This window comes from Tenrec ecaudatus, chromosome 17 (assembly GCF_050624435.1).
Source record: "Tenrec ecaudatus isolate mTenEca1 chromosome 17, mTenEca1.hap1, whole genome shotgun sequence".
NCBI lineage: Eukaryota > Metazoa > Chordata > Mammalia > Afrosoricida > Tenrecidae > Tenrec > Tenrec ecaudatus.
Window position 1 is genome coordinate 79233053 of NC_134546.1, and position 576716 is coordinate 79809768.

At 41.8% G+C, this 576716-nt stretch overlaps 4 pseudogenes; 2 read left to right on the forward strand and 2 right to left on the reverse strand.

Moving 5' to 3' along the window:
- Positions 1–20475: 20475 nt before the first annotated feature.
- LOC142430228 (translationally-controlled tumor protein-like) lies at positions 20476–20993 on the forward strand (annotated as a pseudogene).
- Positions 20994–316620: 295627 nt separating this feature from the next.
- Positions 316621–317112, reverse strand: LOC142430709 (transcription factor BTF3 pseudogene; annotated as a pseudogene).
- Positions 317113–473602: 156490 nt separating this feature from the next.
- Positions 473603–475996, reverse strand: LOC142430532 (geranylgeranyl pyrophosphate synthase pseudogene; annotated as a pseudogene).
- A 91102-nt stretch (positions 475997–567098) lies between these two features.
- On the forward strand, positions 567099–567637 carry LOC142430184 (mesencephalic astrocyte-derived neurotrophic factor pseudogene; annotated as a pseudogene).
- Positions 567638–576716: the final 9079 nt, after the last annotated feature.

Below are 576716 nucleotides of genomic sequence, written 5' to 3' on the forward strand. Positions count from 1 at the left end.
ACTATATTCCCACTCTGATGTCCTGAGTGCACATCCCCAGTGACCTCTTTCATTGTCACATTCATTGAACACTGAGCTCCATTGCTGCGCAGGTTATTGCTGTGCATTCCTGTGAAAGGATGCTGGGAGACGGCAGTGTTATTCCAGAACTCCAGGTGAAGAAAGGGATCTGAGCTGCACTCTGCTCCATTACGCTCCTGTCTGTGTATTCTTTGTTTTCCTTAAACATATTTTACATTACTGTTTAGAAGTTCTCCTTATTTTGTAATATAATTGTCTCCAAAAATTAATTCTTGCTTCATGATTTTCTTTTATTAGAGCATCTTCTTTGTGACCTTATTTATCATACTATTTATAACACATTTAATGACATTTCCTTAAATTGAGATTTAAGAAAATTATAACATATTTAGATTTTTAACATAATCACCAGATTTAGAGATTCATATTTAATTTTTTAATACCGATCTCTGTCCCAAGTGTGAATAACATGTTGACGTTGTATCAATTATGACCCTTTTCTTATTCTTTTGTATTTTCCATTACTTTTTATGGATAGATGGGAACGTTCAGAGACAGTACATATCAGAATATTGTGTTATGTATGATGTTTTCCCTTGCAAACTGATTATAACCTAACTCCTGCTACACTTTTATTGTCAAGATTTGTGAAAATATAGGCAATGCTCCATTTATAATTAACTACATGCAATGTCCATCAGAGTTAAAATTAGTTTTCACTAAAAATATCAAAGGTATCAGATTCCTCTATAAAACTTCATTTTTTTAAAATCTTTTTATTGGGGCTCATAAGGCTCTTATCACAATCTGTACAAACATCAATTGAGCAAAGAACCCTTAAACATTCGTTGCACTCGTCACTCTCATAATTCACCTTCCACTTGGGTTCCTGGAATCAGCTCGGTTTCCCTTTTTTTCCCCCCATCTCCCTCCCTCCCCGATCCCACCCCTGGTCCCTTGATAGTTTATAAATAATTATTATATCTTATCTTACACTCCCGGCGTCTCCCCTCACCCGCCTCCCCATTGCCCATCTCTGAGAGAGGAGGTTACACATAGATCTCAGAGATCGGTTCTCCCTTTCTACATGCCCTTCCCTCCTGGTGTCGCCACTCCCACCGCTGGGGTTCGTCTGTCCTAGATTCCCTGTGCCTCCAGATCCCCACTGCACCGCTGTACATCCTCTGGTATAACCAGGTCCGCAAGGCAAGGTGGAATTGGGGTCATGATGATTGGGAGGGGAGGAAGCGTTCAGGAACTAGAGGAAGGTTTTGAGTTTCATTATTGCTACACTGAACCCTGAGTGGCCCATCTCCTCCTCACTACCCCTCTGGAAGGGGTGTCCAGCTGTGTACAGGTGGGCATTGGGTCCCCATCATGCACTCCCCCTCTTTCACGGTGATGTAATTCTCACCACCACCCCACCTTTGTTGTTGGAGACCTGGTCTCCTCTGTCCTTCATGGTCACCTATGTTGGTGTGCTGCTTCTGTGTGGGCTCGGTTGCTTCTGGGCTAGATGGCTGCTTGTTTGCTTTCAAGTCTTTAAGTCCCCAGACGCTATATCTCTCAGTAGCCGGGCACCATCAGCCTTCTTCACCACACTTGCTTATGCACACTTTCGTCTTCAGCGATTATGTGAGGAAGGTGATCATACAATGATTGTTTTTGTTTCTTTGTATCTGCTACATGGTCCATTCAACACCTTGTATTCACTTAGACCGTGTGCTTCTTCTCTGTGGGCTTTGTTGCTTCTGAGCTAGATGGCCGCTTATTTGCCTTCAAGCCTTTAAGACCCCAGACGCTATATATTTTTTTGATAGCCGGGCACCATCAGCTTTCTTCACCACATTTGCTTACACACACGTCTGTCTTCAGTGATCATGTCGGGAAGATGGGTATCCTGCAATGGCTGTTTAGCAGGGCGAGGTGCTATTGTATTGGGGGATTATGCATGAGGAGGACCAATGTCCATCTGCTACCCTACTACTGAACCTATAAATATATGCATATAAATCAATTGCCCCCATATTCATAAATATATTTACATATGTACATGTCTGTATTTAGGCTTCTCTGTATGCACTTTGCTTCCTACTCCTTTCCTCTATTTCCTTTCACTTTCCTCCCAACCCATTACCATGTTTAGCCTTCATTCTGGATTCAGTAGTTCCTCTCAGTTACCTTGCTCTTGGTCACTCCCTTCCAGTCCTCCCCTCCCCTCTATCCTCTGGTTGTGAACCACTCGCTGTTCCCTTGTCCCTGTGTTGGGTGACACCTCCTCCCTTCCCCTACCTCCCACGCTCTCATGTCCCTCTAGGACCGTTGGTCCTGTTGTTTTCTTCTCTCATTATTTGTCCAGCCTATCTTGTCTAGGTGGACTGCTGATATAGTAATATGTGCATACAAACAGATATGACTTTGACTGCGCCCAAGTGGCCCATAAGAACATGGCTTTGACAGAAGCAACATCGACACGCTGATATGCAGAAAAGCCACTAACATACAAAATTTACAAGGTAAAAAACAAAACAAATTAAAAGAAGACTAAACAAAAAGATAGCAAATATTAAAAGAAAAATTGCTAGTAGTTCAAGGTCCTTTCGTTGGCCTTTAGGAGTGTTTTCTAGGTGTAGCTTGTGAGGTGCCACATCCTGGCCCAGAAGACCATCCTTTATACTCCCTCGGGATCCCTTTGCTCTGCTTCCTCCACTGCTCCATTGCACACCCCCAGTGTTTGCCTCAGTGTGGCGGGGTCAGCTCAGTCGCCCATACCCCATTGTGTCTCAGGTGCTGTCCCGTGTAGGGCCATGTGTTGGTGCAGGATGTCACATCTCGTAGTGTGGTCAGCTGAATGGTGCTCTCTGTATGATGGGCCCTTCTAGCTGGTCTCTCGACCTTGGGCTTGGTGGACCCAGATGTACTCCACTACGTCCTTTCTCCTTCTTTTGTTTCAGCTTCCTTCTGGATGTGGTGTGGTGGGTCAGTTCCTTTCCCACTCCAGACGATCTATTTTTGTTTTCTGTGGTATTCCCTTCGAGTGTGGGGGTCGGCCTAATTCTGGTTTGGGCCGGCTTGTCGTCCAGCCTCTTTGTGTAGACCTCTGTACTTTGCGTTGCCGTCCTTGTTTGGTGTGTCGTGTTGGGGTACGTATGCATGTTCCAGATCTGTGGGGACACAACCGATACTCTCCCCCAGGTGGGTTAGTACCCTGCCCCCCCACCCATACCATCCATTCGGATTCTCCCCCTCCCGGTTCTCCCTCTCCCTACCCCACTACTCCTTCTTTATGCTGGGCTCTCATGTACCTCCCTAGGTGTGGCCTGCCCTCCCTCCAACTATCTATGCTTCCTCCCATTTATTGTGGGACGGCTTATTCCCGAGCACAATATAATTCTGAATGGATGGTATGGGGGGGGCAGGGTAAAACTTCATTTTTAATTTGAAGTTTGGTTTTGTCTTCACTTGCACTTTCCCTAGAGAGAAACTAGATTTTAACTTCCCCAGTGCAACTTCTTGTTACTTTTACTTGATGGTGGTCATGTTTGTGGCATGGTTTGGACCAGGAGGCATTTCTCTTGTCTTTCGACTGAAGCTCATTCTGAGGCAGGCATCCTGAACCTGGATATGAGCTATGGCTTTCTAATGGCTCCTTTCCTCCTCAAAAGGTACTGGGCTAGCAGCTATGCCTGTCCTTATGTATGGGACAAAGTACCTTTTCTTCCAAATTGTTCATTCCCTTGCTGCAGAAGGTTTTCACCAGCACTTTCAGCTAAACATTTTATGTTATTCTCCAGATTGAAGACTTCATGCTTAAACAAAGCAAGAGAGGTGGTTCTGATCATAATTTCACACTTGTTCTGGCTTGTATCAGGTGGGTATGGGATTTTATGAATTTATATCTAGACTTTCAATTGCTTTGTTCTGCTTAGAGTTAGGAGAGGCTGCATTTGAGCAGTGACTACTTTAGCCACATCCAGGGAAGAGAAGGAAATCTATATTTATTATCTACATCTTGAAAGAATGTTCTGCTATAAAACAAGTATTATCTTAAGTTTATAATCCTGGGAGATCCTATTCACTTTAGCACAAGAAACATCAAACTATTTATTAAATGTTTCAGGCTAACCTTTACAAAGTTTAAATGTCATCCAAGGCTTCTACTCCAATGAAATTAAGACCTTGGTCTTTTTTTCTTCCTAATGGAAACTCTTCCTCTCTCAGAATATGATGTTTATTGTTGCTGTTTTTAATGTTACTATATTCAAAATTGTTTTGGAGAAAAATTTACAGAATGGCCATGTTTGTTATTGTGATTCGTGATGTTAAGAATATGAATGCCTTTTTTCTCCTCTATTTTTGTTTTTTAACCTGAATAATAGCTTTCTTTATAAAAATAGATAAAGTGTTTGTATATATATGTTCATGTTCTAAGATGTTGAGCATTAAAATCAATTTATGCTGGCTAGATAAAAGCTTATGGGTTTATGCCCACACAAAAAAATAAGTGAACTAAGCTAAGTAAATGGGCATAAATATGGTCTGAAATCATTTGTATAAAAATACCTTATGGTATATGAAATATATGGACAGGGCTGTGATGTGTGTATCATGATCACATAAGAAGAAATAATTTCCATCATATCTTTCTAAGACATTTTTTTATGTGTGTGCTATACATGTCTAAAATCATCATGATATAGACCTAGAGAACCTTATGCTGAGTGAAATTAGTCAATCTCAAAAGGGCAAATAGTATATTATATCACTATCAGCAAAAACAAAGAAGAGCCAGAAACCTGTCCAGATTATGTAATTATTTACTATGAAACACGAGGCATTGTTGTGACATGACTTATTAATGCTAATATATTGTTTATTACTTGCTCAGTTGTACATCTTAAAAGAAATAATACTTCTTTAGTTGAGTCTCCACCTTGAATGGGAACGTTTTGTCACTTAGCAGGAAATGTGAAAGGCCAAATAACTTCAGCCACCCAGAAGCTCTCAGTATTACCAATACTTGATAGTCTCCTACAATGCTATTATTAAAGGAATGGAACTATTCCATTTAACTTAAAGCTGTAACTCCTTGGTATGGGAGGCGTAGGTGACTGCTATCCCAAAGTCATAGACTTCAGAGTATGATCCAAGGATTCCAAATGGTAAAGTCAAGAGCATCAGAGAGAATGGTATTAGAGGTTCACTGCTGTGAGTATCCATGTTGAAGTTCTTGACTTTGGACTCTCTAGTACCACACCCCCAACCACCCCACACACACATCCCTCAAAATATAAACCAAAAACTTTTCACTGATATTGCACAGTTCTCAGATGAAATCAGGGAGTTATTATATTTGATTAATGTTTGTAATGTAATGGGAATTTGCTCGAGGGTGAGATAATTAATTTAATCTTCTGATTTTGATTGTGGACCCACACTATTCCGCAGTAGAGAAGAGTTGAAGTTTTTAACCAGAGAGGAGCCACGGCTGGTCTACCGCATGCAGACCTCCTTATGAGCAGGGTGAGTTTGACAAACATACATAAATAAGCACATGAGAAGTCACTACAGTGTGCCTGGCCCAGACCACTGGTTGACAGACTGTCGGGGTGTTTGGTAAAACCCATGCTACGCAAGCAGACGTATATGATGTGCAAGCACACACATACACACACACACACACACACATTCAGGGTACCCAAACATGTCTCTCTAAGGGTGTAGCATTCTGCGTATGCCAGGGTCTTGATGTACAATTATCAAATATAGATAAAAGTCCCATTTTTTCCTACAAATCTTTTGAAGCAAACACAAGACGAGAAAAAAGAGTTGTGAACCCAATACATACTTACCCAAAATTTTCCAGAGAGGAGGAGGAAGAATTATTTCACCCACATATGCGACTCCTGATGCCTGAACTGGGTTCAGACCTTTTGAAGGCAGTGATGCATGTGCCCATATGAACGTCTCCATCAAGTTGCCCTCAGCATCTTGCAAGGATGATCAGTAGTCACATCCAAGGGAGATCAGAGCAGGTCTCCTATCTTGGCAAGCAGATAAGTGTGTCTTGGAAGGTTGAGTGGCACAGGTCTTCTATCAGCATCTTCTCTGGAGAATCTGCAATATCTTGGTAGGTAGATTAGACCAGGTCTACTCCCAGCATAATGCAAGGAATATCTGGCACGTCTTGGCAAGAAAGACCAGAGAAGCTCTTGTATCAGCATCTTCCAAGGAAGATCAGCAGCATTTGGCAAGGAAGACCAGAGCAGCTCTTCTATATGGCAAACATGATGATCCACATCTGCAAGGATGATCCGAGCACGTCTTCCATCACCATCTTGCAAGGCAGATCAGAAGCATGTTGCAAGAAGATCGCAACAGGTCCTATCTCAGCACAATTTAAGGAAGACGAGGGATATTTTGCATGGAATATCACACCAGGTCGTCTATCAACGTGTTCCAAGGAAGATCGGCGACATCTTGCAAGGCATGTCAGAGTAGTTCTTCTGTCAGCATCTTGCAAGGGACCTCAGCAAAATCTTGCCAGAAAGATAAGAGCGGGTCTTCCCTCAGCACCTTGAAAGGAAGACCAGGGATTACTTACAAGGAAGATCAGAGCAGGTCTTGTATCAGCATCTTGCAAGGAATATCAGCAATATCTTGCATGGCAGATCAGAAGGCCAGCCACATCTTGCAAGGAAGATCAGAAAGATGTTGCATGACAGATTAGAAGCCTAGGCATATCTTGCAAGGAAGATCAGAGCAAGTGTTGTATCAGCCTCTTGATAAGAAGATCCGCAAAATCTGGCGTGGCAGATCAGACCAGGTCTTCCATCAGCACCTTGCAAGGCTGATGGAAACACCTTGAAAGGAAGATCAGAGCAGGTTTGCTCTCAGCACCTGCTAAGGTCGACCGGGGATATCTTGCAAGGCACTTCAGAGCACTGCTTCTCTGGCAACTTGCAGGGAAGAGCTGCAGCATCTTGCAAGGAAGAGCATGGCAGGTCTTCCATCAGCACCTTGCAAGGCAGATCAGAGAAGATCAGAGTAGGACTTCTTTCAGCACCTTAAGAAATATGAACGACATCTCGAAAGAGAGTTCACAGGAGGTTCTCCCAGCATCTTGCAAGGAAGATTAGCGACATCTTACTAGGAACACCGTATTACGTCTTCTGTCACCATCTTGCATGGCAGATCGACGGCATTTTTCAAGGAAGATCTGGGCAGGTGTTCTGCCAGCATCTTGATAGATAGATAAGCAATTTTGCAAGGCAGATCAGATCAGGTCTTCTATCAGCATTTTGCAGGGAAGATCTGTGGCGTTTTCAAGGAAGAGTACATCAGAGTGATCCCATCTCACAAGTAAGATCCAATCCTCTGTGAGTTAGGGAGTGGTACTGGGAATAATTTTCAGAGAGGGTACTGTGCGAAATAGCTTTGCAGGTCATCTCATGCAGCAGCTGCTTCTAGGTCTATATTATTGGCATGTTGTACCTACCACCGGATTATGGTATGTCTTTTGCACCACCTGTGTTTCTGTGTCTGCCTGCCGGTTAGGGCCCTGCCTGGTCATCAGTAATCTGTCTTACTCAGGTTTATACAACACACACATGCGCGCGCACACACACACACACACACACACACACAGGAGTTCACATTTGGACTTGCACAGCAAGAAATTCACAAGTGTCTTTAAATAATATTCTTCAATGTAAAAATGTGATTCTAAAATTAATAATGAAAGAATATCCTGAAACGTGAGAAATGAAACAATGCCCAGAATTATTGCAGCCTAGGAGGAGGTGAATTTGTTAGCCATTGAGTAGCCCGAGGTGGTTGACAGCCAGTGCAGCTCCTATGAGCAGCTCCAATTTGAAAAACATTTGTAATTTGGCCCATCAGAAGGTTCCACAGTGTTTACCTGACGTTGAGCACTGGTCGACTCACTTCCAAGGTGTTTGGTAAGTCCTACGCTACACAGAGACTCTTGTATGATATGTAAGCACAAGCACACACTCACACACACACAGACTCACAGGAGTCACCATTTGCGCAACCCAAAAGAACATCCGTCAGTGTCTTTAAAATATATTATTCTGTATATAAAGACCGATGTTAAAATTTAAAATTTTTAAAAATCATGAAACGGATTTTCACCAATGAAAGCTGGACCCATACTATCCCGCATTAAGATGAGTTGATATTTTTAACCAGAGAGGAGCCAGGACTGGTCGACCGCATGGAGACCTCCTTATGAGCAGGGTGAGTTTGACAAACATACATAAATAAGCACATGAGAAGTCACCACAGTGTTTGCCTGGCCTAGACCACTGGTTGACAGACTGTCGGTGTGTTTGGTAAAACCCAGCCTACGCAAGCAGCCGTATATGATGTGCAAGCACACACAGACACACACACACGCACACACATTCAGGGCCACTCAAACATGTCTCTCTAAGGGCTTATCATTCTGCGTATGCCAGGTTCTTGATATACAATTAAAAAATATAGATAAAAGTCCCATTTTTTCCTACAAATCTTTTGAAGCAAACACAAGACGAGAAAAAAGAGTTGTAAACCCTATGCATACTTACCCAAAATTTTCCAGAGAGGAGGAGGAAGAATTATTTCACCCACATATGTGACTCCTGATGCCTGCACTGGGTTCAGACCTTTTGAAGGCTGTGATGCATGCACACATTTGAACGTCTCCCTCAGGTTGCCCTCCGCATCTTGCAACAATGATCAGTGGTCACGTTCAAGTGAGATCAGAGCAGGTCTGCTAACATGCCAAGCAGATCAGTGATGTCTTGTAAGGTTGAGTGGCACAGGTCTTCTATCAGCATCTTGCAGGGAGAATCTGCAATATCTTGGTAGGCAGATAAGACCAGGTCTCCTCCCAGCATCTTGCAAGGAATATCTGGCACGTCTTGGTAAGAAGGACAGAAAAGCTCTCCTTTCAGCATCTTCCAAGGAAGATCAGCAGCATTTTGCAAGGAAGACCAGAGCATGTCTTCTCTATTGCAAACACGATCATCCACATGTGCAAGGAAGATCAGAGCACGTCTTCCGTCGCCATCTTGCAAGGCAGATCAGAAGCAGGTTGCAGGAAGATCGCAACAGGTCCTATCTCAGCACGATTTAAGGAAGACGAGGGATATTTTGCATGGAATTTCACACCAGGTCGTCTATCAACGGTTCCAAGGAAGATCGGCGACATCTTGAAAGGCATGTCAGAGTAGTTCTTCTGTCAGCATCTTGCAAGGCAGATCAGCAAAATCTTGCCATAAAGATAAGAGCGGGTCTTCCCTCAGCACCTCGAAAGGAAGACCAGGGATTACTTGCAAGTAAGATCACAGCAGGTCTTGTATCAGCATCTTTCAAGGAAGATCAGCAATATCTTGCATAGCAGATCAGAAGGCCAGGCACATCTTGCAAGGAAGATCAGAAAGATGTTGCATGACAGATCAGAAGCCCAGGTATATTTTGCAAGGAAGATCAGAGCAATTGTTGTATCAGCCGCTTGGTAAGAAGATCCGCAAAATCTGGCGTGGCAGATCAGACCAGGTCTTCCATCAGCACCTTGCAAGGCTGATGGAAGCATCTTGAAAGGAAGATCAGAGCAGGTTTGCTCCCAGCACCTGCTAAGGGCGACCGGGAATATCTTGCAAGACACTTCAGACCACTGCTTCTCTGGCAACTTGCAGGGAAGAGCTGCAGCATCTTGCAAGGAAGAGCATGGCAGGTCTTCTATCAGCATCTTGCAAGGCAGATCAGGGAAGATCAGAGTATGACTTCTTTCAGCATCTTAAGAAATATGAACGACATCTCGAAGGAGAGTTCACAGGAGGTTCTCCCAGCATCTTGCAAGGAAGATTAGCGACATCTTACTAGGAACACCGTATTACGTCTTCTGTCAACATCTTGCATGGCACATCGACGGCATTTTTCAAGGAAGATCTGGGCAGGTGTTCTGCCAGCATCTTGATATGTAGATCAGCAATTTTGCAAGGCAGATCAGAGCAGGTCTTCTATCAGCAGTTTGCAGGGAAGATCAGTGGCGTTTTCAAGGAAGAGTACATCAGAGTGATCCCTTCTCACAAGTAAGATCCTATCTTCTGTGAGTTAGGGAGTGGTACTGGGAATAATTTTGAGAGAGGGTACTTTGCGAAATAGCTTTGCCGGTCATCTCATGCAGCAGCTGCTTCAATGTCTATATTATTGGCATGTTGTACCTACCACCGATTATGGTATGTCTTTTGCACCTCCAGAGTTTCTGTGTCTGCCTGCCAACGGTTAGGGCACTGCCTGACCTTCAGTCATCTGTCTTACTCAGGTTTATACAACACACACACGCGCACACATACAGACACACACGAGTTAACATTTGGACTTGCACAGCAAGAAATTCACAAGTGTCTTTAAATAACACTCTTCAATGTAAAAGTCTGAATATAAAATTAATAATGAAAGAAAATCCTGAAACGTGAGAAATGAAACAAGGCCCAGAATTATTGCAGCCTAGGAGGAGGTGAATTTGTTAGCCATTGAGTAGCCTGAGGTGGTTGACAGCCAGTGCAGCTCCTATGAGCAGCTCCAGTTTGAAAAGCATTTGTAATTTGGCCCATCAGAAGGTTCCACAGTGTTTGCCTGACCTAGACCACTGTTTGACTCACTTCCAAGATGTTTGGTAAATCCTACACTACACAGAGACTCTTGTATGATGTGCAAGCACAAGCACACACTCACACACACACAGACTCAGAGGAGTCACCATTTGCGCACACCCAACAAGAACATCCGTCTGTATCTTTAAAATATATTATTCTATAAACAAAGCCCGATGTTAAAATTTTAAATTTTTAAAAATCAGGAAACGGATTTTCACCAATGAAAGCTGGACCCATACTATCCCGCATTAAGATGAGTTGAAATTTTTAACCAGAGAGGAGCCAGGGCTGGTCAACCACATGCAGACCTCTTTATGAGCAGGGTTAGTTTGACAAACATACGTAAATAAGCACATGAGAAGTCACCACAGTGTTTGCCTGGCCTAGACCACTGGTTGACAGACTGTCGGGGGTGTTTGGTAAAACACAGCCTACGCAAGAAGCTGTATATGATATGCAAGCACACACACACACACACACACACACACACTAACACACACACACACATTCAAGGCCACCCAAACATGTCTCTCTAAGGGCGTAGCATTCTGCGTATGCCAGGGTCTTGATGTACAATTATCAAATATAAATAAAAGTCCCATTTTTTCCTACAAATCTTTTGAAGCAAACACAAGATGAGAATAAAGAGTTGAAAACCCTATGCATACCTACCCACAATTTTCCAGAGAGGAGGAGGAAGAATTATTTCACCCAAATATGCGACTCCTAATGCCTGAATTGGGTTCAGATCTTTTGAAGGCGATGATGCATGGGCCCAATTTAACGTCTCCCTCAGGTTGCCCACAACAACTTGCAAAAATGATCAGTGGTCACGTTCAAGTGAGATCAGAGCAGGTCTGCTATCATGCCAAGCGGATCAGTGATGTCTTGCAAGGCTGAGTGGCACAGGTCTTCTATCAGCATCTTCCAGGGAGAATCTGCAATATTTTGGTAGGTAGATTAGACCAGGTCTCCTCCCAGCATTTTGCAAGGAATATCTGGCACGTCTTGGCAAGGAAGACCGGAGAAGCTCTCCTATCAACATCTTCCAAGGAAGATCAGCAGCATTTTGCAAGGAAGACCAGAGCATGTCTTCTCTATTGCAAACACGATCATCCACATGTGCAAGGAAGATCTGAGCACGTATTCCGTCGCCATCTTGCAAGGCAGATCAGAAGCAGGTGGCAGGAATATCGCAACAGGTCCTATCTCAGCACGATTTAAGGAAGACGAGGGATATTTTGCATGGAATATCACACCAGGTCGTCTATCAACGTGTTCCAAGGAAGATCGGCGACATCTTGAAAGGCATGTCAGAGTAGGTCTTCTGTCAGCATCTTGCAAGGGACCTCAGCAAAATCTTGCCAGAAAGATAAGAGCGGGTCTTCCCTCAGCACCTCGAAAGGAAGACCAGGGATTACTTGCAAGTAAGATCAGAGCAGGTCTTGTATCAGCATCTTTCAAGGAAGATCAGCAATATCTTGCATAGCAGATCAGAAGGCCAGGCACATCTTGCAAGGAAGATCAGAAAGATGTTGCATGACAGATCAGAAGCCCAGGTATATTTTGCAAGGAAGATCAGAGCAATTGTTGTATCAGCCGCTTGGTAAGAAGATCCGCAAAATCTGGCGTGGCAGATCAGACCAGGTCTTCCATCAGCACCTTGCAAGGCTGATGGAAGCATCTTGAAAGGAAGATCAGAGCAGGTTTGCTCCCAGCACCTGCTAAGGGCGACCGGGGATATCTTGCAAGGCATTTCAGAGCACTGCTTCTCTGGCTACTTGCAGGGAAGAGCTGCAGCATCTTGCAAGAAAGAGCATGGCCGGTCTTCCATCAGCACCTTGCAAGGCAGATCAGGGAAGATCAGAGTAGGACTTCTTTCAGCACCTTAAGAAATATGAACGACATCTCGAAAGAGAGTTCACAGGAGGTTCTCCCAGCATCTTGCAAGGAAGATTAGCGACATCTTACTAGGAACACCGTATTACGTCTTCTGTCACCATCTTGCATGGCAGATCGACGGCATTTTTCAAGGAAGATCTTTGCAGGTCTTCTGCCAGCATCTTGATAGATAGATCAGCAATTTAGCAAGGCAGATCAGATCAGGTCTTCTATCAGCATTTTGCAGGGAAGATCAGTGGCGTTTTCAAGGAAGAGTACATCAGAGTGATCCCATCTCACAAGTAAGATCCAATCCTCTGTGATTTAGGGAGTGGTACTGGGAATAATTTTCAGAGAGGGTACTGTGCGAAATAGCTTTGCAGGTCATCTCATGCAGCAGCTGCTTCTAGGTCTATATTATTGGCATGTTGTACCTACCACCGGATTATGGTATGTCTTTTGCACCACCTGTGTTTCTGTGTCTGCCTGCCGGTTAGGGCCCTGCCTGGTCATCAGTCATCTGTCCTACTCCGGTTTATACAACACACACTTGCGCGCGCACACACACACACACACACACACTCAGGAGTTCACATTTGGACTTGTACAGCTAGAAAATCACAAGTGTCTTTAAATAATATTCTTCAATGTAAAAATGTGATTCTAAAATTAATAATGAAAGAATATCCTGAAACGTGAGAAATGAAACAATGCCCAGAATTATTGCAGCCTAGGAAGAGGAGAATTTTTTAGTCATTGAGTAGCCCGAGGTGGTTGACAGCCAGTGCAGCTCCTATGAGCAGCTCCAATTTGAAAATCATTTGTAATTTGGCCCATCAGAAGGTTCCACAATGTTTACCTGACGTTGAGCACTGGTCGACTCACTTCCAAGGTGTTTGGTAAGTCCTACGCTACACAGAGACTCTTGTATGATATGTAAGCACAAGCACACACTCACACACACACAGACTCACAGGAGTCACCATTTGCGCAACCCAAAAGAACATCCGTCAGTGTCTTTAAAATACATTATTCTGTATATAAAGACCGATGTTAAAATTTAAAATTTTTAAAAATCATGAAACGGATTTTCACCAATGAAAGCTGGACCCATACTATCCCGCATTAAGATGAGTTGATATTTTTAACCAGAGAGGAGCCAGGACTGGTCGACCGCATGCAGACCTCCTTATGAGCAGGGTGAATTCGACAAACATACGTAAATAAGCACATGAGAAGTCACCACCGTGTTTGCCTGGCCTAGACCACTTGTTGACAGACTGTCGGTGTGTTTGGTAAAACCCAGCCTACGCAAGCAGCCGTATATGATGTGCAAGCACACATAGACACACACACGCACACACATTCAGGGCTACACAAACATGTCTCTCTAAGGGCGTGCATTCTGCGTATGCCAGGGTCATTGATGTACAATTGTCAAATATAGATAAAAGTCCCATTTTTTTCCTACAAATCTTTTGAAGCTAACACAAGCTGACAAAAAAAGAGTTGTAAACCCTATGCATACCTACCCAAAATTTTCCAGAGAGGAGGAGGATGAATTATTTCACCCACATATGTGACTCCTGATGCCTGAACTGGGTTCAGACTTTTGAAGGCGGTGATGCATGTGCCCATTTGAACTTCTCCCTCAGGTTGCCCTCCGCATCTTGCAACAATGATCAGTAGTCACATTCAAGTGAGATCAGAGCAGGTCTGCTATCATGCCAAGCAGATCAGTGATGTCTTGCAAGGTTGAGTGGCACAGGTCTTCTATCAGCATCTTCCAGGGAGAATCTGCAATATCTTGGTAGGTAGATTAGACCAGGTCTCCTCCCAGCATCTTGCAAGGAATATCTGGCACGTCTTGGTAAGAAGGACAGAAAAGCTCTCCTTTCAGCATCTTCCAAGGAATATCAGCAGCATTTTGCAAGGAAGACCAGAGCATGTCTTCTCTATTGCAAACACGATCATCCACATGTGCAAGGAAGATCAGAGCACGTCTTCCGTCGCCATCTTGCAAGGCAGATCAGAAGCAGGTTGCAGGAATATCGCAACAGGTCCTATCTCAGCACGATTTAAGGAAGACGAGGGATATTTTGCATGGAATATCACACCAGGTCGTCTATCATCGTGTTCCAAGGAAGATCGGTGACATCTTGCAAGGCATGTCAGAGCAGGTCTTCTGTCTGAATCTTGCAAGGAAGATCAGCAAAATCTTGCCAGAAAGATAAGAGCGGGTCTTCCCTCAGTACCTCGAAAGGAAGACCAGGGATTACTTGCAAGGAAGATCAGAGCAGGTCTTGTATCAGCATCTTTCAAGGAAGATCAGCAATATCTTGCATGGCAGATCAAAAGGCCAGGCACATTTTGCAAGGAAGATCAGAAAGATATTGCATGACAGATCAGAAACCCAGGCATATCTTGCAAGGAAGATCAGAGCAATTGTTGTATCAGCCTCTTGATAAGAAGATCCACAAAATCTGGCGTGGCAGATCAGAAAATTTCTTCCATCAGCACCTTGCAAGGCTGATGGAAGCATCTTTAAAGGAAGATCAGAGCAGGTTTGCTCTCCGCACCTGCTAAGGGCGACCCGGGATATCTTGCAAGGCAATTCAGAGCACTGCTTCTCTGGCAACTTGCAGGGAAGAGCTGCAGCATCTTGCAAGGAAGAGCATGGCAGGTCTTCTATCAGCATCTTGCAAGGCAGATCAGGGAAGACCAGAGTAGGACTTCTTTCAGCACTTTAAGAAATATGAACGACATTTCGAAAGAGAGTTCACAGGAGGTTCTCCCAGCATCTTGCAAGGAAGATTAGCGACCTGTTATGGAACAACATAGTAGGTCTTTCTTACCATCTTTTGTGCCAGATTGATGACGTATTTCAAGCCAGATCTGAACAGGTCTTCTCCCACCATCTTGATAGATAGATCTGCAAAATTTTTCAAGGCAGATCCGAGCATGTCTTCTATCAGAATTTTGCAGGGAAATTAATTGCGTTTTCAGGGAAGGGCACATCAGATTGATCCCATCTCACAAAATAGATCCTTCCTTTTTTGTGTTGGGAGTCGTGCTGGGAACAATTTTCTGGGAGTGTACTTCGCGAAAAAGCTTTCCAGGTCATCTCATGCAGCAGCTGCTTCTAGGTCTATATTATTGGCGTGTTGTGCCTACCACCGGATTATGCTGTTTTTTCTTTGGACCGTCTGAGTTTTTGTGTCTGCCTGTCGGTTATGCCCTGCCTGGCCATGACTCCTCTGTCTTACTCAGGTTTAGACCATACACACAGACACACACACACACACACACACATACAAGGGTCAACACTTGGACTTGCACAACACGTTAATTGGACAGTATTTTTAAATAACATTCTTCAAAATAAAAATCTGATTTTAAAAATAATTTTAAAATTAATGATCTTTCAACAAATATCAGAGCGGGTCTCCTCACAGCATTTTCCAATGAATATCTTCCACAACTTTGTAAGAATGACCAGAGCAGATCTTCTAACAGCTTCTTTGAAGAAGATCAGCAGCATCTTGCACGAAATATCATTGCAGGTCTTCTATATTGCAAAGCAGATCAGTGACATCTTGGCAAGGAAGACCAGAGCAGGTCTTCTATCAGCACCCATTAAGGAAGACCAGCGATATCTTGTAAGGAAGATCATTGCAGGTCTCAATCAATTTCTTGCAAGGAAGTTCAACAAAATCTTGCAAGGTAGATCAGAACAGGTCTCCTCTCACAATTTGCAAGTAAGACCAGCAACATCTTGCCAGGAAGATCAGAGCAGTCCTCTATCAGCATCTTCCAAAAAAGATCATTGAAGCTCAGACCAGGTCTTCTATCAGCACCTTTTAAAAAGAGTATCAGCGGCATCTTGTAAGATAGATAAGAGAATGTTTTCCCAGCATCTTACAAGGAAACTTAGTAACATCTTGCAAGAAAAACTTTTGTCAGGTCTTCTGTCACCATCTTACAAGTCAGATAATCGATATCTTTCAAGGAAGGTCTGGGCAGGTTTCCCCCTGCATCTTGTAATTAAGATCAACATCTTGCAAGGCAGATCAGAGCACGTCTCTGTCAGCATTTTGCAAGGAAGACAATGACCTATAAAGAATTGGATATTTGAAGACCAAATTAACAATTTGAATGATTACATCAAATATTTTATAGCAGTGTGTAGTATAAACACTTTCTTAGTATAACCAATTCATTAAGCTAGAGTTACATGATAACTGCATTTCATTTCAACATTACAATTTTGAGGATGTCCACGGATTTTCCAGTATTTCCTCCATTTTCATATAGGCTAACTATGAGTCAATGCTGAGGGTATGTAGAATTCTGGACCAATTCCATATCTCTTAACAACATGAACAGCCTAAAACATATTGTCAATAACAGACATTTTATGATTCATAAATAGAATTCATGAATTATATAAAAAAATATCCTCACCACCAGAATGCAAATCTTCCTACACAATTCTTAGTATGTTAGACACCTCTATTCTAATGTGAAAATAATATGACGGTCTCTTATTTAGCTGTATGTTATCTCCCCGGGCTTGTAGTTGAACCACACTTATGTCACACCTTGCAGTCATTCTCAGCAACACCAACAACAGCATTCTAAAAGAAATGCCTTTTCCTTAAATGTCAGAGAATTTTACTAGAAAGTGAAACAAAACAAATACAAATGAAAACCCAAGAAGCTTAAAAGGAAGAATTTACCATAATTTTAAAAATTCTTTAAATCCTCCAAAATAAATACAACACAAGATGCCAATTTCCCTCTTGAATAAATGTGAAATTAAACTTGTAACCCCCAATAACACAAAGAGTTACAATGTTTAGCAGCTAACTGAGAAGATGATTCCTTTCTTCTCAGAGGCACTTTAACAGATAGATCTGGTGACTGACTTTTGGAAAAAATAACCTTTGAAAACACTATGAGGCACAATTCTCAGACAAACATGGGCCACTGTAAACTAAACACAAACAAATATCAAATGTTCTTGAAAAGCTCTGGAAACTTAGAATACGAAGACAACTGTCTTTTACAAGCAAAAGATGTCCTGTGAGATTGTCACTAGAACAACCAGGGGCAGCGAGATGAAGGGCCAGGACTCCACCATGACTTTCACTGTCTCCCTCTATCTCCAGGCAACAGCTGCCATGAACAACAGTGGGAAAATTCTATGGACAGCCGCTCCAGAGAGGCAATGGATGAAGCCTCATGCTGCAACATAACTCTGGATGGCAAGCTCCAAGATGCTGAGTAGGTCCCTGTGCTCATTCTGACGAATCTGCTCCAAAAGGAATCCTGACCCATGAATGGTAAGCTTCATCTGCTCAGACCTCAGTGAAGGCCAAGTGGGTGGGTGACCTCCATCCTCTGAAATCTTCGCCCCCGCACCTTTAGTCACTGACTGTTATTGAATCAGTGCTTCCCCGTGAGTTTCAGAGACTGTGCCCTTTACTAAAGAAGCAAGCCTCACTTTTAATCCCATCCCACCACCATTACACCATGTCAGAAATGTTTAGAAAAAATTCTAGTCACACTACTTACCTTTTCAATTCACAGTTGTAGAGGCTTTCAAGGCTCAGATATCAGTCTGCACCACTCTCTTGACTCAAATAGGTGAGTACCAGAGGAATCCAAGATGGGAACGTGGGATGGTAGGCTGCTTCCTCCCAGGCTATACACAAGGATGAATCCAAGTAGGAAATATGGCAAGATGCTGTCTCAAGTCTGGAGATGCACAAGTGTGGTGAGGTCCTGGACCTGGCCAAAAGCTGCACAGCTTACAGAGAGAATCCACTTACATTTATACTGGGGGAAACCACACCCACCAGGATAGCACCTCCCACTCCTGGCTGCTGACAGGAAATCTCTTCATGGATGTGATGGCATTACTTGTCACCTAGGCTGACATTATCGTAATCAACCTTCTGAGAATCCTGGCCAAGCCAAGCCAATAAAGAACCTAACCCATTACAAAAAACCCACTGTTCCATAAACCCAAGTGATTTCAATAACATTGAAGAACGTGAAAGGGAAGGAGGGATGGGCAATACCGTTCCAGAAATAGCATCCAACCAGATGTGTTCAGAGTATTGACCTCTGAAGAAGAGTCCAGCACATTTTCTTAGTTTTGAAGTGTGTTTTGAAGGAATCATCACTAATTGGGGGGTTTTCCGTTTAAAGTGTATATTCTTATAAATTAGGTGGGTAGAATTCTGTGGTTTATGTTACATAGCCTATCAGCCATAGGTTAAGCCTCTCTTATTCTGTTGCTTCTGGGGCAAGGTCCTTGTCTGCTTGGATTATCTGTGGGATTAACTTGCTTTAGACAGCACTGTGTATGTGTATGTGTGCTTCAACATTACCTTGGATCTAGGAGGTTCACTGTGTAGGGACTGCTGGTCCACAGAATAACTCTGATCCAGGTCTCCTTTCTTGCTGTAGTCAGGTCCTACATCTCTCTTTTCAATTCTCTATAATGCTTTCAGAGATTGTGCTGCTATACCTCAGGATAATCCCTTTACCTTCATCTCAGAAAGCTTATGAAGGGAGTAAAGGATTTACCAAACAGCCTGAATCCCTTTACCATGGAATGTCTTCACACATGATACCATCACAACTGATCCATCAGAGTTTCATTTTATATCATCATCATAAAATAAATCAAACCCAGTAACACTGTGTCCATTCCCCCTCATAGCCAATCATTGGACAGACTAGAATTGCTCCCTAGTTCCCTCAATGCTGTCCATAATAGGATCCCCAAACTTCTGGCCCTACTGCATGTCCTATTATCAGGAAAACAGAAAAATCACCCACATCCCTGCAGGCAACTGAAAATGTTTTCAATATATACCATAATCCAGAATAAGAGTAAAAATATTCTTACTGCCATTGCGTCGGAGCAGACTAATAACTATTTAGGACAAGGTAGAACTGCCCCTGTGAGTTTCTATGACTGTAATTCTTTCTGGGATTAGAAAACCATATATTTCTCCTATAAAGTACATGTGGACCATTCCATTTCCACTCAAGAGGAAGTATCAGGTACTTTGACAAAAACTAAAATATGTCTTTATGGGAGCAAACTTCTCATCTTTTTCAATTGGAAACTTGGTGAGTATGAAGCCACCATCTCTTGATTAATAGACCCACTGAGCATACTACTCGACCAGACTCTAAAACTGACATGATTACATAATTACTACACTACAGAGAATTATGACCCCAGAAAGTTGATACAGATAATGAACCTCTGCATATAATTAAGATATTTAAACACAATGAGGGCCCCGAATAGGTACTAAGCTTCAAAAGAGATAGTGAGCAGTACATACAAATCTGTTTGCCCTGTTTATATTGAATACAGCAAGTAAATCCATATCTTCAAAATTCAATATAGATTACACCCAGTTCACCCCAAAAGTAGACTTGTATGCTTTCTGTTACACATGCTCATTATGAAAGAAATAAATACAACACTTGTAAGGCTTTCACAAACAGAAAGTCATTCTCTTCCCATTTGGGTGGGTAGAAAGTTACATTTTATGTGACTGGACCAATACATAGCATAATGAGAATTTTAGAACATATTGGGATTGTCAATAATTTCATCTTGCTTGCATGCACAATAAGTGCCCATGGAAGCAGAAGTCAAGAGATCACGTGAACCATGACATTACATAAATCTGCTTCAGAAGACCTCTTGAAAGTGTTGAAAAGCACCCCGCCCCTTCCGCCAGATGCCCCTCCCCTTCCGCCGGCCGCCCCTCCCCCAGCACCAACTGTAACTTTCGCTCCCTTCGCGCTGTCCGCTTGGAGCTCCCAGCTGCCCCGAAGCCAGCGCAGCCACCGCCCTCTCGCCGCCATCATGATCATCTACCGGGACCTCATCAGCCGAGATGAGCTGTTCTCTGACGTGTACAAGATCTGGGTGATCACGGGCGGGCTGTGTCTGGAAGTGGAGGGGACCATGGTCCACAGGACCCAAGGCCACATCGATGACGCGCTCATCGGCGGCAACGCGTCCGCTGAAGGCCCGAGGGCGACGGGCCCGAGCACAAGGTGGTCACCGGCGTGGACATCATCATGAACCATCACTTGCAGGAGACCAGCTTCACCAAGGAGACCTACAAGAGGTACATCAAGGACTACATGAAATCCCACAAAGGCAAGCTGGAGGAGCAGAAGCCGGAACGCGTGAAGTCCTTTATGACCGGGGCTGCCGAGCAGATCAAGCACATCCTCGCCAATTTCAAGAAGTACCAGTTCTTTCAGGGCGAGAACATGATTCCCGACGGCATGGTGGCCCTGCTGGACTACCGCGAGGGCGGCGGGACCCCGTACATGATCTTCTTCAAGGACGGCTTAGAGATAGAGAAGTGCTGACAGTGGGCAACGCACAACTGCCCGCCCGCCCGCCCCTCCTCCTAGCTGTTTGCGGTCCACCCACACGATACCAGGACGAGACAAACGCAAAAAAAAAAAAAAAAAAAAAGAAAGTGTTGAAAAGCAAAGATGTTACCTTGAGGATTTTAAAGTATGCCTGCAGGAGCCTTGGAATTTTCTGATTCTTTCATTTTCCTCAAACCATTTTGAGAACTAATCCAGATATCACATCATTCAAGAGTTGTATCTTGTCATGCAAATGACTATCAGTTTCAAACATTTTCTTTTGGCTTATATTTCTTTTTTTTTGTTTTTGCTTATATTTCTTGATAGCAACTCCCCATTATCTCCCACCAGGAACCCTTAATGTAGCTATAGTTTCTATAGAGTCACCCACACTGGGTTCTATATACCAAATATGTATAGAAAGATCCAGAACAGACTCAGAAGGCTGCCAACAATAACAACAACAGCAAAGAAAAAAACTCAATTTGGAAACCAAAACCAGAAAGTATTAAAAAACAAGATTAAGGTGAAAGTGTATCAATAGGGAGATCAAATAACAAGATTTTAACTTTCAAGTCAGATTTTTAATTTCAATCTGCTATAATCATCTGTCTAATACTCTGTCTGATAACCAGGTTATTCCCATCCCTTATTTATGGTCAGAGAGAAACCACCAGAAGCTTATTCTTTTTGTAGAACCCGCAAATGTATTTGGCCTTCAAATGTCATCCACAGCCTTCTCAAAATCAAAGGTAAAAAAATAAACTCTGATACAATTCTCTCCTTCAGATTTGAATGTGACTATTGTCAATCCTTGATCAGCATGTTGGTGTTCTTCTTCCATGTGGGCTTAGTTGACGTTACACTGAGATGACTGCTTTTTTAAAAACAAAGCTTAAGACCCCAGACACCATTCTTTCTGAGAGCAAGATACCACCTCATTTCTTCACCACAATTTGCTGTAGCACCCACATCTTCTGTGGTTCCTTCAAAAGGGCACATACTGATCAGGGCAATGTCATAAGAACTAATTGTTCTTAGATTGAGCTAGGGTTAAGTGTGACCCCCACATCCACCCCTAACTCTGTGTTTTCTATTCACCTCTTTTCACCTTCCAGATTTTTTTTTATTTTAATGCAGATAACTTTATCAATCATCCCCTTGGAGCATATGATTCTTCTCCTTGTAGTGTCATTGATTTAGGGCATGGTAATATATTTAAAACACAATTAAAGAAGTGTGCAGACAGTATTTTTTCAATTGCCTGTGAACAATGAATGTGAAAGTTGTACATTCTTCAGTGCATAGAAAGGAGGACTGAAGAAGAATCAAAGTGTTAGAATATAGTAATGGCAGAAAACATTGACAGTACCATGGACTGCCGAAAGTGAAGACAAATCCTTCTCAAGGACCAACACCTTGAGTTTCCTGGTAAGGCCATTTGTTATGAGAACTTAGTGCTTATTCTGCTCCCTCATTCTTTGCGTACTTTGAGAAAGTGTATACAAGCTTACTAACACATGTCCTAGCTAACAGATAAAATAAAAGACCATGCAGGGCGTCCATCAGGGTAACATTCAACCAGAGGTGTTAGTCCTTTACTGGATAAAGGGTTGGTATTCCAAGCTACATTTGTGACATGGTTTATCACATAAGCTCACCCTGGTGGGCTCATATAAATGGGAAGACAATATTCATAATATATAAGAAAAACTAAACACCTTTCTATTGGCTCTATATTCACTCACATCTCCCATGTACGACTGAAAAGATCTCTTCTCTAGGACTTCCAATGCGCTACATCTCAATGGTAGCAATCGCATCTTCTTTGCTAGAGTAATTTGGGGTCATAGACCAACAAATAAGCCTTTACACAACAAGAGCTTCAAATTTACAAGGTGGCATGATTGCCAATCTACTGAGTATCACGGCCTGACCAAGCTGACACAGAAAAACCCACCTCAGGGAAATGAGATCTGCATAAGGGAAAGCATGCCAGAGACCAACTGCAAAGGCAGTGAAGGCAAAAAGATAGAGGGTGAACAAGACCTCAGAATTATGACACCCTGATTATGGTGAGTAAGGCATGGTGAATGTGCTCTGGAATGTCATTCAAACAATGCAAAGCAGACCTGTGTTCAAGCGCTGTCTTTCTGTTTGGAGCCCAGAGTATAACTGTTGACACGACCCCACACAGACCCTTGTCATGGAGTTCATTCAGCACCCTAGGTAGCTTCCCCTTTCATGGTTTCTCGGGCTGTAAACGTATCATTGTCCTTCCCAGTGAAGTAACTGGTAGGAGTAGCACACAGAGCATGTCCTTAGCTGTCAAACGTTTCTGTCCCTGCACCACTAGGGCTAAATTCCCTAATCCACTGGGGTTACCAAAGTAGCATCATGATATAGCTGCCCAAGCACTGAGATGCACTGTGCAACCAACATGACACAACAATAAGGCATCACTGGTGGGAAATATATACAAAGCTAAGCTTCAAACATGGTGATATGGGAAATATAAAGAGGGTAACCAGTCCATCCTCTCTGGATACCCATTTCTACTGAGTAGAGCAAATCTTCACAGAGTCTGAATAGACATAGGAATACACTCATGCCAAATGTAGGACAACAACCAGAGATATAAATACCAGACGTGGGGTGTGTGTATATATATATATATATATATATATATATATATATATATATATATATATATTAAAGCTACTTAAGTATGGAAGTTTATGATTGTTGTAGCATATTACTTCAAATATAGGTAGTATGCAGGGTTGAGGGCTGTGTAGAGGTCATGCGGTGCTGGATCTTTGGGTTAGAGGGGAACATCAGATAACTGTAAATATTGTTGTGCGGAGATGAAGAAATCTTAATAGCTGAGTAGGTACAGAGAATAGGATATATTAGCACAAGGGTAGGGTTTAAGCGATGTTATAATCATAAGTGGTCTTCTGACTAAGTATAATGTTTTTTTATAAATTAGAAAAGGGAATTTCAAGAGGTGTTCTAGTACTTGATTGTTTATGTGAAAGGGTGTCACTGAGAAAAGGAGGGGTGTGTCTTGAGGTAGTGGTGAATGTGGTATATATAGAGTATATCTAGTAATCTACAAGATTAACATATCAATTCCCTATATAGTACATGAAGAGCACAACAGATAAATGTTACTGTGTTTATAAGAAAGCGACCCCCTTTTTTTTTGGGGGGGGGCGACACTGTTTTGCAGCTTTAAGCGTCAGTGTCACATGGGACATAGTGGAGAGGCATTGGGTTTCTGTGTCACACCAGCTAATCATCATCAATGCAGGGCTCCCAGAAAGGAAATGGAGGTCCAGTAGGAATGGAGGCTTGAGGTTTTAGTGGTGGGGAAGGGGCGCTTCTAATCAGGGGGCGGTCATGAAGAGGTAAATGGCAGCACTGGTTAGTTGCCAAGTTGAAGGACTTGCTGTTACATGAAGTTCTGGGTTATCTGGGCGGGGTGGGGGGATTAAAGTTTTTTAAAAAAGAATAAAAATAATATACGTTATAGTTATATTCTGACTGAGATTGGTTGAGTTTGCTAAAAGGGTCTTTCAGGCAGCCATGTTTTCCTCTGAAATTCAATCATTTGAAAAGAGTTTTGAGTGGAGAATTTCCTCATCAAAAATATGAATTTAAACATATGTCTTTTATCTCAGATAAATAAACTTCTTAACCTGATATTTTTGAACTAAGAGAAATGAGCAAATGTCAATAAATTACACACATACACAAAAACCTATACCTACTATTCACCAGAACATAGAATGACTAAATGAAAAATATACAAATATCAGGAAACTCCCTGAATAAAAAAGATCTGTGATTTGTCCTTCAGGAGACTGGAACTTAATATTTTGAAAGTTTAGGTTGGAGAAACTCCAGGTGATAAAATGGCACCCTCCTCATTAAAAAATAAACTCAATTAACCAAGAACTAAGTGGAAGTGAAGATACAAAAATGTTGGGCCGAGATCAGACCTAATAAATTGAAAACAAAATGAAGTCAGGATCCTGAAGGAAGAGTCAAGATTCATGAGTATGCCCAGTTGGATAAGAAATCTTTAATTCCATTGGGGCTCCACTCAAGTTCCCCCTCAATCCAAGAGTATTTTGTTCTATTAAACTGGCATTTCATGATGCTCACCTTCCTGGCATAATCACCGAAGACAAAGTAGGTGCATAAGCAAATGTGGTGAAGAAAGCTGATGGTGCCTGATTATCAAAAGATAAAGGGTCTGGGGTCTTAAAGGCTTGAAGGTAAAAAAGTGGCCATCTAGCTCAGAAGCAACAGAGCCCACATGGAAGGAGCACACCAGCCTGTGTGGTCCTGAGGTGTCGAAGGGATCAGGTATCAGGTATCATCAGAACAAACAATCATATCATTGTGAATAAAGGGCTGTGCTGTGCGTAGTGGAGACCCAAAGCCCATCTGCAGGCAATTGGAGACTCCCTTACAGAAGGGCTGCGGGAACGAGATGAGCCAGTCAGGGTGCAATGTAGCAAAAATGAGACATACAACTTCTTTCTAGTTCCTAAATGCTTTCTACCCTGCAACTATCATGATCCCAATTCTACCGTACAAATCTGGCTAGACAAAAGGATGTACACTGGTACAGTTCGGTACTGGAAACACAGGGAATCTAGGGTGGATGATACCTTCAGGACCAGTGCTACGAGTGGCAATACTGGGAGGGTGGAGGGAGGAAGGGGTGGAAAGGGAGAACCGATTGCAAGGATCTACATATAACCTCCTCCATGGGGGACAGACAACAGAAAAGTGGGTGAAAGGAGACGTTGGACAGTGTAAGATATGACAAAATAATTTTTAAATTATCAAGGGTTCAAGAGGGTGGGGGGAGTGGAGGTGGGGGAGAAGAACTGATGCAGTGGCTTAAATGGAGAGAAAATGTTTTGAGAATGATGAGGGCAATGCATGTACAGATGTGCTTTACACGATTGATATATGTATGGGTTGTGATAAGAGTTGTATGATAAAATGATTAAAAACAAAACAAAAGAAATCTTTCATTCCAATTATCCAGTATTAGTCACTGTGATTACTGTTTTGGCATAAAAAGACTTAAACTGGTGCAAAGAAGATAAAAATTACTTTAGACATGGTAGTCAAGTGAAATATACAAGGCTGATTATTATGTGACCCAGTGGCTCAGAAGCACATGCCCAAGTCTGTTTTTTACGAGTAACAGTGCATTGGACATGCCATCAATCAGTAACCGTGTTTTCTAGGATTAGCAGCCACATCATTTACATGGATCATGAAAAGTCATATTTTCTTCTTGGGAAAACAAAAGAAAACTCTTGTGTCCTAGATTGAGACCAGGCTGTCTGTAGGGTCTTTGACGACTTAAAGCATGTTGGACTTTGTTCTAGTTGATTGCTATAGACAAATTCATCACCTCAACATATATGATGTTTTTGTACAGTTATTCACCTCCAGAATGCCCTTTCCTGGTACCACTAACAAAAATAGTACTTTGAGTTGTTCCATTAAGTAGCCTGGGTGATTCCAGCAGAAACTACATTGAAACACTACTAATTGGATCACAGAATTTCACAGTTACTTAAAAACTAGTTGATATAAACTTGTTATAAATACACATATCATATGACAGCTAGGTCCCCACAAGTATTTATTCATATAAAAGTATATATGTTCAAAAAATAGTGGTACAGGATTGTTAATATATTCTTTAATAAAATTTTAGGAAATAGTGTATAAAACATTACCAAATTCCTATATATTGGTGACGTCATAAAATATTTGTATATAAATAAAATTAATGATCCATAAAATTTATATTGCATCTATAGAAGTCAGCAGAAGAGAAAATTGAGCGCACACACTAATAAAGAGTTATAAAGCTTTGTCATAATTCCTAATGCTTCTCTGCAATATGGGTTTCTCATACGTACAGTGAAGTTTTTGGATTCACTAAATATGTTACTACATTCCTTACATTCCTAAATCTGTTACTATGTTCCTTACATTCATAAGTCTTCCCTTTACTTTGAGTTGTTATATGGTTAATGAGGTGTGAGTATTGAATAAATTAGTTCCTACATTCATTACTGTAATAATGTCTTCTCTCCACTATGAATTCTCATATACTGATTGAGTTTTGAGGAATTATTAAAGGCATTTCCACATTCCTTACACTCATGAAACCTCTGCCCACTGTGAATACTCATATGTACTTTGCGATTTGTGGATTGAGTAAACGTTCTCTTGTATTCCTTACACTCATAAGGCCTCTCCCCACTGTGAATTCTCATATGTTGTATAAAGCTAGCAGATCTAGTAAAAGTTTTTTCTCAGTCTTTACGTTTATAAGGCCTACTTCCAGTGTAAACTCGCATATGTCTAGTATGATCAGAGGCTCCAAGAAAAGCTTTGCCACATTCCTCTGCTGTGAGTTTTCAAATGTTGAATGAGACATATGTCTTGAGTAAAAGCCTTCCCACAGTGTTTGCATTCATGAGATTGAGCTCCATTGAAAATTTCAATATCATCCATGAGTGTTGACGGATCTCCATGGAGTTTTCTATATTATTTATTGTCACCTTTGCTTTCTTTTAGAAATTCTATTGTAGTGTTCATATTGTTTTTTCCATTTTTGTTAAACTTGTCAGCATTGAACTGAGTATGAAATTGCTTGTTATGCTGTAGTGAAGGTAAATGCTTGAATGATTTTCCATCCCAAAGACGTTCCATGGGATATAAGTGTTCTGGTCTTTTTAATCCAGGAAGAATTGCAATTTGACGGGAGAGCTCATGAATAGTATTTACTTCATATATTCTAGAGGATATCAAGGGCAAATACTTTCTACTAAAACAAGCAGGTAAAAAGAAGGATTTTACCATTTTATTATGCCCATAGTTAGTAAACATACACAATTTATCTCAATTATCTAGCAAATTATAAATTCAAATATCAGATACAATCATAATGTTTGGTGAGTTAATAAAATATGGAGAAATTATATAAGTGGGCATATGAGAAATATATTTTAATATTTAATAGTAATTCACAGGGATTAAAACTATTTATGTGCAACAAAATATTTTAAGTGTACTATTAAAATAAATGTTGACACTTTATATTGAGTGCCATTTCTTTAGTCATAATTTTGGTAATTGAATTAATATATGTATAGGTTATACATTTGTATATGTAACCATATTTGTAATGCATATGCTTTTATATTATATTCTAATAGATATATGGATAGAGATATAAGCTGTAATTTAGTCATTCTACTCATTGTGATGCTATAAGGTAGATAGGAATATTAATTTTTATCAGAACAATAATATCATATTTCTCATAATGTGTGGTCGATGTGTTAGAACCACTCTACTTTCAGTTAGCAATGAAATGCTTAATATGCACCACAAGCCTTATGTTTCTGTGACTGCATATGCATATATACAAACATATATTTATATTCATCTACAATAACATGAAATGGCATTAAATGTTTTCTGGAATAATTTCTATTTTTTCATGGATTTTGGTTTGTTGATGTACAAACTATGTCTCAAAATTCACTTTGAGTGGATTGTGACTCAGTTCAACACTTCAGGTGCATGTAAAAATTTACCCGTAGTTTTCTGAGATGATAGCTTTTCAATGCAGTACAAGGCCTTAGGTTTCTCCCTTGGAACAGGTGGTGGTTTAGAACTGACGAACTTGTGGTTAGCAGGCAATATTCAAAGAGCAATTGGCAATTAAACACATCCTAGAAGTTTATCACTAACAATAATGTGTACAGTTTATAATTAGAAGATCAAATTAAAAACTACGGGACACAATGCAGATGTAACACTAATGCTTAAAAGGGACATTTTTTTGTTCCTTCACCACTACACCAGGTGAATTAGGTGTTGGCTACTAAGTCATAGTGCTGGTGAAAAGAACAACGTTGATCACCAACTTAATATGAGGTGATCTATATGTGTAGACGGTGTGTTGATTATGCACAGATATTTATTTTATATTATATATATCTTTACATGTTTATATATATAAACAACATATTCCTACATGTACATGTAAAGACAAGGTATTATAAGATGATAAGACAATTTTGGTTCTGAGCGGCTTATCTGTAAGTATTAAAGAAGGAGATCACCAAAGGATTGATTCTTTAGAGGCACTGGCAGGTTCTGAATTGCCTCATTTTGCTATTAGATGAGTACTTAATCATCTACTCTACATGTACTTAAAATGTCAAAATACTCGCTTCAGTCTCTTTCCTCATACATGTACTTAAATAGCATAATATATCCTTCCAACTCAAATCTGGAGCATTACTCTCTCTCAAATAAATTACACTCACCTCAAAAGTGGGCTCTTGTTATCTTGCTTTACACTTCCAATAAACTTACAGATTTTTTGTAATATGGAGGTACTTGCATCATTTTTCAAGAATCTTACCATTACATTTTCAGTGATCAGATTTTTCTTAATCATTAACATATGAGAAGCAGAACTAATTATGCATATTGAAGTTCACAGTATGAAACAAAAAGAACAGCAATATACACAGACAAGAAGTAGCTATGAGACAAGAAATACTTTGTTGTGTAAATATTTTTTGATGTTTTAACCATGTTCAAAGAGAAATTAGCAATTAAGCATCCTTGAAGATTAACAACAACAGTAACATATGTAGTTTATAATTAGAAGAGCAAATTAAAAAGCTATGGTGCACAGGGCAGATGTAACACTAAAGATGAATGTGGTTTCCTTTTCCTTCATGAACACAGGTGCTATAGTAATGTCTAATATTAATGAAAACACAAGGGCAGGCATTTGTGCAGAATGTTCTTGGGCAATTGAGACTTTTTCTTACACATTTATCAAGTAAAATTTCTTCCATAAAGAGTTGGTCAATGCTTTCATGACACAATGATCCTGAATGAATTTTCTGCCCTCTCCCATGGCATTTCTCTTACTACTCTGAGAGAACAAAATAGATTTTACCAGCATACTGCTCCTGACAGAAAAAAGAAGTCCTATTAACATTTCCCTGAAGTTGTTTCAATACTTTGATTTTTCAAGATTTCAAAAAATATGCTGGTGTGAATAATTTGCAAAATAAATTACCTTTTCCCTTTCAAACATTTAATAAACGTACTAATACTGAGGTTACATAGGTGGTACACATTGTGCTGGTAACTGGAACATCAGCAGTTTGATATTGACATCCTGGTCTGTGGGTGAAAAATGAGACTTTGGATATTTTTAACTGCATGGGGCTTTTCTTCTGTCACTGTATCAGAGAATGTTCCATTATGATTCATGTGTTTACCAGTGGCTTATATTCCAGAAGTGGAACACTTCTTCCTTACTACTAGTTGTGGGAAGCCGCAGCTCTCGCCGCCATTACAAGATGGCGCCGGGCAGTCAGGGCGGAGGCCCAGTTAAGTGGTAAACAACCACTTAGAGCATGCACACTGCTTAGATGACGTAGTCATAACTCCACCCTGGAGTATGCTAATAAGGGTTCTGGCGAACGCACAAATCAGTGCACAGCACGTCCCCATAGAGCGCATATAAGCAGCAGTAGTTTGGGGCTTCGGGGTCTTTTTCCGCATCTGCAAATCGAACCCGCATTAAACGCCTGTGGAAGAATCCTGTTGTGGCACGTCCTTCTTGCTGGCGAGACTGAGCGTGCGACAACTAGTCTGCTCAGTTGGGAAGTTGCACAGATACCTGTTTAGCATGGGTAATACTGCTAGTAATTGAAATACTTGTGTAGCTTCCATAATAAAATCATGGAAGTTTAATATTGTGCAAAACTGACAGAGTAGTGGCAGACTGTAATATGTAGAGATTTGTGATCATGGGAAACTTTGGATATAATCAGAACTGAGATAAAATTAACTTTATTGTCATATTTAACCAGGTATCCCTATCCCTTATTCCAGTGACTGAGGCAACAATCACCTGTATTTGGTAAATAATGCATTAATTTGAAATAAGCTATTCATACCTACTATCATTAAGTTCTTGAAGGTCTCCACCATCACATCTCTGTAGATTTGCTTCTGAGAAACACCCAGCAATTCCCATCCTTCTACGGTAAAATCCACGGCCTCACCCTCACCAGTCACTGAGTCCAAAAATAGTCCACATATTCAGCTTCATCTGAGGATTAAGCATTCAAACATGCGTGAAAAGAAAGATGCAGCTTAAAGTTCTGATCAACTTTCATTTGATAAGGTTTTGACAAATGGTTGTGTGTTCCATAATGTCTACCTTTGGGTTTTGTCATTATTGTCATTCTCGAACCATCTACATTCACTTCTCCAAAGATTTCAATTCATCTCATAGACTTACCAATATGAATACCATTCAGAATTTGTGCGCAAAATTTCCATTACCTTTAATCCTCTTTTCTACTATCTTTGTGACACTTCCACCAGTTGATTACATAGCAAACATCACTGCCCATTTGGACTGTTCAATGTCCATCTGTGTCCTATAGTAATAGTTTATGATAGAAACTCTCTACTATAAACACCATCGTCTACATTATATTTTTTCTGTGTGTGGGTGTGGGTGTGGAGCAACACCTTCCATAGCAAAAAATTGAATATATAGTTAAAAAACAAGTTAATTTGGAAATATTAACAAGAGATACTGAAGACTGGAAACTTGTTTGTTTGTTTTAGGGCTCTTATCAACCATTTGAGGAGCTCTCATGACATCAAGAAATGAAGGAGTTGGCACTGCCCTTTCTCTCACATCCCCTCTTCAGAGATGAAAAAGGAAAGACATAACAATGGTCATGCCAAGACAGCCACTGGCTGCAGGCACACTATTCGCTGCATGAACTGTGCCTGCTGTGAGCCCAGAGACAAGGCCATGAGGAACTTTGTAATAGAGAACAGTGTAGACCGCAGCCTTCAGAGACATTTCCATAGCAAATGCCTTAGTGCATATGTGCTTCCCAAGCTGTACAGGAAGTCATGTTATTGTGTGAGTTGTGCTACTCATAGCAAGGTTGTCAGGAACCAGTGACTTGAATTCCAGAACCTTCACATGAAGTCTAAACCTTCCCACCCCATTTTACACCTACAGGTACAGTCCGACGACCATCTCCAAAGCCTAAGCAAAGATTAGAAGCTGAAGGGAAACAAACCTGAAAAAAAGGGAACGGTTCTTTAAAAACAAAAGAAAGAAAGAAATTGCATAAAAATTCAAATGTACTGTACAGTATTATGGATAAACAATGTTTCAATAATTGACTGAATATTAATTAATATGGTTAAACAAACACATTGGGAATTGTCTATGTTCCCAAATTTGGAAAACAAGTACTTGTCTGCAGACTGGTCGATGTGCATATTAATGTGAATTCTACAAAAAAGACATTTAAATTAACCCTCAAATTTTAAAACTATTATCATTATGACACAAATATAAAATGATGCTAAAATAACACAGAGACACCTTTAATTCTAGATCAACGGAGCTGCCAGGAATCCAAGATGGTGATCTTAGATGGTTGTTATATAAGATCTAGTAAGATAATACCATAAATATGCTGGTCTGTCTTTTGGCACTTATAAGCATCCTTAATGTGAAAAATAGTGCAAGCTATTCAAACAGAACAATGGGATGTTGTTGGGTAATTTAAAATCAGTAAAGATACTATTTTTTTTTAAATCTGGAAAACTAGGCATAATAAAAACATGGTATGAAGATGGAAGAAAATCAAATTAATAACATATGACAAAGAGATATTTCTTGATTAAAGTTAATAGATTGTAAAGAGATTACTAATGAAGATCCCAGACTATAGCCTTGAGTATTGATTTAAAAAGAGAACAAAGAAAATAAAATTCTTAAAACTGAACCAATAAAGAGCATTCCTAATATTTTGAGCATAATTTTAAATCAAGATTTTTATTTATGCAAAAGGGGCATAGGGAAAAAGCTACTGTATACAAACATTCCTGGGGAGAGGTCTAGGTAGTATGGCAGGGGCCAGACCAAATCTAGGGGTACATATGGAAGCCAATTCAAAATGAGAGGGCAAAAGGCAAAAAAAAGGACAACAGGGTACTAACCCACCAAAGAGGAGGGTATAGTTTATCTCCACAGGGAAAGAGAGGCCAGACTTCAGCCTGGTGCTCCATGACATGAATGAAACATACTAGCATGAAGAAGGGAACCAATAGAGAGGTTTGAGGGGCCGGCCACAATCCCAAGTACATGAACAGTCTCCCCTCCGCCCAGAAAATGTACTTCAGAGGACCACACTGAAACTACAGCTCAGCGAAAGGGACCTGTCTGATCAGAGCACACAGGTGCAAAGGAAGGAGGTGGAGTGGAGAGCGGGGCACATGCTGGGCCACCAAGCCCTGAAGATGATATTCCACCTCAGAGCAGCCAATGCATAGAGAGGACCATAGGGCTGGACCCACTACGCGGCACGACATCCCTCACTGACCCATAGCACTATGGGGGACAACACTGGAGACACTGGGAATTGTGTCCAATCTGACCCCACCACACCGAACCAAAACACTAAAGGTGTGTGACAGAACAACAAGGGGAGCAGAACATTGAATTCCAAGGGAATATAAAAAATAGACTTTGGGGCCAGGAGTGGCACCTCATCACACTCCACCAGAAAATACTCCTAAAGGTCGACAAACAAACCTTGAACTATTTATAGCAGTGGTTCTCAAACGTCCTAATGCCTCGACCCTCTAATACAGTTTCTCATGTTGTGGTGACCCCCCCCACCCCAAGCCATAGAATTATTTTTGTTGCTACTTCATAACTATAATTTTGCTACTGTTGTGAATTGGGCGACTCCTGTGGCAGTGTCGTTTGATCCCCCTCCCAAAGGGGCATGACCCACAAATTGAGCACTGCTGATTCACAGGTTTTTCTTTTTGTTGTTGTTTTGTTTCTTTGGTTGCTTTGTTTGGCTCTGTCTTATTTTTTGTGCATATTATTATCTCTGTAGGTCTATCTAGATAAGGTAGGCGGGACAAATAATCTGGAGGAAAAAACAATGGAACCGGCAGTTCCGGGGGTATCTGGGAGAGGGGGAGTTGGGGGAAAGGAAATATGTGTTAACAAACGCAGGGGCAAAGGAACCAAAATCAATGGCAAGGAGGGAGTGGGAGACCAGGTAGGGCTTGACAAAGAGCAAAGTAACTAAGAGGAATTACTGAAACCCAAATGAAGGCTGAGAATGAGAGTGGGACATGAGGAAAGGAATAGGAAATAGAGCAAAGAACTAGGAGGCAAAGGGCATTTAGAGACATCTAAATACAGACATGTATACATGTAAATATGTTTGTATATGATGATGTGCATATATTTATAGGTTTAGTATTAAGTTAGCAGATGGACATTGGGCCTCTACTCAAGTAGTCCCTCAATGCCAGAACATTTTGTTCTGTTAAACTGGCATTCCATGATGCTCACCTTTCTGACAAGATCACTGAAGACAAAGCGGTATATAAGCAAATGTGGTAGAGAAAGCTTAAGATGACCGGGTATCAGAAGATATAACATCTGGCGTCTCAAAGGCTTGAAGATAAACAAGCTGTCATCTAGCTCAGAAGCAATAAAACCCACATGGAAGAAGCACACCAACCTGTGTGATCACAAGTTGTCAATGTAATCAGGCATCAGAAATCAAAGGGGAAAAATCATATCATTGTGAATGAGGGGGAGTTCGGAGTAGAGACCCAAGACCCATCTGTAGGCAACTGGACATCCCCTTACAGAGGGTTGTGGAGAGGAAAGCAGCCAGTCAGTATGCAGTATACCACTGAAGAAACATACAACTTTCATCTAGCTCTTTATTGTTCCTCCCCCCTACTACCATGATCCCAATTCTACCTTTGAAATCTGGCTAGACCAGAGGATGTACACTGGTACAGATAAGAACTGGGATCACAGGGAATCTAGGAGAGATAAACCCATCAGGACAAATAATGAGAGTAGCGATACCATGAGGATAAGGGGAAAGTGGGATAGAAAGATGGAATCAATCACAATCATATGGGTCTGGGTCTCCACTCCGAACTCCCCCTTATTCACAATGATATGATTTTTTTTTCCCTTGGCATCAGCTGTTCATTTTCCCCTCCTTCCCTGTTCCCCCCTCCCTTATGAACACTTGATAATTTATAAATTAATATTATTTTGTTATATTTTACACTGTCCATCGCCTCCTTTCATCTACTTTTCTGCTGTCCATCCCCAAGGGAGGAGGTTATATGTAGATCCTTGTGATAGGCTCCCCCTTCCTACCCACTCTTCCCTCCCGGTATCACCACTCTCACCACTGGTCCTGAGGGGTTCATCTGTCCTGGATTCCCTGTGTTTCCAGTTCCCATCTGCACCGCTGTGCATCCTGTGGTCTAACCAGGTTTTGAAGGTAGAATTGGGATCATGATAATGGGGTGGGAGGCGGGGAGGAGGAAGTGTTTAAGAACTAGAAGAAAGTTGTGAGTTTCATTATTACTACACTGAAAAAAGAAAGTTTTTATTTTATTTGGATCCATAATCCATGGCAAAAACTGTCAATAAATCCAAAAAACATATTTTATTGGAGAAAATCTTCTGCAAAGGATACACTTAAAGTGTTGAAACAACACGGGGAGCTTGTCTCAAGCCAGACCATGGTATATTCATTACAACATATCCAATATTTTTAAAGTGGACAATGAGTAAAGCTAAAAATTAATTTATTGTAATTGTTGGGTTATTTGTGCAGAATATTGAATGCACCACAGACAGGAAGAAGAATAAACAAATATATCTTGGATGGAGCACTAATGAAGCATTTGGCTGCTAACTGCTCAGTCAGTAGTCTGAAACTTCCAGTCACTTCACTGGAGAAAAATAAGGCTTTCTATTCCCACACATAGTTCCAGTGTAAGAAACCCATGGGGACAGCTCTACCCTCTCCTTTTAGGCTGTAATGAGTTTCAGTCCTTTCTATAGCAGTGAGTTTGTATTTTTTGTATTTTTGTCTCTTAGAAGAAGTTCAGGAAAAATGTCATTAAAAGCAAAGATGTTGAGGTATTATTCCCTCATACATGGGACATATTACAGGAATGGAATAGTCCAGAGAAAAGAACATGTTTTTTTTTTAAGTTTAACAAAAAATAGAACCACCTTCAATAACTGTACTTTAACAATAGGGTGTAGTTTAACAATACAGGGGCTAATTAGGTCAGGCATTGTGGAGATAGTGAAAGAGTAGGCAGGATTCCTTCTGTTGTGCAAAGGGTCATTACGAATGAGGAGTGCGTCTACCAGTCTAAGTATCACCATCCATAAAAAAATAATTCCCACATATTGACCAACTGGATACATTGCCATCAGATTCATTCTGTTAATGAAGGCCTGAGACGATTACATTTCTAAACCGTGAAAGAGCTCGAGCTCCCATTTTCAGAAATCTATAGAAAATGTTTCACTGCATGAAGTGAATAAAGAAAACAGGGCTGAAGAAATGCTGACACTAGACAACCAGATAATCCATGTCCTCTGGTAGAACTTTCTATCTAGACTCTACTCAGGAAGTTCTGTTGCCCATCCCAATGGACCAAGTCCCAAACTAGGAGGTTGACGCCTTACATAACCAGCCCCAAGTCATATAAGGAAGATCATCCCATTAATCCAGTGGATTATACCATATATATATTTGATAGCAATAGCTATCATGAAGCTTTATGAAGCCCCGTCTTTGTTCCCTTCCCCTTTCATGCCCTTACAGTATAGACAACCCTCAGTATTGGACATAGTGTTCCCCACAAGTCCTATCTGATCTTTATCTGGATAATGAAAATACCCTAGGGATCTTTAATACCATTTTGTAGCTCAAGGTTCTTGAAGTCAAATTAATGCATTCTTTATATACAAGAAGCAGAAATCTAGGAAGTTTGGAGCTGGTTGAATGAATTTGGTTCACACACCAGCCAAATGTTGAAATCTTTCCTTGTCGGGCATAAACGTGAAAGATAGTATTCCCAGGTTTTAGCTCCCTCAACTGGATGGTATTTCTCTCTGGCAAATCTGTGACCTGAAACTTAGCAGTAGATAATGTTGATTAGGGCATGTCAGTTTCTTGGCCTGCACTTCTTACCCTAAGTGGTTCCTTGTGGCCTCAAAACCATGCTCCAATCTGAGTGTTTGCATTAAATACAGGACCCACTCTAAATTGAGGGTACTCTGTTTTCTTCAGCCTCCTTAGTTGACATTCATGTCAGACAGGAGATATTTCTTCATCTCAGAGGATGAATTGATTCCAGATCTTCCCAAAATGAAAACAGTGAATCTGAAGTCCTATATAGACTTGGGAGTTGAATGCTTATGTTGAGGATTGATCTATATTACTAACGGTTGACCTACAGCATTAAACCACACAGATGAATTTGATATCACCTCAGGTGATTTTTCAGGCACAGCATATTATTTCAGTCCAAGTCAAAGAACTCACTGTGTCAATTGGTTTTGTGCCATTAAAACACTACTATTGTACTTAAAAAGTAACTTAGAAAAGTATGATATGTGATCACTGATTTTGTTGCTGTTGTCATTTATTGTGCACTGTTTCTAGTAACAATTATTTCTCTTTTAAAAAAACATTTTATTGGGGGCTCATACAATTCTCAAAATCCATACATACATCCATTTGTCAAGCACATTTGTACATGTGTTGCCATCACAATTCTCAAAACATTTGCTTTCTACTTGAGCCCTTCGCATCAGTTCTTCAGTTTTCCTCCTCCTTCCCGGCTCCTCCCTCCCTAAAGAACTCTTGATAATTTATAAATTATTATTATTTTGTCATATCTTACACTGTCTGATGTCTCCCTTCTCCCACTTTTATGTTGTCCATCCCCCAGGGAGGAGGTTATATGTAGATCCTTATAATCCGTTGCCCTTTTAGAATTATTTCTTTTCATTTATGTTTTAGTTTATCTTTATACTTCATTATCTGAATATAACACAAACAATCCCTTGCTTTCCAGAACTTGGAAAGATTTTTAAAGAAAATCCCCCCAATATTTTAATGATTGTTTAACCAAAGAATCAGAAATTACTTATATGTATTTTAAGTAGTAGTCACACACTTGTTCATGTTTCTTTCTTTCCCACTATCTCATCCAACTAATTCCTATACTTTTATTTGTTGATTCCAATGTAAATTTTTTTCTTAGGGTGACAATCCAACAGGTTCTGAGTTTTTCATCAACGTTCATCCTGCTTCAAGTTCCTTGTATCCCATGGAAACTGTATAATATTAACAGCGTGTGAACAAATGTGTATGGTAGGTGGGGCACATTTAGAAGCCCATAGTAGTAGAGTGTGGTACCACACTAAAGGGTGGCAACCAGTGAAAGTTGTTTTAGAGGTGGATAATAAGAGATAAAAGGAAATAAGCAGGACATACTAGAGGGGACTTGGCTAAGGCAGAGACAACCTTAACAGGAACTCAAGCCCAGAGGGAGGTATATTTCCTAGTCTCTACAGCTCTTGTGTTTAAGGATGCCAAATGTTAAAGCTTGTGTGAAAGATAGCACATTACCAATAAGGAATGACAAGGTGTAGGTAGACAGACGATGCTAAGAGTAAAGGTAAATGAAGGAAGACACTTTAAAGTACATGAGATGAAGGAAGGTAATGGCTGATGCAGTCACTCTCCTCCTGGCTGTGGAGCAGAAATGCCCTAGACTGTAGGCACAAGGTGGATAGCAGCACACGGGAACTCCAGGGTGAGGTCTTGTGACTAGCTCTCAGAGGGTCTCTGCAAGCCTGGGGTTATGACCACTTTTAGACAGCAGATGGAGCAAGAGCAATCTAATTGAGAGGAATTACTAATAGGTGGAAGAAGGACAAGTATGATGGTGGGGTAAGGAGGAAGGTAAAAGGAATCAGAAGAAAGGTCCAGGAAGCAAAGCTGTGGATAGTGGTATAAGCATAGGTCTGTGCATATGTAAATACATTAATTCTGAAAAATAGAGGTCTTGGCCTACATGCATATATTTACAAGGCAATACAATAAGATAGTAGATGGACTTTGGGACTCTGACCAAGCCCTCCCTCAATGTAAGAACACTTTGTTCTAAAAACCTGTCATTCTTTGATGCTCAGCATACCAGCATGATCACTGAAGACAAAATGGGTGCATAAGCAAATGTGGTGAAGAAGGAGAATAGTGCCTGGCTATCAAAATATATACCACCTGAGGCCTTAAAGGCTTGAAGTTTAAAAGTGGGTATCTAGTAGAGAAGCAACGGGCCCACATGGAAGAAGCACACCATCCTGTGTGATCATGAGGTGTCAAAGAGATAGGGTAATAGGCCTCATAAGACCCCAAACAAGCAAACAAAAAAACCCCAACATGTTGCTGAGTATGAGGGGGATTGTAGTAGAGACCCCACATCTATCTGTAAACAATGGGACAACTCCTTACAGAAGGATCACACTGAAAGGAAGAGTCAACCCGGGGGCAGGATAGTACTGATGAAACACATATATAATTAGGTTCCTTGAGGCTTCCTCATATCCCACTATCATAACTCCAATTCTGCCTTTCCCTGCGGGCTAGACTGGAGCATGTGCACAGGTACAGAAAAGAGATAAGAGTTCACAACATACCAAATCCAGGAACAGGAATGGGAGTATTGATACCTGTGGGGGAGGCGAAAGGCAGGGAGGGGAGGGGAGGAAGGGGGAGCCAATCACAATGATAGACACATAATCACACACACACACACACACACACACACACACACACACACACACACCAACACACACACACACACACACACACACTCCGGGGAGAAACAGAAACCATGGGGGAAGAGAGATATCAGTCAGTGCAAGATATGAAAATAACAATAATTTAATATTTATCAAGGGGTGACGGGTGGGGGGAGAGGAAGAAAGGGGATAAAAAGAGCTGATACCAAGGTCTCAATGGAAGGTAAATGTTTAGAAATGAATGATGGAAATATATGTACAAATATTCTTGATACAATCGAAGTATAGATTGTTATGAATCCCCAATAAAATTATCATTTAAAAAAGTACATGAGATGGATTAAGGAAAGAGATGACTTATCATCCATTCTGTCATCTTGGGCTAGAGCATGGGTTTTAAGCTCTCTAAGTAATGTTGACAGATGACAAACAACACAAACTGGGAGAGGGCTTATTGCCTTGGGGTCTAGGATATCCCATACATAGTCTTGATCTTCTAGGGAGACTGGATTGGCTAGTGTCTGGCCTGGAGCTTGAGAATCATGCTTAACCAGGAACTTGGAGGGAGGGAAACAAATGAGTGTGGTGGCAAGAGGCTGTGCTTCGATAAAGGAGGGCAGCATTAGTCTGAATGACTAGTTGGGCATCATTGGCAGAGCCCTTTTGCAACCCCCAGGGTGTTTCTGGAGGTAGAGGGGTATGAGGTTGCAGTTATAGGATAAAGGGTGAGGGTTTGGGCCCCTCTAAAACTGATCTGCAAGTCATGCTAATGGACAGAGGCACAATTTGTGTTAGACAATCTTGTGCCCAGTCATCATGCGTTTCTGGAATCTAAGTGTCATCATTCCTCTAGGTCTTAAAGACAGCCTTCCAGCTCAGGGCTCTGAGACAGGTTGGTTGCAGAGGAAGGTGGGCTTCCAGGTCCCTCCTTGATCAATATTCTTAATCTAAGCTTGACTAAGTATTAACTTCTTCTGGAAAGATTGTTAGGTTATGGAAAATTACAAAACAACTAAAAGGTGATAATAAATTCAATAGATCAATAGATGCATTATACTGGATAAATCTGCCTAACAAGGTCCCTGTAGAGTGTTGAAAAGCAATGATGTTACTTTTAGGACTAGGTTCATCTTACCCAAACCATGGCATTGCCAATTACCTCATATGCATACACAAGTTGGACATTGAATAAGAAAGAATTAAGAAAAATCAGTGTATTTGAATTGTGGTGCAGGGGCCTTCAAATAGACAAACAAATATGTCTTGGCAGAAGTAAGGTCAGGGTGCTAGATAGAGGTAAGGAGGTGAGAATTCACATGAAATTCTTTGGACATGTAAGAAGTGACCAGTCCTTGGATAAGGATATTTTGTTTGGTAAAGTAAAGGGCAGTGAAAAATAGGAGAAAGGATTGATACAGTAACTTAGGCAATAGGTTCATTCTAAATTGTGAGGAAGCTGCAGGGCTTGGCAGTGTTTCATTCCTTTGTGCACAGGGTCCCTGTGAGATGGAATGGACTCAATCAGAACTATCAACAAGAAGAACCTCAGAAATTACTAATAAACACCCAAGCAATACACAAAATACTAAATATTTAGCTATGTTTACAAAAGTTATTTGCATGTTATCAAATGCTTGAAAGCTCAAGAGACACTCACTGTAATATAAGCTTATTAAAATAAGGAATGGGTTTCTTTTGTTAAAAAACATAATAAAATAAAGGCGATGCAAAACCAAGGTGAGGCAAAAATCACTGAGGAATTGCTGCCCCTCCTTGATTTATACCATTCTTCTGCAGGTTACCTAAAGGACATTTTCTAAGATCCATACAGCATGTCATATGGCAGAGTATTTTCCACATTGAGGATCTATTGTGAGGGCATCACACAATGACGTAGGTGTTAGTGACTATCTGTCCGGCAAGGGGAGTGTAAATCATGTAGTCTTCCAAACTGAGTCAGCTGGAAGATCAGAGGGTCCAGCTAGTGCATGGGATCAATGGCAGTTGAATGCTCTTTAGGTTGCTTACAAGGGCTATAATCAATTGAATCAAAATAAAATTCCAGGAGAAACTTCTAGCATAATCAGACCATAGATCAAAGCTTAATACAGAGTACTGAGATGGTATGAATAAATACCACTTTACTGTTTGGCAATTTAAGTTCAACTTATTGAGTATAAATATAACAATGGTTGTGAGAGAACACTTACCAATACTTCAATACTTTCTCTTTTTTAAAAATCATTTTATTGGGGGCTCATACAACTCTTACCACAATCCATAACATATATCCATTGTGTCAAGCACATTAGTACATCCATTGCCATCATCATTCACAAAACATTTTCTTTCTGATTGATCCCTTGGTTATCAATACTTTCTATCAAACCAGTAAATTCTCTTGACACCGATGTCAGATAATGACACTACAAGAAAACTGTAGCACAATACTGATAATGGGTCTACATGAAAAATTCTTAAAAATATTTGGAACAGATTCAGACAACATATTACAAAGATTATGTACCATGATTCACTGAAATTTGTCCCAGAGCATATTTTACATAAGAAAATAAGCACTGTAATAAACCCATTGACAGAAAAGAGGGTCAATTGTCTAAGTAGGCACAGAAAACAAAGTAGGAACATTTAAAAAGTCAAAGGTATTGGGCCTCTACTCAAGTCTTCCCTCAATGCAAGAATACTTTGTTCTAATAATCTGGCATTCTGTGATTCTCACCTTCCCAACAGGATTGCTTACAGCAAAAGGGTGTATAGGCAAATATAGTGAAGAAAGCTGATAGTGCCTGGTTATTATAAGCTATAGCATCTGGAGTCTTAAATGGTTGAAGTTAAACAAGCGGTCATCTATCTGAGAAGCAACAATGCCCACTTGGAAGAAGCACACCAGCCTGTGTGATCACGAGTTATCTATGGGATCAGGTATGAGGAATTAGAAGACCCCCAAAAATCATGTAGATGGGAACAAAGGGTGCTTCATTGGAGACCCAGAGCACATCTGTAGACATTGGACATCCTCTCACAGAGGGGCACAAGGAAAGAGTGAGCCACCCAGTGTACAATAAAGCACCAACAGAACACATAACATCCTTATAGTTCTTTAAAGCTTGCTTCACCCTACTCTCATGAACCCAGTTCTATTTTTCAAATTTGGCTAGACCAGAGCATGTACTCTGGTACAGATAAGAGCCTTCAACATAACACATGGAATCCAGGAGAGATAAACCCCTCATAAAAATAATGGGACTTGACCTATAAATATAGACACATAGATCTATTTCCCCATCCTCCTAAATATATTTACATGTACATGTCTTTGTCTAGACCTCCATGAATGCCCTTTGACTCCTAGCTCTTTCCTCCATCTCCCTTGACTTTCCTCCTGCCCTACTACCATGCTTCGTCGCCACCTGGGCTAGAGTATACTTCTTCTCTAAGCAACCTTACCTTGATCATTTCCCACCAGGCCTGCCACTCCCCCTTCTCTACCATTTGGGGTCCCATGTTTTTCCCTTGTCCCTGGGTTTGTTAACACCACTTCCTTACCCCCCCCCTACCCCCACCCCAAGTCTTAAAGGCAACAAAGTCCACATGAAAGAACACACCAGCCTGTGTGATCGAGTGGTCCCGAAGGGATCAGTTACAAGGCATCAAAGAACAAAAAATCATATCATTGACTGCACACCTCCATGATAGGATCGCTGAAGACAAATGGGTGCATAAGCAAATGTGCTAAAGAGCTGATGGTGCCCGACTATCAAAAGAGATAGTGTCTGGGGTCTTAAAGGCTTGAAGGTGAACAAGTGACCATCTAGCTCAGAAGCAAAAAAGCCCACATGGAAGAAGCACACCGGCCAGTGCGATCACGAGGTGCCAAGGGACCAGGTATAAGGCATCATGCAAAAAATGATATGTATGTGTATGCATGTGTATATATGTGTATATGTATGTGTATATATGTATATATATACCATATTAAATGAAGGGGGAAGTGCAGAGTGGAGACCCAAGGCCCAAGTGTCGGCCAATGGAGATCCCCTCATAGAGGGGTTTAGGAGAGGAGATGGGTTAATTAGGGTGTGAGGTAGTACCGATGAAGAACACAGCTTTCCCCTAGATCCTGGATGCTTCCTCCCCCCAACTACCATGATCCGAATTCTACCTTGCAGGGCTGGATTGGACAGAGGCTGTACACTGGTACATATGAGGGCTGGAGGTACAGGGAATCCAGGGTGGATGATACCTTCAGGACCAAGGGTGTGAGGGACGATGCTGGGAGAGTGGAGGGTGAATGGGTTGGAAAGGGGGAACTGATTACAAGGATCCACATGTGACCTCTTCCCTGGGAGAGGGACAGCAGAGAAGGGGGGAAGGGAGACTCCGGATAGGGCAAGGTATGACAATATACCGAGGTATAAATTACCAAGGTCACATGAGGGAGGGGGGAAAGGGGAGGGAGGGGATAAAAAAAAGAGGACCTGATGCAAGGGGCTTAAGTGGAGAACAAATGCCTTGAGAATGATTGGGGCAGGGAATGTAAGGATGTGCTTTATACAATTGATGTATGTATATGTATGGATTGTGATAAGAGTTGTATGAGTCCCTAATAAAATGTAAAAAAAAAAATAATGGGACTAATGATACCATGAAGTGGTAGGGGAAAGGTGGGGCCACAAGGGGGAGAAAGGGGAACAGATTGTAAAGATCATCATATAACACCCCCCCCAGGGGAATGAACAACAGGAAATGGGTGAAGGAAAATCGCAGATTGTGTAAGATATGAAAACAATAATAATTTAAAATTGATCAAGGTGTCACGAGAATGGGAAGGTGGTGGAGGGAGGGAAAAAAGATGAGCTGATACCAAGAGTTCATATAGAAAAAATAAAATATTTTTAAAATGATGATGGCAATGTATGTACAAATGTGCTAGATAAAATTGATGTGTGGATTATGATAACAACTATAAGAGGCCCCAATAAAATAATTTATTTTTAAATATCAAAGGCTTTTAAAGTTTGAAAAAAAACCTACATCTGTAACATGAATCAGGTATAGTTCAACATGCTAATATATTCAGTTAAAAAACACACCAGCAAATATCATTCTTAGAGGAAAGATAAAATAGCCCACCCCACTTAAGAAATAGGACAAACATACATTTCCATTTTCAATATTGTATTAAAAATTCTATAGTATTTTCTAGATAGACCAATTATAAATGGAATACTTTTTAAAGGAAGAAAAGAAGCTTCCAAAGAGAAGAAATACTAATTTCTCTAATCATCACAATTTTATGATATTTTTCATAATAGATTTCAAATATACCATAAATATTACAGGTAATAAATAGTTTAAAAGTTGTAGGCTACATTTCAACACACAAAAATAATTTTGGCATTGAACTCTCTAACCATTAACTACTAATCTCCAACTCTGAAACCATTAACCCTTACACCTTAATATGCTAAGCATGCTTACAACACACTAATAACCTCCTAATGCACTGTCCCCCTAAGTACATGAAAAAGCCCCTTACCACCTAGAACAATTAACACCCTGAGCATCCCCTGACACCCACAACAAACTTGTCATGCTTCACGCAGCCTACCAGCATACACTCTTAACCTAGGCTAATGCATTTATCCCAATGTTTAAAACCAGGCCAAAGGATTGAATATATTTTACAACCTGAAACCTAACTTCGTGACCATAAACCTCAAATTCAGAAATCCAACCAGAAAACAAGAATCCTTAAACCATAAATCTACATCTTTATACCTTAACACATAAGCCCCTAATAAACTTCAAGCACAATCTGTGAGCCCCTACTGAACCCCAAACATAACCTTCAAAACATAAAGCCCTTTAACATGTCCACTAACATCTGACTCATGACACTTGATTCCTATTTCTATTTCTTGGCAATTGTTCTTGAACCGGGAACACTGATTAATCCCAGGATTAAATGCTAATCTTTAAGTACAGACTCTCATTCAAACACACTACAAGCCTAAACAGAACCCCAAACCTAATCCATCAAAAAACTCATGTTGCTAATTATGTGCATGGAGCTGTCTTCTGTCTCAGATTTTACACAAATGAGAAGAACTTGGGTAGGTTGGCACGCAAACTAAGAATCACAAACACATGTTCAGTTAATTTTAAGTCATTTGCATCTGGTTCAAGGAACTTAGGAAAACAAAGAAGTGTTATATAAAGTTTAAATATGACAAATAACATCATGGTCAAGGGCTATCACAGGTCCCTTGCTGATCTCTGATCTACTGTATGCTGACCTCAAGGAGTCTTTTCTGCTGTTAGACATATGCAGGAATGTTACCCAGTAAGCAAGATGCCTGAGGGTTGAATAGTAGTTACACACTAATTTGTAGATCACTATTTAACCTGGTTTATCCCTGAGGATAGGGTGAAAGCATGTTAAATAAAACAAATTACTGGTTATTCTGTCATCAACCCCCTTGTTCTCCTCATTCCCAGGGGACACTCACATCACCAGAGATGGAGACATTAGCAAATTAAAGGTGCTTACATTGGAATCCATGACTCCAATTTTCAAAATTGATCTTGACCTTTATCTCAGACCTAGGAAAAAAGACTCAGAGGAAGAATTTGCGCACCCCCTATAATAGAGAGAGCTGGCAACCCTAAAATATTGGTGTCCATGTCTCTTGGAGATTCCCGTGAGTTAATGTCTTAAGCTCACAAGACATACTGCAAGTTAGAGCTCTATTTTCACCCCAAACGGGAAAGGTGTCAATTCCAGGGACACCCTGTGTGTCCGGTGCCAGGAACTCCCACTCACAAAACACTGGGGGTCTCCTCTCATGAAGACATAAGTCCTCGAAGAGTTCTCAGGAGAACAACAGCGGACCAAGCTCTCTCTGATGCTGGCCTGGAAATTAATACCTTTGAGTTCAACCCCAGGGACTTCCACAGGCAAACCGGAATGTTCCTCCCTGAGCCTGGCTTACATATCTACTGGCTGAGAGTACCTGTCTTAAGATAGGTCCCCCTCTTCAGGTTCCAGGGTCTCTTACCTTTAGGACACACAAAACATTCAAGCACGGATGATCCACTGTCTTTCCACACAGCATACCCTGATCTGAGATCCAGATCCACCCCAATATCAGCACCTTGAATTATTTGCCTCACAAGGGTCCTGAGAGTGAGCTGGGAAATAAAGCAGGGAAGGTGGAGATAAGTTAAATCACAATCACCTGTAATTACTTCAGCATGATTAGTAAATCAACAACTGAAGACAGATTAGACCCTAGGTAGATTGGTCTACATTGCTGTAGTGAGGCATTCTTAGCTAATCCTTGGGAGCCCCGGGAACATCTTTGCGCACACACACACACACACACACACACACACACACACACACACCGGCAAACATTCATTTAAATGGTAGCAGGCAATATCTTATCCTAAAGAGAATAGGGAGCCTAAAGGAAAATAACAGACAATGGATAATATTTAACATCAAATCAGGGCACACCTAAAGCCCACAAACTACCACTGTGTGCTCTATATTTGCTCCATTAGAAAATGTAATATTTGCTGACGCTTTTTCTGTTCATCTCTATTATCAGACTAGGTTTGTTCATTAGTAAATTACCTCTTTGGCTAACTTCATTGTTCAGTGATCAACCATGATCATCCTTTATGTTTTAAATATGTTTTCTCACTCTTCAGATTTGAACTGCTTAAAACTTCACATTTTTTATTTATGAGTACTCAGAGGGCACTATAACATTGTGGTAGAGCATAATAACCAATGGAAACCAATTGACAGTCTTGGGTCTTAAAAACTTGAAGGTAAACAGGTGGGCATCTAGCTCAGAAACAACAAAGCCTAAATGGAAGAAGCACACCAGCCTGTGTGATCATAAGGTGCCCAAAGAATCAATTATCAGGCATCAGAGAACAAAAAATCATATCATTGCATTCTCATCTCCCCGATAGGATCACTGAAGACAAATGGGTGCATAAGCACATGTGGTGAAGAAAGCTGGTGGTGCCCAGCTATCGAAAGAGTTAGCATCTGGGTTCTTAAAGGCTTGAAGGTAAACAAGCAGCCATCTAGTTCAGAAGTAACAAAACCCACATGGAAGAAGCACAACAGCTTGTGTGATCACGAGTTGTCAAAGGGATGAGGTATCAGGTATCAAAGAACAAAACACTGTGTCATTGTGAATGAGGGGGAGTGAGGAGTGGTCGGGACCTTAAGTCCAAATGTAGGCAACTTACCATCCACTTATGGAAGGGTCTCAGGGAGGAGATGAGTCAGTGAGGGTGCAGTGTAGCAACCATGAAACACAACTTTCCTCTCTAGTTCCAAAACGCTTCTCTCCCTACCTCACTCCCCCCCCCCCCACCCACACACACAATATCATGATCCCAATTCTACCTTACAAATCTGGCTAGACCAGAGGATGTACTTTGGAACTAGAAACACAGGGAATCCAGGATGGATGATCCCTTCAGGACCTGTGGTGAGCATGACAATACTGGGAGGGTGAAGGAAGGGTAGGGTGGAAAGGGATCTCCATATAACCTCCTCCCTGGGGGATGACCAACAACAAAAAAAGGTGGGTGAAGGGAGACGTTGGAAAGTGTAAGATATGACAAAAATTTATAAATTATCAAAGGTTATTGACTGAGGGGGAGAGTGTGTAGGGATGGGGAAAAATGAGGAGCTGATGCCAGGGGCTTAAATGGAGAGCAAATGTTTTAAGAATGATGAGGGCAAGGAATGTACAAATGTGCTTTGAACAATTGATGTATGTATGGATTGTGATAAGAGTTGTATTAGCCCCCAGTAAAATGATTTAAAAAGAAAAAGAAAACCAATTGACTAATTATAAAGGTTGTATTGGCTTAATTATATCTCTTTAGTGTGTTTTTCATTTCAGGATATTTTAATGCAGTGAATTCACAACGGATGGTAAGTTATTTGGAATTCACAGTTATTGGCACAAAAAAAACACCTGGTTGACAGTGTCTAGGGGTCATCTGATATAGTTTGCTGGGGAAAAATAAGCATATTTAATTATAAGGTATAAAATAAATAATAAGGGGTAAATATTGTGGGCTTTCCCCTATAAAGTACAGCGAATTGCACTTTTTCAATAAAACACACATTTCATCTGTACAGTTTCCACATTGAAAGAAGACTTTCCAAATTAGAGATAAAATATTTTAGTTGTATCAATATTACTGACATGTTCAAAGAAAGTTTTGAGTCAATGCACACCAATGCTCAGTTTAAAAATTTTTAAGAAGATTGATTTGTGGATAATACTTTCTCAGGTTAAAATTTACTGGAATTAAGAAAATCTGTGGGAGACTCAAAGCCCATCGGTTGGCAACTGGTAACTCCCTTGCTGAAGGATTGTGGGGACAAAATGTGCCAGTCAGGGTGCAGGGTAGCAATGACAAAACATATAACTTTCCTCTAGTTCTTAAATGCTTCCTCCCCCCACTATTATGATTCCAATTCTACCTTACAAATCTGGCTAGACCAGAGGATGTACATTGGTATAGATAGCAACTGGAAACATGGGAAATGCAGGACAGATGACTCCCTCAGGACCAGTGGTGAGAATGGCGATGCCTGGAGTGTGGAGGGAATGTGGGGTAAAAAGGGGAATCGATTACAAGAATCTACATAAAGCCTCCTCACTGAGGGATTGTCAGCAGAGAAGAGGGTGTGGGGAGACGTCAGACAGTGTAACATGTGACAAAATAATAATTTATGAATTATGAAGGGTTTATGAGGGAGGGGGAAGTAGGGAAGGAGGGGGAAAATGAGCAGCTGATATTAAGGGCTCAAGGACAAGGCAAATGTTTTGAGAATGATGATGGCAACAAATGTGCATATGTGCTTGACATAATGGATGTATGTATGGATTGTTATAAGAATTGTATGAGCCCCCAATAAAATGATTTTTAAAAAAGGAAAAGAAAATCTGTGGGTAACTTTTTATCCTCACTTTATTTGGCTATGTAATATGAGTATATTTTTGCACATACAATGAATACAATATTACAATGAGTAAAATAATGTTCAACTGAGGAAAGCCCTTCTAACATCCCTGTCAACAACTTTAACCAGGTTAAACCACCACAATGACTTTCTTCAGTGATACATTATCAAGTTTATGAAATTGAATATCTCATTTATGAAAACATGTTTGCATATGTTCAATTTTAGATACTGTACCTGATTTCTTCACATGATAGTAAATAATCATAGTTCCATCGTCCTACACTCTTGATGTTGTTAGCTTATTGTGCCAACCTGGCCAGTATACACATCAGATTAATTGAAGGGCGGAGAGATAAATGGCTCAGCGAGCCTCGCTTTTCTAGTCTCTTGCTCTTTGATCATCAGACCAGTGTGTGGCTGTCTGCCTTGATCTGTGCATCAATTTGCAAACTACACTACTGGTGGGACAACTAACCGGTGGACTGTGTCGCTGTAATTTTAGGTTCCTTCAAGACCTGCTTTGCTACACTCTTCGAATATACATTTCTTGAGCTGGGGACTGTCAGCCACTGTCATCTGGCTGACTGTTGGTGACCTACCTGACTTGCTGTTTCCTTCCTGTGACTGGATAGCCTGAATTTCTCAACAGAGGACTACCTGGTGGCCCTCAAGATTTGAAGGATCCCCAGTGTCTCACAGCTGGCTCATGGGAGTGAGTTGCACTGAGCCATTTGTACTGCTTTTTTTTTCTTCAAGAAAGAAAAGCTTGTTGTCAGTTCAAGGATTGTTTGTTGGCCCTTAGGAGTGTTTTCCAGTCCAGTCTGTTGTCCACCAAACCCTGGCCCCAAAGTCCAGCCCCAGCACTCCCTGGGAACCCTGCAACCCCACACCTCACTGTTCTGCTGCACTCCCCCAGCGCTTCACCTTGGTGTGGTGGGATCACGTCAGGTGAAATTCCCACACTGTGTCTCTGGTGCTGTCCCCTGTAGTGCCATGGGTCAGTGAAGGGCATCATGTCCCATAGTGGGGCCAGCCTTGTTGTCCTCTCCGTGGACTGGCTGCTCCAATCAGTAACATCATCCTCACGGCCTTGTGGGCCAGGCTGTGCTCAACTCTCTCCTCCTCCCCCTTCATCTGCTCCCATCAGACATGTCCCTCTCCCGGAGCTGCAGAATCAATGTTGTCCTTTGAAACAAATTCTTCTGGGGGGAGTGTGTACTGCTTTATAGATTGCTTATCTCTTATGTTATCTCTCTCTCTAGCATTATATTAATTAATGATAATTTATATAATTAGTATTATATTAATTATATAATGTAACTATAAATTCTATAATTTATATATTACTTACATAATATATAATAATTATATAGATTATTGTAATCTATATAATTATTAGCATTATGGTTTTGTTTCTCTAGAGAATACTGTATAACATAATTGATAATGCATGTTCATATGCTCAATAAATTTGTAAAAAATATATATGCTCACCTAAGCCCCATGATGTAAAGACCAAGTTTTATTAAGTGCATACACTTCATTGGGGGAAATGTAAGAGAAAAAGTGCAGAGATCATGGAGGCTGGAGGATCACTCAATTAAGACGCAAATCTTACCCTGAGAGAAGGAACAAAAAATGAGAGGTTGGAAAAAATTTCTTAAATGTCAGTGTAACCCAGCAGATGTCCAGTAAGTTGATCAGCTTACCTCAATACAAAATCACTCTAGAAAACCACTTTCTTTATCACACACAAACGTTTGTGCTTTGTTATTCTTTCTACTTGACTTGGGCTTACCCTTAGAACTCTGTCAGGGGACAAACCAGGCAGTAGAATTCATAAGCGATGTTTTTGCCTTGTCTCCTTATGCTCATTGTGTTGGAATGGAATTACCTTCTTAGATTTGATTCTGCTGTTATATGTTTATATATGAAAACGTGTTCATATTTCTAGTAAGATACATTGACATATAGCATGTCTTTTCTTAAGGATGAGATTGTAAGAAATCTTTCCTCTTTAGTGTCATTCTCATAGGTAATAATTTCAGATTTTGTTTCCAAATAGCATTCTGCTCTTTGCTTAGGACTTTGATTAAATTTCCTGAAAATCATCTCACTCTTCTCTCTTTAGTTCTTTTTAAAGATAAATATTCAGTTCATTTTTGGAGTTAGTTGTTTCTGCCCATTAGATCCCCATTTGACATTTTCTTCAAAGATTTTTCAGGGACATTGATTGTATATGTTCTTACCATGTTATTATTATTTCTTGCTACTCTCCACAAGTCAAAGACATTGGCTTCCTCTATGCATTCTTCTCTCCCATGGTGATCCATCTCCTATGCCCTTATCATCTCATCTACTGATAGCAGAGGGAGTAGTTTAATCATATCAGCTACTGTGAGGAAGGCAGTTGAAGCTGATTACTTGCTTAAAGACTTACAGTCTAGAGACCATAAGGATTTCTACTCTGCCTTTCAGGGACACTATGAGCCAGAATTAACATAACAAGAGTGGGCAATTGAGTTTGTTGATTTGCTTCTTATTTGATTCCCTGTTTTCTTTAGTTTTTCCCCCTGTATGACAACACAACTCTGATGGAATCTAGGGGAAACTTGAGAAAGCCTTGGTGATCTCCCCTTCAGGGTCTGCACTCACTTTCAGTAACAACTGGTGTGTCCTATGTGTGTAGTTTCCAGGGCAGGGCTTTCAGTGGGTTGCACAATTTAACCTGATGGTGGCAGAGAGAACTATGTTCCATGAAGAGTTGATTGTCCATCTCTAGAAACAGGATGAACTGAAAGTGAGGGGGAATCAGTGTGCATCCAGGCACACACAGGATCCAATGAGCACAGGAACCAGCATCTGAAGTCAGTGCGGGTTGATTGTCAGGGTGGGTTTCCTGTTGTGGTTTGGAGATTCTTTTCCATCTCTAACTTTTCCCAAGGAATCTCTCTCTATAATTATTCTGCGTCCACCCCTGCTTTCTATGAATTCAAAAGTTGTATTGAACAACAAGTAAATAGCCACACCTGCAGGAAAACCAGTCCATTAACCACATGAAAACTCTGCTTTTCTGGCATCACAGAGTGAGAGTTCTGATAAACCTCAGAGAAAACTCTGTAGAATTCTCTCTCAGACTCGAGTCAGAGCATGGGAAAGGGGCCATAAATTTAAGTGTTTGAACACCCACTTGTCAAACCAACATAGATGCCTTCAGGAAAGACCTGTGATTAGATTTGACTCTGAAACAATAGACTCATTGCAAAGACTGCAGTGCAATCCTCTAATTCCGAAACGCTGAGTTTTGAGTTAAAGACTTGTGAGTGGGGAATGTATGGTCAGTAACATATGAAAGTATAATTTGGTTCACATCCGCTCCTCTCCTTCATGCAGAAGTGGGTCAAACCCAACAATAGTCTGAAGACTTATTTGACCTTTTATATTTTCTTTCTTTCCTTCTTTTTTATTCAACTTGGACAACTATTGAATCATGCTTTATCATTTATATCTCCAATGGAGCATGGCCACATTATCAATCGCTCTCTTAAAGAGCATGTGTTAGTTATTATCCTGCAAGATGCAATAACCAAGTCAGGGAAAAATCTGTGCAGATTTTCCTGGGAAACACCTGTGTGAGAGAAAATTGAGAAGAGGACAGGAGAGAGAGAGAAGGAATTCAGTCTATGAAAGGAGGACAAATGGGTTTAAAAAGGTTCAGGGAGAAATGTAATTAAACAATAATGGATTGTTTCCAGTAATTTTTGGAAGACTGCTTGTGTGGTCTTGAGGAAAGAAGAGAGAGGGGGTATGTTGGGCAGAAATTGTATTAACTATTGTGCAGTTCAAGAAAAGTTCAGTATGGCCATTGGATGTTCTAAAAGAAAAATTCTCCTTTGAAAATGATATACAATCTCTGTGCTGCTGGACTTTATGTGGGGGCTCCTCTCTGGGCTTGAAACATCTGCACAATATTGGCAATGGGTTTCATGATCCTTTGTGACCACTGTAGTTTTCCAAAATGAAGGATGCATTATCAGGCCTGAAGGATTCTTGATCGATTTTTTGAAGATAACCTGGTCGTACTTTTTCCTCTTAGAATGCACATAGATGGGTGGTGGTGGTGGTAAAAACAAAAGAATACACATAGATGGTTGGATTATATTTCTTCTGTTGGTTATATTGACGTGGGTATTTCTCACCCTAGAGAGATCCACACGTGTGGTGACTTCCAATCCTGTTTAAGACCAATGCTTCTATCCTCTTCTCCTGGGAATTTTATTACCTGCACTGGAGACATTAAAGCTCTGTGTCATTTAACATTTTATATTTATTGTATGTTTTATCATGAATGTTGGGTTTTTACTAAGAACATACCACAAGTAATTTGATTTTTGTGCAATCTTCAATCTAGAATGGACTATTCTGTGTTTTCTAGATAAAACGAACATATTTCTCTTAAACACTTTCATAATTAGCAGTGTGATAGACACACTACTCTTTGTTGAAATCTATTACATGGTTTATTTTGCTTTAGCATCAATATAAAAGTAAGACAAGTGTATCAGTGAACAAAGATGAAAATAATGAAGTAACTTTTAGGAAAGTTACCAAAAGCATGCTCCTTTATTCCTGCTTATAGCTCAGAAATGAGGTTAAAGCTTCTCAGCCCAGATTAGGAGTGTGATGGGATTGAGATGGGAAAACACTTGCTTACACTCAATCCAAAAAAAATTTTTTCAATCCACAAATTTTAAACGTTCATTAAATATTTTTTTACAGTTGAGTTTCTCCCTATATTTTTAGGTTATGATATAGCAATCCCTGTGACTCAATGTTCAAGCTCAAAGATGCTTTTTGAGAGGTGAGCCATTAACAATCACCATCAGATCCCTGTGCACATGAAAACTGACAAGCTGTATATTGGTTCAGTTCTAGTCTGTAGTAAAGAGTGACCTGGAGACAAAATGGTCAATACATTGACAAAAATAATGTGCCACGGTATATATTAAAGTTAATGCCTCCTCCAATTTTGAAAGTAAAGTTAACTATGCCATCAGTAGCTAACTAATAAGGAGAGTTCTGAATTAATGTTAGCAGTGACTTAATTCACAGTTTATGCAGAATAAACTATAAACCAAACGTAAGCAATTCACAACTTAAGTCTAGAGAGACAGACTTAGATATGTCTGCAGGAGTTGGGTCCAGGAGCAAGGAAATGCCTCATTATCAAGTATAATGTAGGCTGGATTCTTCCTAAATAATATTAAACTCATGTCATATTTCTGATGCTCAGTATTCTGCATTCTAATCTTAGTCAGCTGTTTATTGACTAAGTCAACAAATAAATAATAAATTTTATCTTTATGATACTACTTATGTTTCATAAATAACTCACTTTGTTTTGAAAACTTGACAGATTTTATTGAAGCATCTTGCTTCAGGCACTACTTTCATTATGTTTTTGAAATTAATTAATTTCTATTTATGTTTGCTTTACTCACTGCTGCACCTGCCTTACTCTATTAGAATATGATCATCTCTTTAGTCTTCTCGCTCTTTCTTTGCAGATTTCAATGTGCTCTGCAGAGTGTTTTATCTAATGTTCTCCTCTCATATGAAAAAGGACTCTTTCATTCAGCACTCCATTTCCACAACCATGTGTCCTGTCACTTCAGTTGGACAAGCTACAGCAGTTTGATAAAGAATGTTGATTGGTTGTGTGACTGAAAAATCACTCTGTTCAGTTTTTCAATAGAAAATGAATCATGAAAACTGTCAAAAATGCTAATGAATTAAATTTGAGATGTCACAATGCTACACAGACTAAAAACTAACTGCACAGAAAGGTCATGATCAAATGAGATTGATGTATTCAGATAAATGAGAATTTCATCTTATTATTTACTATTTTTGCATGATGAAAACATTTATTACCCTTGTTCTCAGAGCTCAGTCTTGTGAGGATTTATCATAATCTGTCAAGAGTTAGAAAATGTTAATATTCACTATATATATTTTGTATTACTCCTCAGAGGAGCGGATTATTCCCTTTCAAAATTGTAATCTACAATTGTTACGCTGGGAATTTGGATGGTGATGATCTGGGAATCTGGATGTGAATGTTATGTGTGATCATCTGATTGAGCCTGGATCTGTTATAGGACCTTCATAGTGGGGCTCTGATCTTCACTTCATGCCTGTTCCATAGTTTATATCTTCCCTGGTCGGTTTTCCTTTCCTTCACGGCAGTATCCACATTCTTTGCTTTTAGCTCTTTATCCCTCTCCCCCCACTTAGGTGTCATGGGTAAGATGTGGGGTGTGTGATTGATAGGGGACATAGTTCACCCCCAGCTTTGAAAATTTAATAAAAATGACTTTCCTCTGGTGAGAAATCTTTCAAGTTGAGAATCATCTTTCTCTCTAGTGCAAGAAAGACGAGGACTTGTTTTGAATGTTCACTGGAGAACAGGATGGGTTTTACAGTTAGAACATGGGCTCCACTAATGACCAGCCCCAATGGTTTCTCAGTTTCAGTAATCAGTACTCAACCTCTAGAAATTTATCACATTTTAATTTACATACATATTTATGTTTTTTCATATATATATATTTTTTCAATACATGGTTTCAGTGGTTTCTGATCCAGGTAAGCAGATTCCTGTTGTGCTCTCTGAATGTCCCTCTCTCTAGATTTTAGGTGGCATTTTGATATGTCCGTCCATGTCAGTTCTCTGATGCACGCATGCAGGGACTCCCAGCACCAGTGCATTCATGACTCGCATTGCAGAATAAGGAGCTCATGCCTGACTCAGAGGAGGATGAGACAGGCCAAGAGAGACAGCGCAGGGGTCCACAGTGGAAATGGAGTTGCAGGTGTTCAGAGAGGACCCAATGTGGATACACAGGCAGAGTTGTTGTAGTCTCAATGTGAATAGAATTTATACGGGGCTAGTGCAAGGGGTGCCTCATGGCCCAACATCAAGAAAATCTGATGGACATTTTATCACCCCTTCTGCTTTGTTCCCAGGTTCTTCAAGCTGAAACCTAGAAAACCAGTGCCCTGGACTTTAAATAAAGAGCATCCAAAGGTTAGTGGTGTCTCATGAGCTCTTAGCTTGTGGGTTGTTTTAAGACCACCCAGACAAGGAAGTAGTTTTATAAAAATGTGTACTATACTCTTCAAATTTTGCCAATTTTGTAGTGATATAGCCTGATAGTATGGGATTTTGCTCTCTCTTTTCTTTCAGAGTGCTGATATTATTTTTTAATTAAAATTTGCAACTTTGGTTAGTCCTTTTAAAGTATCTTAAATATATATGCTGCAAACTAATTGAATTTATTTATAGAATAATATCAGACTTATGGTAATGAAGATAATATTCCTTACATTTGTTTTTCTAATCAACTTCACCTAACAAAACCCCCTTGAATGTTCAATGTTAGTGTTTGAGTAGTTGATTTTGTCACATCTCCCCTACGAGATGAGTGAAATTATAGGAGACGTGTATAAGTGGATCCGTCTGTACAAGTCATCACCAGCTGTGAGCTCACTTGGTGAGATACTCTCACAATTAGCCATCAGGATTCCAGAATACCCTTGAGAAGAGCAGCTCAGCTATCACTACCCGTGATGCTCTAGAGCAGCGGTTCTCAACCTGTGGGTCACGACCCCTTTGGAGGTCGAAAAACCCTTTCACAGGGGTCACCCGATTCATAAAAGTAGCAAAATTACAGTTATGAAATAGCAATGAAAAATAATTTTATGGTTTGGAGGTCACCACAACACGAGGAACTGCTCTAGAGTTATTGAAGCTTCCGATTATTTAGACCTGATGTAGAGCAGACATTCATGAATGTGAATTATATGCATATGCAAGTGTCCCGTAGAGTTGAAGGCTGAATCCATCTCCCCTGTGACAGCATCAAGCAAGGATATTGCCATATCGGTTGCATCTAAACCACTGACAACAAAGTGAATTGATGAAGGGGTGACTGTGGAGCTTCATTTTCTTATTGACAGTATCACTGGGTAAGACAGCACATGGGATGGAGAGAACACGGTGGCAGCTCCAGAGCCCTCACCTTCTGATTTATGTCCTCACGGATGTGCATGCCCACAAGCAGTTAGTGCAGTCTGCCACCAAGGTGATAAAGCTTGGAGATTGGTGACGGTGTCCTGTAGGACCTCTGGAAACACCTTCACCAGCTACAGTATGAATAGGGTTTGACAAGCACCAGGCCAAGGCCTTCTGTGGATGAGCTGGATCAACACCCATGCTGGGAAAGCAGCCTATGTCCAGGGCTTCACACAGGGCTATGCTTTATCCTTGGATGCCTCAGTCAGCGCAGCGTAACTCCAGATTGTCAGCCAGAAGTCTGAGGACGCTGCCCCTAATCCTGTGTGAGACACGCTGCGAAACCCACATCCCGAGAGCGGCAGGAAACCTGGGGGAATGGCAGCTGTGCTCACTGAGGCAGGGACTCTGAATATTTCTCTGAATCCTTTATTTACTAGGTATGCACTTCAAGATGAAAAACAAAGAAACTTACTTCCTGAAATTAGCATAACTTTCTTGTGAAATGAGGAGGAGGATAAACATTCCCTTGGTATGTAGCCTTTGTTCACCTCTCTGTGTAAATACTGCCATTGCAGCACTAGAACAATGCAGACTCTGTGAAGGGCTGATTCACCATCTCCAGAGACAATAACAAGAGCGCAGTTCATCTGCAAATGGACAGTTAGAAAATGGAAGACAAGACCCTCTGTTACTCTGTGAGAACGTGAGAGGAAGTCAGTGACATCCGACACAAACTCCCTGCTGGGAGAGAGCTGGGCAGCAGGGAGCGCTCAGGACCCACACATCACAGGACACACTCAGGGGCAGGTGCAGAGGGACAGTTTCAGGGCTGGTTTCCTGTTGTGGTCTGGGGATGCTTCTCCATCTCACGTTTCCCCCAAGGGTTTTCTCTATTTTTATGACATAGGAATACAATGTTAATGTAAAAAAATATTTAAAATCAGGCTTATTGAATGTAGGATGTATAATAATGGAATTGAAATCTCAATTAAAAAAGTGGGAGGAAGGAGCAAATAAAAAAGACAATTTTTATTTATTAGGGTTATACCTTTATTTATTAGGGTTATTTATTAGGGTTTGGTATGCTAAACATGGCAGCAATTGCATTGTTCAAGTAATGCTTGATAATAATTGTATTGATTGGATTTCCTTGAAGGCAGATATAATCCTATCACAGACAGTATTGTATTTCATAATGGGTTTAGCAAGATCCTTTCTGACTGTGCTTTTCCCAACATTGTACATTCTATGCTTTTCTGATCAAATTGGCCCATACCAGTCAGTCCATTTATGCTCACTAATGCCTAGGTTACCAATCAATATTCATGCACCCCATTTAATTTTTTACCACTCCCAATTTCCCTAAATTCGTAGTGTGCTACTTACAAGTTCTGGTATTAGAAGACTTTTGTAGCTGTTTTGCTTTACATTAAGTCATGCCCCATCAGCAAAGGAAGATCCTGAAGCCTCCACTCCCAGAGGCTTTACCCAAATCACGTCCTCATGGCCGACTCACCTCCAAGAAACCAGCTCCTCTTCTGTCACATTTTAGGGCCCTCAAACCTGAGGGGCCCATCCTCTGGCAGTAGCTTCAACAATTTCCTACTTCCTTGCCTTAAGCTTTCAATATCCGACAATACTTCAAAGTTATGCATAAGGTTTTAGCAGCATCTTCCTCTGAAGAGGGAAGAGGGGTTCTTCTGCATTGTCTGTTCTTAGTCTGGAAGCTTTGCTGAAATCTACTCCCTTTGGGTGACCCTGTTGGCATTAGATATAACACTGATATATCTTCCAGCATCTACACAAAACACAAGCCATGACAGTATCATGAACTAACAGACAGATGGTGAGAATATAACAGCATTTCTTTAAAATATATCAAGCAAGTTCTGGCTAATATTTTAGATGCAACAAATAAGTAACAGCATAGCGCAACCAAATAGTGGAATATTTAAGTTCAACATTTTCTAATATCAACTTAACATTGAAACAGAAGGTCCATAAGACATCAAGAATCAAATAAGTATACAAATAAATGAGTATAGCAAACTAAAATTAATAAGTAATATATAACATACTCCACCAAGAACCAAACATATTTGCTCCCATTAAACTGGGGTTTATTTCAGAAATAAAGTTAAGCATGAAATAGGTGGAAATATAAACAGAAATATAGATAGACAGATAGATAGATATAGATGACAGATAGAAAATATCAACAGTATAGACAGAAAATAGATGATAGCTAAATCAATAGTTCAGTAGATTTGTAAACCAATTAATAGATTTATGATAGATATACAGCAGAGATCAGAAAATATGTAGATGGATGAGAGAGAGAAAAGAACCTTGTTCAATAGACTGCAGTGTCATTGTGCATTAAGGTTCAGGGTTTGGGCTGAGTCCATGCAGATGGTGTTCAGACAGTACTCTTGTCTGTCCTGAGATAAACTGGAGACTAAATCCATGAACTACGTGGGGTGTTTCATCAGGAGTAAGGTGTTGTACATGGATGTTATGAAACAATGACTCACTCCTCAATAGATTAACTCAAGTACCTGAGTCTCCACAACAGGAATATAGCACTTATTTGATGCGTGTGGTGATGCAGATAAAAGTAGGTCAGGGAAGATATGTGAGACCAGATTGTAGGCACCATGAAGGGAAACTTGGGATCTATGGCACAGGGTCTCAGGCCAAATAGGGACATGACCCTCATTCAAGACTCAGTGCATGGGGAGGTAGATGCAAGTTTCCTAGCTGAATTTGGGGGCCTTCCCTACCCCATTTTCCCATGTCATGGTTTTTAGTCCTCGTCCTGCCTCTGAGAACCAAGATTTAGATGTTTTTAGCATAACTGTCAACCCCAGAGAACAGAGGGAGAGGAACGAGGCATGGAAGTAGGACATATTCTCTGGGTCCTGGCTTGTGTTTTGGGAGATCACAAATGTACACACCACAACCCGAGGTGCCCTCTGCCCACCAGAAGAGACCTGAATGGAAAGTGTTCTAATGTTATTTTCTCTTTACTTTTCCTTGTGGCTTGCGTGAAGGAATACTGAAGAGATTAGTGTTCATTCAACAATTCATACACTATTGTTTCATTTCACTGACTACAATACACACAAAATCCTATTATAATTACCTTTTCTTGTCAAACATTCTGAATTTTCCCTGTATAATGATGCCCTTTTAATCACAGAAGTTTGATCATTCTAAGGTAATTGAATCTCCCCAGGACTATTGCTCCCTTGTAGGCTTGTAAATTATTTGGCTGGAAGTTTTTCCAAGGGGTGAGTTCGTTCGCAGAACTGAAGGGACGCTGACAGCCATACTCTCAAGACTTCCACAAGTCTACCCTACCAGGTAGCCTAGTCTCTTTTGTTTTTATTTTCTTTATGTGTGTGTGTGTATTGTTTCACTTTTTATCCAACTCTTCCCAATAACTTCTAATGCTATCTTTTCCAAAGAAGTTGGTACTGATAGCAAGGCACCATCTATTGCTTCTGGTCTTAGAGTTCAGGATACTCATGTCCATGATTCATTACAGCATTGGACTAATAATGGTTTCAATGTATCTTCAATGATCATCACTCTGGAAAGGGAGAGAAAATTAGCTGCACTTCATGTGGTTTAAAGTCTCCAGTCAATACCCTCAAAACCCACATGTAGAACATTGTCTTTGTGGGCAATTATGTCAGCGGTTATTGGTGTTCCCTGAACCCCAAGGCCTCCTCCTCATAGAGAGAAAAGTTAACCCACTGATTGTTTTCTTTCGTTTAGATCAGAGAACTGATGAAGGTGAAATATTCTCCCTGTTGAACTTTTAACTTCCCTTCTGAACAGAGCTACACTGTCAGAGAGATGGTGACAAGGGCCAGGTTGACCATGAGTATTCAGAGAGTGACACACTCGTCTTTGTCATTAATCTGTACAGATTTGTCTGACACTCTGAGTAAAGCTAACAGTCCCTGAGATTTGTTTTCTCTCCTCAGTCAGCAGGAAGCACAGGGCAGACTGGGCACTGGGAGACACCTGAGAGGTCTATTCAGAAGAGGCCATTCAGGCTATCAGATTCTTCAAAGTATTCACTCAGAACACAGGGTCACTTTTTATGCTGGACATCATTCCCCACAGACAGTAAGGAGGGACGCGAGGGCCCAGGCTCCTTGGCTACAGATTCACACTGGGTTTGAAACCACCCCCCCCCCCAGTGTAGATTGAGAGATGCACTGAGTGGAGAGCCAAAGTGCAAAACTCTCCGTGGGGGAGGTGCTAGTGCCAGTCTTCTCTCTGTCTGTCTGTCTGTCTGTCTGTCTGTGTCTCTCTCTCCTCTCTCTCTCTCTCTCTCTCTCTCTCTCTCTCTCTCTCTCTCTCTTAGCACGTGTGTGTGTGTGTGTGTGTGTGTTGTGGGATGTTATTAGGATCCAGTTCTTCCCTCTCAGCAGTCCTAAGACCCACACCTCCCCCTGCCTTGGGTTTCCAGGGTTATAAGGCTGGAGGAGTCTGGCAGGACAGAAATATGCAAAATGGAAGACATCCATTTTAGACCCACAGGCTACCTCCACAGGGGAAGTTCCATCATCACCCATCTGGGGACCACAGCGTGATTCCTTTCCATCCTCCTTCTAACATGGGGTCTTCCACCCAAGCTCTCCTCATTGCTCTTCTCCCAGGACATAATCACCACAGGGTTTGAGATGAATGGAGGTGTGTGTGTGTGTGTGTGTGTGAGAGTGAGAAGCGGGAATCTCTGAATCCTATCTCCACAGGCATGTGTATTCAGGTGCAGCTGGTGCAGAGGTGAAGATACCTGGGGAGTCTTTGAGGATCTCCTGTAAGACATCTGGGTACAGCTTTACTGGAAGCTGTATCGGCTGGATCAGGGAGACACCTGGAAAGGGCTTGGAATGGATAGGAATGGTTTATCCTAGTGCCTCTGAAACCAGGTATAATCCATCCTTCCAAGGAAAATCACCATCTCCACAGACAACTCCATCAGCACCATGTCCCTGCAGTGGACCAGCCTGAAGGATTCAGACACGGCCATGTATTACTGTGCAAGAGACCCAGTGAGAGAAACTTCTTCCTGAGAGGTGCAGAAACCCTCAGCCTGATGCAGCTGCAGAGCAGGAGTCTCAGAGCATCTCTCAACTCAGCACCAGAGGACAGAGAGCCTGCTGTCTCCTAGAGCATGAAACACAGGCCACTGACACGACAGGGAGACATCTCCGCACATGGGAGCACTGATGTATCTTGCCAGTAAGAGTTTCTCTGGAGTGGCCCACTGTGTAACTTCTGATTAACTGCAGCACTATAGAGCATATGACGTAAGGTTTCTTCATGAAATTCTCAGAGGTCAGCCCTTGATGCTCTTGAAGAATGAGCAGGTGCATTCTCATATAGGGGGAAAAAATCAGCTCAAATGTCCTGACCTTTTCCTCAACAAGGCCATTCCCAATGTTACTAGAATTTCTTCCTAAGAAGTAGCCATGATCTTTGCTTGCTTTCTAACTTGATTCAGTTGCCTGCATTCAACTTGATTCAAGAAACAGCTTTGTAGAAACTTCCTGGTGGAGCGGTGGCACTGTGACATTAACAAACTGCTCGTGGATCCCAGGCCTTATACCAGTCAGTTACTGGTATGAAGAAGAATATGGCATTGGGCCTATAGAAAGGCTTATTAACAACCTGTGATATGAAGATAACACAATCTTGCTTGCTGAAAGTGAGGACTTGAAACACTTGCTGCTGATGATCAAGGATTGCAGAGGTCATTATGTATTAGGATTCAATGTAAAGAAGACCAAACGATGTGGGCCAGATTCCAATTCTGTTGTTGTTTATGATTACTGTTTATTTTGAACTGACTTTGAAAAGTCAGCATATTTCATGAAGACTCCAGACACCCACCTTCCTTCCAGCTCCTCTCACAACAAGCTGCCAGGAAGAGCATTCATTCTCTCTCCCAATAGCTCAAGTCAAAGCAAAACAAAAAAAGTGTTACATGACTCAGTCTTTATAAGTGACCTTGATATTGCCTTCTCTGTTTGAACCAAGTGCAGTAAGCTCAAAGGATTGAAATTTTGTTTTATGTTGCAGGATCCTTCTGTATTTAAACTCTGAAAATTGTCTTTCATTGTGGGACTTTGTGATTCTTTATAATTATTATTGTCCATTCCTAGATTGTTTTCTTCCTTCAATAAAGTCTTTGATTTTTACCCAAAGCTCTTGCTTGTCTTTGAAAGGAAGAATAGAAAAGTAAATGTAATATGTACATTTTATGACCATCGCGGTCTACCAATCACTATCAAGTTCCTAAAAAGAAATAAAACAAACAATAAATATTAATAAACTTACCATTTATTTGAGCAAAACATAGTACACACCAAGGGATTGAAAAAGTTATCTTCAATAACTAATTTTTTGTTCCAAGATTATATTTGTTGTGATTGTAATACTAAGGAGAATCTTACTAGAGTGTAAGAACAATTATGAACATTGGACATTGTGTTTGAGGCCATGCCCCAACCTGCTTAACTTTGTGTGGCAATGTAAACTCCACAGCTTGACCAAGGAACCTCCCCTTAGGATATGAGATGGTGCCACAGCATGTTGGGACACCCCAGTTACTTGTTTGTTTCCTTGGCTAAATCTGTAAACCACTCCCACCTTTTTTTCCCCAGGAACTTTCCTTGAGGAATGTTCTGACTTAGTTCTTGCCTGGTTCAAGTAAAGCAGACCCTTTCACTTTCATGCTACTCCTGTCTTTTTTCTCAGCTAGAGTGGTGTCGCTAACATGTTACACACTTCATTTGGCTGAGTGTGTTTTTCAATGTGAAAATATACTCTGTCTTATAGAGTCACTGTGATTCGAAATCACCTTAATGACAGTGAGGTTGGGATTGGTGTTATCACAAAGAAGATGATGGGGGTCAGACTTTCTCTTTTCAGTTTCTGAGAAGAATTGGATTGGCTCTACATCATTCTTGGGGCTTCCAAAATGCAGAACATCTCATAAATTTCCAGGTAAAATCTCAAACCTAGTGAAAAACTTTACGTCATGGACAGGGTCCTCTAGGATCCACAGACTTTGTCCGTAGTCATGAATTACCTGTGGAGATTCTTCTGCCAAGTGGTTACTTCTCTCTGGTAGTGTCCAGATTCCCAAAATGTGTTCACATAATAAGGTTTCCATTACTTGTCATCAGTAATTATTTTCTCTCTGTCCAAGATTTGGACCCAGGATTGATGAATCCCTCACAGATTCTCAACCTAAACGTTGCTATCTCTGGTGACTGCTGAATGCCAGAGCTGGATCTGCCAAAACCTGCAGAAGAGGTTGGCGTAGTTGTGAGCAATATATTCTAGTAGTAGAAAATAGCCTCTCATCCCTGTGAAACTGGTACTCGAACTCCAGAAGAAAACCCACAAATCAGTTATCCTGCATCTGAGCTCAATCACCCTGAGGGCACAGCTGTCCACTCATGTGGGAGAGAATCAGAGAGAGAACTCAGGTTAGCAGGGAAGGCGTGGATGGGTAGGAACTAATAAATATAAAAACTCACATAACAAAACAGAAGGCGCACAGCAAATAACCCAATTAAATGAAAATGGAGAAGACAAATTAAAGTGATAAATACCCAGTTTTAATGCTCATGATAAAAGAAAGGCGGCTGGAATCTCCCAGATCAGAAATCAGAGAAGAGACACCATTCCACAGATTTTATGGACAGTGAAAGGCGAAAAAAAGAATCTAATAATGTCCCCACATAAGAAACGGATCATAGAGCTGCTCACTGTCATCATGCGTATCCAGCGGCTGAGGGGAACGAGAGGGGATGCATTGTGACCTCTCAGATGGCAAAGGCTGTTGTGTCTGCCATATACAGCTTATAACTCGAAAGTTACTTTCTTAAAAATTAATCATGTGTAACAAAGAAATACTTGGTACAGAACCTGTTTAAGAGCTCTGTTTTCCTGTGAGAATGCTTGTGTTTCTCTGAGAGTGAGGGAGAAGAGTTGCCCATAATCTCTACACAATCGCTTCTAAATATCAGGGAAGATGCAAATGCAGCTCTCTGCCTGCTGATAAACCAGCCACAGCCCTTTGATGTTTGAGATCTCAGAGGAGAGTCTAGTCTCCGGGTCTCTGCTGTTACCATTTCGTGCCAGGAGCTCATCGAGAGGACACATCATGAATTTTGCAGCAACGCTGGCTTTCATTTTGGCTATTTCACATGGTAATTGTGGTGTACCGTGCTGTGTGTATGTGTGTGTGTGTGTGTGTGTGATAGTGAGTGATTTAGTTTGTATGTGGTTCATCTAAGCACAGTGTTTCTCTGTTTTCAGGTGGTCAGTGTGAGGTGCAGCTGGTGGAGTCTGGGGGCGATATGAGAAAGCCTGGGAGGTCTCTGAAAATCTCCTGTGTAACCTCTGGATTCAACATCAATAACGATGGCATGAATTGGGTCCGCCAGGCTCAAGGAAAGGGCCTGCAGTGGGTCTCGGGTATTAATAGTGGTGTAAGGGTCAATGCACCATCTCCAGAGACAACTCCAAGAACACACTCTATCTTCAAATGGACAGCCTGAAAGCTGAGGACACGTCCATGTATTACTGTGCAAGAGACACCCAATGGGCGTAAATCAGTGAGAGGCCATACACAAATTTTCCCTGCACAGAGGACAGTGGTCTCCACGGGGCGCTCAGGACTTACATAACACAGGATTCAGACCCAGAAGCAAGTGCAGCTGGAGCTTCAAGGCTGGTTTCTTGTGGGGATCTGCTGATTCTGCTAAATCTGTTTCCCTAGGGAATATCTCTCTAATTTAAGAATATTTGTTCTGTGCCTACTTCTGGTATCTGTGAATTCAAATAGTATATTGTAACGGGAGAATATAGTCTGTCTTACAGCAACAAACAGTCTGTCCCTTAAGGGCAGGAAATGACTCTGTCAGGTGTCCCTGATCAGAGTTCTCATGACGCTCAGATAAATACTTTCCAATCAGACTCAGGGGAAATGGGAGACTGGGAAAAGGTCACTATTAAGTGCCAACATTATTGGCTGAAAATTTCACAGTATATTCTTCCATCACTTTGTAAGGTTTCATGACAATCACTTATTCAAAATATAGAAACGTTAATACATGCACACAATAGAATGCTATACATGCCAAAAAATACTTAGAGAGACCACAAAGCACATTAGGACATAGACATGAGTGAAACTAGACAATTACACACGCACACAAAACAATGAAGCAAAAACAAAACAAAAAGCACCTGCAGAGGAGGCTCCACTCAAATTTGGACACTTTGTCAGATAGCAGGAATTGGGAAATGGCAAAGGGCTTCTGACATTCAGCAGCGTCCCAGGGTTACTTCAGTTTCATAGAGTCTCCTGAAATGGTGTTCTCAAAGGAACCAAACTACTGTGTTGAACTTAAAGCTCAAAATCTCCAGCACAGGAGGCACAGGAGATTGTTATTCTAAATTCATGAGATTCACGGTATGATTACATGATTTCAAACGGTAAAACCAAGATCAGAGGAGGGAATGGAATTAGAGGTTCAATTCAGGGCTATCATTGTTGAGGTTCTCTACTTTCTGGATGCCAAGGACTTCCAGCTTCTACTGATGTGCTGGTTTTTTTTTTTTTCTTCTCTCTTGGCATTGGTCTGACAAGGGAGAAAACAACCTTGCACTTACCTTTTTAGCACCCTCAGGTGGATTCCAGCATTCTTGTATTTGATGAGTGTAAGTTTTGTCTGGAGCTCCGCTAAAGCTGGAGGTGATTAACTGAACTTCTGACTGTCATTCTTAGGAAAACATTGTGAACTTAGGTCTGAGGTGTGGCCTTACAAACATCTACATTTCTCCCTCAGGGGCAATATGGGCCCAGGAGAAATTTCTGCTCTCTTTCCAGGATCGACCTTCTTCTGTTTTTACCTCATCTGTTTCCCACTCAGTTGTTATAGTTTACCACATGTGACCATAACTTCTTATTTTGGAGTCTTTAACTTTGACATCTTGGTATTTGTATATTATAGATGAGAGGGGCTATATTCTGGGTGGTGGTGGGGAAATTCATGTGGTGTCCTCTGTTTCTATTGGTTTCTTGTGTGACTTAACCACTACAGTTAACTGTGATAATAAGAAATCATATCCCATAGATTTAGTTGCCAGCTACTTCCTCCAGGACACTCTTTCTGCCCTCAGCTACTTTTATAGTAAATTACACACACAATGACACGTTATTCTGCTGATGAAAACCAGACTAGCAAAGGTATTCAACTCTAGGAGGGAGGACACACCCCATAGGATGTCCAGGTCTCCCCATTCACTGGAAAGCTATGATTATACATGTCACAGTGGAATTTTTACTGACCTAAGATGCCCTTGTGGCAATATTAAAAATGAACAGAAAATGTGTGGAACAAGAGAGTGAAACCATGTGTGATGGTTTTCCTGATCAGGATGTCTTTGTGTTTGTATGTCTCCAATAAAGCTGGAGGCTCTGGAAGACTTGAGGCACAGTAGGGCCCCTCTGAGATTCCGCAGTCCAACCTGTGGACCCCTCCCCAGCAGTGACGGCATGGATATCATCAGGCAATTCCATGAAGGGCCTGAAGTGAGTAATAGTTATTCCATATCCTACCTACACACTGTGAATTCCTGATTGACAGTCACCAGAGAAAAGCCAAGAACATTTTTTATCTTCAAATGGATAGCCTCAATCTAGTTCAGTAATGGAGACACGGAAAAGGGAATGTGTAAGAGTCTGTATACGAACCTCCCTAAAGGGAGGTATGGACTTCAGGGATTGCTCAGGACTCTGAGTCACAGGACTCAGTCTGGCAGACAGTGTGGAGGGCAGTTAAGTACTGGCTTCCTATTAGTGTCTGGGGCTTCCTCTCCATCTTACAGCTTCCATTGGAGCTTCTCGCGATGTCAGGGTTTGTATCAACCGCTGAATTATAAACTTTGCATTGCAAGGGGAGGAAACAGGCTCCCATTTCCAATGTGCAGAAGGACACATATGGAGTCAGATACACACAGAGGGGACAAGGCAAAGATGAGGGATCTCTCAGCTATGATGCAAATCTGTGCCCAGTAAGCGTTTTGGGAGGAAAGGGTGGCTGGGATTTCCATAAAGTCAGCTCAGTCCAGCATGAACCAGCAAGCACGCCACAGTGTCTTCAAGCCATAGTTGTGCATCGGAGCTGCCCTGTGTATCTGAAAACCTGGCTTGTCATAATGCCCTTGACATCCTCAGACACTGGCTGGGAATCAGGACTTAACAAGTGATGGTTTTCGGAGGACACGTTTGAGGGCCTGGAGCATTGTGCTCCCTTGTGTAGAATAAGGAGAGGTGCTTCTCTTGAGCAACCACTTGTCCACTGTTTGCCTTGGGTTTTGATTACAAATTGACCCCCCCCTCACTAACATTTAAAAGTGCACATGTGTCTGAATTTTATAGGTGCATATTAATTTAAATAGTTTTATTTAATTTTAATACAAATGTAAATCAATAATTAATATAATTTAAATTTCACCTTATTTCTATTTCTGCTCTCAGGAGACACATATGCACCATGCTGGGAGGACGCTGAGTCAAAGGAGAGGTTGAGGTTCTGGAACAAGTGCTTAACCCTCAGGCCAAATGTATTCTGGGCCTCCAGCCAGGGCAGCTTGGCAGACCTATGAAAGTGCCTTCCTGGAAGAAGGGTCACTATTCATCTATAAGATTTTCAAACAGGCATGACATGGATTCTGGGATGAAACCTTCTCCTCCATGCTATTTCTCAGTCATAATATCAGAAAAACAAAACACTGTACTGCAAAGTTTTACTGTACAACAGTCTACAACTAGAGCAAATACATTTACATTACACTTGGAGCCATTCATCCTATCATTTCCACATTTCAGAATGTTGGGATTACTTAGTGGCCAGAACATCTGAATCTAGAGATCCATGTGTTGCTTCTTCAGAGTGCAGCGAGAATTTATGAGCTCATTCAGCATATGGGTAACATAATTAGTGTGCAAGTTATGTGCACAGAGATAATGTCACCAAATTTACACTTAAGAAGGGTCATTCTAACCTCTGTCATAGGACTAGCTTAGACAATCATGGGATTCACATTCAGAGATGCAGGTGACCTAGACTAGTGTGCAGCCACATCACAGTGTGATCCTTAAGTCGTCCTGCCAACCAGCAGCATCAGATGTTATGAGATGAATGTGTGCTGGAATGACCAGGTTCACTCAATGCCATACCCGAATGTATGTGGAAACTGAATGACTGCAATGATCTTCAACTGAAAACTATCATCATATTATTTTATTGAAATCCTGAATTTTTGTGAACCTCGTGAATGTTCTTTGCAAAGCATTTGCTTATTCTCCTCAGCAAATTCTAGCTCAGAAAAGACCAGGACCCTGTGCTTGGACTTCCACATTTGTAAAAAATATATATTAATTTAGAGATATACAGACAGTTTAATCATTCAGTAAATGAGTGGTGTCAACTGTAAGACTGGAGAAAATGCTTGTCAGGGTGGATATCAATGATAAAGAAATATTAATGGGAAGTGAACATTATAAATGCATATTTAAAGATAGTACTACTGAGTTCATGGTTAATAATATGCAAATGATTCCAAAATCAGATAATCTGTGAGTTGGGTAATAAATTCAAGGTTGAGATTCCTGCAGTTATCAAGGGGTCATATCTACAGCACAAATAGAGAGGCAGACTTTGGTTGTAAATGATCAAATTTCAGGTGAGTCAGAGTCACCTGGGTAAAGAATAGTTAAACTGCCTATGGTCCTTCCTAAAATGTCAGGGCCTGAATGGACCTCATTTAACCCAGAGTGCCTTTGTGTCTCAAACCGGTGTATTTTAGTTCAGGGTCTGTAATACTGTTTTGGGATCTTACTCTTATGTTGCCCTGCCTATTAAACAACTCTTCCCCCCTCCCTGCTCTGCTGTATCTCTACACGTGAAGTCATGACACCTGACTGGTCTGCACTCTTCTGAACGTTCCTGCCAAACAAAGATCTCTCTTCAGAATCTTGCATTTCTCGCAGAGTTAAAACCTTATCTTCTCTGGGGACCAACTTTTCTGGTTGGTAACTTCTTTCCTGAAACACGATGGCACTTGACTCACTTGACTTACACCGTGGTTTTCCTTAGCCATCAGGCACTGGGATGCAGTGATGGTGTTGCTCATAAGAGCAGTGGGGTTTGTGATGATCATGGCCAAGATGGGAAAGACCTGGCTGATGAACATAAGTAGGAGACCAATGCCTACTGCAAACATCCTACCAGAGGCCTCAGGGCATCTGTGCATTAATAAAATACAGGGACAAGAGTGAAGGACAGCCTCTGGCCCCAGCTTACCGCTGCCTGACCTTAGGAATATGGTCTGAAGTGCACCCATCAACGCAGAGCCATTTCCTCAAGCATTTGTGAGTTTCTGTTGGACATTGCTACAATTCCCAGAGCCCAGAAACATGAGGAAATATACTCAAGGAAAGAGGGGGAAATATACTCAAGGCAAGGGCACTGAATGGCATCATGGAAGAGGTGGATATTTGAGACATCATCAATCCCCAGTTCCTCGGGACCAGCCTGGTATTAATTCTTCTAAAACATATATTTATCACATATGAAAATGACCAAGGACTTTGAGAAGGTGACTAAGTTGAATCAGTGTATAAAAAAGCAATGTGTTTGGAGAGTGTGAGGTAACAGAGACACTGCGGGGCAGACCTGATGGTTTCAAGGAACTCCATACTGCCCAGTCTCTGAAGCACAGGATATATGGGAGCCTCAGTCAGGGCAAGAGCAATGAAGGACTGGAGGGAAAGAATACTGGGCTCAGGCATGCTGGGCTGTCCTTTGACTATTCACAGACACCTTCTAGGAAAAGTGCTTTCATTGCAGACTGAGACAGAGATGAGTTCAAAAGAAGAATTACCCTACAATGGCCTCAGAGGAAACAAAGGAACCGCTATTTATAAATAAGAACAGGGCTCCCTCCTATGCAAATCATTCTTCAGGCACTAGGTTAAAATCCCATCCTTGGGCACTGAAGGCTATCAGTTCTCTTCTGACAGGGCTATGGGTCCCTTGGGAAAGCACAGCTGTGGTCTAAAGATGTTTTTGCTATGCGTTCTCCTGTGCCTGTTTATAGTTCCCCAAGGTAATTGTCTCAGATATCAGTGTGAAATCTGGGGATGGTTGTGACTGCAAGTGACTAATAGAAACCAATTATCTTCATTTACAGGTGTCCTGTCCCAGGTGAAGCTTCAGGAGTCGGGTCCAGGACTGGTGAAGCCCTCCCAGAAGCTGTCCCTCACCTGTACTGTCTCTGGTTTCTCCATCACAAGCAGTGGTTACTTCTGGAATTGGATCCGCCAGACCTCCGGGAAGGGGCTGCAGTGGATGGGACGGATATGGTATGATTGCGATACAAATTATAACCCAACCTTCCAAAGCCGACTCTCCATCACCAGAGACACATCGAAGAATCAGTTCTCCCTGCCGCTGAGCTCTGTGACTGCTGAGGACACTGCCGTGTATTTCTGTGCAAGGAGCACAGTGAGGGGAAGTCAGTGTGAGCCCAGACACAAACCTCCCCTGCAGGGAAGTCACTGGACAGCAGGGGGCGCACAGGACCCACTGAATACAGACACCAGTCTTAGGCAGACACAGATGGATGACACCATATCGTGTTGGAATTAAGGCTTCCTCCATTAGATCTCAGCATCCCCAGGGACAATTTTGCCTTTTTCTTTTTTGTCTAAATTTTTCCTTCTCAATGCAGGCATGAGGAGCTACTTTCTCTCTTTGAAGTAGAAATACAAAATTCACCATGAGACTTTACTATCTTCTTTGTTAAAACATTTTATATTTTATTAAATCATTTTATTGGGGGTGTTGTACAACTCTTATCACTATCCATCCATCCATCCATCCATCCATCGATGGTCAATCACATTTGTATATTTGTTGCCAAGATCATTCTCAAAATACTTGCTTTCTACTTGAGCCCTTGATACCAGCTCCTCATTTTCGTCCCCCATCCTTGCTCCCCCCTCCCTCATGAACACTTGATAATTTATAAATTATTATTGTTGTTTTTTTAATTAGTATTGTCTTGTCGTATCTTACACAGTCCAACATCTCCCTTCACCCACTCTTTTGTAGTCCATCCCCCATGGAGGAGGTTTCATGTAGATCTTTATAATCGGTTCCCTCTTTCTACCCCACCCTCGATCCACCCTCTCGGTATTCCACTCTCACCACTGGTCCTGAAGGCTTCATATGTCCTGGATTCCCTGTGTTTCCAGTTCCTATTTGGACCAGTGTACAGCCTCTGGTGTAGCCAGATTTGTATGGTAGAATGGGGATCATAATAGTGGAGCAGAGGAAGCATTTAAGAACTAGAGGAATGTTGTATGATTTCATCATATCTTCTTTATTACATATTTTTCTCTCTTGACAAACAGAACACCATAGACATTCTCATCCTACTTGTCACTGGAAAACTGTTGATATTGAAAGGAAAAACAGGCATGTCCATACTCATGGGTGCAGTTTGTGGTTTTAAATACCCTGAGCTCAGATGGTGCATTGATCTCACAGTGCAGGGTCAGGTCCTCTGAGCTGCCTCTCTGCATCGCTCCTTGACTCTGTGAGGAGTGAGTGACTGATGAGCTCTGTCTCAGAAAATAATTGTTGTCACTTCTGCTGCTAACGTAGTGCCATGCCCGTAATGATGCTACCCATTGTCTCCATTACTCCAGAAATAAGAGTTCTGGGCATAGGGTGACCCCTGACTTGAGATACTAAGTCAAATGAAATGTCCTGAAATGACTGGAGGACTTCTTTCTGAGATCATTCATTGAAGATAACACTCATTGGAAGGACAACTTTGATCCCTCTAAAATGGCACTAGTGTTACAAGAGCAGGACATTTCAAATGAGTGTCTCAGAATGCTGGTTAGAAGTGGAAGTGATGAGACTTCTCCCCTGGTTTGAGCACGTCGTCAGGGAGACAAGTCCCTAGGAAAGAATGTCTCCTTGCACTGCAGTGTCAGCAACAAGAGGAGCACCCTCAATCAGGTGAATAGTCAGTGGTGCTAAAATGGTCTCACACATGGGAGAAGTGTAAGGATGGTGCAGGACCTGGGGATCATTGTTATTGTTCTGTTTTATACAGAGTCGATATGAATAAGCACTGACTCAACAGCACTTACCAACATCTCTAATGGAGTGAGGGGCAGAAAACTGAAAGTAATTTTGGAAATAAATGGAATTGCCTAAATTAACAATATACTAACTTACAGTATATTATTTTAACTTTATTTAGAAGTATTAAAATGATTTAAAATTAAATAAATCTGCCATTTCTAATTATTATAAAACCTATAGGGATAACAGAAAACCGAGGCCAAATGTAAGAAATAAATATAAAGGCTATAATGAAATAAGAAGACATGGTGACACAGTGGGTTTCGGGTCGGGCTGCTAATTGCGGGCTCAGCAGGTAGTAGAGCACTACAGCCTCGCAAACCACAGGACCCATTGTGCTCTACCCTGCAGGACTGTGATGACAGAGGATAGACTCAAGGACAGGGAGTTGGGGTTTGGTATAAATAACAGTAAATCATCAATGATTCCTTTATTCATTCCAATAAAAATTCCCATGTAACAAGGAAGAGAAAATGAACTTGCATCGGAGGAAATACAAATAAAACCTTTATGCTCCCGATGAGATATTATTGCATTCTCAAATGAAAAACTAAGTAAAGAGTGGACACAATGTTTGTACTATACTAAGATCACTGAATCCAAAGATAATCAGCATATTGTTTTTCTAGATATTAGGATGGAAATATTTCCAAATGTTTCCACTTTTAGGTTTTTGTTACAATTCAATCCATTATGAATCAATTTGGTAACAAAAACTTTTTAAAAATCATCAGAATGATATATAAATTTATTTAGGATCATTGTAGATGAAAAATTAACAATAAATATAGCTAATGTATATATTCTTGACCATATTCTCCAGTACAGCACTGTGTTTGTGGCCTTGTGACAACTATAAATGCAGTAATATTAGATATGATCTGTCTTTGTTGCATCTATTTCTAAATTGACTGTTTCATTGTGTTGGGTTGTTGTTGTTTTTGCGTTCATTTCAAACAGTATGTGATGGTAACTTCTTGTTTAACCTTACACTCTAATGACAAGTAATGCTTATTGGTTATATATGATGCTTATGTTTCTTAAGAAAGTCAGATTATATGTGTTTTTGTATTCCTTCCAGGACAATGCTTTAAAATTGAGTCATGTTTACAATATTTTATATCTTCCTAATTAATGAATGCCTTCTTGTTCCCAGTTAGGTTGGCACCTTCAGTGTTGATGCCCTCTCTCCGTGCCTGAGATACCATATCACAGGGAAAAATTAAGAAGAGCTTCCACCCCGTGGAACACATGGTCAAAAACAGATTGACAGTATAACTAGGGGATTTATTGGGGTGGGCATCTGGAGGATCCTTGAGCAAAAGCCGGGAATGGCAGGGTTCAGACTCCATGCCACTGTCTCTCAATATCAATGAGGACTCACCTATAGAAGTGGACAGAGACATCTCTCCTGAGCAGACAGCTCCCAGCACTCCTCTCAGACACCACACCCAGGACTCTGCCCAGCAGGACAGTGAGGGTTTGCATCTCTGGGCTCCCGCTGCTTCACAGAAATCTGGGAGCTTCCACTAGCCTTTCAGCTGACCACTTCCTAGTGTGCGTCTAATGGAACAGAGCGTTTTGGTGACTGCAGTTAGATTTCAACCATTCCTGACCCCAGAAATTCAATAAAAACAAATCACATTTTTAAAATAAAAGCTACATAGGTATCAGTAACAAGAAAATGTGTAACGGATATATATAATAAAGACTATATAAAAATAAAATCATCACAATGCATGTGATATGATTGAAGCTTACCTTAATGATTTTAAATGAAACAGAACAGCTTTTAGCAATAATCCATATCAGCTCTCAATATAATAAGGAAATAAATGACAATATATCTGAGGAAAGAGAGGTAAAATAAAATCGTCACACTCTATGGTATATGATTAAAGTTTACCTTAGTGATTTTAAATGATACTTGAGCTGCTTTTAGCATGAATGCAAGTCAAGTTTCCAAGTATTAAGGGAATACATTAATATATCAGAGGACTGAGCAGTAAAACCCTCATTATGCTGATGGGACATCACTTCATTCACAGAGGAAAGAAAGGAAAATGCAGAAATAGTATTATCCCTTTCTAAGGTCACCAGATCCAAAGGAAACAAATAATAACATTAGTCTAAACGTTAGGAAGAATGGAAGATACATGTCTAAAGGAAGATACGTTTCTGAGATGTACAGAGGGACTAAACCTCCAGTGGTTTCCCTCGGCCCATAATAGAGGACTAGGACTCACCTGGTTAGTAATCAGATCGCATTGGCGAAATGACTATAGTAAATCACAATGATAAACCTGACTTGAATGGTTAACACTTTTTCAGTTAACCACCCGCTGATGCATGTTGGGCCTGATCAGGTTTTCAGCATTCTCTCTGTCTCTCTCTCTCTGTTTCATATAGGGTATACTCTACTCAGATGTATTTTGTCATTGGTGATAACCCTACTGAACTGATATTATATGTTTCTGTGTTTTCAGAATATGAAACCCAGGATTCATGCGCCTATAGAGACAGCAAGTAGACTTAGTGTTCCTGAAGGATACAGTGGGATGTGGGTGTTTGGGACAGACAGAGTAAAGGGGAGTTGATACCAAAGAGGTTAGGAAGAAAGAAAATGTTTGAAACTAATGTGGTAGAAAATACACAACTTTTCTTGATGTGATTGAACTATGGAATTATAGGATATCTACATTAGCATCCCAAAAAATGGTTTTGAAAAAAAACACAGCTAAAAATAAAATAAAAATCAAGATTACATGTTTCAAAAATGAAATGCATAAGAAACTGTACGATATAAATATTTAAAACTCCATATAAAATTTAAAATATTATCAAGGAAAATGAAATATAACAGAAATAAATGGAGGAACATGTCATGGTATTGATTGTAAAACTCAGTGACTCTAAATCTTGCCATTTCTAAAACTGAATGATAAATCCAATGCGATAACATTCAACATGTATGTAAGGACAAGGTCACTAGAAGAACAAAACCAGAGATGGATACATAGATAAAGAGAATCACTCATGCAGTTATAGAAGTGGGCACATCCATTCTGATTCTAAGTCATTCAGTCTCATTTAGGCTTCTCCTGACTTATGTAGCTTCGGGGCTGATAAACCTACAATAGGCTGGAGCACACCTGGATGGTAGTTTCAAAGGCAGGTGAATAAACACAAGTCATACTTGTTATTGAAGAGGTGTAATACTTAAAGGTCAGATCACATGTCAGAGGGCAGGCCACTGTGGACTCTCAGGATTGGCGGGGGATATTTCAAGTCTTCGGTCAAATTAACAGCCTAGAGATCAAAGAGCCCAGATGCAGGATCCAAACCCAGAAGGAAACGAACAAGTTTCCCTACCAGTTTATTCATAAAGGAAGTAGGTCACAAGCACGGGGAATATTTGTTTGCCAATTGCTTCAGAGCTGTGTCCTGAGTAAGGGAGTTACACTCCACCCTAATCATACAACTGCTTGGCTACTCACAGCAGACCCCATGATGGAATTGATTGAATTGTGTTCTTTCACATGATGAGGAATTACTAAGTGCCAACTACCAAACCACTAAGAACACTACCCCCACCAAGTTGACACAAAACCTAACTATAATAGTCCTCAACAGATACTTTGGAAATCATCAAACTGTTTTACCATTTATTTAAGACCACAGTGCATTAAAACACAAAAACCAAATTAAAACAGCTGGTGCATACTCTTGACCAGATTTTAGAGAACAACTTTGTGATTTTATGTCCTTTGTACAACTACAAAAACACTAAACAACATAAGGCATTATTAGGTTGCCTTTTATTTTTTCTTGATTCATTCATTTAAACAATATGGTTTGTCACTGTTATACTTTACAATTCCCTAATGGCAGACATTTAACATGCCCAATATTCACACCAATACATCTATAATCTTTGGTGTCTGCTTTGAGTTTTGTTTTTCTGATGGTGGTGTGTGAGGAAGTGATAGGTTGTTTTTATTTTTAAATTTTCCTATATAATTTGTACTTTCAGGTATATGTGCAGCAATATTATCTTATGACTGATATCCCTCTGCAAATTCTGGGCCAAAGAATTCCAGGTGACCATAATCTTGTGCTCAGATTTTCACAGTGTTGAAATACATATTTATATAGAAATTTAAAGATATTATAGCTGACCAGAAAATGAGTGTGGCCAACCCTAATCTGGGGAAAATAATCTTTGTTATGAGGGAGAGAAATGAGGAAGGAATCTGAATGGGGAATAGCTTTGTAAACTGCATGTTTAGAGACAGTCCCACTGATTCCATAGTCAGTAAGATGAACAATTTTCCTTAAGTCTAGGGAATAAAACACAAGGTTTAGATCCCTGAGCAGTTATCAGGGGGCTGTGCCCAGGGTACAAATGGAGAGACTGACTTTGGTTGGAAATGTTCACATTTCAGATAGAACAGAGTCCCCTAGAAAAGGGGCATTGAAAACAGTGTGTATATTTGTCCCCTAAATTTTGAGGACTAGTAGTCTGGATGGACCTTATTTTAATCCAGGGTGCCTGTTGGGTCTTAAGTGGGTGTCTTTTTGTTCAAAACCTGAAATATTATTCTGGTAACTTAAATTTCCACCTACTGCTTTGCTGTATCTTTATACTTGATCTCCTGACTGGTTTTGGCCTAATTTTGGATGTGCTCTGGCAAACCAAGGGACTCTCATCTCACAGTCTTGCATCAATTAGACATTATAGAGTTGAAACTATTCTTTTCTGCGGTCCACATTCTCCAGTTGGAAACCTCCTCCCGGAGGCCCTGTGGCACTTGAATCTCTTTATTTACACTGAGATTGGATTTAGTTATCAAAACCTGAGACATGTTGTTGGTAGGAGTGCTGGAGTTGGTGATGGCAGTGGCCCAAAGAAAACCCCTTTAAGACTTGAGGAGGTTGATATGGAAGTGTTAGTGTGGAAAGAAAATATGTTTGCAGGCTGTGGGTGACCACAATAACCTGGTATCCACCTGATGCTTTCAACAAATGATATCCTGTTCACTCTCTGGGGCACAGGACATACAGGAGCCCAAGGAAGGGGAGAGATGTTGAGGGGCTAGAGAGAGAGAACATTGAGCTCAGAAATACTTGGGTTTCCTTTGATCTTTACCACACACCTCTTAGATCAAGTGCTATCTCATTATAGACTAACATGCATATGAGTTCAAACAAAGAGTCACCCTGGTATGGGCTCAGAAAGAAGAGGGTTGTCTGATCTCTATCACTTTCTCTTTATAAGGACAGGGCTCCCTCACATGCAAATCATTTTTCAGGCACTAGGGTACAATTTCACCCTTGGGCTGGGAAAGCTATCAGTTCTCTTAAGACAGGGCTGTAGGTCTCTTGGGAAAGCAGAGCTGTGGTCTAAAAATGCTATTGCTGTGTGTTCTCCTGTGCCTGGTGACAGTTCCCCAAGGTGGGAGATTTATATATTTGATTCTATGGGGATGGTTGTGAATTCAAGTAACTAACTGGGACTATCTGTTTTGGTTTGCAGGGATCCTGTCCCAAGTGCAGCTTCAGGAGTCTGGTCCAGGACTGGTGAAGCCCTCCCAGAAGCTGTCCCTCACCTGCACTGTCTCTGGTACTTCCATTACCAATGATTACTGCTGGAGCTGGATCCACCAGCCTTCAGGGAAGGGGCTGCAGTGGCTGGGATACATATGCTATAGTAGTGGAAGTACATATTATAACCCATCCTTCCAAAGCCAACTCTCCATCACCAGAGACACATCCAAGAATCAGTTCTTCCTGCAGCTGAGCTCCGTCACTGCTGAAGACACGGCCATGTATTACTGTGCAAGGAACACAGTGAGGGAAAGTCAGTGTGAGCCCAGACAAAAACCTCCCTGCAGGGAAGACATTGGGCAGCAGGGGGCGCGCAGAATCCACTGAACACACACCCAGTCCTAGACAGACACAGATGGATGGCAGGAGGGTTTCCTATTGGAATGAGGGCGTCCTCTCTTAGCTCTCAGCATCTCCACTAAATGTTTCTTTTTTTTACTCTAAGTGTTCTCCTCACTGTCCGATTGAAAGGAGGAACTAGCATTCTCTGCAGTACAAATAGTAAAGTGACTCTAATATTTCATTGTCATTCTATAGAACCCATTTTCCTTCATGAAAAACAAGTTATCATGGTTATTCTCACGCTACCCATTACTCATAGCCTGTTGACAATTAAATGCAGGCATGTCCAGGTTCATGTGAGCAGTAAATGATTTTAAATCTATTGAGCTCAGTGACCTCCCACAGCTCTGGGTCAGATCTCTGTAGGTTTATATCTTCATTGCTCTCTGTGCACTGTTGGAAGTGAATGACTAATGATCTCTATGCCTGATAACATAATTGTGGTGACTTCTGGGACAAAATTTGTGACATGGCCTTATTGATGCTTGCTACCCATTGTCTCCCTTTATGCAGAAACAAGTGTTGCAGGAATAGAGAGACCCCTGACACTGGAAAGAGGTGAATTGGAATGACGTGTTTGGTGGGCGGAGTCATTAGTAAGGTCACTCATTGGAGTCACAATGAAGGGAACACTTTTGGGAAGGACATCTTTGATTTCAAAAGGTAGTAAATGTGTCACAAGAGGAAGAAATTGCAAGCTGATTTCTCAGAATATTCTTTAGGGCCTGTTTTCAGCAGAGGCAGGGAATGAAGTCAGTGATGCTTTCCTCTCAGAAGCTGTGATTTCCCCACCTTGTAAGTACCTCACTAGGGACACCGTGCACAATGACCATGGGGAAACTTCCTGCACTGCCACATGCCTTCTCTTCATTGGAATGGGCTTTGTCTGTCTTTCACCTTTGATCCAAAGGCAGACTCCAGAGAAATAGGTATTGATGAGATCTCAGTTTACACTGCAGGAAACTAATTAGGGCCATTTTTGGTCAAAGTTAGAAATATTTAATGCAAAATAAAAATTTCCTTTTGCGTGGAATTTTCTCCAAACCCTCCATTATATCTTGAAGCTTTTCCTTCTAACAAATACTCACAAATGTACATGTATTCAATCAATGTCCCTTAGAGTGACCTATATAAAGTTTTCTATGGCAATATTATTGTTTAGAAGCAAATAATTATTAAGATTCTCAAGGAAAATGGAAAGCATGAAAAAAGCTAATCCAAAAGAAAAACTAGTGAAAAGCATAAAGACTTACAAAATAATAAGGTATAAACAAAGAAAAAAATTAAGAGAAAACATATAAAATGAACTCAGCACAGAAAAGAATGAGGAAAATATCAATAACTCCACAAAGTGGGAAAACAACACAAAGATTACCCAATTCATAATGACAGTAATAAATGTGTACATATTAATAATGACATAGAATGTAATTGGATTTAGTGCACTTCTCAAGAGGCAGAGAGAAGTCCAATGGATAAGCAAACTGAATCCATAAACCTATGCTTACAAGAAACACATTTGAGATGAAGACAAATATAATCTAAAAATCAAAGATAAAGAAAAAATATCGAGAAAATGGCAATAAAAAGCAAGGCTAGCAATATTAACCAGTGACAATTTTAAAATGGAGTACTAGCAATACAAATTAATAATAAAATAGACTTCACGGCCAAATTCTTAATGGGAAACAAATAAGGGCATTATATTATGAAAGGCACAAAAGAGCAAGAAGAAAATATAATAATAAATATATATGCACTCAATGGCAGACTCAAACTATATTCATCAAACTCTTACACACCTAAAAATACATATTTTAACAGTAATAGAGTTAAATACACCCACTGATGTTTACAGAACTCTGAAGATCAACTTGATAATAAATCCAAATAACACAATTTACTGACCTTGTAGACATATAGGAAGCATACTGTGTTAGTCTGTTTAAAATAGGGAAGCAAATTTACAGAAACTCATATGTCTAAGAAAGAGTTTTATATAAAGGGTAAGTGTATATTAAGAAAGTTTCCCAACCCAGTGCTGTCCACATCTATAAGTCCAATATTAGCCCATATGTCTGATACCAATCTACAAAATCCTCCTCATTTTCCCAAAACACACTCAATGACGCTGACTCCTGAAGGAAAACTCAATCAGTAAATAGCTATGCATCTCGGTGCTGACAGGAATCTCCACACAGCTGCTCCAGCACCCAGGGCTGCATTGGGCTAAGACAATGTGGCTCCTCCTCAGGGATATCTCACAGAAAGTAAGCCTTGCCAGCTGAAGCAGGGAACTGGTTAAGGCAGCTGCACCCTGGTCCGACCAGCAAGAGACCTGAGAACTAGAAAGGAGAGGTTCACGGAGCCATTTACCTCTCTGCTCTTCAATTAAGCCCACATGTGTTTATTGGCCAGGTTGCACAATAAACCTTAACTAGCTCACATACTATCCGGGGAAACTTTAATGTATATTCTTCTCAAGTTCATATTTACCATTCTTCAGAATACACCATATGTTAGGCTACAAAGCTAGCTTTAATACATTTTTAAATAATTTGTGATATTACAAATAAAAATTTTACCTTACAACATTATGAAATTGATATTAGCATTAGTAAGATCAAAGAGTAAAAAACTAGCACGGAAAATGAAAAATTCTGTGCATTAAATTACTGGGAAATTGTAGGAATAAATGATAAAGATATTAAATACCTTAAAATATTTTTTAAGCATACCAAAAGTTTTGGAACACATCGGAAGCAGTACTAAGAACACATGTTATGAGCAATGTATGCAGATATCAACAAAGCAAAAGTCAACATGCTAACACCACACCTTCGATAATTAGAACAAAAAGAGCAAAGTAAAACTTCGGTCACCAGAGGCCAATAAACATTAAAGAATAGAGTAGGAATAAACGAAAAGGGAAACAAAAGGGAAATAATCATTAAAACAAGAAGTTAATTCTTTAAAATATTAACAAATTTTTACAAGTTACTGGGATATGTATTAAAGTAAAAGGAATAGGAAAAGCAAACATGAAAAATAAGAAATGAAAAGGCCAATATCACAACAGAGCCAAAACTATGAACGATTACCACAGTGAATTTGAAAACTGAGAATAAATTGACATATGTCTAGATTAACACTAACTTATCTAAATTAACATTATTGGTGTCTAAAGTTTCAAGTGATTCATAAAAAAAGAAAAAATAGATCATATGCTGTAAAAAATGTTCAAACTGAAAAAAGGCTAGGCCTCTATGACTGCACTGGAAAACCATTATCAATAGTCATGAGATTCGTTTGACTCAAATATAGCCTAAATATGAATACAACTACAAACATAAACATGGAAATATGGAAGCACAGATATTAATATGAATACAAGTATGAACATGAATAAGAATGTAAATATAAATATGATTGCAAATATAAACATCATGGTGCAAATATAAGACTCGATGGGGTGTGCACTAAGTATTAAGTTGCTAACCACAAGATTAGGGGTTCAAACTCAGCATCCACTGATTGAGAGAAAGATTAAGTTATGTGTGCCATAAATATTGAGAGCCCTAGAAAACTTCTAGTTTTTCCACCTACCTGCATCCAACTTACTTCAAGAACCAGCTCTTGGGGAAACACTTCTGTGGAGTCGTGATCCATGAGTCTAGCCAAGTTGTTCATGGTCCCCATATTTTATACCATTCAAAGTGACACCCATATACAAATACCTGGCATATTTAAATGCAGCTTCTCCACCGGGGGTTCCATAACCATGTTAACTGTGGTGAGCTTTTAGAGGCAGCTTTAGCAGAATTATTGTAAATAAACCTATATGGGACCTTTAGTATTTTAAAAACAGTGTTAATATTGCCAATGATAAACAATCTAAATGTCTATAATACAGTCTTTTAGAGGAAAATACATGAAAGTTCATCTTTACAGTGAACATTGGATAAAAAACAAAGAGTAAACAGCATGTACCTGTTTCCCACACCACTTCAAGAGGTAGTATATGAGTAAAAACCAGGATTACTCAAGGAAAAAGTTAAAGGTGCACTAAGAGTATCAGTCAAAAAGTAGGCACAGGAAGCAGTGATATGCCAACTGAAATGTTTGAGCAAGCAGTTGGGGCAATGGAAGCACTTACTCATCCATGCTATGTAATATTTAACACAGTTTTGTGGCCAACTGACTAGAAGTGGTTACACACACACAATGTTTTGTCAACTTGAAGATATAGAAATGAGAGAGGTGGAGTTTAGCAAGCCTGATGATACCTCCTTGTGGGTGTGGTCTTATCACAAGGATGATCCTGGGAACTTCCTCTCTCTGTTTTCACCTTCATGTTGGGGAGCCACTGGGAGACCTACCAAATCCCTGGAGATGCCTCCATCATCATTGGATCCACAGAACTCTGCGCCCACTAGGCTGTGCTTCCTGCACTCTGCATCGTTGCTTGTGGCTGTGTGCGTTTGAAGAGGAATTTCTGGACTAGTACTGGACTTATGGACTTGATCTGGGCTCAGCTGCGATGTTTGTTTGATATATGATCACTCCATGGTATAAAGTTCTTTCTTATACCTATATGAGTGTCATTAGATTTGTTTTTCCAGTCATCTTGGCCTAACACACACATGTACATGCACACACACACACACACACACATATGCAGACTGAGTAAAACAATTTTTCAGACAGAACCAAATCTTGGAGTGACATGTACAAACTGTGAAAACAATTTTGTTTTAACTAAGATCTTGTTTCAGAGCTTCCATTCCTTGGACCCTAAATATGTATGACACAGGTTGGATATACAGGCGCCAGATCTTAACAAGTAGGGAATGAAAGATTCATGGAACTGAGATAAAAAGTGGGCCTTTGGCTTAGCTAGTACCCATGAGAACTCATGTCTGCACACAGTCACAGGAGAATCAGTGAGACAAGGTAGAAGGGCTTCACCTGGGGTCAGAGCTATGGTGGATTTCTTGCTAATTTACAGCTAAACAAAGTATAAAATGCCCCTAACTAGTTTATATTTCTACCATAAAATAACTCTATTGGGTTCATGGTACTTTCAATATTATTGGGTGGCAAAGAGCCTCAAATGCAATTTTCAGAGATATTCAGACTCAGCTAAACTCAGCTTCTATCTCCACATACAGTCAGCCTGTACTGAGTTATTTCTGATCACTGCCTTGTAATGTAAAGCAATGTAAGGAGTGTCAGACAGAGCGAGGTTACTGAGATTCCCTTGGCCAGTGCAGGGAGAGACAATCTTTCAGTCAGATGTTAAGCATTGGTGACAGTACCTGGAGTGCATGTGTAAAGGGGAGGAGGTCTATCAGAGGTATTGGTAATTGTATGAATCCATGCTGGTCAGAAAGCAATTATTAAAGTCTAGGGACTGTATAAAGTCACTAAAAGGACTCTGAGAAATTCTACTGTGTAAATATGGTACTAAGAGCCAACGTTATTAAAAATAATTAATGGAAAAGGACTTAGGATTATGCATGTACCTATTCTGTTCATCATTGATATTAGAAGTACGTGATTGGTTCATTCATCACAAAACTGATCTGAGAGTAATTTTTTAAAAATAATGTTATTGGTGGCTGGTACAACTCTTATCACAATCTATACATCCATCAATTGTGTATCAAGCACATTTGTACATTTATTGCCATCATCATTCTCAAAATATTTGCTTTCTACTTGAGCCTTTGGTATAAGCTCCTCATTTTCCCCTCCCTCACCGCTCTTCCTTCCTCATGAACCCTTGATAATTTATAAATTATAATTATTTTGTCATATCCTACACTGTCCGACATCTCCTTTCACCCATTTTTCTGTTGTCCATCCCCCAGGGAGGAGGTTCTATGTAGATCCTTGTAATTGGTCCCCCCTTTCTACACTACCTTCCCTCCATCCTCCCGGTATCACCACTGGTCCTGAAGGGATCATCTGTCCTGAATTCCCTGTGTTTGCAGTTCCTATCTGTACCAATGTACATCCTCTGGTCTAGCCAGATTTGCATGGTAGAATTGAGATCATGATAATGGGAGGTGTAGGTGGGGGAAGGACTTAAGAACAAGAGGAAAGTTGTATATTTAATCATTACTATGCTATACCCTGACTGGCTCATCTTCTCCCCACAACCCTTTTGTAAGGGAATGTCCAGTTGCCTACAGATGGGCTGGGGTCCCCAATCTGCACTTCCCCTCATTCAAAATGATGTGACTTTTTGTTCATTGATGCGTGATACCTGATCCCTTCGACACCTCGTGGTCACACAGGCTGGTGTGCTTCTTCCCTATGGGATTTGTTGCTTCTGAGTTAGATGGCAGCTTGTTTACCTTCAAGTATTTAAGACACCAGATGCTATATCTTTTGATAGCCAGGTTATGAGACATGACATCCATCACTGACCCATAACCCTACAGGGGACAACACTGGAGACACAGTGTCAGAATCTGAACCCACCACACTGAGGCAAAACACTAGCGCCTGCAAGCGAACATTAAGGGAAGCAGATCGAGGGAGGTCCTAAGCGAGTAACAAAAATAGACTATGGGGCCAAGGCGTGTCATCCCATCAGACTCAATCAGAAAATATTCCTTAAGGTGAATAAACATCTTGAACTATTTACAGGCTTTTCTTTCTTTCTTTTTGTTTGTCATTGGTATTGTTGTTGTTTTCTTTTGTCTCTTTGATTTGCTTTGTCTTTTTTTGCGTGTGTACATATTATTATCTTGGCAGGTCTATCTATCTAGCTAAGCTAGGTGGGATGAATAATCTGGAAGATAAAACAATAAGAACGATGGTTCTGAGGGGACATAGGAGATAGGGAGGTGGGGGAAAGGAAGTGATATTAACCACCCCAGGGACGAGGAAACAAGTGACCCAAAATCAGTGGCACAGATGCTGTAAGATGCCTGGTAGGGATTGATCAAGAGAAAAGTAAGAGAGAGGGATTACTGAAACCCAAATGAAGTCTGATCATGATAGTGGAACAAGATGAAGGTAAAAGGAAACTGAAGAAAGAACTAGGATACAAAGGGCATTTATAGAAGTCTAAATAAGGCATGTACATATGTAATTATATTTATATATGATGATGGGGAAATAGCTCTATGTGCACTTATTTATAGGTTTAGTATTAAGGTAGCAGATGGACATTGGGACAGCACTCAAGTATTCCCTCAATGCAAGAACACTTTATCTATTAAATTGGCATCTCATGATGCTCACCTTCTTAACACTATCACTGAAGAAAAATGTGTGCATAAGCAAATGTGGTGAAGAAAACTGAGGGTGCCCGGCTATCAAAAGATGTAGCATGAGAGTCATTTTCACAGAACAGCCTGGGAGAAATTCTTTTGAGGTGGGTTATAGATTCCATAGCAGTTTATGACCCTGTCTGACCCTACCATGGGACATCAGCTGTATTTTATCTGGAGTTAACAGCTGCTTATGCTGGAGGAGACTAGGATGAAGATCATATACCTGGTGTACGCATCACAAAATGATGCACCCAAAATATTTCCCAGTGGTCTTTGCACCATTAAACATATGGTCACCAGAATAAGTACCCCCTGTCAATGTTGGGTTCCTTCAGTGAGAAGAGTTCACGCTGTGTAGTGTTTGAGGACAATGCAAAGGAAGATGTTCCAGAGAGATTAGGATTGTGCCTTCAGCAGTCTATAGACTGTTTTTCTGTGTGTTTATTTCTTCCTCTCAGGCTGTCTAGACCTTGAACTATAAACTATTCTGCCTTTTGAATATGCAAATAATATAAAGTCTACAGTTAAATACAAATATGTCTCTGATCCACACAACTTCATTCCATAACCACTTATCTCCCACACAGAAAGACGTCATTGTATATCAAGAAAGCACCCTAGCCCGGTCCAAGTCAAGTCCATGAGTCCAGTACTAGTCCATAAGTCCCTCTTCAAATTCAGGCAGTCACAAGCAATGATGCAGAATGCAGGGATAGCACAGGTTGGTGGGTGCAGAGTCCTGTGGACCCAGTGGTGGTGGCTGTGCTCTGGTAGCAATCAGTGTCATCCATCAGGAAGGTGAAAGCAGAGGGGAGTTTCACAGGGCTCTCATTATGAAAAGATCACAAGGAGTCACCATCAGGCTGTGATCGGATTGACAGGCTGCATTTCACCCCTGCACTTTTATATATCTTCAAGTTGACATGAAATAAATTATGTAGCTAAAAACTAAAACCAAAATACTAAAAACAAATTATTCTATGTTTTTTTTCTAACTAATTATTTAAAATTCTTAATTTAAGGTTCATTGTAAAACCAGAAAGTGGTTGGGTAGTTTAATGGATTGAAATGAAACAATAAAAAATAAGATATGCAAGATTAGGATGTGTGGCCTACTGAGAACACAAAGGGAAAAGAAGTGTTCTTTCTTGATGAAGTCTTTTGATTTGCATAAATATTGCATTTTCATTGGACCAATTTTTTATTTTGTCTGCTCCATTTTGAATAGTATTCATTATGTTCATAATGTGTTTATTCATTTGCCTTGTATGAGTGCCCTTACATTCTCCCCTATTTTTAAATTGTTATTTATGGTTCTACGGTTTCTATGTAGGTCTTTTAGCTATCTTGAGTTTGTTTCTGTACATGATATGAGGTGTGGGTCCTGTTCTATTTTTTGCAGATGAAGATCCAGTTTTTCTAGCACCCTTTGTTTTAAGGAATATGGCATGTAGTGATGGAAATATCATGGGAGTGCATATGCCTTTTAATACGGGAGATTTGACAACTAGCAAAGGTAAAATTGACTGTGGCGATAATTGTACAACTGTTCTTAGTGTAATTGAATTAATTAATCGTATGACATGTGGATGGAGTGCTAATGAATCTATCAAATGATTTAAATAAAAAGAAACTCAGGAGATAGTTGTTCAGTCAGGACACTGCAAAGGTTTTTCAGAGATACGATTACATGTCCAGAGGGCCTGGCATTGCACTATAAGCCTCAACCCACAGACACTTGGCTCCAGCTATGTGAGTCAGTAAACCCTGCTGCCTGAATGAACTATCCTGAACCACCCTTGCCAGTAAGCCTCAGTATGAAGACACACAACTCCAGCTCCAGGGGCAGAAAGCCTAACTCCCTCAATTAAGTTCCCAGAGGTAACTTGAGAGCATTATAGAACTTCCTTGCAAGACGTTGAACTACCTTGAAATATGTTGAGCCACCTCACAAGAAACAAACACAATAAACTCCATTTTAGAGAAGTAATAAAGCATGATATTGGAGCCCAGACAAAAAGTTGAACCATCGCCAAGAATTAACAGATCGTCCAAGGAGCCACCGCAAAATTTTGGGGAACGCCGATAAGAATTGGCTGAACCTGGATGACACCAAAAACTCAGCCAAGCTGCCAAAAGTGTGGGGATTAGACTTGGTCCTGATAAGACTTGACTTGGACAATGAATACATCAAAAGCCAGCCAAGCTGTCCATTTATACCCGGGTAGAGACACTGACTTTTCAGAGAGCTAAGAACCAAGGAGACATCAACTCCTGCTCTCTCCAACTCTCCCCGGGATGAGTACACTGATGAAGGGAATGCTTATTGGGACTATGATGCTAGAATGGTATGTGTGAAGAGTGCTGTTATTATTCCCTGATATTCTTATCTTTAGTAGTCTAAGTTAATTTTAAGACTTTTAGAATTTTTGATGTGTGTTTGCAGTGAATAAACTGAGCATTTGAAAATGTCTAGTAGCATTAAGTAATTATTGATTGCGCCACAACTCACATCAAAAGCACTCAGTTTTACTTGATCTGGGGCCTAGGAATCCCACTTCTCTATCCCAGACTCTGGCTCCTGCTTCTGGTCTACTGCTGCTGCTCTCTGCCACTCCTCGGATGACACAGCATCATCTGGATGAAGGAGGACCCAGCACAGGGACCTTGGATATCAGAGGACACATTCTGTTCCTGACCCTTACTGGTAAAATAAACCACCACTCTTCTCGGGTGCCTCATTTTATAATCAACACGATACAACAAACCTGTCAACGATGACTCACAAGGGAATGCTGTCAGAGCATTCCCAAAAATTATTACCCAAAGCCACACAGGAAAAAACTCCTTTGATAGGAGCTACAGAATCTTTCGCTGGAAGATCCACATTAAATAATTCACGCCTCTTTATGGAAGATGCCTGTGAGTCAGTAAATTTCTCCTGGAAAGATTCCAGATATCCTCTGCCCTTGCCTGAATGGTGCAGGCTTTTGGAGAAGACCTTGAGTGGCTGCTTTGGGCCATGCACAGTTTGTGTGACAAATATATTCACATAGTTTCATGGCAGAACACTATGCCTGGGAGCACACATTTGAGTACAACCGGAAGTTGGGGAGGAGTCGGCTGCGTTTGTGGTGAAGAGATGATTATGATTATATGAGTGTTAATATCCTTAAGTAATTGAGAAAAGTGAGGAATAGAAATATATTTAATTACGTGAAAGCTTTTCCTTTCTAACATCACCCTGTAACAAAATTTAACTGGAGGTGCAAAGAAATAACGTTGATAAGGGTTTTCATATAGAGTGTGTGTGTGCGCGTGCGTGCGTGCGTGCGTGTGTGTGTGTGTGTGTGTAAACCTAACATGTACTCAGTGAGTAAAATACCTTGGAGCACTGATACTGTACCTTATAGTCATTCTACTCTGGGCTCCATGATAAGTTGTCAGCCCATCTGACAACGTAACTGTCATGTTGCATTCTCACCAGCAGTGAATAACACTTCCTTAAAGGAAAGGGAACAAACAGGGTGGAAAATGCTCCAAGAAAAAACTAAGTTGCTGTGTAATCTGTCACCAAAGGCTCAATATTCTTTTTAAAAGAATAAAACTTCCACACAGTTCTTATAGTCATCACAGTCTGGTCTGGTCAACTGTCAAATTCTTACCGATTGTAAAGGAGTAGCAATAGTGGTAAAATGTTGGTAGTTGCAGTGTTAGCCAGAGTAGTGGCAGAACCTGTCTAATTCCAGTGGGGAGAATGTGAAACATGATCACCACAGGTTGTTCCCCAGAAGGTGAAGGACAGGTTTACCTCTAACTTCAATCACTTTTTGCCAGTTCTCACTCAACTGTTCTCCTCAGGCCACTCTCTAGTTCTCTTCTGGTGTCTGTAATGCATTTCATTGACCACACAGAACTCCTGAGTCATACTTAGAGTTAAGTGATTTATTAAAAAAGTAATAGGATGCAAATCACTGTCATGGTCAACAGGCACAGATTTATGTCTATGAAATCTCTGTAGGGTGAACTGTTCCCTCTACTGCTCAGTAGACTGGGGATGTTATCCTGACCTCTCCACCTAGAAAATATGCAGAGACACTCAATCTCCCACTTATAGAACTCCACCTTGCACGCTGCAGCTCCACCCATGCAAATAAAACAGCTTCCAGAAGTCCAGGCTGAGTGAGGTGTGGAATACCATACCCTTTACTCTGGTCCACCTTGTGAATCAGTGTCTACACCCTCGCACCCATGGAGTCCATGCTAGTCCTCCTTTTACTGTTGGCCCCTCTCGGTGATGAGTGGCCTGTAAGGGGCAGACATAGTTGATGGGTAAGGCTATGTGTCTGGGTGATTCATAGTGGTTCTTTTGCAGGTGTCCAAGAACACATTGTGCAATGGTGAGACAGACAAGTCCTCTCCTCAGAGACACTCTGTCTTACTTGCTTTGTGCCACTTACACAAATCAAATTTCTAAATATTGTGTGTCATGTATTCGACTTCTTCCAGGAAAAAGGACTGCAGTGGATTGGTGGGATCTGGACCTCAGAGAGTACCAACCACAGCCCTGACCTCAAGTGTAGGCTGAGTTTATCCAGAGACACAAACAAGGACCAAGTGTGCCATAGGAACTAGAAACACAGGGAGTCTAGGACAGATGATCCCTTGAGGACCAGTGTTGAGAGTGGCAATATTTGGAGGATGGAGGTAAGGGGTGGGGAGAAAGGGAGAACCAATTACAAGGATCTGCATATAACCTCCTCCCTGGGGGATGGACAACAGAAAAGGGGGGAGGGAGAGATGCCATACAGTGTAAGATAGGACAAAATAATAATAATTTATAAGTTATCAAGGGTTCATGAGGGAGTGGAGACCAGGGAGGGAGGGGAAAAATGAGGAGCTGATACCAAGGGCTCAAGTAGAAAACAAATGTTTTCAGAATGACAATGGAAACAAATGTACATTGTGCTTGACACAATGGATGGATGTATGGATTGTGATAACAGTTGTATGAGCCCCCAATAAAATGATTAGTAATAATAAATTTTAAAGGCTGTAAAAAAAAAAGAACTAGGTGTTCCTACAGCTGAGCACTGTGACTGCAGAGTACACAGTTTGGGATTACTACGTCCAAGGCACAGTGGAGCAGAGACTTTGGAAACTAGGCAAAAGCCTTCTAAATGATATAAGGGACTTCCTTGCTTACCTGGCTGTCAGACAGCCCTAAAGATATCTTGAGTTTTTTGTTTTTTTTTTTCTGTGTGGCTCTTATTTCTCTCATTTTCATGGTATCCTTAGAAGGGGGAGTTAACATTATCTAAAGATGAGAATACTCTATTTGCTAGCAAATTTCTAAGATTCTAGGCTTATACGGTGGGTTAAGTACTCAGCTGCTCACTGTAAGGTCTTTCAGAGACAAAAGACAGAGGGAGACCTTTAATTAATAGATTAATGGAGGGAGGTGAGGTGTGTAGGAAACAGGAAATCAATGGAAATGAGGTGAAAGGGATTTAGGATAGCTGCATAAACAAAGGTTAGAGCTGGCCGTTTGTCTAAAGTCAGAGATTAGCTAATTTACAAGAATAGAGACCAAGAGAGCTGCTATTACAGAAAGGAAAAGAAAATTAGGCTTAATACTGACCCACTAACAAACTACAACTGAGTCTGGTGAGGAAAGAATTAGATGTTTCTGGTGCCACAGCTGAGGCTTCTTCTGCAGGAGCCGGAAAGGAAAGGGACGGTGGGGGTCAGAGCCACAGGTGTTTCAAATTATGCAGGGCTGAGAGGCAAGAGAGAGAGAAGACAAAGAAATTCCACAGTAGTTATGGTTTTTGGACCATCTATAAATATTTTTAAATATTATTTTATTGGGGACTCATATATTCCTTATCACAATCCATATGTAAATTCTTTGTGTCAAGCACATTTGTATATTTGTTGCCATCATCATTCTCAAAACATTTTCTTTCTACTTGAGACCTTGGTATCAGCTCCTCGTTTTCCCCCTCCCTTCACCATCTTCCCTCTCTCATGAACCCTTGATAATTTATCAATTATTTTTATTTTTTCATATATTGCACTGACCAACGTCTCCATTCATCCACTGTTCTGTTGTTTGTTCCCCTTGGCGAGGGTTATATGTAGATAATTGTAATCAGTTCCCGTTTTCTACCCCACCTTTCCCTTCCCCTCCTGGTATCGCTATTAGCCATGAGGGGTTTATCTGTCCTGAATTTCCTGTGTTTCCAATTCTTATCTGTACCAGTGTACATCCTCTGGTCTAGGCAGATATGTAAGGTAGAATTGGGACCATGATAGTGGAGGGCAGGGGAGTGGGACAGGAAGCATTAAAAAACTAGAGGAAAGTTGTACGTTTCATCAGGCTATACTGCACTCTGACTGGGTCGTCTCCTCCCACCAACACTTCTGAAAGGGGATGTCCAGTTGCCTACAGATGGGCTTTGGTTCTCTACTCCCCTCATTCACATTGATAGGATTTTTTTGTTCTGGGTTTGATGCCTGATATCTGATCCTATTGGCACCTCATGATCATACAGGATGGTGTGGTACTTTCATGTGGGCTTTGTTGCTTCTGAACTAGGTGGCCGCTTGTTTATCTTCGAGCCTTTAAGATCACAGACCTTTTGACAGCTGGGTACTATTCGGTTTCTTCACCACATTTGCTTATGCACTCGCTTTGTCTTCAGCAATTGTGGAGGAACAGTGAGCATCGTGGAATGCCAGTTTAATAGTACAAAGTGTTCTTGCATTGAGGAAGTACTTGAGTAGGGGCCCAATGTGCATCTGCTACCTTAATACTAGACCTGTAAATATATGCACATGTACATTCAACTATTTCCCCATTGTCATATATAAATATATTTACATATGTGCATGCCTGTATTTACACCTTTATAAATGTCATTTGCCTCCTAGTTCTTTCCTCTATTTCCCTTTACTTTCTTCTCGTCCCACTATCATGTTCACCTTCATTTTGGTTTCTGAAATTCCTCTCAGTTACATTGCCCTTGATCAAGCCCTACCAGGCATCCTACACCCTCCTTACCATCAATTTGGATCACTTGTTGTTCCCTTGTCCGAGGGTTTGTTAACACCCACTTCCTTTCCCATACCTCCACTTCTCCCATGTCCCCACCTCCGAACTCTCGGTCCCATAGTTTTCTCCTCCAGAGTGTTTATCCCACATATCTAATCTAAATCGACCTGCAGAGATAATAATATGCACAAAAAACAAAGCAGACAAAACAAAACAATAACCAAAAACAAACCAAAAAAGTTCTGCATTTTTTATATTCCCTGGGGACTTCCTTGCTCTGCTCCTCTTGCTGTTCTGTTGCATGCCCTTAGCGCTTTGCCTTAGTGTGGTGGAGCCAGATATAGGTGCAATTCTCACAGTGTGTCTCCAGTGTTGCCCCCCCCCCAACGCTATGGGTCAGTAAGTGTCGTCATGTCTTGTAGTAAGGCCAGCTCTACAATCCTCTCTGTGCATTGACTGCTCTGAGCGGGAATATGATCCTCGGGGCTTGGTGGGCTAGGATGTGTGTAGGAGGTCTGCTGGTCCAGGTGTTTATTGGTTGGTGACTAATTAGTCCCTTGTGCCTCTGTTTACCTTGCAGCTAAAAGCATTGTGAGATGACTCAGTTCTTTATGACCATTTTAAGATTCTTTTGAACCCTGCATGTCCTTGTGCTTATCTTAGAATATAGTGCTGTTATTATTCAAGTGTTTTGAAAGTGTGCCTAGTTAAGTAGCACCTGCATAGATAAGAGGTTCAGGATGTTTTTTTAAAAGCAAATTATTTGATGTTTAGTCTGTAACCATTCCCTTGTGTAAGAAAAGTATAAAAACCAAGTTTGAATATACTTGGTACTTCAGTCCATCAGATTGAAGTCCTCCCAATCCCATTCTTTGTATGTCTCTTTCTTTTCCTTTCATCCGCACGCATCATTTCGGACCCTGCTTGATGCAGGATAGCTGGTCTTATCCCCCCGCAGATGTGGTCCACCCTCTCTTCCTCTCCCTTCATTTGCTCCTGTGTGCTCCCATCAGACATGTCTCTCTCCCTGAGCTGAAGCTTCAGTGTTGCCCAAATATGAGGTTCTTGATTTCAACTTATAGGGCTTCTGTTACTAGTGTTCAAAGAGTCAAATCTATTCTCAAAATGTTCTCAAAATTCAAGAGATCCTCAGTTTCGTATGTTGGATCTCATGAACTTGTTTTAATTTTCTCCAACTTCAATATGAACTTGCATATGATCAATGTACATCTGTTCCACAGACAGCATCTGCCTTTTGGGGAGTTCCTGGTAAAGAGCCTCTCCATCAATTCCTCCCATGATGCAGTCAATTTTATTGTATAAATTCTATGTACAAAATCCACAGTTGCTGTTTATGTTATTGAAAGGCTATTTACAAATATTTGAGTAGTATTGCAAAATTGTGTAATGGAATCTCCAAGTTTTTGTTGTTGAAAACAAGGAAGAATAAAAAGTAGATGGAAAAGATGGTGCACGTGCTATAAACCAAGCTGAAGACCACAGGAAAGTAACATCACAACAACTGTCATAAAGGCCCCATGGGCAGAAATAAAAAGAGCCTTGGGACAGTGTAAGCTAAAGATTGGGTTTCTACCCACAAGGTCAGCCTGTCGTTAGAATAAAGATATTATTTTTCTTGTAAATATGAAAAGTTCCAGAAACCCCAAGGACCAATTCTATCGAGTAATATAGGGTGGCTTTCAGTCTGAATAGAATCAATGACCTAAGGTTATATATATTGTGTGTGTGTGTGTGTGTGTGTGTGTGTGTGTGTGTGTGTGTCTTTCCTTGCTTGCTGGCTGGATGGCTTGGTTCACCTGCCAAATATGACTTGCTTCCAGAAATAACTCTAGAGAATTCATCCGATGGATCTATCTTTGGCACTGTATTAACAAGGTGCTACTTTATGAGCCAGTGACACTGGTAGGAACATTATTGACATAGTTTCCTGTTTAAATATGGCCACTCCATGAGGAAGCTCCAGAGCCTGTAGTGTCAGGGTGACCTTAGAACTAAAATAGCTACCTCCTTCCTCTTCTTCCTTCTCCTGATGGTGCTGTCCTTCCCATGGGGTCAGTGTCGGAGAGCGGCTGCATGATCAGGTCAGGCAGCACCCAGGGAGAGGCCAGGAGTGGATTGAGACAGACATTCTACAGGCAAGAGTGGTTTAGCAGATACACACCATCTCTCAGAGATCATCTAGTCATCAGCCCAGACACATACAAGAACCAGCTCTCCCTAGAGCTGAGCTCTATGAGTACAGATAACATGGTTGTGTATTACTGTTCAAGAAACACTGTGAAGAGATGTCAGCATGGGCCATCACACAAACCTCCCTCCAGAACAGCTGGAGGGGCTGGACAGAGGAGCTTTTGGAATAGCAGGGGCAGCTCAGGCCCAATTAGCACAGGCCCAGGACCCAGGAGCAAGTGCTGGTAGGAGCACAAACAGATGTACTGCTGTGTTTTTAGTAGATTTTGTTCAAACTCTTCAGCAACAGATTAAGAGGGAATTCCAGTAGGAACTTCTCTATTTTCTTCTACTGTAAAAAAGAACAAAATAAGAGGGCGTAAAATTTAGAAAGGATATATTTGGGGATGGTACAAAGTTGTCACAAAAGGAAAACAGAAATGTATTTCACCAAAATAAATGTTTAAAAAGCTGTCAGGTGTAAAACTGGCAAGACCCAACGTGGAAAGTAGGTGTAACCCTATTGGGGTTCACATCGACTTCTCGTCATTATAGTTTTCATGGTCATACAAGCCTGTGTCCTCAGGTTTGAATCCATTAATTTGCGAAAGAACTGTTTTTAAATTCTCTCTTGAGTGGTTCATCTGACTTTGATTACTGAAACATATTCTGTGTGTCACAATTGACTTTATATATAAATTAATCCAGTCCAGTCTCTTCCCTAAAATCTGGCTGATTCACAGTTAGAAAACATGAAACACACTGGTTCTTTTCTGGTGGATGTTTCCAGAAAGAGTGTCTTAGGGATTGAGACATCAAAGTGTGGAGATTCTTCACTTGAACACATGGCTCATTGTGATTGTCTTTGTTCCTTGGGTCTATCTCAGGTGCAGCTATAGGGCTGGATCCCCAAACACCCAACTCACCGCTGTAGAGTCAATTCAGACTCAAAGCAACCCTGTGGGACAAAGCATAACAGTCCCTTTGGATTTCTGAGACTGTAAAGTTCTTCAAGAATAGATAGCTTCATCTTTCTACAGAGAAGTGGCTGGTAATTTTGAACCACCAACCTTGAAGTTAGTAGCCCATTGTATAATCCATTGCACCATCAGAACTTCTACAGAGTGTCAGTTTCTATCTTTCTTATTCTCAGTCTCTTTCCTTTCTTTTAAGATCTGGTCAGTAATTTTTCCCTTGCCTTACAGAAAAATGATGTGATATCGATCAGAATTTGCATTTTAATTACAGATTATTTTTGGTAGTTTGATATTTTCACAAAATAAAAGTTTCCTATTCACCAGTATGACCTATCCTTCTATTGATGTGTGTCTTTTGGAATCTTGTAGTAGTGTTTTTTTAAATAGTTTTCTTTATGCAAGACTTTTGTTTCTTTGATTAGGTTTATTCCAATTTTATTATCTTACATGTAGCTATGGTAAATGGTATTGTTTTCTTGATTTCCTTTTCAGAGCTTTCTATTTTGGTACACAGGATTCAAGCTGATTTTTCTTTTTCTTTTAATATTTTATTAGGGGCTCATACAACTCTTATCACAATTGTATAAAGCACATCTGTACATTCTGTGCCCTAATCATTTTCAAAGTATTTGCTCTCCACTTAAGCCCTTTGCATCAGGTCCTCTTTATTTCCCCCTCCCTCCCCACTCCCCCCTCCTTCATGAGCCCTTGATAATTTATATATTATTATTTTGTCATATCTTTCCCTATCCGGCGTCTCCCTTGACCCCCTTCTCTGCTGTCCATCCTCCAGGGAAGAGGTCACATGTTGATCCTTGTAATCAGTTCCTCCTTTCCAACCCACTCACCCTCCCAGTATCGGCACTCACACCCCAGGTCCTGAAGGTATCATCCACCCTGGATTCCCTGTGCCTCCTGCTCCTATATGCACCAGTGTACAACCTCTGCTTTATCCAGACTTGCAAGGTAGAACTCGGATCATGGTAGTTGCGGGGGAGGAAGCATCTAGGATCTGGGGGAAAGCTGTGTTCTTGATCGGTGCTACATCACAACCTGACTGACTCATCACCTCCCCTAGACCCCTCTGTGAGGGGGTCTCCAGTGGCTGACAATTGGGTTTTGGGTCTCCACTCTGCACTTCCCCCTTCATTCACTATGGTAAGATTTTTTTTTTGATGATGATGCCTTATCCTTGATCCCTTTTGCACCTCGTGATCACACAGACTGGTGTGCTTCTTCCATGTGGGCTTTGTTGTCAAACTGATTTTTCTATGATGGCATTATACCCTGTGAAATTTCTTGCATGAACTTTGGGTTTTTTTTTTAAACATTTTATTAGGGACTCATACAACTCTTATCACAACCCATACATATACATACATCAATTGTTTAAAGCACATCTGTACATTCTTTGCCCTAATCATTTTTTTTCTCTTTTCTTTTTTTACATTTTATTAGGGACTCATACAACTCTTATCACAATCCATACATATACATACATCAATTGTATAAAGCACATCCATACATTCCCTGCCCCAATCATTCTCAAAGCATTTGCTCTCCACTTAAGCCCTTTGCATCAGGTCCTTTTTTTCCCCCTCCCTCCCCGCTCCCCGCACCCCCCTCCCTCATGTGCCCTTGGTAATTTATACATCGTTATTTTGTCATATCTTGCCCTATCCAGAGTCTCCCTTCCCCCCCTTCTCCGCCGTCCCTCTCCCAGGGAGGAGGTCACATGTGGATTCTTGTAATCAGTCCCCCTTTCCAACCCACTCACCCTCCACTCTCCCAGCATCGCCCCTCACACCCTTGGTCCTGAAGGTATCATCCACCCTGGATTCCCTGTACCTCCAGCCCTCATATGTACCAGTGTGAAACCTCTGCTCTATCTCTGCAAGGTAGAATTCGGATCATGGTAGTTGCGGGGAGGAAGCAACCAGGATCGGGGGGGAAAGCTGTGTTCTTCATTGGTACAACCTCGCACCCTAATTAACCCATCTCCTCTCCTAAACCCTTCTATGAGGGGATTTCCAGTGGCCAACACTTGGGCCTTGGGTCTCCACTCTGCACTTCCCCCTTCATTCAATATGGTATATGTGTGTGTGTGTATATACACACACACACACACACACACACACACACACATATATCTTTTTTTTTTTGCATGATGCCTTATACCTAGTCCCTTTGGCACCTCGTGATCACACTGGCCCGGTGTGCTTCTTCCATGTGGGCTTTTTTGCCTCTGAGCTAGATGGCCGCTTGTTCACCTTCAAGCCTTTAAGACCCCAGACACTATCTCTTTTGATAGCCGGGCACCATCAGCTTTCTTCGCCACATTTGCTTATGCACCCATTTGTCTTCAGCGATCCTATCATGGAGGTGTGCAGTCAATGATATGATTTTTTGTTCTTTGATGCCTGATAACTGATTCCTTCGGGACCACTCGTCACACAGGCTGGTGTGTTCTTCCATGTGTACTTTGTTGCTTCTGAGCTAGATGGCCGCTTGTTTATCTTCAAGCCTTTAAGACCCCAGTCACTATCTCTTTTGATATCTGGGCACCATCAGCTTTCTTCACCACATTTACTTGTTCACCCACTTTGGCTCCAGCCGTTGTGTTGGGAGAGTGAGCATCATAGAGTTCCAATTTAATAAAAGAAAGTATTCATGCATTGAGGGAGTGTTTGAGTAGAGGCCCAAGGTCCTTCCGCCACCTTAATACTTGCCCTATAAATATAGACACATAGATCTATTTCCCCATCCTCCTATATATATTTGCATGTACATGTCTTTGTCTAGACCTCCATAAATGCCCTTTGACTCCTAGCTCGTTCCTCCATCTCCCTTGCCTTTCCTCCTGCCCTACTACCATGCTCCATCCCCTCCTGGGCTAGAGTATACCTCTTCTCTAAGCAACCTTACTCTTGATCATTTCCCACCAAGCCTGCCACTCCCCCCTCTCTATCATTTTGGGTCCCATGTTGTTCCCTTGTCCCTGTGTTTGTTAACACCACTTCCTTACTCCCCCCACCCCCCCACCCCAATTCCCCCTGGAACTGTCGGTCCCGTTGTTTTTCCTCCAGTTAGTTCATACAGCCTGTCCTATTCAGACAGACTTGTGGAGACACTAACATGCAGGAAAACAAGACAGAGGAAAACAAAGCAACAGTATACAACCAGACAACAAAACAACAAAAACAAACCACTGACAAAGAACAAAACACTTCACAAGAGAAACGCTTGTAGTTATTCAGGGATTGTTTGCTGGCCCTTAGGAGCGTTTTCCAGTCTAGTCTGTTGGGGCACCATGCCCTGGCCCCAAAGTCCACTTTCAGCATTCCCTGGGGACCTTGCCACTCCATTCCCTTGCTGTTCCGCTGCACTCCCCCAGGGCTTTGCCTCGGTGTGGTGGGATCAGGTCAGGGGCAATTCCCACACTGTGTCTCCAGTGCAGTCCCCTGTATCGCCCTTCGTCACTGATTGGCATCATTTCTCATAGTGGGGCCAGCCATGTTGTTCTCTCTGTGGACTGGCTGCTCTACTCAGGAACATCATCCTCACGGCCTGGTGGGCCAGGCTGTGTTCCACTCTCTCCTCTGCCCCTTCATCTGCTCCCATGTGCTCTGATCAGATATGTCCTTCTCCCGGAGCTGCAGAGTCAATGTCGTCCTTTGGAACAAATTCTTATCGGGGGAGGGGCAGGAATCCACTTAATTTATGGTGCTGGGGCCAGCCTCCTAGACCTCTTCACTGGTTCTCTATTCCACGCCAGGATATTTCATTCACACCTTGCGGCACTGGGTTGAAGTCTGGTGCTAGCTTTGGGTTTTCTATATGTATAATGTAACAAAATATAGAATGTTTTACTTCTTCGCTGCTATTTTGAATGTCTTTGTTATACACTTGTTCATTGATAGCTGCAGTTCAGACTTGCAGCACAATATTAAATAAAATTGATATTACATGGCATGCATAACAGGTTCGAATTAGTAAAGGGAACACTTTCATTACCACACTATTGAATGGAATGTTTGTCATTGACATTGCATTTTGCTTTTTAAGTCCTGTTTAAATCAAGTCAGTCTCACAGCAAGCTTAGATAAAACAGAATGAAAGTCATGTGTCCTACTTCATCCTCACACTTGTAATACTTGAGCTCTTTGTTGCAGTTACTGTGATGTTCTCTTTCTTCTAAGTTCATCCTTTATTTTCAATGACCTTATGCTTTTCCAAGGACTGATCTCTCTGATACATGTCCCACAAGCTTAAGATGAAATATTCATATTCTCTCATTTAAGAAGCATTGTAACTGTACATTTTCCAAGATACAATTGGCAGTCCATCATACTATCAAATTCTTCACCAGTACCATAAGTCAAATACAGTGTTTCAGTTTTAAATATCTTCATTCATTGTCTAACTTTCAGGGGCATATGAAACCATTGCAAATAAAACAGCTTGTGCAGTAGAAATTCCCAATGACATACATCATCTGTCTATGGCTTCTGTGAACATTCACTGTAGATTCAACTGTGCTGAAATACTTGACAACTTAAATATTATTTCTGTTAACCACAGTATTTTTCATTGGTCCGCGAGTGAGGACTTTCCCCCCCATTGAGTTGTAATACAAAGTGAAGGCTGCAGTCCCTGGTCTTAAATGGTAAGTTTTTCAAGTCATACTACCTTACAGCATGCAGTATTATGCCATCTGCATACTATAGGTTATTAATAAGGCTTATTCCAATCATATCTTCCTGTTCTTGTTCATTTAGTACAATTTAGATTATTTTATCAGCACAGTATGATGCGCAGATAAATTACTGAAGTTTTGAATGACTCCATATTACTGTCAGGCATGAGTAAGAAATCATACTTAAGAAACAAAGTAGAAATCACACCACAGATTGCACTGAGAATGAATGTGAAACATGATGCCTTAAAAGTGTTGAAAATTCTTCTGGGAAAACATACAGACACACTCTGTAACCACCTATTCCAATAAAATATCTCAGAACCAACAAGCAACATTTCCTGCAAAAAACTAACCAAACAGTAAAAAACAAAAAAAAACAAAAAAAAAACCCCAAAGAAAGTAAAAACCATACGTTTCAGACATTTTGGAGGGAACAAACTTGTTCAAGTAGTCAGAGAAAGTGGCAATTTCTAGGTTGTCCAACAAGAGTCCATGCTGTACAGTCCCTTACCCAGAACTCTTTTCCCAGGAATGAAAGATAGAGGTGAGCTGTCCTCCATCCACACCCACTGTGGAGGACAGCGGAACCACTTCCTCTCTTGTTCTCTGAGACAGAGTCCCCTCAGGAAGAGGCAAACCTGGCAGAACATGGCATGAGAGAGGCTGTGATTTGTTACATCCCTGCATCTCTGTTGTTGTTGTTGTTGTTTGGGGCCATTCAGTCTGTTTCCACTCACAGAGACCCTATGTACAACTGAAGAAATGCTGCCTGCTTGTGTGTCGTCCTCTCAATTGTTCATATATTTGATTCCACTGTTGCAGCCTCGATGTCAATCCATCTTGTTAAGGGTCTTCTTTTTCACCGACCTTCTACTGTAACAGGAATGATGTCCTTCTTGAAGGACTGGTTTCCTCTGATAGTATGTCCAAAATATGGGAGATGAAGTCTCGCCTACCTCCTCTCTAAGAAGCATTCTGGCTGCATTAATTCCAAAATAGCCCTCGGGCTTATTAATGGGTAAGCCACACATCAGTTCCCTGTTTAAGAGGGAAGCATTACATTCACCTGTGGCTTTGCTGTGGCATTCATCTGGGTGAAGACAAAAGTTACAGTCCCTCCCCTGAGACAGAGAAGGATACCTGGTGGACAGCTTGAATGTCTCAGCCATTGTTTTCTCCCTTCTTTCAAGATAAAATTTTTTAGAAGACACCATTTTTGTCATTTATTTCCACCCCCTGGCAACTACAGAAGCTAACCTGAGACTGGGGCTCTGAAGGGGTTTCGGGACCGTCTTTAGTTTGTTTTCAAACTTTTTTCTGAGTAAGTTTGAATTTGCAGTATCTGCAACACTTGAACTTTCCATAGCTACAACTAGTGCAAAGGGAATACTACCTAGTCCATTTCCATATGACCAGCAAAAAGAGACCGTTACAGACACGGGAGATTTTCCAGATTAGAGCTACAGCTACTCATAATGGAGTTCAGAAGAATGATGTCCAGCTGCTTTAAACAAATGGAGGAATGCTTTTAAAATGCTACATAAAAACAAAAACAAAAAAAGGAGTAGGAGAAAAAATTTTTAATTTCTAACAAAACCGATAAAATTTAAGAATAATTCAACAACACCAAAAAAATGCAGAAGAGAAACACTATGATAGTTGAAATAAATAAGTGTGAAAGATAAAAGTAGTGAAAATGAAACAATGGAAACCTGAATCAATGTGCTTCAAGACAATGCTTGTGTGAATAAATTAAAAGAAGCATCTCTATTTTCTAAAATCCTAGTATAAGAATTTTGTGGGACACTATTAAATGGAATAATTTATATTGATGAACACCTTTGAAGAGAAAGGAGAAAAAAAGGATATATAGTACAGGAAAATGATATTTTAAAAAGAAAATAAATCTTTTGAGAACTCAGGAGCACCTGGTCTTTTCAATGGCCTCATATAGCCCACAGGAGAGCTGGGCTAGGGATTCTAAGGAAAACTAGAAAGGATCAATGGATTAAAATTACGGGGTTTGTGAAAACATCAGTAACATTCGATGCCTGTGAGCCGACAAATCTGTCTTGAATGAAGTATAGCCAGAATGCTCTTTAGAAGCCCGAATGGGGAGGTGTCATGCCATATATATTGCATATGTGATCAGGAGGGCCAGTCCTGGAGAAGCAGTTGTGTTCTCTTGGTGAGATTTCTAAAATAAGTGTTCAGGTAAAATAAAAAATTAAAAAAAACAACATCCACAGCATTGATTCACAGGACTTCTAGAAGAATGAGATCAAACAGAAGAATGGTTGAGGGAATGCCATAGATCAGAACATGTTCTGTATAGTGAGAATGAGCTGAATGCAACTGGACATCATCTAACAACAGCACCAATGAGTAATGTGAGATAATATATTTTGTCTGTGTTTCTTCACAACTTGAATATATTCTCTGGTAAAGTACCTATTGATGTCCTTTGTCCATTTTGAGTCTCAAAACTGTACCACATGTTCTGTCCCAACTGATGTTAAGTGAGATGATAGGATAAAGAAAGGTGAGTGAACTCCCCAGAGAATGCACTGAGAAATGCAAAAATAGGATAGAATAAATGTCCACTATCACTCAGAATTTCTATGAAATCACGCTTCATTTACACTGTGCTCACTGTGGACCAACGGCTTCTCTGATTTGCAGCTTAAGGCTCTTGATTTCCCAATAAATGAAGGCCCATTGCAGAGAAGGGCATTAAACTGGACACTTCCCAGTTTCTCACACCTCACCCCAGGGCTTCATACATCAAATCACTTATGCAATTTCCAGGTTAAATCTCAAAACTTGGTGAAAAGTCATATGATGGGCCAAGTTCTCTAGTATTTACAGACCGTGTCCATAGCTCCTGTTTTTACTTTGGATATATTTCAGCCTGAAGGTTACTCCTCTCCAGTAGTGTCAAGAAACTCTAAAAATGGGCTGACATTAAAGAAATTTTCATTATTGACTGTTTTCCCACATCCTAGCTGTCTTGTGACAGGGACAGCATTAGGATTTGAGCCCAGAAGTGAAGGGCCCTGCTTAAGCTTCGCAATCTTGGTGACTCTATACTGCCAGAGCTGGATCTGCCAAAAGCTGCAGACAAGGCTGGAACATCTGTGAATAATATGTTTCTGTAGCACACAACAATTCCTCACATCAAAGGCGTTGACTCTCAAGCTCCAAAAAATGTCCACACAGGAGTGGACATTTCCTGCAGCTGACTGGATGACCACTGAGCGAACAGCTGTCCATTTCTGCATGGGACAGATGGGGAAGCCAGTGCCATTCATACACACATTTCACTGCAATGTGGGGTTAACAAAGCACAGCCAGGCTTCTCGGGCAAGGGCAATACAGAGTCATGGGAGCAGGGAGCTTCCTCTTCGGACCTACGGTTTCCTTCCCTCTAAAATATTTTCCCCATGGATATACTCCACCTTAGTATTTATGGCAAAATCCAATAGACTTTAGGATATTCATTCATTCATACATTATAAGCATATACAAAATTGCATAATTCCTGGTGGTGTCGTGGTTACTTACTTGACTGAAAAACAGAGGGCCAGCAGTTTGAAAATCACCAGCAGCTCCACAGGAAGAAGACTGGGCTTTCTGCTCCCATAAAGGATTACACTTACAGAAACACTCAGGGGCAGCTCCCCCCTGTCCTACAGGGTCGCTATGAGTCTGCACTGACTCGATGGATGTGAATGAGTGTGAGCGATGCATACATTTATATGAGCAAACTCTATTTGTATCATTAATAGCAATGATGTATTTAATTATTTTTACATTCTTCAGGGTTGTACTGGACAGAATGAAAATGAAAGCAAAACATAACAAGCTGTGGGATTCAACTGAAAATAACTTAGTGGCGAATCCATAGCCACAAATATCTGTGTAATATGGAAATACAGCTCTGAAATTAATTACCTCAGTTTCCATTTATGAAACTAGAAAAAGGGATGAGTATGCCCCAGCACAGGCAGCAGGGTGAAATAAATAAATATAAGAACCGAAGTAAATAAAATGGAGGGAGCAGGATTAGTAAGCTGATTAAACAAAAATGGACTCTGAGAGAAGATGAAGCAAGGTGACAAACACCCACTTTTCCTGATCTTTACAAAAGAGGGCGCACCGAACCTCCCACATTGGAAACCAGACTGGAGACAGCATGTCGCATATTCTATGGATAACTTCATGCCCACAGTGTAAAAATATCACTTCAATGGAGAAATTCCTTGGAAGGCAGGGAAAAATGTTCTCATGAAAGAAACAAATAATAGAATCGTCCACTAGCGTAACACGTATCCACATCTTAAAAGGTATGAGAGGATGCGTTGTGAGCTCTCATGGCACAAAGTTGTTGTTCATGTAATGTAAGTTTATAAACTGAAAACTACTTTTAAAAATACTGATAATATACAACAACTAAAGGAATGCTTGATGAACAGCCTGTTTAAAATCCCTGTTTTCCCTTGAGAGTGCTTGTGTTTCTCTGAGGCTGAGGGAGAACTCATCCTCATATTCTCTACTCAGCTGCTTCTAAATATCAGGGGATATGCAAATGCATCTCTCTGCCTGCTGATAAACTGGCCACAGCCCCTGATGTGGGAGAACTCAGAGGACAGTTCCAGTCTCTGGGGTCTCTGCTGTCTCCACTTTGTGTCCAGGAGCTAGAGCACAGGACACATCATGAATTTTGTAAAAATCTTGGCTTTCATTTTGGCCGTTTTACATGGTAATCATTGTAGACCTTGCTGTGTATGTGTGCAATTGTGAGTACATTAGCTTGTATGTGTGTGATCTAATCACGGTGCCTCTGTGTTTGCAGGTGTCCAGTGTGAGGTGCAGCTGATGGAGTCTGGGGGCGATCTGACAAAGCCTGGGGGGGTCTCTGAGACTCTCCTGTGCAGCCTCTGGATTCCCCTTCAGTGACTATTACATGCACTGGATCCGCCAGGCTCCAGGGAAGGGCCACCAGTGGCTTGCATACATTAGTGATACTGGTGGTAGCACACACTACACTGACTCTGTAAAGGGCCGATTCACCATCTCTAGAGACAACTCCAAGAACACACTCTATCTTCAGATGGACAGACTGAAAACTGAGGACACGGCCACTTATTACTGCACAAGAGACACAGTGAAGGGAAGTCAGTGAGCACTCAGACAAAAACCTCCCCTGCAGGCAGGACACTGGTCTCCAGGGGGCGCTCAGGACCCACAGAGCACAGGACATAGACCCAGGAGCAGGTGTAGTTGGAGTTTCTTGTCTGGTTTCCTGTGGGGATCTGCAGATTCTTCTAAATCTCACAGTTTCCCTAGGGAATCTCTCTCTAATTTAAAAATAATAATTCTGTGCCTGCTTCTGATGACGGTGAATTCAAACGTTTTACTGTAACAGGAGAACATAATCTGTTTTACAGAAACAAACAGCCTCTCCCTTAAGGGCAGAAAATGACTTCCAGGTGTCCCTGTCCTTGTTTCAGAGTTCTCATGTAGTTCAGATAAATACATTCTAACTAGACTTCTTTTTTCTGGAATCACATCTGCAAATACATATACTCATCAATTGTATTTTATTATCTGGGTACTAATATTTTGTATCTGTTTATAATTCATTAACTTCAGCTCATGATGATCATGGCAGACACTAACTTATCTGTGCAAATTCAGGATTCAGGGAGATCTCTAGGATCAAATGAGATAATTCAGTTCATGTCAGATGTTGTATCTTAACCTTCACAATCACACAGAATGTCAGCCCTCTGAGTCTGGTTTCACCTACAGCATCCACATTTTTCCTGTTAATCAACTCATCCTGCTTCTAGTGGCTTTGCTAACCATTTATTGTAGGATATCAGCAACACAATAAACAATAAAGCAGTGAATAAAACAAGCCTTTCATCAAGAATCCTTGGATAAAAGGTTAGAACAATTAAGTATTATCATTCAGTGGGAGATAGAAAATGGTAACTTTATTGTAAATAAGATAATATCTTACTATATATAAGAATTATATACCTGAATGTTACCTTGTATTAGGAATAATTGTAACCCAATTTTTAAACATGAGGAGCTAACCTTTGTAGGCCACAGTTCCTACACAGTTAAAACAGTTAACAAATGAAATCAATCAAAAGGATTAAATGAATTTACATAATTAGAATTGGGCTCTATGAAACATTTTCTGTATCCACCAGGATAACTTATAAGTGAACGCATTAAATACTATGTCACTGTGAACATAACTCAAAAGAGCCAAAAAAGTGTTTACCTTGCACTAAAAGATAATATTAATGCACAAACCCAAAAGTCACTGCCATTGAGTCAATTCTGACACATAGTGACCTTATAGAGCAGTGTAGAACTGCCCTCTAGATTTTCAAAACTAAAACTCTTTACAGTTCAAGAAAAGCTATTCTTTCTCCAGATTGATACACAAAAGGACCTGAAAACAAATAAAATATTTGCTCGATTCTACAAATAAAAAGGATGATAAGGGAAACCAAAATTCCCTATTAATAAAATGAGTGGACGCTAAATCTGGGCCAGCAATGCTCTACGAGCCACTAGGGAAGAGAAGGGGGTGGTGGCATGGGTAGAAGATTGCAGTGATAAAGAAAGATGAGCCATTAACACAATCAATCTATGAGCCGAGGTGCTCCTCACACTTAAAGTGGAAAGGTACAGCATCAGCAGAGACAAAACCCAGGAGCTGTATTAGAGATTAAAGTCTTAGCAGCCCAGTTAGTAAAGGGCTGTGGATGGTATGCATGCCTAAAATCCATTTAAAGGGTATCCCCATAGATTAAATCCTCCTCCACATTATTTCTGATCATTAATAAATGTTCTCCTTAAATTTTATTTGCGATTGGAGTCCCTTTTGCAGTTGAAACAGAGCACAAGCAAGTTTCTGATGGGCAGAAATGATTACGGGAGCACACGCAGTCAAGATCTGTTTTAGAGTAAAAAGGAGACCCCATTTTAGATATAGTTTAAAGACAATATTTGTTAAATCTTAAGAGACAAAGACAAAGTAAAGACACAAACAAATCATCTATCTGGAGATGTGAATTAAAGAGGTGGGAGTGGGGCAGGGCAAAGGAAACTGCCACAAAAGCATGATTGGTGATCAATGAATACATCACAATGACAGACTCCTCCATTCTCAGATAGTGGGCTTACAAGATGGGTCCAGGGCCTCCTGACCAATAGAGTCAGGGCAAAGCTGACAGGACATGGTTCCTGTCTAGGCGACCCCCCTATACTGTTTGGTGACCTCCATCAGGCAAACCTCCAAGAGAAACTCCCCCTCCCTGGGCTGCCTGGAGGGTTAAAGTAATCCAGTCTCCAAAGCCCTCTACCTGAGGGCCAGATTATCTACAGCCTTGGTTCCTGGGCAGAAAGCACCCAGTGGAGGTTTACTCTATGTGAGGATTTAAACTGTGTGGGGTTTGGGGCTGTGACTGCTATGGCATCCTTTTGCAAAGCAAGGTGCTGGGAAGTTAAACTCTAATACAGACCTCAGTCATCAGTGGGGTGGCCTGATGACTGCAAGGCTGGCCTCTCCTTTCGGTTAGGCCACTCTGGGGTCCCTTGCTCTCATGCCTGACACCTAATATGGAGGGAACGGACACCAGACAAGTACCTACACCCAATCGAGCCTTTCAGGCTTGAGGGGTGAGGGTGCATGAAGGGTTCTGGGTAGGATAAAGGAGGCAGAGTACTCCCATGTGTGAATGCTCTGAGGCCTGTACCCAGCTCAGAAAAGATCTAAATGGAAACGTTCCAGGGGATCGTGGCATCCTGGAATGGAGGCCGACGGTGCAGAAATTGGAATGTCCTCAGGAACCAAGACACCGCTGGGCACGTCACCCTGCAGGAGACTCCACGGATGGGATCCACATAGAAACATAGAGACTCACCTACCCTTGTGGGAAACTCGCTTGGAACTTTCTCAGGCAGAGGAAGTAGGTTCAACAGGAAATTGCATCACCTAGGTAGAGTGTGGGGTGGAGTCTGTCCTAAGGGGTGTGGCCTAGAATCAATGAGGAGGGAGGGGCTGAGAGTTGAGCTTCGGCACCTGGAGTGGCAACTGATTCATTCTTAGTTGCATAGTCTGGAAGCCCTGCTGAAACCTCTTCATTTTGGGTGACCCTGCCTGCATTTGAAACAAACAACACACAAGCCATTACAGGAAGGCAGGCAGACAGAACGTGGTGGGTAGAGAGCAGGCATCCCAACTGGGAATATCCCCAGGTGATGCTCCCATTGCATGGACTACAGAGACATACCTGACAGCACCTGTTGCCATCTGCTCCACTTGGTCATGTCTCTCCTGGCACCTTGTGACTTTCTCATGAACTCCTCCAAGCACGCAAGTCAAAGAAGAGGCCTAGCTAAGCCTTGTAGACTAAAGAGCCACAACAGCAAGGCCCTTCACAAAAATTCATCCTCAGACCCTGATTTCAGGCTCTGCTCCCTATACTAGACCACCCAGACTCCAGCCTCCTTTTCCCTGGTGCATGCTCAGGAGAGCATCTAGATTAGAGATTCATGAAAATGCCACAGTTGTCTTCAGCACCTCCTCTTCTCCTCCCCCTCTGTCTCCATCTCCTCACTGTTAAAGAGGTATTCCCTCCAATCTGTGGGGTCTGTATTACTCTTTTGATGAAACCTTTCTGTGTGTGTAAGTGTCTTATTTCCAGCAAGTTCCAGTCATCTAATTGTCCTTCACCAACAGTGTTTCCTTTAATATATTTGTTGTATTGAGGTCTCTCCCTTCCATTTCCATATTATTGAGTGTTTTTATGAGGAATAGGTGTTGGACATTGTCATATATCTTTTCTGCATCTATTAACATGATCAGAGGGTTCTTATTTTTCTGCTGTTTATGTAGTAGGTTACATTACTATGTTTTCCAATGTTGAAACATCCTTGCAGCCCTGGTAATAATCCCACTCAATGAAGGTGAAATATGAATTCAAAGGCAGAGGTAGGTGCTCTCTAACTCAATCTATCCCATTTCCACAAATCTGTACATAAATTGTTAGGGTGTATGATGTAATCATTCTCCTCAATTAATTAGAGTCATGAAATCATCAAATTTGTTACTGTGTTGTTAAAACGCCAGTATAATATATTCCATTGTACAGTGTATTTTTAATGCTTTACCCCACAATCTCTGCAGTTGTAAAATTGTGTATTAAAGTTTCTCGTGCATTAAAATAAAATCATTAAAGTTATCATGCAAAGCTACAGTTGTTCAATATCGTCCTTAACTCTTGATTAATCTTGCAGTTATATATATTTTAAAACCATGATTATGTTTTCAACAACTGTTCTGAATGATTATTACGTTAATGCTTATTTTAAAAATACCCTAACATTTTAGTAATTATTGTTCTCAGAGCCAGTGTACAATGAAAGTTGTTAGTGTTTGGTGTCATTAAGTGAGTTCTAAATTAAAGTTACCCTGTGTACCACAGGAAGAAACACTGGCCTGTCCTGTACCATCTTCATAATCGTTCGTATATTTGAGCACATTGCTTCAGCCTTTGTCACTCTAAAAAGTTTTATTCTTGTTTGCTGCCCCTCTACTCTACAAAGCACCAGTTTTAATGTGATGTTACTATTGTATTTATCTTCAGATTTCAAATACACAAACACACTAAGGTTTTACGTATATGAACAAGAACATACATTTAAAAGAACAATAAAGTCAGACCTGTCATGTGAATTCTAGACTCATAGAACCATAGAGAGCAGAGTAAAAGCTCCTTAGGCTTTTTTTCCATTTTATAGAATATACTGTTTCATCTTTACCATAGCATGTAGTGTCCTTAAAAACAACAGTTCAAAACTAGACCGGTGATGTAGTGGCTTATTTTCTCAGTCTCAGACATGCATAAGCACCACATGGAAGTTAAAGTGTACTTCAGTATCCAAGAGATGAAGAAAATATTCAGTTTGTACAACAGAAAAGGGGGGGGAGACATCGGACAGGGAAAGATATGACAAAATAATAATTTATAAATTATCAAGGGCTCATGAGGGAAGGGGGAGCGGAGAGGGTGGGGGAATAAAAGGAAGACCTGATGCAAAGGGCTTAAGTGGAGTGTAAATGCTTTGAAAATGATGAGGGCAAAGAATGTACAGACATGCTTTACACAATTGATGCATGTATGGATTGTGATAAGAGTTGTATGAGTCCCTAATAAAATGTTTAAAAAAAAAGAAAATATCTGTTTGTTTTGTATAACATTAAAATTGTGTTGCTATGGTAGAAGTATATTGCTTATTCTTTTACATGGCCCTGAGCACACCTTTTACTATGTGGATATTCAGTGTCACATAGGGGAAGTTGGTGCCTTTAGCTCAGTCAGTGCTCTCTATGAGGGATGTGACTTTGATCATACATATGATAATAATCTAACCGTTTGTCAGGATAAGAAACCTTTTTTCCCCACTATGACCTACACATTTATTATTTCCAATTCATCGCAATCCCTTCCTGTATGGTCACTGTTATGAAGAACAAACTTTCAAATAATGTTGTTGGGAATGATGTCATATTAATCTCTCCGATATCAAGTAAGATTCTTATTTTCCTGAATGTCTATGCAGCTTATTGAAGCCTTAACTCCTGCCTGTTTTTTCACTTACGTGTTTCCGGATCACACCCATGACTACTCTCCTCCCATTCCGGGTCAAGCTGAGATGGGGCGGAAGTGGAGGTGTCCTAGCCGGAAGTAACGGTCATACTTCAGTTCCTACTCGCTGTGCCTGTGGCGCGGTGCCAGAGAAGCGCCAGCAGCCTGAGCACTGTGTAGTAGGCGCGCCCAGGTGGGGGGTCCTGCGGTGACCAGTTTGGGGGTAACCCTGGTGCACACAGCAGCCTGGCTGGGGTGCAAGCGTCCTTCACCCCCTCCCCTCTCCGTCAGCGCCCCTCCCATAGTGAGATGTGGGAGGGTCTCCTAGGGGCTGGTTCCATCCCCCGTTTGGGGATTGGTTGGGGTTCATAGGGAGAATTCATGTTGGAGAAAGGAGGATCCCAGACTGGGGCTTTGGGCGTCGGTGTTCCTGATTCATTGCGGGAATTTTGCGTGTCTCGCCCCCTCCACTGTTTCCTTTCACACAGCGGTGCCTCCTCCCTGAGACTCCTAGAACGTCTTCCGCTCACAAGTGAGTCCCGGTTCTGTGGCTTCTCTCACTAAGAAGAAGTGACTGCTATTCAGGATGCGAGTGGCTGCAGCTGGAACACAAAAAGTTAGGGTTTGCTAAGTATTGTCACCTGTGCGGAGCTGAGAGAGGGAGGGCTGAACCAGGTCCTGAAAATCCCTGGCTCATTCTTGACAGCCCATATGGCTGCTGCACGGAGCCCGCTCAGCCTTGAGGGTGTTAAAGTGATATTCCAGCGCACCCACCGCGCATTGAGACATGATTGGCATTCCCAGGTTTCTGGGTTAAGTGCAGGACTGAGACCTCAAGGGAGGTGACCCAGGTTGGTGGCTATCAGTCAACAGTATGGCAGGTGGCACGTAAAAGGAGAAAGAGACAGGCCCAGCTGAACAAAGATGGGGTTCAGTGAGCAGGAACTCAACCAAAGAGAGGGCCAGTCTTTCTTTGGAAAGCATATAAGTCTCCAAAGAAGGGAAAGACCCCTCAAGTACGGAAGATCCTCCGGTCCCACTTACACTCTTCAAAAATTTTGCATGTAGCTTCTTTAATTTTTACAAAAACCTGTTTGCTTGTATTTAACAGTAGAAAGAAGCTGGAGGAAAGCTTCTAAGTGGAGGACAGACAGCTGGAGAGAAGTTTTCTTTAAGAGGACAGGAGAAAATTGCCATCAATAATGAATTGCTTTTCATGCAGAGAAAGTAGCCAGTAAAAGACATCCAGGCAATTGAACTGGATCCATATTTCTGCAAATTTGTTAGTGTGGGGGACTGTGGGAGCTGCTCCTGCTTGTTGCCTAGAGGGAAATTTCTGTTTCTGTTGCCTCTGAAGAAGTTTCGAGTAGCTTGCCCTATATTTAGATGTATGTTGACTCCATTTTAACTGGGTATTCCCACCTGGATTCATTTTATCCTTATTCTAATGATTTCCCTGCATATGTTGCTTGGTTTGGGGGGTTCTTTTTTTTGGTTTTTAATAAAAGATTTTAGGAAAAGTTCCAGCTTTAAGGAAGCCATGGCCCAGATCCGGGAGCTGAAGGAGGCCGTAGAGTTGCTCAAGGAGACCATCCAGGTGGGGTGTGGCTCTGCCAGTGAGAGACTGAGGGGCTGGCCTGGTGTTCCACGTCATTCCTTGAAAACGTGCTGGCATGACAAGAGGCAGTACTCCCCTGAAAACTCACTGCCAGCGATTCTGAACCAGCGACCCTATGGACGGGGTAGAACTGCCTGTAGGGGTTTCCCAGAGTGTAACTCTTCAATGGGGTAGAAAGCCTCATCTTTTTCCAGCCAGTGGTTTCCAGCTGATGGCTTTGTGGTTAGAAGCCTAGCATGCAACCCACCAGACACCAGGACACCTGCTCTCTACTGTAGTCTTAATTCTCCACCTCCCAATCTAGCGGGTCTAGGAAAGCTCATCCCCACACCACATGGGACTTCCTACAGCCCCCTGGCCAGCGGGAAGTTCTGTAAAAGTCCCTGCCTGAGTGTGGAGGGTGATTCATGTGCATAGACTTGCTCTTGTTGATTCCATGATGTTACACACAGTACTTTCTAGATGCCAGCTCCTGTGTAGAGACAAAAGCCCTCCAGCATGTCTGTGTAGGCTAATAGGCCCTACAGTCAGATTCAGATAAAATTCTAATCTTCTATTCATTAGCTGATTTCCTTGGGAAAGTCTTTGAGCCTCACTGGGCCTCTAGTGGTTCGTCTCTAACGTGGGCCGGATGTTTGCCCTTGAGTGTTAAGTGACTCAGTGCAGGGTGTGCCATGCAGTCGGTGGCTGCTGCTGTGATTTGTGCCGCCCAGAGGCATGCACACACATCCTAATGAAGCTCGGCTGAGTGGAAATGAAGGTCATGGGACACTGACAGCTGAGGATGCAGGTGCAGCAAAATTGCTTGGGCCTGTCCTCCGTTTCAAATGCCTCAGGGGCACACGCATTTAAAAGGACAAGAAGAAGGAGCTGGCACAGGCCAGCCAGGTCCTGGTGTTAACCAGTCTCCCAGAACTCATATCCAGCTTCCTGATGAGGACAGGGAACTTTTGGAGGGGGTTGAGCAGAGCGGTGACATGGCCATGGCAGCATGAGGTATATCACTGAGGCTTCAGTGTGGAGCCTGGTGCAGGTACTTGGAGAAGGGTGCAGGTGTGGATGCAGGGAGAACAGCGGGGAGCTTGTTGGGATAGTTTAAGAAGGAGGTGTGGCCATGGCATAGGGATTGTAGTGGGGGCTGACGGGAAATATCAGAGCTATTTTGCGTTGGGGGAAGATGGTAGAAGGGGGTGGCTGGCAGGATTTGGTAGCATACAGGTTCAAGAAATAAACCTGACCCTCAGCTTCGTGATGTAGCTAAAGCTTGGGGACCTCCTGGATGAGGATCAGGAGGCAGGATGTGGGCATCGTATACAGGCATTTGCATTCCTTACCAGAATCAGGACCCCAGGAATAACTCGCTACGTTGACTGGCAGTTAATGAACTGGCTGGGACTTTTCCTTCTGTGTTGCAGCAAGGGCCAAACTGACCTGAGATGGCCAAACTGTCAGACTACAACCTGGAGAAAATTGACAACAGAACCCACTGTAGACATGTTTCTCAATTACCTGCAGGTGGGGCTGGTTTCAAGTGGGTGTGGGGTTTCTGGGCTGGGGAGTGGGCAGGGGTTCTGTGGGCTCCTGATCAACTACAGGTGTTGACAGCTGTGCCTTGAGTGAGTATGGGATCTGGGGGACACCATTCACCCCAGGGGACAATGTCCTTCCAGCTTTCAAGAAGGCCCTGGACCTAGTCATGCAGGTGCAAAAGCGGACCAACAAAGAAACCAGAATAAGAAAAAGCCCCGTGATGACTCCAAACAAATCTGAAAATAATGGAAGTTTCCCACAAACTTTTTGAAGCCCCCTTGTATCTATCTCACAACTTTTGCCTGTTCATTTATTTACAGGTTTAAGCCTTATTGACAGCAATTATAAAAATCTGGTGAAAGCTAACATTCCATGATCCTTGTAGTTTTTCCATCACCTCTACCTTCCACCCCCCACTTTCTGCATACTGACCCTATTAACCACCAATAAACTTTGATATCTCACTTGGGGGAAGTTCTGTTCCAGTCCCTGCCTGAGTGTGGAGGGTGATTCATGTGAATAGACCTGCTCTTGTTCATCCGGTGAAGGTTCACACTGTGCTTTCTAGATGCCAGCTCCTGTGTAGAGACAAAAGCCCTCCAGCATGTCTGTGTAGGCTGATAGGCACTACAGTCAGAATTGAGATCAAATTCTAGTGCTTCTACTCATTAGCTGATTTCCTTGGGAAAGTCCTTGAGCCTCACTGAGCCCCTAGTGGTTCGTCTCTAAAGTGGGCCAGATGTTTGTGGGTTAAGCAACTCAGTGCAGGTCTGGCAGGCAGTCAGTGGCTGCTGATGTGATCCGTGCTGCAGAGAGGCATGCACACACATCCTAATGATGCTGGACCGAGTGGAAATGAGGCCATGGGACACTTAAAGCTGAGGATGAAGGTCCAGGAAAATTGTTTGGGCCTGTCCTCCCTTTCAAATGCCTCAGGGGCACAGATATTTGAAAGAACAAGAGGAAGGAGCTGGCACAGTTCAGCCAGGTCCTGGTGCTAACCGGCCATCCAGAACTCATATCCAGCTTCCTGATGAAGGCAGAGAACCTTTGGAGGGAGTTGAGTGGAGCAGTGACATGGTCATGGCAATATTAGGTATATCACTGGGGCTTCAGTATGGAGCCTGGTGCAGGTACTTGGAGAAAGGGTGCAGGTGTGGATGCAGGGAGAGCTGTGGGGAAGTTGTTGGGATAGTTCAAGAATGTGGCTGTGGCATAGGGATTGTAGTGGGGGCTGATAGGAGATATCAGATCCATTTTGGGTTGGGGCAGATGGGGGTGGAGGTGGCTGGCAGGAATTGGTAGCATATATGGTGAAAAATGATGAATTCTTTAATACTTTGTCTTCCTGAGTTGCCCTTTGAGATTATCTGTTCAGCTCTTTGACTCCATCATTTTTTCCATTTGCCTTAGCTACTCTAAGTAATGAGCAATTACAATGTCTCTTCTGATGTCCACTTTGATTTTTTTCTTGCTTTTCTGTATTGACCTTTTGCTTCTTTCACCTATGATGTTCTTAATATCACCCCCCCACCCCACCCCAGCTCATCAGGTCATTAGTGTTCATTCAATTAAGTCTCTTCTTTAAAGGTTACCTATATTCAGATCGGATAGCCTCAAAATATTATTTTTGCTCTTGTAGACTCATTTTGATATTTTTCAGTTTCAAGCAATTTACAGAAATTTTAGACTAAATCTATAATAGAGTTATATATTTTATGTTTAACATACTTATATCTTTTGAGTAACGACTAATTTCTTGACTAATTTTTAATTTGTTGAGTTTTAGTTTTTGACTTGTAACATTTCTTTATATATTATGAATACAAGATCATTAAGTACCTCATGAATAGTTACTGATGTAGGTTGCCTTTTTCAAATTCTTGATTGTGTCTTTCTAATTACAAGGGCCTTTAATTTTGATGAAGTTCAACTTGGGCTGCTTACGTTTAAGATGTCATAATTGCTTAAAATGCAAGATATCTTAAGAAACCATTCCCTAATCCAGGGTCACAAACATTTATATATACATTTTCTATTAAGGGTTTTATAGATTTGGCTCTTACATTTAGGTCTTAGATCTGTTTTGATTTAGTGTTTGCATATGGTGCAAGGTGGGAGTCAAAACCCATTCTTTTTTCCTGTATCTAGTTGTTTCGAAAGCATTTGCTGAAATCACAGCGACTTCTCTGTGTACTCTTTTTGAATCAATTAGCTATGGATGTAGGAGGTTGAATTTTTCGACTCTCAATTATATTCCATCAATACGTCTACCTTTATGTCACTACTACACAGTCTTAATGACTATAGCTTTTTAGTAAATTTTCATATCAGGCAATGTGCATTCTCCAGCTATATTTTATTGTATTTCAGGATTATTTTGACTATACTAAAACTGTCACATGTCCATAAAAATTTTAGAATCAAAATTATAGAATCAGTTTGTCATTTTCTGCAAAAACAAACCTTGAGAGAAATTATGTTGAATCTGTAGATGGGTTGTAGAATATTGCCTCTGGATAATAATCAGTCTACCAATCCATGAAAACATCAGCTTTGTACATGACTCATTTTTTGCTCAGGTCTCAGTTTAAATGTTTAGCCTTCTCACATCTTATGCAAAGTTCACTCCTCTGCTCCACCATAGTACATTATTTATAAACTTGACATTTATTACAGTCTGAATAGTTTGTCTTGCTCGGTAGGATTTATGCTTGAAGTAAGTCTTTTATTATAAAGATTCTCTAAGGCCAAACACAATGCCTCCTAACAATAATTGTCCTTAATTTTTGTCGGCACCAGTCTGTGCTGAGAGTGGGTGAATGGAGTGTTGTGGAGTGGGAATTCTGAAAGAAGTATGATTGAGGGAAGGGGGTTTTCGGCACCCACATAGAAGCATGCACTTAGTGGATGATGGTTCTGGAGGGGTCCAGTCCCCCAGAGGATCTCTGGTGGGAGAGCAACTTTCTGGAGAGGTCTCAGATACACCAAAACATTTTTCTGTCAAATCCCGGACTCCTAGATCATCATTCTGGTTTGATCCGGACCCCAAATAGCATCATTCTGGCAGGGTCATGGATTCCTCAGAGCATCACTCCAGCAGGGTCCCAGAACCCCAAAATATCATTCCACTGATGCTTCCAGTGCTTCATCAATGTGTTGAAACTTTTTGATTGAATTCAGTCAATGCTTGGCAACTGGTTTTGTCTAATTCCGTCAGTGCAGCTTGAATATCTTCCATTAGTACTGCTGGTTCTTGTTTATATCCTTCCTCTTGAAATGGTGGAATGCCAACTAGTTCTTCTTGGTAGAATAATGTGTATTTTTTCCTTCTTCACTTCATGCTGCCTGGATCGTTCAATATTTTCCCCATAGAATATTTCAGTAGAGCACCTCAAAGTTTGGATTTGTTTTTCTTCAGTTATTTTAAGATATAGTGAACATGTTCTTCCATTTTGGTTTTCTCACTCTAGGTCTTTGCATATTTCATTATAATACTTCTCTGGCTGCTTTCTGAAAGTTTCTGTTCAGCTCTTTGGCTTCATTTCATATGAAGTGCCTTAGCTACTCCATGATTAAAAGCAAGTTTCAGAGTCTTCTGATATCCAGTTTGATTCTTTCTTTCCTGTCTCTTCAATGACCTTTTGCTTCATGTTCTCAGTGATATCTCACGGCTCATTAGGTGTCCTGTCCTTAGTGTTTAGCGAGTCAAATTTGCTCCTGACACCTTAATATTCAGGTGAGATAGACTCGATGTTTTATTTGACTCCCGTGGGCTTGTTTTAATTTTCTTCAGCTTGAATCTGAACTTAGCTATGAGCAATTGATGGTCTATTCCACAGTTGACTCCCAAACTGATTTTAGCTGCTGACATTGAGCTTCTCCATCTTCTCTTCCCACAGATATAGTCAAATTGATTCCTGTGTATGCCCACTCAGGTATTTGTTATGAAGAAGTTGTTAGCATTCTAAAATTCTATCATGTGATCTCCAGATTTATTTCTATCACTAAGACCATATTTTCCCATTATTATTCCTTCCTCTTCATTTCCAACTTTTGAATTCCAATCGCCAATAATTATCCATGCATTCAGATTGTGTGTTTGATCAATTTCAGACAAGATGATTGTAAAATCAGATTCTTCATCATCATCTTTAGTAGTTAGTCCATCAAATTAAATAACCATATTGACTGGATTTTCTTGTATGAAGGTAGATAGTATTTGATCACAATAGCGTTGTACTTCAAGTAGATCTTGAAACGTTCTTCAGGACGATTAATGTGATTCCTCTTGCATGTGTCATTCCCAGCACAGCAAACTGTTTGATTGTCTCATTCAAAATGGCAGATATCCGTCCATTTTAGCGCACTAATACCTAGCGTATTAATCTTTATGAGTTCCATGTAATATTTTATTACTTCTAGTTTTTCTATATTAGTACTTCAAAATTCTGAGTTTCAATGATTAAATAGTTGTCACTGTTTCTTCTCATATCGAGATATCCTCTATCATATTGAGACATGCTCTATCAGCAAATGAAGGTCTCAACAGACTTATTCCATCCACGTCATTATGATCAACTCTGCTTTGAGCTGGCAGCTCTTCCCTGACCATATTTTGAGTGCCTTTTATCTTGAGAAAAAGCCCTGGTGGCATAGTAGTTATGCATTGGTCTATGAACTACTAATTAGCATTTCAAAACCACCAATGTTCCTTGGGAGAAAGACAGGCCTTTCTACTCCCTTAAAGAGTTACAGTCAGGGAAACACAGAGGGACATTTCTATCCTGTCCTATAGGGTCAGTACGAGTTGACATCGACTCACTGGCAGTGAGTTGAGTTCTGGAATGAGGTCTTATTTTTGGCAGTATATATGACAGAGTTCTGTTGCTATTCATGAGGTTGAAGTGACTAATTCTCCACAAGTGGACAAATTAGTTTTTCATATGAACTGCTTTCAGGAATCACCTAGCTCTCACCTCAGAATTTAATTGATTTGAACTGTGGTATGATCCACTGGTTTTTTTTAAGCTTCATTATAAGTGATTATGCTGGATAACCAGGCTTGAGAACCACTCTAATATGAGTCAGTTCTCCCAACCCCAATATTTACCAAAAGCAGAGAACAAATCATATGCACCCAAATATTCAAACAGGAAATGGCATTAAACCTCCCTCAGAAGCACACTCTGGTGGCTAAATGGTCTCATTTCCAGACTCCCTCCCGACCCACCCACACACAAAAAAAGTGTTTCATAAGCCCCTTCTTTGCCAAAATTACTTTTGTTGGATCATTTCTCTATATTTGAATAGAGACCAAGATCATTCACCACCTTATTTGTTAGACATCCAGGAAAAACAGAACTTCTGTTACAATCCCTGGAGATAGCTCTCACAGAGGCAAGAATGAAATATTGTACCTGTGTTCCCATGTTTTAAAGACTGTGTATCAGGACATGATGACACACTTCGCACTGCAATTTCGGACTACATTACATTATTCCATTAAAAATAAACAACTACAATCATATTGTTTCAGTCTGGGTACATTAGAGAAACAAATCCACAGAAACATGTATAAGAGAGTTTTATATAAAGGGTAAGTGCACATCAAGAAAACATCCCAACCCAGTGCTGCCCAAGTCAACAAGTCCAACATTAGCCCATACGTCCCACATCAATCCATAAAGTGCTCCTCCATATCACAAAACACACGCAATAACACTGACTGCAGGAGGAAAGCCGAATCAGTGAGCATGTAAGCATCTCAGCACTGGCAGGGGTCTCCACATGGCTTCTCCAGCAACCAGGGCTGCATCAGGGTAGGTCTATGTGGCTTCTCCTCAGGGATGTCATTCAGGAATGAGCCCTGCCAGTTGAAGGGAGCTGGCTAAGGCAACTGCATCCTGGTCCAACCATCAGAAAGCAAGAAATCTGAGAATTACAATGGCAAGGCTCACGGAGCCATTTATCCCTCCGCTTCAATTAACCCCACATGTGTCAGCCAGGTTAGCACAATAAACTTTATCTCGCATGCCAACTTGAAATTTTTCAGAAGTAATTTTTATGTGAGGTAAAACTTTGTGTGCACCAGCAAGGGATTCTTTTTTATAACCGAACTATCAATAAAATAAGTCAAAACCTATATGCTTTTCCCAAGACAGGATTTCACAAGAAGAGTGAAGCATATGTGGGAACTGGCCATGTGTTAGAAAAACTTGAAAGGGACAGATCCTTTAATCATAACAGTAAGGACGCTTAGGTGAACTTTCCCGGACTTATACAGTCAATAAGTACCAAGGCAGAGATTTCTTCAGTGTGACTCCAGATGAACCAACATGGCCGCTGAGATCTGCAGGACAGAGTTAAAACCACACCACCATCAACAAGTCAATTCTGGCTATGGGGACCCTCTAAGACAGACTTAGAAATGCCCCCTGGTGTTTCCGGAGCCTGCAAGTCAGTGTTCCCCAAAGTGAGTAAAAGTGCTCCCCTGAGGGTGAGGTTGGGATCACTGGAATTTTGTAGGGAGGTTGCAACAGCAGATACCTATACTTTATCCCAGGTTATGGACTACCCTACAGAAGTTTTCAATTGCCACGGAAGTGCTGAGTGATTATTACTTTTCTGTAAGGGGCTAGTTAGCCAAATAAGTTTGGGAACTTATGAAATTCTTTTTGTCAAAAGATAGTCTCATTGTTCTCCCACAGAGCAGCTGGTGGCATTGAACTGGTGACCTTGTGATTATCAGCCCAACACATAATGTACTACGCCATCAAAGTTCCTTAAGTATCAGTTAGTTAGCCCAAAGTGAAACAACCCGTTGCCATCCAAGGGATTCCAAATCTCAGTGAACCACATGTGACAGAGGAAAGATGCCCTTCTTGGGGTTTTCAATGGTCATTATAGTTTTGAAGTACGATGCCAGGACTTTCTTCAGGGTGTTGTTGCTTGTGAATTTAAACTGTCAATCTCTTGGTCAGTCACTGACATTGACTGTTCCATCCAAGGACTCCAGTTAGGGGACAAATAAAAATAAAACTCAAACAAACTCACTGCCATGGACTTAAGGCTGACTCACAGCAACCCTTTAAGACAGGATAGAACTTCCCCTGTGGGTTTCTGGGACTGTGACTTTTCACTGGAATAGAAAGCCTCGTCTTTCTCCTGAGGAGCAGCTGATGATTTTGAACTGCTGACCTGTAATTAGCAGCACAACACACAGCCACTCTGCCACCAAGGCTATTCAGGATGATTATGAGGTAGGCAAGAGCCTGGCAATTTTGAGGGAATTTAAGGAGATCATTGTGACTGGAGCTTTGATTCTGAGATGGAGAGGGAAGGCTTTGACACAAAATGGTTTTCTCTTTCAAATGAATGCTCTAGTTATAACGTGGGAAGTAGGTCATGGGAAGCCAGAGTATGTGTGGAGGACGCCCTGATGGCACTACATTAAGTAGTTCTCAGCAGCTAACTGAAAGCAGTGCTGTGGAAGAAAGACCTGGCCAATCATTCCTGCAGAGACAATAGCCTGAGAAACCCTGTGGGGCAGCTTTGCCCTGCCACATGGCTCTACCATGAGTTGGAATCTGACTGATGCACCTACAAAAGACTATGCATGGAGGAGAGGTAGTAGCTTGAGCTTTTACTTTGTGTTTTAACTGTTTTATTGACATATAATTCACATATTATACACACTCTCTCCATTATTGTACTCATATTTTTAGCTCCCTATTTCCTCCAAACCTCCCTGTCATGATGTGAATAACCAGTATTCCAAATGTATGATGAAGTTTTGAACACAAGGATGTGTCTCATTGTACCCCAGCATAGCCAAAGACATAGAATCTCCATAATTCTACATCTCCATTTATTTATCTTTTCTCTGTTTCTTCTACTTATGTCTGTCTGTCTGCAGACCTACAACTGCACTGTTCCCAGAGTCCTAGTGATCAGAGTTCTGTGGTAAAAGTATTTTTAATAGGTAATATGACCAAGGAAACACCTTACCTGATCCCATTGAGTACACATGTCCCCCTGGGATGTTATTACCCAAGCCTCACTGGCCCTCCTGAGGGCAGGCAAGCTAGCTTGTTTACCATCAGCATGGTGGTGAGGCGGCCACTGGAAAAGCAGGGCGAGGCTCACAGTGTGTGATGTGAGTGGCCAATAGGTCAGTCATAGAGAAAATCATTAAGAGGGGTATATCCAGACTCAACACCCCAAACATGTTACTCCTGTGTAACCCCATAAATTCCACATGTTGCCCAATGAACCAAGCCAAAGGATATGAGACATGTTTAAATTTACATATACAGCATGCATTTCCCACAATTAAACTGTAGTTTATTTCCTGTGTTCTGTTTGTTTAGTGATTTACATATATGTTTCTAACTACAGGGTTGACAGTCCACATCAACCAGTCATTTCTTTGGATAAAGAGGCTTCCTGCTCTTTTAAGGATTTACTGGTTGGGAGCCTATGGGAGTATGTGTGAAACAAACACACAAACAAAAGCGCTCCACAATCTGCCTTATCTATTTAAATTAGGTTATGCAGTCAAGGTGAGTTGGACAGCCTTTCCCCATCTAAAAGAGTTAACAAAACAGAGAAAAAATATTTATTTAATAGTGGAACTCAGGATGATATTGTTCATCAAAATCTCTCCTGAGCAACATGGCCGGGGTGTTTATAGACAGTGGTTAAGGATGATGATGCTCTTTAGCAAGCCAACTTGAAATGGAGTTTTTGTTTTCAGGGTTTTCTTCTTGTTCGTAGGGGTCTATCCACATCCCAGCTAAAAAGTTAACAACTTCTGTCCTTCAAATAAAAGCAAGCTTAAGTTTTTATTTCAAAGAAGGAATAGCACTGGTGCATCAACACCCTGTGTACTCTAACAAATTTTCAAATTTGAAATGAGAAAAGGAAAGTACATGAAGCCCCAGTGAGTTCCTGTGATGTGTTGCAGCATCAGGAGTACACATTGCGGGCAGCACATTAAGAAACTTGTACTTTGTATTCTTGCATTAACTTATAATAAACTGCTATTAAATTGAGTTTAACTTAGGGATTGAATTCTGAGGCCTACGTTTGTGTAAGGCTGAGGTTTGCACAAGTTGTTGTTAGTTGCTGTGATAGTTAAGGTTTATTGTGCTAACCTGGCCGATAAATACATGGGATTAATTGAAGGTCAGAGAGATAAATGGCTTGTTGAGCCTCGCCTTTCTTATTCTCTGGTCTCTTGTTCTCTGATGGTCTGACCAGTATGCGGCTGCCTTAGCTAGTTCTTTGCCTCACCTAGCAAAGCTCACTTCCTGGGAGACATCCCTGAGGAGAAGCCACATGGACCTGCCAAGATGCAGACCTGGGTCTGGAGAACAGCGTGGAAACTCCTTCCAGCACTGGGAGGATTAAAACACTCACTGATTTGACTTTCCTCCTGCATTCAGCATTATTGCATGTGTTTTGTGAGTTTGAGGAGTACTTTGTAGATCTGTGTTGGATATATGGGCTAATGTCAGATTTATGGTCTTGGACTGGCCTGGGTTTGTATGGTTTCTTAATGTACACTTACTTCTTACATAAAATTCTCTCATACATATGCGTTTCTGTGGATTTGTTTCTCTAATCTTCCCAGACTAATACTGTGCTCTCCTGTGAGGTCTGAATCAGTGACCTTATGCTGACAGATTGAAACACTGCCAAGTCCTGCATCATCCTGAACATTGTGGCTAAGTCTGAGCCTATTGTTGTAGCCAATGTGTCCATTCATCTTCTTGAGCGTTTTCCTTTTTGAGTTGTACAACTTTTCCATCCATGTTGTCCTTTTCCAGGGACTCTCTCTCCTGATAACATGTTCAAGGTACATGAGACAAAATCTTGCCATCCTTGAACCCAAAGAGCATCTGGCTGTACTTTTGGCAAGGCTGATTGGTTTGTTCTTCTGGCAATACATAGTACTAGCAACACCCTTTACTAGTACCTTCATTCAAATGAGCACAATGAGACCACCAAATTCAGTTTGAATCTCACATACTATCAGCCTCAATTGCTTATTTCTGACCACTTACCAGTAATGTCAAAAAAGGTAATGTAAAGGAATTCTGAAGACTGTTGGTAAGTCTCTTCTGTATAGGAGAGAAGAGACGTACTCATTTTAGCACTTTCTCAGGAGCTTACGTATCCTGGATTGCCTTCGACAAGTATTGGAGTATTAGGCTAATATTTTGTGAATCACACCTGGAAAACAGCGGGCTGTGATTCAATCTTGTAAGGTTTTAAAATGTCATTGCTGTCCCTCTCCTAATCATGGTTCTTCTCTTCCTCCTGAAGTCAGAACTGATGCTGTGTTTACTAATCTGTCACCAGTCATGATTTTGTGAGTCTTGCCCCCACCCCCACCTTATTTTTTCCCCCGTGAAGAGGACAAAAGAGCTCTATTCAAACAAGGATGGGCATCTACAAAAGATGCAGGCCAGATTCCAACTTTTTTTAGTTGTATATGATTACTGTTTATTTTGAACTGACTTTTAAAATCAGCAAAGCTCAGGAAACCTCCAGGCATCCTCCTTCCTTCTTCCCAGTTGCTCTCACAACAGCTGTGAGGAAGAGCATTCATTCTCACCCCCAATATTTAAAAACAAACAAATAAGACACTTTTAAATTACTCATTCTTTACAGAGTGAATTCGATATTGCCTTTTCTATTTGAGACAAAAGTAATAAAGATCAAATAAGTGGAATTTTCTTGTATGTTCCAAGAGCTTTTTGAATTTATATCTGAAAATCTTCTTCAGTGCAGTACTCTGTGCATTCTTACAATTATTATTGTCCATTCCAGAACTGCTTGGTTCATCAATAAACTCTTTGATTATTAACTCAAATTTCAGTTTGGTCTTTGGAAGGAGGAGCAGAAAAAGGAAATGCTATATACATTTCTTGAGAAATGATGTCTACCAATCACTTCCAAATTCCTTTTAAAAAAAGAGATAGAAAAAACAAACATTAAATAACAATAGACTTACCATCTCTGGGAAACGTTATCTTTATGCCTTCAGTAAATAATCTTTTGTGGCAATATTCTATTTGTTGTAATTATAATAAATAGATAGAATCTGACGACAGAATAAGAACAACTGTGAACACTGAGCATTCTGTTTGAGCCCATTCCCCAACCTGCTTAACTTTGCGTCACAATGCAGATCCCACAGCTTGTCCAACTTCCCCTTGGATATGGAATGTTGCCACAGGATGTTGGAATACCTCATTTATTGCCTCTACTTATTCTGCATTTTCCTTCCTGAGACCCTGCCTCTGTTGAGCCCTTTCCTCAGAAAAATATCCCATTACACCACATGAGTATCAGTTTTGACTAACCTGGACAGGCTAACATGTCCACAAAAGACATCCCCAACTTCCGGTCACAGATCATGTAGAACAGAATAACTTTGTTCAAAGAACCAAAAGTCACCATAGATAAGTCACCAGACCAAATAATACAACATTTGAAACCAAGAACTATAATAAGCCTTATCTTGTTAAGAATTGTAACCTCACCCTAATTTCTAATCATTACCAGCCCTATGAAATGTGTTAAACATTTATCATCCTATACTTTGGTATACCAATTTATTGGAATAGTTGTTTACAACTGTTAACTTGGTCCACTATTTTGTTCAGGAGCTTCCCTTGGGGAATCTTCCAGCTTAGTCCTTGTTTGCTCCAAGGGGATCGGATCTCATTCACTTTCATGCAGCTCCAGTCTTTGTTTCTCAGCAAGAGTCGTGTTGGTAACATGTCACACATTTGTTTTTGCTGAGTGTTTTTTTCAACATAAAATTATACTCTGTCTTCTAGAGTCACTATCAGTCAGGATCAGCTTAATGGCAATGAGTTTCACTTTGGTCTTATCCCAAAGAAGATGACGGGGTCATAATTTATTTTCAGCTTCTGAGAAAACTATGAACATCTCTATTTTATTTCAAAGGCTCCTAATATGCAGAGCACCTCATCCATTTCCAGGTGAAATTTCAAATTAGTGATAATGTTACATCATGGCCAGGGTTCTGTAGGATCCACAGACCTTGTCCATAAGTCATGAAATTCCTGTGGAGAGTCTTCTGGCTAGTGGGTACTTCTCACTACTCATGTCAAGATTCCAAAAATAGTTTGACATAATTAGGGTTCCATTACTTGTCATCAGTGTTTATTTTTCCTGTTCCCAGTTGTCCAAGATTTGGGTCCAGGAGTGATGAGCCCTTCATAGATCCTCTCCCTAGGCTTCACTCTGTCTCTGAGAATTCCATATTGCCAGAGCTAGAACTGTCAAAACCTGCAGAAGAGGTTAGAGTAGTTGTGAGCAATATATTCTAGTAGAAGAAACCCCACCCATTCCTAAGGAACTGATGCTCAAGCTCCAGAAGAATATCCGCCAAGCAGTTCTTGCTGCAGCTGAGCACAATGACCCTGAGGGCACAGCTGTCCATTACTGTGTGAGAGGAACAGTGAGAGGACTCAGTGCCATCACAAACACAGTGTCCCTGCCATAATGACAGTGGTCTATCGGGATCACATGGGTTTTAGTGAACACAGGGACATGAGTTCTGGGGCCATAGCAATGGGGAGGCACCCGACCATCCTGTTAATGTCTAGGGTTTCCGTACCCTCCAAAATAGTGGCAAAACCCCATAGATATTATAGTATTCACTAATTTGTGTATTTTATTCATACACTAAATTGTGTACATGTATAACCTTTCCATATATGAATGTTATTTGTATAATTGTTAGCTAAGACATGTGTTTAAGCATTTTATATCTTGGATGGGTATATAGGACCAAATGAAAATGAAACCACAACAGAAAAAATGTTGGATTTAACTGAATAGCATTTTGTGGGCTATTTGTAGCAACAAACATCTATATCCTGTAGAAATAAAGTTCTGAAACTAATTACCTCATTTCTCACCGAATGGAACCAGAAAAAGGTGATTATGCCATAGCATAGGTTAGCAGGGCAGTAGGGCAGGCAGGAATGAATAAATATAAACACTCAAATAATTGAAATAGAAGGAACGCAATTAGTGAGCCAATTAAACTAAAGCTGACTCTTTGAGAAGATGCGGACAAGTGATAAACAGCCAATTTTCCTGATCTGACAAAAGAAGGAGAACTGGAACCCACCAGATCAGAAACCAGAGGAGACACTGCTCTTCAGGTTTGCTGGACATGTTTTCTAAAGAACTTCATGCCCACGGTTTTAAAATATCATTGGACTGGGGAAATTCCTTGGAAGGAAGAAAGCCAGTAATGTTCGCACACAAGAAACAGGTAAAGAGTCATCCACTATCATCGTGTGTATTCACATCTTAAGAGGGAAGGAGAGAGGATGCATTGTGAGCTCTCATAAAGGTTGTTGTGTATGTAATATAAAGTTTATAAATTGGAAATAACTTTTTGAAAGAATTGGTAATATGTAACAAATAAATGTTTGATAAGCAATGCTTGTTTCCTTTTAGGGTGCTTGTGTTTCTCTCAGTCTGAGGGAAAACTCTGGCCCATGGTCTCTACTCATCTGTTTCTAAACATCAGGGCACATGCAAATGCAGCTCTCTGCCTGCTGATAAACTGGCCACAACCCCTGATGTGAGAGGTATCAGAGGACAGTCCCAGTCTCTGGGGTTTCTGCTGTTTTCATTTCATGCCCAGGAGCTAGTCCACAGGACACATCATGAACTTTGCACCAACGTTGGCTTTCATTTTGGCCATTCTACATGGTAGTTGATCTTACTCTGTGTGTGTGTGTGTGTGTGTGTGTGTGTGTGTAATCATGAGTGTATTTGTTTATATGTGTGTTGTGTAATCATGCAGCCTCTGTGTTTTCAGGGGCACAGGGTGAGGTAAAGCGGGTGGAGTCTGGGGGCGATCTTAGAAAGCCTAGGGGGTCTCTGAGACTCTCCTCTGCAGCCTCTGGATTCACCTTTAGTGACTTACATAAACTGAATCCCACCAGGCTCCAGGGAAGGGCCTGGAGTAGGTGCAGACATAACTATGGTGGTAATGAGAGAAGCTACACAGACTCTGTGAAGGGTTGATTCACCATCTCCAGAGACAAGTCCAAGAACACACTGTGTCTTCAGATGAACAGCCTAAAAGCTAAGGAAGCTACCATGTATTACTGTGCAAGTGACACATTGAGGGAACATCAGTGAGAGCCCAGACACAAACTTCCCCTGCAGGGAGGATACTGGTCTCCAGGGGAAGCTTGGGACCCACAGAGCACAGGAACAGACCCAGGGGCAGGTGCAGATGGTCTCAGTTTGGCGACACTGCTTCGTCTCACAGTTCCCCAGGGAATCTCTCTTATTTTTATTTCATGATTATGTATCCACCCGTGCTATTTCATAATTCAAAAATTGTAGTGTAAAAGTAAGGAACATTTTCACATGCAGAAAAAGCATCTGTCCCTTATGCCGGGAAAAAGACCCTGCCAGGCGTCCCAAGCATCAAAATTCTGATGAAGCTCAAGAGCAGATTTTACATTAAGACTCAGGCAAATGAAGTCCCAAGAAAGGGATAATTGTGAACTGCGCACTCATGTCTGAATGGGTGGTGGTTTGAACCCACCCAGTGATGCCTTAGCATGCAGGACTCATTATCTCCTTCTTCTTGATGTTGGCTGCCATCGAATTGCCTCAGGCACATTGAGATCATATGCACAACTGCACCAAACAGTGCACAGTCCCACGCCATCCTCACAATTATTCCTATGCCTAAGCCCATTGATGGAGCCCCTGTATCAATTAGCCTCTTTGAGATCCTTCTTCTTTTTCACCACCCCACAACTTTCTTGAACATGATTTCTTCTCCAGGACCCTGTCACTCCTGACAATATATCTAGAATATGTAAGACAAAGTCTTGTCTCCTTCTAAGAAGAAATCTGGACTTCTGCTAATACAGGTCTGTTTGTCTTTTAGCAGTGCATGATAATTACAATATTCTTCTCTAGCACTACAATTCAAATGCATCTATTGAAATACATGGGCATGTCACCAGCAGTAGCAGAACTCAGCTTTAAATAAGCATGACTGTTGAAGGGGTCTCTGGTGACCTGTTCTCAAGTCATCAGGGTGGGATTATAATTACACCCCTCCATATTGTAATGACAACTTTGCATCTCTTTAATGGAGCCTGGACAATTCCACCTCACAGAAAAGCTGATTGAAGAGCCACTAAATAATTCACAAGTGAAAAAAAAATTCACAAGTGAAGGACAAGATCTGAATCTCACCAGATGTGTTAGAAAGGCTTCTCTAGAGAAACAAAACCAGGACACTTAGGATTAGATAGATATATAGATAATGATGATAGAGCACGAAGGAACACAACAGCGAATTAGTCCACACAGCAGTATAGAGGGCTCAGTTCAACTCACTTCTGTGGAAGTTAATATACTGGAAGTACTTCAGCTCATGAGGGCTGCTGAGTCAATGAAGCAGACAACTGAGTCTTCCCTAAAGCAATGCAGGTACTCAGGCCACAAGCAGCAAACAGCAGCAGAGATGGGAGATTGGGTGGAGTGATGTCATCAACAGTTAGCAGCTCAGTAGTTTAATCAGCAGCTCAGGCCCAGATGGGATAGTGAACTCAAGCGATGGAAGACAACAGGATCTGACAGCCTCATGATCAAGCGATGTGTACACCAGCAGCATGGAGAAGCAGGTCTTGAAGGAACAGCAAGTTCTAGCGACATGATCCACAGGTTGCTGCCCCAAGGGTAGTGGAGCTCTCTGCCTTTAGCTAGGTAGAGAACTATCTAAAGCAGCTGCACGCTGGTCCAATCACCAGAAAGCAAGAGAGAAGGGTGGGGGTTACTGAGACATTTATCTCTTTTCCCTCCAAGCAAAATGTAATCTTATTACTCCCACATGTTTCTATTGGCTTGGTTGGCACAATAAACCTACCTATCACATCAAATCTGGGCCAACTCCTGCATCTGAAGCTGGGACAGGAGACCTCAGGACAAGGGAGAATCCAGTGAACCACTGGGTAGGGTGAGATATTTCCAGAACTTTGTGTCTGAATCCCTGAGCTACTTGCATCTGTGTGCTGCTACCAAGAACAAAATGACAAAAACACATTCCATGTCCAACATTGCCATAAATATCACACCGACTTATAAAGAGCATAAATATAAATGTATCATGAGGTTTCACCTGATGAAGTATGTGGAGATGTGAGTGTCAGTGGCTCCTTTGTAATAGAGGTGAGAAGAGGCTCCTCTGTGTGTTGAATGTTGACTGTACCCTCAGGAGAACACAATCCTCCACCTGTGTTTTCCGTTCACCAAGACTGGGGTCCTCTTCATCTAGGCCAAGTTTGGTACTAAAAGAATTGCTCAAAGAGGTTAAAAAATCCAAGGGGCAGGATAGTGTTAGGAATAAGTTCCATGATGCTCAACTCCCAGGGATTTACAGCTTATAAAACATCTGTCATTTCCATGTTTCTGTTATCTTATGGTACACTGAATATATATTCCAAAGTTTCAGGATATTTGAATGCAGAAATTACATTGAATTCCATAGTTTGAGGATCATTGAAATCTATAAATCACAATGCACTTAAAACTAGGTCCAATTCAAGTCTGCTGTATAGCTGAATGACTTTGAATGAGTCACTAACATGGAAAAATATCACTTCACCTAATATGCTTTATTATACATGTTTGTTGTAGATATTTAACATTTACCGTGGAGTATAAAGTATTCATATACTAGAAAGCAAATGAATTACTTAGAAAGTTGCCATTAATAAATTTGGGGGATAGCTGTTCACCCCTGTTCCTACTTTTTCTCTGCACACAGTTGGATATCTACAGCCACACCTTGGACCTTCAGATTCTTTCCTTGAAAGAAAATGTGAGGAACATAAACTCTCCTAGGCACACATATGATAACAACTTATATACACAATTTAGTTACAATTTTCATCAAATGGATTTTGTGCAATTAATACTATTGTCCTGGCTTATTGGTATTTTTCCGTGGATTTTGTTCAGACAGAGGTAAAAAGGGTAAGATTGCATGAAGGGGAATTAACAATTTGGGGCAGTAGAGTCCTTTCTGAATGATGTCAGAAGAGGTAAGACCACTGCAGAAATGAACGCTCTGCACTGGGAGTTGGAAGAAGCTATGGTGGTTGTCTGCTCCTATGAAGATATAAATCCTGAGAAAACCAAAGGGAGTTTCAACTCTGCTCTATAGAGACACCATTAGTCAACATCAGCTCGATGGCAGTGGTTGATTTTAGGGGCTGAGCCAGGAGGCTGGTTATACTGAAAAATCATCTGAGCATTCAACAATGATGGTTATATGTCCCTGAATACTGACAGTGTGGCTGAAATCATACCAAATAAACAAATAAAATATTGCCCTGTCCCTATTCCCAGTGAAATCTTGAGGATTTTGGTTACTCCACTAAGCTCCAGTATGAAAAGAGCTACACTGGGACAAATGGAAGTGACACAACGTATTAATTTTCCAGAGACCATCCTGACTTGAATTAATTGTATAATCATCTTCTGGACCCAAACAAAACTTTCTGTGGCAACCAAGATTTACAAGAAACACCTGTGTTTGCCTGGCTCAAATTTGAAGCCATACCTAGGCTTATTGCTTCATCATATATTGAACATCCAGTGTTTAGGCACCTAAACTTGACTCACACACTCTTATGTGAATCAAAGGGTCAGAGGTCAACCTCATCCTGCCATTAGATATTACTGCCCTTGAAGGACCCACACTCTTGGTTTTAAACTGGATCCCAGAGAGTATCATATTGAAGGAATTGCACTCTGTGGCAATCCCTGCGATTAATCCTTCCCAAGCAGATCATGATTCCTGCATTAATGAGTGAATGATGCAGGCAGCATCAAAAGAAAGGGGGAAAGAATACACAGTCATTATACCAACTATAACTAGTGTATATTCCACCATTCAGGAGATAGCATATGAGCTGGAACCAGTGATGCTGAAGGAAGAAGCTGAAACTGCACTGCAAGCATTAGCCAAAAACAAGGCTCCGGGTCTTGGCGGAATCCCCATCAAAATGTCTCAGAAGAATCACTGGAAGCGCTCACTCAACTATGCAAGGAAATGTCGAAGACAACTTTTTGGCCAGCACCCTGGAAGAGATACATTTTTGTACCCATTCCAAAGAAAGGGGATCCAGTAGAATGCTCAAACTATAGAATGATATCATTGGTATCATACACAAGGAAAACTTTGCTTAAGATGAAAAAACACTAGTTGCAGCAGTGCACTGACAGAGAACTGCCAGAAGTTCATGCTGGATTCAAAAGAGGATTTGGAACAAGGGACACCATTGCTGATGCCAGATGGATCTTGGTTTGAAGCAGAGAATACCTGAAAGATGTTTGCTTATGTTTCATTGACTATGTCAAGGCATTTGACTGAGTGTATCATAATAAACTGTGGAAAACCTTGAGAAGAATGGGAATTCCAGAGCATTTCATTGTGCTCATGAGGAACTTTCACATGGATCTAGAGGCAGCTGTATGAATATAACAAGGAGATACTGCATGGCATACAGTGAGGGAAGGCGTATGTCAGGGTTGTATCTTCTCACCATACTTGTTCAGTCTCTATGCTTAGCAAATCATCAGAGAAGCTGGCTAATATGAAGAAGTGTGGGCCTTGGGATTGGATAAAGGCGAATTAATAACCTGCGGTATACAGATGACACAAATTTACCTGATGAAAGTGAGGGATTGAAACATTTGCTGATGAAGATCAAGGATTTCAGCTTTCAGTATGAATTACAATTCAGTGTACGGAAGACCAAAATGTTCACCACTGATGTAATAAGAAACATCATGATAAATGGAGAGAAGGTTGAAATTGTCTCAGATCCAAAACCAATGCTCATGGAAGCAACAGTCAAGAGATCAACACATGTATTGCATTCTGCTGTACAATACCTCAAGTATTGAAGAGCAAGGATGTTCCCTTGAGGATTAATGTGTTCCTGACCCAAATAATGATATTCTCCATTGCATCATATGCATCTGAAAACTGGACACTGAATAAGGAAGAATGAAAATGAATCAATGCATTTCAATTGTGGTGCTGGAGAAGAATATTGTAAGTACCATGGGCTACTTAAAGGACAAACAGATCTGTATTGAAAGAAGTATGGCCAGAGTGCTCCACAGAGGCAAGGATGGCAAGACTCTCTCTTACAAACGCTGGACATATTGTCAGCAGAGACAAGTCCCTGGAAAAAGTCATCGTGTTGAATAAAGTTGAGCACTGGCAAAAAGAGGAAGGCTCTTGATGTGCTTGATTGACACATGCCTCCATCAATGGGCTCTGACATGGGAATAATTGTGAAGATGGCACAGGATTGTGCAGTGTTTGTTTCAGTTGTGAATGGGATCACTATGGGCTGGAGGCAATTTGATGACACCTAATGACAACAGGAAGCAGATCATGGGTCCTGCATCCTAATGCATGACTAGCTGGGTTCAAACTACCATCCTTTCAGACATGAGTGTATACTTCCCAATTATCCATTTCTAGGAACTTCATTTGCCCTGAGTCTCATTGGAAAAATCTATTCTTGGGTTTTAACACATCTCTGATGCTGGGGAGACCTGGCATTGTCTTCCCCCCTCCATAAAGGACAGATGCTTTTTTGGCATGTGAGAATATTTCCTACTTTTACATTAAAACTTTTGAATTATGAGATATCAGGGGTGGGTACATAATCATGAAGAAAAAAAAGAGAGATTCCCTAGTTCACTGTGAGATGAGCAAAATCCCCAAACTGAAACTGTCTGCACCTGCCTCTGGGTCTGATTCTGTACATTGTGTGCCTTGGAGACCAGTCTCCTCCTGGCAGGGTAGGTTTGTGTCTGGGCTCTCACTGACTTCAACTCACTGTGTCTCTTGCACAGTAATACATGGCTGTGTCGTCAACTTTTAGGCTGTTCATCTGCAGATACAGCGTGTTCTTGGGATTGTCTCTGGAGATGGTGAATTGGCCATCTACAGAGTTTGTGTAGTATGAGCTACCACCAGCACTACTAATGTATGTGACCCACGGCATCTGGTGGACCCAGTTCGTTTCATAGCTACTGAAGGTGAATTCAGAGACAAGAGAGTCTCAGAGACCCTCCCCCCTCAGGCTTCCTCAGATCTCCCCTAGACTCCACCACCTGCACCTCACACTGGACACCTGCAAACAGAGAGATACCGTGATTACGTGACATACATACAAAGAAATACACTCACAATTATACATTCACACACAGCAGGGTCTACAATTATAACCATGTAAAATGGCCAAAATGAAAGTCACGTTTGTAAAATTCATTTTGTGTCATTTATAGCTATGGTATGTCTTTAAGAATTTTTATATCCCGAATGGCTGTATTGAACTGAATAAAAATGAAGTCACAATAGAACAAACTGTTGGATTCCACTGAAGAGAGCCTAGTGGAATACTTGTAGCAACAAACACCTGTGTAATGTAGAAATGAAACCCTGAAACTAACGACCTCAGTTCCATCTAATGGAATTAGAGAAGGATGTGTGTGCCATATCACAGGTTAGCAGGGCAGAGGGTGGGTGCTTAACTTATATATATATATGCTCATATAAATGAAATAGAAGGAACACTCTTAGTTAGGTAATTATACAAAAATGGCCTTTTAGAAGATGAACTCAACTGATAAATATCCAGTTTTCCTGATCATGAAAAAACAAGAAAGGCCCGGATGTCCCAGACCAGAAACCAGAGAGTAGACACCATTCCATGTGTTTTCTATACATGTTTTTTTAAACATTGTATTAGGGGCTCATACAACTCTTATCACAATCCATATATACACATACATCAATTGTATAAAGCACATCTGTACATTCCTTGCCGTAATCATTTTCTTTCTTTTTAAAACATTTTATTAGGGGCTCATACAACTCTTATCACAATCCATACATATATATACATCAGTTGTATAAAGCACATATGTACATTCTTTGCCCTAATCATTTTTTTTTCTTTTCTCTTTTTTTCATTTTATTAGGGGCTCATACAACTCTTATCACAATCACACATATACATACATCAATTGTATAAAGCACATCTGTACATTCTTTGCCCTAATCACTCTCAAAGCATTTGCTCTCCACTTAAGCCCTCCGCATCAGGTCCTCTTGTTTTCCCCTCCCTCCCCGCTCCCCCCTTCCTGATGAGCCCTTGATAATTCACAGATTGTTATTTTGTCATATCTTGCCCTATCCGGAGTCTCCCTTCCCCCCTTCTATACATGTTTTATGAACAACTTCATGCCCAAAGTTGAAAAATATTACTAAATGTGAAAATTCTTTAGACAAAAAAACCACCTTGGTCTTGTCCCCACACAAGAAACAAACAATAACGCTGTCCACTATCATTATGTGTATCCACAGTTTTAAAGGGACAAGAGAGGATGCATTATATTATTATCTCTGCACGTCTATCTAGACAAGATTGGAGGGATAAACAATCTGGAGGAGAAAAAAACAGGACTGATGGTTTCAAGGGGAAATGGGAGAGGGGTAGGCAGTGGAGGAAGTGAGTGTTAACAAATCAAGGGAGAAGGGGAAAAGAAGTAATCTAAAATCAGTGGCAAGGAGGGCACTAGTAGGGCTTTATCAAGGGCAATGTAGCTGAGAGGAATTATTGAAACCCAAATGAAAACTGAGCATGATATTGAGAGAAGAGGAAAATAAAAGGAAATAGAGGAAAGAACTAGGGGGCAAAGGGCATTTATAGAGGTGGAAATACAGGCATGTACATATGTAAACATTTATATATGAGGATGGGGTGATAGATCTATATACATATATTTATGAGTTTAATATTAAGGTAGCTGATGGACATTGAGCCCTCAACTCAAGTACTCCCTCAACACAAGAACACTTTGTTCTAGTAACCTGGCATTCCATGATGCTTACCTTCCCAACACGATCACCGAAGACATAGAGAGTGCATAAGCAAATGTGATGAAGGAAGCTGATAGTGCCTGGCCATCAAAAGATAAAACTTCTCGGGTCTTAAAGGCTTGAAGATACACAAGTGGCCATCTAGCTCAGAAGCAACAAAGTACACATGGAAGTAGCATACCAGCCTTTGTGATGATGAGGTGTTGAAGGAATCAGGTATCAGGCATCAAAGAACAGAAGAATCATAACATTGTGAATGAGGGGGAGTTGGGGGTGGAGATCCAAAGCCCATTTGTAGGCAACTGGACATTCCCCTGACAAAAGGGTTGTGGGGAGGAGATGAGCAAGTCAGGGTGCAGTATGTACCAATGAAAGATACAAATTTCCTTTAGTTCTTTAATGCTTCCTCCTCCATCCCACGATTAAGACCCCCAATTCTACCTTACAAATCCGGCTAGACCAGATTTGAGCTGGAAACACAGGAACTCCAGGACAGATAAACCCCTTAGGACCAATATTGAGAGTAGCAATACCAGGAGGGGAAGGGGAAGATGGGAGAACCGATAACAATGATCTATCTCTAACGCCCTCCCAGGGGTGATGGACAACAGAAAAGTGGGTGAAGGGAGGCATTGATCAGTGTAAGAGATTACAAAATAATAATAATAATTTATAAATGATCAAAGGTTCATGAAAGGGAGGGTGGGCTAGGGAGGGAAAAAATGAGAAGCTGACACCAAAGACTAAGTAGAGAGAAAATGTTTTGAGAACAAATGTGCTTGACATTATGGATTGATGTATGGATTGTGATAAGAGTTTTACTAGCTCCCAATAAAATTATTTTTTTAAAAAGAGAGCGAGGATGCATTATGAGCTCTCATACCACAAAGTTAGTTGCATATACAATATAAAGTTTATAAATTAAAAACCACTTTTAAAAAACTGGTAATACACAACAATTAAAGAACTTTTTTAAGAGCTCTGTTTTACTTTGAGAGTGCTCGTGTTTGTCTGAGTCTGAGGGAGAACTCTTGCCCATATTCTGTACTCATCTGCTTCTAAACATCAGGGGCCATGCAAATGCAGCTCTTTTCCTGCAGATAAAGTGACCATAGCCCCTGACCTAGGAGCTCTTAGAGGACAGTCCCAGTCTCTGGAGCCTCTGCTATTTCCATTTTGTGCCCAGGAGCTAGTCCACAGAACACATAATGAATTTTGCACCAAAGTTGGCATAGTAAATGTAGACCATGCTGTGTATGTGTGTATAATTGTGAGTGCATTTGTTTGTACATGTGTCTGTCTAATTACGGTGCCTCTGTGTTTGCAGGTGTCCAGTGTGAGGTGCAGCTGGTGGAATCTAGGGGCGATCTGAGAAAGCCTGGGGGGTCCCTGAGACTCTCCTGTGCTGCCTCTGGATTCGCCTTCAGTAGCTATGTCATGCACTGGGTCCGCCAGGCTCCAGGGAAGGGCCTGCAGAGAGTCTCATACTTTAGTGGTGATGGTGGTGAGCTATACTATGCAGTCTCCATTAAGGCTCAATTCACCATCTCTAGAGACAACGCCAGGAACACACTCTATCTTCAAATGGACAGCCTGGAAGCGGAGGACATGGCCATGTATTACAGTGCAAGAGAAACAGTCTGCCAGTGAAAGTCCAGACACAAACCTCCTTGCAGGGAGGAGACTGGTCTCCAGGGGGCACTCAAGATCTGCAAAGTGCAAGACTCAGACCAGGGGCAGGTGCAGCTGGAGCTTCAAGGATGGTTGCTTACGGTGATCTGTGAATGCTTCTAAATCTCACAGTTGCCCTGAGGAATCTCTTCCTAATTTAAAAATAATAATTGTGTGCCTTTTTCCTGATCTTGTGAATTCAAAAGTTATATTGTAACAGGAGAATATAGTCTGCCATAGAGCAACAAAAACAGCCTGTCCCTTAAGGACAGGAAATGATTCTGCTAGAAGTCCCTGAATGAGAGTTCTCATGATCCTCCACTAATCTCCAACATGACTCAGGCAAATGCGGGCTAAGATAGTTAAGGTTTATACTGCTAAGCTAGCCCATAAACACATGTGGGATTAATTGAAGAGTGGAGAGATAAATGGCTTGGTGAGCCTCACTTTTTTTGTTCTTCGGTCTCTTGCGGCTCTTTGTTGGTTGGATCAGGGTGCAGCTGTCTCAGCCAATTCCCTGCTTCAGATGGCAAGACTCACTTCCTGCGAAACATCCCTGAGGAGAAGCCACATGGACCCACCCTGATTCATGCCTGGGTGCTGTGGAGCAGCTGCGTGGAGACCTCTGCCAGCTCTGAGATACTTACATGCTCATTGATTTGGCTTTCCTCCTGAGGTCGGCGTCACTGTGTGTGTTTACTGAAATTGGGGAGGACTGTAGATCGGTCTCAGACATATGGGCTAATGTTGGACTTATGCGCTTGGACAGCACTGGGTTGGGATGCTTTGTAAGTGTACACTTACCCTTTATATATAAAACTCTCTCTTATATTGATATGAGTTCCTGTGGATTTGTTTCTCTAGTCTACCCAGACTGACACAGGGGCCCAGTTAAAGGTAATGATTGTTTGACTCTTGGCTGAAAATTTATCAGCATATTTTTCAATCACACTTTGTGAAGTATTCTGACAATCCTTTAGTCAAAATCTAGACAGTCAGACTGTTTTTTATTGAATTGTTTACTCAAATGACACATTTTGGTGGAGTTGGGGGTGGGCAGTGGTTGTTTGTACTAACCATGGTGGTTAAGTACTTGATTTTTTATTTTCTGGAAGTCCATCCCAGAACACACTAGTTCACCACCTTGATTTTATTATCTGGGTGCTAATATTTTGTGCCTGTCTATCCTTCAGAACCTTCAGGCCATGATGACCAAGACAAAAACTAACTTATCTGTGCAAGTTCAGGATTCAGGGAGATCTCTAGGGCCAAATGAGATCATTCAGTTCTTCATGTCAAATGTTGTATCTTCACCTTCACAATCCCACAGAATGTCAGCCCACTGTTTCTGGTTTCACTCAGAGGGTTCACATTTGTCCTGTTAATCCCCTTACCCTACTTCTGGTGGCTTTCCTACAAATTTGTTGAAGGATAACAGCAATATTCACATTATCTAGTGACACTCCAACCTATGTGAGAAATTTCGGAAATATTTGGTATAAAATGTAAGATTAGGTGTCAATAACATTATTAATGATGACTTTGAGGGAACAGGAAGAAAAGGAGGGGCAAAGGGAAACTGGTAGCAAAGATGAATGTGTAACCCCACTCAAGGAAATGGACAACAGAACTGTAGGTGAATGGATACATTGGATGATGTATGATATGGCAATAATAATAATATATAATATATTTAGGATCCATGGGGGTTATAGGATGGGGGAGTAAAGGGATAAAGGAGAGCTTATATCAAAGAGTTCAAGAGGAAAGAAAATATATTGAAAACGATTACTACAACTGTACAGTTATGGCTGATTTAATTGAAGTGTAGATTGTAATAATATCTGTAAGAGCTCCTAATGAAAGTTAAAATAAATGAATAAATAAATGTCTTCTGGTGTCAAAGGTAAATTGCTCTAGCATGACATGTATTTCCACAGTAGAATGACTCAAGTAGACATAGGAGTGTAGTTGTTGAAGAAAATCTCTTCCTTTTTAGTGACTCACAAAAGCCATTCCTATTTACAGCACACATAGAATGGGAGCCACTTTGGGCTGAATTCACTGAGATTGCTTGAGTTAGTTGATCTTCAAACTTTTTATATTTAATAATGTTACTGTAATCTAATGCAGAAGAGAAAATGTATATCTGACCATTTAAATGTCCTTGGATTTGTTATGAGTGTCTTATAAATATATAAGTAGAGAATCACTGCCTTTTCCCTAGTCATTGTCCATCCTAAGTCACATCTATCTCTCAACCATCTTCCTCATCACTTTCTGTAACCCGGAAACTCTGGTCCTGGTGAATGGAGAAGTCATGGATAGGACTGAGTTCTCTGAGGGAACAGCCAACATTCTCATCCCAGATGAGCCCCTTTCTACCTTTATTACAAAGGGACCACTCACATGCTAATCTCCACATAGTCCATCAGATAGAGTCTCATGATACACTGTTTAATGTAGGGCTCACTCACTCTGAATAATACACCTCAGAATCATGGATCTTGTTCCCAAGAAGATTTTGGTTTCTTCCTCTTCTTGGGGGCAGCTCTCAGAGGTGAGAAGCTCAGGTATTGAAACATGAAGGGTTGGGGGTGCTTTATTTGTGCACCTGGCTCACTGTCTCCAGGTGCAGTTTCAGGGCTTGAACCAGGCTTGTAAAACCCACAAATGTTGTGATTCACCTCTTCTGTTTCTAGAGTCTCTTAAATCAGCAGTGGGTCTGTGTGCTATGGAGTAAAGAGAGCACAGACTACACTCCTACCCTGATGCCTTGAGTGCACATCCCAGTGACGCTTTTCATAGTCAAGTTCATTGAACGCTGAGCTCCATTGCTGCACACGCCATTTTACTATGTAGCACTGTGAAAGGAGGTGGGGAGAAGGCAGTGTGATTTGAATCTGATCTGCACTATCCTCCATATGTTTTCTTCTGTGTATTCTTTGTTTTCCTTAAACATATTTTGCATTATTGTCTAGAAGTGTCCTTTATTTTCTAAAATAATTATGTCCAAAAAATAAATGTTTTTTTTCTTTTTATTAGGGTGTTTCATTGTGACTTTGTTCATCATACTATTTATAACACATTTGATGACATTTTCCTTTAGATTTCTTAACATAATCATCATATTTAGAGTTTCATATTTTAACTTTATAGTATCCATATTTAGGTGAATCTCATGTTGACATTGTATCAATTATGATCCTATATTTTGCATTATCCATTCCTTTTTGTGGATAGATGGGCATGTTAAAAATGATCATACATATCAGCATATTATGTTAAGTATGATTCTTTCAGCTGAGAACTGATTATGACCTGACTCCTGTTAGACTTATTTTCAATGTTTGTGAATATATAGTCAGGGCTCCATCAACTATATGCAATGTCCATCACAGATAAAATCAATCTTTATTAAAAATCCCAAAGGTATCAAATACCTCTATAAAATATTATTTTTCTATTTTATGTTTGGGTAAGTCTTCCCGTGGAGAAAAAAAATCTTGATTTTTAACTTCCCGCATGCACTTGGTGTTATTTTTACTTGATGATGGTCACGTTGTGCGAGGGTTTGGGCCGTGGGACAGTTCTCTGGTCTTTTGACCGAACCTCTTAGGCAGGCATCCTGAACTGGGATCTGAAAAGGTGCTTGGCTAGAAGCTCTGCCTGCCCTTTCCCGTGGGACAGAGCACCTTTCTTCTAGGTTGTACATTCCCTTGCTGCAGGTTTCCAGCAGTACCTTCAGCTACAACTTTTTATGTTTTTCCTCTTCAGATTGAGGATTTTATGCCTAAACAAAGCAAAGAGCATTGGTTCTGGACACGATGTCAGACTTGTTCTGTTATATGTGGATTTTGATGAATTTATGCCTAGCCTTTCAGTCATTTTGAGTCAGGAGAGGGAGGTCATGTTGCATTTGAGCACTGATGACCCTCGACCTACCCTAGCCACTCAAGGAAAGAGAAAGAAATCTAGTTTTATTAATGGCATCTTAAGGGAATGCTCTGCTATAAAACAAGTATTATCTTACATCGGTGCTCCTGGGAAATCCTATTCTCTTTAACGCAAGTAAGTTCAAACTATCCATTAAATGTTTCAGGCTAACTTTTATACAGTTCAAATGTCATCCAAGACATCTCCTCCAGTGCAGGTAAGACCTTGGTTTTTTCCTTCCTAATGGAAACTCTCTTTCTCAGAATATGATGTTTATTGTTGTTGTTTTTAATGCTACTAAGTTTACAATTGTGTTGAAAAATTTTTATAGAATAGCCTTTTTTGTTGTTACAATTTAAATAATAAGAATATGAATGCCCTTTTCTCTTTTTGTTTTTCAATCTGACTAGTAGTTTCATTATAAAAACACCCTAAATTTTTAAAAAAAAGAATAACACTCTGAATGTCCAAAATCAGATAAATAAATTATGGTATACATGCGTTCATGTTCTAAGATGTTGAGCATTAAAATAAATTCATGCTGGTTAGAAATTAACTATGGGTCGATCCCCATGTAAATAAAATTAGTTAAGAGAACTAAGGTAAGCAAATGAGCATGCATACTGTCTGAAATCATTTAAATAATAAGTAACTTATGGTGTATGAAATATATGAACAGGACTGTGTTCTGCATATCATGATCACATACCAAGAAATCATTCTCAAATATTATTCCCATCAAGTCATTATTCATTTATGCATACGCTACACATGTCTAAAAACACTGGAGAAACCAAAAAGCTCATCATGACATAGACCTAGAAACATGCTGAGTGAAGCTGTCAATCTCAAAAGGACAAATAATATTTGACATCACTATCAGCAAAGACAAAAAGGCATACACTGACAGCTGTTCTCAGACTATGTAATCATTTAATGTGAAGCCCCAGGCAATGTTGTGACATGACTTGTTAATGCTAATGTACTCTTTATCACTTGCTCAATTGTACATCTTAAAATAAATAGCACCACTGTAGTGGAGGATCAACCTCAGATGGGGACATTTTGTCACTTAGCAGGAAATAGAAAAGACCAAATAACTCCTGCCACTCAGCAGTATCTCCAGGTTACCCCAACTTAATAGACTTTCCTACAATGCTACTATTAAAGGAAGTGAACCGAACCATTCTGTTAAAGCTGAAAACACCCTGGAAGCGGAGGCACAGATCATCGCTACACCAAAGTCGTGATCTTCAGAATATGATCCAAGGATTCCAAATGATAAAGCCAAGATCAAAGGAGAGCATGGTATTAGAGGTTCAATTCTGTGACTATCAGTGTTGAAGTTCTCTCTTTGCTTTTATTGGCTGTGGGCTACACTCCACCATCACCCCCACATACCCCAAAACACAAAACCCTCCACTTGACATTTCAGTACTCTAAGGTGAAATCCAGGTTTTATTATGTTTAATTATTGGATTTTTTTTGGAACGGGGCTTTGCTAAAGGGAGGAGTGATTAATCTAATTTTCTGATTTTGCATCCTTCTTAAGGGGGTATTTTGAATCTATTTCTCGGGTGTTGCCTCAAAAGCATGCATGTTTCTCCCTCAGAGGAAATCATGGACCCAGGAGAAATGCCTGACCCTCTTCTAGTATACGGCTTCCCTCTCCCTCTCTTTATATTTTTAACCCTCATATCTTTCCCCCTCAGCTGCATTAGTTAACCACGTATGACAATACCTTCCTGTTTTGGTGTCATTTGCTTGTACACTTAGGCATTTTATGTTGTGGATGAGAGGAGTTATATTCTGCTAAAAATTTTTATGGTTTCCTCTGTTTCTCTTGGTCTCAATGGGGTTTCACCAGTAGAGCCAATGTGTGTAATAAGAAATCAAGTATATTTTTCAGATATTATAATTCCCACATATTTCTTCCAAGACACTCATAAATACTTAGATATCTTTAAAATAGAAGGACACACGAGAGATAATGTTACTCTTCTGTTAAAAAAAACAGCCTAGCACACCCTTCCACTCTAGGATAGAAGGCAAAGCCATGGGATGCCCAGGTCTGCCCATTCACTGAGCAGGTATTAAAAATGGATAGATAAACAATACATATGAGTGATGGTTTCCTGGCCAGGATTTCTTTGTGTTGGCAGATGTCCATGGCAAAGTGCAGCCGGTAGAGTCTGGGGGAGACTTGAGGCAGACAAGAACATCTCTTAGGCTCTCTTGTCCAGTCTCTGCATTCACCATGGATGGCATCGGCTAGCTCCAGGGGCTGCAGTGGGCTCAGTTACTGGTAATAATGTTGTTGTGTGAAGAAGGACGGGTGTTTTGGAGAGGAGTGTGGAGTAGTGTAGATACCCTGTATCCACTTGATGCTTTCAACAAACTCTATGCTGTACACTCTCTGGGCACAGGACATATAGGATCCCAAGGCAGAACACGGGCAATGAGGGGCTGGAGGAAAAAAAAAACTGAACTCAGAAATCCTTGGATTTCCTGTGACATTTCCTATACACCTGTTAGGCCAAGTGCTAGACTAACATGTATATGAGATCAAGCAAATAGTTACCCTACCATGGATTTAGAAGGAAGAGGAGACCTTGGTCTCTATCATTCTCAGTTTTATAAGGACAGGGTTCCCTCATACAAATTATTCTTCAGGCACTAAGGTAAAACTCACCCTTGTGTTGGGAAAACTATCAAATATCTTCTGACAGGGCTGTAGGTCCTTTGGGAAAGAAGAGCTATGATGTGAAGATGCTATTGCTGGGTGTTGTCCTGTGCCTGGTGACAGTTCCCCAAGGTAGAGATTCAGATATCTGACCTGGTTCTATGGGAATGGTTGTGACTACAAGTGACTGACACAGAGATCAGTGTCTTTATTTACACTTGTCCTATCCCAGGTATAGTTTCAGGAGTCGGGTCCAGGATTGGTGAAAACTTCCCAGAAGCTGTCTCTCACCTGCACTGTCTCTCTGGTTTCTCCATCACAAGCAGTAGTTATCTCTGGAGCTGGATCCGCCAGAGCTCAAGGAAGGGGTTTCAGTGGATAGGACACATATGGCCTGATGGTGGTATGATTATAACCCGTCCTTCAAAGCCGACTCGCCATCACCAGAGACACATAGAAGAATCAGTTCTCCCTGCTACTTAGCTCTATGACTGCTGAGGACATGGCCATGTATTACTGTGCAAGGATCACAGTGAGGGGAAGTCAGTGTGAGCCCAGACACAAACCTCCCCTGCAGGGAAGACAATGGGCAGCAGAGGATGCGCAGGACCCACAGAGCACACACTCCCAGCCCTGGACAGGCACAGATGGATGATAAGGAGGATTTCCTGTCAGAGCCATGTGTCCTCCACCAGCTCTCAACATCCCAGGAACATTTTTTTCTTTTTCCTTTTCCCCCTCTCTCTAAATCAGTGGTCCTCAACCTTCCTCATGCCATGGCCCTTTAATACAGTTCCTCATGCTGTGATGGCCACCCACACCATAAAATGAGCATATATACTCGAATGTAAGGAGACCTGAGTTTAAGCCAAGTTACCTAATTTTTACCTGGAAAACCAGAAAAACTGATTGACTCGAGTATAAACCTAGGGTAGAAAATGCAGAAGCTATCGGTGACTTTCAATAATCCAAACAAATGAAAATAAAATTACTAAAAATGTAGACATCAGTGGGGTAATATATTTAAATATTTATATTAACTAAAAACATAAATAAAAGGGCAAGTCACTTAACATTAGTAAACCAGCACAGTAAGTGGAAAATAGATTCAGCAAAATTAATAAGGTATGAACAATGATGTACCTTAAGAGTACTATTCTCTGAGCTCAATCAGCAACCAAGCTAAAATGTAAAGAGTTAAAATCCTTCAAAACTGGATTCATCATCATCATCCATATCCCAATGCAGAGCTTCAGCTGGTGTGAGGTCATCATAGACACTGTCCTCACTGAGCTCGTCATTAACACTATCATTTTCATACAAAGTTCTGGCTTCACTGCCATCCATAGCATTACTAACACTACATTTCTGGAAGGCACGTTGCACTATGTCTTCTGGAATGTCTTCCCATGCATCTCGAACCCACTTTGCTATTAACTCTGTGTCAGGCTTCATGAGATTTCCTCCTTTTGTTAGTCTGGCTTGACCAGTTGACATCCATTCAAGCCACCGCACCCCAGACGCTGAGACTCAGAAGAATCCCTTCTCAGTTCCATCGAAGAGCAAGGCATTGCAGAGAGAACTGTAGAATCTGCAACACCATCTTTTGGAACTTGAGGTTCCAGTTCTACAGACCCATCTTCCACCTGGGCTGTCTCTTGTTCGGGCGAGTTGGGTGACACTTCAGACTCCAGAAGGTCCTGGACGTTCCTCTACTGCCTCCTCTATCTGCATTTCAGAATCGAGTTATTACATCGTGGGGCAGAGTCCAGGGAACTACATCAATGATGCAACAGGAAAGCCACCCGCTCTTCGATGTGGCACCACACGACCTCACCTGCTCAGAACGCCCTTTTGGGCTAAGAACTGTCTCCTTGGTCCTAATTCAATTCTCTTGATTACACCAGGGACTGGACTCAGAGGTCAACTCTGCCTCCTCTTCATCTGCAGAAAACCCTGTAGTGATTCAGGAATGCTGTCGAAATGCTGCCAAGTCCAAAGAAAATCCTGACACCTACCCAGATTCCACCACCACCAAGTCTCTTGACCCATCCACACCACCCTGAGAAATGTTCGTCAGAAATTTTTTTCTTGCTTGGACCCATAATCAATGCTCATGGAACTAGCAGTTGAAAGATCAAAAGATATATTACATTAGGTAGATCTTCTGTACAAGATCTCTTCAGAGTATTGAAGTGCAAGGATCTCATTTTAAGGACTTGGGTGCACTTGATGCCCCCACTCCCTCAAAAATAGAAAACATAACTAAGAATTATATTGAAGTTCAAGTACACTTGATAATTCTTCAAATACCACCAGTGAGTGTTATTCATGGTGAACCAAAGACATACCTTCCACAAAGAAGTGATAGGGCTGTCGGGAGTTCTTAGGACACTTGAAGAAAAGGAACCCATCTAGCCTCAGGTGTAGTGGATAGAATAATTACTGATTGCTCTTTGAAACTCATGATTAGCCTGTCAGATAGCAAGGGTTGACTTAGAGCAGTGATCCAATTCAATTGCTCCCCCAGGACGCGATATCTGAATCTTGACTTTTCTCAACCTATCTACCAATAACCTTTCACTACAGTTTTATTGATTAGGAAATCATGCCCCTCAATACAGATGCTGTTGTTGTTATTGTCACTTTCATTGATTTGGTTGCAATCTTAGTGTCTCCATGTACGATAGAATGAAACCCTGTCCTGCCCTGTGTCATCCTCACAGTCCTTGCTATACTTGATCTCATTGTTGCAATCACGGTGACAAGCCATCTAACAGTTAGAATCTGTACGCTACACAGCAACCTGGGTTTTTCTGTGTGCATTTGGTTATTGGTGTTAGAAACCCTGTGGGTTTCTCAAAATAGCTGTTATGAGTGGGTGTCTACGATTTGTCCTCACTGCCTATTTACTATCTCCCTGTCCCTAGTTGTTCTGCTCCATTTCAGCTGCAGGAAGCCCTCTGAAAGGTGGCGAAACCTCCCAGATCATCTCCCTAACCTGCACCAACTTCTCCACACACACCACGATCACTTAGTATTACTGGAGCTGGACCAGCTGATACCTTTTGAAGGAGTCAGAGTGGCTGTTAACAATTGGCTTGGGTTGTCGGAAAAAAACTACACTCCAGTTCTGAAGAAGTGACCCTCGAGCTCCAGAAGTGAGCCCACAAACTCCTTCTCTCTACAGTTCAATTCTGTGACCACTGAAGACAAGACACTTTTACTGTATGGGACAGTAGAAGTCAGTGGGACCCAGACAGAAAATACTGTACAGGAATAGGGCAGGGCTATACCATAAAGGTGGGTGCACAGGGCACAGGACAAGTGACTCCCCTATGGTGAAATAAGAGAGGAGATATCACTTAGTATTGACTGGGTACTAAAAAGATAAAATGGGCATGCTTTAAGAACAATTTTATGTAAAAAACCCATCAATGTCAAAGCAAGGAGGAAATATCTTGGAAGACAGCGATAAGGGTAATAATGTTCACCAACAAGAAACAGACACCAGAGCTATCTATCACCATGTTCACATGAGGAGTAACCATCTGTGCATCCACCCTGAGGAGGAAGGATACATTCTGAACTCTCATGCCACAGAGATTCTCTTTTATGTATGATAGTGTTTATAAATTTAAAAGGCCATTAAGCATTGCTAGCTTTTAACTACAGCAGCAGCAATGCTTCTGTACCATGTGCATAAGCAGCCTTTATAAAAACCTCCATTCTCCTGTGTGGGTGCTTCCGTTTTTTGGGTCACAAGGAGAATTCCAATACAGGTAGTCCACTCCTCTGCTTCTGAGTGCAGGGCCACATGCAAATGCAGCTCTCTCTGTGTGCCAGTGAAACCTGTGTGGTTCCTTTCCTGAAGCTCTGGGCCTCTGCTTTTCCCATTTTCAGCTAACTCAGAGGATGCATCATGAATTTTGGACTGGGTTGAGTTTACATTTAGGCCATTCTACATGGTAATAATTGATGACAATGCTGTGTGGTTGTATGTAGAATTGTGGGGTAGGTGGAGGGAAGTGATCTTATCACAGTGTCTCTGTATTTACAGGTATCAAGTGTGAGGTGCAGCGGGTGGAATCTGGAGACGACCTGAAAAAGCCTAGGGGGTCTCTGAGACTCTCCCGTGCAACTTCCGGATTCACCTTCAGTGACTATTACATTAATTTGATCTGGCGGTTTCCATAACAGAGACTGGAGTGGGTTGGTTTTATTAGAAATGCAGCAAAGGGTCAATCAACAGAGTATGTTTCATCCGTGAAAGCCAGATTCACCATTTCAAGAGATAATGCCAAAAGCATCACCTATTTGCAAATGAATGTACTGAAATCTGAGGACACAGCCATGTATTACTGTGTAAGACACACAGTGAAGTCTATTCAGTGTAAGCCAAGACACAAACCTCACTTACAGTGAAGGATGGGACAACAGGGGGTGCTCATGCTCCACTAGACCATCCTCAGGAGCAGACACGTTTGTGGTGAAACGTTTCCTGCCAGGGGCTGTGGTTTTCCTCCCACTTGAGCTGGAGAATTACTGAGTTGTACATTCAAGACTGTAAGCAGTATAGCTTGTGACACTTCATTCTTGTTTCTTTGTGAAACAGGTTTTGATGTAGGGTAGAAAGTGGGAACGATTACAGGAATCTATGTATAGCCTACTCCATGGGACAGAGGCAGCAGAAAAGAGGGCAAGGGGAGACGTCAGACAGTATAATATATGACAAAATAATAATAATAATAATAATAATATATGAATGATGAAGGGTTCATGAGGTGGGGGGAAATGAACAGCAGATATTAAGGGTTCAAGTAGAAGGCAAATGTTTTGAGAATGATGATGGCAACAAATGTACATATGTTCTTGACACAATAGATGGATGTATGGATTGAGATAAGAATTGTATGAGCCTCCAATAAAATGATTTAAAAAATAAAAGAAAAAAATTTAAATAAATAAAATGGACAAGCAACAAAAATCAAACAACCATACTTCAAAACCCAAACCCTGGATTTTGAGAAGGATGTCTATCTTTGAAGAACCATTCCTTGTGGATTATCCTTATGAAATAATCAAATCTCCATAAACTGGATATCTGGATAAGAATTTAATCTCCAATTTATTGTTATCCCCAAACCCTCACAGGCTGCTGTTTTTAATGAATCTGAATTCCTTCTATGTTCCAGGCAGTGTCATGAACCCTGGGACCAGTCGTCTGTGCCCTGTGCCGAAGTAAAGTGTCTTTTCCCCACTGTCTTCTCAATCAATATCCATCACCCAGAGCACACCTATGAAACCCTGATTTCTTTAGTAGGAGATTCTGTGGCAAGTGCTAGATACTGTGATGGGTCTCCTGTCATGATTTGAATAACTAATATCCCATTTGTAGAATCCTTGAAAAGGAAACACTATCTATTAAATGATGTGCCTCACTGAACCCCAGCACAGCTAAAGACACACAGACTGCAGAATTTATTTTCAACATCTTCATTTATCCATCCAGCCTCGGATTTTTGTACTTATGTCTGTCTGGACCAGAGCTACAACTTCGCTGTTCCTAGAGCCCAAGTTTTCAGAGATTTTGAGGTAAAAGTATTCGTAAAAAATTATCTGCCTAGGGAAACGCCTTTCCTGATCCCACTGAATACACCTCTCCCCCCAGGACGTCATTCCCCAAGCCTCACTGGCCCTCCTGAGGGCAGGCAAGGGAGGATGCAGCCAAGAAGGTGGTTTCCTGGCTTGTTCACCATCAGCGTGGAGGCAGCCACTGGAAAAGCAGGGCGAGGATCTCAATGTGTGGCGTGAGTGACCAATGAGCCAATCACGGAGAAAATTATTTAAAGGATTACTTCCAGACTCACTTCATATAAATGTAGATAACTTCCCAAACACATTAGCCCTGTGTACACCTGTAAATTCCACAGTTTGTCCAAGGAACAAAAGCAGATGACATAAGGGATGTGTAAATTTACACATATAGCACACAATGCTTATTATTAAACTGTAGTTTACTTCCTGAGTCCTGTCTGTTGAGTGATTCCATGTATGTTTCTAACCACCAGGTTGGCAGTCCACATCAACTGATTACTTCTTTGGTGAAAGATGAGACTTTCTGCTCTTTTACGAATTTATTATCTTGGTAACCCACAGGACTATGAAAAATAAAAATAAAAGCACACAAAAACTCTTATTTATTTAAATGGATTTATACAATCCAGGCGATTTGGAAACCATTAACAAAACAAAGATGGGAGGGAGAACACAAATATTTATTGAATACTAGTAGCCAAGGGGGACATAGTTCATCTTGTCCATCAAAATCTGTCTCGCTGGGCAACATGTCAACGGGTGCTTTATACCCAGTGTTGGAGGGTGATGATGCTCTTGAGCAATCCAACTTAAAATAGGTCGTTTGTTTCCAGGGTTTTCTCTTTGTAGGGGCATATCCACATCGCAGCTAAAATTGTTAGTACTCTGTACTCAACTAGAACTGTACTTTATATTTTAATACATTGTATATCAAAGAAGAAATAACTATAGTTTGTCAACCCACTATGTACTCTAACAGAATTGTGAAATTGAAGCAACAAAAAGGAAATTTCATGAAGCCCCAGTGGGTCCTGTGGTGTGTTGCAGCACGTCCATCACCTGATACATTTACTTCTGGGTACACTTGCCTACAACTTTAAACCACAGCCACCATTGTTTCTCAGGAGCTCAGCACCATGGGGAATTTTCTGGCTCAGTCTTTGCTTGATGCAAGTAAAGTGGATCCCTTTCACTTTCAAGCAGCCCTGTCTTTGTTTCTCAGCCAGAGTGGTGTTGGTAACATGTCACACATTTCCTTTTGCCGAGTGTGTTTTTCAACCTAAAACTATACCCGGTCTTACAGAGTCTCTATGATTTGGAATCAACTCAGTGGCAGTGAGTGTGGTGTTGGTGTTATCACAAAGAAGAAGATAGGGTCAGACTATTCCATGTCAGTTTCTGAGAAGTCTGGAAATGTCTCTACTTTATTTCTGAGGCTTCTAATATGCAGAGAGTTTCATAAATATCCAGGTAAAATCTCAAACTGAGTGAAAATCATGTCTTGGAAGGGTTCTCTAGGATCCACAGGCCTTGTCCATAAGTCATGTATTTCCTGTGAATATTCTTCTGACTAGCAGTTTCTTCTCTCTGGTAGTGTCGAGATTCCAACAAAATGGCTTGTTATAATGAGGTGTCCCTTATTTTCACTAGTGATTATTTTCTCTGTTCCTAGTTGTCCATGATTGGGTCCAGGAATGACGCATCCCTAAGCTTAGTTGAGTATGATGAGCCCATTTTGCCAGAGCTGGATCTTCCAAGGCCTACAGAAGAGTTTGGAGTAGGTGTTACCAATAATTTTAATAGAAAAAAACAACCACCCATCTCTAAGGAGCCAATGTTCAAACTCCAGAACAATGTCTACCAAACAGTTTTCCCTGCAGCTGAGCTCAATGACCCTGAGGGCACAGCTGCCCATTACTGTGTGAGAGGGACAGTGAGAGGACTCAGTGCTGTCACAAACACAATGTTCCTGCCAAATGACATAGTTCTGTAGGGATAGTGGTGTAGTGGAAAGCACAGCGGCGTGATTTCTGGGACCAGTGCAATGTGGGCGGCATGGGAACAAGGACCATCCTGTTAGCATCTAGAATTTCTGTTTCATCCAAGAATTCTCTCTTCCTTAATATTTTTTTACAGAACCCCATAGATATCCAATATTCTTATGGAAATAGATCTGGTGATATCTAAAACAGATGGAAATCGAGTTACCATATGACCCAGCAATCCCCCTACTGGGCATATACCCAGAAGAGGCAAGAAGCAAACCAAGGCCAGACATGTGTGCTCCGATGTTCATTACAGCACAGTTCGCAATTGCAAGGAGTTGGAAACAACCCAAATTTCCATCAAATGACAAGTGGATTAAAAAGCTGTGGAACACAATTCTACCTTGCAAACCTTGTTAGACCAGAGGAGGCACAGCAGTATAGATGGGATCTGGAAACACAGGGAATCTATGACAAATTAACCCCTCAGGACCAACAGTGAGAGTGGTGATATTGGGAGGGAAGGTGGGGGGTGTGAAAGGGGGAATTGATCACGGGAATCTACATATAACCTTTTCTCTGGGGGATGGGCAAAAGAAAAGTGGGTGAAGGGAGACACCGTGTGGTGTCAGATAAGATAAAATAATAATTTATAAATTTTTAAGAGTTCATGAGTGAAGGGGGAGCAGGGAGGGCAGGGGAGGGAAAAAAGTTAAAAGAGGAGCTGATTCCAGGAACCCAAGCGGAAGGCGATTTTGAGAATGATGAGGGCAATGAATCTATAAGTGTGCTTTACACAATTGATGTACGTATGGATTGTGATGAGTTGTATGAGCTCAATAAACTTTTTGAAATTTACATATACAGCGTGAGCTGCCCATAATTGAACTATCATTTATTTCCTGGAGGAAAAAAGCCACGGTACATACATACAACGGATTACTATGCATCGCTAAAAAGCAGTGATGAATATATGAAGTACATTTCTGCATGGGAAGAACTGGAGGAAATCATGCTAAGCGAAGTAAGCCAAGCACAAAAGGACAGGCACAACATGAGTCCGTTGAGGCAAGTTTTAAAAAATGCAAAAGGGATATAGGTAAAAATCTACTGTATACAAACATTCCTTGAGTGAGGACCAGGTAGTATGGCAAGGGCCAGACCAAATCCTGGGAAACATATGATAGCCAATTAAAAGGATGGGGGGAAATAGAAAAAAAATAAAAGGGTAGCGGAGCACAGGGCACTAACCCACCCAAGGGGAGGGTATTGTTTATATCTCCACAGGGAAAGAGGGACCAGACTTCAACCCAATGTTCCAAGATGTGAATGCAACATGCTGGCATGGAATAGGGAACCAGTAGAGAGGTCTGAGGGGTGAGCCCCAATCCCAACTACATGGACACCTTCCCCTCCCCTCATAATAATTTATTTTAGAGGACAGCACTGAATCTGCAGCTCCAGGAGAGGGACATGTCTGATCAGAGCACAAGGGAGCAAATGAGTAAGAGGAAGAGAGAGTGGAGCACATCCTGGCCCACCAAGCCTTGGGGACAATATTCCCACTCAGAGCAGCCAATCCAGAGAAGACCACATGGCCAGGCCCACTATGAGACGTGACATCCCTCACTGACCCATAGCGCTACAGGAGACAACAGTGGAGACACAGTCTGGGAATTCTACTCGATCTGATCCCACTACACCGAGGCAAAACACTAAGAGTGTGCAAGAGAACAGCAAGGGAACAGAGCAAAGAAGTCCCCAAGGAATACCAAAAATAGACTTTGGCCAGGCCTTGGTGCCCCAACAGACTCCAATGGAAAACATTCCTAAAGGGCAACAAACAGTCCGTGAAATAACTACAAGATTTTCTTTCTTGTTGTATTTTCTTTGTCATTGGTTTCTTGTTGTTGTTGCTTTGTTTTCTTTTGTTGCTTGGTTTGCTCTGTCTTGTTTTTGTGCATGCTATTATCACCATAGTTCTGTCTAAATAAGATAGGCTGGATGAACAATATAGAGGAGAAAACAATGGGACCTACAATTCCAGGGAGACATGGGAGAGGGGGAGGTGGGGGGAAAGGTAGTGGTGTTAACAAACTCAGGGACAAGGGAACAACAAGTGATCCAAATCAGTGGGGAGGGGGTGTTGGAGACCTGGTAGGGCATGATCAAGGGTAATGTAACCAAGAGGAATTACTGAAACCCAAATGCAGACTGAGCATGATAGTGGGACAAGAGGAATGTCAAAGGAAATAGAGGAAACAGCTAGAAGGCAAAGGGTTTCCTCTATTTCCTTTGATATTCCTCTTGTCTCACTATCATGTTCAGTCTGCATTTGGGTCTCTGGGAGATGGGCAATGGGGAGTGGGTGAGGGGAGACGCCGGGGAGTGTAAGATAAGATATAATAATTATTTATAAACTATCAAGGACCAGGGGCGGGATCGGGGAGGGAGGGGGACAGGGGAAATAAAGGGAAACCGAGCTGATTCCAGGAACCCAAGTGGAAGGTGACTTATGTGAATGATGAGTGCAACGAATGTATAAGGGTGCTTTGCTCAATTGATGTATGTACAGACTGTGATAAGAGCCTTATGAGCCCCAATAAAAAGATTTTTTAAAGGCATGTATACAGGTAAATATATTTATATATAAGGATGGGGAAATTGACCTATGTGCATATATTTATAGCTTAGTATTAAGGTAGCAGATGGACATTGGGCCTCCATTCAAGAACTTCCTCAATGCAAGAATACTTTGTTCTATTAAACTGGCATTCTATGATGTTCACCTTCCCAATGCGATACCTGAAGACAAAGCAGGTGCATACACAAATGTGGTGAAGAAAGCTGATGGTGCACAGCTATCAAAAGCTATCGTGTCTGGGGTCTTAAAGGCTTGAAGGTAAACAAGCAACCATCTAGCACAGACTCAACAAAGCCCACATGGAAGAAGCACTCGAGCCTGTTTGATCACGAGGTGTCGAAGTGATCAGGTATCATCAGAACAAAATAATCAGATCATTGTGAATGTGGGGAAGAGTGTGGGGTGGAGACCAAAAGGGTCTTGGGGAGTAGACGAGCCAGTTAGGGTGCAATGTAGCAAAGATGAAACATACCACTTTCCTCTAGTTCCTAAATGCTTCCTCCCCACCCACTATCATGATCCCAATTGTACATTAAAAATCTGGCTAGACCAGAGGAAATACACTGGTACAGTTAGAAGCTGGAAAAACAAGGAATTAGGGCGGATAATCCCTTCAGGACCAGTGGTGAGAGTGGCGGTACTGGGAGCATAGAGGGAGGGTGGATTGGAAAGGGGGAACCGATTTCAAGGATCTACATGTGACCTTCTTCATGGGGAACAGACATCAGAAAAGTGGGTGAAGAGAGACGTTGGACAGGGAAAGCTATAATAGAACAGTAACTTATAAAGTATTAAGCGTTCATGAGGAAGGGGGTAGTGGGGATGGAGAGGGGGAAATGAGGAGCTGATGCCAGAGGCTTAAGTGGAGAGCAAATGTTTTGAGAATGATAAGGGCAATGAATGTACAAATGCGCTTTACACAATTGATGTATGTATGGATTGTGATAAGGCTTGTATGAGCCTCTAATAAAACGATTTAAGAAAAAGAAAATTGAAAAATCCCTGTTTTCAGTTTATACCTTGAAAAAATATGATATTCATTCTTTATAGAGTTTATACATGTAAATGTATTGGACTGAATGACAATGAAAGCACAAAATAACACACTATATGGGCTTCAACAGAAGTGGCTATTTGTAGCAACATATACTAGGAAAATGCAGAAATACAACTCTGTGTTAATCTGGGTACTTTAGAGAAACAAATCCACAGAAACTGATGTGCAAGAGAAAGTTTTATATAAAGGTTAAGTGTGCACAAAGGACACATCCCAACACAGTGCTGCCCAAGCCCACAAGTCCAACATTAACCCATTAGCCCATATGTCCAACACCAATCCACAAAATTCTCCTCCATCGCAGAAAACATACGCAATGATGCCAATTGCAGGAGGAAAGCTGAGTCAGTGAATGTGTAAACATCTCAGAGCTGCAGGGGTCTCCACACAGGTGCTCCAGCACCCAGGACTGCATCGGGGTAGGCCCATGTGGCTTCCCCTTGGGGATGTTTTGCAGGAAGTCAGCCTTATAAGCTGAAGCAGGGAACTGCTAAGGCAGCTGCACCCTGGTGCGACTATCACACAGCAAGAGACCCAAGAACTAGAAAGGTGAGGCTCACTGAACCATTTATCCCCCTACCCTTCAATTAATCCCATATGTGTTTATCAGCCAGGTTGGTACAATAAACTAACTCAAACTCTAAAATTAATTACCTCAGTTTCTATCTAACAGAACTAGAAAATGATGAGTATGCCATATCATAGGCTAGTAGGGGAAAGTAATAAATAAGGGAACTCAAATAAATTAAATACCAGGAAATATAAGCAACCCAATTATATGAAAACAGACTGTTGGAAGGACCCAAACACAGAGGAAGCACAAATTGATAAGTGGAATATACCGAAGATAAAATACCTGTGTAAAACAAAAGGTTTCACCAAGATAGTCGTAAGAGAGCCCACAGACTGGGAAAACAACTTTAACCAGGACATATCAGGCAAAGGCCTTATACCTAAAAAAAAAAAAAAACCAAATAGCTCTATGATGAGGAGGGCAAAGGACCTGAAGAGAAGTTTCACAGGGGTGGAAATCCTAATGGCCAATAAACATATGAGAAAAATGTCCCATATCATTAGCCATAAGGGAAAACAAATGAAAACACTGTGAGATATCATATAACACATTCAAAGATGGTCCAATTAAAAAAATCAGACATCAACAAGTGTTGGAGTGGGTGTGCTGAGCTAAGAAGTCTCATCCACTGCTGGTGGATTTGTAGGTATGTGCAGTCATTATGGTAATCGATTTGGCAATACCTAAAACAAACGGAAACCATGCTACCATGTGACCCAGCAATCTCCCTACTGGGCATATACCCAGAAGAGGTAAGAAATAGACCATGGCCAGACATCTGCGCTCCAATGTTCATCGCGGCAAAGTTCCAAAAGACCTTGAAAAAACCTAAATTTCCATCAACACATGAAGGTATTATAAAACCCTGGTGCACACATAAATTGGAGTCCTACACATCCTTTAAAAAGCATTGATGAATGCCTGAAGCATATCATCGCATGGGAAGAGTTGGAGGAAATTAAGCTAAGCAAAGTGAACCAAGCAGAAAAGGACAAGTACAGCATGAGCCCACTGAGGGAAGCTTAACAAGCACAAGGGGCACAGGGGGAAAGTCACTAAAGGCATAAACTCCCGGGATGAGGGCCGGGCACTCTGGCAGGGGTCAGACCCACCCATGGATGAATGTGCCAGCTGACTAAAAAGGAGTAGAAAAGATGAAGAAGCAGAAGACATGGGTATTGGGGGAACAGGGCACTAACCTACATGGTGGGGAGGGTGTTGTTTGTCTCCACAGGAACGGGAGAGAGGGACCAGACCTCAACCTGGTATACCATGCCTTGAGGATAACATAGTGGTATGAAGCAGCAAACTAGCAGAGATGCCTGTGGGGTCCGCCCCAAACCCATCTTCCACGACACCCTCCTCAGAAGATTGCAAGACAGAGGACAGCACTGAGGATACAGCTCCGGGAGAGTGGCAGGTCTGCCCAGACCATACAGAAACAGACTAAGAGGGAGAATGAGCGAGGGAGCAAGAGAGAAATGCATCCAGATCCAGCAAGACGTGAGGATGGCACTCCTGCTCACAGCAGTCAAGGCACAGAGAAAACCATAGGACCGTCCCCACTACGGGAGACATGATGGCCCTTCATTGACCTACAGTGCCCCAGGGACCACACTGGAGACACAATGTGACAATTGTGCCAGGTCTGACCAGCCAACACCTGGTCAAACACAAAGGAGCACAACAGAGCAGCAAGGGAAGCAAAGCAACAAAGTTCCCAAGGAATCTGGAAAATATACTAAAGATTTGGAGGGCACGGCTTGGCACCTCATCACACTCCATAGGAAAACATTTATTAAGATGAGAAGGCAGACCTGTTTGCTACTTATGGCTGACCTCCTCCCTCCACCCAATCTTCTTTTCTTTTCATGTCTCTCTCTGTAGGGTAAGCAAGATAAACAATCTTGAGGAGAAAACAATGGGACTGACAGTTCCTGGGAAACAGGGGAGAGGTATCACAAGGGGAGAGGGAGAGTCAAACCAAAAACAAGGGAACAGCAAGAGATCTAAAAAACCGATTGTGAGGAGGGCGAGAATTCCTGGTGGGGGTTGATCAAGTGCAATATAGCTGAGAGGAATTACTGAGAGCTAAATAAAGGTTGAACATGAGAGTGGGATAAGAGTAAAGTATAAGGAAATAGAGGAGAGACCTAGGAAGGCAAAGACAATTATAGCGGTTAAATATAGGCATGTATATATGTAAACATATTAACCTATAATGATAGGGATTTACGCCTATTATTATTTTTATATGCAACATATAGTTATATGTTAAGTATTAAGGTAGCAGACAGACATTGGGCCTTTACTCAAGTCCTTCCTCAAGAACACTTTGTTTTAATAACTTGGCATTCTGAGATGCTCACCTTCCTGACTCAAGCACTGAAGACAAAATGGGTGCATAAGCTAATGTGGTGAATAAAGCTAATGGTATCTGCCTATTATAAGACATAACACCTGGGGTCATAAAGGTCTGAAGTTAAACAAGCGACTATCTAGCAGGGAAGCAACAAAGCCCACATGGAGGAAGCACACCAGCATGTGAGATTATGAAGTGGTGATAGCATCAAATATCAGACATCAAAAGAATCAAAACAATCATAGAGATGCAAGCAAGGGGAGTCGGAGTGAAGACCCAAAGCCCAGCTGTAGACTATTAGACATCCCCTCACAGAAAAATTACAAGGAAAGGATGAGTCAGCCAGGGGGGCACTATAGCACCAATGAAATACACAACATTCCTCTAGTTCTTTAATGTTTCTCCTCTCCACTACCATGACCCTAGTTCTACCTTACTAACTGGCTTAGACAGGAGCATGTAAACTGGTACAGATAAGAGCTCTCGACACACAGAATACAGGACAGACACCCCTCGGGAACAATAATTGGAATAGTGATACCATAAGGGTAGAGGGTTGAAGGGGGAGAAGGGAGAGAAAAGGAGAACCTATCATAATGATTGATGTTTATATAACATATACAGACAAACAGCAGAAACCTGTGTGAGGGGAGACAGTGGACATTGTAAGATATGAAAATAATAATTTATCAAGGGTCGTGAGGATTAGAGGTTGGAGGAGCGAGTGTAAAAAGAGGAGCTTATACCAAAGACTTCAGTAAAAGAAAATGTTTTGAAAATGATGTTGGCAACATATATACAAATGTGCTTGATACAATTGATGTGTGGATTCTTATAAGAGCTGTAAGAAGCTCCAATAAAATGATAAATATATATTTTTGAAAAGAACTTAAAAGATACACACCTGAAATTGAAACAGGTGAAGAGTAGGTATGAAAGATTTCAAATATTTTAAACAAGTATGAGTTTATCTTAAAAAAAAAAGAAAACGGACAGTTTTGGAAGATTAAGTCAGGTGGTAAATATCCAGATTTCTTGATCATGACAAAAGAAGGAGGACCAGAATCCCCCCAAAACAGAAACCAGGTAGGAAGCACCATTCCACATGTTTTCTGGGCAAGTTTTATGATCAACTTCATGCACACTGTTTAAAAATACCACTGAAATGTGGGAATTCCTTGGAGAACAACAAGGAAATCTAATAATGTACCCACATAAGAAACAGATAATAGAGCAGTCTACTATCACCATGTGTATTTACATCTTCAGGGAAATGAGAGAGGATGCACTGTGAGCTCTATACCACAAAGGTTGTTGTGTATATAATATAAAGTTTATAAATAAAAAACTACTTTGAAATATTGATAATATGTAACATTTAAAGCAATATTTGATAATAACTTGCTTAAGAGCTATGTTGTCCTTTGAGAATGCTTGTGTTTCTCTGAGTCTGAGGGAGAACTCTTGCCCATATTCTCAACTTAATTGCTTTTAAATATCAGGGGACATGCAAATGCAGCTCTCTGCCTGCTGATAACCCAGCCACAGCCCCTGATGTGGGAGATCTCAGAGGACAGTTCAATCCCTGGGGTCACTGCTGTTTCCATTTTGTGCCCACAAGTTAGTCCAGAGGACACATCATGAATTTGGCAACAACTTTGGCTTTCATTTTGTCCGTTTTACATGGTAATAATCATTGTAGATCCTTCTGTGTGTGGGTAATTGTGAGTGCATGTGTTTGTATTTGTGTCATCTAATCACGGTGCCTCTGTGTTTGCAGGTGTCCAGAGTGAGGTGCAGCTGGTGGAGTCTGGTGGCGACCTAAGAAAGCCTGGGGGGTCTCTGAAACTCTCTTGTGCAGCCTCTGGATTCACTGTCAGTGACTCCTGGATGAATTGGGTTCGTCAGGCTCCAGGGAAGGGACTTCAGTGGGTCTCAACTATTAATCCTGGTGGTGATGCATACTACACAGACTCAGTAATGGGCCGATTCACCATATCTAGAGACAACTCCAACAACAGACTCTATCTTCAAATGAACAGCCTGAAACCCGAGGACACAGCCGTGTATTACTGTGCAAGAGACACAGTGAGGAAAAGTCAGTGAGAGCCCAGACACAAACCTCCCCTGCAGAGAGGAGACTGGTCTCCAGGGGGCACTCAGGACTCACAGAGCACAGGACTCAGACCCAGGAGCAGGTGCAGCTGAAGCTTCCAGGCTGGTTTCTTGTGATGATCTGAGGATGCATCTAAATCTCAGTTTCCCTAAGGAATCTCTCCCTAATTTAAAAAACAATTCTGAGTCGACCCTTGATATCTGAGAATTCAAAGTTATATTGTAACAGAAGAATATAGTCTGTGTTACAGCAACAAACAGACTGCCTTAAGGACAAGAGGTAATTCTTCCAGGAGTTCCTGCATCAGAGTTCCCATGATGCTCAGTTAAATACTTCCCAATCAGACTCAGGGGAAACGGGGCCTGGGTAAATATGACTATTAAGGTTTGACTCTTGGCTCAAGGTTTGAGAGTGTATTCTTCCACCACATTTTGTTAGGTTCCCTGACAATGATTTAGTCACAATATAGCCAGTCAACATATTTTTATTGAATTGTTTCTTCAAATGACACAGATTTTGTTTTTGTTGTTGTCTGTTTGTTTTTTGTTGTTGTTGCTTTTCTTAACCATAGTGGCCTATGATTGTATCTGTCTATGTTCCAGAAACTGTTGCCCATGATTGTCAAGGCAGCCACAAACTTATCTGTGCGAATTCAGGATTCAGGGAGATCTCTAGGGCCAACAGGATAATTCTGTTATTCGTGTCAGATATTGTATCTTCACCTTCACAATCCCACAGAATGTTATCCCACTGATTTCACCCAGGGGTCCACATTTGTCCTGTTTACCAGATTATTTGTCCTGATTACCTCACACTACTTCTGGTGACTTTGCTACTAATTTATTTTACGATCTTGGTAACATTTCCAGTATCTAGGGACACCCAACCTTAGATGAACAATTTCAGATATTTCAGTATAAGATTGGGTGTGAATGACATTATTGTCGACTACTTTCTAGATAAGAAATATCTTTGTGTCAAAGGTAAGTTGCTTTAGTGTGACATGTACTTTCCACACTAGAATGACTCTTGAGTAGACACAGCAGTGTAGCTGTTGAAGAAAAGTTCTTCCTTTATATAGACTCACAAAAGCTATTCCTATTTACAACAAACATTGAATTGGAGTCACTTTTGGCTGAATTCAGTGAGATTGCTAGATTTAGTTGATCTTCAAAATTTTGAATATTTTATATTACCATAATCTAATGAAGAAGAGAAAATGCATTCTGACATTTTAAATGTCCTTGGATTTGTTGTATCTTATAAATGTGTAAATCCATGAGAGTACATGATCACTGCCTTTATTTCTGCAGTCATGCTCCATCCTAATCCATGTCCGCTTCCTCAACCATCTTCCTCATCACTTTCTGTGGCCTGAGAAAACCGGACCTTGGTCTTGATGAATGGAGAAGTCATGGACAGGATTGTGTTCTCAAAGGAAATAGTCAACATTCTCATCCCAAATGATCCCCGTTTTAACTTTATTACAAAAGTACGACTCACATCCAATCTCCACACAGTCCATCAGATAGTGTCTCATGATGTATTTATTTAAATTTAGGTCTTACTCACTCTGGATAATACACCTGGGAATCATGGGCTTCATTCCTAGAGCATGTCAATTTCTTCCTCTTCTTGGGGGTAGTTCTCAGAGGTGAGCAGCTCAGGGATTGAAACGTGAAATTTTGGTAATGCTTTATCTGAGCACCTGCCTTACTGTCTCCAAGTGCAGCTTGCAGGGTTGGTCAAGGACTTGTAGAACTCAGACATTGTGCCTCACCGGTTCCGTCTCTAGATTCTTTTAAACCAGTGGTGGGTCTATATACTATGGAGTGGTGAGAGCACAGATTTCACTCCTACTCTGATGTCCTGAGTACACATCCCCTATGACCCCTTTTATAGTCACATTCATTGAATACTGAGCTCCATTGCTGCACAGGCCATTTCCACGCATCAATGTGAAAGGAGGCGGAGAGAAGGCAGAGTGACTCCAGAACTCCAGGTGAAGAAAGGATTCTGAGCTGCAATCTTCTCTATGATCTTCTCTACAGTGTAGTTTTTGTTTTCCTTACACCTATTTTACATTATTTCCTAGAAGTGTTCTTTATTTTTCTCTTTTAATTGTATCCCCCAAATAAATACCCACTTTATGTTTTTCTTTTCATTAGGTCATCTTTGTGACCTTGTTTATGATATGATTTATAATACATTTGACAGTTTCCTTTATATTTTTTATCATATCACACAATTTAGTTTGAGTTTCATATTTAACTTTATGGTACTGGTCTCTGTGTCAAGTGTCAATTTCATATTGATGTTGTATCTGTTACAACCCATTTCTTACTATTTTGTATTACCCATAATTTTTGTGGATAACTGGGCATGTCCAATATGACTGCACATATCAGCACATTGTGTTATGTATGAGGTTTTCTCCTGATGACTGATTATGACCCAAGTCCTGCTAGACTGTTATGGTCAGTATTTGTGAAAATATGGTCAGGGATCCATTTTAAGTAAATAATAAGCAATGCATGTCATAGTTAAAATTGACAAAAGGTCCCAGATTCCTCTATAAAAACTCACTTTAAAGTTTGTTTGGTTTTGTCTTCATTTGGTCTCTCCCTAAAGAGAATCTCAATGTTAACTTCCCTGATGCACCCAGGTGTTATTTTCACTGGATGAGGGTCATTGCTGTGGCATGGATTGGGCCATGGGCATTTCTCTGGTGTTTTGACTGAACCTTGTTCCAAAGGGACACATCCTGAACCTGGCTCTGAGATATGGCTTCCTAACTGTTCCTTTCCTCCTGCAAAATGTCTATTGGTCTAGAAGCCCTGCCGCCCCTTTCCCCTGGTACAGAGTACGTTTTCCTCCAAGTTGTTCATTTCCTTGCTGCAAAGGTTTTCACCAGTACCTTTGTAATAGTTAGCCTAAGTAAAGCCATTTATACTAAGCAAATATTCTGCACCAGTCCTAAAATGCAACCACAGTCCTCAAAAAATAGCCCCTTGTTCTTAAAATCAGCAAAAGACTATCCTGGACCATGAAATTGTGCAACCGCAAAGTCTGCTTCTGTACCAGCTTACTCAGTTGCGCTGCTTAACAGCAAGTTCTGCTTCTGTACCAGTTTGCTTGCACAGCTCAGCAGTTTAATTAAACCTTATAAAAACCCAAGTCTGTAAGCAGGGGGACCGGCGATCCATTTGTTCTTTTCAGGTCGCTGGTCCCTGCGCCGGTTCTTCTTCTTCTTCTTCTTCTTCTTCTTCTTCTTCTTCTTCTTCTTCTTCTTCTTCTTCTTCTTCTTCTTCTTCTTCTTCTTCTGTTAATAAACTTTTCTATTTCTTTCAATCTCACGTCTCAGTTGTTCTTGTCCGGCACATGTACAACATTTTGGAGGTCCCATCGAGATTCTTGGTGACCAGGTTGTGCATCAGCGGGACAAGTGAGATCCCAGGAATGGGTGATCTCCTGAGCCTGTGCCGCAAGTAGGGGAAGGCTTCGGAGAGACGTTCCTCCACCCCAGTTGTTGGATTCTGTCCTGTACCGCAACTAGGGAAAGGCCTCGGAGAGAAATTCCTCCGCCCTAGTTGCTGGGCCCAGTACTGAGGGCTATAGAAACTGGTGTGCACATCCTGAATGGGAGAATAGGTATGGTTGGACGCAACATTCGGGCACTCCCAGAGGACCAGGGAGACGTCCCTGTGTTCTCCTGTTCCTGTTTAAGTTAATGCCCTGGTGGTCTTATTTTGTTATTTGTATTGTGTTCCTTTTGGTGACAAACATTTATGACTTCTGTTATTTTCAGGTATCTAAAGTCATCTTCCTAGCAAGAAAATTGTTATCAGTTTAGAATATACTTTAGCACTGTACCTTCATTTTTTTCTACCTGTAAGATTTTTGTTTTGTTTTTCTTAGAAAAGTACAAATACTTTCATTCTAAGTGACCTGCTTTGCTTAGGACCCACCCAAGACACTTTGGAAGAGAAAACCAATTGTTCACACTTCATCTAGTTTCCCATGGACCGTTTTTCCATGTGTGCACAGCCGCACACATATGAGAGGGAAGAGGGGGTCGGTTGGGTGTGCAGGGGACAATGGTCTAAAACACCATTTGGATTAAAATGACACTTTTTTGGTGCCATGAATTAAAATTTCAAGTGAGAAAATTTTCCCAATGGCATTACCTGGGCATTGATGTAGGGACAAATCTGAGGTGGTTGCTGGGAAACAATGTGATCATCAAGGGTTACACAGTATCACTCTATGTGTGTGTATATTTCATTAAAATTTGCCCTTTTCAATTTCTGTCCTATTTCTGCCTACCTGTGGCTATGCTCCATTGAGAGAACAACAGTGGAAAGGGGAGCAGTCAACCTACCTGGCTGTCCAATTATGTCCGTAAATTTGTAACCAAATTCTTCTTTATTTTTGAAGTGAAAAAATTTCATAATCAATGAATATCAGTATTCTAACATGAAGGTTCCCAAAAATGGAGTTGCAAGTAATTTATTCCTGGTACAATATCATTTCTGCAGGTGTTGCGCCCTCGCCATGACGGAATGATCAGGCCCAGAAATTTCCAAAATAATTTTGTTCACTGAATCCTTCTTTCAAATTCTAGAAAGCTTATGAAACAGGGTAGCGGATTGTTGCTCTTCAAACGGTTCCTCCCTGTAATCAATTTTTTGATTACCTCATTGGTCAGAAATTATCGTAGGTACGCCAAAGTGTTCTTGTGTTCAAGGTCTACATACATAACAGTTGTTATAGTAAATGGGAATCTTGGTGGAACTGCCTCATCCATACGCGAAGACAATAGAGCACCACGTTTGCCCATCACAGAGCTCGGTTGTAGAATCTTCTTCACTGTCATCTTTTCTCTGAGCACTGTCATTGTCAGATTATGAATTTCCGGAGGAACCACTATGCCGTGATTCTCTGAATAATGCTGAGTCACTGTCGCTGTTATTTCTCTGGTCTAAAACCCCTTTTGGGTGAAAATGACAATTTTTTGATTCCAGGGACTAAAATTAACAGTCAGAAGATTTCCCCATGACATTAAAAGAACAAGCAGGCACTGGAGACTGCTTTATGGATCAATCTGAGGTGCTTTGCTTGGAGACAATATAATCCTCAAAGAGTACACAGTACTACTCTATGTGTGTATGTCTCTTAAAAACGTGTCCTATAGAATTTCCACCCAGTCTCACCCCCCTGTGGCTATCCTCCTCCGGGAAACCAACACTGGAAAGGGGAGTAGTTATCCTCCCTGGTTGTCTAATTATGTCCGTAATTTTGTAGCCAAATTCTTTATTTTTGAATTGAAAAAATTCCATAATCAACGAATATCAGTATTCTAACGTGAAGGTTCCCAAAAATTGAGTTGCAAGTAATTTGTTCATGGTCCAATGCCATTTCTGCAGGCGTTGCGCCACCAATACCTGGAACAGGACCAGACCCAGAAATTTCCAAATGTCATATTTATTCATGGATAGTTCTTTCTGCTTCTTGTAACCTTGTGAAGCAGAGTAGTGGATTGTTGTTCTTCAACAAGTTTGTCTCCGTAATAACTTTTTTTCTTCTTAAAAAAAATATTTTATTAGGGACTCATACAACTCTTATCACGATCCATACATAAACATACATCAATTGTATAAAGCACATCCATACATTCCCCGCCCCAATCATTCTCAAAGCATTGGCTCCCACTTAAGCCCTTTGCATCAGGTCCTCTTTTTTTTTTCTTCCCCTCCTTCCCTGCTCCTCCCTCCCAATGTGCCCTTGGTAATTTATACATCGTTATTTTGTCATATCTTGCCCTATCCGGAGACTCCCTTCCCCCCCTTCTCTGCTGTCCATCTCCCAGGGAGGAGGTCACACGTGGAGCCCTGTAATCAGTTCCCCCTTTCCAACCCACTCGCCCTCCGCTCTCCCAGCATCGCCCCTCACAACCCTGGTCCTGAAGGTATCATCCACCCTGGATTCCCTGTGCCTCTAGCCCCCATATGCACCGGTGTACAACCTCTACCCTATCCAACACTTCAAGGTAGAATTCGGATCATGGTAATTGGGGGGAGGAAACATCCAGGACCCGGGGGAAAGCTGTGTTATTCATCGGTACTAACTCGCACCCTCATTGACCCATCTCCTCTCCTGAACACCTCTGTGAGGGGATCTCCATTGGCTGACACTTGGGCCTTGGGTCTCCACTCTGCACTTCCCCCATCATTCAATATGGTATATATATATATATATACACACACATATATATGCATATACATATACATATATAGACACACACATATATATACATATACACACATATATCTTTTTTTTTGCATGATGCTTTTATACCTGGTCCCTTTGGCACCTCGTGATCGCACTGGCTGGTGTGCTTCTTCCATGTGGGCTTTTTTGCTTCTGAGCTAGATAGCCGCTTGTTCACCTTCAAGCCTTTAAGAACCCAGACACTATCTCTTGATAGCCGGGCACCATCAGTTTTCTTCACCACATTTGCTTATGCACCCATTTGCCTTCAGCGATCCTATCATGGAGGTGTGCAGTCAATGATATGATTTTTTGTTCTTTGATGCCTGATAACTGATCCCTTCGGGACCACTCGATCACACAGGCTGGTGTGTTCTTTCATGTGGACTTTGTTGCTTCTGAGCTAGATGGCTGCTTGTTTATGTTCAAGCCTTTAAGACCCCAGTCACTATCTCTTTTGATAGCCGGGCACCATCAGCTTTCTTCACCACATTTACTTGTTCACCCACTTTGGCTCCAGCCGTTGTGTCGGGAGAGTGAGCATCATAGAGTTCCAATTTAATAAAAGAAAATATTCATGCATTGAGGGAGTGTTTGAGTAGAGGCCCAAGGTCCTTCCACCACCTTAATACTTGACCTATAAATATAGACACATAGATCTATTTCCCCATCCTCCTATATATATTTGCATGTACATGTCTTTGTCTAGACCTCCATTAATGCCCTTTGACTCCTAGCTCTTTCCTCCATCTCCCTTGACTTTCCTCCTGCCCTACTACCATGCTTCGTCGCCACCTGGGCTAGAGTATACCTCTTCTCTAAGCAACCTTACCCTTGATCATTCCCCACCAGAACTGCCACTCCAGATTTTTTTTTCTGGAGTCCTTATACCTGATCCCTTCGACACCTCGTGATCACACAAGCTGGTGTGCTTCTTCCATGTGGGCTCTGTTGCCTCTGAGCTAGATGACTGCTTGTTTACCTTCAAGCCATTAAGACCCCAGACACTGTCTCTTTTGATAGCTGGGCACCATCAGCTTTCTTCACCACATTTGCTTATGCACCCCTCTGTCCTCGGCAATCGTATCATGGAGGTGTGCACCCAATGATATGATTTTTTTTCTTTGATGCCTGATACCTGGTCCCTTTGGAACCACATGATCTCACAGGCTGGTGTGTTCTTCCATATGGGCTGTGTTGTTTCTGAGCTAGATGGCCGCTTGTTTGTCTTCAAGCCTTTAAAACCCCAGATGCTATCTCTTTTAATAGCCAGGCACCATTTGCTTTCTTCACCACATTTGCTTGTTCACCCGCTTTGGCTTCAGCGCTTGTGTCGGGAGGGTTTGCATCATAGAATGCCAATTTAATAGAAGAAAGTATTCATGCATTGAGGGAGTGCTTGAGTAGTGGCCCCAGGTCCTTCCACCACCTTAATACTAAACCTATAAATATAGACACATAGATCTATTTCCCCATCCATATATATATTTATATTTGCATATGTACATGTCTTTGTCTAGACCTCTATAAATGCCCTTTGTCAACTAACTCTTTCCTCTCTTTCCCTTGACTTTACTTCTGTCCCACTACCATGCTCCGTTCCTACGTGGGTTTCAGCTATACCTCTTCATTAACTTACTCTTGATCATTCCCTACCAGGCCTGCCACACCCACCTGACTACCAATTTTGATCCCTTTTTGTTCCCTTGTCCCTGGGTTTGTTAACACCACTTCCTTACCCCCCACCTCCCCATATCCCATGTCACCCTGTACCTGTTGGTCCCATTGTTATTCCTCCAGATAGTTCATCCAGCCTGTCTTATTTAGGCAGACCTGTGGAGATAATAACATGCACAAAAACATGACATAGCAAAACCAAGCAACAGTATACAACAAAACAACAACAAACCACTGACAAAGAACAAAACAAAATACATCAAGAAAGAAAAGCTTGCAGTTATTTCAAGGAGCATTTGTTGGCCTTTACGAGTCTTTTCCAGTCCAGTCTCTTGGGGCACCACGCCCTGGCTGCAAAGTCCACTTTCAGTATTCCCTGGGGACCTTGCTGCTCCATTCCCTTGCTGTTCCGCTGCACTCCCCTAGTGCTTTACCTTGGTGTGGTGGGCTCAGGTTGGGTCAATTCCCACACTGTGTCTCCATTGCTGTCCCCTGCCGGGCCATGGGTCAGTGAGGGATGTCATATCTCATAGTGGGGCTGGCCATGTGGTTGTTCAGTGCTTTTGCTTCATTGGTTCTCCTACCGCTTTAGCTTCTTTTGTTCTAATGCAAATTTCAGAGATTCTTCTGACATCTGCTTTGGTCTTTTCTTTATTTTTAATGACCTTTCAAGTTCTGTATGTATGATGTCCTTAATGCCATTTCACAAGTTATGTGGTCTTCCGTCATTAGTATCCAATGTGTTGAATCCCTTTAATTAGCCTTTTATTTAGATAGAATGGATTCAAGACTGTAATTTGGCTTCCGTGGACTTGTTTTGATTTTGTTTAAGTTCAGTGTAAACTTTCATTAATTTTCCATATGGAAGTTAAAACCTAAATTTAGAGACTATTTCAGGAATAAGTTTGATGTAGTTGGCCCCTGATTTTATTCAGATAGATGATATTGAACCCTTCCATTATATCTTTCCACAGATGTAGTCTACCCAATTCTTTTTTATTCCATCTGGCAGGACCCGCATGCATAGCTGCCATGTTGTTGATAAAAAATAATTTCAGTGAATAAGTGATTGATCTTATAAGTTTTATCATGTGCTCTCTGGCAGAATTTCTATCATCAAGGCCTTATTTTTAAACCAGACTTGGTGGTGTACTGGTTATGTGTTGTGGTGCAGTTCACAAGGTTAGTAGTTCAAAACCACTAGCTGTCCCAAACAACAGCTTTAGGTCTTTCTCTTCTTGTAGAAAGAGTTACAGTCTCAGAAACCCACAAGGAGAGTTCTACCCTATCATAAGGGTCACTATGAGTTGGCAGTGACTAGATAGAAGTGAGTTTTGAGTTATCCTTCATTTCTGTTTGCCACTTTTACATTCCAATAATCAATAATTACCAAAACATCTTGATTGCAACTTGGATTAATGTCAGATTTATTAAACCCTTCAGGTAAACTTCCTGGTTTCCTGGAGCCCAAACCCCAGTGCTTCCTGAATGCCTGCACAGTATGTTAAAAGTTACGTAGCTCTTTTACAAATGGAAGCGCACATAAATTCACCCAATCCCTAGTCTTATCTCACGTTCTTTTGCGAATATGTATAAATTAACTCTCTATTTCCCTGTAATTCTGAAAATCTCTAGATATTTGAAGAACCTAGGAATCTTCTTGGATCCTTGCTCAGGGCTTCCCAACAAAGTTATTTTCTTTCTTTCTTAAAAAAAATTGTATATCTAGAGATTGGATTTCTGTGCACATTTATGGGTAGGGACACTTTTTGGTTAATTTACACCTTGGTAAAACCAACTGACAGACAAGTAGTCTAGTGAGGGTGATAGTGTTGTTATTGTTGGTAGGTGCCATTGAACTGGCTCCTAGCTATAGTAACCCTATTCAAAACAGAATCAAATGCTGCATGGTCCTGTACTGTCCTCACAATTGATCTACGCCTGAGCGCATTGAAACAACTACTGTGACAATCCCTCTCCTTGAGGACCTTGCTCTTTTTTGCCATCCCTCCACTTCACTCAACATGATGTCCTTCTCTAGAGTCTGGTCTCTACTGATAATATGTCCAAAATATGTAAGATGAAGTCCTGTTATCCTTGCTTCTAACGAGTACTCTGGCCTTATTTCTAAGACAGGCCCATTTTCCTTGTTTTGTCCATAGTACTTTTTTTTTCTTACATTTCATTAGGGGCTCATACAACTCTTATCACAATCCATACATATACATACATCAATTGTATAAAGCACATCCGTACATTCTCTGCCCTAATCATTTTCAAAGCATTTGCTCTCCACTTAAGCCCTTTGCATCAGATCCTCTTTTTTCCCCGTCCCTCCCCGCTAGCACTTTCAATATTCTTTTCCAGCACCACAATTCAAGTTCTTCTATGCTTCTTAGTCCCTCCTTATTCAATGTCCAACTTTCACATGCATATGATGCAATGGAGGGTACCATGGCTTCGGTCAGGCACCTTACTCCTTAAAGAAATATCTTTGCTCTTCAGTACTCTAATGAGGTTTTGTGCAGCTGATTTAACTACTGTAATACATCGCTTTTATCTCTTGCTGCTGCTTCCACGAGCATTTATTGTTGTTCCAAGTAAGACAAAATCCTTGACAATTTCAACCTTTACTCCATTTATCAAGATGTTACCTACTGGTACAGTTGTGAGGATTTTGGTCTTCTTTACACTGAGTTGTAATCCATACTGAAGGCTACTATCCTTGATCTTCATCAGCAAGTACTTCAGTTCCTCCTTACATTCAGCAAGTAAACTTGTGTCATCTGCTTATCCAGGTTCTTAATAAGCCTTCTCCCAGTTCTGATGCTGCACGCTTCTTCATATAGTTCAGCTCTCCTGATATTTGCTCAGTATATAGATTGAACAAGTATGGTGAGAAGAGGCAACCCCGCTGCACAACTTTCCTGATTTTAAACCATGCAATATCCCCTTGACCTGTTTACACACTGCCTCTTGATCCATGTACAAGTTCTACATGAGCACAACGAAGTGCTTTAGAATTCCTATTCTATTCAAGGTTTTCTGCAGCTTAATGTGATCCACAGAGTCAAATGCCTTTTCATAATCAATGAAATGCAAGTAAGTATCTTTCTGGTATTTTCTGCTCTGAGCCAAGATGACCTGACATCAGCAATGTGATCAATATAGAATAATAGTGTACTGAAAGTTAAGAAAGATATCCATGCATTACATTGAATAATGTTATGTACATGCAGCATGCTTAGTAAGTATAAAATAATATTTAGGGGCAATGCAAAGGCTGGACAAATGAAGTTATTCTACGTTTGACACTGTGCTTTTAAAAACAAATGTCACAGGTTGGTGGTCAGCTAGGTAAAAATCTAGTGTCAACTGACATGCTTTATTTGATCCAAAATATTTGGACCAGGCACTTTTATTTGATCTCAACTATAAAATAAAAGATAATCCAGGCCAGTCTTGATTTTCAATTTAAAATCATTGGAGAGTAGACATGAGCTGTGACAATGCTAGACTGAAGCTGAGCAGTTATGAATGAATCCACACGCCACAGCCCTTGCACTTGTCATGGCCGCCTCTGAGTGTGTGTTGCTATTTATGCTACTGGTCTGGGCCCTGTGGGCTTCGCGGTTTACAACCTCTGTCTCAAAGCACTGTGTCTAGTTTGTACCTGGGATGTAAAGAAGTTGGAATAGGCCATCAAGAAGCAAAGACTAAACGGATAGATACATTTAAATTTAATGGCCTGTTTTAAGGAACACTTTTTATTGTTATCAGAGAGAAGTAAATGTGATCACTGGGCTTTGGCTGTGTGCCTTGCTTCCTGTCTAGAGCAACCCTGGACATAGCTCAGGCTACGAGTGTGCTCACAAAGCCCTGGCTACTGCTTCTGCTCCCACTGTCAGCTCTGCAGGCCAAGGAGTCTCTGAGCATGGTAGGGAGAGAAGGAGGGCTGGCTTCCCCTGTGCACCACGTGTGCCTGCTCATGGAGACGCCCTGGCTTTTCCATGAGCTGCACATGTGGAGCAGTTAGCAAGCCATCAGGAGAGACAAAGGCACCAGCAAGTGACATCGTTCCTGGTGACCATTCTGGATATGTTCCAAGTCAAAGCTTCTTAAGCTATGGGCTGCACCCCCCTCTGGGGTCACCTAACTTAATGTGGGGTTGTGAACAATTTGGCGACAGTAAAAGGTTTCTGAATACGCCATGACCAAAAATTAATTCAAAATCAAACTTGTAATAAATGTGAGAGGTTTCTGGCAGTGTGTGGCAGCCAGCGTTACAAATTTCTTGGGTGAGAAGCGGTTATGAGTGAGGAAAGAATACGAAGCCCTGTCGAAGTGACCGAGTAATCAGGCACGTTTTCTGGTGAAGCTGGGAACAACTTGCACCATTTGGGATATGTTTATGGGGACCTGGTGGTGCAGCTACGCTATAGGAGAATGATGTGCTGTTAGGGTCTCGTCCAGCGAGACCCTCACGCAGTGACCCAGAGGGGCAATGAACCTGGATGGGAAAAAGAAAGAGAGACATGGGGCAAGACAAGTGCTGATCAAGCCCGTTTATTTTGCCAAAACTCTGGGTATATATTCACAACAGAGAAGGAAGTGGGAGGCACATATTCCAATGAAGCACACTGTGTAACAACCACACACTGTACAACAACCAATCAGCCACATGTTCCCAATAAGGTACAAAGGGTGCGAAACAGTACTCAAAGATGTCCGTGGTGATGTCCGCATGCATATCAAGGTTTACCGGGTGAACTTATCACGATGTTCCTAATATGGTATATCTGTAGTTCAATGGGTGCTCAGTACTTTGACTAATGGCAACAAGGTCAGTTATCGGAACTGCCCATACTACTGAGCACGCAGTTTGGAATGTGGGGGCGAAGTTGGGCAGGAAACAAAGCCTTGCTGTTAGAAAGCGGCCAAGTTTCTGCTACGTGTCTGAGGCCAGGGTCTTAATGGCTATCGGCTCCCAACAATGTGCTGTTTGCTTTTGTAAATATGGTTGTTTGGAAAGCCCTGTGGGGAAGTGCTAGGCTATTCTCTAGGGTCTCTATGAGCAGATCAATTTTTTGACAGTTTTATTGGCAAATAATTCAAATATCGCACAATTCAATAATTTACTCATATCAAGAAGAGTTGTACAATCATCACTACAGTCAGTACAATCATCACTACAGTCAGTCACTACATTTTCTTCATTTAAAAAATAATTTTATTTGGGGATCATAATCCATACATCCATTGTGTAAAAAACATTTGTACATTCGTTGCCCTCATCATTCTCAAAACATTTGCTCTCCATGTAAGGCCCTGGCTTAAGATTGCTCCTAATTTTTCCTCCTCCCTCCCTGCTCCCCACTCCCTCATGAACCCTTGATAATTTATTATTTTGTCATATCTTACATTGTCCAACGTCACCCTTCACCCACTTTTCTGTTGTCCGTCCCCCAGGGAGGAGGTTATATGTAGATCATTGTAATCAGTTCCCCTTTTCCACCTCACCTTCGCTCCACTCTCCTGGTATCGTCACTCTCACGACTGATCCTGAGGGGTTCAGAGTGCCCTGGATTCCCTGGGTTTCCAGTTGCTATCCGTACCAATCTACATGCTCTGTTCTGGCCTGATTTGTAAGGTAGAACTGGGATCATGATAGTTTGGGGGGAGGTGCATTTTCTTCATTCTGGAACTCACCATTGTTGGCTTCCCATTTCCACCCAACCTTCCCTGCCACAGCCTCCACCTGATGGCAATGGGTCTGGATTTCTAGACGCACTTTCACTTTCCCGGGAATGCTCCTCCAGTCAAGTGCAAAGAAACAAACTTTTATCACACTCTTTTTTCTAGGGACACTGACCAAGTGCATATCTTCACTGACAACAAGTGGTAAAATCCCGAAAAACAGAGAACACAATGAAATAAGATCACACACACTCCTACGCCCAGGGCTCACCACTGAGATTACACGGGAGTGTTTGCTGATACGGCTGCTGCTCCCTAGCTCTCAGGTCTCCTCTTCTCCTTTCTCACAGCGGCCTTTCTTCTTTGAAAGGGGAAGATTGGACAAACTGCAACTGAGAAGTCACTTGGGAAGATATGACTGAAAGATTGCTGAAAAGAAGGAGCTTTTGTAATGATGATGTGGAGTAAGAGGAAAATAAATTAAACCTCACCAGCACAAGAGAAGTTATGTACACGAAGAGCTTCAAGATTGCCTGGAGGGGTCTTCCCTGGAGGTGTCCCACTGGCCTGCAGAAAGCTTGGGCAGAGGGCAGGAAGAACAAGGATCACTGTGGAAGGCCCCTTTCTGATGAAAGAGACAGTAGCTAGGAAATGCAAATCATCTGGACATCCCCTCACAGAGAGGTCCCAGGGAAGACATGAGCCAGTATAGCACAGACAAAATACAAACTTTCCTCTGGCTCTTTAATGCTTACTTCCCCCCACTATCATAACCTCAATTCTACTTTACAAATCAGATTAGACCAGAGCATGCACACTGCTACAGAAAAGAGCCTGCTACACAGGGAATCCAGGACAGATAAACCCCTCAGGGCCAACAAGGAGAGCAGAGATACCAGGAGGATTAGGGGGAGGGGGGTGGGGGGAGAGAGGGGAAATTGATCACAAGGATCAAATTAGAAATCCCTCCCAGGGCGATGAATAACAGAAAAGTAGATGAGGGGCTATGGAGGACGATGTAAGATATGAAAATAATAATCTATAACTTATCAAGGGTACATGAGGGAGTGTGGTTCAGGTAGGGAGAGGGAAGAAATGGGGTGGGGCTGACATCAGGGGCTCAAGTGGGAAGAGAATGCTTTGAAAATGATGATGGCGGCATATATGCAAATGTGTTTGACATGCTGGATGAATGTATGGATCGTGATAAGAGATCTAAGAGCCCCCAATAAAAGTATTTTAAAAAAAGAAGAGGGAGAAATGAAAGGGGAGAGAAAGCAAATTTAATTTTTTTTGTTTACAAAAACTCCTATATGATTAATTGTACTTTCCATTTTCATAAGAAGTGGTTTGGCAGTGGAAGGAAAGGAACTGTAATTAAATATGAATAACATGTAAATGCATTTGTAATAATACACCTGTGAGTGTCAAATGATCCCCCTGGTCTGACGGCATAAGTGCTCTATAAGGGGTTAGTAATAATAGCAAAACAATTCACTGCTAGGCAAAACACTAACTTGTTGGTATGGTTTGTTAATTATTTCTGGAGGTGACTTAGGATGAATGGCAATAAAAGTTTGGGGGAATGAGTTTTTGATTGACCCCAAAATGATTTTGCTGCAAAATTCAAATGTGGTGAGCATAATGTGGAGTTTATCCTCCTCTAGAGAACTCTATAGGTTTTCATATTCCATTTACATCAATAGCAAGATAATTTATCTTGATTACACGGAGTACTGAAGGAAGTAATTGTCATGTGGTGCTTATTGTAGTGCTTCTAAATAAATTTAAAACTCCAAAGATACAGGGGTTTGAAAGCCAGCCATAGGGCATGCATAGTTGCATGTGTTTCAATGATCAGTAGATGGACTAGAAATGCTTTCTTAGAGTGACCGTAATCATTTTTATTCCTTTCTTTTCCAGAACATTTACAATCAGCTTTTAAAAACAAGTCTGAACCTGGGTGCCTTTTCCTCAAACAGAGGCTCTGGATCCTGACACTGGGCCCAAGGTACCAGGAATCCCTTTGGGAATGAGCCCAGTCTCACCGGTGACCCCAGGGTGGCCTCTACATCCAGCTCTCAGGTGCAAACACACACTTCTTCATAGGGTTTGTTTGTTTTATAATTGGACTTCATTGCCAGCATTCAAAAACCAGGAACTATCATACAAATGAACAGACCTCTTGGGTCTCTTTAAAAATCAGAAAGCTGGTTACATTGGGTCTTCACTGCCATGTATAGCTAGGAGGGGATAAGAAGCAGAAACGGAGGACAGGCGCCCTCTCTTTCAGTTTGGAGGGTGGGATCTCTCCCTTAGGTGACGCGCGAATACAAAGCCCTCTCCCCCTGTTTGGTTCCACAGCTTGCTCTCTTTCTGCAGGCACTCTCCTTGGGTCCCAGCATTTCTCGCTGGGTTTCTGGACCTCCTCTTGACCAGCCATTTTCCCACGTGGTTTTTTGAACTCCTCCAAAGTGGCCATTTTCAGTTGTGAACCCTCCCCGCACATCATGAGGCCTTACACACTTTCTAGAGATAGCATGTGCTATATCTGCATGTAGCACATTCAGATTGTAGTGTATTACCTGAAACTTCCCTTTCCCTCCTAAAAGTTACTTAGATTTACAAAAATGCTTCTGCCCTGTGAATTCTTTCAGCATTGAGAAGCAGGAACAGGGGGAACCCATCCGAGAAACCTACACCATGACCATCTCTCCAAAATGGGGTGGGCTCCACAGGGATATTGGTCCCCTCCCTTCTGTCTCATCTCTTCTATCTTCCAGGTCATGTAGCAGTTCAACTTGGGACCATTACTCTATCCTCCATCATCTTTATTTTCTTGCACTTCCACCTGTCACTATGCTCAGAAAAAATGAAGGCTCCTCTTCATGACCCAGTCATCTGAGAAAGGGCGAGGTTGTCACAAACCTCATCACCATCATCAGAATCCTCATCCTCATCTAGCCATTGTCTCCCAACCTGCGTCCCTTCCTAAATTCGCTGATGTACTTTTTGACAGACTATCCACTGAACAACTTGGTATCTTCATCAGCTCTGTTCAACAAGTAGAAAACTTGAAGGGCTTGGGTTAGGATGTCTGCTTTCTGAAGCACTGCCTCTTCTTTTGTGTCCCTCTGGTTGAGAAGAAAGGCTAGAATAAGTTACAGGTAGGTAGTGTGCAGTTACTAAAAGCAGGGACATCCGCAGGGACTCTTGTCCTCTGACTCAACCCTCGCAAGAAGTCAAACACAGCCCTCTGGAGGGTTGTGAGGCCCGCTGCACATGAGACGATGCATTTTCTAAGTTTACAGACATGGTATTTACCTTCTTGAGACTTTGTTTCCTGATCTGTTTGGGTGGGCAAAGCTTTCAATGGTGTTTTCATTGATGTCCAAATCAGATGGAAGACCGAAAGAATGTGCGGGAGAGACCAAGGTGTCTAATACTTTCACCATATAAACAAGCAACTAGATCACTCTCTAGTTCTCTGTTCCAACTTTCTCTGCATGGTCTAGTGGAAAGGAGTAGCCTGGAGTCCCATTCCAGGAATCTTCATATGGCTTGAGGGTTCAGGCAGGGCCATAGGCCTAGATGCAAAACTGTTCCAAGCAGCAACCTGTGTAACCATTTCCTTCAGTCACTTTGGGGGAACTTTCCCACACTCAGTCCAGGAGCAGTAGTAAGAGGTGGTACCGAGAAAGTTTCTGCTGTGTAGGCATCTGCTGTGTTGAATACCTCTGGCTCCCCTTTGGATCCAAGCATCACTCCCACAAACCTTTCTAGAGGCGTTGACCTGTGTCATATGATAATATCTTTTCTTGACCAACTCCTCTTCAATGAAGGCTTAAGAGAGACACAGGGGGTGGTGACATTGCCTGGGGCTTATAAAGGCTCTGCAGTCCCCTGGTGACCCTGTTCAATTGGCCCTTATTCCTCCACCAATCCAGGATTCTCATTCAGACTCATTTGTTTTGGCTCCCTTCCAAACCTCATTTTCTTTAGCAGAGCACATTGCCTTGTCTCCTTTGTCTGGCCATGAATAGTATCTGACAGGGGGTCCGCATTCATGCTTTCCATTTTGGTGTCCAAGATATGGGAGACAATTCAATTTCTTCATGTCTTTCTTTAACACCACATTACAGAAAGGATATAGGTGTGGTTATGGTCATTGTGCTAATTTCAAACTAGTAGTGGGCATAAGTGATACAGCACTACATTTGCAAGAACTATAATGCGACTCGAAAACACCTGTGCTCTCTATTGATGGCAAAATCACAGAGACAACTACATTTCAGTTAGAGTTTAGAGATCATCGTGACCATTTTCTTCAGTGTAGTGAATTATTTAACATGGCATTTCTAGCCATGGTCTTTGTTATTCCCACAAAACATCTTCCTGATGGGTCTCAGTCAGGGTAGAGACCAAGGGACCATGTGTGGGAAGATGCTGATAGGATTCAGTTATGAGTGACTGCTGATTGTAACTGCCATGTTGTTGGGTATAAAATGAACCATCTCAAAATAAGAAGGGGTTGGGGGAGGATCTTATTAACCTCTGTCAATTGAAAAGAGCCAGAAATGAGTCCTTTGGGCCTTGAGATCCCTGCGTTTTGAAACTCCTTGATCCAGGAGGTGCAGTCAATGAGTGACAGAGGAGTGATACAGCAGAATTAAGAGTCAAAGAATGAGAAATGGCAGTGGACTTCCCAGCCCATGAAGGAAATCAAGCTGAGTGCCATTGGCTGCCTAGTGGAATGAGATTTCTCCAAGCATTTAATTAGAGGAGTTAGGTTTGCTCATTCGCAGTGCTAGAGCTGAGTGTCTTTGAACTGAGGCTTACAGTGGAGTGGCATGCCCTTTTGCAACTATTGTCATCCCTAAAGAACTTTGTCACATTGCATGAGCAGGGTAGAAGCCAAGGGACCATGTAGCTGAGAGAACAAAGACCATAGAGAGCCCTGCCTGCAGGCAGTCACTGCTAAATAATTGTATCCTGAGCATTTGTAGCTTGTTAACAACTCCCATAATCTTGAATGTTGTCTGTGAGCTCTGTGTGGCCATGACAGGAAATGGCCAGCACAGAGGCTAGAAAGTGCTGTGGGAGGAATGGCTGGTATTCGAAATGACAAGGACAGCTGGAGGGTGGAAGTATGTCAGACCCAGCCTCCTAGAAGCCTGCATATAGCAGGTGATGCGGATGGTGGTGACTCTCCTTCCCCTCTGTGAAGCCACCGGAGAAGGATGAAACTTTCTACTTCCATAAAGGTGTACAATCTCAGAAATGAACAGGGCCAGTTCTATTTTGTCCCACAGCATTGCCTTCAGTTGGAATTGACAGAATGGCAGTGAGTTGTGAAGCCAAAGGAGGCCTGGTGATGTAGTGGGTTATATTTTGTGTTGCTAAACACAAAATAAGCAGTTCAAACCCACCAGCCAATCCAAGGGAAAAATCATGAGGCTTTTTACTCCTATGAAGATTTATAGCCTAGAAGTACAGAGAGCTGAATGAAGGTCAAACATGAAATTGGGAGATGAGGAAAGTAAAAGGAAATAGAGGAAAGAACTAGCAGGCAAAAGACATTTATAGAGGTATAAACATAGGCGTGTACATCTATACATTTATTAATATATAATGATAGGGGTATAGGTCTATGTACATATATTTATAGGTTAAGTATTAGGGTAGCAGACAGACACCAGGCCTCTCTCAAGTCGTCCCTCAATGCAAGAACACTTTGTCCTAATTGTATGACCTTGGCACAAGAAACTCCATTTTGAATCAGGCACTTCCATGTTCGTTCTTGAAACTTACCCCTCACCGACTTCCCCACCCTTCGGTACACCACAAATGTCCAAAAGTGCGTGTTCTTACTAACAGGATGCTTGCTCAGCTAGTTTGCCCAACTCCCACCCAATTCCCAGAAAATTTAATGACTGCTTCCCTTTTTTTATAATCCCTTGTGTAGGCACATTTCTGCCCCCTCCTCCTGTGCCTGCTAGCCAGGGGGGTATAAGAACACAGCTCAAACTTCCCTCTGCGCGGCTTCAATAACTCAATGCCCTGAGTTGCTGATCCCGCCCGCCAGCTTCTCAATAAAGCCTGATTCTAAAACTTTGTTAATTGGATCTCTTGTTCTGTTTTGCACCCAAATAAACCTTACACTAATCACCTGGCATTCTGTGATGCTAACCTCTCCAACATGATTGATGGAGACAAAATGGAGGTATTAGCTAATGTGGTGAAGAAAGTTATGGTGCCTGGATATTACAAGATATAGCATTGGGGTCTTAAAGGCTTGAAGTTAAACAAGGGGCCATCAATCAGGGAATCAACCAAGCCACATGCAAGAAGCACATCAGCCTGTTTGATCACAAGGTGTTTATGGGATTAGGTATCAGGCATCAGAAGACTCCAAATAAACAACCATTTCTATGTGAATGAGGGGAGTTGGAATGGAGATTCAAACCCCATCTGTAGACAATTGGACCTCCCCTCACAGAGGGGTCACAAGGAAGGGACAAACCAGCCAGGGTGCAGTGTAGCACCAACAAAATATATTGCATTCCTCTAATTCTTTAATGCTTCCTCCCCCCACTATCATGACCCCAGTTCTACCTTACAAATCTGGCTAGACCAGAGACTATACTCCGGTACAGAAAAGAGCTCTGAATACACAGAATCCAGGACAGATAAATCGCTCAGGTCCAAAAATAAAAGTAGCGATACCATGAGGGCAGGCGGAAGTTGGGAGAGAAGGGGAGAAAGGAGGAATTGATCACAATGATGGATATACAAAAACTGCCCCTGCCCCACCAAGCAGGATGAACAACAGAAACATGGGTGACGGGAGAAAGTGGATGGTGTAAAATATGAAGCTGAAAATAATTTGTAAGTTATCAAGGATTCAAGTGGGTGGGAGGGATGGGGGGAGGAAGCAGTCAAAAAAGGAGCTAATACCAAGGGCTCAAGTAGAAAGAAAATGTTTGGAAATGATGATGGCAATATATGTACAAATGTGCTTGATACAATTGATGTATGGATGGTTATAATAGCTGTAACAGCCCTCAATAAAATGATTTATTAAAATTTAAGAAAATAATAAAAATAAAAGATTTACATCCTCAGAAATAGGGAGAAGTTCTACAGGGTTTCTATGGTTGGAATCAACTTGATGGCAATGAGTTGAGACTTTAGTTGTGAAGCCAGAGAACTGACACATCACTTCTTAAAAATTCCCATGGGACCCCAAATGGTAGAGAAGGGGGAGTGGCAGGCCTGGTGGGAAATGATCAAGGGTAAGGTTGCTTAGAGAAGAGGTATACTCTAGCCCAGGTGGCGACGAAGCATGGTAGTAGGGCAGGAGGAAAGTCAAGGGAGATGGAGGAAAGAGCTAGGAGTCAAAGGTCATTCATGGAGGTCTAGACAAAGACATGTACATGCAAATATATATAGGAGGATGGGGAAATAGATCTATGTGTCTATATTTATAGGTCAAGTATTAAGGTGGTGGAAGGACCTTGGGCCTCTACTCAAACACTCCCTCAATGCATGAATACCTTCTTTTATTAAATTGGAACTCTATGATGCTCACTCTCCTGACACAACGGCTGGAGCCAAAGTGGGTGAACAAGTAAATGTGGTGAAGAAAACTGATGGTGCCCGGCTATTAAAAGAGATAGTGACTGGGGTCTTAAAGGCTTGAAGATAAACAAGTGGCCATCTAGCTCAGAAGCAACAAAGTCCACATGGAAGAACACACCAGCCTGTGTGATCGAGTGGTCCCGAAGGGATCAGTTACCAGGCATCAAAGAACAAAAAATCATATCATTGGCTGCACACCTCCATGATAGGATCGCTGAAGACAAATGGGTGCATAAGCAAATGTGGTGAAGAAAACTGATGGTGCCCGGCTATCAAAAGAGATAGTGTCTGGGGTCTTAAAGGCTTGAAGGTGAACAAGCGGCCATCTAGCTCAGAAGCTAAAAAGCCCACATGGAAGAAGCACACCGGCCAGTGCAATCACGAGGTGCCAAGGTACCACGTATAAGGCATCATGCAAAAAAAATATATATATATATATATAAGTGTGTGTATGTATGTGTATATGTGTGTATATGTATATATGTATATATATACCATATTAAATGAAGGGGGAAGTGCAGAGTGGAGACCCAAGGCCCAAGTGTCGGCCAATGGAGATCCCCTCATAGAGGGGTTTAGGAGAGGAGATGGGTTAATTAGGGTGCGAGGTAGTACCGATGAAGAACACAGCTTTCCCCCAGATCAGGGATGCTTCCTCCCCACAACTACCATGATCCCAATTCTACCTTGCAGGGCTGGATAGGGCAGAGGCTCTACACTGGTACATATGAGGGCTGGAGGTACAGGGAATCCAGGGTGGATGATACCTTCAGGACCAAGGGTGTGAGGGACGATGCTGGGAGAGTGGAGTGTGAGTGGGTTGGAAAGGGGGAACTGATTACAAGGATCCACATGTGACCTCTTCCCTGGGAGAGGGACAGCAGAGAAGGGGGGAAGGGAGACTCAGAATAGGGCAAGATATGACAAAATAACGATGTATAAATTACCAAGGGCACATGAGGGAGAGGGGAAAGGGGAGGGAGGGCAAAAAAAGAGGACCTGATGCAAGGGGCTTAAGTAGAGAGCAAATGCCTTGAGAATGATTGGGGCAGGGAATGTATGGATGTGCTTTATACATTTGATGTATGTATATGTATGGATTGTGATAAGAGTTGTATGAGTCCCTAATAAAATGTAAAAAAAGAAAAGAGGAGGAAAAAAAGAAAATGATTAGGGCAAAGACTGTACAGATGTGCTTTATACAATTGATGTATATATATGTATGAACTGTGATAAGAATTGTATGAGCCCCAATAAATTGTTTTAAAAAAAAGAAATTCAGGTAGTATAGATTCAAAAAAAAAAAAGAAAAGATCATAAGGGGGAGGAAGAACAGAAATGTGGGTGTAAGATATGAAAATAATAATAATTTATAATTTTCCAAGGGTTCATGAGGATGGAACGGTAGAGGAGGAAGGGGGAATAAGAGGAGCTGATACTAAGGGTTCAAGTAGAAAAATGTAAATAATGATGGCAATATATGTACAAATGTGATTGATACAATTGATGTTGTAAGAGCTATAAGAGTCCCCAATAAATTATTTATATACAAAAAAAATTCCCATGGAAGGTTACAGATTCAATGGCTTCTTTCCATGACAGCCATTCTTGGTGGGGTCTTTGAATTCCCGCTTACCCTCCTTAGTCAGGCTCTACCACCTTCCCATTCCATCTCTTGCCATCCTTCCTCATGGCCTCTGCCCAGCAGAGTCCTTATGGCAGTGCCTCCTTGAACATGTCAAACTCTTTGCTATGCCAAAGTCTTTTACCTTTCTCCCTACTGCATAGAATGTTCGTCCCACTCTTCACATCTCAGTTCAAATGCCACTTCTTCATAGTGACCTTTTCTGATGTTTCAGGCTAGATCAGATTTTTCCTGTTATTCTTGCTGTGAAATATAGTTCCTTGATTTGATAATACTTAGCACAATTTTTAATTAGTCACCAAACAAATAAATACACAATCACACATCTACCCACACAAACTTTCAGCGTAATGGGGATAGGTCCACATCTGGTTTGTTCTTCACTGTAAACCCAGAACATGGCAGTGTTTGTCACCCGGGAGGAGACCAGAAAATTAATGATTGTGAAATGAATGACTCACAGGCTGACAGATCATCTAATTCATCTTTGTTTGCAAGTGTTTAGAGCCATGCTTGGTAGATAGTCAGTGCTCATCTAATGAGAACCGAATGAATTCAAGGCTACCTGATGGGGTAGAAGTTTTTCAGATGACAGTGATGGAGCTATTAGGACCTAGCCTAGCCTTGGACCATGTCCCAGAGTTCAACTGCTTAATTCCCTTAATGTTTATTTTTCTTTTTAAAATTCTGTCTCCTTTTCTCTGTTGAAGGTGCCTGATTTAGGGGGAAGATTTGAGTATTTGTTAGTTGTAAAAAACATTCTTGGATCTATCTTGGTGACAGAGCCATCTCTCAGTGGGTTTGGTGTCTTCAGGAACTGCAGCTTGGCTGCCATGGAGGGCCCTTTGGACAATGCACAAGCGTCACCCAACAACTTCCATATAGCTTTTATTCTCCAGTCATCGTGCCATTGGCACATCTTTGCTGTGTTGTTCAGTAAGAATCACTTACTGCTCTCTGGGTGGGGCAAAAAGCCCTGAACTGCTCACTACACGGTCAGTAATTTGCTCCCACCAGATGCTCTGTGGGAGAAAAATGAGGCTGTCTGTTCATGGAAAGATGTAAAGTCTTGGAAACCCCAAAGTGGCAGTTCTACTTGGACCTACAGAGTCACTGTGAGTTAGAATGGAGTTCATGGTGATGAGTTTGTTAGTGTTTCTTACAGTTGTGGCAAAAGCCCTCGGCTGTTAATGGAAAGTATGATTTGACTCTATTCAGAGACTCCTGGGGAGAAAGAGCTGGTGATCTACTTTTAAAAGAAGCTGCCAAAGCAAACCCTGTGGAGCACAGGTCTACTTTGACACTCAATGGAGCCACGGGACTTGAGGTTGACTTGGTAGGTTTTTGGCTTGGACAATGAGACTGGGAGGCAAGGTGTTAGCGAGTTTCATTGAGAAACTTGGAGACTGTCAGGGTAAAGAGGTAGATGAAAGATCTAATTCTTCTCCTCCATGGTAATATCTTTCTGCCTGGGACAGGAGTTTGTCCTGCTGCTTGCTAGTGGAATGAACATGATTGAGTCCTGACTTTTCCCTTCTAAGAAAAAAGTCATGATAGTGAAATTAAGACAGAAATCTAATATTCATGAAGTGCTGATTACCCACAAATAGAATAGTGTCTTAAAGTATATGGTGTCAGATTTGCAAAGGGTTGTGATAAATATGTATGTTTATGTGCCCAAACAGCATAAAGTCTAGTTGCTGAATAATTCCACCCGAAGATTAGAAATAGAGCCTGCCACAGCCCATTCGTCATCAGGCAAGGAGCTTGGGTGAGCTGTGATTACTCAACATGATTACACATGGCATGCAACATTCATGAAACCCAGCAGACTTCCTTGCCAACTAGGGACAGGGAAGGGCTTTGCTTTGAAGCATGGCAAATCCCCCAATTATTATTTCACATTTTGTAGTTCACTTTTGGGACACTTTTCATAGGTGCTAATTAAGGTGTTCAGAGTACATTCTGAGGGATGATTGGGAGTACTGCTGGAATGAAAAGTTTTCCACCCAAATGGCAAATGAACTAAATATTGTTCGATAAAACATTGCAATCTGGGAGTCACTCAACACTCACACTTAGCTAGCTTTGAGCTTCTCATCTTACTTAGGTCTTTTGCACCAAGCAAATACTCACATCTTGAACAAATCTTCAAGACTCAAATATTTTCCCCTAGTGAAACCAAAGGTATTCTACCAGTCTTTTCCATAAATTAAAATTAAATCTTCTATGATTGATGGGGAATTCAATCCACAAACATTGGATGAATGTCCTCTTCACACACTTGTGTGCAATGTTTTTTAAAGCAGCCATCTCATCTGTTCTCAAACACTTTCCTTTGTTTGCTTTTGGCCAAGGGCAAGGAAATTTGTAGTTCCATTCTGAGCCCCACAAACCAATCTGGTAACGGGTGATGTTTAGATTCTTTCACTATTGCTGAAAGGGGGCTCGTTAAATTTGCAGAAATTGAAGGCAAACACCTCTCCATCCCCCAAGCTCTGCTACCTACAGTCCAGCAGGGAACTGAAGTGGCCAGAGCATTCCAATTTAATCCCTTCTCACAGACTCCAAAATCTCTCTCCCTTCTATCCTCCACAGAGCTGCCAGATGGAATTCTTTATTTTTTTTCCTTTTTAAAAAAGCTGTTTTTTTAAAAAGAAAGCTTTTGCTGTGCCATTTTCCCTGCATAAAATAAAATCCTTCCAAGGGTATGAATTCTAAAAGTTAGCCACCCTTTCTTTATGTTCCTCTGGAAAATCCCAGTGCTTTCCTCTACAGAAACTGGCCCAGAGCCTTGAACTTTCATGGTTCTGCTAAGATCCCCTCACTGCCAGAAGTGGAAGGCCACTGCATCTGTCCAGTCCTAGAGGGTCCGCCCCATGGATGGAGCCTTGCTATGGAATTCATCCCTTATTTATTGCAGTACCTTCAATTCAAAGACCACCAGAGCCAACCACCATGGATACTGGATTGTTGTCGGCTGCCTTCAGGTTGCCCCGCTCTGGTGACCTTGGGTACAACAAAGAAATGCGGCTCAGTCTGTTATCATGTCCATGCCATTGCTGTAGTTCTTTTGCTAATCCCCTCACAGGGGTCTCCCCCTCTCAACACTGCCTCTGCTTTATCAGATGTGATATCTGATCCATCCAGCAATCCCTCCAGGTTCCAGCATATGCTTCCTCTTCTCGTCTTTTTACTCTCTTACTGCCATCCTACCGTCTGTTCTTACTTATGTTGGCTTATATAGCGTCCTCACAGGAGCAGATGACCTTAACTTTCTCCTGAGGAGTGGCTGGTGGGTTTGATCCAGCTACTAATGCTTATGTCCCTTAAATTATCCTTGAGAACCTCATCTGATTCCAGGTTGTACCAGCAGGGATGGAAGTGATCAGGGTTTCAGGAAGGACAAGCCCCTGGATTGAGGTCTTGCTGCCAGGAAGCAGGGATATTGGGGCTGGATTCTCAGTCTCTCAATTCTTAGTGCTGTGACCTTTTCTTTGACCCTCTGATTTAGAGTGGGGTCAGCTTACCTAGCAGTCAGGATATTTTTAGATCAGTGTTTTCAAACCATGGAGTCACGAAATTGATTTAGATGGTCTTGAGCCATGGTAAAAAGAAAGCAGGACAGAAACTATTTGCAGTCGCCCCACACAATAATGATAAGTATTGTTTCATTATACATTGGCTTACTGGTGTTAATTGCGTAGTGCTGAATATAAAATGCCACAGTCAAAAAAATTTTGAAAGCAATTGTTTTTTTTAATTATTTTATGGGTGCTCATACAACTCTTATCACAGTCCATACATACCTCAATTGTGTCAAGCACATTTGTACATTCATTGCCCTCATCATTCTCAAAATATTTGCTCTCCACTTAAACCTTTGGTATCAGCTCCTCATTTTCCCCCTTCCCTCACCGCTCTCCACTCTTTCATAAACCCTTGATAATTTATAAATTATTATTATTGTGTCATGTTTTACACTGTCCAACGTCTCCCTTCACCCACTTTTCTGTTGTCTGTCCCCCAGGGAGGAGGTTATATGTAGATCCTTGTTATTGGATCCCCCTTTCCACACTAGACTCCCAGTATTGCCACTCTCAGAACTGATCCTGAAGGGATCATCTGTCCTGGGAAGCAATTGTTTTAAAGAGAGCAGTGAACCCTCTCAGGATCCAAGCTGGAAATGTGCTTGAGACTTCACAGGAGGCAGCCCAAGTGTAGTCAAAAACATCTCAACCTGTGGGTCATGAAAAATTTGGCAACAATATAAAGTTTCTGAATGCACCATGACCAAAACTTAATCCAAAATCAAATATGCAATGGATCTGAGCTGGTTTCGGCAGAGCTTATCCATGTTGCATTTCGGGCTACACTGCAGCCTTGGTTCTGAACACACAGCACGTTCACTTTGCACGTGTTGTGCCCTCGCGCCAGGCAATGCAACCGAGTGCTGCTACAAGCACCTCGGCTCAGATTCGAGACAGTTTTGTGTTGTGTATTGCACGGTTTCTTGCAGAGACTTAATAGTTTAATAACAGAAAGTAAAGACTTTTAATATTTTTCTACTGTCATTCTCAGCATATAAATATCAAAGTAGTACAGTATATCCCTGGATTGTATCGTGTTGGAATGCAGCATCCTCTTTATATGCATTTCTCAAAAATCACTTTGACAGAGGAGGCCTTAATTCAGCTGGAGTCAGATTTTCAAGATTGGGCAAGTGGGAGATGATCTTTAATTGCTGACAAACCATATTATGCTTAGGTCACCCGAAATGAACGGACACTCCTACCAGAGAGATAAGCGATGCTGAAGGGAAAGTCAAGTCAAGATCAGGGAAAGGGGGTATGGTCATTTTGGAGTAGGCAAGTGCATTTCTGTTGGTAGAAAGTATTAGCAATATTTATCTATATTTTAAGATAAAAATATTTTTATTATGGATAAATGGCTAAATTTAGACAGAAGATGTAAAAATACTGATGATATGGCAGCTAAGTCTTCACTAGTAGGGTGAGTGCAATAAATTAACAAGAGAAAGGAAACAGGTGGCAGCCTTTTTGCAATATGAATTTACTTCTAATGATAATGATGGTGTGGACAAGCCTCTTTGTTTAATTTGTAGTGAAATTTTAGCTGTGGAGAGCATGAAACCAGCAAATGAAAATGACCTTTTAATAGAAATTATGCAGCATACTACAATAAACCAAAGGAATATTTTAAATGCCTTAAAATTAAAGAGAAATAATGTATCAAAAATTTGTTAATGTTAATGGAAACTATTTACTGTCATCTAATGCAACTTCTTATATAATTTCTAATTAAAAAAACCTATATGATAGATGAAAATATTCTGTTACCTGCTGTAATTAAAATGTCAGAAATAGTTCATGGGAAAAAGTATGGGAAAACCTAATGAAATTCCTTTATTGAATGATACTATTTCCAAAAGGATTTCTGAAATTAGTGATGACCAATTGCATCAGCTTCTTATCAGGCTTAAGGGAAGCCAAAGGTTTGCAATTCAGTTAGATGAAGCAATTAATATAGCACAGCTATTAGTTTATGTAAGATATGTCTCTGAAGGAAGCATACACGAAGAATTATTGTCTGGCTGACCTTTGAAAGGGCACACAAGAAAAGAATATATATAAATATATCTTAAAGTTAAGGAATTTTTCAGAAATAAAGGGTTTACATTGGAAAAATTGCATGGGAGTCTGTACAGAGCTGAAGAATGATGCATGAGAATCGTGGACTTGTAGCAACAGTTAAAGGTCATGGCAATGAACATACCACTTTTACTCACCACATGATCCAACAGGAGGCATTTCAAATAAAAAAATTATCACCAGACTTAGATGTTGTACTTCAAGCTACTATCAAAATTATTAACTTCATTAAGTATCCTTAACAGTTGTTTCTTTTTAAATTTATGCAAAGCCATGGACTCCAATTACAAGTCTTCTTACTGCATGCAGAAGTAAGGTGGCTCTCAAGAGGGAAAAGGTTCAACAGATTAGAGAAGCTAATTATATTTTTGATGGAGCATATATAAGAATTTGTTATTTTTTTCATAATGAATTATGACTTTCAAAACTATGTTTTCTGTCAATTATTTTTGAAGGATTAACGACATGTTTCTTTGAGGAAAAAGTATAACATGTTTATGTTAAAGGATAAAAATTGAAAATTTGACTAAAATAGTTAACATTTAGAAGAATAAGGTGAAAAATAGTTCTTCAGAAATGTTTAAAGTTACAGATTATTTTAAAATTGAAAATAACCTTCCCAAATATTTAATTGTAAGAGTTACACTTGATCATCAGAAGTCCCTGGAGATACAGTTTCAGAAATACTTCACTTCAAATTTTGATTCTAAAAAAATTAATTGGGTTTGTTACCTATACTCAGTTGAAATAATAATTAAAAAATGCCAATCATCGGTCATTAAAAGTTCATGAAGAATTTGCGAAATTATTAAGTGACACAGGTTTAAAACTTTAGTTCCCTAAAAGAATTGTTAAGTAAATTCTGACTTGTGACTAGAACAGAATTTCTAAAAGTTTTTGAAATAGCCCTAAACATACTTCTGCAATTTTACACTACATATTTATATGTTGTTCTCAGCATTGATAATTATGAAATCAAAATATTGCTAAACTCTGAAAAGCGTTAGAGATAACTCTGTGTCTTGCAATATCAAATAATCCACCAAGGTTAAATTTTTTATGTAAAAATAAGCAAGCACATACATCTCATTACTATGCAAATTTTAGTCCTTAATAAATGGTAAAATAATATGTATACCAAAGAATGTTTTAAAATAAATTTCTTTCTGACTTATTATTAATTAAGTGTATTGCTGTGATGCTGAAAGCTATGTGACTGATATTTCAAAGACCTGCAGGGTCACCCAAAGTGAACAGGTTTCAGCAGAACTTCCAGACCAAGAACAAACAACAAAGAAGGACTCGTTTCCCCACGTCAGAGGAAGGAGCCACTGAAAATTTAGTACACAGTTTAGAAACATTGTCAGAGAGTGAAGTACTAATGAATGGAAGCAGAGCATTATGGGAGATTGTTGGGAGATGTGTCCCGCAGGTCAGAGGCACTAGAAAGGTCACTGAGGAAGAGCTGCTTTCTCTGAGTCATTTTCCAGGGCGACCTCGGTTGAGTAAAGGCTGTGCGAGTGGAGTCTTCAGGATCTTCATTTCCTGATAAGGCACGACTCAGGTTAAGGAGAAGCAGGTGTAAACATTTGCTAATGATCAGAACTTGAAATGTGTGAAGTTTAGGGAAATTGGAGGTGGTCAAAAATTGAGTGGAAGGCATAATTAATGGTCGATATGCTAGGCAGTAGTTAGCTGAAATGGATGGGTGGGTATTTGCCATTTTAAATCAGAAAAGTGTGTGGTTTACTATGTCATGAATAATACAATCAAGAGGAATGGTGTGACATTCATTGTCAAAAAGGACATGCAAAATCCATCATGAAGTACAATGGTATCTGTGATAGGATTTTACCTATCACCTTCAAGAAAATCCGATCAATACAACTCTTATTCAAATTTATGCATCAACCACAAAAGTAAGTGATGAAGAAACTGAAGAATTCTACCAATGACTTCAGTCAGAAAATGATCAAACATACAATCAAGATGCATTGGTAATTATTGGTGATTGGAATGCAAAATATAGAAACGAAATGTAAGGAACATTACATTAGTTGGAAAAGATGGACGTGGAGATAAAAACATAGCTGGAAATCACATGATAGAATTTTGCAAAATCAACAACTTGCTCATAGCAAATACCTGTATTCAACAACACAAAAGGCGACTATACACATGTACTTCTACAGATGGAGTACATAGAAATCAAATTAACTACATCTGTGAGAAGAGATGATGGAGAAGTTCAATATCAGCAGTTAAAACCAGGCTAGGGGCTGACTTTGGAACATACCATCAATTGCTCATATGTAAGTTCAGGATAAAGATGAAGAAAATTAAAACAAAACCATGGTCCAACATACAACCTTTTAGTCTATGCCGCCTGAATTCTGAGAACATCTCAAGAACAGATTTACTGCATTGAACAATAATGATAGAAGACCCGATGAACTGTAGGAGGACATCAAGATGGTCATTCATGAAGAAAGCAAGGGGTCATTAAAAAGACAAGAATTAAAGCAAAGATCAGCGTGGATGTTAGAAGACTCTGAAACTTGTTTTTAATCATAGAATAGCTGAAGCAAATGGAAGAAAGAATGAAGTTAAGGAACTGAACAGAAAATTTCAAAGGGTAGCTTGGGAAGACAAAGATACATAGTATAATAAAATGTACAAGAGCTAGGATTAGAAAACCAAAAGGGAAGAACATTCTTAGCATATCTTAAACTGAAAGAACTCAAGAAAAAAATTTAAGCCCCAAATTGCAATGTTGAAAGATTCTATGGATAAAATATTGAACAATGTGGAATGGATGTGGGCATTAAAAGAGGATGGAAAATGCACCAGAGACACTGTACCCAAAAGAACTAGTCAACCTTCTATCATTTTCAGGGGTAGCATATGAGTAAGAACCAATGGTGCTAAAGGAAGAAGTTCAAGCTGCACTGAAAGTATTAGCCAAAAGCAGGCTCCAGGAATTGATGGAATACCAATTCAAATATTTCATTAAGTTGACTAAAAACTTGAATCCCTCATTCATCTATGCCAGAAAATTTGGAAGATAGATACTTGGCCATCTGAATGGAAGAGATCCATATCTGTGCCTATTTCAAAGAAAGGAACCCCTGTAGAATGCTCAAATTATAAAACAGTATCACTGAAATCACATGGCGGTAAAATTGTTGCTGAAGAGCAACCAACAATGGTTATAGTAGTACATTAACAGTGAGCTATCAGAAATTCAGTTTGGATTCACAAAAGGACATGGAACAAGGGATATCATTACTGATAATCATTTGTACCTTGGCTCAAAGCAGATAATAGCCACAAGATGTCTACTTGGATTTCGTTGATTATGCCAAGGCATTTCACTGAGTGTTGATGAGTTCTTTTTGTTACAATGAATGTATGTATTCCTTCCAGCTTCTTTGAATGCTTCCTCATCATTCAATATTTTGCTCATAGAACTGTGAAAGAAAAGGGAGGATTACTTGAAGTACTTGCTGATGAAGACCAAGGATTACAATCTTCGGTATGGATTATAACTCCATGTAAAAACAACCAAAATCTTTACAACTGGATCAAAAGGTAACATCATGCTAAATGGAGAAAAGTTTGAAGTTGTCAAGGATTTTGTCTTGCTTGGATCCACAATCAATGTTCATGGAAGCAGCAGTCAAAAAATATGATATGACAAAAAAACAATCTGTGGATTATCAAGGGCTCATGAGGGAGCAGGTAGCGGGGAGGGAGGGGAAAAAAGAGGACCTGATGCAGAGGGCTTAGGTGGAGAGAAAATGCTTTGAGAGTGATTAGGGCAAAGAATGTACAGATGTGCTTTATACAATTGATGTATGTATATGTGTGGATTGTGATAAGAGTTGTATGAGCCCCTAATAAAATGTTTTTTAAAAAAACAAAAAAACTGCCAAATTAAAATATATATCAAAAGAAGACTTGCATTAGGTAAATCTACAGCACAAGACTTATTTAGAGTACTGAAAAGCAAGAATGTTACTTTGAAGACCAAGGTGCAGGTGACCTAAGCCATGGTATTTTCAATCGCCTCATATACACATGAAAGTTGGAAACAAAAACAAAAAACAGGAGAACCAATGCATTTGAATTTTGATGTTGAAGAAGACTATGGAAAGTACTATGGACTACTAAATTGACAAAAAGAACTGTGTTGGAAGAAGTAAGGTCTCCTTAGAGGCATGATTGAGAGACTTACTTCTACATACATTGGCCATGTTGTCAGGAGAAACCAGATCCTGGAGGAGGCCATCATGTTTGGTCAAGCAGCAGGCCAATGAAGAAGTTCCTCGAGGAGATGAATTGACAGCATAGTTGCAACAATGGGCTCAAGCATAGGAACACGTGTGAGGATGATGCAGGACTTTGAGATGTTTCCCTCTGTTGTGCTTGGGGTCACTATGGGTTGGAATCAATTTCATAGCACACAATAACAACTACTACAAATATTTGATTTGTCTACCTGTTTAATGTACCTATATACCTGAGATTGAATAAAATTTGCTCAGGCAAGAAGGGGTAGAGAGTGGAAAATATTTAAGAAGTTCTGCTAGGGACCAGCATTTACTGATACCTTCCAGTGGCAAGCGCAACCTGTAGGGAAGCTCACCACCTGGACCCATCATGTTAGTCTAAGCAACAGACTATGGCTCTGTGTTCTGGGGACTTGCTTTGGGAAATGCTGCTTCTAGGTGAATGAATTGGAAAAAGAATATGACATTCACCTTTGGGTAGCCCTGTTTAAACACAAGGAACCTTGGCTGTACAGTGGGTTAAATATATCGCTGTCAATCACAACATCAATGCTCCAGGAGAGGATGATGAGGTTATTTGCTCCTATATAGATTTATGGTCTCAGAAACGTTATGGAGAAGTTCTACCAGGCCATACAGGATTGCTATGAATCATAATTGGCTTGATGGCAGTGGGTTTGTTTTTTTATTGTGGAGGGGGCACATTTTTTGTATGCTTTTGTCAGTAGGCTGGTCAAAAGGAGCATTAGCACTTGCTCATGATGAGTGCAATAGAAAAGTGTGGTGAAGAAATTAGATGATGCCGGCTATCAGATAAAATAATGCATGGAATCTTAAAGGCTTGTTTGTAAACAAGCAGCCATTTAAGTGAGATGTCAACTAAGGGCACATGGACGAAGTACAGCAACATCCATGATTCAAGGATTGCTAACTCAAATCTAAAGGAGGGAATAGTATCAGAGATTGTGAGATTCTGATGTGCAGAGGTTATGGATGACAGTGGAATCCCAAAATACATTTTCAGGAAATACACAGGGAATAAACCTCCTCCAGTAATTTCTCTAACCATAACTGAGGGATGGGAATAACTTGGTTATCAGACAGAGACTAGGAGACAAAAAGACTATAGTAGATTAAAATGATAAATCTGACTTTTATGGTTAGAACCTTTCCTCTTGATTTTCCCTCTGATACACTTTGGACTTGATCTGAAATTTAATATTTTTTCTATCTTTTTATCATATTGGGGTTTATCTCCGTTGTCTTTTGACATTGTGGGTAACCTTGACTCGTTTTTTGTTTTTCTATGTTTTTGGTATATGAAACCCAAGAATGAAGAACCTACAGAGACAACTAGAATAAGGGTCCCTGGGAGGTGCAGTAGGGGAGGTGGTGGGTAAGGGTAAAGGGGAACCGATATCAAGGAGTTCAAGAAGGAAGAAAATATTTTAAAACTGATTGTGGTACCAATTGTACAGTACTGCTTGCTATTATTGAACTATAGAATGGTATGATATCTAGATTAGTTCCTAATAAAATGGTTTGGTTTTCTTTAAAAAAATATTTTTATTGGGGGCTCATACAGCTCTAATCATGATCTATACATACATAGGAAAAGGAGTGTTGGCCTGGAAAGTCCTTCTTGTGGTGAGCTCAGCAGGTGCTGGAACTGCCTTCCAGGATACTGGTGTCACGGGCACTCTCCCCTGTGTCCCCGGGCCCAGCGCAGTCTGTGGAAACTCCCAGATATTTGCATATATGAATCTTGTACAATGTCCCTGGTCCCTGCTAAGGAGGCAGTATGTTCCAATAAAAAAGGATGAGTTTTGGCATCAGGCCCACTCACCAGTTATAGTATTTTAATGTTGTACCCCGTCTCCCAGCTGTAGGTCCTTCGTGGGCAAAGTGCAAATGACAACATCTTCTGCCGCACTGTGGTGGATATTAAATGAAGGAACAGATACAAAGTTCAAATGGAGTACCTGACACGTAATTGACACCGGAGCAAAGTTCTTTGTCTTCTTTCAATGCCTTTTATAGTTTTTTCACCCATTTATGATCTATTAGCTGTTTGCATGTCCCCCAGACCAAGGAGATCACTAGCTGCCATGCCGATTTGTTCTGTGCCTGAGCGCTCTGTTCCAAAGCTTTTAGGCTACAGACTGTCTCCTTGTGATCAGCATTCACTGTTCCTGATTTTGTCCATCTGTGTCTCTTTCATTTCCCCTTAAGGAGACTAGACGTTGGGAAGAGGTGAGCAAAGAGTACTTTCAGCGCCAGACACTTCTCCTTGCTTGGATCAGTCTGGCTACTGGATCTGCCTGAGTCTGAGCCCAATCGTTATCCAGCTTTCTCCTCTTTTAGTGGAACACACAGCAGAGACCTGGTACCATTTTAGGTAAGAGACTTTGCATCATAACTTTGCATGTTTCTGAGAAATGTAGAATTTATTTGAGAATAATGTGAACAGTGACAATTTTTATGTTCAATCTTTTTTCCCCCTGAGAGAATGGAAAAACATCCTTAAACATTTACCGAGCACGGGCCTTGGGACTGTAGAGGAATTTGGGGTCTACAAGAACCAGGTAGTGAATATTTCATTAGGGATGAATGACTAAGGACCTGGAGCAGGAAGAAGCATTAGGCTAGACCAGGGATTGGCAAGCCTTTGAGATGGAAGAGCTAATCCTGTCCCTGACAAGCATTTAAAAAGAATTCTGGAGTCATAAATATAATTTTCTAGACAAATGAAATCCCCATTATCTGAATAACATCCTTTAGAAATTTTCATTTTACTTCAGAGCCACATGTACATACTGAAAGCGCTGCATATGTCTTTGAGCTGCATTTGCTGATCCCTGGTAGTCCAACAAGCACATGTTATTAAGTTCTGATGCCTAGTGAACCTATGCACAACAGAGCCAAACACTGCCCAGTACTGTGCCGTCAAAGCAGCCACTTTGCTCATCCATCTCCATAAGAGTCTTCCTCTTTTTCAAGCTCCTCCACTTTAACAAGCTTGATATCCTTTTCCAAGGAGTGTGCTTGCCTGATAACATGCCCAAAGTATGTGCGATGAAGTTTTTCCATTCTTGGCTTCTAAGAAGCATGCTAAATGCATGTCTTCCAAGATAGATGTATTTGTTTTGCTGGCAGTCCACCGTACTTTTCAATATTCTTTATCAACACGCGAGTTCAAATACATAAATTCTTCCTCAATCTCCCTGATTCCTTACCCATCTTTCACATGTACACGAGGTGATTGAAAATACCATGGCTTGGGTCAGGTTCACTTTAGTCTTCAGGGTGCTGTTCTTGGCCCTCAACACTTTGACAAGGTCTTGCCGAACAGATTTACCCAGTAAAATATTTTGTATAACATGCGCATGAACATCATTTTGGAAGCGAGAAAAATGGACTCTGTGAGAATTTTAATCTTTCTCCATCCGTCATGATGTTCCCTATTTTATGTGGATTGTGCTATTCTTGATATGGAGTTGTGAGGATATTGGTGTTCCTTACAGTGAGTTACAACCAATACTGAAGACTGCAATCTTTGGTTGTCATCAGAAATTAATTCAAGTCATCCTTGCTTTTAGCAAGCGAGGTGGTGTCATCTGAATATCACAAGCTATTAAATAAGCCTTCCTCTAATCCTGATACCGTGTTCTTTTTCACATAGACCAGCCTCTTGTACTAATTGCTCAGCATACAGATGGAATAAGAACAGTGAAAGGATAAAACCCTGATGCACACCTTTTCTGATTTTAAACCATGCAGTATCACCTTGTCCTGTTCACAGTCTCACCTTGTCCTTTCTCTTGGTCTGTGTATAAATTCCATATGAGTACAATGAAGTGTTCTGTAATTCCCATTCTTTTCAATGGTATCCCTAAGATCCACCTCGTTCCACTTGTGGTTTCCAGAATGTGGGGTTGGGACAAACCCTGGATAGTCTCATGGCAAGACCAGATCAGGAATGGAGCTGAGCTGGGAGCAGCTTTATTTGCTTGCTCCAGGGAAAGTCTGCCAATGTGACTAAACCTCAGCGGCTTTCTACAAAAGACAAAGGTGAATCCTTCTCTCGTTACCCACTGATCATCTCTGAGCCTCTTGCTCTCATATCCCTTGTACAGACCTCTACCATTAGATGGACAATTCGGTAACGTCTGAACACTTTTCTGATGTTGAGCCTGGGGAGCAATTAATAGCCGAGTAAATAATGATTGAAAGATGGTGAGTGGAAGAAAATAGCTTTGCCAGTTCCAGGTTGTGATGGAGATGAGAGTGTTACCAAATCCTGCGGTCCCCATGATGGGTTTGCTGTGTTATGCCCAGTCCTGAAAGTCTGAGCCAGGCGTTTTAGCATGGCCCGTTTCAGAACATATAGGTGGAATTCTTGGACCATGAGCTGTCCATAAAGTGTGGCTTTACCAAGGAGACATCAGCCCTGGAACAAAACAACCCAAGAACCTAGATCTTTGTGAAGGTGTTGGTAAGGGTTGCAGCGGAAATCATAAACTTGACACAAAGCAAAGGAAGCTTTTCCTTCATGTGTCTGCAGCTGGATGAAGTGGTGCTGGTGCACACCCTCCTCCATGATTCCTCTTGTTCTTTTTGTGAGCTGCTCCCTGGCCTGTGCTCTCCTGTAAATCTGGAAGCTCTTTGCTGGTCGGGGCAATTGTTATATCCTCCCCCCAGATCCAGATGTCTTGTCCATGGTCAGTGTGCAATCCTTGTTTGCCAGATGAGTGGGGCATCTAAAGGCAGGCAGGGTTCACATACTTTTCCTAGACTTTCTAGAAGGACCAGAGATAAACATCTTGCAGCCCTTTTCATGTCCTCTTTCTTTTCTGTATTTATTTTCCAGGAAAGAGGAGAAGAAACACGATAGCATCTACTGACAGCAAATCAAATGCCACCGTGTGTGTTCGGAGGGCAGGCTGTTTCTCATTTGCCTAAATCATCAGTTCCCATCGTGCCATGTCCATGTTAGATTGTTTAGGGAAACAGATGACATATGTTATGATGCTAAATAAGCTGAAACAGTGCCAGGATGGAGACAGAAGGTGTTTGTTTGTTTTTAAATGAAACACGGCATTCTACTGACTTATTGTGGTGGAGAAGGAGGGCACTGAGGGCAACAAGGCATGATTGTGGCAGTGGTCTAGGAATTAAGACAAATTGTTGCTTCTGCAGCAGAGATAAACTGCGTCTGACCTGTCAGTTACTTCAAGGGAGACTCTGCATTTGGTCAGACAAGTCTTAGTTTCCAGATGGTACCAGCTTCCCTCCTGAGTGATTCCCATTGGACTACATAGGCCTGAATCGCTTTTAGCTGAGCAACAGCAAATGGTAATGCAGACTTGCCATATTGCTCTTTTGCATACGCTCTTTAAAAATTGTACTAAATATACATGCATTAAAACATTCGACACTTCCACACTCTACAAGATTATAATTAAGTGGCATTCTGCATGTTGTTCAAATATCACCCTTACCCATTCCAAAATTATGCCATCACCCTTATAGAAGCTCAGTGTCGTCTCAGGGCTGGCACCTCCCCTCTAGGCCCTACTGTGTTAGGCTGGGGTGACTAGAGAAATAAATCCAAGCACACTCATATTGGTGTAAGAAAGACTCCACCCCACTTATTTATCCAATTGACATGAAATTATGTAACAACCATACTTACCTTCCTACCTATCCCTGGAAACAATTGATAGATGTTTGTCTCTATTCATTTTCCTAGTCTAGATATTTCATGTAAGTGGAATTAAACAAAATTTGTCCTTTTTAAAGCGGATTTATTTCACGCAGCATAATGCTTATGAGGTTCATTCCTCTTGTAGCCTGTGTCAGGACTTCATTTCTCTTTATGGCTGAGTAGTAGGCCATTGTATATACCATAGGCAACATGTTTGACTTATCCATTCATCTATTGATGGGTATTTAGACTGTTTACACATTTGCGAGATTGGGCATAATGTTGGAAGGGACATCTGTGTATTTGTATCTATTTATGTTCTTGATTTTAATTGCTTATATCCTTCATTTCATTTTCTTTCCTTGTTAGACCCAGTCTGATCCCCTTCTGCCCATCCTCTAGCCTCACACCCTCTACTTTGTGTCTGATGTACCAGGATCTCAATAGGAGCCTTAACACCAAGATTCTGAGCCCTGACTGAGCATTCTGATAATCCAGGGAATTGAGTATTCTGGAGCATGCAGAGGATGAAGTTATAAAAACTCCTTAGGCATAACCAAACAACTGGAGAGAGTGCTTTACTGGGCTTGGGGCTGGGGATTATAGTTGTAAGGGACACCAAGGTAAATTGTCATAACCTAGACTGTAAAGACAATGTTCGACATCCAGGCTGGTGAGTATCAGCTGGATCTTAGACGCTCACAAGTGGCCATCTAGGGGGCAAGTATTGTCACCCTCACTCTGGAGGAAAGAAGAGTGGTGAATGGACCACATGAACAGTAGACTTCATGACTCTGAGCAAAGACTAAATAGATGATCTCCAACTATCAATTCCAACTTCTATGAAAGGGATCACATCAAAAGGTCCTAGATAGTGAAGCAAAATTCACAGTCATAAAAGAGACCAGGTTTATTGGCTGGATAGGGACTAATGGAACCTCTTTAACTATGGTCCTTATTCACTAAGTCTGAAAATGAACTCATACCTGTGGCTCAATATTCAGCCAGATTCTAGATTGGTCTATAATTGGAGCAATTACACAAGTGAGACACACAAAACTTAAAACAGCAAACCATTTGATCTCAAAATGACAGTACTAATGCAAGGACCAAGTTCAGAAGGATAGGAAGGGAGGAGGAATGGAAATAGAAGACACAAGTAGGAAGTGGAATAAGTGATATTATATTGTGGAGATTGTAATAAGTGGCATAAAGCACAATGTGTATGAATTGTTGAATAGAAAACTGATGTCCTTGGTAAATCTTCACCCAATTAACAATAAAAACTTAAGAGAGAGAAAAAAATCCAAGCACCTAGGCTGCATTCCAGGCCAATAAAATCAGACTCAGTGGAGATGAGACAAAGATGACTTTTGGACAGCTCTCTGGAGATTCCAATGAGCACACAGGGCTGATACCCACCATCTGGAAACTATGGGGTAGGTGCTTGTTCATTAATGCCTCGGGGGAGCGCTTGGGCCCATCAAAGAATGTGGGATGCAGAAGGGGCAAAGGTCATCAAACCTCACCCACAGCTTTACACTGGGGGGCTGCTCTATGAGGAATCTGGGAAGGGTCCACTTGCATGCTGTCTCTGTACAGCAGATCCAACAGACTCAACACCTTTCAAAAGCTGGCAAGAAAGTCAGAAAGACTAGATGTGGGCACCAAGCTTTGAGTTTCCCAGAAGGCACAAGACAGAGCAAGAGCAGTCATGGGAACACAGACTCCTCCAGAAATGCCGTGATGGGCAGAACATGCATCTCTAATTTCATTTCAAACTCAATCAAGCATTCATTCCTTTTTATGAAAACCCAGCTTCTCATTAAAGTAACCTGTTTAAAATGACAATCTTCTGTTGAGCAAGTCTAAGAAATAACCTTTCTTTATTTTACATGGTATAGAAATTCAGTTTTCCTAGGCCAATGGGCTCTAGGGACAGGTTTATTTTATGTACTAGATATGGCTTTGAAAGTTCTTTAATTGCCTAAATTAATAATGACTTTTTTCCTTTGGCTTTTCTAAAGGACAAATTAATTTTAATCTTTTTCTAAGGAAGTGAATCTCTAGCTATTTTGTTTGGATAACTTTCTGCCTTCCGGGTAGAATTTGAAATAATCTACAAGGTCACCCCTTTCCCACCCTCCCCTAGCAGACCTTCCTTCCAGCCTCCAGCCACGTGGGTTTGGTTGGGAAAGGAGCTGCAGAAGGGAGTTTCTGGGCTTTTCTATCAAAAGGTTGGCCACAACCCCCAATAGACCAAATGTAATTCATTATGGGGGAGGGGGGGTGGTTTTACTACATTAACAGGTGTCCTTAGGGAAATTACAAACAAACAGAAATAGGAAGACTTTATATTTTATTATGGAATGTACTGATCAGCCTCATTATATTTTAAAAAGACAAAGTGCAAAAAAATCTGGCTCCATTTAAAATGTCCTGAGTAGCAGAACTTAAAATACACAAATCTTAAAATGAAAGCCTAAATGAATAAATAAAATAAACAACAAAACAGTTTTTCTCAGGAAAAGGCATAAAAAAGAGCTCGACTATTTTTGAGCTATTTAAGATGCTCAGGTTAAATGGAAAAGAGTATCGTTGTTGACTTTAAAATGTAGAACCATTTGCTTAATTCAGTGATCGAATCTTTGTTAAAATTGGCAGTTTTGCTGAAGAAAGAAATTGAATTGTAACATTTAATGAGCAATTTCATCTTTTGAATATAGAAATGATCAGGGATGCTGACAAACTTTTTATTATTTTGAGAACCCTCTAACCAAAAAGTCTTTTAAATGATCGTTACACAGTGAATGCCTGGAGGCTCTGAAAAATATTTATTTTGAAATTATTATAAGCTCACAATGATTCACCAATGCAAAATAAGAAGAGAAAAGGCAATTAAATACTAACCCGTAAACACTGGAAACTTTTCTGTGCTGAAAATAATTGGACAAAGTTTTTTTCTTTTTTTAAGTAATAGTGTCCAAAGAGATTTAATGATCTGATTGCTTATGGATATGGAGCTTAAACATATTCCTTATTTTAAATTTGATATTAGAATAGCAAGATTATAGACAAGGATACAATGTGACTGGGAGAAGTATCGTTTCATTAAATTATCAAGTTAGGGCTCAAGGAGCCTGGTGGAATATGTGTGACCATAGGGCCATCCAGTTGGAATCCGCTGGTGGCTCACAGAGAACGATGCAGTTCTCAGCTCCTGTAAAGACTTACAACCTTGGGAACTTACAGGCATAGTTCTGCGTTGTCCTTTCAGGGGTCCTCAGACTGTTTAAACGGGGCCAGTTCATTGTCCCTCAGACCCATTGGAGGGTCGGACTATAGTTTAAAAATAAAACTATGAACAAATTCCTATGCACACTGCACATACCTTATTTTGAAGTAAAAAACAAAATGAGGCAAAAACACCCGGCGCGCCGGATAAATGTCCTCGGAGGGCCATGTGGCCTGCGGGCCATAGTTTGAGGACCCCCTAGATTGATATAAGTCAGAATCAACTGGTTGACCTCAGTTCTTGCTTAGCAATGCTGAAAGAATTCACATGGCAGAAGCACTTTTGTAAATCCAAGTGAATTTTATGAAGGAAAGTTTCAGGTATCGCAGTCTCAAAAATTACCGGCTATCTCCGGAAAGCACGGTGGGCTGCATGGCAGGGGTGGGGAAAGTTTGCAGCTGAATATGGCGGTTTCATGGGAGGAATACCTGAGCAGGAGTGCAGAACCAGCTGAGGAGCCACGGCAGGAACCCCCAAGGGCCTCACCCTCCACTTGCAGAGCACATGAACAAGGGAGGGCGACAAAAATCCCAGGCCTACTTCTACCACCTCCCAACACCACAGGAGGGCATTGGTTCATCTTACTGGCTGATTTAGGCACACTCGTGTGATGTCATATTCTGTGTGATCAGGTAGACCTCCCACCTGGGCCTAGATGGCTTTGGTTAGAGCATGCTCAGTTCTGAATTTTGCCATAGGTGTCTAATTGGTGTGCCTGATTTATTTCCAACCCCTTTATTGTGGCCCAGATAACTCATTTTCATTTACTGTTGGCATTTGGGAAGAGAAGCCCTAACCTTGCAACCTGTCAATAGCAGTAAGTGAATGGAATTTAAACTCAACTCATAGGCATACATTCAATTCTGACCCATAGCGACCCGAGAGGACAGGATAGAATTGCCCCCTGAGGGTTTCTGAGGCTGGAATTCTTTACAGGAATAGGAAGTCTCATTTTTCTCCCTCCCAGTGGCTCCAAAGGACTGACCTTGATGTCCAACGGGTGCAAGCAGGGCTCCTTCATTGAAAGTCTCTGATAGTTTCTGAAGGGGGGGGGGATTTTGAGGAGGCCATCTGTGGCAGAGTTAACTCTCCATTAAAGCCAATGAGCTTTTCCACATCTCTCAAAAAACAAACAAAAAAACTAAAGTGACTAGTTCAGAATAATACGCTGTAGGTAGAACCACCTCCCACCACCAAACCAAACCAACCAACCAACCAAACAAACAAAAAGCCTGTTGCCTTCAAGTCAGTTCTGACTCAAGCTCGCCCCTTGTGATACAGAGTACAATTGTTGCATGAGGTTGTCTAGACTGTACCCTTTATGAAAGCAGGTGACCCCTTCCTTTTGTGGTACAGCTAGGTGGGTTTGAACTGATAACCTTTATATAAGCAGCACTATCCAGCGACCTATGTCAACTAAAGTGTCAAAGCATGTAAAGACTGATCCACAACCCCCATGTTTCGCTTCCTCTGCTGTGATGACCTGGAATCCAACTTTTGATCTGGTGGCACCATATATGTGAAGCAGCCCGAATCACTGAGTGATTTTGTGCAGGACAAACACCCTGTAGAATTGCCCATCCAGCGTCAGAATTTGCATGAACAAGAAATAAACTTCTAGATTTTAAGCCACTGAGGTTTCAGGGGTAGCTTCTTTCTGCAGAACAGACTAGGCTGTCCTGACTGATCAATTCTTCACAGGGTTGTTGTGAAGAGCTACTGGAGCAGCTAGATCCAAAGCAGAAACCTACACTTTATCTGGTATTGAGGGTTGTAGTACCAAAGGTTTTATTTGCCAGGGAGACACTCAGAAAAAAATTTTTCTTCTGAAAACATGACAATAGGTAAGTAAGTTTGGGGACATATGTAGCTGGAGTTGAAAGTTCTCTTACCTTGCAGTTTTCGTTGGTAAAGATAGACTTGTTCTTAATGAAACCCATTACTGCAGCCAGTCAGTGTCACAAATGACTTCTGAGGAGAGGCCAAATAGTTAAGTCAAGGACCAGCCTACCATTCTCTTAAGTGCTGTCTCATGCTCTCATCTGCTCTGACGTGTCTGCTCAGGGGCATGTTGCAGCCACTGGGTGGGGCTTCCCATTGGCACTGAAAATCATATTAGGGGATATTAGTGGATTTAGATCAAGAAGACCTGACTTCTTGGCCATTGCTCAGCGGCCACAGTTCCCAAGACAGCCAGTGTCAAGTGCAAAACAAAATAAAACATGATGAGGCCTCTGGGGCTGGGTTGAGCTGGATATATAACCAAAGCCCCTTTCTACCAGAACCTTCCCAAGAAGAGATTGCTCTTTTCCATATCTAAACAATATTGTTTAACACACGTTCTGCCAAGGTACCTTCTGGAGAGCAGAAGAAAATAAATCTGCCTTCCTTTGAATTAAAATGGGTTGGGTCCAAGCCCTGTGCAGTGTGTATTCTTATCATAACATCTAAAGGAGTCTGGTTTCACCATTCTTAGCTATTAAAAAAGAAGTTCAAGGCACAATAATCCAATTTAAAATCACACACTAGGAGTAGTTCATATTTAATACACTTTATACAGGTATTACAGGTCCAAGGGAAGTACTTGCTAACTTCCAGGTTGCTGGCTTGAACCAACCAGCTACTCCAAAGGAGGTATTCTGTTTCTGTGAAGATTTACAGCATTGGAAGCCCACTGGGAGAGCTCTACTCTGTCTTGAGTCTGAAGGTGCTTGACAGCAGTAGTTTTTTGTTTTTATAGAGGTATAAAACTTTTTAGAACAAAAAATTCCTTTTGGAAGTAAGCCAGAGCTAAAACCATAAGTTGCGTGCTTTAGTTTTTTTTTTTTTTTGTCCTGCTGTTGGCAGCCACACTTTCAACGATTGTGCACACCAGCATGGTGGTGAAGTGGTGAACTCTGGGCTCTCACTCCCCTGGCTTCACACTCGGTCTCCTCACTCATCATGTGGTTTCACTCAACGCACGGAGCCTCCTGCAGGCTCCTTTCCCTGCTTGTGTAAAAGGGCGAAGGAGACAGACTTCCTCAGGGCTGTGTTTTAGAGAGAATCCTCCTCACATACTCAGAACCGCCTTGAATAGGGCAGAACTATGTACATGACAGCTACTTGATCATTGTTGATGGTGGTGGTGGTGTTTTTGTACGGGGGGAAAAAGAGCCCTGGATGGTTTATATAATAAGTAAGGGAATAAATAGATCTTCCTTCATCCACCTTCATCTTTCATTATTCTATCACTCTCTAATTGCAATATTAGAAGCAAAAATGGGCAGAATCCCACCTCTTAACAAAGTTTGTGCACATGTGCGTGCATGCATGTGTGTACTTGTGAGTGTGCCTACACAATGTGTGTGCACGTGTGTGTGTGCACATGTGCACTGGAGCCTGGCAGCACAGGGGAGGCGCCTGTCTCTTTTCAGCAGTATCTGAAGGCTGCTGCAGGTGTAATTAGAAGTGATTGATGATATGTTCAGGGAGCTCCTGGGATGGAGTCAGGGAAGGAGCAGCAAATAAGAGATAGTCATCTCCCCCGTATTTAGATGAGGTGACGAAAGTGGGCGGTAGAAGAGTAGCTCCTCAGTAATGAGATCACAGGGGGAAAAAGGCCTTAGATGAGGTGCCAGACAGCCCTGCTTTCCCAGAGAGGGTGGGGACTGGGAACAAGGCTGCACCCTGCCTCATCAGTTACAGCTGCTCTGTCACTCTGGGGAGGGAGGCAGACGAGGCAGGGAGCTTCTGAAATCTCTCATCTCCAGTCCTTCTAGGTGGATGTGGGAGGGTGTGAGGACAGCAACACTGGAGGGTCGGGTTTGATCGCCTTGCAGTGTGGAGGGCGGCCTGTACCCGTGTTGTGCAGGGTGACCAAGGAGCTTTGGGGGCAGGGGACCGGGTGGGGGCTTTGTCCACTAAGACCCACAGCTGCACCCTGTATGGCAATGTTGGCATGCAATGTGCAGAGACTTGAGACAACATGAAATGGACCATTCACTTCACTTGGAAAGACAGGAGGGCTGAAAAACAGATGGGGAGATCTCGTTTGCTGCACAGTTGTGAGAAGGAGATATTTGTGGCTTCTCTTACACATTAAACTATATTACTCCTCAGGCATAAAGGAGGTGATATGAATGCATTTATAACCTAGCATCTGTCAGCTGGGAGGCACAACATAGAGCCAGGTACCTTCCCTCTGCCCAGGCACAGGCAATTTGCTTTTGGAAGCACCGCTCCCTGGGTAGTGAGTGTGATTTGGCTCCTCTGGCTAACATGATGAATGCTGAGAGGGGGTGGATACTAGGGGGTTAAGTTCCCTGACCTTTCCCTAGCCCAGGGGAAAACTTACTATTTAAAGTAAGTTTTAGAATCTTTAGAAAGATAAATTGTTTACTTAATGTACACAATCACTCCGCAACACATCTGTTTTGTGTCTGCTCAACTCAGCCTCATAGGTTGTGCATGACCTTGATTAGGTGCTGAAAATCACAATGGGTTTCTATCAGGATTGAGAGTTCAGCTCTCTCAACTCTCCAACTGGTTATTAGCACCAATGTCTCATTTCTATTTATGTATTGACTTTGTTTTAGGGGGAAAAGATTCCCAATTCAACTATATTTTATTAGGAACTCCTTTGCTAAGTTTTACACAAGAAAAAGGCAATAATCCGATGTTCTAGATGAAGGAGAGCATCTGCATGAGGCACCGAAGGTGTCAGAAGGACCCACAGTCACAGTTACTTAAATAAAATGACACATATTCTGTCCTGGTGACTCTGACTCAACCTTGTTGTTAATAGTCCAACACTATCCAGCATTACCCCCTGGGCTCCTGAAAGCTTAAATAAGACATGGAAAACAAACAACTTTGTCACAAAACTGTGACTGAAGACAGATCAAGTCATGGAGTTGGTGTTGCAGGAGGGCCTGTGAGAACATGAGCGGGACCTTCATTGGGAGGTGCACACTACCGTATGTCACTAAGTCTGGCCCAGGGAATGTCTGAGGGGAGCCAAGAGGATCCCTTCACTCAATCCCTAAACCTGATCTAATGTCACTAGACTGGGATCCTCTTCAAATCTCAAGGGGACCCGATTCATGATTGAAATGAATTTTGCATATCCAATCTTTGTTCTGCTTACTGTCCTGCTGTGCTGCCTCCTCTTTTTGCTTTATGTGCATGGCTCTCTGTTGTGGTGACAAATGGCTTGAGAGGGACTTGACATAGGGAGAAAGCCCACCCACATCAACTGTCACCAGATGCAGACACTGAGTTCATTTCTCTCTTTTTCTTTCACCTCACAGAACTATGCACACCAGACAGTGGTAGAGCTTCCCGGAAGGGGAACCCTTAGTGCAGTGGTTCTCAACCTGTGGGTTGTGACACCTTTGGGAGTCATATGACCCTTTTACAGGGCTCACCCAATTCATAACTGTAGCAAAATTACAGTGATGAAGTAGCAAGAAAATAATTTAATGGTTGGGGGTCAACACAAGAGAATCTGTATTAGGAAGGTTGAGAACCACTGCCCGAGTATGCTTAGGACTTTGCTGCCCTCAGGTCATCAGACATTCGTGAAGGAAGAGTCACTGGAGGAAGCCCTTCTGGGAAATGCCCTGAAGCCAGGACTCACCCAACTCCACCCTCACCCTCCGAGATCCTAATCATAGGTCATATGCAACTGCTCCCTGCCACTTTGAACACTGTAAGTCCATGGGAGCAGAAAGCCTCCTCTTTCTCCCTTGGAGTGGTGGCTGGTGAGTTCAAACTGCTCACCTTCTGGCTAACATAACCCACAGACCAGCTCCACCTGAGCGCAGTTTGGTTTGCCGCACAGCACACATTGTTGGGAACCTTCTGAAGTAGCTATGCACATGTGCAGGTTGGGGGATTTCACACAAGATGCAGATTTCCACCCTCTCTTGGCAAAAATAATGTTTTCAAAAGGCTTGTATTCTCTTCTGGATCTGAGTAGCAGCTACTCTCATGCAGTCCTAGCATATGCAAGCATGCTACCGTCCTCCCGACTCCCTAATGTCTTACGCCGAGTCTGCTCCATGATTTTCTGTATCCTATGTGGCAGCTGCAGGCACTCAAGGCATGGGCTCTGCAGCCTGGGTTCAAACCTCTCCTTTCCACTTCCTCGCTGTGTGGTCATAGGCTCAAGACTTTATCATCCTGTGCCACTGATTTTTCATCTGTAAAATGAGGCAAGAATAGACTCCACACATAGGCTTGTTAAGGGGAATTATTGCATTATTACATACAAAAAGCTTAGAACAGTGCTTGGCATCTTGCAAATACTGTTAGGTAGCTAAACATAGGGACAGGGTCATCATTACATATGCTCAGGTTCAAACTTTTAGCCAGGAAGGGGTGGTACACCTAGGTGGGCATCACACCTGGATTGGCCCATCTGGGCCAGGTTAATTCAATCCAGCCAATGGGGTTGACCAGGACCATCAAACATGCCTCCCTATGGAGGAATTGAAAAAGCAGAAGCTGGACCTCTCCGATGTCTCCCTTCACTCACTTTTCTGTTGTCCATCCCCCAGGGAGGAGGTCACATGTAGATACTTATAATTGGTTCCCTCTTTCCAATCCACCCTCCCTCTACCCTACCAGTATCACCACTCACAAATTATCAAGGGCTCATGAGGGATGGGGGAGTGGGGAGGGAGGGGAAAAATGAGGACTTGATGCCAGGGGCTTAAGTGGAGAGCAAATGTTTTGAGAATAATGAGAGCAATGAATGTACAAATGTGCTTTACACAATCTATGTATATATGGATTGTGATAAGAGTAGTATGAGCACCTAATAAAATGCCAAAAAAAAAAAGAAGAAGAAAAGGCAGGATCCCAGATCCCACTGAGTGACTTTCTCTCCAGCAGCTTCTAGGTAGGCTGAGTGTGTGTGTGTGTGTGGGGGGGGGGGGGGGAGGAGGCGGTGTGAGAGGCCCTGAGGTGCCTGTGTAAATCTGAAACTTCTCTCAAAAAACTCACTTGGATCACAATCCAGGCTTCAGAGTGAATTCTTTTTCGCGTGAAGCCAAGGACTGAGGTATATCTCTCCCACAAGAGATCTAACAATAGTATCTCTTATTATATCATTAGGAGCCCAGGTTGTGTAGTGGGCTATGCATCAAGCTGCTAATCGCAAGGTCAGGAGTTTGAACTGACTAGCCCATCCGTGGGAGAAATATGAGGCTGTCTATTTCTGTAAGGCACTGGTTCTCAACCTTCTGAATGCTTCCACCCTTTAATACAGTTCATGTTGTAGTCACCTGCAACCATAAAATCATTTTCATTGCTACTTCATAACTGTAATTTTGCTATTATTATGAATTGGGTGACCCCTGTGAAAGGGTTATTTGATCCCCAAAGGGGTCACGACCCACAGGTTTAAAACCGCTGCTGTAAGGATTTAAAGTCTCAAAACCACAAAGGGGCAGTTCTTGGTCCTATTGGGTCAGTATGAGTTGGAGTCAATAAAATGGTAGTTAGGTTTTTTTCTGCATCAGTATCAGATTCTGGTGGCAAACTCCGTCATTCTGCATTGTGGTCTGGTTTGAGCTGCGGTAGATCTGTGGGAAATGACTGCCCTGGTTTGAGGTGAGGGCCACGGTGCTTCAGGGTAGATCTCTTATCGTCTTTCACCGGGAAGACCCAGGTTCGATTTGAAGCCTAAGTGCCCCAGATTGTCTGTGAATATTTGTGTGTTGCTACGACACTGAGCGGGCTTCAGCGGTGTTTCCAGACTGAAATAGAATAAGGAAGAAATACCCGATCATCTCCATCCACACATCGACTTATGACCCACCATGGTTGGCTTCCCCTCCCAGCCCTGGTGGTATCACAGACAGGCAGTTTTCTCCGCTGCTCATGAGGTGCCCATAAGAGACTGACTCGACAACCATGGTCAAGCAAGATCAACAGCTTGAGCTCCTTTCTGTGTCTATGGAAACAAGAACAACCTTCTGAAATGAGGTCACATTGCTATTTGGGACGGGGAGGGTGTCTCTGTGACTCGGATTGCACTCTGGATCCCAAAGGAGACTTTTAAACACAGCCACATAGCAGCTCCAGAAATTGTCATAGTAGAAGCCAGGTTAAAAAAAAAAAAGCTTCTACTGACTTGCTCAAAGGAATCCGGGGGTGGGTGGGTAGTAAAATCTTCTGGAAATGGACAAATTTGTGTCCTTACATATCTGTCATGTCTTTTGGTCCTGAAAGAAAAAGAAAAAAAAAAGCAGACGAGAGAAGGAAACGGAGACTGACAATCATCTTGTTGGTATTCCCACAGTATCCCCTCCTTAAGCACTTGCTGTCATCTCATCCAACTCCACTCAGTATATTTTCCCCCAGCAATGATGCAGAAATGTCTGTGTACTCCCGTTTTATTGTAGTCTGGCAGTGTTTAAGGGTTTGCCTTTCAACTGACCATGGCAAGACGTCTAGGAGCAATTATAACCATCACCTGCCCTGTCTGTGTGGTGGGCAGGCAGTGACGGATTCCCAGCCTCTGGAACACTAGTGCTCCCTCCATGCTCAGGATAATGATGGTGACACTTGGCTTCCTTGTTGTCTGGGGAGCTCAAGGAGCTCTCTTCCAAAACCTCAAATTATTGGCATTTCTTTGAGTGAAGACATCAAATTAATGACTGGAAAGGAAAGTGTCGGAGATGATTGTTGGTGACAAGAAAAGCCTCAAGCACCTATAGAGAGCATGTCTCATAAGTGAAAAGTGTGGAGAGGGAGGAAACAATTGATCACAAATGGAATAGACTCTGAGTCTCGCCACACAATGTATGTCACTGAGGCGCCAACATTATGGCTGGGGGATGGATACGGTTTGTGCAGCTGTGATTGCCATCCAGAATGTGCCGTGCTATTGTGAAAAGTGATTTTTTTATTCTGAGCAAATCTCTACTTTGACTTGCTTTAATGCTGCGCCAGAGAGCAGGGGACTCTGGGAGGGGTGGGGACGCACAGGGCTGGGCTGACTTCAGGAACTCATGTAAAAAGGGCTTTTTCTCACTTGGAAGCAGGCTGGGTTCACAGCTGTTCTTTCTGGTAAAGCTTGTTTCTGAACCTTGCCACGTCTGAGTCCGAAGAGGGAAATGAAGGCGACAAATGCCGAGAGGAGCCCCAGGCACACCTTGGCTATGGTCCTGCTTAAGTCTGTTTCATTTGAATCCCAGTTTTACCTTTCCTCCTTTCTGGGTTCCGAAGCATCAGGTCGGTTTCACACGCTTCCACGGACAACTAAAGCTGAACAAGGTGGAGGCAGATGAAGAGCAATGGGAGGTTGGTGTTTGGGAGACTGAATATTTGGGCTTCCTAGGCCAGTCCAGCTGGTGGTTAGAGCCCTGTTTCAGTTTACACTGAAATCTCCTAGTGTCCAAGGACCAAGTGGCTCCTAAGTCCAGAATTTCTGTTACATGTGTCACCAAGGAGGAGTTGGGCTAAAATGCATGGAAGAATAAAGCAGGAGCTTGGCTTGTGAATACATTCTCTGATTCAGAAATTTCAAAGGCTCCATGCACAGGCATTTCAACACTGAAGGCACAGCAGGGAAAACCAAAGACTTTGGCTTCCTCCTTGTCCCAATTTTCTGGCTTTTATGGTTTTCCAAGGTGCCTCCCTGAGCCGAGTGTTGTATAGGTCTGTTTACAGATGTCCTAGTTCCAAGGGACTTGCTGTTCTGCTTTCTTTTGCAGGGAGACCTGGTTTCTTGTCTTGTGGCCAAACACAGAGCACAAATGTGTGTTGGCCTCCTACCTTTCCTCTGACCTTTGCTCTCTTCTCTGTATACACTACTGACCTTTTCTCCCTTACAAGAACTGAACTGCTCACGCACTTTGATGAATTCTCATCATAGTGAGAAGCATCTGAGCATCTTATTAGAGCCTGTATGAGTTCTGTTCTGGATGCCCATTTGTGCAACTTCAGATCTCTGGCATGGAAACATCCCATGCCCATAGACCCAGACAGGTAATATAAACTCCAACAGTAGTTTAAGGTTTAAGGTGGTAACAGGGAACGCTGGGCCCTGTGGCTCCTGGTGAACCACACAGGCTATCTAAAGGGGCTAGTTCCATCTCAATGTAGCCATACAGGAATGTAGACCTGTTAGGTAGCAAGACAAGGGGTTGTTCCTCTCCACGCTTATCAGGCCCCCTACAGGAGGTTGGAAGCCAATGCAGGCTAAGGGGCATGCAGCAATTCAAGCCCAAGTGAGGAGAGCTTCATTGACGCCTCCCAGCTGACAGCCCTTATAAGGCTGGAACCTGGAGACCACCGCCCCTTCCCTTAGCTGCTTCTCTGCCTTCCACTCAGCAGGGCTGGGTGTACAGTGCCATGAGGGTGCCCGTGTTCAGTTTACTGTAACGCCGAACCTTCTTTTCTCCTGTATATAAACCCACTCAGATCACCAACCAGGCTTTGGTGTGATTTTTTTTCTAGTGTGTAGCCAAGAACCGAGACATTTCCCACCCGAGAGACCTAACAGACCCAGACTTACAATAAACCCACATTTTTATATATAAGGCAAGAGGTGAACAGGTCTAACCAATAGTGGTGAAGAGGGTCCTGGGTTTGAGAGTCATAACCCTTAGAAATGTGTTGGCCTTAGGGGAGGGCAAAGAGGGCTGGATTGAGAAAGTCTCTGGCATCCAGTTCTGACTTGACTTTTGGATCCTGACTCCTTCAGGAGTCATGACCTTGCCCTCCAGCCAGACCTTCCAATAACCATCTTCTCAGAGCCTTGTTAAGTTCTCATAATACGTTACACCTGCCATCCTGTGAGCAGCTACCAAACCCAGGCACTTTTTCCAAAGACAAGCTTCCTCTCTCTACCCCTAAGAGCAGGTAGTTTGGGAATGATGCATATGAGATACCACAGAAGGCAAATCTGTTATCTTCCATGATGCACAAAACATGCTGTCACAACCAGGACTCGTGACAATCCCTCAGTTTCCTAAATTGATTTACTGCTGCTTTTTTAATTAAGCCTCATTAACTTGTCATATATTGATAACAGGGATGACCCTTAAATAGGTGTATAAATTAAAGCTCTCCTCATCCTGTGCTTTTATATGAATGTGTTCATTATTTTTGTCATTAGGGAGAATGATGGAGGGATGGAGCAATACCAAACGGAGTTTGACAAAGTGTTGGTGTTTGCGACGGGAAACGTGGTGCGTGTCAGATACAATCCGTCACCGAGTGAGTCTGAAATTAACACCAAGGGACTAAGTTAGGATTCCCAGTAATAAATAGCCTTCCTCCCAGATGCAAATCGGCACCCAGCAGGACCCACTGCTGTGTTGTAGCAGTTGTACACGAGCCCTTTATAGGAGAGAGAGCTAGTGTTTGAAATGAGTTTGGTTTGTCCCCAGTTGGCTCACAGATTTGTTTTTTAATTGCATAATCACTAACATTTAAACACAGGGTGATTTCACAAAACAATCTGCAGCTTCTGTGAAACAGAGAGGCCCGCCTTTGCTGGTTGACAGTGCACCTCTGGAAGACAAGGGGGCCACAGAGGGACTGGGGGAGCAATCAGATGTGGTGATCAGAGTTATGAATCATTGCTTTCCATGTACATGTGGCAAGGAGTTTAAAGATTCAGAAATTTAGGAGGGAAGTTCCAAAAGACACGTTTGTGTGGTCCATAATAAACCAATATAGGGGTTGAGATTTCAATCTGTTGGCTATTTATTTTGTGCCTGGTAGCCAACCAACCCAGAATTCTTGACCTCGCCGACCTTGTGAAACAAGGACCATTCCAGAATTACATAGAAGCAAACACAGAAGCAAGGGCATCCATCACCCCGAATGCATAGGGGTCAGGAACTAAGTGCTTCCTGTAGAAAAGCTCCAGAAGGCAGACCTTTGGCTGGAAAACCTGTTAGGGAGCTACCATAGGGACTGGCAGGCCTATTACACATGCTCAGAGGTCCGAACTACTGGCTCAGGAAGTAGTGGCTCACTGCATGCTCAGAAGTTCAGGTTTCCAGCCTGGAGGGGGAGATACGCCTGGGTGGGCGCTGCACCTGCATTGGCTCACCTAGGTGAGGTGAATACAATTCAACAATTCAGCCAATGAGGTCGACCTACGTCATCGACCACGCCTCCCTAACACTCATAAAACTCATGGGGATCCCAAACCAGGCCATGGCGTGAGCTGTTTCTTGTGTGGAGCCAAGGACCGAGGCATACCTGTGCCCGGAGAGATGTAACAGAAGCAGTTCTGTGTGACTCGGAGCTATGAGGTAAGCCGGCCCCAGGATTGGGCCCTCCCCTGCTTGTCTCACGGGTTTTGGGCCCCTCTGGGCTCCTTTCACCTCACCACCCTTGGGAGAATTGTTGGGTTGAATTCACCAGGCCTAGGTGAGCCAATCCAAATGCCGCACCCACCCAATACGGTGGAGGCCGCTGGGGACGCTCTTAGTGTATTGCCGCTGGGCCAGCCTTTTGTGTCTGTCTTTGTGTTGTTTCTTGCTGGTGTGCGGGACTTGACTTGCCTCTCTGTGCCTGCCTTTGTGGGATTTCGCCTGCCTTCCCAGGCTGCATTTGGGAGGGGTCTGGGACGCTGCTGCCTGGAGGCTAGGAAGATTTCGACTCCCAAAGCTTTCTTGAGGGTCAGTGTATAAAGTTTATTTGGATGCAAAAACAGATTCAAATACCTAATTAACGAAGTTTTAGAAGTGGGCTTTATTGCGAACTTGCGGGCAGTTTCAGCAACTCAGGGTATTGAGCTATTGAAGCCGCTCCAGGAAAAAAATCCTGGCGGTGTTTTTATGCCCACTGCTGGCAAGCACAGCTGGGGAGGATCATAGCTGGGGAGGATCTGCTCAAACAGGTGCTTCCGAAGGGAGAAGGTCGTTAATCTTACTTACATGCCAGGGACGGGTGGAGTAACCATATCCTCAGAAAACATTCTGGGGTTGGGACGAGCTGGTTCCAGGTATTTGGGGTTCAGCAGGGAAGAGGAGGTCAGATAGTGGTCAGTCTTGAGAGCTAAGATGGAGGTGCAGGACTCAAAATGGAGTCTGTTGTGCCAAGACCGGATATTTCGGACTCTGGCCTATAGGGAAAAGGGATGACATTAGTCCATTTCTGTAACTGCTTCCTGTGGGTAGTGGGTGAAGAGCAAGGGGAGGGGCTTTTTCAGGCAGAGTACTGGGTGTTCCGGCCTGGCACAGGGTGGAGAGGTTGGTATTGCTGGTGAACTGCTATACGGGAGATTTCATGGAGTCGACTTTGCAGGAGCTGGATGAGAGAAAGAGCAATTAAGAGCAAAATTATAACTAAAATTATGGGCCTAGTATGGGGGCTAGGAAGGAGTACAGGAAGAGGATCCTTCTGTTCTGAATCTGTGGTTTTGCAGCTCATGGTTTAGCTTTTTGAGGGTCTAGACACTAGTTTCCACAATTGCCAGATTATTGATGTGATAACAGCATTCCTCCTGGAGGAAGAGGCATGTTTCTTCTTTGTCAACCGTGATGAGGTCTATATCGCGGCAGTTCTGCAAGGCAACTTGGGCAACAGAGGTTATTTGTCTTTGCAGGGAGGCTAGAGACTTGGCAGAGGCATCGACTGCCAGCTGGAAGTGTGCTGATAACTTGTCTGCTGTGATGATAGAGTGTCTAAGGGCCCCGCCACTGAGTCCTTCTGCAACTGCTGTTGAGACTAAGGAGATTCTTACTGCAATCGGGAGAAAAACTCCCCTTTTAGTTTGGCGACTATAAACCTGGATGTATTTGTCCTGGAACTCAGCCAGAGTACATATAGTGAGCTGCAGAACCAGAGTGACAGGCAGGCACAAAAAGATAGAGGTAGAACTAATGTTTAAGTGCTTAGTAAGTGTATGCTTGCACCCAAAGAAAATTTTTTCTGACGCTGTGAGTGGTTTGGAGGGGATTTGGGTGACATTACATGTCTGTGTCGATGGATTGGAGTAGCAAAAGGGCACTTGAGTGTTTTCTGGTTGGATGTACAGAGGGACATTGGGGATGGTTATGGGTTTTGTGGTATTGACATTGGATGAAAATGACAGGGCAGGAGCCGGTACTGCTACCAGAGGAGGGTGTTCTACGGCCGCACACATGAAGCAGGTGGAGAGGTTGCCTAGTCCAACAAAGTTGGTGATGGCCATTCCCTGCTGTAGCAGGGTGAGCCAGGAGAAGGGAGACTCGGACGGTTTAGAAATTTGGTTAGTGAGTTGAAGTTCTTGGATCTGAATATGATGGTGGATGGTAGATTGGACCTGGACTAGCGACCTCCTTACATATAGTTTGGCGTCTGGAAAATTTTTTTCCGGTGAGTGTTGTACCAGGCTCTTGGAACCAGAGATGTCCACTGGCTATCCCAGTGGCCTGGGATTGTGAGAGTGTATTTAGATCGATGGTAGTAGAATCGTCCCTGGGAACAAAGGGAAAGGTAATGTATCTGGCAGGAAGACCAAGGACACCCTATATTTGTCTGTATTCACTTTTTTTCACATTGGGTAGTTGGCTTCTGGTCATACAGGAAGCAAATGATGGGATCAGCATTTTTTTTGATGCCGGTTAAAATCAGTGAAATTTACATATATGGGTGTTCTGCACCCTGTGGGTGAGTAGTTCGCGGTAGCCAGCAAATAATCATAATGCTTAGTGCGGGCATAATCGGTATAGTTTTCAGTCAAGTAAAATTGCCAGGCATTAGGGGAAATTGTACTAGGTTTAGCTGGCTGGCTTGGTGAGGGGAGTGAGGCGGAGAGACATAGGACCAGTAGACTGAGCAGACCACTGGGAGCCATGGTCAGAGTTTACTGCCATCTGGACTCGGGACAAATGTACCCAGGAATCTATTCTAAGAACCTTGATTGCTGAGGGGGAGTGGTAAGTACGACAGTGTAAGGGCCTTTCCACCAGGGTGCTAAGGGTTTGGGTGCTAGGGATTTAATTAACACAGCATCTCCAGGATGCACTGGTATTTGGTGATCAGCAGAATTCAGAGAGGGTTCAGGGATGGCGGAGTTGGCGTGTTTTGCGGAGCAAAGAGAAGTATAGAAGGTACAAAGCTAGCGGAGGGGAATCAGTTTCAGGAAGAGGCGAGAAAGGAAAGGTTGTCCATAGAGTATTTTGAAAGGGCTGGACGGCTCCTGAGGGGCTGCGTGAAGGCAAGTAAGAACAAAAGGTAATAGTTGAGGCCAAGAAAGTTGCAGTTCTACGGAGAGTTTGGTGAGCTCTTGTTTTATGAGACCGTTAGCTCGCTTAACCTTACCAGAAGACTGGGCGTGGTAGGCTTCGTGGAGTTACCAGCAGATACCCAGTGAGGCGCTAACTGCCTGCTGCACCTTAGATATGAAGTCTAGGCCGTTGTCCGACTGAATTGAAGCAGGTTGGCCAAAATGAGGAATGATATCTTGAAGAAGGTGAGTGGCGACTATGCTTGCACTCTCAGAGGAGGTGGGAAAATCTTTGATACATCCTGAAAATGTGTCAACCATAGGAGATATTTAAACCGCTTATGCTTTGGCAAGCGGGTAAAGTGTATCTGACAGTCCTGTCCCGGTAGGTGCTCTCACATCTGGTGGAGTTGTTTATGAGGGTGTTAAGCTCCCTGGCTATTGGACAGGGTAAAAATGCTGCATTTTGCCTGTACTGTGTCGGTAGTGCTCCATAGTCCAGTGGGGTGAAATACGGGGTTAGAAACTTGTAGAGAGCTTTTGGCCCGATGTGTAGAGAATTGTGAATATTGGTTCTGATTGTTTCCTGTTGTAACTCTGGGAGAATGAGTAAGTTATATTTTTATACCCACCATTTTCGTTGAGGAAGAGAGCAATACTGGGTGTTTTCCTGATCAGTGTAAGTTGGAGTGTATGTGGGAGATAAAAAGCATACTGAGCTAGGAGCGGGAAAGTTGTTGGGCTAAGTCAGTAACAGGATCTGCAGAGTGGAGGGGGGCCCATTTATTACCATAACCGAGACCTGGGAAGGGGAAGTAGGACCCGAGTGAGAGGGAGAAATGGAGAAGGTAGTCCGCTAACAGGAGCACGAACCTGGGCTCGGTGAGGATTACCGGAGTCGAGGATCCAGGTCCTCTTCAGTCCCTGAACTCCAGTAGCTCCCTACCTTGCAACTCTGTGCTTGGAGTTATCTGGATCTCAGCGCCTCGGGTTTGCAGAGCTGGGGATAGAGCCAGGCTCGGGCAGTTCGACTTCTAGTGCCCCAGCTATCTGCACTGCGGGCAGGGCTTGGAAGGAGTCTTGGGATTGGGGTAAACTTTTGCCCAGTGGCCAACCCGGCCACATCTGAAGCAGGCGCCTGGCGGTAGGCGCTGGCTCCCCTGGGGAGTGCTGCGATGGACGGGATTACCTTCCGGCCTTAGGGCTGCTACCAGGACTTGGGAATGGAGGCTAATCATCTGTTGGACCCTCACCTGGCGCGTGGCCTCAGCCAGCTCCTCCCAAACGTTGAAAACTTTAAATGCCATTTTTACCAGATCCTGTATAGGGGTTTCAGGGCCCTCCTTAGCCTTCTTTAGGTTTGTTTCTGATGTCAGGGGCTGACTGGGAGGTGAAGTGAGAGGCCAAAATAGAGGCCCCACTTTTTAGACCCTGGGTCTAAACGAGTGTACTTTGTGAGTGCCTCCTGGAGGCGGTTAAGAAAAAGAGCAGGGTTCTCATCTGCCTTTTGAGTAACTTCTCTCAGTTTGTCATAGTTGACAACCTTGTTGGAGACTGTTTCCAGACCTCTAATGAGGTACCTGAGCATGAGGTTTCTATGAGGAAGATCAGGCCCCTGGCTGGGCTGATAATTCCAACCGGTGTCCTCTATTGGGATGGCATGCACCCCCAAGGGGACATTTGGGTCGATAGCGTGGTCTTTGTCCATGTAGGTTCCTCGGAGGTCAGGGTGGAAGCAAGGATCACTTGGATGTCATGCCAGGTTAAATCATACGTTTGGGAAATGTAGGTAAATTCTTTAATAAACTTAGAGGGGTCTGCCGAGAAAGAGCCCAGGCAGTCTATCTGTGACAGGTCCTGTAAGGAAAAAGGGATGTGGACTCGAACGAGTCTCTATAGGCCTGCTATCTCTCTTAATGGGCAAAGGGCAGCTGGAGGGTTGTGGGAGCGGGTATGAGAGGCAACCGGTGAGGACAGGGGAGAGCTATTGGGCAGGTGATCAGAAGGCGCAGTGGGCAGGGGGGACTGATAGGGGGGCGGCAGCGGCGTGCTGAGGAGCTCAGTTGGCTCTTCAGGGATTTGGATGGCAGGTTCCTTCTGCTGAAGGGATTGCGCTAACAGTATTTGGCAGGTGGAACAATGGCTACAGAGGTCAGGGCTGGATCGCAAGTCCAAAAAGCCTGCACATAGGGGACATCAGAATCTTTACCAGTCCTCCTGCAGAAGTTGTACAGGTCTTGTAGAACGTTGAAAACTAAAGTGCCAGTCAGTGGCCAAAGTGCCTGGTGGTTAAGGTGGCACTGGGGCCAGGCAACTTGGGAAAGAAAAACAAGTCTTTTCGTTCTCAAGGTCTGAGTAAGAGGGAGAGAGGGAGAGACTCACTAGGGCAACCGTAGACTGGTTTTGAACGCGTCCATGTGCTGAAGGCAAGCGCCGCGCCTAAAGGTCCTGGAGATATGGGGAAGATAGGTGGCTCTCAGGGGACCCCAAGAGAAGGGGGGAGCCACACACCTATCCCAGATTTTTTGCACCAAAAAAATAATGGTTATTTGGACGTGAAAACAGAATCAAAGAGGCAATTAACGAAGTTTTAGAAGCAGGCTTTATTGAGAAGCTTGCGGGCGGGTTCAACAACTCAGGGCATTGAGATATTGAAGCCGCGCCGGGGGAAAAATCCTGGCAGCGTTTTTTTTGTTTGTTTTTTTTAAACGTTTTATTAGGGGCTCATACAACTCTTATCACAGTCCATATATATACATACATCAATTGTATAAAGCACATCTGTACATTCTTTGCCCTAATCATTTTCTTTTCTTTCTTTTCCCTTTTCTTTTTTTACATTTTATTAGGGACTCATACAACTCTTATCACAATCCATACATATACATATATAAAGCACATCCATACATTCCCCGCCCCAATCATTCTCAAAGCATTTGCTCTCCACTTAAGCCCTTTGCATCAGGTCCTCTTTTTTTTCTCCCTCCCTCCCCGCTACCCCCTCCCTCATGTGCCCTTTGTAATTTATACATCGTTATTTTGTCATATCTTGCTCTATCCGGAGTCTCCCTTCCTCCGCTTCTCTGTCGTCCCTCTCCCAGGGAGGAGGTCACATGTGGATCCTTGTAATCAGTTCCCCCTTTCCAACCCACTCACCCTACGCTCTCCCAGCATCGCCCCTCACACCCATGGTTCTGAAGGTATCATCCACCCTGGATTCCCTGTGCCTCCAGCCCTCATATGTACCAGTGTACAACCTCTGCCCTATCCAGCCCTGCAAGGTAGAATTCAGATCAGGGTAGTTGGGGGGAGGAAGCATCCAGGATCTGGAGGAAAGCTGTGCTCTTCGTCGGTACTACCTTGCACCCTGACTGACCCATCTCCTCTCCTAAGCCCTTCTATGAGGGGATCTCCAGTGGCCGACACTTGGGCCTTGGGTCTCCACTCTGCACTTCCCCCTTCATTCAATGTGTTATACACACACACACACACACACACACACACACACACACACATATTCTTTTTTTTGCATGATGCCTTATACCTGGTCCCTTTGGCACTTCGTGATCGCACTGGCTGGTGTGCTTCTTCCATGTGGGCTTTTTTGCTTCTGAGCTAGATGGCCGCTTGTTCACCTTCAAGCTTTTAAGACCCCAGACACTATCTCTTTTGATAGCCGGGCACCATCCGCTTTCTTCGCCACATTTGCTTATGCACCCATTTGTCTTCAGCGATCCTATCATGGAGGTGTGCAGTCAATGATATGATGATTTTTTGTTCTTTGATGCCTGATAACTGATCCCTTTGGGATCACTCACTCACTCAGGCTGGTGTGTTCTTCCATGTGGGCTTTGTTGCTTCTGAGCTAGATGGCCGCTTGTTTATCTTCAAGCCTTTAATACCCCAGTCACTATCTCTTTTGATAGCCGGGCACCATCAGCTTTCTTCACCACATTTACTTCTTCACCCACTTTGGCTTCAGCAGTTGTGTCGGGAGAGTGAGCATCATAGAGTACCAATTTAATAAACGAAAGTATTCATGCATTGAGGGAGTGCTTGAGTAGAAGCCCAAGGTCCTTCCGCCACCTTAATATTAAACCTATAAATGTAGACAATTAGATCTATTTCCCCATCCTCATATATATATTTGCATGTACACGTCTTTGTCTAGACCTCCGTAAATGTCCCTTGACTCCCAGCTCCTTCCTCCCTCTCCCTTGACTTTCCTCCTGCCCCAACACCATGCTCCGTCCCCACCTGGGCTACGGCTATACCTCTTCTCTACGCAACCTTACCCTTGATCGTTCCCCATCAGGCCTGTCACTCCCCCATCACTACCATTTTGGGTCCCATGTTGTTCCCTTGTCCCTGTGTTTATTAACACCACTTCCTTACCCTCCTCCCCCTCCCGCACCCGGATCTGTCTGTCCCCCTGGAACTGTCTGACCTATTGTTTTTTCCTCCAGATAGTTCATCCAGCCTGTCCTATTCAGACAGACCTGTGGAGACACTAACATGCACGAAAACAAGACAGAGGAAAACAAAGCAACAGTATACAACCAGACAATAAAACAACAAAAACAAAGCACTGACAAAGAACAAAACAAAACACTTCACAAAAGAAAGGCATGTAGTTCGTTCAAGGATCGTTTGCTGGCCCTTAGGAGCGTTTTCCAGTCCAGTCTGTTGGGGCACCATGCCCTGGCCCCAAAATCCACTTTCAGCATTCCCTGGGGACCTTGCCACTCCATTCCCTTGCTGTTCCACTGCACTCCCCCAGTGCTTTGCCTCGGTGTGGTGGGATCAGGTCATGTGCAATTTCCACTCTATGTCTCCGGTGCTGTCCCCTGTATTGCCCTTAGTCACTGAGAGGCATCATGTCTCATAGTAGGGCCAGCCATGTTGTTCTCTCTGTGGACTGGCTGCTCTACTCAGGAACATCATCCTCACGGCCTCGTGGGCCAGGCTGTGTTCCACTGTCTCCTCCTGCCCCTTCATTTGCTCCCGTGTGCTCTGATCAGATATGTCCATCTCCCGGAGCTGCAGAATCAATGTCATCCTTTGAAACAAATTCTTTTCGGGGGAGGGGCAGGAATCCACTTAATTTTTGGTGCTGGGCCCTACTCCATGCCGGGATATTGCATTCACGCCTTGAGGCACTGGGTTGAAGTCTGGTCCCACTTTCCCTGTGGAGATATAAACAATACCCTCCCCTTGGGTGGATTAGTGCCCCATGCCCCCACTTCCCTTTTCTTCCTTATATTCATCCTTTTATTTTTCTTTCCCCCACCTCCTCCACTGCTGTCTACCATGTGCATCCCTGGTTTTGATCTGGTCTCTGCCATACTACACAGTCTTCACCCCAGAAATGTTTGTATACAGTAGCTTTTTCCCCTATGCCACTTTTGCATTTAAAAAAAAGTTAAAAAATGTTTTTAATTAAAAAAATTTTTAATACTTACCTCAGCGGGCTCATGTTGTACTTGTCCTTTTTTGCCTGACTTACCTGGCTTAGCATGATTTCCTCCAGTTCGTCCCCTGCCGCTATGTGCCTCATACGTTCATCACTGCTTTTTAGTGATGCATAGTACTCCATTGTATGTATCTACCACAGTTTTTTAATCCAATCGTCAGTTGATGGAAATTTGGGTTGCTTCCAACTCTTTGCAATTGTGAACTGTGCCGCAATGAACATTGGAGCACAGTTGTCTGGTCTTGGTTTGTTCCTTGCCTCTTCTGTGTATATGCCCAGTAGGGGAATTGCTGGGTCATATGGTAACTCTATTTCTATCTGTTTTAGGTATTGCCAGATTGATTTCCATAGTGGCTGTACATACTTACAGGCCCACCAGCAGTGGATGAGAGTTCCTGTCTCCCCACAGCCCCTCCAACACTTGTTGCTTTCTGATTTTTTTGAATTGGGCTACCTTTGAGGGTGTCAGGTGGTACCTCATTGTTGTTTTAATTTGCATTTCTCTTATGGCTAAAGATCGGGAACATTTTCTCATATGTTTGTTGGCCATTCGGATTTCTGTCCCTGTAAAATTTCTGTTCAAGTCCTTTGCCCACGTTTCAAGTGGGCTATTGTTTGTTTTCTTTTTGGAAGCTATCAGAGTATTGTAGATTTTAGTAATAAGACCTTTGTCTGATGTGTCATTGCTAAAGATGTTTTCCCAGTCTGTGGAATCTCTTATTACTCTCTTGGTGAATTCTTTAGATGTACACATGTGTTTTATCTTCAGTATATCCCATTTGTCGATTTGTGCCTCCTCTGTGTGTGTGCCCTTCCCTATTTCTGATAGCCTGTGTATTCCCTGCGCCAAAGTTCTCAAGTTGGTCCCAATTCCCTCATTGATGGCCCTAATACTTTGGGGTTTAACTTCAAGGTCTGTGATCCACCTTGAGTTTATTCTTGTGCATGGAGTGAGATAAGGGTCTTGCTTCATTTTTCTGCATGTGGATATCCATTTTTTCCAGCACCACTTGTTAAAGAGGGCATCGGCTTCCCATTTGATATATTTGGGGCCCTTATCAAAGATCAGCTGTGTGTATGCTGATGCTTTTATTTCTGGGTTTTCAGTTCTCTTGCATTGGTCTGAGTATCTGTCATTGTACCAATACCATGCAGTTTTGAGAACTGTGGCTGCATAGTATGTGCCAAAGTCAGGTAAAGCAAGCCCTCCCACGGTGTCCTTCTTCTTGAGGAGTTCTCTGCTAATTCTGGGTTTCTTCCCTCTCCATATGAAGTTGGTAATAATTTTTTCCATTTCTTTGAAGAAAGATGATGGTAATTGTATCAGGATGGCATTAAACTTATATAGTGCTTTTGGCAGAACTGACATCTTAACCATATTAAGTCTCCCAATCCAAGATCATGGAATATTCTTCCATTTGTTGAGGTCGCTCTTGGTTTCTTGTAATAGTGTTCTATAGTTTTCCCTATATAGATCTTTTGTTTTTTTAGTCAGGTTTATCCCTAGATATTTCAATTTGTGTTTGGCTATTGTGAAGGGTACCACCTTTTTGATCTCTTCTTCTGTGGTCTTATCTGATGTGTATAACAGTCCAATGGACTTCTGTTTGTTGATCTTGTATCCTGCCACTCTGCCAAACTCCTCTATTGCTTCCAGTACTCCCCTTGTGGAACTTTTGGGATTTTCCATACATAGAATCATATCATCTGCAAATAAGGATAGTTTCACCTCTTCCTTCCCCAGATGTATACCTTTGATGTCAATTCTTTGCCTTATGCTGTTAGCTAAAACCCCCAGCACGATATTAAATAGGAGTGGGGACAAGCAGCATCCTTGTCTGGTCCCCTTTTTCAGTGGGATTGTGTTCGTCATTTCTCCATTGACTACCACTTTGGCTGTTGGTTTTTCATATATAGCTTGTATTGTCTTGAGGAACTTTCCTTCCGTTCCTATCTTCGCTAGTGTCTTAAACAGGAATTGGTGTTGGATGTTGTCGAATGCTTTTTCTGCGTCTATTGATATAATCATGTGATTCTTATACTTTTTCATGTCAATGTGACGAATAATACTAATGGTCTTTCGTATGTTGAACCATCCCTGCATCCCTGGTATGAATCCCACTTGGTCATGGTGAATTATTTGTTTTATATACTTTTGTATTCTGTTGGCTAGTATTTTGTTAAGGATTTTTGCATCAATGTTCATTAGGGATATTGGTCTGTAGTTCTAGATTCTTGTGGGATCCTTTGCCGGTTTGCGTATCAAAGTTATACTAGCTTCATAGAAGGAGTTTGGGAGTTTGCCATCTTTTTCTATGTTCTGGAAAAGTTTGTGTAGGATTGGTATTAGTTCTTCCCTGAATGCTTGGTAGAACTCTCCAGTGTAGCCATCTGGTCCAGCGGATTTTTTTGTTGGTAATCCCTTGATAACCATTTCTATTTCTTCTTTTGCTATGGGTCTGTTGAGATTCTTGATGTCTGCCGAGGATAGTCTAGGGAGGGATTATTTTTCCAGGAATTTGTCCATGTCTTCCAAATTGTTGAATTCATTGGAGTACAGTCCTTCATAGTACCGTGTAACTATCCTTTTGATTTCATTATGGTCTGTTGTAATGACCCCTCTTTCATCCCTTCTTGCTATTGAGATTTGTTCCCTCCTTTCTTTGGTTAGGTTTGCCAATGGTCTATCGATCCTGTTTATCCTTTCACAGAACCAACTTTTAGCAATATTAATTTTTTCCATAGTTTTTTTTATTTTCCCTCTCCTGAATCTCAGCCCTGATTTTTATAATTTCTTTTCTTTTGCTATTAGTAGGGTTGTCCTGCTGACTCTGCTCTAGTTTTTGTAAATTTTGTGTCAGCGTATCCATCATGATTCTCTCTTCCTTTCTTAGGTGTGCTTGTATTGCTATGAACCTTCCTCTGATGACTGCCTTTGCTGTGTCCCATAAGTTTTGGTACGTCGTGTGCTCATTTTCGTTGGTTTCTAGAAATTTCCTGATTTCATCTCTGATCTGCACCAGTATGCACTCCTTTTGCAGTAGAGAGTTATTCATTCTCCAATTATTTGCTCTTAATTTCTTTGTCTTCTTTTTGTTGATTTCCAGTCTTATGGCACAGTGGTCAGAGAGAGAGGTCTGTATTATTTCAATGTGCTTAAATTTATCTAGATTTGCCTTATGCCCCAGCATGTGGTCTATCTTCAAATATGTGCTATGGGGACTTGAAAAGAATGTGAAATTTTTTTTAATTTGGATGAAAAGCTCTGTAAATATCTATTAGGTCAAATTGTCTAATTGTGGAGATTAGCTCCCTAGTCTCCTTGTTGAGTTTCTTTCCCTGTGATCTATCTTTCTCAGTGAGAGGTGTGTTGAAGTCGCCCACTATAATTGTCGAGTCTGTGATTTCTTTCTTAATCTTTTGGAGTGTTTGGTTCACGTATTGAGCTAGTCTCTCATTCGGGGAATATATGTTTACAATGCTTAGTGGTTCATTGTCTATGATTTCCTTGAGCATTATATAGTGTCCCTCTTTTTATGGTTTGCACTGTGAGGTCAATTTTATCTGAGATAAGGATTGCAACCCCTGCTTTTTTTGTATTGCTATTTGCTTGGTAGGTCCTTCTCCAGCCTTTGATTCTCAGCCTATTTTTGTCTGTAGCCTTGAGATGTGTCTCCTGTAGGCAGCAAATTGATGGGTTGCGTTTTCTAAGCCATTTTGCTAATCTCAGTCTTTTAATGCCTGAGTTCAGGCCATTGATATTCAGGGTTATTATCTCAATGTGCCGACTCTGTGATGCCATTTTATACCTTTTGTGTTGGGAGTTTTCCTACTTTCTTTTATCATTAGTATGTGTTTTGTGTGTGTTTCATTCTTGACTTCTTTCCATCCTTAAGCCATTGCTTTCTTGGGGCCTGTTTTCTCTTTGTTGTGGTCTGGGTGAAGTTGTTCTCTGTGTTGATCTCTTATTTGTGCTTGGTGAGTGTTGTTCTTCTGCCCATACTGAGTCTGCGAGGATCTTTTGTAAGGCTGGGTTTGTTGTAACGTATTTTTTGAGTTTTTCCTTGTCTGGGAAGACTTTTACTTCTCCATTGATCTTCATCGATAATTTGGCTGGGTACAGTATTCTTGGATTTGCGTTGTTTTCCTTCAACTTTTGGAATATGTTACTCCACTCTCTCCTTTTTTTCATAGTTTCTGCTGATAGGTCTGAACATATCCTTATGTGGTGACCTTTATATGTGATTGCTTTTTTTGCCCTAACTGCTCTCATGATTTTCTCCTTTTCCTCAAAGTTGGATAGTTTAACTATTATGTGCCTTGGTGATTTCTTCTTGGGGTCCCGTCGTGCTGGTGTTCTTTCATCCTCCTGGATGGTTGCTTGGTTTTCATTCATTAGGCTGGGGAAGGTTTCCTCCAAGATTTCTCTCACTACTGTTGCAGATGACTTCTTTGTTGTGTCTTCCTCCGGTAGGCCAATAATTCTAATGTTGTTCCTCTTCATAGCATCAGACATAGCTCTTAGGTTTTCTTCGGCTTCTCTGATGCTCTTATTAGATTTTTGTTCACGTTTATTAAAGTCTGCTTGGTTGTCCTCCAAGACATTGATGCGGCTCTCTGATTCCTCCAGTCGATTCTCAAGGAACATGATTTTGCTATTGTTTTTCGTTATTTCCTCCCTAAGCCCCTGTATTTCCCTTTGGTGTATGGCTTTTATCTCCTCTATCATTTCATCCTTTTTCTGTATTGTTTCCTTCATATCCTGCATGACTCCAAGAAGCATTCTGAGAGTTTCTTTGTATGGCTTCTCAATGTCTGCTTCTTCTATGTATGTTGCTATGTTCAGCACATCTTCTTCCTTTGTCTTTTGTTTCTCCTGTTTTTTCGTTGAGGTCCTTGGGGCTGATGGCTGTTTGCATTGAATTGTTTTTGAGGGACCAGGTGCCATTTTCTAGTCTCTCTCTGGAAGACTTATAGGAATACTTCTTTGAACTGCCTACAGCTGATTTTGCTAAGTTATTAACCTACCACTTTATCTTCCTGTGGCTTCCCTATCAGGCGAGTGCCCCAGATGGCAGGTCGGCTGCCTGTCCCAGTGTTGCAGGGGCTGGGCTGAAGTTCCTGCTATTGGTTTGAATATTGATAAGTGTTAGCTGAGCTGCCTTATGTCCCTATGTACACAGGCAGGAACTCCCTGGTGAGGAGTCAGAGGAGTATCCCCTGGAGAGCAAGCAGGCCTTTCCCTAGCCTTGGGCTATCTATGCAGGGTGGAGCTCACCTAGCTGGGTGTGGCCCAGGCGCAAATGCCCTAGGGAAATGGGAGTGCCCTGTAATTCTGCAATGGAGTGTGAGAGAGCAGTTCAGGAACAAGAGGGGGAGCAAAATTAAACAGTGAGACCGGACTGTGCCGGGGTACAGGGAAGCGAGGGAAGGAAAAGCATCTATGCAGCTGAGTCCCACTCCCTGCCTGTGGACCTGCAAGGGCCCACTCTCTGCCCCAAGCCCCAGTGGCAATCCGCAGCTGAGCCCCAAGAAGAGTCACAATAAAGCTGCTGAGCAGCCCCCAGAGAAGTGGGGGTATAGAGAGCAGAGATGTTAACCGGCACCGCAGTGTAGCTGAAGCTTGATCCCTGCAAATGGAGCTGTGGGGGTTTGGGTTCAGTCCCTGCTCAGCCCACGTGGCGTGGAAAGCTGTGGCTGTGCCCCGAAAAAGCCCCTGTGCAGCCCTCCAAGGCTGCGTGGGAATATAGAGCAGAGATGCAAACAGAAGCAACAATGCAGCTGAACACCAATCCCTGCGGGTGGAGCCTCAAGGGCCCTGTCCCTGCCCTGAGGCAGGATGGGGAAAACTGTGGCTGCGCGGAGGCCAAGCCCTGCTACAGGCTCCAAATGGTCCCGGCTTGGGCAGACACAGCGGCTAGGCTAGGGTCGAGCCCCAGCCGGCTTTCACTGAGGTAAGCCAAAAGCCCCCAGCCCCTCAAAACCCCGTGGATCTGAGCCTACTTATCTTTATGATGCGCCTCCTGCGATCCAGTGGTGTTGAATTTCCCTCTGAGCAACTCTCCTGGGCTGGATTCTGCGGAGTCCCTCTGGTATGTGTTACTCTGTCGCCATCTTCCCGGAAGTCGCTGGCAGTGTTTTTATGCCCACTGCTGGCAGGCACAGCTTGGGATGATCTGCGCACACAGGTGCTTCAGAAGGGAGAAGGTCATTAATCTTATGTATATGTCAGGGACGGGTGGAGTGACCATATCTTCAGAAAACCTTCTGGCTTTGGGACGAGCTGGTTCCAGGAATTTGGGGTTGAGCAGGGGAGGGGAGGTCAGTTAGGGGTCTGCCTTGAGAGCTAAGATAGAGGTACAGGACTCAAGAGGGAGTCTATTGTGCCAAGACCGGACACAGTGGTGTGCCACAGCTCAGGGAAGCAGGATGGCTGGGGGCGCCCACGTCCACCCTGTTGGTTTGGGCAGGACTCAGACTGGGAGACTTGCTCCAGGCTGGCTTTCAGCTAGGCCGCAACCTATGGCCACCATTTTCCCAGCCACATGACTCCACTCCCAGGCAGAATGTTGCCACCTGTGTCTGTTGTAGCTACTGTCCGTTCCCAGAAAGAAAACCACCCAGACTGCCGGCAAGTTCAACAGAACAGGTTTCATTTTCTGCGCAGGGACCGTCAGCTCTATTGAGAGGAGACTGAGTGGACCCAGCCTAATTTTCCAAAGTTTTTATACTTTTGTAATGTGCAGGTGCACAGAGCACAGAAGCAGGGTATTGCAGTTAGCCATTCTTAGTTGAACAAAAACTGCTCTGGTCGTTCTCACAAGCCTTCTGAACATCCATTTCCTTCTGTACGTTCCCTTGGGCTACGTCTGCACAGCTTACCTCCCCAATATCAGCTAGTAAATTGGCAGTTCATAGCTAGTTTATTTACCGTTCATAATGGCGTCTGTAAGCTCAAAATGGCTTCTCTTGTCAAGGCTGTTTAAGCTTCTCCCAGAGCTGCTACATTCCCTCCTGTTCTTAGCCATGTTCAAGTCATTGAATCTGCGGTAGCCAGCCCAGTGTATGGTGGGCTCAGCACTAAGAGTTTTATGGCTTGAACTTTCTGTGTAAGGAATACCACTAGCTTATTGGTTATTATTGGTCCAAATGCGAGGCTTAGCAGGAGGAGGATTAGGGGTCTGGGTAGGGCTGTTACTAGGGTAGTTGGCCAGGTTGACCAATTAAATAGCTTTTGAAACCAATTGGTTTCTTCGTTTCTTTTTTGGCTCTTTCCTCTAACCTTTTCCCAACCAGGGCTGAACTATCTTTAGTGATTCCTGCATGGTTTGCATAAAACAAGTTATTCCTAATGCCATGCACAGCACTCCTTGTTTCACAAAGAGCAAGTCAAGCCCTCAGCGGGTTTGCCTCACTTCTACAAGGGAGGCTAAGGATCTTTCTAAATGGGAAACAGGTTTTTTAAATCCCTGTAAATCGAAATCAATTTGCTGACTAAGAGTCTGATAGTTTAAGTTTCCTTGTATTAAAGCAACTGACCCGACTGCAGCTAATCCCATAATCCCAAGCCCTGTTACCAGTGGGATCGACATTGGGGCTCTTTGAACTGATCCAGAAATTGCAAAGTTATCCCTACACCTCCTTCACCAGAACACAGGTACACTGAGGAATAACATGCACTAGCACACAAATACCCGGGTCCGCTGCTAATACTGGGGAAAGAAACAGGGTGTTAGTCCTGTGGAACAAGTAAAGCAAGTACCCGTTGGAGTGGATAACAAATAAGGATCAACATTTAATTCAATAGGAACAGCTTGAAGGCAAAAATCTCGATATCTTGATAATATTAAAGGGATAATTAGATGAATAAAACACAGTCCTTGCCCTTGCAAATCTTTTACAGTGAGCTTAGAATTGAGTTCTAACCTCACCTACAGACTGCTGCTTCGTGTAATCCCTCTTTCTAACATTTTAAATTGGATCACACTCTGTACAATAGTGCTATTTGTACCTGTGCCTACATAGTAAGGGGGAGCAGGGTACAGACAAGCCAACAATCAGCTGTGAGGTTAGGATTTGAGTTCATAAATTGGAATACAGCATCCAGAGTATCAAACACAGAACCTTGAGGTGACTCCTGAATGGGAAGTGCCCTTTGAGTTGGGATGGCGTTGAACGGGAAAGTTACTGAAGAGTCTGGAGGGTGCAGCAAAGGAATCTTAATGATACCCAGCTGTGGCTCTCCAGGATTTATCACCAGGTTTGGACCTTTTTACGGATGGCAGGTTGCCATATTTTACTTTGCTGGATAGTAATTGTTGTCCTGGGATCTCTATCATTTACATAATGTTGCATTCCCCATGTTTTCCCAGTGAACCCAATAACGCTCGAATCCAATTTTTTTTTTCTTTAAAAGATCATTTTATTGGGGGATCTTATAACAATCCATACATCAATTGTTTCAAGCATATTAGTACATATGTGGCCATGATCATTTTCTAAACATTTTCTTTTTTTTACATTTTATTAGGGGCTCATACAACTCTTATCACAATCCACACATATACATACATCAATTGTATAAAGCACATCCATACACTCTTTGCCCTAATCACTCTCAAAGCATTTGCTCTCCACTTATGCCCTCTGCATCAAGTCCTCTTTTTTTTGCCCCTCCCTCGCCGCTCCCCCCTCCCTCATGAGCCCTTGATAATCGACAGATTGTTATTTTGTCATATCTTGCCCTATTCGAATCCAATTCTTATTGGGTTACATTTGAAAACCACACACGTGGTTGGATCAAACCCCTCCGACTTTAGTCCCATTCTTGTAAAAATGATAGGGTCGTCTTTAACAAGTTTCCACCCTGAATATAATAGTTTCACAAACTCAAGCTGCACAATGGCAATGTCCCTCCCTTTGGCAGTTAGGGAGTCCATCAGCCGGGCATATATAGAAATGGTTTGTTTGGAGCCTTCTTTCTATAGAAGGTATTCCGCACCTGTAGGATGGAATTCCGTTATGGGCCCCACTCTGCCCTTTACCTTTAAAGGATCCGGAATGCCAGCTATTTACTAGCAAATCAAACCAATCAAAGCGAAAACAGGAGGGTCATACCCAGTGTAAAGGTTACATATTCAATATTGGAGGTTCGAATAGCAGTCCACACATGTGTTTGTGGTTGGGGGAAATGGCGGGTGCTGTCAGCAATACTCAGACAAAAACAATTACGTTCTGTAAAGTCTTAATTTTGAGGGGTTTTCTGTCTTTCTGAGTGTCCATCTTTTCAGGATATGCTCAGGGAGGGCATTTTTTACTTGTGACTGATGTATCCACGCTCCTTTCCCCATGACTGTAGCAGCAGTTGGTGTTGTAAGTATCACCTGGTTTGGGCCAGTCCACCTAGGCTCTAAGGTGTCGGGTTGGTGCTTCTTTACCCACGTCCCATCTGCAGGTTGCAAGTTGTGGCCTGCCTCTTCACCTTTCCCTTGGTTGGGCCCAAAATGAAGGTGTTGGAGCAGATGATTTGTCTCACCTGCTGCACAGCCTGCAGGCACTTGATGAGGGAATGATTTATGACTTCCATTATTTCTACTCCTTCAGTCTTGGGAGGATTGGGGAAGGTCTCCCAAACGTAAATTCAAATGGGGTCATAATTCTCACATAGGGAGTGCATTGGACTCGAAGTAGGGCAAAAGGTAAAGAAAGGATCAACCCAGTTTTCGCCAGTTTCTAAATGCAACTTAATGAACAATTTCTTTAGGGTTCTGTTTATTCTTTCTACTTGCCCTGAACTTTGGGGCCTATAAGCCCAGTAGAGCTTCCAGTTAATATTTAGAAGCATTGCTAATACTTTAGTAATTTGAGCAATGAATGCTGGGCCATTGTTGGACCCCAAGGTGGTGGGAAGGCCAAATCTACGGACAATTTTAGTTACTAATAATTTACACACAGTGGCAGCAGGTTCCTTCTTCATTGGGAAGGCTTCCACCCATCCAGAATAGGTGTCCACGAACACCAGCAAATACCGGTAGCCATACTTTCTATGTTTGATATCCATAAAGCCCACCTCCCAGAATTCTCCAGGACTACTACCTCGAGCTCATGGTTGGGGATTTCTCGTTTTCTTTTCTAGGGTTGTTTCCCCCAGCGAGCACAGTGCAAGCAATGGTGGGTGACATCTGCCACCCAGTGTCCAAGCCTGGGTATGTAAAAGTACCTGAGGAGCAACTGAGACAATTTAGAGAGGATCCCGAGTGCATATCTTCATGTAGTCCTTGAATCAGAGGATCCCAAATGCATACCTTCATGTAGTCTTTGAATCAGATCTCTCCCCAGAGATTCTGTAATGAATCTTCTTCCATCAGGTTGGAGCAGCCACCCTGGATGCTCGGAGTCTTATTGGCAGCCCAACTCTTGGATTACCTTTAGATCATTTTCTAAGTATGTAGGTTGTGGCAGTAACACTGGGGATGGCATGGTCACGGCCACTAGCTCAGGGGGATTGGTGGTAGAATCCTGGCGTTTGAGATCCACCGGTCCGGGGGACTTGTTAGGAGGGGCTCAACCATAGGTCCCCCTACCACAGCAATATCCTGTCCCAGTGTAAGCTTCCTAGCTTCCATAACTAGGATGTCAGTGACAGCCTCAGATAGCATGTAGCTTAGCCATCCTGCAGCTACAGCGTCCAATTTCTATGAAAGATTGGTCCCAGGTCAATTCCATGTCCCCAAATTCTGAGTTAGCACTCCTTTTGCTGTGCCTCTGGCCTCATAGATAGACAAATGGAAGGGCTTTTCTGTGTCTGGACGGGGAAGACAGGGTGCCCATATGAGCGACTTTATTTAAGGATTCAAAGGCTTGCTGTTCTACTTCAGTCCATTTAAGTTCTTTTTCCTTTCCCCAGTACTTGCATATAAGGGTTTGGTTATTTTTGCAAATCCCAAATTCCACAATGGACAGTACCCCACAGCTCCCAGAAACTCTTGCACCTGCCTCTTCGTCTCAGATACTGGGATTTTGAGGATCGCCTCAGTGCGGCTGGGGGACAAGGTCCGTTTTTCCTCCTCTAGTTGGTAGCTTAGGTATACAGCTTTATTGACACACAGTTGAGCCTTTCTTGCAGATACCCTGTACCCCAATTGGCCAAGGACTATTAACAGGTCCTCGGTAGCCCTTTGGCATTCCTCCAGGGTTTCAGATGCCAGGAGGAGGTCATCTGCATACTGGAGGAAGGTGGTTTTGGGGTGGTCCTCCTTGTATTCCTGTAAGTCTTCACTGGGTTGACGTACAGGGGACAAGGGTATCGAGAACATAGCGTCCTTTAAGTAAAAAACAGTATAACAAATTCAGTTTAACGGAATAGTACTCAGGAGGGTCTCGAAGTTTGGTACCGGGGGGTGGTAGACAGTTTCTACCCTCGCATTTACCTCTCCGAGATCCTTCACCGTTTGGAAGTCCTCAGTTCCCAGCTACTGCACAAGCAGCAGGGGAGCAACCCATGTGGTCTTGCAGGGCACCAAAATGCCTGTCCTCTTTAGTCTGCATATGTGAACAGCAATACCCAACTTTGCTTTCCATGGAGTAAGGTTTTGCTTGACACCAGTGTGGCTGAGCTCAGAAGTTGTACAACCCCAGGCACCTGATGTTCAGCAAGGTGTGTCTGGTCCTTCTCTGCTCAAACAAAAGGAATATCGTTTAGCCATTTATCAAGAATTCCTTTGAGGAGGTCTCTTCTGCTCTTTGATAAAACACATATCCCTCTGAAAATGGAGTGGTGAACAAAACCTTTGCTTTTTCAAGTTCAAGGGTAAGGTGGTTGCAGCAGATGAGAAAGTAATTATGGCTGCCATTTTTCATAATAAGTCACGACCAATTAGGGGATAGGGGCATTGAGACATTACCAGGAAGGAGTGTGTAACTATCTCTTGTGCTAAATCGGCTATTCAGACCTTTGTCAATGGGTGTGCTTGGGTCTGTTCTGTGACCCCTGTAATTAAAATCTTTCCTTTTGACAATGCACCTGTAGTCTTTTCCAAAACCAAGAAGGTGGCCCCTGTGTCCACCAAGAAATATACTGGCTGGCCCCCTTTTTGGAGAGTTAGCCTAGGATCCTGGGGGCCAAATGAAACAGAGCCCTGACACCTTCATTCAGCTTCTTCAAGCATTATTGTTTCTTCCTTGGGTTTTTCTAGGTGAGGGTGAGGCCCATCCTCTCTAGTGGAGGGTCGTCCACCTCTCCTGGGGTTTTCAAGGCAGTGATTTTTCCAATGTCCTTCTTTTCTGCAGTAGGGACATTGATCCTTCCACAGGGCTTGGTGGTGCCCACAGTTCAGTCTCTCCGTGAGTGGGCCATGATCTCCTTTTCCTGAGCCATGATCTCCTTTTCCTGAGCCTCATGGAAATTACTAGTATTTTAGCTAGTTTCTTTGTCTCTGTCGTGGTAGGGTCATCTCGGATGTTATACACCCACTGAGTCACTTCTACCAAATCACTAAGATGTTTCCCTTCAAACCTTTCCCACTTCTTTTTCATGTCTGAGGCAGACTGAGTTAAAGAGGCAATACTTATTGCCCTCCTGTTCTCGGGGGCCTCCGGGTCGATAGGGGTTTAAAGCCTGTAGGCTTCCATCAACCACTCTAAAAAGACAGGTGGATTTTCTCTTGTAGGAGTTGAAAATTCTCACTGATCTTAGATAAATTCATAGGTTTCCTAGCTGTTCTGTGGAGGCCCTGCAAGAGCAACTGGTGATACTTGCTTAAGCCCTCTAGTCCTTGCTAGGAGTTTGGATTCCACATTGTTCATGAAGTGGGAAAAAAGTTTCTCTCAAGTGGGGAGTGCCCGCTGGCTGACCATCAGGTCCACTGACTGCCTTCTGGGCCCCTGCCTGGAATGGCTCCCAGTCCTCTGACAGGAACAGCACCTGGAGACATTGCTGGCAATTATCTCAGGTGGCCTGATGAGTATGTAAAACCATTTCTAACAAAGAACTCAGTCCTTGTGGTTTTTCATAAAAAGGGATTATGTTGGTTACAATTATACAAATCACTGGAACAAACGGGAACATATAACCAAAAAAGGGACTCGGGGGGTCTTCCCCAGATGTTGGGGCTGCTTGCCTTAAGGGGAGAATGGCTGCTGCCGAGTGATCTTTCTCTGGGAATTGAGAAAACATGTCAGCCCTAGTGTGTGTGTTGTGGGGGAGTAGGGGGGGGGCTCAAAAAGGGGTTGTGAGTATTCCTCTCTCTCCGGTCCCTAGGAACCTGATAGGGTGGCAGCTGCACCAAGGGTTGGAAGCCAGCTCTCCTCCTCCCAGCGTCCTCTTGCTAAATGGCATAAATCTGACAGGGAAGGGAGGGGGAGGGATGGTCTCCACCTTGTTGGTTGTAGGAACTTGGACCGGTTGTTTTTCCGGTCCTGCCATGTTTCCTGAAATCTTGGAAACAAGAACCCTTTCTGTTGGGGGAGGGAGTAAGTCTTTTATATGTGCGGGCTTATTAGTGGCCATGTCAATCCACACATGAATTTAAGGGATCAGATCTGGATGTCCTGGTTCCCCATAAACGTAACTATGAACTCCGAGTAATAGGGTAAGGGAAAATGAGTCTTGCGTGGGCCAATCAGGGACTCCTTCTGCCCAATAACTTTTAAATAAATTGGGGAGTCTCCAGGCTTTAAGGTTGAAACCACATGCTCTTCATGAGCGCCTAGAGCAGGGGTCCTCAAACTACATCCTGCTGGCCACATGTGGACAGCCCGGGACAGTAATCCTGTCCATCGGGTGTTTGTGCCCACTTGATTTTTGTTTTTAACTTCAAAATAAGATATGTGCAGTGTGCATAGGAATTTGTTCATAGATTTTTTTAAAATTATAGTCTGACCCTCCAACAGGTCTGAGGGACAGTGAACTGGTCCCTGTTTAAAGAGTTTGAGGACCCCTGGCGTAGAGAAACCAGAAATCCCCTAGTTCTGGGGATAGCACTCCTATAAAGGAGGTCTCCTTTCTAAGCAGACTCAGGCAGTGGCACTCGGATTTCGGTGCACCTCGAAATGTTGTAGCTACTGTCCATTCCCATAAAGAAAACAAAGACCGCTGGCAAGTTCACCAGAAAAAGTTTTATTTCCTGTGCAGGACCGTCAGCCCTCTTGAGAGGAGAGTGAGCGGGCCCCAGTCTAATTTTCCAAAGGTTTTTATACTTTTTCAATGTGAAGGTGTGCAAGCAGGTAGAGTACAGAAGCAGGGTATTGTGGTAAGCCATTCTTAGTTGAACAAAAACTTCTCTTGTTCTCAAAAACCATCTGAACATCCATTTCCTTCTGTACATTCCCTTGGGCTACATCTACACAGCCTACCTCCCAATATCAGCTAGTTCATTTACAGTTCATAGCTACTCTGTTTATCTTTCATGGTGACTTCTGTCAGTTCAAAATGACTTCATTCGTGTCAAGGCTGTTTAAGCTTTTTCAGTGATCCTACATAGCCGCCATTGTGACCATGGGGAAACAGGCCCTGTGACCCTGGCCAAGATGGTGCCCACCACTCCAAACAAGAGGAAGGGCGCTGCCTAGGGAGCTGGTTGATTAGGCCTGGGAGCTAGCCCTGCATTGTCCCGGAAGCCAAATGTCTTCCATTTCCCCTTCATTCCCTTTGCCTTTCTCCTGGTTTTTAAAACAAGCTGCTTTAAAAGCCCTATAATGCCAAGGACAACATTTTTGTAACATTTAATTAAAATGTATCTGGTACCAAAATTATAAATATGAATATTGGCTATATTTCAAAATCATTGAAAATTTTATACTTTTAAAATATATTTTGGTTGTCATAAATATTGATAACTATGAATGTTAAGAATAAAAACAAAAGAATAATTTCCTGAATTTAAATATTGAGGCATTATAGGGTTAGTGTTCTCCCAGTGTGGGTTTGTTCCTTGTTACCGGCTGCTTTTCTGTTGCCCAGGCTTAGTCCAAAGGCCTTCAGAAAGCTAGCATGAGTAACTGTTACCTTTAGGCTTTCAGTGGTGCTGCTTCAGGCACTTTTGGGGACAGCTCTCAATACAGCTCCGCTGCCATGATGTTCCAGGCAGAAATTCCAATTTCCCTGAAGGTTCCCTGAGCTGCCAGATGTCCCTTCCCTTCAGAGCTTTCAGAGTCTGCTCATGACAGCAGGCATTGTGGGAGGCCGTGGGGCCATGCCAAGCAGTGGTCCTCCTTGCTTGTTGTCTAGAAAATGGATGGACTTAAAGTCGCACAGAGCGACTGCTCATTGACCCTTTCCCTAGGGTGGGGGCACCTGTCAGAGGCATCAGTTTAATAGCACACCAGAGGTGTTCGCTGAAGCAGGATTATTGACCTTGAGGCAGCAATCTCTCAATAGGCACCTTGTTTTTTGCTTCCTTGATGGGACTTGGCAGCTTCATTCTCAGGAATTGCCCCTTTGCATGAATCCTGCCAATTGGGATAGAGTTGATACAGAGAGGCTGGACAAACAAAAGCTGATACACTTTGGAATTCTATGTGGCCACACTATCTTTTTGAGAAAGGAGATTCCTGGCCAGAGAATGGTACACTTTCCCTTCCAACCCTGATTCAGCAGGAACAGTTCTGTAGAGTGATAGGAAAGTAGGCGGAGATGCCATAAGTTAGAGCATTTCTCCTTTTGAGGAGCAGTAGAGACCTTCATCTCCAGTGCACCCAGGACCCCCCAAGGCAGGTGTCCTCAAACTGTGGCCCATGGGCCCCTTTTGGCCTGACGAGAATATTTATCCAGCCCTCAGGGTGTGTTTGCTGCCACTGCCTGTCCTGCTAAGTAGCCAACTCATGCAGTGTGCATAGGAATTTATTAATAGGTTTGTTTTTTTTTAAACTATAGTCTGACCCTCCAAGGATCTGAGGGACAGAGAACTGACCTTCTATGTAAAGAGTTTAGGATCCCTGCCCTATGGGATCCTGGATTTAGGGGATACTATTCTCCCATCCCTGAAACCTCCCTGAACATTCTACCCATAGTAGAGGCACCAGGAGAATTTGGTCCCCGGGTAATTTACAAGCCTCTTACTCAAATTGAACCCAAGAAAATTAAAAATGACTTAGGCAGTTAATCTATTTTGATCACTGTTGACTCTCCCTGTAGTACCCCAATATTACAATTTAACCCTATAACACTGAGCATATTTCCATAACATTTGAAAATGTATATATATATATATAAAACTATGAAAATAAAAGAAACAAAAATATGCCCTCAAATTAAAAATTGAGTCATTATAGGGTTAAAAAGATGGGTCTTATCAGTGGGTGTAAGACCTTAGGCTCATAAATGAAGCAGTGATCCCGCTGCACCTAGAACTGGCAAACCCCTGTGCCCTCCTGGGGAAATTGTTAATGCTTTTATCCCGGTTCCTGTACTTACTGTGAATAAACACACATGCCTGGTATTCCTAAGTTTTTTTTTTTACTGTGACACTCACCTAACTTGAATGGCCCAACCTCTTCAGAATCTTAGCCTTGTCCCAGTTACACTATTCACCCTTTTGTCTTTTTGTTTTTCCAGAAGTTCTCAGGTTACCAAGGCCTCTGAACAACGTGTGCCAGCTGAAGGACCACGATTTCCTGTACAACCTTAACCTTATCCATCCTGAGACCTGAATAGACAATCCCTTCCAACAGAGTAGGAAGGGTATGGACCCAAAGCCCCACTTCGCCCAATTTGCCAGCAGGAAGTAGCTAGAGATATTGTCGCCCAGTACCCCAAAGATGTGGGTCCATATCTCTTCTGGAGATAAATGTTAGGTAGCTAGCATAGGGACTGGGGTGTTCATTATGCATGCCCAGAGTGCCAAGGTAGTGGCCCAAGAAGGAGTGGCACACTGTGCGTGCCTAAAGGTTCAGGTTTCTGGACAGGAAGAGGAGGTACGCCTGGGTGGGTGCTGCACTTTGATTGACCCACCTAGGCCAAGTAAATTCAATTCAGTCACTGGGGTTAACCAGGGTTGCCCACCACGCCCCCCTAACTCTCATAAAACTCACTTGGATCACAATTAGGCTTCCACGTGTATTCTTTCTCATGCAGAGCCAAGGAACGAGGTCTATCTGTCCCCAGAGAGATCTGACAAACCCAGGAAGGCTCTTTGGAGGTTGCAGGACTGGACATGAGTGGCTGGTGGATACTGTTCAGATGCATGGCTTTCTACTTGGAAGAGTATAATCCAGCCTGAGATGATCCTTGCATGAGCCCTCTGCCCAGATCTTTTTTTGTTTGTTTTATCTTCTTTTTATTAGAGGCTCATACAACACTAACCACAATCCATACATACATCAGTTGTGTAAAGTACATTTGTACATTCATTGCCCTCATTATTCTCAAAATATCCACTCTCCACCCAAGCCCCTGGCCTCAGCTCCTCATTCCCCGCGCCCCCCCTCGCACCCAATATGCGCTACACGTCGCTTATCAATCCTTGGTAATTTACCAATTATTTTGCCATATCTTGTACTGTCTGGTGTCCCCCTTCACCCAATTTTCTGTTGAAGTAAAATGTAGATCCTTGTAATCATTTCCCTGTTTCCAACCTACCCTCCCTTGGCCCTCCCAGTGTCTCCACTCATAATATTGGTCCTAAAGGACTCATCCACCCTGGATTCCCTGTGTTTCCAGTTCCTATCTGTACCAGTGTACTTTCTCTGGTCTAGCCAGATTTGTAAGGTAAAATTGGGCTCATGACAGTAAGGGGAAAGAAAGCATTTAGGAAGTAGAGGAAAGTTGTGTTTCATCGTTGCTATCTCATACCCTGTCTTGGCTCATCTCCTCCCTGAAACCCTTCTGTAAGGTATTGTGCAGTGGAATTCAAATGGGCATTTTGTCTCTACACAGCACAACCCTCTCATTCGCAATGATAAGACTTTTTGTTCTGATGATGCGTGGCACCTGATAGCATATGCTGGTGTGCTTATTCCATGTGAGCTTTGTTGCTTCTGAGCTACATGGCCGCTTGTTTATCTTCAAGCCTTTAAGACCCCAGATGCTATATCTTTTGACAGATGGGCACCATTAGCTTTCTTCACCACATATGCTTATGCACCCGCTCTGTCTTCAGCGAAACTGTGGGGAAGGTGAGCAGCATATAATGCCAATGTAATAGAACAAAGTATCCTTGCAATGAGGGAGTACTTGAATGGAGGCCAAAATCCATGTGCTACCTTAATAAGAAACCTATAAATATATGGACGTAGGTCTATTTCCCCATGCCCATATATAAATATATTTACATATGTACATGCCTTTTTTTAGACCTCCATAACTGGCCCATGCTTCCTAGCTTGCTCTTCTATTCCCTTTCATTTTCCTCTTGTGCCCACTGCCATGCTCAGTCTTCATTTGCATTTCAGTAACTCCCCTTGGTTCCATTACCCTTCATCACACCCTCCCAGGCCTCCTACATCCCCCTCACCACGGATTTGCATCACTTGTTTTTTCCCTTGCCTCTGAGTTTCTTAACACCGCTTCCTTTTCCCCCACCACCCTCTCTCCCCTGGCAAGTGTTGGTCCCATTTTTTTCTCCAGATTGTTCATCCAGCTTATCTTATTTAGACAGACCTGTAGAGGTAATAACATACACAAAACCAAGAGAAGTACCAAATGAAACAAAGCAACAAAAATCCAATAACAATAAAAGAAAACAAAATTCAACAAAAAGATCAGTTAGTTCAAGGACTGTCTGTTGGGCCTTAATAAGTGTTTTCCATCCAGTCTGGACCTTGTGGTTGTCAGAAAAAGGTATTTTGTTGATTCTAATTATAAAATTCCCTGGAAGAAAGGGGGAAATATATCCCAAAAGGGACTCGGGGTTTTCCCCAGTTGTTCTTGCTGCTTGCCTTAAGGGGAGAATGGCTGTGGCTGAGTGATCCTTCTCCGGCGTTTGATAAGATATACCAGCCATATTGTGTGCATGTGTGTGTTAGGGGGCGGGGGATGGACTCATAAAGGTCCTGTTAGTATTTATCTCTCTCTGGTCTCTGGTACCTGATAGGGTGGTGGTGGCACCAAAGGATCAGAAGCCTGTACTCCTGCTCCCAGGGTCCTCCTGCAAAATGGGATAAACCCATGAGAGGAATGGGCGGGCTCCAACTTGGTTGTTTAAGGAACTTGGACCGGTTTTCGTTCCCATGGTGCCCTATTTCTAGAAATCTTAGAAATAAGAACCCTTTCTATTGGGAGAGGAAGTAAGTGTTTTATATATGCTGGCTTTTTAGTAACAAGATCAATACACACATGAATTTAAGGGATCAGATCCGGATGTCCTTATTCCCATCAACATAACAATGAACTCTGAGTATTAGGAGAGGGGACAATGAGTCTTGGTGGGCCAATCAGGGACTCCCTCTGCCCAATCAGCTTTAAACAAGTTGTGGAGTCTCGAGGCTTTATGGTTGAAATAACATGCTCTTCCTGAGCACCTGGAGCAGGGGTCCTCAAACTACATCCTGGGGGCCACATGTGACCAGGTGAGGACATTGGTCTTCCCTGCCTGGTGTTTTTGCCCTGTTTTCTTTTTTTTTAACTTCAAAATAAGATATATGCAGTATGCATAGGAATGTGTTTATAGTTTTCGTTTTTTTTTTAACTATAGTCTGGCCCTCCAACAGGTCTGAGGGACAGTGAACTGGTCCCTCTTTAAAGAGTTTAAGGATCCCTGGCGTAGAGAAATCAGAAATCTCCTAGTTCTGGGGAGAGCACTCCTATAAAGGAGGTTTCCTTTCTAAGCAGGCTCAGACAGTGGCAGTCGGATCTCGGTGCACCTCGAAATGTTGTAACTACTGTCCGTTCCCAGAAAGAAAACAATCTAGACCCCCGGCAAGTTCAACAGAAAAAGTTTTATTTCCTGCTCAGGGACCTCAGCCTCCTTGAGAGGAGACAGAGTGGGCCCCAGTCTAAATTTCCAAAGGTTTTAATACTTTGGTAATGTGCAGGTATGCAAACAGGCAGAGTAGAGAAGTGGGGTATTGCGGTTAGTCATTCTTAGTTGAACAAAGATTGCTCTGGTCATTCTTGCTAGCCTTCTGAACATCCATTCCCTTGGGCTATGTCTGCACAGCCTACCTCCCCAATATCAGCTAATTCATTGGCAGTTTATAGTTAGTTTATTTACCATTCATGATGGCTCTGTCAGCTCAAAATGGCTTCACTCTTGTCAAGGATGTTTAAGCTTTTCTCGGTGATCCTGCATAGCTGTCATTGTGGCTGTGGGGAATGGGGCACGTGACCTTGGCCAAGATGGCCTCCAACACCCCCAACATGTGGAGGGGCGCTGCCTAGGTAGCTGATTGATTAGGCCTGGGAGTTAGCCCTGCCAATCCCGGGAGCCAGATGTTTCTTTCTTCCCCTCCATTCCCTTTAGCTTTCTCCTGGTTTTTCAAACAAGCTGCTTTAGGCCTATAACGCTGAGCAGGAATTTTTGGTAACATTTAACTACAATGTATCTGGTACCAAAATTATCAATTATAATTGTGACAATTTGGTTACATTTCAAAATCATTGCAAATTTTATATTTTTAAAATATACTTTGGTTGTCATACATATTGATAACAAGGAAAATAAAGAATAGAAACATTATTTCCTGCGTTGAAAACTTGAGGCGTTATAGGGTTAGTGTTCTACCAGTGTGGGTTTGTTCCTTGTTACAGGCTGGTTTTCCATTGCTCAGTCATAAGACAAAGGCGTCCGGAAGCCAAGCCTGGGTATCCCTTGCCTTTAGGCTTTCAGTGAAGCTGCTTCAGGCAATTTTGGTGACAGCTCTGAATACACAGCTCCACTGCCATGATGTTACAGCCAATTGTCCCTTAAGGTTCCCTGAGCTGCCAGATGTCGCTTCCCTTCAGAGCTTTGAGAGTCTGCTCCTGCCAGTAGGCATCTTGGAGGGCAGTGGGGCCATCCCAAGCAGTGGTCCTCCTAGCTTGTCTAGAATATGGTGGGACCTAAAGTCACCCACAGCGATTTTTTTGACCACCTTTCTAGGGTGGGGCTCCTGCCTGAGGCATCAGATTCACAGCACCCCAAGGGTGTGCTCAGAAGCAGGGGTTATTTACCTTGAGGCAGCAAATTCTCACTAGCTTCCTTGTTTTGTGCTTTCTAGATGGGACTTACTGGCTTGATACCCAGGAATTGTCCCCTTGCATGAATCCTGTCCAATTGAGATCACTTTGATACAGAGATGCTGGACAAACAAAAGCTGATTACACTTTGCAACATTATTTGGCCACAGAATCTTTTTGAGAAAGGAGAATCTTGGCCCCAGAATGGTATATTTTCCCTTCCAACCTTGATTCAGCTGGAACACTTTTGTTGAGTGATGGGAAAGTGGGAGGAGTTTCCAAAATTAGCGCACTTTTCCTTTTGAGTAGCAGTAGAGACTTTAGTTCCCAGTGCACCCAGGATCCCCTAAAGCTGGGGTCCTCAAACTGTGGCCCGTGAATCCCATGCGGCCTGACAAGGACATTTATCCTGTCCTCACGGTGTTTTTGCCACCACTGCCTGTCCTGCTTAGCAGCCAACTTGTGCAGTGTGCATAAGAATTTGTCCATAGGTTTTTAAAAAACAAAACAAAACTATAGCCTGTCCCTCCAACGGTCTGAGGACAGTGAACTTGGCCCCCTGTGTAAACAGTTTGAGCACTCCTGCCTTAAGAGAGCCTAGACTTAAGGGATAATATTGCCCCAACCCTGAAAACTCCCTGAACATTCTACCCTTAGTAGGAGATACCAGGGGCATTTGGTCCCTGGGTAATTTATAAGCCTTTTACTTTAAAAGAACTCAATGAATTAAAAAAAAATTGTTCGAAAGTTACTCTACATTTGATCACTGTTGACTCCTCCTGTGATACTCCAATGTTACCATTTAACCCTGTAATGCCAAGCATGACATTTTCATGACATTTAATTAAATGTATATTAATATATTCATAAAGATAGATAACTATGAAATTAAAGAATAAAAACCAAAATGTTTTTTTTTCCAAAATCTAAAAATTGAGGCATTACAGGGTTAAAAAGAAGGATGGGTCTTATCAGCAGGTCCAAGACCTTAGGATTAAAAATGAAATAGTTCTCCCACCATACCCAGGAGTGCAGTTCCCCATACCCTCCTGGGGGAAACTGAATACTTTTACCCCTGTGCCTGTACTTAGAGTGAACAAACACGCATGCCTGATAATCGTAAGATTTTTTTTTTATTCCTGTGACACTCACCTAATTTCAAGGGCACTGCCACCTCAAAAGCTTAGCCTTGTCTCAGTCAAAGTGCTCACCTTTTGGTCATTGTTTTCCCAGAGTTCAGCTTACCAAGACCTCTGAACCAAGTGTGCCAGCTCCAGGACCATCATATCCTGGACCACTTCAACCTTATCCATCCTGGGCCCTGAATGCACAACCCTCCCAACAGAGTAGAAAGGGTATGGACCCAAAGCCCTACTTTGCCCCTTTTGCCAGTAGGAAGTATCTAGAGATGTCGTTGACCAGTACCCCAAAGATTTGGGTCCATATCTCTTCAGGGGGTAAATGTTAGGTAGCTATCCTAGGGACAGGGGTGTCCATTATGCATGCTCATAGGGCCGAGCTAGAGGCCCAGGAAGGAGTGGCACACTATGCGTGCTCAGAAGTCCAGGTTTCTGGCCAGGAAGGGGAGGTATACCTGGGTGGGCACTGCACCTGGATTGACCCACCTAGACCAAGTAAATTCAATTCAGCCACTGGGGTCAAACAGGGTTGCCAACAACGCCTCCCTAACACTCATAAAACTCACTTGGATCACAGACCAGTCTTCCTTGTGAATTCTTTCTAACGCAGAACCAAGGACCAAGGTTTATTTGTCCACAGAGAGATCTGACAAACTCAGGAAGGCTCTTTGCAGACAGCAGGACTGGACATGAGTGGCTGGTGGATACTGTTCAGATACATGTTTTTCTGCCTGGAAGGGTTTTTGTCTCAGCTGACTGGAACGGAGGAGGTAGTAAGTACTTCAGGATCACATAGAATCCATGTCTACAAATGAGCTGCTCATTCCACAGTCCAAACGCTTCTATGGACAGCTAAAGCTGAACAAGGTGGAGGCAGATGAAGAGCAATGGGAGGTTGGTGTTTGGGAGACTGAATATTTGGGCTTCCTAGGCCAGTCCAGCTGGTGGTTAGAGCCCTGTTTCAGATTCCACTGAAATCTCCTAGTGTCCAAGGACCAAGTGGCTCCTAAGTCCAGATTTTCTGTTACATGTGTCACCAAAGAGGAGTTGGGCTAAAATGCATGGAAGAATAAAGCAGGAGCTTGGCTTTTGAATCAACTCTTTGATTCAGAAATTTCAAAGACCCCGTGCACAGATATTTCAACACTGATAGCACAGCAGGGAAAGCCAAAGACTTGGGCTTCCTCCTTGTCCCTCTTTTAGGGCTTTTATGGTTTTCCAAGGCGCGTCCCTGAGCCGAGTGTTGTATAGGTTATGTTTAAAGATGTCCTAGTTCCGAGGGACTTGCTGTTATGCTTTCTTTTGCAGGGGGAGGCCTAGTTTCTTGTCTTGTGGCCAAACACCAAGCACAGATGTCTGCGCACCTCCTCCCTTTCCCCTGACTTTTGCTCCCTTCTCTGGATACAATACTGACCTGTTCTCCCGTACAAGATCTGAACTGTTCACACACTTCGATGAATTTTCATCCTAGCGAGAAGCATCTGAACATCTTATTAGAGCCTGTATGAGTTCTATTCTGGAGGCCGATTTGTGCAACTTCAGGTCTCTGGCATTGAAACATCCCATGCACACAGACCCACACAGTTAATATAAACTCCAACAGAAGTTTAAGGTTTAAGGTGGTAACAGTGAATGCTGGGCCCTGTGGCTCCTGGTGAACCACACAGGCTGTCTAAAGGGGCTAGTTCCATCTCAATATAGCCATACGGGAATGTAGACCTGTTAGGTAGCAAGACAAGGGGTGTTCCTCTCCATGCTTATCAGGCCCCATACAGGTGGTTGGAAGCCAATGCAGGCTAAGGGGCATACACCACTTCAAGCCCAAGCGAGGAGAGCTTAATTGACGCCTCCCAGCTGAAAGTCCTTTAAAAGCTGGAACGTGGAGACCACCTCTCCTTTGCTTCAGCTGCTTCTCTGCCTTCCACTCAGCAGGGCTGGGTGTGCAGTGTCATGAGGGTGCCCGTGTTCAGTTTACTGTAACACCGAAACTTCCTTCTCTCCTGTATAAAAACCTATTTGGATCACCAGCCAGGCTTCGGTGTGAATTTCTTTCTAGTGTGTAGCCAAGGACTGAGATGTTTCCCACCTGAGAAACCTAACAGACCCAGACTTCCAATAAACCCATGTTTATATAGATAAGTCAGGAGGTGAACAGGTCTAACCAATAGTGGTGAAGAGCGTCCTGGGTTTGAGAAAGCTTCATAACCCTTAGATATGTGTTGGCCTTAGGGGAGGGGCAAAGAGGGATGGATTGAGAAAGCCCCTGGCATCCAGTTCTGACTTGACTTTTGGATCCTGAATCCTTCAGGAGTCATGAACTTGTAACTGTTAGGTAGCTAGCATAGGGACTGGTGTGTCCATTACACATGCTTTGAGGGCCAAGCTAGCGGCCCAGGAAGGAGTGGTACACTGTGCATACTCAGAGCTCCAAGTTTCTGGCCAGGAAGGGCAGGTATACCTGGGTCGGTGCTGGACCCTCATTGACCCACCTAGGCCAAGTAAATTCAATTCAGCCACTGGTGTCGACCAGGGTTGCCCACTACGCACCCATAACTCTCATAAAACTCACTTGGATCACAAACCAGGCTTTGGCGTGAATTCTTTCTCATGCAGAGCCAAGGTCCGAGGTCCTCTTTGCAGGCAGCAGGACTGGACATGAGTGGCTGGTGGATACTGTTCAGATACATGTCTTTCTACCTGGAAGGGTTTTGTCTTTGCAGACTGGAACAGAGGAGGTAGTATGTCTGGATCACATAGTTTCCATGTCCACAAATGAGCTGCTCATTCCACAGTCCCGGCCGTCCCTTTTGAAAACCCTCTGCTTTGGAATGTCACTCAATGAATAAGGCAGTGGGAGGGGCTGGGACCAAGGAATGCTGTCTCTTACTCCCAGTGGCCAGTTTCTGGATCCTGATTGTTTCTCTTACAGGACCAGCTAGTGAGCTTGTTGTCTGCCTCAGACTTGTTCACCGAAGTTCTCCAGCTAGGTGGTGGTGTGTGTTCATGGGCAGAGGCTTCCTGCCAATTCCCCTTGAATTGTAAACCTCCCATTATGAGGACTCCATGAAAGAGGTGCCCCAGACAGCAGGATTATAAAAGAGCATGGGCCCTGCAGGACAGGAGGGCCATTCCCCCTGTGGAATGACCTCAGAGCTCCGCCTCCCTCCCTGTTGAGCTGCTGGGGCTGTAGGGACTAAGCTTCCTGCCTGACACAGGAATAGACACAGGGTGAGGCGACTCCAGTAGCTGATTTTTCTGGTCTAATCCAGCCTGATATCATCCTTGCATGAGCCCTCTGCCCAGATCTCTTTTTAAATATCATTTTATTAGGGGCTCATACAACACCAACCACAATACATACATACTTCATCTGTGTAAAGCACATTTGTACATTCATTGCCGTCATTCTCAAAATATCCACGCTACACCCAAGCCCCTGGCCTCACCTCCTCATTTCCCCCCCTCCATGCGTGCTACCCCTAGCTCATCAATCCTTGGTAATTTACTTATTATTTTGTTATATCTTGCACTGTCTGATTTCCCCCTTGACCCCCTTTTCTGTTGAGGTTAAATGTAGATCCTTGTAATTGATTCCCCCTTTCCAAACTGCCCTCCCTCCAGTCTCCCAGTACCTCCACTCTTAACACTGGTCCTAAAGGGATCATCCACCCTGGATTCCCCGTGTTTCCAGTTCCTATCTGTCCCAGCGTACATTCTCTAGTCCAGCAAAATTTGTAAAGTAGAATTGGGATCATGATAGTGGGGGGAGAGGAAGCATTTAGAAACTAGAGGAAAGTTGTGTTTCATTGTTGCTATCTCGTAACCTGTCTTGGCTCATCTCTTCCCTGAAACCCTTCTGTAAGGGGATGTCCAGTGGACTGCAAATGGGCTTTGTGTCTGTACCCAGAACTCCCCCCTCATTCGCAATGATATGATTTTTCTGTTCTGATGATGCCTGCTACCACATCCCTTTGGAACCTCTTGATCTCACAGGCTGGTGTGCTTCTTCCATGTGGGCTTTGTTTCTTCTGAGCTAGATGTCTGTTTGTTTACCTTCAAGCCTTTAAGACCCCAGACACTATATCTTATGATAACTGGGCAACATCATCTTTCTTCACCACATTTGCTTATACACCTGCTTTGTCTTCAGTGATCATGTAGGGAAGGTGAGCATCATTGAATGCCAATTTAATAGAAGAAAATATTCTTGCAACAAGGGAGTACTTGAGTGGAGGCCCAATGTCCATCTACTACCTTAATATGAAACCTATAAATATATGGACATTGATATATTTCCCCATGCTCATATATTAATATATTTACATATGTGCATTCCTTTTTTTTACACCTCTATATATGACCCTTGCTTCCTAGCTTGCTTTTCTATTCCCTTTGATTTTCCTCTTGTGCCCACTGCAATGCCAAGTCTTCAAATGGGTTTCAGTAATTCCTCTTGGTTCCATTTCCCTTGAACACTCCCTACCAGGCCTCCTACATCCCCCTCACCACCGATTTGCATCACTTGTCTCTGGGTTTCTTAACACCACTACCTTTCCCCACACCTTCCTCTCACCAATGTCTCCCTGGAAGTGTTGGTCCCTTTTTCTCTCTTCCAGATTGTTCATCCAGCCCACCTTATTGAGACAGACCTGTAGATGTAATAACATGCACAAAACAAGACAGAGCAAGACCAATCACTAAAAGTAACAAAACAACCAAAATCCAATGACAATGAAAGAAAACACAACTCAACTAGAAAGAAAAGCTCTAGTTAGTTTAAGGACTGTTTGTTGGCCTTTAGCAGTGTTTTCCAATCCTGTCTGTTAGGGCACCAATTCCTGACCCCAAGGTCCTTCTTTGCAATCCTCTGGGGAGCTTGCTGCTCTGTTTCATAGCTTTTCTGCGGCAACCCCTTAGTGTTATGCCTCGGTGTGTTGGGAGCAGTTCTGCGCATTTCCCACACTGTGTCTCCAGTGTGGTCCCCTCTAGCGCTATGAGTCTTTGAGGGATGTCGTGTCTCATCGTGGGGCTGCCCATGTGGTCTTCTATGTGGACTGGCTTCTCTGAGTGAGAACATAATCCTCAAGGCCTGGTGGGCCAGGATGTGCTCCACTCTCCCCTCCTCCCCATTCATCTGCTCCGTGTGCTCCTATCAGATATGTCCCTCTCCCACAGCTGCAGATTCACTGGAATCCTCTGAAATAAAATATTTAGGGGGGGGCAGGGAGAGAATCTGCTAAGATCTTTTGAGGGTCCAGGAGAGAGGGACTGCTTGGCTGGGCACAGGCATGTGGGGCTCAGAGCTATGGCTCCAGGCACTGGTTGTGAATATGGCTTTGTTTTTAACCAGTTGTGTGCCTGTGGGTCATCACCTGTGCCTTTTTGAGTGAGTTTTCGCATCTGCAAAAGAAAGGTACTCCATTGTCCTGACTCCCATGTCAACAAGTGATCGAGAGGGGCTATCCAGAGGCTGAATCAAATAGTGTGTACCTGTCAGTCGCATTCTAGACCTGGGGTGGCGATTCTGAGCCCAGGACAATGATAATGTCCAAGAGGTGATGTAGGTGGCTCCATGTTGAAAGAGGAAGCCCACTGTGGAGATTTTGTCCTTCCGCTAATGTCCACCGGCCACCCCCTGATCTCCTGCAAAAACAGTTTCCCTGGCTCAACAGCTGAGCGAAGAGCCAGTGCCATGAAAATCATATGGCTAACTGGGACAAAGGGCAGATAGATATTTTTTATCTTGATGTCTTGGGAAACACACCTAACCGCCATGCAAACTTTCTGGTGTGAGTTATCTTTGGAAGCAATCATATAAACTGAGTGTAATTAAAATCTTTCCTTTTGACAATGCGCCCGTACTCTTTTATGAACTGGAGAACATGGTCCCTGTGTCCACTAAGAAATTTAGTGGCTGGGCACCTCCTTGGAGAGTTAGCCTGGGATCCTGGGGGCCAAGTGATACAAAGCCCTGACACGTTCATTCAGCTTCTTCAAGCATTATTGTCTCTCGCTGGGGTTATTTTAGGTGAGGATGAAGTCCATCCTCTCTAGTGGACAGTCGTCCACCTCCCCTGGGGTTTTCAGTGCACTGATTTTTCCAATGTCCTTCTTTTCTGTAGTAGGCACATTGATCCTTCCTCGGGGCTTGGCGGTGCCCACAGGTCAGTCTTTCTGTGAGTGGGCCATGACCTCTTTTCCCCGAGCCTCTGGGGTCTCGGATAGCAATTACTAGTATTTTAGCTAGTTTCTTCGGTCTGTTGTGGTAGGGTCATCTCAGTTGTTATACACCCGCTGAGCCACTTCTACCAAATCTCTAAGATTTTTCCCACTCCTTTTTCATGTCCGAGGTGGACTGAGCATTAAAGGCAATTCTTATTGCCCTTCTGTTCTGGGGGGATCTCTGGGTCGATACGGGTATAAAGCCCGCAGGCTTCCATCAGCCATTCTACAAAGGCAGGCGGGCATTCTCTTGTAGGACCCTGAAAATTCTCACTGACCTTAGATAAATTCATAGTTTTTCTAGCTGTTCCACTGAGGCCCTGTAAGAGAAACTTGTGATGCCTGGTTAAGCCCTCCGGGCCTTGCAAGGAATTTGGATCTCATATTTTTTGTGCAATGGCAAAAAGTTTTCCTCAAGTGGGGAGTGCCTGCTGGCTGATCATCAGGTCTATTGACTGCTTTCTGGGCCTCTCTCCGGAAGGGCTCCCGTTCCTGTGTTGTGAACAGCACCTGGAGTAGTTGCTGGCAATTGCTTGAGGTGGGCCAATGCATATCAAAAACCGTTTATAGCAAAGAAATCAGACCTTGTGGTTTGTCATAAAAAGGGATATTGTTGATTCCAATTTTCAAATCACTGAAATTAAAGGGTACATATACCTACAAAGGGACTCGGGGGTCTTCCCCAGGTGTTGGGGCTGCTTACCTTAAGCGGAGAATGGCTGCTGCCGAGTGATCCTTCTGGAGGGGTTGAGAAGACATGACAGCCTTGGTGTGTGTGTTTGGGGATGGACTCAAAGGGGGGTTGGAATTATTTCTCTCTTTCCAGCCCCAGGAACCTGATAGGGTGGCAGTGGTACCAAAGGTTCGTATGCCAGCTCTCCCACTCCCAGAGTCCTCCTGCAAAGTGGTATAAAGCCAACTCAGAGGGTGATGGGGAGGAGTTGAGGAGGGACAGCCTCCACCTTGGTGGTTTTAGGAACTTGGATCTGTTGTTTTTCCAACTGCCGTGTTTCCTTTCTGTTGCAGGAGGAACTAAGTCTTTTATGTATGCTAGCTTATTAGTGGTGATGTCAATACACACATTAATTTTAGGGATCAGATCAGGATGTCCTGGTTCCCCATAAGCATACTGTGAACTCTGAGAAATAGGGGAAGGGAAAACGAGTCTTGCATGGGCCAATCAGGGACTCCTTCTGCCCAATGACCTTTAAACAAATTGTGGAGTCTCCAGGCTTTAGGGTTGAAACCACATGCTCTTCGTGAGTGCCTAGAGGAGGGGTCCTCAAACAACAGCCAGTGGGCCACATGCGGACAGCTGAGGACATTGATCCTGTCTGCCGCGTGTTTGTGCCCCGTTTGTTTGTTATTCTTAACTTCAAATTAAGATATGTGCAGTGTACATAGGAATTTGTTCATAGTTTTCTTTTCTTTTTTTTTTTTTAACTATAGTGCGGCCCTCCAAGGGGTCGGAGGGACAGTGAACTGATCCCGTGCTTCAAGAGTTTAAGGACCCCTTGCCTAGAGAAATCAGAAATCCCCTACTTCTGGGGAGAGCACTCTTATAAAGGAAGTCTCCATTCTAAGCAGGCCCAGACAGTGGCAGTCGGATCTCAGTGCACCTCGAAAGTTGTAGCCACTGTCCATTCCGAGAATGAAAACAACTCATATCCCCGGTAAGTTCAACAGAAACAGTTTTATTTACTGTGCAGGGTCTGTCAGGCCTCTTGAGAGGAGACTGAGCAGCCCCCAGTCTAATTTTCCAAAGGTTTTTTTGTTCTTTTTTTTTGTCCACAAGTTAGGTGTCCCATAGGTAATGTAGCTTGCAAATGGAGGTGTTCCTTGGTCTGATGATCAAGGAATGAGAAAGAGTGAGAGAGAGTGAGTGAGAGTGAGAGTGAGAGTGAGTGAGAGTGAGTGAGAGTGAGTGTGAGTGAGAGTGAGTGAGTGTGAGTGAGTGTGAGTGTGAGTGAGAGTGAGTGAGAGTGAGTGAGTGAGAGAGTGAGAGAGAGAGAGCCCAAAGGTTTTTATACTTTGGTAATGTGCAGGTGTGCAAGCAGACAGAGTAAAGCAGCGGTGTATTGAGGTTAGCCATTCGTAGTTGAACAAAAACTGCCCTGGTCATTCTCGCAAGCCTTCTGAACATCCATTTCCTTTGGGACATTCCCTTGGGCTACATCTGCACAACCTACCTCCCCAATATCAGCTAGTTCGTTTACAGTTCGTAGCTCCTTTGTTTACTTTACATGGTGGCTTCTGACAGCTCAAAATGGCTTCACTCTTGTCAAAGCTGTTTAAGCTTTTCCCAGAGATCCTACATAGCCGCCATTGTGGCCATGGAGAAACCGGGCCTGTGACCCTGGCCAAGATGGCGCCCACCAATCCAAACATGTGGAAGGGCACTGCCTAGGGAGCGGTTGAATAGATCTGGTAGTTAACCCTGCTGTATTCCGTAAGCCAAATATTTCCCTTTTCCTCTCCATTCCGTTTGCCTGTCTCCTGGTTTTTCAAACAACAGCTTTAGCCCTATAACGCTGAGCACGGCATTTTCATAAAATTTAATGAAAACATATCTGGTCCAAAATTATTAATTATAAATGTGACAATTTGGTTACATTTCAAAAACATTGCTAATTTTATATTTTTAAAATATATTTTGAATGCCATATATAGATTGATAACTATGAAAGTAAAGAATAAAAACAAAAAAAATTATTTCCTGAATTTAAAACTTGAGGCTTTATAGTGTTAGTGTTCTACCAGTGTAGGTTTGTTCCTTGTTACAAGCTGGTTTTCTGTTGCCCAGGCTTAGGCCAATGGTGTTTGGAAGCCTAGCCTGAGTAACTGTTACCTTTAGGCTTTCATTGATGCTGCCTCAGGCACTTTTTGGGACAGCTCTTAAGACACAACTCTACTGCCCTGATGTTCCAGCCAGAAATTCCAATTTCTCTGAAGGTTCCCTGAGCTACCAGATGTCCTTTCCCTTCAGAGATTTGAGAGTCTGCTCCCTCCAGCAGGTGTCTTGGAGGGCCGTGGGGCCATCCCAAGCAGTGGTCCTCCTAGCTTGTCTAGAAATATGGTTGGAAATAAAGTCGCCCTCAGCAACTAGTCTTTGACGCCTTCCCTCGGGATGGGGCATCTGCCTGAGGCACCAGATTCAGGGCAACCCAGGGATGTGGTCTCAAGTGGGGGTTATTGACCTTGAAGTAGCAAGCTCTAAATAGCCTTGTTTTGTGCTTTCTAGATGGGACTTAGCAGCTTGATACTCAGAAACTTCCCCCTTGCATGAATCCTGTCCAATTGGGATAGAGTTGATAAAAAGAGGCTGGACAAACAAAAGCTGATACACTATGCAACTCTATTTGAGAAAGGAGAATGGTGGCCAGAGCATGGTACACTTTCCCTTCCAACCCTGATTCACCTGGAACAATTCTGTAGAGTGATGGCAAAGTGGGCAGAGATGCCAGAACTTAGAGTATTTCTCCTTTTTAGGAGCAGTAGAGACCTTCATCCCCAGTGCACCCAGGAACCCCTAAGGCAGGTGTCCTCAAACTGTGGCCCATTGAGCACATGTGGCCTGACGACATTTATCCCACCCTCAGGGTGTTTTTGCTGCCACTGCCTGTCCTGCCTAGCAGCCGACTCATGCAGTGTGCATAGGAATTTGTTCATAGTTTTTTTTTTAAAAACTGTAGTCTTGAGCTCCAATGGTCTGAGGGACAGTGAATTGGTCCTGTGTATAAACAGTTTGAGGACCCCTGCCCTAAGGGATCCTGCACTTAGGGGTTACTATAATCCCAGCCCCGAAACCTCCCTGAACATTCTACCCATAGGAGAGGCACCAGGGGATTTTGGTCCCCAGGTAATTTACAAGCCTTTTACTCAAATTGAACCCAAGAAAACTAAAAATGACTTAGGCAGTTACTCCACTTTTGATCCCTGTTGACTCCCCCTATAGTATCCCAATATTACAATTTAAGCCTATAACGCCGAGCATGACCTTTTCATAACATTTAATGAAATGTATATATTATCCACAATCCAGATAAAAATGTTAGCAAATATGGATATTGGACATTCTGTTGAGACCACTCACCAACCTGCTCAACCCTGTGCAACCATGTTACTTCCACAGCTTGTCCAAGGATCCTCCTCTCAGGTATGTGGTGATGACACAAGATTTTGGAATACCTCCTTTATTGCCTATAATTATTCTGCCTTCTTCATCCTGATCACCTGTCTTTGTGAGCCCTTTCCTCACAGAAAAATATCCCATGACACCAAGTGAGTATCCATTTTGACCAAAACTGACCAGACAAACATCTCCATTAACATATTCCCAACCTTCTGGTCACAAATCAGCTGGATCAGAAAGAATTTCTTCAAGGAACCAAAAATCACCACAAAGACATCACCAGACAAAATAAGAAGACATTTGGAACCAAGAAGTACAAAGCACCCTATCTTGTTAAGAATCATAACCCCACCCTAAAGCATATTCATGACTGCCCCCAGTAACTGGGAAATCTGTTTCACTTCCAAATATGATACATTTACTTATTGGCACACTTGTCTAAAACTCTAAACCACACCCACATGTTTCCCAGGAGTTTACCCTGGGGAATCTTCTGACTCAGTCCTGGCTTGATGTAAGTAAATCAGACCCCATTCACTTTCATATACCTCTGTCTGTTTCTCAGCAAGACTCCTTCTGTTAACTTGTTACACGTTTACTTTTGTTTGTTTTTTCAGCAAATTACAGAAATACTCTGAGTCAGAATCAACTTCATGGCAGTGAGTGTGGTGTCAGTGTTATCACAAAGAAGATGATGGGGTCAGACTCTCTTTGGTTTCTGAGAAGACTGGGAACTTCTCTACTTTATTCCTGGGGCTTCTAATATACCAAACACCTGATCAATTTCCAGGCAAAATCTCAAACCTAGTGAAAAATTTATCCTCATGGAGAGGGTTCTGTAGGATCCACAGGCCTTGTCCATCGTCATGAATTTCCTGTGAATATTCTTCTTTCTACTGGTCACTTCTCTCTAGTGTCAAGATTTTAAAAATGAATTGTCATTATGAGGTTTCCATTATTTGTCACCAGTGATTACTTTCCTCTTGCTGGTAGTCCAAGATTTGGGCCCAGGAGTGATAAACCCTTCACAGATCCTCTACCTAAGCTTAGCTGTGTCTCAGGACTCCGTATTGCCAGAGATGGAACTGCCACAGTCTGCAGAAGAGGTTGGACTAATTGTTAGCATTGTATTGTAGTAGCAGAAAACCCCCTCCCGCCCCTAAGGAACTGATGCTAAAGCTCCAGAAGAAGATCCACAGTCAATTCTCCTGCATCTGAGTTCAACAAGAAGGGGGGCCAGCTGTCCTTCACTGTGTGAGGGAAACAGTGAGAGTCCTCAGTGCTGTCACAACACAAATGTTCCTGCAGTAATGACATTGGTCTGTAGGGATCCCGTGGCTTGTGGAAAGCACAAGGGCAAGACTTCTGGGGCCAAGACAAATGACCATCCTGTCATCATCTGGGATTTCCATTACCTTCAAATTATGATTTCCAATTATCCCCTCTTCCTAAATGTTTATTACAAGACAGTACAGATAATGAAATATCCATTCCTTTGTAGACTTTATGCGTACACACAATTGTATGTATGTATGCATATCTGTTTTATGCACAAAGATAAATTGTGTATCCTCGATAGCTATGACACATGTTTAATGCTTTGTAAACCTGGATGGCTGTATCGGAGTGAACAAGATTGAAAGCACAACATAACACACTGTGGGATTCAACTGAAGAGAACTTCATGGGGGATACATAGCCACAAACATCTATATGATGTAGAAATTCGACTCTGGAATTAATTGTCTCATTTTCCATCTAATCATTAGCAGGAAACAGATGAGCATGCCATATCACAGGTTAGCAGGGCAGGGGTGGGCGGGTAGGAACTAATAAATATAAAAACTCACAAAATGAAACAAGAGGCACACAATAAGTGAACCAATTAAATGAAAATGGAGAAGACAAATTAAAGAGATAAAGATCTACTTTTTCTGCTCATGACAAAAGAAAGGGGACCAGAATCTCCCAGTCAGAAACCAGAGAAGAGATACCATTCCACAGTTCTTATGGGCATGTTTTAGGAACAGCTTCATACACAGTTTAAAAATATCACTAAATTGGGGAAATTCATTGAAAGGCACAAATGAATCTAATAGTGTCCCCACACAAGAAATGGATCATAGAGCTTCTCACTATCACCATGTGTATCAAGCTCTTGAGGGGAATGAGAGGGGATGCACTGTGGACTCAGATGGCAACGGCTGTTGTGTATGTCATATAACAAATACAGCAATGCTTGCTACAGAACCTGTTTAAGAGCTCTGTTTTCCTATGAGAATGCTTGTCTGTCTCTGGAGTCTGAGGGAGAACAGATGCCCATAATCTCTACTCAATTGCTTCTAATTATCAGGGAATATGCAAATGCAGCTCTCTGCCTGTTGGTAAACCAGTCACAGCCCCTGGTCTGGGAAATCTCAGAGGCCAGTCCAGTCTCCGGGTCTCTGTTGTTACCATTTTGTTCCAGGAGCTAGTCCAGAGGACACATCATGAATTTTGCAGCAACCTTGGCTTTCATTTTGGCCATGTTACGTGGTAATCATTGTAGACTCTGGTGTGTGTGCGTGTGCGTGTGCGTGTGCGCATAACGGTGAGTGTTTAGTTTGTATGTGTGTCATCTAATCACGGTGCCTCTCTGTTTGCAGGTGTTCAGTGTGAGGTGCAGCTGGTGGAGTCTGGGGCGATCTGAGAAAGCCTGGGAGGTCACTGAAACTGCCCTTTGTAACCTCTGGATTCAACATCAATAAGGATGGCATGAATTGGGTCTGCCAGGCTCAAGGAAAGGGCCTGCAGTGGGTCTCCACTGATGGTGGTACCACACACTACACTGACTCTGTGAAAGGCAGATTCACTATCTCCAGAGACACTGCCAAGAACTCAATCTATCTTCAAATGGACAGCCTGAAAGCTGAGGACACAGCCATGCCTTACTGTGCAAGACACACAGTGAGGGGAAGCCAGTGAGAGCCCAGACACAAACCTCCCCTGCAGGGAGGAAACTGGTCTCCAGGGGGCACTCAGGACCCAGAGAGCACAGAACTCAGACCCTGGAGCAGGTGCAGCTGGCTCTTCAAGGCTGATTTCCTGTGTTGATCTGTGGATTCTTCTAAATATCAGTTTCCCTAGGAAATCTCTCTAATTTAAAAATATTAATTCTGTGCCTGCTCCTGGTATCTGTGAATTAAAAAAAATATTGCAACAGGAGACTATAGTCTGTCCTACAACAACAAGCAGTCTGTCCCTTAAGGACAGGAAATGACTCTGTCAGTGGTCCCTGCATAAGAGTTATCATGACACTCAGATAAATACTTTCCAATCAGACTCTGGAAAAATCTGGGCCTGGGTAAAGTTAACTATTAAGTGTTACATTCATGGCTGAAAATGTAACAGTATTTTCTTCCATCACTTTGTGAGGTTTCCTGACAATCATTTTTTCAAAATATAGAAATGTCAAAACATGCACACATTAGAATGCTATACATGTCTAAAAATACTAGAGGGATCACAAAGCACATTATGACATAGACATGAGTGAAACTAGAAAATCACACACAGAAAAACAAAAGAAACAAAACAAATAAAAAAAAAAAAAACACCTGCAGTGGAGGCTCCACTCAAATTCGGACACTTGTCAGGTAGCAAGAATTGGGAAATGGCAAATAGCTTCTGACATTCAGCAGTGTCCCAGGGTTTCTTCAGTTCCATAGGGTCTCCTGCAATGGTGTTCTCAAAGGAACCAAACTACTCTGTTGAGCTTAAAGCTGAAAATTCCCATATGGGAGACACAGGTGATTGCTATTCCAAAATCATGGGCCTCAGGGTATGATCAAATGATTTCAAATGGTAAAACCAAGATGAGAGGGGGGAATGGTATTAGAGGTTCAATTTAGGGCTATCTTCATGGAAGTTCTGTTCTGGACACCAAAGATTTCCAGCCTCTAGGGATGCTCTGTTTTCCTTTTTCTCTTGGCATTGGTCTGACAAGGGGAAAAACAACCCTGCACTTGCCTTTTCAGCACCTCGGGGATTCCAGCGTTCTTATATTTGGTGATTGTAAGTTTGTCTGGAACTCTGCTAAAGCGAGAGGTGATTAACTGATCTTCTGACTGCAGCATTCTTAGGGAAACATTGCGAACCGAGGTCTGAAGTGTGGCCTTACAAACATCCACGTTTCTTCCTCAAAGTCAATATGGTCCCAGGAGAAATCCCTGACCCCCTTCCAGGATAGGCCTTCTTCTGTTTTTACCTCATCTGTTTCCCCCAGTTCTATAGTTTATCACATGTGACCATAACTTCCTGTTTTGGAGTCTTTAGCTTGTATATCTTGGTATTTGTATCCTAGGGAAAGAGGGGCTATATTCTGGGAGAAAAAAATGTCATAAGTATTCATCTGTTTCTATTGGTCTCTGTGTGACTTAACCACTACAGTTACCTACAATAAAAAGAAATCATATTTTCCCACACATTTAGTGGTCAGCTACTTCACCCAGGACACTCATATCTGCCCCTCAGCTATTTTTATAGTGAATGATACACACAGTGGCACGTTATTCTACTTATGAAAACCAGACTAGCCCATCCCTTCAACCCTAGGAGAGAGGACTCACCCCATAGGATGCCCAGGTCTCCCCATTCACTGGAAAGGTATGATTGTTTATAATTCACAGTGGAATTTTTGCTGACCTCAGATTCCCTTGTGGCAATATTACAAAGGAAAAGAAAATATGTTGAACAAGAGAGCAAAACAATGTGTGATGGTTTACCTGATCAGGATGTCTTTGTGTTTGCATGCTCCAATGCAGCTGGTGGCTCTGGGAGACTTGAGGCAGACTAGAGAACCTCTGAGATTCTCCTGTGAATCTGTGGACCCATCCCCAGCAGTGATGGAATGGATGTCATCAGCCAATTCCATGAAGGGCCTGAAGTGAGTAATAGTTATTCCATAGCCTACCTAAACACTGTGAGTACCTGATTGACAGTCTTCAGAGATAAAGCCAAGAATATTCTGCATCTTCAAATGGACAGCCTCAACATTGATAACACAACCTTCTATTTCAATAATGGAGACACGGAAAATATAATGTGTAAGAGTCTGTACATGAAACTCCCTAAAGGGAGGTATGTATTTCAGAGATTGCTGACTCTCAACCACAGGCCTCAGTTATGGCAGACAGTGTGGAGAGGAGTTAAGAGCTGGCTTTCTGTCAGTGTCTAGGGCTTCCTCTCCATCTTACAGTTTCCCTTGGAGCTTCTCTCGATGTGAGGGTTTGTATCAACCATGGAATTAGAAACATTGCATTGTAAGGGGAAGAAACGGTCTCCCATTTCCAGGGAGCAGAAGTACACATATGGAGTCAGATACACACAGAGGGATATGGTAAAGATGATGGATCTCTCAGTCATGATGAAAATCTCTCCCCAGTAAGGGTATTGGGAGGCAAGGGTGGCTGGGATTTCCCTAAAGTTTGCTCAGTCCAGGATGAACCAGAGAACACATCACAGCATCCTAAAGCCATAGTTGTGCATCGGGGCTCTCCTGTGTATCTCAAAAACTGACTTGTCTTAATGCCCTTGACATCCTCAGACACTGGATGGGAATCAGGACAAAACAGGTGATGGGTTTGGAGGACACATTTGAGGACCTGGAGCATTGTGCTACCTTGTGTAGAGTAAGGAGAGGTGCTTTACTTGAGCAAACATCTTGTCTACTGTTTGCCTTGTGTTTTGATTGCAAATTGTCCCCACGACCCCTCACAAACATTTAAAAATCCACGTGTCAGAATGTTATAGGTGCATATTAATTTAAATAGTTGAATTTAATTATTCAATGTAAATACAAATGTATTTCAATAATTAATATAAATTAAATTTCACTTTATTTTATTTTAGCTTTCAGGAGATACCAAAGTACCATGCTGGGAGGAAGCTGAGTGGAAAGTAGAGATCGAGGTGCTAGAACAAGTGCTTGATCCTCAGCTCTAGATGCATTCCAGGCTTCCAGGCAGGGGCAGCTTGCCAGACCTATTACAGTGCTTTCTAGAAGCTGATGGTGCCCGGCTATCAAAAGATACAGCATCTGGAGTTTTAAAGGCTTGAAGGTAAACAAGCGGCCATCCAGCTCAGAAGCAACAAAGCCCACATGAAAGAAGCACACCAGCTGGTGCAGTCACTAGGTGTTGAAGGGATCAGGCATCAGGCATCAACAGAACAAAAAAATCATATGATTGTGGATAAGGGGGAATGCGGAGGGGAGACCCAAAGTCAGCTGTAGGCAATTGGACTTCCACTTATGGAAAGGTCTCAGGGGGAGGAAATGAGGCAATGAGGGTGCAGTGTAGCACCTATGAAACATACAGCTTTTCTATAGTTCCTATATGCTTCCTCTCCTCCCACTATGATGATGCCAATTCTACCTTACAAATCTGAGTAGACCAGAGGATGTACTCTGGTACAGATAGGAACTGGAAACACAGGTAATCCAAGACAGACGACCCCTTCAAGACCAGTGGTGAAAGTGGTGATACCTGGAGGGTAGGGTGGAGAGGGGGGACCGGTTACAGGGTTCTACGTATAACCTCCTCCCTGGGAAACAGACAACATGAAAGTGGGTGAATGGACACATCACACACTGTAAGATATGGCAAAATAATCACTTATAAATTATCAAGTGTTCATGAGGGAGGGGGGAGCGGGGAGGGAGAAGGGAAAATGAGTAGCTGATGCCAGGGATTTATGTGGAGAGCAATGTCTTGAGAATGATGAGGGCAACAGATGTACAAATATGCTTTACACAATTGATGTATGTGTGGATTGGGATAAGAGTTGTATGAGTCCCCAATGAAATGATTTTAAAAAAAGAAAGGAAATGCCTTCTTGGAAGAAGGGTCACCATCCATCCACTAAGATTTTCAAAAAGGCACTACATGGGTTCTGGGATGAAAACCTTTTTTTCCCATGCTATATGTCAGTTATAATATCCAAACAAAAATAACTATCTGTTATTTTAACCTACAAAGTTTTATACTGTAGAGATTTACTCTACTACACAGTTTTATTATACAACAGTACACAACTGGAGCAAATACATTTCTATTTTCCTTGGAGCCATACATCCTATCATTTCCACATTTCAGAATGTTAGGATTACTTAGTGGCCAAAACATCTGAATGTAGAGATCAATGTGTTGCTGCTTCAGAGTGTAGCGAGAATTTATGAGCTCATTCAGCATATGGGCAATATAATTAGTATGAAATTTATGTGTACCGGGCTAATGTCAACAAATTTCCATTTAAGAAGGACCATACTAACCCCTGTCATAGAAGCTTAGACAATCATGGCATTCACCTTCAGAGTTGGAGGTGACCTGGTCTAGTATGCAGCTACATCACAGTGTGATCCTTAACTTGTCCTGCCAACCAGCAGCAACAGATGTTATGAGTGTGTGCTGGAATGACCAGGTTTACTTAATGCCATACCAGTCTGTATGTGGAAACTGAATGACTTCAGAGATCTTCAACTGAAAATTATCATCATATCATTTGCTTGAAATCCTGAATTTTAGTGAACCTCATGAGTATTTTTTCCCCCACAGCATTTGCTTATTCTCCTCAGCAAATTCTGACTCAGAAAAGTGCAGGTGACCACCACCTTGTGCTTGGATTTCCACATTGATAAAATAAATATCAATTTTGAGATATACATACAGTTTAATCATTCAGCAAATGAGTGGTGTCAACTGTAAGACTGGAGAAAATGCTTGTCCTGGTGGATATGAGAAAGAAATCTTAAGGGGAATTGAATTTTAAAAATGCAGTGCTCGCTTCGGCAGCACATATACTAAAAAATGCATGTTAAAGATTGTGCTACCCAGTTTATGATCAATAATATGCAAACGACTCCAAAGTCAAACAATTTGTGAGTTGGGTAATAAATTCAAGGTTGAGATTCCTGTAGTTATCAAGGGGTCACACAGAAAGTACAAATAGAGAGGCAGACTTTGGTTGTAAATGCTCAAATTTCAGGTGAGCCAGAGTCACCTGGTTAAAGAATAGTTAAAACTGTCTATGGTCCTTCCTAAAATTTCAGGACCTGAATGAACCTCATTTAATTCAGAGTGCCTTTGTGTCTCACACTGGCGTATTTTGGTTCAGGGTCTGAAATACTGTTTGGGGATCTTACTCTTATGTTGCCCTGTCTATTAAACACCTCTTTTCCCCTCCCTGCTCTGCTGTATCTCTACACATGAAGTCATGACACCTGACTGGTTTGCACTCTTCTGAACGTTCCTGCCAAACAAAGGCCTCTCTTCAAATTGTGCATTTCTTAGAGACCACAGAGTTAAAACCTTGTCTTTTCTGGGGACCAAATTTTCTAGTTGGCTACTTCTTCCCTGAAACACGATGACACTTGACTCACTTGACTTACACTGAGATTGACCATACCAATCAGGCACTGTGATGCAGTGGTGCTGTTACTTGTAAGAGTGATGGGGGAGTGAGTCCTATGGGGTACAGATTGATGATAAATCCTGGTTAATAAAATAAAAATAGCAATATCCTGGTTACAACAGCAAATTCAACAATATTATTAATTACAATGTTCTGATCTCCAGAACATAAGAATACATTTTAAAATCAATTACTAGTGAGACTTTCTGTGATGGGAGGGTGAAAGATTTAGGTCATTCAGCAGTCAAAAAGATGGCGTGATTGTAACTAGTGAGAGTCTGTCTCAGAAGAACAGATAATAGAAAAAAAGCATGTTGAAAATTCAGTTGTGAAATAATTCTTTATTGTGAATTGCGTGTGGATTTTGTTTGGGCTGGGTCCGGACCAAGGCAGCCACTTGTACCAGCTTCTCAAGAAGACAAATGACCTGGTTGAATTTCAAAGCATCTGCTTCCAGCATTTCACAAAGCTTACCTCCTGGGGCAGAACACAACCTCTTCTCTCCAATGTTCCAGGATGCAAGTTTTCTGAGAACAAGATTATTTACTCACAGGCCCCATCCTGGCTCAAATCCTGCAGCTACAGCACTAAAACCTCTCTTCCACTTATCAACACATATGTCCTTGGCTTGGACCCTATATAAGTCCCACTGCCTCACTGCCAGGTGTGATTTCCCTGACCTATGGTCTCAGACCCTGCCCGGGGGGTCAAGCTGCCACCGTCCCTTTCTCTGCTTTCCCTTCCCTCCCGGGAATTCTTTCCCTGCCTCAATCAAATCTTTCTCAACTTCACATTCCTGGCTAAATTCTATCTCTGTTCTGTACCTGCGTTAAACCTCTCATATTTAGCCATCAGTTCCATATTCAGTAATTTAAGTTATTTATCAAATTGGCAAATGCTTGTAACTATCCATAGCCTATAACCCCTCCTGAAATATTAATGTGCTGCCACCCATGGCCAGAGTGTTCATTAGAGACAAGAATGGAAATATTTTGTCAGATATCCTTTGGACATATTGTCAAGAGCGACCAGTCCATGAGAAGGACACCATGCTTGGCAAAGCACAAAAAGAGGAAGGAGTGACAGCACAAAGGAGGAAGGCCCTCACAGTGGTGAATTAACACAGTGGATACCACAATGGTCATACACAAAAGAACAATTCTGAGATGGCTCATCCTCATGAACCTTATCTAAAACAATCCAATATACATTGGAAATGAGAACGTATTGAAAATTAGGTTTGTAAACAGAGGTTAAAGTTGAGAAGCAATGACATTAGCTGTCTATGTGTATGATGATTGTATCCCACTGTCTGTTCGGACTGCTCTGAGCAAAACTTTGACAGAAAGGCTTGTAGACTTGCAGGGTCACCTTAAGCCCCTAAAGTACCTCTGCAAGAGTATCCTGGCACAGAGAACCTCAATGGCCCTTGGAGCAATCTCTAGGGACGGAGCTCCAGAAGGGAGAACTTGCACAGTGGCAAAGTATGATAACCATAGAGACTGTGTTTCCACTCAACACCAAGGTGCTGAGCATGGAACAGTGGCCCAGAGCAGGCTGCATGTCACTAAGCTGAGAGTTATCAATGTCATAGCCTGCAAAGATCGGGTAGGTCAGGGTAGCTGAGAAACTCTCTAGCAGACTGAAAAGGAATCCAGGTCTTAAGTGTGCAGTGGACACACTACTCAGATCCAGGGACCTGAGGTGGCTGGTGCACGGTGACAAGCATAGGCTTGTCATATCAGAGTCCAAAGGAATGCAGGACACTAAGGCAAGGGACTTCAAGGGGGTCAGCAAACACATGAACAGCTGCAAGCATGTGTAAGTGTTCTTTTACAGAAATTATCATCTGAATCTTTTGGTCTGTGTCAATGTAATGTTCCTCAAAGAAAGCAGATAAGGTAGGCTATACGTACATTTTATTTTCAACCAATTATTATTTTTTTGCCAAAGCTGAAGTTTCATTTGGAATCATTGTATCTTCTCAGACAATTCGAAGCATGTTGCACTTGGTCTTTACAGGGATCAATTTAACTCATTATGATGACAAACACATCAACCAAGTAAGGTATATCTGCAGTTACTTTTATCACTGAAACATCCTTGGAACTGCGGTCTTGCTATCTGATTGAAAAATGCTTTGAGTTCATCACAAAGCTCAGAAGCACGTTGTAAAACACTTCCTCTCGACTACCATCTCACTTCAGTGTGAAATATCAGACCATTATTTGGCATATCCAACTGGTTACACAGCTGGGAAAACAGTCGACTGTTTAAGGTGCTTGCCTTTACAAAATTGACAGAACTCATGACTCTTTTCATTACTTCTTGTAACCCTTGTGGCAGCATCTTCATTGCTAATATTTGCCAATGAATCATACAGTGAGTTCCTATGAATTCTGTTGACTCATTCAGTACCAAACGTTAAAGTCCTGATCGACATACTAGCGTAACTGGAGCCCCATCTGTGCAAACACCACAAACCTTTTCCCAAGAGATCTTAAGCTCTTTCAGAAATGAACCAAATATATCAAATACTTCAAGTGCAGTAGTTGTCGTTTCAAGAGTTTTACAAAAAAGAAACTCATCTTTAAAGTTGTCGTCATTCATATATCTCACATAAAATAGTAACAGTGAACAGTTTGCAATGCCTGTAGATTCATCAAGCTTTATGCTAAATATTGGACGTGGAGCAGATTTAATTTCCTGGATTACCTGATCAAGAATATCAGCAGACAGGTCAGCTATTCTTCTGAGGACAGTGCTGTTAGATAAGGAAATTACACTCAATTTCATAACAAATTCATCTCCGATCAGAACCAACAATGTCTTTGCCAACTGGCAACAGTAAATCCTCAACAATGATGTTGACTATTCTCTGTGCCACCAAATATGAAGATTCAAAAGTTGCTACTTTTTCTTTGTGGTACTTGCTACCAATATCAAATGTGACTTTCTTGAGTCCATCATCTTTGCTTCTAAAATAGTTGGTATCCTTGCTGGCAAGGTTCCGATGCTTGTTATCAAAATGGCATTTTAGTTTGTTTGGCTTCATGGATTTGGCTGATAGGACTTCACAATAAATACCATATTCCAGTTTCTCAATTCCTGCTTCAATGATTAAGGTAAAACCATACTGTAAAAAATCCTCACTCTATTTTCTTTTCTTAACGTTCTTCTCTCTATACAATCCTTTGTCATGTAATGGTTTGCGAATGAAAATAATATATAACAATAGCTTTAATTATACACAAGATGACAAATGGCATAGTTCAGTCAATACAGTTCATTGAAGTTTCCTATGGTTCACGATTCTGTCTTGTTTTCTTTACATACCTGTTACAATCACAAGGGGGCAGTATTCACATCAACCACAGCTGAATATAAAAAGACCGATCTAGATTAAGCTCCCATGGTACAGATGTATATATTTTTTGTAGTTGTTGATGATTTTACATTTACCCAGTAATTGTAATTGATGAAATGTTGTTTTACCTTCAATATTGCTGCTTTTTACACAGGAAATGCTTTCAACAGAGTAGCTGCTTTTAACACAGCAGCTGCTTTCTACACAGTAACTGCTGTCTACACAGAAGCTGCTCTCTACACATGTGTGGCTGGTCCACATAAGTACATTATGGCACCAACCCTGTCTTATACACCTGTATTTGTATGGGGTGTATGTAATGGGGTTGGCGAGATGATGTCATCACACCGGGTTGTGGTATGTGGGCGTATCTGCATATCGGCAGTCCTGCCTGGAGATAGACAGAGGAGCTGTGTCTTGGTTCCTAAGAACATAGAAATATGTGATTTCCGATGGTCTTACACCACACCTGTGAACATGTCATTTGTCTCCCAAAGGGGTCGTGACCCACAGGTTGAGAACCATAGCTCCAGCACCATATAGGCTTCCTATTACTTATCACTGTTGTAGACCAGAAATATATTAATGAATGTTAATTATATCCCCACCCAAGTGCCCTATAGAGTTGAAAGCTGAAGCCATCTCCCTGAGGAAGCATAAAGCAAGGACATTGCCGTATAGGTTGCTCCTAAACCACCAATAACAGAGTGCACTCATGAAGGAGTAACTGGAGTTTCATTTTCCTATTGATAGTTTCAGGTAAGATAACATATGGGGATGGAGAGACTGTGGCAGCTCCAGAGCCCTCACCTTCTGGTTTACTTCCTCACAGGTGTGCATGCACCTTCTGGTTTACTTCCTGACATGTATGTATGTCCAAATGAAGTTAGTGCAGTCTGAGGAGTAGGTGAAAACGTTTGGAGATTGGTGAAGTTGTTCTGTAAGACTTCTGGAAACACCTTCGCCAGCTACAGTATGAATAGGGGTTGACTAGCACCCAGAAAACGCCTTCCGTGGAAGGGTTGGATCAACACCTACACTGGGCACACAGGGCTATGTTTTCTCCTTGAATGCCTCAGTCAGCACAGCTCATCTCAAGATTATCCGTCTGAAGTGTGAGGACACTGCCACCTATTCCTGTGTGAGGCACACGCTGTGAAACCCACATCCTGCGAGCGTCAGGAAACCCGGGGAAATGGCAGCTGTGCTCACTGAGGCAGTGACTCTGAATATTTTGCTGAATCCTTTATTTACCAGTAATGCACTTAGAAATGACAGACCCCCCAAAAAAGAAAGGAAGGACAGACAAAGAAAATTACTTCGTTAGATTGGCCTTACTTTCCTGTGACATTAAATCACCCCTCAAGACAGGCGGGGAAAAAATATCTCAGTATGTAGCCTTTGTTCATCTCTCTGTGTAAATTCTGCCATTACACCACTAAGAACAATGCAGACTCTATGAAGGACTCATTCATCATCTCCAGAGACAATGACAAGAACACAGTTCATCTGCAAATGGAAGGTTAGAAAATAGAAGACAAGACCCTCTGCTACTCTGTGAGAATGTGAGAGGAAGTCAGTGTGATCCCAGACACACATTCCCTGCTGAGAGAGAGCTGGGCTGCAGGGGGCGTTCAGGACACACAGATCACAAGACACACTCAGGAGCAGATGTAGAGTGACAGTTTCAGGGCTGGTTTCCTGTTGTGGTCTGGGGATGCTTCTCCATCTCGCTGTTTCCCCCAAGGGATTTCTCTATTTTTATGACATAGTAATACAATATAAGAAATATGTAAAATCAAAACTATTCCATGTGGCATGTATAATAATGGAATTGAAATCTCAACAGCAAAAAGTGGGGAGTGAGGAACAAATTAAAATACAATTTTTATTAGTATTATACATTACTTATTGATATTCTAAACTTGGCAGCAATTGCATTGTTCAAGTCATGTTTGATAATAGTTGTATTGATTGGATTTCCTTGAAGGCAGATATAATCTTATCACAGACAGTACTGTGTTTCATGATGGGTTCTGACCATGAATGCCATGCCATTCTCTTGACTGTGCTGTTCCCGGCATAGTAAATCCTATGATTTTATTATTCACATTGGCCAATGCCAGTCATTCCATTTATGCTCACTAATGCCTAGGAGACCAGTCAATATTCATGCATCTCATTTATTTTGACCACTTCCAAGTTCCCTAAACTTGTATTATGCAAATTCCAAGTTCTGGTCCTTAGAAGACTTCCTCAGCTGTTTCTCTTTTCCTTGAGTCATGCCCCATCAGTAAATGAAGATGCTGAGGGCTCCACTCCCAGAGGCATTACCCAAATCATGTTATCATGGCCGTCTCCCCTCCAAAAAATCAGCCTCTCTTCGGTCACATTTTAGGGCCCTCGAACTTGAGGGGCCCATCCTCTGGCAGTAGCTTCAAAATTTTCCTACTTCCTTTCCGTAAGCTTTCAGTATTCAACAATGCTTCAAAGTTATGCATCAGGTTTTAGCAGCTTCTTCCTCTGAAGAGAGGAGGGGGGTCCTTCTGTATTCCCTGTTCCTAGCCTGGAATCTTTGTTGAAATATCCCTTTGGGTGGCCCTGCTGGCATTACCTATTATACTGATATATTTCCAAGCATACCAGCAAAACACAGGTCACCACAGTATGCTGAGCTACTGGACAGGTGGTGAGAATATAACATTATTTCTTCAAAATATATAAAATAATTTCTAGCTAATATTTTAAATACAATAAATAAATAACAGCATAATGCAACCAAATAGTGGAGTATTTAAATTCAACATTTTCAATTATGGACTTAACATTGAAATAGAAGATCCATAAGGACACCAAAAATTAAATAATTAAATAAATGAGTCTAGCAAACTAGAATCAATGACCAATATATAGCCTACTCCACCAAGAACAAAACATATTTGCTCCCATTAAGATGGGGTTTATTTCAGAAATAAAGTTAAGCATGAAATAGATGAAAATAGAAACAGAAAAATAGATACAGATGTCAGCTACAAGGTATGGACAGGATATATAGAGAAAATAAATGATAGTTAAATCGATAGTTCAGTAGATTGATAGACCAATTAACATATTTATGATTGAGAGATATATAGCAGAGATAGGAAAAATATATAGATCCATAAGAGAGAAAGAAAACCTTGTTAAACAGACTCCAGTGTCATTGTATATTCAGGTTCAAGGGTTTTGGCTGAGTCCAGGAAGATGGTGTCCAGACAACACTCTTGTCTGTCCTGACATAAATTGGAGAATAAATGCACGAACTACAACATGAGGTGTTTCATCAGGAGTAAGGTGTTATACATGGCTTTGATAAAACAATGACTCACTCTTCAAGAGATTATCTCAAGCACCTGAGTCCCCACAACAGGGATATATCACATATTTGATGCATGTGGTGATGCAGATAAAGTAAGTGAAGTTGTGTGAGACCGGATTGTAACCACCATGAAGGGAAGGTTGGATCTATGCCACCGGGTCTCAGGCCAAATAGACACCTGACCCTCACTCAAGACTCAGTGCACAGGGAGCAAGATACAGGATTCCTAGCAGAATTTGGAGCCTTCTCTAACCCATTTTCCCCTGTGTCATGGTTTTTAGTCCTCGTCATGCCTCTGAGCACCGAGATTTAGATGTTTTTAGCATAACCGTCAACCTCTGAGAACAGGGAGGGGAACGAGGCATGGACGTAGGACATCTTCTCTGGGTCCTGGCTTGCTGCTTGGGAGACACCAGTGCACACGACACAACCCGAGGTGCCCTCTGCCCACCAGAGGAGACTTGAGGGAAAGGCGTTCTAATGTTATTTTATCTTTACTTTTTCTGTGGATTGTGTGAAGGTTTACCATGAAGATTAGTGTTCATTCAACAATTCATACACTTTTGTTTCATTTTATTGACTACAATACACAAACTCCTGTTACAAATACATTTTCTTTCCAAACATTCTGAATTTTCCCTGACTAAATGATGCCCTTTTAAATTCAGACGTTTGATCATTCTAAGGGAATTGTATCTCCCCAGGAGTATTGCTCCCTGGTAGGCTTGTCAATTATTTGGCTGGAAGTTTTTCGAAGGGGTGAGTTTGGTCCCATACCTGAAGGGATGCTGACAGCTGTAGTCTCAGGACTTCCACAAGTCTACCCAACCAGTAAGCCTAGTCTTTGTATTTTTCTTTTCTCTGTGTGTGTAGGTATATTGTTTCACATTTTATCCAATTCTACCCAAGACCTTTTAACGCTATCTTTTCCACAGAAGTGGGTACTGATATCAAGGCACCACCTATTACATCTGGTCATAGAGTTCAGAAGACTCATATCCATGATTCATTGCAGCATTGGATGAATGGTTTCCATGTGTCTTCAATGATCATCACTCTGGAAAGGGGGAAACAATAAGCTGCAGCTCATGTGGTTTAAAGTCCCCAGTCACTACTCTCAAAATCCAGATGTAGGACATTGTCTTTGTGGGCTGTTATGTCAGCGGTTCTTGGTGTTCCCTGAACCCCAAGGCCTTCTCCTCAGAGAGAAAAAGTTAACACACTGATGGTTTTCTTTAGTTTAGATCAGAGTAGACCAAAGAAATGTTCAAGGACAGATTATGAAATTGATGGAGGTGAAATGTTCTCCATATTGGACTTTTAACGTCTGAACAGAGCTCCACTGTCAGAGAGATGGTGACAAGGGCCAGGTTGACCATGAGTATTCAGTGATACACTCACGTTTAGCTTTCATCTGCACAGGTTTGTCTGACAACTCTGGGTAAAACTTACATTCCCCGAGTTTTGTTTTCTCTCCGCAGGCAGCAGGAAGCACAGGGCAGACCTTGGTGCTAGGATACACCTGAGAGTCTGTTGAGAAGGGGCCATTCAGGAGATCGGATTCTTCAAAGTCTTCACTAAGTAAACAGAGGTGCTTTCTGTCTTGGCCATATTTCCCCACAGCCATTACAAGGTACCATCTGTGTGGGACCCAGGCTTCTTGAGCTGCAGATTCACACTGGGTTTGAAACTACTCCTCCCGGGTGTGGACTGACATATGCACTGAGTGGAGAGCCACCGTTCAGTACTCTCCATGATCAAGGCGACAGTGCCTGTGTCTGTGTGTGTGTTGCAGGATATTACTAGGATCAGGTTCTGTCCCTCCCATCAGTCTCAAGACCCGCACCTCCCCCTGCCTTGGGTTTCAAGGCTGGAGGAAGGTTATAAGGCTGGAGGAGTCTGACATGGAGGGCAGGGCAGAAATATGCAAAGTGGAAGAGAGGGGAAGCACCCTCATCACCCAGCTAGGGACTTCAGTGTGATTCCTTTCCATTCTCCTTGCAAGATAGGTCTGCCCCCCTAGCTCTCCTCCTTTCTCTTCTCCCAAGTCAGGATCGCCACAGGGTTTGAGATGAATGGAGGGTATGTGTGTATGTAGGAAATCTCTGATATCTGAGTCTTACCTCCACAGGTGTCTGTGCTCAGGTGCAGCTGGTGCAGTCTGGAGCAGAGCTGAAGAGACCTGGGGAGTCTTTGAAGATCTCCTGTAAGACATCTGGGTACAGCTTTACAGGAAGCTAGATTGGCTGGATTAGGCAGACACCTGAAAAGGGCCTGAAATGGATAGGGGTGATTCATCCCAGTGACTCTGACACCAGGTACAACCCATCCTTCCAAGGAAAAGTCACCATCTCCACAGACAATTCCATCAGCACCATGTCCCTGCAGTGGAGAAGCCGGAAGGACTCAGACACGGCCATGTATTACTGTACAAGGGACAGAGTGAGAGAAATCCCTTCCTGAGAGGGGCAGAACCCCTCAGCCTGATGCAGCTGCAGAGCAGGAGTCTCAGAGGCATCTCAGTCCAGCACCAGAGGACACACAGTCTGCTATCTCATAGAAAGTGAGAACAAGAACACAGGCCACTGACACGACATGGAGACATCTTCCCATGTGGGGGCCATGACGCCTCTTACTGGATCGGGGTTCTCTGGAGTGGCTCACTCTATGACTTCTGAATAACTGCAGGGCTACAGAGCAGATGATGTAAGTTTTCTTTGTTAAATCCTCAGAGTTCAGCCCTTTCTTCCCTTGAAGAATGAGCAGGTGCATTGTCATAATAGGAAAGAAATTCCTCAGCTCATTTTTTCCCCTCACCAAGACCATTCCCTGTATTACTAGAACTTCTTCCTAATAAGTATTCCAAATGAACATTGTTGCTTTCTAACTGGATTCAGTTGCCTGCATTCAACTTGATTCAGGAAACAATTTTGTAGAAACACCTGGTGGAGTGGTGTCGCTGTGGCATTAGCAAAAGTCTCATGAATCCCAGACCTTATGCCGGTCAGTTACACTCAGGAAAATGGTTGTTTGGTAGAGTTTCCTTGTTAAAAGTGGTCTCCCCCCGGAGGAAACCCCGAACCCTCCTGAGCCAGGACGACCTTGGTTCAGAAATGTATACCTCCTTTCTCCCCATGTTTCTCCTGAAGATCCTGGTCCTACCATGAGGTCACTGTCAGGGAAGGGTATTTTGGATTGATTAGAGTCAGGCAGGACCCAGGGAGAGTCCATGGTTTACAGGGATCTTCTACTATAAGTCACTGTAGTGCTGACCTTGATCCTTACCAAAAACAGTTCTCCCTACCCCTAGCCCCTGTGAGTACTGAGGACACATATGTGTATTACTGTGCAGGTGGACACAGACAGGGAAGTGGGGCCCTCACATAAACTATCCTGCAGGACCGCTGGGGTTGAACTGCATGGATCATTCAGACCAGCAGGTGGCGCTCAGGACAAACAACACAGGCCCAGGATCCAGGAGTAGCTTCAGAGATGAGCACAGGTGGATCTTTCTGTGGGTTCTTCAGTTGGTTTTGTTCCCACAGCTCTCATACAGGTTCAGTGGAAGCTCTTTTTACAATTGTAGGGAGTGTACTAGTGTCTCCTTAATGGTAACAAAGAAACTCTCACTGTCATATAATTGATTGCAAACCAAAGGTTTGAACTACCCCTGTAAAAAGCATTTGCATAGAAGTGTTTGGTCTTGAAAAATTCTGCAATGTGATCTGCGATTTTACTTCTTGGTTTCAACTTAGTTAGTTGAAAGTATAGAAAATACGAGTGATTTATATGAACAAACCTGGAGTTTGTATGAAAGTACCAGCATGATAGCCAGTGAAATAGGCCCCATGGGGCAGAGATACAAAGAGGGGTGGTGATGTTGAAAACTAAGTATTGGGCTTCTAGCCACAAGTTCACTTAGTTGAAATCCAACACCCTCCCCTCGGGGTCTTTACTATCTTCTCTTAAATTCTAACAAAGGGAATGTCCCTTGACAAAGGGCAGGAAGACAGTAAAACCACTACAAGTTGGTGTCTTATGAAGGTGAAAACTTGTCACAAAAGTAAATGGAGATCCCCTCATAGAGGGGTTTAGGAGAGGAGATGGGTTAATTAGGGTGTGAGGTAGTACCGATGAAGAACACAGCTTTCCCCCATATCCTGGATGCTTCCTCCCCCCAACTACCATGATCCGAATTCTACCTTGCAGGGCTGGATAGGACAGAGGCTGTACACTGGTACATATGAGGGCTGGAGGTACAGGGAATCCAGGGTGGATGATACCTTCAGGACCAAGGGTGTGAGGGACGATGCTAGGAGAGTGGAGGGTGAGTGGGTTGGAAAGGGGGAACTGATTACAAGGATCCACATATGACCTCTTCCCTGGGAGAGGGAAAGCAGAGAAGGGGGGAAGGGAGACTCCGGATAGGGCAAGATATGACAAAATAACGATGTATAAATTACCAAGGGCACATGAGGGAGGGGGGGAAGGGGAGGGAGGGGAAAAAATAAAGAGGACCTGATGCAAGGGGCTTAAGTGGAGAACAAATGCCTTGAGAATGATTGGGGCAGGGAATGTATGGATGTTCTTTATACAATTGATGCATGTATATGTATGGATTGTGATAAGAGTTGTATGAGTCCCTAATAAAATGTAAAAAAAGAAAAGAGGAGAAAAAAATGATTAGGGCAAAGACTGTAGAGATGTGCTTTATGCAATTGATGTATGTATATGTATGAACTGTGATAAGAATTTTATGAGCCCCAATAAATTGTTAAAAAAAAGTAAAATACAAATATCACCCACAAAATAAGAGATTGGAGAATGGTAAACTTATACCCTGTCAATGGTGGAAAATTTGTGAGTCCAGTGGGCTGAGGATGTAGGGTTCTCAGGCAGCCCCACTGGGTCCTTGCTCTCACCAGATTCATTGTAAGTTTATTCACTGTACACGGTGGTATCTATTAACAATATTATATCCTCACAGCCTAAAAATTGAATGACTTTCTAAACTGTTACTGTTATGATGAAGGTAAAACCAATTTAGTTTACTTTTATTTTGACATTTAATTAGAGAACTGTGACTCTTTTTCATATAGTGAATTTTTGAATAAATTTTGTTTATGAAAGTTATTGCAACCTGATATCAGAAGTCGAGAGTGTTTAAGAATAGAAATATGTTTTATTGAATATCTAGAGAGTAGAAGTCCAAATTCAAGGCCAGCCCTAAGGGAAAGTCCTTTGATTGTTTAAAAATTAATTTGACAAATGATAATCTATTCAATCAAAAGTAGAAAAAAAGTGTAAAACAAAGAAAATTTATTCAGAATTTATTCCTATTGAGAAAAATTATATATAAAAGTGTTTAAATGTTAAACAAATGCAAAATCAAAAATATTCTAAAATAAAATATTGGACATTATATCAGTTTTTGCGTGTATGCCTGTATGAATGTGAGATTTTTAGATACAAAAATAAAACTTTCACTAAAGAAAAAACAATAAGTTCTATAGAATTTGGACTTTTTCCCATTGTAAATGTTAATTAAAGCTAAATATGCTTAATAAACTACGTATAACCTTGGAAAGAACTGGAATTCCAGAACACTTCGTAATGCTCATGAGGAACTTGTACACGGATCAAGAAGTAGTTGTGTGAACAGATAAAGGGAATACTGCAAATCAAGAAAAGTGTGTGACAGGTTGTACCCTCTCATCATACTTGTCCAAGCTGCATGATGAGCAAATAATCAGAGAAGTTGGTTTCTATGAAAGGAATATGGCATCAGGCCTGGAGAAAGCCTTATTACGACCTGTGATATGAAGGTGATGCAATCTTGCTTGCTGAGAGTAGCGAGGACTTGAAACACTTGCTGCTGATGATTAAGGATTGAAGAGCTCATGATGGATATGAGTCCATGTAAAGACGACCAAAAGTTGCAGGCCAGATTCCAATTCTGTTGTTCATGATTAGTTTATTTTGAACGACTTTCAAAAGTCAGCATAACTCCTCCCACAACAAGCTGCCAGGAAGAACATTCAAACTCTCTCCCAATATCTAAAATCAAAGCAAAACAAATAAAAATTGTTACATGACTTGATCTTTGTATAGCGTCCTGTCCATTTGAGCCAAACATAGTGAAGATCAAGGGATTGGAATATTCTTCTAAGCCCTGGGATCCTTCTGCATTTAACCTCTGAAAATTTACTTTTACTGTGGGACTTTGTGAATCCTTACAATTATTATTGTCCATTCCTGGATTGTTTTGCTCCTTAATAAACTCTTCAATTTGTAACTGAAGCTCCAGTTTGATCTTTGGAAGGAGGAACAAAAAAGGAAAGAATATATACATTTCTTGCCAAACGATGTCTACAAATCACTGCCAAATTCCTAAAAAAGAAAAAACAAACAATAAATGACAATAGACTTACCATTTCTAGGGAAAAGTAATCTTCATTAACTAATGTCTTGTGGCAAGATTATATTTGTTGTGACTATAGTAGCTAAGAGGACTCTGAGTACAGTATAAGATGAACATTGGACATTCTGTTTGAGATTATTCCCCAACCTGCTTAACGTTGTGTCACAATGTAAACTCCACAGCTTGTCCAAGAAAACTCTCCTTAGGATATGAGATGTTGCCACTGTATGTTGGAGTGCCCCATTTATTGCCCATAATTTTTCTGTAATTCCCTTTCTGATATCCTGTCTCTGTTGAGCCCTTTCCTCACAAAAAATATCCCACTACACCAAATGAGTACCCATTCTGACCTAAACTGGCTAGACAAACTTGTCCACAAAGACATCCCCACACTTCCAGTCACATGTCACATGGAACAGAAGAACTTTGGTCAAGGAACCAAAAGTCACAATAAAGGCCAAATAAGACATGGGGAACCAAGAAGGACCAAGATCTGTATCTTGTTAAGGAACTTAACCTCACCCTAATGCATATTCGTGACCATCCCTGTGAAATACGTTTCACATCCAAAATCCTATAATTTATTTATTAGTAAACTTTTTAAACTTTAAACCGTGGTCACCATTTTTTTCAGAAGCTTTCCTTGGGGAATCTTCTGGCTCAGTCCTTGCTTGATCCAAGGAAAGCAGACCCCTTTCACTGTCATGCAGCCCTGTGTTTGTTGCTAGCAGGAGTCATGTTGGTAACACAGTTCCTTCGCCGAGTGTACTTTTCAACACAATAGTATGCACTGTCTTATAGAGTCTCTATGAGTCGGGAACCACTGATGGCAGTGAGTGTGGTGTTGGTGTTAGCACAAAGAAGATGATGTGGTCAGACTTTCAGTTTCTGAGAATCCTGGGAACTTCTCTTCTTTATTCCTGGCCTTCTAAAATGCAGGGCACTTCATCAATTTCCAGATACAGTCTCAAACCTAGTGAAAAACATTTCATCATAGACCAGTTTCTCTAGTAACCACAGACCTTTTCCATCGGTCATCAATGTCCTGTGGAGATTCCTCTGCCTAGCCATTACTTCTCTCTAGCAGTGTCAAGATTCCAAAAATGTGCTGGCTTACTGAGGCTTCCATTACTTGTCATCAGTGATTATTTTCCCTGTCATAGTTGTCCGAGATTTGGGTCCAAGAGGGAAGAATCATCACAGATCCTCTCTGTAGGCTTTGCTTTCTCTGATGACTTCATGCTGCTGGAACAGGAGCTGACAAGACCTTCCCGAGAGTTTGGAGCAGCTGTGAGCGATATAAATCAGTAGCAGAAAACAGCCTCCCATCTCTAAGGAGGTTATGCTCATGCTACAGAAAAATATCCAGAACAAAAGGCTGTTCTCCCTGCATCTGAGCTCAATGACATGAGGACACGGCTGTCCATTAATGTGCAAGAGAAACAGAGGACTCACTACCATCTCAAACACAAACGTCCCTGTGATGATGCCACTGGTCTATGGGGATAACTTGGGTTGTGGAAAGTACAGGGACAAGAATTCTGGGGCCACAGCAATGGGGGAGGCATGAGAGCAAGGACCATCCTATTAGCATCTAGGGTTTCAGTTCCCCCCAAAAGACTTTCTCCTAAAAGATTATTACAAAACTTCACAGATATTGCACTGTTCATACATTTGTAGATTTTATGCTGTGGTAGATGTAAGATCTCATGTTAACCTGATAAAAGCCTAAAGGGGTGTAGTCTAGCCTATCAATCAGGTCACAGCCTGGAGATCCCTCCTTGTGGGTGTGGCCTTCTTATGAGGCTTCTCGGAACTGTTTTTTGATTCTGCCATTCGAAGAGCCTGATATCTCTCTCTCTCTCTCTCTCTCTCTCTCTCTCTCTCTCTCTCTCTCTCTCTCTCTCTCTCTTTCTCTCTGTTTCTCTCTCACACACCATCCTATGGACAAGCCAGCCACATGGAGCCACGGTGATGGCAGCCAAAACCCTGGAGATGTATCCATTGTAATTGGATCCACAAGACATTCCATGCACCCGCCTGTGATCATCCTGCGTTCAGCATCATTGCGTGTGTTGTGTAAATCTGAATAGGAATTCATGGACTAATATCAGACAAATGGGCTAATATTGAACTTATAGACGATCTGGACTGGCTGGGATGTTTTATTGATGATTAGCAAATTCTTGATATAAAGTTCTATTTTACACAAATATTCCTTTGCAAATTATCAGAAGCAAAGCCTGAGCTCTTAACAATTAAAAAGCAAGCCAATAAACAAAGAACAAATAAACATATTTTGAAATGCTTCATTATATTGTTTGTACTTTTTCTGCCATTTCTCCTAGATAATAAATTTTAAAATGCCAGGTTTTCCCCTCAGAACTTATGAAGAAATTTCTTTCTCATTTGTCCTTCATTATCTGTCCCCCAGACAGATCAAGCATAGGATCTTGAGCATGGATGATGCAGTACCAGACACTGTTTTGTTCTGCTGTGCACAAGGTCCTTGTGGGTCAGAACTAACTCAATATCACCTATCCACAACAACCACATGACCCAGAACTCCAACCCTGCCTTCATTCAGGACACGATGCTTTAATGGGAAGAAGACATTCTAACTGCCCAATAACTGGTCTACTTCCTGTCAGGACCCCTGTCCTGTAGAAAAGTTTAAAGGCTTCAGGATGATAACCAGGACTCATGATAAAGTTTTAAGAAAATGGAAAAGTGCACAGGTGAGGAAAAAGGGCAATGAATTTGTGCCACTTTTCATTCTTCTGTTTTTACACTATTTAAGGCTTTTACCTGCTTGTTCTGCAAGGGTAGCAAGAGTTGTCCTGAGAATTTAACTTGGAAACTTTTGCTCATTCATCCTACAACACTGATCTTTTTAAAATGACTTTATTGTGAGCTTGTACAACTCTTTACACAATCTGTACATACATTCATTTTGTCAAGCACATTTGTGCATTCGTTGCCATCATCATTCTCAGAACATTTTCTTTCTACTTGAGCCCTTGTATCAGCTCCTCATTTCCCCCCTCTCTTCCCACTACCCCCTCCCTCACAAATCCTTGATAATTTATAAATGATTATCGTCATATCTTACACTGTCCGATGTCTCCCTTCACCCACTTTCCAGTTGTCCAGCACCCTGGGGGAAAGGGTTAGATGTAGATCAGTATGACCAATTCTCTTTTCTCCCCCACCTTCCCCTTGCCCTCCTGATGTGGCTACTCTCATTATTAGTCCTCAGGACAACCCAGATCTTACCTCTACCAAAATCTCAAAGGATATTGAGAAGGAAATGCTGTGAATCCCTTATAGATATAAACACCATTTTTACATTTCTATATGTAGTATTATTCCTATAAAGCAGAAATATATAACTATAATCTCATGTATTCTGTGTTCATAGAAAATAAAATAATATGTGATAACAATTTAGCATAGAACAGTCACATAATACATGTTACCAAGGATATTGCCATCGTGCCCTTCCCAACACACCTAAAACACTCAGATCTGTTCTAGGAACAGAACCCTCAGATCTCTGAAGTCATGCATCTTCATTTATTCCTATGCAGTAGGAGGGCATGCAAATCCACCCCTCCCTCTGCTGATGAAAGCCAACACAGCCCCAACCCTGCAGCTATGGAAGTGCTCCTGGATCCTCAGGAGCCCCCACTCAGTGATCAGGACTGAACACAACACAGACAGCATGGAGTCTGTGCTGAAAGGGGTTTGTCCTGGTTGCTATTTTAAGAGGTAATTTTGTCAAGAACCATTTTGTGTGCTTTTGTGTGAGTGAGAGACACGGTGAATATGTCTGATGGTTTTCCTGCCCAGGATGTCTGTGCTTGCAGATGTCCAGAGTGAGGTGTGGCTAGTGGAGTATGCGGGTCCCTTTTGGGGGGGTCTCTGAGATTATCCAGTGCAGCCTTTAGATTGCCCTTCAGTAGCTATGCATGATTTGTGTCCTCCAGGCTCCAGGGAAGGACCTGCAGTGGGTCTCAAGTATTAGTACCAGTGGTGATGGTGCACACTACAAAGACTTCTCCAAGGTGTCTTTGAATCTGCAAGAACATGCTGTGTCTGCATATGAAAAGCCTGAAATGCGAGGACACGCCTTTGTATTTTTGTGCTGCTACCATCACGGTGAGGAGAATTCCGATTGAACCAGGACACAAACCTCCCCTGCAGGGAGGAAACATGCCCCTAGGGGACGCTCAGGACCCACAGAACACATGCCTCAGGTCCAGGAGCAGGTGGAGATGGAGATTGAGAGCTGCTTTCCTGCTGTGGTATTGGCATTCTTCTCCATCTCACAGTTTCCCTCAGAGAATCTCTCTATTTTTATACTGCCAGTTGTACCTACCCCTGAGTGAGATATTTGAATTGAATCAGAAAGACTGGTTATTCAAATTTACCAAGGATGCCTGAAGAGAAATACTTGGTGATGTTACTTCTGAAAGGACAGGCTGACAGCAGAGGCTTTCATAGAATTCCCGGATTGTGACATTGAATACCAGTTTAGAGTTATGCAGGTGGTTAGTTAGGGAACTAGGCACATCAAAGCAGATTATGGATCCCATAGGGCTCTCAACCTCAGTGGGAAGTGTGCAGGTCAGACTCACAACTTCTCTAAAGTCTCTTTCTGTCTTTATCAATTTTCAGTCTCTCTTTTTCAGCAAGATGACATGATTCTGTAATGTTTATGCTTCCCAATGCAAGTCTGTTCACATTCTCAATATGCCATGTTCATTGATAAGGACCCTCAATACCAAGGAAATGTCAAAGCTACACAATACTGTTTCTAAATACAATGTAATTGTGATTCTAAATGCCAACTTAACCCTTTAAAGAAATGGAAAACAATATTTACGCACTTTATATGGAGAATCCTAGGATAATGAAGGGACCCAAAAAGATTGAGATCAAGTTAGGGACCCTCACACAGACTAACCTGAAAACTATTACACTGCCACAGTATTCAAAAAGCCTGGTACTCATACAATGATAGGTTTGTTGACCAATGGAACGGACTAGAAAACTAACAAATAATCCATCCACATACAGGCAACTGATCTTTAATGAGGCACAAGGAATTTTATAAGGGAGAGTGACTTTCTTTTCAACAATAGGGCCAGCACAATTGGATCACCACCCTTAGAAGAATGAAAGACAACCAAAACCTCAGCTCATGTACAAAAATGAGCACAAGATGATCAAAGGCCTAAATATAAATCCAAAAGCTATAGAGACAATCTATAAGGAAGTAGGGACATACATGCTACACAGGGCACTCATACACTATCAAACACAGCAAAGGAATTACACACAAAGTGGACACCAGAGATGAAAGTGATATTCTAAAAATCAGACATTTGTTAATTAAAAGAGTAAAAAGGGAAGCCAAGCCAAAAATTTAAAAAATCAAACAAAAATTTCTGGTAATTTTAAGCTGCAACTTTGCATGTCTATTCCATGTACAACAATAGACAACTGGAGCAAATATGATTGCATTTTCCTTAGAGTATTAGTTTCTATCATTTCTACCTTTCAGAATTTTGAGAGACCGTGATTAAGTAACCGACCAAGCCCAACCCCAGGAGATAGGGGAATGCAAAGCAAACCCAGAACATCTGTGACAAGAGCACAATGTGTTGCTTCTTCAAGTTCAGGGTGCACTCAGTTGCTCATTGAGAACATGTGTACCAACCGTTAGGAAAATGATGTGCAGATGGATAATGTCATGAGATTGACACTTAAGAAGGGTCCTACTAACCCACTGCTATGAAATTATCTGAGACGATCATGGCAGTCAAACTCAGAGATGGAGGTGAGCTGAACTTGTGTGCAGCTATACCACGGTCTCAAGCTTAAATTGGTCAGACAAGCACCAAGAGCAGATGGTAAGATGGGGGCTTGGTTAAATGAACAGGATCAAATGATGCTATGCGAGTGTGCATATAAAAAGGGAACTAACTCACTGATCTCCAGTCGAAAAATGCTAGAGTGTCCTGTGATTGAATACCTGAATTTTAGTGAAATCAATACATCTTATTTCAAAGCAATTGCTTATTTAACTTCAGAAAATTCTGGCTCAAAGAAGTCCAGGTAACCGACACCTTGTGCTTGGGTTTCCCAATTGTAAAAAGATATATTAATTTGGAGATATACAGATTCTAATTCGCCAGGAAATGAGTGGTGTCAACCCTAAGTCTGGGGAAAATGTTTTAACTTTGTTAGGAGGAAGAAAACTGAATAGAGATTGAGCTTTAAAACTGCATGTTTAGAGAGAGTGTCATAGCTTCTATAGTCAATAATATTTTTGAACATTTTTTTCAAAATTAGACAATACTTGAGTTTAGGAAATAAATTTAAGGTGAGATCCATAAGTAGTTGTGCTGGGGCTGTGCCCAGAACACACACGGAGAGGCTATCTTTGGTTGGAAATGCTCACTCCTCAAAAGAACCAGGGACTTTTTAAAGAGTGTCTGTGCTCATTCTCTAAATGTTGAGGATCAGTTGCATGAATGGACCTAATTCTAATGGAGAGTGCCTGTTGGGTCTCAAGAAAATGTCTTTTGCTTCAAGATGTAAAACACTGTGCTTGGCTCTTATTCGTATTCGGATCCTTTTTTTTTTTTAATGATTATGTTCCATTTACTGCTCTCCTGAATTTTTGCATTTGAAATCATGGCTCCACTGAATTTGCACTCTTGTGGATATTCCAGCAAACAAAGGGTGGGGGGAGTGTCTCTATTCAGAATCTTGCATTTTTAGAGGCTACAGAGTTACAATATTGTCTTGTCTGGGGCGCAACTTTTCTTGGTTGCACGCTCTTCCCTGAGACCCTCTGACACTTGAATCTCTTTACTTACACTGAGGTTGACCTCAGTCATCAGCTCTGGGATATAGTCTGTGTATTGCATGTAAGAGCAGTGGGGTTGGTGATGACCATGGCCCAAGGTCGGGAAACCTGGTTATATAAGATTAGTAAAGGGACAATGCCCACTGGAAACCTTCTGCCAGAGGCTTCAGGTCAGATGTACATAAATACAGTGAAAATCTAGCAGGGCAGCATGTCCTTTGCACCCAATGCCTGGTTTACTCTTTCCTGACCTTCGCAATTTGGACTGAATAGAACCCTGCACAACGTGATTCATTTCCTCAAATTTTCATGAATTTCTGTTGGACGTTGCAGTGATTCTTGGAAATCCAAAAGAATGAGGGGATCTCCTCAAGGGAGGAGGGGGTGGGAATTGGAACTTAATGGCTTTGTAGAAGAGTTGGACATTTGAGGAATTATCAATCCTACTCCTTAGGACTAATCTGGTATGCATGCTTCTCAAAGATGTTGCTTCCACACAAGGAAAACTACTAAGTACTATGAGGAGTTTAATTGGGAGGTATCAGGGTATACAGGGAAAAAATAAGGGATCTTGAAGTGTGTGAGGTTTGAAGGTATCTTGGGGTCCAATTTCCAATTGATGGTTCAATCATACTCTATCCTGCCCACTCTCTAGGGCACAGGACAGAGAGGAGCCCAAGGCAGGCCAGGGCTATGACGGGCTGGAGGGAGAGAGCACTGAACTCAGAAATCCTTGAATTGCCTTTGATTTTACATGCAAATTATTCTCACATGCAAATTATTCTCGGGCACTAGGGTACAATTTCACCCTTGGCTGGGAAACCTATCAGTTCTCTTCAGACAGGGCTGTAGGTCTCTTGGGAAACAGAGCTGTGGTCTCAGGATGCTATTGCTGTGTGTTCTCCTGTGCCTGGTGACAGTTCCCCAAGGTGGGAGGTTCAGATATCCAACATGGGTCTATAGGGATGTTTGTGACTTCAAGTATCTGACAGGGACCATCCGTTTTTGTTTGCAGTCGTCCTGTCCCAGGTGCAGCTTCAGGAGTTAGGTCCAGGACTGGTGAAACCCTCCCAGAAGCTATCCCTCACCTGCACAGTCTCTGGTTACTCCATCACCAGTGGTTACGGCTGGAGTTGGATCCACCAGCCCTCAGGGAAGGGGCTACAGTGGATGGGACACATATGCTCTAGTGGCGGTACAAATTATAACCCGTCCTTTCAAAGTCGACTCTCCATCACCAGGGACACATCAAAGAACCAGTTCTCCCTGCAGCTGAACTACATGACTGCAGAGGACACGGCCCCGTGTATTACTGTGCAAGGGACACAGCGAGGGGAAGTCTGTGTGAGCTCAGACACAAACCTCCCCTGCAGGGGAGACACTGGGCAGCAGGGGGCGCTCAGGACCCAATGAGCCGAGACACCTAGCACTTGACAGATATAGATGGATGAAAGGGAGGATATCCTGTTGGAATCAGGACCTTTTCTCTTTGCTCTCAGCATCCCCAGAGACAATTTTGCCTTTTTCTTTTTTCTCTTTCTCTAAATTTTCTCCGTACTGCAAGAGGGAAAGGAATAACTAGCACTCTCTGTTTGCAGTACTAATAATAAAAGTGACGCTGACCCTTCATTATCATCCTCTATGCCCCATTTCCCTTTGTGAGAAACAGACTCTCATCCTCACACTATCTGTGACTCAAAATCTGTTGACAACAAAATACAGGCGTGTGCAGATTCATGCGTGCAGTGCATGATTTTAAGTGTCCTGAGCTCATTGCTGTATTACAGCACACAGTCAGGTCTCTGGAGGTGGCTCTCTGCACTACTCCCTGTGCACTGTGGGTAGTTATTGACTAATGTTCTGTGTCTGAGAAAATAATTGTGGAGGCATCTGGGTCTAAACGTGTGACCTGTCCTTAGTGATGTTTGCTACCCATTGTCTCTGTTTATGCTGAAGCAAGGGATCCAGGCATACGCAGACCCCTGACACTGACAAGGGGTGAACTGCAATGACCTGTCTGGTGGGCAGAGTCATTAATAAAGTCATTTATTGGAGTCACAATGAAGGGACCACTAATTGGAAGAACAACTTTGATTCCAAAAGATAGCAAATGAGTCAAGAGGAGGAAATTTGCAGACTAATATTTCAGAATGCACTTTATTCTCATTGAGAGCTGCGAGACTTCTCACATATTTGGATCAGGTGATCAGGGGAACCATTTCCTAGAGAAAGGACGTCGTGATTGGCAGAGTGTCACCAAAATAGAAGAAAATAATCAGTTAGATGCACGGACAGATTGGCTGCTAAAATGTTCTCAAACTTAAGAGCAAGTGAGGATGGTCAGGACTTGGCAGTTTAGTTATTTTTCCTATTGTACACAGAACCATTGTGGTTAAAACTGACTCAAAAACACCCAACAACATATTTTATGGAGTAAGGTGCAGAAAATTGAGATTAATTTTGGTCAGTAAAGTGTAATTACCATAATTTATGATAAATTACACAATTTTAAAATTTAATTATTTAACACTTAAAATACAATGAATATACCATTTCTAATTAAGTTACAGCTATATGCTTTGCATATAATTAAAAAAACAAAGTGTAATAAATAAATAATAAATACTATAAATAAACAAATGTTATGTAAAAGTCCACTCTCCCTGGTGGCATAGAGGATTTCACATTGGGATGCTAAGTGCAAGGTCAGCAGATAAAATCCACCAGCCATTCCGAGGGAGACACATGAGGCTCTCCAGAGTTTTACACGGACTGTAAATTACATAATCCAAATCCAAAGGAGGGAAGATTGTCAGAGCTTAAACTGTGAGACTCTGACATGCAGAAGGCTGTGGATGACAGAGAAAGCTCAAACACATTTGCAGGATCTTCACAGGGAATACACCTCCAGTGATTTCCCTCTCACCATAACTGATGGATGGAACAAACTGGCGGTCAGAGAGAAAGATTGGAGCGATGACTATAGTAGGTCAAATTGACTCATCTGACTTTGATGGTTAAAATCTTGTCATTTGATCTTCCTTTTGATATCCTTTGTGATTAATCTGGATTTTAATATTTTCTGGTTTTGTTTTATACACTTAGGGTTTATTTCTGCTGTGTTCAGTCATTGTTGGTAGCATTTTTGACTCTCTTGATATCTTTTTCTATGTTTTTCAATTCACGTAGTGCACAATGGGTGAATCTACAGAGACAATAAGTAGAATAAGGGTTCTCTGGGGCTTCAGCAAGAGAGGTGGGGAGAAAAGGGAAGTTAATAGAAAGGAGTTCAACTAAGAAGAACATGTTTTCTAAGTGAATGTGGTAGTGATTGTACAACACTACTTCCATGATTGAACTATGGAATGGTATGATGTCTAGATTAGCTCTTAATAAAATTATTTTTTAAAGAAATGAAATGTTAAAAAAAGATATTAGTTGTAGGACAAATGTTTTAAAACATTTTTATTTTGAATACTGGTAAAAATTATTTTAATAAAATAATATTGCACATTAAATAAGAAACCTAACATTGATATAATGTTATCTAATATATCTCATTTAAATTTTTGCCAATTTCTCAGTTAAAAAAATTTACAGTGCCTAAAACCCTAATGAGCAGATCTACTCTGCTCTAGATGGTCACTATGAGTCAGAATTAACTTGGTGCCAATTATGTCAATTGTGTTTCCAATTTGTATCTTATGTTGGTTGCTTATCTCCATTAGTTTGTTTTCTGTATCTTCTGTATTTTGTTAAATCATATTTAATACTATTGCCAGGATTTGTTCTATTTTCGCCCATTATCTTGGTTTCCATAGAATTTCCTTCATTGTGTTTTTAGGCTAATGATGCCATCTTTTTCTGTGAGATCATTTATGGTATTATAATATCTTTATTAACATTTTGATGGTTTTCATTTTAAATATATTTTTTCTGGTTGTGCTTCAATTTACAAGGTAGCTTAATAAAAATAACCTTATTCTTCCTTCCATTTGTATGTTTCCCCTCTTTTGTAGTGTAAGGACATTTTAACAGTATATTTCAGTTAAACCAATGTCCGAGTTTCCAGCAAAAGCACAGCTTACACACAGGCATTGTATACAACAGTATGTTTTTTCACACAGAGAAGAGACAGAGCCGGCTCTTCATCTGGAGTGGGCACCAATCTCCACAGCCAGCGGTTTCACACTGTGGCCAGTGCAGGAATGGAGGTTTGCAAGCATCCCTTGTTTGTGCTGCAGTTGAAGAACAGTGTTCCCTCTTCAACAGCAATGATGGAGAAATAGGATTGTGCTAGGAGGTGGAATCTCCTGGAGGACAGTGAGGTGGTTTGGTTGTTGTTGTTTTGTACAGTCCATGTAATGTGTATAACAATCGGTTTGGGGAATATTAGTATGTGTTCAAAAGAAGGTAGAAGAGGTATGTTGTAGGACGCCAGTGACTAAAGAGTGTTTTTGGATGCAGAAGTCTTGGGAAAGGCAGTCAGACAACAAGGTCATCACTTTACAGCAGCCAGACTGACAATATTTGACCCAAGCACACCTGGGTCTGTTATGGACTCTGGGGAAGGATAGCAGACGGCACTTGAACTTCCTGCTTTCTTAATTTCCAATTCCTATTTGGGTTTATCTCAGATATATTTTGTCATTGGTGGTAACATTCTTGAGTTTTTGTTCTTTTGTTTTGCTGTTTTACATTAGATGAAACCCGAGATTGAAGAACATATAGAGATAGCAAAAAGAATAAGGGTTTCTGGGGCCTACAGTTGGGGGTGGGATAAAAGGGAGCTGATGCCAAAGAGTTCAATAAGTAAGAGGGTGTTTTGAAACTAATTTTGGTGGCAATTGTATAATACTGCTTGATGCACTTGAATGATGAATTGAGATGATTATTATGACCAAATACTATAGTTTTGAAGGGAAAAATGAGAAAATAAATTAAATATTAAATAAAGGCTATGCCATTGATAGCAAATTTTGATTTCAAATTTCTGGCTTATGAAATAATCTCTTTTCCAGTTCAATATTTTAGCTAGTTTTTTGAAGTTTTGTACCAGCAAGACTTTCCATAAGTTTCTGATTATGCATGAAGAAATTATCTTCCATTTATAACTTATTTTTTCTCATAGTATTTTCTCATGAATAGGCAAAAAAATATTTTCAACATTCTTCTCACGCATCATGTAGTGGCATTAGATTATCATCATGTTCAACAATTGCCAACAGCTGTAAAATTTCCTATCACACACATCACAGAAACCCGTAAAAAATAACTCTGACTTGACAATTTCCTCCTTAACATGGAATAAATAACTATTAATTTCTTGCTCTAATTATTTGAATCGAAGTCTGCTTTAAGTACCTTTCTCTTCCTGTGAAAAGAATGAACCCTACACTGTGTTCAATGCCTTCATTGTCTTTTAGGCAGAGTTCTTTCATAATCAGTATTTCATTTCAATCATTTTATTGGGGCTTGTACACCTCTTATCACAATCCATACATACTTCCATTGTGTCAAGCACATTTGTCCATTTGTTGCCCTCATCATTCTCAAAATATTTGCTTTATGCTTGAGCCCTTGGGATCATCTTCTCACTTCCCTCTCCCCCCACCTTCACAAACCCTTGATAATTTATAAATTATTCTTATTTGGTCATACCTTACCTACTCCCTCCACCCACTTTTCTGTTGTCCATCCCCTAGGGAGGAGGTTATATGTAGATCCTTGTAATCGACTACTTCTTTCCAACCAACCCACCCTCCCTTCACCCTCCACTCTCAGCATTGTTCCTGAAATGATCATCTATCCTGGATTCCCTGTGTTTCCAGTTCCTATCTGTACCAGTGTACATCCTCTCATACAGCTGGATTTGTAAGGTAGAAAAGGGATCATGATAGTGGGGTGGGAGAAAGCATTTAAGAGCCAGAGGAAAGTTGTGTGTTTCATCATTGCTACACTGCACCCTGATTGGCTCATCTCCTCCCCATGGCCCTTCTATAAGGGGTTGTCCAGCTGCCTACAGATGAGCTTTGGGTCCCCACTCCACACTTCCCTTCATTAACAATTATATGACTGTTTTGTTCTTTGATGCCTGATACCTGATCCCTTCAACAGCTTGTGATCACACAGGCGGTGTGCTTCTTCCACCTGGTCATTGTTGCTTCTGAGCTAGATGGCTGCTTGTTTACCTTCAAGTCTTTAAGACCCTAGGTGCTATATCTTTTGATAGCCGGGTTCCATCAGCTTACTTCACACATTTGCTTATGCACACATTTGTCTTCAGTGATTGTATCAGGAAGGTGAGCATCATGGAATGCCAGTTTAATAGAACAAAGTATTATTACATTGAGGGAGTACTTGAGTGGATGCCCAATGTCCATCTGCTACCTTAAAACTATGTGGGAAACAGAAAGATTTCTCACAAGTCGTCTCCCCCAAATATGTTAAACTGCTTGCAGCTAATCATAAAAGTTACTTCCTTTGAGGCAATCAGCTGCCAGACTGCTGTCTCCTCCCACCACAGGTGGGCCTGCTCCCTGCTGCCAGGGACAATGGGTTACTTCTCCCTTAAGCTTGTGACCATTAGCTTGGTTCCTTTAGGTGGGGTTTACACCTACTGATAATGGTTCCTATGGAGATCCAGAGAACAGATCAAACCCTGCTGTGACATCAAGTTAGGCTGCCATCTTGAATATAGGATCTGCCTCTCTTGTCACATGGATACCGCCAATCCCTCCCCTTCCTATTGTGTGTATACCCAACATTGTCCTCCTCTCATTGCTGTATAACTTATATTACAAACCCTTCCTGTGACATGTCTTTACCTATATTTAGTGGGCTTGCACACTCCTCTCAGAGGTATATGTGCAGGGTTAGTAAAGAGCGCCCTCTCTCTCGGATCCTCCCTTGATCTCTCATCAGCTCCCCCTCTCTTCTCCCATCCTTGCTCACCTGTTCCCTTTCCCTTTGTCCCCCTTCCCTTCCACCTCTCTCCAAGTGGACCGCCAAGCAGAGCTTAGGTAAGCATACTACCATGGTGAGGGAGACTGTGTGAGTCCAGACATAAAACTAACCTCAGGGATAAAGCTGACCTAAAGGGATACTAAGGACCCACCAGCTCTGAACCAAGAGAAGAAAGAAGTGAGGACAGGAGCCTGGGTCAGGACTGCAGTGCCTGTCCAGTTAGAATGCTGCACTGACCACTATGGTAGCACTACTGCCTACAGCAGGAAACCTGCAGAGACAACTCCAGGTAACACTCCTGACAATAGTCTGAATACTTAGGGCCAGAGAAAATGTTGCTGTGTGACCCACAGAAGGTGGAAGACAGTGTAAGCCCGGGAAATACCTCTCCTGTCTGTGATGGAATGCTGTCACCAGGGGACTCTCTGAAGATACTGAGCCCAGCACCCACCCCCAGTACTGATTCATGGAGGAAAACTGAGCTACTTATTTCTGTGGTTTCTTTTAGCCTTACAAATAACCCTGTTGTTAGGAAACCTTTTCATTCCAACTCTAAATATAGAAGATAACATTGAAGTAACTTTTAATTCTTTCCCAATATTATGAAATGTAATAGGGGAAAGAAGAATTTGGGATGACTTACACTTGTTTCCATATGTATTCATATGTATGAAATGATGCAGGTTGACCTTGTCTTGATTCCAAATGTGGTGAGGATAGAGTTTGTCATTAATTTCAATTGATCATCTATATACTTTTGATGGTAATGGACATAAAGTTACATTGAACATGAAATTTGCACAGATGTTCATGTGATTGGGAGAGTGAAGACCTCAGAAAGAGGACTGTGTTCTCCCAAGGACTCCACCAGCATTGCTTTTCTAGTCTGAGTCCCAGAGCTATGGTCTCCACTTAGCCCTCTCCATCTTTACATTCAAATGTACCTACCAGTCACATGCAAATACCAGTCCCATGAAACCACAGTGTGCTTGTACTTAAATTTGCATTCCTTCACACCCTGGAGAGCATTTTCTGGGTGTCATGAATCTTATCCACATGAACATGAATTGGGTGTGGGTTTTCCTCTTTCTGGTGGCATCTCCAGAAGATAAATGCTTCAGGGATTCACACATGAAGTCTGGGGATGCAGCATCTGATCATATGACTCTTTGTGTTTCTCTTTATCCCCAGGTGTCCTAGCCAAGGTGCAGCTATAAGAGTCAGGCCCTGGATTGGTGAAGCCATCACAGACCCTGTCTCTCACCTGTGCCATCTCTGGATTCTCTTTAACAAGCTATAGTATGCACTGGATCAGCCAGGCTCCAGGAAAGTGACTGGAGTGGTTTGGTCCAATATGAATTGGTGTGAGCACAAGATATAATCCAGCTCTCTGATACTGGGTCAGTATCACCAGGGACGCCTCCAAATGCAACTTTTATTTAAAATTGAGCTCTTTGAATCCTGAGGACACAGTCATGTATTACTGTGCTAGAGACACGGTGATGGGAAGTCAGTGTGAGCCCAAACACAAACTTTAGTACATCAGGTCATGGTTTCAGCAGATGTGAAAGAGACACATCAGTGATGTTTTCCTCTCAGAAGCTGCGGTTTCCCCACCTTGTTAGCACTTCTCTAGGGACCACCAAGCACAGACTCTAGGGAACCTTCATGTATCTGAACCTGCCTTCTTTTCAGTGGAATGGCCTTTGTCTGTATTTCACCAGTTATCCAAAGGCAGACTTCAAAGTAATAGGTATCAATGAGATCTCAGTTTACAATTCCGGATACTACCTATTGTTGTTTGTTGCAAAAGTTAGAAATATTCCAAGAAAAACAAATTCACTGCCATCGAGTTGATGACAATTTATGATGACACCACTGTAGGTTTCTAGGATTGTAACTGTTGTGGGAGTAGAAAGCCCCATCTTTCCTCCTTGAGAGGCTGAGGGTTTCAAACTGTGGATATACACATCTCAGCCCAACAAATAAACAGTACGCCACCAGCCTCATTGTAAAAACATCAATGCAGCAAAATATTCTCATGTGAGCCCCACATTTTCTCCAAGCCATCAGATGGGTGTCCAAAGTTTTCATTCCAGTGAATGCTGACAAATGTATGCGTATGTAATAAATTTAACTTAGAATGACCTGGATAATACTTTTGATATTGTTAGGTACCCTTGAGTTGGCTTCAACTCCCAGAGATCCTGTGGACACAGGATGAACTACTGCCCTAAAGTGCACTCTCCTCAGTCATTCCCCAGTTTGGATTCATCATTGCAGTCTTTGTGACAATTAACCTCCTTGAAAGCCTCTCTTTTTCAATGGCATTCCAATTTAGCAAGCACAAGACCATTCTCTGGGTTCTGGTTCCTCATGATGGTATGTCCAAATAAGTGAGATAAAGTCTTACTTGAATGCTTCCAAGAACCATTCCAGATGTGTTTATTTTGAAAGAGACCAATTGTCCTGCAGGCAGCCCGTGGTATATTTAATATTATTCTCTAACACCATAACTCCAATGCATCAATTTTTCTTTGGTATTTCCCTTTTTTTCTTCTTCTTTGCATGTGGGTTGAATATTTTATCACTTTATTGGGGGCTCATATGGTCCTTATCATACTCCATCTATCCACTGTGTCAAAAACATTTGTACTTGTGTTGCCATCATCATTTTAAAAAACATTTTCTTTCTACTTGAGCCCTTGGTATCAGCTCCTCATTAAAAAAATTCTTATAGGGTACTTGGCCTTTACTAGCGTCATTCCTAGCCAACACCACTGTGGCAGCTGTTTCTGGCACTACAGATAGAGTCCAGGGTTGCTACAAAAACCACACAATGTATAGGAGAGCATCCTCCAATAAGTACTCAAGGAGAAAAAAATAGCAGTAGTGCCAATGTTGAAGAAATTTATATAATAACTTAATACCAGTCAACATGAAGAGAAATGTTCATCTGCAGAAAGTAAAGGTTGTGATGTATTTAAGTTATACTTAGAGGAACCTGGATCACAAAATCATGTGGCACAATGATTAAGTAATCAACCTTAAGGCAACAGGTTGGCAGTTCAAAACTACTCAATGATGACTCATTTGGATAAAGATCTGATAACTTTCTCCCATCAGAATTAAAGAAAAGAAAATCCTCTTCAGATAGTTCTCTTCCATGAAGGCTCTCTATGAGTCTCTGCACCCAAACAACCTTGGATGCTTAAAGTTTTTTAAATATGTGGACAAGAATTTGGCTACCAGTAATTAGCCAAAGTACAGTGAACGTCAACATGAGAACACTTATAAAGACATTGTAGTCTGTTACATATTTCCCTTAGCTAGATGTGCTTTTCTGCATAAAACATGTACTTTTTCCCCAGCACTGCTATTCAAACCAGGAAGAATGGTGTGTGTTTTGTTATATTTTATTTTTGATGATGCAAAGTGCCAGAGTGCGTTCCAAATTCTAAGTGATTCAATGTACAATAGAATGAAATAATGCCTAGTTCAACATCACAATCACAATGAATATTTTTGAGCTCATTGTTACAGCTACTGTGTCAATCCACCTCATGATGTGCCTGCTCTTCACTCATCTACTTTATCATGGTTGATATCTTTCTCAAGGGACTGGTATCAACACTTTACATGAAACAGAGTCTCACCTTCCTTGATTCTAAGGACCTCTCTGGCTGTCCTCCCTTCAAAACAGATCTGTTTTTTTGCCAGCCTGCCCCACAGTACTTCCATCATTCTTTTTGAACCACATAAGTCAAAGGCAAATATTTTCCCCATGGCCTTCCTTTTTTACAGTCCAGAGTTCATATGCATGTAGTAATATTGAAAATATTATGACTTGGCTTTTGAAAGTGACATTTTTGAATCCCTGTAATATGGACCTGTCATTGCAGAGATGTCAAGGGCTATGGTGGTGCTGTGGGATAAGATTTGCTCACCACAAGCAAGGTAATGGATTCAAACCAGCCAACGGTTCCTCCTGAGTAAGATGACATTGTCTGTTCCTCTACATAATTACACTCAGCAAAGCCTAACAAGTAGATCTAATCAGTCTTCTAGGGTTCCTATGAGTCAGAGTAGATTTGCTTTTGAAAGAAGAGATTGTTCAATTTTAGCTCAATAACTTGGTTTTCTGATTTTCCCTCAATCAGAAGAATGTCTGGTGTGTTCCTAGCTCTCAGACCTCACAAAGAAAAATTAACTCATGAATTAGTGATGACTGTGTTTAAACCAAACAATACTGTTGCTTTGGAACTCTGATTTTGTAATTTCAAATGTTGGAATCTGGGGAGTCAGCTAATTCAATATGCTTGTGGGTCATATCACTCCTCCCTCTGTCATCCAACTTGATTCAAGAATCAGCTCTGGAGACACTTTCTTGTGGAGCTGTGGTGCCTGTGCATTAGCACACTGTTCATAGTCACCACCTTGTGTAACAGCCAGGAACACTCCTCTGCAAATACCTGTTGTGGTTTCTTACTTAATAAGACCACCATCATCAATGCCCTGCAATCAGGGGGTTCAAGAGCCTTCTGAGTCAGGGAGCCTTTGATGCAGAAATGTTTGCCTCCTTTCTCTTCCTCCTCCTGATGGTACTGGGTCTCCCATCAGGTCACTGGCAGGAAGATGCAGTGGATCATAGCACATTCAAAGACATATGGGGCCTTTAATACTTGTTTCTGAAGTCTCCGGGGGCCCTCTCCCACATGCAGCTACAGGAGTCAGGTGATCAAGTGGTGAAGTTTCTCAGACCCTCACTCTCACCTCTACCATCGCTAGGGACTCTGTCTCCAACACCAGTGCTACTTGGGAGTGGATCAGACAGAGCCCTGGGAGAAGCCTTAAGTGAATGGGAAAGACTTTCAATGGGTTAGAGTGGTTTAGCGAATACACACCATGTCTCAGAGACCATCTAGTCACATCCATGAACCAGTTCTCCCTGCACCTGAGCTCTGTGACCACTGACAACCACTGTGGAAGGAGATAAGGAGAGGGAAAATCAATGTGACCCCACACACAATCCACCATGCAGGACAGCTGGGGGCTGAACTAAGAGAGCTCTTATACCAGCAGGGGTAGCTCAGACCCAGGAACCAGAAGCAGGTGGGTGTGTGAGCACAGATGAGATCTTCTGCTGTGTCTTGGGTTCGCTTTGTTCCCACTGCTTAGGAGCAGATTGAGAGGAAACTCCAGTAGAAACTTCCTGAGGAGAGTATGGGGGAAGGGGTAGTTTTGTCACGGTATGCTGAATTTTTTCTTTTCTTTTTAACTTCATGAGTAATTTCTTTTAAAATTTGGTCAGTAGTTTCCATGTTCTTAAACATAGACCCTGGGATCTTCTTCAGAATTACATTAAAGTTATAGATTGCTTAGAGTGTGTAACTTTCACGTTAAGACTTCCTCTTCAGGAACATGACCCGTTATTCTAATTATGGGTGTGTCTTTTGGTATATTGGAATACTGTTTTCTTATAATTTTCTTTCTACAAGACTTTAGTTTCTCTTCTTGGGCTTACTCCATTCTTCTTCATATTTTATGTGGTTATTGTAAATTGTACTATTTTCTGATTTTCTTTTCAGTGCTTTCTCTATCGGTACTTGGGAATCAAACTGATTATCTGTGTTTCCCTTATAATCTGTGAAATTGCTTAACCTTCCAACTGGTTTCAATAATTTTCTTCTAGAGCTTTTGGGTTTTCTATGTTTAGTGTGATATCATCAGCAATTATAGAGAGTTTCACTTCTTTATTACCATTTTGGATGCATTCGTTTACCATTTGTTGATTTATAGTTATAGTTAAATTTGCAGCATGATATGAAATAATATTTGCATTTAATGGTATCCTCATCTGGTTCCAATTTGAAAGTGAATGCTTTTACTTCCTCTCCATGGAGTGCAATGTTTGACATTGGCATTTATGTTGCTTTTTTATGTCCTATCAAATCAGTTTGAACTCATAGCAACACTAGAGAAAATAGAATGAAACAGAACCGTCCTCACAAGCATCATGTATGAGGCCTTTGTTGAAATATTGTGCCAGTCTATGTTCTTAAAGATCATCCTTTAAAAAATGACCTTATGTTTTATCAAGCAGGATGTCTTTTTCCAAGTTCTGATTTACTTGACAGTGTTCAAAGTATTTGAGATCAAGTAATACTATGCTCACTTCTTTCTATTAAGCATCACAAGTGTACATTATCCAATATAGGATTGTTTGTTCCTCTTACAGTCCACCACATCATCAAATTATTCACCAGTATCATGATTCACATACATTGTTTCGATCTTTCTCATTCATTGTCAAACTTTCATATGCATATGAGACCATTGAAAACTTCATAGCTTGGGCCAGGTGTATTTTAGTCCTCAAGGAAACATTCTTGCTCTTCAATCTTTAAAGAGGTCTTGTGTTGCAGATTCACTGAAATGCATCATTTGATTGACTGCAGCTTCCTGAACACTGACTGTAGATCTAAGCAAGATGAACTCCATCACAGCTTCAATCTTATCTCCACTTACCATATTTTCTATTGGTTCCATAGTGAGAAGTTTCATTTTCTTTGCATTGATTTTAATGTAGAGTCAAGGCAGCAATTTCTGAACTTCATCAGTAAGTGTTCAAGTCATGCTATATTGGAACATGTAGTTTTATTTCACCTGCAGATCACAGATTATTAGCGGGGTTTACTGCATGCTGGTGTTGTGTTTTCCATTTAGTACAGCTTCTCATGTTATTTTTTCAGTGTAGCATGTTGCACAGTGAAACTCTGACGTTTCCAATCATTCTATATTGCTGTGAAGCACAATGAATACCCATGGAAGCAACAAACAAGAAACCACACCACAGATGGCATTGAGCAGAGATATGAAAAATAACTTCATGAAAGTTCTTGGCATGCTTTCCAGAAAATATGGCCATTCTATAACCACCTATTCCAAGAAAATATTTCACACTCAAACAAGGTCAATCCAACAAACAATAATAGCACCAATCAATAATGTGAGTTCATATATTTGAATCTTTACAACTTAAATGTCTCCTTCAGTCAAGTACCATTTCATGTCCTTTGCCCATTTTGAGATTCAAACCTCTGTACATGTTCCACTGTCATTCATGACTGATATTAAGTGAGATGGCATGATAAGGAAATAGGAGTTAACTCACCAGAAAATATGCAGAGAAATGAGAAAACATCATAGAATAAATAACTATTATTAATTGGGGGTTTTTAGTAAAATCAAAATCTGTTAACATTCTCTATGCTTTATGTGTCCGCAGTTTCTTTGATTTCTCAATAGATGGAGGCAAATCTCAAGGAAAAAGGATGAAATTAGACTTTTTCTTGTCAGTTTCTGAGAAAAGACTGGAGGTTTCTCTGCTTTTTTTCCTTTTTTTCTTCTGGGGTTTCTAACATACCGATCTCCCCTTCAATTTCCAGGTTAAATTTCAAAACTTGGTGACAAGCATCACTTTTGGGGAAGAGTTTTCTAAAAATGACATAATTGTCCATAGTATTGATTTTCTTTTGGCTATTCTTTGGCCTAGTCATCACTTCTTTCTACAAGTATCATGAGGTTCTAAAAATGTATAGGCATAAAAGAAGTTTGCAACAGTTATCGTCATTGATTATCTTGGATATCCTGCGACAAGTTCAGCATCATTATTTGGACCCAGGAGTGATGAATCCCTCACAGACTCACCACTTAAAATTTGCTGTCTCGTATTTTTGGCACTGGGTCTACCAAAACCTGCAGAAGAGACGGGAGTCATTGATGTCAATATGTTTTAGTAGAAGAAAACAATTAACCATCACAATTGAGTTGACTCTCAAGCACAAAAAGCATGTCCACGAATCAGTTCTCCCCCCAGCTGAGCTCAATGACAACTGAAGGCACAGCATCCATTTCTGTGTGAGAGGAACAGTGAGAGGACTCAGTGCCATCCCATGCACAAGCTTCCCTACAATAATGACATTGGTGTATAGGAACACGTGGGCTGCACAAAGCACAGGAGCCAGGCTTCCGGGGCAATGGGAAAAGCATGGGGGCAAGGACCTCCTTGGTGGCATCTAGGGCTTCCTTTCCCTCCAAATCATTTCCTCCAAGAATTCTCTCTTCCATAATGTTTATTACAAAACACATCAACTTCAATGTCCATTCATATGTTGTATAAATAAACACAATTAAATACGTGGATGCATGCATACATGAACCCTGTGGTGTTGTGGCTTCTCTTTAATCTGTGAGTTGAAAGTTCAGGGGTTCAAAACCACCAGCTATTCCACAGGGAAACATGGAGCTTTCTGTTCCCATAAAGTGTTACAGTTTCAGAAATGCTCAAATCTGCCCTTTCCTATAGGGTTGCAATGTGTCTGCATTGACTCAATGCAATGAGTGAGTCAGAGTGATAAATACATCAATAAATACAAATATTGTTGAAATCATTAACATGAATTCAATGGGTTTCATGTCCTTGATGGCTGTTCTGAATTAAAATTAAAATGTAATACTAAAAAATGTGGAATGCAATAGAAGAGAATGTAGTGGAGAATTCATAACAACAAACATGCAAATTATAGAAACAAAATTATGAAATGAATTACCTTAGTTTCCATCTAATGAAACTAGATAAAGATGAAGTATGCCATATCATAGATTAGTATGGGGAATATAATAAATAAAGAAACTCAAATAAATGAAATAGCAGGAACAAAGGAAGTAAGCCAATTAAACAAAAACTATTTGAAAAGATGAAGTTAAATGACAAATATCCGGTTTTCCTGATCATGACAAAAGAAAGAGGACCGGAATCTCCCAGTTAAGAAAGCAGAGCGGAAACACTATTGTGAATGGTGTGTGGGCATGTTTTATGAACAACTGCATGCACACTGTATAAAAATGTCACTGAAATGTGAAAATTCTTGGTAGGTAAGGAAACCAATAATGTTTCCAACAAGAAAGAGATAGTAGAGCCATCCAGTATATGCACCTGCATCCACATCTTAAGGGGAACAAGTCAGAATGCGCTGTTACCTCTCATGCCATAATGGTTATTGTGTATGTGATATAAAGTTCATAAATGTAAAACGACTTCTAAAATATATTGATAACACATAACAAGTAAAACAATGCCTGATAAACAGAGTAAGAGCTCTGTTGTCCTTTGAGAGTGCTTGAGTTTCTGAGTCTGAGGGAGAACTCTTGTTCATATTCTCTACTCCTCTGCTTCTAAATATCAGGGGACATGCAAATTCTGCTCTCGGCTTACTGATAAACCGGCCACAGCCCCTGATGTAGGAGATCTCAGAGCACAGTCCCAGTTCTGGGGTCTCTGCTGTTTCCAGTTTTGCACAGTAGCTAGTCCAGAAGACACATAATGAATTTTTCCCCAATTTTGGCTTTCATTTTGGCCATTTTACATGGTAATCATTGTAGACCATGTAGAATGGTCTAATTTGATATTACTGTAAGTATAATTGTGAGAACATTAGCTTGAATGTGTGTGAGCTAATCATGATGCCTCTGTGTTTACAGGTGTCCAGAGTGAGGAGCAGCTGGTGGAGTCTGGGGGTGATCTGAGAAAGCCTGGGGGATCTCTGAGACTCTCCTCTGTATCTTCTGGATTCACCTTCAGTAGCTATGCCATGAGCTGGGTCCGCCAGGCTCCAAGGAAGGGCCTGGACTGGGTCGCAACCATTTATAATTCTGGTGGTAGTACATACTACACAGACTCAGTAAAGGGCCGATTCACCATCTCCAGAGACCACGCCAAGAACACGCTGTATTTGCAGATGAACAGCCTGAAAGCTGAGGACACAGCCACGTATTACTGTGCAAGAGACACAGTGAGGGGAAGTCAGTGACAGCCCAGACACAAACCTCCCCTGCAGGGAGGAAGCATGTCTCCAGGGGTAGCACAGGCCCCACAGATCACAGGATCAGTCCCAGCAGCACAAGGTGGTTTCATCTTGTGGAGTGTGTCCCATCTCACTGTTCCCCAGGGAATCTCTCTATGTTTATTTTGTGATTATGTACCCGCCCCTGATATCTCCTAATTCAAACATTTTATTTTAGAAATATGAAACATTCTCACATGCAGAAAAAGCGGTTGTCCGTTATGGGGTGGGGGAGACCTTGACAGGCGCCCCCAGCATCAGGTATCTGCTAAAGCCCAAGAAGAGATTTTACAATTAGATGCAGGGAAAATGCAGTCCCTAGGTAGTGCTAATTGTGAAGAGTACACTCATGTCTGAGGGGTTAGTTTGAGCCCACCCAGTGATGCCTTCTTTAGGACACAGGACTCATGATCTGCTTCTTGTTGCTGTTTGGAGCAATCAAATTGCTTCCAGTCCATAGCGATCCTATGCACAACTGAACCAAATACTGCATGTACTCTACCACCTTCACAATTTTTCCCAAGTCCGAGTCCATTGATGAAGTCACTGTGTCACTCAATCTCGTTGAGAGCCTTCTTTTTAACCACCCATCAACATTATCAAACATGATGTCCTTCTCCAGGCCCTACTCTCTCCTGATAATATGTCCAAAGTATGTAAGTTGAAGTCTTGTCATCCTCGCTTCCACGGAGCATTCTGGCCTAACTTCTAAACATACAGATCTGGTTGTCCTTTTAGTAGTCCACGGTATTTTCAATATTCTTCTCCACCACAATCCAAATGCATTGATTCTTCATTCTTCCTCATTCAATGTCCAACTTTCACAGGCACATGATGCAATGGAGAATATCATGGCTTGGGTCAGGAACACCTTATTCCTCAAAGCAACATCCTTGCTCTTCAGTACTCTAAAGAAGCCTTGTGCACCAGATTTATACAATGAAATCTGTTTTGATCTTTGACTGTTGCTTCCATTAGCATTGATTATGGATCCAAATAAGACAAAATGCATGACAACCTCAACCTTTCCTCCATTTAGTGTGATGTTACCTATTGGTCTAGTTGTGAGTATTTTGGTCTTCCGTATATTGAGTTGTAATCTATACAAAAGACTAAAATCCCTGATCTTCGTCAGCAATCCCTTCAATGCCTCCTCACTTTCATTAAGAACGGTTGTCTCATAGCATACCACAAGTTGTTAATAAGTCTTCATCCAATCCTGATACATTTATTCATACAAACCAGCTACTCTGATGGTTTTCTCAGCATACAGATTAAATAAGTGTGCCGAGAGGATACAACCCTGATTCAATCCTTTACCTGCCATATCTATGCTCACTTGAGGCTCCAGCCCAGTAAATGCGATCTCCTCATGCTGGACCTTCTGGGCCAGACCATTTCAATCCTCAGTTAGCAGCTGCACACTAGCCTGGGGGCACCTCCCCTCCTGGGTGTCTCCAATAGGACAAATTGCTGCCCCATGGCCAGTTTGTTTGCATTGATAACGTGGCCCTCGTGGTGGCCTATTCCCATTAGGGCAATCCCTTGCCCAGTGACCTGGGCGACAGGACACATAACACCTAGTGCCTTGTTCAGGGGTCTTGAAAACCTAGGAGGCAGTCCATGGGCATTGGTTAGCAATAGCAGCCAGTACCTGCACATGCCTAATATTCTTCCTTCTCTCCTTCCCTTGAACCTGGGCTTCCCAGTCTTTGTACTTATTGTAAAAGTTTGCTTTGGCATTAGTGGCCATCTCTTTGCGGGTAACTCCGTCTCCCTTTTCTTTTATGTTTTAAATTAAAAATGGCTTCTCTATATACATCAGAATCCTTCTGGCTGCTAAAACAAAATGAATGACAACAAGTAATACTGTCCGGTCAGAACCTAAGCTGTGAGAGATACTTTAAGTCCAGCCTCTTGAGTTGAGCTCCTCCAGCTCCTCCACCAATTGTTTAGTCATGTTAGAGGTAGGGGATGTTTTTAACCCAATCTTAAATGTACAGAACATATCTTTCAGCTGTTTGTTATCTAATGATATGTTTCACTTAAATCCTTGCAAATGATTTATAATTGGAGTACAAGGAAGGTTACATTATAGGGATAAGGGTATATAAAAATTTGTAATGTTAGAATCACTATTGAACATCAATTGAGTTTGCAAGTCCATGATCTGATATTCTAGTAATTAAACAGCCTGTAACTCTCCAGTCACTTTTACATAAAGTGTTCAGTTTTTGAATAGGTCGGGAGTGTCTCTCTGGCAACATCAGCAATGTTTGAAATGATTATAAGTCTAAGAAAGGCAAATATTGTTTATTTTATTGTAAATATTCTGTATGTTTAGAAGTAAGGCCAGAATGCTCCATAAAAGCAAGGATGACAAGACTTCATCTTACTTACTTTGGACATATTATCAGCAATTGGAACGAGGTCTCCACGTCATGCTTTCAGCAACTGCTTCTTCCTGGATCACACTCTCAGCCAAGGAATCTGCCTGTAATTTGTCTTACCTGCTAAGACGCAAAGCCAAAGCCTTTCCCAAGAGCAATTAACAATCTGGGATTGCAAACACCTTTGTGGTTGCTCCGCCAGACTCTCTCCTGTTCTGCTTTCTCTATAGGGGCACAAATCTGTTTATCTGCACTGGTTTTGTTAGAAGCTTTGGGGGCAAAGAAAAAAAATGCATTAATGAAGCTAAATGAGGTGCATTCCACATAATTGCCTCTCATCTCATCTGTCTGTGTTAATAATGAAGATTTTAAGGCACTGTGAGCAATTTCAGGGAGTTACTTTGGTTTGGAATGTGTTCAGGTAGATAGGTAACATCTTATGCAAAATCGGGCTGTTCTGTGGACTTCAATATGACTTCTGGGCTGCTCTTGGACCGAGGCATACAAAGCCTGTTCTTTCTCTTTATAAAGGGCTCATTGGGTCCTTTGACTTACAATGTAGTTTAATGGGTTCAGGACTGAAAAGAGAAGTCCCAATTAAAAATTTCAATATCCTAGGCCCTGGCAGTCATTTTGGGGAGTGACCTCGATTGGAGAAAGGTCTCCATGTTCATTCTTTCTGAGGCCTCTTCCCTTATGACCCATATGTTTCACCATGTTCTGCACTATGTAGATTTGTGGAGTAATCGGGGCCGGGGCGAGAGGAGTATACAAGAAAATGGAATTTTTTTTCTTTTTTTTTCCCACAAAGCAACCTTATCAATTTCAAAGTACTTTCCTTTACATGTAATACCTGTAATAGCTGTGTACTTTCCTTTATACTTCATAACTCTAAAATTGTATTTCACTCTTGGAAAACTTTTTCAAACACGTTTGGATGACTGAAAGCACCTCTCTCGTTTTTTTCCCCCTCACCTCTTTTATGTATTCAAATCCCTGTCTTTTCATGTCCCTCTGCAGCCACAGAAATAAAAAGAATTCACATGGAATGAGTCCAGGTGAGTAAGGTGTGTGGGGCAAGAGAGGCATGCTGTTTTTACCCCCAAAAACTGCCACGCTGAAACGGGTGCATGAGCAGGTGCATTGCCGTGGTGGCAGAATCAGTCCCCTATCTGCCAAAGATCAGGCCTTTTTTGGTCACAGATGTTACAAAATCTTTTCGGAACTTCTGAATATAAAGCTTGATTAACAGTCCGATCTGGTTTGATTAACTCCAAGTGCACGATGAGCTGACATTTTCATCCGTTCGGGAAGTTAATGGTGATCAGAACAAGGTTTGTCATCCATCAGCATTTCTACTCTTTTGAAATGAGAAAACCACCCACACACTTGAGTTTTTTTCCATAGCACAGTCCGTGGGAGCTGTGTTCAACATCACAAGAGTGTCTGCAAACTTCCCCCCTCCCCCCCCCCCCCCCCCCGCCTAGTATGAAACAACATTTCACCTCCACACAGCGTTCTTTTAAATCTGCCATCACACACAACGAGGCTCCAGTGAAACAGTTTCACAAAAAATTCACTGACCAGATAGAACTTTCCAAGGCACTTGGAGCACTAACTTTGAGCGACTTGCTTGATGCTAGCCTAGCGGGGTGGTGGGTGGGTGCGTGGGGATGTGTACTATGTAAGGTCTGCCCAGCAGAGCTTTCCCCATTTTGTTTCGTTTGTTTTATGGAAACCCCCGTGTTCACAATCTAGCGCTCCCACTGTTGCAAGAGATTCCTCCCCCTACGTTAATAGGGGTAAAATTCACTACAGTTTTAATTGAACCAAACTACCCTTGAGGCCCCATGCACTGTAGGATCTTATCACGATGTCATATCTTATCCTGGTCAACTTCTTCATTCCCCCATGCTGAAGCCAGGGGTGGGTAAGGACCATGCTTTTAACATTGTTTATGGATCATAACTGTGATATAAACTCCTGAATCTAAAAGCCCTGAAAACCTTTGCCTTCAATTCTCAATTCTATGTAGGGACACGCTTGCTTAGACAGAACAGCATTCCAAAACACTCCACTAGCTATGGGCACATTTGACACCTCTGGTGCTCTTTCTCGAGTAGTATCAGTTTTTATCAATAGGACCAGAAGGAACTAAAAATAATTGGCCGATGCAATCACCTTTTTAAATATATAATCTGTGGTATTTCAGATTAAATCATAGTTCAAAATTCACTTTCATAATTCTGCTCAACAAACCCCGTAACAATTTAAACACCCTGAGCATTTAGGGTGGATTTCCTAGAAAAACCTGTTGATCCTTTTGGCAGTGGTCCCCAAATACAGGTCCTAATAACTGCTGATAGTTCTTCTGGTAAAGCTGAACATCTTTTTGCCTAGTCAAGTATTTCTTTGAGCTCCGTCTGGTGGCAGAACTCAGTGATAGGTTCTGACCGAGGTTCAATGCAGTGTGTGCTGGCTGGGTAGGAACTATGTTCCCCATGTTTGTTGGGTGGGGCTTCGAGCACGCCCATCTCCCGCTTTCCTGGCTGGGTAGTGTTCACTGACAGAACCCCCTCACTGCTTAATTTTGAGTGGCATTCTTTGCTTAATGGTTCCCTTTTTGCAGCAGTGGCAAAGTCCAGTTTCTCTTCAACCCAGCTGGGCCCTGACCCGGTGCCACCTTTAGTTGCCTGTTGAATTGAAGGGCTTTGCTGGTACTCTCTTTGAAAATATCAGACCTTTTTACAGTTAAAACACCCTCCCCCACCTTAGGCTTATTGTAATTATGCCTAGCAGCCCTAGAAGGCCTTCTCTTTGTACCTAGGACCCAACTCCTCTTCAAACCTTAAGGAAGTCTGAAAGCATGCTCTACTCTTTGCTGGGACAGACATCAGCATTATCTTAAGCTAGAATCTGTATTAGACTATCCACCCACCGTATCTTCATTATTGAGGTTCTTACGAACAACATCCTGAAAAAGGGACATAAAATCTATATGGGGCTCCTCATTACACAGGCATATAGAAGTGTGGCTGGGTCGCTTCTTCCCAAATGGCACTAGCTTTCCCCAGGCCTGGAGACAAACATAACATATCTGTGACAATGCTTATTCTGTAATCTGCCATTGCGCTTCCAAGGCGATAATATTCCCAGTCCCCAATATCTGCTCTGCCTCTATGTTCAAGTAAGCCTGTGTTTCAGCAATTTCAAATAACCAAATTTGGTATTGTAAGTAATGTTATGGAGAAAGGCAAGACTTGGTTAAAGTGTTCTTTTTTGGTGGTGACTAGACACCCAACCGCAGCTAGTGACTTAATTACCCTAAACGCAAAGGGGAGTCAGCACCTTCACCTGCAACTGCCTGCTGGATGTCTTTCAGCAGCTCAATGGGAAAGCCACTTGAATGGCGCTCCTCGTATACTTTGGTTTGTCTGCATTCGGCTGTCTTTCCATTACAGGAACAGGGAAAGCTAATCTGGCTTCCTCTGTTGTTTTATGGCTTTTGAGCTCCCAGGGCAGCATTACTCAGGGGGCGCAGAAGCTCTGGCCATGAGGTTCTCCCTAGAATCAGATTAGGTTCTTTCAGTCTCTGCTAAAGCTTCCTCAACTATTTCATACTCATTTGGAGTGACTTAGTCTGCTTTCAAGAATTTGGATAACTCACACAAGACTTTGCACTACACTGGCTAGCCTTTCTTTTGTGTCTCTGTTTGCAGAGGTTCGGAAACCATTTAAAATTTTGTCCACACATCCCAGGTCTCCATAAGGATATGTTCTCCCTGCCTGTGTATTTTACTTAAATTTGTAGCAACCTTTTGCCAGATTCGTAGATATCTGCCGCCTCCCCAACCCCCGCCCCAGAAACCATGGATTATACATTTCACTACTTGCTGAAAACCCGGGATCCTTTTCTTTGTTACTGCTGCACCTTGTTCATTTGTTTGTTTGGTCAGTAAGTGGGTGACCATAATACCATAAGTTTTTAAAATTTACTTTCATTTTGCCCCATTTTTGTTTAATTTTTTACCAATCCCCCAACCAGTTTCTCACTTCAAAACTATTCTCTAAACGCACTCAAGCTTCAGATGGGGTTGCACAACCATCGCATAAATTTGTGCTCTCCTCTGGGAGAGTTTCCTCTAGATCCCTAGCTTAGGGTGCCATTTATAAGGTCCAGTCTCACAACCAAATGGTTCCTGAGGAGCAATTGTACAATTAAAAGGAAATAATAAAGGCAGTAGACAAAGCGTGCAAGGGTGTACCTCTACTGTGAAGCCAGGAACAAGAGAGGGAGTTTGAATTCCCAAAAGATTTAAATAACTTGGTGCTAGCAAACTTCAACAATCATACACATAACAACGTGGGTGGTGTCTTGCCCTAGATATTCCTGAGCTCATTGTGGGTGGAACCCAATATCAGTACTGGGGCAGGCAGAGGGGATTTGACCACCCCTTGATCAGGGAGAACAATAGAAGCATGTCTGCTCCTATATATAAGAGCCTTAGACCACATAAAGACCAGCCATGTGCTTTAAAAAATATTTTTATAATAGTATTATTGTTGTAGAATATTATGGGGAGATGATATTTCATTAGGAGACTATGACTGGGATTAATCTCCAACTCACAAATGTGAAGGCCTTCCATCACCAGCGTTTTGGCTTTCCAAAATCTTCATTATGAGCATAGAGAATTTATCTGCATACATCCTCTTCCCGATCCTCAGTTTCCCACACGCTGGTCTTAGCATTTTTTTGGTCTATTGTACATAATGTCACTGAGTCTAAATCAATGTTTTCCAAAGTTTTCACAGTTTAATAAAAAAATGTTGGAGGTTGAAAATCTCTGATAGCTCTGAGTTCAAACTTTCTATCCTTTTATTGATTCTATTGAGAATTAAAAAATCAAAGGCACATAAGCTCATGCGTAAGCCACAGATAATTCTAGCTCTATGTACAAACTTGTTTGCTCCACACAGCATATACTTTGTTTGATAAATCTACACACTCTGTTCCTATTCTATTTCAAGGAGCTGTTAGTAGGTTTTCATCTGATAATAGTATTAACCAAACTTAAAGCGGAGATATCTCACTCCAACATCTTTAGTAACTTCCAGGACACTGCTCATATGTGGAACATATGGATAAGCTCCACCAACCACCAAGGGAGACCCCAGGATTATCTTCCTCAGTGTTCCATTTGTTGACTTGTAAACAAAAAGATAATGTAAACAAGGATACACACACTAACTAAAGCACTATTTTGTTCTAGCTGATTTAGAAGTATTATCAAGTCCCAGTATCAGAGACAATGACCATAGTATCCACATTATCAGCAGTGTATCATCAATTATTTATGTCATCCCAGGTGATCTTTTCCCAGAAATTATCAGGATTGAGAAACAGCCATTTATTTTTTATACCAAGTGTCACTTGATTGTTCACACAAAGGGACATTTTCATTCAATTTTTTCCATAAACACAAAGCACCATAGAGGGGTCCCTTTAGATAAGTTCATCAAGGGCTGTTATAGGAGAAATTGGAACAAAGCCATCATGGCCTTAGAAACCTGACACTACACCCATGGCAAAGAAGACAATTGGGTTTCTCAAATTAGCAACAAACACTTAGCCTTATTTGAGAGGGCAGTGATTGACAGCCTTAAATGAAGCACGGACGACAGTTGGATTCTCATTTACTCTGCAGACTCTAACTAGATGTAATTGGTGATATGCGCTCACACTATGGAAATACCAGACAATGAACACATTATCTTGTTCACAAGTCTGCAAATGAACCGTGACATAGACTGAGAGTTCCCCAAGCCTGTCCTGCAAAGACTCTGATAATCTTCTCCCTTTCTCATTGGTGCCGTTTGCATTTATCTTTTCTTACCCATCCTACTTTCTATATGTTGTTTTGGTGAAAGCACTTCCTTTCTACTTCTATGTGGTCAGTAGAGCAACAAGCAGAATGACCCTGAACATAGAGTATCAGGTCTCCAGAATCCATGGTGGGTGGTTCCTAAATGTCTATTGGAACAAAAATATGCAAATGCAGTCCCTCCTCCTCTGATCATGAGCAGCACTTGATGCTCTCTGTGTACAGGTCCAGGAGGAGCATTCCTGGTCTGTTCTCTTTCCCACTGTCCACATCATGGCAACAGCTTTAATCTGGGTTTCTAGCTTCTCATCACTGTCAAAGGTGATGTCCCTCCGACATCAGGTCTGCTCTAAATGCTGCAGTTTAGATTGAGCTTAGTCTCTGCTCTCTTTGTGCAGGTGTCCGGGGTGAAATGTATCTTGTGGAGTCTGCACAGGTGAGGGATGTGACACAGCCTGTAAAGTAATAAGCCTTCACTGAAATTATTCTGTAAAGCTTCTGGATTTACCTTCTCTTATTATGCCAGGAACTGGGTGTGGCAAGCTCCAGAGACGGGGCTTGATGGGTGACACCAGTGAATCAACCAAGTGAGAGTACTCTTCAAGGGAGACTCACAATTTACAGGGACAACCTCACAAACACAGTCTCTCTATCATTGATAGACCTGAATGCAGAGGACACGATCATGTGTTATTCTATAAGGAGCACAGTGAGTGGAAATCACAGTGAGCCTAGAAACAAACATTCCTTTCAGGAAAAGAGTGGACCTGCAGCAGGTGCTCAGCTTGCACATCGCGAAGAAACCTTGTAGGAGCGGCTGCAGAGGAACTTCAAGCTCTCTTTTGCATCTCATGTTAAGTCTTCCCACTCAGCAAACGTCTTAGGCAAGAACATTACTTCTTGTCCTCTGTAACTCCAGGTTATACTTAAGCAAAAAGAGTTATCATAGAACAGCGATTCAGTTCAATATTTAAACCTTCATTTTTTGAGCAATAAATTTTAGGTAAATTTTTACTGATTAGGAAATCATGTTTCCTCAATCCAAACTGAGTCAGATGTCATTGAATTGATTCCTAATCATAGCGACCCTATGCACAACAAAACACAACACCGTCTGGTCCTAAAGCCATCATGATATTTGGCAAGTCTGACCCCATTGTTACAGTGTCAATCCATCTTTTTATCCCCTACTTCGAAATAAACATTCAGGAGGGCTGGTCCCTCCTGAAGTTTTGTGCACACTTTGTTTTTTTGTTTTTTTCTTTATCTATTTATTTTGTTTTAACAATTTATTGGGGCTGATACAATTCTTTTCACAGTTCATACATATACATACATCAATTGTATAAAGCACATCGGTACAGCCTTTGCCCTAATCATATTTTTCTCTTTTCTTCTTTTACATTTTATTAGGGACTCATACAACTCTTACCACAATCCATACATATACATACATCAATTGTATAAAGCACATCCATACATTCTCTGCCCCAATCATTCTCAAGGCATTTGCTCTCCACTTAAGCCCCTTGCATCAGGTCCTCTTTTTTTTTTTCCCTCCCTCCCCATTCCCCCCTCCCTCATCTGCCCTTGGTAATTTATCCATCGTTATTTTGTCATATCTTGCCCTATCCGGAGTCTCCCTTCCCCCCTTCTCTGCTGCCCCTCTCCCAGGGAAGAGGTCACATGTGGATCCTTGTAATCAGTTCCCCCTTTCCAACCCACTCACCCTCCACTCTCCCAGCATCGTCCCTCACACCCTTGGTCCTGAAGGTATCATCCACCCTGGATTCCCTGTACCTCCAGCCCTCATATGTACCAGTGTACAGCCTCTTTCCTATACAGCCCTGCAAGGTAGAATTCAGATCATGGTAGTTGGGGGGAGGAAGCATCCAGGATCTGGGGGAAAGCTGTGTTCTTCATCGGTACTACCTCACACCCTAATTAACCCATCTCCTATCCTAAAGCCCTCTATGAGGGGATCTCCATTGGCCGATACTTGGGCCTTGGGTCTCCACTCTGCACTTCCCCCTTCATTTAATATGATATATATATACATATATACATATACATATACATATATACATATACACACATATACACATACATACACACACTTATATCTTTTTTTTTTTGCATGATGCCTTATACGTGGTACCTTGGCACCTCGTGATCGCACTGGCCGGTGTGCTTCTTCCATGTGGGCTTTTTTGCTTCTGAGCTAGATGGCCGCTTGTTCACCTTCAAGCCTTTAAGACCCCAGACACTATCTCTTTTGATAGCCCGGCACCATCAGCTTTCTTCACCACATTTGGTTATGCACCAATTTGTCTTCAGCGATCCTATTATGGAGGTGTGCAGTCAATGATATGATTTTTTTTTCTTTGATGCCTGGTAACTGATCCCTTCAGGTCCACTCGATCACACAGGCTGGTGTGTTCTTCCATGTGGACTTTGTTGCTTCTGAGCTAGATGGCCGCTTGTTTATCTTCAAGCCTTTAAGACCCCAGTCACTATCTCATTTGATAGCCGGGCACCATCAGCTTTCTTCACCACATTTACTTGTTCACCCACTTTGGCTCCAGCCGTTGTGTCGGGAGAATGAGCATCATAGAGTTCCAATTTAATAAAAGAAGGTATTCATGCATTGAGGGAGTGTTTGAGTAGAGGCCCAAGGTCCTTCCGCCACCTTAATACTTGACCTATATATATAGACACATAGATCTATTTCCCCATCCTCCTATATATATTTGCATGTACATGTCTTTGTCTAGACCTCCATGAATGCCCTTTGACTCCTAGCTCTTTCCTCCATCTCCCTTGACTTTCCTCCTACCATACTACCATGCTTCATCGCCACCTGGGCTAGAGTATACCTCTTCTCTAAGCAACCTTACCCTTGATCATTTCCCACCAGGCCTGCCACTCACCCTTCTCTACCATTTGGGGTCCCATGTTTTTCCCTTGTCCCTGTGTTTGTTAACACCACTTCCTTACCCCCCCTACTCCCCCACCCCAAGTCCCCCCGGAACTGTTGGTCCCGTTGTTTTTCCTCCAGATAGTTCATCCAGCCTGTCCTATTCAGACAGACCTGTGGAGTCACTAACATGCACGAAAACAAGACAGAGGAAAACAAAGCAACAGTATACAACCAGACAACAAAACAACAAAAACAAACCACTGACAAAGAACAGAGCAAAACAGTTCACAAGAGAAAAGCTTGTAGTTAGTTCAGGGATCGTTTGCTGGCCCTTAGGAGCGTTTTCCAGTCCAGTCTGTTGGGGCACCACGCCCTGGCCCCAAAGTCCACTTTCAGCATTTCCTGGGAACCTTGCCACTCCATTCCCTTGCTGTTCCGCTGCACTCCCCCAGTGATTTGCTTCGGTGTGGTGGGATCAGTTCAGGTGCAATTCCCACACTGTGTCTCCGGTGCTGTCCCCTGTATCGCCCTTAGTCACTGAGGGGCATCATGTCTCATAGTAGGGCCAGCCATGTTGTTCTCTCTGTGGACTGGCCGGTCTACTCAGGAACATCATCATCACGGCCTGGTGGGCCAGGCTGTGCTCCACTCTCTCCTCCTGCCCCTTCATCTGCTCCCGTGTTGTGCACACTTTGTAATATGACTGTCAACATCCAAAATTATAAGGAACATTGTTATGATACATCCTTAAGACAGATCTTTTTAATTCTTCTGGTAGTCAGTGATATACTCAATATTCAGCCCAACACCTAATTCAAAGGATCAACTCTGTGTCTTTCTTCCTTATTCATTGTACAGTTTTCCCGTGCATATGAGATCTTCCATGCAGCTCTATTGCTTGGATCAGATTCACCTCAGTACTGGATTTGACAACAGTGCTCTTTAATGCTAAAATCTTTCCCTTGTCCCAGTGTGTCAGAAAGACAGAAGCCCTGAGTCCATGTACATATTGGCCTTGAATGAGAATATGTATACGAACAATATTTTTATTTAATAATCTTTTCTGTGCCCTTGCAGTAATTTTGTTCATATATATGTGTGTGAACATTATATTAAATAAATATCCTGTCAATTAACATTTTCATTGTTGTTGTAATGTGCCACTGATTTACTTCAAATATCGTGCTCAATGGGGAAAATTGATAGCATTCTCCTTGCAAACCTTGGCAAACATTTTTCCTATCACCACTCTTATTTGCCTTTGTGCTGGAAATCTTAGTGAGAATTATTACATGACAAAACGACTTAAAAGGAATACAAGTGGTCAAACAAAAAGAACTTCTCTCATTATTCAGATATAATTTTATATATAGGAAAAAAAGACAAAAGTTTGTGTGAAGTAATAAAAATATTCAACAGTGTGGCAGGCATGATATAAGAGTAACAGAAAAAAATAATCAAAAGGATTCCTCTATACTAATGAAGAGAACTCTGGGGAAAAGCAATGAGGTAAATAATATCATTTACAGGAGCCACACAAATGATGAAGTAACCAGGAGCAAAACAATGCAGTGAAATAAAAAATATGTGTGCAAAGAAAATCATAGAATACTGAAGTCAGAATGTTCCCTAGAGGCCAGGATGACAAGACTTTGTTGCACATATTTTGGGCATGTTATCAGAAGAGAACAGTTGCTGGAATAAAATGCCAGGCTTGGTAAAGTATAGGGGCAGCAAAAAAAGAAGAAGGCTCTCAACAGAATGGATTGACAGTAGTTTCCACAATGGGCTCAAGCATCAGAACAAGTACGAGAGTAGCACTCTGGGCAGTGATGCCTCCCACTTTTTAAAAAATTTATTTTTAAAATTTTATTTATTTTTAATTTATTTTATTTTACTAGGCAAAACATTTTACTAACCTGTTTCAAATTTTATTCCCAGGCTTCTTAAGCGTATCTGGCTGCAAAGAATGAGTCATGTATAAGAAAAAATGTAAAAGAGCTGCAAAGTCCGAAAGGCTTGGGTTTAAAAATATTAGAGATCTAGATTTTATCAGATGCATACACAAAACAAATTTAAAAAGCAGTGATATAAAATAGTAGCTCCAAGTCATTTCCTAAAATTTCATCTTCCCCAGAAGCAGACTCAAATCAGTGAACCTCATTCTTGGATGCCTCATCAAAGTTCTCCACAAGTTCTGGAACCTCCTCCTCATCATCATCTTCTCCTGTAGCAAGTGGGGCCTTTCCATCCATAGATTGTTTTGGGAGTGCTTCACCCAGTCTCCATAAGCTAGTCAGGCTGTCTGTGACCAGCTGGTTCAAGATGCTGGGGAGCATCTCTGTCAGCTGCTTTGTCTCAGCATGGCCGGTGATGGTGAAGGTGTTCGCAGCCAGTGATGCTTGGACTTTGGGGTTGTTAAAGTGGATCACTGTTCCCTGGTTTGTAAACATATTCACCTCTTCAATACCAGAGACATCGTTTACCCTGAGCTTCTTGAAGGAGCACTGTAGCTTTTTGTCATCTGCTGTGGCTGTTCTGGGAACCACCATCTTCTTTCTGCGGGCAGTTCCTGTCCAACCAATGCGCACTTGTGCCTGCAGTTTGGAGTGTTTCTCTTGATTCATGATCGTCTCTTTCATCTTGTTGGAGTGGAAATGGGGCCGTGCGGGAAACTAGGGCTGGCACTCAGGGGGTCTTTGCAGACCAACTGAGATTAGGCGCGCACACGCGGGAACGCAAGATGGCAGCTAGAGGGACTTGCCTCCTGTTTTGCGTGGGGTCGCTATCAGTCAGAAACCAATTTAATGGCACCTAAGAACAACAAGAAACCCAAAGAGACCTACACAAATGGAAGAATAGTCCATGTTCATGGATATGAGTCAATATCATATGAATAGAAATGTTCATCACAACAATCTTTAACTGCAACACAATACCGACCAAATGACAACTTCATTCTACAGAGAAATGCTAAATGTAATTACCAATGTCAAATTAAGAGGTAAGAAATGCAGGATAAGCAATAAACTCCAAAAGAAGAAGAAGAAAGTAAGATCCCTCTTACTATGTAATTTCAAAAAATATTGCACAGCCACAGTAAACACAATGGCATGATTTTCAGGAAAAAATAGAAAACCCTTAAATTAAAAATGATATATATATTTAATGGGAAAAAAGATAAATAGCCTTACACTGATAATGATAACCCACTTAAAAATAAGAAAATTAAAACCACAAAAAATATACTGGAGAAGAAGCAGAGAGTTCGGAACTCTTAACCACTGTTACTGGTGGTCCCATACCCCTCTGCAATACTCTATGGTGATACTACAAACAAATGGGATAATAAATTGCATGCAATCCATCAAAATTTTAGTGGATTCATATCCTAAAGAAGTGAGATGGCGTGATATGGACAGACATATGCACTTCCATGTTCATCAGAGCGCTGTTCACAATATCAAGAAATTGGAAATAACCCAAAAGCCCATCTGTAGAAAATTGGATAAAGAAACTTTGGTACATACACACAATGGGATACAGGACATGTCTAAAAAATACTGGAGAAACTACAAAGCACATCATATCATGACACAGACTGTAAAATATTATACTGACTGAAACTAGATAATCACAAAAGGGAAAATACTATATGAGACCAGCATAAACACGAACACAGAGTCTGACAACTGTGCTGAGATCATGTAATCATTTAATGACATCCCAGGCAATGTTGTGCTATGACTGTCTAATGCTTATGTATTATTTATCACACTCTAATTTGTGCATTTAAGAAAACAAAACAAAACACCACATCTTTAGCTCAGGCTCTATCATGGATGGGGGCACTTTGCAAATAACAGGAAATGGGAAAGGGCTAATAGCTTGTGACATTCAGCACCGTCCCAGGGTTACTTCAACTTAGTAGGGTCTCCAGCAATGGTGTTATTAAAGGAACTGAACTGTTCTGTTGAACTTAAAGCTGAAACTCCCTGGTGTGGGAGGCACAGATGATTGCTGTCCCCAAATCATGGGCTTCAGAGTATGATCCAAGGATTTCAAATGGTAAACCCAAGATCAGAGTAGGGAATGTTATTAGAGGGTCAATTCTGTGGCTGAAGTTTTCTCTTTGCTCTGAACTCCAAAACTTCAGTCCTCTAGTCATGTTCTGTTGTTGATTTTCCTTTTATCTTGACTTTGGATTTGCCAAGAAAAAACATTCACCTTAAGTTTCAGCACACTCAGGTGTATTCCATGATTATTATTCATGAGGACTGTTAGTTTTGGGGTGGGTCTTTGCTAAAGGGAGGGGTGATTAATCTGATCTGACTTGCCATCATTCTTATGGAGACATTGTGAACGTAGTTCTGTGCTAGGGCCTTACAAACATCCATGTCTCCTCCTCAGAGCACATACAGGGGGAAAAGGTAACCGGAGCCCAGACAGAAACCTCAATGTAACAAAAGGATTGGGTCCCGGAGTTCCTCAGAACCCACAAAAGAGTGGGGCCCTCAGGAGAGTAAAAACTAGGAAGACTTGGAGACTATGAACGGTTGTGAAAAAAATTGTGACTTATACCCTCTTCCAACAAGAAAATGTTCTCTGCTTTTGACTTACACATTCTTCTTACTTTCTCTTCCTGGGTGTATGTGTGCTCTTATGTGTACTTTATGTCCATGTGTTTGTGTTTTCTTTTAAAAAAATCATTTTATTAGGGGCTCATACAACTCTTATCACAATCCATACATACATCAATTGTGTAAAGCACATTTGTACATTCATTGCCCTTATCATTCTCAAAACATTTGCTCTCCACTTAAGCCCCTGGCATCAGGTCCTCATTTTTCCCCTCCCTCCCCTCTCCTCCCTTCTTCATAAAACCTTGATAATTTATAAATCATTATTTTGTCATGTTTTATACTGTCTGATGTCTCCCTTCACCCACTTTTCTGTTGTCCATGCCCCAGGGAGGAGGTGATACATAGATTCTTGTAATCAGTTCCCCCTTTCCACCCCACATTCCTTCCACCCTCCGCGAATTGCCAGTGTCAGCACTGGTCCTGAAGTGATCATCCACCCTGGATTCCCGGTGTTTCTAGTTCCTATCTGTACCAGTGAACATACTGTGGTCTAGCCAGATTTGTAAGGTATAATTGAGATCATGATGTTGGGGGTGGGGGGTAGGAAGCATTTAGGAACAGAGTAAAGTTGTATGTTTTATCATTGCTACACTGCACCCTGACTGGCTTGTCTCCTCCTTGCGACCCTTCTGTAAGGGGATGTCCAATTGCATACAGATGAATTTTGGGTCTCCACTCCGTACTCTCCCTCATTCACAAAGATGTAATTTTTTTGTTCTGATGATGCCTGATCCCTGATCCCTTTGACACCTCATGATCACGCAGGCTGTAGGGTTTCTTCCATGTGGGTTTTGTTGCTTCTGAGCTAGATCGCCGCTTCTTTATTTTCAAGTCTTTAGGACCCCAGATGCTGTATCCTTTGATAGCTGGCTCCCATCAGCTTTCTTTGCCACATTTGCTTATGCACCCATTTGTCTTCAGCAATAATATTATGGAGATGAGCGCACAATGATAAGATTTTTTGTTCTTTGATGCCTTGTACCTGATCCCTTTGGCACCTTGGTATCATGCAGGCTGATGTGCTTTTTTCCATAGGGGCTTTGTTGCTTCTGAGCTAGATGGCCGCTTCTTTACCTTCAAGCTTGGCCTGATTTCTGCAGAGTCTCTCAGGTATGTGTTACTCAGTCACCATCTTCTCAGAACTCCCTGTGCTTATGTTTTTAATATCTAGAACTCAAAGAACTACATTAAAAATCAACTATTGATTGCAATATAGAAAAATTCTATGGGAGAAATAATGAATGATTCAGTAACCATCTACAGAAGATCAAAAGGTTACATACAGATACGGTACCATAAGGTACTAGTCAACAGTTCACCATTTCAAGAGCTAGCATACGAGCATGAACCTCTGTGAATGAAGGAAAAAGTTAAAGGTATTTGTCAAAAACTGGGCCCTGGATAGGGGAATGCCAATTGAAATGTTCCAACAAGCAGATGAAACACCGTAAGCACTGACTCCTCTATGCTATGAAATATTTAAGACAGTGATACATAATTGAGCTCATTCAAAAGAAAAGTTACCCAACAGAATTTTCAGATATAGAATAATATCATTGAGAGCAAGCAAAATCATCCAACAATAGTTGCAGCAATACATTGACAGGGGGCTGCCAGAAGTTCAGGACAGATTCAGAGAGGACGTGGAACAACATTAATTCTGTCAGCTGGGTCTTGGCTGAAAGCAGAGTTTATTAGAAAGAATGTTTATTTGTGTTCTACTTACTATGCCATGACATTTTACTATATGGACCACAAAAAAACCACAGAGAGCCTTGAGGAGGAAAGGAACTCCAGAACACTTCATTGTGCTCAGGCAGAACTTGTATACGGATCAAGAGCGAGTTCAACCAAGAGAACAAGTGCATACTGCCTGGTTCAAATCACAAAAGGTGTGTCATAGGGTAGTATCCTCTCACCATATGTGTTGAATATATACATTGAGCAAATAATCAAAGAAGCAGGTTCCTGTGAAGAAGATTGTGCATCAGTTTGGAGGAAAGCTTATTAACTATCTTCAATATGCAGATGACAAAACCTTGCTTGCTGAAAGTGAAGAGGACTTGAAGCACTTGGTGAATATCACTGATTGTAGCTCACAGCTTGGGTTACAACTCAAAGTAAAGAAAACCAGAATGCTCACAACTTACTCATAGGTCACGTCATGATAAATAGAACAAAGTGAGAAGTTATCAAGGATTATGTCTTGCTTGGACCCACAATCAATACTCATGGAAGCAGAAGTCAAAATATAAGATGACACGTTGAATATGGTAAATATGCTGCATAAGAACTCTTTAGAGCCTTGATAAACAAGGATATTACTTTTGAGGACTGAGGTGTGCTTGACTCAACTCGTATGCATGTGAAAGTTGGACATTGCTCGTATGCATGTGAAAGTTGGACATTGAATAACCAAGACCGAGGAAGAGTCAATATGTTTGAATTGTGGGGCTGATGAGAAATAGTGGGAATTTCAAGGGCTGCTGAGAAGAAAAAAAAAATCGGTCTTGGAAGAAGTATGGTTGTAATGCTCCTTACAGGCAAGGATGATGGTGCTCCATCTTAAGAAATTTGAGCATGTTTTCAGGGCAGAACACTACTGGAAAGGACGTCATGCATTGTAAATTAGAGGAGCAGAGCAAAAGAGGTAGAGGACCAAGGAGATGAATCGATACTGTGGCTGCAACAATGTGCTAAAAAATATGGACAATTGGGAGGATGCTCCAGGACCGGATAGTGTTTTGTTTAATTGTGCATAGCACATCTGTGGGTGGAAAGAAACTCACTGGCACCCAAGAACAAAAACAACATCAAAATATGAAGGTCTTTGTTCTTGAAATTCCCAACATTTTGGTCTGTTCACTTCTATGTTACTCTGTGATGACTAGAAAATGACTAGGGACACTCATTGTGCATAAGAAAGAGCTTGATATCAACAATTAATTGTTTATCAAGGAAACATCCTAGCCCAGTGCTGTGTTGTTTAAACCTGTTGGTCTCTCTCCAGGATGCCAGTTCCCCATGCTTTCTCCCCTCAGACGCCCAACTCAGCCATTTTCTTGCAGGGCAACTGAGTACATGGTCTTCTACTGACCTCGCCAAGATGGCGTCCAGTGCTGCAACCAAGTGGTCAGTTGGCGGGGACTTAGTCGCTAGCCAACCTCGTCTAGATGAAGTACCCTCCCGGCTCCTTCGGGGTTTACCGGCTAGTCCTGCCCTGCTCCCATGGTTGGTCCCGCCCAGGTTCCCATGGTCGGACCCGCCCTGTTGTTTTTTTTTAAACGTTTTATTAGGGGCTCATACAACTCTTATCACAATTAATTATGTAAAGCACATCTGTACATTCATTGCTCTCATCATTTTCAAATCATTTGATCTCCACTTAAGCCCTTGGCATCAGGTCCTCTTTTTTTTCCCCTCCGTCCTCCCTCCTCCTTCCCTCATGAACCCTTGATAATTTATAAATTATTATTTTGTCATATCTTGCACTGTCCAATGTCTCCCTTCACCCACTTTTCTGTTGTCTGTCCTCCAGGGAGAGGTCACATGTAGATCCTTGTAATCTGTTCCCTGTTTCCAACCCACTGTCCCTCTACCCTCCCAGTATCGCCACTCACACCAATGGTCCTGAGGGGATCTTCCGCCCTGGATTCCCTGTGTGTCCAGTTCCAACCTGAATTTATTTTTTAAAAAGAATGAAAATAGAAACAACCTATGTGTCCCAAGAGAGATGAATAAATTGTGGTATACACATTTTCATGCTCTAAGATGTTGAGCACTAGAATCAATTCATGCTGCCTAGCTCTAAACGTACACCCTGCAGTTGCTTGTCCCAACTCAGCTTCCTCTGGCATGAAGGCAGTCAGGTGTTCCTTTGCAAATAATCATGAGCAAAGCCTGAGCTACTGTCAATTTCAAAAGAGAACAAATAAGCATATCTTGAAATGTTTCATTATATTATTAGTATTTTTTTCTGCCATTTCTCCTAGAAAATATATTTTTAAATGACAGGTTTTTCTGTTCTAAATTATGAAGAAATTTTATCCTCATTTGTCCTAAATTATCTGCCCCTAAGACAGCTCGAGCATAGAACAATGTGTACTCATGGCGCTGTGGCAGACAGTGTTCTGTTCTGCTGTGCATAGGGTCCCTGTGGGTCAGAACTGACTCAGTAGCACCTATCCACAACAACCACCACAATTACCACATGACCCAGAACTCCAATCATTTCTTCATTCAGGACACGATGTTTTAGTGGGAAGAAGGCATTCAAACTGCCCAATAATTGGTCTACTTCCTGTCAGGACCCCTATCCTGGGGGGGTCATCTTATAGAAATCCTTAAAGGCTATGGTATGATGACCAGGGCTCATATGAAAAAGTTTTAAGCAAATGGAAAATTGCACCAGTGAGAAAGAGACCAAAGAAGCTGTGCAAAGTATAAAACTTTTACCTTTCATGACTTTGTACTTATTCTTCAAGGGGAGCAAGAGCTACCCTGATCATTTAATTTGAAAACTTTTGCTCATCCACTCTCCAATCTTAATCTTGCCCCTTCCAAAATCTCAAAGGATATTGAGAAGGAACATGCTGTGAATCCCTCACAGATATAGAAACTTCAGTTTGTATATTTCTGTTTGTAGTATTATTCCTATAAAACAGAGACATACCACTATAATCGTGTGTGTTGTGTTTTAATACAACAATAAAATGAATTAATGTGTGATAATAATTTAGCATAGAACAGTCACATAAAACATATTTCTAAGGTTATTATCCTTGTGACCTTCACAACACACCTAAAACACTCAGATCTGTTCTAGGAACAGAACACGAATATCTCAGAAGTCATGCATCTTCATTTATTGTTATGCAGTAAAAGGGCTGGCAAATCCACCCTCCTTTGTTGATGAAAGCCAACACAGCCCCAACCCTACAGTTCTGGAAGTGCTCCTGGATTCTCAGGAGTCCCTATTCAGTGATCAGAACTGAGCACAACACAGACAGCATGAGTCTGTGCTGAAAGGGGTTTTTCCTTGTTGCTATTTTAACAGGTAATTCAAAACATTTTTTAAGTCGAGAACAAGTTTGTGTGCCTAGGCGTTGAGTGAGAAACATGGTGAATATGTTTGATAGTTTTCTAACCCAGGATAGCTCTGCTTGCATATGTACAGCAAGTGGAGTATGGGGGTACTTGAGGCAGACTGGGGCATCTCTGAGACTCCCCTTTACAACCCCTAGATTTCTCTTCAGTAGCTATGCCATGATCTGTGGGTCCACCAGTTTTGGGGAAGGACCTGGAATGGGCCTCACGTATTAGTATCGGGGGTGGTGGTACATACTACAAAGACTCTGTGAAAGGGTCGACTCACTATCTCCAATGAAAACTCTAAGAACATGCTGTATCTGCGTATGAACAGCCTGCAATTCGAGGAGACGCCTTTGTATTTCTGTGTTGCTACCATCACAGCCAGGAGAAATCAGATTGTACCAGGATACAAGACTGACCTACAAGCAGGAAACAGGCCCCCAGGGGGCGTTCACGACCTACAGAGCACAGGTCTCAGGTCCAGGAGCAGGTGCAAATGGAGGTTGAGGGGTGCTTTCCTATTGTGATATTGGCATTCTTCTCCATCTCTCATTTTCCCTCAGAGAATCTCTTTATATAAATTACCATGCTGTGCCAATTTCTGATATTTCCTACATTTAAAAAGTTGTATTATAACAAGACAACATTCTTCAGATAAATCAGCCTGCTTTTTGTTGAGGAAAATGATTCTGCCAGATGGTCCTCAAGATCAGCGTCCAGATGAAACTCAGGGAGACTTGGAGATTTGGTCTAATGAGATTGAGGGAAGATGGAGCGATTGGGTGCTGTGAGAGGATAAACATTTTAATTGGATCAGAAAAACTGGTTATGCAAACTCTTCAAATGATGCCTGAAGAGAAAGGCTTGGTGATGTATTTCTGAAAAGACAGACTAAGAGTAGAGGCTTCCATAGAATTCCCTGATTATGTCATTGAGTTCCAGGCTAGAGTTATGCAGGCGGCAAGGTAGGGAACAAACCATATGAAAACAGAATGTGGCTCCCATATGACTCTCATCTTCAGTAGGAAGTGTGCAGGTTGCACTCAGCATTGGTCCAAAGTTTCTTTGTGTCTTTCTCTATTTTCTGTCTCACTTGTTCAGCAAGATGACATGATATTTGAATGTTTATCTTTCCCCATGCAAGTTTGTTCACATTCTCAATATGCCATGTTCACGGACAAGGATGCTCAAGAACAAGGAAACATCAATACTACCAAATGTTATATTTCAGGATTTCAATTAAATCCTGATCCAAATGACAACTTAATCTTTTAAATAAATGGAAAAAATAATTACTCACTTTACACGAAGAATCCTAGGATAATCAAGGGACCCAAAATGATTGATATCAATGTAGGGGGCCCAACACAAACTAACCTCAAAATTATTACACAGTCAGAGCTGTCGAAAAAGCCTGGTAATCGTACACTGATAGGTATATTAACCAATAGAAGAGGGCATTCATACACTGTCAAACAGAGCAAAGGAAGTACACACAAATAAGGCAACATAGATGAGAGTGACATAAAATTCAGACATTGATGTGCATCAAAAGAGCAAAAAGGGAAGTCAAGCAACAAATAAAAAACAAAAAGCTGCAGTGTTGTATGTCTATTCTGTGTACAACAATTGACAACTGGAGCAAATATGACTGGATTTTCCTTGGAACCAAAGGGTCTATCATTTCCACCTTTCAGAATTATGAGAGTTGCAATACACCTTGGTTAAGTGACCGACCAAGCCCAACCCCAGGAGATGGGGGACTTCAAAACAAACCTAGAACATCTGAGTCTAGAGTTCAATGTGTTGCTTCTTGAGAGTGCAGGGAGCACTCAGGAGCTCATTGAGAACATATGTACCCAACCTGTTAGGAAAGTGATGTGCAGATGGGTAATGTCATGAGGTTGACACTTATGGAGACCCTTACTAACCACTGCTATGAAATTATCTGAGATGATCGTGGCAGTCAAACTGAGAGATGGTTGTGACCTGAAGTAGTGTGTAGTTACATCACGGTCTCAAGCTTAAACTGGTCAGACAAGCATCAAGAGCAGACGCTGTGATGGCGGTTTGGTGAAATGAACAGGATCAAGTGATGTTCTGCAAGTGTGCATATGAAAAGGGAACTGACTCAATGATCACCAAACGAAAACTGCTAGACTGTCCTGTGATTGGACCCCTGGATTTTAGTGAAATCAATGCATCTTCACTTCAAAACAATTGCTTATACGTTTCAGCAAATTCTGGCCCAAAGAAATCCAGGTGACCAACACCTTGTGCTTGCTTTTCCCCACTGTAAAAAGATATATTAATTTGGAGATATACAGATTCTAATTCACCAGGAAATGAGTGGTGTCAACCCTATGTCTGGAAAAATATGTTTTAAACTTTGTTAGGAGGAAGGAAACTGAATGGGAATTGAGCTTTAAAACTGCATGTTTAGAGATAGTGTCACAGTTTCTATAGTCAATAATATGAACATTTTTTCAAAATTAGGCAATCCTTGAGTTTAGTGAATAAATGTAAGGTGAGACAAATGAGTAGTTGTGATGGGGTTGTGCCCAGAGCACAAATGGAGAGGCTATCACTGGTTGGAGATGCTCACATTTCAATTGAACCAGAGCTTCCTGGGTAAGGGACATTTATAAGAGTGTCTACACTCATTCTCTAAATGTTGAGAATCAGCTGCATGGATAGATCTAATTTGAATGACAAGTGAAAATGTCTTTTGATTCAAGATGTAAACTACCGTTCTTGGCTCTTATTCATATTTTGATCCTGTTTTTAAATGACTATTTTCCATTTACTGCTCTCTTGAATTTTTGCACTGAAATCTTGCATTTTTAGAAGCTACAGAGTTGAATACTGTCTTGTCTGGGGCCCAACTTTTCTAGGTGGTATGTTCTTCCCTGAGACCCTATGCCACTTGAATCTCTATTTACACTGAGGTTGACCTCGATCATCAGGCTCATGGATGGAGCGTGTGTTTTGCATGTAAGAGCAGTGGGGTTGGTGAAGACCATGGCCCAAGGTCGGAAAAATCCTAGCTGGATAAGGTTAGTAGGGGACAATGCCGACTGGAAACATTCTGCCAGAGGCTTCAGGTCATATTACATAAATAAACTGCAAAGCTAGGAGTGGAGCGTGTACTTTGGGCAGAGTGCCTGGTTTACCCTTTCCTGGCCTTCAGAATTTGAACTGAATAGAACCCTCCACCACGTGATTCATTTCCTGAAATATTCATGAATTTTTGTTGGACGTTGCAGTGATTCTCGGAACCCAGAAGCATGAGGGGATCTCCTCAAGGGAGGAGTGAGTGGAAATTGGAACTGAATGGCTGCGTAGAAGAGATGGATATTTGAGGAATTATCAACCCCAACTCCTTGGGACTAATCTGGTATGCATGCTTCTCAAAGATGTTGCTTCCACACAAGGAAAACTATGAAGTACTGTGAGGAGGTTAATTGGGTGCACAGAAAAATAAATAAGAGATCTTGAAGAGTCTGAGGTCTGAAGGTATCTTGAGGTCCAATTTCCAATTGATGTTTTCAACAAACTATATCCTGCCCACTCTCTAGGGCACAGGACAGAGAGGAGTCCAAGGCAGGACAGGTGCTATGGGGGGCTAGAGGAAGAGAACACTGAGCTCAGAAATCCTGGGACTTCCTTTGACGTCTCCCACACACCTCTTGGGGGAAAACCTCTTCTCACTATCAACTAACATGCTTATGATTTCAAACAATGGGTTACCCTACAATGGGATCAGAAGGAAGAGGGGAGTCTCATCTCTATCACTTTTTGTTTATAAGATCAGGGCTCCCTCACATGTAAATTATTCTCAGGCACTAGGGTACAATTTCACCCTTAGGCTGGAAAAGCTATCAATTCTCTTCAGACAAGGCTTTGTGTCTCTTGGGAATCAGAACTGCAGTCTAAAGATGCTATTGCTGTGTGTTCTCCTGTGCCTGGTGACAGTTCCCCAAGGTGAGAGATTCAGATATCTGACCTGGGTATATGGGGATGGTTGTGACTTCAAGTAACTGACAGGGACCATCTGTTTTTGTTTGCAGGCATCCTGTCCCAGGTGCAGCTTCAGGAGACAGGTCCAGGACTAGTGAAGCTGTCCCTCACCTGCACTGTCTCTGGTGTCTCCATAATAAGTAGTGGTTTCTGCTGGCACTGTATTGGCCAGCATGCAGGGAAGGGGCTGCAGTAGATGGGAGAGATATGCTATCAGGTAGTACATATTATAACCCATCCTTCCAAAGCTGACTCTCCATCACCAAAGACACATCGAAGAATCAGTTCTTTCTGCAGCCGAGCTTCCTGACTGCTGAGAACATGGCCATGTATCACTGTGCAAAGAACACAGTGAAGGGAAGCCAGTGTAAGCCCAGACACAAACCTCCCCTGCAGGGGAGACAGTGGGCATCAGGGGACATGCGTTGTCCACAGAGCACACACACTCAACCCCAGTTAGGCACAGATGGATGACTGGGAGGATTTCCTGTTGGAATTAGGGCCTTTTTTCTTTGCTCTCAGCATCACGAGAGACAATTTTGCCTTTTTTGTTTTTTCTCTTAATTTTCTCCTTGCTGCAAGATTGAAAGGAAGAGCTAGCACTCTCTGTTTGCAGTACTAATATTAAAAGTGACACTGACCTTCATAAGCATCCTATATGCCCCAATTTCCTTTGTGAGAAACAGACGATCATCCACACACTATCTGTGACTCAAAATCTGTTGACAACAAAATACAGGCATGTGCAGGTTCATGAGTGCAATGAATGATTTTAAATGCCTTGAGCTCATGGCTCTATTAAAGTGCATGGTCTGGTCTCTGGAGGTGTCTGTCTGCATTATTCCCTGGACACTGTGGGTAGTGGTTGACTCATGTTCTCTATGTCTGAGAAAATAATTGTGGGGACATCTGGGTCTAAATTTGTGACCTGTCCTTAGTGACGCCTGCTATCGATTGTCTCTGTTTATGCTGAAAATGGTTCCAGGCAAAGAGAGCCCCACACTGATAAGGGGTGAACTGGAATGACCTCTCTGGTGGGCGGATTCATAAATAAGGTCATTCATAGGAGTCACAATGAAGGGAACACTCCTTGGAAGGACTTTTATTCCAAAAGATAGCAAATGAGTCACAAGAGGAGGAAATTGCAGACTAATATGTCAGAATGCTCTTTATTCTTATTGAGAGCAGTGAGATTTCTCACATATTTGAACATGACATCCTGTTTGACAGAGCGTCACCAAAATAGGGAAGCACTCAGTCAGATGCACAGATAGAGTGGCTGCAAAAATGGTCTCAAACTTAAGAACAAGTGAGGGTTTTTCAGGACTTGGCAGTTATGTACAGAACCATTGTGAGTAAAGCTGACTCAAAAGCACCCAACAACATCTTTGATGGAGTGAAGTGCAGAAAATTGAGATCAATTTTGGTTGGTCAAGTGTAATAACCTAAAATTAACATAAATCATGCCATTTTAAAATTAAAAATTGTTAAAATTATTTAACACTTAAAGCACAATAAATATATCATTTCTAATTAAGTCACAACTACATGCTTTGCAAATAATTAGGAACTCAAAGTGCAGTACATAAGTAATAAATATTATAAAGAAATAAATATTATATAAAAGTTCACTCTCCCTGGTGGCATAGAGGATTTCACGTTGGGATGCTAAGTGCAAAGTCAGCAGATAAAATGCACCAGATATCCTGAGGGAGACAGATGAGGCTCTCCAGAGTTTTACAAGGATAGCAAATTATATAATCCAAATCCAAATGAGGGAAGAGTGTCAGAGCTTCAACTGTGAGACTCTGACCTGCAGAAGGCTGTGGATGACAGAGGAAGTTCAAACACATTTGCAGGATCTTCACAGGGAACACACCTCCAGTGATTGCCCTTTCATCATGACTGAGGGGTGCAACAAGCTGGCGGTCAGAGAGAGTATTGAAGAGATGACTATAGAAGGTTAAAATGACTCATCTGAATTTGATGGTTAAAATCTTGTCATTTGATCTCCCCTTTGATATACTTTGTGATTAATCTGGGTTTTTATATTTTCTGGTTTTGTTTTATATACTTGGGTTTTATTTCTGCTGTGTTCAGTCATTGTTGGTAGCATTTTTTACTCTCTTACTATCTTTTTCTGTTTTTCAAGTTATGTAGTGTAGAATGGGTGAATGTACAGAGACAATAATTAGAATAAGGGTTCCTGGGGGCTTCAGCAAGAGAGGTGGGGAGAAAAGGGAAGTTAATAGAAAGGAGTTCAACAAGGAAGAACATCTTTTCGAACTGATGGTCGTAGTGATTGTAAACACTGCTTCCACGATTGAACTATAGAATGGTATGATGTTTGGATTAGACCTTAATAAAAGGATTTTTTAAAAGAAATAAAGTATTAAAATATATTAGTTACAGGACAAATGTAAAACATTTTTATTTTGAATACTGTTAAAATTATTTTAATAAAATAATAGTACCCATTAAATAATAAATCTAGCATTGATATAGTTATCTAATATATATCTCATTTAAATTTTTGCCAATTTCTCAGTTAAAAATTTTTACAGTGCCTAAAACCCTAAGGAGCAGTTCTACTCTGCTCTAAATGGTCACTGTGAGTCAGAATTCACTTGGTGCCAGTGGGATATAGTTATTGACCTTCCAATAGCTAGTTTGTTTTCTGTGTATTCTGTATTTTGTTTAATCATATTTAAAAATATTGTCAGGAATTGTTCTTTTTCCCCCATTATTTTGGTTTCCATAGAATTTCCTATATTGTATTTTTAGATTAATGATGCCATATTTTCTGTGGCATTATTTATGGTATTATAATACCTTTACTAACATTTTGATGGTTTTCCATTTAAATATATTTTTCTAGTGTGCTTCAATTGACAAGGTAGCTTGATAAAAATAACCATATTCTTCCTTTCATTTGTATTTTTCCCTTCTTTTGTAGTGTAAGGACATCTTAACCGTGTATTTCTGTTAAAACAATGTTCGAGGTCACCAGCAAAGGGACAGCTTACACACAGGCATTGTACACAACAGCAGCTTGCTCACACAGGGAAGAGACAGAGTCGGCTCATCATCAGGAGTGGACACCAGTCTCCACAGGAAGCAGTCTCACTCTGCAGCCAGGGCAGGGATGGAGGTTTGCAAGAATCCCTTGTTTGTGCTGCAGTTGAAGAAGAGTGTTCCCTCCTCACCAGCAGAGATAATGAACTAGGGTTGTGCTATGAGGTGGAATCTACTGCAAGGCAGTGAGTTGATTTTGTTGTTGTTGCTTTGTGTATTCCATGTAATGTGTATAACAATCAGTTTGGGGAATGTTAGCATGTGTTCAGAAGAATGTTAGCATGTGTTCAGAAGTACGTTGTAGGATGCTAGCGACTAAAGAGTGTTTTTGGATCCAGAAGCCTTTGGAAAGGCAGTCAGACAGCAAGGCCACATTCCAGTAGCCAGACTGACACATTTGGTCCCAAGCACATCTCGGTCTATGATGGACTCTGGGGAAAGACAGCAAACTGCACTTGGACTGCCTGCTTCTTCAGTTTCCAATTCCTATTTGCGTTTATCTCAGGTGTATTTTGTCGTTGTGGGTAACATTCTTGATTTTTTGTTCTTTTTCTGTTTTACATTAGATGAAACCCAGAATGGATAAACATACAGAGATAGCAAAGCGAATAAGGGATGCTGGGGCCTACAGTGGGGGATGGGATAAAAGGGAGCTGATGCCAAGGAGTTCAAGAAGGAAGAGGGTGTTTTGAAAATAATTTGGCAGCAAATTTACAAATATTCCTTGATGCACTTGAACAATGAATTGATATGTTTATTAGCTTCAAATAAAATGGTTTTGGGCGTAAAATGAGAAAATAAATAAAATATTAAAGACTTTTCCATTGCTAATAATATTATAAATTCAAATTTCTGCTTATATCATAATCTCTTTTCTGGTTCAATATTTTAGCTAGTTTTTTGAAGTACTGTTGTAAAATCAAGACTTTCCATCAGTTTCTGATTATGTGTGAAAAAATTATCTTTCACTCTTTAACTTATTTTTCTCATGGTACATGTATAGGCAACAAAATATTTTCAACATTCTTCTGCATTATTCAGTGACATTAGATTATCATTGTGTTTAAAAATTGCCAACAGCTATAAAATTTCCTATCACACACATCACAGAAACCCATGAAAAAGAATTCTGAATCGATAATTTCCTCTATAACATGGAATAAATAGATGAACATGTCTGATCAGAGCATATGGGAGCAAATAAAGGGGGAACAAGAGAAAGTGGAGCACATCCTGGCACACCGATCCTTGAGGACAATACTCCCACTCAGAGCAGACAATCCACAGAGAAGAATATAGGGCCAGCCCCACTATGAGACATGACATCCCTCGCTGACTCATAGCCCTACATAGGACAACACTGAAGACATAGTGTGGGAATTTGAGGCCAAACTCAAAGGGCATGCAACAGAACACCAAGGGGAACAGAGGAATGAAGTCCCCATGGAATACCAAAACTAGACTTTGGGGCCAGGGCGTGGCAACCCATCAGATTCCACCAGAAAACACTCTTAAAGGCCAACAAAGAGTCCTTGAGCTAACTACAGGTTCTTCTTTGTTCTTGTAGTTGTTTTGTTTTCTTTTGTTGCTTTGTTTTCTCTGGCTTGTTTTTGTGCATGTTATTATCTCCGCAAGTTTGTCTAAATAAGATAGGATGGATAAAAAAATCTGGAGGAGAAAACAACAGGACCAACAGTTCCTGGGGGATATGAGAGAGGGTGAGTTGGGGTGGAAAGGAAGTGTTGTTAACAAACCCAGGCACAAGGGAACAACAAGTGATCCAAATTGGTAGTGAGGAGGGTGTAAAAGGCCTGGTAGAGCGTGATCAAGGGTAATGTAACCGAGAGAAATTACTGAAAACCAAATAAAAGCTGAGCATGATAGTGGGACAAGAGGATATTAAAGGAAATAGAGCAAAGAACTGGGAGGCAAATGGTCATTTATAGAGGTCTAAATAAAGGCATGTACATATGTAAATATATTTATATGTGAGGATGGGGAAATACATATATGTGCATATATTTATAGGTTTAGTATTAAGTAGCAGATGGACATTGGGCCTCCACACAAGTACTCCCTCAATGCAATAATACTTTGTTCGATTAAACTCGCATTCCATGATGCTCACCTTCCCAACACAATCACTGAAGACAAAGCAGTTGCATAAGAAAATATGGTGAAGAAAGCTGATGGATCCCGGCTATCAAAAGATCTAGCATGTAGGGTCTTAAAGACTTGAAGGTAAACAGGCGGTCATCTAGCTGAAAAGCAACAAAGTCCTCATGGAAGAAGCACAACAGGCCATGTGAAAGGGAGGTGTCAAAGGTATCAGGTATCAGGCATCAAAGAACAAAATCATACCATTGTGTGCTCACCTCCCCAATACGATCGCTGAAGACAAATGGGTGCATAAGCAAAAGTGGTGAAGAAAGCTTATGGTGCCTGGCTATCAAAAGATATAGCGTGTGGGGTCTTAAAGGCTTTAAGGTAAACAAGTGGCCATCTAGCTCAGAAGCAACATGCCCACATGGAAGAAACACATCAGCCTGTGAGATCACGAGGTGTCAAAGGGATCAGGTACCAGGCATCAAAGAACAAAAAAAAAAAAATCATATCATTGTAAATAAGGGGGACTGCAGACTGGGGACACAAAGCCTCTCGGTAAGCCACTAGACATCCCCTTACAGAAGGGGCGGGGAGAGGAGATGAGCCAGTCAGGCTTCAGTGTAGCAATGATGAAACATACAACTTTCCTCTAGTTCCTAAGTGCTTCCTTCCCCCATCCCACTGTCATGATGATCCCAGTTCTACCTTACAAATCTGACTAGACCAGAGGAGGTACACTGGTACAGATAGGAACTCATAACACAGGGAACCCAGGATGGATGATCCCTTCAGGATCAGTGGTGTGAGTGGTGATACGGAGAAAGTGGAGGAATGGTAGGGTGGAAAGGAGGAACCGATTACAAGGATCTACATATAACCTCCTCATTGGGGGATGGACAATAGAAAAGTGGGTGAAGGGAGAAATAGGACAGTGTAAGATATGACAAAATAATAATAATTTATAAATTATCAAGGGTTCATGAAGAAGGGGAAGTGGGGAGGCAGGAGAAAAAGTGAGGAGCTGATATCAAGGGCTCAGGTAGAAAGCAAATGGTTTGAGAAGGATGATGGCAACAAATGTACAAATGTGCTTGACAGAATATATGTATGTATAAATTATGATGAGTTGCATAAGCCCCCAATAAAATGGTTTTATAAAAAAAAACATGGAATAAATAACACTGCCACTTTCTTGCTTCAATTATTTTGAATAGAAGTGTGCGTGCTTTAAATCTTTTCTCTTCCTGTGTAAAGAATGGAGGCTAAACTCTTGTGTTAGTCTGGGTACTTTAGAGAAAGAAATCCACAGCAACTCATGTATAAGAGAGTTTTATATAAAGGTTAAGTGCACATCAAGAAAACATCTCAACGCAGTGCTGTCCAAACCCCAAAGTCCAACATTAACCCACATGCACAACACCAGTCCACAAAGACCTCTTCTATCTCACAAAGTAGACACAATGATGCTAACTGCAGGAGGAAACCTGAGTCAGTGAATGGGTAAACATCTTATTGCTGGCAGGGGTCTCTAAATGGCTGCTCTAGCACCCATGGCTGCATCTGGGTAGGTCCATGTGATTTCTCCTTGGGAATGTCTTGCAGGAAGTTAGTCTTGAAAGCTGAAGCAGGGAACTGCTAAGGCAGCTGCACCCTGGTCCGACCATCAGAAAGAAATAAACCTGAGAACTAGAAAGGTGAGGCTCACTGAGCCATTTATCCCTCCACCCTTCAATTAACCCCACATGTGTTTATCGGCCAGGTTGGCACAATAAACTACCTCAACTCTGTGCAATAACGTTATTCTCTTTCAGGCAGATTTCCTTCTTAATCAGTATTTTATTGTGGAATATATTTCAATATAATATCTATATAAATATCTATATCTATAGATTATAATTCCTCCTGCTGTATTCAATCCAGATTGTTTGCAAGATGTAGCACTCTCTACCTCCAAAGCTGTTCACAGTGAGGGACGGTCAGTGTGAGTCCAGCAGAAAACTAATTTCAGGGAGAAAGCTGACCTGCAGGGGTGTTAAGGACCCACCAGTTCTGGACCAAACAAAGAAAGAAGTGAGGACAGGAGCCTGGGTAAGGACTTCAGTGTCTGGTCAGCGAGAACTGCTGTGCTGACCACTATGGTAGCTCTACTGCCTCAAACATGGTGAGGATAGAGATTGTCTTTAATTTCAATAGATGGGGATGGACATAAATTTATATTGAACATAAAATCTGCACAGATATGCATATGATTGGTAGAGTGAAGAGCTGAGAGAGAGGACTGTGTTCTCCCAAGGACTCCACCAGCATCACTTTTCAAGCCTGAGGAACAGAGCTACAGGCTCCATTCAGGCCTTTCCACCTTTGCATACAAGTGCACCTCCCACATGCAAATACCAGTCCCATGAAATCACAGCATGCATGTACTTAAATTCCTATTCCTTCTCACCCTGGAGAGCATTTTCTAGGTGACACAAATCTTATCCACATGAACATGAATTGTGTGTGGGTTTTCCTCTTTCTGGTGGCGACTCTGGGAGGTGAGTGCTTCAGGGATTCAATCATACATGAAGTCTGGGAGGCAGCATCTGAGCACATGACTCACTGTGTTTCTCTTCATCCCCAGGTGTCCTGGCCCAGGTACAGCTACAAGAGTCAGGCCCTGGACTGGTGAAGCCCTGACAGACCCTGTCTCTTACCTGTGCTTTCTCTGGATTTTCTTTAACCAGTTATGGTGTGCACTGGAACTGCCAGGCCCAAGGAAAGAGACTAGAGTGGGTTGGTGGAATATGGGGTGATAGAAGCACATACTATAATCCAGCTCACCAGTCCCGAGTCACTGTCACCAGGGACACATCCAAGAGCCAAGTTTATTTAAAACTGAGCTCTGTGAATCCTGAGGACACAGCCGTGTATTACTGTGCAAGATACACAGTGATGGGAAGTCAGTGTGAGCCCAGACACAAACCTTCGTACATCAGGTCATGGTTTCAGCAGATGTGAAAGAGACAAGTCAGTGATGTTTTCCTCTCAGAAACTGTGGTTTCCCCACCTTTTCAGCACCTCTCTAGGGACCACCAAGCACAGACTCTAGGGAACCTTCATGTATCTGAACCTACCTTCTTTTCAGTGGAATGGGCTTTCTCTGTTTCATCATTTCTCCAAAGGCAGACTTCAAAGTAATAGGTATCAATGAAATCTCAGTTTACAATTCAGGGTACTAACTAGTACTGTTTTTTGTCAAGGTTAGAAATAATAAAAAAAAAACACAAAAAAACCAACCCAAACTCACTACCATCCAGTTGATAACAATTGAAACCCTGTGGGTTTCTGAGATTTTATCTGCTTTTGGGAGTAGAAAGCCATCTTTCTTCTTTGGAGTGGGCACTGGCATGCAGATCTCAGCCCAAAACATAACCACTATGTCACCAATCTCATTATAAAAATATTAATGCAGGAAAAATTATCATTTTTCTCCAAGCCATCAAATGGAGGTTCAATATTTCCATTCCAGTGAACACTCACAAGTGTACATTTATGTAACCTAGTATGACCTAAATAATATTAAACATGTTGAATTGTTAGGTAACGTTGAGCTGGCTTCAACTCCCAGAGATCCCATGTACAACAGGATGAAATATTGCCCGGAAGTGCACTCTGCTCACAATCATTCCTCTGTTTGGACTCATCGTTGCAGCCTTTTTGACAATCCGTCTCCTGGAAAGACTCTCTCTTTTGCATTGACAGTCTAATTGACCAAGCACAAGACCATAATCCGGGTTGTGATGCTGCTAATGACACACTCAAATAAGGGAGATTAAGTCTTATTGAATCCTTGGTCCTGGTACATATTAGTCCTCAAAAAGACGTTGCTTTATAAATGTTTAAAGTGGACTTGGGCAGCAGATTTGTCCAGGGAAAGGCATCACTTGTCTATGGCTTCTGTGAATAGTGATTGGAGATCCAAGTGAGATGAAATCCTTGACAACTCAATCCTATCTCCATATTTCATGGCAATTTTTATTGGGCTCATGGTGACAATTTTGGTTTTCTTTCATTGAGCTGTAATCTGTAGTTAAGACACCAGTCCCTGGTCTGAATCAGTATGTTTTTCAAGGCATACTACCTTAGGGCATGTGGTATTATGTTATCTGTATACTACAGGGTGTTAATAAGGCTTGCACCGATCTTATTTCCGTGCTCTTCCATGTTCAGGACAACTTTTTAGATTGTTTTCTTAGCAAAGCATGATGCACAAAAAACTACTGAAGTTTTCGATGATGCCATATTACTGTCATGCATGATTAGCATCCATTTAAGAAACAAATGAGAAATCACACCACAGATTGCACCGAGTATACATGATAAAAATGATTCCTTGAAAGAGTTGAAAATTCTTCTAGGAAAATATAGCCAGATACTTATTAACCACCTATTCAAAGTAAAGATCTCAACACAAACAAACAAACCCCCTGTAAAACAAAGAAACAAGCAAACAATCAAAAAACAGAGAAGAATAAAAACCCTGTTTTGAATTACAGACATTTTGGTGGGAGCATGCTTGTTCAAGTAGTCCGAGAAAGTGGCAATTTCTGGGTGGTCCAACAAAAGTCCATGCTGTACAGTCCCTCACTCAGCACTCTTTCCCCAGAAATTAAAGATAGAGGTGAGCTGTGTCCTCCATCCCCACTCACTGTGGAGGACAATTGAACCACTTCCTCTCCCGTTCCCTGAGAGAGTCCCCTCAGGAAGAGGGCAAACCTGGCTGAACATTGCATGCAAAAGGCTGTGATTTATTACATCCCTGCATCTCTGTTGCTGTTGTTTGGGGTCAGTCTGTTTCCACTCACAGAGACCATATGTACAACTAAAGAAATGCTGCCTGCTTGTGTGTCATCCTCTCAATTGTTCTTATATTTGATTCCACTGTTGCAGCCTCGATGTCAATCCATCTTGTTAAGGGTCTTCTTTTTCACTGCTCTTCTCCTGTAAAAGGAATGATGTCCTTCTTGAAGGACTGGTCTCTTCTGACAACATGTCCAACATATGGGACATGAAGTCTTGCCAACCTCGTCTCTAAGGAGCATTCTGGTTGTACTGCTTCCAAGATAGCCCTGGAGTTTGTTAATGGGTAAGCCATGCATTAGTTCCCTGTTTAAGAGGGAAGCTTTCCATTGACCTGGGGCCTTGCTGCGACATTCATCTGGGGTGAAGATAAAAGCTCCAGTCCCTCCACTGGGACAGAGATGGATACCAGGTGGGCAGTTTGATTGTCTCGGAAGTTCTTATATTCCTTCTTTCAAGACAATCATTTAGAAGGCACAATTTTTGTCATTCACTTCCAACTCCGGCAACTACAGAAACCAACCTGAGACTGGGCCTCTGAACGGGGTTAGGGACTATCTTTAGTTTGTTATCAATCCTTTCTCTGAATAAGTTTGAACATGCAACAGCTACAACGTTTGAACTTTCCGTAGCTACAACTAGTGCAAAGGGAATACTATCAAATCCATTTACACATGACCAGCAAAGTAGACAGACACGGGATGGATATTTTCCAGATTAGAGCTCCTCATGAGGGAGTTCAGAAGAATGATGTTAAGCTGTTTTAAACAATTATAGGAATGTTTCCCAAAAAAGTTACATAAAAACAAAAAATCGCAATAGAAGAAAAATTTTTAAAATATCTAACAAAACCGATAAAATTTAGGAATAATTCAACAACTCCAAAACAACTCCAAAAGAGAAACACTAATATAGTTGAAATAAATAAGTCTGAAAGATAAAAGTTGTAAAATTGAAACAATGGAAACCTGGATCAATGAACTTAGACAAATCTCTCGACACTAAATTAAAAGAAATATTTATTTTTAAGAACCCTAATATATGAATTTTGTGGGACACTTTTAAACGGAACCATTTATATTGATGAACACCTTTGAAGAGAATGGAGAATAAAAAAGACTGCAAAGGATATATCGTAGGGGAAAATGATTTTTTAAAAAGAAAATAAATCTGTTTGAGAACTCAGGTGCATGTGGTATTTTCTATGGCCTCATAAAGTCCACAGGAGAGCTGGGAAACGAGAATCTAAACAATACTAGATATCGACACAAAGATCTATTTCCCCAACCTCCTATATATATTTGCATGTACATGTCTTTGTCTAGAACTCCATGAATGCCCTTTGACTCCTAGCTCTTTCCTCCATCTCCCTTGACCTTCCTCCTGCCCTACTACCATGCTTCATCGCCACCTGGGCTAGAGTATACGTCTTCTCTAAGCAACCTTACCCTTGATCATTTCCCACCAGGGCTGCCACTCCCCCTTCTCTACCCTTTGGGGTCCCATGTTTTTCCCTTGTCCCTGGGTTTGTTAACACGACTTCCTTACCCCCCCTACCCCCCACCCCAAGTCCCCCCGGAACTGTCGGTCCTGTTGTTTTTCATCCAGATAGTTCATCCAGCCTGTCCTATTCAGACAGACCTGTGGAGTCACTAACATGCACGAAAACTAGACAGAGGAACCAAAGCAACAGTATACAACCAGACAACAAAACAACCAAAACAAACCACTGAAAAAGAACAGAACAAAACAGTTCACAAGAGAAAAGCTTGTAGTTAGTTCAGGGATCTTTGCTGGCCCTTAGGAGCGTTTTCCAGTCCAGTCTGTTGGGGCACCACGCCCTTGCCCCAAAGTCCATTTTCAGCATTCCCTGGGGACCTTGCCACTCCATTCCCTTGCTGTTCCGCTGCACTCCCCCAGTGATTTGCCTCGGTGTGGTGGGATCAGGTCAGGTGCAATTCCCACACTGTGTCTCCGGTGCTGTCCCCTGTATCGCCCTTAGTCACTGAGGGGCATCATGTCTCATAGTAGGGCCAGCCATGTTGTTCTCTCTGTGGACTGGCTGCTCTACTCAGGAACATCATCATCACGGCCTGGTGTGCCAGGCTGTGCTCCACTCTCTCCTCCTGCTCCTTCATCTGCTCCCGTGTGCTCTGATCAAATATGTCCATCTCCCATAGCTGCAGGGTCAATGTCGTCCTTTGGAACAAGTTCTTTTCGGGGGAGGGGCAGGAATCCACTTAATTTATGGTGCTGGGGCCAGCCTCCCAGACCTCTCCACCGGTTCCGTCCTCCACGCCGGGATATTGCATTCACACCTTGCGACACTGGGTTGAAGTCTGGTCCCACTTTCCCTGTGGAGATATAAACCATACCCTCCCCTTGGGTGGATTAATGCCCCATTTCTGTCATGCTGATTGTACTTACCTCAGGGGACTCATGTTGTACCTGTCCCTTTGGGTCTGGCTTACCTCCCTTAACATAATTCCTTCCAGCTCTTCCCATGAAAAAACGTGTTTCATGTGGCGGAAGGACCTTGGGCCTCTACTCAAACACTCCCTCTATGCATGAATACCTTCTTTTATTAAATTGGAACTCTATGATGCTCACTCTCCCGACACAACGGCTGGAGCCAAAGTGGGTGAACAAGTAAATGTGGTGAAGAAAGCTGATGGTGCCCAGCTATCAAAAGAGATAGTGACTGGGGTCTTAAAGGCTTGAAGATAAACAAGTGGCCATCTAGCTCAGAAGCAACAAAGTCCACATGGAAGAACACATCAGCCTGTGTGATTGAGTGGTCCCAAAGGGATCAGTTACAAGGCATCAAAGAACAAAAAATCATATCATTGACTGCACACCTCCATGATAGGATCGCTGAAGACAAATGGGTGCACAAGCAAATGTGGTGAAGAAAGCTGATGGTGCCCGGCTATCAAAAGAGATAGTGTCTGGGGTCTTAAAGGCTTGAAGGTGAACAAGCGGCCATCTCGCTCAGAAACAAATAAGCCCACATGGAAGAAGCACACCGGCCAGTGCGATCACGAGGTGCCCAAGGGACCAGATATAAGGCATCATGCAAAAAAAAAAAAGATATAAGTGTGTGTATGTATGTGTATATATGTGTATATGTATGTATGTATGTGTATATATATATTATATTAAATGAAGGGGGAAGTGCAGAGTGGAGACCCAAGGCCCAAGTGTCAGCCAATGGAGATCCCCTCATAGAGGGGCTTAGGAGAGGAGATGGGTTAATTAGGGTGTGAGGTAGTATCGATGAAGAACACAGCTTTCCCCCAGATCCTGGATGCTTCCTCCCCCCAACTACCATGATCTGAATTCTACCTTGCAGGGCTGGATAGGACAGAGGCTGTACACTGGTACATATGAGGGTTGGAGGTACAGGGAATCCAGGGTGGATGATACCTTCAGGACCAAGGGCGTGAGGGACGATGCTGGGAGAGTGGAGGGTGAGTGGGTTGGAAAGGGGGAACTGATTACAAGGATCACCATGTGACCTCTTCCCTGGGAGAGGGACAGCAGAGAAGGGGGGAAGGGAGACCCCGAATAGGGCAAGATATGACAAAATAACGATGGATAAATTACCAAGGGCATATGAGGGAGGGGGGAAAGGGGAGGGAGGGGGGGAAAAAAGAGGACCTGATGCAAGGGGCTTAAGTGGAGAGCAAATGCCTTGAGAATGATTGGGGCAGGGAATGTATGGATGTGCTTTATACAATTGATGTATGTATATGTATGGATTGTGGTAAGAGTTGTATGAGTCCCTAATAAAATGTAAAAGAAGAAAAGAGAAAAAAAATGATTAGGGCAAAGACTGTATAGATGTGCTTTATACAATTGATGTATGTATATGTATGAACTGTGAAAAGAATTGTATCAGCCCCAGTAAATTGTTAAAAAAAAAAAAACAATACTAGAAAAGATCAACGAGTAAAAGTATGAGTAACATTCCATGCTTGTGAGAATGACAATGACCTATCTGTCTTGAAGGAAGTATAGCCAGAATGCTCTTTAGAAGCCAGAATCTGGAGACGGCCTGCCATATTCTTTGCATATGTAAGCAGGAGGGTCAGTCCCTGGAGAAGCGTGCTGTGCTTTCTTGATAGGATTTCTGAAACGGGTTCAGGTAAAAAGAAAACAAACAACCCTCCACCATATTGATTCACATGATCTCTGTAAGAACGGGTTCAAACAGAATGGTCGAGGGAATGCCATAGATCAGGACGTGTTCTGTATTGTCAGAATGAGCAAAATCCAACCTGACATCATCTAACAAGAACAGCACCAATGAGTAATGTGACTTAATATATTTTGTCTGCGTTTGTTGGCAACTGAATGTATTCTTTGGTGAAGTACCTATTCATGCCCCTTGTCCATTTTGAGTCTCAAAACTGTACCAAATATTCAGTCCCAATTGATGTTTAGTGAGATGTTAGGATAAAGAAAGAGGAGTGAACTCCCCAGAGAATGTGCTGAGAAATGTGAAAATAAGGTATAATAAATGTCCACTATCAGTCAGGGTTTCTATGAAATCATATTTTATTTTCTCTATGCTCTCTGTGTACCAACAGTTTCTCTGATCTTCAGCTTAATGTCTTGATTTCTCAATAAATGAAGACCCATCCCAGGGAAGAGGAGGGCATTAGCCTGGCCACTTTTCTACTTCTCCCATCCTATCTCCAGAACTTCACACATCAGATCTCTTATCCAATTTCCAGGTTAAATCTCAAAACTCAAGGAAAAATCATATGGTGGGCAGAGTTCTCTAGCCTCGACAGACCTTGTCCATAAATCCTGTTTTTATTTTGCATATTCTTCAGTCTGGAGGTTACTTCTCTCTGGTAGTGTCAAGAGATTCTAAAAATGGGCTGACATTAAAGAGATGTCCATTATTTGCCATTATTGATTGTCTCCCCCTTCTTAGGTGTCCTGTGACAGGTACAGCATTAGGATTTGAGCCCAGGAGTGATGGGCTCTCCTTAAGGTTGGCAATCTTGGTGACTCTATACTTCCAGAGCTGGATCTGCCAAAAGAGGCAGACGAGGCTGGAGCAGCTGTTAACAGTATGTTTTTTGTAGCAGAAAATAATCTTCCATGTCAAAGGAGTTGACTCACAAGCTCCAAAAATGTCCAGACAGCAGTTCTCCTGCAGCTGACTGAATAAGCACTGAGGGAGCAGCTGTCCATTACTGCATGTGACTGACAGTCATGGGACCCAGTGCCATCCCATCCACAAACTGCACTGAAATAATGGCTTGTGCAAAGCAGAGGACCAGGCTTCTCGGGCAAGGGCGATAGCGGAGTCATGGGAGCCAGGAGCTTCCTCTTCAGTTCTATGGTTTCTTTCCCTCTAAGATATTTTCTCAATTGATATACTCCACCTTAGTATTTATTACTATATCCAATATACTTTATACTATCCATTAATTTATATATTATATACATTTACATAATTACATGCATTGTGGTGGCATAGTGATTACTTAATTGGCTGAAAAACAGAAGGTCAGCAGTTTGAAACCACCAGCTGCTTCACAGGGAAAAGACTGGGCTTTCTGCTCCCATAAAGAGTGAGTTTCAGAAATACTCAGGGGCAGTTCTCCCCTGTCCTGCAGGGTTGCCATGAGTCTGCATTGACTCGATGGGTGTGAGTGAGTGTGAGTGATTCACACATTGAGATGTATGATTGATAGCTATGACATATATTTAATGAGTTTTACATCCTGCATGGCTGTATTGGGCTGAATAAAAATGAAAGCTCAACATTATAAACTGTGGAATTCAACCAAAAAGGACTTAGTGAGGAATCCATAGCCACACACATCTGTATCATATAGAAATATGGCTCTCAAATTAATTACCTCAGTTTCCATTTCATGGAACGAGAAGAAAGGAATTGTATGCCCCTGCACAGGTAGCAGGGGGAAGTAAATAAGTATAAGGACTGAAATAAATGAAATGGAAGGGACACAACTAGTAAGCTGATTAAACGAAAACGGCCTCTGTGAGAAGACAAAATAAGAAGACAAACAGGCACTTTTCCTGATCATGACAACAGAGGGAGGACCCGAACCTCCACATCGGAAACCAGACAGCAGATGCCATGCCACATATTTATGGATAATTTCATGCCCACAGTATAAAATTATCACTTCAATGGAGAAATTCCTTGGAAGGCAAAGGGGAAAATGTTCCCCCAAAGAAACAAATAGATTGCCGAAGATGGCCAACAGGGACACCGGCATACTCTGAGAGCTCCTCCGAACAAAGCGGGATTGGCGACCAGGTAGCTGAATAGTAAGAGTCTGGTGAGTGAAATATCCCTCTGGGACAGCACCCCAGTCCTACCCCACGTATTTGTCCTGAGCAGGGGTCTAGGTGAAAGAGGACCGGACTAGTGGGACATCTCTGGCCACTAAGCTGCCGTGAGCTCACTGGCGACGGACCTAGGCTCCATCCCCAAACCGGACGCCAGCCCAGAGCCGCTTGCCTGCCATGCCTAGACAGGCACAGCAGGTCACGCTCCCCTACTCCAGCGGCCCACTCCCCACTCGCAGATCCCCACTGGGAGAGAAGCTTTCCTCTCCCGCAGTTCCCCTCTCCCCGCAGGGCAGCGATCTGCCCTCGGCCCACGTCCCTCCCTCCATTCATCCAAGCTCAGGGGAGCGGATCCGCGGGTTGTCTGGCGACCCCCACGGGGGACCATCCACCCGCACCGCTGCCGCGGACCTCTCCACCTGCCCTCCGTGCGCCGGCCTCCCACCCCTGCCCGCCCCTGCCAGCCCCTGGCAGCCTAGCGCCAGCTCCACTCCTTTCGGGGACCCTGCGCTGAGCACTTCCCGCCAACAGGAGCCATAGCCCAACCCGCGCCTGTCCCGGACCCTGAGCTTCCGCGGAGCGCCGCGCCCCACGCTGCTGAGTCTGCCCACCGAGGGCCCCTCCCTGCGCAAGGCACAAGAGTAGGTGCCCTCCCCAGGGTGCTGCGGAGACCCCGGCGGCGGCGACTCTGAGCCTGAGCGGAGGAAGGGCGCCATTACCCCCTGCGGTTTCGCTCCAAGCCACTACGGTCCTCGGGGTTCTGAGCTCAGAGCAGGGCAGAGAGCGAACACCATTGTTCCCTGCAGTGTCCTGCAGCTGTCTGCGCAGCTGTCCGAGGGGCCTCCCCGCGCCCCGCTCACAGCCCGGGCAGGTCAAACATTCCACCTGCAGTGGAGCCTGGGTCTCGGCTTTGCAGTCCCTGAGGAGCCGTCAGTGAGCTCCAGCCAGCTCTCACCACCTGGGGCCCTGTTGGGTCCCCAGTGCCAGCCCTAAGCCTGCCACAGCCCGCCCCAGCCACCCCAGGAGACGGCACAGTGGCCTGAGCCTCCACACAATAAGGTTACTCCTGTCTCCCAGAAGCATGGGGCCTATTAAAGGATCAAGGAAAAATCAACAGACCACATCACTCCCAACAAAAAAAATCAGAGAAACGAGGCACTTTAACAGACCTAACGTCACTCATAGAAGAAACAGATATAGATCAGCCACAAAAGGAAATCTTCAGAACTCTGCTTGCAGTAATACAGGAGCTAAGAGAAGCAAACCAAAATAAGGATACAACGATAGAAGGGAAAAATGCACAATAGAGGGGATGAAGTCCACAATAGAGGGGATGAATACTATCCACCAAAAGGAACTGCAGAAACTAACAGAGGAGGTAGCAGAGGCCACACAAAAGGTCACAGAAGCTATATCTAGGCTTGAGGAGGCTGAGAACCATATCAGTGAACTCGAGGACGCTCAAACCAAACGAAGCAAGCGAGAAAAACAATCAGATAGGAAAATTAAAGAAACAGAAGACAGCCTGAGATCAATGACAGATGCTATGAAGAGGAATAATATTCGAATAATCGGTCTACCGGAACACAACATAACACACAAATCGACCGCCAAGATAGCAAAGGAATTCCTGGAAGAAAATTTCCCCAACCTAACAAAGGAGAATCCGACTCTCATACAGGAAGCAGAGAGGACGCCGACTAAGCTAAACACCAAGAAGAACACGCCAAGACATATAATTGTAAAATTATCCAACTTAGAGGAAAAAGAGAAATTCTACCAGCATCAAGAGAAAGGAAGACAATCACATACAAAGGAGCGCAGGTAAGAATATGCTCAGACTTATCAGCAAAAACCATGAAGAGGAGGAGAGAATGGAGCAACATCGTCCAAAAACTGAAAGATAAAAATGCCTCCCCAGAATCCTATACCCTGCCAAGTTATCCATTAAGATAGAGGGTAAGATAAGGGTCTTCCAGGACAAGGAAGAACTCAAAAAATATACTGCAAGTCACCCGACACTGCAGAACATACTGGCTGACTCACTATGGCCAGAAGATCAAGCTCCAACTAGAACCACCAGGACACCACCATATAGCCCATCTCCATCTAGAAGCCAACATGCCAGCAACACGTACCAGGACAACAGCGTCTCAGATGGAAAAGAGGACAGGATAGAAACCCTCCACTCAAACGCAGTACACTGATATGAAGGAAGATAGGCAAAGACCCAAAACACAAAACAGAATATGGCAACCATGAAGCCAGAGATTGTAATAATCACTCTGAATACAAATGGGCTCAATTCATATGTTAAAAGAAAGAGGCTGGAGGATTGGATTAGAAAACATAACCCATCAATCTGCTGCCTGCAAGAGACACACCTTAAGCAAGCAGACAAGCATATGCTGAGAATAAAGGGCTGGCAGAAAGTTTACCAAGCAAATGGTAACTCCAAGAAGGCAGGAGTGGCTATCTTAACCTCCGACAAAATGGATCTCAAGATCCAAAACATAAAAAGAGACAAAGAGGGACATTACATAATGCTCAAAGGCTCAGTAAACCAGGAAGCACTAAGCATACTGAATATTTACGCACCTAATAATGGTGCGGCAAATTTCGTCAAACAAACTATTAAAAAAATGACAGAAGAAATCACGGAAACAACAATAATAGTGGGGGACTTCAACACTCCACTATCAGAGAAAGACAGGTCACAGGGAAAGAAGTTCAGCAAAGAGGCCAGAGAGCTAAACAATGTAATTAGGCAACAGGGCCCGATAGACATCTATAGAGCCTTTCATCCAAAAGCAAAAGGTTTCACATTCTTCTCCAATCCACACGGATCTTTCTCAAGAATAGATCACATGCTGGGGCACAAGGCCAGCCTGAGTAAATTCAAACACATAGATATTATCCAGACGTCTTTCTCAGACCACCATGCCATAAAGCTGGAGATTAATAGGAGGGCACCCAGAAAAGCAAGGGCCACCAATTGGAGAATAAACAACGATCTCCTGCGACATGAATGGGTTAAGGTCCAGATCAGAGAGGATATCAGGAAATTTCTAGAAACTAATGAGAACGAGGATACAACATATCAAAACTTATGGGACACTGCAAAGGCAGTTATCAGAGGTAGCTTGATATCACTGAATGCATACATGAAAAAAGAAGAAAGGCGTATGACAGATATGTTAACACAAAACCTCCAACAACTAGAACAGAGTCAACAGAACTACCCCTCCAATAGCAAGAGAAAAGAAATAATAAAAATCAGGGCGGAGTTAAACCAGTGGGAAGACAAAAGAACAATGCAAAGGATTAACGCAACTAGAAGCTGGTTCTAGGAAAGAATTAATAAAATTGACACTCCCCTGGCAAAGCTTACCAAAGATAGAAAGGAGCAATCATCAATAGCCAGGATGAGGGATGAATCGGGGGCAATAACAACAGACCCCAATGAGATAAAAAGGATAATCACAAAGTACTATGAAGGTTTGTATTCTAATGAATTCAGAAACCTGGAAGACATGGATAAATATTTAGAAAAACAATCTCTCCCTAGATTATCTGAGACAGAGATCAAGAATCTCAACAAACCCATAGCGAAGGAAGAAATAGAGAGTGTCATCAAAAACCTACCAAGGAAAAAGGCCCCAGGGCCAGATGGCTACACAGCAGAATTTTACCAAACATTCAGGGAAGAGCTGACACCGATCCTGCACAAAGTATTCCATAACATAGAAAAGAACGGCAAGCTCCCAAACTCATTTTACAAAGCCAGCATTACTTTGATACCCAAACAGGGAAAAGACCCCACAGGTGTAGAGAATTATAGACCAATATCTCTAATGAACATAGATGCAAAAATCCTTAACAAAATATTGGCCAATAGAATACAAAGGAACATCAAACATATCATTCACCACGACCAAGTAGGATTCATCCCAGCGATGCAGGGATGGTTTAACATCCGAAAATCCATCAATATCATACACCACATCGAGAAGAAAAAGGATAAAAACCATATGATAATATCCATAGATGCAGAAAAAGCATTTGACAACATCCAGCATCCATTCCTAATCAAAACACTCATGAAGATAGGATTGGAAGCTAAGTTCCTCAAGCTCATACAAGCTATCTATGAAAGACCAACAGTCAACATCATAGTCAATGGAGAAAAGACAAGAACAATACCACTGAAAAAGGGTACAAGACAAGGATGCCCCCGTCCCCTCTTCTATTCAATATCGTTTTGGAGGTTCTGGCTAACAACATAAGACAGCGGAAGGACATCAAAGGGATCCAGTTGGGAGAGGAGGAGGTGAAACTATCGTTATTTGCAGATGACATGATCCTATACATTGAAGACCCCCAAAACTCCACAGTTGGAATACTTACAGCAATAGAGGAATACGGAAGAGTAGCAGGATACAAGATCAATAAACAGAAGTCGGTAGGGTTTCTATACACATCGGACAGGGCCATGGAAGAGGCGATTAAGAGGGAAGTACCCTTCACAGTAGCCAAGAACAAACTGAAATACCTAGGAATATACATAACAAAAAATACTAAAGACCTTTATAAGCATAATTATAAAACCCTATTACAGGAAACCAAAAGTGACCTTCACAAATGGATGAAGCTCCCCTGCTCATGGTTAGGTAGGCTGAACATAGTAAAGATGACAGTTCTTCCTAAAGCACTCTACAAGTTCAATGCTATACCAATCCAATTACCATCAACCTTCTTCAAAGAATTGGAAAAACTGACCACCAACTTCATATGGAGAGGGAAGAAACCCAGAATTAGCAGAGAACTCCTCAAGAAGAAGGACACAATTGGAGGACTCACCCTACCTGATTTTAATGCCTACTACACAGCTACAGTGGTCAAAACAGCATGGTACTGGCACAATGATAGACACTCAGACCAGTGGAAAAGAATAGAAAGCCCAGGAGTAAAATCATCAGCATATAGACAACTGATCTTCGACAAGGGTCCCAAAAACGTCAAGTGGGAAGCAGATGCCCTCTTTAATAAGTGGTGCTGGAAACAATGGATATCCACATGTAGAAAGTTGAAACAAGATGTCTACCTCACCCCATGCACAAGAATACACTCAAGGTGGATCACAGATCTAGAAGTCAAACCCCAAACCATCAGGACCATTAAGGAGGGAATCGGGACTAATCTCAGAGCACTGGCCCAGGGAGCACATAGGCTCACTGCAACAGGGAAGGGGACACACACAGGTGATCTGGAAATCGACAAATGGGATCTAATAAGAATAAAACACCTGTGCACCTCGAAAGACTTTGCCAAGAGGGTGACAAGGCAACCCACAGACTGGGAGAAGATTTTAAGTAATGACACGTCAGACAAAGGGCTCATTACTAAAATGTACAACACCACCATGACCTGCAAAAAGAGGAAACAGTTAACCCCTAAGGAAGTGGGCAAAAGAAATGAGAAGAACTTTCACTAGAGAGGAGATCAATATGGCCAATAAATATATGAGAAAGTGCTCGAAGTCCATTGCCATAAGAGAAATGCAAATCAAAACAACCATGAGATACCACCTAACACCCCTGAGGCTAGCCCAGATCAGTAAATCAGAGAGCAACAAGTGTTGGAGGGGCTGTGGTGAAGTAGGAACCCTCCTCCACTGCTGGTGGTCGTGCAGATTTGTACAGACACTGTGGAAAGCAATCTGGCGATACCTAAAGAAAATGGAAATTGATCTACCTTATGACCCAGCCATCCCTCTACTGGGCATATACCCGGTTGAAGCAGCAAATAAAACACGACCAGTCATATGTGCTCCAATGTTTATTGCGGCACAATTCACAATAGCAAAGACTTGGAAACAGCCTAAGTTTCCATCGATAGACGAGTGGATTAGCAAACTTTGGCACATACACACAATGGAGTATTATTCAGCATTGAAAAGCACCGATGAGCACATGAAACACGTTATTTCATGGGAAGAGCTGGAAGGAATTATGTTAAGCGAGGTAAGCCAGACCCAAAGGGACAGGTACAACATGAGTCCCCTGAGGTAAGTACAATCAGCATGACAGAAATGGGGCATTAATCCACCCAAGGGGAGGGTATGGTTTATATCTCCACAGGGAAAGTGGGACCAGACTTCAACCCAGTGTCGCAAGGTGTGAATGCAATACCCCGGCGTGGAGGACGGAACCGGTGGAGAGGTCTGGGAGGCTGGCCCCAGCACCATAAATTAAGTGGATTCCTGCCCCTCCCCCGAAAAGAATTTGTTCCAAAGGACGACATTGACCCTGCAGCTATGGGAGATGGACATATTTGATCAGAGCACACGGGAGCAGATGAAGGGGCAGGAGGAGAGAGTGGAGCACAGCCTGGCACACCAGGCCGTGATGATGATATTCCTGAGTAGAGCAGCCAGTCCACAGAGAGAACAACATGGCTGGCCCTACTATGAGACATGATGCCCCTCAGTGACTAAGGGCGATACAGGGGACAGCCCCGGAGACACAGTGTGGGAATTGCACCTGACCTGATCCCACCACACCGAGGCAAATCACTGGGGGAGTGCAGCGGAACAGCGAGGGAATGGAGTGGCAAGGTCCCCAGGAATGCTGAAAGTGGACTTTGGGGCAAGGGCGTGGTGCCCCAACAGACTGGACTGGAAAATGCTCCTAAGGGCCAGCAAAGGATCCTTGAACTAACTACAAGCTTTTCTCTTGTGAACTGTTTTGTTCTGTTCTTTTTCAGTGGTTTCTTTTGGTTGTTTTGTTATCTGGTTTTATACTGTTGCTTTGCGTTCCTCTGTCTAGTTTTCGTGCATGTTAGTGACTCCACAGGTCTGTCTGAATAGGACAGAATGGATGAACTATCTGGATGAAAAACAACGGGACCGACAGTTCCGGGGGGTTTTGGGGTGGGGGGGTAGTGGGGGTAAGGAAGTGGTGTTAACAAACCCAGGGACAAGGGAAAAACAGGGGACCCCAAATGGTAGAGAAGGGGTAGTGGCAGGCCTGGTGGGAAATGATCAAGGGTAAGGTTGCTTAGAGAAGAGGTATACTCTAGCCCAGGTGGCAATGAAGCATGGTAGTAGGGCAGGAGGAAGGTCAAGGGAGATGGAGGAAAGTGCTAAGAGTCAAAGGGCATTCATGGAGGTCTAGACAAAGACATGTACATGCAAATATATATAGGAGGATGGGGAAATAGATCTATGTGTCTATATTTATAGGTCAAGTATTAAGGTGGCGGAAGGACCTTGGGCCTCTACTCAAACACTCCCTCAATGCATGAATACCTTCTTTTATTAAATTGGAACTCTATGATGCTCACTCTCCCGACACAACGGCTGGAGCCAAAGTGGGTCAACAAGTAAATGTGGTGAAGAAAGCTGATGGTGCCCGGCTATCAAAAGAGATAGTGACTGGGGTCTTTAAGCCTTGAAGGTGAACAAGCGGCCATTTAGCTCAGAAACAACAAAGCCGAGATGGAAGAAGCACACCAGCCTGTGCAATCACAAGGTGCCAAAGGGATCAGGTATAAGGCATCATCATCAAAAAAAAAAAAAAAAAAAAAAAAGATCTTACCATAGCGAATGAAGGGGGAAATGCAGAGTGGAAACCGAAAGCCCATTTGTTGGCCACTGGAGATCCCCTCACAGAGGTGTCTAGGGGAGGAGATAAGTCAGTCACGATGCGATGCAGCACCAATGAAGAATACAGCTTTCCCCCAGATCTTAAATGCTTCCTACCCTCCAACTACCATGATCCGAATTCTACCTTGCAAGTCTGGATAGAGCAGAGGTTGTACACTGATGCATATAGGAGCTAGAGGCACAGGGAAACCAGGGTGGATGATACCTTCAGGACCAGGGGTGTGAGGGGCGATACTGGGAGAGTAGAGGGTGAGTGGGTTGGAGGGGGGGAACCGATTACAAGGATCTACATGTGACCTCCTCCCTGGGGGATGGACAACAGAAAAGGGGGTGAAGGGAGATGCCGGATAGGGAAAGATATGACAAAATAATAATCTATAATTTATCAAGGGCTCATGAAGGAGGGAGGAGAGGGGAGAGAGGGAGAAAAAAATGAGGACCTGATGCAAAGGGGTTAAGTGGAGAGCAAATGCTTTGAGGATGAGGGCAAAGAATGTACAGATGTGCTTTGTACAATTGATGTATGTATGTGTATGGATTGTGATAAGAGTTGTATGAGCCCCTAATAAAATGTTAAAAAAAATTGATAATATACAACAACTAAAGGAATGCTTGATAAACAACCTGTTTAAAAGCTTTGTTTTCCCTTGAGAGTGCTTGTACTTCTCTGAGACTGAGGGATAACTCTTGCCCATATTCTCTTCTCATCTGCTTCTAAATATCAGAGGACATGCACATGCAGCTCTCTGCCTGCTGAGAAACCAGCCACAGCCCCTGATGTGGGAGATCTCAGAGTAGAATCCCAGTCTCTGGGGTCTCTGCTGTTTCCATTTTGTGCCCAGGAGTTAGTGCACAGTACTCATAATGAATTTTGTACCATTCTTGGCTTTCATTTTGACCATTTTACATGGTAATCATTGTAGACACTGCTGTGTATGTGTGTAATTGTGCATACCTTAGTATGTATGTGTGTGATGACTGATCACGGGTCTCTGTGTTTGCGGGTGTCAAGTATGAAATGCAGCTGGTGGGGTCTGGGGTGATCTGAGAAAGCCTGGGTGGTCTCAGACTCACCTGTTGGGCTTCTGGATTCACCTTCAGTAACTATGAAATGATCTGGATCCGCCAGGCTCCAGGGAAGGTCCTGCAGTGGGTCTCAGGTATGAATACTGATGGTAGTGCATAGTATACAGGCTCCGTAAAGGGGAGATTCACCATCTTCAGAGACAATGTCAAGAACATGCTCCATCTTCAAATGGGCAGTGTGAAAGCCAAGGACACGGCCACACAGCAAGGGGAAGTCTGTGAGAGCCAATACACAAACCTCCCTGTCAGGGAGGAGAATGGGCTCTAGGGGGCGCTCAGGATCCACAGAGCACAGTACTCAGCCCAGGAGCAGGTGCAGCTGGAGCTTCAAGTCTGGTTTCCTGTGGGGATTTGTGGATTCTTCTAAATCTGTTTCCCTAAAGAATCCCTCTCTAATGAAAACAAACAAAAAAAAAATCCATGCCTACACCTTTTATCTGTGAATTCAAAAGTTATATTGCAACAGGAAAATATATTCTGTTCTATAGCAACAATCGGCCTGTTTACCCTAAGGAGAGGAAATGACTCTGCCAGGGGTCTCTGCATCAAAGTTCTCATGTCTCTCAGATAAGTACTCCCCAGTAAGACTCACAGCCAACTGGGGCCTGGGCAAAGGGAACTATAAATAATAGGTGTTTGACTATTGGCTGAAAATGTAACAGTATATTCTTCCCTCATACTTTCTGAGGTATTCTGACAACCATTTAAACAAAATCTAGGTGGTCAGCCTATTTTTGTTTGGTTGTTTCTTCAAATTACACTGTTTGTTTGATTTGGTTGGTTTTCCTAACAATGGTGGCCCAGTATTTCAATTTTTTGTATTTTCTGGAAACCCATCTGCAAATAAATAAATTCACTAATTATATTTCATTCTGTGGATGCTAGTATTTTCTGTCTGTCCTCCAGAACATTCAGCCCAGGAGGGTCAAGCCAGATAAGAACTTATTTGTACAAATTCTGGATTCAGAGAGCTCACCTGCTCAGTCCCACAGTATATCAGTCCATACTTTCTGGTTTCACCCAGAGAGTTCACATTTGCCCTTTTAGTCAGCTTACCCTACTTCTGCTTTAGAGTACCATGTACTCTTTCCACACTAGAATGACTCTGAGAAGACATAGGAGTGTAGTTGTTGAAGAAAAGTTCTTCCTTTTGGTGACTCACAATAGCCATTCCTATTTACAGCACACATTAAATTGGAGCCACTTTTGGCTGAATCCACTGAAATTGCTAGAGTTAGCTGATTTTCAAACTATAATGTTACCCTAATCTAATGCAGAAAAGAAAATGAGTATCTCACCATTTAAATGTCCTTGGATTTGTTATGAGTGGCTTATAAATATATACCACTGACAACAGAGGAACACAGCCTTTATTCCTAGTCATTCTCAATCCTACAGCCACAGCTACCTCCTCAACCATACTACTCCTCACTTTCTGTGGCCTGGAAACTCTGGTCCTGGTGAATGGAGAAGTCATGGACAGGACTGAGTTCTCTGAGGAAACAGCCAACATTCTCATCCCAGATGAAGCCCTTGTTCACTTTATTACAAAGGGACCACTCACATGCTAATCTCAACATAGTTCATCAGATAGAGTCTCATCATACATTGCTTAATGTAGGGCTGACTCACTCTGGATAATACACCTGAGAATCAGACCTTGTTCCCAAGAATATTTCGGCTTCTTCCTCTTCTTGGGGGCAGCACTCAAAGGTGAGAAGATCAGGAATTGAAACATGAAGATTTGGGAGTGTTTCACCTGCACACTTGGCTCACTGTCTCCAGGTGCAGCTGCAGGGCTTGAACCAGGCTTGTCAAGCTCACAGATGTTGTGCTTCACTTCTTCTGTCTCTAGATTCTCTAGAATCAGCTGTAGGTCGGTATGCTGTGGAGTGGTGAGAGCACAGACTATTCTACTCTGATGTCTTGAGTACATGACCCCAGTAACCCCTTTCATAGTCAAATTGATTGAAGGCTGAGCTCCATTCCTGTGCAGGCCATTGCCAGGCATCACTGTGAAAGGGGGCTGGGAGAAGGCAGTGTGACTCCAGAACTCCAGGTGAAGAAAGGGGTCTGAGCTGCACTCTACTCCATTACCTTCTCTTCTGTGTGGCCCAGATTAGTGCTCCTCTAAAACTAATCAGCAAGTCAGGCTACTAGAGAAAAACAAAATTTGTTTAATGCCCAGTCATCAAGCATACTTTAAATATAAGGCTCACCATACCACCAAGTCTTAAGAACAGGCTTCAACTCAGGGGTCTTATTTTGGTCGGTTGCAGAAAAAGGTTGCCTTCCAGACCCCTCAGTGAGCAACATTCTTAATCTAAGCTTAACTAAGTTCTAACTTCTTCCAGAAAACTGTTAGCTTATGAAAGAAAAGAAAAACAACAACAAAAAAACCCATAGTGGTGATAGTAATTCTATCACCAGTCAAGAGATCAATAGATATGTTGTATTGGATAAATATACCATGTTAGGCTTGTTTAGAGTGTTGAACAGCAGGGATCTTACTTTGAGGAGCAGGTTCACCTCACCCAAACCACCGGATTGTCAATAGCTTCTTATGTGGAAGTTGATCACTGAATAAAGAAGACTGAAGAAGAGTCGGTTTCACTGAATTGTAGTGATGGCCAAGAATACGGAAGTAACATTGGTCTTCAAAAGCACAAACAAGTCTGTCTTAGAAGAAGTGAGCTCCGAATGCAAGTTAGGTAGAGAGTGAGAGCCCATATTATATACTTTGGAAAATGTTGTCAGAAAGGAGCAGTCCTGGAGAATGACAGTATGTCCAGTAAAGTAGAGGGGCAATGAAAAATAGGAATCCCTCAACAAAATGGATTGACACAGTGATGGCAACAATGGGTTCATCCTAAATTGAAAGTCTATTAAAGGAGAACGCAGTGTTTCCTTCCGTTGTGTACTGGATCCCTATGATGTGGAATCAACTCAGTGGCACCTAACATTGACAACCTCAGAAACCACTAATCAATACACAAGACAAGCACATAATACTAGTGTGATAGTTATATTTACAAAATTTATTTCCATGGTAATGGATACCAAACCTTTCATGTAAACTTTGCCGGAACATAAACTGTCTTATTAAAAAGAAGGAATGGGTTGCCTTTGCTAAAAAAAAAATAACAAAGTGATGATAAAATCACCAAGCAATTCCTGTCCCTCGTTGATTTACACCATTCTCCTGGAGGTGGACTGAAAGAAATTCTCTATGATCCACCCAGCATGTCTTATGGCAGAGTATTTCTCATCTTGGGCTCAAGTGTGAGGGTAGCACACAGTCACTCAGATGTGAGTGACTATTTGTCCATCAAGAGTACTGTAAATCATTTATCCCTCTATGCAAGTGGTTCTCAACCTGTTAATCTCAACCCCTTTGGGGGTTGAACGACCCTTTCACAGGGGATGCCTAAGTACATCGGAAAACACATATTTCTGATGGTCATAGGAACTGAGACCTTATCCATCTCCAGGCAGGTCTGCCAACATGCAGATACACCACATATGAGTCCCTGACGTGAAAACTGTTACCCATGTTACACCAGGCTTCAAGACAAATTTTCATTTATTTATAATTAGAAAGAAATATTTCACAATATATAATTACATGTTGTTTTTGTGATTAATCACTATGCTTTATTTATGCTCAATTTTTAACAATGGAAATACATCCTGCATATGAGATATTTACATTAGGATTCATAACAGTAGCAAAAATAATGTTATGAAGTAGCAACAAAAATAATTTTATGGTTAGGGGTTCACCACAACATGAAGATCTGTATTAAAGGGTCACATTATTAGGAATTTTGAGAAACACTGCTCTACACTGAGGGGTCAGTTGCAAGACCTGAGGATCCCTCCAGAACAAGTGATCTATGAGGTGAGTGGGTTTCAAGATGCTCAGAGGGTCCAGAATCAACTGAATCACAATTAAATTCCATGAGAAACTTCAAGGCTAAATCTAAAGTAGATTAAAGACCAGAGGATTCACACAGTATGAATATACACTTTTTTCTTAAGTTCAAGTTATTGGGTGAAAACATAACAATAGTGGTGAGAGTACACTTACTAACATTTTCTATGAGACAGTAATAAACTGTTAACAAGGTCAGATAATGATACTTCAAGAAAACTGTAGACCAATATTTGTAATGGATCCACTTGAAAAAGTGCTTGAAAATATTGGGAACTGAGTCAGACAACACACTGAAATAATTATATACCATTATTAATTGGAATCTTCCCCAGAGTTGATTTAACACAAGAAAATAAGCTCTGTAATATAGCAATTAATGCAAAAAAAGGAGTAACTATCTAAATAGACACATGAAATATACTAAACAAAGTCAGAGGCTTTTCATGTTAAAAAAAACACCTCTGCAAATCTAACATGAAACAATATAGATCAATATGTGAATATCCTAATACACATTCCTATTATTTAATAATGAAAATGTCATACTTAGAGGAAAGAGAAAAATATCACCCCACCTCAGAAAAAGGACAAATATAAATGTTCACTTTCACTACTGATATTAAAAATTGACTGTATGTTCTAACTAGAGCAATCAAAATAAGATTTTTTAAGAAAGAAAAGAGGCTTCCAAAATGAAATAAACTTGCCTTTAATTATAAATTAATGGTCCTATCCATAAAATATTGAAAATATGCCATAAATAGCTAATAAATATAAAACATTGTAGGCTACATTTCAACAGGCAAAAATAACTTTTGAAACTTAACCCAGTAACTATTCATTGCTTATCAACAACTCCCAAACCATTAACCCTTACACCTTAACACGCTGAGCATCCTTACAGCACACTGATAATATCCTAAAACACTGAACCCCTAACCACCTGAAAAGCTCTTTACATCCAAAATGTCTATTAGCACCCTGAGCATTCCCTGATACCCATAGCCAAGTGGAAAAGAAAATAGGATTTCCATAAGAAATCCTAACACCATACACCAGGGGTCCTCAAACCAGGACCACGGGCCACACGCGGCCTGCCGAGCAAAAACCAATTGTTTTTGCTACCGCTGCCTGTCCTGCTTAGGAGCTGACCCATCCAGTGTGCATATGAATTTGCTCATTGTTTATAAAAAACTATAGTCTGGACCTCCAACGACCTGAGAGACAGTGACCTGGGCCCCTGCATAAAAAGTTTGAAGACCCCTGCCATACACACTCAAACTAACCTAATTCATTTATCCCAATTGTTTGAATCAGGAACACAACTTTGAATATGTTCTATAACCTTAATCTTAACTTTATGAAACAATGTCTCAATATCAGAAACCAACTTCCAAAACTATACTGTTTAAACCCTAACTCGAAATCTTTATACCGTAACACATAAGCCCCTAAGCAACTCCAAACATAAGCTGGTAGGCATGACACATTCTAAACATAGAGCCTTTTATTCCATCCACCAACATCTGACTTTTATCTCATGACACTTAAATTCTAGTTCTATCCATTGACTCTTGTTCTTGAACCAGGAACATTAATCCAAGGACCTAGATTCGAATCTTACATAGACTCTGACTCTAGCACTCTTCAACCCTACACTGAACCTGAATCTAACCCATCAAGAAACTCACATTGCTAATTATGTATGTGGAACTGTCTGCTCTTTCAGACTTTACCTAAATGTACAAAACTAAAGTAGGTAGATAGGCAAAACCAGGAATCACAAGCACATTTTCAGTAAACTTTTAAGGCATTTGCATCTGATTCATGGAAGGTGGCAAAATAAAGTGGCTTATACATGTTTGTATATGTATATTCTATATATGAAATGAAAATCTCATTCCCACACTGGAAAAATAAATGGATCATGAAGAAACACTAGCAAAAAAGTAAAACAAAAGAGGCAATAGTTAGAAAAAATGCAAATGAGGACTTTCAGGTTTATGACCAATATGTGAAGAGCCCAAAGTCACCATTCCAATCCCCAAGAAAAAAGGTGACCATATTGAACTCAGAATACTGAGGTTACAGCGCATGGTTTTGTTCTGTTGTCCATTTAAAAAAAAAGAGTTGCCAATGAGTCAATTCTGACTTATAAAGTCTCTACAGGGCAGAGTACAAAAGGCCCTGTGTGTTTCTGAAACTGCAACTCTTTAAGGGACCAGAAAGTGTCGCCAGTTAATGGTTTTGAATTGCTGAACGCGTGGTTAGCAATCCAACACATAACCCACTACATCACCATGGGTGCTTCGTGTTCTTATAAACTAGAGAAAACTAGATTGCAGCTAACAATAAGAAAGGTATTCTTTTCAATGTCTCTAATAAATTGATCTAGTTAGGACCCAGACCAAACATCAGTCCTCAAAACAAGAGGTAGGTACACATAGGTAGGTATGCTCTCAGTTGATTTCTACTGTGAAATCATTCTATGTACCTGCCTATGGGGCCATTTTGTTTAGTAGTGGTTTTCACCCTATTCCATTAATAGTCTAATTAATTTAATTCATTGAAAACTGTGATTTGAAACATGTGATGGGATTAACTAAGATATAGACCAAAAGAATTTGTTCCAGGAGAAAATACCTTCAGAAGTTATCCATTAAATATCTTACTGAGTATAGATTTACTCTGAAACCACATATGGTAACCACACAGAATCAAATGGTGGGCCAAATGATTGCTATTTATCAAATTATTATCTAATTTAAATACAAGGAGCTCATTAGTAGCTAATCTTTCATGCCATGAATGCACAAATGGGTTTCAAAAAGTTCATGGAAAAATGGAATAAAGATAATGGAATTTATACATGATCTTTTTGAAGCCTCTGCATGTCTGTTCCTAATAGATAATGCTAAAGAGTGTAGTATTATTATGCTAAACAGAATAATGTAATAAATATTTTATAATTCCTCAATTATACATCTTAAAAATCTTTAAGAAACCTGTTCATCTTCCATCAAACTCAGAAAGAATATTAAGAAATTTATATAGGGTATCTTTCTTGAAGATTAAAATTGGTATTAATTTTATTCTCTAGCTATGGTAAAGAGACCAGTTAGGTTACAGTATATCTGTATGAGTCACATAGAAACTTGTGAGAGCTGAAAATTAACAAAATGGCTTAATATGTCTGGGTCCTGCCAATTTTGTGTATTCCAAAAGTTAGTTTCTCATGTTATAGTTAAAAATTCAACCTCATTGCATAGTTTTGAGTTTTCCTTCTTTGAAAGAATGCCAGGTTACATAGGTTCTGGCATGTGCGTACATATATGCATGTGTGCCTGGCTTAGTTTTTGATGTCCCTGAGCATTATAATGGTTACCATGGGTAGGTGTTCATGGAGAGATTCAAAGTGTGTGTCTACTCAGAGTCTCCAGGGAAGAAAGCCTGGGTAATGCACTTTGAGAAACCAGTCACTGAAACCCCTCTGCAACATCCCTGTGCAATGACACTCATGGAGTCTTCCGGAGTTGGTGTGGGTTTGATGGCATCTGTTTGGCCAGGTTCATTTCTAGGGGTGGGGGAGAATGCTGGCTTCATTTGCTACCCTCAAGGCTGTCAGTTCAACCCCACCAGCAGATCTGTAAAAGAAAACGAGGCTGGTGGTTCCTGTATAGATTTTGAATCTAAGACACCTACATAGGAACACTATGGGTGAGAATTGACTTTGTGGCAGTGAGTTTGCTTTTGGGGGTTAAGGACAATGAAGGTTTGTAGTTGGCACAAACAGCTTGAACTAGACTGTTCCACTGAGGGTTGATGGGTTAAATTCAGCCTGCATTACTGTGGAAGACAGGACAAGAGATCTGTTTCCATAAATGATACTCCAGAAACGCTATGGAACTGTTCTGCTCTATAACACATGAAGTTGCCATGAGATGGAATCAACGTGACATGACACCTAACCAAAGGGAAAACTAAACATGATGAAAGCATATTCATGTCTATGGACACACATTGGTTTTAGGTTGAAAACATGACTAAATCAGAAACACAAAAACAATTTTCATTAAGAATCACTGTGCCCATAATGAAAAACATGTAAACCTACTGAGAATTTGGCCCATCTAAATAACTTAGTGAAGAAATCCTACTGCTACAGTAAATGTATGGCACCTCCACGAAATGTAAGCAGTTGTATCCCATGATGTGGCAATCTGGTCACATTAATTGTAGCCTAGAAACCACAAGGAAGAATTTAAGGTCCTATGACATCACAAACAGAGTGCACCAGAGTGCACCTGAGAACAATAAAGCAGTGAATAAAACAAGCCTTTTATCAAGAATACTTGGATAAAAGGTTAGAACAATTAAGTATTCCCATGCTGTCGGAGAGAGAAAATGGTAACTTTATTTAAATAAGATGACATCTTACTAAATGTAAGAATTATATATCTGAAAGTTACCATGTAATTAGGAATAATTGTGACCCAATTTTTTACAATGATGAGCTAACCTTAGTAGGACACAGTTCCTACACAGTCAAATCAAACAAATTGAAGTAGAAACCGTTAACAAATGAAATCAATCAAAAGGATTAAATGCATTTACAAAATTAGAATTGGGTTCTATGAAACATTGTCTGTATCCACTAGGATAACTGATAAGTGAACGCTTTAAATACTATGTCACTGTGAAAATAACTCAAAACAACCAAAAAAGTGCTTACCTTGAAGGCATGTGTCACTAAAAGATAATATTAATGCACAAAACCAAAATTCACTGCCATCGAGTCAATTCTGGATTTTCAAAACTGAAACTCTTTACAGTTGAAGAAAAGCTATTCTTTCTCCAGATTAATACACAAAAGGACCTGAAAATAAATAAAATATTTGCTGTATTCTGCAAATCAAAAGGATAATAAAGGAAACCAAAATTCCCTATTACTACAATGAGTGGAAAGTAAATCTGCGCCAGCAATGCTCTAAGAGTCACAAGGGAAGATAAGGGGGTAGTGGCATGGGTGCAAGAGCACAGTGATAAAAAGAGATGAGCCATTAACACAACCAATCTCTGAGCCGAGGTGCTCTTCACACTCCAAGTGGAAAGGTACAGCATCAGCAGAGACAAAACCCAGGAGCTGTATTAGAGATTAAAGTCGTAGCACCCCAGTTAGTAAAGGGCTGTGGAAGGCAGTGCATGCCTAAAGTCCATATGAAGGGTATCCCCATAGATTAAATCCTCCTCCGCATTATTTCTGATCATTAATAAATGTTCTCCTTAAATTTTATTTGAGATTGGAGTCCCTTTTGCAATCTAAAACAGAGCACAAGCTAGTTTCCGATGGGAAGAAATGACTAAGGAAGCACATGCAGTCATGATCTGTTTTAGAGTAAAAAGGAGACCCTGTTTTAAATATAGTTTAAAGAGAGTATTTGTTAAACCTTAAGAGACTAAGACAAAGAAAAGACACAAACAAATCATCTATCTGGATGAGGGAAGCCACCAACAGGAGGTGGAAATGGCTTCCCAGGTTCACAATTGAGATGTGAATTAAAGAGGTTGTGGGTAACGGGCAGGGCAAAGGAAACTGCCACAAAATCATGATTGGTGATCAATGAATACATCACATTGACAGACACTTCCATCCTTAGATAGCGGGCTTACAAGATGGGTCCAGGGCCTCCTGACCAATGCGGTCAGGGAAAGGCTGATAGAACATGGTTCCTGTCTAGGAGACCCCCTACACTGTTTGGTGACCTCCATCAAGGACACACATGCAGCCAAACCTCCAACAGAGACTGCCCCTCCTTGGGCTGCCTGGAGAGGTTAAAGTAATCCACTGTCCAAAGCCCCCTGCCTGAGGGCCAGATTACCTACAGCCTTGGTGCCTGGGCAGAACGCACTCAATGGAGGTTGACTCTATACGAAGACTTAAACTGTGCCATTTGGGGCTGTGACTGCTATAGCACCCTTTTGCAAAGCAAGGTGCTGGGAAGTTTAGCTCTAATACAGAACTCGGTCAACAATGGGGTGGCCTGATGACTGCAAGTCTGGCCTCTCCTTTCGGTAAAGGCCACTCTGGGGTCCCTTGTTCTCGTGCCTGACACCTGACATGGAGGAAACGTACACCAGACAAGAACCTACCCCCAATCGGACCTTTTTTCCTTGAGGAGTGAGGGTGCATGAGGGGTTATGGGCAGGATAAAGGAGTATTCCCATGCGTGAATGCTCTGAGGCCTGTACCAAGCTCAGAAAGGATTTAAATGGAAACATTGCAGGGAATCGTGGCGTCCTGGAATGGGGTCAGACAGGGTGCGGGAATTATAACATCCTCAGAAACCAAGACACTGCTGAGGACGTCACCCTGCAGGGGACTCCACACATGGAATCCACATAGAAACATAGAGACTCACCTACCCTTGTGGGAAGCTCACTCTGAACCTTCTCAGTCAGAGGAAGTAGGTTCAACAGGAAATTGCACCACCTAGGTAGAGTGTGGGGTGGAGTCTGTCCTAAGGGTTGTGACCTGGAATCAATGAGGAGGGAGGGGCTGAGAGGTGAGCCTCAGCACCTGGAGTGGCAACTGATTCATTCTTAGTTGCATAGTCTGGAAGCCCTGCTGAAACCTGTTCATTTTGGGTGACTCTGCCTGCATTTGAAACACAACAGCACACAAGCCATGGCAGAAAGTCAAACTGACAGAATGTGGTGGGTGGAGAGCACACATCCCAACTGGGAATATCCCCAGGAGACACTCCCATTGCATGGACTACAGAGACTTACCTGACAGCACCTGATGCCATCTGCTCCACTTGGCCATGTCTCTCCTGGCACCACGTGACTTTTACATGAACTCCTCCAATCATGCAAGTCAAAGAAGAGGCCTAAGCCTTGTAGACTCAAGAGCCACAATGGAAAGACCCTTCACAAAACTTCATCCTCAGACACTGATTTCAGGCTCTGCTCCCTATGCTAGACCACCCAGACTCCAGCCTCCTTTTCCAGGGTGCATGCTCAGGTGAGCATCTAGATTAGAGATTCCTAAAAATGCCACAGTTGTCTTCTGCTCCTCCTCTTCTCTTCCCCTTCTGTCTCCATCTCCTCATTGCTAAAGACGTATTCCCCCCAATCTGTGCGTTCTGTATTACTCATTTGATGAAACCTTTCTGTGTGTATAAGTGTCTTATGTCCAGCAAGTTCCAGTCATCTAATTGTCCTTCACCAACAGTTTTTCCTTTAATACATTTGTTGTGTTGAGGTCTCTCCCTTCCATTTCCCTATTATTGAGTGTTTTCATCAGGAATGGGTGTTGGATATTGTCTTATATCTTTTTTTTTACACTTATTTATTTATTTTTATTTATTTACATTTTATTAGGGGCTCATACAACTCTTATCACAATCCATACATAAACATATACATACATCAATTGTATAAAGCACATCCGTACATGCTTTGCCCTAATCATTTTCTTTCTTTTTTTTAATCTTTTTATTGGGGCTCATAAGGCTCTTATCACAATCTGTACATACATCACATGAGCAAAGCACCCTTATACATTCGTTGCACTCGTCACTCTCATAATTCACCTTCCACTTGGGTTCCTGGAATCAGCTCGGTTTCCCTTTTTTTCCCCCCCATCCCCCTCCCTCCCCGATCCCACCCCTGGTCCCTTGATAGTTTATAAATAATTATTATATCTTATCTTACACTCCCCGGCGTCTCCCCTCACCCACCTCCCCCTTGACAATCTCCCAGAGAGGAGGTTACACATAGATCTCCGAGATCGGTTCTCCCTTTCTACATGCTCTTTCCTCCTGGTGTCGCCACTCCCACCGCTGGTGTTGAAGGGTTCGTCTGTCCTAGATTCCCTGTGCCTCCAGATCCCCACTGCACCGCTGTACATCCTCTGGTACAACCAGGTCCGCAAGGCAAGGTAGGATTGGGGTCATGATGGTTGGGAGGGGAGGAAGCGTTCAGGAACTAGAGGAAGGTTTTGAGTTTCATTGTTGTTACACTGAACCCTGTGTGGCCCATATCCTCCTCACTACCCCTCTGGAAGGGGTGTTCAGCTCTCTACAGGTGGGCATTGGGTCCCCATCATGCACTCCCCCTCTTTCACGGTGACGTGATTCTCACCACCACCCCATCTTTGATGTTGGAGACTTGGTCTCCTCTGTCCTTCACAGTCACCTATGTTGGTGTGCTGCTTCCGTGTGGGCTCGGTTGCTTCTGGGCTAGATGGCTGCTTGTTTGCTTTCAAGCCATTAAGTCCCCAGACGCTATATCTCTCAGTAGCCAGGCACCATCCGCCTTCTTCACCACACTTGCTTATGCACACTTTCGTCTTCAGCCATTATGTGAGGAAGGTGATCACACAATAATTGTTTTTGTTCCTTTGTATCTGCTACATGGTCCATTCAACACCTTGTGTTCGCTTAGGCCGTGTGCTTCTTCTCTGTGGGCTTTGTTGCTTCTGAGCTAGATGGCCGCTTATTTGCCTTCAAGCTTTTAAGACCCCAGACGCTATATCATTTTTTGATAGCCGGGCACCATCAGCTTTCTTCACCACATTTGCTTACACACACGGCTGTCTTCAGTGATCATGTCGGGAAGATGGGTACCCTGCAATGGCTGCTTAGCAGGGCGAGGTGCTATTGTATTGGGGGATTATGCATGAGGAGGCCCAATATCCATCTGCTACCCTACTACTAAACCTATAAATATATGCATATAAATCTATTGCCCCCATAAACATAAATATATTTACATATGTACATGTCAGTATTTAGGGTTCTCTGTATGCACTTTGCCTCCTACTCCTTTCCTCTATTTCCTTTCGCTTTCCTCCCAACCCATTACCATGTTTGGCCTTCATTCTGGATTCAGTAGTTCCTCTCAGTTACCGTTTGTCTTATATCTTTTCTGCATCTATTAACATGATCAGAGGGTTCTTATTTTTCTCCTGTTTATGTACTCATTTACATTAATATGTTTTCTAATGTTGAAACATCCTTGAATTCCTGGTGATAATCCCACTCAGTGAAGGTGAAATATGAACTCAAAGGCAGGGATAGGCGCTCTCTATCTCAACCCATCCCATTTCCACAAATCTGTACATAAACTGTTAGGGTGTATGATGTAATCATTCTCCTCAATTAATTAGAGTAATGAAATCATGAAATTTGTTACTGTGTCATTAAAACAACCGTATAATATATCCCATTTTAGAGTGTATTTTTAAATGCTTTTACCCCACATTCTTGCAGTTGTACAATTGTGTATTAAAATTTCTCATGCATTAAAATAAAAAAATTAAAAGATAAAGTTCCCATGCAAATCTACAGTTGTTTAATATTGTCCTTAACTCTTGATTCATCTTGCAGTTATATATTTTAAATCCGTGATTATATGTTTCCACAACTGTTCTGAATGATTATTACGTTAATGCTTATTTAAAAAATACTCTAACATTTTAGTACTTATTATACTCAGAGCCAGTGTACAATGGAAGTTGTTATTGTTTGGTGTCATTAAGTAAGTTCTAAATTATAGTTACCCTGTGTACTACAGGAAGAAACACTGGCCTGTCCTATACCATCTTCATAATTGTTCATATATTTGAGCCCGTTGTTTCAGCCTTTGTCACTCTAAAACGTTTTATTCTTGTTTGCTGCCCCTCTACTCTACCAAGCACCAGTTTTAATGTGATGTTACTATTATATTTATCTTCAGATTTCAAATACACAAACAAAGGTTTTACGTATATGAATAAGAACATACATTTAAAAGAACAATAAAGTCTGACTTGTCATATGAATTCTAGACTCATAGAACCATAGAGAGCAGAGTAAAAGCTCCTTAGGCTTTTGTTTTTTTTTACATTTTATAGAACATACTGTTTCATCTTTACCATAGCAGGTAGTGTCCTTATAAACAACAGTCCAAAACTAGACTGGTGATGTAGTGGTTTATTTTCTCAGTCTCAGACATGCATAAGCACCACATGGAAGTTAAAGTGTACTTCAGTATCCAAGAGATGAAGAAAATATTCAGTTTGGACAACAGAAAAGGGGGTGAAGTGAGACGTGGGACAGGTAAAGATATGACAAAATAATAATTTATAAAAGATCAAGGGCTCATGAGGGAAGGGGGAGCGGAGAGGGAGGGGAATAAAAGGAAGCCCTGATGCAAAGGGCTTAAGTGGAGTGCAAATGCGTTGAAAATGATGAGGGCAAAGAATGTACAGATATGCTTTACACAATTGATGCATACATGGATTGTGATAAGAGTTGTATGAGTCCCTAATAAAATGTTTAAAAATAAAATATTCAGTTTGTTTTGTATAACATTAAAATTGTGTTGCTGTTGTAGAAGTATATTGCTTATTCTTTTATATGGCCCTGAGCACACCTTTTACCATGTGGATATTCAGTGTCACATAGGGAAGTTGGTGCGTTTAGCTCAGTCGGTGCTGTCTATGAGGTGTGTGACTTTGATCATACATCTGATAATAATCTAACCATTTGTCAGGATAAGAATCTGGGTGTTTGCGTTTTTTCCCCCACTAAGACCTACATTTATTATTTCCAATTCATCGCAATCCCTTCCTGTATGGCCAGTGTTATGAAGAACAAACTTTCAAATGTTGGTGGGAATGAGGTCATATTAATCTCTGCCATATGAAGTAAGATTCTTATTTTCCTGAGTGTCTATGCAGCTAAATGAAGTCTTAACTCCTGCCTGATTTTTCACATATGTGTTTCCAGGATCACACCCATGACTACTCTCCTCCCATTCCAGGTCACGCTGAGAGGGGCCGGAAGTGACATTTTCCTAACCGGAAGTGAGGGCCATACCCTGGTTCCTACTTGCTGTGCATGGGGTGTGGTGCCAGAGAAGTGCCAGCAGCCTGAGCACTGTGTAGTCGGCGAGCCCAGGTGAGGGGTCTCGCAGTGACCAGTTTAGGGGTACCCTGGTGCACACAGCAGCCTGGCTGGGGTGCAAGCGCCCTTCTTCCCCCTCCCCCGCCCCGTCAGCGCCCCTCGCGTGGTGAGATGTGCGAGGATGTCCCAGGGGCTGGTTCCATCCCCCAGATTTGGGATTGGTTGCGGTTCCTGGAGAGAATTTCTGTTGGAGAATGGAGGATCCCAGACTGGGGCTTTGGGCGTCGGGGTTCCCGATTCATTGCGGGAACTTTACGTGTTTCTTCCCCTCCATTGTTTCCTTTCACACAGCGGTGCTTCCTCCCAGAGACTCCTAGACTGTCTTCAGCTCACAGGTGAGCTACGTGTCTGTTGCTTCTCTCACCAAGGAGGAGTGAATGCTATTCAGGAAGCAAGTGGATACAGCTGATGCACAAAACGTTTTAGGGCTACTTCCTTAGGTTTGCCTAGTTTGTCCCCTGTGTGTTATCTTCTCTGGGAGCGGGAAAGGGGAGGGGGAAGGGTGAACCCGGTCCGGAAACTCCCAGGCTTGTTCTTGACAGCCAGTAGGGCGGGGAGCGCTCAGCCTTCAGGGCGTTGAAGTGATATTCCAGTGCACCCACAGCTCATTGAGACATGATTGGCATTCCCAGGTAGCTGGGCTAAGTCCTTCCAGGACTTGGGTCCTCAAGGGAGGTGACCCAGTTTGGTGGCTATCAGTCAACAGTATGGCAGGTGCCAAGTGAAAGGAGAAAGGGATGGGCCCAGCTGTACAAAGATGGGGTTCAGTGAGCAGGAACTCAGCCAAAGAGAGGACCAGTCTTTCTTTGGGAAAGAGTATTAAGTCTCCAAAAAAGGGCAAGACCCCTCAAGTACAGAAGATTCCCCCGGTCCCAGATACAGTCTTCAAAAATTGTGCCTGTTGTTTCTTTAATTTAAAAAAAAACCCATTTTTTTTAAACAGGAGAAAGAAGCTGGAGGAAACATTCCTCGTGGAATACAGATAGCTGGAGAGAAGGTTTCTTTAAGAAAGACAGAAGAAAATTGTCATCAATAATTAGTTGCTTTTGATGCAGAGAAAGTAGCCAGTAAAACACATCCAGGCAGTTGAACTGTATCCATATTTCTGCAAATGTTTTAGTGTGGGACTGTGGCAGCTGCTCCTGCTTGTTGCCCAAAGGGAAATATCTGTTTCTGTTGGTTTTGAAGAAGTAGCTTGTCCGATGTTTAGACTTATGCCGACTCGATTTTAACTGTGTATTCCCACCGGGAGTCATTTTATCCCTATTCTAATGAAAATTCCCTGAGTGTGTTGCTTGGTTTGGGTGGTTCTTTTTGGTTTGGTTTTGGTTTTGAATAAGCGATTTTAGGAAAAGTTCCAGCTTTAACGAAGCCATGGCCCAGATCCGGGAGTTGAGGAGGCTGTAGAGGTGCTCAAGTAGATCATTCAGGTGGGGTGTGGCTCTGCCATCGAGGGATTAAGGGGCTGGCCTGGTGCTCCACACCACTCCTTGAACACGTGCTGGCATGACAAGAGCCAGTACTCCCCTGAAAACTCGCTGCCAGTGATCCTGACCCAGCGAGCCTATGGACAGGGTAGAACTGCCTGTGGGGGTTTCTCAGATTGTAACTCTTCACAGGAGTAGAAAGCCTCGTGTTTTTCCCACCAGTGGTTTCCAGCTGATGGCTTTGTGGTTAGAAGCACAGCATGCAACCCACCAGACACCAGGACACCTGATCTCTACTGTAGTCTTAATTCTCCACCCAATCTAGAGGTTCTAGGAAAGCTTATCTCCATGACACATGGGACTTCCTACAGTCCCCTGGCCAGGGGGAAGTTCTTTTTAAGTCCTTGCCTGAGTGTGGAGTGTGATTCATTTGCAGAGACCTGTTCCTGTTCATTCCATGAAGGTTCACACTGTACTTTCTATATCCCAGCTCCTGTGTAGAGACAAAAGCCCTCCAGTGTCTGTGTAGGCTGATAGGCCCTACTGTCAGAATTGAGATCAAATTCTAGTGCTTCTATTCATTAGCTGATTTCCTTGGGAAAGTGCTTGAGCCTCACTGAGCCCCTAGTGGTTCGTGTCTAAAGTGGGCCAGGTTTTTGTGGGTTAAGTGACTCAGTGCAGGTCTGGCAGGCAGTCAGAGGCTGCTGATGTGATCCGTGCTGCAGAGGCATGCACACACATCCTAATGCTGCTGGACTGAGTGGAAATGAGGCGTGGGACACTTAGAGCTGAGGATGAAAGTCCAGGAAAATTGCTGGGGCCTGTCCTCCCTTTCAAATGTCTCAGGGACACAGGCATTTGAAAGGAAAAGAAGGAGCTGGACACAGGCCAGCCAGGTCCTGGTGCTAACCTGCCTCCCAAAACTCATATCCAGCTTCCTGATGAGGGCAGGGAACCTTTGGGGGGAGTTGAGTGGAGTAGTGACATGGTCATGGCAGCATGAGGTATATCACTGAGGCTTCAGTGTGGAGCCTGGTGCAGGTACTTGGAGAAAGGGTGCAGGTGTGGCTGCAGGGAGAGCGGGTCAGAGGTTGGTATCGTTCAGAAAGGAGGTGTGTCTGTGACATAGGGATTGTAGTTGGGGCTGATGGGAAATATCGGAGCTATTTTGCGTTGGGGGCAGATGATAGAGGGGGGTGGCTGGCAGGATTTGGTAGCATACAGGGTCAAGAAATAAAGCTGAAACTCAGCTTCGAGATGTAGCTAAAGCTTGGAAACTTCCTGGATGAGGATCAGGAGGCATGATGTTGGCATCTTATGCAGTCATTTGCATTCCTTGCCTAAGTCAGGACCCCAGGAATAACTCGCTAAGTTGGTGCAGGTGTGGATGCAGGGAGAGCTGTGGGGAGGTTGTTGAGATAGTTCAAGAATGTGGCTGTGGCATAGGGATTGTAGTGGGGGCTGATGGGAGATATCAGAGCCATTTTGGGTTGGGGCAGATGGGGGTGGAGGGGCTGGCAGGACTTGGTAGCATATAAGGTGAAAGAATGATGAATTCTTTAACTTTGTTTTCCTGAGCTGCCCTTTGAGATTATCTGTTCAGCTCTTTAACTCCATCATTTCTTCCATTTGCCTTAGCTACTCTAAGTACTGAGCAATTTCAATGTCTCTTCTGATATCCACTTTGATTTTTTTCTTGCTTTTCTGTCTTTAATGACCTTTTGCTTCCTTAACATATGATGTTCTTAATATCATCCCCCACACCCCAGCTCATCAGGTCATTAGTGTTCATTCCATTAAGTCTCTTCATTAAATGTTACCTAAATTCAGATTGGATAGTCTCAAAATATTAGTTTAGCTCTTGTAGTCTCATTTTAATATTTTTTCAGTTTTAAACAGTTTACAGAAGTTTTAGACTAAATCTATAATAGAGTTATATAGTTTATGTTTAACATACTTATATCTTTAGAGTAGTGACTAACTTCTTGACTAATTTTTAATTTGTTGACTGTTGACTTATAACATTTCTTTATATATTCTGAATACAAGATTATTAGGTATCTCATGAATACTTACTGATGTAGGTTGCCTTTTTCAAATTCTTGATTGTGTCTTTCTAATTATAAGGGACTTTAATTTTGATGAGGGGCTGTTTATGTTTAAGATGTCATAATTGCTTAAAATGCAAGATATCTTAAGAAACCATTCCCTAATCCAGGATCACAAACATTTATGTATATGTTTCCTGTTAAGGGTTTTAGGATTTGGCGCTTACATTTAGGTCTTAAGATCTATTTTGAGTTAGTGTTTGTATATGGTGCAAGGTAGGAGTCAAAACCCATTATTTTTTCCTGTATCTAGTTGTTTCGACTGCATTTGCTGAAATGACAGTGACTTCTCTGTGCTCTCTTTTTGAATCAATTAGCTATGGATGTATGAGGTTGACTTTTTAGACTCTCAATTATATTCCATCAATATGTCTACCTTTATGTCACTACTACACAGTTTTAATTACTATAGCTTTTTAGTAAGTTTTCATATCAGGCAATGCACATTCTCCACCTATATTTTATCATTTCTCAAGATAATTTTGGCCATACTAACACTGTCACATGTCCATACAAATTTTAGAATCAGCTTGTCATTTTCTGGAAAAAACAAACCTTGAGAGGAATTAGGTTGAATCCGTAGATGAGTTCTACTGGATAATAATCAGTCTACCAATCCATGAAAACGTCAGCTTTGTACATGGCTAATTTTTTGCTCAGATCTCAGTTTAAATGTTTAGCCTTCTCACATATTATGCAAAGTTCACTTCTCTGCTCCACTATAGTACATTATTTATAAACTTGACATTTATTACAGCCTAAATAGTTTGTCTTGCTCGGTAGAGTTTATGCTTCAAATAAGTCTTTTATTATAAAGATTCTCTAGGGCCAAACACAATGCCTACTAACAATAATTGTTCTTAATTTTTGTCGGCACCAGTCTGTGCTGAGAGTGGGCGGATGGAGTGTTGTGGAGCGGGAATACCGCAAGAAGTATGCTTGAAGAAAGGGGTTTTCGGCACCCCCATAGAAGCATGCACTTAGTGAATGATGGTTCCATAGGTGTCCAGTCCCCCAGAGCATCTCTCTAGTGGGAGAGCAACTTTCTGGAGAGGTCTCAGATACACCAGAAAATTTTTCTGGCAATTCCCGGACTCAGATCATCATTCTGGTTTGGTCCGGACTCCAAATATCATCATTCTGCTGGCCTCATGGATCCCTCAGAGCATCATTCCAGCAGAGTCCCAGAATCCCAAAACATCATTCCACCGATGCTTCCAGTGCTTCATCAATTTGTTGAAAGGTTTAAAATTGAATTCAGTCAATGCTTGGCAATTGGTTTTTGGCTAATTCTGTCAGTGCAGCTTGAATATCGTCCAGTAGTATTATTGGTTCTTGTTTATATCCTTCCTCTTGAAATGGTGGAATGCCAAACTAGTACTTGGTAGAATAGTGTGTATTCTTTCCATCTTCACTTCATGCTTCCTGTATCGTTCAATATTTTCCCCATAGAATATTTCAATATAGCACCTTAAAGTTTGGATTTGTTTTTCTTCAGTTAATTTAAGATATAGTGAATATGTCCTTCCATTTTGGTTTTCTCACTCTAGGTATTTGCACATTTCATTATAATTTCAGATCCTTTCTGAAAGTTTCTGTTCAGCTCTTTGGCTTCATGTCATATGAAGTGCCTTAGCTACCCCATGATTAAAAGCACTTTTCAGAGTCTCTTCTGACATCCAGTTTGATCCTTTCTTTCCTGTCTCTTCAATGACCTTTTGCTTTCTTCATGTTCTCAGTGATATCTCATGGCTCATCAGTTGTCCTGTCCTTGGTGTTTAGTGAGTCAAATCTGCTCCTGACATCTTAATATTCAGGTGAGATAGACTCAAGGTTGTATTTGGCTGCCATGGGCTTGTTTTAATTTTCTTCAGCTTGAATCTGAACTTAGCTATGAGCAATTGATGGCATGTTCCACAGTTGACTCCCGGACTGATTTTAGTGGCTGACATTGAGCTTCTCCATCTTCTCTTCCCACAGATGTAGTCAATTTGATTCCTGTGTATGCCCACTCAGGTATTTGCTATGAAGAAGTCTTTAGCCTCATAAAATTCTGTCATGTGATCTCCAGATTTATTTCTATCACCAAGACTTTATTTTCCAATTATTGTTCCTTCCTCTTTGTTTCCAACTTTTGAATTCCAATCACCAATAATTATCCATGCATTCAGATTGTGTGTTTGATCAATTTCAGACTGAAACTGATGGTAAAATTCATCAGTTTCTTCATCATCCGCTTTAGTGGTTGGTACATCAATTTAAATAATCATATTGACTGGATTTTCTTGTATGCAGATAGATAGTATTTTATCACAATAGCGTTGTACTTCAAGTATATCTTGAAACGTTCTTGCATGTGTCATTCCCAGCACAGCAAACTGTTTGACTGTCTGATTCAAAATGAAAGTCATAAGAACATCCAAATATTCAGTGAGGTTGTTACATCACTAAGACATAGAATATAGGAAACTTTCAAATTCATGAGTAACTGAAAGTTCATTAATCACAATAGAAAGGGGATTATAGAAGCCCAAAGAGGGCCAAAATGCCAACATATGCTTTATATTCCATACAGCTTAGAAGATTGGTCCTTCCAAACAAGGCAGTCTGGGCAAGATGGCTAAGTTAAAACTTTTGTGTATGCAACCTCGAGTACTGTATTTTCCGTCAAGGACAAACACTCAATCCGCTAAGGGACTGCTCCTCCTTAGACTAACTGTATAGAGGGTAGAAGTAATGCACTCTCCAATGTACTCTACCAGAGGGCAAGATTATTTACTTCATTGTGACATTATCTCAATGAATTCAATGATGTGAGTTTTTTTTTGTTTTTGGTTTTGACTTTGCATGTTATGTATACCCTGCCCAAAGTGAAATTATAAAATGTAAGTCCTAACATAATAGAGATTTTGGAGGAGCTTGTTATCTTCAGTCAAAATGAACCCGGGACCATGAAGCTGAAGAAATGAATCAAAGACATGAGAGCACAAATATAACCTTGGGTATATCACACATGAATGCCAAGACCATCTCACATAAAGATATGCTTAATTGAACACTAACAACAGGAAACTGGATCAGCTATAGAATGTCATCAATAATATCATGAAGAAAGCAACACCATTCACAAAACAGAAAAGAATGAATGAGCAAGGTGGACATCAAAGAGACTGATACTATCACTATTAGAAATGTAGCTAAAGCAAATGGAAGAAATGAAGGAAGAGCTGAACAGAATATTTCCAGGAGCAACTTATAAAAAACAAATTAAAATATTAAAGTGAAACGTGTTGCCCACTGGGGGAATCATCAAAGTTATAATAATGAGAACAAAAAGAATTTCATTTTGTATATGTGGTAGAAAAAAAGATTGGAATAGGCTCACACCCCAAGGAATCTTTGCCGGACATAATTTACAGAAAAATATTGGAAGAGCCATTTATAAATCAAATTGTTTGTGGCTTCCTTTCACCAGAGAACCTAAACACACACAGTCATTTCTGCAAAGCTCTTTATTAATAGCTTTGTAATCACGAGTGGATATTTTCATCCATCTGGTCAGAATTGAGGACAGGGGACTAAGCTCTTTCTCTTTAAATGTCTACAGGGGAACTCCCTTAAGTCTACCCTTCTTAAAAATCTCTTCTTTTGGGGGTTGAGATGATAGGGTTGGGGACTAAGCCTTAAACTTGCTCGTCAGACATATGCGACTTTTGGCAGAAGTGTTGCGGCATCAAATAAATGATGGACACTATAATGCCTTGATAATTTAGAAGTCTATTAGGTTATCACTGGACTGCTAGAATCTAAAAGTGACTCTTGGATTGCAGTCCTGAGTGGATATTTCAGTCAATCTTTAAAGGCAAAAGCTCATGTATCATTTGTCTAGGGCTTAAGCCAGAATGGACAAAAGCAGAAAGTAAAACTAATGTTATTCTTCTTTAGAATGAGTGAGTCCTTCAGGGTACAGGATTGATGATAATATCTTGGTTAATAAAATAAAAATAGCAATATCCCGGTTACAACATCAAATTCAACAATATTATTAATCACAATGTCCTGATCTCCAGAACATAAGAGTACATTTTAAAATCAATCACCAGTGAGACTTTTTGAGATGGGAGGGTGAAAGATGCAGGTCATTCTGCAGTCAAAAAGATGGTGTGATTGTGACTAGTGATAGTCTATGAAGAACAGATAATAAAAAAAAACAACCATGTTTAAAGTTCTGTTGTGAAATAATTCTTTATTGTGACATTGGTGTAGATTTTGTTTGGGCCAGGTCTGGACCAAGGCAGCCACTTGTACCAGCTTCTCTAGAAAACAAATGACCTGACTGAACTTCGAAGCATCTGCCTCCAGCAGTTCACAAAGCTTACCTCCTGGGGCAGAACACAGCCTCCTCTCCCCAGTGGTCCAGGAAGCAAGTTTTCTGAGAACAAGATTATTTACTCACAGACCCTATCCTGGCTCAAATCCTGCAGCTCCAGCACTAAAAACTCCCTTTCCCTTATCAACGCATATGTTCTTTGCTCGGAACCCTATATAAGTCCCACTGTGTCACTGCCAGGTGCGATTTCCTGACCTATGTCGTTGGGTCTCAGAGCTTGCCCGGGGTCTCAAGATGCCACTCTCCCTTTCTCTGCTCTTTCTTGCCTCCCGGGAATTCTTTCCCTGCCTCAATAAAATCTTTCTGAAATTCATATTCCTGGCTAAATTATATCTCTGTTCTGCACCTGCATTAAACCTCTCATATTTATCCATCAGTTTCATATTCAGTAATTTATTTATAAAATCGGCAATTGCTTGTAACTATCCATAGCCTATAACCCCTCCTGAGATAATGTGCTACCACCCATGACCAGAGTTCTCATTAGAGGCAAGAATGGCAATACTTTGTTGGATATCCTTTGGACATATTGTAAGAGGGACCAGTCCATGAGAAGGACTCCATGCTTGGTAAAGTGGAGGAGCAGCACAAAAAGGAAGGCCCTCACGGTGGTGAATTCACACAGGGGATACCACAATGGTCATACACAAAAGAGCAATTCTGAGGATGGCCAGTCCTCATGAACCTTATCTAAAACAATCCCGTATGCATTGGAAATGAGAACGTATTAAAATGAGGTTTGTAATCAGAGGGTAAGGTTGAGAAGGCAATAACATTAACTGTCTATGTGTATGATGATTGCATCCCACTGTCTGTTAGGACTGCTCTGAGAAAAACAGAGAAAGGCTGGTAGTCTTGCAGGGTCACCTTCAGCCACTAAAGTACCTCTACAAGAGTATCCTGGCACAGAGAGCCTCAACAACCCTTGTAGCAATCTCAAGGGACAGTGAGCTCCAGAAGGGAGAACTTGCACAGTGGCAAAGTATGGTGAAGTAGGCACTGTAGGATAACCATAGAGACTGAGTTTCCACTCAACACCAAGGTGCTGAGCATGGAACAGTGGCCCAGAGCAGGCTACATGGCACTGAGCTGAGAGTTATCAATGTCACAGTCTGCAAAGATCGGGTAGGTCAGAGTAGCTGAGAAACTCTTTAGCAGACTGAAAAGGAATCCAGGTCTTCAGTGTGCAGTGGACACACCACTCAGATCCAGGGACCTGAGGTGGCTGGTGCACGGTGACAAGCATAGGCTTGTCATATCAGAGTCCAAAGGAATGCAGGACACTAAGGCAAAGGACTTCAAGGGGGTCAGCAAACACATGAACAGCTGCAAGTACGTGTAAGTGTTCTTTTACAGAAATTATCATCAGAATCATTTTGTCTGATTCAATGTAATGTTCCTCAAAGAAAGCAGATAAGGTAGGCTATATGTACATTTTATTTTCAACCAATTATTATTTTTGTCAAATCTGAAGTTTCATTTGGAATGATTGTATCTTTTCAGACAATTCGAGGCATGTTGCATTTGGTCCTTGCAGGGATCAATTAAACTCATTATGATGAGAAACAAATCAACCAAGTAAGCTATATCTGCAGTTTTCTTTTATCACTGAAAAGTGCTTCGAACTGCGGTCTTGCTATCTGATTGAAAAACGCTTTGAGTTCATCACAAAGCTCAGAAACACGTTGTAAAACTCTTCCTCTCGACTACCATCTCACTTCAGTGTGAACTATCAGACCATTATTTGGCATATCCATCTGGTTGCTGGGAAAACAGTCGACTGTTTAAGGTGCTTGCCTTTACAAAATTGACAGAACTCATGACGCTTTTCATTACTTTTTGTAACCCTTGTGGCAGCATCTTCATTGCTAATATTTGCCAATGAATCATACAGTGAGTTCCGATGAATTCTGTTGACACATTCAGTACCAAATGTTGAAATCCAGATCGACATACTAGTATAGCTGGAGACCCATCTGTGCAAGCACCACAAACCTTTTCCAAAGAGATCTTATGCTCTTTCAGAAATGAACCAAATGTATCAAATACAGCAGTTGTCGTTTTAAGAGGTTTACAAAAAAGAAACTCATTTTAAAGTTGTCCTCATTCATATACCTCACGTAAAACAGTAACTGTGAACAGTTTGCAACGTCTGTAGATTCATCAAACTTGATGGTAAATATTGGAAGTGGAGCAGATTTAATTTCCTGGATTATCTGATCAAGAATATCAGCAGACATGTCAGCTATTCTTCTGGGGACAGTGTCATTAGATAAGGAAATTACACTCAATTTCGTAACAAATTCATTTCCGATCAGAACCTAACAATGACTTTGGCCGCTGGCAACAGTAAATTCTCAGCAATGGTGTGAGGTTTCATAGCTCTGGCTATTCTGAGTGCCACCAAATATGAAGATTCCACGGCTCCTACATTTTCTTTGTGGTACTTGCTACCAATATCAAGTCTGGTTTTCTTGAGTCCATCATCTTTGCTTCTAAAATGTTTGGCATCCTTGCCAGCAAAGCTCAGATGCTTGTTATCAAAATGGCATTTTAGTTTGTTTGGCTTCAGCTGATAGAATTTCAAACAAATAACATATTCCAGTTTCTCAATTCCTGCTGCAATGATTGAGGTAAAACCATACTGTAAAATATCCTTACTATATTTTCTTTTCTTAACGTTCTTCTTTGCACAATCCATTGTCATTTAATGGTTTGCTAGTGAAAGTAATATATAACAATTTTTAATAATACAAAAAATGATACATGGCATAGTTCAGTCAATACAGTTCATTAAAGTTTCCTATGGTTCACGATTCTGTGCTGTTTTCTTAACATACCTTTTACGATCTCAAGGGGGCAGTATTCACATGAACCACAGTTGAAGATGAAAAGACTGGTCAGCATCTAGATTAAATTCCCATAGTGCAGATGCATATAATTTTGTAGTTGTTGATGATTTTACATTTACCCAGTAATTATAATTTCTTGAAATGTTTTACCTTCAAAACTGCTGCTTTCAACACAGGAGGTGCTTTTAACAGACTAGCTGCTTTCAACATAGCAGCTGCTTTCTACACAGTAACTGCTCTCTCCATAGTAGGTGCTTTCTACACATGTGTGACTGGTGCACATAAGTACATATGGCACCAACCCTGTCATATAAACCTGTATTTGTGCGGGGTGTATAAAATGAGGTTGGGAAGATAATGTCATCATGCTGGGTACTGGTATGTGAGCGCATCTGCATGTGGGCAGCCCTGCCTTGCGACAGATAGAGGAGCTGTGTCTTGGTTCCTAAGAACATTGGAAATATGTGTTTTCCATTGGTCTTAGACCACACCAGTGAAAATGTCCTTTGTCCCCCAAAGGGGTCCTGACCCTCAGGTTGAAAACCACAGCTCTAGCATTATAAAGGTTCCCTATTATTTATCCTTGATGTAGATCAGAAATACATTCATGAATGTGAATGATATCCACATCCAAGTGCCCTATAGAGTTGAAAGCTGAAGCCAGCTCGCCTGAGGAAGCATTGAGCAAGGACATTACCATCTAGGTTGCTCCTAAACCACTAATATCAGAGTGCACTCATGAAGGAGTAACTGTGGAGTTTCATTTTCCTATTGACAGTGACCTTAGGTAAGACACCATATGGGGATGGAGAGACTACTGTGGCATCTCCAGAGCCCTCACCTTCTGGTTTACTTCCTCACAGGTGTGCATGCCCAAATGCAGTTAATGCAGTCTGGGGCGTAGGTGAAAAAGTTGGGAGATTGGTGAAAGTGTCCTGTAAGACTTGTGGAAACAACTTCACCAGCTACAGTATGAATAGGTTTGACAAGCACCCAGAAAAAAAATGCCTTCCATGGAAGGGCTGGATCAACACCTACACTGGGGAGTCACACAGGGGTATGTCTTTTCCTTGAATGCCTCCATCAGCACAGCTCATCTACAGATTATCAGCCTGAAGTGTGAGGACGCTGCCACCTATGCCTGTGTGGGACACACGCTGTGAAACCCACATCCTGAGAGCGTCAGGACACCTGGGGGTATGGCAGCTGTGTTCACTGAGGCAGCGACTCGGAATATTTCACTGAATCCTTTATTTACCAGTAATGCACTTAAAAATGACAGACAAAGAAAATTACTTCCTGAGATTGGCCTTACTTTCCTGTGACATTAAATCACCCCTCAAGAGAGGATGAAAAAATACCTTGGCATGTAGCCTTGCCTTTGTTCAACTCTCTATGTAATTACTTCTATTAAGGCACTAAGAACAATGCAGATTCTATGAAGAGTTGATTGGACATCTCCAGAGACAATGACAAGAACACAGTTTGTCTGTAAAAGGTTGGTTAGAAAATAGAAGACAAGACCCTCTGTTACTCTTTGAGAACGTGAGAGGAAGTCAGTGTGATCCCAGACACACATTCCCTGCTGGGAAAGAGTTGGGCTGCTGGGGGCATTGAGGACCCACAGATCACAAGACACACTCAGGAGCAGATGTAGAGTGACAGTTTCAGGGCTGGTTTCCTGTTGTGGTCTTGGGATGCTTCTCTATCTCACTGTTTCCCCCAAGGGATTTCTCTATTTTTATGACATAGGAATACAATATAAGAAATATGTAAAATCAAAACTATTCCATGTGGGATGTATAATAATGGAATTGAAATCTCAACAGCAAAAAGGGAGGGAGGAGCAAATTAAAATATAATTTTTATTTATTAGTATTACACATTACTTATTGATTTGCTAAACTTGGCAGCAATTGCATTGTTCAAGTAATGTTTGATAATAGTTGTATTGATTGGATTTCCTTGAAGGCAGATAGAATCCTATCACAGACTGTACTTTGTTTAATGATGGGTTTAGGAAGATGCTTTCTGACCATGATTGCAATGCCATTCTCTTGACTGTGCTGTTCCGGGCATAGTAAACCCTATGAATTTATGATTCACATTGGGTCAATACCAGTCATTCCATTTATGCTCAATAATGCCTAGGATACCAATCAATATTCATGCATCTCTTTTATTTTTGACCACTTCCAAGTTCCCTAAATTTGTAGAATGCAAATTCCAAGTTCTGGTCCTTGGAAGACTTTCTCAGCTCTTTCTCTTTACTTTGAGCCATGCCCCATCAGTAAATGAAGATGCTGAGGGCTCCACTCCCAGAGAATTTACCCAAATCACGTCCTCATGGCCGCCGTCTCCCCTCCAAGAAATCAGCCTCTCTTCAGTCACATTTTAGGGCCCTCGAACTTGAGGGGCCCATCCTCTGGCAGTAGCTTAAAAAATTTCCTACTTCCTTTCTGTAGGCTTTCAGTATTCAACAATGCTTCAAAATTATGCATAAGGTTTTAGCAGCTTCTTCCTCTGAAGAGAAGAGAGGCGTCCTTCTGTATTGCCTGTTCCTAGTCTGGAAGCTTTGCTGAAATCTGCTCGCTTTGGGTGGCCCTGCTGGCATTACATATAGCACTGATATATTTCCAAGCATGCCAGCAAAAAACAGGCCACCACAGTATGCTGAGCTACTGGACTGGTGGTGAGAATACAACATTATTTCTTCAAAATACATAAAATAAGTTCTAGCTAATATTTTAAATACAATAAATAAGTAAGAGCATAAAGCAACCAAATAGTGGAGTCTTTCAATTCATCATTTTCAATTATGAACTTAACATTGAAATAGAAGTTCCATAAGGACATCAAGAATTAAATAAATAAACAAATGAGTCTAGCAAACTAGAATCAGTTACCAATATATAGCCTACTCCACCAAGAACAAAACATATTTGCTCCCATTAAGATGGGGTTTATTTCAGAAATAAAGTTAAGCATGAAATAGATGGAAATAGAAACAGAAAAATAGATAGATAGATATAGATAGATAGATAGATAGATAGATAGATAGATAGATAGATAGATAGAGATAGGCATCAGCTGCAAGATATGGACAGGATATATAGAGAAAATAGATGATAGCTAAATTGATAGTTAAGTAGATTGGTAGACCAGTTAATAGATTTATGATAGATAGATATATAGCAGAGTTAGGAAAAAAATATATATATATGGATGAGAGAGAGAAAGAAAAACTTGTTAAACAGACTCCAGTGTCATTGTATATTCAGGTTCAATACTTTGGGCTGAGTCCAGGAAGATGGTGTTCAGACAACACTCTTGTCTATCCTGACATAAATTGGAGAATAAATGCACGAACTACAACATGAGGTGTTTCTTCGGGAGTAAGGTGTTGTACATGGCTTTTATAAAACAATGACACACTCTTCAAGAGATTATCTCAAGCACCTGAGTCCCCACAACAGGGATATATCACATATTTGATGCATGTGGTGATGCAGATAAATGTAGGTAAGTGAAGTGATGTGAGACCAGATTGTAACCACCACGAAGAGAAGGTTGGATCTATGGCACAGGGTCTCCGGCCAAATAGGCACATGACCCTCATTCGAGACTCAATGCACGGGGAGCAAGATACAGGTTTCCTAGCAGCAATTGGAGCCTCCCCTATCTCATTTTCCCCTGTGTCGTGGTTTTTAGTCCTCGTCCTGCCTCTGAGAACCAAGACTTAGATGTTTTTAGCATAACTGTCAACCCCAGAGAACAGAGGGAGGGGAACAAGGCATGGAAGTAGGGCATCTTCTCTGGGTCCTGGCTTACTGCTTGGGAGACCCCGAGTACGCAAACCACAACCCGAGGTGCTCTCTGACCACCAAAGGAGACCTGAGGGGAAAGTGTTCTAATGTTATTTTCTCTTTGTTTTCCCTTGTGGATTGTGTGAAGGTGTACCAAGAAGATTAGTGTTCATTCAAAAATCCATACACTTTTGTTTCATTTCAATGACTACAATACACAAACTCCTGTTACAATTACATTTTCTTTCCAAACATTCTGAATTTTTCCCTGGATAAATGATGCCCTTTTAAATTCAGAAGTTTGATCATTTTAAGGGAATTGTATCTCCCCAGGACTATTGCTCCCTGGTAGGCTTGTCAATTATTTGGCTGGAAGTTTTTCCAAGGGGTAAGTCCAGTCCCACACCTGAAGGGATGCTGATAGCCATAGTCTCAGGACTTCCACAAGTCTACCGAACCAGTAAGCCTAGTCTTTGTATTTTTATTTTCTGTGTGTGTGGGTGTATTGTTTCACTTTTTATCGCACTCTACCCAAGACCTTCTAACACTATCTTTTCCAAAGAAGTGGGTACTACTGATATCACGGCACCCCCACTTTTTCTGGTCATAGAGTTCAGAAGACTCATATCCATGATTCATTACAGCATTGGATGAATGGTTTCCATGTGTCTTCAATGATCATCACTCTGGAAAGGGAGAAACATAAGCTGCACCTCATGTGGTTTAAAGTCCCCAGTCACTACTCTCAAAAGCCAGATGTAGGACATTGTCTTTGTGGGCGGTTACGTTAGCAGTTCTGGGTGTTCCTTGAAACCCAAGTCCTCCTCACAGAGAAAGAGTTAACACACTGATGGTTTTCGTTAGTTTAGATCAGAGTAGGCCAGAGAAATATTTCAGTAAAGATTATGAAATTGATGGAGGTTAAATGTTCTCCATATTGGACTTTTAACTTCTCTTCTGAACAGAGCTACACTGTCAGAGAGACGGTGACGAGGGCCAGGTTTACCATGAGTATTCAGAGAGTGATACACTCATCTTTGGCTTTAATCTGCACAGATTTGTCTGACACTCCAAGTAAAATTGACATTCCCTGAGATTTTTTTCCTCTCCGCATGCAGCATGAAGCACAGGGCAGACCAGGGCGCTAGAATACACCTGAGAGTCTATTGAGAAGGGGGCATTCAGGAGATCAGATTCTTCAAAGTCTTCACTAAGTAAACAGAGGTGCTTTCTGTCTTGGGCATAATTCCCCACAGACATTAACAAGGTACCATCTGTGAGGGACTCAGGCTTCATGAGCTGCAGATTCACACTGGGTTTGAAACTATTCCTCCCTGGTATGGACTGAGAGATGCACTGAGTGTAGAGCCACAGTTAAGTATTCTCCATGATCAAGGTGTCAGTGCCTTTGTGTGTGTGTGTGTTGCAGGATGTTGCTAGGATCAGGTTCTGTCCCTCCCAGCAGTCTCAAGACCTGGATCTCCCCCTGGCTTGGGTTTCGAGGGTTATAAGGCTGGAGAAGTCTGACATTGAGGGCAGGACAGAAATATGCAACGTGGAAGACCCACAGGCTACCTCCACAGGGGAAGCTCCCTCATCACCCAGCTGGGGACCACAATGTAATTCCTTCCCATCCTCCTTGCAAGATGGGCTTTGCCACCCTAGCTCTCCTCATTGCTCTTCTCCCAGGTCAGTATCACCACAGGGTTTGAGGTGAATTGAGGAGTGGGTGTGTGTATAAAGGAAATCTCTGATCTCTGAATCCTATCTCCACAGGTGTCTATGATCAGGTGCAGCTGGTGCAGTCTGGGGCAGAGGTGAAGAGACCCAGAGAATCTTTGAGGAACTCCTGTAAGACATCTGGGTACAGCTTTACTGGAAGCTTGGTTGGCTGGATTAGGCAAACACCTGAAAAGGACTTGGAATGGATAGGATTGATTGATCCTATTGATGCTGACACCAGGTACAACCCATCCTTCCAACGAAATCACCATCTCCACAGACAATTCCATCAGCACCATGTCTCTGCAGTGGAGCAGCCTGAAGGACTCAGACGCAGCCATGTATTACTGTGCAAGGGACACAGTGAGATAATTCCCTTCCTGAAAGGGGCAGAAACCCTCAGCCTGATGCAGCAGCAGAGTAAGAGTCTCAGAGGCATCCCTCAGTGCAGCACCAGAGGACACAGTCTGCTGTCTCCTAGAGCGTGAGAACAAGAACACAGGCCACTGACATGACAGGGAGACATCTCCCCACGTGGGAGCACTGATGCCTCTTACTGGATTGGGGTTCTCTGGAGTGGCTCACTCTATGGCTTCTGAATAACCGCAGGGCTATAGACCAGATGATGTTAGGTTTCTTCGTTAAATCCTCAGAGCTCAGCCCTTGCTTCCCTTGAAGAATGAGCAGGTACATTGTCATAATAGGAAAGAAATTCCTTAGCTCATTTTTTTCCCTCACCAAGACCAGTCTCAGTATTACTAGAACTTCTTCCTAATTAGTATTCCAAATGATCATTGTTGCTTTCTCACTGGATTCAGTTGCCTGCATTCAACTTGATTTAGGAAACAGTTTTGTAGAAACTCCTGGTGGAGTGGTGTCGCTGTTGCATTAGCAAACTTCTCATGGATCCCAGACCTTAGGCCAGTCAGCTACACTCCGGAAAGTGTTTGGTATAGTTTCCTGGTTAAAAGTGGTCTCCCCCGGGAGGAGACTCCGGACCCTCCTGATCTAGGACGACCTTGGTTCAGAAATGTCTACCTTCTTTCTCCCCCTGTTTCTCCTGAAGTTCATGGTCATACCATGAGGTCAGTGTCAGGGAAGGGTATTTTGGATTGATTAGAGTCAGGTAGCACACAGGGAGAGGCCATGGTGTACAGGGATCTCCTACTATAAGTCACTGTAATGCTGACCTTGACGCTTACCGAAAACAGTTCTCCCTACCCCTGACCTCTGTGAGCACAGAGGACACATCTGTGTATTACTGTGCATGTGGACACAGACAGGGCAGTCAGTGTGGCCCTCACATAAACTATCCTGGATAACTTCTCTGGGGCTGAACTGCATGGATCATTCAGACTAGCAGATGGAGCTCAGGACAAACAGCACAGGCCCAGGATCCAGGAGCAGCTTCAGAGATGAGCACAGGTGGGGCTTTCTGGGGGGTCTTCATTTGGTTTTGTTCCCACAGCTCTCAAACTGGTTCAGTGGAAACTCTGTTTAAAATTGTAGGGAGTGTACTAGTGTCTCCTTAATAGTAAAAAATAAACTCTCACGGTCATATAATTGATTACAAACCAAAGGTTTGAACTACCCCTGTAAAAGGTATTTGCATAGAAGTGGTTGGTTCTGCAAAATTCTGCAATGTGATCTACTATTTTTCTTCTTGGTTTCAACTTAGTTAGTTGAAAGTATAGAAAATACGAGTGATTTATATAAACAAACCTGGAGTTTGCATGAAAGTACCAGCATGATAGCCAGTGAAATAGGACCCATGGGGCAGAGATACAAAGAGTGATGGTGGTGTTTCAAGATAAGTATTGGGCTTCCAACCACAAGGTCACTTGGTTGAAATCCAACACCCTCCCCTCAGGGACTGTACTATCGTCTCTTAAATTCTAACAAAGAGAATGCCCCTTAACAAAGGGAAGGAAGGCCGTAAAAACCACTACAAGTTGGTGCCTTATGAAAGTGAAAACTTGTCACAAAAGTAAAATACAAATATCACCCACAAAATAAGAGATCGGAAAGTGATAAACTTATACCCTGTCCATGGTGGAAACTTTATGAGTCCAGTGGGTGTAGGTTGTCAGAGAGCTCCACTGGGTCCTTGCTCTCACCACATTCATTGTATGTTTATTCAGTGTACACGGTGGTGTCTATTAACAATTTTATATCCTCATGGCCTAAAAATTGAATGACTTTCTAAACTGTTACTGTTATGATGAAGGTAAAACCAATTTATCTTACTTTTTTTTGACATTTAATTAGAGAACTGTGACTGTTTTTCATATAGTGAATTTTTGAATAAATGCTATGTTTCTGAAAGTTACTGCAACTTGATATCACAAGTAGAGAGTGTTTAAGTATAAAAATTAGTTTTATTGAATATCTAGAGACTAGAAGTCCAAATTCAAGGCCAGCTCTAAGAGAAAGTTCTTTGACTGTTTAAAAATTAATTTGACAAACGATAATCTATTCAATAAATAGTACAAAAAAGTGTAAAACAAATCAAATTTATTCAGAATATATTCCTATTAAGAAAAATTATATATGTATAAGTGTTTAGATGTTAAAACAAAATGCAAGTCAAAAATATTCTTAAATAAAATAATGGACATTATATTAGTGTTTGCATGTATGCCTGTATGAATGTGAGATTTTTTGATACAAACATAAAACTTTCATTTAAGAAAAAAATAAGTTCTATAGAATTTGGACTTTTGCCATTGTAAATGTTAATTTAAGCTAAATATTCTTAATAAATTATGTATAACCTTGGAAAGAACTGCAATTCCAGAACACTTCGTAGTGCTCATGAGGAACTTGTACATGGATCAAGAAGTAGTTGTGTGAACAGAACAAGGGAATACTGCAAATCAAGAAAAGTGAGTGTCAGGTTGTATCCTCTCATCATACTTATCCAAGCTGCATGATGAGCAAATAATCAGAGAAGCAGGTTTATATGAAGAAGAATATGGCATCAGGCCTGGAAAAAGGCTTATTAACCACCTGTGATATGAAGGTGCTGCAATCTTGATTGCTGACAGTGACGAGGATGTGAAACACTTGCTGATCAAAGATTAAAGAGCTCATTATGGATATGAGTCAACGTAAAGAAGACTAAAGATGCAGGCCAGATTACAATTGTATTGTTTATGATTACTGTTTATTTTGAACTGACTTTCAAAAGTCAGCATAGCTCCTCCCACAACACTGCCAGGAAGAGCATTCACTCTCTCTCCCAATATCTAAAGTCAAAACAAAACAAATAAAAATTGTTACATGACTCGATCTCTGTATAGTGGCCTTAATATTGCCTTCTCCATTTGAGCCAAATATAGTAAAGATCAAAGGATTGAAATATTCTTTTAAGTTCCGGGATCCTTTTGCATTTAAACTCTGAAAATTTACTCTGAGACTTTGTGAATCCTTAAAATTATTATTGTCCATTCCTGGATTGTTTTGTTCCTTAATAAACTCTCCAATTTTTAACTGAAGCTCCAGTTTGATCTTTAGGAGGAACAAAAAAGGAAATAATATATACATTTCTTGCCAAACTATGTCTACCAATCACTGACAACTTCCTAAAAGAGAAAGAAAACAAACAATAAATGGCAATAGACTTATCATTTCTGGGAACAAGTTATCTTCAATAACATCCCTTGTGGCAAGATTATATCTGTTGTGAATATAGTAGCTAAGGGGACTCCGAGTACAGTATAAGATGAACATTGGACATTCTGCTTGAGATTATTCCCCAACCTGCTTAACATTGTGTCACAGTGTAAATTCCACAGCTTGTCCATGGAACCTCTCCTTAGGATCTGAGATGTTGCCTCTGGATGTTGGAGTGCCTCATTTATTGCCCATAGTTATTCTGTAATTCCCTTTCTGATATCCTGTCTCTGTTGAACCCTTTCCTCACAAAAAGTATCCCACTACACCAAATGAGTACTCATTCTGACCCAAACTGGCCAGGAAAACATGTCCACAAAGACATCCCCAACCTTCCAGTCACACGTCACGCGGAACAGAAGAACTTTGGTCAAGGAATCAAAAGTCACAATAAAGGCCAAATAAGAAGACATTCAGAACCAAGAAGGACCAAGATCTGTATCTTGTTAAGAAACTTAACCTCACCCTAATGCATATTCTTGACCATCCCTGTGAGCTATGTTTCACATCCATAATCCTATACATTTACTTATTAGTATATAACCGTGGTCACCATTTTTTTCAGAAGCTTTCCTTGGGGAATCTTCTGGCTCAGTCCTTGCTTTATCCAAGGGAAGCGGCCCCCTTCACTGTTATGAAGCCCTGTGTTTGTTTCTAGCAGGAGTCATGTTGGTAACACAGTTCCTTTCGCCAAGTGTGCTTTTCAACATAATAGTATACTCTGTCTTATAGAGTCTCTATGAGTCGGAATCCACTGATGTCAGTGAGTGTGGTGTTGGTGTTAGCACAAAGACGCTGATGGGGTCAGACTTTCAGGTTCTGAGAAGACTGGGAACTTGTCTTCTTTATTCCTGGGCTTCTAATGTGCAGAGCACCTCATCAACTTCCAGGTAGAGTCTCAAACCTAGTGAAAAACATTTCATCATGGACAGGATTCTCTAGGATCCACAGACATTTTCCATAGGTCATCAAGGTCCTGTGGAGATTCCTCTGCCTAACCACTACTCTCTAGTCGTGTCAAGATTCCAAAAATGGGCTGGCTTACTGAGGCCTCAATTACTTGTCGACAGTGATTATTTTCCCTGCTCCTAGTTGTCTGAGATTTGGGTCCAAGAGGGAGGAATCATCACAGATCCTCTCCGTGTGCTTTGCTGTCTCTGATGACTTCATGCTGCTGGAGCTGGAGCTGCCAAGACCTTCCCAAGAGGTTGAAGCAGCTGTGAGCGATATAAATCAGTAGCAGAAAACAGCCTCCCATCTCTAAGGAGCTGATGCTCATGCTTCAGAAAAATATCCAGAATAAAAGGCTGTTCTCCCTGCATCCGAGCTCCTTGACACTGAGGACATGGCTGTCCATTAATGTGTGAGAGAAACAGAGGACTCACTACCATCTCAAGCACAAATGTCCCTGTGATGATGCCATTGGCCTATGGGGATAACTTGGGTTGTGGAAAGGACAGGGACAAGAATTCTGGCGACATAGCAATGGGGGAGGCATGAGAGCAAGGACCATCCTATTAGCATCTAGAGTTTCAGTTCCCCCCAAAATACTCTCTCCCTGTATGTTTATTACAAATCCACACAAATACTGCACTGCTCATTCATTTGTAGATTTTATGCTGTGGTAGATGAAAGATCTCATGTTAACCTGATAAAAGCCTAAAGGGGTGGAGTCTAGCCTGGCGTTCCCTCCTTGTGGGTGTGGCCTTATGAGACTTCTCAGAAGTGTTTCTGATTCTCTCTCTCTCTCTCTCTCTCTCTCTCTCTCTACCGCTCTCTCTCTTTCACACACACACACACACACACACACACACACACACACCATCCTGTTGACAAGTCACATGGAGCCACAGTGAAGGCAGTCAAAGCCCTGGAGATGCGTCCACTGCCATGGGATCCACAGGACTTTCCACCCACCCACCTGTGATCATCCTGCATTCAGTATCATTGCATGTGTTGTGTGAATCTGAAGAGTAATTCATGGACTAATATAAGACATATAGGCTAATATTGAAATTATAGACTTTATCTGCACTGGCTGGGATGTTTTATTGATGTGTAATTACTTCTTGATATAAAGTTCTCTTTTACACATATATGAGTAGCAATGAATTTGTTTTGCTAGACAACCTAGTCTAACACCTATGCAAACATGATGTCTGTGTGCATGAATGCCTGTTTTATATACAAATGCTATTTGTATCATTGATAGTTATGATATGTAGTTAGTGATTTTCATATCCTGAATGGCTTTTTTGGACTGAATTAATGACCGCAGTGTCCATTTAATGGAATGAGAAAATGATGAGTATGCAGTATCACAGGTTAGCAGGGCAGGGGTAGGGACAGAAACTAATAAATAGAAGAACTCAAATGAAGTGGAAGGAACACATTAAGTATGCCAATTAAATGAAAATGACTGCTTTAGGAAATTAATTAATAAGTAACCAGTTTTTATGATCATGACAAAAGAATAGGACCCAAATCTCCTAAATCAGAAACCAGAGAGGAGACTTAATCCTTCATGTTTCTGTACACATTCTATGATCAACTTCAGACCCAAAGTTAAAAAATATCACTGAAATGTAGAAATTCCATGGAAAGCAAAAAAACAAAACAAAAAAAAAAACCCCACCTAATAATGTTCCCTTGTAATACAAGAAATAGAGTGACCCATTACCATCATGTGTACCCACCTCTTAAAAGGGGTAAGAGAGGATGCATTATGAGCTCTCCTGTCACAAAGGTTGTTGTGTCTGTAAGATAGTTAAATTAGAAAGTACTTTAAAAATATTGATATTATATAATGATTAAAGCAATGCTTGATAAAAACCCTGGCTAAGAGCTCTGTTTTCCCTTGAAAGTGTTTGTTTCTCTGAATTTGAGGGAGAACTCTCATCCATATTCGCTACTCATTTGCTTCTAAATATCAAAGGACATGCAAATGCAGCTCTCTGCCTGCTGATAAACCAGACACAGCCCCTGATGCGGGAGATCTCAGAGGACAATCCCAGTCTCTGGGGTTTCTGCTGTTTCCATTTGTTCCCAGGAGCTAGTCCACAGGACACATCATGAACTTTGGACAGACTTTGCCTTTCATTTTGAGTATTTTACATGGTAATTGTCATAGACTTTGCTTTGTGTGTGTAAAATTGTGAGTGCATTTGTTTTATGTGTGTCGTCTAATCACAGTGCCTCTTTGTTTGCAGGTTTCCAGGGTGAGGTGCAGCTAGTGGAGCCTGGAACTAAGAAAGCCTGGGGGCTCTCTGCGACTCTCCTGTGAAACCTCTGGATTCACCTTCAGTAACTATTACATGCGCTGGATGGTAGAAGTTACATATTCTACACTGACTCCATGAAGGGTTGATTTATAATCTCCAGAGATAACTCCAAGAACACACTCTATCTTCAGATGAATAATCTGAAAGCCAAGGATACAGCCATGTATTACTGTACAAGAGACACGGGGAGAGGAAATCAGTGAGAGCAGATACAAACCTCCCCGGTAAGAAGGAGACTGGTCTCCTGGGGGCACTCAGGACCAACAGAGGACTGCACTCAGACCCAGCGCGGGTGCAGCTGGAGTATCAAGGTCTGTGGTAATATGTAGATTCTTCTAAATTTCAAAGTTTCCCTAGGGGATCTATCTCTAATTTAAAAATAATATAGTTTATTATTACTACTCCTGATATCCGTGATTTCAAAAGTTATCTTGTAACAAGAGAATATATTCTGTCCTACCACAACAAACAGCCTGCCCCTGAAGGACAAGAAATGACTCTATCAGGGGTCCCAGTGTAAGAGTTCTCATGACGCTCAGGTAAATAATTTTCAATTAGACTCAGGGGAAATGGAGGGGTGGCGGCTGGGTAAAGGTAACTATTAAGTGTTTTTATATTGGCTGGAAATTTAATAATATATTCTTCCACCACACTTTGTGAAGTATTCTGACAATCATTTAGTTAATGATTTAGTTGAAATCGAGGCACTTAGCCTATTTTTGAACTTGAATTGTTTATTCAGAATATTCAGGGTTTTTGTTTGGTTTGATTTGGTTGTTTTTCCAAACCATGGTGGGCTAGTACTTTCATTCATTTTCTCTTCTGTCTTTTTAACATGGACATGAGGCCATTGAAAATGCTTGGCATGGGTGAAGTGCATCTTTTTGGTGACAGGACCACTTTATCCCCAGGCGTCAGGGAACAGAAGCAGTTGACTTCCTTCCGGTATCAGTTTTCAGCACTCCACTCCTGTTCCCGCCTCCCCATTCACAACCCTGTTGCCTCTATGTTCTACTCCAAGAACAAGGCAATCCCCCTCACCCTGGTTATCCATGTTCCCCCTTCCCTAAGTTTATTCCTCCTCACAGTCTCACCACATTGTCTTTCCACATGAAAGACACTGGAAGTTTCCATCACAGTAACATCTTCCCTGACTGCAGGTCCTAAGGTGAATTATGTAGAAAACAACAAACTGCGCATCACTGCACTGTCCTGACAGCTCCCGTCTCCTGTAACTCACACAGATTAAATTCCCAACCATCCAAAAGGAAAAAAAAAAGCCCTGCCCCTGCCTCCTCCACACCATAATGTGACTTTTCTGTTGGTTCATGCTTTCCATACCTCCCCCTTACAAATCTTTCAGGCCACATTTTAACACTGTGGCATCTCTCCTACACTCTCCACTGAGCATGTTGGGTCATGTTTACCCTTGAATATCTCAGCACGCAGTTCTGTGCTTCCCTGGGGAGATCCACCCTGCAGTTGTTTGTCCCAACTCAGCCTTCTCTGACATGAAGGGACGGCATCCATAGAATGCCTCTACACCATTCAAATGTTCCTTTGAATGATCAGCAAAGCCTGAGCTCCTAACAACTAAAAAGGAAACAAAGAACAAATAAACACATTTTGAAATGTTCATTATATTGTTTGTACTTTTTCTGCCAGTTCTCCTAGATAATAAATTTTAAAATGTCAGGTTTTCTCCTTAGAACTTGTGAACAAATTTCTTCCTCCTTTGTCCTTAATTATCTGTCCCCAAGACAGCTCAAGAACACTGGAACCTGAGTGTGGATGGTGTGGTACCAGACAGTGTTTTGTTCTATTGAACATGCTGTGAATGTTCCCTGTGGGTCAGAACTGACTCAATAGCTCCTATCCACAACAAATACAACAACCTCATGACCCAGGACTTCAATCTTGCCATCATTCAGGATATGATACTTTACTGGGAAGAAGGCATTCTAAATGCCTGATAATTGGTCTACTTCCTGTCAGGACCCCTATCCTGTAGAAATTTTTAGAAGCTTCAGAGTGATGACCTGCACTCATATGAAAAAGTTTTTTAAAAAAGGAAAACTGAACAGGTTAGAAAAAGGACAAAGAATTTGTGTCATTTCTTTCTTTTTTTAAACACTTTATGGCTTTGTACCTACATATCCTTCAAGGGTAGCAAAGTTGTCCTAAGAATTTAATTTGGAAACTTTTTCTCATCCATTCTACAACCCTGATCTTATTTTTGAACACTTTATTGGAAGCTTGTACAACTCTTATCAAATACAATTGATACATCCATCCATTGTGTCAAGCACATTTGTACATTCGTTGTCATCATCATTCTCAAAACATTTTTTTACTTGAGCCCTTGGTATCAGATCCTCATTTCCTCCCTCTCTCCCCTCGCCCCTCCTTCACAAACCCTTTATAATTTATAAATTATTATTTTGTCATATCTTACACTGACCAATGTCTTCCTTCAACCACTTTTCTGTTGTCACATCACCCAGGGAGGTCCCCCCTTTCTCCCTCACCTTCCCCTTCTCCCACCTTCTCTTTGTCCACCTGGTATGGCTACACTCATTATTGTCCTGAGGACAACCCCAGTCTTGCTTCTTCCAAAATCTCAATGGATATTGAGAAGGAAATGCTATGAGTCCCTCATAGACATAAAAATCTTTTTTTACATTTATGTATGTAGTATTATTCCTATAACATAAATATATAGCTATAATCTCATGTATTGTGTTAACAATAAAATGAATTAATATGTGATAACAATTGAGCATAGAACAGTCACATTATACATGTTACCAAAGATATCATCATTGTACCCTTCCCCAACACACCTAAAACACTCAGATCTGTTCTAGGAACAGAACACGCATATCTCAGAAGACATGTAACTTCATTTATTGCTATGTAGTGGGAGGGCATGCAAATCCACCCCTCCCTCTGCTGATGAAAGCCAATGCAGCCCCAACCCTGCAGCTCTGGAAGTGTTCCTGGATTCTCAGGAGCCCCCACTCAGTGATCAGGACTGAGCACAACACAGCATGGAGTCTGTGCTGAAAGGGGTGTGTCCTGGTTGCTATTTTAACAGGTGATTTTATCAAGAACAAGCTTGTGTGCTTGGGTGGGAGTGAGAGACACGGTGAATATGTCTGAGAGTTTTCCTGCCGAGGATATCTCTGCTTGCCAAAATACAGAGTGAGGTGCAGCATTTTTGAGACCTAGGATATGAAAAAGAGAAATGAAAAGGGAAGCACTGTTGGAAAATTAACTTTAAAACGCTTGTTTTGAGTTGCTACTTCTTAATTGTCAATAATATGAATGATTTTCCACAACTCAATCTGTGAGTTTGGGTAAACAGCAATTAGAGTGGTGTGTCCAGAGCATAAGTGGAGAGACTGAATTTGGGGATGCTGACATTTCAGATGTGCCAGCGTCACTTGGGTAAAGGGCATTTAAAAGTGTCCATGGTCATTCTCCAAATGCTGAGGCCCTGTTGCCTGTATGAAGTGCAGGCCTATATTTTTATCCAGAATTTCTAGTCAGTCTTCAGCAGGTGTCTTCCCATTGAAGATGTGACTTCCTGGTTTTGGCCCTTAGTCCTACTCTGCCCCTTCTGGTAAATGTTGACTTCTCACTCACTGCTCCGGCAGACCTGGCCACTTTAAGTATTAACTCGACTGGAATAGTGTTATATTGGGTGCTCTCGAGTAAACAAACAGAGTCTCTTCTCAGAGACATCTGAGACGTTGTAGAGTTAAGACCTTGCTTTGTCTGGTGAGCTATATCTGTAGTTCACTTTATTTTATTTAACGAAACTGAGACTGGATGTACATCAGTGAGATGCTTAAGGTTTATTGCACCGATCTGGCCCATAAACATATGTGGGATTAATTGAAGGGCGGAGAGATAAATGGCTCAGTGAGCCTCGGCTTCCTTGTGCTCAGGTCTCTTGCTCTCTTATGGTTGGACCAGGGTGCAGCTGCCTTAGCTAGTTCCTTGCTTTAGCTGGAAAGGCTCACTTCCTGCAAGACATCCCTGAGGAGAAGCCACATGGATCTGCCCGGATGCAGCCCTGGGTGCGGAGCAATGGTGTGGAGACCCCTGCAAGCGCTGAGCTGTTTACACGCTCATTGTTTTGGCTTTCCTCCTGCTGTCAGCATCATTGCATGTGTTTTGTGAGCTTGCGTAGGACTTTGTTGATCAGTGTCAGAAATATGGACTAATTTCAGACTTATGGACTTGGACAGCACTGAGTTGGGATGCTTCCTTAATGAACACTTACCCTTTATATAAAACTCTCATATATGTATATGTACATATGGGTTTCTGTGGATTTGTTTCTCTAGTCTATCCAGACTAACTTAATCAGGAACCGAGTGTCGTATTTATGTTGCTTGCTGGAATGGTAGTGGTTTGTGCTGCTCACGATCCAAAAAATCCCCCCAAGAACTTGTAATAAGTAGATTAAGAGATCCCTGAGTGTCAGGAAAGAAAATGTGCTTGGGAAAGTATGAGGTAATGAAGATTCCCTGATCCTTTCAAGAACTAGATACTGTTTACTCAGAAATGCACAAGATATACTGGAGTCCAAGGCAAGAGAAGAGCCGTAGGGGTCAGGATGGCAAGAACCCTTGACTTAGGAATAGTTGACTTTCCTTTGACCTTTACCATACACATCTTAAAAACAATTCTCTTTCATTACAGACTGAAAGAAAAATTACCTCATGGTAGCAGTAGAACAAAGAGTGGAGCCCGAACTCAGTCCTCCATTGATAAGTCCAGGGCTCCCCAACACTAGACATTATACTTCGGGCCCGAGTGTGGAATTCTCCTGTCCAGCTGTGAAGGCATTCAGTTCTCTTCAAATAAAGTTGTCTAAATATGATATTGCTGGATGTTCTCCTGTGCCTGCTGACAGTTCCCACAAAGTGAGGGTCTCAGTATCAGGTTCGGGTCTATAGGGGATGATACTAACAGAAAGACCAACTTTCTCTATGTCAAGGTGCAGCTACAGGAATCAGGTCTAGGACTGGTGCAACCCTCCCAAAGCTCTCCCTAATGGCCCTGTCTCTTGTTACTCCACCACCAGTAGTTACTGATGGCCCTAAATCCTCCAGACTCTGGTAAAGGGAACATGGTGTGTGGGACTCAAGTGCTCTGATAGTAATGCAAAAGATATCCTGTCCTTCCAAAGTTGATTATCCATCACTAGAAACACAACAAAGAATCAGTTCTTGCAGCTAAGCTCCATGACTGTTGCGGACATGGCCATGTATTACTGTGCAAGGAGCACAGTGAGAGAAAGTCAGCGTGAGCTCAGACACAAACCTCCCCTGCACAGGAGACATTCGGCAGCAGGGGGAGTGCAGGACACACAGAGCACAGGATTCACATCAGGAGCAGGTGCAGATTGCTTCAGGGCTGGCTTCCTTTTGTAATCAGTGATCCTTCTACATCCACAGCTTCCCTAGGTAATACTTCTCTATTTTTAAAAATAATTCTGTGCCTACTACTGATATCTGTGAATTCAAAAGTTGTATATTAAAGGGAGAAAACGTTCTGTCTCACAGCAATACAAGAGGACCATCTGAAATGCAGGTTTTCCCCCTTCTGTCATGGTGCAGTCAATTTACCCTCCTCATTCTAAAGAAGAAATAAAATGTTTATTTAGTAGTGTCCCAGTGAGAAGACCACATCAATGCAAGACAGAATCATGAAGTAATTAATGAAAGCTAATTATTTCTAAGGTATATTTCTTTCTCTCTTTTTTTGTAGTTAAGGATCGTTTGTTGACCTTTAGGAGTGTTTTCCAGTCCAGTCTGTTGGGGCACCACGCCCTAGCCCCAAAGTCCACTTTCAGCATTCCCTGGGGACCCTGCCACTCCATTCCCATGCTGTTCTGCTGTACTTCCCCAGTGTTTTGCCTCAGGGTGGTGGGATCAGGTCAGGCGCAATTCCCACACTGTGTCTCTGGTGCTGTCCCCTTTAGCGCCATGGGTCAGTAAGGGGCATCATGTCTCATAGTGGGGACAGCCATGTTGTCCTCTCTGTGGACTGACTGTTCTAATCAGGAACATCATCCTCACGACCTGGTGGGCCAGGCTGTGCTCCACCCTCTCCTCCTCCTCCTTCATCTGCTCCTGTGTGCTCTGATCAGATATGTCCCTCTCCCTAAGCTGAGGAATCAATGTCGTCCTTTGAAACAGATTCTTCTGAGGGAAGGGGCAGGCATCCACTTAATATTTGGTACTGGGGCCAGCCTCCAAGACCTCTCTATCTAAGGAATATTTCAAGCAGTGTTAAGAGTGGGGAAAAATGCCTACATTTGTGTTAAGAGGATTCCCAAAGTATAAAATTCTACCGTGCAATTTACAAAATTCCTAATGATATAAGCATTCATCCTCCCTGCAGATCAGTAAAATTTGAGCCATTCCACTGGTATTGTATAACAATTCAAAGCACAACTGAAGGAAGCATGCCTAGTCCTACGTCATCCTTAAAAAGAAAACAAAAATAAAGGAAGGAAAAGTCTCATAGAGATGAATTGAAACATAACTGAAACACTGGACTTTGGACTTAGATACAATAATTGTGGACAGGCCAAAGGACCAGGCAGTGTTTTCTTTTACTCTATGCAGATAAACACTGAGTTAGAACCAACTCCATAGCACATAACAATAGCAAACACCACACGATCCTAACAAGATTTGCTAAATTTGAGCACACTCTTTTAGCCAGTGTATCACTCTGTCTCCTTGAAGCCTTCAAAGGATATGCTTTCTGCATGGACATTTCAGTCAGCCTGCAGTCTGAGGACATAGTCACTTATGACTATTTAGGAAAAAGTTCAAATTCACATCATGAAAATGTCAGAACCCCAGCGTGGTAAGGCAGCTATTCTGGGAAGGGACGGGGACAAGACAATGTGTTTGCAAAATGTAACTTACTGGTTATACTTTTGTGAAAAAGGAAACTTGCACTTCATGTGACATATTTCAGTTATGGGCTGTTAAACTAAGTCCACAAAATGTGAGGGGATATGCTTCATGACTCAAGTCATACTATGAGGTCATAAATCTTCTATCATCCCATCACTCCCAACTCCTAGGAATCTAATATCCTTTTTCTGCTATGTAAACCTCCATGGGACAAATAATTTAAGTTTTCCCCAGTCGCTGGATTATAGACATCCAATGCCTAAGCACAAGTACCTCCAGGGTTTCTATATGCTCATAGTAATTAAAAAAAGAAACAAAACAAACAAAACCAACCAGGTGTATATTTTAGTTTCCATGGAGGTAATATTGACTCACTGTGACCCATTAGGATCACAGCTATGGAAGTTTTCTAGTTAACTCATGTCTTGAAAAAGTATACCATTCTATTAATTAGGATTCTTCTAAACTATTTTATATTTCCATCATAACATAACGGGGCTAGACTCCCCAGATTCCCTCATCGAGCTTAGGGTCACAGCTATGGAATATTTGTAGTCAAGCTATGTCTCAGCAGACTATACAATTCTCTTAACTAAGATTCTTCTGAACTGTTACAGTTCCATCAAAAAGTAATAGGGGTTGACTCTTCACATCGCCCCCTGTCACGATGCCCATCTCCAGGGAGTGGTTCCTTATGTACAAAGTACAGAGGAAGATGCTGCTTTTAAGCATTATTGTGGCTGTATTTCTAAAATATATTTGCTCTTCTAGCGATCCATGCCGTGTCCAATACTCTTCACCAGGAACCTGCTACTTATACCTGAAGGAGAACAGGAACCGGGCATTCCAGAGCTTGGCTTATATGCAGATATAAGTGCACTATAGAGTAAAAAGCTGACATCATCTCCCCATAGACACCACTCATCGAGGACATTGCCATATAGGTTACACATAAACCATCAAGACGAAATTCCACTCGTCATGGAAGCACTCATTTTCTGTTTCACTTCTTCACAGGTGAAAGTGCCCAGATCCAGCTGGTGCAGTCTGGGGCCGAGGTGAAGAAACCAGGAGAGTCTGTCAAGGTGTCCTGCAGGACTTCTGGTTACACCTTCACTAGCCTTCGCATGAGTTGGGTGCGGCAGGTGCAAGGAAAAGGCCTTCAGTGGATGGGCTGGATCGACACTAACTCTGGGAAACCAATGTATGCCCAGGGCTTCACACAAGGCTATATCTTCTCCTTGGATGTCTCAGTCAGCACAGCATATCTACAGATCAGCAGCCTAAAGTCTGAGGACACTGCCACCTATTACTGTGAAGGCACAGTGTGAAACCCACATCCTGAGAGTGTCACAAAACCTGGGGAGATGGGGGCTGTGCTGCGCTGAGGCAGTGACCCAGAATAGCAACTGAATCCTTTCTTTATTTACTGGTTACGCACTTAGACATGAGAAACAAAGGAAAATACTTTCATTGCCTGTGGAATGAAACCAGTGATCCAAAAGGGGAGGAGGAAAACACATCAGTATATAACTATTTCTCAACTCTCTTGTGTACATACATCTATCATGGTATATGAAATATGCAGACTCCATGGAGGACAGAGTCTTTATTCCCAGAGACAACGCCAAGAATACGCTGTATCTGCACATGGACAGCCTGAAACTCCAAGACAAGGCAATCTATTCCTTTATGAGAATGAGCCTGAGAGGAAGACAGTGTGTCCCCGATATTAATCTCCTCTGCTGGGATGGGGCTGGACTGCAGGAGGCGCCCAGGACCCACCAATCATAGGATACAGACCTGGAGCAGGTACAGATGAACAGTTTCAGGATTGGTTTCCTGTGTGCTCTAGTGATTCATCTCCATCTCACAGTTTCCCTCAGGGAATCTCCGATTGTTGTGAGTTTGTCTGCTGCTGATATCTCTGAAGTCAAAAGAACAGGAGAAAGTACTGTTGCCTGCAGAGAAAGGAGCCTGTCTCACATCTTGGGAAATGTTGCCCGAGATTTCCTGGATCATTGTTTGAGGAACCCCAGGGAAACCCGGGGAGACTTTCCAACCTCCTTCAGGGTATCTCATGTCCCTGGGTTAAGAAAACAGTTAAGCACTTGACTAGTAGCTGAAAGATAGAAACAGTTCTGTTGAGTTGTTTCCAAGATATCAGAGTCAATGTAGTTATCCCAATAGTTTCCTTCCTCAATTAGCACACCATCAGGGTTTGTGGTGGGGGTCCACAGGAACTGGTTCAGCATCAGTAACATGTCAGTGGAAAATGACGTTCACATCTGACTCTTTTATCTCCTAAAGAAGTGTCCCTGTCAGTCAGAGTCAACTATGACTTGGCATACCCTTTTCTCCTACTGTTTTTTTCCCCATTTTTTCTTCTTCCTGGTCCAGCAATGTCATCTAATTCATGATTACTATGTGGTTCATAATTGGTGAAGCAAAATATTCATATTATTAACACAGTTGTAAAAGAATAAAAGTGCATGCTAGTCTGAGTGCTTCAAGATGCAAACTACAAGATAAAGGAAGTTTGCTTTAGTTTAAACTCTTGGTTTAATGTTATTAGGTGCTATCGAGTGGCCCTCTATAGAGCAAAACAAAGCATTGCCTGGTCCTTGACCACCTTCACATTCTAGGTTTGCGTCTATTGTTACAGCCTGTGTCAATCCATCTGTGAGGGCCTTCCTTTTTTCGATGCCCTTCCACTTTACCAAACATAAGGTCCTTCTCAGGTATTGGTTTCTCCTGGCAATGTGTCCAAAGTATCTAAGACAAGTATTGTCATCCATGCCTCTAAGGAGCATTCTGACTGCATTTTTCCAACACACACTGGTTTGTCCATCTAGCAATCCATGGTCAATTGAATATTTTTTCTTAGTAGTCCATGGTACTTTGAATATTTTTCTTCAGTACAATAATTCAAATGCATTGATTCTTTATTGGTCTTCCTTAGTCAATGTCCAACTTTCATACGCATATGAAACAATGGAGAAAACCATGGCTTTGTTCAGGCACATTTTCGTCCTCAAAGCAGCAACCTTGCCCTTCAGTGCTGCAGATTTACCTAATGCAATACGTTTTATTGATTATTGATTGCTGCTCCCATGAGCACTGGTTGAGGATACAAGCAAGAAAAAATATATGACATCAACTTTTTCTTCATTTATCATGATTTAAGCTTTTGGTCCATTATGAGGAATGTTTTCTTCTTTACATTGAGTTTGAATCCATGCTGAAGGCCACAATCCATGATCCAGGTGTCGCAATTCCTCACTTTCATCAAGGAAGGTTGTATCATCTGCATATCAGAGGTTTTTAATAAGCTTTTCTCCAAACTTGGTGCCACATTCCTCCTCATCTACTCTAACTACTGTGGTCACTTGCTCAGCATGCAGATTGAACATGTACAGTGAAGAGATACAACCTTGACATACACCTGTCCTAAATTTTTTTTTCTTCTCTCCATTCAGTTCATCATAGCCCTGAATAAGATCGCTGTGGTCATGAATGAAGGCATTATTCTGAGTAGGGCCTGGGAATCAGCCTGCTCAGCCACTGGATGGCCGCTCTCTCTGGGCTGTGGGACTCCTTGAGGATGACAGGCTTACATTTTAATTACAGTGACCTTGGAGAGAAGCAAATGAGGGTAAGGGGGATGGGCTTCTAGGCGGTCAGCCTGTAAGTCAGTCATTCTCAACCTGTGGGTCCTGACTCCTTTGGGGGTTGAACACATATTTCTGATGGTCTTAGGAACCAAGACGTTGGCTTTTTATTCATACTGTCATAAAATGTAGCCATGTAGTTTACTGTTGTTATATCAAAACTGTTACTCATGCCTCAAAACAGAATTCCATTTATTTGTTATTAGAAATAAATATTTCACTCTAAAATTACATATTGTTTTTTGTGATTCATCACTATGCTTTATTTTTTTGAGAGAGAGTGAGTGAGTGAGTGAGTGAGTGAGTGAGTGAGTGAGTGAGTTTGTGGGTGTATGAGAGTGAGTTAGTGAGAGAGTTAATGAGTAAGTGAGAGTGAGTGAGTGAGTGAGTGACAGTGAGTGAAAGACTGAGTGAGTGAGTGAGTGAGTCCACCCATCCTGAATTTAAACCACAACGTATTACCTGGTTGATACATGAGCACAATTAGATATTCTGGAATTCTCCTCATTCTCAAGGTTATTCACGGTTTATTATTATCCACACAGTTGAATGTCTTTGCATTGTCAATGAAACACAAATAAACTTATTTCTTTTATTCTGTTTTCAGCCATGACCCATCTCACATCCTCTTGGCTCTGGTCGGAATTTCTGGCAGTTCCCTATCAATATGCTACCAGAAACTTTGTTGGGTGGTCTTAAGGAATATCTTACTTGCTTGAAATATCAGTAATAGCATTCTGTATTTTGAGCATTTTTATGGGATCGCCTCCCTTGCAATGGGCACAAATATTGTCCAGTCAGTTGGCCAAAGAGCTGTCTTCCAAATATCCTTGCACACGAGACTGAGTGCTTCCAGTGTTTTTACACTTTGCTGCAACAATAATAGAATTAGGAATGAGAAAATAAAATGTAGACCAAAGATTACCTTGTCTTCTACCTGAATAATGTCCGAGGGCCACAGGCAAGATGTGAATAAAATAAATGCCTGCTATATTGTAAATTAGTTAATTTTTAGTCAATACAACAATGATCCACTCGGCCTTTGTGGGGAGGAACTTCTGTAACCCACAGGTCTTGATGCCATCTCAAAAAACACTGAATTATTCTAACCAAAGCACATGAAAGGGGACCCAGAGAAGTTGGAGAATCCCTTCTGCTTCTTTCCCATGGCCCTCAAGAGCAGCCCCACACAGATATTCCCTTCTCATCGCCAGAGGAAGCTGAGAGATGCACTCAATTGGGAAAGGCACTGCTCTGCATTTTCTATTGCTGCAGTGCTTATACGTGTGTGTGTGTGTGTGTGTGTGTGTGTGTGTGTGTGTGTGTGTGTTAATGGAGACCTTCTTTTGCCCTTCTCCATAAGCTGAAAATCAGCTCTGCCTGATATCTGGGTTACAAACCTTGGCGAGTTTCATCTGGATGTCAGGCTGTACTATGTAAAATCAGAGAGGTGTCATCTATAACCACACTCCCTTCCTTAGAGGAGTATCCTACAGGGACTTTCTGGCATCCTGAGTGCTGCCTTTTCTTTGCTCTTGAAGCTGGTCTCTGTCTCTGTCTCTCCCCCCTAGTCTCTGTGTTCCCAGGTCAGGGGTAGCTCTTTGTCTGGGACCACAGAAGGGCTGGAGTGGAGGGAGCCTCTAACATCTCACCCATGTCTCCACTGGCATCTTCACCCAGGTCCATCTGCTGCAGCCTGAGCTAGAGGTGAAGAGGTCTTGGGGGGGCGGTGAGGGGAGGCTTTAAAGATCTCATGTAAAGCATCTGGATACGAATTTTCCAGTAGCTATTGGTTCATCTGGATTGACCTGCAGTGCGAGGGGATGACTGATCCTTAAGATTCAAGAACACACTATAGATTCTCATTCCAAGGCCATGTCTTGTCCATGGACAACAACTTAGCACTACCTTCCTGTAGTGGAACAGCATGAAAGTCTCAGATACGGCCATGGATTAGTGTGTGAGGGACAGAATGATGGAAACCACATCTTGAGGCACCCAAAACCCTCGACAGCCACAGCTGCAGAGCAGAGCTCTCAGAGCCATTTCAGGAGGAGACTGTGGGATGGGGAGAAATGGAGGAGCATGGGAACACCACTAAATGACCCACTTGCTTGAGAAGTAAGGCAATTTATTATTTGCCTGGAGCAGATTGCTGTCACCAAATAATTCTCAGGCAGGACTCAATAATATATAGCTGTGAGCAAGTATTTGCATAAAGAGAATACAAAACAGGCCACATGATAAAGACACACCAACAGTTGGGTGTAATGTAGGTGTGAGCAAATATGTATATAGGGTGTTTCCTAACACTTCCGCTTCAGCATGCTTCATACCTACCATGTTATCACCAGCCTGCATACCCCATCTCCCATTTCTTCTGCTGAAATCTGAGAGACTAGTACCTCTCACTATATATGGAGAAGACATTCAAACAGTCGTGGATGTACATGATCCTGTAAGCACTAGGATATTTCTAGAACTATGTTAAAAGAAAAAGGCACTATTTCTCTAAGAATTTATGCTTTCCACTTTAATGTAGAGATCACCCCACCCCACTCCCCTTCCCACGCTCCTCTTTCTGTCTTTTGTGTTGCTTTCTGTGAAACTTATCGTCTGGGATCTGTAATGCTTAGCCGTTGAAGAGTGCTTAACAAATGTTGAGCTGAGAGCAGATTGTCTTTGGTTTCTGGAGGAGATGATAGGACAGAAATTAGAATCAAAAGGACCTAGGTATGCACATCATTAACTTTCTTTTCTTTTTTTTTTTACATCATTAACTTTCTATGGCATAAAGGGCAATGGGTTGTATCTCGGGAATGAGAAATATAGTGTTTCCAGAGTGAAGGGTCTAGGACATCTGGAGAAAATGCATACATGTTCAGAAGAACTCTGTGGACTGAGAGTTCATGGGAATATAGAGGCATTTTGCAAATAAATAATGAATTAATTCAGTATTGTATGAGTGTTGGCAGAGGGCAGGGGTTCTACTGAAGAATTAAACCAGGGACAAAGGTTGAAAGAAACAAAGCTCCTTTCTTCAGTCTCAAAGTTACCCATGGAACTTAGTACACTTCCCACCTTGCATTCCCTCCTAGTTAAATGTGGAACAGAGAGCCTTGGTGGCAGAATAGGTAAGTGACCAACTGCTAGCTGCATAATCTGGTGTCAATTTGAGGATTAAGAGCTTAGGGGTGGAGTCTAGGTTGCCAATCAGGATATACCAAATAGCCCTCTGTGTGGACATGGCCTTCCCATGAGGATTCTGGGAATTCCTGTATTTCCTCCTTGGAGGCAGGAGGGATTCTCTCTCTGCTCACTCCCTGAGAGATGCTCTACTGACAAGACACAGAACACTGCACTGATAGATCCTGTGCCCTGGGAACTGGAGGAGCCACGTGGAGACCCCAGCCAGCACTGAGATGCTTACAACGCCATTAGATCTACAGACTTCCCACCCACTGGCCTGTGCTCTTCCTGCATTTGGCATCATAGCATGTGTTTTTGTGAGTCTGAAGAGGACTTTATAGATTGGTATTGGACATATGGGCTAATATTGGGCTTATGAACTTGATCTAGACTGGGCAGGGATGTTTCCTTAATGTACAATTACATTTTGATATAACACTCTCTCTTATACACATGTGAGTGTCTGTGAATTTGGTTCTCTAGTCTACCCAAACTAACACATTAACCAAAAGTTGGGCAATGCAAAGCCACTTGGCATCTCAGTTGGGAAAAGATCTGATGGCCTGCTCCCATCAGGACCACAAACTAGAAAACCATATGGGGCAGCTCTCTTTTGAACCATCACTCTGAGTGTCTCCTAAAACAATGCAGGGCTCTTGGTTAATATATTTATAGTTTCAGAAGCACAAAATATTCTTAAATGTTGTAACCTGAATTCTATCCAGGAAAAGATTCTGGCTTATTTTTGTTCTTCTTTTTCATGGAAGAAATATGTATATTTTAAATTGTGAACACTTATTTTTACCACTTTATGAAATAAAAAATAAGTTTCATGACTGTTTTAATCATGAAATCTCAAACAGTAAAATATTGAAGAGAAATAAGTTGGTATTTTAATAATTATGAATAAGCCACTGACATCACGGTTGTTGGTAGGTGTACTTGAGTTGATATTACACTCATCACACACCATCGGGTAGAGTACAACAGCTTGCCTCAGTTGAACAGAATGCCAGATTTTTCTAAGGAAAATAGCTTGGTGGATTAGAAAGATGAACATTTTTCCAACAAGCAAGTGCTTAAAGTTCACATCAATGAGACCACTTGAAATAATATTAAACTTCACTACTATGTAATTAGAAAATAAAAAGGCTTGAAGTAAATATGAGTTTGTGTAAAATTTTATGTTTGAGAAAAATTTTATGTTTGAAAATATTGGCATTTACTTCTAGTTGAACAATTAGTTGAATTTAATTCATTTTCAATTATTTTGGGGATATATAGCCATTCACATAGGATATCATTCTACTGAATTATTTTAGACATAGTTAATAGACAAAGAAAACCAAAACACCAAAAAAGATATAAATTTTTTTTGGTGATACTTCAATGCAGTGAAATATTCTATAAGTCACTGTTATGTTAGCTGAATTGAAAATGTTCTCAATAACACACACATATGCACACACATGCACATACTTACCTGGGTTACCCAGAGGAATAAACCTGGTGAAATAGATGTATATATGTATGGAGACTGATATCAAGAAATAGCTCACATGATAAATGAGGGCTCACAAGTACCAAATCCTTGGATTAAGTGGCAGGCTTATGTCTTATGTGATAAACAACATGAAACAAAACAAAGCTTCACTGTCATCAAGCCAATTCTGACTAATAGCATCCCTACAAGACAGGTAGATCTGCTTCTGTGAGCTTCAGGGACTGTAACTCTTTAGGGGAATACAAATCCCAGTCTTTCTTCCATGTAGTGGATGGTGGGTTCAAACTACTGACCTTGAATATTGTAGGGGCAGGTGGATGTCAGGCTGCTAAGCTAACAGGGATTATGAGGGCTAGTGAATCCTAACCCTGCAGGGCAGGTGGCAATAATCAGAGATTAAAGTATGAAGTCCTGGTTATTCGGGAACATAGTTGTGAACTGAGGACCATGTACTATTTTTTTGTGGTCCTGATGGTTTCTGATTCCCAAAGTTGTTCCTTCAAGGTCATGATCTACAGACTCTGAAGAAATTCCATTTCAAGGGAAAGGCAATATTTTCTAGGCAGAGAGGTAAACTTAGGGCAGAGAGACAGACAGACACAGAGAAAAATAAAATCTACTTTATGTTGACATGGAGATATCTCCCTGCACAATAACCCTTAAATGCAGATGACTCCAAAGATATTTTTGGTGCAGACTATTCGCCCAAGTTAATTAATGTTTCAAGGTGTATGACAATAGCACCTTGATTCCGGTTTCATCATGAGCCAGTGTTCATGGACTACTGAATTCCTTTATAAATACTTTGGAATATGTAATATTTTCAACAAGAGTGAATGGACATTTGTAATGATTAAAAATGTGACCATTCAGAAAACCCTGGAGAGCTGGTGACTCTTTGATATTTATATTTCTACTTCTCCATTTATCGCTATCTGTCATTCTTTAAGAAAAAAAAATGCACTGACATTGAGCCGATGCTTACTCACAGGGCCCCCTATAGGGCAAGGTAGAATTGCCCTCGTGAGATTCTGAGACGAACTTGTTAGCGGGGTAGAAAGCCCAGTGTGTCTCTGATGTGTGAGTGAGGATTTTGAACTACTGACCTTATGGATCAGGACCCAACATGATCCATGGTGTAGTGAGTACGTGTGAGGCTGTGTTCTTTAAGGTCAGTAGTTGAAAACCACCAGCTGCTGTGCAGAGAAAGATCAGGCTTTCTACTTCCATAAAAAGATAGTCTCCGAAACTCATGGGGGCAATTCAACCCTGTCCAACAGGTTCTTTATGAGTCTGAATAGAATCAGTGGCAGTGAGAGATCTTTCTTTATATCTATTTATTATCTCCACATATCTAACATAAATTATTTATCTTTGGGTGTGTTCACCAATTTATCTTTTATTTTTGAAGCTACCTATCAGCATATCCATCCACACCTTGGAGTATAAGTTCATTTACCCTATTCCTACAGCTTTCCTGGATCCATAACTAAATCAGGATGCCTGAATATGTCCTGATGTTGATAAAGAGATCCCTGGACTAGTTGAATTGGAAAACTTTAAGAACTGTCTACTCCCAATGGAACTCTCAGCATCATTCTCCCCTCAGTGTGAGTCTCTGAGTCAGGGACCTTCCTTCTCCTTATTTAACCTTTACATACAAATGCATGTACCACAAGCAAACCCCTCTTAGGCAGCCACATGAGAACACAGCACATGTGAACTTAAACTCAGGTTCCTCTTCATCCTGGAGAGCAGTTCCTGGGGATCAGGGACCTCATGCACAGGGACATGAAATGTGTGCTGCTTTTCCTTTTTCTGATGGCAACCCCTAGAGGTGCATGCTTCAGGGGTTCCGCTGTGAAGTCCAGGATGCCACCTCAGAACAGATGGCTCAGTGGATTCTCCCCGTGTCCAGGAATCCTGTCCCAGGAGCAGCTACAGGAGACAGGCCCAGGATTGGTGAAGCCCTCGCAGACCCCGTCCCTCACCTGCACGGTCTCTGGATTCTCTTCCACCAGCAATCATGTGCACTGGGTCCACCAGACTTAAGAAAAGGAGCTGATGTGGGTTGGTACGATATGTAGTGGGGGGCAGTACACATGATGGTCCAACTCTCCAGTCCAGAGTCAGCATCACCAGGCATACCTACAAGAGCCAAGATTATTTAAATCTGAGTTCTGTAATTTATGAAGACACAGCAGTCTACTACTGTGTAAGAGACAGGCACCATGATGGAAAAAAGTTTGAGGTTAGACAAAACGTCCTTGTAGTAGCCAGCAGGGGGCTGGTGTGTTGGGGTACCCAGTACACACTCAGTTTAGTGCCCTATCTTCTCAGCAGATGCCTTGGAAAGCAGTGAAGTGTGGGATTCTTCTCAGAAGCTGTGGTTTCCACACCTTGTCACCACCTCTCTAGGGACTCCCAAGCACATTAACTCTAGGTAAATTTTATGAAAGTGACCACTCCTCTTTCATGGGGATGGAATCTGTCTTCTACTGATCATCCCAGAAATTATTTCAAAGCAATATTTCTTTGTGAGACTGGTTTGCAGTTCAGGGAACTAAAAAGCATCATTAATGGCTAAGTTTAGAAACAATGCAGGATTGGTTCTAACATTGATCAGGTTAAAACTAAACCTGGGGTGAAGGAGTAATGGAGGGAAAAAAGAGGAGCTGATTGCAAGGGCTCAATAGAAAGTAAATGAATAGAAAAGAACAATGGCAACATATGTACAAATATGCCTGATACAACTGATGTATGGATTGTAATAAGAGTTGTAAAAACCCCAATAAAATGATCTTTTAACAATAAAAGACTAAACCTTTCCCCTACTTTCACATATATAATCAATCTTCTCATTTCTATGAATACTCATCAATCTACGTTACTGCAATATCTTCTTTAGAATGACCTGGGTAATGATATACACATTGATATTAACAATCTCACATTGCAGAGGAAATTTTTTTCTCCCAGAGACACCTTTCAATTCTTGAAATTTATCTCAATTTGCCAAACCTAGGGAAGTTCTGCTGGAAGTAGTAGGTAGAATCCAGGGAATCTTATTTTTAAAATCACAAATAATTATACAACCCAAAATATAAATTATGCTAAGATTAAAAAACTGTACTACAAAGTCTGAAAACTTACCACATAAGTACAAATGTGCGTCTGCAGAGTAAATAACAATTTATGAAAATTATACTCATGACAATCTTCACCAAATCAAAATAGAATCCTTAGCATTTTATAAATATGTAGATATGTTACTAATAAATTCACAGTTGTATTTTTTCACACATTCATACAAAATTTAGCCTAGCCAAGAAGAGCTATAGTTTATATGAGTTAGTAAAATAAATTCTGTATTCATGTGTATTTGCCTAATAAAACATGCTTAAACATGCCTCTGCTATCAGTGGATGTCTGTGGCCACATTTTTTCAGTAATACACTTAACTTCGTTTCACTAGGGTGGCTTAAAATACATCCGTTTGTGTGGAAGTCATGAATGAACGAAAGAAAGAGAAAGAAAGAAGTTTGGCCAAAAGGAATTCTGTCTTCTGCACAAAAGACAGTTTTAAAATGGATCAAGCATAAAGAATATAGTGGAAACTTCACAAATGAGCTAAGAGGGGGAAAAAGCCAACTAGAACAAATGAAGAAATTGGATGACATGAAGTACTAGTGGAAGAAGACTGTTGAGGTACCATTGAGGAGGTGACTAATGAAGTTGGAATCCCACATGGTTCAGCACTATAAAATTTTAAGTGATAATTTTGGTTTATTGATTGGTGCCAGAAACCAGGACACACAGATCAGTGAGCTCAAAAATTGATATTATACAACTATTTTTTAATTGAAGTAATGAAGCCCCTTTTATGTAATGAAACTTAATTATTGATAATTCTTGGATGCATCACTATGATCCAGAGAGAAAGATACAATGAGAACAGTTACTTCTGAGGGAATCATCTGTGTGATGTTCAAGGCATAAAGGTGAATTCAGAATATGAGAGAAGTTTTTGGATTCTAACAGGTAGGTCTGGAGTGAAATTCTCATATGACAGAGAAAATTATACAATATTATGAGTAAGCTTAAAGAAAATGAAATGGGACATTAGTGAGAAAACATCCTAGGATGTTGCACAAAGGATCTTTATTTTCTTGTCTATCTATCGTGACAATACACCAGCTCATTCTTCAAGAGTAGGAAAGGTTGTCCATAGAGGATTTTGTTGAGAAACCTTACACCATGGACACTGAAGAGCTGACCTTCCCCTGTATGTTTCCGGGTGTCCTCATAAGTCAAAGAACATCCTTGAGGCTTGTGGAACTTTCATTCTCATGTGCTGTCAATCAAGGAGGATAGAATTCTTTGGGGGAAAGTTTAGAAGAATAGCTTTATATTTTAATGTTTTGTTTAGTAAAAATGTCTAAAATTGTGGAGAAATATATTTGTCTACATTTGTGTGGGTATATTGTGTGTTTGTGTGTGTGTGTGTGTATGCTATAGCTCAGAGGTGGAGCAACATGGCAACCGAGTAGCAGACATGGGAGGAACTCCACAAAGATCAGTTGGAAAGAACCCTGAGAGGGATATCCTCTACTTCCAGAATGCTAGATTATCAGCGTAAATTTAAGTAGACACAAATTTAATAAAAGATCAGCAACATTTGCTGATAGACTCCCCGGTTAAGATCCCCAAATCTCTTTTCCAGTCGAGGAACTAGCTTGGATGGTGGAGCTGCTGTGATTTAGGGACATAGGTCTATAAGACCAGCCTGAGGCTAATATAAGCATAAATAGACTTGGCATTCAGAACAAGTCAAGAGAGCTCTAGTCAAATGCCCTAGAAGCCTTAACTCCCCAATAACAGAGATAGTACAACATACCTGTGGTACTTACATAACATGGGGTCAATTTGATACTAAGGATGAAGGGGTGGAGTTTAACCTGTCAATCAGGTCACAGCTTTATGACTTCATTTGGAGTTACCATGGAGAAAAATAGCTCACTGGAGGCCAGACACATACTCTCTGATTCGTCTTCTTCCTGACAAGACATACAGAGCTATGCTGATGGAGCCAGAGACCTGGAACTGGAGGAGCCATGTGGAGACCCACAATAGCGCTGAGAGGCTTCCAACACCACTGGTTCCACAAGCATTTACACTCCTTGGCTTGTGATCTTCCTTCATTCAGCATCATTGCATGGCTGTGTGGGTCAAAAGAGGAATTTATGGACTAGTATAGACATGTTGGGTAATATCAGACTTATGGATTTGATCTAGACTGGGATATCATGTTTTTGTAATGTACAATTGCTCTTTGATATGACATTATCTCTTACACACGTATGTGTGTTTCTGGATTTGTTTCTCTAGTCAACCCGGACTAAAACACTACCCAAGAAATGTGGCAATCACCCTACAGGGCAGCCTGCAGTGGTCACAAATAGTGATTAGACTAACCCTCCACAGAACCTGGGGGAGGTGAGTTCCAGGTTAGAGACATGCAGGCAGTTAGTTAGGAAATGAACCACATCAAAGCAGAATGTGGCTCCTATATGATGCTCATCTTTAGTAGGAAGCATGCAGGCCAGATTCAGCACTGGTCTGAAATCTCTCTGGGTCTTTATTTATCTATTTTATGTCTCTCTTGTTCAGCAAGATGACATGATTCAGGAATGTTTATGCTTCCCAATGCAAATCTGTTCACATTCTCAATATGTCATATTCATGCATAAGGACACTCAATACCAAGGAAATGTCAATACTACCCAATGTTATCTTTAAATTCAATTCAATTCTGATCCAAATGCCAACTTAATCCTTTAAAGAAAGGGGGGGGGAGCAATTACTGACTTCATACAGAAAGACCAGGATAAAAAGAGACCCAAAAAGAATAAGAACAAGGTAGGGCCTCACACAAACCAACCTTAAAACCATTACAGCCACAGCAGTCAAAACAGGCTGGCACTCACACAATGACAGGCATGTTGACCAATGGAACAGAATAGAAAATGAATAAACAATCCATCCACATGCAGGCAACTGAACTTCAATAAAGGTCCAACGGAATTTATAAGGGAGAGCGACATTCTCTTCAACAATGGTGCCGACACAATTGGATCACCACCCTCAGAAGAATGAAAGACAACCGAAACCTCAGCTCCTGTACAAAATCGAACACAAGACGATCAAGGGCCTAATGTCAATCCCAGAGCTATAGAGCCCATCTGTAAGGAAATGGGGACACACATAAGTGCCCATTGCAGGGCGTTCATACACTAACAAGCACAGCAAAGGAAGTACACACAAAGAAGACAATATAGATGAGAGTGACTTTTTAAGAATCAGACATTTGTGCATCAACAGAAAAAAAGGGAAAGCCAAGCAACAACAAAAAAAAAAAAAACAAAAACATTCACGTAATTTTAAGCAGCAGCTTTGTATGTCTATTCCGTGTACAACAGTATACTACTGGAGCAAATATGATTACATTTTCCTTGGAGCCATAGTTTCTGTCATTTCCACCTTCCAGGATTTTGAGAGACGCAGTGCACCTTGAGTAAGTGACCGACCAAGCCCAACCCCAGGAGATGGGGGACTGCGAAACCCACCCAGAACATTTGTGTCTAGAGCTCTATGTGTTGCTGCTTCAAGTGCAGGGAGAACTGGGAGCTCAGTGAGAACACGTGTACCAACCCTGTTAGAAAAGTGATGTGCAGATGGGTCATGTCATGAGAGTGACATTTAAGGAGACCCCTATGAACCACTGCTATGAAATTATGAGATGATCGTGGGAGTAAAACTGAGAGATGGAGGTGAGCTGGACTCGTATGCAGCTACATTACGGTCTCAAGCTTAAATCGGTCAGACAAGCTCCAAGAGCAGATGGTGAGATTGGGGGTTGGTGAAATGAACAAGATCAGGTGATGCTATGTGAGTGTGCATATGAAAAGGGAGCTGATTCAATGACCTCCAAACGAAATATAGGTAGATTGTCCTGTGATTGAACCCCTGGATTGTAGCGAGTACAATGTGTCTTCATTTCAAAGCAATTGCTTATTCCCTTCAGCAAATTTGGACCCAAAGCCGTCTAGGTGACCAATACCTTGTGCTTGGATTTCCCCATTGTAAAAATTTATATTAATTTGGATATATACAGATTCCAATTCACCTAATTCAATCCTAAGTCTGGGGGAAATGTTTTAAATTTTGTTAGGAACAAGAAAACTGAATGGGGATTGAGCTTTAAAACTGCATGTTCAGAGATAGTGTCACAGCTTCTATAGTCAATAATATGAACAGTTTTCCAAAATTAGACAATCCGTGAGTTTAGGGGATACATTTAAGTGAGATCCATGAAGAATTGTGATGGGACTGAGTCCAGAGCACAAAGAGAGAAGCTGTCTTTGGTTCGAAATGCTCATATTTCAATTGAACCAGAGTGACCTGAGTAAGGGACATTTAAAGGAGGTCTATGCTTATTCTTTAAATTTTGAGGCTCACTTGCATGAATGGACCTGATTTTAGTGGAGAGTGCCTGTTGGATCTCAAGAAAATGTCTTTTGGTTCAAGATCTAAAACACTGTTCTTGGCTCTCGTTCTTACTCTGGTTCTTTTCTTAAATGATTATTTTCCATTCACTACTCTACTGAATCTTTATGCTTGAAAGCATGACACAGCTGATTTTGTATCATTTTGGATATTTCAGCAAACAAAGGGTATGTGTGTGTCTCTATTCAGAATCTTTCATTTTTTAGAGACTACAGAATTAAAATATTGCATTGTCTTGGGCCCAACTTTTCTAGGTGGCACGTTCTTCCCTGAGAAACTATGGTACTTAAATTTCATTACTTATAATGACATTGACCTCAGTCATTAGGCTCTGGGATGTAGTGTGTGAATTACTTGTAAGAGTGGTGAGGTTGGTGATGACTGTGGGACAAGGTAGGAAAAATCCTAGCTGCATAAGATTAGTAGGGAGACAATGCTGACTGGAATCATCTTCCAGAGGCTTCAGGTCATATGTGTATACATACAATATAAAGCTAAAAGTGAGAATGTGTCCTTTGGAACCAGCATCTGATTTACCCTTTCCTGGTCTTCTGAATTCGGACTAACTAGAACACACCACCACTTGATTCATTTCCTCAAACTTCCCTGATGTTCTGTTGGACTTTGCAGTGATATGCAGAACCCAGAAACATAAGGGAATATCTTCACGGGTGGAGTGGGTGGAAATTGGAAATGAATGGCTTCATAAAATAGTTGGATGTTTGGGGCATTACCAACCCCAACTCCTTGTGACTAATCTGGTATTAATGCTTCTCAAAGATGTTATTTCCACACAAGGAAAACTACTAAGGACTATGAGAAGGTTGATTCAGAGGTGTCAAGGTGTACTGAAAAAAAATGGGTCTTGGAGAGTGTGAGGTGTGAAGATACTATGGGGTGCAATTGATAGTTTCAACAAACTATATCCTGTTCACTCTCTGGGACACAGGACATAGGGGAGCCCAAGGCAAGACATGGGCAATGAGGGGCTGGAGGGCGAGAACACTGAGCCCAAAAATTCTGGGCATTCTTTGAACGTTACCACATACCTTTTGAGAGAAACATGCATATGAGTTCAAACAGTTACACTACAGTGGACTCAGAAGGAAGAAGGGATCTGAGCTCTGTCACTTTCTGTTTATAAGGACAGGGCTCCATCACATGCAAATTATTCTTCAGGCACTAGGGTACAATTTCACCTTGGACTGGATTATCCATAAGTTCTCTTAAGACAGGGATGTAGGTCCCTTGGGAAAGCACAGCTGTAGTCTAAAGATGCTATTGCTGTGTGTTCTCCTATGCCTGGTGACAGTTCCCCAAGGTGGAGATTCAGATATCTGACGTGGGTCTTTGGGAATGGTTGTGACTTCCAGTGACTGACGGGGACCGTCTGTTTTAGTTTAAAGGTGTCCTGTCCCAGGTGCAGTTTCAGGAGGTAGGTCCAGGTCTCATGAAGCCCTCCCATAAGCTGTCCCTCACCTGCACTGTCTCTGGTTTCTCTATCACAAGCAGTGGTTACTGCTGACACGGGATCCGCCAACCCTCAGGGAAAGGGCTGCAGTGGACGGGATGCATATACTATGGGGGTAGTACATATTATAACCCGTCCTTCCAAAGCTGACTATCACCAGAGACACATTGAATTATCAGTACTCCCTGCAGCTGAGCTCCATGACTGCTGAGGACATGGCCATGTATTACTGTGCAAGGGAAACACCTTGGAGGGAATTCAGTGTGATCTCTGACACAAACCTCCCCTGCAGGGGAGACACTGGGCAGCAGGGGGCGCGCAGGACCCACTGAACACACATACCCAGCCCTAGACAGGCACAGATGGATGACAGGGAGGATTTCCTGTTGGAATTGGGCATCCTTTCTTAACTCTCAGTATCCCTAGGGGCAGTTTTTGTTTGTTTTTTTTTTCTTTAAATTTTCTCCTCTCTTCAGTCTTGAAAGTAAGAACTAGCATTCTGTATTTGCATCACAAATATTAAAAGTGAGTCTGACCCCTCATTATCATCCTACATGGCCCATTTTTCTTCTGCAGAAAGAGATTATCACGGGCACTCTCAACCTGTCCGTTTTTCAAAACTGTTGACAATGAAACACAGGCAAGTACAGATTCATGAGTGCAATTCGTGATTTTAAATGTCCTGAGCTCGTTGCTCTATTACAGTCCACGTTCCGTTCTCTCACAAGGTGTCTATCTGCTTTATTCCCTGAGCACTGTGGGTCGTGATTGACTAATATCCTCTATGTCTCAGAAAATAATTGTGGTCTTCTGGGCCTAAAATGGTGGTGACCTGTCGTTAGTGATACTTGATACCTAATGTCTCCCTTGATACAAAAACAAGTGCTCCGAACATAGGGCATAGACACCTGACACTGGGAACAGGTGAACTGGAATGACCTGCCTGGTGGGTGGAGTCATTAGAAAAATCATTCATTGGCATCACAATGAAGGGAGCACTCATTGGAAGGACAATTTTGATTAAAAAATAGCAAGTATGTCACCAGAAGAGGAAATTGCAGACTAATATCACAGAATGCTCTTTAGAATTGAGAACAGTGTGATTTCTCACATATTTTGAACCTGTGCTAAGGGGATCCAGGTCCTAAAGAACACCCTGTTTGGCAGAGTGTCAGCAAAACAGAGGAAAACGCTCAGGTAGATGCACAGACAGAGTGGCTACAAAAGTGTTCTCACACTTAGGAGGAAGTGAGGCTGGTTCAAGACGTGGCAGTTGTATTTTTCCGGGTAGACTAGGGAAGCAAAGTCTTAAACAGGCATATTTGTATAAGAGAGAGTTTTATATAATTGTACATTAAGAAAGTATCCCAACCCAGTCCAATCCAAGCCCATAAGTCCCATGTTCACCCATATGTCTGATACCAATCTATAAAGTCCTCTTCAGACTCAAGAAACATTTGCAGTGACACTGAGTGCAGGAGATTACAGGCCAGTGGGTAGAAAGTCTTTGGATCCAGTGGCACTGTAATCATCTCATCTCTGGCAGGGTCTAATGTGGCTTCTTCAACTTCCAGGGCTGCATGCAGGTAGGTCCCTGTGGCTTCATCTCAGGGATATCTCGCAGGAAGTGAGCAGAGAGAGAGAAGTGTCTCTCACCTTTAAGGAGGAAAATACCGATTTCCCAGAATTATCAGGAGAAGGCCATGCCTACCTAGAGGCCCCATCTGATTGACAGGCTAGACTCCACCCATACACTCTTAATCTTCACACTGAAAAAGGATTATATAACTACCACAGCAGTTTGTGTATTTGTTCTGTTGTACACAGAGCCATTATGAGTAAAGCTGACTCAAAATCTCCAAACAACATCTCTGATATAGTGAGGTTCAGAAAATTGAGATTAATTCTGGCTAGCCAAAAGTAATTACCTAAAATAATAATAATATATTACACCCTTTTATATTCAGAAAGTATCAAATTACTTAATATTTAAAATTCAATACATATACCATTCCTTATTAAGGTTAACTATGTATCTATCAAACAATCAGGAATAGGTAATAAATCCTATATACAAAGATTATAAACAACTCTACCCTCCCTGGTGGCATAGTGGATTTCACATTGGGATGTATGTACAAGGTAAGCAGTTCAAGACTCCCAGACACACCCAGGAAGTCATATGAGGCTCTACAAAGATTGACAAGGATTGTAAATTATACAATCCAAATCCAAAGGAGGGAATAGTGTCCGAGCTTACATTGTGAGATTCCGGTGTGCAAAAGGGTGTGGGTGACAGTAGATGCTCAAACGGCATTTTCAGGATCTACACAGGGACGATGCCTTCAGTGATTTCCTTCTCATCATAACGGAGGAATGGGAATAACCTCGTGATCAGGCAGAGTACTGGAGAGATGACTATTGTAGATTAAAATGATAAATCTGCAGAGAAAATAACTAGAATAAGGAGTCCTGGGGGCAATAGCAAGGGAGGTGGGAAGCAAACCAGAGTTGATATAAAGGAGTTCAAGGAGGAAGAAAATGTTCTGATTGTGGGAGAGATTGTACGACACTGGTTAAGATGTTTAACTATAGATTGGTATGATGTCTGGATTAGGTCCTAATAAAGTGGTTTAAAAGAAAAACTTAAAGGATTTTAATTGCTGAACAAATATTTTTAAACATTTTTCTTTTGAATATGTTTAACAATTATTTTATAGGAGTGGTTGATACCAAGCGGCTCAAGTAGACAGAAAATATTTTGAAAATGATGATGGCACCATGTGTACAAATGAGCTCAATAAAATTGATGTATGCCCCCAATAAGCTGATGATGCCTGGCTATCAAAAATATAGCATCTGTGGTTTTAAAGGCTTGAAGATAAACAAGTGGCCATCACGCTCAGAAGCAACAAAGGCCACATGGAAGAAGCACACCAGTCTGTGTGACCACGAGTTGTTGAAAGGATCAGATACCAAACATCAAAGAAGAAAATATCATACCATTGTAAATGAGGGTGAATGCAGAGTGGAGATCCAAAACCCACCTGTAGGCAGCTGGACAACCCCTCACAGAAGGGTCGCAGGAAGGAGAAGAGCCAGTCAGGTTGCAGGGTAGCAAAGATGAAACACAACGTTCCTCTAGTTCCCTCCTCCCCCGCCCCCGCTGCACTATCATGATGCCAATTCTACCTTACAAATCTGGCTAGACCAGAGGATGTACACTGGTACAGATAGGAACTGAAACACAGGGAATCCAGGACAGATCTCTTCAGGACCAGTGGTGAGAGTGGCAATTCCTGGAGGGTGGAAGGAAGGTGGGGTAGAGAAGGGGAACTGATTACGAGGATCTACATATAACTTCCTCCCTGGAGCATGGACAACAGGAAAGTGGGTGAAGAGAGATGTCGATCAATGTAAGATATGAAAAAATAATAATCATTTATCAAGGGTTCATGAGGGAGGGGGAAATGGGAAGGGAGAGAGGAAAATGAGGAGCTAATTTCAAGGACTCCAGCAGAAAGCAAATGTTTTGAGAATGATGATGGCAACAAATATACAAATGTGCTTGACACAATGGGTATGTGTATGAATGGTGATAAGTGTTGTATGAGCCCGCAATAAAATGATTTTTAAAATTACTTTTATAAAATAATGTTGCACATTAAAAAAGAAATCTAACATCGATTTAAAACTATCTATATATATTTCATAACATAATTGGCAAGTTTTTTCCATGGTAAGAACCTATTCACAGTATCTGAAACGCTGAGGAGCAGCTCTGCTCTGCTCTGGAGGGTCACTGTGAGTCTGCAGTCACTTGGTGCCAGTGTGTTATGGCGATGGACTTTCTCAATTAGCATCTTATTTGGGTTGCTTAACTCCATCTGTTTCTCTTCTGTGTATTCTGAATTTTGTTTAAATATATTTAATACATTGTCAGGAATTGCTCTATTTTCCCCATGTCCTGTTCTCCATACTTGGTGTTTTATTTTGATTGTGCCATCTTTTTTCTGTGACATCATTCATTATACTATTTATACTATTTTTATTAACATTTTAATGGTTCTCCTTTTAAATATATTTTTACTGGTTGTGCTTCAATTTAAAAAGTAGATTTATAAAAATAACTTTATTCTTCCTTCCAGTGTCTTATTCCCTTCACTTGAAGTGTAGAGTCATCCTAACAGTAAATTCCTGTTAAACCAGTGTCTGAGGTCACTAGCAAAAGCACAGCTTGCACACAGGCATTGGATGCAGCTGCAGTTTGCTCACACAGGGTAGAGACAGAGTCGGCTCATCATCAGGAATGGGCACCAGTCCCCACAGGCAGTGGTCTCATGCTGCGGCCAGTGCAGGCATCCCTTGTCGGTGCTGCAGTTGAAGAACAGTGCTCCCTCCTCAACAGCAAAGATACAGAAAGAGGTTGTGCTAAAAGCTGGAATCTACTGGAAGGCAAGGAGTTGGTTTTCTTGTTGTTTTGTATATTTCATGGAATGTGCATAACAATCCGTTAGCAAGTGTTCAGTAGAAGGCATAGGGTGTGTTATAGGACACCCCACTGAAAGGGTGTGTTTGGATCCAGAAGCCTTGGGAGAGGCATCTGCCTGCGAGGTCATCACATCCCAGTAGCCTGACTGACACATTCGGTCCTAAGCCCACCTGTGTCTGCCATGGAGCCCAGGGAAGGGCCGCAGACTGCACGTGGACCACCTGCTTCCTCAATTTCTGATTCTTATCGGGGTTTATCTCAGATATATGTTGTAATCCGGGGAAACATACTTGATTTTTTTTTTTTTTAGTGTTTCTGGAAATGAAAAAAATTATTTGTGTTTAAGCATCACTCTCCTACTCTTGAAAACATGGACCTTCCCCACTCCCCTCCCCCACACCTCCCCACTTGGAGATAACAAGTGAGCTACACAGGGTGGGTTGGTGTGCCTGTCCCGCCCCCAGGCCCTCCCAGGGCCCTCAGGGTGGGAGAGGCTGAGAGCTCTCTGCATAAGATGAGTTTGTTCAGTTCATTTTCACATTGGTAACTCACTGTTCCTGGAACACACTTGGAGTTCTTCCACTAGATGATTTTAAAATAGAATCAAAAGGGATAGTGCACCTTTCATTTAAACAAAGTCTTTCCAGACTAAAAATAGATTTATATATATATAAATATATATATATAAATCTATTAAATATATATATATAAATCTATTAAATATATATATATATATAAATCTATTATATATATAAATCTATTATATATATATATATATATATATATATATATGCCTCCCTTTCAGTCCCCCCATCCTTCTCTTTTTCCCTACCCCTTGCCCCTCCCCCCAATTGTCACTATGGAGATTGGGTCCAGGGAAACAGCCATTCTAACTTCTTGGGTCTCTTTCTGGGCTTCCCAGTGAATGTGATCCAGATCTGAGGAGGAAGTGCTGGCAGGCAGGCATGTCAGGGTGGGGGTGGGGTGGCTACGCAGGATGGAGGTTTCCATTCCATTGAGGGGTCCACCATCAAAATGTTTTTTTTATGGTTTACAGTAAATGAAACTCAAAATTGATGAACATATAGAGATAGCAAGTAGAAGAAGGGCTTCTGGGGGATACAGTGGTGGGTGGAGGTGGGGTCAAGGAAGCTGATAGCAAGGAGTTCAAGGAAAAGGATGTTTCCAAACTGATTGTGGTAGCAGTCATACAGTACTGCCTAATTGGTTTGAACTGTGGATTGATCTGATATCTGTATTAGCCCCCAATAAAATGATTTTGGAGGAAAAATAAATTAATTAAATATTACCTAAAGACTCTTCGATTTGCTAAAAATTTTTAATTCACATTTCTGGCTTATATCATAATTGCTTTTCAAGTTCAATATTTTAGCTAGTTTTCTGAAATGTCCTTGTACCAGCAAGACTTTCTGTAATTTCTGATTATGGGTGAAAAAAACCTATATGTCATGTTTTAACTAATTTTACTCATGGTCAATATTTATGCAACAAAATAATATTTTCAACATTCTTCTCATGCATAATTCAGTGGCATTAGATTTTGAATGTGTTCAACATTTACCAACATCTGAAAATTTTTCTATTACTCACATAAGAGACGGCCAGAAAAAAGAATTTTGGCTTTCCACTGTCTTTGATAGCATGGAATAAATAACTTTAAATTTCTTGCTTAAAATCTGCCTTAATTATGTTTACTCTTCCTGTGGAAAGAATGAAGCATAAACTCTGTTCAATACCTTCACTGTCTTTCAGGGAGATTTCCTTAACCTGTATTGTATTCTGGTATATATCCCAATATCAATATCTATAGACCATACGTCTATTATAATCAAATCAGAGTGTTTTCCATTTATAACACTCTCTTCCCCATGAACTCTTGGACCAAGTGCAAAAAAAGTGAGACAGGAGCCTGGGTAAGGACTGCAGTGCCTGGTCAACTAGAACTGCTGTGCTGACCACTATGATAGCTCTACTGCCCATGGCAGGACACCTGATGAGACAACTCCAGGTAACACTCCTGACAATAGTCTGAATGCTTATGACCAGATAAATTGTTGCTTTTTCATCCACAGAAGTTGGAAGACAGTGTAAACCCAGGAAACACCTCTCCTGTGTGTGATGGGATGCTGTCAGCAGGGGGCTCCTCAGAATACATTGACCAAACACCACCCTGGGTACTAATTCATGGGAGGAAAAATGAGCTTCTTATTCTGTGGTTGCTTTGAACTTCACTAATAACCAAATAACCCTGCTGTTAGTAAAGCTTTTTTATTCCAATTCTAAATCTAGAAGCTAATGTTTAAGTATCTTTTACTTCTTTCTAAATATTCTGCAATGTCCTAGGGGAAGGAGCTTTATGGAAGACAGATACGTGTTTCCCTTTGTGTTCAGATGTATGAAAAGATTCAGGAAAGCCTGGTTCTGATTCCATCACATGGTGAGGAAAGAAATTCTCTATAATTTTACCAGATTATCTGGGTACCTCTGGTGATAATGGATATAAATTTCCATTAAATGTAAAGTATGAACAGATGTTTGTATGATTGGTAGAATGAAGACCTCAGAGAGAGGGCTGTGTTCTCTCAAGGACTCCACGAGCATCGCTTTTCTAGTCTGAGTCCCAGAACCAGGGACTTCCATTCAGCCCTTTACACCTTTACATACAAACGCACCTCCCACATGCAAATACCAATAAGAAGCCAAATGAAACCACAGCACGCATGGACTTAAATTCGAATTCCTTCTCACCCTGAAGAGCATTTTCTGGGTGCCACTAATCTTATCCACATGAACATGAATTGTGTGTGGGTTTTCCTCTTTCTGGTGGCATCTCTGGGTGGTGAGTGCTTCAGGGATTCCTACATGAAATCTGGGGATGCAGCATCTGAGCACATGACTCACTGTTTTTCTGTTTATCCCCAGGTGTCCTTGCCCAAGTGAAGCTACAAGAGTCAGGCCCAGGACTGGTGAAGCCCTCACAGACCCTGTCTCTCACCTGTACTGTCTCTGGATTTTCTTTAACCAGCTATGATGCGCACTGGATACGCCAGACCCGAGGAAAGGGACTGGAGTGGGTTGGTGTTATACGGGCTGGTGGTAGCACACACTATAATCCAGCTCTCCAGTCCCGAGTCAGCATCACCAAGGACACCTCCAAGAGTCAAGTTTATTTAAAACTGAGCTCTGTGAATCCGGAGGACACAGCCATGTATCACTGTGCTAGAGACACAGTTATGGGAATTCAGTGTGAGCCCAGACACAAACCTCCTTGCAGCAGGCCAGGGCTTCAGCAAATGCAAGAGAGAAGTCAGTGAGGCATTCCTCTCAGAAGCTGTGGTTTCCCACCGGCCAGCACCTCCCTTGGGACCACCAAGCATAGTGACTCTGGAGAACCCTTATGCATCTGAACATGCCTTCTTTTCATTGGAATGGGCTTTGTCTATCTTTCACTGTCTATCCAAAGGCAGACTTCACAGTAATAAATATTTATGAGATCTCCGTTTAAAATTCAGGGTACTAACTAGTGATGTTTGTTGTCAAAGTTAGAAATATTGAAGGAAAAAAACGGAACTCACTGCCATCGAGTCCATGCCAATTTATAGTCATGCCAGTGTGGCTTTCCAATATTAAAGGCTGTAGATCCCCTTGTCTTTTTTTCCAGGATCAGAACACTTCATCTTTCTCCCAAACAGTAGATTGTGATCTTGAACTACAGTTCTTGAAATTAATAGTCTATTGTGTAATCCACTACACCACAGGATATACTAGGTATAGAGGAGTGGTTTTGACCTTGCTTATCCTGAGCCTATTTAATCTATTTTAAAACTTGATGAGTAATTTCTTTTAAAACTTGGTGGTTAATTTCCATGTCCTTAACGAAAAACTCAGGGTCTGGATCAGAACTGCATTACAATTATAGATCGCTTAAGTTGTGTTATTTTCACAAGTTAAGGTTTCCTATTCACGAACATGGCCCATTATTCTGTTTATGTGTGTGTGTTTTGGTATCTTAGAGTACTGTTTTTTAGCAGTTTTTTTTTGTACAAGACTTTTGTTTCTCTGCTTAGGTTTATTCTAATTTATTTTTTCTTATAGGTGGCTAGTGTAAGTAGTATTATTTTCTTGATTTGCTTTTCAGAGCTTTCTCTATTGGTACATGAGAATCAAACTTATTTTTCCTACGTTGACCTTATACCTGTGAAATTGATTAACCTTTCAATTAGCTCCAATATTTTTCTTCTGGGGCTTTTGGGTTTTCTATGTTTAGAATGATATCATCAGCTATTATAGAAAGTTTTCTTTTTTGCCAATTGGGATGCCTTTATTTTATATTTGTTGATTGATAGCTGTAGTTAAGAGTTGCAGCAAGATATGAATAAGATTGGTATTTAATGGGATCATTATCTGGTTACAATTTGAAAGCTGAATGTGCTCACTTCCTCTCCATAGAGTGCAGTGATTGCCATTAAATCCATGTGAACTCACAGCAACACTTGAAACAGAATGAAGCATAGGTCTTGCTTCATCCTCAGAGTTGTCATGTATGAGGCCTTAGTGGCAGTTACTGTGCCAATCTATTTTCTTAAAGTCATCCTTTTAAAAATGGCCTTATGCTTTATCAAGCATGATGTCCTTTTCCAAGTACTGATTTCCTTGACACATATCCAAAGTTCTTGAGATGAAGTAATCATATCCTCCCTTCTTTCTATTAAGCATTTAAAATGTGCATCATCCAATATACAATTGTTTGTTCTTCTAGCAGACCATCAAACCATCAAATTATTCACCAGTACTGTAATTCAAATACATCATTCCACCTTTCATATTTTCCATTCATTGTCCATTGTGCATATGAGACAATTGAAAATGTCATAGCTTGGGCCAGGTACCTCATTAGTCCTCAAAGAGATCACCTAACTCTTCAATCTTTAAAGAGGTCTTATGCAGCAGATTTTCTCAATGAAAAGCATCATTTGATTGACTGCAGCTTCCATGAATATTGATTGTGTATCCAAGCAAGATGAACTCCATCATAACTTCAATCTTATCTCCATTTCCCATAATTTCCATTGGTCCCATTGTGAGGACTTTAATTTTGTTTACATTGAACTGTAATTTACAATGAAGGCAGTAATTCCTGGGCTTCATCAGTAAGTTTCTCAAGTTATGCTATCTTACAACCTGTAGTTTTATGTCATCTGCATATGATAGATAATTAGCAGGGTTTACTACAACCTAGATGTCGGATTTTCCATTTGGTAAAGCTTCTCAGGTTATTTGTTCAGTATAGCATGGTGCACCGAGAAACTGCTGACATTTTCAATGATTCTGTGTTGTTGTTATGCACAATGAACACCCATGGAGGTGAGAAACAAGAAATCAAACCACAGATTGCATTGAGTAAAGATGTTCAAAATGACTTCATGAAAGTGCTTTAAATGCCTTCCAGAAAATATGGTCATTCTTTAACCACCAATTACAATAAAATTTCTCAAAAACAAACAAAGCCAATCTAATAATAGCACCAATGATTAATGGGAGTTAATATATTTGTATCTTTACAACATACATACTCATGCCCTTTGCGTATTTGGGCTTTCAAATCTCGACATGCTTCACTGTCACAACTGGCATTAAGTGAGTTATTATGATAAAGAGGAATTGACTTTCAAGAGAATATGCCGATAAATGAGAAAACATGTTAAAATAAATGTCCGCTATTAATTGGGGGTTTTAATGAAATCAGAATTTCTTAACACTCTATGCTTTCTGTGTCCCAACAGTTTCTCTGATCTTCAGCTTAAGGACCCTGATTTCTACATAAATGAAAGCCAATCCCAGAGAAGAGGATGACATCATACTCTTTCTCTTTTTGGTTTCTGAGAAAAGATTGGAGACTTCTCTGCTTTTTTTTTTTTTTAATCTGGGGTTTCTAACATCCAGATCACTCTTCGATTGCCATGTCAAATTTCAAAATTTGGTGAAAAACACCGCACCATGGGAAGAGTTCTCTATGAAATATATAACCTGTCCATAAGTGCTGGTTTTGTTTTGGATATTCTTTGGCCTGGTGATTACTTCTCTCTAGTCGTATGAAGAGATTCCAAAAATGGTTTGGCATAAAAGATAATTGTATTGGCTGTCATCATTGAATATTTTGGATGTCCTGTGACAGATACAACTCAGTATTTGGACCCAGGAGTGATGAAACCCTCAGAGAGAATACCCTTATACTTTGGCGTCCCAGCTAGTTACATATTTCTGGAATTGGATCTAACAAAATATGCAGGAGAGTTTCAATTAGTTGTTCTCAATAATATTTAGTAGAAGAAAACAATTACCCAACTCTAAGCTCAAAAAGAATGTCCACAAGCAGTTCTTCCCGCAGCTGAGCTCAATGACCATTGAGGGCACAGCTGTCCATTACTGTGTGAGAGGAACAGTGAGAGGACTCAGTGCCATCGCATGCACAACCTTCCCTGCAATAATGGCATCGGTCTATATGGAACACATGGGCTGCACAGAGCACAGAAGCTAGGCTTAGGGGCAAGGGCTATGGAGGAAGCTTGGGAGCAAGGAGCTTCTTGCTGGTAGTTAAGGCTTCCTTTCCCTCCAAATTCTTTGCTCCAAGGATCCTCTCTTCCTTAATATTTTGAACAAAACCCCACATCAATCTCAATACTCAGTCATGTATATGTTGTATGCATAAATACAAATATATGTATGCATGTATGCATGGCCATTGTGGTGTAGTGGTTACTCATTAACCTGGTATGATCTGAAAGCTCAGGAGTTTAAAACCACCCAACTGTTCCACAGGAGACAAATGGGGCTTTCTGCTCCCATAAAGAGTTACAGTTCCATAAATGCTCAGGGGGCAGTTTTCCCTTTTCTGTAGGGTCACTGCATGTCGCCAGTGACTCAATGGCAGTGACTGAGTGTGAGTTATGCATATATTGATATATACTTATAGTATTTGTATCATTAATATGAGTTTAATAATTTTCATGTCCTGGATGGCTGTAATGGGTTGAATGAAAATGAAATCACAAGACAATAAAACATGGAATACAACAGAAAAACACCTAGGGGGGGGCATTCTTAGCATATTACTAAATAAAAGACTGAAACGTGGTACCTCCATTTTCAGTTAATGCATCTATAAAAAGAGGAGTATGCATAGGCCACAGCAAAGGTAGCAGGGAGGAAACAACAAAAAAAGGAAACTAAATAAATTAAATAGCAGGAACACAGTAAGTAAGCCAATTTATATGAAAACTGAATTTTTGAGAAGAAAAAATAAAGTAATAAAGATCCAGTTTTCCTGATCACGACAAAAGAAAGGGGAGCAGAATCTGCCATTTTAGAAACGATGGAGGAAAAACCATTCTGTAAGGTTTCTGGATATGTGTTGTTTTTTTAAATTATTTTATTGGGGGTTCATACAGCTCGTATCACAATCCATCCATCTATCCAATATGTCGAGCACATATGTACGTTTCTTGCCATTATCATTTTCAAAACATTATCTTGATCTTCGTTTTTTTCCCCTTCGCCTCCCACCATTCTTCCCTTACAAATGCTTGATAATTGTAAATTGTTATTATTTTTCATATTTTACACTGACTGATGTCTGGACATGTTTATTGAGATTAAGTTAGGAGGCTGCACATAAATTAACCTTAAAACTATTCCACGGCCACATCAATCAAAACAGAGTGGCACTTGGACAATGATAGGTATGTTGACCAATGGAAGAGAATAGAAGACTAATAAATAACCCATCCACATACAGGCAAGTGATCTTCACCAAAGGCCCAAGGGACTTAAAAGAGAGCGAGACATTCTCTTCAATAATGATACTGACACAATTGAATCGCCACCCTCAGAAGAATGAAAAACAACCGAAACCACAGTTCGTGTACAAAAAATGAACACAAGATGGTCAATGACCTAATGTAAATCCCAGAGCTATGAAGACCATCTACAAGGAAGCAGGGACACATGAATTGCCCCATAGCAGGGCGTTCATACGCTGTCAAACACAGAAAAGGAAGCACACACAAAGAAGGCAACATAGATGAGAGTGACCTTCTAAAATCAGACATTTATGTGCATCAACAGAGTAAAAGGGGAAATCAAGCAACAGATAAAAAGCAAAAAGCTCTCGTAATTTTAAGTTTCAATGTATGTCTATTCCGTGTACAACAATAGAAAACTGGAGAAAATATTATTGTATTTTCTGTAAACCATAATTTCTATCATTTTCACCTTTCAGAATTTTGAGAGATGCAGTGCACCTTAATTAAGAGACTAACCAAGCCTAACCTCACGAGCTGGGGGGACTGCAAAAGGAACCCAGACATCTGGGTCTAGAAGAGCTGGATGTGTTGCTTCTTCAGAATGCAGGGAGAACCCAGGAGCTCATTGAGAACATGTGTAACAAACCTGTTAGGAAAGTGATGTGAATAATGTCATGTGGTTGACACATAAGAAGACTCCTATTAATAACTGTTATGAAATTATCTGAGATGATCATGGCAGAGACCTGAACTAGTGTGCATCAATGTGGCAGTCACCTAATCTGGTGTCAATTTAAGGACTGAGAGTGTAGGGGTGGAGTCTAGGCTGTCAATCTGGATATAGCCAAAGGGACGTCTGTTGGCATGACCTTCTCCTGAGAATTCTTGGAAATGTGGTACTTCCTCTTTGGAGGAAGAAGACACTTCTCTTTCTCTGCTAATCCCTGGGAGACATTGCAGAAGAGAAGCCACATGGACACAACCAGACCTCAGAAGCCAGAGAAGCCACAGAGACCCCTGCCAGGGCTAAGATATTCCCAATGATACTGGATCCAAAGACTTTCTACCCAGTGTCCTGTGATTGTCTGCATTTGCGGTCATTGCATGTGTTCTCTGGTTCTGAAGAGTACTTTATAGATTGATATCAGAGATACAGAGTAAAATTTGACTTACGGACTTGATCTGGACTGGGTTGAAATGTTTTCTCAATGTTCAATTGCTCTTGTATATAAACCTCCTTCTTTTTTTTTAAACAATTTATTAGGGGCTCATACAACTCTTATCACAGTCCATACATATACATACATCAATTGTATAAAGCACATCTGTACATTCTTTGCCCTAATCATTTTCTTTTTTTCCTCCTCTTTTCTTTTTTTACATTTTATTAGGGACTCATAAAACTCTTATCACAACCCATACATATACATACATCAATTGTATAAAGCACATCCATACATTCCCTGCCCCAATCATTCTCAAAGCATTTGCTCTCCACTTAAGCCCTTTGCATCAGGTCCTCTTTTTCTTTTCCCCTCCCTCCCCGCTCCCCCCTCCCTCGTGTACCGTTGGTAATTTATACATCGTTATTTTGTCATATCTTGCCCTATACGGAGTCTCCCTCCCCCCCCCCCTTCTCTGCTGTCCCTCTCCCAGGGAGGAGGTCACATGTGGATCCTTGTAATCTGTTCCCCCTTTCCAACCCACTCACCCTCCACTCTCCCAGCATCGCCCCTCACACCCTTGGTCCTGAACGTATCATCCACCCTGGATTCCCTGTGCCTCCAGCCCTCATATGTACCAGTGTACCACCTCTGCCTTATCCAGCCCTGCAAGGTAGAATTAGCATCATGGTAGTTGGGGGGAGGAAGCATCAAGGATCTGGGGGAAAGCTGTGTTCTTCATAGGTACTACCTCGCACCTTGACTGACCCATCTCCTCTCCTAAATCCCTCTATGAGGGGATCTCCAGTGGCCGACATTTGAGCCTTGGGTCTCCACTCTGCACTTCCCCTTCATTCAATATGGTATATATATGTGTATATATATATATGTATATATATATATATATATATATATACATACATATATACGCACACACATATATATACATATACACACATATATATATACACATACATACACACACACATATATATGCATATACACACATATATCTTTTTTTTTTCATGATGCCTTATACCTGGTCCCTTTGGCACCACGTGATCGCACAGGCCGGTGTGCTTCTTCCATGTGGGCTTTTTTGCTTCTGAGCTAGATGGCCGCTTGTTCACCTTCAAGCCTTTAAGACCCCAGACACTATCTCTTTTGATAGCCGGGCACCATCAGCTTTCTTCATCACATTTGCTTATGCACCCATTTGTCTTCAGCGATCCTATCATGGAGGTGTGCAGCCAATGATATGATTTTTTGTTCTTTGATGCCTGATAACTGATCCCTTTGGGAACACTGGATCACACAGGCTGCTGTGTTCTTCCATGTGGACTTTGTTGCTTCTGAGCTAGATGGCCACTTGTTTATCTTCAAGCCTTTAAGACCCCAGTCACTATCTCTTTTGATAGCCGGGCACCATCAGCTTTCTTCATCACATTTGCTTATGCACCCATTTGTCTTCAGCGATCCTATCATGGAGGTGTGCAGCCAATGATATGATTTTTTGTTCTTTGAGGCCGGATAACTGATCCCTTCAGGAACACTGGATCACACAGGCTGGTGTGTTCTTCCATGTGGACTTTGTTGCTTCTGAGCTAGATGGCCACTTGTTTATCTTCAAGCCTTAAGACCCCAGTCACTATCTCTTTTGATAGCCGGGCACCATAAGCTTTCTTCATCACATTTGCTTATGCACCCATTTGTCTTCAGCGATCCTATCATGGAGGTGTGCAGCCAATGATATGATTTTTTGTTCTTTGAGGCCGGATAACTGATCCCTTCGGGAACACTGGATCACACAGGCTGGTGTGTTCTTCCATGTGGACTTTGTTGCTTCTGAGCTAGATGGCCACTTGTTTATCTTCAAGCCTTTAAGACCCCAGTCACTATCTCTTTTGATAGCCGGGCACCATAAGCTTTCTTCATATTTATTTGTTCACCCACTTTGGCTTCAGCAGTTGTGTCGGGAGAGTGAGCATCATAGAGTTCCAATTTAATAAAAGAAAGTATTCATGCATTGAGGGAGTGTTTGGGTAGAGGCCCAAGTTCCCTCTCCACCTTAATACTTAACCTATAAATATAGACACATAGATCTATTTCCCCATTCTCCTATATATATTTGCATGTACATGTCTTTGTCTAGACCTCCATAAATGCCCTTTGACTCCTAGCTCTTTCCTCCATCTCCCTTGACTTTCCTCCTGCCCTACTACCATGCTTCGTTGCCACCTGGGCTAGAGTATACCTCTTCTTTATGCAACCTTACCCTTGATCATTTCCCACCAGGCCTGCCACTCCCCCCTCTCTACCATTTTGGGTCCCATGTTGTTCCCTTGTCCCTGTGTTTGTTAACACCATTTCCTTACCCCGCCTACCCCCCCACCGCAAGTCTCCCCAGAACTGTTGGTCCCATTGTTTTTCTTCCAGATAGTTCATCCAGCCTGTTCTATTTAGACAGACCTGTGGAGACACTAACATGAACGCAAACAAGACAGCTGAATACAAAGCAACAGTATACAACCAGACAAGAAAACAACAAAAACAAACCACTGACAAAGAACAAAACAAAACACTTCACAAGAGAAAAGCTTGTAGTTAGTTCAGGGATCGTTTGCTGGCCCTTAGGAGCGTTTTCCAGTCCAGTCTGAAACCTCCTTCTTATACACATATGTGTATCCATGGATTTGTTTCTCTAGTCTATCCAGACTAACACAAGCTACATGAAGGTCTTAAGTTTGAATCGGTTAGACAAGCACCAAGAGCAGACAGTGAGATGGGGCTTTGATGAAATGAACAGGATCAAGTGATGCACTGCCAGTGTGCATATGAAAAGTGATCTGACTCAATGATCTCCAAACGAAAAATGCTAGAGTGTTCTGTGCTTGAACACCTGGATTGTAGTGAGTAAAATGTGTCTTCATTTCAAATCAATTGCTTATTCCCTTCAGCAAATTCTGGCACAAAGAAGTCCAGGTGACCAACACCTAGTACTTGGATTTCCCCACTGTATAAAGATACATTAATTTGGAGATATGCAGATTCTAATTAATCAGTAAATGAGTGTTGTCAACCATAAGTCTGGGGAAAATATTTTAAACTTTGCTAAGAGGAAGGAAACTCAATGGGGATTGAGATTTAAAACTGCATGGTTAGAGATAGTGTCACAGCTTCTATAATCAATAATATGAACCATTTTCCAAAATTAGGCAATCCCTGAGTGTAGGGAATAAATGTAAGGTGAGATCCATAAGCAGTTGTGATGTGGCTGTGCCCAGAGCACAAATGGAGAGGCGGTCTTTGGTTGGAGATGCTCACATTTCAGTGCAACCAGAGCCCCAGGGTAAGGGACATATTTACAAGAGCGTGTATGTTTAGTCTCTAAATTTTTAGGCTCAATTGGATGGATGGACCTAATTTTAATGACGAGCGCCTTGTGGGTTTCAAGAAAATGTCTTTGGGTTCAAAGTCTAAAATATTGTACTTGACTCTTATTCTTATTCTGAGCCTTTTTTTTAACGATTATTTTCCATTTACTGGTTTTCTGCATCCTTGCACTTGAAATCATGACTCGACTGATTTTCACTATTCTGCATATCCTAGCAAACAAGGGAGTGGTTTTCTATTCAGAATCTTGCATTTTTAAAGGCTACAGAGTTACAATATTGTCTTGTCTGAAGACCAAATTTTCTAGGTGTCACGTTCTTCCCTGAGACTCTATGTCACTTGAATCTCTTTAGTTACACTGAGGTTGACCTCAGTCATCAGGCTCTGTGATGTAGTGTGTGTGTTGCTTGTAAGAGCAGTGGGGATAGTGACGACCATGGCCCAAGCACGGGAAATCCTGGCTGCAAAGGATTAGCAGAGGGAAAATGTCGACTGCCATTCTGCCAGAGGCTTTGGGTCAGATGGGCGTAAATAAACTGCAAAGCTGGGAGTGGAGGTTGGCCTTTGGGCATACCATCTGGTTTACCTTTTCCTGATGGTCAGAATTTGTACTGAACAGAATCCACCAGCACGTGATTTATTTCCTCAAAATTTCATAAATTTCTTTTGGATGTTTCTCTTATTTACAGAACCCCAAAACATGAGGGAATCTCCTTGAATGGAGTGGGTGGAAATTGGAACTGAATGGCTTCATAGAAGAGTTGGACCTTTGGGACCTTATCAATCCCAACTCCTTGGGACTAACGTGATATTCATGTGTCTTAAAGATGTTACTCCCACACCAGGGAAACTACTAAGAACTATGAGGAGGTTAATTAAGAGATCAGGGTGTACGGAAAAAAAAGTGGACCTTGGAGATTGTGAGATCTGAAGATGACTTGGGGTCCAATTGACGGTTTTAACAAACTATATCCTGCCCACTCTTTGGGGCACAGGACATACAGGAGCCCAAGTCAGGGCAGGAGCAATGAGGGCCTGGAAGGAGAGAACACTGGGCTCAAAAATTCCGGGCAATCTTTGATCTCCCCCACACATCTCTTGAGAAAAACTTGTTGTTATAGACTAATATGCATATGAGTTCAAACAGTTACCATACCATAAGCTCAGAAGATAAAAGGGGGTCTGGTCTCTATTGCTTTCTGTTTATAAGGACAGGACTCCCTCATATGCAAATTATTTTTCAGGAACTAGCGTACAATTTCATCCTTGTGCTGGGAAAGCTATCAGTTCTCTTCAGACAGGGCTGTAGGTCTCTTGAGAAAGCAGAGGTGTGGTGTAAAGATGCTATTGCTATGTGTTCTCCTGTGCTTGGTGACAGTTCCCCAAGGTGAGAGATTCAGCTATCTGATCTGGGCCTACCAGGATAGTTATGACTTCAAGTGACTGACATGGAACATTTTTTTTTACAAGTGTCCTGTCCCAGGTGCAGCTTCGGGAGTCAGGTCCAGGACTAATGAAGCCCTCCCAGAAGCTGTCCCTCACCTGCAATGTCTCTGGTTACTCCATCACCAGTGGATACTGCTGGAGCTGGATCCGCCGGATCTCGGGGAAGGGGCTACAGTGGCTAGGAGAGATATGCTCTAGTGGTGGTACAAATTATAACCCGTCCTTCCAAAGCCGACTCTCTGTTACCAGAGACACATAGAAGAATCAGTTCTCCCTGCAGCTGAGCTCCGTGACTGCTGAGGACACAGCCGTTTATTACTGTGCAAGGAGCACAGTGAAGGGAAGTCAGTGTGAGGCCGGACACAAACCTCCCTTGCAGGGAAGACATTGGCAGCAGGGGGCGCGCAGGATCCACTGAGCACAGACACCAGCCTGAGACAGGCACAGAGACAGGGAGGATTTACTGTTGGAATCAGGGCTTTCTCACTTAGCACTTAGCCTCCCCTGGGACAGTTTTTCATTTTGCCATCCTTTTTGTCTATTTTACATTGGGATGCAAAGTTCAATGCCAGCAGTTTGAAATCGCCAGCTCCTCCAAGGAAGAAAGATGAGACTCTTTGCTCCTCCAAAAGTTTAACAGTGTCTGAAGCCCTACGGAGCAGTTCGGCTCTGTTGTAGAGTCGCTGTGATTCGGGATTCACTTGGTGCCAATGGCTTATAGTTATCGAATTTCTGAATTTGTATCTTGTTTTGTTTATGTCCATTAATTTGTTTTCTGTGTATTGTGTATTTTGTTAAATCATATTTGATATTATTATCAGGAAATGTTATATTTTTTCCATCATCCTGGTCTCCATAGAACTTCATGCATCGTGTTTTCATTTTAATTATATCATCTTTTTCTGTGACATATTTTATGATATTATTTATAAAATCTTTATTAACATGTTAATGGTTTCCTTTTAAATATATTTTTCTGGTTGTACTTCAATTTACAAGGTACTTTTATACAAATAACCTTATTATCCCTTTAACTTGAATTAATCCCCTTCTTGTGTACTGTACACAATATAACTGATGATTTCTGTTAAATAAGTGTGAAGTCACCGACAAAAGCTCAGCTCACACAGAGGCTCTGTGTGCAACAGTAGTTTGCTCACACAGAGAAGAGACAGAGCCAGCTCACCAACAGAGTAGGCAGCAGTCCTCACAGCCAGTGGTTTCACTCTGCGGCCAGTGCAGGAATGGAGGTTGGCAAGCATGCCTTGTTTGTGCTGCAGTTGAAGAACAGTGTTCCCTCCTCAACAGCAAAGATAGAGAAATAGAGTTGTGCTGTGAGCCGAAGTCTCCTGGAAGGCAGGGAGTCGGTTTTGTTGTTGTTGTTGCTTCGTGTATTCAATGTCATCTGCAGGACAAGTAGTTTGCGTGTTCAGCATGAGCCACAGGGTGTGTTGCAAGACACCAGCTACTAAAGAGTGCTTTTGGATCCAGAAAATCCTGAGAAAGACAGTCCACTGGCAAGATCCTCACATTCCAGTAGCCAGACTGACACATGCGAAGCACACGTAGGTCTGTTATGGATTCCGGGGAAGGGCAGCAGACTGTACGTGGACTGCCTGCTTCCTTATTTTTAAATTCCTATTGGAGTTTATCTCGTATATTTTGTCATTGGGGGACAGCATTATTGAATTTCTGTGATACGTTTTTCTGTTTGACCGTAGATGAAAGCCAGAATTGATGAACATAAAGAGACAGCAAGTAGAAGAAGGGCTTCTGGGGCTACAGTGGGGGTTGAATAAAGGGAGCTGATGTCACTAGTTGAAGACGGAAGATGATGTTTGGAACCTAATTGTGGAAGCACAATACTGTTTGATGCACTTGAACTACAGATTGTATTTGCTCCCAATAAAATGGTTTTGGAGGGGAAAAAGTGAGAAAATAAATAAAATTATTAAATAAAGACTATTCCATTGATAACAATTTTTATAAATTCAAATTTCTGGTTTATATCATAATCTCTTTTCTGTTTGCATATTTTAGCTAGTTTTTTGAAATGTTGTTGTACCAGCAAGACTTTCCATCAGTTTCTGATTATGAGTGAAAAAGAAAACTACGTTATATTCTGTTATTTTTCTCATATATGTGCTACAAAATAATATTTTCAACATTCTTCTCATGCATAATTCAATGGAGAGGTAGATAGTTTATTGTGCCAACCTGGCCGTTAAACACTTATGGGGTCAATTGAAGGGCTGAGGAATAAATGGCTCGGTGAGTCTCACATTTCTAGTTCTAGGGTCTCTTGCTGTCTGATGGTCGAGCCAGGGTGCATCTGCCTTACACAGTTCCCTGCTTCAGCTGCAAGGCTCATTTCCTGCAAGAACATCCCTTAGGAAAAGCCACATGGACTTACCCCCATGCAGCCCTGGGTGCTGGAACAGCCTGCGCTGAGATGCTTACGCATTCACTTCCTTGGCTTTCCTCTTGCAGTCGGTATCATTTTGTGTGTTTTGTGAGATGGAAGAGGACTTTGTGAATTGGTGTTGGACATATGGGCTAATGTTACACTTGTGGGATTGAGTACCACTGAGTTAGGATGTTTTTTGATATGCACTTAACCATTATATAAAACTCTCTTATACATATGAGTTTCTGTGGATTTGTTTCTCTAATGTACCCAGACTAACACAAATGGCATTAGATTATTATTGTGTTCAAAAATTACCAACAGCTGCGAAATTTCCTATCACACGCATCACAGAAATCCATAAAAAAAGATTTATGACTTGACAATTTCTTCCTTAACATGGCATAAATAACTCTATAACGTTTTTTGCTTCAATTACAATGAATAGAACTATGCTTTAAGTATGTTTCCTCTTTCTGTGGACAGAATAAACCCTAACCTCTGTTTAATACTTTGATTGTCTTTCAGGCAAATGTCTTTCCTGATTGGTATTTTATTGTGGCATATATCTCAATAACAATATCTATATATGGGACCAGACTTCAACCCAGTGCTGCAAGGTGTGAATGCAATATCCTGGCGTGAAGTAGGGAACCAGTGGAGAGGTCTGGGAGGCTGGCCCCAGCACCATAAATTAAGTGGATTCCTGCCCCTCTCCAAAAAAGAATTTGTTCCAAAGGACGACATTGACTCTGCAGCTCCGGGAGATGTACATATCTGATCAGAGCAAACGGGAGCAGATGAAAGGGCAGGAGGAGAGAGTGGAACACAGCCAGCCCCACCAGGCCGTGAGGATGATGTTCCTGAGTAGAGCTGCCAGTCCACAGAGAGAACAACATAGCTGGCCCCACTACGAGAAATGATGCCCCTCAGTGACTAAGGGCGATACAGGGGACAACACCAGAGACACGGTGTGGGAATTGCACCTGACCTGATCCCAACACACCGAGGCAAAGCACTGGGTGAGTGCAGCAGAACAGCAAGGGAATGGAGTGGCAAGGTCCCCAGGGAATGCTGAAAGTGGAATTTGGGGCCAGGGTGTGGTGCCTCAACAGACTGGACTGGAAAACGCTCCTAAGGGCCAGCAAACGATCATTGAACAAATTACAAGCTTTTCTTTTGTGAAGTGTTTTGTTTTGTTCTTTGTTAGTGGTTTGTTTTTGTTGTTTTGTTGTCTGTTTGTATACTGTTGCTTTGTTTTCCTCTGTCTTGTTTTCGTGCATGTTAGTGTCTCCACAGGTCTGTCTGAATAGGACAGGCTGGATGAACTATCTGGAGAAAAAACAACGGGACCGACAGTTCCGCGGGGACTTGGGGTGGGGGGGGTAAGGGGGTAAGGAAGTGGTGTTAACAAACACAGGGAAAAGGGAACAACATGGGACCCAAAATGGTAGAGAGGGGGGAGTGGCAGGCCTGGTGGGAAATGATCAAGGGTAAGGTTGTGTAGAGAAGAGGTATACCTGTAGCCCAGGTGGTGACGGAGCATGGTAGTAGGGCAGGAGGAAAGTCAAGGGAGATGGAAGAAAGAGCTAGGAGTCAAAGGGCATTTATGGAGGTCTAGACAAAGACATGTACGTGCAAATATATATAGGAGGATGGGGAAATAGATCTATGTGTCTATATTTATAGGATAAGTATTAAGGTGGAGAGGGAACTTGGGCCTCTACTCAAACACTCCCTCAATGCATGAATACTTTCTTTTATTAAATTGGAACTCTATGATGCTCACTCTCCCGACACAACTGCTGAAGCCAAAGTGGGTGAACAAGTAAATATGAAGAAAGCTTATGGTGCCCGGCTATCAAAAGAGATAGTGACTGGGGTCTTAAAGGCTTGAAGATAAACAAGTGGCCATCTAGCTCAGAACCAACAAAGTCCACATGGAAGAACACACCAGCCTGTGTGATCCAGTGTTCCTGAAGGGATCAGTTATCAGGCATCAAAGAACAAAAAATCATATCATTGGCTGCACACCTCCATGATAGGATCGCTGAAGACAAATGGTTGCATAAGCAAATGTGGTGAAGAAAGCTGATGGTGCCCGGCTATCAAAAGAGATAGTGTCTGGGGTCTTAAAGGCTTGAAGGTGAACAAGCGGCCATCTAGCTCAGAAGCAAAAAAGCCCACATGGAAGAAGCACACCAGCCAGTGCGATCACGAGGTGCCAAAGGGACCAGGTATAAGGCATCATGCAAAAAAATAGATATATGTATGTATATGTATATATATACCATATCGAATGAAGGGGAAGTGCAGAGTGGAGACCCAATGCCCAAGTGTCGACCACTGGAGATCCCCTCACAGAGGGGTTTTGGAGAGGAGATGGGTCAGTCAGGGTGCGAGGTAGTACCTATGAAGAACACAGCTTTCACCCAGATCCTGGATGCTTCCTCCCCCCAACTACCATGATCCGAATTCTACCTTGCAGGGCTGGATAGGGCAGAGGTTGTACACTGGTACATATGGGGGCTGGAGGCACAGGGAATCCAAGGTGGATGATACCTGAGGACCAAGGGTGTGAGGGGCGATGCTGAGAGTGTGGAGGGTGAGTGGGTTGGAAAGGGGGAACTGATTACAAGGATCCACATGTGACTGCATCCCAGGGAGAGGGACGGCAGAGAAGGGGGGGAAGGGAGACTCCGGATAGGGCAAGATATGCCAAAATCAAGATGTATAAATTACCAAGGGCACATGAGGGAGGGGGGAGCGGGGAGGGAGGGGAAAATAAAAGAGGACCTGATGCAAAGGGCTTAAATGGAGATCAAATGCTTTGAGAATGATTGGGGCAGGGAATGTGCAGATGTGCTTTATACAATTGATGTATGTATATGTATGGATTGTGATAAGAGCTGTATGAGCCCGTAATTAAATGTAAAAAAAGAACAAAAAACAATATCTATATAAATATCTCTATGTATAGATCACACTTCCTTTCACTGCAACCAATTCAGAGTGTTTGCAACTTGTATCACTCTGTATGGCCATAGCTTTTCACAGTGAGTGAGAGTCAGTGTGAGTCCAGACAGAAAACCAGTCTCAGGGAGAAAGCTGCCTACAGGGATGCTTTGGACCCCCCCCGGCTCTGGACCAAGAGAAGAAAGTCGTGAGACAGGAGTCTGGGTAAGGACTGCAGTGCCTGGTTAGTTAGAACTGCTGTGCCGACCACTATGGTAGCTCTGCTGCCCTGGGCAGGAAACCTGCAGAGACAATTCAAGGTAATCGTCTTGACCAATAGTCTGAATGCTTAGGGCCAGAGAAAATGTTGCTATTTCATCCACAGGAGTTAGAAGACAGTGTGAGCCCAAGAAGCACCTCTCCTGTCAGCAGGGGGCTCTCAGAATAAATTGAGCCCAACACCCACCCTGGCTACTAATTCATGGGAGGAAAAATGAGCTTCTTATTATTGCTGTGGTTTCTTTGAGCTTCACAAATAACCCTGCTGTTAGTAATCCTTTTTTATTCCAACCCTAAATCTAGAAGCCAATGTTTAAGTATCTTTTCTTCCTTTCCAAATATTCTGCAATGTCTTAGGGAAAGGAGCTTTAGGGATGACAGACACGTGTTTCCCTTTGTGTTCAGATGCACAAAAAGATTCAGGAAAGCCTGGCCTTGAATCCCTCACATGGTGAGGAAAGAGATTCTCTAGAATTTCACCATATCATCTGGGTACTTCTAATGATAATGGATATGAAGCTCCATTAAACGTAATATAGGAACAGGTGTTTGTATGATTGGTAAAATGAAGACATTGGAAAGAGGACTGTGTGCTCGCAAGGTAACCACCAGCATCGCTTTTCTAGTGTGAGTCCCAGAGCCAGGGGCCCCATTCAGCCCTTTCCATCTTTACATATAAACACACCTCCCACATGCAAATGCCTGACAAGAACCCAAATGAAATCACAGCACGCATGGACTTAAATTCGTATTCCTTCTCATCCTGGAGAGCCTTTTCTGGGTGTCATGAATCTTATCCACATGAACATGAAGAATGTGTGGGTTTTCCTCTTTCTGGTGGCAGCTCTGGGAGATGAGCGCTTCAGGGATTCATATATGAAGTCTGGCAGTGCAGCTTCTGAGCACATGACTCTGTGTTTCTCTTTATCCCCAGGTGTCCTGGCCCAGGTGTAGCTACAAGAGTCAGGCCCTGGACTGGCGAAGCCCTTACAGATCCTGTCTCTCACCTGTGCTGTCTCTGGATTCTCTTTAATCAGCTATGCTGTGCACTGGATCTTCCATGCCCCAGGAAAGGGACTGGAGTGGGTTGGTGCTATATGGGGTGGTAGGAGCACCGACTATAATCCAGCTCTCCAGGCCTGAGTCAGCATCACCAGGAACACTTCCAAGGGCGAAGCTTATTTAAAAATGAGCTCTGTGAATCCTGAGGACACAGCCATGTATTACTGTGCCAGAGACATGGTGATGGGACGGCAGTGTGAGCCCAGACACACAAACCTCCCCTTCAACGGGTCAGGGTTCCAGCAGATGCAAGAGAGCGAAGTCAGTGATGCTTTCCTCTCAGAAGCTGTGGTTTCCCCACCTGCCAGCACCTCCCTAGGGACCACCATGCACATGACTCTAGGGAATCTTCATGCATCTGAGCATGCCTTCTTTTCTTTAGAATGAGCTTTGTCTATCTTTCACCATCTATCCAAAGGCAGACTTCAAAATAGTAAATGTTTATGAGATCTCAGTTTACAATTCAGGGTACTAAACAGTGCTGCTTGTTGTCAAAGTTAGAAATATTAAAATAAAATGAACTCACTGCCGTCGAGTCCATGACAATTTAATGTCACACCACTGTGGGGTTCTGATATTTAAGGCTATACATCCCCTTGTCTTTTTTCCCCAATGGAATGGCTGATGGTTGCAATCCACTGACATGCAAATCTCAGCCCAATCAAAGCCACTATACCACCAAGACTCTCCTGAACATATTAATGCAGCATGAAATCCTCATGTGAGTTCCAAGGTGTCTATCTGCGTTATTCCCTGAGCACTGTGGGTCGTGATTGACTAATATCCTCTATGTCTCAGAAAATAATTGTGGTCTTCTGGGCCTAAAATGGTGGTGACCTGTCGTTAGTGATACTTGATACCTAATGTCTCCCTTGATACAAAAACAAGTGCTCCGAGCATAGGGCATAGACCCCTGACACTGGGAACAGGTGAACTGGAATGACCTGCCTGGTGGGTGGAGTCATTAGTAAGATCATTCATTGGCATCACAATGAAGGGAGCACTCATTGGAAGGACAATTTTGATTAAAAATAGCAAGTATGTCACCAGAAGAGGAAATTGCAGACTAATATCACAGAATGCTCTTTAGAATTGAGAACAGTGTGATTTCTCACATATTTTGAACCTGTGCTAAGGGGATCCAGGTCCTAAAGAACACCCTGTTTGGCAGAGTGTCAGCAAAACAGAGGAAAACGCTCAGGTAGATGCACAGACAGAGTGGCTGCAAAAGTGTTCTCACACTTAGGAGGAAGTGAGGCTGGTTCAAGTTGTGGCAGTTGTATTTTTCCGGGTAGGCTATGGAAGCAAAGTCTTAAACAGGCATATTTGTATAAGAGAGAGTTTTATATAATTGTACATTAAGAAAGTATCCCAACCCAGTCCAATCCAAGCCCATAAGTCCCATGTTCACCCATATGTCTGATACCAATCTATAAAGTCCTCTTCAGACTCAAGAAACACTTACAGTGACACTGAGTGCAGGAGATTAAGGCCAGTGGGTAGAAAGTCTTTGGATCCAGTGGCACTGTAATCATCTCATCTCTGGCAGGGTCTAATGTGGCTTCTTCAACTTCCAGGGCTGCATGCAGGTAGGTCCCTGTGGCTTCATCTCAGGGATATCTCGCAGGAAGTGAGCAGAGAGAGAGAAGTGTCTCTCACCTTTAAGGAGGAAAATACCGATTTCCCAGAATTATCAGGAGAAGGCCATGCCTACCTAGAGGCCCCATCTGATTGACAGGCTAGACTCCACCCATACACTCTTAATCTTCACACTGAAAAAGGATTATATAACTACCACAGCAGTTTGTGTATTTGTTCTGTTGTACACAGAGCCATTATGAGTAAAGCTGACTCAAAATCTCCAAACAACATCTCTGATATAGTGAGGTTCAGAAAATTGAGATTAATTCTGGCTAGCCAAAAGTAATTACCTAAAATAATAATAATATATTACACCCTTTTATATTCAGAAAGTATTAAATTACTTAATATTTAAAATTCAATACATATACCATTCCTTATTAAGGTTAACTATGTATCTATCAAACAATCAGGAATAGGTAATAAATCCTATATACAAAGATTATAAACAACTCTACCCTCCCTGGTGGCATAGTGGATTTCACATTGGGATGTATGTACAAGGTAAGCAGTTCAAGACTCCCAGACACACCAAGGGAGTCATATGAGGCTCTACAAAGATTGACAAGGATTGTAAATTATACAATCCAAATCCAAAGGAGGTAATAGTGTCCGAGCTTACATTGTGAGATTCCGGTGTGCAAAAGGGTGTGGGTGACAGTAGATGCTCAAACGGCATTTTCAGGATCTACACAGGGACGATGCCTTCAGTGATTTCCTTCTCATCATAACGGAGGAATGGGAATAACCTCGTGATCAGGCAGAGTACTGGAGAGATGACTATTGTAGATTAAAATGATAAATCTGCAGAGAAAATAACTAGAATAAGGAGTCCTGGGGGCAATAGCAAGGGAGGTGGGAAGCAAACCAGAGTTGATATAAAGGAGTTCAAGGAGGAAGAAAATGTTCTGATTGTGGGAGAGATTGTACGACACTGGTTAAGATGTTTAACTATAGATTGGTATGATGTCTGGATTAGGTCCTAATAAAGTGGTTTAAAAGAAAAACTTAAAGGATTTTAATTGCTGAACAAATATTTTTAAACATTTTTCTTTTGAATATGTTTAACAATTACTTTTATAGGAGTGGTTGATACCAAGCGGCTCAAGTAGACAGAGAATATTTTGAAAATGATGATGGCAACATATATACAAATGAGCTCAATACAATTGATGTATGGATTGTTATAAGCGTCCCCAATAAGCTGATGATGCCCAGCTATCAAAAATATAGCATCTGTGCTTTTAAAGGCTTGAAGATAAACAAGTGGCCATCACGCTCAGAAGCAACAAAGGCCACATGGAAGAAGCACACCAGTCTGTGTGACCACGAGTTGTTGAAAGGATCAGATACCAAACATCAAAGAAGAAAATATCATACCATTGTAAATGAGGGTGAATGCAGAGTGGAGATCCAAAACCCACCTGTAGGCAGCTGGACAACCCCTCACAGAAGGGTCGCAGGAAGGAGAAGAGCCAGTCAGGTTGCAGGGTAGCAAAGATGAAACAACGTTCCTCTAGTTCCCTCCTCCCCCCGCCCCCGCTGCACTATCATGATGCCAATTCTACCTTACAAATCTGGCTAGACCAGAGGATGTACACTGGTACAGATAGGAACTAAAACACAGGGAATCTCGGACAGATCTCTTCAGGACCAGTGGTGAGAGTGGCAATACCTGGAGGGAGAGAAGGTGGGGTAGAGAAGGGGAACTGATTACAAGGATCTACATATAACTTCCTCCCTGGAGCATGGACAACAGGAAAGTGGGTGAAGGGAGATGTCGGACAATGTAAGATATGAGAAAATAATAATCATTTATAAATTATCAAGGGTTCATGAGGGAGGGGGAAATGGGGAGGGAGGGAGGAAAATGAGGAGCTAATTTCAAGGACTCCAGCAGAAAGCAAATGTTTTGAGAATGATGGCAACAAATACACAAATGTGCTTGACACAATGGGTATGTGTATGGATAGTGATAAGTGTTGTATGAGCCCCCAATAAAATGATTTTTTAAATTACTTTTATAAAATAATGTTGCACATTGAAAAAGAAATCTAACATAGATTTAAAACTATCTATACATATTTCATAATAAAATGTGCAAGTTTTTCCATGATAAGAACCTATTCACAGTGTCTGAAATGCTGAGGAGCAGCTCTGCTCTGCTCTGCTCTGCTCTGGAGGGCCACTGTGAGTCTGCAGTCACTTGGTGCCAGTGCGTTATGGTGATGGACTTTCTCAATTAGTATCTTATTTGGGTTGCTTAACTCCATTCGTTTCTCTTCTGTGTATTCTGAATTTTGTTTAAACATATTTAATACTTTGTCAGGAATTGCTCTATTTCCCCCATGTCCTGGTCTCCATACTGGGTGTTTTATTTTGATTGTGCCATCTTTTTTTCTGTGACATCATTCATTATACTATTTATACTATCTTTATTAACATTTTAATGGCTTTCCTTTTAAATATATTTTTTACTGGTTGTACTTCAATTTAAAAAGTAGATTTATAAAAATAACTTTATTCTTCTTTCCAGATATATAAGGTCATCATAAGAGTATATTTCTGTTAAACCAGTGTCTGAGGTCACCAGCAAAAGCACAGCTTGCACACAGGCATTGGATGCAGCTGCAGTTTGCTCACACAGGGAAGAAACAGAGCCGGCTCATCATCAGGAGTGGGCACCAATCCCCACAGGCAGTGGTCTTACGCTGTGGCCAGTGCAGGCATCCCTTGTCGGTGCTGCAGTTGAAGAACAGTGCTCCCTCCTCAACAGCAAAGATAAGGAAAGAGGTTGTGCTAAAAGCTGAAATCTACTGGAAGGCAAGGAGTTGGTTTTCTTGTTGTTTGGTACATTTCATGGAATGTGCATAACAATCCGTTAGCAAGTGTTCAGCAGAAGGCATAGGGTGTGTTGTAGGACACCCCACCCAAAGGGTGTGTTTGGATCCAGGAGCCTTGGGAGAGGCTTCAGCCAGTGAGGTCATCACATCCCAGTAGCCGGACTGACACATTTAGTTCTAAGCCCACCTGTGTCTGCCATGGACCCCAGGAAAGGGCTGCAGACTGCACATGAACTGCTTGTTTCCTCAATTTCCGATTTCTATCCCGGTTTATCTCAGATGTATTTTGTCAGCGGGCGAAACATACTAGATTCTTTTTTTTTTTTTTTAGTGTTTCTGGAAATGAAAAAATTTATTTGTGTTTAAACATCACTCCCAAACTCTTGAAAACATGGACCTTTCCCACTCCCCTCCCCCACTTGGAGATGACAAGTGAGCTACACAGGGTGGGTTGGTGTGCCTGGCCCACCCCCAGGCCCTCCCTGGGCCCTCAGGGTGGGAGAGGCTGAGAGCTCTCTGCAGGAGATGAGTTTGCTGAGTTCATTTTCACATTGGAAACTCACTGTTGCTGCAACACACTCCACTAGATGAGTTTAAAACAGAATCAAAAGGGATAGATCACCTTTCATTAAAACAAAGTCTTTCCACACTAAAAATAGATTTATAAATATATCCCTCCCTTTTAAATATATATAGCCTTCTCCCTTTCCCCTACCCATCTCCCCTCCCCCCAATTGTCACTATGGAGATTGTGTCCAGGGAAACAGCCATTCTAACCACTTGGGTCTCTTTCTGGACTTCCCAGTGAGTGTGATGCAGATCTGAGGAGGAAGTACTGGCAGGCAGGCATGTCAGGGTGGGGGTGGGGTGGCTGCACAGGATGGAGGCTCCATCCCATTGCGGGTCCACCACCAAAATGTTTTTATGTTTTACAGTAGATGAAACTCAAAATTGATGAACATATAGAGATAGCAAGTAGAAGAAGGGCTTCTGGGGGATACAGTGGTGGGTGGAGGTGGGGTGAAGGAAGCTGATAGCAAGGAGTTCAAGGAAAAGGATGTTTCCAAACTGATTGTGGTAGCAGTCATACAATACTGCCTAATCGCTTTGAACTGTGGAATGATCTGATATCTGTATTAGCTCCCAATAAAATGGTTTTGAAAGAACAATATATTAATTAAATATTACATAAAGACTCTTCCATTTGCTAAAAATTTTGTCAATTCAAATTTCTGGCTTATATCATAATATCTTTTCAAGTTCAATATTTTAGCTAGTTTTCTGAAATGTCCTTGTACCAGCAAGACTTTCCGTAATTTCTGATTATGGGTGAAAAATATCTGTATGTCATGTTTTAATTCATTTTACTCATGGTCAATATATATGCAACACAATATTTTCAACATTCTTCTCATGCATAATTCAGTGGTATTAGATTTTGAATGTGTTCAACATTTATCAACATCTGAAAATTTTCCTATCACACACATAAGAGAAGGCCAGAAAAAAGAATTTTGGCTTGCCACTGTCTTTGATAGCATGGAATAAATAATTTTAAACTTCTTGCTTCAAATCTGGCTTAACTATGTTTACTCTTCCTGAGGAAAGAATGAAGCATAAACCCCGTTCAATACCTTCACTGTCCTTCAGGCAGATTTCCTTAACCTGTATTGTATTATGACATATATCCCAATATCAATATTTACAGACCATAATGTTAGTTTTCTCTCTCCGGCCTAAATCTCAGCCTCGGTCCTTAGCTCCACGGAAGAAAGATTTCATGCCAAAGCCGGGCTCGTGATCCAAGTGAATTTAATGAAAGTTCAAAGAAGCATCAGGTTTTACGCGGCACCCATAGGATCCCTTTGACCATGCAGCCTGGCAGAGACTGCTCTGGGACACACAAGGATCTCTCTCCTCCCACGAAGACCACCAGACCGCCCAAGCAAGACAAGACCAAGAGACCAGGCGCCCAAGAGACCCTCTCCCTTCCGGTCCCTGCCTTTTCAAGGGTTCCCGGGGGAGGTGTGGTGAACGACCCCAGGTAGATTCCATTGGCTGAATTGCAATCACCGGGCCCAGGTGGGCTGCTCCAGGTGTAACGCCCATCCAAGCCCACAGGCGGGAAAATCCAGCTTTTGTCTTTTGCTGGCTCTCCTGGGCATGCGTAATGGACTTCCCAATTCCCTAGGCTAAGCTACCTAACAATACCTCTACTATAATCAAATCAGAGTGTTTTCAACTTATAGCACTCGCTTCCCCTAAAGATTTGCACAGTGAGAGCCACTGGAAGTCCAGACATAAAACTAACCTCAGGGGAAAAGCTGACCTGCAGGGATGCTAAAAACCCATGAACTCTTGGACCAAGTGCAGAAAGAAGTAAGACAGGAGCCTGGGTAAGGACTGCAGTGCCTGGTCAGCTAGAACGGCTGTGCTGACCACTATGATAGCTCTACTGCCCATGGCAGGAAACCTGATGAGACAACTCCAGGTAACACTCCTGACAAATAGTCTGAATGCTTATGACCAGAGAAATTGTTGCTTTTTCATCCACAGAAGTTGGAAGACAGTGTAAACCCAGGAAACACCTCTCCTGTGTGTGATGGGATGCTGTCAGCAGGGGGCTCTCAGAATACATTGACCAAACACCACCCTGGGTACTAATTCATGGGAGGAAAAATGAGCTTCTTATTCTGTGGTTGCTTTGAACTTCACTAATAACCAAATAACCCTGCTGTTAGTAAACCATTTTTATTCTAATTCTAAATCTAGAAGCTAATGTTTAAGTATCTTTTACTTCTTTCTAAATATTCTGCAATGTCCTAGGGGAAGGAGCTTTAGGGAAGACAGACACGTGTTTCCCTTTGTGTTCAGATGTATGAAAAGATTCAGGAAAGCCTGGTCCTGATTCCATCACATGGTGATGAAAGAGATTCTCTATAATTTCACCAGATCACCTGGGTACCTCTGGTGATAATAGATATAAAGCTCCATTAAATGTAAAGTATGAACAGAAGTTTGTATGGTTGGTAGAATGAAGATCTTGGAAAGATGACTGTGTTCTCCCAAGAACTCCACCAGCATCGCTTTTCTAGTGTGAGTCCCAGAGCCAGGGGCTTCCATTCAGCACTTTCCACCTTTACATACAAATGCACCTCCCACATGCAAATACCCAGTAAGAAGCCAAATGAAACCACAGCACACATGTACTTAAATTCGTATTCCTTCTCACCCTGAAGAGCATTTTCTGGGTGCCACTAATCTTATCCACATGAACATGAATTGTGTGTGGGTTTTCCTCTTTCTGGCGGCAACTCTGGGAGGTGAGCGCTTCAGGGATTCACACATGAAATCTGGGGATGCAGCATCTGAGCACATGACTCACTGTTTTTCTCTTTATCCCCAGGTGTCCTTGCCCAAGTGAAGCTACAAGATTCAGGCCCAGGACTGGTGAAGCCCTCACAGACCCTGTCTCTCACCTGTACTGTCTCTGGATTCTCTTTAACCAGCTATGATGTGCACTGGATCCGCCAGACCCCAGGAAAGGGACTAGAATGGGTTGGTGATATATGGACTGGTGGGAGCACACACTATAATCCAGCTCTCCAGTCCCGAGTCAGCATCACCAAGGACTCCTCCAAGAGTCAAGTTTATTTAAAACTGAGCTCTGTGAATCCTGAGGACACAGCCATGTATCACTGTGCTAGAGACACAGTGAGGGGAAGTCAATGTGAGCCCAGACACAAACCTCCTTGCAGCAGGCCAGGGTTTCAGCAAATTTAAGAGAGAGAAGTCAGTGAGTCTTTCCTCTCAGAAGCTGCGGTTTCCCCACCTGCCAGCACTTCCCTTGGGACCACCAAGCACAGTGACTCTGGGGAATCCTTATGCATCTGAACATGCCTTCTTTTCATTGGAATGGACTTTGTCTATCTTTCATCATCTATCCAAAGGCAGACTTCACAGTAATAAATATTTATGAGATCTCAGTTTACAATTCAGGGTACTAACTAGTGCTGTTTGTTGTCAAAGTAAGAAATATTGAAGGAAAAAAAGGAACTCACTGCCATCGAGTCCATGCCAATTTATAGTCATGCCAGTGTGGGTTTCCAATATTTAAGGCTGTAGATTCCCTTGTCTTTTTTCCCATGGAATGTCTGGTTGTTGCAAACTAATGGCATGCAAACTCAGCCCAAGGCTTAACCACTATGTCACCAAGACTCCTTGTGAACATATTAATGCAGTAAGAAATTCTCCTGTGAATTCGAAATTTTCTCCAAGCCATCAGATTGATGTCCAATATTTTCATTCCAGTGAATGATCACAAGTATATGTTTATGTACTCATTTTATCTTAGAATGACTGGATAATATTGCATATGTTGATATTTTTAGGTTTTCATTGGCTTTCATACTGTCTCTTCTTCACTGTGCATCTATAATAGTCATGCAACACAGTTTCCTCAAGTTCTAATTCATTAATTTACAAAGGGACAATATTTATGAAATCATCTCTTGAGATGGTTCATCTGCCTTGGATTAGTGAAACATATTCTGTTGTGTAATCATCAGCTCTATATGTATATATATCGATCCATTCTATTATCTTCTCTAGAATGTAGCTAATTCACATCCAGAAATCCTAAACAACAAGTGAGTAATTGTTCTGTTGGAATTTCCAGAGGAGAGTGTCTTAGGGATTCAGAGACAAAAGTCTAGAGATCATCAACTTGAACAGATGGTTCACTGCGATTGTCCTTTTTCCATGAGGTCCAACTCAGGTGCAGTTATAGGGATTCCCACCACACTCACCCCAACACCTAACTCACTTCTGTTGAGTCAATTAAGACTCATAGAGTCAGTGCAGGACAAAACATAACTGCCCTTTCGGATTTCTGAGACTAAAACTTTTCAGGATCAGAAAACTTCATCTTTCTCCCAAACAGTAGATTGTAATCTTGAACTACAGTACTTGAAAATTAATAGTCTATTGTGTAATCCAACACAGGATATACTAGGTATTGAGGAGTGGTTTTGACTTTGCTTATCCTGAGCCTATTTCATTTATTTTAAAACTTGAAGAGTAATTTCTTTTAAAACTTGGTGATTCTTAGCAGCATGGGAAGAACTGGAGGAAATCATGCTAAGCGAAGTAAGTCAGGCACAAAAGGAGCAGTAAAACATAAGCCCGCTGAGGTAAGAATTAAAATTTTTTTAAAAAAGCAAAAGTGTCATAGGGGAAAAAGCTACTGTATACAAACATTTTTGTGGTGAAGACTGTGTAGTATGGCAGAGACCAGACCAAATCTAGGGATGCACATGGTAGACAATGGTGGAGGAGGGGGGTAAAGGAAAACAAAAGGATGAATATAAGGAAGAAAAGGGTACTGGGGACATGGGGCACTAATCCACCCAAGGGGAGGGTATGGTTTATATCTCCACAGGGAAAGTGGGACAAGACTTCAACACAATGCCGCAAGGTGTGAATGCAGTATCCCGACGTGGAGTGGGGAACTAGTGGAGAGGTCTGGGAGGCTGGCCCCAGCATCATAAATTAAGTGAATTCCTGCCCCTCCCCCCAAAAGAATTTGTTCCAAAGGACGACATTGACTCTGCAGCTCCGGAAGATGGACATATCTGATCAGAGCACACGGGAGCAGATGAGGGGGCAGGAGGAGAGAGTGGAACACAGCCTGGCCCACCAGGCCGTGAGGATGATGTTCCTGAGTAGAGCAGCCAGTCCACAGAGAGAACAACATGGCTGGTCCCACTATGAGAAATGATGCCTCTCAGTGACTAAGGGCGATACAGGGGACAGCACCAGAGACATAGTGTGGGAATTGTAGCTGACCTGATCCCACCACACCGAGGCAAAGCACTGGGGGAGTGCAGCAGAACAGAAATAGAATGGAGTGGCAAGGTCCCCAAGGAATGCTGAAAGTGGACTTTGGGGCCAGGGAGTGGTGCCCCAATAGACTGGACTGGAAAACACTCCTAAGGGCCAACAAACGATCCTTGAACTAACTACAAGCTTTTCTTTTGTGAAGTGTTTTGTTTTGTTCTTTGTCAGTGGTATGTTTTTGATGTTTTGTTGTCTGGTTGTATACTGTTGCTTTGTTTTCTTCTATCTTGTTTTCATGCATGTTATTGTCTCCACAGGTCTGTCTGAATAGGACAGGCTGGATGAACTATCTGGAGGAAAAACAATGGGACCGACAGTTCCGGGGGGATTTGGGTTGGGGAGGTTAGGGGGGTAAGGAAGTAGTGTTAACAAACACAGGGACGAAGGAACAACATGGGACACAAAATGGTATACAGGGGGGAGTGGCAGGCCTGGTGGGGAATGAGCAAGGGTAAGGTTGCGTAGAGAAGAGGGATAGCTGTAGCCCAGGTGGGGACGGAGCATGGTAGTGGGGCAGGAGGAAAGTCATGGGAGATGTAGAAAAGAACTAGGGGTCAAAGGGCATTTATGGAAGTCTGGACAAAGAAATGTACATGCAAATATATATATGAGGATGGGGAAATAGATCTATTTATCTATATTTATAGGTTAAGTATTAAGGTGGTGGAAAGACCTTGGGCCTCTACTCACACACTCCCTCAATGCATGAATTCTTTCTTTTATTAAATTGGAACTCTATGATGCTCACTCTCCCAACAAAACTGCTGAAGCCAAAGCGGGTGAACAAGTAAATGTGGTGAAGAAATCTGATTTCCCCATCCTCATATATATATTTGCATGTACATGTCTTTGTCTAGACCTCTATAAATGCCCTTTGACTCCTAGCTCTTTCCTCCTTCTCCCTTTAATTTCCTCCTGCCCTACTACCATGCTCCGTCCCCACCTGGGCTACAGCTATCCCTCTTCTCTATGCAACCTTACCCTTGCTCATTCCCCACCAGGCCTGCCACTCCCCCCTCTATACCATTTTGTGTCCCATGTTGTTCCTTCGTCCCTGTGTTTGTTAACACTACTTCCTTACCCCCCTAACCTCCCCAACCCAAATCCCCCCGGAACTGTCGGTCCCATTGTTTTTCCTCCAGATAGTTCATCCAGCCTGTCCTATTTAGACAGACCTGTGGAGACAATAACATGCATGAAAACAAGATAGAAGAAAACAAAGCAACAGTATACAACCAGACAACAAAACATCAAAAACATACCACTGACAAAGAACAAAACAAAACACTTCACAAAAGAAAAGCTTGTAGTTAGTTCAAGGATCGTTTGTTGGCCCTTAGGAGTGTTTTCCAGTCCAGTCTATTGGGGCACCACTCCCTGGCCCCAAAGTCCACTTTCAGCATTCCCTGGGGACCTTGCCACTCCATTCCCTTGCTGTTCCGCTGCACTCCCCCAGTACTTTGCCTCGGTATGGTAGGATCAGATCAGGTGCAATTCCCACACTGTTTCTCTGGTGTTGTCCCCTGTATGGCCCTTAGTCACTGAGGGGCATCATGTCTCATTGTGAGGCCAGCCATGTTGTTCTCTCTGTAGACTGGCTGCTCTACTCAGGAGCATCATCCTCATGGCCTGGTGGGCCCGGCTGTGTTCCACTCTCTCCTCCTCCCCCTTCCTCTGCTCCTGAAAACTGGATCTTTATTACTTTATTTTTTCTTCTCAAAAGTCAGTTTTCATATAAATTGGCTTACTTACTGTGTTACTGCTATTTCATTTATTTAGTTTCCTTTTTTTGTTGTTTCCACCCTGCTACCTTTGCTGTGGCCTATGCATACTCTTTTTTTTTTCTAGATGCATTGACTGGAAATGGAGGTAACACATTTCAGACTTTTATTTACTAATATGCTAAGAATGTCCCCCTAGGTTCTTTTCTGTTGTATTTCATGTTTCTTTGTCTTGTGATTTCATTTTTATTCAATCCATTACAGCCATCCAGGACATGAAAATCATTGAATTCATATTAATGACAAAAATACTATAAGTATATATCAATGTATGCATAACTCACACTCAGTCACTGCCGTCGAGTCAATAGAGACATGCAGTGACCCTATAGGACAGGGTAAAATTTCCCATGAGCATTTCTGTAACTGGAACTCTTTATGGAAGCAGAAAGCCCCATTTGTCTCCTGTGGAACAGTTGGGTGCTTTTGAACTCCTGAGCTTTCAGATCATACCAGTTTAATGAGTAACCACTACAACACAATGGTCATGCATGCATGCACACATATATTTGTGTTTATGTATACAACATACAAATGACTGAGTATAGAGATTGATGTGGGGTTTTGGTCAAAATATTAAGGAAGAGAGGATCCTTGGAGCAAATAATTTGGAGGGAAAGTACCAGCAAGAAGCTCCTTGCTCCCAAGCTTCCTCCATAGCCCTTGCCCCTGAACCTAGCTCCTGTGCTCTGTGCAGCCCATGTGATCCCTATAGACTGCTGTCATTATTGCAGGGAAGGTTGTGCATGAAATGGCACAACAGTCCTCTCACTGGTCCTCTTACACAGTAATGGACAGCTGTGCTCTCGGGGTCATTGAGCTCAGTTGCGGGAAGAACTGCTTGGTGGACATTCTTTTTGAGCTTGAGAGGTAACCCAATTGAGATGGGTAATTATTTTCTTCTGCTAAATATTATTGAGAACAACTACTCCAATTTCTCCTGCAGGCTGTGTCAGATCAAGCTCCAGAAATATGTAATTGTCTGAGACAGTAAATTTTAATGAGATTCTCTATGAGGATTTCATCACTTCTGGGTCCAAATACTGATGTTGAATCTGTCACAGGACATCCAAAATAATCAATGATGACAGCCAATTCAATTCTCTTTTATGCCAAATCATTTTTGGAATCTCTTCGTATGACTAGAGAGAAGTAATCACCAGGCCAAAGAATATTCAAAACAAAACCAGAACTTATGGACAGGTTATATATTTCATAGAGAACTCTGCCCATGGTGTGGTGTTTTTCACCAAATTTTGAAATTTAACATGGCAATCACAGAGTGATCTGGATGTTAGAAACCCAAGATTAAAAAAAAAAAAAAGCAGAAAAGTCTCCAATCTTTTCTCAGAAACCGAAAAGGGAAAGAGTATAATGTCATCCTCTTCTATGGGATTGGCCTTCATTTATGTAGAAATCAAGGTCCTTAAGCTGAAGTTCAGAGAAACTGTTGGGACTCAGAAAGCATAGAGAGTGCTAAGAAATTCTGATTTCATTAAGACCCCCAATTAATAGCGGACATTTATTTTAACATGTTTTCTCATTTATCTGCATATTCCCTTGAAAGTCAATTCCTCTTTCTTTATCATAACATCTCACTTAATACCAGTTGTGATAGTGAAGCATGTCGAGTTTTGAAATCCAAAATAAGCAAAGGGCATGAGTATGTATGTTGTAAAGATACAAATATATTAACTCCCATTAATCATTGGCGCGATTATTAGATCGGCTTTATTTGTTTTGGAGAAATTTTCTTGTAATCGGTGTTTAAGGAATGGCCATATTTTCTGGAAGGCATTTTAAGCACTTTCATGAAATCATTTGTACATCTGTACTCAATGTAATCTGTGGTGTGATTTCTTGTTTGTTGCTTCCATGGGTGTTTGCGATAGTTTATTGTGCCAGTGTGGCCGATAAACACACGAAGGATTAACTGAAGGGCAGAGGGATAAATGGCTTGATGAGCCTCGCCTTGCTTGTTCTGTGCCTCAGTTTAAAGGGGTACACTACCTGTGGGATGCCTAGCCTGTGGACTGTGTTGCTGTAAGTTGAGGTCCCTTTAAGCCCACACAATTGGAATGGTCATCTCTGGAGCTGAGGACCAACAGTTGATGACAGTTGGGGACCTGTTTTGCTGTTTGGTGCCTGGATATATATAGTCCAGCTCTCTCTACAGAAAGGGACTGGCAACTGGCGGGTCTCAAGTCTTAAAGGACTGCTAGTGTCTCACTGCTTTATAATTTAACTGTTAATTTCTTGTATTATCTATTTGTATATAATTTAATGGTTCATTTCTTGTATTATATATCTGTCTTTATAAATATATTTATATATAATTACTAGCAATCTGGCTTGTCTCTCTAGAGAACCCTGCCCAACACATTTTGGTACCAGGAGTGCTTCTAGAGAAATAAACTATAAATATGGATTTCTTAAATTGGCTTTCCAAACTATTTAGTCTTGACGTGGATACGTCTGCTACCCTTACTAATCCACGGTGTGAAATAGCAATGATAATACCTAAAGTAGCACCTAAAGTAGATGACGTGCTGGATAAAGGAGATGCTCTAGATAATCTTATATTTGATATTTTCTAGGATTTTTGTGATAATGACAAGTATAGGGAAGCTGATTGGCTGGTACTTCGTATAATGGAAAGTGTGATTAAGGAGAGGGATGATCTCAGAGCCTCAAAAGCAGGCCTCAGGTGCAGACTAACAGATTTAAAAACTTCCATCTGTGCTACAAAGGAGAGCCTTCTCTCCTCAAGTAAAAGAGCTGACATTGCTGAGAACCAGGTCCAGACTCTCATTATACGAGTGGCTGAATTACAATGGAAACTGAATTGCAGATATAGAGTAGTGTGTGAAACCAAAGTAAGGGCATTAATTGGGAAAAGTTGGGACCCTGAAACATGGGATGGGCACATATGGGCTGATGATCCAGAAGAGGATATTGAGCCCTTAGAAACACCTGAGCAGATTAGCCAAAGTAGTCGAGTTGATATGCCAGGTGGGGATGCATCAGTAGCATTACCTGAGGAAGATGCCTCGCAAGATATTGCTGAGAGCACCCAGTAAACACCCTCCCCACCCATTATTTCCGCTAGACCTATCACTAAAATAAACTCTCAGAAATCTTCTAAAGGTGAGGTTGAGATGATTACCCAAGAAGAAGCGCGCTACACACATAAAAACCTGCTCAAGTTCTCAAATATGTACAAGCAAAATCCTGGAGAATATCCCTGGGAATGGTTACTAAAGGTGTGGGATATTGGTGCACGAAATGTAATATTAGACCAGTTTGAGTTTCTGGATATGGGACCCCTAAGCACAGACTCTTCTTTCAATGTCTCTGTGAGACAGGCTTAAAAAGGATCTAAGTCTTTATTTTATTGGTTCAATGAAGCATGGACTGCCAGGTGGCCTAGATTAGACCAACTTGAAGTACCTGACCTACCTTGGTACACCATAGAGGAAGGCATCCAAAAGCTTAGAGAAATTGGTATGTTAGAATGGATCTATCAAGATATTCCCATAGACCCAAAAAAGGAGGTGTCCTGAGGACATACTCTTTACCACAACCATAAGGAACAAGTTTGTGAAGTGGGCCCCAGCGTCTCTTAAGACTCCTGTAATTGTTATTTTATGTGCACCAGGATTAACAATGGGCACTTCCCTAAGCGAACTCTGACATTTGCCCACATGGGGCTGATTGGTCCCCGTGATAGTAGAGGGCAGGTGTCAGCACTGGATCAACAGAGACAGGGTGGGCGTGGTTATAATAGACAGCTAGTTTTCAATAATAATCAAAGCAGCTTGTCTCATGTGGAATTATGGCATTTTGCTACTTAGCCACGGTGTCCCTAGGAATGAAATAGATGGGAAGCCTACTAAATATTTCGGTGATCTTTACAGGCAAAAGAATGGTAGATCAGGTGAACAGCAGAATAGACAGTCACAATTACCCAATCAATTCCCAACCTGAGCCAGTTTATAGACCCACAACTCCTTGAATGAAGGGGAGGCCGGGTCCCTTATAAGGAGGACCCTGCTACATCACTGAAGGTTTATACTGTAAGTCTTTCTTCTAGCCTTCCCCAAAGGGACCTGCGGCCTTTCACAAGAGTGACTGTTCATTGGGAGAAAGGAAATAATCAAACTTTTCGGGGATTACTAGACACCAGCTCAGAACTGACACTAATTCCAGGAAACCCAAAATGTTTCAAAGGCCCACCAATCAGAGTTGGGGCTTATGGAGGTCAAGTTACCAATGGAGTTTTAACTCAAGTACGCCTCACTGTTGGTTCAGTGGGTCCCCAGACTCATCCTGTGGTTATTTCCCCAGTTCCAGAATGCACCATTGGAATAGGCATACGTAGTAACTGGAAGAACCCCCATATCGGATCCCTAAAATGTGGAATAAAGGCTATCATGGTAGGAAAGGCCAAGTGGACACCATTAGAATTGCCATTACCTAGGGAAATAGTAAACCAAAAGCATAACGCATTCCTGGAGGGATTGCAAAGGTCAGTGCCACCATCAAAGACTAGAAAATGCATGGGTGGTGATTCCTACTACATGCCCATTTAATTCACCAATTTGGCCTGTAAAGAAGACAGATGGATCCTGGAGAATGATAGTGGATTATCGTAAACTTAACCAGGTGTGACTCTAATTGTAGCTGCTGTCCCAGATGCGATTACATTGCTTGAGAAAATTAATACTTCTCCTGGTACATGGTATGCAGCTATTGATCTGGATAATGCCTTCTTCTCAATACCAGTCTCAAAGGACCACCAGAAGCAGTTTGCCTTCACCTGGCAGGGGCAACAATATACTTTCACAACTCTCCCCCAGGGGTACATCAACTCTTCTTCCCTGTGCCATAATTTAGTCCGAAGGGAACTTGACCACCTGTTTATTCCACAAAATGTCACACTGGTCCATTATATTGATGACATTATGCTGATTGGACCCACTAAGGAGGATGTATCAAAGACTCTAGATTCGTTGGTACAATATCTGCATACAAGGGTTGGGAAATTAACCCAACAAAGATTCAGGTACCCTCCACATCAGTTAAATTTCTAGGGGTCCAGTGGTGTGGGGCATGTCGAGATATTCCTACTAAAGTGGAGGTAATCTATTACATTTAGCTCCCCCAACGACTAAAAAAGAGGCACAACGCCTAGTGGACTCTTTGGATTTGGGAGGCAATTTATTCCTCACTTGGGTGTTCTACTTCGAACTATTTATCAAGTGACACGAAAAGCCTCTATTTTTTAGTGGGGCCCAGAACAAGAAAAGGCTCTTCATCAAGTTCAGGCTACCGTGCAAGCTGCTTTGCAACTGGGACCAGATGACCCAACGGTGCTAGAGGTGTCAGATGTAGATAAAGAAGCAGTGTGGAGTCTTTGGCAGACCCCTATTGGTGAATCACAATGTAGACCATTGGGACTTTGGAGTAAAGTCTTGCCATCCTCTGCAAACAACTACTCCCCCTTTGAAAAACAGCTGTTGATCTGTTACTGGGCCTTGGTGGAGACTGAACGCCTCACCATGGGCCACCAAGTCACCATGAGGCCTGAATTACCTATCATGAATTGGGTATTGTCTGACCCACGTAATCATAAAGTTGGACGTGCACAGCAACACTCCATTGTTAAATGGAAGTGGTATATACGAGATCGGGCCAAAGCAGGACCTGAAGGAACAAGTAAGCTGCATGAAGAAGTGGCCCAAGTTCCCACAGTGTCCACTCCTGTCATATTGCCTCCTTTCTCCCAGTCTGCACCTATGGCCTCCTGGGGAGTTCCTTACCATACTTTAAGGGAAGACCAAAAAATTCATGCTTGGTTTACAGATGGCTCTGCACGATATGCAGGTGCCACTTGTATGCACACTACAGTCCCTTTGTGGGATCTCCCTAAAGGACAGTGGTGAAGGGAAATCTTCCCAATGGGCAGATCTTTGAGCAGTGCACCTGGCCGTTTAGTTTGCATATGAGGAAAAATGGCCAGATGTGAGGCTATATACTGATTCATGGGCTGTGGCTAATGGCCTGGCTAGATGGTCAGGGAATTGGAAGGACCATGATTGGAAAATTGGTGACAAGGAGGTGTGGGGAAGAGGCACATGGACAGACCTCTCTGAATGGGCCAAGAAAGTAAAGTTAATTTTATCTCATGTGAACTCTTACCACCAAAGGATTACCTCTGAAGAGGAGAACTTTAATAATCAAGTGGATATGATGACACGCGCTGTGGAGACTGGTCCTCCTCTTTCCTCTGCCACCCCTGTTATCGCCCAATGGGCACATGAACAAAGTGGACATGGCGGCAGGGATGGAGGTTATGCATGGGCACAGCAACATGGACTTCCACTCACCAAGGCTGACTTGGCCACTGCCACTGCTGAGTGTTCCTTTTGCCAGCAACAGAAACCAACATTAAGTCCAAGATATGGGACCATTACTCGGGGAGATCAACCAGCAACTTGGTGGCAGTTTGATTACATAGGACCACTTCCATCATGGAGGGGACAGCATTTTGTTCTTACTGGAATAGACACCTACTCTGGATATGGATTTGCCTTCCCTGCATGTGATGCTTCTGCCAAAACTACTATTCGTGGACTTACAGAATGCCTCATCCACCGGCATGGCATCCCACATAGCATTGCTTCAGATCAAGTAACTCACTTTACAGCAAATACAGTGCGGCAATGGGCCCATTCCCATGGAATCCACTGGTCGTATTATGTTCCTCATCATCCTGAAGCTGCCGGCTTGATAGAACAATGGAATGGGCTCCTAAAGACACAATTAAGGTGCCAACTCGATGGCAACAACTTACAGGGATGAGGCAATGTTCTTCAGGAAGCTGTATATGCTGTAAACCAGTGGCCAATATATGGTGCTGTGTCTCCAATAGCCAAAATTCATGGGTCCAGGAACCATGTGGTGGAAGCTGGAGTGGCACCACTCACTATTACTCCTAGTGATCTCCTTGCAGCATTTTTGCATCCTGTCACACCAACCCCATGTTCCTCAGGCCTGGAGGTCCTGGTTCCAAAAGAAGGAACTCTCCCACCTGGAAATACAGCATGGATTCCACTGAACTGGCAGCTGAGAATGCCCCCTGGGCACTTTGGACTTCTCATGCCTTTGGATCAACAGGTCAGGAAGAGTGCCATTGTACTAAGTGGTGTGATTGATCCTGATCACCAAGGAGAAATTGGACTGGCGCTACATAATGGAGGTAAAGAAGAATATGTCTGGAATCCAGGACATCCCATAGGCCGACTCTTAGTGTTACCATGCCCCGTTATTAAAGTAAATGGTAAGTTATAGCAACCCCATCCTGACAGGACTTATAATGACCCAGACCCCTCAGGAATGAAGGTCAGGCCAAAAACCACAGCCAGCTGAGGTGCTTGCTGAGGGCAAAGGTAATACAGAATGAGTAGCAGTAGAAGGTAGTTCTCCCTATCACGTGATCAATTGCAAAAGCGAGGCTTGTAATTGTCAATGTATTTTCTTTGTATGTGATTATTGCGTATATTTCCTTTGTTCAAGTATAATATATCAGATATAATTTGACTCAGTGTGTTTTCATTTACATGTATGACAGATGATTGATGATAAGTATAAGGGTGATTTCATTAATATCTGGAACTTATATAAGTATGTATGGGTAAAGAATTGTGTACAGGTGCCAGGTTGGCAAGGGGTGGATTGCGATAGTTTATTGTGCCAGCCTGGCCGATAAACACATGTAGGATTAACTGAAGGGCAGAAGGATAAATGGCTTGATGAGCCTCGCCTTGCTTGTTCTGTGCCTCAGTTTAAAGGGGTACACTACCCGTGAGATGCCTAGTCTGTGGACTGAGTCACTATAAGTTGAGGTCCCTTTAAGCCCACACAATTGGAATGTTCATCTCTGGAGATGGGGACCAACAGTTGATGACAGTTGGGGACCTGTCTTGCTGTTTGGTGCCTGGATATATATAGCCCAGCTCTCTCTACAGAAAGGGACTGGCAACTGGCGGGTCTCAAGTCTTAAAGGACTGCTAGTGTCTCACTGCTTTATAATTTAACTGTTAATTTCTTGTATTATCTATTTGTATATAATTTAACGGTTCATTTCTTGTATTATATATCTCTCTTTATAAATATATTTATATATAATTACTAGCAATCTGGCTTGTCTCTCTAGAGAACTCTGTCCAACAGAGTGTTCATTGTGCATAACAGCAACAGAGAGTACTTGAAAATGTCAGTGGTGCACCATGCTATACTGAACAAATAACCCGAGAAGCTTTACCAAATGGAAAACCCGACATCTAGGTTGTAGTAAACCCTGCTAATTATCTATCATATGCAGATGACATAAAACTACAGGTTATAAGATAGCATGACCTGAGAAACTACTGCTGAAGCCCAGGAATTACTGCCTTCTCTGTAAATTACAATTCAATATAAACAAAATTAAACTCCTCACAATGGGACCAATGGAAATTATGGGAAATGGAGATAAGATTGAAGTTATGATGGAGTTCATCTTGCTTGGATACACAATCAGTGTTCATGGAAGCTGCAGTCAATCAAATGGTGCATTTCATTGAACAAATCTGCTGCATAAGACCCCGTTAAAGATTGAAGAGCTAGGTGATATCTTTGAGGACTCATGAGGTATCTGGCCCAAGCTATGACATTTTCTATTGTCTCATCTGCACAATGTACAATGAATGAAAAAGATGAAAGGTGGAATGATATATTTGAATTACAGTACTGGTGAATAATTTGATGGTCTGCCAGAAGAACAAACAATTGTATATTAGATGATGCACATTTTAAATGCTTAATAGAAGGAAGGGAGGATATGATTACTTTATCTCAAGAACTTTGGATATGTGTCAAAGAAATCTGTACTTGGAAAAGGATATCACGCTTGATAAAGCATAAGGCCATTTTTAAAAGGATGACTTTAAGAAAATAGATTGGCACAGTAACTGCAACTAAGGCCTCATGCATGACAACTGTGAGGATGAAGCAAGACCTATGCTTCATTCTGTTTCAAGTGTTGCTGTGAGTTCAAATGGATTTAATGGAAATCACTGCACTCCATGGAGAGGAAGTGAGCACATTCAGCTTTCAAATTGGATCTAGATAATGATCCCATTAAATACCAATCTTATTCTTATCTTGCTGCAACTCTTAACTACAGCTATCAATCAACAAATATAAAATAAAGGCATCCTAATGGCAAAAAAGAAAACATTCTATAAAAACTGATGATATCATTCTAAACATAGAAAACTCAAAAGCCCCAGAAGAAAATTATTGGAGCTAATTGAAAGGTTAATCAATTTCACAGGGATAAGGTCAACATAGGAAAAATAAGTTTGATTCTCATGTACCAATAGAGAAAGCTCTGAAAAGCAAATCAAGAAAATAATAGTACTTACACTAGCCACCTATAAGAAAAAATAAATCAGAATAAACCTAAGCAGAGAAAGAAAAGTCTTGTACGTAAAACTACTTAAAAAACAGTACTATAACCCAAGGCCCAAGTGTCGGCCAATGGAGATCCCCTCATAGAGGGGTTTAGGAGAGGAGATGGGTTAATTAGGGTGTGAGGTAGTATCGATGAAGAACACAGCTTTCCCCCAGATCCTGGATGCTTCCTCCCCCCAACTACCATGATCCGAATTCTACCTTGCAGGGCTGGATAGGACAGAGGTTGTACACTGGTATATATGAGGGTTGGAGGTACAGGGAATCCAGGGTGGATGATACCTTCAGGACCAAGGGTGTGAGGGACGATGCTGGGAGAGTGGAGGGTGAGTGGGTTGGAAAGGGGGAACTGATTACAAGGATCCACATGTGACCTCTTCCCTGGGAGAGGGACAGCAGAGAAGGGGGGAAGGGAGACTCCGGTAGGGCAAGATATGACAAAATAACGAGGTATAAATTACCAAGGGCATATGAGGGAGGGGGGAATGGGGAGGGAGGGGGGGGAAAAAAGAGGACCTGATGCAAGGGGCTTAAGTGGAGAGCAAATGCCTTGAGAATGATTGGGGCAGGGAATGTATGGATGTGCTTTATACAATTGATGTATGTATATGTATGGATTGTGGTAAGAGTTGTTTGAGTCCCTAATAAAATGTAAAAGAAGAAAAGAGAAAAAAATGATTAGGGCAAAGACTCTACCGATGTGCTTTATACAATTGATGTATGTATATGTATGAACTGTGAAAAGAATTGTATCAGCCTCAATAAATTGTTAAAATAAAAAAATAAAATAAAAAATACAAAATGATCAAAAAAAGAAAAGCATGTAAAAAAAAAAGAAATATTTCATCATTTTGAAACAAACCATGTTCCATACAATAATGCACTAAAAATTGTGGAATACCTGATGTCCTTACCAGGAACTAATGCTGCGACTGAATGTGTTTTTTCTATGTTAAATAAAGTGTGGACATCAGAAAAATAAAAAAAAATAAAAACAGTACTCTAATATACCAAAACACACACACATAAACAGAATAAATGGCCATTTTTATGAATAGGAAACCTTAACTTGGGAAAATAACACAATTTAAGCAATCTATAATTGTAATGCAATTCTGATCCAGACTCTGAGTTTTTTCTTTAAGGACATGGAAATTAATCACCAAGTTTTTGGGTTTTTTTTTAAACATTTCATTAGGGGCTCATACAACTCTTATCACAATCCATAAATATACATACATCAATTGTATAAAGCACATCTGTACATTCTTTGCCCTAATCATTTTCTTTTTTTTCTATTCTTTTCATTTTATTAGGGGTTCATACAATTCTTGGGTCTCCAGTCTGCACTTCCCCCTTCATTCAATATGGTACACACACACACACACACACACACATATATATATATATATATATTTGCATGATGCCTTATACCTGGTCCCTTTGGCACCTCGTGATCGCACTGGCTGGTGTGCTTCTTCCATGTGGATTTTTTTGCTTCTGAGGTAGATGTCTTCCTGTTCACCTTCAAGCCTTTAAGACCCCAGACACTATCTCTTTTGATAGCCGGGCACCATCAGCTTTCTTTGCCACATTTGCTTATGCACCTGTTTGTTTTCAGCGATCCTATCTTGGATGTGTGCAGTCAATGATATAATTTTTTGTTTTTTGATGCCTGATAAATGATCCCTTTGGGACCATGTGACCACACAGGCTGGTGTGTTCTTCCATGTGGGCTTTGTTCCTTCTGAACAAGTGGCCATCTAGCTCAGAAGCAACAAAGCCCACATGGAAAAAGAACACTAGCCTGTGTGATCACGAGATCCCAAAGGGACTAGATACAAGGCATCATGCAAATATATATATATATATATATATATATATATATATATATATATATATATACCATAGTGAATGAAGGGGGAAGTGCAGAGTGGAGACCCAAAGAGATCCCCTCACAGAGTGGCTTAGGGGAGGAGATGGGTCAGTCAGGGTGCAATGTAGTACTGATGAAGAACACCGCTTTCCCCCAGACCCTGGATGCTTCCTACCCCCAACTACCATGATCCGAATTCTACCTTGCAGGACTGGATAGGGCAGAGGTTGTACAGTGGTGCATATGGGAGCTGGAGGCACAGGGAATCCAGGGTGGATGATACCTTCAGGACCAGGGCTGTGAGGGGCGATACTGGGAGAGTAGAGGATGAGTGGGTTTGAAAGGGGGAACCGATTACAAGGATCCACATGTGACCTCCTCCCTGGGAGATGGACAGCAGAGAAGGGCGGGGAAGGGAGACTCTGGATAGGGCAAGATATGACAAAATAATAATCTATAAATTATAAGGGCTCATGAGGAAGGGGTGAGCAGGGAGGGAGGGAAAAAAAGAGGACCTGATACAAAGGGCTTAAGTGGAGAGCAAATGCTTTGAAAATGATTAGGGCAAAGAATGTACGGATGTGCTTTATACAATTGATGCATGTATATATATGGATTGTGATAAGAGTTGTATGAGCCCCTAATAAAATGTAAAAATAAAATTCCGTTTCCCTGATCATGACAAAAGAAAGGGGAGCAGAATCTTCCAGATCAGAAACAAGAGAGAAGAAACCATTCTGCATGTTTTCTGGACATGTGTTGTTTTTTTTAAAAAAATATTTTATTGGGGGTTTATACAGCTCTTATCACAATCCATCCATCTATTCAATATTTCAAGCACATATGTATGCTTCTTGCCATTATCATTTTCAAAACATTGTCTTGATCTTCATTTTTCCCCTTCGCCCCCGACCCTCCCTCCCTTACAAACCCTTGATAATTGTAAATTGTTATTATTTTTTCATGTTTTACACTGACTGATGTCTGGACATATTTATGAACAACTTTATTCCATAGTTTAAAAATATCACTGAAATATGGAAATTCCTTGGAAAGCAAGAAAACCAATAGCTTCCACACAAGAAGTAGATAATAGAAGTGTCCACATTCATCATGTGAAACCACATCTTAAGGGAAATGAGAGAAGATGCCCTGTGAGCTCTCACACAACAAAGTTTGGTGTTTATGTAATATAAAATTTTAAACTGAAAATTACTTTAAAAATAGATAATGTTTAGCAATTAGAACAATGCTTGATAAACGATCTGTTTAAGAGCTCTGTTGTCCTTTGAGAGTGCTTGTGTTTCTCAGAGTCTGAGGGAGGACTCTTGCCCATATTCTTTACTCATCTGTCTCTAAATATCAGGGGACATGCAAATGTAGCTCTCTGCCTGCTGATAAACTGTCCACATCCTCTGTTGTGGGAGATCTCCGAGGACAGTCCAAGACACTGGGGTCTCTGCTGTTCCATCTTGTGCCCAGGAGCTAGTCCAGCGACATAATGAATATTGCACCAACTTTGGATTTCATTTTGGCCATTTTACATGGTAATCACTGTAGGCCCTGCTTTGTGTGTGTATTATTGTGTGTGTACTTGTATGTGTTTCATCTAATCACAGTGCCTCTCTGTTTGCAGGTGTCCAGTGTGAGGTACAGCTGGTGGAGTCTGGGGGCGTTCTGAGAATGCCTGGGGGGTCTCTGAGACTCTCCTGTGCAGCCTCTGGATTCACCTTCAGTAAATACTGGATGAGCTCGGTCGGCCAGGCTCCAGGGAAGGGCCTACAGTGGGTCTCAACTATTACTAATGGTGGTGATACATATTACACAGACTCCGTGAAGGGCCGATTCACCGTCTCCAGAGACAACTCCAAGAACACACTGTATCTTCACATGAACAACCTGAAAGACGAGGACACAGCCACGCATTCCTGTGCAGTGAGCACTATGAGCAGAAGTCAATGAGAGCAGAGACACAGACCTCCCATGCAGGGAGGAGACTGGTCTCCAGGGGGCGCTCAGGACCCACAGAGCACAGGACTCAGAGCCAGGAGCAGGTTCAGTAGGAGCTTCAAAGCTTCAAGCTGGTTTCCGGTGGGGATCTGCAAATTCTTTTAAATCTCGGTTTTCTGAAGAAATCCCTCTCTAATTTAAAAATAATAATTCTGGGCCTATTTTTGATATCGTTGAATTCAAAAGTTAACTTGTAACAGGAGAATATATTCCATACAGCAACAAATAGCCCGTCCCTTAAGGACAAGAAATGACTCTGCCAGGGGCCCCTGAATCAGAGTTCTCATGACACTCAGGTAAATACTCTCCAATCAGACTCAGAGCTAATGAGGGCCTGGGTAAAGGAAACTATTAAGTGTTTGACTATTGGCTGAAAAATTAACAGTATATTCTTCCATCACACTTTATGAGGTATTCTGACAATCTTTTAGTCAAAATCTAGGCAATCCGTCTATTTTTTAAAACATTTTATTAGGTGCTCATACAACTCTTATCACAATCCATACATATACATACATCAATTGTATAAAGCACATCTGTATATTCTTTGCACTAATCATTTTCAAAGCATTTGCTCTCCATTTAAGCCCTTTGAATCAGGTCCTCTTTTACCCCCTCCCTCCCCACTCTCCCCTCCCTCATGAGCCCTTGATAATTTATAGATTATTATTTTGCATTTTTGCCCTATCCGGCGTCTCCCTTCACCCCCTTCTCTGTTTTCCATCCCCCAGGGAGGAGGTCACATGTAGATCCTTGTAATTGGTTCCCCCTTTCCAACCAACTCACCCTCTACTCTCTCAGTATCGCCCCTCACACCCCTGGTCCTGAAGGTATCATTCACCCTGGATTCCTTGTGCCTCCAGCTCCTACGTGCACCAGTGTACAACCTCTGTTCTATCCAGTCTTGCAAGGTAGAATTCGGATCATGGTAGTTGGGGGTGGGGTGGGTGGAGGAAGCATTTAGGATCTTGGGGAAAGCTGTATTCTTCATTGGTGCTACACTGCACCCTGACTGACTCATTTCCTCCCCTAGACCCTTCTGTGAGGGGATCTCCATTGGCCGACAAATGGGATTTGGGTCTCCACTCTGAAATTCCTTCATTCACTATGGTATTTTTTTGCGGGGGATGATGTCTTATACCTGATCCCTTTGGCACCTCGTGATCACACAGGCTGGTGTGCTTCTTCCATGTTGGCTTTGTTGCTTCTGAGCTAGATGGCCACTTGTTTAACTTCAAGCTTTTATGACCCCAGACACTATCTCTTTTGATAGCTGGGCACCATCAGCTTCCTTCACCACATTTATTTGTTCACCCGCTTTGGCATCAGCAGTTGTGTCGGGAGGGTGAGCATCATAGAGTGCCAATCTAATAGAAGAAAGTATTTATGCATTGAGGGAGTGCTTGAGTAGAGGCCCAAGGTCCTTAATTGGTCTTTTTTTATGGAATTATTTCTTTAATGACACAGTCTTCCTTGTGTGTGTGAATTTTATTTTTGTTTTTTCCTGTTTGGATGTTTCTCCTAACAATGGTGGTCTAGTGTTTGTCTTTTCTGGAACCCTATCTGCAAACACATACACTCACTGATTGTATTTTGCTATTTGGGTGCTACTATTTCGTATTGATCTATCCTTCAGAATCTTCAGCCCATGATGGTCAAGACAAACACTAATTTATCTGTGTAAATTCTGGATTCAGAGAAATCTCTAGAGCCAAACAGAATCATGTAGTTTTTTTTTGTTGTTGTTTTGTTTTGTTTTTTATGTCAGGCGCTATATCTTCACCTTCACAGTCCCACAGGTTGTCAGCCCACTGGTTCTGGTTTTACCCTGTGGGTCCACATGTGTCCTGTTAATCAACTCATCACATTCCTGGTGAGTTGGTTACTAATTTGTTGTAATAAGTAACTTTTCCACTATCTAGTGACATACACCCTTGCATGAGGAATTTCAGATATTTCAGTATAAAGTTCAGTATAAAATGTAAGATTAGATGTGAATAACTTTATTAATTATTACTTTCTGGATGAGAAATGTCTTCTTGTGTCAAAGGTAAATTGAGTAGACATAGCAGTGTAGTTATCAAAGAAAATTTCTTTCTTTTCCATGACTCACAAAATTCATTCCTATTTACAGCAAACAATGGATTAGAGTCACTTTTGGCTGAAATCACTGAGATTGCTAGAGTTAGCTGATTTTCAAACTTTTGAATATCTAATAATGTTCCCATAATCTAATGCTGAAAATGTGTATCTGACACGTTTTACATGACCTTGGATTGGCTGTGAGTGCCTTATAAATATATAAGTCACTGAGTATAGAAGACTACTGCCTTCATTCCTAAAGTGATCCTCAATCCTGAGCCATTTCTCCTCACCCATCTTCCTCATCACTTTCTTTAGCCTGGAAAATCTGGCTCTTAGTCTTGATGAATGCAGAAGTCATGGACAGACCTGGGTTCTCTGAGGAAAATAGTCAACATTCTTATCCCAGAAGAACCCCTTTTTATTTTTATAACAAAGGTACCACTCACATGAAATCCCCCCATCCTCCATTCAATAGAGTCTTGTGATGTACTTATTTAAATATAGGTCTTACTTTGGATAATAAACCTGGGAATCATGGGCCACATTCCCAAGAATATGTCGCTTTCTTCTCCTTCTTGGGGACAGCTTTCATAGGTGAATAGTTCAGGGATTGAAAGATTACGCTTTTTTGGATGCTTTATCTGAGCACTTGCCTCATTGTCTTCAGTTATAGCTACAGGGATTGGACCAGGATTTGTTAAACTTACAGTAATCATTCCTCATCTGTTCTGTCTGTAGGTTCTCTTAAATCAGCTATGAGTCCATATACTATGGAGTGGTGAGAGCACAGACTATGTCCAACTCTGATGTACACAAGACACCTTAATAGTTAAATTAATTGAATACCAAGCTCCATTGCTGCCCAGGCCATTGACATGCGTAAAAGGAGGCCAGGAGAAGTCAGTGTGACTCCTGAATGCCAGTTTAAAAGGGGGCTCTGAGCTGCACTCTACTCCATTGTCTTCTTGTCTGTGTTTTTCTTGTTTTTCTTGAATCTATTTTATATCATTGTCTAGAAGTGGTCTTTATTTTTATAGTATAATTGGCTCCAAAAACAATTCCCCACTTTGTTTTTCTTTTAATTAGGTGATCTTCTTTGTGACCTTGTTTATCATACTATTTATAACACATGAAATGAAATGTTCCTTGATATTTGTTAGTATGGTCATACTTAGATTGAGTTTCATATTTTACTTTATAGTACCCATCTCTGTATCAGTTTTGAATATCATGTTGATGTTGTATACATTACGACCCTTTTCTTACTCTTTTATATGACTCATATTGGACATGTTCCATATGACCATACATGTCAGCATATTGTGTTATGTATGATGTTTTCCCTTGGGGATTAATAACCTAACTCCTGTAGACTTTTATTGTCAAGGTTTGTGAAAATATAGTCAGGGTACCATTTGCAGTTAACTGTATGTAATGTCTATCACATTACTTTGTTTTTCATTCCCTTGCTGAAAAGGTTTTCATCAGTATTTTCAGCTACACATTTTTATGTTCTTCCTTCTTCAGATGGAAGACTTCATGCTTAAAGCAAAAAGAGGTGGTTCTGGATGCGATTTCAGACTTGTTTGGCTGGTTCCATTAAGTGTAAATTTTTATGAATGTACTTCTAGTCTTTCAGCTATTTTGTCCTGCTTAGAGTTAGGAGAGGGAGGTCTGGATGCATTAGGCCAGTGCTACCCAACCCACCATCAAGGGAACAGAAGGAAATTTATTTTTGCTTATTATTTACATCTTAATGGAATGTGCTGCAATCAAACAAGTGTTATCTTAAGTCTGTGCTCCTGGGAGAAACTATCCACTTTAACACAAGGAATTTAAAACTATTTATTGAATGTTTCAGGCTAACTTTTTATTATTTAATCATTATATTTGGGGCTCAGAAAGCTCTTATCACCATCCATCTATCCATCGTGTCAAGCACATTTGTACACTTGTTGCTATCATCAGTCTCAAAACATTTGCTTTCTACTTGAGCCCTTGGTATTAGTTCCTCATTTTCCCGCTCCCTCCCTGCTCCTCCTTGATAATTTATGAATCCTTGATAATTTATATATTATTTTATCCTGTCTTACACTGTCTGGCGTCTCCCTTCACCTATGTTTCTGCTGTCCATCCCCCAGGTAGGATGTTATGTCAGACTCTGTAGATCCTTATAATCAGTTCCCCCTTTCCACCCCACCCTCCCTCCATCCTCCCGGTATTGCCATTCTCAGCACTGGTCCAGAAGGGATCATCTGTGCTGGATTCCTTGTGTTTCCAGTTTCTATCTGTACTAGTGTATATATCCTCTGGTCTAGCCAGATTTGTAAGGTAGAATTGGTATAATGATAGTTGGGTGGGGGGGGGAGAAGGATTTAGGAACTAGAGGAAAGTTATATGTTTCATTGTTACTACACTGCATCCTGACTGGCTGGTATCCTCCCCGTGACCCTTCTATAAGGGCATGTCCAGTTGCCTACAGATGGGTCTTGGGTCCCCAATCTGCACTGCCCCTCATTCACAATGATTTGATTTTTTGTTCTTTGATGCCTGATCCCTGAGACACCTTGTGATCACACAGACTGGTGTGCTACTTCCATGTGGACTTTGTTGCTTCTGAGCTTGATGACATCTTTATCTTCATTCCTTTAAGACACCAGAAGCTGTATCTTTTGATAGCTGGACACCATCAGCTTCCCTAACCACATTTGCTTAGGCACCCTCTTTGTCTTCTGCAATTGTGTCGGGAAGGTGGGTATCATGGAATGCCAGTTTAATAGAACAATGTATTCTTACATTGAGGGAATAATTGAGTGGATGCCCAATGTCTATCTGTTACTTTAACACCAAACCTATAAATATATGCACATAGATCTATTTCACCAACATCATCTATAAATATATTTACATATGCACATGCCTTCATTTAGACCTCTATAAATGCCCTTTTCCTCCTAGTTCTTTTCTCTCTTTCCTTTTACATTCCTCTTGTCCCACTATCATGCTCAGCCTTCATTTGGGTTTCACTAATTCCTCTCAGTTACATTGCCCTTGACCATGCCCTATCAGGCCTCCTACACCCTCCTCACCACCAGTTTGGATCACTTGTTGTTCCCTTGTCCATGGGTTTGTTAACACCACTTCCTTTCCCCACTTTGCCCCTCTCCCATGTCCCCCAGAACTGTCATTTCTGTTGTTTTCTCCTCCAGATTGTTCATCCAGCCTATTTTATTTAGACAGACCTGTTTAGGTAATAACATGCACAAAACCAAAACAGAGAAAAACCAAGCAACAAAAGAAAACAAAACAACAATAGCAAAAAGCCAATGACAACAACAAAGAAAAGCTTGTACTTAGTTCAAGGAATGTTTGTTTGGCCTTTAGGAGTATTTTCCAATCAAGTCTGATGTTGTGCCATGCCCTGATCCCAAAGTCTAATTTTGGTATTCCCTGGGTACTTCTTTGCTCAGTTCCCATGCTGTTCTGTTGCACCCCTTTTGTGCTTTGCCTCTATGTGGTGGGCGCTATTCCCACACTATGTCTCCAGTGTTGTCCCCTGTAGTGCTATGGGTCAGTGAAGGATGTCATGTCTCATAGTGGGGCCGGCCATATGGTCTTCCCTGTAGATTGGCTGCTCTGAGTGTGAATATCATCCTCAGGGCTTTCTTACCCAGCATGTGCTCCACTCTCTCTTCCTCCCCCTTCATTTGCTCTGGTGTGCTCTGATCAGACATGTCTCTCTCCCTGAGCTGCAGCTTCAGTGCTGTCCTCTAAAATAAATTCTTCTGTGGGGAAGGGCAGGTGTCCATGTAGTTGGAATTAGGGCCGGCCACTCAGAGCAGGCTAACTTTTATAGAGTTTAAATATCATCCAAGACATTTACCCCAGCAAAGTTCAGACCGTTGTATTTTTCCTTCTTAATGGCCACTCTCTCTCTCTCAAAATACGATGTTTGTTGTTGTTTTCAATGTTACTAAATTGACATAATTTAGAATTCCATTGTTCATATATTGTTGGAGACAACTATTCAACCCTACTGAATGCATGGAAAAACAATAGCAGACAGTAGAGGTGTGCGTACCTATGTGCTAACCAAATTTTAATCAAACTACAGGTCCTGGGCCATGAGCCATACCCTGTTAGCCAAAACCCTAAACTGAAGGTCTGTATAAGTAATAGGTGACCTTCTGTTTCTTTTGAAAAACAGGTTCACTAGCATTTTATCTACATTATAACATAATTCAATCATATCCAGAAGAGTCATACAATCATCATCACTATCGTTTCAAAAATGTTTCTTCTTCCTTGCATTCATGGTTATTCATGTAATTGCAATTTTAATTTGGCAAAGTATACACAATAAAAATTTCTCCAGTTCAACAGCTATTACATGTGCAAATCAGTGTCTTTGATTATTCCCTTCATGTTCTACAATCATTATTGATATCCTTTTCCAAATTATCCCGCCACCATTAATATGAACTAAATGCCTCCTAAGGAACAAGCTTTCCTCCTTCACCCCTGGTAACCATTAGTTAAGTTTTGTTTCTTTTTAAAAGTAGTTTTCTTGATATAATATCCACACAGCATACATTTACATATTTAAATCACTTTTTAAAGAGTTTTACATATATGAATACATATATATCATCATCATTCTAATATTCCTTCCCACCTCCAACATTCATTGTTTGCTCCCCAAATCACCTTACCCTCTCTACTACTCCATGCCCCACATGCCCCATAAACCATTATATAAGCTATTGTCTCTACGCATCTACTCTTTCTGTGCTTTACAAACTTGGAAACCCATTAGAAACACTAGAAAACAAAAACAAAACAAAAAGAGCAAGAAGAAATAATAATAATATAAAAATTAAAATAAAGAGTAAGAAAGAAAAGGCCACCCTCAATATTAAAAATTCAGACAAGAAATTTCTGTTGTGGAACAAGTGAGAAATATTTGACCCTAGAGCAAATTCTGGTTGGGTCAAGAGGTAAGTCAACTGGCCAAGTATCATATCTTGCCATGATCCAATCCACCATGATCAAGTTTAACTTTTGTCTGAAAGTAAAGCTTTTCAAGTCTGGCCTTATCTAGATAGACCTGCCGCACAGTATTTCCTATCATCTATGTTTTCGGTTCTCTGGTGCAAGATATCCTGCACCTGCAGGCTCTCTGGTCTTGACTAAATAACATGAATTTTAAGAAATTAGCGTTTTCTTTCAGTTAAGTCTTCAAAAAAAGCTTTTGTTTTCACTGTATTTTTTGGAGTGTAGATTAGAATAATCATCCTAATTTGGAAAAGGAGTCCGAGTAGAGGATTTCAATCTTCTGTGCAATCAGAACAATTGCAGACCTACAGCTAATCCAAATCACCCCCCAGTCTTTTGTGGGACCATAGCTTTATATTTCTCTTCAGTGGGACAAGAGCAATTGTCCCTCCAAGGGTAATTGTCTAGGACTTGTCCCTGATAGAGTTCTAAAAGACGGTGGGTAAAAAGTTTCCCTGTATCTGAGTGATCAAGGGTCAAGACTTTCTCCAAACCAATAAAATATACATAATTAGCAAAGGGATGACAAATGGAATTTCATTGATACTGTGAGCCACTGTCGAGCCAGGTCGAAGTTCTGAGTTGTCTTTGATATCATTAATGAGCAAACTGGCTTTATGCAACTCTTCTGCCACTTCAATGATAACCTGTAGCTTGTCTTCTGGAACTTTCAGCCAATTATTAAAAGCTTGTAAAAGCTTTGTTCTTACTTGTTTACCTGGTAACTGAAATAAGTACTTGTAGGATTCTAGAAAATTTCTTTAGACTGTTTCTTGAGCTGTCTCCACTGTTTTTAAATTTCAGAGCAGATGGTTTAAAGTGGGTATCCCAAATTGCTCGGTACGGGTCTGGAAATAGCTGTGCCCAGAATGAAGTTCCCATGTGACAATTCAGACCACAGTTCTCTGACGCCAAATTGAACGTCTCCCTACTTCATACAATTCTTCACCCTCAGTTGCTAGGCCCACCACCTTACTCAGTGTAAGAAAATACATCATTCAGGTTACCAATGTAATTATTCTTAATAAATTTAAAACATATTTCTTAATGCAATTGGGGTGTACTAATAATTCATTTCTTTGGAAGGAAGGGGATAAAAATAATCCTACTTTGGAAATATATTAACTTGCAAAATAATCACATTTTCTACATTTTGAAACACAGAAAACTGAGCTCCTGAATGCTGTCATTAGGAAAATGTTAGAAATTCTTTACATTTTTAAGGGAAGTGAAATATTTAATGAGACTCTTGCAGACAATGTCTCTAACTTCCACAATATGACCTTTCCGTGCATGGGTGTAGTAGGAAGGTGAAGGGGGGATAGTGATAGGGTTCACTTCTGAGTAACTTGAGAATAGGATTCCCTGGAGAATAGGATGCCCTGGAGTGGCTCACACAGGCTATAAAATGAGCTCCACGAGAAGCAGGAGGAAGGATCGCAGTACCCACACGAGTCATGAATGGATTGAATTCCTCAGTCCTGCAATCCCTGCACAGTGGATCTCCATGATCCAGATGACAGCTATTACCATCAGTGAAAAGGCATGGAACCATGGTGCACTTCCCAATCCACAGAGCAAGTTCGGATGACTGTTCTTGTGCAGGAGGCTTGCTTGCTGGACTAGAGTGTCTCGCAGGGGTGGGGGTCCCTTAAGAAAGTTGGACTTGCTGACGCAAGAAACTGGCGCTGAGTACTTTCCAGATGAGGCTTAATGGAGTTGGGCGCCTCAAGGCACTTCAGCAGAATGCCTTCAGTCTAATATTTGTAACAGGATGGTATGCTCTTCGGTCTCTTATTTTAGCAGACTTGAAGGAACTGTAACATGTCCTGATAAAGAACTCAGTAAAAATTCTAACTGACATTATTGCTATTGGAATTGCTCTGAAAGTGTTGCCAAAAGCAATCGGGTTATAACAAAAAGTAAGAACGTTATTGTGACCACCCGTTTCTCAAGTGGGTGCGTATCCAGAAACTGAGCCTTCACATATGGGGTGTTGAGGACTTTTACAGGAATGGGATTACTCACAGGAGGCTGTTGGGGATTGGCAGGCCAGCAGGTGACAGAGGCTAAAAAGGACAGGTGAGGTTACAGAAGTGGAGGGTATAGTGAGAATGTGTTAGCAATCTCATCGTTTTTCCATTCCTTTGAGACTCTTTGTCTCTGGAGCAGTGAATTGTCCCTGCCTCATTAAACTTGTCTGTTAATTCTGTGTAGCTATTACAATGGATATTAGAACCTAGAGATGTGCAATAGATAATACTGATGAAGACATTATCCTATCTGTGCAAGTTTATGAAGTTAGTCCCTTTTGTATACAAGAAAAATGTGGGCAGTCTAGGGCATCAGGCCCTTTTACAGAAAGAGTACTCATATTATAGGGACACTTCCTGGGCACATAGCTCAATCAGTAGCTTCACCCACATACCCATGGCAATATTGTTGTTGGTGTTAGAAGTTGTCCATCAGTCCCGACGCATAGCCATCCTGTGTAGAGGAGAATGAAACACTGCCTGAGCCTGTTCGATCCTCACCATCGTTCTTATTGTTGCAGCCACTGTGTCAATCATTTTCTCAAGAGTCTTCCTCCTTTTCAATGCCTCTCTGCTTTACCATGCACGAGGTCCTACTGCAGAGACAAGTCTATCCAGATAACATGTCCAAAGTCTCAGCATGCTTGCTTCTGAAAAGAATTCTGGCTGTACTTCTTTGAAGATGGGTTTATTTACTCTTTTGTTAGTAGGTTGTTTTTTCAATATTTTGAACCAACATTATAATTCAAATGTGTCAATTCCACTTTGGTCTTGCATTTTCCATGCCCAACCTTAGCGTGCATAGGACACCATTGAAAATGTTTGGCTTACATGGCCTGCCCAACTATGAGACAGGACTCCTCACTGACTCATAGCCCTATAGGGGATAAAACCAGAGACATAGTGTGGGAATTGCACCCAATTGGATCCCAAAACACTGAGGCAAAACATTAAGAGTGTGCAAAAGAAAAAAAAGGGAATGGAGCACTGAGGTCCCCAGGGAATGCTGAAGGTGGACTTTGGGACCAGGGCGTGGTGCCCCAACAGACTGGACTGGAAAACACTGCTAAAGGCCAACAAACAACCCTTGAACTAACTACAAGCTTTTCTTTCTTGTTCTGTTCTGTTTTGTATTGTTTTGTCATTGGTCTGTAGTTGTTTTGTTGTATATTGTTGATTGGTTTTGCTCTGTCTTGTTTTTGTGCATGTTATTGTCTCCTCAGGTCTGTCTAAATAAGATAGGCTGGATGAACAATTGGAGAAGAAAACAATGGGACCTACAGTTTCATGGGGACATGGGAGAGGAGGAGGTGGAGGGAAAAGTAGTAGTATTATTAAACCCAGGGACAAGGGAACAACAAGTGATCCAAATCAGTGGTGAGAAGGGTGTGGGAAGCCTGGTTGGGCATGATCAAGGGTCATGTAACCTAGATGAATTGCTGAAACCCTGGTGGGGACTGAGTATGATAGTGGGACAGGAGGGAAGTCAAATGAAATAGAGGAAAGAGCTGGGAGGCAAGGGGCATTTATAGAGCTCTAGATAAAAACATGCACATATGCAAAGATATTTATATATGAGGATGGGGAAATAAATCTATGTGCCTATATTTATAGGTTTAGTATTAAGGTAGCAGAAGGACATTGGGCCTCCACTCATGTACTCCCTCAATGCAAGAATACTTTTTCTATTAAATTGTCATTCTATGATGCTCACCTTCCTGACACAACCGCTGAAGACAAAGTGGGTGAACAAGAAAATGTGGTGCAGAAAGCTCATGGTGCCCGGCTATCAAAAGATAAAGCATTTGGGGTCTTAAAAGCTTGAAGGTAAACAAGCGGCTATCTAGCTCAGAAGCAAAAAAGCCCATATGGAAGAAGCACACCAGCCTGTGTGATCATGAGGTGCCGAAGGGATCAGGGACCAGGCTTCATAGAACAGAAAATCATATCATTGTGTGCTCACATCCCTGATATGACTGCTGAAGACAAATTGGTGCATAAGCAAATGAGGCGAAGAAAGCTGATGGCACCCGGGTATTAAAAGATATTGTATCTGGGGTCATAAAGGTTTGAAGGTAAACAAGCAGCCATCTAGCCCAGAAGCAACAAAGCCCATATGGAAGAAGCACACCAGCCTGTTCAATCACAAGGTGTTGAAGGAATTAGGTATCAAGCATCATCAGAACAAAAAATATTATCATAGTGAATGAGGGGGGATATGTGGAGTGGAGACCCAAAGCCTATTTGCAGATCACTGGAAATCTCCTTACAGAAGGGTATTGGGAAGGAGATGAGACAGTCAGGCTGCAGTGTAGCAACGATGAAAAATACAATTTTCTTCTAGTTTCTTAGTGTTTCCTCACACCCCCACCCCCCACCAATGTCATGATCCGAATCCTACCTTGCAAGTCTGGCTAGATTAGAGGATGTACACTGGCACAGATGGAAACTGGAAACACAGGGAATCTAGGGCGGATGATGCCCTCAAGACCAGTGGTGCAAGTGGCAATACTGGGAGGGAATAGGGAGGACAGATTGGAAAGGGGGAACCGATTTCAAGGATCTACATGTGACCTCCTCCCTGGGGGGATAGACAACAGAATAGTGGGTGAAGGGAGATGTGGGGTCGAGAAAGATATGACAAAATAATAATTTATAAATATCAAGGGTTCATGAGAGAGGTGAGAGTAGAGAGGGAGGGGGAAAATGAGGCTATGATGCCAGGTGCTTATGTGGAGAGCAAATGTTTTTAAGAATGATGAGGGTAACAAATGTACAAATGTGCTTTACACAATTGATGTATATATGGATTGTGATAAGAGTTGTATAAGCCCCTAATAAATGATTTTTTTTAAAGAAAATGCTTGACTTAGGTGAAGTGCACCTTTTTTGGTCACAGGACCATTCTATCCCTAGAAGGCATGACACAGACTTCAGTTTCCTCAAGCAACGTTGTGATAGCATACCTCTCCAAAACTGACTTCCCTCCCCTATCACAGTTTCTAGGACTCCACTCCTGTCCCCGCCTTCCCATTCACAACCCTGCTGCCTCTCTGTTCTACTCCAAGAACAAGGGCTTCCTCTTCACCCCTAGATATTCACGTTCCCTTCTCCCTACGTTCATTCCTCCTCACAGTCTTACCACATTGACTTTCAACATGAAAGACACTGGAAGATTACATCACAGTAACATTTTCCCTGATTGCAGGTCCTAAGGTGAATGACACAGAAAACAATGAACTGCTCATTACTGCCTTTCCTGATTCTAATTCTAATTCACCAACAAACTGACACAGCCCTGCCCCCTCCCTCCTGCCACGTCATAATGTGCCTTTTTATCTCTTGGGTCATCCTTTTCCATATTTCATCTTGATGAATCTTTCAGGCCAATTTTTCACAATGTGGCGTCTCCCCTACACTCTTCACAGCATGCTGAGTCATGTTTTACCTTGAAAATCTCAGCATGCAGTTCTATGCTTTCCAGGAGAGATACACCGTGTAGTTGTTTGTTGCTACTCAACCTTCTTTGATATGAAGGGAAGGCGTGCATAGAATGTTCTAAACCATTCAAGTGTTCTTTGCAAATGACCAGAAGCAAAGCCTGAGCTCCTCACAATTAAAAAACAAACAAAGAACAAATAAACATATTTTAAAGGCTTCATTACATTGTTCGTGTTTTTCTACCATTTCTCCTAGATAATAACTTTTTAAAATGCCAGTTTTTCTCCTTAGAACGTATGAAGAAATTTCTCCCTCATTTGTCCATAATTGGCCCTTAGACAGCTCAAGGATAGGAACTTGTGTATGGATAGCGCAATACCAGACAGTGTCCTGTTCTGCTGTGCATAGGGTCAGTGTGGGTCAGATCTGACTCAATAGCACCTAACCACAACAAACACAACAATCACATGGCCCAGAATTCTAATCCTGCCTTCATTCTGGACACAATGCTTTAGTTGGAAGAATACAGAATGCTTTATTTGGAAGAATACTGGTCTACTTCCTTCAGGTCACCTGTCCTGGTGGGTATTTAGGTAGAAATTTAAAAAGGTTACGGGGTGATGACCAGGACTCATATGAAAAAGTTGTAAGAAAATGTAAAACTGTACTTGTGAGAAAAAGGGCAAATACGTTTTGCCAAGTATTTATTTACTGCTTTAAATCCTTCATGACTTTGTACCTACATCTTCTTTAAGGATAGAAAGGGATGTCCTGAGAATATAATTTGGTAAATTTTGTTCTTCCACCATACAACTCTTATCTTTTCCCTTCCAAATTATTTTTGTTCCAAAATCTCAAAGGATATTAAGAAAGAACCTACCATGTGTTCCTCAAAGACATAAAAGTACAGTTTTTACATTTCTGTTCGTAGTATTATTCCAATCAAACAGATATATAATCTACACACGTATTTTGCGTGTAAATAGAAAAAATGAATTAATGTACGATGATAATTTACTGTAGAAAATAACACATACACAAAGGAAAGTCACATAATACATGTCACTAATGATATAATTGTGCCCTTCACAATACATCTAAAACACTCAGCTCGGTTCTAGGAACAGAACAAGCAAACCTCAGAAGTCATGCAACTTCATTTATTGCTATGGGGAAGGAGGGCATGCAAATCCACCCCTCCCTCTGCTGATGAAAGCCAACGCAGCCCCAACCCTGCAGCTCTGGAAGTGCTCCTGGATTCTCAGGAGTCCCTACTCAGTGATCAGGACTGAGGACAACACAGACAGCCTGGAGTCTTTGCTGAAAGGGGTGTGTCTTTCTTGCTATTTTAAGAGGTGATTTTGTCAAGAATCAGTTTGTGTGCTTGGGCGTGAGTGAGAGACACGGTGAATATGTCTGGTGGTTTTCCTGCCCAGGGTATCTGTGCTTACAAATGTTGAGAGTGAGGTGCAACTAGTGGAGTATGGGGTCAATTGGGGCAGTCGAGACTCTCCTGTGCAGCCTCTAGATTACCCTTCAGTAGCTATGCCATGATCTGCGTTCACCAGGCACTGCGGAAGTCTCTGCAGTGGATCTCAATAATTAGTCCCGGGGCTGGGCTTGGTACATAATATAAAGACTCTGTGAAGGGTAAATTCACTATCTCCAAACACAACTCATAAAACATGTTGTATCTGCGTATCATCAACCTGAAATTCGAGGACATGCCTTTGTATTACTGTGCTACCATCACAGTGAGGAGATTCAGATTCAACCCGGATACAAGCTTCCCCTGCAGGGAGAAAACAGGCCCCCAGGGGGCGCTCAAGATACACAGAGCACAGGAGCAGGTGCAGATGGAGGTTCAGGACTGCTTTCCTGTTGTGGTATTGGTGTTCTCCTTCCCTCATAGAATCTCTCTATTTTATTATTGCCATGCAGTGTCTGTTCCTGATATTTTCTACATTAAAAAGCTGTATTATAACAAGAAAACATTCTATATGGAGGAATATTACTCAGCCGGTTGGTCGTTAGAATCAGGGTCCAGAAGAAACTCAGGGAAACTTGGCAATTCAAATTTAATGAGATGTAGTGAAGATGGAGCTATTGGGTGCTCCCAGAGGTTAGAATTTGAATTAGATCAGAAAGACACGTTATTCAAACTCTCCAGATAATGCCTGAAGAGAAAGATGGTGATGTATTGTTGAAAAATCAGACTGAGAGCGGATACTTCCACAGAATTCCACGATTATGACATTGAGTTCCAGGTTAGGATTATGCAGGCGGTGGGTTGGTGACTCCCATATGACTCTCTTCTTCAGTGGGAAGTGTGCATGTCAGATTCAGCACTGGTTCCAAATTTCTTTCTGTCTTTATCTGTTTTTCTGTCTCTCTTGTTCAGAAAGATGTCATGATTCAGGAATGTTTGTCATTCCCAATGCAAGTCTGTTCACATTCACAAAATGCCATATTCATGTACAAGGATGCTCAATATTAAGGAATTGTCAATAACACCCAATAATATCTTCAAATACAATGCCATCCTAATTCAAATGTGAACTTAATCCTTTAAAGAAATGGAAAATAATTACTCACTTTATATAGAGAATCCTAGGATAATCAAGGGACCCCAAAAGATTGAGAACCAGTTAGGGGGAACACACAAACCAACCACAAAACTATTACCCAGCCACAGCTGTCAAAACAGCCTGGTACTCATAAAATGATAGGTATGTTGACCAATGGAACAGAATAGAACACTAATAAATAATCCATCCATATACAGGCAACTGATCTTCATCAAAGACCCATGGGAGTTCAACAGATGGTGCTGGCATGATTGCATCTCCAACTTCAGAAGAATGAAAGGCAATTAAAACTTGTACTCACGTACAAAAACAACCACAATATGGTTCAAAGACCTAAATGTAAATTCCAGAGCTATAGAGACCATCTATAAGGAAGTAGGAACACATGTAGGTGTCCCAATTGCAGGGCACTCATACACTATCAAACGTAGCAAAGGAAGTACACACAAAGAAGACAACATAGATGAGGGTGACCTTCAAAAAAAATCAGATATTTGGGCACTAGAAGAGTAAAAGAGAAGCCAAGCAACAAAAAAAAAAATTGTAATTTTAAGCTGCAACGTTATATGTCTATTGAGTGTACAATAGACAACCGGAGAAAATATGATTGCAGTTTCCTTGGATCCATAGTTTCTAGCATTTCCACCTTTCAGAATTTTGAGAGGCACAGTGCAGCTTGATTAAGTGACTGACCAAGCCCAAACCCAGGAGATGGGGGACCTCATCTCCTAGAAATCTGAATCTAGAAGAACTCAATGTGTTGCTCCTTCAGAGGGCAGAGGGACCTCAGAAGCTCATCAAGAACATGTGTAGCAAACCTGTTAGGATAGTGATGTGCAGATGAATACTGTTTTGAGGTGACATTTAAGGACACCCCTATGAACCACTGCTGTAAAATTATCTGAGACGATCATGGAAGTCAAACTCAGGGATGGAGGTGAGCTGAACTTGTGTGCAGCTACATCATGGTTTCCAGTTTAAAGAGGTCAGACAAGCACCAAGGGAAGACGGTGAGATGGGAGTTTGGTGAAATGAACAAGATCAAGTGATGCTCTGCCAGTGTGCATATGAAAAGTGAACTGACTCAATGATTTCAAAACGAAAAATGCTGGAGTGTCCTGTGCCTGAACCCCTGGCTTGTATTGAGTAAAATGTGTCTTCATTTCAAAGCAATTGCTTATTCCTGTCAGCAACTTCTAGCCCAAAGAAATCCCGGTGACCAACACCTTGTCCTTGGATTTCCCCATTGTAAAATTATATATGAAATTGGAGATATACAGAGATTCTAATTAATCAGTAAATTAATGGCATCAGCACCAAGTCTGGGGGAAATCTTTTAACTTTGTTAGAAGGAAGGAAACTGAATGGGGATTGAGCTTTAAAACGGCATGTTCAGAGAGAGTGTCACAGCTTCTATAGTCAATAATTTGAACAGTTTTCCCGAATTAGACACTCCTTGTGGTTAGGTAATAAATGTAAGGTGCGACCCATGAGCAGTTGTGATGGGGCTGTGCCCAGAGCACAAATGGAGAGGCTGTCTTTGGTTGGAGATGCTCACATTTCAATTGAACCAGAGCCCCCTGGATAAGGGACATTTACAAGAGTGACTGCACTCATACTCTAAATGTTGAGGTTCAGTTGTATGCATGGACCTAACTTTAATGGATATTGCCTGTTGGGTCTTAAGAAAAATGTCTTTTGGTTCAAGGTTTAAAACACTGTTCTTGGCTTTTCTTCTTACTCTGATTTTTTTCTTAAATGATTAATATCCATCTACTGCTCTACTGAATCTTTATACTTGAAATCAGGACTCAACTGATTTTGCATAATTTTGGATATTAAAGCAAACAGGTTGTGTGTATCTCTCTATTCAGAATATTGGATTTTTAGAGACTGCAGAGTCAAAATATTATCTTGTCTGGGGCCCAACTTTTATAGGTGGCATGTTCTTCCCTGAAACACTTGAATCTCTTTCATTACACCGAGGTTGACCTCAGACATCAGGCTCTGGGATGTAGTGTGTCTATTGCTTGTAAGAGTGGTGAAGTTGGTGATGACCATGACCCAAGGTTGGAAAAATCCTGGCTTAATAAGCTTAGTAGCAGGACAATTCCTACTGGAAACATTCTGCAGAGGCTTTGGGTCACATGTGCATAAATAAAATGCAAAGGTAGGAGTGGGGGATGTGCTTTCTACCCAGTGTCTGGTTTATCCTTTCCTGATCTTCAGAATTTGGACTGACCAGCCCCTACCACAACATGATTCATTTCCTCAAACTTTCATGAATTTCTGTTGGATGTTGCAGTGATTCTCAGAACCCAGATACATGAGAGGATGTCCTCAAGGGAGGAGCGGGTGGGAATTGGAACTGAATGGCTTCATAGAAAAGTTGCACATTTGGGATATGATCAACCCCAACTCCTTGTGATTACTCTGGTATTCATGCTTCTCAAAGAGGTTACTCCTATGAGGAAAACTACTAAGGATGATGAAGAGTTTATTTAAGAAATGTCAGGGTGTGTATAAGAAATTGGGTATTGGAGTGTCTGAGAACTGAAGATGCTTTAGCATCCAATTGGTGGTTTCAGCAAACTATATCCTGCCCACTCTATTGGGCACAGGACATATAGGAACCCAAGTCAGGGCAGGGGCAATGAGGGGTTAGAAAGAGAGAACACTGGGCTCCAAAATCCTGGGAATTCTTTGACCTTTACCACACACCTACCTCTTGACGAAAACCTTCTTTACATATAGAGTAGCATGCATATAAGTTCACACAATTACCCTACAATGGCACAGAAGGAGGAGGGGAGTCTGATCTCTATCGCTTTCCCTTGTGCTGGGAAGGCTATCTTTTCTCTTCAGGCAGGGCTGTAGGACCCTTGGGAAACCACAGCTGTGGTCTAAAGATGCTATTGGTGTGTGTTCTCTTGTGCCTGGTGGCAGTTCCCCAAGGTGAGAGATTCAGATGTCTGACCTGGGTCTACAGGGACAGTTGTGACTGCAAGTGACTGGCAGGGACCATCTATTTTGTTTGTAGGTGTCCTGTCCGAGTGCAGCATCAGTAGACTCGTTGAGGACTGTGAAACCTTCCCAGAAGCTGTCCCTCACCTGCACTGTCTCTGGTGTCTCCATCACCAGTGGTTACTGTTGGAACTGGATCCAGCAACTTTAGGGAAGCACTGCAGTGGATGAGAGAGATATGCTCTGACAGTAGTCCATATTATAACCCATCCTTCCAAAGCTGGTTATTCATCACCAGAGACACATCAAAGAATCATTTCTCCCTGTAGCTGAGCTCCATGACTGCTGAGGACACAGCCGTGTATTACTGTGCAAGGAGCTAAGTGAGAGTAAGTCAGTGTGAGCCCAGACACAAACATCCCCTGTAGATAAGACATTGGGCAGCAGGGGGCGTGCAGGACCCACTGAGCACAGACGCCAGGCCCTAGACATGCACAGATGGATGATATGCAGGATGTCCTGTTGGAATTAGGGCTTCCTCTCTTAACTCTCATTATCCCCAGGGACATTTTTCTTTTTTACTTTTTTTTCTCTCTCTAAAGTTTCTCTTCACTGTAAGCTTGAGAGGAGGAACTAACATTCTTTGTGTGTAGTATAAATATTAAAGGTGACTATGACCCTTCATTGTCATCCTATATGAACCATTTTCTGTCGTGCGACACAGATTACCATGGGAATTCTTACCCTATCTGTTACTCAAAATCTGTTGACAATGAGATGCAGGCATGTACAGATTCATGAATGCAATGCATGAATTTAAATGTCCTGAGCTCATTGCTCTGTAACAGGCCAAGGTCAGGTCTTTGGAGGTCTTTCTTTGCATTGTTCCCTGTGCATTGTGGGCAGTGATTGATTAATGTTCTCTGAGTCTGAGAAAATAATTGTGGAGACTTGTGAGGTTAACCTTGTGACATCCTCTTAGGAATCCTTGCTGTCCCCTGTCTCCCTTGATGCAGAAACAAGGATTCCAGGCATAGAGATTCCCCTGACTCTGAGAACAGGTGAATTGGAATGCCTGCTCTGGTTGCAGGACTCATTTCTGAGATCATTCATTGGGTCTCAATGAAGGACACACTCATTGGAAGGACAACTTTGATTCTAAAATAAGCAAGATCACCACAAGAGAAGGACATCATAGGATCATATATCTGATTGTTCTGTGGAATGGAGTATGGTAAATCTCTTCACGTATTTTGAACACGTTATCAGGTAGGATATTTCTGGAGATATACATCGTATTTGGTAGAGTGTTAGCAAGAAAAAGGAATCTCCTCAACGAGATGCACAGACACAGTGGTGGCAAAAAATGGTCTGAAACATAGGAGCAAGTAAGGGGGTGGTGGAGGACCTGGAAGTTTTTCTTTCTTTTATCTATCATGTCATCGTTATGAGAAAGAACTGAATCAAATGCAACTAACAACATGTCTGGTGGAGTGAGGTGCAGAAAATTTAAATTAATTTGATCACCCAAATGCAATTACCTAAAATAATATAGTGCACTTTTTTAATTCAGAAAGTTTTAAAATTAATTAGCAACTTAAAAACAACATCATCCAAAATTAAAGTAAATCTATATGGCTAACAAACAACTAGGCAAAGCAGGTGTAAGAAATTGATAATAAATATATACAAATCAACACTATATACAAATTCACTATTCTCATGACATGGTGTATTTTACATTGGGATGCTAATAGGAAGGGCAGGAGTTTAAAACCACCAGTGCCTCCAACAGAAAAAGATGAGGCTCTTTGCTCCCTGAAAGATTTACAGTTTCTGAAACCCTAAAGAGCACATTTACTCTATCCTAGAGGGTCACTGTGAGTTGAAATTCACTTGGTGCCATTGGGTTATGATAATTGAATTTCTCAATGTGTATCTTATTTTGGTTCTTTTTCTCCATTAGTTTGTTTTCTGTGTATTCTGTATTTTGCTTAAGCATATTTAATAATTTTGTCAGGATTTGTTTTATTTACTCCATTATCCTAGTCCCCATATAATTTCCTACATTGTATTTTAGTTATGTCATCTTTTTCTGGGACATCTTTTATGATACTATTTATAATACACTTATTAACATGTTAATGGTTTTACTTTAAAATATATTTTATCCTGTGTACTTCTTAAATATATTTGTTTCTATATATATTTAGAAGGTAGATTTATAAAAATGACCTTATTCTTCCTTACGTTTGTATTTTTCCATTCTTTTGTAGTGTAAGGTCATTTTAACAGCCCATTTCTCTTAAACTAATGCCTGCGATCAACAGCAAAAGCACAGCTTACATACAGGCATAGGATGCAACAGCAGTTGTTTTTCACACAGATGAGAGACAGAGCCGGCTCATCATCAGGAGGGCCACCAGTCCCCACAGCCACGTTTCACTCTGAGGCCAGTGAAGGGATGGTGGGTTGCAAGCAAGAGGTATCTCCCTCTTTTTTGCTGAAGTTGAAGATCAGTATTCCCTCCTCAACAGCAAAGATAACAAAATAGGGTTGTGCTGAAATCTACTGAAAGGCAGAGAGTCAGTTTTGTTGTTTTTTGGTATATTCCATGTCATGTGCATTACAGTCAGTTTTGCAGAATGTTAGCGTGTGTTCAGCAGAAGGCATAGAGTATGTTTTAGGACACCAGTTATTAAAGAGAGCTTTTGGATCCAGGAAATCCTGGAAAAGACAGTCAACCGGCAATATCTGCATATTCCAGCAGCCAGACTGACACATTTGGTCCTAAGCATACCTAGGTCTGTGATAGACTCTGGGGAAGGGCAGCAGACTGCACTTGGACTGCCTGCTCCCTCAGTTTCCGAATCCTATTGGGATTTATCTCAGATGTATTTTGTCATATAGGGTAACATTCTTGAATTTTTTTTGTTTTACTGTTTTACATTAGATGAAACCTGGAATTGATGAACATACAGAGATAGCAAAGAGAATAAAGGATTCTGGGACCAACAGTGGGGGATGGGATAAAAAGGAGATGATGCCAAGTAGCTCAAGAAGGAAGAGGGTGTTTTGAAAATAATTTTGGTTGCAATTGTACAGTACTGCTTGATTCACTTGAACTATTAATTGATATGATTATTATTTCAAAATAAAATGGTTTGGGGGATAAATAAATAAAATATTAAATAAAGATTATTCCATTGCTAACCACTTTAAAATTCAAATTTCTGGCTTATATATAATCTCTTTTCAGGGTCAATATTTGAGGTAGCTTATTGAAATGTTGTAACAGCAAGGCTTTCTATCAGTTTCTGATTATGTGTGAAAAATTATCTTTAATTTTTAACTTATTTTTCTCATGGTACATGTGTGGCTACAAAATATTTTCAACATTCTTTTCATGCATAATTCAGTTGAATTAGATTATCACTGTGTTCAACAATTGCCTCCAGCTACAAAATTTCCTATCACACACATCACATAAACCCATAAAAAGAATTCTGACTTGACAATTTACTCCTTAAAATGGAATAGAGAGACATGTCTGATCAGAGTAGATGGTAGCAAATGAAGAGGGAGGAAGAGAGAGTGGAACATATGCTGGCGCACCAAGCCTTGAGGATGTTAGTCCCGCTCAGAGCAGCCAAGTCACAGAGAAGACCATATGGCCAGCCCCACTATGAGACACAGCATCCATCACTGACTCATAGCACTACAGGAGACACCACTGGAGACCCAGTGGGGGAATTGTGCCCGATCTGATCCCACCACACCAAGGAAAAACACAAAGTATTTGCAACAGAACAGCAAGGGGAATGGAGCAACGAAGTCCACAGGGCACACCAAAAGTAGACTTTGGGGTCAGGGCATGGCGCCCCATCAGACTGGACCGAAAACAATCCGAAAGGCCAACAAACTGTCCCTGAACTAACTACAGGTTTTTCTTTGTTGTTGTTTTGTCATTAGCTTTTTGCTGTTGCCGCTTTGTTTTGCTTTGTCTTGTTTTTGTTCACGTTATTATCTCTGCAGGTCTGTCTAAATAAGATAGACTGGATGAACAATCTGGAAGAGAAAATGACAGGACCTACGGTTTCGGGGGGACATGGGAGAGGAGGAAGCGGGGGAAAGGAAATGTTGTTAACAAACCCAGGGACAAGGGAACAACAAGTGGTCCAAATTGGTGGTAAGGAGGGTGTAGGACACCTGGTAAAACATGATCAAGGGCAATGTAACTGAGCGGGGTTACTGAAAACCAAATGAAGACTGAGCATGATAGTGGGACAAGAGGAAATTCAAAGGAAATAGAGAAAAGAGCTAGGAGGCAAAGGACATTTATAGAGGTCTAAATAAAGGCATGTACATATGTAAATATATTTATATATGAGGATGGGGAAATAAATCTATGTGCATATATTTATAGGTTTAGTATTAAGGTAGCAGATGGACATTGGGCATCTACTCAAGTACTCCCTCAATGCAAGAATATTTTGTTCTATTAAACTGGCATTGCATGATGCTCACCTTAACAACACGATCACTGAAGATAAAGTGGTTACATTAGCAAATGTGGTGTAGAAAGCTGATGGTGCCCAGCTATCAAAAGATATAGCATCTAGGTTCTTAAAGACTTGAAGGTAAAAAAGCAGCCATCTAGCTCAGAAGTAACAAAGCCCACATGGAAGAAGCACACCAGCCTGTGTGATCACGAGGTATCGAAGGGATCAGGGACCAGGCTTCATAGAACAGAAAATCATATAATTATGAATGAGGTGAGTGCATATTGGAGACCCAAATCCCATCTGTAGGCAACTGGACATCCCCTTAGAGCAGGGTCAGGGGGAGGAGATGTTTCAGTCAGGGTGCAATGTAACAACGATGAAGCATACAACTTTCCTTTGTTCCTAAATGCTTCCTCCTCCCCCACCCTCCAACTATTATGATCCCAATTTTCCCGTACAAATCTGGCCAGACCAGGGAATCCAGGACAAATGATCTCACCAGTGGTGAGAATGGCGATACCAGGAGGTTGGAGGAGGGTGGGGTGGAAAGAGGGAATTGATTACAAGGATCTACATATAACCTACTCCCTGGGGTATAGACAACAGAAAAGTGGGTGAAGGGATACATCGGACAGTGTAAGATATGGCAAAATAATAATAATTTCTAAATTATCAAGGGTTCCTAAGGGAGGGGGAGCGGGAGGGAGGGAAGAATGAGGATCTGATACCATGGCCTCAAGTAGAAAGCAAATATTTTGAGAATGATGATTACAAAGGTACAAATGTGCTTGACACATAGATGTTTGCATGGATTGTGAGAAGAGTTGTATGATACCCCAATAAAATTGTTTTAAAAAACCCTTATCATAAATAACTCTAGTAGTTTCTTCAATTATTTTGAATAGATGTCTGCTTTAAGCACCTTTCTCCTTCTGTGGAAATAATGAAGCCTAAGCTCTGTTCAACACCTTCGTTGTCTTTCAGAGAGATTTCTTTCTTAATTAGCATTTTATTGTGGAATATATCTCAATATCATATCTATATAAATATCTATATCTATAGATCATACTTCCTTTCACTGTACCCAATTCAGATTGTTTGCAACTTGCAGCAATCTCTACCTCCAAAGTTGTTGACAGTGGGGGAGAGGCAGTGTGATTCCAGACAGAAAACTAACCTCAGGGATCCAGCGGACCTGCAGGGATACTAATACTAAGAAAGAAGTGAGGACAGGAGCCTGGATACAGACTGCAGTGCCTGGTCAGCTAAAACTGCTGTGCTGACCACTGTGGTAGCTTTACTACCCATGGCAGGAAACCTGCTGAGATGACTCTCGGTAACATTCCTGACAATAGTGTGAAAGCTCAGGACCGGAAAAAATGTGGCTGTGAGACCACAGAAGTTGGAAGACAGTGTGAGCCCAGGAAACACCTCTCCTCTGTGTGATGGGATGCTGTCAGCAAGGGGCTCTCTGAAGACACTGAGCCCAACACCCACCCAAAGAACTAATTCATGGAGGAAAACTGAGCTTCTTATTATTTCTGTGGTTTCTTTTAGCCTCACAAATAACCCCGTTGCTAGGAAACATTTTAATTCCAACTCCAAATACAGAAGATAACATTGAAGTATCTTTTACTTCTTTTCCAAATATTGTGAAATGTAATAGAGGAAAAATAAGTTGGGATGACATACGCTTGTTTATGTATGTGTTCAGATGTTTGAAAAGATTCAGGTTGACCTGGTCTTGATTCCAAAACATAGTGAGGATAGAGCTTGTCTTAATTTCAGTCGATCATCTGGATACTTTTGATGGTAATGGACATAAAGTTACATTGAACATGAAATCTGCACAGATGTTCATATGATTGGTAAAGTGAAGACCTCACCTCAGAGAGACGACTGTGTTCTCCTGAGAACTCCATCAGCATCGCTTTTCTAGTCTGAGTCCCAGAGCTACAGGAGTCATTCAGCCCTTTCCACCTGTACATACAAGTGCACCTCCCACATGCAAATACCAGTCCCATGAAACCACAGCATGCATGTACTTAAATTTGCATTTCTTCTCACCCTGGAGAGCATTTTCTGGGTGTCACAAATCTTATCCCATGAACATGAATTGTGTGTGGGTTTTCCTCTTTCTGGTGGTGACCCCGGGAGGTGAGTGCTTCAGGAAGTCATACATGAAGTCTGGGGATATAGCATCAGAGTACATGACTCTTTGTGTTTCTCTTTATCCCCAGGAGTCCTGGCACAGGAGCAGCTACAGGAGTCAGGGCCAGGACTGGTGAAGCCATCACAGACCCTGTCTCTCACCTGTGCTGTCTCTGGATTCTCTTTAACCAGCTATCAGGCACACTGGATCCGCCAGGCTCCAGGAAAGGGTCTGGAGTGGATTGGGGTAATATGGGGTAATGGGGGCACAAGGTATAATCCAGCTCTCCAATCCCGAGTCAGCATCACCAAGGACACCTCCAAGGGAGAAGCTTATTTAAAACTGAGCTCCGTGAATCCTGAGGACTCAGCCATGTACTACTGTTGTAGATACACAGTGATGGGAAGTCAGTGTGAGCCCAGACACAAACCTCCATGCAATAGGCCATGGTTTCAGGAGATGTGAAAGACAAGTCAGTGATGTTTTCCTCTCAGAAGCTGTGGTTTTCCCACCTTGTCAGCACCTCTCTAGGGACCACCAAGCAGACTCCAGGGAACCTTCATGTATCTGAACCTGCCTTCTTTTCAGTGGAATAGGCCTTGTCTGTTTCACCATTTCTCCAAAGGCAGACTTCAAAGTAATAGGTATCGTTGAGATCTCAGTTTACAATTCCAAGCATTAGCCAGTGCTGTTTGTTGTCAAAATTAGAAATATTCAAAAGCAAAACCAAAAAATCCAACCCCAAAATCATTGCTATCGAGTGATGACAATTTATAGTGATGTCCCTGTGGGTTTCTGATATTCTAACTGCTTATCGGAGTAGAGAGCCCTGTTTTCCTTCTTTGGAGTTGGCACTGGCATGCAGATCTCAGCCCAACACAGAGTCACTACACCCTCAGCCTTTTTATAACAATATTAATGCCGGAAAAATTCTCATATGAGCTCCAAATTTTCTCCAAGCCATCAGATGGATGTTCAATGTTTTTATTCCAGTGAATACTCACAAAGGTATGTTTATGTAATAAATTTAACTTAGAATGACCTAAATAACATTGAATATGATGAATTGTTATTGAATTGGCTTCAACTCCCAGAGATACCATGTACCACAGGATGAAATACTGCCCAGAAGTGCACTATGCTCACAATCATCCCTCCGTTTGGACTAATCATTGCAGCCTTTGTGACAATCCATCTCCTGGAAAGTCTCTCTCTTTTTCATTGATAGTATAATTGACCAAGCGCAAGACCATTCTTCTTGTTGTGGTGCTCCTACTGACATTTTTCAAATAAGGGAGATAAAGTCTTACTTGAATGCTTCCAAGAAGCATCCAATGTGTGCTTATTCCAAGACAGACCCGCTTGTCCTGCAGGCAGCCCATGATACATTTAATATTATATTCTAACCCCATAACCCAAGTGCATCAATTCTTCTTTGATGTTTCTTCTGGTGTATTTGACTTTTATTAGAGTTGCTTTTAGTTATCACAACTGTGGCAGCTGTTTCTGACACTACAGATAGTGTCCAGGGTTGCTGCAGAAAATACACAATATATAAGACAGCATACTCTACATACACTCCAATAAATACTCAAGGAGCAAAAAATAGCAGTAGCGCTGACATTGAAGACAACTATATAACGTCTTACCACTGGTCAACATGAAGAGAAATGTTCATCTTCAGAATGTAAAGGTCGATGGATGTAAGTTATTCTCAGGAGAACTTGAACCACAAAAGTAGGTGGCACAATGATTAAATGCTCAACTTCTAGCCAAAAGGTTGGCAGTTCTAAACCACTCAGTGACTCCTGTGGTTAAAGACCTGATGACTTTCTCCCATCAGTATTTCAGAAAAGAAAATCCTATTCAGATAGTTCTCCTCTTTCATGTTAGAGACTTCTTGATGAGTCTCTAACAATTATACTGCACCCATACAACTTTGGATGCTTAAACTTCTATAAATATGTAGACAAGACATTTGCTACCAATTATTATCCAAAACACAGTGAACTTCAACATAAGAGCAACTATACAGTGTATTTTTGTGACATATTTCCCTTTGCTAGGTGTGTTTTCTTCTTAAATCATATGTCATTTCCCTAGCACTGTTATTCAACTTTGGAAGAATGTTGTAAATTTTGATTTGTTTTTTGTTATGTTAAGTACCACGGTGTCAGTGTCAATTCTCAGTGATTCAAAGTACAACAGAACTAAGCAATGCCTCCCTCAGCACCATAACCACAATGAATATTTTGTGCTCATTGTTAAGAGTCATTGTGTCAATCCATCTAATGATGTGTCTTGTTCTTCATTGATATCCTACTTTATCATAGATGATGTCTTTCTCAAGGAACTGGTATCATAACTTTACATGAAACAAACTCTCACTATTCTTGATTCCAAGGAACTCTCTGGCTGTACTCAAAACAGATCTGTTTGTTTTATTGCCAGCCCACCTTACAGTACTTTCATGGTTCTTTTTCAACATAACAAGTCAAAGGCCATGATTTTTTCTATGGCCTTGCTTATTCATAGTCCAGAGTTCATATGCATATAATAATATTGAAAATATCATGACTTGGCTTCTAAAAGTGACATTTAAGAAACTCTGTAATATGGACCTGTTGGTGCAGAGTTATAAAGGACTATGGTGGTGCTGTGGGATAAGATTTGGTTGCTCATTAAAAGGCCAGAGATTCAAACCAGCCAATAGTTCCCCCTGAGTAAGATGACTTCTATTCCTGTACATAATTACAGTCAGATAAATCTGAAAGAGCAGTTCTAATCAGTCTTCTAAGGTTTCTATGAGTCAGAATAGATGCAATCACAGTGGGTTTGGTTTGGGAGGAAGAGCTTGCTCATTTCCTAGCTTAGTTGCTTAGTTTACCAAGTTTCCCTCAGTGCAGAAGAATATTTGGTGTTTTCATACCTCTCAGACTTCACGAAGAATAAATTAATGCATGAATTAGTGGATGCTTATGTTCAAATCAAACAATACTGCTACACTGGAATATTGGTAATTTTCTAATTGCAAATATTAGAATCTGTGGAGCCTACTAATTGAAGGTATGCCTGTGGGTCACATCACTCCTATCTCTGTCATCCAAATTGTTTCAGGAACCAGTTCTAGAGACTCTTGTGGCGCTGTGGTGCCTGTGCATTAGCACACTGTTCTTAGTACCCACCTCTTATAACAGTCAGTAACACTCCTAGCCAAATGCCTGTTGTGGCTTCTTACTTAAATGAAATCATCACCATCACCGCCCTGCAATCAGGGATTCTAGTGTCTTTTGAGTCAGGGAGACTTCAATACAGAAATGTCTTCCTCCTTTTTCTTCCTACACCTGATAGTGCTGGGTTCAGTAGTAGGGATATGCAGGGAGTCACAGCAGATTCAAAGACACAGAGATCCTTTAATGCTGGTTCTTAAGACTCCAGGGGTCCTGTCCCACATGCAGCTACAGGAAACAGGTGCTCAGGAGGTAAAATCTTCATATACCTTTTCTCGCCTGAACCACCACTGGAGACTCCATCTCTAGTACCAGTGTTAGTTGGGATTGGATAAGGCAGAACCCTGAGAGAGGCCTTGAGAAGATAGGAAGGACCTTCCATGGGTATGAGTGGTTAAGCAAAGACACACAATCTCTCAGAGACCGTCTAGTCATTGACCCAGCAACATCCAAGATCCAGCTCTCCATGCAGCTAATCTCTATGACCCCCAATGACCATTGTGCAAGGATCCAAGGAGAAGGAAAGTCAATGTAAGTCCCCACAAAAGCCACCCTGCAAGACAGGTGGGACCGGGGGCATTTAGGGGTGGGGACTGATGTAAGAGGTCAGCAGAGTTAGCTCAGGCCCAAATTAACAGACCCAGGAACCAGAAGCAGGAGGGTGTGTGATCACAGATGAGATTTTCTGTTGTATCTTGGGTTGACTTTTTCCCACTGCGCAGCAGCTGATTGAGAGAAAACTCTTGTAGAAACTGTTCTATTTTGTGTTAACTTAGAAGAGGCAAAACTATTTCAAAAGCATATATACAGAAAAACAGAAATATAATCCACTAAAAAAAGTGATAGAAAATGGATAAGACCATACCCATTTATGTCCAAAACCCAGGGTGGCAATATGAAAGGCCTGATTGGGGTTCACACGAATTCTTCACTGTTTATCTTGCACACTCATACAACATTTTCAAACCATAATTTCAAAGGGAAATATTTTTAAAATCATCTCTTGAGATGTTAATCTGCCTTGGGTTAGTGATACATAGTCTGTCTGTGACCCTTGTCTTTATATGTAGATCAATCCATTCTAGTATGTTCTCTAGAAAGTGGCTAAGTTACATCCAGAGAACCTGAAACACAAGTGAGTCTTCTTTTCTGGTGGCCATTTCCAAAGGAGAGTGTTTTTAAGGATTCAGACACAAGTATAGAGATGTTCCACTTGAACATATGGCTCACTGTGATTGTCCCTTTTCCCTTAGGTCCATCTCAGGTGCAGTTATAGGGATTCCCCCCTTCCCTCCCAAACTCCCAACTTACTGTTGAGTCAATTAAGACTCATAGAAATCATAGTGGAGAAAACATAACATCCCTTTGGATTTCTGAGTCTAGAAAACATTCAATGATCAAAAACCTTCATCTTTATCCTGAGAAGTATATGGTCGTCTTGAATGGCAGAACTTGCAATTAACAGTTTACTGTGTAATCCACAACACAACAGGATCTCTGAGGTATGGGGACTGGGTAGTTCTGCCATTGGTTATCCCAGGTCTATTTCATTTTTTTTAACTTGATGAGTATTTTCTTTTAAAAAATTTGGTCAGTAATTTCCATGTCCTTAAAGATAGACACTGGGATCTTGTTCAGAATTGCATTATAATTAGAGATCGCTTAGAGTGTATTATTTTTACAAAATTAAGCCTTCGTTTTCATGATCATGGTCCATTATTCTAATTATTTGTATGTCTTTTGGTACCTTGGAGTAGTGTTTTTCTTAGAATTTTCTTGCTATAAGACTTTTGTTTCTCTGCTTAGCTTTATTTCAATGTATTTTATCTTTTGGGTGGTTATTGTAAATGATATTATTTCTCTATTTCTTTTTCAGAGCTTTCTCTATTGGTATGTGGAAATCAAACTGATTTTCTATGTTGACCTTATAACTTATGCAATTGCTTAACCTTTCAACTAGCTTGAATAATTTTCTTTTAGGGCTTTTGAGTTTTCTGTGCTTAGAGTGATGTCATCAGCAATTACAGAGTTTTACCTCTTTGTTGCCATTTTGGATGCTTTTGTTTTATATCTATTGATTAATAGCTATAGTTAAGAGTTTGTGTTAGTCAGGGTTGATTAGAGAAACAAATTCATAGACACTCATATGTGTTTACGAAATAGCTTTATATAAAAGAGCAATTGTATGTTCAGAAAACATCCAGCCCAGTCCAGATCAAGTCCCTAAGTCCAATATTACGCCATATGTCTGATACCAATCTACAATTTCCTCTTCAAACTCATGTTACACGTGTAATGACATTGAATGCAGGAAGATCACATGCCAGTGGGTGGAAAGTCTTGTGGATCCAGTGGCAGTGGAAGCACCTCAATGCTGGCAGGTTGTCTCCACGTGGTTCTCCAACTGCAGGACTCTAGTGCAGCTCCATGTTTCTTGTCAGCAGCAATGTCTCACAGGGAGTGAGTGTGTATCATCCCTCCAGCAAGCTGTGTATCTCCATACCACGCCTTCACTTTTAATAGATTCAAATTGACACCAGATTATGTAACTACCACAGAGTTTCAGCACAATATGCAGTAAAATTGGTATTTAAGGTATCCTTATCTGGTTTCAATTTGAAAGGTGAATGCTTTCACCCATCTCGATTGAGTGCAATGTTTGTTATTGACATTGCATTTTGCTGTTTTAAACCGTATTAACTCAGTTTGGAATCACAGCAACAATCAAGAAAAGAGAATGAAGAACAGGTCATGCTTCATTTTTACAGATGTCATGTATGAGGCACTTGTTGCTGTTACTGTATCAATCTATCTTGTTAAAGGTCAGCTTTTAAAAATAACCTTATGCTTTATCAAGCATTATGTTCTTTTCCAAGTTCTGATTTTCCTGATACATGTCCAAAGTACTTGAGATGAAGTAATCACCTCCTCATTCCTTTCCATTAAGCATTATACAATTGCATCATCCAATATACAATTGTTTATTCCTCGGGCTGTCTATTCTACCATCAAATTACTTACCATTACCAAAATTCAAATACACTGTTTAATCTTTGATCTTTCTCATTCATTGTCTGACTTGCACGTGCATATGAGGCAATTAGAAACTGCATCGTTTGGGCCACGTACATCTGAGTCCTCAAAGAGTCATCCTGGATCTTCAACCTTTAAGGTGGTCTGTGCAGCAGGTATGCTCAATGAATTGCATCATTTGATTGACTGTGGCTTCTATGAATATTGATTGTAGATCCACGTGAGATGAACTCCTTCACAACTTCAATATTATCTGCATTTATCCTGATATATTCCATTGGTCCCATACTGGGGAGTTTAATTTTCTTTACATTGAATTTGAATCTAAAGTGAAATCAGCAGTCCCTGTTCTTCATCAGTAAGTTTTACAAGTCATACTATCTTACAACATGTTATGTCACTTGCATGACAAATTATTAACACAGCTTCTTACAATCTTGATGTCGTGTTTTTCATTTAGTACAGCTTCTCAGTTTATTTGCTCAGTATAGCATGTTGCAGAGAGAACCTACTGAAGTTTTCAGATTCTGTATTACTGTGATGAATGATGAAAATCAGAGGAAACAATAAACAAATCACACTACAGATTGCATTGAACGTGTTTTTTGATACAATGAAAGTGTTTAAAATGCTTTCCAGAAAATAGGGCCTGGCATTCTGTAACCATTCCAAGAGACAACCCCAAAACCAAACAAAACCAACCAACCAAACAATAACAGCACTGGTAAATAATGGGAGTTAATATATTTGTATGTATTTTCTTGCAATTTGAATGTTTCCATTGGTAAAGTTCACGTCCTTTGCCCATTTGGAGTCTCAAAACTGTACATGTTTCACTGTCCCAACTGATGCTCAGTGAGATGTTAGGGAAAAGAAAGAGGAGAGAACTCTCAAGAGAATATGCAGACAACTGAGAAAACATGGTAGAATAAATATCCATTATCAATTGTGTGTCTTAAATGAAATCAGAATTTCCTAATACTCTCCTTTCTGTGTCCCAACAGTTTCTCTAATCTTCAGTGCTTAAGAATTTTTATTTCTCAATATACGGATGTCAATCCCAGAGAAGAGGAAGACATTAGACTTTCTCTATTCAGTTTTTGAGAAAAGATATAAAGCTCCTCTGCCTTTTTTCTCCTGGGGCTTCTAACATGCAGATGACCCCTTCAATTTCCAGGTTAAAGTTCAAGACATGATGAAAAACGCTACCTTGTGGTCAGAGTTGTCTAGGAACTACATTACATGTCCATCAGTTTTTGTTATCTTTGGATATTCTTTGGCCTGGTGGTTACTTCTCTCTGATAGTATCAAGAGATTCTAAAAATGGGTTGACATAAGAGAGTTGCAATAGTTGTCAGCATTGATTTTTTCCCCCAGTCCTGAGTGTCCAGTGACAGGTACAGCATCAGGATTTGAGCCCAGGCGTGATGAATCCCTCACAAATCCTCCCCCTAAGATTTTCTGTCTCTGGTGGCTCCATATTTCTGGAGCTGGATGTACCACAACCTGCAGAATGGTTTGCAGTGGTTGTTCTCAATATGTTTGAGCAGCAGAAAACAATTACCCGCCTCAATGGAGTTGACTCCCAAGCCCCAGAAGAATGTCCACCAAGCTGTTCTCCCTGCAGCTGAGTTCAATGACCACTGAGGGCACAGCTGTGCACTACTGTGTGAGAGGAACAGTGTGAGGACTCATTGCCACCCCATGCACAACCTTCCATGCAATAATGACATCATTCTATAGGGATCACATCAATTGCAAAAAGCACATGAGGCAGAATTCTGGGCAAGGGAAATGGGGACGCATGGGAGCAAGGAGCTCTCTGTTAGTATCTAGGGTTTCCTTTCGCTCCAAAATATTTTCTCCAGGAATCTTGTCCTCCTTAATTTTTATTACAAAACCCCACATCCATTTCAATATTCATTCATTTATATGTTGTATGCATAAACAAAAACCTGTATGCATACTTGAACCCTAGTGGTGTCATGGTTATTTATTAAGCTGTGACCTGAAATTTCAGGAGTTCTGAACCACCAGCTGGTCACAGTAGAGAAATGGGTCTTTCTGCTCCCACAAAGAGTTACAGCTTCAGAAATGCTCAGGGGGGATTTCTACCCTGTGCCTGTGAGTCACTGTGAGTCTGCACTGACTCATGGCAGTGAGTGAGTGTGAGTGATGAATACATGGATATATATATATGGATACATGGATATATATATATGGATACATGGATATATATATGGATACATGGATATATATATATATGTATATATATATATATATATATATATATATATATATACTGTTTGTATCATTAATATGCATTTAGAGATTTTCACATCCTGGATGGCTGTACTGGATTAAATGAAAATGAAACCACAAGAAAACATAGTGTGGGATTCGTCTGAAGAGAACTTAGAAAGGAATTCATAGCAACACGCATTTGTGTTGTATAGAAGTAAAACTGAAGTTGATTACCTCTGTTTCCAATTAATGGACCTAGAAAAAGATGAGGGTGCATAGGTAGTATCCATAGCATAGGTAGAAGGGGAAGAGGCAATAAAAAAGGAACCAAGATACATGAAGTAACAGGAACACTCCAAGTAAGCTGATTATATGAAAACTGACTCTTTTAGAAGAGGAAGAAAAGGGATAAATAGCCAGGTTTCCTGATCTTCAAAAACCAGGAGGACAGGAATCCCTGAGATCAGAAACCAGAGAGGAGATACCATTCTGAATGTTCTGTGGACATGCTTTATGAACAGCTTCCTATTCACAATGTGCAAATATCACAGAAATGTGGAAATCCTTCGAAGGAAAAAAATCAGTAAGGTTCCCACACAAGAAACAGATAATAGAGGTGTCCACTATGCTCACATGTATCCACATCTTAAGGAGAACGTGAGGATGCATTGTGATTTTTCATATATATGTAATATAATGTTTACAAATTGAGAAATATTCTTAAATATTGATAATATATAATAATTGAAGCAATGTTCATAAACAACTTTTTGAAGAGCTGTGTTTTCTGTTGAGGCTGCTTGTGTCTCTCTGAGTCTGAGGGAGAACTCTTGTCCATATTCTCTACTCATCTGCTTCTAAATATCAGGGGACATGCAAATGCAGCGCTCTGCCTGCTGATAAACCGGCCAGTCTCTGGGGTCTCTGCTGTTAATATTTTGAACCCATGAGCTAGTCCAGAGGACATTTAATGAATTTGGTACTAAACTTGGCTTTCATTTTGGCCATTTTGCATGGTAATAAATGTAGACCCTGCTGTCTGTGTGCATAATTGTGAGTGCATGTGTTTGTATGTGTGTCTGTCTAATCATGGTGCCTTTGTGTTTGCAGGTGTCCAGTGTGAGGTGCAGCTGGTGGAGTATGGGGGTAATTTGAAAAAGCCTGGGGGGTCTTTTAGGCTCTCCTCTGCAGCTTCTGTATTCACCTTCAGTGACCACTGGATGAGCTGGGTCAACCAGGCTCTGGGGAAGGGCCTACAGTGAGTTGCATACATTAGTGGTACTGGTGGTAGTACATATTACACAGTCTCCTTAAAGGGCCGATTCACCACCTCTAGAGACAACTCCAAAAACACACTTCATCTTCAAGCAGACAGCCTAAAAGCTGAGGATATGGCCATGTATTACTGTACAAGAGATACAGTGAAGGGAAGTCAGTGAGAGCCCAGACATGAACCTCCCCTGCAGGGTCGGGACTGATCTCCAGGGGCGCTCAGGACCCACAGAGCACACAATCAGATCCAGGAGCAGGTGCAGCAGGAACTTCAAGGCTCGTTTCCTGTGGTTATATGTGGATTATTCTAAATCTCACAGTCCCCCCCCACCCCAGGGAATCTCTCTCTAATTTAAAAATAATACTTCTGAACCTACTCCTGGCACCTGTTAATTCAAAAGTTATATTGTAACAGAAGAATATATTGTTTCCTACAGCAACAATCAACTGGTTAACCTTTAAGGACAAGAAATGACTCTGCCAGCGGTCCCTGCATCAGAGTTCTCATGATGCTCAGATAAAATACTTTCCAATCAGACTTCAGGAAAATGGTACCTAGGTAAAGGTATCTATTAAGTGTTTAAGTATTGGCTGAAAATCTAGCAGTATGATCTTGCATCACACTCTATGCGGAATTCTGGTAATTATCTAGCTAATGATTTAGTTAAAAGATAGGCAGTCTGCCTATTTTATATTGTTTCTTCTAATGACTCAATTTTTGTTGTTGCTTTTTGCTTTGTTTCTTTTACCTAATCTTTGTGGACCAATGTTTGTGTGTCTTTTCTGGAATACAATTTGAAAATACATAAACTCACCCATTGTATTTTATTTTATTATCTAGGTGCTAATATCTTGTATCTGTCTATTCTTCAGAACCTGAAGCCCATGATAGCCCAGAAACACACTAACTTTTGTGAAAATTCAGGATTCAGTGAGAGCTCTCAGGCCACAAGGGATCATTCAGTTCTTCATGCTGGATGTTGTTATCTTCACCTTCACAGCCCCACAGAATGTAGGCCACTCTTTCTGATTTCACACACAGGGTCCACATCTGTCCCGTTAATCAACTCATCCTCTTCCTGGTGGCTTTGCTAGTAATTTGCTGTATGATACCAGTAACATTCCCAGTAGCCAGTGACACATAACCTTAGGTGAGGAATTTCAGATATTTTGGTATAAGATCCTGTATGAAATGTAAGATTGGGTGTGAATAACTTTATTATCGATGACTTTGTGGATAAGAAATGACTTCCTGTGCCAAAGGTTAAATTGTTTTAGTGTTACATGTACTCTTTCCACACTAGAATGACTCTGGAGTACATGTAGAAGTGTTGTCAAAGAAAAGCTCTTCCTTTTTAGTGACTTACAAAAGCCATTCCTATTTACAGCACACATTGAATTGCAGTCACTTTGGGCTGAATTCAATGAGATTGATAGATTTAGCTGAGCTTCAAACTTTTGAATATATAATCATTTTCCATAATCTATTGCAGAATAGAAAATGTGTATCTGACAATTTAAGTATTCTTGATTTTGTTCTGAGTGTCTTAGAAAGATGTAAGTGCCTGAGAGGAGTAGATCACTGCCTTTATTCCTAAAGTCCTCGATCCTGTCATGTCTCCTTCCTCAACCATCTTCTTCATCACTTTCTGCGGCCTGGAAGAATAGGACATTGGTCTTGGAGAATGGAGAAGTCATGGAAAGGAATGTGTTCTCTGAGGAAACAGTCAACCTTCTCATCCCAGATTGACTCCTTTAAAACTTTATTACAAAGTTACCACTCACATGCAAATCTCCACATAGTCCATCGGATATAGCCTCATGATGTATTTATTTAAATTTAGGTCTTATTCACTCTGAATAATACACCTTGTATAATAGACCTTGTTCCCAAGAATATGTCAGCTTCTTCCTCTTCGTGGGGTAACTCTCAGAGGTGAGAAGCTCAGGGATTGAACCATGAGGTTTTGGGAATGCTTTATCTGTGCACCTGGCTCAGTCTTTTCAGGTGCAGCTAAAGGGGTGGGACCAGGACTGTAAAACTCACAGACATTGTGCCACCCCTGTTCTGTCGCCACTTTCTTTTAAATCAGCAGTGCGCCAGCATACTATGGAGTGCTGAGAGCACAGATTATACTGTCCTGAGTAAGCATCCCTACTGAACCCTTTTGCAGTCATATTTAACACTGAGCTCCATTGCTGTTCAGGCCACTGCCATGCATCACTGTGAAAGGAGGCAGGGAGAAGGCAGTATGACTCCAGAACTCCAGGTGCAGAAAGGGGTCTGAGCTGCACTCTGCTCTATTATCTTGTTTTCTGTGTAGTCCTTGTTTTCCTTAAACATATTTTACATTATTTTCTTGAAGTGTTTATTTTTCTATTATAATTCTCTCCAAAAAATAAATACCAACTTTATGTTTCTCTTTGTGACCTGTTTATTGTACTATTTATAGCACATTGACATTTTCTTTTAGATGTTTATCATATTTACTTTGATTTTCACATAACTTTTTAGTACCTATCTCGGTATCAAGTGTGTATCTCATATTGATGTTGTATTAGTTATGACCTTTTCTCACTAATTTGTATTACCCATAATTTTTGTGGATAGATGGGCATGTTCAATACATATCAGTATACTGTGTTATGTTTGATATTTTCTCTTTAAAAATCATTTTATTGGGGGCTAGTACAACTCATCGCAATCCTTGCATGCATCCATTGTGTCAAGCACATTTGTACATTTGTTGCCATCATCCTCAAAACATTTTCTTTCTACTTGAGCCCTTGGCAACAGCTCATTTTCCCCTCCCTCTCTTTCACAAACCCTTGATAATTTACAAATTATTATTTCATGTCTTGCACTGTCTAATGTCTCCCTTCACCCATTTTTATGTTGTCCATCTCCCAGGGATGGGGTTATATGTAGATCATTGTGGTCAGTTCCCACTTTCAACCCCAGCTTCCCTTTACTGAGGGGTTTATCTGTCCTGGAGTCCCTGTGTTTCCAGTTCTTCTCTGTACTAGTGTACATCCTCTGGTCTAGCCAGATTTGTGAGGTAGAATTGAGATCATGATAGTGGGGGGCGGGGAGGAAGTATTAAAGAAAGTGCTATACTGCACCGACTGGCTCTTCTCCCACCGCGACACTTCTATAACAGGAGGTCCATTTGCCTACAGATGGACTTTGCATCTCCAATTCCATGCCCCACCCTGATTAACAATGATTTTATGTTCTTTGATGTATGACACCTGATCCTTTCGCCACCTCGTGATCACTCAGGTTGTTATGCTTCTTCCACGTGGACTTCGTTGCTTTTCAGCTGGGTGGCCACTTGTTTTCTTCAAGCCTTTAAGAATTCAGATGTTGTATCTTTTGATAGCCGGGCACCATCAGCTTTCTTCACATTTGCTTATGCATCACTTTGTCTTCAGTGCTCATGTCAGGAAGGTGAGCATCAAGGAATGCCAGGTTAATAGAACAGTGTTTTTGCATTTAGGGAGTACTTGAGGAGAGACTCAATCTCCACCTGATATCTTAGTACTGAACCTATAAATATATGTAAATAGATCCATTTCCCCATTGCCTATATAAATATATTTACATATGTACATGCCTGTATTTAGACTTCTATAAATGCCCTTTGCCTCCTAGTTCTTTCCTCTATTTCCTTTTATGTTGCTCTTGTCCCACTATCCTGTTCAGCTTTCATTTGGGTTTCTGTAATTCCTCTGTTACATTGCCCTTGAACAAACCCTAACAGGTCTCCTACACCTTCCTCGCCATCAATTTTGGATCTCTTGTTGCTCCCTTTTCCCTGGGTTTATTAACACCCACTTCCTTTCCCCTGCCTCCCCCTCTGCCATGTTCCCTCGAAACCATTGGTCCCGTTATTTTCTCCTCCAGATTGTTTATCCTACCTATCTTATCTAGATAGACCTGCAGAGATAATAATGTGCACAGTAAACAAGACAAAGCAAAAGAAAGCAACAAAAGAAAACAACAACAACAAAAAAAAACAATGACCCCATAAAAGATAAAACCCTATGCATTGTTCAAGGTCTGTTGACTGTTAGGAGTGTTTTCTGGTCAAATCTGATGGTGTGTCATGCCCTGGCCCCAAAGTCTAATTTTGTATCCCCTGGGAACTTCATTGATCTGTTCCCCTTACTGTTCTGTTGCACACACTTAGTGTTTCATCTTAGTGTGGTGGGGTCAGATCGGGGGCAATTCCCACTCTCTGTGTCCAGTGTTGTCCCTTCGTAGCACTATGGGGCAGTGAAGGACCTTGTGTCTCATAACAGGGCCAGCCTGATGGCCCTTTCTGGTTTGGCTCCTTTAAGAAGGTATATTGTCCTTAGGGCTTGGTAGGCCAGAATATGTTTCCTTCTCGCTTCCTTTCCATTCATATTCTCCTGTGTACTCTGGTCAGACATGTCCCTCTCCCTGAGCTGTAGTTTCAGTCCTGTCCTCTGAAGTGAATTCTTCTGCGGGGATAGGGGGCTGTCCACATAGTTGGGATTTGGGCTGGCCCCTTAGACCTCTCTGTTGGTTCCTTGTTTCATGTTGGTATGTTGCATTCACATCTTGGAGCACAGGGTTGAACTCATTCCCTGTGGAGATATAAACAATACCCTCCCCTTGGGTAGGTTAGTGCCCTGCCCCTACCCATATTTTTTCTCACCCTACCCCCCCAACCCACACACACTTTTTTACTTGGCTACCATATGTATCCCTGGATTTGGTCTGGCCCCTGCCATACTACCTGGATCACATCCCAGGAATGTTTGTACACAGTCCCTTTTTCCCCCTTGACCCATTTGCATTTTTAAGCTTACCTCAGCTGATTCATGTTGTACTTGTCCTTTTGTGCGGGGTTTACTTCACTTAGCATAATTTCCTCCAGTTTTTCCCATGCAGCTATGTGCTTCATGTGTTCATCACTGCTTTTTAGGGATGTGCAATACTCCATTGTATGCATGTACCACAGTTTTTTGATCCATTCACCTACTGATAGGAATTTGGGTTGTTTCAAACTTCTTGAAATTGCAAACTGTGTCACAATGAACATTGGAGCACAGATATCTGGCTGTGGGTTGTTTCTTGCCTCTTCTGGGTATATGCCCAGTAGAGGGAGTGCTGAGTTGTGTGGTAGATCAATCTCCGTTTTAGAAATCACCAAATTGATTTCCATAGTGGCTGTTCATACCTACAAGTCAACCAGCAGTGGATGAGAGTTCCTATCTCACCACAGCCCCTCTAACACTTGTTGCTTACGATTTTTCTAATTGGGCCATTTTTGAGGGTGTTAATATCTCATTGTTGATTTAATTTGCATTTCTCTTATGGTTAATGACCGGAAACATTTTCTCATCTGTTTATTGGCCATTCGGATCTCTGCCCTTTGAAACTTCTGTTCAGGTCCTTTGCCCACCTCCTCAGTTGGCAATTACATTTTTTTTCTTTTGGGAAGCTAGCAGAGTATTGTAGATTTTAGTAATTAGGCCTTTGTCTGATATGTCATTGCTAAAGACGTTTTCCCACTCCGTGGACTCTCTTATTTCTCTCTTGGTGAATTATTTCCGTGTACATGGGTGCTTTATCTTTAGTTATCACACTTGTCAATTCGTGACTAGACCGTATTGTGTCCTTCCTTATTTCTGATAGCCTATGTATTCCCTACAACAAAATTCTCAAGTGTGCCCCAATTCCCTCATTAATGGCCCCAATAGTTTAGGATTTTACCTCAAGGTCTGTGATCTACCTTGAGTTTATTCTTGTTCTTGGAGTGAAATAAGGGTCTTGCTTCATTTCTCTGCAGGTAAGTATCCTTTTTTTTTTTTTCCAGCACCACTTGTTAAAGAGGGCATCTGCTTCCCATTGGATATTCTTGGAACCTTATTGAAGATCAGTTGTCTGTATTCTGATTATTTTATTTCTGGGTTTTTAGTTCTTTTCCATTGGTCTGTGTATCTGTCATTATACCAATACCAAGCATTTTTGACCACTGAGGCTGTATAATATGTGCTTTAGTCAGGTAAAGTTATCCCTCCCACTATGTCCTTCTTGAGGAGTTCTCTGCTAATTCTGGACTTCTTCCCTCTCTATATTAACTTGGTAATCAGTTTTTTTTTTCATTTCTTTGAAGAAAGATGAGGTCAATTGCATTGGGATTACATGAAACTTATTTAGTGCCTTGAACAGAACTGATATCTTTACTATATTAAGTCTTCCTATCCATGAGCATGGGATAATCTTCCATTTGTTGAGGTCACTCTTAGTTTCTTGTAATAGTGTTCTGTAGTTGTTGGGTTTTTTTCCCACACAAATCTTTTGCTCTTTTAGTCAGGTATATCCCTAGATATTTCAATTTGTGTTTGGTTATTGTGGAGGGTACCACCTTTGTGATCTCTTCTGTGGTCTTATCCAATGTGTATAGCACTCCAATAGACTTCTGTTTGTAGATCTTGTATCCTGCCACTCTGCCATACTCCTCTATTACTCCCAATACTCCCCTTGTACAGCTTTTGGGATTTTCCATATATAAAATCATATCTGCAAATAATGATAGTGTTTTTCTTTGCCTTATGCTGTTAGCTAAAATCTCCAGTATGATGTTACATAAGAGTGGTGACAAGAGATATCCTTGTTTGTTCCCCTTTTCATTGGTATTGTTTTTTGTCTTTTCTCCATTGACTACCATGTTAGCTGTTGGTTTTTTATTTATAGCTTGCATAATATTGAGGAATTTTCCTTCCATTCCTATCTTCTCGAGTGTCTTAAACAGAAATCGGTGTTGGATGTTGTAGAATGTTTTCTCTGCTTCTATTGATATTATCATGTGGTTCTTATAGTTTTTCATGTCAATGTGGCAAATGATACCCATGGCCTTTCGTATGTTGAACCATCCCTGCATCCCTGGTGTGCATCCCTCTTGGTCATGGTGAATTATTTTGTTTTATAAACTTTTGTATTCTATTGACCAGTATGTAGTTAAGGATTTTTGCTTCGATGTTCATTAGGGATATTGGTGTGTAGCTGTCAATTCTTGTGGGAACCTTGTCCAGTTTCGGTATCAGAGTTATACCACCTTCACAGGAGTTCTGGAGTTTTTCATCTTTTCTATGTTCTGGAAGACTTTTTGTAGGCGTGGTGTCAGTTCTTCCCTGAATGCATTGTAGAATTGTCCTGTGAAGCCATCTGATACAAGGGATTTTTTGTTGATAATCCCTTGAAAAAGTTATCTATTTCATCCATCGCTTTGGGTCTCTTGAGATTCTTGACTTCCATCAGGTATAGTCCAGGGGGGATTATTTATCCAAGAATTTGTCCATGTCTTCCAAGTTGTTGATTTCATTGGAGTGCCATCCTTTATAATACTGTGTAATTATCCTTTTGATTTCATTAGGCTCTGTTGTAATGTTCCATCATCCGTCATCCTTGCTATTGAAATTTGTTCCCTTCTTTGGTTAGGTTTGCCAGAGGTCTTTTTTTTTTAAATTAATAAATCTTTTTATTGGGGCTCAAACAGCTCTTATCACAATCCGTACATACATCAATTGAGAAAAACACCCTTATACATTCGTTGCACTCGTCATTCTCATAATTCACTTTCCACTTGGGTTCCTGGAATCAGCTTGGTTTCCCTTTTTCCCCCCTTCCCCCTCCCTCCCCACTCCCCCTTCCCCCTGATCCCTTGATAGTTTATAAATAATTATTATATCTTATCTTACACTCCCTGGTGGCTCCCCTCACACACCTCCTCATTGCCCATCTCCCAGAGAGGAGGTTACACATAGATCTCCGAGATAGGTTCTCCCTTTCTACACCCCCTTCCATCCTGGTGTCGCCACTCCTACCGTGGGTGTTGAGGTGTTCGTCTGTCCTAGATTCCCTGTGCCTCCAGATTCCTACTGCACCACTGTACGTGCTCTGGTATAACCAGGTCCGCAAGGTAGAATTGGGATCATGATAATTGGGAGGGGAGGAAGCGTTCAGAAACTAGAGGAAGGTTTTTAGTTTCGTTGTTGCTACACTGAACCCTGAGTGACTCATCTCCTCCCCACTACCCTCTGGAAGGGGATGTCCAGCTGTCTACAGATGGGCATTGGGTCCCCACCACGCACTCCCCCTCATTCATGGTGATATGATTCTCACCACCACCCTGCCTTTGTTGTTAGAGACCTGGTCTCCTCTGCCCTTCATGATCACCTATGTTGGTGTGCTGCTTCCGTGTGGGCTTTGTTGCTTCTGGGCTAGATGGCCGCCTGTTTGCTTTCAAGCCTTAAAGTCCCCAGTAGCCAGGCTACATCTCAATAGCCGGGCACCATCAGCCTTCTTCACCACATTTGCTTATGCACACTTTCGTCTTCAGCGATTATGTGAGGAAGGTGATCACACATTGATTGTTTTTGTTCCTTGGTGTCTGCTTCATGGTCCATTCAACACCTTGTATTCGATTAGGCCCTGTGCTTCTTATCTGTGGGCTTTGCTGCTTCTGAGCTAGATGGCCGCTTATTTGCCTTCAAGCCTTTAAGACCCCAGATGCTGTATCTTTTTGATAGCCGGGCACCATCAGCTTTCTTCACATTTGCTTACACACATGTCTGTCTTCAGTGATCATGTCGGGAAGGTGGGTATCATGCAATGACTTTTAGCAGGGCGAGGTGCTATTGTATTGGGGGATTATGCATGGGGAGGCCCAATGTCCATCTGCTACAGTACTACTGAACCTATAAATATATGCACATAAGTCTATTGTCCCCATAATCATAAATATATTTACATATGTACATGTCTTTATTTAAGCTTCTCTGTATTCACTTTGCCTCCTACTCCTTTTCTCTATTTCCTTTCGCTTTTCTCCCATCCCACAACCATGTTTAGCCTTCATTCTGGTTTCAGTAATTCCTCTCAGTTACCTTGCTCTTGGTCACTCCCTACCAGTCCTCCCCTCCCCTTCCTCTTCTGGTTTTGAACCACTCACTGTTCCCTTGTCCCTGTGTTGGGCGACACCTCCTCCCTTCCCCTATCTCCCACGCTCTCATGTCCCTCTAGGACCGATGGTCCCGTTATTTTCTTCTCTCATTATTTGTCTGGCCTATCTTGTCTAAGTGGACCTGCTGATATAGTAGTATGTGCATACAAATGCAGATGACTTTGACAGTGCTTAATTGGCACATATGAACATGGAATCTCAGCAGCAACACCGACATGCTGATACTCAGAAAAGTTACTAACATACAAAATTTACAAGGTAAAAAAAAAGGGAAAAAAAACAAAAAGATAGCAAAAATTAAAAGAAAAATTACTAGTAGTTCAAGGTCAGTTCGTTGGTCTTTAGGAGTGTGTTCTAGATGTAGCTTGTGAGGTGCCACGTCCTAGCACAAAAGTCCATGCTTTATACTCCCTCGGGATCCCTTTGCTCTGCTTCCTCCGCTGCTCCACTGCACGCCCCCAATGTTTGCCTCAGTGTGGTGGGGTCAGCTCAGTTGCACATCCCCCACTGTGTCTCAGGTGCTGTACCATTTAGGGCCATGTGTTGGTGCAGGATGTCGCATCTCGCAGTGCGACCAGTTGTATGGTCCTCTCTGTACGATGGGCCCTTTGAGCTAGTCTATCGTCCTTGGGCTTGGTGGAGCCAGGTGTACTCCACTATGTCCTTTCTCCTTCCTTTATTTCAGCTTCCTTCTGGATGTGGTGTGGTGGGTCAGTTCCTTTCCCACTCCAGACGATCTATTTTCGTTTTCTGTGGTATTCTCTTCGAATGTGGGTGTTGGCCTAATTGGCCAGAGGTCTTTAGATTCTGTTTATCCTTTCAAAGAACCAACTTTTAGGTGCCTTATTTTTTCCATAGTTTTCTTATTTTCCCTCTTGAATGACTCCTTTGATGTTATTATTTATTTTCTTTTACTATTAGTAGGATTGTACAGTTGACGCTGCCCTAATTGGTGAATGTTTTGTGCCAGCATATCAACGCTAAGCCTCTGTTCCTTTCTCATGTGTGCATGTATTGCTATCAAACTTCCTCTGATAAATACCTTTGCTGTGTCCCAATGGTTTTGGTATGACAGATTTTCATTCTCATTGGTTTCAAGAAACTTCATGATTTCATCTCTGATCTGGGCCAATAACCACTCCTTTTGCAAAAGAGAGATTCATTTTCCAATAGTTTGTCCTTGTTTTCTTCATCGTTGATTTACAGTCTAATGGCATAATGGTAAGACAGACTGAGATCTGACTCAGGTGAATTTCCTGACATCTTTTCAATTGCTGCAAATCTATGGTTATCCACACCAACCACTAAGCTATGAGCACAAGGTAGTTAGCAGCACTGGGAGTTCAGGTGTGGGGTATTGTGACTAACTTTCAGAGGCTATCTTCGAGTCTGGGATTATGATAAAGTGACCAGATTTTAATATTGGTAAAGCGTGATACCATTGACTGGGGGTGGGTGGGGGGGTGGGTTCTTGATTTAAAATTTGGTTTATATGGAGCAACAAAAATTTTCATAGAACGCAAAAATAGTATTGTAATATTTTTTTCAAATTTAAACATAAGTACAATTTACAAATAAAATACATTAAAAATTATGTATAATATTATTTTATTCTTTGGCATATTCCTTATTTGAGTGAATTTTTGTTAGTAGATTGCTGTCATTGTATAAAAGGTCATGAAATTTTTCACAAGAATTTATTAAATTATATTTCACACATAAAATTCTTTCCAAAGTCTCAACACTTAATTGTGATTTTTCTGATGTCCACATTTTATTTACCATAGGAAAAAAGCGTTCAGTCACAGCATTAGTTCCTGGTAAGGACAGCGCATATTCCACAATTTTTAGTGCATTATTGTATACAACAAGGTTTGTTTGAATATGATGAAATAATTCTAACCATTTATTCTCTATTGTGATTTTTGTTGATGCCCAAGATTTAACCTTTTCCTTTTCGATATACCTCATTAAAAAGATCATTTTCAGAAATATTGCTATATGGGAAATCTTGAATAATATGATTGAATGACTTTTGCACAGCATTCCAATTAAGTTCTTCTTTTAATGTAACCCAATGAAAATGTTCAATATCATTGTAATGTACCGTCCACTCTTCTAAATAATCTATGCAGTTACTATAGAACTTTTTAACGTGATTCATAATATCTGCACAATTTATTGCACCTTGTTCTAGCTGGCTTATACTATTACGGATAGTTAGTGGAAGAAAATTGTTTTCTAATCGCTCTTGACACAATTTTTAAATTATTAATTTCATTTGCTACTTCGATTACCGAAACTTTGTCACCTTCAATAAGTTTTATATTATATTGAAAAAGAGTTGCTTGATTGTATACAAACTCTTGCCAAATTTTTGAAGGTACTTTTTCAAAAAACTCTTCTAAAATTCTAGGACATTTATCCTGTGATAGAAAGTAGGTTTCAAAATAATAATAATAAATTAAAAAAAGAAAGTAGGATTTCAAAGGATTCAATATTTTCAAAATTCTTTCAACAGCTGGCAAAAGAGCTAACCAGCACGTTTTACTGTATTCATGTATTTTCTGATATTCGACTTGCGCGGTTTCACAAAATTCTTTAAGCATTTCAATGCGCACAGTGTATATGTAGAAATAAGAATATATTTCAATAACAATATTTTCCATATTTTTGGGCAACCAATCAGCAGCTGTTTCCATGGCATTATGTATTATGTGAGCTGCACAACCAACACCAATAATGTTTTGATTAATATTTTTGTTTAATTTATAAAAAATATTATTTTACCTCTTGCTTTTCCTCCAAATTTGCGTTTGTGTTGTCTGCACAATGTGCAAATATTTTGTTTTAATAATGGAACGGAAAATTATTTCAGAAGATTCGCCAGGGAAAGAAATGAAATCTAAAATTCTAATTTTTATTCCAGTTTCGAATAAAAAAATCTAATAATAATGGTTGGAAATAACTTTATATACTTATGAGTAGATGCGTCACAATATATGGATATAAAATTAATTTTTTTCTAGATTTTTGGTTAATTCTGAGAATGCATATGGGGAAAGCACATTATGCACAGTTGCCTCGGATTTTGCTCTAGCACAAGCAAAATTTTTTTGTTGAATAACTTTTTTGACAAATTGTGATGTACAGTCCATAGCTCTGAAGGAATGACTGTGATTAATAGCATGAAAAGACATAAGTCCTGCTAATGCTAATTTCTTTTCTTCATCTCCATAATTTGTTTTCAAAAAAAAATCCTGTATTATGGAGGAAGATGCTTCAATATTTAAATATATTTTATGTTTCTGTTTCTCCAAGAGCTTTGAAATATCATTCTTCCCACCTTGTGAAATAGAAAATTAACCATTGCATTTCTCACATTTTACTATGTAATAGCTTTTGGTTTTTTTAATAAAAGGTAATTCACTTCTTAGATCATCATTGAATTTCCATTCTTTTCCTTACTCATGTTAAAAATCTAAAAAAATAATTTTTAATTATATTATAAATTCTTATATACATATTGCCTAAAAATACAGCAAGTAGGTACATAATTATATGAATATATTTTATTGCTAGTTTTTAATTAAATTAATTTGATTGTTATAAAATAACTATATTTTAAATTTTATTTTAATTTTAATCCTATATTTCTTTCTAAACAAAAACAATACTAACTTATATTATTTTTTCTCTGAATTTGACTTAACGTAAGTCATAAGTGTCACTCTCAAGGATGGCGCCAGACTCTTTGCAGCCAGTATAAAATACAAATAATACAAGTAATTTTTGCTAAATTCAAGAAAATTTATGTATTTATAAAATAAATTAATTAATTACTTACCTAAATTATCTGAACAGCTGATTTGCTGACATCACTTGTTTAACTAGCACTACCACATAGTACGATGTGTCGTCTGATAGACAGTTACAAAATGTTTTCGTCACTGCCAATGTGAAAAACTGCCATTGTTCATTAAACCCAAACAATGGTGGTCAAATTGTAACAACTGATCAACAATACGAACTTTGATAAGCAGTTCTCGATAATCAGTTCTCAACAATTATTTGTTATTATTAAAGTTTAGCATTATAAAATTAACAAAAATTATATAACATTCATATACTGGCGAAATAGCCACATAGCAGCCGAAAATCATATATTCCCTTTCCGTTCTCCCGCCGTTCCCTAGCTTGTCGTGCATTCTTTCAAAAAATCAGGACGTTTTTAAAACGACACGGGACGCGGGACAAATTGTTAAAAATCAGGTCTATCACACCAAAAGCGGGGCGTCTGGTCACCTTAGATTATGACCTCTTTTAGTCAGCACCCTGGGATAATTGCTGCTCACTGTGGGACTAGGACGCCAACAGGGCCTCTGGTCTGGTGGAGCCGCGAGCCCAGCACAATGAACCTAGAACCTTTCAGTGCATTCTCGGCTTGCTTTGTGACTGAAAATTTTAAAAAGCAGGGGTCTTACTAGACCCTACTGATTGTAATTTTAGGACTCAGCCTCCCAGTCTCGTTCTCCTTACCTCTTAATTTTCTGATCTGGCACCTGGAGCTCTGGGAAGGTAATCTACCTGGACGACATCTTTCCTCTCTCCACTACATGTAGTATGTCATCTGCATATCACATATTATTAGCAGCATTTACTACAGTCTAAATGTCATGTTTACATTTAGTACAGCTTCTCAGGTTATTTGTTCAGTATAGCATGATGCACAGGGAAACTGCTGACATTTCCAAACATTCTGTATTTCTGTGCACAATGAACACCCATGGAAGCAACGAACAAGAAATCACACCACAGATGGCAATGAGCACAGATGGTAAAAATCACTTCGTGAAAATGCTTAAAATGCTTTCCAGAAAATATGGCCAGACATTCTATAACCACCCATTCCAAGAAAACGTCTCAAAAACAAACAAAGCCAATCAAACAAACAATAATAGCACCAACAAATAATGGGAATTAATATATTTGTATTTTTGTAACTTGTATGTCTCCTTTAGTCAAGTACCTATTCATGCCCTTTTGTCTATTTTGAGTTTCAAAACTCTGAACATGTTTCGCTGTCACATCTGGTATTAAGTGAGATGTTATGATAAAGAAAAAAAGTGAAGAGAATATGCAGAGAAATGCAAAATCATGGTAGAATATGCAGAGAAATGCAAAATCATGAGAATATGCAAAGAAATGCAAAATCATGGTAGAATAAATGCCCGCTGTTAATTCGGAGGTTTAATGGAATTGAAATTTCTTAACACTCTCTATGCAGTCTGTGTCCAATTTCTCTGATCTTTAGCCTAAACACCTTGATTTCTACATACATAGAGGCCAACCCCAGAGAAGAAGAGGACATTAAACTTTCTACTGTCAGTCTGAGAAAAGACTGGAGGTTTCTCTATATTTTTCCTTTATTCTTCTTCTGGAGTTTCTAACATGGAGATTATCCCTTCAATTTCCAGGTAAAATGTCAAAATTTGATGGAAAACATCACACCTTAGGGAGAGTTCTCTCAGAGCTACATAACTTGTCAACAACTTTTGATTTTCTTTTGGATATTCTTTGGCCTGATGATTACTTCTCTCAAATAGTATGAAGATACTTCCAAAATGGTTTGGTATAAAAGATATTTGTACTAGCTGTCATCACTGATTATTTGGGATTTCCTGTGACAGGTGCAGCATCGGTATTTGGACATAGGAGTGATGAAACCCTCACAGAGAATACCCTTATATTTTGCCGTCCAAGCTAATTACATATTTCTGGAGTTGGATCTAACAAAATTAAATTAAATTAGATTAAATTAGTTGTTCTCAATATGTTTTAGTAGAAGAAAACAATTACCCATCTCAAATGAGTTACCTCTCAAGCTCAAAAAGAATGTCCATAGAAATTCTGCCTGCAACTCAATGACCACCAAGGACGCAGCTGTCCATTACTGTAAGAGGGACAGTGAGAGGGCTCAGTGCCATCCAATGTACAACCGTCCCTGCAATAATTACATCAGTCTATAAGGATCACATGGTCTGCACAAAGCACAGGAGCCAAGCTCTGGGGCAAAGGCAATGGGAGAGGCTTGGGAGCAAGGAGCTTCTTGTTAGTACTTTGGACTTAATTTTCCTCCAAATTATTTCTTCCAAGTATCCTCTTCCTTAATATTTTGAACAAAACCCCACATCAATCACAATATTCAGTCATTTATATGTTGTGTGCATAAACACAATATATGTGCATGCATACAAGAACAATGGTGGTGTAGCAATTACTCATTAACCTGATGTATTCTGAAAGTTCAGAAATTCAGGAGTTCAAAACCACCCAGCTGTTCCACAGGAGACAAATGGAGCATTCTGCTCCCTTAGAGAGTTACAGTTTCAGAAATGCTCAGGGGCTGTTCTACCCTGTTCAACAGGGTTACTACATGTCTCCTTGACTCGATGGCAGTGAGTGAATGTGAGTTATGCATACATTGATATATACTTATAGTATTTGTATCATTAACATGAATTTAATGAGTTTCATGTCCTGGATGGCTGTACTGGATTGAATGAAAATGAAATCACAAGACAACAAACCATGGAATATAACTGAAAATAAGTTAAGGGGGGTACTTCATAGCACATATTTGTATAATATAAATATAAAATTCTGAAATGGATTACCTATTTTTCCAATTAGTGAACATAGAAAAAGATGAGTATGCATAGGCCACAACATAGGTAGCAGGGGGAGATACAATAAATAATGGAAGCTAAATAAATGAAATAGCAGTAACACAAAAAGTCAGCCAATTATATGAAAACAGACTTAGAAGACAAAGTAAAGTGATAAAAACCCAGTTTTCTGGATCATGACAAAAGAAAGGGGAGAGGAGTCTCCCATATCAGAAACCAGAGAGGAGAAACCATTCTGCCTGGTTTCTCACATGATTCATGAACTTCATGCCCACTGTTTAAAAATATCACTGACATATGGAAATGCCTTGGAAAGCAAGAAAACCAGTAATGTTTCCAAACAAGAAATTGATAATAGCACTGTCCAGGATCATTATGTGCATCCACATCTTAAAGGGAACAAGAAAAGATGCATTGTGAGCTCTCATACCACAAAGTTTGCTGTGTGTGGAATATAAAATTTATAAACTGAAAACTACGTTTAAAGTATTGATAATATACAAAAATTGAAGCAATGTTTGATAAAAAACATGTTTAATTGGTGCATAAGCAAATGTGGCAAAGAAAGCTGATGGTGCCCAGCTATCAAAAGAGATATAGTGTCTGAGGTCTTAAAGGCTTGAAGGTGAACAAGCGGCCATCTAGCTCAGAAGCAACAAAGACCACAGGGAAGAAGCACACCAGCCTGTGCAATCACGAGGTGTCGAAGGGATCAGGTATAAGACATCATCAAAAAAATCTTACCATAGTGAATGAAGGGGGAAGTGCAGAGTGGAGAAAAAGCCCATTTGTCGACCACTGGAGATCCTCAGCCTTAAATCCCACCTCTTCTCCCCGACATGCTGCGTGATGATGTGGCTTACTCCACCCTTCCCAGGGTGAGCTTGGGGGCAGAGTGCCCCGGGGCTTGAGCCTGGGTCTCGCCCATGCCTCTCACCTCTGCCTTCGTTCTGCAACCGCCCCTTCCCGAGGCCTCCTCTCCCGCTTCCTCTTCTCCATGTGCCTCAGTCTCCTGCTGGAAGAAATGGATTGAGCCCCCAAGGAGGCTATCTGAGGAAGGGAGGGGGAGAGGGCCAGGGGTGGACTCGAGCCACCCCCACCCAAGCCATAGGGGCTCCAGCAGGGTTGGGAAGTGGAGGGAACTGGCGCAGGGATGCCGCTCTGCCACTGCTGCTGCCCTTGAGCTTTAGCCACCTCAGCTCTCCTTCCTTACTGCTGCCCACGGTGAGTCGGAGCGAGGTGCCGTGCCCCCACCCCCAAGGCCTGTGTTACTTGGTTTTTACACAACTGATTGGGATAAAACCCTAAACAAATAAAATGTACAGTGGCTAAAAAAAAAAAAGAAATAACTTCTGTGTCAAAGGTAAATTGCTTCAGGGTGATATGTTCTCTTTCAACACTAGAATGAGTCAATTTTTAAAGCATTTTACTACATGTATTTTAGTTATTATTTCAAAATCATTTTATTGGGGTCTCATACAACTTTTGTCACAATCCATACATCAATTGAATCAGGCATGTTTGTACATAAAATTTTTCTGGGCAGACATAGAAGTGTAGTTGTGGAAGAAAAGGTCTTCTTTTGTAGTGACTTGCAAAAGATAATAATAATTCAAAAATAATAATAATTTGTAAATTATCAAGAGTTCGTGAGGGAGGTATGATGGAGTGGGGGAGGGAGAGAAAAAACAAGAGGCTGATACCAAGGGCTGAAGTAGAAAGAAAAAGGTTTTGAGAATGATGATGGCAACAAATGTACAATTGTGCTTGGCACAATAGATGTATGCATGGATTGTGATAAGAGTTGCACAGACCCCCAATAAAATTATATATATATATATATATATATATATATATATATATATATATATATATACACAAATATATATATCCATCCATCCTATTACAGCAATAATTGAATGGAATCCACTTTGGACTGAATTCAATGATATTGCTAGATTTAGCGGATGTTCAAACTTTTGAATATCTAATAACATTACTATAATCTAATGCAGAAACGAAAATATACATCTGACAATTTGAAAGTCCTACGATTTGCTGTGTCTTATACATATATAAATCCCTGAGAGTAGAGGATCACTTCCTTTATTATCAAACTCATTCTCAATCCTAAGCCATGTCTACCACCTCAACTGTCTTATCACTTTCTGTGGCCTGAAAAACTGAACCTTGGTCTTGGTGAGTGGAGAAATCATAGACAGACCTGTGTTCTCTGAGGAAACAGTCAACATTCTCATTCCAGATGAACTCCTTTTTAACTTTATAATAAAAGTACCATCACATGAAAACCTCCACTTAGTCCATGAAAGAGAAATCTCATAATATATTATTTAGTTAATGTCTTACTCACTCACCTGGGAATCATGGACTTCGTTCCCAAGAATATTTTAGTTTCTTCCTTTTCTTGGGATCTGCTCTCAGAGGTGAGGGGCTCAAGGGACTGAAACATGATGGTTTGGGAATGCTTTATCTGTGCACCTGGCTCACTGTCTCCAGGTGCAGCTACAAGGGTTGGACCAGGACTTGTAAAACTCACAGACATTGTGACTCACCTGTTCTGTCTCTAGATTCTCAGAAATTAGTCGTGGGTTGGTAAGCTATGGAGCTTTGAGACAACAGACTATACTCCAACTCTGATGTCTTGAGTACATGTTAGCAGTGACCCCTTTCATTGTCAAATTCATTTAGTGCTGACTTCCATTGCTGCCCAGGCTATTACAATGTATGCATCACAGTGAAACGAGGTGGGGAGAAGTCAGTGTGATTCCAGGAGTCCAGTTGAAGAAAGGGGTCTGAGCTGCACTGAGCTCCATTACCTACTTTTCTGTGTATTCTTTGTTTTCCCTAAAAATGTTTTACATTATTTTCTACAAGTATTCTTTATTTTTCTATTAGAATTGTCGGAAAAAATAATTTCCATGTTATATATTTCTTTTTATTAGGTCACCTTCTTTGTGACCTTGCTTATGATACTATTTATAACACATTCATTGATATTTTCCTTTAGATCTAATATAAACATCACATTTAGTTTGAATTTCACATGTAACTTTATAGTATCCATCTCTGTGTCAAGTGTGAATCTCATGTTGATATTGTATCAATTATGTCCCTTTTCTTAATATTTTGTGTTACCCATAACTTTTGTGGTTCTGTGAGATCCTATTCACTTTAACATAAAAAACTTTAAACTACTTATTAAATACTTTAGGCCAGCCTTTATACAATTAAAGTATCACCCAAGACATGTATTCCAACCTAGTTAAGACCTAGGTCTTTTTCCATCCTAATGGGAACTCTCTCACTAAAAATATGATACTTGTCATTGTTTTAAATATTACTAATTTTACAATTGTGTTGAAGAAAGTTTACAGAATGACCATGATTGTCACTGGGATTTCTGATAATGAGAATGTGAATACTTTTTTCTCCTCTTTCGTTTCAACCTAATAGCAGCTATCATTATAAAAACCAGAAACTACAAAGAACCTAAGTGTCTAAAAATAGGAAAATAAACTGTGGTATACATGCCTTCATTCTCTAAGATGTTGAGAATTAAAATAAATTCATGCTGGCCAGATATAAACTTATGGGTCTATTGCAACATAAATGAAATGAATTTAGTAAAATAAGCTAAGCAAACAAGCATACTGTCTTAAATCATGTGTATGTAATAAATTTGTTGCTGTATAATAGGAGCAAATATGCACAGAGAGCACTTCCTTCTGCTGATAAAAAATACTGTGGTAGTCACATAATCAGGTGTCAATTTGAAGATTGGGAATGAAGGGGTGGAGTCTAGCCTGCCAATCATTGTATAGACAATGAGGCCTCTGTGTGGGCATGGCCTTCACCTGAGAATGTTGGGGAATACAGTAATTCCTCCTTGGAGGCGGGAGACACCTTTGTCTCACTACTCAAGCCCTTAAAGTTCCTCTACTGACAAGACACATGGCTATGCTGATTGACAGACACCATGCTCTGGGAACTGGAGAAGCCACATAGAGCCCCCTGGCAGTACTCAGAAGTTTACAACACTGGATCCAAGACTTTCTTCCCACTGGCCTCTAATCATCCTGCATTCGGCATCATTGCATGTGTTTCATGACTCTGAAGAGGACTTTATAGATTGATATCGGATATATGGGCTAATATCAAACTTATGGGCTTGGAGTGGAGTGGGTTTGGATGCTTATAAAAATATAATTACCCTTATATAAAACTCTCTCTTATACACATGAGTTTATATGGCCTTGTTTCTCTAGCCTACTCAGACTAACACACATCCCAATCACAACCATACAGCTCTGGGAAAAGATCTTTGGTATACTATAATGCATATGTGTCCCCATTCAACAATGTATATGAAGAGAGTAATCATGAAGTCTGTGCTGATCTGGGTTTTTCAGGCAGCTATTTAAACAAGTAATTTTACTGAGAGCAAGTATCCGTGAACGGGTATGAGTGGTACACGTTGGATATGTGTGATGCTTTTCATGAGAAGCATATACTGCGTTTGCAAATGTCAACTGCAATGCGCAGCTGTTTGAGTCAGAAGGAGACTTGAGGAAGTATAAGGTGTCTTTGAGATTATACTGTGCAATTTCTAGATTCACTTTCAGCGGCTCTGCCATTTGTCAATTTATTATCATCCATGCAATCAGCCATGTTCCAGGCCTACAGTGGGTCTCATATATTATTACTGTTGCTATCACATACTATTCCATGAAGGCTGGTGTACCATCTCCAGAAACATTGCCCAGGATACACTGTGTCGGCGAATGGACACTCTGAAAGTCAATCACATGTCCATTTATTATGGTGGGGAAGACACACTGAGGGAGGTCAGTGTAAGTACAGATACAGACTGCCCATGCAGGGAGGGAGCTGTTTTGAAGGTTCAGATCAAACCCATAAGTCGATATTAGTCCATGTGTCTGATACCAGTCTGTAAATTCCTTTTCAGATTGATACAACACATGTAATAACACCGAGTGCAGGAAGACCACAAACTAGTGGGTGGAAAGTCTTGTGAATCCAGTGGCATTGGAAGCATCTTAGTGCTAGCGTGGGTCTCCATGTGGCTCTTCCAGCTTCAAGGCTGATGGCTCCAAAGGAGTTAACAGAGACTGGGGACAGTGGACTGTTTCCATGGATACCAGATATCCCTTGCACTGGAGGGAAGATCTGGGCACCTGGGCTGCAAATGTCTTGGATGCAATCCTGAGAACAGGACCTGTCCGAGGGCACTGTGCTAGGACAAAAGCCTTGAGTCTCCTGAGAAGGCAGTTTGTTATGAGAACCTAGTGCTTAGTCTACTCCCTCATTCCTTGTCTACTTGGAGAAAATGCACACATGCTTAACCAACCCATGCCTTAGCTAGCGGAGAAAATAAAATACCATGCAGGGCAGCCATCTGTGCTACACCCAGCACAGAGGTGTCAGCCCTTCACAGATGTCAAACCATATTTCCCAACAGAATGTTTCACCTAACGAATGTCCTCTCATGGTATCACTGACAAACATTAAGTGTTTTCCATTCCTCCAGAAAACAGCCTGCTTTGCAGAATGAACTTGCATTGTAATATTACGGATGGGATCACAGAACACCACAGTCCCTTAAAAACAAGCTGGCACATTATTTTATTATAAATACACATGCCATATGGCACCCATATCCCTATAAAGGATTTATACTTATTAAAAATACATATGTTCACACAAAAAAGTGGTGTGTTATCATCTTTATTAAAATTTTAGAAAATATTGGATAACACATTTCAAAAGTCCTATATTTTGATGAGGTATCAAAATAATATTTCTATATAAATTATAAAATTTTATATATAGATGTCATCAAAAATTTGAGGAGAAATTAAAGATCATGATGAGTGATAAAGCTTTTCTATAATTCCTAAGGCTTCTCTGCATGGTGGGTCTCATATACAGTGACATTTGAGGATTTACGCTGTCACCAGATTCTTTACATTCAAAAGTCTTCTCATCACTGTGCTTTCTTATATGTTTACTGATCTGTGAGGAGGGACTACATTTTCCACATTACTTCTGTCATAAGGCCTCTCTCTATTGTGCAGTCTCCTGTCAATTGAAGTTACTAAATTGAGGAAAAGTGTTTCCATTCCTTACATTCCTAAGACCTCTCTCAATTGTGAATTCTTATACGTCCACTAAGTTGTGAGGATTGCGTAAAAGTTTTCCCACATGCCTTACATTCATAAGACCTCTCTGCACTGGGAATTCTCATATTGATTTAAGTCTCAGGACTGACTAAAGGTTTTTTCACATCCCTTACATGGATAAGACCGCTCTCCACTGGGAACTTTCATGTCTCCTGAGGTGTGTGGGTTGAATAAAAGTTTTCGTACATTCCTTATATTCTTAACACCTTTCTCTACTGTGAATTCTTATATGTAGGTGTAAGATACCAGATACAATTGGACTCAGTGTGTTTTCATTTATATGTATGATAGATGATTGATAAGTGTGATTTAATCAATGTCCAGAAATTATATAAGTATATATGGCTAAAGAATTGTGTACAGGTGCCAGGTTGGCAAGTGGTGGATTGAGATCGTTTATTGTGCCAGCTTGGCCAATAAACACAAGTGGGAATAAATGAAGGGAGGTGAGATAAATGGCTCAGTTAGCCTCGCCTTCCTTTTCTCTGGCTCTTTAATCATCAGACTAGTATGCAGCTGCCTTGCTTGTTCTTCGCCTCAATTTAAAAGTCAAACTACCTGTGTGATGCCTAGCCTGTGGACTGTGTTGCTGTAAGTTAAGTCCCTTTAATATCACACAATTGAAATGTATATCTCAAGAGCTGGGGACTGACAGTTGGTGACCTGTCTTGCTATTTGCTTCATGTGCTGGGACAGCTTAGTTCTTCTTTCTACAGAGGACTACCTAGCAGCTTTCAAGAATTGAAGGACAGCTAGTGTCTCATAACTCTCTCATGGGAGTGAGTTGCACTGAGCCATTTATACTGCTTCATAATTTAACTGTTCATTTCTTGTATTATATATCTATCTGTAAATAATTTAACAGTTCATATATATATATATATATATATATATATATATATATATATATATATTCAGCAATCTGGTTTTACCTCTCTAGAGAACCCTGTCTAATATATTTTGGTGTCAGGAGTGGTTCTAAAGAAATAAAATCATAAATATGGGCTTCTTAACTTGGCTCTCGAGCCTGACTAGTCTTAACACTAGGGAGGCTACTTCAAGATCCCAAATCATGGATAAGTCTGCTACTCTTCCTAATACGTGGTGTGAGATAGCAAAGATAATACCTAAAATAGCACCAACAATAGATGAGGTGCTGGTTAAAGGAGAGGCTCTGAGTGATCTTATGTTTGATATTTTCCAGGAGTTTTGTATGTACGATGACAAGCATAGGGAAGCTAGTTGGATGGTCCTTCTAACAATGGAAAGTGTGATTAAGGAGAGGGATGATCTCAGAGTCTCAAAAGCACGCCTCAGGTGCAGACTAACAGATTTGAAAACTTCCATCTGTACTACAAAGGAGAGCCTTCTCTCCTCTAGTGAAAGAGCTGACATTGCCGAGAACCAGGTCCAAAGTCTCATTATACGAGTGGCTGAAACACAATGGCAGCTGAATTGCAGATCTAGAGCAGTGCCTGAAACCAAAGTAAGGGCATTGATTGGGGAAAGATGGGACCCTGAAACATGGGATGGGAACATATGGGCTGATAATCCAGAAGAGGAGGATATTGACCCCTTTGAAACAATTGAGTCACTCCAGTCAATACATCTACCCCTCCCAGCTTAAAGTATTAATTCACAATCCACACCTGAGCAGATTTGCCAAACTATTCAAGTTGATATGCCAGATGGGGTTGTATCAGTAGCATTGCCTGAGGGAGATGACTTACAAGATATTGCTGATAGCACCCAGGAAACACCCTCGCTACCCATTAATCTGCTAGACCTGTCACTAAAATTAAGTCTCAGAAATCTCCTAAAGGTGAGGTTGAGATGATTGCCCACGAAGAAGCACGCTATACTCATAAAGATCTGCTCGAATTTTCAAATACGTACAAGCAGAAGCCTGGGGAAAATCCCTGGGAATGGTTACTAAGGGTGTAGGATACTGGTGCACAAAATGTAATATTAGACCGGTCTGAGTTTCTATATATGGGACCCCTAAGCACAGACTCTTCTTTCAATGTCTCTGTAAGAGAGGCTAAGAGAGGATCTAATTCTTTATTTGGTTAGTTCAATTAAGCATGGACTGCCAGATGGCCTAGGTTGGACCAACTTGAAGTACCTGACCTACCTTGGTACACTGTAGAGGAAGGCATCCAAAGGCTTAGAGAAACTGGTATGTTGGAATGGCTCTATCAGGATATTCCCATAGACCCAAAAAGGGGGAGTCCTGAGGACATACCCTTTACCACAACCATAAGAAATAAGTTTGTGAAGTGGGCCCCAGCATCTCTTAAGACTCCTGTAATTGCTATTTTATGTGCACCAAAATTAACAGTGGGCACTACCCTAAGTGAACTCCAACATTTGCCCACAATCAGGCTGATTGGTCCACGTGATGGGAGAGGGCAGGTGTTAGCACTGAATCAACAGAGACAGGGTGGGCATGGTTATAATAGACAACAAGTTTTCAGTAGTATTCAACCTGTCTCGTGTGGAATTATGATATTGGCTACTTAGCCACAGTGTCCCTAGGAATGAAATAGATGGAAAATCTACTAAATATTTACATGATCTAGGCAGGTCAAAGGATGGTAGATCAGGTGAACAGCAAAATAGACAGTCACGATTGATCACTCAATCAATTCCCAGACCTGAGCCCATTTCCAGGCCCACAACCCCTTGAACGAGGGGGAGGTGGTCCCTTTGAAGGAGGACCCTGCTACATCACTCAAGGCCTATACTTTAAGTCTTTCTTCTAGCCTTCCCCAAATGGACCTGCACATTGGGGCAAACACTAAGAGCATGCAACAGCAAGGGAAGCAAAGCAATGAAGTCCCCGGGGAATACCAAATTAGACTTTGGGGACTGTGTGGCACAGCACCTCTTCAGATTCGACGGGAAAGCATTCCTAAAAGTCAAAAAACAGGCATGCAACGATTTATAGGCTTTTCTTGTTTTGTCACTGGCTATCTTTTTGTTGTTATTTCTGTTTGTTTGGTTGGTTTTGTCTTCCTCTGTTGTTTTGTTTGGCTTTGCCTTGTTTTTGTGCTTATTAATGTCTCTGCATGTCCACCTAGATAGAAGACGGGATAAACAATTCAGAGAAGGAAAAACAGGACCAGTGGTCCCGGGAGGACATGGGAGAAGGAAAGGTGGGAGAAAAGAAGGCGGGGATGGGGGGTCAACCAACCCAAGGACAAGTTAACAACAAATGAACTAAAATCGATGGAGAGAAAGCATAGGTTGCCTAGTGGGGATTAATCAAGGGCAAAGTAAGAGCGAGGAATTACTGAAACCCAAATGAAGGCTGAACATGGTAGTGGGACAAGATGAAAGTAAAATGAAATGGAGGAAAAATTAAAAGGCAAAGGGCATTTAGAGAGGTCTAAATACAGGCATGTACCTATGTAAATATATTTATATGTAATGGTAGGGAATAGATGTGTGCACTCATATTTATATGTTAGGTATTAAGGATGAAGATAGAAACTGGGCATCAATTCAAGTACTCCCCAAATGCAAGAACACTTTGTTCTAAAAGCCTGCATTCTGTGATGATCACTTTCCCAACACAATGGCGGTAGACACATTGGGTGCAAAAGCAAATGTGGTGAAGAAAGCTGATGGTTCATGGCTATCAAAAGATATAGTGTCTGTGGTATTACAGGCTTGATGATAAACAAACAGACAAGTAGTTGAGAAGAAAAAACGGCCACATGGAAGAAGCACACCAGCCTGTGTGATCATGAGGTGTCCATGTGATCATTTATCAGGCATCAAAGACCCAAAACAAAAAAATGATACCTATGTGAATGAAGAAGGGTGTGCAGTGGATACTCAAAGCTCATTTATAGACAATTGGAAATCCCCTTACAGAAGGGTCGCAAGAAAGAGAAGAGCCAGTCAGAATGCAATACAGCACCGATGAAACAAACAACTTTCCTGTAGTTTTTAATGCTTCTCCCCCTACTATCATGACCTCAATTCTACCTTACAAATCTGACTAGACCAGAGCACGTACACTTCTACAGATAAGATCTCACAACAAAGGGAATTCAGGACAGATAAACCCCTCAGGACCAATAATGAGAACAGAGATATCAAGAGGATAATGGGAAGGTGGGAGTAGAAAGGGGGCATCAATCACAAGGACTGACATATAACTCCCTCCCAGTGGGACAAACAACGGAAAAGTGCATGAAGGGAGACAGTGGACAATGTAAGATATGAAAATAATAATTTATAATTTATCAAGGTTCATGAAGGAAGAAGAGTGGGAGAGGGAGAGGGGAAATGAGGAGCTGATATCAAGGGCTCAAGTAGAAAGCAAACGCTTTCAACATGATGATGGCAGCATGTGTACAAATGAGCTTGACAATGGACGAATGCATGGATGGTGATAAGAGCCATAACAGTCCCCCATAAAAGTATTTAATAAAAAAAGAAAGCATTAGTATTGTAAAGCATAATACCTAGATTTGGAGAGCACAATCAACTCCTCACGCATGGGAGAATTCTTCTAGTTTTTGGAAGATGCCCTGGAAACGTCCTGATGTGTTATGCAGATTCACAAAGAGCATTGGCTTCTCTGGGAGATGTAGAGACCTTCAACATTTACAGAACTTCTAAGTTTAACTTGGTACCTTAAAATTCTTGGTGTGCAAAAGCTTTGTGAAGGGAAGGCAAGCTTGATTTAAGGCAAGACAAACCTGCAGGGAAGGAGCGAGACTCAGGAGCCACTGCCATATTCAGCTCTAGAGGACAATTAGGGCAGACCAGAGGGGCTGGGGAGGGTTTACTTTTAGCATATGAATTTCCTTTTCCAAAAGATAATTTAAAACAGAATTAGACAAGGGAAGCTTGTGTCAGATTCAATATGTATTTCTACGGGGAATAATTAACTGCATCAAGAAAAGAATAAACACCACACTTAAGGGGTGGGGGGGAGGGGAGGGCCCATTGCAAGGAAGTGTCTCTAACTGTAGGTTGACATTTCCATTAAGTCAATTCTTTCTCATAACAACCCTATAGGATAGCATAGGACTGCCCTTCTAGGCTTCTGTGTCTGTAAACCTTCATGGGTGTGGAGAGCATTCTTTCCCCTGCACAGCCATTGGAGATTTAAAATGAATGACCTTGCATTTAGCAGCCCATCGCATAATGAACTCCATATGCAGAGCTCTCCAAGATATCTAGAACATCCTTGGAGTGACTCTCTTAGAAGTCATTCAACATTACTTATGACTATATAGGCAAAAGGTATGCAAATAGGCATCTCCCCTGCTGATGAAAGCCATCCAAGTCCCAACTCTGAAGCTCTTGGAGATGTGCTCCAAATCTGGAATTCCCAGGTGGCAAAATTCAGGACTAAACACATCAAGTCACCATGGAATCTGTATTGAGCTGAATTTTCCTTTTTGGAATTCCAAAAGGTGCTTTGATGGAGAAAGTGTGTATGAGGGGGCATGGTGAGAGGCAATGAATATGTTATGATTTTCATGATCAGGATGTCTGTGTGTTTGCAGGTGTCCAGTGTGAGGTGGAGCTATGGAATCTGAGGGAGACTTGAGGCAGGCTGAGGCTTCTCTGAGACTCTCCCCTGATGTCTCTGCCTTCACTGTCTGTATTTATAATATTCACAGGGTCTGCTTATCCCCAGAGAAGGGGCGGAAATGGGTTTCATACATTAATAATGTTGGTAGGAAAAGCCACACAGAGACGATAGTAAGAACATACTATAACTTCAAATGGACAATCTGAAATTCAAGGACATAGCTTGGTAGTTCTGTGCAAAAGACTCCCAGTGTGGTAGTTATATAATCTGGTGTAAATTTGGGACTTGAGAGGATAAAACGGGTAGGGATGGAGTCTGTCAATTGGATCATAGCCAATGACGCCTATGTGTGAGCATCTCCTCCTGAGAATTCTGGGAAATACCGTATTCCATGTTGGAGGGGAAGACACTCTAATCCCTGGGAGACACCCTACTGACAAGGGTGACTCCCTGTGAGACATCCCTGAGTAGAAGCCATGTGGACCTACCTCATGAAGCCCTGGGTGCTGGAGAAGGCATGTAGAGCCCCTGTCAGCACTGACAAACGTACAATCTACTGGGTCGGAAGATTTTTCTGCCCAATGGCCTGTGATCATCTTGCATTCGGGATCACTGCATGTATTTCTTAAGTCTGAAGAGGACTTTATACACTGGTATCAGACATATGGGCTAATAATGGGCTTATGGGCTTACAACTAACTGGGGTAAGATGCTTTCTTAATGTACAATTTCCCTTTATATTAAAATCTCTTATAAACAATATGCACGTGTCTAAGGATTTGTTTCTCTAGTCTACCCAGGCCAGTGCACACAGTCAGGGGAAGTCAGAGTTAAGCCAGACACAAATGTACCCTAGAGGAAGAGGTTAGGCTGCAGGGACCCCTCAGGATCCACAGAGCACAGGACTCACACCCAGGAGCAGGTGCAGGTGGAGCTTCACCACTGGCTTCCTGTTGTGTCTGGGGATTCTCCTCCTTCTCAGTATCCCTTAGGGAATTGGTGCATCTCCTCACGTCTTTCTGAAACACTCACCCAATCTCCCTGTGATGATAGGATGCTTTTGAAGTTAGCTTCTGTTTCATTTTCCCCTTGAATCGCCCCATATTTCCCATATAATTGGTAATTCCTACATCTAGGATGAATTCTGTTCACATCATCTGCTTCATCAAGCACTTTATGCCTCGCTTTCAGTACCCCTCCTGTATTCCCTCCTTCCTTGGGACAATAGTCCTTGCTGTGCACAGGATCTCACTTTATTAGCTTTGTTTGTATGTATATATATTTTTCCAGACAACATACTACAAGAACTTATCACCAGTAGCCCAATCCTATATCAAGTCGCCTGTCTCCATTGATCCAATCGGAGACTTTCTTCTCTGAGTTCATTGATTTTAATAATTCACAGCTCCTTTCTGCCCTTTGTCCACCACAGACTAATTTTAGTGTCAGTTTTTTTCTCCAAAGGCTGTTTGTTTAATTTAGTAGTTTAATTTAGTAGTTGTGATACAAGAGTGGGAAATGGGAGACAAGACACATTTTATGCTTAGTCTCAAGGCACCTCCACAGAACTCACCTCCCTTCGTGCCCTTTGTCCCCTTGTGCATGGGCTATACACGTCCTATTTTTTACAGGGCACCCACAGGTTCCCTTCAAGTTCTGTTGGTGGCTATGCCTCCACATATTATTGAGATCAGAATATCCTTCTCTAGAGACATGGAATGAGACTGATTTTCCCTCAATTAGCAGTGTGACTGCTGCAGTTACGATCATTTATTTCTGAGTCAGACACACAGAGGGAAAGGCTGTGGGAACACAGACGCAAACACCAAGACAGGGAGAGGGCAGGGCTCAGGGGTCAATGAAAGCCCACAGATAAAAGGGGCCCTCAGGGGAAAAATGTAGAAGAGCCTAAGAAGGATTAGTTAAATTAGGTACCTATTTCCTCTACCTGCAGAGAAAATGTCCCTACCACAGACCTCCATATTCTTGTAACTCAGTGTATACTCTAGTATGCACTTTATGTCTGTGTGTTTTGTGTGTGCTAGCACCTTGCCTTAATGTTATAGTATGTGACAGAACTTGTAGTCTGTTCTGCATTTATTATTATAATTCTAGTATATTTTAGTGTCTTTGTGGTTTTTTCTTAAGTAAATGCATGTGTATTTATTAATCTGAAGGAATTATATGAAGATTTGTTAGTTCTAGTATATGTGCTAATTTGTTCATAATGTGCATGTGTATGTTAATATGACTGTTATAATACAAATGTCATTATGCGAGTTTCCTGCAATGTGTGTTCACTCCAACTCATCTGAGCTCTTCATCAAACTTTATGAGCTCTCATCTCCTTGTATAAAATAATCTATTGAGTGTTAAAAAATGACTAAGGTTGGGGGAATCCATTAGAGGCCCATAGTAATATGCACAGCAGAGTGTGCTAATCAGTGAAACTTCTTTTTGAAGTGGACAATAAGAGACAGAGGGACATGAACAGCAAATCCTAGAGGTGAGCTGGTCAATGCAGAGACAGCCTTAACTAGGAAACAGGCCAAGGGGGATGCTTATTTTCTCCTCTCTGCAGCTCTTGTGTTTAAGGATGACAATGATAAAACCTTTGTAAAAGAATGCACGCTACACTCAAAGAATGCCTAGTTGTAGGTAAATGGGCGATGCCAAGAGCCAAGGTGACGGCAGAACTTAAAGGCAAATGAGATGGATCAAGGAAAGAGATAACTTATCTTCCGTCATCTTTGCCCAGAGCATGGGTTCAAGCTCTCTAAATAATGTTAACTGATGAAAAACAACAGAAACTGTTAAAAAAAAGATCTTATACATTTGTATTCAAGGATGTCCCATCCATAGACTTGGGCTTCTAGGAAGAGGGTGGATAGCTAGTATGTGGGCATGAGCTTGTAAAACATGCCCCACCAGGAGGCTGAAGGGGTAGGAAGACAAAATGAGTGTGGAGGGAAGAGGCTGTGCTGCGATAAAGTGGGGAGGCATTAGCCTGCGTGGCTAGTTGGATATCATTACTATTTGCCTTTTGCAAACGCCAGTGAGTTTCTAAGGCAAGGAGGTGTGAAATGGCACTTATTTGACAGAGGTGTAGGTTAGTGCCACTATAAAACTAATCTTCAAATCAGCCTAATAGAGAAATACACATTTTATAAAATTTCGACTACCCACTCATCAAGCATATGTGGAATATAAGGCTCAGCATTCCCCTATAAGTCCAGGTTCCAATTTCAGAACTCTGGGGCAGGCAGGTTGAAGAACAAGGTTGGATACTAGGCCCCTTGTTGAAGGCCATTAAGACTCAGCCTTGAAACGGCTTAGAAGTCTCAAGACCTATGTGTCATTGTTTGCTGATTTCTTCTCTGAGTTTACATTTAGAACAGATTGGTAAGAACAAGAACGTGTGCAAGATCTGGGAAAATAGGTCATAAGAGTTGCTTTGTTTATCAAATATGCTTGCTTAATAAAGAGATAATTAACCCCTGGTTGTTTCTGCATGGATAAAACGAGTGTTAAAAATAAACCCGAGGCTTCAGTATTCACTGATGCCCTCCCAATAAATTGTGTCTCTCTTGTTTTCCTTAATCCTCACTTCCTCTTTCAGGACTGTTCGACTCAACAGCTGGCTCTGAGAAGAGTGGCGCCCAAACCAGGGACACTCAAAACGGGAGACAAAGTGAAGGACACCGTGGATTACAAAGGTGTACACGAAGATATTGGTGGTGCCGTGAGTAGCTATTGGGAGAAAATGGGGCAAGGAAATAGCAAATAGACTTCTGTAAATATGCTTCAAAATATGTTATAAGCTAGAGGAGCAAATGTAAGTTACCAAAGAATAGAGAAGTTTTTAGATTTTTTGGTTAAGGTATGTCCTTGGTTTCCTGAGGAAGGGACTGTAAATATTGAAACTTGGCAAAAAGTAGGGCAACAGTTAAAAGATCACTACACCGCTAAGGAACATAGTAAGGTTCCCATAGACACATTTAGCTTATGGAATTTAGTTAGGGATAGCCTGGAACCTAGGCATGAGGGACTCCAGCCTGAAAAACCATTTGCATGCCCAAACAAAAGTGAGAGTAAAGTTCCTTCTGTGCCTCTGCCTCCTCCTCGACCACTGAAGTCACTGAAAAGTTAACTGGAGGGCTTTGAAAGCAAGGACGAGGAACCCCATGACCCTGGTGATATGGAGCCATTAGGGGACAAGGCGGCACATTATCATGATGAGGATTTGGGAATTTTTGCCACCTCCAAGGCACTTCAACCTGAGAATCAAAACCTGGTGCAAGATACTCAGAAGTCCTGCACAGATGAAACAAAGGTGGTAGGCTGGGAGGAAGCTTATGCATCATTAGCAGCAAATATGAGGGAAATGCAAGGCAAGTTAGCAGAAAAGCACTCTGAGATAGAGTCCCAGGAATGGGTGCCAAAACTTACTGGGGCCAAGGTATTTCAGAAGCTTCAGAGTGCATTCAGTGAAAGGAATCCTTTTCTAGAAGACTTGTCAGTTGTAGCACTGGTTGTGACTGGGGCTCCAGGAAAGGATCTATGCTTAGTGCTGCCGTACATACAGCAGAACAAGGAGAGGATGTAGGGGAGTTCAGTATGCTTTTCCCTGTAATTGAGTGATAGGATGCCCAGGGTAATCTGATGAGAGATCATATTCCTATTCCTTGCAAACAGCTAAAAGAACTCAAGGTTGCTTGTGACCAATATGTTCCGACCACCCATTTTACTCAATCTTTATTAGATACACTTTCCATCGCGGTGCTTCCCCTCACAGAATGGAAACTATTGACTTTTGAAAATGCAACTACTGCCTGCCAGGCAGCGCTGAGACCTTTTAGGAAAAAGGGCAACCTGTGCGATTATATCAGACTATGCTCAGACATTGGACCTTTCTTTAGTCAGGTGCTTTCTATAGCAGCTGCTTTGTAAGGAAAAACAGTAAAGGAGGGTTAATGATACTACGGAACTTATGGGAGCCCTGCAATCTGGGCTCCCTTTCCCCCCTACTATTCCACCCAATACATATAAGATAGTTTTAGACTTAAAAGATTGTTTTTATACCATCCCCTTGGATCCAACTGATTGTAAAAGATTTGCCTTTAGTGTCCCTTCCACCAAATCCAAAGAGCCTATGAAGAGATATCATTGGCTTGTTTTGCCTGGAGGCATCACCCCGACCAGGTATTAATATGGAGACGAGAGCACGTTGTGTTTTTACACAGGATACTGATGGAGCACAATGGCTGCCCGAACAGTTGGTACGGTTTTCAAACCATGCAGGTGGTAATTTGCCTTGGAGTGCTTCTGGGGACACTGCACAGTGAGCAGTAACCTTCCTACATCCTGCTCTCTGGGAAGGTCTGGAAATCAAGGTGTGAGTTAATGACTCACGCCCTCCCTGTACAAAGTGAAGGAAATGTAATCTCACCCACTCCGAAGTTTTCCCCCCCTTGTGGCCTAGAGACTCAAAAGAATAAAACCATATAGTGGAGATTGTGTCTCACGGACAAGCCCATCAGGTATGATATCTCAAAAGAGAGATATATCATCGATTGGTCTGGCAACCAGTACAACACTCAAAAAAACACTGCTGAATGGGAAAAGAGGTTGTCTGCTGGACTTTGGTGGTCAGAATCAGGTTTTCCACAAACTCAATGGTGGAACACAGGGGCTGCTTTGGAGGACATGAAGCTTATGGGCCCTTCCTCCAGACTGCAAGGAAAGGTTACTGCCTGCGTAATATCGCCTTATGTATTTTGGCAGGGAATATTACTATAGTTCATGATGATTCTAAGTTTAACATGTCTTGTAATAATTGTAATTTGTCTAATTGTATTACCTGAAGGTATTGTCATAGCCATTTTGTATCAACCCTCTTTTGTTATGCCACCAGTGAATATTACTGGGCCTTCAGAAATAGGGTTACAGGTATTAGAAGAGACTGAAAAAGCATTAACCAGATGGAAATGCTTTGTAGGTTTGCTTATAGCAAGTATTTTAGATATATTAAATTTAGGTGCTACTGCTACTATTACAGCAATTGTACGTTCACAAAACATACAAACTACCCACTGTGTAAATGAATTATCCAAAAATGTGACTAATGTGTTGGGTACTCAAGAAGATATGGACAGGAAGTTAGAACAAAAAGTAAATGCTCTTTATGATATAGTCATATATTTAGGAGATGAGGTGCAGGGGCTTAAGGCCAGGTCTAGTCTACAGTGCCATGCTGTACATACATGGATCTGTGTTGCACCTAAACAGTACAATAGCAGTCAGTATAGCTGAATTAAAGTGAAGAATCATCTTCAAGGTATTTTGCACAGTGCTAATGAGTCTTTAGAAGTATTACAACTGCATCAAGAAATATTAGCCATAAAAGATGCTAAGTCTCTTGATTTTGATGCCGCCAAGCTTGCTGAGGATTGGTTCCAGCATTTTCTAGATGCTTTCCCTTCAGTAGAAAATCTCGGAGGCCTACCTGACTTATGTCTCTAGTCACAGTGGGAGTGTGTGTATTGTTGATCTATGAATACTCCCTATGATACTGCGCAGGGTTACGGTTGAATTATTGGCCTAAGAACAAAGCTTCATGAAGTACACCTGCACACTTTGCCCCCTCCCCAAACAGGAGTGTAAGGCAGAGGCTGGCTAGTCAGAGACGCATAAGATCGAGTCTGAATCTCCCAAACTAAGACAGGTCATAATCGCCAGCAGGACTGTGACTGAGGACGGGTAAGAGCGATTTGAGGACTCGACAACCTAAGACAGTCACAGTCATGTGCTGACGTTTTGAGTAAAGACGTCATTAGTAAATAAAAAAGGGGGAAATGTTGAAGGCCATTAAGACTCAGCCTTGAAACAAATGAGAAGTTTCATGACCTATGTGTCAGTGTGTGCTGATTTCTTCTGTGACGTTACGTTTAGAATAGACTGTTAACAACAAGAACAAGAGAGTATTCAAGGTTAGGGAAGATAGGTTGTTTAATTTTCTAAAGGATGTCGGGCTTGGCAGAAAACAGAGTTGCTAAGTATATCAAATGTACTTGCTTAACAATGAGACAATTAACGCGGGTTGTATCTGTATGGATAAAAGAAGTATGTAAAATCAACTCGAGTATTTACTGTTGCCTTCCCAATACTTTTTGTCTCTCCTTTTTTCCTTAATCCTCACTCCCTCTTTCAGGACTGTTTGACTAGTTGGCTGGCTCCGACAGCCCCTCCTTCATCAAAATTCTTAATCTAAAGTTGAGTAAATTTTAACTCCTTCCAGAAAAATGGTTAGCTTATGGAAAAAAGACCAAACAAACAAAAACCCTGAATCCTGAAAGTAACAGTCAAGAGATCAATAGCTACATTGCATTAGAGGAATCTGCTGAACAATGTCTCTTTAGAATATTGGGGGGGGGGGGGGGAGAATTACCTTGAGGACTGGGTTCACCTGACCAAAACATGCTATTTTCAATTGAATCATATGCACTTGAAAGATGGACAAAGGAAGGCTGAAGAACAATGAATGCATTAGAATTGTAGTTCTGGTCAAGAATATCCCACATACCATGGACAGGCAAAGGACAAACAAGTCTGTCTTGGAAGAAGTAATGTCAGAGTGCTACTTAGAGGTAATTATGGTGAGAGTTCATATTATATACTTTGGACACATTATCAGAAAAGATAATTTCTTGAAAAGGATATTCTGTTTGGAAGAGACGAAGGGCAGTGAAAAACATGAATCTCTGTACTAAATGGATTAACAAAGTGACTGCGACAATTTGTTCACCCTCACATCACAGCCCACCAAACCCCAAGGATGATATTCCTGCTCAAATTGGCCAATGCACAGAAAGGACCATAGGGCCAGCAACACCACAAGACACGGCATCCCTCAATGACCCATAGCGCTACGAGGGACAACACTAGTGGCATGGTGCAGGAAATGTGCTCGATCTGACTCCACCACACTGGTGCAAAACACTAAGGGCATGCAACAGAGCAGCAAGGGGGACAAAGCAATGAAGTCCCTAGGGAATACAAAAAATAGATTGTGTGGCCAAGGCATGGTACCACATCAGACTCAACCGACAGTGAAATACTCTTAATGGTCAACTAACAAACCTGGACTGATTTCTAGTCTTTTCTCTTTTTCTCCGATGGTTGTTTTTTTTGGTTTTGCTCTGTCTTGTGTTTGTGTTTACTATTGTCTCTGCACGTCTATCTATATAAGACAGGCAGGGTAAACACACCAGAAGAGAAAATAATGGGGCTGATGTTTCTGGGGGGATACAGGAGAAGGGGAAGCAGGAGAAAGGAAATGGGCATTAATCTGGGGTCAAGAGCACAATAAGTACTCTAAAATCGACATTGAGGATAGTGTAGGATACATGGTAGGGTGTGATCAAGGGCAATGTAATGAGAGGAATTACTCAGAATTGATGAAGGCCAAACATGATAGTGGGACAAGAGAAAAGTAAAGGGAAATAAAGGAAAGAACCAGAAGACAAAGGGTATTTATAGAGTTCTAAATACAGTCATTTACCTATGTAAATATACATATATGACGAAAGGAAAAGAAATCTATGTACATATATTTAAATGTTAAGTATTAAGGTAACAGATGGACATTGGACATCTATTCCTGTACTCCCTCAATTAAAGGAGACTTTGTTCTAATAACCTGCCATTCCATGATGCTCAGCTTCCTGACACAATTAAGACAAAATGGTGCATAAGCAAATATGGTGCAGAAAGTTAATGCTGTCTGGTTATCAAAAGAATAGCATATGGGGTCCTAAAGGCCATCTAGCTGAGAAGCAACAAAGTCCACATGGAAGAAGCACACAAACCCGTGTGATCATGAGGTATCAATGGGATCAGGTATCAGGCACCAGGGACAGAAAACCAAAAATCCTATCAATGTGAAAGAGCGGGAGTGTGGAGTGAGACATACAGCCCATCTGTATAAGTGGACTCCCCCTTACAGAAGGATGTTTTATACAGGAACAAAACCAGGACACTTCTGTGTGTGTGTGTGTGTGTGTGTGTGTGTATGCTGTATACACCTATTATATATACAAGATATGACATATAATTATATATAATCATTATATATTATTATATATTATATATAATGGATAGCCATATAAAGCACAAAAGAATATAGCAGCTAATTAGTCCACACAGTTGTACAGAGTGCTCAGTTCAACCCACTTCCATGAAACATTTAGTATACTTGATGTCCTTCAACTCATGAGAGCAACTGGGTACAAGGTCAAGGAAGCAGACAGGTGAGTCTTATGTAGGGCAATGCAGGCAGTCTGGACACAGGCAGCAAACAGAAGGGCATGTCATCAACAGTCAGCAAGACGATAGGATCCAACAGTCCCAAGCTCAAGCGATGTATATACCAACAACATGACGAAGCACTTCTCAAAGGAACCTCAAGTTCTAGTGACATGATCCACAGGTCGGCAATCCAACTGTTAGTGTACTTCTCAAGTTGGGGCAGAGACCTAGCAGGCGCACCCTGATCTGATCAGAAGAGAGAGAGAGAGAGAGAGAGAGAGAGAGAGAGAGAGAGAGAGAGAGAGACGGGGTTTGCCTAGCTATTAATCTCTTTGCCCTCCCATCAAACTGTAACATTATTAATACCATGTTTCTATTGGCCAGGTTGGCACAATAAACCAAACTATCAGAAAGGGTCACAAGGATGAGATGAGCCAGTTAGGGTGCAGTATAGCACCGATGAAACATACAACTTTTCTCTACTTCTTTACTGCTCCCCTCCCCCCCACTATCATGACCCCAAAGCTACCGTATGAATCTGACTAGACCAGAGAATGCACACAGGTACCGATAAGAGCTGGAAACACAGGGAGTCAAGGGCAGACAAAACCCATCAGAATAAAAAAATGAGAGTAGCAATACAAGGAGGGTAAGGAGTAGTTAGGGGGTGAAGGGTAAATGCACACAATGATCTACATATAAACCCTTATCAGGGGGATGGACAACAGAAAAGTGGGTGGAGACATCGGTCAGTATAAGACATGAAAAAGCAGTAAAATTTATAAATTATCAAGGCTTCATGAGGGAAGAAAAAAATAAAGAGCTGATACTAAGGGCTCAAGTAGAAAGAAAATGTTTTGAAAATGATTATAGTAACATATGTACAAATGGGCTTAACACAATGAATGTATGCATGGATTGTAATACAAGCTGTACAAGCCCCTAATAAAATGAATTTAAATTAATTAATTATTTTTTTAAAACATGCATTCATCCTCAATTGTGAGGATGGCACAGGAGAGTAGTCTTTTGTTTTGTTGTGCAATGGGTCCCTGTGAGATGGCACTGACTCAATGAAAGCTGATATGACAACAGTTTCAAAAACCACAAATATACACCCAGCACAAACACAAAGGCATTAGTGTGTTGTTATGTTTACAGAAGATATTATTTCTCTCATGAAAAAAGGGAAGAGGTTTCTCAGTTAATAAAATTGGAACAAACAAGGTGACAACACAATCACTGAGGCATTCCTACCCCTCATTAATCAATACTTTTGGTGAGCTGAAGACAATTCTCTAAGGGCCTCACAGCATGCCAGATGGCATAGTATTTTCACGAACATGGGCTCTAGTCTAAGGGCAGCACAGTCACTAAGTTGTGAGTAGCTATTTGTCTTTCTAGGAAACTGTAAATAATGTAGTACTGTACACTAAGGATTCAGCTAGAAGATCAGAGGATCCAGCAGAGCAAGGGACTGACAATAGTTACTCACTGGATTTCAGGGTGCTTAGAAGGTCTATAATCAATTGAATCAAAATAAAATTTCATGAGAAACTTCCAGCCAAACTGTAAGATAGATAAAAACTAAAAATTCTGGCAGCTAGAGTACTCACATAAGATGAATAAACACTTTTTTTAATGTTTTGTTGTTTAAGTTCAACTTATTGGGTTCCAACATAACAATAGTTTTGAGAGATCACTTAGTAATACTTTCTATGAGACCAGAAATAACCTGATACCAATGTCAGATAATGATACTTTAAGAAAACTGTAGACTAGTGTTGATAAAGGATGTGAATGAAAAAGTTATTTAAAACTAGGAAACTGAGACAGACAATATATTAAAATAAGTATGTATCATGATTAATTCTAATTCACCCCAGAATTGATTTAACACAAGAAAATAAACACTCAAATATGCCTACTAATGGGGAAAAAAGTCAATTATCTAAATAGACACAGAATACATACTAAACAAAGTAAAAAACTTTTCATGCTAAAAACAAAACTACAACTCTAACATGAAGTAGGTCAAACCCAATATGCTAATATGCAGTCATGGAAAAAAAACATTGCAAATGTCACATGTAGGATAAAGAGAAGAAAAGTCACCCCACCTCAGAATCAGCATAAACATACATGTCCATTTTCACCACTCATATTAAAAATTGTACAAGCTAGATTAATCAGAAAACAGAATGAATAAAAGGAAGAAAAACAACTTCCAAAAAGAAATAAAAATTCCTTATTCATCATAAATTTATGAATTCATATAAAAATATGCCAAGTAGGTGATAAATACTACAGCTAGTAAATGTAAAAAAGTTGTAGGCTACATTTAACACATAAAAATAACTTGGTACTTAAATCTATAATGATTAACTGTTAATCTCCAACTCCCAGACCATTAACCCTTACATACTAAGATGCTAAGCATCTTTCCAACAGCGATACCCTCCTAAAACACAAGAGGAAGAGGAGGTAATGCTGATTGCCAGAGAGCAGCGAGGGCTGGCCAGCCTGCCTGCAGGGCTAAAATGGGCAGAAGCAGTACTAGCAGATTTATGTACACACTTAGCCAAACAAGACTACTGGTTGACCTCCTTAGTGGTTATCCAAAAGGATACTACAAAAATATGTGTATGGTACACACACATGCACGGCCTAAACCACGTAAGTAAAATAATGGAATGAAACATTTAGAAATAATGGTAAGATCTAAGAAAGTAAAATGGAATCCAACTCAACTATTTAAAAGTTTGTGAGACAGGAGGGAGAACCTTGGGACCCCAGGGTTGGAGAGCACTGACAGCGGGCCAGGGCTCCAACCAGCATGCTGACACACAGTACACAATGTGAGCATCTCCGACCTGTTTTCCTAACAGGACCTCCTAGTTGACCACCTAAGTAGTGTCGAGAAAAACAAGTCCGGACTCAGTGGCTGGTCTACCCACCTTGTCCGGCAGGGGGCAGCCCATAGTTCCAGGGTAGGGGCCATCAGGGAGTGTGGAGGCCGCTCCAATCTCTCCCTCTCTCCTTCCTCTCCGCTGTCCTCCCTCCTTTCTCCTCTACCCCAGCCCCTCATCCTCCAACTCCATCTTACAGGGAAAACCAGATCAAGTCGTTCCGACATTGAAGGATTAAAAAGGGATATCACTATGAACACTTGGCCACCATAGCCAGTTATCCCTGTGGTAACTTTTTCAACAATTCCTGCTGAAAACCCGAAAGGTCAGAGGAATCTGGAGGTCCTACTTTCACAGTCTATATTCCTGAAAATCAAGATCCAGCAAGCTTTAGCCCTTCTGCTCCAGGGGAGGTTTCTGCCCACTCTCAGCTCGCCTTAGGACACCTACATTACCTTTGCCAGCTCACCTTAGGACACCTACATTACCTTTTCCAGATGTCCTGTCCCAGTCAAACAATCCACTTGACCCTGCTAAGTCCCTGCATGCTCTGGGGAGGGGCCCCATGGAGACTGTAGCTAAGGCTCAGAGGGAGCACAGCAAGAAATGCCAGTGTAGAAGCAAAGAGACTTACTCGATGTATGTGCACAAGGTGCACCAGTAGGTCCACTTGGACTCCAGCAACTCATTCAGGGCCATGGACGTCGTGCACTCGTTGATCAATGAAAACTGTGGGCTCATCGCCTACCAGGCATCTCAACTGGCACATTCCAAACTGCTCCACCATCAAGGCCTGGAATATCCTGGCGACTGTGCGCCTGCTGTTGCCCTGCAGGCAGGCTGGCCAGCTCTCGCTGCTCTCTGGCAAAGTAAATTGTCCTTCAGCTTCACAACGTTCAAAACCCAAGGGCCCATTTCAGGGTCACTTCCATTTTCATCCCCAAAATAGAGGTCAAATATTTTAGCATTACTTTGTTTTTGGTTTCAGTTTGGTTTTTGTTTCTTCTGTGCATAGTTTAGTTAGATTGCTTTTATGATGGAGATCTTTCTTTTTTGCTTTAACACTTTTGGGGGAACTGAATCCACATATCTCACATAATCCCACAATTCCATAGTTCAGCCATCTTAAGCATTGCACAATCATTACCACAATCAATTACACATTGTCTATTTTCCCAACATAATTAAATCGCCTTTAAAAAGGCTTATTAGTCACCTTCAGTTCTAGTGTTCGGTCCCCTCAATCCTTCATTCTTTATTCCCTAAGTCCCCTCACCCTCCCCAACTCCTCCAGCCACCTACCCCGACCCTATCCAGACATCCTTACAAACCCTCGCATGTTATTTCATCTCCAGACAGCCACCCCTTCTGTGCTTCACAAACTGAACCCAACAGAAGCAATCAAGAATAGAAAGAAAAAGGAAATGCGAATGGTTTTTAAAAAGTTAGTAATATATAGATGGAATTCGAAACAAGGGTTAAAAAAAAAGGGCCGCGACCAATATTTTAAAGCGAGGGAAGACGTTTCTGTCATGGACCAGCAAGAGATCTTGCACCTAGAACAGACTCTGATCGGGTCCCGAGGGAGGTCAGCAGAACAAGACCCAGGGGCTCACCTTTCAGCTGAGGACGCACAAGGAGTCTCGGGAGGAGGCGCCTGTGTGTGCAAGGAAACAAGGGAGGGGGTTAGGAGACCCACAAAGAGAGAATCAGGGAACCCGGAACCCCAAAACCCCATCCAGGATCAACTTTCTCCAACAGGGACTCCCACCATGAACCCCAACCAATCCGAAAGCGGGCAAATAGGATGGCCTTGGGGACACCCGCCCACCTCTCGCCAAGAGAAGTGCTGGCAGGTTTCCTGGGGGAGAGAAAGGGCGCTTGCACCCTAGTCAGCTGGACTAAAACAGCCTCCGCCCACACACATGTCCCGGAGCCCAGAGCCTCCCACCTGGGAGCGCCGGCAACAGGGTGCTCAAGCTGTGGGCGCTTCTCTGGCACCGCAAGCAGAGCACAGACAGCAGCGCAGTGAGCAGCAGTTCAGAATAAGACACCGCCACTTCTGGCCCTTTCTGGGCGTGACCCGGAGGGGGAGGAGCTAGCGGGGTCAGGGAGCAGTAACGTCTGCCTTGACTCCTCTCAGGGCAGCTCTTGCCCCACGCATTTCTGCTGAGACACCAACACAGGTGCCTGCTGAGAGTGGCGGGGCCTGGGGGCCTGGGGCGGGGCTCAGGAAGGAGCCAGGGAGAGGCGGTCCTTGCCAAAGGGCCCACAGCTGTGGCTGAGACTCAGATAACAATGGCCAAGGCTCCAGTACTTTTCCCCAAAGCAGAGAGCATGTATGGGTGACATGGGTGAAATAGAACAATGTACGTTGGGTGTGTAAGTCTGTGATCCGATTCCCCGGATGTGCATCCTCCTAACTAAATCCAAACACCCAACCATCCAATCCTGCCAAGGTGTTAATGGGTCTGAAACAAGAACGTAGGGTCCTTGCTTAAGCTTTACAGTGATGGTCCATTCTTTGACCTAAAGCACTGTCATGTATGACTGATTTTTGGGAAAAGAAAAGTACCTACAGGCATGCACGTCTAGGTAAGTTATATGTCAGTTTAACTAAATTTAAAAATAAACCTTAAGCAGGAGCAGTGAAAAGGGAATGGAGGAACGTGGATGGGAGAATGGTTGTTAAACTTGCCTGTCCTTAGAGCTTGAATTTATACTATCTTCTTGTTTGATTTCACCGGGAAGCATTGGGGACAGTTAAACATGAGAGTTATATTCTTCTATGATGCTTATAATGATTCATGCACCCTGCTAATTTAATGTATCACTCATTCAAGTTTCTATTGGTCCAAGAGGTCGTTATGGACAGTGAGGAAGACTTTTCCAAGTTGAGTGATCTGAAATTTAAATTCGCTTCCTGCAGGTAACTCTTGGCTGCTGAGACTCTCAGCATAAATATTTTTGGGAAAGATCAAAGTGAACTATTTCCCCATTAACTTGCATCGATAAAGATTGTGCTTCTATCACGCCTGTTATACTTGGGAATTCCTTTATGAAATTTCAAGTCAGATTCCAAAGTTCCTGGCTGAAAATAGAGAAAGGTGATTTGTAACACTCAGTTTCATTTCCCAATATGGTCAGATAGTTCCCCAGACTGTACAGAAAACGGTCACTTGACTTTTTCAGGAATCCACAAGTGTCACTTATCGGCCAATATTTTATGAATTAAACTGATTTATGTTCCCAGTTCTGATAGAGCCTCCTTATCCTTAGATCTGGGGAAACTTAGCCAAGGTTTTTGCATCTAAAGGGTGACTTCTCTGGAAATACTTGCTGTGTTATACTGGGTAGACTAGAGAAACAAATCCAGGGTCATTCAGATATGTGTAAGAAAGAGATTTACATCAATGACTAATAGATAACAAGAAAACATTTCATCCCAGTCCAGATCAACTCTGAAAGTCCGATATTAGCCATATGTCTGATAGTAGTCCATAATTTCCTCTTTAGACTCACACAGCACATGCAATGATGACGAATGCAGGAAGACCACAGGCCAGTGGGTGAAAAGTCTTGTGTATCCAATGGTGGTAGAAGCATTTAGTGCTGACATGGGTCTCCATGTGACTCTTCCAGCTCTCCAAGTGACTCAAGAGCGGGAAGGTGAAGCAGAATGAGAGGGTAGCCCAGCTCCAGGGAAAAAGTAGAAATCCCCAGAATCTACATGAGAAGGTCATGCCCACCAGAAGCCATAATCAAGTTGTGATCTGACTGACAGGCCAACCTCTACCCCTAGACTTATTTCCCAAGTTGAAATGAAACTATGTAGCTACTACACCTGTTTTCATGTGCGGTTTCCTGTTTCTGTGGATAAATCATTAATTTTCCTTTCCCCAACCTCCACCATAAAAAACTCATTGTCATTGAGTCAATGTAGACTCACATAGATACTATAGAACAGGGGAGAACTTCCCTGGTGAGTTTCCAAGAATGAAAATATTTGCTGTAGTAGAACGCTCATTCGTTCTCCGGTGGTGTGATTAAGTGGCTCTAAACTGCTAGTCTTAAAGATAGCAGCCCAACCTATACCCTCTTCACAAACAGGGGTTTGTTCATTCATTGTAGAGCCACCCACAATAGCATGCATCTAAAATCCAAACTGTTCCCTTTGTTATACAAGCCACTTCCCATTGGGTTGCTCACCAAAAATTACTGATTGATCAGCAGAACGAGATGTGCACGGCCACTGCTACCAAGTGCTCCAAAAGTAATCCCTTTAGAAAGTCCTGGAGAGAGTGGGGGAAAAAAAGGGGACCCAAACTCAGACTCACGAAAGAGACCCTCAAGGAAATGGCTTTTGGTCATTCCTACTTTTTCATTAATGCTTGTACTTCTCTTCTGCCCCTTTTCTATAGATTCTCCTTCTCTCTCTTTTCTTGCTTCTCCTTCCACCTCTACTAGTATCCCTCTTCTATTATAGATTCCCTTCCCTCTCTCTCCAATTTTTTATTCCTCTGCCCAATATTCTGTTAAAAACTATTTTTATATCATTAACCTTTTAAATCCTTTTTATTACTAACCCCCCCTTCTCATAATGGGGGCTACAAAGGGTACCCTGTCACACCTGGTCAAAGCAGCCTGAGGGCACTCACTGAGGCTCCAGCCCCCACTCCAGCTGCTGAAACATCTCGGCACTGCGGGTCACCAACCTGACAGGGAACTCGGTCTACACAGCAGTCTGACCCACCCTTACAGTAGGTCATAGGTAATCGCCTGAAAGAATCCTTAACAACAACATAGATAAGGTTACCCCTATCTCCCAGAAGCATGGGGCCTATGAAATGATCAAGGAAAAATCAACAGACCACATCACTCCCAACAAAAAAATCAGACACACGAGGCACTTTAACAGACCTAACGTCACTCATAGAAGAAACAGATATAGATCAGCCACAAAAGGAAATCTTCAGAACTCTGCTTGCAGTAATACAGAAGCTAAGAGAAGCAACCCAGAATAAGGATGCAATGATAGAGTGGATGAAATGCACAATAGAGGGGATGAAGTCCACAATAGAGGGGATGAATTCTACCCACCAAAGGGAACTGCAGAAACTAACAGAGGAGGTAGCAGAGGCCACACAAAAGGTCACAGAAGCTACATCTAGGCTTGAGGACGCTGAGAACCGTATCAGTGAACTCGAGGACACCCAAACCAAATGAAGCAAGCGAGAAAAACAATCAGATAGGAAAATTAAAGAAACAGAAGACAGCCTGAGATCAATGACAGATGCTATGAAGAGGAATAATATTCGAATAATCGGTCTACCGGAACACAACATAACACACAATTAGACTGCCAAGATAGTAAAGGAATTTCTGGAAGAAAATTATCCCAACCTAACAAAGGAGAATCCGACTCTCATACAGGAAGCAGAGTGGACGCCTGCTAAGCTAAACACCAAGAAGAACACGCCAAGACATATAATTGTAAAAATATCCAACTCTTTGGAAAAGGAGAAAATTTTACGAGCAGCAAGAGAAAGGAAGACAGTCACATACAAAGGAGTGCAGGTAAGAATATGCTCAGACTTATCAGCAGAAACCATGAAGAGGAGGAGAGAATGGAGCAACATCTTCTAAAAACTGACAGATAAAAATGCTTCCCCACAGAATCCTTTACCCTGCATAGTTATCCATTAAGATAGAGGGTAAGATAAGGGTCTTCCAGGACAAGGAAGAACTCAAAAAATATACTGCAAGTCACCCGAACCTGCAGAACATACTGGCTGACTCACTATGGCCAGAAGATCAAGCTCCAACTAGAACCATCAGGAGACCACCATATAGCCCATCTCCATCTAGAAGCCAACATGCCAGCAACACGTACCAGGACAACAGGGTCTCAGATGGAAAAGAGGACATGATAGAAACCCTCCACTCAAACGCAGTACACTGATATGAAGGAAGATAGGCAAAGACGCAAAACACAAAACAGAATATGGCAACTATGAAGCCAGAGATAGTAATAATCACTCTGAATACAAATGGGCTCAATTCATACATTAAAAGAAAGAGGCTGGAGGACTGGATTAGAAAACATAACCCATCAATCTGCTGCCTGCAAGAGACACACCTTAAGCGAGCAGACAAGCATATGTTAAGAATAAAGGGCTGGCAGAAAGTTTACCAAGCAAAGGATAACTCCAAGAAGGCAGGAGTGGCTATCTTAATCTCTGACAAAATAAATTTCAAGATCCAAAACATAAAAAGAGACAAAGAGGGACACTACATAATGCTCAAAGGCTCAATAAACCAGGAAGCACTTAGCATACTGAATATTTACGCACCTAATAATGGCGCGGCAAATTTCGTCAAACAAACTATTAAAAAAATGACAGAAGAAATCATGGAAACAACAATAATAGTGGGGGACTACAATACTCCACTATCAGAGAAAGACAGGTCACAGGGAAAGAAGCTCAGCAAAGAGGACAGAGAGCTAAACAATGTAATCAGGCAACAGGGCCTGATAGACATCTATAGAGCCTTTCATCCAAAAGCAAAAGGTTTCACATTCTTCTCCAATCCACACGGATCTTTCTCAAGAATAGATCACATGCTGGGACACAAGGCCAGCCTGAGTAAATTCAAACACATAGATATTATCCAGACGTCTTTCTCAGACCACCATGCCATAAAGCTGGAGTTTAATAGTAGGGCACCCAGAAAAGCAAGGGCAACCAATTGGAGATTAAACAACGATCTCCTGCGACAAGAATGGGTTCAGGTCCAGATCAGAGAGGATATTAGGAGGTTTCTAGAAACTAATGAGAACAAGCATACAACATATCAAAACTTATGGGACAATGCAAAGGCAGTTATCAGAGGTAGCTTGATATCACTAAATGCATATATGAAAAAAGAAGAAAGGCGTATGACAGATATGTTAACACAAAACCTCCATCAACTAGAACAGAGTCAACAGAACTACCCCTCCAATAGCAAGAGAAAAGAAATAATAAAAATCAGGGCGGAGTTAAACCAGTGGGAAGACAAAAAAACAATGCAAAGGATTAACACAACTAGAAGCTGGTTTTATGAACGAATTAATAAAATTGACACTCCTCTGGCAAAGCTTACCAAAGATAGAAAGGAGCAAACATCAATAGCCAGGATGAGGGATGAATTGGGGGCAATAACAACAGACCCCAATGAGATAAAAAGGATAATCACAGAGTACTATGAAGGTTTGTATTCTACTGAATTCAGAAACCTGGAAGACATGGATAAATATTTAGAAAAACAATCTCTCCCTAGATTATCTGAGACAGAGATCAAGAACCTCAACAAACCCATAGCGAAGGAAGAAATAGAGAGTGTCATCAAAAACCTACCAAGGAAAAAGGCCCCAGGGCCAGATGGCTACACAGCAGAATTTTACCAAACCGTCAGGGAAGAGCTGACACTGATCCTGCACAAAGTATTCCATAACATAGAAAAGAATGGCAAGCTCCCCAACTCATTTTACGAAGCCAGCATTACTTTGATACTCAAACAGGGAAAAGACCCCACAGGTGTAGAGAATTATAGACCAATATCTCTAATGAACATAGATGCAAAAATCCTTAACAAAATATTGGCCAATAGAATACAAAGGAACATAAAACATATCCACCATGACCAGGTAGGATTCATCCCATCGATGCAGGGATGGTTTAACATCCGAAAATCCATCAATATCATACACCACATCGAGAAGAAAAAGGATAAAAACCCTATGATAATATCCATAGATGCAGAAAAAGCATTTGACCACATCCAGCACCCATTCCTAATCAAAACATTCATGAAGATAGGATTAGAAGGTAAGTTCCTCAAGCTCATACAAGCTATCTATGAAAGACCAACAGCCAACATCATAGTCAATGGAGAAAAGAAAAGAACAATCCCACTGAAAAGGGGTACAAGTCAAAGATGCCCCCTGTCCCCTCTTCTATTCAATATCGTTTTGGAGGTTCTGGCTAACAACATAAGACAGCGGAAGGACATCAAAGGGATCCAGTTGGGAGAGGAGGAGGTGAAACTATCGCTATTTGCAGATGACATGATCCTATACATTGAAGACCCCCAAAACTCCACAGTTGGAATACTTACAGCAATAGAGGAACACAGAAGAGTAGCAGGATACAAAATCAATAAACAGAAGTCGGTAGGGTTTCTATACACATCGGACAGGGCCATGGAAGAGGCGATTAAGAGGGAAGTACCCTTCACAGTAGCCAAGAACAAACTGAAATACCTAGGAATATACTTAACAAAAAATACTAAAGACCTTTATAAGCATAATTATAAAACCCTATTACAGGAAACCAAAAGTGACCTTCACAAATGGATGAAGCTCCCCTGCTCATGGTTAGGTAGGCTGAACATAGTAAAGATGACAGTTCTTCCTAAAGCACTCTACAAGTTCAATGCTATACCAATCCAATTACCATCAACCTTCTTCAAAGAATTGGAAAAAAGTGACCACCAACTTCATATGAAGAGGGAAGTAACCCAGAATTAGCAGAGAACTCCTCAAGAAGAAGGACACAATTGGAGGACTCACCCTACCTGATGTTAATGCCTACTACACAGCTACAGTAGTCAAAAGAGCATGGTACTGGCACAATGATAGACACTCAGACCAGTGGAAAAGAATAGAAAGCCCAGGAGTAAAATCATCAGCATATAGACAACTGATCTTCGACAAGGGTCCCAAAAACGTCAATTGGGAAGCAGATGCCCTCTTTAATAAGTGGTGCTGGAAACAATGGATATCCACATGTAGAAAGATGAAACAAGACGTTTACCTCACCCCATGCACAAGAATACACTCAAGATGGATCACAGATCTAGAAGTCAAACCCCAAACCATCAGGACCATTAAGGAGGGTATCGGGACTAATCTCAGAGCACTGGCCCAGGGAGCACATAGGCTCACTGCAACAGGGAAGGGTACACACACAGGTGAACTGGAAATCGACAAATGGGATCTAATAAGAATAAAACACCTGTGCACATCGAAAGACTTCGTCAAGAGGGTGACAAGGCAACCCACAGACTGGGAGAAGATTTTTAGTAATGACACATCAGACAAAGGGCTCATTACTAAAATCTACAACACCATCATGACCTGCAAAAAGAGGAAAACAGTTAACCCCCTAAGGAAGTGGGCAAAAGAATTGAGAAGAACTTTCACTAGAGAGGAGATCAATATGGCCCATAAACATATGAGAAAGTGCTCAAAGTCTCTTGCCATAAGAGAAATGCAAATCAAAACAACCATGAGATACCACCTAACACCCCTGAGGCTAGCCCAGATCAGTAAATCAGAGAGCAACAAGTGTTGGAGGGGCTGTGGTGAAGTAGGAACCCTCCTCTACTGCTGGTGGTCGTGCAGATTTGTACAGCCACTGTGGAAAGCAATCTGGCGATACCTAAAGAAAATGGAAATTGATCTACCTTATGACCCAGCCATCCCTCTACTGGGCATATACCAGGTTGAAGCAGCAAATAAAACACGACCAGTCATATGCGCTCCAATGTTTATTGCGGCACAATTCACAATAGCAAGGACTTGGAAACAGCCTAAGTTTCCATCGACAGACGAATGGATTAGCAAACTTTGGCACATACACACAATGGAGTATTATGCAGCACTGAAAAGCACCGATGAGCACATGAAACACGTTATTTCATGGAAAGAGCTGGAAGGAATTATGTTAAGTGAGGTAAGCCAGACCCAAAGGGACAGGTACAACATGAGTCCCCTGAGGTAAGTACAATCAGCATGACAGAAATTGAAGAATAAACATCCATTCCACAATAAACGGGGGGAAGCATAGATAGTTGGAGGGAGGGCAGGCCACACTTAGGGAGGTACATGAGAGCCCAGCATAAAGAAGGAGTAGTGGGGCAGGGAGAGGGAGAACCGGGAGGGAGAGAATCCGAATGGATGGTATGGGGGCGGGGGACAGGGTACTAACCCACCCAGGGGAGAGTATCGGTTGTGTCCCCACAGATCTGGAACATGCATACAAACCCCACCACGACACACCAAACAAGGAGGGCAACGCAAAGTACACAGGTCTACACAAAGAGGCTGGACGACATGCTGGCCCAAACCAGAATTAGGCCGACTCCCACACTCGAAGGGAATACCCCAGAAAACAAAAATTGATCGTCTGGAATGGGAAAGGAACTGACCCACCACACCACATCCAGAAGGAAGCTGAAACAAAAAGAAGGAGAAAGGATGTAGTGGAGTACACCTGGTCCACCAAGCCCAAGGTTGATAGACCAGCTAGAAGGGCCCATCATACTGAGAGGACCATTCAGCTGGCCACTCTTCGAGATGCGACATCCTGCACCAACACATGGCCCTACATGGGACAGCACCTGAGACACAGTGGGGGATATGCGACTGAGCTGACCCCGCCACACTGAGGCAAACAGTGGGGGCGTGCAATGGAGCAGCGGAGGAAGCAGAGCAAAGGGATCCCGAGAGAGTATAAAGGATGGACTTCCGGGCCAGGACGTGGCGTCTCACAAGCTACACCTAGAAAACACTCCTAAAGGCCAACAAACTGACCTTGAACTACTACCAATTTTTCTTTTAATATTTGCTATCTTTTTGTTTTGTCTTGTTTTTTGCCTTGTAAATTTTGTATGTTAGTGGCTTTTCTGCTCATCAGCGTGTCGATGTTGCTTTTGTCAAAGCCATGTTCTTATGTGCCATTGGGCGCAGTCAAAGTCATATGCATTTGTATGCACATATTACTATGTCAGCAGGTCCACCTAGACAAGCTAGGCTGGACAAATAATGAGAGAAGAAAACAACAGGACCAACGGTCCTGGAGGGACATGAGAGCATGGGAGGTAGGGGAAGGGAGGAGGTGTCGCCCAACACAAGGTCTATGGAACAGCGAGTGGTTCAAAACCAGAGGAGGGAGGGGAGGGGAGGACTGGTAGGGTGTGACCAAGAGCAAGGTAACTGAGAGGAATTACTGAAAACAGAATGAAGGCTAAACATGGTAATGGGACGGGAGGAAAGCAAAAGGAAATAGAGGAAAGGAGTAGGAGGCAAAGTGCATACAGAGAAGCCTAAATTCAGACATGTACATATGTAAATATATTTATGATTATGGGGGCAATAGACTTATATGCATATATATTTATAGGTTCAGTAGTAGGGTAGCAGATGGACATTGGGCCTCCTCGGCATAATCCCCCAATACAATAGCACCTCGCCCTGCTAAACAGTCATTGAAGGATACCCATCTTCCTGACATGATCACTGAAGACAGACGTGTGTGTAAGCAAACGTGGTGAAGAAAGCTGATGGTGCCCGGCTATCAAAAAGATATAGTGTCTGGGGTCTTAAAGGCTTGAAGGCAAATAAGCGGCCATCTAGCTCAGAAGCAACAAAGCCCACAGAGAAGAAGCACACAGCCTAAGCAAAGACAAAGTGTCGAATGGACCATGTAGCAGACACAAAGGAACAAAAACAATCATTGTGTGATCACATTCCTCACATAATCGCTGAAGATGAAAGTGTGCATAAGCAAGTGTGGTGAAGAAGGCTGATGGTGCTCGGCTACTGAGAGATATAGCGTCTGGGGACTTAAAGGCTTGAAAGCAAACAAGCGGCCACCTAGCCCAGAAGCAACTAAGCCCACACGGAAGCAGCACACCAACATAGGTGACCGTGAAGGACAGAGGAGACCAGGTCTCCAACAACAAAGGTGGGGTGGTGGTGAGAATCACATCTCCGTGAAAGGGGAGTGCGTGATGGGGACCCAATGCCCATCTGTAGACAGCTGGACACCCCTTCCAGAGGGGTAGAGTGGAGCAGATGGGCCACTCAGGGTTCAGTGTAGCAACAATGAAACTAAAAACATTCCTCTAGTTCCTGAACGCTTCCTCCCCTCCCAATCATCATGACCCCAATTCTACCTTGCCTTGTGGACCTGGTTATACCAGAGGATGTACTGTGGTGCAGTGGGGATCTGGAGGCACAGAGAACCTAGGACAGACGAACCCCTCAACACCAGCGGTGGGAGTGGTGACACCAGGAGGGAAGGGGGTGTAGAAAGGGAGAACCGATCTTGGAGATCTATGTGTAGCCTCCTCTCTGGGAGATGGGCAATGGGGAGGCGGGTGAGGGGAGATGCCGAGAACTGTAAGATAAGATATAATAATTATTTATAAACTATCAAGGGACCAGGGGTGGGATCGGGGAGGGAGGGGGATGGGGGGAAAAAAGAGAAACCTAGCTGATTCCAGGAACCCAAGTGGAAGGTGAATTATGAGAATGACGAGTGCAAAGAATGTATAAGGGTGCTTTGCTCAGTTGATGTATGTACAGACTGTTATAAGAGCCTCATGAGCCCCAATAAAAAGATTTTTTTTTAAATCAAGATCCAGTGAGAATGAACAATTTCTGTTCCAGGGGAGGTTTCTGTCCTCCCTCAGCTCGCCTTAGGACACCTACATTACCTTTTCCAGGTGTACCGTCCCAGTCAAACAACCCACCTGACCCTGCTAAGTCCCTGGCTGCTCCAGGGAGGAGTCCCAAGGAGGCTGCAGCTAAGGCTCAGAGGAAGCACAGCAAGAAATGCCAATGCAGCGGCAAGGAGACCTACTGTGTGTTATGTGCACAAGGTGCTCCAGTAGGTCCACTCAGACTCCAGTATCTCGTTCAGGGCCATGAGCGTTGTGCACTCATTGATCAAAGACACCTTAGGGCGCATCGCCTACCAGGCATCTCAACTGGCACATTCCAAACTGCTCCACCATCACAGCCTGGGACATCCTGGTGACCATGAACCTGCTGCTGCCTGGACTGGCAGAGGCGCCTTGGCCGAGGGCCCCAGGGCCAACGCCAACTACACCAGCCCCAAATAAATTGTCCTTCAGCCTCACAACGTTCAAACCCCAAGGGCCCATTTCAGGGTCACTTCCAGTTTCATCCCCCAAATAGAGGTTGAACACCTTAGCATTACATTGTTTTTGGTTCCTTTGTTTCAGTTTGGTTTTTGATTCTTCTGTGCATAGTTTAGTTAGATTACTTTTGTGATGGAGATGCTCTTTCTGTTCTTTTTAACACGTTTTGGGGCACTTAATCCACATATCCCACATAATCCCACAATTCCATAATTCAGCCATCTTAAGCATTCCACAATCACTACCACAATCGATTTCATATTGTCTATTCTCCCACTATGATTAAATCACCTTTAAACAGACTTGTTAGTCACCTTCAGTTCTAGTGCTCAGTCCCCTCCATCCTTCATTCTTACTCCCCAAGTCCCCTCACCCTCCCCAACTCCGCCAGCCACCCACCCCGACCCCACCCAGACATCCTTACAAACCCTAGCATGTTATTTCATCTCTAAGCATCCAATCCTTCTGTGCTTCACAAACTGAACCCAACAGAAGCAATCAAGAATAGAAAGGAAATGAAATGAAATGGGAATGATTTTAAAACCTTAGTAATATATAGATAGAAATAAAAACAAGGAGTAAGAAGGGCCGCCACCAATATTTTAAAGCCAGGGAAGACGTTTCTGTCATGGACCAGCAAGAGATCTTGGGCCTAGAACAGACTCTGGTTGGGTCCACAGGGAGGTCAGCAGAACAAGACCCCTGGGCTCACCTTTGAGCTGAGGAGGCGCAAGGAGTCTCGAGAGGGAAACGAGGGCGGTTAGGAGACCCGCAAAGAGAGACTCAGGGAACCCCGAAGCCCCAAAAGCCAGCCGGGATCCCCTTTCTCCAACAGGGACTCCCACCATGAACCCCAACCAATCCGAAAGCGGGGAAATAGGACCGGCCTTAGGGACACCCGCCCACCTCTCACCAAGAGAAGCGCTGGCAGGGCTCCTGGGGGAGAGAAAGGGCGCTTGCACCCTAGTCAGCTGGACTAAAATAGCCGCCGCCCACATTCATGTCCCGGAGCCCAGAACCTCCCACCTGAGAGCGCTGGCAACAGGGTGCTCAGGCTGTGGGCACTTCTCTGGCACCGTGAGCAGAGCACGGACAGCAGCATCCCCGCTGTGAGCAGCAGTTCAGAATAAGACACCACCACTTCCGGCCCTTTCTGGACGTGACCCGGAGGGGGAGGAGCTAGCGGGGTCAGGGAGGAGTAGGATCTCTGTCTTCACTCCTGTCAAGGCAGCTCTTGCCCCGCCCATTTCTGCTGAGGCACCAACACAGGTGCCTGGTGAGGGTGGGTGGGGCCTGGCGGGCCTGGGGCGGGGCTCAGGGAGGAGCCAGGGAGAGGCGGTCCGCACCAAAGGGCCCACAGCTGCGGCTGAGACTCAGCTAACAATGGCCCTAGCAGAGAACTTGTATGGGTGACATGGGTGAAATAGAACAATGTACGTTGGATGTGTAAGCCTGTGATCCGATTCCCCGGATGTGCATCCTCCTAACTAACTCCAAACACACAAACATCCAATCCTGCCAAGGTGTTAATGGGTCTGAAGAAAGAACGTAGGGTCCTTGCTTAACCTTTACAGTGATTGTCCATTGTTTGACCTAAAGCACTGTCGTGTATGACTAATTTGGGGGAAAAGAGAAGTACCTACTAGCATGCACGTCTAGGTAAGTTATATGTCAGTTTAACAGAATTTAAAAATAAACCTTAAGCAGGAGCAGTGAAAAGGGAATGGAGGAGCGTGGATGGGAGAATGGTTGTTAAACTTGCCTGTCCTTAGAGCTTGAATTTATACTGTCTTCTTGTTTGATTTCACCGGGAAGCTTTGGGGACAGTTAAACATGAGAGTTGCGTTCTTCTATGATGCTTGTCATGATTCAGGCACTCTGCTAATTTAGTGTCTCACTCATTCGAGTTTCCATCGGTCCAAGAGTTCGTTATGGACAGTGGGGAAGACTTTTCCAAGTTGAATGATCTGAAATTTAAATTTGCTTCCTGCAGGTAACTCTTGGCTGCTGAGACTCTCAGCATAAGTGTTTTTGGGAAAGATCAAAGTGAACTATTTCCCGATTAACTTGCATCCATAAAGATTGTGCTTCTTTCATGCCTGTTATACTTGGGAATTCCTTTATGAAACTTCAAGTCAGATTCCAAAGTTCCTGGCTGAAAATAGAGAAAGGTGATTTGTAACACTCGGTTACGTTTCCCAATATGGTCAGATAGTTCCCCAGACTGTACAGAAAACTGTCACCTGACTTTATCAGGAATTCACAAACATCACTTATCAGCCAATATTTTATGAATTAAACTGATTTATGTTCCCAGTTCTGGTGGAGCCACCTTATCCTTAGATCTGGGGAAACTTAGCCTAGGTTTTGCATCTGAAGCGTGACTTCTCTGGAAATACTTGCTGTGTTTACTGGGTAGACTAGAGAAACAAATTTAGGGTCATTCAAATATGTGTAAGAAAGAGATTTACATCAATGACTAATAGATAACAAGAAAACATTTCATCCCAGTCCAGATCAACTCTAAAAGTCCGATATTAGCCCATATATCTGATAGTAGTCCATAATTTCCTCTTCAGACTCACACAGTACATGCAATTATTACGAATGCAGCAAGACCATAGGCCAGTGGGTGAAAAGTCTTGTGTATCCAATGGTGGTAGAAGCATTTAGTGCTGGCATGGATCTCCGTGTGGCTCTTCCAGCTCTCCAAGTGACTCAAGAGCAGGAAGGTGAAGCAGAAAGAGAGGGAACCCAGCTCCAGGGAAAAAGTAGAAATTCCCAGAATCTACATGAGAAGGTCATGCCCACCAGAAGGCATAATCAAGTTGTGATCTGATTTACAGGCTAACCTCTACCCCTAGACTTATTTCCCAAGTTGAAATGAAACTATGTAGCTACTACACCTGCTTTCATGTGAGGTTTCCTGTTTCTGTGGATAAATCATTAATTTCCCTTTCCCCAACCTCCACCATAAAAACCTCATTGTCATCCAGTCAATGCAGACTCACATAGATACTATAGGACAGGGGAGAACTTCCCTGGTGAGTTTCCAAGAATGAAAATGTTTGCTGAAGTAGAACGCTCATTCGTTCTCCTGTGGTGTTATAGGTGGTTCCAAACTGCTAGTCTTAGCAGCCCAACTTATACCCTCTTCACAAACAGGGGTTTGTTCATTAATTGTAGATCCACCCACTATAGTATGCAACTAGAGTCCAAATGGTTCCCTTGATTATACAAGCCACTTCCCATTGGGTTGCTCACCTAAAATTAGTGATTGATCAGCAGAACGAGATGTGCACAGCCACCGCTACCAAGTGCTCCAAAAGTAATCCCTTTAGAAAGTCCTGGAGAGAGTGGGAGAAAAATGGGGACCCAAACTCAGACTCACAAATAAGACCCTCAAGGAATTGCTTTTGGTCACTTTCATGTCCAGAACTGAACTCACCCCCTGCTAGGCTAACCAGTCATGTAAGTAAGATCAAGGACAGGATTTAGCTGATGGGGAAGATTGGAAACAGGAGAGTTTTGGACAAAGTGGATAGTGTGTTGTTGTTGTTAGTTGCCCTCAAGTAGGTTCCAGCTCACAGAGAACCTAGATACAATCAGATGAAACACTCCCAATTCCTGCTCCATCTCACGGTGGATTTTATGTTTGAGCCCATTGCTGCAGCCAATGATCCAGTCCCTCACAAGGACCTTCCTCTTTTCAATTGCCCTTTTACTTTACCAGGCATGATATCATTTTCCCAGGATGGATCTCTCCCGATAACATATTCAACGTATATGAGACAACATGTCACCATGCTCATTTCTCAGGATCATTAGCATGTTTGGTCAATGCTATTGTTAGTCTTGTTAAATCCTGTACAAATCTGCTTGAAACAATGGATGACTATATGAATTGTGATAAGAGGTGTAATGGCCCCCAATAAAATATTTAATAAAAATAAATAAAATTCTATGAGACACTTCTAGCCTAATTGTAAGACTTTTAAAGGTGCAGATTCTGGCAGTTATGAATAAATACCATTTTATTGTATTGTTATTTAAGTTCCAGTTATTTGGGAAATGAGACAGACAACATATTAAATATTGTCTGACTTAGTTCCTAATATTAAAAATAAAACTTTTTCATGTAGCTCCATTATCAATATTGGTCTATAGTTTTCTTGAAGTATCATTATCTGACCCTGGTATCAGAATATTACTGGACTCATAGAATGTGTTATTAATTGTTGTCTCTCAACAGTTGTTATGTTTGTACCCAATTAACTTGAACTTAAATAACAATACTGTAAAATGCCATGTTGTTAGAACAAAGTGTTCTGGTGTTGAGGGAGGGCTGGAGCAGAAGCACAAAGTCCATCCACTTCCTCAATGTATGGCCATAAAATCATATGTGCATAAGTCAATACCTCTATTTTATGAATTAATATATTTATTTATGTACACCCTTATGTTTATACCTCTATCCATAGTTTTGCTTCCTAGATCTTTTCTCTATTTCGTTTTACATTCCCCCTGTCCTACCATCACCCTCATGCCTTTTCTGCCTCTTAGTAATGCCTCTCAGCTAAATTGCTATTGCTCCAGCTCCCCTAGAATCTTAGAATCTCTAAGTCCTCCTCATTATTGATTTAATCCCCTAATTGTTCCTCTACCTATGGAATTGTTTGATAACCACTCCCTCCCCCAACCCTCTCTTCTCCCAAGGCCCTCCAGAACCATTGCCTGTATGGGTAGGCAAAACAACAAAAGCCGAAACAAACTAAAAGAATAGATTGAATTAAAAAGGGTGGAAAAACTAGCACGCACACAAAAAAACAAACCTAAAAACATACATAATCCCAGGTCTGTCCGCTGACCTTTATGACTCTCCCAGCCGGTCCTGGGGTGTTTGGGGAACTTCTGCTCCTAGCCTGAAGTCTGCTTTTGTGGCTCCTCAGGGGCTTTATGGCTTGGCTTCACTCCCATTGCTGACCTGTTCTGTTCCCTTATTGGTTCACCCCACTGTGGAGGGAGGCGGGTGTCAGACCAGGCTCACTCCACACCATGTATCCCCAGTATGGTCCTCTGACAATGTACTCTCCAGCGAGTGGACATCATTTCTCAAGCTGATGTTGGCCTTACTGTCTTCTCTGTGCGCCCCGGCAGATTTTTGCAAATAATGGTGATAAAAAAATTACCATTCATTGTTAATCCCATTTATTCTATTTATCTCCAAATAAGACACACATAATTAAGGAGACATAATTAAGCTAAACAATCTTTATAGTTAATTAATTTGCTTTCATTGGTAATTATGCCCTGTGGCGATGGTGTAGTGCCCTCTTAGTATTCATAAATTACAAACGTGAAAAATATAAGCAGTCTACACTGAAAGGAGAGAGAGAGAGGTGAGAGAGAGAGAGACAGAGAGAGAGAGAATTTATAATATTTAAGGGGTGATTATGGTTGAACAATGCACAATGAAGTTTGACAAGAGTTTATTTACTGTTGAAAAAACCTTGTTTGATAAATGAGAATAACTGGGGGAAAAAGTGTCACCAAGTATTACATTTTATAAATGCAACAAACACACAGATCACGATGCTACGCTCTGGGTTTTTGGGTGAGCCCTTATTGTATGTTAAATATTATACATGGTCTCTTACTTCACTTGGCTTTTGAATTGTCTCCGCATACATTTTAGGCTCTTGTTTGCTAATATTTTCATGTGTTCACTTGTGTGCATGTGTGTCTGTGTGTGCAAGGCGTTCCCAGAGGTGCCAAGTGTTTCCTAAGAACACCTCCCACAGCAACTTCACCCAATCCACCCCGGGTTTATTCTGCCTTCATCTGAACCAGCAGTTTTCAACCTGTGGGTCGCGATCCCTTTAGGGGTTGAATGACCCTTTCACATGTTCTCCTGATGCATAGCAGTAGCAAAATAATGGTTATGAAGTAGTAATTAAAATAATTTTATGAGGGATCAGTTATCAGGCATCAAAGAACAAAAAATCATATCATTGGCTGAACACCTCCATGATACCATCACCGAAGACAAACAGGTGCATAAGCAAATGTGGCCAAGAAAGCTGATGGTGCCCGGCTATCGAATGAGATAGTGTCTGGGGTCTTAAAGGCTTGAAGGTGAACAAGCGGCCATCTAGCTCAGAAGCAACAAAGCCCACGTGGAAGAAGCACACCAGCCTGTGTGATCACGAGGTGCCAAAGGGACCAGGTATAAGGCATCATATATATATATATATATATATATATATATAATAGTGAATGAAGGGGGAAGTGCAGAGTGGAGACCCAAAGCCCATTTGTCGGCCACTGGAGATCCCCTCATAGAGGGGTTTAGGGGAGGAGAAGAGTCAGTCAGGGTGTGATATAGTACCGATGAAGAATACAGCTTTCCCCCAGATACTGGATGCTTCCTTCCCCCAACTACCATGATCCGAATTCTACCTTGCAAGACCAGATAGAGCAGGGGTTTTACACTGGTGCATATAGGAGCTGGAGGCACAGGGAATCCAGGGTGGATGAAACCTTCAGGACCAGGGGTGTGAGGGGCAATACTGGGAGAGTAGAGGGTGAGTGGGTTGGAATGTTTGAACCAATTACAAAGATCTACATGTGACCTCCTCCCTGGAAGACAGACAGCAGAGAAATGGGGGAAGGGAGACTCCGGATAGGGCAAGATATGACAAAATAACGAGGTATAAATTACCAAGGGCACATGAGGGAGGGGGGAAAGGGGAGGGAGGGAAAAAAAAAGAGGACCTGATGCAATGGGCTTAAGTGGAGAGGAAATGCTTTGAGAATGATTGGGGCAGGGAATGTTCGGATGTGCTTTATACAATTGATATATGTATATGTATGGATGGTGATAAGAGTTGTATGGGTCCCTAATAAAATAAAAAAAGAAAAGAGGAGAAAAAAATGATTAGGGCAGGGACTGTACAGATGTGTTTTATACAATTGATGTATGTATATGTATGGATTGTGATAAGAGTTGTATGAGCCCCTAATAAAATGTTAAAAAAAAAAAAAAAAAAGAAAAAACCTTGTTTGATAAATGAGAATAACTGGGGGGAAAAGTGTCACCAAGTATTACATTTTATAAATGCAACAAACACACAGATCACGATGCTAAGCTCTGGGTTTTTGGGTGAGCCCTTATTGTATGTTAAATATTATACATGGTCTCTTACTTCACTTGGCTTTTGAATTCTCTCTGCATACATTTTAGGTTCTTGTTTGCTAATATTTTCATGTGTTCACCTGTGTGCATGTGTGTCTGTGTGTGCAAGGCGTTCCCAGAGGTGCCAAGTGTTTCCTAAGAACACCTCCCACAGCAACTTTACCGAATCCACCCCGAGTTTATTCTGCCTTCATCTGGACCAGCAGTTTTTAACCTGTGGGTCGCGATCCCTTTAGGGGTTGAATGGGGAGGGGGGGGAATGACCTGATACAAAGGGCTTAAGTGGAGAGCAAATGCTTTGAAAATCATTAGGGCAAAGAATGTACAGATGTGCTTTATGCAATTGATGTATGTATATGTATGGATTGTGATAAGAGTTGTATGGGCCCCTAATAAAATATTAGAAAGAAAAAGAAAAGAATTTTATGTTTGGGCATCACCACAATATGAGACACTGTATTAAAGAGTCGTGGCCTTAGGAAGGTTGAGAACCCCTTATTTTTTGGACTCACCAAAGGATAGAGATTCTAATAAGGAATGCTCCTGGAGTATAAATTACATCGATTTAATAATGATGCTGAAGTAATTAAAGGTGATTAGCCTTTAATCAGTCCCCCGCCTTCCCTCCTTTATTTCTTAGCTCCTGCTCAGGATCCAGGTGGACCTGGATGCAGATAATTCAAGGTGTTGGAATTGGGACAGTTGTGGATTTCAGATTAGGCTGTGCTGTGTGGAAAGAGAGTGAATCATTCTTGCTTGGATGTTTTGCGCTTCCTGGAAGGTAAAAGTACCTGGGACCTGGGCATGGGGACCTATTACACGCCAGGTACCCTCAGCTAGTAGCTATGTAAGACAGGCTCAGGGAGGAACATAGCCTTTGTCTCTGGAAGCCCCGGGGGTTGAGCTCAAATATATTCAGCCTGTGCTACCACGGTGACTCTGAAACCTCCACTAATGGCTTCTTAGTTGCTGATTTGTCCACATGCGGGCCTCACTTTCATTCCAGGGTATATTTAGATATCCACACGCCCAGGGTGCCTGGTCAGGATTTAACCAATTAAGTCAGCACTGGGTTGGCCTACTGTTGTTATGGCAAGTGACTCTTTGAGTATTTACTTCTCCATGAGTGGAGAGCCCAGTGTGCACTGAGAGGGAGTTCCTGGCACTGGACCCACAGGATGTCCCTGGGAATAACATCTTTACACTTAAGGGGTGAAGCTGCAGCTCCTACTTGAAGTCTGTCTTGTGAGGTTAAGTGGTTGGTTTTCTGGAAAATCAAGCAGTCACAGACCCAAATATTTTAGGGTTAGAAGGGTGTACTACATCTTCCTCAGAGCCCTTAAGTCTGAGGAAAAAGTCCATTGCTGTGAAAAATGGAGATCATGGTTCCAATATAAGTACCACCTCCATCTCTGGTGACATGAGTGTCCCTGGGAAAGAGGGAATGGAGGGGATCAAAGGTAGAATATCCAGTAATTTATTTGTTTCATTAAACACGGTTTCACTACATCTTTGAGGGAGAAACCAGGATACATTGTGACCTACAAATTCATGAGTAAGTACAATTAAGTTCTTGGTCACCTTGGTTATTGGATAACATATCCCTGTATATGTCTAATAGCAGGGAAGACACCTTGAGTGTAGCACACAGTAGAGCTGAGTACTACAAGAGTCCCGTGATAGATCTTGGTCATAATGCTTTTTGTCATATTTAAACATTTATATATCCCTTCATTTTGCCAAATTTCATGAACCATTTGTAAAATTTAACTGAAAACAGAGGATGTGTTGGTATTTCCTAATTTTGCATGTCTACCTCTCACAGTGTCTTACATTTAGGTAAAATCTGGGAGAGGAGACAGATCCACACACACAATTAGCAGCATGAGTTTTTTTGGTGTGTTAGGTTTGGAGCTTAGCTTCAGGTTTTAGTGTGCTAGAGGCAGAGTAGGTATTTAAGATCAGAATCAAGTTCCTGAGATTAATCAATGTTCCTGGTTCAAGAATAAGAATCAAGGGATAGAATTAGGAGTTCATTGTGATGAATTGAGATTTAGGTGTTGGTGGACAGATTAAAGGTCATTATGTTTAGAACGTTTCTGCCTAACAGATTATGTTTTGAGTTGATTAGGAGCATATATTTCAAGGTATAATGATGTAGAGATACTGTTTAAAGATTAGAGTTTTTGGGGGTACTCTCTGAATTTGAGATTTAGGGTCATAAGGTTAGGATAAAGTTGATAGACTCTGATTCAAAGAATTGGAATGAATGCATTAGGTTAGATTTAGTGTGCATGGTCATTGGATTTGTTAAGCACATGTTAACTTTGTTGGGGCACCTGGCGATGCTCAGGGCGTTAGTAGAAGTTCTGGAAGATGAGTGAGTTTTCAGCTAGTTATCAGTGTGTTGTAAGGATACTCAGCACGTTAACGTATAAGTGTTAATGGTTTGGAAGATGGTGATTAGCACTGAATGTGTAGGAATTGAAGTACCAAGTTAACATCGTCGGCTAAAATTTAGCTGACAACATTTTTCTGTTTATCAGCTATAGTATTTATGATATATTTAGAATCATTTATGCATAAAAGCATCTGTATATGGATAAAGGAATTTTTATTTCTTTCTTTTGAATTCTTTTTTCTTCCCTACCAAAAAAAATGCCTTGTTTTGGGATACCCAGGCTCGTCTGCCGCCTAGCTCTGGCTCTGCCCAGGACCCAGCAAAGCTGCCCTGGAGCTGCTGCCAGAGCTGCACAGTCAGGCCTGGTGTTTCAGCAGCTGCTGAGCCGCCACCACCGCAGCAGTTAGCCCGCCCTCAGCGTTCGCCAACACAAGCGACCTCAGCCTGCAGACCTCACCAGGCCCAGGGAGCCCCGGAAGAGAGGCGAGCTCTGGACAATGTCAGCCTTCAGGGTGGCGCGGAGAAGCGAGAGAAAGACCAAGAAGAAACCTGCCAATTGGGAAGAAGCGAAATTGTTGGCGGGATCCACGGCGGCCAGGAATGACATGCGAAGATGGAGAACTTTGTATCATGTGACTCTCGTGATCCAGGAAAGAGAGATCTCTGCTCATCGTGTGGTCCTGGCTGCAGCCAGCCCAGTTTTCAACGTCATGTTCACAACTGACACGCTCGATTCAAAGTCCTTTGATGTAGAACTCAAAGACGCCGAACTGACATTATTGAACACCTGGTGGAATGTGCTTACACTGCTAGGATCTCTGTGAATAGCAACAACGTGCAGTCTCTGTTGGATGCCGCAAACCAGTACCACATTCAGCCTGTGAAGAACATGAGTATTGATTTTTTGAAAAAGCAAGTAGATGCTTCAAACTGTCCTGGTCTAAGCGTTCTAGCAGCGCATCTAGACCGTCCTGAGTTGAAAGCCACTGCAGACGCCTTTATTCACCAACATTTCGCTGACGTTTCCAAAACGGAGGAGTTTCTACAACTTGATGCTCAGCGAGTAACACGTCTCTTCAACCAGGACCCCCTGACCGTGAGCGCAGAGGAGCAGGTTTATGATGCTGCCGGCAGGTGGCTGAGGCAAGTTGCGCTGAATCGCCAGACTTATGGTGGATGTCCTCGCTAACGTCAGATTTCCTCTCACCTCGAAGAATTTCTGATGCAAAACCATCCCAGCTGAACCCCTCATTCAAGACAGTCCTGAGCGCCTTAAGATGGTGATGAGTGGAATGCAGTATCATCTATTCTCTCCTGAGGATCGGAAAGAGCTGGCAGATGGAACAAGGCCTCGAAGACCACAGTCTTGTAGCTATTTTAACCTAAAGTTGGAAAAAGGTGCATATTCTACAGGATCCTGCAGTGAGAATGTAACTGCAGAAATCCCATTTGATGCGTGTTCTGATCTTTAAAATGACCTGTGTTGACAGCTATTTTGTATATTCAACCACACGTTTTTGGTCTTCAAGTAGAACAGTTTAAATAACTGAAGAACTGACCCCTAATTTTAAAAAAATTCTCATTCAATAAAGTATGTTACTCCCTGAAGCAGCATTATTAGAATTTACCATCACAATATGTATTCAGTATTTATATTAAATGTGCCCACCCCTCCCTTATTTTTATTATAAAACTTTGTTTTGGAAATCTTTTGCTATTTACTAGGACCTATCTGTATTTTGCCATATTAATTATTTCTAATATAATAATTGCAGAGGAAGCTTTTGTTCGAAATTATTTACCTTGCCTCATCCAAAGTGAACAGTACTTTATAGTCTGATGTAAGTAGACTATTTATTAAATAGGATTGTTTAGTGATTATTTTAAAATTCTTGTACTTGGCATTGTTCAGAAATGTTGGAATGATATTAGCTGTCATTCAATGAGGCCCACCCATAGCTGCCCTATTCCTGCCAGGAATGGTGGCTTTTCATTATTATTTTTTCTAAACTGACCTCCTTCAAAGAACATTTTCAGTAGTAACATCTAATTATCCAGAATTAAGCCTATCTACTTTTGTTGAACTAATAAACTTATACACTATTATCTGTATATTTTCCTTGGATTTCAATGATGACAGTAGGAAATGTGTATTAATTACTGGCTGAAAATGATAGAAAAGAAAATATTAATTTTTTTTAAATATTGTCAGGAAATGACCTCCTGGCTCTCTATTTTAAAGGTAAATCATACCATTCCGAGGACGCCAGGGAAGAGAGAAGAACTTTTAATCTGTGAAAAGAAGACAATTGAGTTTCAAATAGTTCACTGAGAAATGTAATTAAAAAATAACCAGATTTCTTTTTTTTCCACAACTTTTGGAAGACTATGATCCTGAGGGAAGGAGAATGGGAGGGGTCTGTTGGGCAGAAATATATTAACCATTGTACATTTCAAGGAACATTCAGCATTGCCATTTCGGTGTTCTAATTGGAAAATTCTCCTCTGGAGATGATAGACTATTTCTTCTGCTCCTAATTTAAGTGGGGGATCCTCTTTTGGCTTGATATCTCTGCATAATATAAGCGATGGGTTCCATGGTCTATTGTGTCCACTGTAGTTTGACAAAATGGCAGGTCACTCTTAGGCCTGGTACACTCTTGATAGATTCTTATATAGAAAACCTAGATTATTATTTTATTTTCCCTCTTACCATACATATAGATGCTTGGGATATATTTCTCCTATTTATAATGTTGAAGTGGTTATTTCTCAACCTACTGACATTCACATGTGAGACAACTTCCAATTCTGTTTAAGACCAATGCCTCTATCCTTTTCTGAGAATTTTATTAAATACCCTGAAGTCATTCAAGACTCTTGTCTACATTTTCTATTTATTATGTATTTTATAATGAATGTTGGATTTTGAGTGTGAACATGGCAAAGGTAATTTCTTATTTGTTTTCAAACTAGGACCAACAACTCTGTTTTTTCAATAGATTGTGAACACATGTTCTCTTACTAAACACTTTCCTAAAGGCCAACAAACGATCCTTGAATTAACTACAAGCTTTTCTTTCATGATGTGTTTTGTTTTTTTTTCTTTGTCAGTGGTTTGCTGTTGCTGTTTTGTTGTCTGGTTGTATACTGTTGCTTTGTTTTCTTCTGTCTTGTTTTTGTGCATGTTATTATCTCCACAGGTCTGTCTAAATAAGACAGGCTGGATGAACTAACTGGAGGAAAAACAATGGGACTGACAGTTCCGGGGGGACTTGGGATGGGGGGGGGCGTTGGCGGGGGGAGGGTAAGGAAGTGGTGCTAACAAACCCAGGGACAAGGGAACAACATGGGATCCAAAATGGTAGAGAGGGGGGAGTTGCAGGCCTGGTAGGGAATGATCAAGGGTAAGGTTATGTAAAGAAGAGGTATAGCTGTAACCCAGGTCGGGACAGAGCATGATAGTGGGGCAGGAGGAAAGTCAAGGGAAATAGAGAAAAAAGCTAGGAGGCAAAGGGCATTTATAGAGGTCTAGACAAAGACATGTACATGCAAATATATATATGAGGATGGTGAAATAGATCTATGTGTCTATATTTATAGGTTTAGTATTAAGGTGGTGGAAGGACCTTGGGCCTCTACTCAAGCACTCCCTCAACGCATGAATATATTCTTCTATTAAATTGACATTCTATGATGCTCACCCTCCTGACCCAACTGCTGAATCCAAAGTGGGTGAAAAAGTAAATGGAGTGGAGTCCGGTGGCGGTGGCTGCATTGGCGGCGACCGAGGAGGAGGATGTGGGCCACGCACTGGCTGGCGGTGGCTCTGGCTCTGAGCGTGCTGCCAGGCGGCCCGGCGCTGCAGCCCCGGCGAATGCAGTGTGCGTTTCTTTTCTGGGAAGGTTCTATCAGGCCCTGAAGGACAGAGACGTCACATTCTCCCCAGGCACTATTGAAAAAAGAACTTAACCGCTCCTGCTGGGAGGCCCGGGGGAAAGAGAATCGCTTGTGCTACTACATTGGAGCCACAGACAATGCGGCCACCAAGATCATCAATGAGGTGTCGAAGACCCTTGCCCATCACATCCCCGTGGAGAAGATCTGCAAGAAGCTCAAGATGAAGGATGGCCAGACCTGTGAGCTCAAGTACGACAAGCAGATCGACCTGAGGAGCGTGGACCTGAAGAAGCTCTGTGTGAAAGAGCTGAAGAAGTACTGGACGACTCGGGGGAGACGTGCAAAGGCTGTGCTGAGAAGTCTAACTACATTCAGAAGATTCACGAACTTATGCCGAAATACGCACCCAAGGCGGCCAGATCAAGGACTGATTTGTAGTTGGGGACCCCTGCTGCCCTGGAGGGAGAAGCAGTCCCTGTCTTTACCCACCTGGCTTTTTTGTAATTTTTTCTGTATGCAGGGGAGCCCCTCCTCAAGTGGGGGTGAATCCTGCAGCTGGGGCTGGAGCTGCTGGCTCAACAATGCCACCTGAGGGGTTCACTTCGTTTTTGCTGCTTTACTCTAGGATGGAATGTGTCTGGGATATTTTTATTAAAGAAAAAATTTCTAGTTCTTGGAAAATTAAAAAAAAAAGTAAATGGGGTGAAGAAAGCTGATGGTGCCCAGCTATCAAAAGAGATAGTGTCTGGGGTTTTAAAGGCTTGAAGATAAACAAACGGCCCTCTAGCTCAGAAGCAACAAAGCCCACATGGAAGAAGCACACCAGCCTGTGCGATCATGAGATACCAAAGGGATCAGGGATAAGGCATCATCAAAAAGAAAACATCTTACCATAGTGAATGAAGGGGGAGGTGCAGAGTGGAGACCCAAAGCCCATTTGTCGGCCACTGGAGACCCACTCACAGAGGGGTCTAGGCGAGGAGATGAGTCAGTCAGGGTGCGATGTAGCACAGATGAAGAATACAGCTTTCCCCCAGATCCTGGATGCTTCCTCCCCACCAACTACCATGATCCGAATTCTACCTTGCAAGTCTGGATAGAGCAGAGGTTGTACACTGGTGCATATAGGAGCTGGAGGCACAGGGAATCCAGGGTGGATGATACCTTCAGAACCAGGGGGTGAGGGGGGGGTACTGGGACAGTAGAGGGTGAGTGGTTTGGAAAAGGGGAACTGATTACAAGGATCTACATGTGACCTCCTCCCTGGGGGACGGACAACAAAGAAGGGGGGAAGGGAGAGCCGGAAAGGGTAAGTTGATATGACAAAATAATAATCTATAAATTATCAAGGGTTCATGAAGGAGGGGGGTGCAGGGAGGGAGGGGAAAAAAGAATACCTGATGCAAAGGGCTTAAGTGGAGAGCAAATGCTTTGAAAATGATGAGGGCAAAGAATGTAGAGATGTGCTTTATACAATTGATGTATGTATATGTATGGATTGTGATGAGTTGGAGGAGCCCATAATAAAATGTTAAAAAATTTTTAAATAAACACTTGCATAATTAATAGTATGATAGACAAAAACATTTTCATCTGTTGAAATCTACTATGTGTTTCATTTTGCAAAAGCATGAATAGAAATGTAAGACAGGTGTAACAGTAATAAATAAAAAGAGGAATGAAAGTAATGAAGTCATCTTTATGAACATCACAGAAAGCATGTTCTCCTTAATTTCTGGCTCGTGGCTCAGAAACTTTTAATAGAGGTTACTGTTCTCAGCCCAGATTAGGTGGACGATAGGATTGAGATGGAAAATCCCTTACTTACAGTTAAACATTATACATGTCAATTAAGTTTTTGTAAACTGTATTTCTCAATGGTGGAGGAGGGGGAGAAGGAAAACAAAAGGATGAATATAAGGAAGAAAAGGGGAGTGGGGGCATGGGGCACTAATCCACCCTAGGGGAGGGTATTGTTTATATCTCCACAGGGAAAGTGGGACCAGACTTCAACCCAGTGCTGCAAGGTGTGAATGCAATATCCCGGCATGGAGTAGGGAACCAGTGGAGAGGTCTGGGAGGCTGGCCCCAGCACCATAAATTAAGTGGATTCCTGCCCCTCCCCCAAAAAGAATTTGTTCCAAAGGACGACATTGACTGCAGCTCTGGGAGATGGACATATCGGATCAGAGCACATGGGAGCAGATGAAGGGGCAGGAGGAGAGAGTGGAACACAGCCTGGCCCACCAGGCCGTGAGGATGATGTTCCTGAGTAGAGCAGCCAGTCCACAGAGAGAACAACATGGCTGGCCCCACTATGAGACATGATGCCCCTCAGTGACTAAGGGTGATACAGGGGACAGCACCGGAGACACAGTGTGGGAATTGCACCTGACCTGATCCCACCACACCGAGGCAAAGCACTGGGGGAGCGCAGCGGTACAGCAAGGGAATGGAGTGGCAAGGTCCCCAGGGAATGCTGAAAGTGGACTTTGGGGCCAGGGCATGGTGCCCCAACAGACTGGACTGGAAAATGCTCCTAAGGGCCAGCAAATGATCCCTGAACTAACTACAAGCTTTTCTCTTGTGAAGTGTTTTGTTTTTTGTCAGTGGTTTGTTTTTGTTGTCTGGTTGTATACTGTTGCTTTGTTTTCCTCTATCTTGTTTTCATGCATGTTAGTGTCTCCACAGGTCTGTCTAAATAGGACAGGCTGGATGAACTATCTGGAGGAAAAACAATGGGACCGACAGTTCCGGGGGGGATTTGGGTTGGGGGTGGGGTAAGGGGGTAAGGAAGGGGTGTCAACAAACACAGGGACAAGGGAACAACATGGGATCCAAAATGGTAGAGAGGGGGGAGTGGAAGGCCTGGTGGGGAATGATCAATGGTAAGGTTGTGTAGAGAAGAGGTATAGCTGTAGCCCAGGTGGGGACGGAGCATGGTAGTGGGGCAGGAGGAAAATCAAGGGAGATGGAGGACAGAGCTAGGAGTCAAGGGGCATTTATGGAGGTCTAGACAAAGACATGTACATGCAAATATATATATATATGAGGATGGGGAAATAGATCTATGTACCTATATTTATAGGTTAAGTATTAAGGTGGTGGAAGGACCTTGGGCCTCTACTCAAACACTCCCTCAATGCACGAATACTTTCTTTTATTAAATTGGAACTCTATGATGCTCACCCTCCCGACACAACTGCTGAAGCCAAAGTGGGTAAACAAGTAAATGTGGTGAAGAACGCTGATGGTGCCCCGCTATCAAAAGAGATAGTGACTGGGGTCTTAAAGGCTTGAAGATAAACAAGCGGCCATCTAGCTCAGAAGCAACAAAGTCCACATGGAAGAACACACCAGCCTGTGTGATCGAGTGGTCCCGAAGGGATCAGTTATCAGCCATCAAAGAACAAAAAATCGTATCATTGGCTGCATGCCTCCATGATAGGATCGCTGAAGACAAATGGGTGCATAAGCAAATGTGGCGAAGAAAGCTGATGGTGCCCGGCTATCAAAAGAGATAGTGTCTGGGGTCTTAAAGGTTTGAAGGTGAACAAGCGGCCATCTAGCTCAGAAGCAAAGAAAGCCCACATGGAAGAAGCACACCAGCCAGTGCGATCACGAGGTGCCAAAGAGACAAGGTATAAGGCCTCATGCAAAAAAAAAGCTATATGTATGTGTATATATATATATATATATATATATATATATATATATATATATATATATATATATATATATATATATATCCCATATTGAATGAAGGTGGAAGTGCAGAGTGGAGACCCAAGGCCCGAGTGTCAGCCACTGGAGATCCCCTCATAGAGGGGTTTATGAGAGGAGACGAATCAGTCAGGGTGCGAGGTAGTACCGATGAAGAACACAGCTTTCCCCCAGATCCTGGATGCTTCCTCCCCCCAACTACCATAATCCGAATTCTACCTTGCAGGCCTGGATAGGCCAGAGGTTCTACAATCGTGCATATGGGGGCTGGAGGCACAGGGAATCCAGGGTGGATGATACCTTCAGGACCAAGGGTGTGAGGGGCGATGCTGGGAGAGTGGAGGGTGAGTGGGTTGGAAAGGTGGAACTGATTACAAGGATCCACATGTGACCTTCTCCCTGGGAGATGGACAGCAGAGAAGGGGGGGAAGGGAGACTCTGGATAAGGCAAGATATGACAAAATAACAATGTATAAATTACCATGGGCGAATGAGGGAGTGGGGAACGGGGAGGGAAGGGGGAAAAAAAAGAGTACCTGATGCAAAGGGCTTACGTGGAGAACAAATGCTTTGAGAATGATTGGGGCAGGGAATGTATGGATGTGCTTTATACAATTGATGTATGTATATGAATGGATTGTGATAAGAGTTGTATGAGTCCCTAGTAAAATGTAAAAAAACAGAAAAGAAAGTGATTAGGGCAAAGAATGTACAGATGTGCTTTATACAATTGATGTATGTATATGTATGGATTGTGATAAGAGTTGTATGAGCCCCTAATAATATGTTTTTAAAATAACAGGAAAAAAAACTGTATTTCTCTATATATTTGTAAGTGATGATGTAGCAATCCCTGGGGACACAAAGTTCAAGATCGTGGATGCTATTTGAAAGGTGAGCAGGTACCACCCACCAGCTGGTCCATTGCACATTTAAACTGACAATCTGTGTCCCAAAAGATTACAGGTTAGAGATCCCTATGGAGGCAGTTCCAGTCTCTATACAGGGTGACCTTTAGTCAAAATGGATGATATATTTACAAAACAACAGTCATTCTCAAGTGTGATGCAGTCTGGATTCTCCCTAACAGATATTAAACACATGTTTCCTCCTGGTGCTCCTAATCTGAATTCTAGTCCTAGTCAACTCTTTTGGAGAATGGCAAGTTTGCTCTTTATGATACTACTTAGCGGTATCATAAATAATTTTCATTTTGTCTTTTAAACTTGGAAGATCTTCCTGAAGCCTCTGGCTTCACATATTCCTTTCATTATATTTTGAAATTAATTAATTGCTATTTATGTTTTCTTTATTCACTGCTAACCCTGACTTATCTCTATTAGAATGTAATCATCTCTTAAGGCTCTGCATTATTTTTTTAAAACATTTTATTGTGGCACTTACAGTTCTTGTACCCACACAAAAATTTTATCAAGAACATTTGTACATATGTCACCATCATTGTGTCCTAGATATTTATTTTCTTCTTTTAAAAAAATCAATTTATTGGGGGCTCATACAACTCTTATCACAATCCATGCATCCAGCCAGTGTATTCTTCTCACTCTTAGTTCGCAGATTTCAATGTGCTCTGCAGACAATTTTTTCCCACGGTCTCCTCTTCTAGGAAGAAGGACTCTGGTTCACCCAGCACTCCATTTCCAGACCCGTGTGTCCTGCACACTTCTATTGGACAAACTGCAGCGATATGGTAAAGAATATTAATTGGTTGAGGGATTGAAAAATACTCAGTTCAGTTTTCAATGTAAAGTGAAATTTAAAAACCTTCAATACAAATAATGAGTTAAATTTGAGGTATGGCAACAGAGAAAATCAGTCTACAAATGAGATGGGTGCGTTTAGATAAATGAAAATTTTTATCTTAGTTTTTAGTGTTTCCTTGAAGTAGAAACATTTTTCACCTTGTTCTCAGAACTAAGTTTTGTGGGGATTCATGCTAATCTGGCAAGAGTTAGACCATAGTAGTGTTTGCTATATGTTATTTGTTTTGTTTTTCTCCTCAAAGGAGCAGATTCTAAACTGTAATGCAGGATTGTTATGCCTGGAATCTACATGGTGATGAAGTGGGAGAACAGGGAGTTTTCTGTGTGTTTTTCTGATTGAGGCTGAAGCTTTTAAAGCACCTGGACAGTAAGGCTCTGACCTTCATGCCTGTGGTGTATTTTATAGTTTGGCCTGTCCGTGCTCCTTCCCTTCATTTCAGTACAAACTTTCTTTACCTTTGAATATTTAATATCTGTTCACTATACCCTCCCAATTAGGTCTCATGGGTAGGATAGTAGGATATAGGGTGTGTGGTTGATAGGGGACATATTTCACCTTCAGCTTTGAAAAGTCAATGCAATTGGCCTTCCTCTGGTGCTTAATCTGTCGAGATAATAAAAATCCTCCCTCCAGTGTCTGAAACACAGGGCTTATTTGGAATGTTCACGTGAAAATCTGGAGGGGTTTTATAGACAAAGCCCCAAAAATGAGAGGTTCCACTGATGAGTGGCCCCAGAAGTTTCTCCCTGTCACAGTAAACAATACTCAGTCTCTAGAAATTTATCGAATTTTAATTTGCATTTTTGTTTTATTTTGATTCGTTTTTTCAAATACATGGGTTTGATAGCTTCTGATTCAGGTAAGCAGAACACAGCTGTTCCCATCTGAGTAAACCTCCACTAGATTTCGGATGGCATTTGATATGCTAATTCACTTCAGTTCTCTGATGGTGCATGCAAGGACTCCCAGAATCACTGCACCCATGGCTCATGTTGCAGAATAAGGAGCAGGTGCCTGACTCAGAGAGGAGGAGACAGTCCAAGAGCAGGGATCCAGAGAGGAAATGGAGTGGCAGGTGTCCAGAGAGGGCCTAGAGCTTGTACGTGGGCAGAGAGTTGTGGTCATCTCCACATGACAAGACATTATAGAGGGATGAGTGGACAGATAGTAGAAGGTGTTTCATAGCTCAGCATCGGGAACCTGATCTACATTTGATCAACCCTTGTGCTTTGTCCCTACGTTTTTTAGCTGAAACCTGAGAAACCAGTGCCCTGCCCTTTAAACGAAGAGCATCCAATGGTTACTGAGTTTCCTCAAGCCTTAAGCCATTGAATTGTTTTAGGACCATTCAGGCAAGGAAGGATTTTTTCCCCCCAGAAAATAGGTACTGCACACTAGCAAAATATCTGAGTTTGTAGAGATTTGTCCTAATCTTATGGGCTCTCACTAATCTTTTTCACAACATTGATATCATTTTTTAAATTAAAATTTTCATCTTATGTTAATCTTGTTAATGTATCTTTCATACATCTTGCAAAATTATTAAATTTATTTGGTGGCTTCTATCAGACTTATGGTGTTAAAGTAATATTTACTTATATTTTAAAGATTGTATTGCTTGGTTTTGTATGTTTTCTGAATAGTTTACATATTTTATATTATTTAATTGGTTCCTTTTCAAATTTATTATATAACGTTTTGTGGGCTGGTTTTTATGTGAAGAGAGGAAATAAGAAAACTTTAAGTCTATTAAAATAACATTTTGGTATACATTATTTAAATGAGAAAAAATAGAAGTTCATGGAAGTTATAGCTGACTATTTATGAAAACACACTCATTACATATATAGTAATATTGAGGATGATGTAGTAAAAGGAGTAAGACTTACCCCACACCCACCCCAGTGTGTCAGTTAAAAATCACTATACCTAATCACAGACAGAGGAATAGCCCCCTTGATTGGTCAGTATTAGTCCATGAGAAGCTGATTGTGTCAGACACTCATCTATGAAGTCAGTGAAATTATAGGGGTCGAGTGTAAGTGGATACATATGTACCAGTCATGACCAGTTGTCAACCCACATCGTGAGATCATAAGATACACACACCACTAGCCATCAGGATTCAAGACCATATTTGAGATGAGCAGCGGAGCTATCCTGGTGTGTGGCTCTGTCAAGTTCTCCAGGTTTCCTCTTATTTATACCTTATGTAGACCAGAAATGCATTCATGAATGTGAATTATGTGCATTTACAAGTGCCCTGTAGAGTTGAAAGCTGAATCCATCTCCTTTGACACATTATTAAGCAAGGACATTGCCACATAGGTTTTACTTAAGCCTCTGACACCAAAGTGCACTCAAGGAGTGACAGTGGAGCATTATTTTCCTATTGGCAGTCACCCTGGGTAAGATAAGACATGGATGAGGCTGGAGAGAAGACTGAGGCAGCTCCAGAACCCTCACCTTCTGGTTTACTTCCTCACAGGTGTGCATGCCCAGATGCAGTTAGTGCAGTCTGAGGCTGAGGTGCAGAAGCCAGGAGAGTAGGTTAAGGTGTCCTGCAGGACTTCCGGATAACCTTCTCCAGCTATGGTACGAATTGGGTGTCACAAGCACCAGGAAAAGGCCTTTAGTGGATGGGCTGGATCAGCACCCACGCTGGGAAGTCAACATATGCCCAGGGCATCACACAAGGCAGGAAGACATCTCCTCGGATGCGTCATTGAGCACAGCTTATCTACAGATTGGCAGCCTGAATTCTGAGGACACTGCCACCTCTTCATGTGTGAGACACACGCTGTAAAAATCCACATCCTGAGAGCGTCAGGACACCCGAGGGCAGGGCAGCTGTACTCGCTGAGGAAGTGACTCGGAATATTTAGTGGAATCATCTCTTTATTTCCCAGTTATGAACTTAGAGATGAGAAGCAAAGAAAATTACTTCCGGTGAAATTATCATTACAATACCGTGAAATCAAATCAGCTGCTCAAGGAGGGAGGATAAGAAATACCTTGCTAAAAAAAAAAAGAAAGAAATACCTTGCTATGTAGCCTTTCCTTAGTGCTCTGTGTAAATACTTCCATCTCCGTTCTGAGAACTATTCAGACTCCATGAAGGTTCGACTTACCACCTCCAGAGACAATGACAAAAACAGTTTATTAGAAAACTGAAGGTTGGAAAATGGAAGCCAAGGCCATCTAGTCCTCTGTGAGAAAAGAGGGAGAGGGAGTCAGTGTGATCCCAGACACAAACTTTCTGCTGGGAGAGACCTGCGCTGCAGGGGCCACTCAGAACCCACAGATCACAGGACACACCCCAGGGACAGGTGCAGATGCACGGTTTCAGGGCTGGTTTCTTGTTGTGGTCTGGGGATGCTTCTCCATCGCACTGTTTCCCCCAAGGAATTTATCTATTTTTATGACAAAGGAATGCCAGATTACGGTATAAGAAATATGTAAAATTAGACCTATTGGATGTAGGATGTATAGTAATGGAATTGAAATCTCAACAGCAGAAAGTAGGGAGGAAGGAGCACATAAAATATAATTTTTATTTATCAGTATTATACCTCACTTATTTGTATGTTAGTTTACAGCAGATGTATTTTTCAAGTACTGTTTGATAATAGTTGTATTGGTTGCATTTCCTTGAAGGTGGATATGATCTTATCACAGACAGTACTGTATTTCATGATGGGTTTAGCAAGATCCTTTCTGAAAATGAATGTCATCCCCTTCGCTTCATTGTGTTGTTCCCGGCATAGTAAATCTTATGAATTCCTGATCAACTTGCAATACCATTTAAGTCGATTTAAGCTCACTAATGCCTAGGATAACAAGCAAACTTCAAGTATCCCATTTCATCTTTGGCCCCTTCCAATTTTCCTAAATTTACAGTATGCAAGTGATCAGTTTTTATCATTAGAAGACTTTTGCAGCTGTTTCTCTACCTTGAATCATGCCCCATCAGCAAAAGAAGATCCTGATAGCTCCACTCCCAGAGGCT